Source organism: Myripristis murdjan, chromosome 9 (assembly GCF_902150065.1).
Source record: "Myripristis murdjan chromosome 9, fMyrMur1.1, whole genome shotgun sequence".
NCBI lineage: Eukaryota > Metazoa > Chordata > Actinopteri > Holocentriformes > Holocentridae > Myripristis > Myripristis murdjan.
Genome location: NC_043988.1, coordinates 25,045,344 through 25,618,949, shown reverse-complemented (window position 1 = coordinate 25,618,949; position 573,606 = coordinate 25,045,344). Strand labels below are relative to the sequence as shown.

General features: G+C 41.5%; 35 protein-coding genes and 1 pseudogene across 71 annotated transcripts; 13 read left to right on the top strand and 23 right to left on the bottom strand.

The window, feature by feature from the left end:
• Positions 1-1,676: 1,676 nt before the first annotated feature.
• On the bottom strand, positions 1,677-13,693 carry LOC115365846 (B-cell linker protein). Of its 2 annotated transcripts, none has more exons than XM_030061040.1 (19): positions 13,575-13,693; positions 9,927-9,952; positions 9,678-9,712; positions 9,499-9,536; positions 7,934-8,027; positions 7,702-7,787; positions 7,496-7,556; positions 7,169-7,300; positions 6,199-6,224; positions 6,074-6,110; positions 5,850-5,928; positions 5,602-5,632; positions 5,351-5,399; positions 5,127-5,232; positions 4,858-4,895; positions 4,339-4,382; positions 4,175-4,243; positions 3,380-3,538; positions 1,677-2,533 (listed from the first exon to the last, which is right to left on the bottom strand). In XM_030061040.1, exons 1-19 carry the CDS (start codon positions 13,581-13,583, stop codon positions 2,417-2,419), a joined length of 1,236 nt encoding a protein of 411 aa, XP_029916900.1. In that variant the 5' UTR covers positions 13,584-13,693; the 3' UTR covers positions 1,677-2,416. The 2 variants fall into 2 exon arrangements, with proteins under 2 accessions (XP_029916900.1, XP_029916901.1); XM_030061041.1 differs by having other exon boundaries at positions 5,351-5,378.
• Positions 13,694-15,969: 2,276 nt separating this feature from the next.
• Positions 15,970-29,956, bottom strand: plat (plasminogen activator, tissue). Of its 3 annotated transcripts, none has more exons than XM_030061037.1 (15): positions 29,882-29,956; positions 23,574-23,654; positions 22,981-23,104; positions 22,581-22,715; positions 21,442-21,552; positions 20,474-20,648; positions 19,980-20,071; positions 19,716-19,890; positions 19,499-19,584; positions 19,288-19,353; positions 18,958-19,162; positions 18,728-18,864; positions 18,391-18,531; positions 17,677-17,825; positions 15,970-17,519 (listed from the first exon to the last, which is right to left on the bottom strand). In XM_030061037.1, exons 2-15 carry the CDS (start codon positions 23,634-23,636, stop codon positions 17,349-17,351), a joined length of 1,830 nt encoding a protein of 609 aa, XP_029916897.1. In that variant the 5' UTR covers positions 23,637-23,654; positions 29,882-29,956; the 3' UTR covers positions 15,970-17,348. The 3 variants fall into 3 exon arrangements, with proteins under 3 accessions (XP_029916897.1, XP_029916899.1, XP_029916898.1); XM_030061039.1 differs by having other exon boundaries at positions 23,062-23,104; XM_030061038.1 differs by lacking the exon at positions 29,882-29,956 and adding an exon at positions 25,830-26,128.
• A 5,861-nt stretch (positions 29,957-35,817) lies between these two features.
• On the top strand, positions 35,818-59,280 carry ikbkb (inhibitor of nuclear factor kappa B kinase subunit beta). Of its 2 annotated transcripts, none has more exons than XM_030059387.1 (22): positions 35,818-35,978; positions 36,590-36,705; positions 38,825-38,919; positions 44,394-44,514; positions 45,289-45,358; positions 47,105-47,193; positions 47,875-47,964; positions 48,094-48,218; positions 49,095-49,202; positions 49,282-49,411; positions 49,990-50,184; positions 50,288-50,402; positions 50,835-50,958; positions 51,052-51,203; positions 52,231-52,292; positions 52,380-52,480; positions 52,587-52,636; positions 52,750-52,849; positions 54,070-54,217; positions 56,348-56,445; positions 56,674-56,767; positions 57,503-59,280. In XM_030059387.1, exons 2-22 carry the CDS (start codon positions 36,601-36,603, stop codon positions 57,560-57,562), a joined length of 2,232 nt encoding a protein of 743 aa, XP_029915247.1. In that variant the 5' UTR covers positions 35,818-35,978; positions 36,590-36,600; the 3' UTR covers positions 57,563-59,280. The 2 variants fall into 2 exon arrangements, with proteins under 2 accessions (XP_029915247.1, XP_029915248.1); XM_030059388.1 differs by having other exon boundaries at positions 36,585-36,705.
• vdac3 (voltage-dependent anion channel 3) lies at positions 59,225-69,082 on the bottom strand. 6 transcript variants are annotated; one of them, XM_030059389.1, is made up of 11 exons: positions 68,977-69,082; positions 64,943-65,064; positions 63,653-63,724; positions 63,407-63,456; positions 62,865-62,867; positions 62,088-62,240; positions 61,715-61,767; positions 61,322-61,549; positions 60,959-61,109; positions 60,527-60,584; positions 59,226-60,404 (listed from the first exon to the last, which is right to left on the bottom strand). In XM_030059389.1, the coding sequence occupies exons 2-11, from the start codon at positions 65,058-65,060 to the stop codon at positions 60,313-60,315; spliced, it is 978 nt and encodes a 325-aa protein (XP_029915249.1). In that variant the 5' UTR covers positions 65,061-65,064; positions 68,977-69,082; the 3' UTR covers positions 59,226-60,312. The 6 variants fall into 6 exon arrangements, with proteins under 6 accessions (XP_029915254.1, XP_029915255.1, XP_029915249.1 ...); XM_030059392.1 differs by having other exon boundaries at positions 64,943-65,067; positions 68,981-69,022; XM_030059390.1 differs by lacking the exon at positions 68,977-69,082 and adding an exon at positions 68,067-68,959.
• A 1,454-nt stretch (positions 69,083-70,536) lies between these two features.
• On the top strand, positions 70,537-73,360 carry enkd1 (enkurin domain containing 1). 2 transcript variants are annotated; one of them, XM_030059198.1, is made up of 8 exons: positions 70,537-70,641; positions 71,026-71,116; positions 71,385-71,612; positions 71,843-72,015; positions 72,099-72,254; positions 72,536-72,678; positions 72,822-72,958; positions 73,066-73,360. In XM_030059198.1, exons 2-8 carry the CDS (start codon positions 71,032-71,034, stop codon positions 73,224-73,226), a joined length of 1,083 nt encoding a protein of 360 aa, XP_029915058.1. In that variant the 5' UTR covers positions 70,537-70,641; positions 71,026-71,031; the 3' UTR covers positions 73,227-73,360. The 2 variants fall into 2 exon arrangements, with proteins under 2 accessions (XP_029915058.1, XP_029915057.1); XM_030059197.1 differs by having other exon boundaries at positions 70,558-70,659.
• A 554-nt stretch (positions 73,361-73,914) lies between these two features.
• On the top strand, positions 73,915-80,974 carry LOC115365811 (DNA polymerase beta-like; annotated as a pseudogene).
• A 1,060-nt stretch (positions 80,975-82,034) lies between these two features.
• Positions 82,035-84,127, top strand: dynll1 (dynein, light chain, LC8-type 1). The gene is made up of 3 exons (XM_030060061.1): positions 82,035-82,179; positions 83,017-83,155; positions 83,735-84,127. Exons 2-3 carry the CDS (start codon positions 83,024-83,026, stop codon positions 83,870-83,872), a joined length of 270 nt encoding a protein of 89 aa, XP_029915921.1. The 5' UTR covers positions 82,035-82,179; positions 83,017-83,023; the 3' UTR covers positions 83,873-84,127.
• Positions 84,128-85,290: 1,163 nt separating this feature from the next.
• Positions 85,291-88,439, bottom strand: rpl6 (ribosomal protein L6). The gene is made up of 6 exons (XM_030060060.1): positions 88,266-88,439; positions 88,058-88,156; positions 87,300-87,443; positions 86,214-86,262; positions 85,621-85,805; positions 85,291-85,480 (listed from the first exon to the last, which is right to left on the bottom strand). Exons 1-6 carry the CDS (start codon positions 88,413-88,415, stop codon positions 85,328-85,330), a joined length of 780 nt encoding a protein of 259 aa, XP_029915920.1. The 5' UTR covers positions 88,416-88,439; the 3' UTR covers positions 85,291-85,327.
• A 2,646-nt stretch (positions 88,440-91,085) lies between these two features.
• Positions 91,086-94,038, bottom strand: LOC115364968 (3-ketoacyl-CoA thiolase, mitochondrial-like). The gene is made up of 7 exons (XM_030059680.1): positions 94,033-94,038; positions 93,672-93,788; positions 93,298-93,445; positions 93,001-93,176; positions 91,793-91,922; positions 91,578-91,648; positions 91,086-91,103 (listed from the first exon to the last, which is right to left on the bottom strand). The coding sequence occupies exons 1-7, from the start codon at positions 94,036-94,038 to the stop codon at positions 91,086-91,088; spliced, it is 666 nt and encodes a 221-aa protein (XP_029915540.1).
• An 18-nt stretch (positions 94,039-94,056) lies between these two features.
• LOC115364967 (enkurin domain-containing protein 1-like) lies at positions 94,057-96,813 on the top strand. Its single transcript, XM_030059679.1, has 8 exons — positions 94,057-94,136; positions 94,544-94,596; positions 94,865-95,092; positions 95,323-95,483; positions 95,567-95,722; positions 96,002-96,144; positions 96,275-96,411; positions 96,519-96,813. Exons 1-8 carry the CDS (start codon positions 94,057-94,059, stop codon positions 96,677-96,679), a joined length of 1,119 nt encoding a protein of 372 aa, XP_029915539.1. The 3' UTR covers positions 96,680-96,813.
• A 566-nt stretch (positions 96,814-97,379) lies between these two features.
• LOC115365771 (polymerase (DNA directed), beta) lies at positions 97,380-104,648 on the top strand. The gene is made up of 14 exons (XM_030060924.1): positions 97,380-97,604; positions 97,934-97,991; positions 98,394-98,460; positions 101,104-101,178; positions 101,274-101,332; positions 101,443-101,492; positions 101,718-101,769; positions 101,899-101,953; positions 102,049-102,121; positions 102,235-102,305; positions 102,407-102,493; positions 102,647-102,714; positions 103,002-103,141; positions 103,284-104,648. The coding sequence occupies exons 1-14, from the start codon at positions 97,544-97,546 to the stop codon at positions 103,376-103,378; spliced, it is 1,011 nt and encodes a 336-aa protein (XP_029916784.1). The 5' UTR covers positions 97,380-97,543; the 3' UTR covers positions 103,379-104,648.
• Positions 104,649-111,352: 6,704 nt separating this feature from the next.
• Positions 111,353-112,452, top strand: LOC115364929 (dynein light chain 2, cytoplasmic-like). Its single transcript, XM_030059604.1, has 2 exons — positions 111,353-111,502; positions 112,136-112,452. The coding sequence occupies exons 1-2, from the start codon at positions 111,407-111,409 to the stop codon at positions 112,271-112,273; spliced, it is 234 nt and encodes a 77-aa protein (XP_029915464.1). The 5' UTR covers positions 111,353-111,406; the 3' UTR covers positions 112,274-112,452.
• Positions 112,407-116,966, bottom strand: LOC115364927 (60S ribosomal protein L6-like). Its single transcript, XM_030059601.1, has 5 exons — positions 116,691-116,966; positions 114,502-114,505; positions 114,305-114,328; positions 113,713-113,897; positions 112,407-113,572 (listed from the first exon to the last, which is right to left on the bottom strand). The coding sequence occupies exons 1-5, from the start codon at positions 116,766-116,768 to the stop codon at positions 113,453-113,455; spliced, it is 411 nt and encodes a 136-aa protein (XP_029915461.1). The 5' UTR covers positions 116,769-116,966; the 3' UTR covers positions 112,407-113,452.
• Positions 116,734-126,101, bottom strand: acaa2 (acetyl-CoA acyltransferase 2). The gene is made up of 11 exons (XM_030059598.1): positions 126,083-126,101; positions 125,772-125,869; positions 123,766-123,932; positions 123,209-123,337; positions 122,815-122,931; positions 122,441-122,588; positions 122,143-122,318; positions 118,195-118,324; positions 117,974-118,044; positions 117,243-117,397; positions 116,734-117,109 (listed from the first exon to the last, which is right to left on the bottom strand). The coding sequence occupies exons 2-11, from the start codon at positions 125,785-125,787 to the stop codon at positions 117,025-117,027; spliced, it is 1,194 nt and encodes a 397-aa protein (XP_029915458.1). The 5' UTR covers positions 125,788-125,869; positions 126,083-126,101; the 3' UTR covers positions 116,734-117,024.
• Positions 126,102-126,138: 37 nt separating this feature from the next.
• Positions 126,139-129,159, top strand: mrpl40 (mitochondrial ribosomal protein L40). 2 transcript variants are annotated; one of them, XM_030059599.1, is made up of 5 exons: positions 126,139-126,354; positions 127,158-127,229; positions 127,343-127,498; positions 128,465-128,546; positions 128,651-129,159. In XM_030059599.1, exons 1-5 carry the CDS (start codon positions 126,293-126,295, stop codon positions 128,876-128,878), a joined length of 600 nt encoding a protein of 199 aa, XP_029915459.1. In that variant the 5' UTR covers positions 126,139-126,292; the 3' UTR covers positions 128,879-129,159. The 2 variants fall into 2 exon arrangements, with proteins under 2 accessions (XP_029915459.1, XP_029915460.1); XM_030059600.1 differs by lacking the exon at positions 126,139-126,354 and adding an exon at positions 126,459-126,478.
• On the bottom strand, positions 129,138-131,914 carry c9h22orf39 (chromosome 9 C22orf39 homolog). The gene is made up of 3 exons (XM_030059603.1): positions 131,786-131,914; positions 130,712-130,879; positions 129,138-130,152 (listed from the first exon to the last, which is right to left on the bottom strand). Exons 1-3 carry the CDS (start codon positions 131,813-131,815, stop codon positions 130,021-130,023), a joined length of 330 nt encoding a protein of 109 aa, XP_029915463.1. The 5' UTR covers positions 131,816-131,914; the 3' UTR covers positions 129,138-130,020.
• A 535-nt stretch (positions 131,915-132,449) lies between these two features.
• Positions 132,450-137,091, bottom strand: ufd1l (ubiquitin recognition factor in ER associated degradation 1). The gene is made up of 12 exons (XM_030061091.1): positions 136,944-137,091; positions 136,579-136,711; positions 135,519-135,551; positions 135,303-135,424; positions 134,546-134,676; positions 134,381-134,453; positions 134,207-134,275; positions 134,022-134,090; positions 133,871-133,921; positions 133,662-133,750; positions 133,357-133,441; positions 132,450-133,188 (listed from the first exon to the last, which is right to left on the bottom strand). The coding sequence occupies exons 1-12, from the start codon at positions 136,944-136,946 to the stop codon at positions 133,114-133,116; spliced, it is 933 nt and encodes a 310-aa protein (XP_029916951.1). The 5' UTR covers positions 136,947-137,091; the 3' UTR covers positions 132,450-133,113.
• Positions 137,092-137,561: 470 nt separating this feature from the next.
• On the bottom strand, positions 137,562-148,035 carry dhx37 (DEAH (Asp-Glu-Ala-His) box polypeptide 37). Of its 2 annotated transcripts, none has more exons than XM_030060928.1 (27): positions 147,902-148,035; positions 147,529-147,644; positions 147,221-147,390; positions 146,438-146,550; positions 145,979-146,345; positions 145,652-145,800; positions 145,429-145,521; positions 145,213-145,309; positions 144,425-144,538; positions 144,088-144,304; positions 143,468-143,566; positions 143,303-143,373; positions 143,035-143,173; positions 142,876-142,952; positions 142,431-142,663; positions 142,207-142,318; positions 141,927-142,033; positions 141,547-141,735; positions 141,337-141,461; positions 140,452-140,568; positions 140,193-140,365; positions 139,989-140,103; positions 138,660-138,797; positions 138,462-138,556; positions 138,300-138,373; positions 138,092-138,192; positions 137,562-137,996 (listed from the first exon to the last, which is right to left on the bottom strand). In XM_030060928.1, exons 2-27 carry the CDS (start codon positions 147,629-147,631, stop codon positions 137,920-137,922), a joined length of 3,465 nt encoding a protein of 1,154 aa, XP_029916788.1. In that variant the 5' UTR covers positions 147,632-147,644; positions 147,902-148,035; the 3' UTR covers positions 137,562-137,919. The 2 variants fall into 2 exon arrangements, with proteins under 2 accessions (XP_029916788.1, XP_029916787.1); XM_030060927.1 differs by having other exon boundaries at positions 147,795-148,019.
• Positions 148,036-148,342: 307 nt separating this feature from the next.
• Positions 148,343-150,965, bottom strand: gp1bb (glycoprotein Ib platelet subunit beta). Of its 2 annotated transcripts, XM_030060401.1 has the most exons (3): positions 150,801-150,965; positions 150,145-150,186; positions 148,343-149,475 (listed from the first exon to the last, which is right to left on the bottom strand). In XM_030060401.1, exon 3 carries the CDS (start codon positions 149,466-149,468, stop codon positions 148,836-148,838), a length of 633 nt encoding a protein of 210 aa, XP_029916261.1. In that variant the 5' UTR covers positions 149,469-149,475; positions 150,145-150,186; positions 150,801-150,965; the 3' UTR covers positions 148,343-148,835. The 2 variants fall into 2 exon arrangements, with proteins under 2 accessions (XP_029916261.1, XP_029916260.1); XM_030060400.1 differs by lacking the exon at positions 150,145-150,186.
• A 583-nt stretch (positions 150,966-151,548) lies between these two features.
• On the bottom strand, positions 151,549-170,218 carry septin5a (septin 5a). 2 transcript variants are annotated; one of them, XM_030059296.1, is made up of 12 exons: positions 170,130-170,218; positions 169,945-169,958; positions 157,114-157,204; positions 156,907-156,993; positions 156,174-156,297; positions 155,904-156,038; positions 155,406-155,523; positions 154,979-155,080; positions 153,892-153,988; positions 153,631-153,766; positions 153,379-153,481; positions 151,549-152,902 (listed from the first exon to the last, which is right to left on the bottom strand). In XM_030059296.1, the coding sequence occupies exons 1-12, from the start codon at positions 170,173-170,175 to the stop codon at positions 152,840-152,842; spliced, it is 1,116 nt and encodes a 371-aa protein (XP_029915156.1). In that variant the 5' UTR covers positions 170,176-170,218; the 3' UTR covers positions 151,549-152,839. The 2 variants fall into 2 exon arrangements, with proteins under 2 accessions (XP_029915156.1, XP_029915154.1); XM_030059294.1 differs by lacking the exons at positions 169,945-169,958; positions 170,130-170,218 and adding an exon at positions 158,852-159,063.
• Positions 170,219-171,371: 1,153 nt separating this feature from the next.
• Positions 171,372-199,343, bottom strand: zgc:63587 (septin-2). Its single transcript, XM_030059297.1, has 12 exons — positions 199,255-199,343; positions 193,814-193,868; positions 192,874-192,973; positions 192,686-192,772; positions 192,036-192,159; positions 189,942-190,076; positions 189,241-189,358; positions 176,000-176,101; positions 175,450-175,595; positions 174,858-174,941; positions 174,703-174,760; positions 171,372-173,121 (listed from the first exon to the last, which is right to left on the bottom strand). Exons 2-12 carry the CDS (start codon positions 193,838-193,840, stop codon positions 173,056-173,058), a joined length of 1,047 nt encoding a protein of 348 aa, XP_029915157.1. The 5' UTR covers positions 193,841-193,868; positions 199,255-199,343; the 3' UTR covers positions 171,372-173,055.
• cdc45 (CDC45 cell division cycle 45 homolog (S. cerevisiae)) lies at positions 196,517-219,223 on the bottom strand. Of its 2 annotated transcripts, XR_003928708.1 has the most exons (19): positions 219,022-219,223; positions 218,818-218,877; positions 218,429-218,521; positions 218,179-218,316; positions 217,629-217,778; positions 217,479-217,537; positions 217,341-217,389; positions 216,875-216,936; positions 216,702-216,752; positions 216,391-216,510; positions 216,104-216,235; positions 215,790-215,888; positions 215,487-215,648; positions 214,702-214,840; positions 214,513-214,596; positions 214,294-214,412; positions 213,810-213,886; positions 213,048-213,329; positions 196,517-196,551 (listed from the first exon to the last, which is right to left on the bottom strand). XR_003928708.1 is itself a non-coding variant. In XM_030059293.1 (18 exons), the coding sequence occupies exons 1-18, from the start codon at positions 219,070-219,072 to the stop codon at positions 213,265-213,267; spliced, it is 1,710 nt and encodes a 569-aa protein (XP_029915153.1). In that variant the 5' UTR covers positions 219,073-219,223; the 3' UTR covers positions 212,896-213,264. The 2 variants fall into 2 exon arrangements, 1 of the variants encoding a protein (XP_029915153.1); XM_030059293.1 differs by lacking the exon at positions 196,517-196,551 and having other exon boundaries at positions 212,896-213,329.
• Positions 200,669-201,770, top strand: cldn5a (claudin 5a). Its single transcript, XM_030059298.1, has one exon. The coding sequence runs from the start codon at positions 200,898-200,900 to the stop codon at positions 201,543-201,545; it is 648 nt and encodes a 215-aa protein (XP_029915158.1). The 5' UTR covers positions 200,669-200,897; the 3' UTR covers positions 201,546-201,770.
• Positions 219,224-220,583: 1,360 nt separating the features above from the next.
• plpp5 (phospholipid phosphatase 5) lies at positions 220,584-227,587 on the bottom strand. 3 transcript variants are annotated; one of them, XM_030060903.1, is made up of 8 exons: positions 227,452-227,587; positions 226,078-226,220; positions 225,866-225,974; positions 225,581-225,671; positions 225,379-225,442; positions 225,130-225,254; positions 224,668-224,838; positions 220,584-223,337 (listed from the first exon to the last, which is right to left on the bottom strand). In XM_030060903.1, the coding sequence occupies exons 2-8, from the start codon at positions 226,146-226,148 to the stop codon at positions 223,168-223,170; spliced, it is 801 nt and encodes a 266-aa protein (XP_029916763.1). In that variant the 5' UTR covers positions 226,149-226,220; positions 227,452-227,587; the 3' UTR covers positions 220,584-223,167. The 3 variants fall into 3 exon arrangements, with proteins under 3 accessions (XP_029916763.1, XP_029916766.1, XP_029916765.1); XM_030060906.1 differs by lacking the exon at positions 227,452-227,587 and adding an exon at positions 227,068-227,087; XM_030060905.1 differs by lacking the exon at positions 227,452-227,587 and adding an exon at positions 226,766-226,943.
• Positions 227,588-229,169: 1,582 nt separating this feature from the next.
• nsd3 (nuclear receptor binding SET domain protein 3) lies at positions 229,170-250,727 on the bottom strand. 4 transcript variants are annotated; one of them, XM_030059981.1, is made up of 25 exons: positions 250,264-250,727; positions 248,030-248,880; positions 247,657-247,905; positions 247,357-247,519; positions 247,056-247,210; positions 246,187-246,816; positions 245,929-246,088; positions 245,725-245,825; positions 245,097-245,142; positions 244,871-245,001; positions 244,611-244,736; positions 244,376-244,502; positions 244,033-244,233; positions 241,685-241,864; positions 240,737-240,883; positions 238,303-238,459; positions 237,977-238,179; positions 237,744-237,856; positions 237,476-237,622; positions 237,245-237,367; positions 235,666-235,782; positions 235,440-235,581; positions 235,129-235,235; positions 234,792-234,996; positions 229,170-233,631 (listed from the first exon to the last, which is right to left on the bottom strand). In XM_030059981.1, the coding sequence occupies exons 2-25, from the start codon at positions 248,834-248,836 to the stop codon at positions 233,360-233,362; spliced, it is 4,809 nt and encodes a 1,602-aa protein (XP_029915841.1). In that variant the 5' UTR covers positions 248,837-248,880; positions 250,264-250,727; the 3' UTR covers positions 229,170-233,359. The 4 variants fall into 4 exon arrangements, with proteins under 4 accessions (XP_029915841.1, XP_029915842.1, XP_029915843.1 ...); XM_030059982.1 differs by having other exon boundaries at positions 245,929-246,085; XM_030059983.1 differs by having other exon boundaries at positions 247,657-247,902.
• A 1,316-nt stretch (positions 250,728-252,043) lies between these two features.
• letm2 (leucine zipper-EF-hand containing transmembrane protein 2) lies at positions 252,044-264,672 on the top strand. The gene is made up of 11 exons (XM_030060044.1): positions 252,044-252,296; positions 252,955-253,023; positions 254,502-255,039; positions 256,574-256,717; positions 258,151-258,294; positions 258,582-258,785; positions 259,058-259,177; positions 259,639-259,758; positions 260,183-260,281; positions 260,909-260,977; positions 262,047-264,672. Exons 2-11 carry the CDS (start codon positions 252,977-252,979, stop codon positions 262,101-262,103), a joined length of 1,542 nt encoding a protein of 513 aa, XP_029915904.1. The 5' UTR covers positions 252,044-252,296; positions 252,955-252,976; the 3' UTR covers positions 262,104-264,672.
• A 1,183-nt stretch (positions 264,673-265,855) lies between these two features.
• On the top strand, positions 265,856-271,821 carry LOC115365139 (uncharacterized). 2 transcript variants are annotated; one of them, XM_030059952.1, is made up of 5 exons: positions 265,859-266,181; positions 267,967-268,890; positions 268,963-269,272; positions 269,376-269,444; positions 271,413-271,820. In XM_030059952.1, the coding sequence occupies exons 2-5, from the start codon at positions 267,974-267,976 to the stop codon at positions 271,488-271,490; spliced, it is 1,374 nt and encodes a 457-aa protein (XP_029915812.1). In that variant the 5' UTR covers positions 265,859-266,181; positions 267,967-267,973; the 3' UTR covers positions 271,491-271,820. The 2 variants fall into 2 exon arrangements, with proteins under 2 accessions (XP_029915811.1, XP_029915812.1); XM_030059951.1 differs by having other exon boundaries at positions 265,856-266,181; positions 267,967-269,272; positions 271,413-271,821.
• A 2,824-nt stretch (positions 271,822-274,645) lies between these two features.
• Positions 274,646-279,834, top strand: LOC115365138 (collagen alpha-1(IV) chain-like). Of its 3 annotated transcripts, XM_030059950.1 has the most exons (3): positions 274,673-274,721; positions 276,018-277,182; positions 277,255-279,834. In XM_030059950.1, the coding sequence occupies exons 1-3, from the start codon at positions 274,703-274,705 to the stop codon at positions 277,601-277,603; spliced, it is 1,533 nt and encodes a 510-aa protein (XP_029915810.1). In that variant the 5' UTR covers positions 274,673-274,702; the 3' UTR covers positions 277,604-279,834. The 3 variants fall into 3 exon arrangements, with proteins under 3 accessions (XP_029915809.1, XP_029915810.1, XP_029915808.1); XM_030059949.1 differs by having other exon boundaries at positions 274,646-274,721; positions 276,013-279,834; XM_030059948.1 differs by having other exon boundaries at positions 274,675-274,721; positions 276,018-279,834.
• Positions 279,835-281,466: 1,632 nt separating this feature from the next.
• sprn2 (shadow of prion protein 2) lies at positions 281,467-284,238 on the bottom strand. Its single transcript, XM_030060899.1, has 2 exons — positions 284,078-284,238; positions 281,467-282,725 (listed from the first exon to the last, which is right to left on the bottom strand). The coding sequence occupies exon 2, from the start codon at positions 282,699-282,701 to the stop codon at positions 282,162-282,164; it is 540 nt and encodes a 179-aa protein (XP_029916759.1). The 5' UTR covers positions 282,702-282,725; positions 284,078-284,238; the 3' UTR covers positions 281,467-282,161.
• Positions 284,239-284,653: 415 nt separating this feature from the next.
• Positions 284,654-297,967, bottom strand: rassf2b (Ras association domain family member 2b). Of its 3 annotated transcripts, none has more exons than XM_030060897.1 (10): positions 297,652-297,967; positions 291,747-291,820; positions 290,911-290,986; positions 290,426-290,577; positions 289,501-289,616; positions 288,648-288,790; positions 288,132-288,285; positions 287,775-287,896; positions 287,423-287,520; positions 284,654-286,926 (listed from the first exon to the last, which is right to left on the bottom strand). In XM_030060897.1, the coding sequence occupies exons 2-10, from the start codon at positions 291,797-291,799 to the stop codon at positions 286,857-286,859; spliced, it is 984 nt and encodes a 327-aa protein (XP_029916757.1). In that variant the 5' UTR covers positions 291,800-291,820; positions 297,652-297,967; the 3' UTR covers positions 284,654-286,856. The 3 variants fall into 3 exon arrangements, with proteins under 3 accessions (XP_029916757.1, XP_029916756.1, XP_029916758.1); XM_030060896.1 differs by having other exon boundaries at positions 297,496-297,966; XM_030060898.1 differs by lacking the exon at positions 297,652-297,967 and adding an exon at positions 293,818-293,975.
• An 899-nt stretch (positions 297,968-298,866) lies between these two features.
• slc23a2 (solute carrier family 23 member 2) lies at positions 298,867-338,614 on the bottom strand. Of its 3 annotated transcripts, XM_030060893.1 has the most exons (16): positions 338,345-338,614; positions 324,309-324,357; positions 322,442-322,692; positions 320,572-320,670; positions 317,934-318,050; positions 316,142-316,299; positions 310,674-310,762; positions 309,999-310,066; positions 307,601-307,782; positions 306,668-306,788; positions 306,068-306,224; positions 305,241-305,388; positions 304,995-305,100; positions 304,620-304,887; positions 304,428-304,523; positions 298,867-304,090 (listed from the first exon to the last, which is right to left on the bottom strand). In XM_030060893.1, the coding sequence occupies exons 2-16, from the start codon at positions 324,355-324,357 to the stop codon at positions 303,816-303,818; spliced, it is 2,184 nt and encodes a 727-aa protein (XP_029916753.1). In that variant the 5' UTR covers positions 338,345-338,614; the 3' UTR covers positions 298,867-303,815. The 3 variants fall into 3 exon arrangements, with proteins under 3 accessions (XP_029916753.1, XP_029916754.1, XP_029916755.1); XM_030060894.1 differs by lacking the exon at positions 324,309-324,357; XM_030060895.1 differs by lacking the exons at positions 324,309-324,357; positions 338,345-338,614 and adding an exon at positions 327,184-327,190 and having other exon boundaries at positions 322,442-322,558.
• A 3,300-nt stretch (positions 338,615-341,914) lies between these two features.
• Positions 341,915-379,133, bottom strand: kcnip3b (Kv channel interacting protein 3b, calsenilin). 2 transcript variants are annotated; one of them, XM_030060810.1, is made up of 9 exons: positions 379,041-379,133; positions 368,655-368,829; positions 349,873-349,875; positions 349,183-349,307; positions 348,990-349,059; positions 348,628-348,806; positions 345,998-346,102; positions 345,770-345,832; positions 341,915-343,300 (listed from the first exon to the last, which is right to left on the bottom strand). In XM_030060810.1, exons 1-9 carry the CDS (start codon positions 379,044-379,046, stop codon positions 343,253-343,255), a joined length of 774 nt encoding a protein of 257 aa, XP_029916670.1. In that variant the 5' UTR covers positions 379,047-379,133; the 3' UTR covers positions 341,915-343,252. The 2 variants fall into 2 exon arrangements, with proteins under 2 accessions (XP_029916670.1, XP_029916671.1); XM_030060811.1 differs by lacking the exons at positions 349,873-349,875; positions 368,655-368,829; positions 379,041-379,133 and adding an exon at positions 356,109-356,238.
• A 10,880-nt stretch (positions 379,134-390,013) lies between these two features.
• Positions 390,014-392,999, bottom strand: pcna (proliferating cell nuclear antigen). The gene is made up of 6 exons (XM_030060910.1): positions 392,562-392,999; positions 391,464-391,561; positions 391,283-391,350; positions 390,994-391,188; positions 390,731-390,854; positions 390,014-390,601 (listed from the first exon to the last, which is right to left on the bottom strand). The coding sequence occupies exons 1-6, from the start codon at positions 392,780-392,782 to the stop codon at positions 390,525-390,527; spliced, it is 783 nt and encodes a 260-aa protein (XP_029916770.1). The 5' UTR covers positions 392,783-392,999; the 3' UTR covers positions 390,014-390,524.
• A 768-nt stretch (positions 393,000-393,767) lies between these two features.
• On the bottom strand, positions 393,768-403,958 carry LOC115365838 (putative aminopeptidase W07G4.4). The gene is made up of 16 exons (XM_030061027.1): positions 403,841-403,958; positions 403,007-403,048; positions 402,807-402,897; positions 401,298-401,446; positions 401,035-401,143; positions 400,811-400,938; positions 400,626-400,725; positions 398,699-398,774; positions 398,451-398,536; positions 397,287-397,391; positions 396,192-396,267; positions 395,964-396,082; positions 395,781-395,864; positions 395,603-395,660; positions 394,594-394,775; positions 393,768-394,477 (listed from the first exon to the last, which is right to left on the bottom strand). Exons 1-16 carry the CDS (start codon positions 403,849-403,851, stop codon positions 394,349-394,351), a joined length of 1,545 nt encoding a protein of 514 aa, XP_029916887.1. The 5' UTR covers positions 403,852-403,958; the 3' UTR covers positions 393,768-394,348.
• Positions 403,959-404,911: 953 nt separating this feature from the next.
• fahd2a (fumarylacetoacetate hydrolase domain containing 2A) lies at positions 404,912-409,557 on the top strand. 4 transcript variants are annotated; one of them, XM_030059227.1, is made up of 8 exons: positions 404,912-404,961; positions 405,815-406,108; positions 406,380-406,596; positions 407,441-407,500; positions 407,612-407,774; positions 408,009-408,117; positions 408,961-409,048; positions 409,367-409,557. In XM_030059227.1, exons 2-8 carry the CDS (start codon positions 405,846-405,848, stop codon positions 409,427-409,429), a joined length of 963 nt encoding a protein of 320 aa, XP_029915087.1. In that variant the 5' UTR covers positions 404,912-404,961; positions 405,815-405,845; the 3' UTR covers positions 409,430-409,557. The 4 variants fall into 4 exon arrangements, with proteins under 4 accessions (XP_029915087.1, XP_029915088.1, XP_029915085.1 ...); XM_030059228.1 differs by having other exon boundaries at positions 404,914-404,961; positions 405,846-406,108; XM_030059225.1 differs by having other exon boundaries at positions 404,920-404,961; positions 405,820-406,108.
• A 1,201-nt stretch (positions 409,558-410,758) lies between these two features.
• Positions 410,759-567,732, bottom strand: gpat2 (glycerol-3-phosphate acyltransferase 2, mitochondrial). 6 transcript variants are annotated; one of them, XR_003928706.1, is made up of 25 exons: positions 567,180-567,304; positions 537,601-537,672; positions 441,997-442,097; positions 436,291-436,401; positions 435,736-435,809; positions 435,534-435,644; positions 434,986-435,108; positions 433,344-433,443; positions 431,113-431,246; positions 430,269-430,368; positions 428,265-428,444; positions 426,934-427,032; positions 426,273-426,355; positions 425,214-425,341; positions 425,038-425,108; positions 424,576-424,736; positions 424,341-424,444; positions 422,709-422,893; positions 421,971-422,048; positions 415,823-415,942; positions 414,676-414,796; positions 413,362-413,430; positions 413,085-413,162; positions 412,933-412,988; positions 411,266-411,321 (listed from the first exon to the last, which is right to left on the bottom strand). XR_003928706.1 is itself a non-coding variant. In XM_030059204.1 (24 exons), exons 3-24 carry the CDS (start codon positions 442,060-442,062, stop codon positions 411,211-411,213), a joined length of 2,385 nt encoding a protein of 794 aa, XP_029915064.1. In that variant the 5' UTR covers positions 442,063-442,097; positions 537,601-537,672; positions 567,705-567,732; the 3' UTR covers positions 410,759-411,210. The 6 variants fall into 6 exon arrangements, 5 of the variants coding, with proteins under 5 accessions (XP_029915064.1, XP_029915061.1, XP_029915062.1 ...); XM_030059204.1 differs by lacking the exons at positions 413,085-413,162; positions 567,180-567,304 and adding an exon at positions 567,705-567,732 and having other exon boundaries at positions 410,759-411,321; XM_030059201.1 differs by lacking the exon at positions 413,085-413,162 and having other exon boundaries at positions 410,759-411,321; positions 567,180-567,303.
• Between the last annotated feature and the right edge of the window lie 5,874 nt (positions 567,733-573,606).

Sequence of the window (573,606 nt, the reverse complement as noted above, 5' to 3'; positions counted from 1 at the left end):
TATAAACTGTGTGAGTTTGGACTTTGCCTGATAGTTAATTCCTTTTGACATCAGCAAACACTGCATACCAACGCTGTGATTCAATACCGCACACACAGGATGTACACAGCACACACAGCATTTTAAGTTCCAAGGAATCAGATTGACACAATGCAATTTTTAGCAACCATAAATTAGTCATTGCATTTTTAACCTCCACTGAGTGCAGATTTGTGAACACCCTGGAAAATGAGTTACTCCACTTCATCATGTAAATAACAGTTCTAGCACATGAATAGTGAAAACAGTTAAATTCATGTAGTACAAACACCTGGAATTGGAGACAATTGAATTTGGGGTTTAATGTTCAACACTAACAAATTAGAGAGCATTGTAAGAAATAGTGCTGTGATATTACAGCTAGGCGAAATGAAATTCCAGTTTTCATTGAAGTCTCCACTTAAAATGTAATTTAATCTCACTGAATTAAAAAAACAAAAAAAGGTTATGTATTGGTTATGTGATTTGTGAAGGAAACCGCTTGTGCTAATCTTACTGGGGTACAGCCTTAAAATGTAGGGTTACCATGTCAACCATCTATAACGCCGTGTGGGGCTCCAAGGTGCCTGCCTCTCATTTGCCAATTTGCTGCTTCCAGGAAGTAATTTAGCTCTCATTTACAGCATATGCAAATATCCACATTATCAGTCAGTCCTGAAATCTACCATGTTGTACGACCAAACAGCAACAGTGAATCCTAAAAACGTGCCATGCCAGTGCCTGGTGTGTTTCGCTGATACTCTTTGATGCTTGTGTTATTTCATGACTTTTAGGCAGCCACAAAATAACACGTCTGATTTTCAAAACTGGAATGATTCCATGCTAAACAACAGATTTTCAAGTGTTCGTAAGGATTTTATTTGTTTGTTTGTTTAATTGTTTAATTTGATTTATCTATTTGTGATTTTTTTTCAATGACAGATATTTGAATTTCACCAGTGACTGGAATCATTTTGCTGCTCATAAAGCTGATGTGGCTCTGTGGCCGATGTCCAAAACTATCTTAAGTTTTAAATTAATTCTAACGCATATGAACACTGGCTCAGTGCTAATTTTAATAGAGTAAAAATTAGCACTCTGCCAGTGTACAACACTGAAAATTTGGCTGTGTAATATGGTGGCAAAGGGCCCAGGATCTGTGGGTTTGACATTGAGAGTGAGGTCATCCTGGGAGGAAGCTGGTGTAACCAAACGTCTCTGGTCAGCGGCCACTGGGTGGCAAATCACATCCAGCTCGTGTGTCTGCCTCGGCTAAAACCCACAAACCCTCTGCTCACCACAGACCAGATCCATCTGGGTTTTGACAACAGGTACTTTGTTAGGAGTGAGTTTACTCCCAGGGGCTTTATCAAGAAACAGCATTCATGTTATACTCACTCCTCTTAATGAGGTCTGCACGCCACAGAAACCCCAGTGAAAGAGCAGGGCTCAGTAAAAGTGTCACGGCACCACTGTAACTGCTGGTTACTGGCCAATAACAGCAAATCCACTGCAGGTCTTGGGCTTAGCTAAGCGAAGATAAAAAAAAAAAAAAAGAAAGAAAAATTATCACCACCACCACCACATGACTACAAAGGTTTAATTATTATCATCTTTGAAATGAATTCACCTGAAGAGATGAAGCAGGTATATTTTAATTTAGCACTGTCTCTACATTACACAACAGCAAACACATCACAAACCAGAATGAATGACACCTGTAACATATATACAAAGCATCAATTAGCCACTAACAGGAAACCGGAAATCTTAGAAGTCATTTATACACTGGCTGTCGACACATAACTAAAAATGATAACTTCTTCTTCATGGTTGAGCGCACATGACCTCAATCTGAAATGAGAAATCGGCTCAAAGTGAAATGGATGAGGCTATACATAGGAGAGGCCATGCAATAACGTGATCTTATTTCACTAGACCCATAGTTATGATCAGAGGTGCTGCACTTGCCATTAACGGGAGTGTCGAAATCTGAAAGTAAGAGTGTAAATTTCCAATCAAGAGGGTGAAACGTTCAAACCTGATGGCTATTATAACAACAGAGTGATATGTTTTCTTAATTTAGTCAAAGACGGTTGGACTGAGTGACATGATTGGGCGATTGCAACAATAAAATGATGAAGAGTAGGGCATTTTGGAGCAACACTGCTGTGACTCTGCTGATTTTCAGTGGATTGGAAGGCATTAACGTCACATTTATAGTAATTACAACATTAAAACCTGTTATACCCCGTGTTCGTGTTAGTTCATGGGGTTGCAGCTACAGGAATGATAGTATGGTGGGCGCTGTACAGTCTGTCTGAGTGGGAAACTGTGCGATCATCCTCATCTGACCGTGCGAACATCAAACATGAGAGGGCTTGTGGGTAGTGTAGTCTTAAGGGCGAGCGGGATGGGTGAGGTACGTAGTGTGCTTGGCCTGACTCTTGCTATCAATCAGAAGCAGCTGGTTATTCGTGTGGTGGGAGATGATCTCCTGCAGGCTGCCGAAAATCTGAGAGAGAGAGGAGGAGAGAGATAGAGGGAGAGGGAAAAAAAAAAAAGTAACGATGAGTTCTCTCTTTTATCTCAGAGGTGCATTGTGAAGGAATGCTTACGGAGCTGCATTCCTTCCACAAATCATAACTCTGCCCTTTGTGCACCCAAACGACTCCTCTTTATACTCTCTCTTTCTCCTTTTTCACTTTGTTTTTATGGACCTTCTTCTTTTTGTATTTTTTCTTTTATGAACTTTCTTCTTATTATTACTCAACTTCTTTGTCTTCATCTACTTGTTTGTTTAGACCTTCTTCATCTTCCTCCTCTCTCTGTTTCTAAGGACCATCTTTTTCATTTTGTTTTTCATTCCTCCTCCTCTTCTCCTCCTACCTCTTCTTCTTCTGCTGCTTCCATCTTTCCTTCCTTCCTTCCTTTCTTCACATTTCTCTTCACCATCATCTTTGTTTCTGTGGGCTGTCACGCTTTTCTTTTTCTTCATGTTCCTAAAGACCATCTTTTTCGTTTTATTCATCGTCTTCTTTGTTATTATGACCCATTTCTTCTATTCTTCTTCTTCTATTCTTCTTCTTCTTTTCTTCTTCTTTTCTTCTTCTGGCCTTCTTCTGCTTTTTCTCCTTCTTCTTCTGTTTCTTTGGACCTTCCTCCCCTGCTTCTTCTTAGTTGCTATGGACAGTCTTATTCTATGGCCTTTCTGTTTCTTCTTCTGGACCCTCTTCTTCTTCTTCTTCTTCTTCTTCTTCTTCTTCTTCTTCCTCTTCCTCTTCACCTTCTTCTTTTTGTTCTCTCTCTCTCTCCCTCTCTTACCGTTTTTCTCCCCTCTAAGTCTTGCCACTGTGCTCACCTCTTCGTTCTGCTTCCCCTCCTTTCCCAGGGCGTAGCCTTGCGTCTCCTCAGGAAGAGCGAATGGGATGTTGTAGACCTTCTGCCGGTAGAGCACGGCCAGCGTGTACGGCTGGCGGGCGTTCTGGGCCGAGCTGTTTCGGATGAGGAAGGCACCGTCCTACAGCAGAGAGAGCGAGGAAGAGGAAGAGGAAGGAGAAGGCAGAGGTTGAGGCAGAGTGGAGAAAGCAAAAGGAGAGGAAATGGAAACAGAGAGGAAGGAAGAGGAAAATTGAAAGTGGGTGGGTAAGAAATATGGGGGAGGAAGAGGAGGAAAGGTGAAGAAGATGAGGGCAAGTGATGATAGAAGAAGAAAAGCAAAGGAAATGAAAACATAAAGAATTAGGAGTTTATAAAATACTATGAGCAGTAAATAGTGGAAAGGAAATTTCATTCTCATGGCAGACCAGAGGGCGTCTCACTCAGCTTGGGTTTGTTGTGTATGTGTGTGTGTGTGTGTGTGTGTCACAAAGATCCTTAGGCTGTCAACCCCCCCTTGCCCTCACCCCTTTAACCACCAACCACACACAGACACACACACATAAACACACAATAATTAACACATTGTCTGTCTGCACAGTGCCCTTGCCATAAGCCTATGTCTTTTCTTGGTTGGAAATAAAAACAAATTGTGGCTGAAATTACTCTCACATCATTAGCTGTTCATTTTACCATGAAACGAGACAGGGCCTCTCTGTAAATGAGGACAAAAGGACAGCGAATCCCTCATATAATCACATCAAGCTGTTTGCCTTACCTTGTTGACCCTCAGCAGGAGGTCCTCAGCAGTCTTTCTCTGGCAGTCTTTAGCAAACCACTCCTTGTCCTGTAATATATCACAACATAAATATATCAATAACAGCTTAAACACGGTACCCTGTAGCTCATGATGTGTTTTCTCAGGACTGTAGGGAGCCATACCTCGTCTCCTGATTGTTTGGCAGCTTTCATACCACTAGAAGATGCTTAAAAGAGATAGAAAATAGGTTATGTGTGAAAAATGGGTTTGTGAATTCAAATTTAATCACAACCACATTGTTAAATAGGTCAGATTCATGTCATTTAACCTCCTGAACTCTGGTTTTCCCTTAAATTTACATCAAGTTAGAAAAAAAAAACTTTTCTGAATTGTAAAACAATGCCAAATGCATATTCTGTATCTGCTGGGTGCAACTTTTCATTAAAGCTACGTCACACTTACACTGGGTGAAATATTCAAACTCAAGATACCATTGTTTTATGGCTGCAGTGTTATGTCAAATAAAAAATATCTCGATGTCTTGGGCATGCTTTTGCACATATTTCCCTGTAATTCAGCAGGACATGTCTGGTATATTTGGAAACCTTGGAATCACCCCTAGATTTCAAAATAAAGCTCTGTAAGTTTGAACAAAGCTCGGCCATGCATGCAGAGAAAAAAAAAGTGACATGTGACCTTACCTGCAGGCTTACTATCCACAACTGGAGGAGGCGGGGGGCTGAAATAAAGCCAGCAAGGCTAACATTATTTATTGAATTTAATCCTGAGATGTGCACTGATGGGGTCCAGTGCATAAAGCAGCTGGAAGCAAATGCTCATCTTTACAGCTTCGCAACTTGCAGCTAATGTGATATATGTGCAGTACATTGCAAACATCAGCACTCTGCTATCTCACTTTATTACATGCATTATAAATATCACTTGCCTGTCTTCATTCCTCGCCTCTTACCTGGGTTTAGCTTCCTTCAGGTTTGGTAGCAGAGGAGGTTTAACACCGGGAGTTGGTGGAGGGAATTTGGCAGGAAACGTGGAGCGTCTTGCTTCTGACGGCGGGGCTACAGTTGCAGGATATGTCAGTTTTCCCAGTTATGATTATAAACTGCTGTTTATGCAAGCTCAATCATATGTACTGGTGCTGGATCAGGTTTTAATGTACAAAGTAGATGTTTTTACCTGTTTTTACCTCAGGGAAGTGTGAACTCTGGAAGGGAGAGAATAATGACTGAACAGTGAAAAGGATCAAAATGTTTTACTGATACTGAAGGTGCTGAGGAGCGAAACTCAGCTTCTTACATAGGAAATGGAAACACACAGTGATGAGAATTTCAATTTCGAATTCTCCAGCTCTCTTTGGACAAGATTACAGAGGATCATATTGATCAAACTAAGCACTGAAATCAGAGACAGTGAATACAGATACTCACTGACTTTGCCCTGGGAACTGGAGGCTTTATCCTGCAGATGGAGAGCAGGTCAGTTTTCATATTCAGTGTCAACAGCACTACTGTGAAACCACGATATATTCACTTGATTTGCATTTTTCTGTAGAATACTAAGTAGCATCACAGTCTGATATGACATAATACTATGCAGACAGGTCATAGCCCAGATTAGGACCAGGTCCTGGTTAGGAAGCTGTTGAACTACTCTGAGCCAGGTGAGGTGCACCTACATGGGGATGGGCGCGGGTGCTGCCACTGTCTTGGGAGGAGGCGGCATCCTCATCTGCCCCCGAGGAGCAGGAGGACAGGCTGAAGGACAGGAAGAGGGGAAATGATCATTTTGAAGTAATGTAGGTGTTGTAACTAAAGAAGTCAGCTGTAATACTAAATTTATAATCTCATAGTATAAAGTGGCAGGGCTGGAGTAATGCAGTGGGAACAGCATGCAGCCTACCAACTGTTGGTTCCAGATACAGGTCATCGTTATCTCCCTGAAATACATAGACACAAATATCAACTAAAACACATCCTGAAACACAGTGGAGTATAATAACGCTACCAAATTTCACACACACTCACATCTTCATTTGGATCCAGATACACATCTGAAATGCAGAAAGAAAGAAAAAACAAAGTTGCTCTTGTGTGTCAGTTGTGGTGTCATACAGTCCCCTAGTGGTGAGCTAATTCACAGACATTTCCCCAGCATGAGAAAAACTTCACAGTGCACGTACGACAGCCCAGCCTGCCAGACACTTTTAGTTAACACATCTGTGAGTACGTTAGTCTGCTTAGTGTTTTTCAAAGTGAGGTCCCGGGACTCAAAAGGGTCCTGAGAGCCTTCCAAGGGGTCCTCAGCAAAATGTGGAATAGTTTAACTCCTCTGTAATTTAACTCACCAGAAATTGTTACAACAAAATACATGAATTATGAATGATTACATATTGTAACATTATATTTCAGTTTCATAACTTAGAAATTATTTGTCTGAACAATGCAATTCCTATTTATCTAAACAATTTAATACTTTACACAAAACAAAATATCTTTTCATATGAGGGACCCCTATGGCAAAATCACATCAGATGGGGGTCTATGGCTTCATTAAAGTCCACTTGGGGTTTGAAAACTCCTGTGTTACTTACTTACTTAGTTAATGGGGTAAGGGAAACTAGTAATCCTTGAATTCCTTGTTTTAATTTTGGCAGCATCTTTCGTGCCAAGTCGGTTATTTTTGTGCTGCACTTCCTGGAGATAAATTTGCAGTCAGTTTGTTGATGAAATTTGAATTTCTGCATTTGTTTATTCTAACCAAGCTCCCATTCCCTCAGCTTGTAACAAAAACTCCTCTCTTGCCCATGAAAGAGCTGCCTGACAGAAAGTGTTTTGGAAGGCAAATAATAGCTTTTGTGAACGGGGTATAGGTTTGAAATACAATAATGCTGTCAAACAGGTATCGAGAGCAGCACTCAAATTAACAGGTCACATATTTCCTACTTTACAATATTGCTTTGATTATCCTTTTGTTTGTATCAGTAGTAGTGATTACCTTCCTCAAAGTTGGAGGCAGGGGCCGGGATGGGAGCCGGGACTGGAGCAGGGGCAGGGCGGGCAGGAGCAGGGGCCATTTTCTTCAGGGCCGGCCTTTTCCCAGGCTTCTCCTTTCTGTCTATCTCGGGGGCTGGGGAGAAAAGAAATGGACAAAGTGGGAGCGGGATGAAGGAGATGGATAAAGGGACAAAGAGAGACTGGATGTACAGTGAAAAGTAGAGGAAAAACTAATGGACAAAATGAAAAGGTTAACCGCAACATAACACATGTGCTGTTTTCATGAGAAGCACTGAGATGGGCTGATGAAAACGGATGAGTGACTCACGTTTGTTGCTGTTACTGGGATCAAAGTAGAAATCCTCAGCATCATGTTGAGGTGGAGGTTTCTGAATGAGACACAGGGTTTTAAATTTCCTGACGGCAACATGCGCTGACAAAGTCTCAACCTCTTTAAAAAATGGTTGAACAGTCTCTAGTTTGCTGCAACACACACACACACAGATGACACACATAGCAGATCATTTTAATTACCATAGGTTTGCCCATTGGTGTCATTTTGGCTGGCCTGGGGGGAGGAGCAGCCCTCCTCTGTGGGACCGCAGGATTGGACGACCTCTCTGCAAAGACAAGTGCCATCAGTGAGGTCATATCAAAGAGGAAGGTGATGTTATGATGATTGTATTCATAAAAACTACTTAATCATTTTACATTATTCCATATTTTGTTGTCTTTTGTTTTGTTGTCTGTAATAAGTGAGTTTTACCCAGATACACATTCTCTTCCACTTGTCTTGGCGGGACTTTTACGGCGGGACGTTCACAGGGAGGAGCTTCGTACATGTCCCCATCCTCTTCATCCTTACACAAACAAACATGCACATAACACAACTTCAGCTTCAGGTTTAGTGACGAGAAACTTACCACTCTGCCGCAGCTTCTTGTAAGTCCAACAGGAAACTCGTTTTTGGCCTTTCAGAAAAAAAAAAATTATAAATGTCCTTTTTGAAAATGGGAAACTTGTCGTCCAGCTGTGTGTGCCTTTTTGATATCTGAATTTACTCAGAATAAGTTTTAAACCACGAGTTTTCATTTCTATATTTGGAACTCTTTTTTACAACGACTGCAGTACATTCCAAGAATTGGCAAACTTCTGCAGATTAGACAAGATTAGATGGGATTAGATGAGACTAGATGGGTACTTTAATAGAAAACCACAGACAGAAGTTTGGAAAGCTGTGCGAGCCAGCAGAATAGTGCAAATGCTTACAAGGCAATGTATATATTTTTTTTTATTAATACTAAATAAAACCTGTTAGAAAGCATACTTTGCAACCTTTTTTTCACTGGATAATTTTTCAAGACTTATTTGCCTACACGGTTGAGGTTGTGAGATTATAAATGATGGGAACCAACATTTTAACAAAGCCTGGGGTGAAAAATACTAAATATATCCTTTAAAGTTGCACATGTTATCCTGTTTTGTCTTGTGTTAATTTGTTTTTAATTGCTGCTGAGAGAGTGCCAAACTGAATTTCGTTGTATAACCAAAATGACAATAAACTTCCTTATGTCCTTATGTCCTTATGTGTTGCATTCAACAATACATCGTTGCCACACTCATTTTGAGACATTACTGTGCAGAGACAAGACCACTGCCTCTACACTGCATTTTGCATCGGCTGCACAACTAGATTTTGCATGAATTCTGCGGGATTGTAGAAAGATCTGTTTTTCCAGAACTTTAGGAAAAAGAGAAATGAGTGAAAGACTAATGGAAAAATCATCCCAACATGTTTATCCACTTCAGTAAAGAGAGAAATCAAAGACACAGAGAGGGAGGGGTGGGGTAGCAATATTACCTTGTTTCTTTTGTTAAAGGTAGTTATATTGAGGTGAATTCATATTGCTGTTGGACCAGAAATCCAACAGGAGGAGAAGGAAAAAGTCAGGAGACCACGAAATGAAATCAGATGCAAACAAGGACAAGATACAGCAGGTAGCTCTACCAGCATTCGTATTTTTCCATTATGTAGCCAGTAGAAACTGTGTATAGGTATTGTGTTTTTTTTTTTCTTGTACAGTGTGATACATCCCTAACAACTAACAATGCCTCTAGTGTGAGGCTGAGGCCAGCAATCCTCCCAGCCACGGTCTCATTTGTTTACAGGAATTTAGACCAATGTATCACAATTAATTTGACAATGATATATCAGTTTTTAAAGGCGCCACATGTCACACCTTTTAATATCAAGTGGATATCTGAACAAATCCAGGAAAACAAAACTTCAGTGACCTGGTCAAATCGTTTTTCTTTTTTTTTTTTACTTACAAACTCATCTTCTGGCCAGCCGAGCCCTGCGCTGTTATCTGAAACAGTGAGACAGACAGAGGAAGAGAGAGAGATGGGTGTCAAAAATGTAACAGAGAAAAAGTAGAAGCATAGAATCTGGAAAAATAATGAGTAAACAAGACATTTAAATGTTTTTGATGCGGCCAATTAAATCTCACCTATCCTTTTGGGCGGAGCTGGAGGCCCACTGTGTCTGACAGGAGAAAGAGAGAACACAGTATTGCTGCATTATATGTACTGTATTACCATTGCTTTTCTACACATTTTAATGAGTGTAAAATTCTATTAAAACATGCATAGCAAACAGCCTCTGTCGTCCTTTCTCCCCATTAAATCATAGTATAATATGTAGTATAATACATGAATGGAGAGAGTTAATTGGCTATGTTAACTGGTGCTGTACTTACAGGTTCTTCAGTTTTCCAAAGAAGCTCTGAAAGCACAGAAACATCTAATTAGCATCCAAGGACTGACAGAGAAAGAGAAATATGAGTGGAGGCAGGAAGATTGGTAATTTATTTTTCAAGCTACCATATGCTCCATATGACATGTCACGGTTAAGCGCTCTGTTAGATGGTGACAGTGTGTGTCCAGTTCAGGGGCGGGAAACCTTTTTGGTTCGAGGGCCGGATAAAGAGTTGAAGACCAAATGAGGGGCCACGTTTTAAATTTAGAGGATAACTATACCTGTGCATTTTGTTTCAAAACAGTTATACCACAATACTTTTCCTTGTAGATTGTTGTCCTTGTTGATTAATCATTGCTATCTCATGTACTCAGAACTCATCACCAGTGTGTGATGCTACAACTCAGTGGGAACAGTGGAGTTGTCCTCCCTCTCACTTTGTTCAAGTCTAGTGGTATTTTTGAAGTGGAAACCCTTCAAACCCAGTATGGCACACAAATGTTCATCAGCTCAGTTTTAACAAAACAAACAAAACGCTGTGAAAACTGTGCAGGCTGCCCACAGTTTCCCAGTGTGCTTCACTGCGCTCTTTGTGATTTTGTGAGCCAGCATGGACCTGTGTGCCAGCCACACAGCGTGTGCATGAGTATCCTACCATCTCAAGCTCAACTTATATCTGACATAGCCAGCACATTTGTGAAATAAACAAAATAATTTATTTTCCTGTACAAACATAAAATGCAGCAAGGGGCTTGGATTCAGCTATAAATCATGATTTATGTCTGTGGGCCAGATCAAATTGTCTAGCGGGCTGGATCTGACCCGCGGGCCTTATTTTGCCCATTTGTGCCCTAGTTTATGATTTACATGTAGTTAAAGGTTTCCAATCAGCCTCATACATCACAGCTATAACCAGAGCTGAGTCAATGGATGCTTTGTAGTGAAAGTCACACTGTTGGACAAAAGAGACAAAAGAGCTTTATTAAAGAAGACAAGGTGTCGCGCCGCTATTAGATATAGTTAAAACACGCACACGCACACGCACACACACACACACACACACACTCCACTAACACCATGTGCAGTGGGCACAGTCATTAATCTTGTTTCTTGTGAGTTTATCTGAATTTGGAGTTTTGCTTACTGAACATTGTGATGGTTGTTTGGGAATCAGTGTTGCACAAATTAATGAACATTATCGGTGAAATCACAACAGCGTTCAACCATAGGGACAGGCTGTACTGTGCATTATTTCATCGCCATGATTAAATGAAGATAAACACACATGTCAGGTGAAATCAGGAAGTGGAGCTATCAGTGTTTTCACACAGGGCCTGTTCACAGCAGCGCCGGCTGTGGAGGAAGTGCTGATGTAAATGATCGCAGACGGACGGACCGGGAGAGAGGGAGGGATTAACAGGCTGGTAAGATTTGTCGTTCCTTCTCTCTCTCTCCCTCTCTCTCTCTCGCTCTCTCTCTCTCTCTCTCTGTGGCTCTCTTTCACAGACACACACACAGCATGTCACACACCAGGTTATTTACTGTGTGTGGTAAACACTCCACAGGTGAGAGGTGAGGGGAAAAAAAGGAGAGAGTTACTGTACATATTTGTTCTTCTGACATCTGACTGACATCAGCTATCCCAGAAAACATTTCTGAGTCTGTTGAAGTTTGAACAACAGCACAATGCTTTCTACAAACCACAGTGTTGTGTTGCAGCTGCTCTCTGATGGTGAGTTTCAGAGGAACAACAATACCTTGTGTCACACCTCGGAGGAGAAGAATAGTGTTGTGGTTTGGGAGGCCACCAGGAGGAAAAGGAAAAAGCCATGAAACAAATGATGCAAACAAGGACAAGACACATGACTGCCATCATTCAAATTTTCATTATTCAGCAGATAGCAGTTTGTGTACCTGTGTGAACAGTTCATGGCACAGAGTAGAAAATGTTACGTAATTACAATCATGTAGCAGATCGTGCTGAAAATCAGAAACACCGGGTCACGGTTGCTGTACGTCTCTATCTTCTAGTAGAGATGGTCAGCCGTAGTGTGTGCTCTGAAATCCCCAAAAGTGAAATTCAACTTGAAGAGAATAAGCCTCTCATATTTCAGGTGTATACAGACCATGCACAATGTTTTAAAACTCATAAACGGTGCACTAAAGCAGAACCATAGTGCAACCATAATTTTTGAGGGGCACACCTATTCACTTTTAACATTTTCACAGAGCGAGTGAGAATAACTTTGAGGAGGGAACTTAGAAAAAAATGAGGAAAGAGGGGATACATTGCCTGAATCGTCACGACAAACTACTAACAACAAACATATAAACATATTGTCCACATCTAATAAATGTTAAATAGCAACGATTCAGGGCCACAGATTAAATGGGCATGACGTCTGTCCACTGGGACGCCAGGGACAAATAGTTGTGATTTTCCCTCTGAGGTGCCCACACACTCTCACTTATTAACTCAAGTTTCAGTGCAGCGACAGCACAGATTGGCTCTCACCCTCATTGTGTGTGTGTGTGTGTGTGTTGATTTTTTTTTTTTTTTTTTTTTTTTTTAAGTTTGCTTCCAACCAATGACAACGCAGGGAATTAAACTTGGAAACTAAGAAGCTCAGATATTCCAACAACAGCAAACAAATGCAAACATACACCTCAAGTTTCCACTGGTCAGTTTCACCACCAGTTTTTCATTATAAAATTTGACTAAGAAACTTCCCTAAGAGTCTCCTTGGAGGAGAAAAAAGTTAACATTAAAAAAACAAGTTTATCACTTTAAGAAATAATAGTAGTAAATCTACATGATCTACATCCACGTGTAATAAAGGCAGAAATGAAACCATTTTAAATACCAAAACCCATAACTACAAGTGTCGCAGACAACAACACATAAAATATACATGCCAATGATGCAATTTGACCCAAATGAAGCAAATGCTATTTTTATTGTTGCCTTCTAGATTTTTTTTCTTCAACTTTGGAATTAAACGTTTGTAGTCCTAAACTGAAAGAACAGATATAGTTTGGTCAAGATCTCAACCAAAACACCCAAAAAATGTGCAAAGTGCAAGGGAGCACCAGCTTTTGTGTGTGTACTTCAAAAAGGAGCATCTGCAAAAACTGTTACTCAGTTGTAACAGTTGAATTAATCAATTACATAATAAAAAAATATAGTGCTATGAATACATCAAACTGAAAAATATTTTTTTGAATCATTTATTCATTGAAGCAAATTGATTTTATGGAGGACTGCTTCTCAAAGTTTGTACCAAATGTTTTCTTAAAAAAAAGAAAATGACCATCTTTCTTATTCTTTCTGTGAGCTTGAGGTCTGTTTTAAAACAAGTGAGTGTGCAGACACCTGTGACTGGGTTTATATTCAGTCCACCTGAAAACACTGGCTGTCGGCTTATTTTCAAGTTTTTAGTGTCCACACACTCTTTCCAACCACTTTAACAATGACTATGCCCTCTTTCACACACTGTCAAACTGTCCAAAAAGAGAGATGTCTAAAATAAAAAAAGGAAAACTGGACTCACTTCCTACAATAATAAAAGCCGGGCTCACTTCCCTCTCACACCATGCAATGTTGACAGAAAATAAACCACCAAATAACAAAATTAAAAGTGTACATTACCATTGTCATGATTGAGGACGAGTCTCACAGCTTCAAGTCATGAGGAAATGTCTTTGTTTCGGTCTTGGATGCAAATAGATGTGAGATTCAAACGGAGCGATACAGACGGTGGAGGTGAATAGCAGCTCTTACTGTCCTCATTTGCATTTCCTACCTGTGTGTCAGACAGACAGTCGCACCTGCCGCTGGAGAGCCTGCCCTTCGACAAGCCCACACACAACTGGAAACCTGCAGTGTGTTCATGTTACACCGCCTCACAGTTTCCCCACAGTGACCTGCCACTGGGCCTTCATCCAGCTGCGTCTACAGTCATTTACTGGTAAAAAGCTTCTCCCTTGTTGTTTCATCTGCCACGCCAAGAGGAAATTAATTATTAACTTTTGTTACACTCACCTGTAATAACAAACCATCAATCAGCCATTTAGTAGGAAGTACACACATTATTTGGTTACATTTTAGATATAAAACCCAAAAATCAAACACAAAAATTGCCCTGGCAACATATATACACCAAGGTGAAACTATCATTACCACCAAGTTATCCTCTTTACCCTTTTACACAGTACTACTACCTACAACTGATAACTCTCCATTGTTTATATAGTGCACCCAAAATGTTGTAGGCTGCTTTTTTTTCACATATTTTGTCAACAAGTCAGCATATGATTATCTAATATCACCAGGAAGAAAAGCCAATATTCCTAAATGGTCCTGTTGTTGAATAACTGGGGAAAGACCAGTGCGGTCAGCTGGATGCAATAGCCAACCACACAGGCTATATAACATTTTAGTCACAAAGTCCACGGAGCCCCAGAGTCATGGACAGCAGCCAGTGAACATGTAAAACACTTGAATATTACGCTATGTTTATTCTTTATCCACATTTCCTTGTTTGTACCTGTGTGTTTTGCAGAGGGATGTGGTGACACGGGTCACAACTCAAGGTGGGTGGAGGTGTTCCACTGTTTGTTCTAGGCTGTAGTAGATTTACTGAAAATGTAGCTGAAACAACAAAACTATTAAACACAGAAAATGGAAAATCATGGGAGGACTAACAGTGTGGTAGTGTCATAGAGTGTGTGTTCAAAGATATGGAGAGGGACAGAGAGTGTGTGTTATACTGCTGAGGGAAAGCTTCAAGGGGTTAGGTTGATCAAACAAAAAAAAAAAGTCTTTAATATAGCCACAAGCAGCAGTTTGAGGGATCCATCAGCACAATGGAGAAGAATCAGAAATCTTATCTGATTTGTTTGGATGAAAGGACAAGCAGACATTAAACAGGCTGTCAAAACTTTTAAAACTGTTGTTAGACCACTGTCTCCTGTAAGAGAGTTAGATAACTAACACTGCAGTCTAATAATGAATAACCATATTAGCTCATTCACTTCCATTGTATCGATACCTTGACCATCATACACAGAACAATAATGCTCTGTCAATAATGGTCCTGTCATGTCATTTTGTGGACTCAAACTGCAGGAAAGACAGAGTGAAGCAGCATCTGTCTCTGAACCCCAAAACTCTCCCGGTCCTGTTTTCAAAACGCTCAAGATATGACGTCATCGTCTGATCAGTGGCCTCCCCCCTAAACCTTGTCATCAGACTGTCTTCAATGAGAAGCTACCAAAAACAACACCGTGTTTTTTTAGATGCTGGATATCACATGTGTCATCTGACTTAAAGAAGTTAAAAAAAAAAAACAGCAGCAGGATAGTTGAATGTTTTTGAACCAGTGGGCTGATGATTCAAATCTCACTTTGACCCATTTTCAAACTGCATTAGAGCTGAGATCCAATCTTGATCAGCACCTCCTCTGGTCATCTAAGTTATAAAATGGTTAACAATTTCAACAACTTTTTAAAATGTTTTAGTACATAATGTCTGCTTGTCCTCTCATCCAAAGAAATTAGATCAGATTTCTGATTCCTTTCCTTTAACTCGTTGTCAGGTGAACTGCACTGAGATGCCTCAAATTCCTGCTTGCAGGTACATTTTTATTTTATAAACTGCAGATAATTGAGCTTCTGTATGGTACAATTGTTCTTCCAACTCAGTGATTCTTCACTCATGACTCAGAGGTGCGTCCTTGCTGAAACTTAAATTTAGTCTGCAGGCTGATGACAGTGAGACTTTCCACATAAGTTAATTGCCTTTAGTCATTCTGTAACTTTAAATTGTTAGGAAAAGATTAATGGCCTCATAATAATAAAAAGACGATTTTGAGAAATAGGTTTCAGCATTTGTGTGTATTAGCTAATAACAAGGCCCACTCCCTGTATAGTTAATTTAGGAGTGATTTATTGATCGAGCTAACCTGTCACGATGGGTTGGACACAATATGACACATAAAGAGATTTATTCAAAACATTATTTATTGAAAATGGAGTATGTTTGCCAGATGATTATAAAGGCAGTGACAATAAATTATTATCTACAATCATAATATCCAACACACAAGTCTCTGGAAAACAATATAAAATACTCACAAATATTAACTTAACACAAAACAACTAAACCTCAGCTTTTCCTTTGAGAATCTATTGCATAGAAACCCTAAGAGAGATGAAAAGAACAAACCTCGAGTTTGATAAGGAGTCTAGCTTTGCAGTCGACAAGCAGTTCAGGAAAGCACAGACAAAAACACGTCCAAGTCATTTCCAATATAAAACCAACATTCAGAAAGTATACATGCTCGACCCAAATGCCCGGTGTTGGAAAGAGAAGTGCTCTGGGACTTTCATACAAAAATATGAGAACAGGTAAATCTGATCTCCTTTATCCTATAATCCTATAATCAGATACAGTTGTGTTGAATGGGAGTGGTTACACGTGTGTGTGTGTGTGTGTGTGTGTGTGTGTGTGTGTTGGGGGGATGAATCTGAACCAGCAGATAGTTTTGTGGTGTGAATGAAGATCTGGTACTATGGTTAAAAAAAAACAAAAAAACACCTCCCGAAGGCCCAAAATAACAAAATAAAGGATTTTTTTTTGCATTCAAACTAATTAATTCAGTATAACCTTATATATAGAAGACAAGTCTGCAGAACAGTCCTTGCACTACCTTCAAAAAAATGCCCTTTGGGGTGGTCAAGACATTCCTATGTGACCTGTTGTGAAACCTAAATGTCTATAATCTGTATGGAGTGGAGTGAGTGAGTGTCCCTTTGGGTTGAAAGTGCTACTGACCTATCGTCTCTATCCCTAAAAGACTTCATTTCATAAACCAGAATGAAGCAAACTGGGATGAGGCGGAAAGCGTAAATCTACTGTCTACGTCTGTCACAGGTGGCATTTCCCAACTTTGCAATCATTTTGTTTGCCCGGTTTTTGGTGACGATCCTCCTCCCGAGCTGGGTGAAAACACAGTGACTCGTTTATAAAAGAACAAAATATATTATAAAGACCCAGATGCCACATTAGTAGAAAGAGCTTAGACACAAGTTCTGGGTTTCTGTCCATATACAGCATCTTTACGGTATCAACACAGGAAAACGGACTCTAGTCGGAGTTGCTGCAGTTTGAGCACAAAAATACACAGCTGAGGTCCTTCTTGTGCGTCTCTGTAGGAGTGGGTCTTGCTGGCCTTGTTTTCAGAGCTCCATCAGTTTGGTCACTGGATTTAGATCAACGGGTACGCAGACTCAAAACAGAACCCAGAGTTTTGTTTCTGTTTACTCGTCAATGAAATTGTCTGTGTTTGATGTATTACACACTCTAGCTATGGGTATGTTCGTCAGACAGTGTCGTTTTTGCTCTCTGCAAGAGAAGTAGATCTTAAAAGTCCGGGTTGGCCTTCATTTTGCCTTCGATCCAGTCAATGTAGTGGGTGACGCGGGTGTAAACCCCAGGCTTGTCTTTCTGCCCGCAGCCGTCGCCCCAGCTGATGACGCCCATCAGAGTCATCCTGTTGTTGTTTTGACAGACCAGAGGACCGCCAGAGTCTCCCTGCATGTGAGGTGAAAGATGTGAAATGAGGAGAGAAAAGGAGAGACAGTGAGTCATGTGCTACCAAACAAACGGAAACTCCTCGATGTCCTCAGCAACACAGGGCCTTGCCACTAATAATTCATTGTGTTACAGCTCAGAGATCAGGCCCTCTCACCTTGCAGGCGTCATCCAGGCCCCGGGTGTCCCCTGCACACAGCATGTTGGTGGTAATCGTGCGTCCAGACAGGATATCTGGGACGCAGCGCTCCTGAGGCCACAGGCGGACATAACCTCTCTTAACTCGTTCTGAAAACTCTGCAGAAACTGTGGAGAGAGTGAGAGATTAAGTCAAAGTTCACTACGTCCACGACAGGTGATAAATGGATTGAGGCTGTGAAAGAGGGGCTGATTGGGAATGCTTGTGAAAAGGCTTTTTCGATAAATACTGCCCTCTGCTGGTCAGACAAATAAGTGCAATGAAACTGTTTGGGAAAGTTTGAAAAGCCTCAAAAAGTCTCATTGCAGTCTTAAAGAAAGGATGACTGAAATTTCTAAACTGGATTGCACTATAATATTTCAATTATCTGCATGAAGACACAGGCACTACACCCACACACTGATGAAAACTTTATGCTGACATCCATTAGCTGTATCCTATTTCAGTTTTTTCAGTGTGTGAAGCCTTTATTTTTTCAAGATTTTCATTCCACGCACACGGTGGTATGCATCTAATTCATTCATGAGAGCAGTGTTTTTTGCTTTTTGGCTTTTAAAACCAAGCTTACTATCTGCATCATGCCAAACTAAATAGTACTACTACATGTATAATGGGAATTCCACATAATCATCCATGCAAAATGAGAGAAAATGAGAGCCGAGTGTTGTTTACATTCTTTGTCTTTTCCATAGCCAGAGATCTCGCACTCGGTCCAGTCAGGCAGCTTGAGCCCTCGTTCAGGCAGACATGCGGGGAAAACCTCCGGAGAGTTCACTGCACAGATGCCAATGTCGGTCTTCAGCTTCAGCAGGGCTGCGAGTGGAAAGTAACCACAGGAAAGTCAGAATGACAGTAACAGAGAGATTATTTATTTAAGTTTTAACAAGATTTTACTGCACGGAGGTTCCCTGTCGCCACTGTTGTCTTCTGCAGGATTAGTAAATTATATGCATGACTGTTTCCTTAGATCAAATAACAACAATTATTGTTTCTTCACTTGTTCACTCACCTATGTCATTGTCGTATGTCTCGTTGTCGAATTTCTCATGGATCCAGTACTTCTCGACATTAAAAATCTGCTCACTGGTAGAGTTCTGTTTCCGAAATGTTCTTCCCAAGACTACCTGCAGCTTCCTCGCTTCATCCCTGAGACAGAAACAGGGTAAGATTGTAGGTATAGAATATATGGGAAACATGTTCATCTTTACTTGTGTGCATGTAAGTTGGTTGTGCTCCTACCTGTCCTCAAAACAGTGTGCAGCTGAGAGGACCCAACAGGAGTCGATGAGGATTCCTCCACATCGGTGAAAGTGGCGTCGGTAACGGGCCTGGTAAACATTGACGGCTGCCTGCCAGGGCTGCTCCGAGATGTCGCTCTCTCGGCCCCCAAACATACGGAAAGAAGGGCGATTCAGGGAGTTGTCTGTTCTTTGGCCACAGGTTCCTACAGAGGAGGACAAGGTACAAATAAAAAAAACAGAATTTACTGAACTGTACACACAATAAACAAAAAGGTGGAAGAAAAATATAGAGAGAAATTGTCCTGATTAAAATTTGAATATTCCTTACCTCTGTTATTGTTGTTTGTGGTGGGGCCACGAGGGCCAAGAGTGGTGATGATCGTTGGATGTCTCGCTGAAAACAACAAAAGCAACAATTATGGTTACGATGACTGCACATCACAGTCTGGAAGATTTTACTCACTTAATTTCAGACAGTCAGTCAGTCAGTCTTGGCAACAAAATGCAGAAAAAGTTAACCAAGAAATCAGGACACTCACCACATTTGGGTATATCACACAGCTCCCAGGTCAGCTGCATGTTCCTGTAGATGTGACACCATGGACCCACATCACCATCTGGGTTCCTTATGGATGAAGGGAAAAGGAAGCACATTGTAAGCTTGTGATGGATGAGCTTGCATGTGTGAGTAAGTGCATAAGTGAGCACTTGCGTGTGTGGGTCAATAATACATGTTGAATGCGCTGGTGCATGTACCTGCAGAAGCTATGGCCGCCCAGCCCCAGGTTCAGTGCATCAGCTCTCCATGCGTTGTAGAGTTTACGCTTGACAAGGGGGGAGTCCCACGGGAGGCAGCTAGCGCCGCTCTGAGTGACAGCTACTGTGCCTCTGTAAGACTGGCCAGAGCCCAGCTTGCACTCTTGGTACTTATCTGGACACACACACACAGAAACAGAGGTCTAAGCACTTATCCTATTCTGGTTTAAGAGTTATTAAATGAGATGTTTTCTAAAGCTTCACCTTCTGTACACTTGGGCAAGGAGCAGAACTCCCAGTTGACCTGGGTGCCTTTATAGACGTAACACCAGGGAGTGTCGTCTTTGTCGGGATTCCTGTGAGGGAGAGAAAAGGAGAAACAGGTAAATACAATCACCTTGTGTTCCATCCACTAAGAAGTTTCATCAAAGCTGGGCAGGTAGTGCTGCAGTTATGGCCTTTTAAAGCTGGTGATGTTGACCTTTAATTAATACGGTCACAAAACACCAGAGGAACATACATGTTAAAATCATCTTACAGTTAAATATGTTGACCTTTAATTATAGTGCCATTCTCCATATATTTGTCAAATACAGGAACACAGTTTGAAGATGCATCATCTGTCGAAGGTTTGTTTTGTTTGTCAATATGAGACCAGTAGTGTCTGCAATATCATCTAAGATGGCACAGTTTAATTGTGTGGGGATGAGAGTGTTTTGGCTAGTTTGTGTAATAAACTAAATAGATTGTGAGTGTACCGGCAGAAGTTGTGATTGCCCAGTCCAAGGCTGCTGGCATCCGGTCTTTTGGCTGTAAACCTCCTTCCTCTCAGAGTCGTGGAGTTCCAGTTGATGCATTCAGCTCCTGAATGGCTGATACTCCATGTGCCGCGGTAGCCTGCCCCCTGTCCCACGACACACTTCTCCCTGGTGTCTGTGAGGACAGAGATGAGTTGTTGTTTAGCAACATGATACACTTTCAGTCATTTATGTATGACACTGATATCACTCACAGTTGTTGTCCAAACAGCTGTGTCTGGAGTCTAGTCTAGTATAATGTTTCATATTTATTATGGAGAAAAAAAATGTTATTTAACCATGGAGAACATGTATGTTATGAAACTAATGTTACATGAATGTACAGCTAGGGTTTAAATCAAATTAATGTATTACGAATAACACTTAAAACTCGTCAGGGTGTGTTTTGTCCTGATGGCAGTTACGTACATGGTATTTTTTTCTATTTGTGGTTTCAACCACTGAACTATGATGATCATAAATGAAATCACATTTATTGAGTCTGGCTTGTCTCCGCTCATTACTCGTGAGCTGAAATCACTTGGCTGTGAGCATTGGGTCAGCATAATTATTGTGTTGAGTGGGTGGGGTGTTCAAAAAGCCTCAAGAGATCGTCCGCAGAAACAAAAACATTCAAAACCCTGGATTTATTTCCATGTTTTATGATCCTTTCTTTCTTTCCCCTCCTCAAAACCGCAGGTTCATGACACCTATGAATCACACAGTGAGTCTATTGCCCTATCTAGAGTCACTAACAACAAATTTTAATCAGTGTCGCGGTGTCGTGTCACTATTCACACCGCTGTGCAGATGGCTGGATGTCTTTTACTTTAGAGTCAATCGTGTACAAATTAAACACAGGACAGAACAAATCCCAGCAGTCTGTAAAATGACTAAATGACACTTTTAAGAGTTTGCCGAGTACTTACTGATCTCACACTGACTCCCGGTGAAGCCTGGCGGACACTGGCAGATGAAGTCTGAGGTGTAGACAGCCTCCTTACAGGTCCCTCCATTGTAGCATCGAGACTGGTAGCAATCTGGAGGCAGCAGACAGCAAGTTAAATATTCTGTGAATTTGTTCACTAGTTCAGCACAAATGATAATCCTAGTAATCAGAATCAAAATGAGATTCATTAGCCAAGACAAGTTTGCAACATAAAAAGAGTTTGACTTAGAGCACATTTCACATGAAAACAACACAAAATCATACATAAACAGCAGTATAGCTTAAAATGCAGAGTAGAAATTGATTATAAAATCAGCTCATGCCACTCTGCTTTGTTTCTCAGCAATTGCAACATCATCAGCAATCCTTTTTTTTTTTTTTTTTTTAATTTCTAACAAATTTTTTACAGGCTAACGGTCAAACTATTAGCACCCTCTCACTTCTAGAGGTATGAGCTCACAGGCCACGCAGACTGACATGTGGTTGTAATTTGTCTAAGGGAGGGGCATTTATGCCTCACAGAGTTCGTCAGTGGGGGTGAAAGTGCGTACAAGAGCTGGTCTGGCACGAGTATTTAAAACAATCTCAGACTAAACTACTCCCACGCCAAAACACAGAGATCCAGCGGCTCTCTCTAATTTGACGTGCTAAAAGAATGGGGATTGGGACGCATGAATAAAACAAGGGCAACACTGCATTACATCTCCATCATAACAAGACATCCAGTCTCATAATCAGTGTGCAAAAATATTGTTTTTCACAAAAGTGGAAAAAACAAATCTGCCAGTGGGATGAGATAACCCCATTTGTTTCCAAAGCAGCTTCACGTGATTCAGGAATAAGCTGGAACACAGTAGAATAACACAAATCAGTGCATTAGAAAGAAGAAAATTGTGGAAACAAGGGATTATCGCATCCCACTGGCAGATTTTTGCACTTGATCTAAGAGAAACAAAATTTTAAGAATGAATATGAGAGCAGGTAGTAATTTAATCGGGGTAGGCAGGCAGATGAACAGAGGAGAAGGACATGTAAGACAGAAAACTGAAAGCAGACAGCGGACAGACGAGGCAGGTTAGCCGTCGTGTAAATGTGTGTGTGCGTCTCTGCCTCACTCACTGATGACAGGCACATCATGACAGCGCACACGTCCTCTTAACGCACAACGGCAGTACTCCACACGCTGTCCCTTCCATCGCAGCCATGTGTCCCCATAACTATGCACTGCGGATGTCTCGCTATCCACACAACGCACTGATAGAGAACACACACACACACACACACACAGGATAGAGAGAAAAGTAAAGAAACAGGGAGATGCACACAAATATAATCAGTATTACATGTAAAAGAGGTAACAAGCATGGACGTAATGAATACCAAAAAAAATAAATTAATTAAAAGAAAACAGGTAAACAGACACATGAGGGGCAACAGACAAGAGACAGAATCAAAGTATGATGATCATGATCATGATGGTGACATTAGTGAGGACAAACAAAAGAGTGACGGGGCTCACAGGAGGTGTCAACAGAGGGTGAAGGCTTGTCGACATGAATAATCAGTAAGGTCCGTCTAGCTGGCTGCCGCTGAGGCTCACCTCTGTAAAAACGAGTCCCTCTCTTAGAGCGAAGGAGTTCAACCTGGAGGAGAGAGAAAAAAAAAACATTTAGTTTGCAGGATGTCTCGCAGCCAATGAACACCAGTGGACAGCGACGAATGAATGCTGAGAATGAGTGATATTGTTATTGTCGTTAGGGTTTGGAAAGTACAGGCCAAGAGCCAAGAGGTGTATGCTCGAGCTAATAATGTGGCAGTCTTAGGGCGTTTTCACACTTTCAGGCGCTAAAGTGAACTCAGACCGATTAGTCGGCATTTTTTGTGCATTTGTAAACTCAGAAATGGCAAATTGTTTGGTCAGAGGAGGAGACGTCTGCACTTATTGAAATATCTATAAAATATAAACAGTAAATGGATTGAGACTTCATTAGAGCTCAAGTGCACCTCCTTCTATAGGTCCTCATTCAGGTCCACTTAAAGAGGACTGAGTTTGGTTCATGTAAAAGGAACTAAATGTGAAAACGCCCTTGGTGGAGTGGAGGTAGTACTTACATTGTCCGCTAGGCTGCAGCAGAGAGCAGACAGGAGTATTAACAGTCCAAACGTTCCCGTCATGGCTGGACTTTAAATTTGCTGGAAATGGAACAAAAAATATGGGGGTCAAATGAGTCAAATGGCCTGAGGCAAAGAACATGTGCATGAATGATTCCTTGCACAAAACCAAATCAAAGAAGAGATTTACAGAAACAGTTCGTCCAAAATACCAAAAAAGAAAAAAAAAAAAAAAGTTTTCTGACTTCCCATTTGTGCAATCTGTCCATCCAGATGCTTGTGTGATTTGGTGAGGTTTCCAGTCTGCTGCAGTCTTTCCTACTTTCCTTCACCCCAATAAAGTGAATCATGGGTGGATAATCATTTGTGGAGCTCAAACTGCCCAAAGTCTACATGTGAAAAACTCAACAGGATCAAAGAGCCCTTAGGATCAAAGAGTTACAGCGGGAACTATTTTCTGCCAAAGAACACAGGCCAATTGTATCTCAGCGTCTCCAAACTGCCTGTGTTCTTCAGCAGGGAATCGGCCGTCACAGCTGTGGATCACGTTGGGTATCCCCGTCATTGTTATTGGAGAGAGCTATTGTTGAGTTTTTCACATGTAACTTTTTGATGGTTTGAGCTCCATAAATAAATACCCATCTAGCCCCATTGTTCTGGGATGAGGTGGTTGCAAAGAAGACCGCAGAAAACTGGAGACCTCACCAAATCATACACAAAGTATCTGGATGGATAAACTGTACTAGAAATAATATATTTTCTGTGCTCTTGGTGAACTGCTCCTTTAATGTATGTACTGTCATCAGTGGAGATCTCCTATTGTAAACCTGTCATCAATAACAAGCTGACAAGGAAAAGAATGGCGGGGTGAAAAAAGGTCAATGCTGGACACATCATATGCTTGTCCTGACTTTCTGATGTTTCTGTGTTTAGCTTCCTTCCCGTATGTAACACTTCCTTTGGGCAGGAGAGACAACTGGAGAGGAAAGGGTGGGTAAGGTGGGGTGAATACGGGAAATGGGAGTCATTTTTACTTCCTTGAAGTTGTGTTGGTTTCCTGTATGCCATGTACAATCAGACAGGAAGTTATAATAGGCATGTTATGACCTGACTTGATAGGATCATTCAGAAGAGTGAGTGAGTTCAACAAGTTCACATTTATGTTTGAGGGATCTCCTCACTCTTCTTCTCCTCAGAACCGCTTCCTGGACTCATTTTCACTTTCCACCTACAAAAGTCAAAACTTCACCTCTTTATATATAAAATACTATATGCCCAAAGCATTTATCATAATTTCTGCAGCTCTCCTCCAGGGGAACAAACAGGAAGCAAGTCATCTTGACTTTGCTATTTCAAAAATGAAGCACTGACCACCACATCAAACAGAGGCCACAGCCTGGACAACCCCCATGCAACGACCGCAGCACGCAGAAACTTTCTGCACCATCTTGACAGCATGCCCTCTTTGACAGAGCCAAGCAGCAGATGCAGCTGGATAAAATGACTCAGTTTTTTTTTTTTTTTTTTTTTTTTAAGGAAAGTGATGGAAAACAGGGCAAAACCTCAGACAACAAAGGGCAATCAGACTCATCTGTCCTTTCTTTAAACACTAGGAAAGACTTTGTCTTTATCCAACATACTCCTCTTCTGTGTTTAAAATAGTATGTAGGGTAAAGCTGAAGAAAGTACAGCTGAAGATAGTGCCTGTTGCTCCTCAGCCCAGTGTGAGTAAACATGAGTCACAGAGGAAGGATGGGGGGGGATGGAGGAGGGAAAATTGGTAGACAGAAGAAGGAACACTTAAAGGGAAAATGGGAGACAAAAAGAAAGTTGAACACAAAGAGAACTATAAAATATGAGTGACCTCAGAGTAATATTAAGACGTGACTTAAAAGTCTAATAAGGGCCTTTTTTATAGTGACATGTTCCACACCAGGGCACATCTGCAAACACACTTGCACTGGCACTTCATTCACAGCGTAGGTGTAGTTTCACACACGGTTCAACTGGCTCTTCACTGACTCATCTTCTGTGGTTGACTGATCTGACAACAGTGTAGTGTTTTGATACCATGTTGGCAGCCTCACACACCCACACACACACACACCATTTAGGAACACAGAGCTAATCATCTCTCCTATAGACAAAGATTCTCTGTTTACTCTATCTATTGTTACAAGGACAAAGACTCCGTGGCAGGATTTCAGTTTGGAAACGCACAGATCCACGCCTACACACACACACACATACACTCACCATTAAGAGGACAGGTCCCTTGAAAGCCAGCCTTGTGTAAACCAGATGAAAACCCCTGTTACTCGTCGCTTTTCACCCCCTAAATGAACCTCATTGGCAGGACGTCAATAGCAGGCGCTGCTCTGTCTCGTTTCCTTTTTTGTTTCCTTTGTGCAGCTGTGTTGCTCTGTTCAGTCGCCCCTCTCTCCACCCATGTCAGCTAAAAACATGTGTTTCCTGCTAACGTACTGCCTGTACTGCATACAGTCCGCTTTGCAACCATGCACATATCAACACACAAACACACCATCACACGTTAACATATGCGCATCCCACCCACTTTAAAGTCTGTGGTATCTGTCATGAAGAGGCCCTGCTTGGGCGCCACCAACACCGCAGGATCATCAACTGCTCTTTTGACAATCCCACAATCCTGTTAGCCGGAGTTTTAGCTGCCTTTGCGGTCTTGCTTATAACACTTCATGCATACACACACACACACACAAACACATAAAGTAAATGCACAGAGAAAAATCCTGGAAAAAAGACTAATTTCCCGGGTGCGAAGCAATATTCTTGGATAGTCAACTGCTCTTTAATTTTATGTGGCAATCAGCTGAACTAATTTCCTTGAGGGGATTAACATATTTTGTCTGTCTTTCCCAGTGGGTTAATAATTGTTTTTGACTAGAAGATGAAGAACGTGTATGACCAAGTATATTGCCTAAGGAGCTGAAGTGATTGTGGCTCTCCTAGTAGGTCAAATATGAATGGAACAAATGAAAACAGCATTGAAGTGGGACTTAAGCCAGTGCCAGACAGTGAGTCAGCAGTAGTACTTCATGACGGCAATGTTAAGATGCACCACATTAGTGGAGCACACACATACAAACAGATAAGACAGGCGGATACACACAAACACGCACACATGCACAACCACTCAGTTAGATTAATGTCCAAAGCTAATATTAAGGGGTAAGTTATTCACTTCCTATCAGCGTGTTGTCATGCAGTTACAGTATATTTGAAGGAACTGGGATTTGCAACTCTGACCACAATTTTCAACACTAGCGGTGAGTTCACTGGCCCATTAGCGAGGCTGTGTGATGATGATGGTGTGCTGAGTTTGTAAAGGTTGGTGGTGAGACATTCCTGTCTTCCAGTAACGTGGTCAAAGTGCCGGGTCAGGTGTCAGTGTTTATGGGACACTAAATAAAGAAAAGCCCATAATGTGAAGAATGGCTGGCATACTTGACTTCCACGTGGCATCAAATGGCTGCGCTGGCACTGACTATGGCTTTGCATATGCCTGTGAAGTCTGAATTATGGTGCACAATAAGCTGTAAAGTTTCTCTGTGTTTACTTTCCTGGCTCTCGCCACTCTGACTGTCACGGGAATTGATAAAGTCCTTGAAGTGGGTGGACTACCCGCGTTTTTTTAGAAAAAGACACTACCCAGGAGAGGAACTGGCAGAGGAAACACCTTTACAATGTTTAGTGGACCATTCTTAACGTCTAATTTACTTTGGCGGCAGAGTTATTCTCTTAACAGTATTTCTAAGAAAGCCCAACACTGGTGGGTTTGACATGTAAACATTGTTCTCATTCTCCTCTCACGCCAGGATTTCTGGTAGAACAATTAAACATCATAACATGCACCCATTTTGAACTTATCTGACCCACCGGGACCCCTAAAGTTCAACTACAATAGTTATTTACCCTTGAAGCTGAAGCGTAGCTATTGTACGCTTTGTGTGCATGTGATATATTTGCCTCAGGTTGTTATGAGATGTCATGTAAGTATGGTAAGCCCCTTGGTGGGAAATACTCATTCCTTACTGAGGGTTTTCAAGTCAAGGTTCATTAAACCTGGTGTGATCTGGCTCTATAATATCCTGCAGAACAGAGAGCTGCATTGTAGCCTTTCAGCTTCATGCTACAGACAAAAAAGCTCAGCTCTCTTTGACAGGGAGGTTAATTGTAGCTGCAGAAAGAACCACAGACTGAGAGGGGTGAAAAAAATGCAGGGCAAGGAGCAGGTGATGACATTGGAAATGAGTGGTATTAGCAGAGCAGATGATGGAAAATTGGGTAAATACATGGAAAGAGATGAAAGCAATGTCAGGGCAAAGTGAATAGAGGGCAAGAAAGAAAGAGAGAAAGGGGAGAAGGGAGGAGGGTGAAGAACCCAAATCCCAGAGGTCAGCAGAAAGGCAGTGAGTAGTGCTGTCTTTCATGCAAAAACAGTTGAGTCATCCCATCTTCCAGGGCTGCACAGACACAGATGGCGATGCAGATGCAGACGGAGTCATAAATGGGACCTTCAAGCGGTGCCGGTGGCCATTAGATGAACATACAGCTGCCTTGTTCAAGTCAGATAGGCGAGAGCCAGAGGATGATCAAGATGATTTATTTAGATGGAAATGTGAACCGCCAAAAAAATGAGCTGTTTATTCTCTAGAAATCTGACATCACCCTCTCTGACCATTGTTAACAGGCTGACCCAGCACTATCCACTCTCTGACCCACAATGACTTGGAGCTTAAAGGCCTGATCTGCTGTTCTCATGACTCACAGGAATCAGTCTTTAAGCGCTTGGTGCGAGGCTCGCAAACCCTACAGAACACACTGTGAAGAATGCAGCTTGTTAATACAAATCGCTTAGTTTCAGCATGCAAAGACGCAACAGTGCAACGTATGAGTGTGATGGAGAACTTCAGCCCTGACAGATGCTAGGGAGGGGAATTCCCAAGGCGTGACCTCAGACATAAATCCACCCTCTCCCACCGATAAGAGCCTGCAGGTTAATGATCCCATGCAGGGTTAGTCATACACCAGCTCATATGTTCACACAACACACATACTGGGAATCGGAGTATCACGGGAGGGTTATATACACACTGAACTAGGAGGAGTACAATATCAACATGTTCTCCCAATTATCTCATTGGAGAAACATCCAAAAGAATGCACAGTTGTATTTTGTTGCATAGAGATTTGCAACAATCTCACTCTATCATATCTACGGACTGAGAGGAGGGTGAGGATGACGGCAGCGTGCGAGATATGGTGGGAACTCTGGGGCATACTGAACAGAACAGGTGGCAATAGATGGGGAGATGCAAAGAAAGGAACGTCAGAGTCAGAGGACAGGTGAGAGAGAGAGAGAGAGTAAGAGAATACCAAATGAATGAGAAAGCACTGCGTAATCCAGAATGACACACACTTTGACCTACTGATGCAGGTGATGTTAAACCAGTAGAGCTGGTCAGTATGGACAGAGTTATAACATGATAATCATAAGAAATTACTGCTGTATCGTTATAGATATCACCCAACATGTAAAATCACATGTCAAACACTTAACAATTTTAAATTGTGTCTTGTTGCTTTTAATGTCTCTGTAAAGCACTTTGAATTACCTTGTGTTGAATTGTGCTATACAAATAAACTTGCCTTGCCTTGCCTAAATTAATGTTCATAGGACTGAGCTGCATGGTGATATAAAGTATCATAAAACTGTAATAACTTGTTCCAGATTACATTATGTTAAGAGATTTTAAGAGGTATTTACTGTTTCATCATTAAATGAGACAATTCAACTGTCTATAATAATAATAATTCCATCCCAATATACCATCACCACATATGATTCTTATTGGACGACAATGAAATGATAATGTTAAAATGTTGCCCAGCCATAGATTTCAAGTTGCATTCATTCAGTCCAATGCACTTGTTTGCTTCGTTAAATCAACTCCCAGAATAGTTTTCTTTTGGTGGCATAACAGAAATGTAATTAAAAGCCAATATTAGCCAAGCAATCTCTGGTATTTTGCCACTCTGGCATCACCTAAGCCTATTACGAATTCCACATCCCCAAAGTCATAATCCCGATGTAGACTAGGCTACTTATCTGATGGCACGATTCAGACTGAAACAACACGGCCAGAAGCTGTCACATGAAAAAGAAAGAAAACAGACGGCAGCTGAACATCCCAGATCTACATGTCCAGGATAAACTGCACGGATCCTGGATGGATAAAAAAGAAAGAAGTCAAACAAGTTCTTACCGAATGCTTTCGGTTTGGATGCGGTCGCGGCTCAGTATCCCTGGAGTGGCACAGTCGGTGTTGTTGGGATTTATCAGCTTGGAGTGTGCCAGTCTTCCCTCTCTCCCCGGTTTTTATCGGAGCGCTCCTGCCCCTGTGTGGAGGGAGGAGGGCTGCTGGGAGCGGGGCAGGCTGCCCGGATGATGATGCAGCCCGGCTGGGCGGTGCCGCGCTGGGACTGTCCCATTCCAGGTACCGGGGGTCTCAACTTTCCACGGAATATCGATCGCTTAAAAATATCTGGCATTAGAAATTATTTTAAGGTCAACAATGAGGCAATTCGTGACTTATTTCCGTGTGAAGCAGGTTATCTGTGTAGGAGTGACAGGAAATCAAGGCTCTTGTCTGTCTATCTATCTATCTATATCTATCTATCTATCTATGTGCTCTCAAGTTTCTCATCCTCTCTGTATCACACGATTAAATAAAAAAGCACCCATATATTATATCATTCCACACCAATTTAATGTTAGTTTAACACTTTTGGATGGTTTTGAAAAGCCGCCTCAGGGCGCACCAGCCCTATAAGAAGACAAACAACTTTCCAGTCAGCACTTGTTAAGCTCAACTGATTGCCACTGACAAATAAATAAATAAATGAATCAACACTTGGCCTATTACTGTAACACTGAAAAACAAATACATGGTGTGTAGAATGGATTCAGTCTGCTCTAGAAATCAGTCATGGTCTTCTCCTATATGCTCCTGTATTCACTGTGCTTTGTAGCCCATTTACAGCACATGTATGATTGTCTTTTATGAGCCACAAACAGGTATCCTTTCAAGGGAGTGGTAAATCCAGCTTGCAGGTTTATAGTTTTCAGTTTTTGCTTGCATTAGTGGACAATAAAGTGTTTGAATGTTGGATCTGAATGACAAAACATGGATGTAGTCAGTTCAAATGTCATGTAGACCCCGCAAAAATTCCGCACTCTTATAAAGGATGTATCATTTTATCTGTCATTACAGTCTATGTTAATAACAACAGGCCTACATGGAGCACATTATTAACTATCTGTTCTCAGAAGTGTTGTGTTTCCAGTGTCGCTCATTTGGTGCTGTTGACTGTAAAGTTGTTTGTCAGAGCTGATATGGCTCTCAGGAGGCTGTTCAAAAACATCAGAAGTGTTAAATTCTTTCTGACGGGTGTGGGCCTGGATAAACAGTGAGGACAGTGTGGAGCAGATTGACGTTGCATTTGGGAAGAATCAGAAATTCCATGGTACCCTGACATTTTTCATTTCGTCACCATGCCATTCTTAAAATGGGCAACACTGGTGAAAACTGGAAACTTGATCCGATGCAGGGAACTCCACTGACAGTTTGAAGAACAAATACAAAGCATAGGCACTGACGTAATTTGGGGGGACATGTCCCCTCCACTTTTTCAAAAGGCAGTTTTGGTCCTCAAGCAGTTCAAGCCCCCTCCCCTGTATTCAAGCCAGTTGTGTCCCCCCCCACCTCTGAAATCAAAATTTCATCCATGAGCATAGGTAGCTATCTGATGTTTCTTTGACATGATCTTAGAGCGTGGAGGGCCCACTCCAGTCAGTTTGGATAAAAAGCTTATGAATCTTTAAAAACAAAAAAAACATGTTCATATTTAAGGACGAGTTGTTTGTCCACTCTGATATGGCTCTGCTGCGGATGTTTAAAACTACCACAAGTGTCAGATGATCTCTGAAGGGTGTGGGCCTGTGCAAATACTGGCGCAGGGTTGATTTTAACAGTGTGGTGCCCTCCTGAAGCTGGGGACGGGCCAGGGGACAGAGAGCAGCTCTGCGGTGAACCAGCTGGCACCAGGAGTCGTTTTGTGGCGACTATACAAGACCCTCGATTCCTCCCAGCCCTTCCTCAGGAAATCAGTCACTTAGCCCATCAGAATGGCTTGGTCTTTTAATAGACTGATGGTTATTTTAATTGTACTGGATAAGTGGTGTTCATTGTTTTTAAAGTTTGTTGCAGCTCCACACTGAATAGTTAAGAACGTGACATTTAGGGATGTGATGGGCGAGGGCAGTTATGGCGTCTGTCCTCCCCGAGCCCATGTGTGTCACATTAGTGTGCAGCCTGAGTTCTTGATGAAGGAAATTACACACACACACACACACACACACACACACACACACACACACACACACACACACACAGCAATCTGAAAATGTAATAGATTACTTACCCCACAGGATTTCTATAGCAATCTGAAAATGTAATAGATTACTTACCCCACAGGATTTCTATAGCATAACTGTCTGCTTTCGGTTGTTTACGAACTTTTTTGCCACCAAAATAAATATATTTAATTTTTTTTTAATGACAAGTGAAAATATATCTATTTATCCATACATATAATTAGCTGTACTTTTCCCCCCTCTATTTTTGTTTTTTCATTTTTTAAAATTCTGCTTAATTTGTTTTATACATATATTATCGTTGGCTTACTGAAATTATATGTCATTTTAATTTGTCTTTTTTTTATTAGCTTTCTTTTCTTTTACTTTTTCCCCCTTTTTGTGTAAAACACATTGAGCTGCATTTTACATATGAAAGGTGCTCTATAAATAAAGGTTATGATTACTATTAAGTATGTCTGATTGCTGTTTTTCACATTAACTGCAATGGATTACAATGAAGTTTTTCTTATGACTAGTTTGTTTATTTGACAGTTTCACAATAAGTCACAGTTCAGCTGAAACTCTAAAAAAGAAAATGCCAAAGAAATTATTGTCAGGATAACACAATAAAGCCCTATAGGGTTATTTGCATTGTGGTCCACATTTTGACAAAGTTATAGGCCATGATATTCTTTAATCATGTATTCAGTTATTCTGCAGCCTGACACAAACACACACACACACACACACACACACACACACACACACACACACACACATACATATACTGTGGCTTTATGTTAAAATGTGGTGCTACACTAAAATATTCCACTAAATAGGTCTAAATTCTCTTTCCTACTTAGAGATGTGCATCAATTATAGACAAAAACTTAATAATTAATGTCATGTTGTCAGTCTCTTCAGTGCTGCCACTCATATGTTTCCTGCCTTCGCAAATTCACAAATTTTAGATAAACTGGACTGTTTTTTTTAATGTTTACTGTTCAGTGTGTGTGGGTGGATGTTATCAAGGTTCCTGTGAGTAAATTTACAAAAACATAAACACAATACCAGGTGCAATTAAAGGCTAGATGTGTGTATTGATGGCTGTGGACAGACTTCGTTCTGAGTTTCATCTTTCCTGATCCCAGGGAAGCTCTCTCTGTTGTACTAAACTCCACAAGAAACAGCACCTTATTTGGTAAATATAAACAGGAAGTTTTTTTTTTCTCCCACAAACTTATCTAAACTGATGTGAGTGGATAGTCCACTTGCTACGATCACGTCAAGAAAACGTCACATCCATGTGAGCTTTGAGTGCATCCCTCACATCATCTGTTTGTAAACAAAGATGATATTCATTGCATCAAAATGAGTTTGCATCATTTACCTGCTAAATGCAAGAACAACAGGTGATGAAATGAACAACGTCAGTTTACTGGGGAAATTCTGAAGTGCAGCCTTTCACAATGTGATGACGCTGGTCACAAAATGAACACTACCGAGCTGAATGTTTTATTTGAAATGAATATAACTGAATTGTTAAAGCTGCTTGAAGGCGAACCAGATCCAACAGGGCCAATGAACATTTCCAAGCTCAACACCGTGACAGAAATATCCCTGTGTGATCACGGCTGTGAATAAAGAACCCCAGAGAGAAAATGTTAAAAACAGAAAGACAGAAAAACAAGCCTTTTAAGAGCAAGCAGAGGAGGAAGATGTAATTGAGGAGGGAGAGGGGAACATGAAGTACTTCTTGGAAAGAGGATGTTTTCAGATCACAAAACACGATAGGGAGTAACTCTGTTGTCCTGGATGGTTTTCGAAAGTGAGCCAACCGCTGGTGAGGAGAGAAGACGTCATAGAAATGAGCCTGCAAATGTATCAGGTTGATTCCCAAAAGACATTATGAGGCATCACTCCCATAATTCTTAATCGGATCACGTTCAGGGCATCAGTGCGTTTTGCCCTACATTTGATCATCAGGCTTCCAGACAGAGCTCCCATTTTGAACAGAAACTGGTGTAACTAAGGGTGAAGTTACTGGGGACCCTCAGGACACCCTCAGGGACCCCGGGTGGTCCCTCAGCCTCTATTTGGGAACCACTGAGCCGTAACATTCAAATATAATTAACTGTACTGTCAGAAAACCAACCAAACCAACGAACAACTTAATCAGTGATGGAGGCAAACCTAAGTAAATACAAATAAACTTATGGAAAAATACCTTTGTACTAGAGTTGATAAACATCAATAAAAAAGAGTAATGTTTGTTGTTTTTGTTTCTACAGTAGCACTGGACTTGCTGATCTCTTCTTACACTTTGTGCTACACAAATAAATATATACTTTCATAACTTTTTCTGTTTTTTTCTGTGTCTCTTAAGTTCATTTTATGTCTTTTGAAATGTCCCTTTAAAGTTTTCACATGTGAAACAAGTGCTGTCATGCCAATGCCAGGTGAAAAACAGAGGCAGGTGTGCTCTGAATTCACACTTTTCATGAGCATGACATCAGTCCAGGAAGTTGTTTTTGGTGAGATCACACACAGTCACTGGATGAAAGCACCGCAGATTGGGTTTGGTTTTGGGACGTGCTGGAATATTCTGCCAGTGATAAATAAATGACTTAATCTGCTGTTAATCTGCAAAATTGTCCCATCTTGTATGTTTTATTTGTGTGAAATGTTTATTCTAACTCTTGTTGTCAGTGCTTGTCTGCCACTTTCAATTGTGTCTTTGTAAACGACCCAAATTTCAATAAAAGTGTTTTTGTACTGAATTGAATAGAACTGAATTGGACTGAACGGAGCTAAACTGAGCTGAATAGAATAGAATAGAATAGAATAGAATAGAATATTTTCCATTCACTCAAAATTTCGGAGCTGAGGGTGTAACTTGGTCTAAGTACGGTGGTGATTTTGGTCCATTATAGGGAGGGAAAAAAATATGAATTTGGGGGTAATATTCCAAGAAAAATCTCAGAAATTCCAAGAATACGGTTATAAATTTCAGAAACAAAAAATGATTATTCTCTGAGATTAAAGTAGTAACTTTATAAGAAAAGCTCACAAAAAACTCTAAAATTCTGATATTATAAAGTCACAACTTTACAAGAAAAAAAAAAACTCAGGAAATAGTTTTTCTTATACTATTGGACTTAGTAACAGGGAAATCCTGGTGATTTTAGCTCTGAATCACAATATCATCATCAGCATCTGGATTTTGAAGAGACATTGCCGTGACATGGACCGTTTCAGTGGAAAACAATATTGTGATTCTGGGCTAAAATCGCCAGGATTTCCTTGTTTCTAAATCCCATTGCAAAGCAGAATTTGATCAAGCCTGACACACAGCAGTGTGTAGCTGATCCAGCCCAAAGTAAAGTCAATTCATGTGGCTCCTTGACCAAAAAGCAAAAGAAACACTATTTTTCAGTGTTTTTTCTCATATATTTGTGACTTTATGATCTCATAATGTTCTAGTTTTGTCTCATGAATTTATGAGCTTTTTCCTAATAAATTGTAGACATTTTTCAGAATATTAACCCTCCCGTCTCCGAGCTCCATAACTTTTTTCTCCCTTACAATGCCACTAATACGCCGTCGTAGTCTAACAGTGTAAGGATATGGTAATTAACTCTCTATGAAGCCTACTGTGAGTGCGTGCGTGCGGGCGTGTGTGTGTGCATGTGTGTGTGTGTGAGCAGAGGACTCTGCCCTCTTGTAGGGGGCGGGTTCCTCGCGACCGTGTGCAGGTTTACAGGAAATATGAGTATCAGGAAGTAAGAGACCGTATGAGATTTGCTGTATCGCCAAAAGTACTATTTAGCTTTAAATACTTTATCACCGGGTGCAAATACCCAACACAAAGTGTATTTTACGGCGTGTTGACCGCGTGAACTCATTTCATGTCACTTTCTGGGCGCTGCCTGCGAATATCCAAGGTAGGATTTAGTTTAGATGAACTTCACAGCGCAAGTTGGAGTAGAACAAGTTGCGTTGTGCTCCATTGTAACAGAAAACGTCGCCAGTAAAGGACATTGTTGCCGAATTTTGTAGCCAGTAAACTGGGTGGAGGGAGGTGGGAGAAAGAGGTTTTCACCGTAGCCATAAAGTTAATGCCACAAAAAGGGAAGGAAGCAGCGTGGCTGATGTACAAAGAAGTCGACTGTCACTTCAGCTCTAAACAGGCCAGGCCATAAAGAGCTAACTAACCACTTACCTTACACTAGCAAAACCAGCTGAAACTGTATGGCTGCTAACCTCTGCATGGATTCTGGGCTGTTGTGTGTCCGTGTTAAACGAATTAGGAGTGCACATAACAACAACACAGGGGGTTTAACATCAGTTCACACCATCAGAGGTCAGGTAGTGTTGAGCAGTCACCATCAGTGCCACCTCAACCCAATGTGTGGACAAATAACTATATAACTAACTACTATAAATGAAAAATAAAATTAATTGTTATTAGGCATAACCGTGGGAAATATGTTGCATGTGTGTGTGTGTGTGTGTGTGTGTATGTGTATGTGTGTTTTGGGGGGTGCAGGAGCAGCTGAGCAGACCATGAACCGTGTCCCGCTGCAGCTGCCGCAGAGCTGCGGGCCCTGGGAGCTGAAGGAGCGGCTCGGGACCGGTGGCTTTGGAAATGTCACACGATGGCAGAATAAGGTACATAACATAGACATTTAGAAGATGCAAAAAAAAAAAAAAAGAAAGAAAGAAAGAAAGAAAAAAGATGGCAACCTAGGAACCCGTGGTAGAGAGCTAAAAAGCCTGTATTAGTACCTTTCTACCACAAGAGTGCCTTGATCAGAATCTGTTTTTGTGCATCTAATTTCACCATCTTCATACTAAAGAGCACCTTGTCGGATTTCATTTATCTTCCCAAGATGATGCACTCCTCTCTCTGTTTCTCTACATGAACATTTATAATATTGCTTCTGTGCACTTGAGAATTAGCACAACCTTCCTTCCTTCAGTTTGCTGAGGGAAGAGCTGTTTACTGAATTGGTGCACTATTCTGATGAGTTACTGTATTTACTGGTACTTTGGTGTTTGTCGTCACGGATATGGCGTGACCTGCATCTACATGATGACCAAGTGTGATGTGATGATGGTTTTTTGGTCAGACATGACTACTTTGTACCTGCATCAAGAACTGACCCTTATAAAAAAAAAACCCACATGTGAATTAAAAGCACATGCTGTGTGGAGCCATGTTGATTGTATAAAGGGAACTGTTCTGTTTCCTGTGTGAAAATGAAACTTCAAATAAAGTTTTCACATCTGAAACCAGTGTTGTCAAGTGTAATGGCTGGTGAAAATGTGTTTGAAAATCAACATGTGCAAAAGGCAGATGTGCTTTGAATTCACACTTTTCTCATGTAGGTTATTTATACGGAGGTATGACATCAATCCAGGAAGTTGTTTTTAATGATATCACACCTAGTCACAGGATGAGAGCGCTGCAGATTGCATCCTCGCAGCACAGCATGGGAACATGAGCAGATCCACGTCCCGTAGCAGGCCTTCCTCTCTTTCTCTACCCCTGTGCCTCTGTTGTGTTACTCACCCAGACTTTCAAAGCAAACATAACAAATCCTGGCTCACGCCTCACATGAAAGCAGTCAAAAAACGATATTCTGAAATGAACATGAAGGGGAAATCCTTTAACTGAAGAGTCTGTCAGGAATCAAGTCCTTATGTAAACTAAGATTTATTATTAACAGAATTAATACAAACAGATGGCAACAGTTTCCTTCTCCGTAGCTGACCCCCACTTTGTTTACTTTCTGATTTGTTGAACGGAAAATACAATATACTGGACGGATGCAACAAATTAATATCCTTTAACAAATAAACATGTAAGACATTTGTATAATTTGAGCTAAACGGTGCCTGTATTTTGAGTTATGATGAGCCATAAAAGTTCATAATGAAAAATTTCAATCAAATCTCAGAGAAACTTGGAAAAAAAAAAATTTAGGAGGCCAAATAATGAATATTCCAGTTTAACCTGATATAGGTGTACTCATATCTTTGCCTGTTATTAACTATAAAGAAGGAGGCACTGTTTAAGAGCAATTGATTATAAAGATTGTATTGATTATGTATCACAGTTTCACCACAGTGATCACAGTGATTGCTAATCAAGTGAGCTGTGGGAGGAAGTGACCGGGGTGGAAATGACAGAGGGGACCTGCCCAGCTGGCCCCTGTTGCCTCTGCCACCAGCTCCGTGATGATTAAGCTTCCTGTTTAGGAAATTCCCATTCTCCCTGGCTCATTGGCAGTACCATCAGCTATTGTTAGCTCCGGCAGTATCCATGATCGACATGAGAACAGTTTGGGGAATTAGGCTGGGAGGCTTTTCCTTGATGATGCCATGAATGAGATTATTGGACTCTTTATTGGACATCAACCAGTTGAGCAGAAATAAATCACCCTCTTTAAAAGTCCTCTTTACAAGTAAAGTCCTCTTTACAAGTAAAGTCCTCTTTACAAGTAAGCAATGTTTGTGCTATTTAGCCATTATAAAATACGAATTGTTGTAAACATTACTGTAATTAAGCAGAAATACCTCGGTCCAAAGATACTGTAAAAAAAAAAAAAAAAACAGTCATTGTAAAGTATTGTTTCCCCTAATTCAGTAGAAATGCTTTAATTTATGGGCACTAATGAATGAACAACCTGTAAATAAATAACTCAGCTCGCATTTTTCTCTCTCTCTCTGTGTGTGTGTGTGTGTGTGTGTGTGTGTGTGTGTGTGTGTGCGTGAATGCTCGCAGGACACTGAGGAGCAGATTGCCATAAAGCAGTGTCGTCAGGAGCTGAGTGAGAGAAACAAAGAGAGATGGTGTCTGGAGATCCAGATCATGAGGAGGTCCGTTTAACCCTTTGATTTACAGCACAGGCTATCCAAACCCCTTAGAATAGCATTACATCGGTCCAAAATGACACACATATACAAGTGTTTTGTTTTTGTTTTTTTAGTTCATATATGCACCAGAGATAAACATGAAATCACAGTATTTAAACCCGAAGGAATTGTAGTGTAGTAGAACAGCTCAGTAGGGCTTCGTGATATAGCGATATTATATCATATTTGTGATTTATCAGTATCGTGATATAAGACTTGATATCATCTGGGATTTTGGACACTGTAATACACTATATTACCAAAAGTATTCGCTCACCTGCCTTTACTCATACTATGAACTGAAGTGCCATCCCATTCCTAACCCATAGGGCTCTAGTTTCCCGGCGCAGCGCGGGGTGGCGCAGTGAGGCGAACCCCACGCAGAGCTAGTTTCGACCGGTGAAACGGCAGAGGCGAACGGTTTCCAAGTTTCGCAGGCGGAGGTTCGCCGAGATGGGAGTGGTGGCGCAGCGGGGGGAGGTGCCGACAGATTCGGCTTGGCGCAGTGACAGTTTCGTGCCAAAAGGCTTCGCCGAGGTGCGCCAAAAGCTCGCCATCTGAAACCACGTCTACTTTCAGCGCAAGGCGGAGCGGAGCCGGCGCAGTGGAAGTTTGGCTGGCTGGCGCACATCACCAAAACCTCACAATCAGCACAAACGGTGCCAATCTCCTTTGATCTGACATCAGCTGTGACGGGACAGTTGATATGGAGATATATGTATGTGCTGATTGTGATCGTAGCATTGAATAGTGTTTTTTTCGGTATTTATTGCATCGTTCATGTGCCTGACATTCCGGGAGCCTGCCTGTGAGGTTTTGGTGACATGTCCGCACTGCTCGCCGGTCTCCGCTCCGCGCCTGTCTCCTGAGCTCCGCTCCGCCTGCGGCAATAGACCTCCATGTCAGCTGTGTAAACTTTCATTACGCCTTCACACAGCGCATTTTAAAGGCAAGGACAGGGGCTCATTTGATTGGTTAAATGTGAATCGGCTGTGTCAAACCCACTCCACGCCTTCTCTCCTCCTCTCCTCTGGTAGGAGGGACGGTGGAGTACTTGCGCCACCGAGAACGGCGTGCCAAACTTGGAAAATCCGCCTGGCCACACCCAGTTGGCGAAGCGCATCTGCGCTACGCCCCCGCCTCGCCTGGTCTGCGAAACTAGAGCCCATAGAGTTCAATATGATGTCGGTCCACCTTTTGCAGCTATTACAGCTTCAACTCTTCTGGGAAGACTGTCCACAAGGTTGAGGAGAGTGTTTATAGGAATTTTTGACCATTCTTCCAAAAGCGCATTGGTGAGGTCACACACTGATGTTGGTCGAGAAGGCCTGGCTCTCAGTCTCCGCTCTAATTCATCCCAAAGGTGTTCTATCGGGTTCAGGTCAGGACTCTGTGCAGGCCAGTCAAGTTCATCCACACCAGACTCTGTCATCCATGTCTTTATGGACCTTGCTTTGTGCACTGGTGCACAGTCATGTTGGAAGAGGAAGGGGCCCGCTCCAAACTGTTCCCACAAGGTTGGGAGCATGGAATTGTCCAAAATGTTTTGGTATCCTGAAGCATTCAAAGTTCCTTTCACTGGAACTAAGGGGCCAAGCCCAGCTCCTGAAAAACAACCCCACACCATAATTCCTCCTCCACCAAATTTCACAGTCGGCACAATGCAGTCTGAAATGTACCGTTCTCCTGGCAACCTCCAAACCCAGACTCGTCCATCAGATTGCCAGATGGAAAAGCGTGATTCATCACTCCAGAGAACGCGTCTCCACTGCTCTAGAGGCCAGTGGCGGCATGCTTTACACCATTGCATCCGACGCTTTGCATTGCACTTGGTGATGTGTGGCTTGGCTGCAGCTGCTCGGCCATGGAAACCCATTCCATGAAGCTCTCTGCGTACTGTACTTGGGCTAATCTGAAGGTCACATGAAGTTTGTAGCTCTGTAGCAATTGACTGTGCAGAAAGTCGGCGACCTCTTTGCACTATGCGCTTCAGCATCCGCTGACCCCTCTCCGTCACTTTACGTGGCCTACCACTTCGTGGCTGAGTTGCTGTTGTTCCCAAACGCTTCCATTTTGTTATAATAGAGCTGACAGTTGACTGTGGAATATTTAGGAGCGAGGAAATTTCACGACTGGATTTGTTGCACAGGTGGCATCCTATGACAGTTCCACGCTGGAATTCACTGAGCTCCTGAGAGCGGCCCATTCTTTCACAAATGTCTTGTTTCACAGTCTGCATGCCTGAGTGCTTGATTTTATACACCTGTGGCCAGGCCAAGTGATTAGGACACCTGATTCTGATCATTTGAATGGGTGAGCGAATACTTTTGGTAATATAGTGTATGTTGGTATGGCAGAAGTGTCATCTTTTCCTGGTTTTAAAGGTGGATATCATTTTCTGTTTGAGTTGTTCTGTTATTTGCCTCTACCTGCTTGGTCATCTTATCCACGTTACTAATGATTGTTTATAGGAAATCTTTTGTCAGTAAATATCTTATAAATCCAGTGGTCATTCCTAAAATAGCGGCACAATATCAATATCAAAGTATCTGGTCAAAGATATTGCGGAACTGGATTTTGTCTATATTGCCCATATTGGCCATATTGCCTCATAGTGAATGATAAAATTGTTTGATTTTGGATATCCATTAATAAAACACCCAGCTGCGTCTTTTTTGACCAACATCGTGGATTTTAGGGTTAAGTCGACAGATTTGCTCAGACCTCTGTACTTTCACCTTACGTTGTCATTTTTTACTTCAGGAAGCATCACAGTAAGTCTAAGATTTGCAGCACAAAACATAGACTCGCACACACAGTTTTCAGGCGCCTCAACTCAGTCAACAGAGATTTGATCTTAATTATGCATGAGATAATCCATTTGCAAGATTTGCAAGAGTTACACCAGTCTAAGATTACCATCTAGACAGGCCCAAATAATCCAGACCAAATTTCCCAACTACTGGTTTGTTTGTTTTGTTTTGTTTTTTTGTCTGGCCACGGCATTTTGCCTACGCTTGGCCCTCTGTTTACAAAGGATTCAGTCTTTCCGCAGCGTTTTAGCCACTGACTGTATTTATTTAACTCAGGGAGTCGTGGAGAAGCCTTTTGCCATTCGAGGTCTTTCATGCCTCGGCTAAAACCTCTCTCTGGCATGCGAGACTAACACTTGTCCTACATGTTTTGACTCACCATGGTACATTCCAAGACAAGCGGCGAGCTTATGACTTTGACCTTTTATTTTTATGTACGCATCTGTTTTGGAAATTGTCTCAAAATACAAAGGGGCTAAATTTGTATCCTGAAACAGTAAAAAATCAACCACAACATTAAAAAATCATGACAGTATGGCAATTTGGGCTATTTTAGTCCATTGGCGGTTATTTCTGACACGATCATACGCCGCCTCCTCATTTTGTTCTACTTTGGTGTGCGTGGTGAAGTGCCAAGCAAATCTTTGCAACGAGAGTCTTTGAGTTTGGGTGTCAGGTCCCTGAGGTGGGATGGCGGCTCGCTACAGTTTCGCCTGTGACCTGTATGTTTGTTTTGTCATTAGTTGGAGTGTGTTTGGGTTTAAAAGCATATATTTATTCAGGTCTCGGTTTAACAAGTGTGTTGTTTTCAGGCAGACATGGTCACAACCACAGCCCTCTTGTGCACCCACGCTCAACTAGTGGAAAAACCACAGGGCAGGGGACTCATACATGGCAGCGTACCATTATGGTATTATAGCCACTTAACACACATGTACACACACATACACTGCACACACACGCCACTTTCAGAATGTTTTTGAGGTCCATACATATTTATAGAGTGGGCACGACATTGCCTCTTCATCAGTAACATATGTGATCAAAAATAAGTGTCAAAAATAAGTGGAAAACTGTTTGCTCAGCCTGTAGTCTCATGCAGATTTCCTGTTGAATCTCACTTAGACTTACTCCACTCCTATCATAAGAGATTTTCAAATGACCCCAAGAGAGCTACAAAAGAAGTGAGAGAGTTGTTTTCCATATTGAATAATATAATTCTTATCTGCCCTGCATCAGAAGCAGTCCTGTAGTGAGAAAAATATGGCCTACGTTATTATTTTCTGATCATATTTGGATTAGCTGGCCTTCGCTGCAACCATCCACACCTCAGAGTGTACATGAATCTGGCCAAAAACTATAAATCTGCAAGGGGAAAGGAACATGTAGTGATAATGTGGTAACAACTGCTTATTATTGTAGTGATGTCTATCATCTGAACGTGCCGCCTGCTATTGTAGCTGTTGCTGCACACTGATTACATGTTGTATGGTGTTATGGTTCCAGTGTGTTGAAGAGAAAACCCTCAAACTCTCAAACAGAAGTTTAATACGTGCACCGGCGTGTGGAAACAGCAGGTTGTATAAAGTGTAAGACTATACAGAGAGTGTCACTTTGAAAACTGTTGCTAAGGAAAGGGACAGTCTGGTTTGATTGAAGGTCAGGAGAGGCATTCCTTTGATAGTTAAGATACATCGGTTTTCTTCCACACCAATGTAAAACATCTGCTTGTTTTGCTGGTTTTAATTTGTGTTAGTTATCTTTATATTTTTCCTGTGTTTTTTTTATTGGGCTGTTTTTAGAGAGCCTCATTCTATAGCAACAGAAAGAGGCAAAGAGACAGAGAGAGAAAGGGCAGAGCAGGTCAAAGAGGGCATGCAGTTTAGACGATGCCTGAGTGTTTAACCATCTGGGTGTCGTGGTTCATATATTGCATGGATGGCTCAATTGTAAATTAGGAGATGAAACTCACTTGACGTTTACTTTTCCCCACCTAATCACAAAAAAAAAATCTGGGAGGGGATCCCTTCAAACAAAACCTTCTCAAATGGCAGTCCATCTTCTGTTGCGCATCTATTTTGGGGAGTTTTTGACATAATATAGTTTGTGCTAAAAGAAATAAATAGATCTAATCACTCTGAGTCCAACCTGAATTGCTAGGATATGCTCCGAATCGAATCAGCTGGACTGTGGATTTTTTGTCAGTATTTTTTTTTTCCCACTGTAAAAGTGATAACTTTACATGTGTTTATTCAATGTATATAAAATTTTGGCTATAAACTATGAGTCGAACTGTCAACTTGAATTGCGGTTGTGCAAAACTTGAAGTAATTTGAATCTTTAAAAAAAAGTTCTTAAATCAATTGCCAGCAAGTGAATCATGAATTGAATTAAATCTCTGTTAAGGCATTTTATGTCTTTTGTCTTTTACATTATAATTTCACAAGAATGTTTTTACTAGGAGTGATGAAGTTGTGTGGGTTTTTTTATGTATTTTTATTTTGTCACTTATGTAAAGCGCTTTGTGTGACCGTGGTGTTTGAAATATGCTACATGACATAAACTTTGCCTCGCCCTGCCTTAATTCAAAGATTGTTGACTCCTTCGTTCTGTTTCCTCTCTCAGGTTGGATCATGTTAACGTGGTCGCAGCTCGGGAGGTTCCTGAGGGAATGCGGAGGCTGGTGGCCACCAACGACCTGCCGCTTCTGGCCATGGAGTACTGCCAGGGAGGCGATCTGAGAAAGGTCTGTTTGTACCCGAGTATCTGTTAGGGTAGGAAATTAACAGTAGCTTCAAGGGAAAATGCCCTTGAAAAGCTCATAAAATGCCTCTGAGCGTCCCTTTGTTTTTTCCTTTGTAAAAGCAGAAGTGCCATAAAAGTAATTAAAACAAGAATTTGCTGGCACCACACAGACAGCAGAAGGAAAAAAAAAAAAAAAACTAACCCCACACAAAGCGCCACATCGACAAAAAGCAAAAATAATTCAGCAGTTGAGGAGTGGAAGATGAACTGCTTAGGGACAGAGAGAGGGGAAACAGCATCATCCCGGCCTGCCATGAGTTTCCAGCAGTTGGAAAGACGTGGGATGTGCAACATTTTGATTTAAAGTAAAAAAAAAAATAAATAAAAAAAAGCCCGCTAAAATGACTAAAATACCCCCAAAATTCAGATGAAGGTCAAAAAGGTCCTCTGAAAAGAAGTTAATTTCTTACCCTGGTGTAAGAGTATTTTTTCTGTGTCTAGCGGGTTTGCTCTCTGCCAGAATGTAAATCTCCTTCCTGTTTCATGGCGTCTGACTGACATTAACACAAAATCCGTGTAATGGATGGAAAATGCTTCTTTTATAGAGGGTCGTGTCTTTAAAAAAGAGTGGAACGTTCCAAAACGTTTACAAGGAGGACGGATTCATGTGGAATAAACCCTGAGCCAGGACTCTCGACTGTGTATCAGATCCCTTTCTGCCCCACGATTCACAGTGTGCACGTATCAAATGTCTGTGCTTGTGGCCTCTCCGCAGTATCTCAACCTCCTGGATAACTGCTGTGGAATGAGGGAAGGGTCTGTTCTGATCCTGCTACGTGACATTTGTGAGTACGCGGCACAAAATCCCAAGTTCTAATGTGTGTGCTTAATAGAGCAAGAGAGAGAGAGAGAGAGAGAGAGAGTGTGTGTGTGTGAGAGAGAGAGGGAGAAAGAGAGGGAGAGAGAGAGTATTGAACAAATTGTACTTTGTTGCTTCGGCAAAATTGTTGATGAAACTTTCATGCCAATAAAGCGATTGAATTGAATTGAGAGAGAGAGACAGAACAAGAGAGAGAGAGAGATTCAATAATTGGGTGATTGAGTGAGCTGGCAGCGTGATTAGCTTCCTCTAGTGTTGAGGATTTGGTCACTCATGGTGACCGGTATCATGATGTCATCAGTGAACCAAAACCGCAGCCCTTAGTCACGATTGCGCCATGTGACAGTCATGCAGAAGCGTACGTCATCTATCAAAGACGGCCTCACTCTCTTTTGAAAGCACGCTGCAAGCACACACACACACTCACACACACTCACATAAATGCATACTATATATCACTCACTGTATAAACAGATTGAAGAGAAGACACATATGGTACGGATCACACACATTCATAGCGTCTTGCCTGGCTCGCTTAAAATCATACGCGTGCATACACACACACACACACACACACACACACTCACACACAGAAACTCCTTTTCCTGTTATCCATTGGCGGACATTTCCTGAGAGTGAGTGAGACCATTAAACTGCACCACCAGCGAGGAAAAAGACATTCAATCACACACACCCCACCCCACCCCACCCGCACAGCTCACACACCCATCCTCACATACGCCCAGCCCACTCACCCACCCTCACACACACACACACACACACACACATACATTAGGGGCAAAAAGGCTGTGAGTTACGCATCACTGAGCGCTCTATGCCAACGCACTAACCAGTCAGCCTGTGACGCACAACTGAAGTGACAATATTGTTAAAATTGTAAATGAGACAAGGCCTCTTGGGTTGTAACCTCAGTCACTTAACATTAATGTCTGCATTTACATGCGTGTGGAATAACCCGGCAACTTGGCCTTTTTCTAGTTAAGATCTTATTCAGTTTAACTTTCCCATGCACATTGAGTGAATACTATACTGGGCCTGTACTTAGTAGTATTGCAATTCTACCACAGTCACATTATTAAGTCACTGTCGTTTTGACTCAGAAAAATACCCTGCTAAGGAAAATAGTTCAGTTTTACATGATTGTGACTCTGTATCAGCTGCTATAGTGCAGTCAGTCACTTTGTATCACCAGGTGTCAAAGTTAAACACGGTGGCGTGATTCATGTATAGAAATGTGGTCAAAATGCTAAGATGCAGATGCAGAATGCCTCAAAATAAGCAAATAAGAAGTATGAAAAGGTGCACCTGCGAGCAACCCTCATCATATTTGACTGAGTCTGCTTCTAATATAAGAGGAGGAAATTATAGTTTAACAGTAGTAGCAATAGTAAATACTGCTCACTGCAACTTTTTTTGTGTGTGTCTTTTTTTACATTAAAAGGACATCGTAAACCAAAACTGAAATGAGTAAGATGTTTACATGCCACAGTAACTTGTAAAATATCTGACTAAGTTCAGGCATTTTAATTGGGTTCCTCATCGTTTCAGTATGACATTAACTCGTCGTAATGTTTGCATTTCGCAAACCGAGAGTTTCTTCAGTTCTCTCTGCATGCAGTATATATGTTGCCAGCGATTTGGTGCAAAACAAAACAACAACTCGGTTCCTGTGCATCTCTCTTGCCCTCAGCCTCGGCGCTGACCTACCTCCACAAGAAGAGGATCATCCACAGAGACTTGAAACCTGAGAACATTGTGCTGCAGCAGGGAGAGAAGAGAGTGAGTTGAATACCGTCCAACCTCCCTGTTCTCAAAAAATACAGCCCAGACCACACCAAGAAAGGTCACATACAAGCTAACTGTTATTAGTTGGTCCACGTGGAATAGGAATGTTTTTCCTTACTATGTCAGGTTGTGCTGCATGTTAGTTTATAATTGAATTTAAAGTGGAAAGTTAAAACTCAATTTATGTCCCAAGCCCTGCAATTACACAAGGCTTTTGGGATTGTATTCCCCTTAGCTTCCTTTGTTGGCCTCCCTCTGTTTCGTTTACTATGTAATAATATGAAATCCTGTCCCACCACCCAAAAGGAAGTGTGTTATATAACAGAGGCCAGACTTTTTCAAGACGTTCACTCTTGTTTAGGCACACGCCGCTGTATTAATGAAGTTAAACTAAACAAGCTGTTTCTCTGTCAAGTAAACATTTTCTCATAAATCTCTTGTTTTGATAGTTTGTTTTTTTTTTTCATATCAGATGACAGTGTATCCACCACACTGACTCAGTTGTTAATTTACTTTGTTGCAACAGAAGTTACACAAAGTGAAACCATCAAGCATCAAAGCTTATGTCTGTCCCGTAATATGTTCCTGAGCCACTCAGGGTTAGGTAATCCCATAGTAGTGACAAGATATACACAAATTTATAATTTTTTTCTGACTCTCTCCACCAAATCTCAGTTGATCCATAAGATTATAGATCTCGGCTATGCGAAGGAACTGGACCAGAGCAGCCTTTGTACCTCATTTGTGGGAACTCTGCAGTACCTCGTAAGTGATGAAATATAGGCAAACACCTTTTGCATAAGTGTGTGTGTGCACATAAGCACCAAGTTATGTCCCACTAACAACTCAACCTGTTTATTTTTTCTCTTCTTGCAATATCCTCTGATCTTCCAGGCCCCAGAACTCATTGAGAGACAGAGATACACAGTCACCGTGGACTACTGGAGTTTTGGGACTTTGGTGTTTGAGTGTATCACAGGATTTCGCCCCTTCTTACCAACCTGGCAACCTGTTCCCTGGTACCACAGTCAAATTAATCCGCCAGCAGACTGAACCACAAAATTTGCATACTGATCTCAATTTAATATGGACTTAATTAAGTTCATTTTTGACCTCAGTCAGAGTTAATTCTAAGTAATTACCTTCTTAAGCAAATGGTTTATTTGTTGAAATGTAACAAAAGCCATTCTGGGGAAGTGAAGTATTGATTCTCTACATAGATCCCCAAATAAAGGGAGCATATGTCAAAATTTGTGCTTTTCATCCTTTTCAAATCTCATCCCCCTGATTCCATTTCAAAGGAGCTTTATATCTCTACTGCTGCAGTCTTGTTTTTGAAGACTAAGCTGCATAATGGCCTTTTTTTCTCAGCAGTTGCATGTGTGGTAATGATAAGCTTCATTCCAGAACAATATTATTATTACGTGCTTGGATTTCAACACACAAAGAAAATAAAAATGGGATTTGCGCAAAGGAAATAATTGCAGGAAATGAGAGTAGTGCCAACGTCAATGCCCCTGATTCTTTGCTAAAATGAATGGTGACAGATTAATACACGACCAATATATCAGTCGACCCATATTATTAGCCGATGTTGGCCTATCAGATATATTGGTATCATATTGGTATTGGCGTATATGTTGACCGACATACGCCAATATGAAATGCTATATCTGTGTAAAAGCGGTGCACAATCTACATAGAAAAGGTCTATTTTCTTGCCAGCTCAAAAATTCAATACATTGGCTGCCATAATGGTAGTTGGTGAATTTTTCCCCCATAAAATCGGTGTTGATAATTGTCTCAAATTTCTGATATTGGTCAGGCCTAATGACAGATATACACGTCCAAAGAAACCACTTTGTTTCACATAATCCATCTATTTCTTTTTTTAGGCACAACAAGCTGAAGCTGAAAGGGAATGATGACATCGTGGTCTACGAGGACCTCACAGGAGAAGTCCGTTTTTCCAAGCATCTTCCCCAGCCCAACAGTCTCAACAGGTAACACACACACAAACACACAAATGCTCACTCATTATTATAAGGATCTCTTGGCAAAATTGCATGTTGTGTTTTACAGTTTGCTGTTAGAGAGGCTGGAGAGGTGGCTGCAGCTGATGCTGAAGTGGTCTCCCCAGGAGAGAGGCAAAGACCCCGACTCCACACCCAGCGACTGCTTCTCCCAGCTGGAGACCATCCTGCAGCTCAAGGTCCCCTCATGCACTCACTTTGCCTCACATCTCAGACACAACTGGTCTAATTTTGAGGAAACTCTGTGCAGTGATTCATCTTTGCGGTGTATTCCAGTATTTAAAACTTTACACTGCTTGGCTTAATGGCGTCGTAACAAAGCTATAAACTAAAGTCGTATTTACAGTCAGAGCTGAGATTCTGCCTTGAAAGAAATTTAGTGATAGAAAGAACAAAGTAAGGCATAACACTCGCTTTATAGCAATCGGCTCTGATTGCTATCATGAATGAAGGACATCATGCCCAAAACGTCATGCATCTTTCTTCCATCTTTCTCCCATTGTAATAAAATGTGAAATTCTTAACCTCAAATATGGTATCTGGGATATCACTGGTGCAATTTTGATGAAATTTGGAGAGATGATGCATTTTGGCATTCTGCTCCAGTGTTCCCAAAATTACTCTAATTGGTACGAAGGTATGACGTGCTGCTTCACGTTGTTCCAGGCAGTACCTGCATCATTCGTGTGGGGGGGGCAACGTGCTTACTTGTTCTTTCTCCACCATGCTCAGTCTTTCTCAATCTCTTCTCCCACAGCTGGTTCATGTCCTGAACATGGTGTCCGCCAAGATCCTGACATACACCGTCTCGGCCAATGAGACGGTGGCTGACCTGCAGCTGAGAATAGAAAAAGACACCAACATCCCTCCAGCCAACCAGGAGCTGCTGCTGGAGGCCGGATTAGCCTTGGAGCCACAGGGAGAGGCCACGCAGTGCGCCATAGACTACACAGTAATATCTGACATAAACACACACAAATGCACACACGCTATTCTCACTTTGAATGCATAATGTGATGGTGAACTGTGTTATAGTGTTATATCTGTGTCTGCAGGAGATAGACGGACGACGGACAGACTTCCCTCTGGTCTTCTTGTTTGATCGCTCATCCTGTAATTATGAACCCCAGTTTGCCCCTCGCCTCCTCCCTGAAAACATACGCTTTGTCCGTGAGTACGCAGCTTTTCTCTCGTGAGAGCAGGAAAATACTTTTATAAAATCTGAATATCCGTACAGTGCACTCTCAGCATCTTCATGTTTTTGTGCTTCTGCATCTGTCAGTTCATTTGAGTTCAATCTGCTTTACTGATTTTAGCATGATGAACTAAATTACAACCGACTAAAATAATGAAAATGCATAACTACACATAACAATTAACACCCACTCCACTTGTCTGGCTGTGTGTTTCGGTTTGTCTCTGTGTGCGCTAATAAAACGTTTTTGGTACGGCGTATTATTTTGCCAAATGACTTTCGGTATTTATTTTTGTATGGGGAAGGAGTGTTTCTTTCCAAAGCGAAGTAAAAAACCATTCAAATAATGAATCCAGCCGTTTCCATCTCTAATTGTGTCTCTGTTGTTTTGTCTGTCTGTTTCATAGAAACGGACCCTTCGCACGTTCTGCCCTACAGCCCTCTGAGGAGGACTTGTGGCCAGGCATGGCACACCATCCGCTCCCTGAAGGAAGACTGGCAGAGACTGCAGCAGGGCCAGAAAGCTGCCATGTAGGACACAAACTCACACACGCCAAAGTAAACACACACACACACTACATCCCTATATTTGATTAAGGCATATTTCTTTCCTCTTAATTTCAGCATGAGCCTACTGAGACACAACTCATCACTGTCCAAACAGAAGAATGAGATGGTATCGATGCACCAGAGACTCACTGCCAAGCTGGACTTCTTCACCACCAGCCTGCACATAGACATGGACAAATACCAGGAGCAGAGAGCCACAGGGATCGGTACTGTCACACAAAATCACAATGACAGATAGCAGACTACTAAAGAGATTTAACACCGTAACTGCTAATGTTGCATTATCTCTTGCGAGCAAGCTTAAACCGTCAAGCAGGTCATTCACACCCAGCATCAGCGAAAGGAGGTGCAAGAATAATGTTCACAGTGGAGGAAACGATATTCTTCAGAAGCAGTGCCTATTTAACTCTATCTTTTAAGCAGCTGTGATGAATAAACATAAACTTATATTAAGACTTAAAGGAAAATTCCACCCTAAAACACATTAACACTCTTTAAAAACACGGGATTGGTGTTTTATTGTTTTAGGCTGCAATTGTGTTTTTCCATTGGTAAACGGCATGCACATAGAGAGAAGCTGTGGCTACCATGGAGCTTAATGGGAGAAAGAAGTGAGCTCTCCCGCTTCTATGCTGCATATCCCCTCTTGTATGTTTTTAACATTTCTGCAAATTGGCGAGTCCACAAAGAAGCTCTTGCAGATTTATTTTAGTGTTTGACACTGAGACATTGAACCCTGACTGCTAAAGCTTTGTGTTTTAGATCACTGATTTTTTTTTTCCCCTATTAAACACCATTGTAGCTGAGCTGAGACGATATCTCTGGGTTTTGGCTTTTTGCTAGTTACCCGCGGAATAAAAAAAATACAGCATCAAATCACAAAACAGCAATGGAAACACAATGTAAAATGCTCATCCGAGGTCTTAAAAAGTGTGTTAAGATTAATTTTGGGGGAGGGCGTTTTATTAGACAGGCAGAGGATGACATGCAGCAAAGGGCAATGACCGGATTTGAAGTCAGTCCGCTGCGGCTAAGTTAGCCTATATGGTATGCACTCTACACGGTGAGCCACTGGGGCGCCATGAATAGTGTATTTAATAGTGTTTGCTTTAGGCTTGAATGGGAAAGTGGTAGTGGATCATTGTTTACAATCTAAGATCCCTTATCTGGACTTGAATACTTTGTACAATTCGTTTTGCCACTGACTAATGGCAGTCTGGTTACTTTTTCCAGCGTCAGAGAAACTTCTTGGTGTGTGGAGGGAAATGGAGCAGACTGCTGTCAGCTGTGGTCAGGTAGAGTATTTATATGTGTGTGTGTCTGTGTGTCTGTGCACGTGTGTGTGTCTGTGACTAAAGCCCACGTGTGTGTGTGTGTTTCAGGCCAAGGTGAGCGAGCTGGAGGACGAGATGATGCAGCTGCAGACAGACATAGTGGACCTGCAGAGGCAGCCGTGGCGGAGTGGAGAAGCCCTGGACACACTGTAAGAGAGAATATGATTAGTGTGACTCCAGCTTAATAATAAAAACAATAAAACAGCTGCTTTTTGAAGTTTAACTCCCACCCCTCTCGCCCTCTCTGTCCTTTAGGGAGGGAAAAGCCATGGAGCTGTTCCGCAAACTTCGAGAGAAACCTAGAGGTCAGAATTTGACTTGCGTCTTTTCACTTTTTAGAGTATTTCCAAATTAAGCTAAACTTACCTCTTGTATCCCTCTCTCTTGTGTCCTGTGTCCTCCTCCTCTCCCCGGACAGACCAGAGGTGTCCAGGTGACAGTCAGGAGGTGGTGCGTCTCGTGGTTCAGGCTGTGCAGTTCTATGAGAGGAAACTCAGAGATTTCTACACACACCTCAGGTAAACAAAACACTACACTTTCATAAAACCCCAGAAACAGTTACAGCAACATGCAGGGCAGGGCACATGTTGCAGTCCTACAAAGACAGATAACATAGATATCAATGTATATGGAGTGGGCTTAGGGTTTGAATCCCTCCAAAATGAGGTTTGGAAAAATGAAATGAGTGAGGCTCTCCACTCCCTCAGTAAGTCTTGCAGAGATGCCTCTGAGCAAGACACTTCGAAAGGACTGTGGTTGCACTGGGCAGCTCCCAGGTGTGAATGTGTGTAACTTAGGTTTGTAATAGTTTTGTATTGAAACCGAAAAAGCTGTATTCTGTAGTCCTTGGTTCACTGAGTGGTGCATCGAGTTCATTTTTGTTTTCAAGCCAAACTTTGATACAACCTGAACTTTGGCCTAAAAACTGAGGTACAAACTAACCAATGAAAGAGATGAACCGTTACACCTCAAGTGTAACTGTGTGAAAGTGAAGCAGAGCTGGAAACACCATACTGGAGGTTTGGTTGGGTTATTTTAACTCCTTCTCATAATATTAGTAGCGTTGACTATCAGCCTGTTGAGTAGTTTTCATGTTTTTCCAGTGCTTTGAGATAATCAAACACATCACGTGATATCATTTGGACTTCAACCGTCAACCTTCAACAGTTTCTTAATTTAGCGTAGTGTAGTGTAGTTTATTATTTCACATTTTTAAAAAAAATGACAAACACCTAATAAAAAAGAATAAATAATACATGCAGAACATAAATAGTGAAAAGAGAAAACAATAACTTAAAAAAGAAATAGAACAGAATTCAATACAATACAATACAATACAGTGGGCAGGTGGAGCTTGTCTGGTGCCCCCTCTGAAATGAACCACACTACATAAAAGATAATACAAATAAGCACATGAAAAAAACAGTAAACTAAGCTGTTGCAAGTGTTCAGGAAAGGTGACGATGTTACAAGTGCAGTGAATCTATTAAGACAGTGACTGTGGTTATGATGTTGCATCGCTTGATGCTGCAAGTGGTCCAAATAGAAAAGTAAAGTTAGTTTCTTAAATGAGTTTAGACTGGTGGGGTTTCTAATGTGACTTGGTAAGCGGCTGTTTCTTCATTTATCCAGGTTGAAGACAAGATTTTGTGGAAGACAGGTTCATTTCTGCTGATACACTGTGAGTGAAGCCTGTGTGCGTTTTGTGTGTGTGTGTGTGTGTGTGTGTGTGTTGCAGTAAGACGGTGGTGTGCCGACAGCGTGTGATGGAGCTGCTGCCCAAGGTGGAGGGAGTGGTCCAGAGGATGGCGGAGAGCGAGCAAGTCCTCATGAGTCTGCAAGAGAAACGACAGAGGGAGCTGTGGAACCTGCTGAGAGTCGCCTGTGTGAGGAAACATGACCTGTCTCTCTCTCTGTCTCTCTCTCTCTCTCTCTCTCTCTCGCTCTCTCTCGCTCTCTCATTGTGTCCCCAAAATACACGCATAGATTAGAGGTGCTAATTAATTGTGCATAATAGTATATCATTATTTCAGTTTCCACAGCTAATAATAACAATAGACTTGTGCAAGTACAGCTTGGCAGTGAGTCTCTGGTGCATCGATACCATCTCATTCTTCTGTTTGGACAGTGATGAGTTGTGTCTCAGTAGGCTCATGCTGAAATTAAGAGGAAAGAAATATACCTTAATCAAATATAAGGGACGTAGCATGTGTGTTTACTTGGGCATGTGTGTGTTTGTTCCTACATGGCAGCTTTCTGGCCCTGCTGCAGTCTCTGCCAGTCTTCCTTCAGGGAGCGGATGGTGTGCCATGCCTGGCCACAAGTCCTCCTCAGAGGACTGTAGGGCAGAACGTGTGAAGGGTCCATTTCTATGAAACAGACAGACAAAACAACAGAGACACAATTAGAGATGGAAACGGCTGGATTCATTATTTGATGCAGTACAGTAAAATAATTTGGGACCTCAAATTATCAAGATTTAAGATCTGTGATTAATAATCAGTGATCACACTGTGTCAAAATAAGAACTTGATCGATACTGGAGTTTTGTCGCTGATACAGGTATCAGTATGTGGGAGTAAAAAAAACTTCCAATCACAGTGTATTGGCTGATATATTTTATACATAAAAACATTTTTTTACAAGCCTCATGTAAACAAATACTTGTAATAAAGACTTGTGCCAGAGGCTTGATATTTTACCCACAAAAGTATTACTAACTTAATCTATACAGTCCACAATATGCTATACAAGGTACAAGGAGTCTGCTGGTCAAACTTTCTATTGATAACTGTGATTTATAATTATTCCAGATGCTTTTACTGCAATAAGTGCTGTGTAGTCCCTGCATATTGACCGACAGACGCTGATACTTCTATATCTGTAATGAGCCTGATCAACATAGCTATTTTCACCTTACTGATGCTTTTTCACACACATCATTTTAGTTATTTCATAAAGATGAGCACAGGATAATGTGGTTCCTCCTTCCTCCTCTAGAGTAAAGTACAGCTTGGCAGTGAGTCTCTGGTGCATCGATACCATCTCATTCTTCTGTTTGGACAGTGATGAGTTGTGTCTCAGTAGGCTCATGCTGAAATTAAGAGGAAAGAAATATACCTTAATCAAATATAAGGGACGTAGCATGTGTGTTTACTTGGGCGTGTGTGTGTTTGTTCCTACATGGCAGCTTTCTGGCCCTGCTGCAGTCTCTGCCAGTCTTCCTTCAGGGAGCGGATGGTGTGCCATGCCTGGCCACAAGTCCTCCTCAGAGGACTGTAGGGCAGAACGTGTGAAGGGTCCATTTCTATGAAACAGACAGACAAAACAACAGAGACACAATTAGAGATGGAAACGGCTGGATTCATGATTTGAATGTTTTTTACTTCGCTTTGGAAAGAAACACTTGACATGTGCTTCATCAAAATGGTCAAGATGTTGATATCAGATGCAAAAAGTACAGTAAAATAATTTGGGACCTCAAATTATCAAGATTTAAGATCTGTGATTAATAATCAGTGATCACACTGTGTCAAAATAAGAACTTGATCGATACTGGAGTTTTGTCGCTGATACAGGTATCAGTATGTGGGAGTAAAAAAAACTTCCAATCACAGTGTATTGGCTGATATATTTTATACATAAAAACATTTTTTTACAAGCATCATGTAAACAAATACTTGTAATAAAGACTTGTGCCAGAGGCTTGATATTTTACACACAAAAGTATTACTAACTTAATCTATACAGTTCACAATATGCTATACAAGGTACAAGGAGTCTGCTGGTCAAATTTTCTATTGATAACTGTGATTTATAATTATTCCAGATGCTTTTACTGCAATAAGTGCTGTGTAGTCCCTGCATATTGACCGACAGACGCTGATACTCCTATATCTGTAATGAGCCTGATCAACATAGCTATTTTCACCGTACTGATGCTTTTTCACACACATCATTTTAGTTATTTCATAAAGATGAGCACAGGATAATGTGGTTCCTCCTCCCTCCTCTAGAGTAAAGTTCGCAGCCCGGTGAGTGGCAGTCCTGATGGGATACGAACCCCCTCCTCAGTTCCCCCTCTGCTGACCCCCAGACACAGCTTACAGCAGTTGTGAGTACACACACACACACACACACACACACACACACACACACACACACACACACACACATACACACATAAAGACATACATAACTTGTAATATTGCTTTCTCTCACTTCCCCATGAGACATCACCAAATAACCTTTTGGACCGGCACAGAGATTTTTCTCATATTTACATTCATATCTTTCTGGCCGTGAATAATATGTAGATGAATCATTTTGGGTGTGTTTGCAGTGATGAGTCCCTGGTGGAGGAGAGCAGGACATTTGAGAGTCGACTCCAGAGTCTGCTGCATGAAACCATCCAGGAGTCAGAGAGCAGTGTGGAGGTGAGGGTGGTGCACACACTCCCCTGCATCCCACAATAAACTTCCCTCTTTTCTGACCCTTGAGTTCCTCTTGCACTAAAAGCAAGAAGCTCCCACGTTTAATTAATAACTGTGTTAGGCCAACATTGACTTATTTTCACTACCCTTCCTTTGATCAGCCGGCAGTAAGAGAGCTCCAGTTATTTCCATCTTAAAGTCTGTGTCAGTTTAAAAATCAATTTTGAGACTCACTGTCACGAATATTTAAATCTTTCCATGGTATGCTACATTAATATTGGCATGTTACCATACCACTAAGATCCACAAGCTCTCGTCTCTTAGAAACGCCCAAAACAAGGACAAAAACACGATGAAGCAACTTCTAGCCCCTATGGATCTGACGTTTGAAAGTCCATTTGACCTTAGGGCGTTTAGTGTTGTTAAAGTCTCCAAATGTTGACTAAAAATGTGCTTTTCTTAGCCTAGCATTTACATATTGACAGTTTTTATCCATGCTTTTCATTTTTGTTACATTCCCATTTTGTATAAAACATATTTTTTACTTTTATTTTATCATTTTTTTATTGTTTTTATTGTATTATTTTAAAATCTGTTTTATGTTTATGTCTTTTTAACTTGCTCTTAGAGTGCACACACATACAGATTTGATTTGATTTTCTCTGTAGCATGTGTAAGAGGACTGCTTTTTTGGTCTTAACACATTACATCATTGCTTGTACTCTCCGTCCGTCCCAGATGCTGAGAGAGTGGAGGTGGCTCAGCGGAGGGCAGAACTTCTCCAGTGATCTCTCCTGAGCGCCTCGGGCTCCAGGTGAACGTGGTGCTTTGCTGCCTCTGTGTGGAGAGGCTGACAAACTGCATCAGGATGACCTGTGGACCATTTTGAAGGGATGCTCCCACTTCACCAGCTGCTGACTGTTACTGGAAGATATTTGCTTAATAAGATTAGTGACTGGCTGGTTGGCAAGCCTGCTCACTACTCCTGCATGACCTTTTGTCAGTTTTACCACCAAGTGCGCACTGATAAACATCTGTATATATAATGAAATGCCTTCTACCTTTGACCAGCAGTGATATTAAAGGAATAGCTTAGAGCAGGATCTTATTATTTTATCCGCATACTACTTTATAAATTTTAAGTAACTTTCAAGTCATTTTAGTGGTCAAGTTGCACTCTGTCCTGCCTAGAACAAATATTGTACCAGCTGATGTGTGTATGAAAACAAAATCCATCTTGTGTAAATATAATCTCAGCCTAGGTGTGTGGAGAAACGCTTGCAGTGTTCAAACGGATTGAAACCAGATTTGCTTTAAAGCCGTGGGCAAAGTGATGTTTTATGTTCATCTAAAAACAAGATTTGCTCATCAATGAAATGTGACTCTGTGTTAAGTCTTATCCAGAAATATCTCGTAATTGTCTCTCAGTGTTTGTAGCCGCAGTGTATCTTTATTTGCATTTTAGTTTGTAATTTTTGCTACATTTCTCTACATGGTGGACTTCTGTCAAGATACAGACTCTATTTTTCTAAGATCAGGGTTGTGATTAAAATTTGGCTATCATGTACTGCCATGCAAATAGCTTGAGTTTGTGCTATGTAAAAATTCATTGTGCCTAAGTGTGTATTAAGATTTCTCACTGGAATTCATTTTTAATTCAGTATTTTGTGCCCATTGGTGTTGTGCCCATTGGAAAATGTATATAACGAGTCATGTTTGTTGTGGTCTTGCAACTATTTTAGTTTGTGCCTTTTGCATCGGTGGCATTGTGGGGATATTAGTCCCGTGAGCCTGCCTGCCAGTCAGGAGAAACAAAGACGTCAGTGAAAGCTGATCTCACTTTGTTGAAGATGATGAAGCTGCGGGCAGAAACCAGTGACTTCAGGTCTAAAACTTGATTTTGAAAGATAGGGGGCATAGGGGCTTAAATCCATGCAGGGTCAACTCTGTACCTTGTAGCTGAGTGTTGAAAATTGCTCACGAATTTCCACTCTACCTACATTAGCTGACATTTTCTCTTCATTTGAATTCAAAGGTGAACCCCCATCTTCTTGCGACTGGAAGAATAAAGTCATGCACAACAGCCATGATGTGCAAACTGTGCTGCATGCCCCTCTTAATCCAAACTGGTGAAACTTTATAGATGTACATTGTGAAAAGTGTTGGATGGTGTTACATGATGCCAAATGTCTGTGATGTCCTGTTGTCTTTATTCGTGCATGTATTAGAACATTGATAGCTGTGAGATTATCATTTTGTGACGATTGTAAAACAAAGCTGAATGTTGTATTTTGAATGCAATGATGTATTGTACTGGGAGAAGTGTTTATTATGTTCTCATTTCCCTGGAAATAGATGCGCAAACTGTCTTCCTTTCCTTCACCCATTTCTTGTGAACCATAATTACAAAGCAGTGGAGAAATTATTGTACATAACTCAAATAGACACTGATGGACAGCACAGTGTTTGACATTCTTTATTCCATGAATTCAATAAAATCAGTTGGAGGTCCTAAAGGCTTGCTATATTCCCTATTCAAAGCACAGCACAGACAGAGTGAAATGGTAGTGGTAACAGTTTAACAGGTACAGGACACAAAAAGAGACAAGACAAAGAGATGACAGAGACGTCCAAATAGTCATCGGCCGTTGAAAAACAGGACCAGAAAAATAGAGATTTTTAGGTAACTGAGTTTACACAGTTCGTCTTTACTGTGCTACTGAGGTTGAACGGTGGAATCAATCAGTATCGGTTGACTCAATCTGAAGAAAGATGAGTTGCTCTTTGTCTTTTCTGCTTAGTCCTCTTACATGAGCTTTATTGCATCCGTGTACGGTCGCTGTACTTGTCAATGTGACAACGAAAAGTCAAAAACTGAACACTTCCCTCTGGCTTTGAGAGCATGCACCAAAAAACACCACAACATAACAAAACAAGCATCCTCTATTAATCTCGTTACTGTCAAAAAATCAAAAGAAGTAGATCGGATACATGATCTGAGGAAAAGAGAGCTGACCACACAGTCGAACTAGGAAGGTGCTTCAAATCTCATCCCATAAAGAACACAGACGATATGTCTGAGAGACCAGGACATACGCTCTACTGACGACACAGTGCACTTTGTCTGGTCAGACTGGTCAAAAGTAGCACGTTATTTGGAGAGGAGGATCTTATGCAGGAATTTCTTACTGTTCTTTGGGTGTATCGTGATAAATAGATCAAAGTTGGTATTGCTCTGGAGACTGAATAACGTGGAAGCTAAAAATAACCAAAATAAATGATCCTTGATTCCTTTTTAAATACAGTACTGAAGGTCTGGGTGGGTGTAAGGCCAAAGAATGCAAGTGTCTGTGTGTGTGTCTGTGTGCGTGTGTGCATGCATGTATGAGTGCGTGTGTCTGTTTGTGTGTGTGTGTGCAGGATTCAGAGAGGGGAGATGTGTTAAAGTGTTGCTGAGTGGACTTTTTGGAGGTGGTGTCACATTTGGGCACTTTTCTTTTTCTTCTCCTTTGTTGCTTTCCTCTCCCGTCAGACGTCCACCTGAATCCTTACGCCTCCAGCTCGAAGCCCATGCCCACCTTGTGCCCGCCAGCGTTGAAGTTCTTCCCATCGATCAGAGCTGAGAGGGTGAGCTTCACTCCTGCAGGGACAAGTGTTACGAATATGAACCAGGTGCCAAGATTAGCTATACCGATGGTCTCCTAGCTGCTGTTACCGGAAAGAGTTACAACAAGTGGGCAAGGAATTAATAAAAGGTCTTACCTGGCCTCAAGCTTTGTGTGTAGCCAACTCCAACGAGGCAGGCGTTGTTGACTTTGGTCTGTGAGGCAAAAAAACAAACAAGGACATTTTACGATAATCATCTATGCAGCATTAATGAAAATAGATATACAGTACAGCCACTGATATACAATGTTTGCACATGACTGATATCCTACTGATGAATTAGTTCATTAAGGTTGTCAAATACTGCAGATAACAGCTTGTAATTCAAGAGTTAATTGGGGATGAATTGGCAAATTGGCAAACTAATGGCTTTGGCCAACTTTAATAAGCAATACTGATGTCAGACCAATATTATAATTACTGTCAATATATGGTTCAATGTGAAAATGGCACTTGTGTGACCTTTTTTAAGGTGTGTGGCATGCCTCTTTCTAATGATGTTCATTGCTTCTCTGAGGCTGTACTTACAGACAGGGAGGTATCCTTATCTATCTGGTATTTGGCTCCAATTCCAAAGCGTGTGTTGTTGCTGCCAGCTGTCCAAGCCAGGCTGACGGCTGTCTCTAAGTTGCTGTTCACCTTCTGGTAAATGGAGCCACCGAACTCTGTGCCATCGTTCCTGAAACACAGCATCAAAACACCAATACAGGAATGTGAGAGCTGAGAAGAAGAAGCAGACAAAGAACTAAAATGAACTTGGTGGCAGTTGTGTTTGAGCTAAACTTTGTGATTCCTCCTGAGGATACACTTCCTCTCTCATGGCTGCTCCGGTCCCACATGTGTGATTTCCCTCTCCCCTGACTATCTCTCCACTGGGATGCAGGAACTCACACATTGGTGTGAAGCTGGAAGTCTGCGGCCTTGTATCCCAGGGCGAAGTTGTTCTGGGTCAGTTTAGATTTGGCAGTGTCAAAAGCCATCTGGTAGCCGGCCAGCCAGCCCTCGTAGCCCAGCACAGCGGCCGTGTGGATCGTGGGACCAGCCATGTCGAAGTCCAGGTCACAGCCCAGGTTGATGTACTCACGCTTGTAGCCCGTCTTCAGCTTGGCACTCTTCTTGCTGTAGAAGGAATGACAAGAGAGGGAAGGAGGGAAGTATAAATCATTTAGATAGCAGGAGTCACCGCTTAGCATTCCATTATTGCGATATTACCTTCCGTATTGATTGATTAATGTATTCACTTCATTGCCAGAGCCCATTCAGTATGAACAAGCTGTATCTTACCCGGTGTTGGGCACAAATGACGTATCCATAGCCAGCTTCAAGCCCTTAGCCAGCTGCAAACAGACAGACAACCCCCACAGAGGAAGCAGACAATGAGCTACACGTTGAATGGAAAGTGGACACTGATGTTATGTATTTAATGTCACAGATATACATTTTCATAAACGGATAGGTAGATTGCTATGGGTTGATATGCTAGATAGCGTTCTTAAAAATAAATTCTGCTGTTTGGTGGCACAAAACGTCAAATAACTAATACAGTGCCTACCATGTGGATAAGTGTGCAGGTTTACTTTCCTCCACTACCCTTTTTTTCAAGTGCACACACAATGTGATTTTTAAAAATACCAGTATCCTGTTGTTTTTAGTTCACCTGGTCCTCCATGGTGATTTCTGTGGTCAGGGTATTGTCTGTGTTCCATTTCTGGTTGAAGCTCAGGCCGAGCTCCTTCACTTTGTACTTGGTCTCCAGGTGGCCCGCTGACTTCCCTGAGTCTGTGTTGTTGGAGCCAGAGGTCGCAAACTCCTGAGGGACGGAGCGAGAGAAAGAGAGAGAGAGGGAGATAGAGAGAAAGAGAGAGAGAGAGAGAGTAAACAAAGGGGGAGGGGAAAGCAGAAAGGCATGAGTGACAATAACCCTGTCTTATTTAGACAGCACAGCTATGGACATTAGAGGGAAAGAAAACTATCTAGCGGGAGAAAAAGAAGGAAGAGAGAAAGATCACATAGAAGGGAGTGAAGCTTTTGCTTTCCCACATTTCCTCTGCCACACAGTCCCTCTCAGGTTTGTATGACTGGTTAATGTAAACGAGAGGAAAAAAATACAACTTTAGGAACAATAAAGTGACAGGATTCAGGTAGACATGAGTTGGGAGGGAAATTGTGGAAAGTATAGAAGGGACTGGTTGTATCTGGGTGTGTTTGTGCATTTTAGTTTGAGGATCAGTGCTATTACTGCTGTAGTAGTAGAGGAAATGGTGTCTACTGGAGGAGCTACTGCTGCAAAGAAAGGTTAGGAAGACAGCCTTAATCACATATATACACATACACACATACACACACACACATAGACACAACTGGTATCACTGGCTTACCCTGCAGTGCACCTGTATTTAATTAGAGCTACACATACACATACACACACCCTTACCATCTGATAGGAATATCCAAAGAGGAAGCAGAAAAAAGACAGAGAGAAGAGAGAAAGTTAGCGTGAACCACACAGCATTTACATTCGCCGGTAAAACTGAAAAGCAGTTGTACAGAAAATAAAAGCTGTATGCTGTGTGTTGGGATGTTGATGTAATACACTTCTGAATGGGTTTTGTGGCATGTGGGAGATTCTGTGTTCAAGTACTCATTATGGCTTTACCATGGCAACAGCTTTGCAGCAACAGAGACACAGTGCAACTGTGCAGCTCACTAAATACTAAGTGAAGTGCTTTCCTCCTCCATGACACCTCTTACTGCCTGAGCAAAGGGAGGGTGGAACTGGTTGGACAGACACTGGCACTCTGCTGAGTCTGTGTGTTAGACTGTGTATATGTCAGACAGAAAAAAACACACTGGCATGGACGGCTGCCAGGCAGTGAGTCAGCCGTTTGATCTACACTGCAGAGCTCTGAGAGAGATGTCTGGACATGAGACTTGGAAACATGAGACTCACAAAGACGACGCAGTGGCTTTACTTACAACTCCACTCTGGGACTTGGTCTTCAGGTCCAGTTTGACCACTCCGAAGCCTGGGGAGAAAAGGAAGCGAAGGAGAAAAGAAGTCAGAATGGAAAAATAACTTCAGTCCTGCAGAGTGTGACTCCAAAAAAAGCTACGGCAAAAATAAACAGCCTGTGTTTTCTTCTCTTAACATCAGTCCTGCTTTAAAAACAAGAGGCATGCACTCTGCATATGTGTTGGCTTTAAGAGAATTTACTGATTTACCATAGCCCTTGCTGAAGATGTCTTTGGCAGATTTCCCCAGGTCTGAGTATGCAGGAGGGACAGCCATTGTGCCTGTGGAAACAGACATGTTGGTAAAGCTTTCATACTTTCTTCAGAATGACAACACACACATACACACACACACGCACATCTCATTACAACAGCATGGCGAGTGCACAGTGAACTCAAGCAGCTTTTAGCAAAATGCTACAGCAGATACTCCAAACAAATACCAGATGGCTGTTTCTTGACAAAACATGGAAAGCTGCACTCAAGATGAATCTAGGGATTGCAATGGAAGCGGCACACCTGAGGACATTCTTTTCAAACTACACAGACTCATTGCAACAACATGTGAAGTAAATGCGAACACACAAAGCAACATTACACCAAATATTTACTAGCCGACAGAAGGCCTTAGCCTTAAACTGAACCAGTAGAGACAGACACAGAATCACTTCAGCTGGAGGATGGTGGCCATCTGGAGATGGGGCTTTCCCTCATCTGGGTGCTGGTGATACATGGCTTCTCTCCTCCCCCACTGTATTGATTCCCTGGCAGCAGTCCATTAGCAAGCAGCAGAACTTGTTAAACTAATGGGACTGATTCTCTAGAAGAGAGCAACTAGAGATGCTCCAGGCCACAGCAAGTTAAATATAAATGAAATGTGAATGACCACACTGCAATTCAATAAATGTATGCTGCATGCCTGGATCTATTTGCACATTAACAGCATCCCTGTTGCACTGCATTGTGCAGAGAAAGACATATATGGCATCTAAAGAAATATGCAAGCCATGGCAGTAGCTCTGCCATGCTACTACATGCTACAATGCTAACATAAGCATAAGTAGGTTTGGTTAGTCAGCAACTACCACTCCTGCAGTGCACACCACTGCATTGGGCTGTATAGTGTCATCAAGATCCCCTGGGTCCCTGCATGGAGCTCTGTTAGTGTGTGTGTGTGTGTGTGTGTGTGTGTGTGTCCACGTTATGTGAGCAGGTCTTTGTGCACACGTGTTGGTGAAGGTGACTTTGCAGAAGCGCTCTGAATATCCTGCATTCACTGATAACTACAAGATATGACTCAGCTCCCCTTCCTTCTTTTGCCCCTTTGTCTCCCCTCCTTGATGACAGTCATATATAATCATCTCTCACTTTTCTCATCTGTCATATCCTTTCTGCTAAAGATGGAAACAAGTTTCTGTCGAGGACAATGGAAGCAAAGCTCCATCCAGGGACCCTGACGATGCGTCATCTGTCTCACCCGCCCATCCCTGCCCCACTCACCATGTCCCTTGGGTGCGTGGTGCTCACATGCCACACAGTGGTCTTTGTTCTCTGCCTTACGGCCTTTTCCTGTCTTGTCCTCCTGCTGCAGCATGCTCTGCACTCCTTTCTCTGCCATGACTCTTCAGAGGAGGGATGTGCAAGGAGGGACAATAGAAACTTTGGCAAGCAGTCTTGCACTGTTTTCACTAAAACAGTGTACAATATGTGGGCTTGACTGCCTCTGCATAAGTACTCTGTGCTTTGTGTGAATATGTGTAGTGTGCAGTGCTGCGACTGCAAGTGTCCAGCCAGATCTGGTCTGCTAGCTATACAGTAACCAGGCCAACTATTGCATCACCATGTGTGTACGGTGGTCAGCAGTTAGTGAACGTATGTACTTTGTGCACAATATTTGACGATGATAAGGTCTGTTTATGGCCTCGGTGTGGTACTGGGTGATAGTGGTTTAACCAGACAAAGAACACTGATGAGCTGCATTGGTTAAAAAAACTGTCTGGGCCAGTAAATGATGATCCGGTGAAACATAAAAGCATTCTGCCTCTGTGTCCTTCCTACAAGTGCACAGAAACACAGCACCAAATGGACTGGTGACAAAATTGTTAGATCCTATTTCAAACACGCACACACACACACACACACACACACACACACACACACACACACACACAGACATACACACACACATACACACACACACACACACAGACACACACACAGGGGGTGGGTTCAATTAACTGAAAAATTATTTTAAATCGATCGTCTTCATAACAATATAATGATGGATTTATTTAATCCCTGAATCGATCTTTTAATGCTTTGTTCTGATTCTGTAGCGTTGCACTAATTTGTGACTGATGTGGTGTGTTGAGTGTAACTGCTTTGGGGTCAACTCTTAATGTAAACATTAATATTAATAATGCACCAGGTTAGAGGGTTCCTTGTACAATTTACAGAATTAATTCTCTTACAATCAAAAAAATCGGTATTGAATCAAACTGATTTGGGACTATGTGAATCAGAACCAGATCTGACACACACACACACACACACACACACACACAGAGCTCATAGTCTGAGCTTGGCAGAGCCATCATACGGCCAAGCATCTGTCCACAGGTCTTAAATTAAAACACTTTGAAAAACCCTATAATGCCACATGATGTGATGATGAAATTCAAACTGCTGATGTTTTTTCACCACTCACCATCAAGGTTGACTGATATGGATGAAATCAATATCACAATAAGCAAACTATTTTTGTTTTTCAATATAAATATGTATGACAATATGACTCATGTATGCAAAATCACACTGGATCAAGTGATAATGATATTGAATGATACTTAAGGAATTTGATTTGTACCGAATTTTGCCATTTTTTTTTTTTTAATTTGTAAATAAAATTACAACTTTAAAAATTGCTTATCATCCATTAAAACCAAACTGTGTGTCATAATAAAATCACCAAAATCACCATTTGATCACAATATGATTTTGCTGAAAGACAACAAATAATAACATTGGACTATCACCCTGGCCTACATGTAGTCGCCCTCAAAACGTGCCTTCCTGAAATGTCTTCTTCACGTTCAGAGATGGTGAGGCGGTCACACACAAAAACCTCACCGGGCTCTGTGACCAGCCGTCCTGTCGGCTGTGCTGTTTGTGCTGTGGCTCAGTTCTGAGACACTAAGCAACTGTCTGCTAGCTGATCTGAGTGGGCATACTGCTGACCTTGTGCAATTCCTGGACTGGCTTTGTCAGTTCTCTCCTCCCCTCTAAAAACAAATCCCCACTCACCATCCCTCCTTCCTCACCTCCTTCCCCAGTCCATTTCTGACCCTTCCATCCTTCCCTTCCTCCCTCAGTCTCCAAAATCCTGTGCTATATTTAACCCCGGTGAACCCGACACTACGAAACATGTGACCGGCGTTTCAAAATGGGTGCTTGTCCCTGTTCAGCTTACTAAAACCCTTATAAAAACATCTTTATCCTCCTGTATTGTACCTCCAGGCTGTATTTATATGCAAACATGCAAACACAGACGCGCACACACACACACACACACACACTTTCAAATGTCTGACCCAATCACACACACTCTCTTCTGCCCCTAACCCCCAACACACACCAGATGACAACATTCAGCAAGCTTCAGGGTCAAAATGACACCCATAAATCACCCAAATACGTGACAGGAAAACAGCCACCGCATAAACAAGACAGTGGTTGTAGCTGTGTGGTAGCATCTAGCAACACAACCTCAAGAACCAAACAAAGAGAAATCATTTTCCCAGACTGTGTCCTTAAAACAGCAAAATCTCTGCTTTGGTAGTGATTGATATGCATGTGAAACGATTAAGAGCTAACTAGTGTGCTGTGTCGCCTTTGTAAAAATAAGCAGATCAGTACCAAGGTACATGAAAAACCTCAGTTATATTTTGTAAAATAGTTTTCAGTCTCTATTGTTTATGTTTATCAATGGCTACCCTTCAAAAATGTTAACCAACTATATAAATGCAGCAAATTTCCCAGTATATTTAAGTTAATTTTCCATGAGAATCATTTTGAGTTGAGCAGCCTCATACATAGCACATATACAAATGTACATAGTACAAGTGTTTATTTTCACATTCTCAGGCTTAAATTAACACTGACTACATATACCACATAGAGCATTCATAACAAACCTATCATTAAGGTGTAGATAATGGACAACCTAAAGCTATAAAGCAAGCTATAAAATTATCTGAACAGAAAGTTAATCTGCAAAGGCCAACCTGCCTGGTAAAGTGAAACCAAGGCCAGTCAGTGTGTGTGGCATATAGCAGCAGGAATGTGTGAAAGTGAGATAAGGTCAAGAGCAGTCATGTAACACCGAGAGAATATACATCCTGAATGCACAGTGCATGGGTTGGTAACGCATACAATCCATATTATGATCTGCTCAGAGTCCGATTCAAAGGCAAATGTAATTTCTAGTTGATTTATTCTAAGGCTACAGTGACAAAAGTTACAAGGAAGCAGGCGAGTGTTTACACTGGGTCAGGTAATGCCTGCTAGTGTCTGCTTTAATCAAATCAGCCTCATGTTAGAGAGTAAACCTTCACCCACCACCAACCTAAAGATCCAGCCTGGCTTGATTTCAGAACTTCGGATAGCGACTTTCCTGCGTTGCAAATCCCTTTAGGTGTCAACGCTATAGTATAGGGCCTCGCTCAGTGCAAATAACACATAGTTTGCACTGTCATCTCTTCTCCCGAGCCGACCTTGCCATTTACGAATTAATGCGCACGGTGCCGGTAACTAACGCGTTGAATCTGAATCTAACTTTGAGCAGATTATCTCATTACGGCCTATTGCAGCAGTGTGCGTAAAGGTGACAGTGCCAAGAGATGACGGGCGTTATTGTTGAGCTGCACATGCACCTTGTGCTTCTCCATACATAGCGAGATAACACTTTTTTTCTTCTTTTAAACAAGATTTATGGCAGCAGGTCGCCCTTTGGAACAAACACACCACTCTATTAATTTGCCAGATGCGTCCATATCGGTTTCCATTGTTCGTGCGTCAGTAAGGCCTCTTTGGTTGCAATATGCGACCAACACTGAAATTGCCAATATAACCTAACTTTTTATACTATGAGCATTTTGATGCAAACTGAGACTTGCAGCCTTCAGCAAATGTAATTTTATTATTCTACGTGATTTAAAGAAGATATCGAGCCGTATACCCCGAGTGTCAAAAACTAATCACCAAAATGTGACCAAAAGACGCTGTTTTGTTTGGATTCATTTCTAAATAAGTTGAGAATTTCAGTGAACTAACGGGGCATACAGGCCTGAACTGGCATTATAGCCCTGGCAGACTCGCCTAACGCAGACTTTCACTCCCCAAGCCTTTCTGCGTTCACTCCCCTCTGGTTCACAGTCACACAGCCCGTGCCAGCTGCGGTGTCACTGCTTGACCCGCAAAATAAAAAATAAGTTTTACAGAAAAAATACTGCGCATAAAAGTCACGTATTGCCTACCTTTTGTTTGCGGGGCGATGCGCTGAGTTTCACAACGCTGACTCGCTCTGCGGGGCACCGTGAAGGAGAAAGGGGGCGCGCAGCGGGCACGCGCAGCAGCCGTTCACGGAGGGCGGGGCCGTTGTGTAATTGACATTGAGCACCACGTTATCCAAATATGTTGTGTGCTGGAGACTAAAGGCTGGATCAAGTCGGCGGTGTAGCCTCAGGGAAGTTATTATGTCAACACCCTAATGTGAAAAACTAAATATTATATCCACATAAAACTTATTATTGCACCTTTTGTAGGCAACTAGAAGTTTTAAGTGCCATTAAGTGGTGTTGTGTTGCTGTTGAAAACTAACAGGGAGGAATGACTTCTAGAGTTAGTTTGACTGATTTGCTTGTGGCCCTTAATATTTTTCAATAAATGTGTCCTGGGAAACCAATGTGAGCTATAGTTTCTGCATGTGGGGCTTGTAGACTAGTCAGCTGAATCTAAACATTTTAAGAAGTGGGGAAATATCTTTGAACGGAAATTCCGTGTATTAGACTACCAATGCAAACAAAGCTATGCAAATTGCCAAAATGTAATTTGTTCGTGACTGAGCTGCTGCATTTGACGTGTAGCCTAAACATCAGCAAGGAACGATTCATTTAAGTGCAGCATGTTTTGGGGGGACTTTTGTGTACTGAGGCATGTTTTTGCAGCACACTGCTGTGGAAATGTGTTTGTTTTGGTGTAATAAGACCAGTCCACCGCTCGAGGGCAACGCATGGCCTGCAGCTGGCCGTATTCCAGATTACTAACCCCGGACAGCCAGCCAGGGGATTAGCATAGAACTAGTCCTGCTAGACTGGCCTAAGAAAACAAGAAGGTCTGTCAGGGTTGTTTAAATCGATGGATATGTTCATTACCACCGTCTTACCAGCCACTGATGTGCTTGCATGCCCCTGCTCCTACAAATAAATAATAAATTGTAAACCCTGTAATCTATCACTGTAGTTGTGTAGCTGTTATTGTTTATTTGCAATTCATTTTCTATTTCGCTCATATACTGACATCTCAGATTAGTTTTGAGTATGGATAGCCAACATGTTTTTTGTGATTATGTCATCCAAGGCCAAATTGTTTATGAGTGCTGTATGGACACAGCGGTCGTGGGGCTAGAAAGAGTGATTTTACATCTAGGCCTATATGGACGTGTTTTGTAGTTCATTGGTGCATTTTGATTAAATAAAGCTCATTTGACGTAAAAGCTAAGTGTGTACATTAGTAATCTAATACAGTTAATTCCACCAAAAGTCTTGGTTCTTCATCTGCTTCAGTGAAAAGTTGTTTATGTCTATGGCATGTCTATGATATGTGGCAAATGGCAGATCTACACCATAAATTCCGCGGTGTGCATTTCAGCTCACAAATGAGAAAGCCTATGAACATAGTTTGGGTGGCAACTTTATTTACTAGAAAAATGCAGACTCTGGAGAAACAGAGGTTTTTTACATGCACCATCAGCCAAATGACAGTAGACTGAACTGGACAAGAGTGCCTGTCTATCGGTTCTAGTTCTGTGTGTGTGGCCGCACCGTTGCCATGGTGAAGAATATGACAACTGCTGTTGATAGCGCGGCGTCATCCATCTGCGTGGGCAAAATCCCCAATTGATAAACAAGACAAATACGAAGGTAAATGAATGCCAAATGGTATATTACACATACAAACTTATTACAGTATTTTATCCTCATAAAGTGTAAATGGTGTGTCGGGCGATACAGTCAGTGCGCGGTTGTTTTTCTTACCAATTAAAGCTGAAGAGGATCGATCAGAACAGCTAACTATAATAAGAGGTTTGTTAGCAAAGCCGGTTAGCTAACGTTAGCGAACTAGCGACTAAAGTAGGCAAATTAGGAATTCTTGATGCCATTCATATACTTAGGAAGTTACTAGTTATTTATTATACTGACAGAAATGTAGAGTAAACGCTATTCAACTCAGTCAACGTGGATAAAGGTATTTCTATACACTGCCAGCTGGGAATGTGACCATCAAATTATTATTAATTCACGCAGCTTCTGATGTGCGAAAGGCCTTCGAAGATAGCTGGGCCAATCCCCCCGGATCCCTCTGTCTTCCCGGAGTACTACCACCGACCTGTCTCCGGTGAGATGCAGCCAGCAGAGCCCTGGGTTATTACAGTGGCCTAAGCACCACAGACATCCATGATCTCCATATGTTGTCTGAGTCAGCTGTGCATCACACGTAGAAATAACCCAGCAGACAGACACTCTTTATTAAAAATATAGCACTTTCATGGTAAATGGGACATATTCACAAATGTCATCATGACACAATGTGCGTGAAATGTCTTTGTTTTATGGATTATGTGTTGTCTTAAAGTAACGCTCTCCATTCTCCTTTCTTCTCCCAGCCCGTGGCCGTTTAGAGGGAAACTCTGATGGAACGTTGGGCCTGCTGTCAGGGCCGCTCGCCCCAGACCCCGTGTTGTATCCTGGGTGCTACAGTGCTCGTACCCGTCCCCCTCCTCCCCGCATCGGTCCCGATGCAACTCACATCCTGGAACGGGGACAGAGAGGGGTAATGGGGGAACTCCTCAAACTAGATGGGATCTCCATCACTGCTAATCCCCCTAAACAAAGTAGGTGCAACTGTCAGCTCCTTTTATTATCTCTGTAAAGCAGTGCTCTTAAAAGATGGACAATTCTGTTTTGTCTTGTCGAATGGTATCAGTGTGTCTCTAACCAGCTTTAATCTCCGTGTTGAACATCTCCATCTATGACAAAGACCTCACAGAAAGTTATCCACTTGACATGATCTTGTTGCAGCAGTACTGATTTTCAGATAACTTTTGTGACCTTTGCCCCTCAGAGAAGCTGGTGCACGACCACGGTAAAGAGAATGTGCGTCGGCTCAGGGAGATCCAGAGGCGTTGCAAAGAGCAGGAGGCTGAGAGAGCCATGTCCCGCTCTGTTCCAGTTAAAGCTCTCTGGACCTCCTCTAAATACCATGATGTCCCATCCAGGGTTATGGCACAGCTACAGGTAAGTGTGTGTCACCAACAGATAAAAATAATGGAGTCGTTTCCTCAGGTTTACTTCTAATCCAGTCTCTCTCCTTCATGCAGGAGGCTAGCCCAGCTGTTAAACCACAGTGTCAAAACTTTCTGAGGGCCCACTCTTGCCATGGCTCTGGTGGCCCCCGCAGACCTCATGACAATCCTTCTCCCTCTGCTTTGCGGCGGCCGGCCTCCTGCTCTTCTATACGGGACCAAAATCTGCAAGTGAGAACAGCCAGTAAATTTGAGCACCATATGTTTTCTGACAAGGAAATCATGAGGCATATTTTTAACTGCATTAAAGCTGAAACAGTTAGTCAATCAATATAAAATTACTCAAACCTCATTTTGATAATAGATGGGTTGTGGTAAATTGTGATGGTCATTTGTCTTTATTTGACATTTTGTAGCCTAAGTTCATAATAATAAAAAAAAAAATCAATACTGAAAATGTCAGTTGCCACCCTAGTTGCATGAGCTCCTATGAGTGCTGTATGTGGATATAGTTGCAGATTCAAGGCAAGACCGTGGACTTTATAAAGCATAATGCCCGGGCCGCATCAAAGACCACACTGCGTCGCTCCCAGTCACTTACAAACCTCAAAGACAAGCCTGTGCCCAGTGCAGTCAAGGGACAGGTGCCACAGTAGTGAGTAAATGTATAATCATTTACAAAATAAGGTAAATTAGGCAGTATATTTCTAGTTGAAATATATGATCAGGAGACTGAGTGCCTTCTAACATTTTTACTGTTGTCTAATGCTGTCCATTCTCTGTCACTTACACGTATAGTCTTCAGGAGAGGAAAGAACAGTGGCGTAAGGAGGAAGAGGAGAGGAAAAGGAATATACCTGATCCGAGCATCCCACCGGGCCACACCCTGATGTCAGAGAAGGACAGACAGGACACGCTGCAGTCTCTCAAAGAGGGTATGCATCTGATCCTAATAACCTCTGCCCTCAAATGAATTATGATACAGTGAATGATGACTTAATCGTTGTTTTTTCTGATCCTGATTTGTCTGGTTTTTCCTCAGCCCATAAGGTCCTGGTGGCTGAGCTCCTGTCTCTCCCGGTCAGATCGGACACTCTGAGCGTTCGTTCACGTCGCGCTCATCTCGACTGCAGGCTGTCTGAAATGGAGGAGGCCATCAAGATCTTCTCCAGGGACAAAGTATATATCAAAACAAATTCTTAGCACAGACAGCCCTGGTTCTGTGTGGAACCACCAGCTGAATCAACATAGCTTTTGGTTTTATATAACATCACCTTGAAACTTGTAACATAGCTTACAGAATAATAATATCAGAATGTAGTGTCATTTTTTAAACTGAAAAAGATTACAAATGGATTGATTATTACATGATGCCAAGTGCAGTACACTTTTCTGCTAGATATGCAACCTTTCCCTCAAGGAAAAATGTTAGATGTAGCAAAACAAACTCATGAGGTCCCTGCAGTCAGCACTGATGAAGTATCACTGGCTGAGATGTGATATGTTCTCCTTTGTCGATTGTTTGTTGAGTGTTAATTATGTGTATTTTATGATGAAATCAAACAATGTGTATTTTTTTTTTTTGTATTCTTTAAAAGTAAAATGTCATTAAAATGCAGTATGGTGTTTAAGAAAGATCAGAGTTCAAATTTATTTTTTGCTTGTAACATTTAATTTATACTTACACACTCTGTGAAAACATTTTATTCAGATTAAACTAGAATGAAAATTCAAATTGCTTTTAGAATTAAATAATAATAATAATAAGAGGAAGAATTTTAATATTATTTTATGTAATGGTAAGGTTTTTCTTTTTCTTTTCTTTCTTTCTTTTTTTTTTTTTTTTTTTTTTTATGTCGACGTCAGCTATAACGATGTGTGACGTCTTACGCACGCCCTGCCCCCAGACGTCATTCGGTCATTGTTTAGCTTGGACTAGCAAATGTGCTAGCTAGCTGCTAAGTCTACTAAGCAATGTTTTAACTCTTCCTTCCTGCCCAAAAAACAAGTACGTTTCCGTCACAGATTGAAGAACGGACTGAACAAAGATGAGCAAAAGGAAAGCGCCTCAGGAGTCCCTGAACGAGGGAATAACAGACTTCCTAGTCGGTACGTGGTGAAGACAGGCGGTGGAGCTTAGCTAATTATCACCAAGCCTTTCAGTCTAATAATATCTGGCTAGCTTGCTATTTTGCCGGCTACCGTAACTTAACGTGTATTTTATTTGTTAAATAATTCAACACATGCCGAAAGATGTTGGTATTTTTATCAGCTTCATTGGGCTGGAGAGATTTAAAGGTCCTGTGACGCTGAAGGTGGCCTGCCTGTCATTTAAAGTCCTGCTCCTGCATCGTGACACCAAGCTGACCTCAGAGTCAGATTAACACCAGTGTAACAACAAATAATAACTCGTACATTATTTCACTTTCACCCCCAGAGTTGGCCAATTACGAGAAAAACGTCAACAGGGCGATACACAAATACAATGCGTACAGGTAAGCTCATTGGTCTGGTTAATAGAGAGTTGGCTTGTGTGTGTGTGTGTGTGTGTGTGTGTGTGTGTGTGTGTGTGTGTGTGTGTGTGTGTGTGTGTGTTATGGAGGGCTTTGGGTTCTTGTGTCTGATCAGAAAACATCTAAAAAGAAACAGAGGGGTGTTTGGAAACATAAGTTAGTCCCAGCCAAGACAGTTGCGCTCTAAAACGCATCCAGAGGCTGTATGCATGGAAAATAACAGGAAATACAGTTTATATTTTTAATTTTAGCTGGGGTGATCCTGACAGTACATTGTCTTACCTAGTAACCAAAAAAGAACTGCAGCAATTTACTGCCTCATTGCCTCATAACTTGCTCTTGTGTCCTGTCTTAAGGAAAGCAGCATCTACCATTGCCAAGTACCCAGAGAAGATCAAAAGTGGTGCTGAGGCTAAGAAACTGGTATGTGTACTGAATATAGTCGTACTGCTTTCTATTGCAGGCTTTAGTTTGACCATTCAGTGTGTGGAAATGGCAAAGAGCAAATAATAAACAATACATATTACTTGATAAATCACTGATTCTTGAGAATTTGGATAAATCATGTCCCACTAAGAAAAATGCTATTTCTGCTGGAAATTTACAACATTTTAATGAATAAAAAGAATCAAGGGCATAATCAGGGGGTCCTTTGCACATTTGTAAGGTTCTTTTATAGGTTTATTTTTAATTTGTATTAATTTAATGATTATATGTTGGCCCATGGCCTACAAAACTAGTTGTCCTCGGATAGGAGATAATCATTTCAACTTGATTAAAACAACAAAAAGTAATAATTTCATTGAATAATATCTTTACCACATGAAAGAGTACATCATAATATGTATTAAAACTACAAACAATGGGTTTTGAACAATATTTACTCTTATTTTGTGGTTGCTCAAAATGTGTCCCAGATATTCGTCACCACCGTCAGATATATATTTAAAAAATAATTAAAAAAAAAAAAACTACAAGGTCATTTACATTCCTGAGGACCCCTTTTCAAACCTTCAGCTCTACTGCATGCTTCAAGACCGCTCAGGCTCCTGGAAGTTTTCTATTTTCTCTTGAATCTCTTCACATTTTTGGACACTGCTACTGTCACAACCATAAATTGTCAACACCGTCGCTTTTGTATAAAAAATATTAGATTCGATTATGGAATAAATGTATACTTTTTAAGAAGAGGTCTGATGCAGGTAGCAACAGGGGGGAAACAAGATGGCTAATGTGAACAACTCATGCTTATCATGTGAAAGAGCAGGTTTTTGTCACCACCGTCAGACGTCACCACCGTCAGGTTTTCTGTCTGACAGTGATGACTGAAGTCTGAAAAATGCTTATAACAGTGCTCAGGATTGTTATTTTTTGTACCAAATAGTTAAATAACGTTGTTAAGCAAGAAGCCATTGACTTGAGTGGTATAAATTTTGGAAATGTATGTTTTAATGAGGCGACTGTCACCACCGTCAGATTAGTGTCACCACCATCAGAGGCAGTTATATTGGTTTTAAATGAATATGTTTACAATATGTTTCTTTGGTGCTGTTGAGTTATTAAAGTAATAGTCTCTTTAATAAAAAAATATGTTTTTCAAATAAAAAAAAACATTACAGTGACGGTGTTGACAAAAACAAAGTAGCCTAATAACTGGAAAAACCTATTTTATGAAAAAAATGCAAAATGAGGAGGTTGCACCGGTACATTGCTGAACAGCCAAGACCTTGGCCTATAATGATATACCTTCAGATTTTGTAATTTAACGCACTTTTTTTTTAAAAAAAAAATAAAACCTGTTTTATCCAAATTCCCAAGAATCAGTGAAATGTTCATTCTGCTTTCAATCATACACATCCATTGCCACCACAGGGAGAGAGGGTAACTGCAGCAGTGCGTAGGAACAGTGTTCCTCCAGAAATCTCCATTGAATTAGATGAGAATATTGCTCAGGCATTTGTGGTGTGGTGTGCAAGGACTTGAGCCGACATTAGCTTGTGTAAACTTGGATAACATTAATTAGTGATGTTAATTTCAAAGGCCTCTTACAGTTTTTCTCTAGAAAGTTTTGTATTCATGTGGTTGCTTGGTTGTGCCGTGTTCATAATGATTTTCCCAGCCGTTTTCTTTCCACTGGTACCATGAAGTTTCCTCATGGGAGACAGCTGACAGCCGATCACTTTTTTTTTTTTTTTTTCAGCAGCTCAGTCAGTGTGTTACTTATCCTGGCAGCAGCAGGAAGTGATGTAGGATGTGGGATGGTTTTGGTTATAAACTGACAAAATGAGATATTCTCATCTCAATTTAGGGATTAGGACCATAGCAACATGCAAGACTCAATTCACTTTACAAAAAAGCCTTTACTTTCTTAAATAGGTGGAAGCAAAGGTTAAATTTTACTTTTTTTTTTTTTTTTTTAAGCAAATTCCCTTTCACAGTACCATCTGCATTTCACAAAAGTTGTATTGTTTCATTTAACTAACTGAACCTGATCTTTATGCTGTTATGTATATCTGGAAGTAGGGAAGTGCAAGTAATTTTTAGCAATATAATAACAATACTGATGATAATAATAATAGTTAATATAATAGGAATGCTTGTGTCCACATTTGCTGGGTACTGTTTCCAGCTAGAAGCATATTAATCCACATGTGATTTTTCAAATTAAAGTCATTAATGAGTTTTGTTGTCATTTCTTCATATTTATATACGAGGAAATGACAACAAAGGAGATTCACTGTCTCTCAAACACAGTATATTAAAGGGATAGCCCTCAATGACAGCCCCTTTTATCTAGACAGATGACTTGACATTTTCTATTTTCAGCTGTTGAAATTTTGTCTTTTATTGTGCCTTCTTTGTGTTGGAGCTGATGAGATTCCACTTCAATGTGATGATGCCCAGAAGCTGGAAGTGACTCCTCCTGATTTGTCCTCTCAAACACCAGCATGTTCATGTCGCTGTCATGCGGTGTCCTCTGCTCTAGCCTGAAGATGTTTGTCATAGATTTTTGCCAGTCAACAGCAGTCAGCTACTCTGCATGTCTTACATAATCAGTGCACATAATAATGTTTAGTACCCTCACACTGATTTTCACATTTCAATAGGATGGTGTGGGAGCTAAAATTGCAGAGAAGATTGATGAGTTCCTACAAACTGGCAAGCTTCGGAAACTGGAAAAGGTGAGTGTCAGACCGTCAGAATTTTGCTTTTATTATAGTTTGACTTTCACATATTAAACAGACTGGTGCGATGCATTTGTGTTTTTTCTCTCTAGATTCGAAATGATGACACCAGCTCCTCCATCAATTTCCTCACCAGAGTCACGGGAATTGGGTATGTCCAAATTTACATTGGATTATCCCAGTTGGATGCATCATTACTAAGAAACATGCACCTGTTGATCCTTTCTGTAACAAACTGCTTCTCTTGGGCCTTTCGTTTAGTCCTGCCGCTGCCAGGAAGTTCTATGAGGATGGAGTCAAGACACTAGAAGGTTTGTTTTGCATTGAGCTGCATCAAAACAATTTGGTAGAAAGCTGCTAGACCTATCACAAAGTTGTTTCACATACATAGTGTGAACCCATTCCTGATCTATATAGCTTGAGCCATACATATCAGACACACAATCTTATGTTTTGAAATGTGCACAGTGCATATATAGGTCTGTTAGCATGACAGTACTGAAGATTGTCTTTGACTGTTTTTGTTGTATTTTTAGATTTGAAGAAAATCGAGCACAAGCTAAACCATCATCAACAGATTGGACTCAGGTACATTGGGTGGATTGCTCTTAAAACAACAACAAGCTCTGTCTGAATATCATCGTGTCTCTTTTTATTTATTTAGCATGTCTTGCCAGGCACAGTGTAACAAATCTTCCTTTTTACTTCCTTCAGGTACTTTGAGGAATTTGAGAAAAGGATCCCACGTGCTGAAATGGAGAGGATGGAGGTGAGTGTACTGAAGCACTGGCAAAACTGACATGCGCATATCTCTTTTTACTTCCATGTCCACAATTCCCAGGTGCTGGGTCCAGTGGTGACATTGATATCTTGCTGACCCACCCAAACTACACCTCTCAGACCGAGAAGCAGGTTAGAGTCTTCTCTTGCATCTTTAACCCTGTGGGAAAATGTAGTTGGTTGCACCACAGTTTTACCGCTTAAAACTTTATTGATCTGTCCCTCTTTTCTAGCCCAAGCTCCTGCATGCTGTGGTAGAGCATTTGGAGTCCATCGGGTTTGTGACTGACACTCTGTCCAAAGGAGACACAAAGTTCATGGTGAGGCCGCTGCCTGATGTGCTCACATGTGCTAAAGCAGATGTATTTGATGCATCGTTTGGTAATGCCCTTAGCACAGTAACAAAGTCAGCCCTGCCTCAACTGATGACGCACACGACTGTTGGTACCAAGTGATGGTTTTTGTTTTTTTAGGGGGTCTGCCAGCTGCAGCAGAGCGATGAAGATGAGGAAGAGTTCCTTCACCGGCGTATTGATATTAGGTGCCATATTTTGTATTGCTTTTAATGTTTACATTTAACTGATGCTATTGCACAAAGTAACTTACAGTGATGTTGATGGTGGGAGTTCACTATGTTGCTCAAAGGCACTTTGACAGGATAAATGCCTGTTTTAAGTAAATTAAGTAAATTTTGCTGAAGGGAGCAAACCTTACAGTACCACGATTTTTACCTTACTCTACAGACATACCGCCTGCTCTAACGTTGTCATTTTATTATGTTTCTACTCTCTTGTCCACATTTCTCTCTGTCCCGTCTCCATCGCCCAAAGGTTAATTCCCAAGGACCAGTACTACTGTGGTGTTCTGTATTTCACTGGGAGCGATATCTTCAATAAAAACATGAGAGCTCATGCTCTGGAGAAGGGCTTCACTCTGAATGAGTACACCATACGACCACTGGGTGTCACTGGTGAGTCACAGCTCCGCCTGTCAGATTTATTAGCACTTTGCATGACCCCTTCCCAGTGTAACTTCCATCACTGATCCATAATCAGTTAATCATGCCTTGTAGTTGTAATATCTGTTCTTCTTATTTTGTGAATCTGTTGCAGGAGTAGCAGGAGAGCCTCTGATGGTGGACAGCGAGAGAGACATCTTTGAATACATCCAGTATAAATACAGAGAGCCAAAGGACCGCAGCGAGTGAAGATGAAAATGATCAGCCACATGTATTTTAAGCAAGAGTCGACCTGCAGACAAAATCTGAAACATGTGTATGAATGTCTTTGTGTTAGTACTGTGACTCTCCACATGGCATAACTTTGATATAACAGTTGCTGCCATTTTCAAAACAAAATACCTGTGAAAGCTCATTTTAATTTATCATTTTTAGATTTGTTTTTTCTTCAAGTCAGTTTTAATTATTTAAAACATCATCATCAATGGGATTTCAATCATAGCACACACACAATCATGCATCAAAACCGCCAAAGTGTAGTTGCCCCAGGGTCTATATTTATTTTGGAAAAGCTTATAAGCTTTTTTCCTTCAGTGCTACAGGATTTTGCACCAGTATGCAAAATAATAACCATGTTTAACAGTGTGTTAAATTTGTACTACTTTTTAATTGACATGTCAAAATTAGACTGTGAAATACCTCTACTAGAAGTTAGTAGTATTGATTTAGGCAGGCTTCTTGTGCTGTTGTTTTTGTTTATGTGCCTTGACAACTGTCAGTGCCCTTGAATACACACTTTGGCACCGTAGTGCAAGATATTGAGATGCAGTTTTGTTACAAACACAGACAACACGGCAGCATCGTTTACATGTTTGCCTTCATTTCGCAGTTGATCTTTGTCTCCTTCATCACACAGAATTGACTGTGTATTTAAAGCTTAGGCATTTCAGAAACAGTCTGGAGGAACTGAAAAATTGGCTTGGTGTGTGTACTGTTTGTTATGTTAATATGGGCTAAAAATGACAAAAGGAGGGTGATACTAACAGCAGCTCCAAGACTGACAGAACTGAAGCTTGTTTTGTGGCACAGTTTCTTATGTACAAGAACTGTGCACAGTTGGGGGAGGGGGGGCAGACTATCCTTAATTTTTAGGAATTTTTAGATTTACTGACATCAAAGCCTCCGTCATTTATGTGTGAATGCAAGTGTGAGGTTTTTACATGGGAGTGTTAAATTATCCTTCATTTATATTACAGATATGTTCCCCAAAATAGCAGTCCTGTTTGTTACTATATTAGACTTGAAGGGATTTTTTTTATTATTATTATTGTAGTTGTATTTGGTGTGTGGCCTGATAAAAATGAAAATGAAAGTGTGTATTATTGTCCAAGTCCGCTGATTGTGGATCAGAGACGTTTGTGATGTGTGCAGGAATTACAGTCAGGGTTTGAAGTTGCTTCTGGTCTGTCGTCAGCTGTTGAGATTTTAAAATAAAGGTGAGATGTCTGTCCCGAGTATGAGTGAAATGAATTAATAAAAAATTGTAGGGTATGTGGGGGGAAATGTTTGTGAAAAAAAAAATCCACATCTTTAGCTATGCAAATATTTTGTTTGGTTAAAAATGTTTCAAGATGCAATCTGTGTGTGTGTGTGTGTGTGTGTGTGTCTGTTTTGTGGCCATTGTAATGTTACAAAAAAGACGCCTCCAGTTAAAAGACGTGTCTCTCCTGTCTGTCTGTCTGCCTGAAGCCAGCCACAGGAGGGACTAGATTAACATTTTGTCTATAAGCCTAGCCTACTAACAACAGATTACAGATTAGCCGTTTTGATACCTCATAATCGGTTTCAAAACTCAAGTAAACATTTTATTGGCTGAACGAAATATTAAATGTAAAAGGCTTAGGTACCATTACTGTATATATACTGTGGTGTTATGTTGGTTTGAATGATGAAAAACATTTTATTTTCATTAATTTGCTTATTTCAATTTTCGTTGCCATTAGTGATAGCGTTACACATTTTATGCTAGACACGTGTGTCTGGAATAACTAGCCAGCCATTAACTCTTTAGGCTAATAGCTATCTAATAACGTTATAATACTAAAGTAATATCTTTCCTTATATTGCAATGATAAATCCACTGGAAATATTTAATTCAGATACCAAAAGGAGAAATATATATATATATATAAAAATGGTTTGTTGACTTGATGTTTGCCTTTGCTGCATTGAAATGTTCCACTTTTCACATTACAAAGTGTACTGATATGTTACCTGCTTGATATGAAACCTTCTTGGGCAGTGAAATTATTAACGCTGCTTATTTACAAGATTTGAAATTATCATAGTTATTATTTTTATTATTATTTAAACAACGCGACAAGCATCTTTGTTTTGTTTCTCTAGCTAGCTACGCACACTTCAAATCACGAGCTCGCACTCGCTCGTTATTTACCAAGGTTGCCACGGTAACCACCCCATAACCGCAAGGCATGATGGTTTGAAATAAAATGCAGGGAGATATCCCAGGAAAATAGACTACAAGGAGCCAATGGCTGCGTCCTATGCGGCAGTAGCAGCCAATGGGAGGATGTCAAGCCCGCATTCTACGGCAGTTACACACCCACATTACTTTTGTGTCAACCACTTCGCGGGAGTTGACGCTGTAGGAGCAGTCGTCTCTTTAAAAAGTAGACAAACAATCTACGGACGAATATTAGGTAAATCATGGACTTAACAAATTACCTAACTGACGATGAATTGATTTGATATTAATGGTGATCGGAGCGATGGGATTTGTGTTGGTGTGGAGAACAGTGATTGTCTTGTTTTGGCTGGATGGATGAGCTGCAAGCTAACGCTCAGCCTTAACTAACGTTAGTTTGTCGGCTCATTCAAAGCTGGATCTGCATGATGGCATGGTGTTGAATGCTAGTGCTTGCTTTTCTCATAAAAAAAAAAAAAAAATCCTTCCTTACGTTAGCCTTCCCTATATCACCAGGGAAACTTTAAATTGATTGATTGATGCTGCCATTTCTAGCCTTAATCTTGCGTTTTGCATGTTGCCTATTTACAGAAATGCCAGATGCCCGAGTTAGCCCTCATTTTTGCTAGTTGCGCACCGGGCTGATGATGTTCAATTGAATGAATAAGATGTTGACGGGCTCACATTTCATAGCACACTTGGTGAAGCCTCAAGTAAATTTCAAACGATAATATTGGATGTCTTGCGTATCCATAGAAACTACGCAGAGCGCGCTTCCAGCCAAGCCTGGTGCTGATGGAAGTTGTTATGCAACACAAGTAGAAATGGCTAGTTCAATTGGATGTCATGTGTCAGTTATTATGTAACAATAACTTCTACCACTTCATTTTTCCCCTTACTGGTTGGAAACATACATCCTCAGAACATGCATTTTTAAAATTGTCAATACAAACATAGTCGATTGATCAGAACCACTGGGTTGCCCGGGGTCTTATGATGAGTCGATTGCATTGGGTGTACTCGAATGCGCCTTTGAAGAAGATTAATGCCCTGCTGTGTTTTGGTTTCCCAGGGCAACCATGTCTGACAGAAAGGCAGTGATCAAAAATGCAGATATGTCGGAGGAGATGCAGCAGGACGCCGTGGAGTGTGCCACGCAGGCCCTGGAGAAGTACAACATCGAGAAAGACATCGCTGCATTTATCAAAAAGGTAATTACTGCTGTGTGTGTGTGTGTGTGTGTGTGTGTGTGTGTGTGTGTGTGTGGTGACGCAACCAGAACCCACCATTCACTTGCACTCTCTGACTCGGTTGCGGTAGAGTACTAACTTGATATCACCGCTCAGTATTGCCATGCCATTGACTGCCGTAGCTGTGCTTGCCTGCTGTGTGGTTATCCAGTGAAACCAGTGAGATCATGGTTATGTAAAATGTGCCATAAATGCGTTGCATTCCTGTAATATTCAACTATCCTTTGCGTCATGCGTCCTTACACACCCAGCTTTTTATTTGCTGTCCACGTTTCGATCAGTAAACCTGTCATTGCTCTCTGAGCAATTTATCCTGTATTATTCATAATCTGTCTTTGTGGCCCCGGTAGGGTGGCCTCAGATAAAGCGTCCATACTCTCCAGTGGACTCCACTGTCCAGACCAACGCCTTGTCATGTAGCGTAGTAATGAAAAGCTAATTTGGAAAAACTTGCACATAGGTTTTTCTGAGCGTGCCATTCAAAATGAGTGTCGAGCAGTGATTCATTAACGGCATCATGTGTTTCTCTGTCCCACCCAGGAGTTTGACAAGAAATACAATCCTACCTGGCACTGCATTGTTGGGAGGAACTTTGGCAGCTATGTGACTCACGAGACCAAGCATTTCATCTACTTCTACTTGGGCCAGGTCGCCATCCTGCTGTTTAAGTCCGGCTGAGGGAAAATGCTCTCCCCAACTCCAACTGACCATAAAGTACTGACTGATTAAACAGAAAGGCTCTATCATTCCTGGTCCAGGGCACCGCCTTTTTTCTGTGCTGCTTTCTACTTTGTTCTTCTGTTTTTGAGAGAAAAAAAAAAAAAACAACAACGTGGCCATGTAAGAGAAATGAAACACTTGTATTTATTTTTGTCTTGTGACATTAGACATGTCATTTTTTTAATTAAAGCGTAATTGTTTGGCTGTGTGGTATGGGTGAAACTCTTGAGTAGTCATTTCTTTGCACTGCATCACTGAACATATAGTTTTGAATCAGGATATTAATAACCCACCAGTGCTCCTTCACTGTCTGTTAAAGTATGAAATGTGATTTAGATCATTCTCCCAGATCTGGGTGAGTATGGAAAAGGGGAGAGAATGCGGAAACTATTTTTCAGGCTACTGCTTGAATTTACAGTTAAGTTTTCTAAAGCATAATTCAGGAATTGCAACAGATTGATCATACAAGCGGCATATTTTGATTTTGGTAATATTTTGGAGGAGCTGAATGTTTTTCATCAAGTGGGTGGGGCAGAGCAATTAACACACCTGTCCACATTACAGTGCACAAATCAACAGTGGCACCATGTGAACACACCATGACCGGTTCAGAGCGGAGGTCAACTTCAGCACAGAATGAACTGAACAGACAGTAGGATGGATACACCATGTAACATGTATTAGGTGTCCTAACATACATGACAATGTTGAAAGTAGTCTGAGATGTTAGTCTGGAATTTTTAAATGGAAAATGTCAAAACTGATTCATGTATATTATTGGTATTCTTGGGAATTCAGTTTGTATACAAAGGCTCTTTCTCACTGCATGAATTTCAGATCAAGTCATGCATGAGGTCGACCTGTGAGATTAGTTACTTTTCCACTTATTTCTTATGGAGATCAACAGGACCTCACTCAGCCTTCAGGCATTTAGAAAATCCTTTCCATTGAGAGAAGGTTTAATAATTTAGTCAGGTTGAAGTGCAGGAAACTGGTCTTTAAAATGCACATCAAGGAACAAAATGTAATTGAGGCGAACAGGTAGAAATGTGAGTCACTCGCTGAACACAATAGCCTGGTGTCGCATTTTACGTGTTTGAGCACTGTTCACCTTGAATGATCTATAAGCGGCCCATTTCAAATGTTCGGTTTGATAGCGCCGTCTTTGCACAAGCCACTGTGAAAGACATTTTTGGGTGCATTCAACTGCAGCTTCAGTTAAAAAGGTCCATTTTTTTTTTATTAAACCCAGGACATGGGCTGCCACAACAACATGCCCAAAATATGATGCCCAATTTGTTTAAATGTTACCACGGTGGCCAGGAAATTGCTGAATCAACGTGAGATGTAAAATTCCACTGCAAACAGACAACTGCTGGCGTAGGACTGTGGTACTCTTTTATTACAACACATTTAGAAAACCAGCTTGTGTGGGTAGACACCGTTAGACAGGCAGAAAGAGGAGCGCAGGTAGCCCTTCAGCTGAGGGACCTTCTTAATGAGGGGCAGGAGCTGAGAGTCCACAGCTTTCTGGTCCTCCTTCCTCTGCTCTGTCAGCTGGTACTTCTGTAGATGGACATGAAGAGGAACAGAGGGGGAAAAACAACAATCGTAAGCACTCAACAACCTGCAAGTCAGCGCTTCAACACATAACGCGATCGCTGCACCAAGTATATACTCTTGAGTCTGTAACGTCGGTAATTCACCTCTTTCTCTGTATCAAAGATCTCTCCCTCCTGGTGACGGGGCCTCCTCAGCCTCTTCTTCTTGAAGTAGGCATCAGACAGAGTCTTGGGGATCTTCATACCAGAGATGTCAACTTTGGTGTTTGTGGCGATGACAAACTTCTGGTGTGCCCTACGCAGGGGGACTCTGTTCAGGGCAAGAGGGCCTATGGGAGTCCAAAGAAAAAACATTCATATTAGGACAGCATAAAAATCACCAAGTCCCACTGACATTTGGTGCAACTGGATGCAGTTCAAGTACACAATTGTTTTCATTCTATTTCTTTTTTTTTTTAGTAATAATTCTATAAAAATTGTAAAAAAAAAAAAAAAAAAAAAAAAAAAAAAAATTGCTTGTCTACTGTCTTTGATCAGACTATCAATTTTATATTTAAAAGGGAAAAAACTTGGTAAATGTCTAACATGTCTGATTATCAAAATTATCAAAACCGTACAAACAATATTCTGTCAATCAACTCATCAACTGCCTTAGTAGTACGATAAGAAAGGCGGCACATGTCAAACCAGCCACTTCAAAAAGCTACACCACCAAAACATCCATGAGTTTTCCTCACCAGTGACAAGCAGGAGACCACTGGAGAGCTGCTTGAGGAAGACCACACGCTGGAAAAGAGGAGACAAAAGCTCATTTATTTATTTATTTACACTCAAGGCAGAAGTGTGCACAAAACCTGATCTTTAGATTTTCATTCAGTTCACAAGATGAGCACACGAGGAATTCTTGAAAGGTTCACTTCTAAAACATGGCAAAACCAAAGTGCAACAGCAGCCACTACTCTGCTACGTAAGGAAATATTAACTGCCAAGCTGAACGTACAACAACCCCTTCAAATATACAGCTCAGGAGACTAACAGAGCAGTAAACAAAAGAAAAAACCCTCCAGTAATACAGGTATTTTATGCTCACTGAATTAAAGATTCAGATTGTGTCATTTTAAGATGAAAATGTAATAGCTGGAATACATCTACGCCAACAAAAGCTGTTTTCAGAGGGGAAAAAGAAAAAAATCTACTTGACACATACTCCCAATTTTATCAAGAGGGTTCTTTGCCCGTCAGCTTTATAGCTGACACATTATTTAGGTCAACCATTGCTCACAGTGTGTGGGCTGCTGCATACTTCTATAACTTGTCCACGTACTGTTTGAGAGTGGGAGGAAGGGACAATGTCTCTGGAAGCAACGGTGTGTGTGTGTGTGTGTGAGAGAGAGAGAATGTGTGAATGCTAATTAGCAGTGTCCAGCACACCTATCAAACCCACCAAATGTAGTGAAGCAGAAACTATTTATCTGCAGCACACTGTAACAGGAGACAGTCATTTGAATGGAGGGTCTATGCTCTGATGCCAGCACCAACAACAGAAACGTCCACACCTTGACCTCTGTATCACTGATGGATATACATGCGGGAAGATGCAAATGCGTCTGGAAACACAACCTGAGTAACTCCACCCGTCTGTACACAGGCCATTACACCATCACCTGTGTTAAAGAGTCTCTGGGTTTTCCATGAACACAACAGGATGTTCAAAGATTTGTCCTATCATTCATTTCAGACATAACTACGTGGTACCCTGAGCTGAGTATGTAAATATAACCCTCGTGGTTTACACAGACTTATGTGCACAAAGAAGCACTCACCTTTCCGCGGTGGCGACCGGTGAGCAGGATGAGGACAGTTCCTGGGGTGATGGAGCTGCGCAGCTTCCTCTTGTGCTGGCTGAAGGGCTTCTTCCCGTGGCTCTTCAGTTTACGGGGAACATCCTCTGTGGGGTAGTAGCGGGGCTGTGGAGGGTGGGGAGCACATGCACAAAATTTGGTCATCCTCAAATTTTGACAACAGAAAACCAGGAGACAGTAAGCACTCAGCATATTGAGGCATACGACCATCAGGGTCATGTTTGGTGAAACTCCAAGACTCAAAATCAGAATTATTTGGCTTAGGACATGACCGATCAAAATTAGACCCATCAGCTGATATGACCCCCTTCAGTCCAAGATGCTCTGTAAAATAGACTACAACTTGGCGAAGGGAAACCTCATGGTGATTCACACTATTAAAAGTTGTGCTATTTTAGTTACTAAAATAGCCTGCGTACAGCCTTAATACTCCGTGCTGAGTACAAGCTGGAGAGCAACCTGATGCAAGTTGTTTGATATGTAACAACTTAAAATCCAAATAACAAGTTCACCCCAAACCCCCGACTGATGTAAACATATTTTGATGAAAGGGTGTGTGTGGAGGGGGCTTATTTCCCTTGGCTCTGGTGTGTTGAGTACGTCTCTGCTATCACCACTGGACCATAACAGTCCTGACTCACACACTACACTGTATGTCATGTAAACTGCTGACTTAACACAGGTAATGGGCACAATACGTTATGTTACGTCGTGCTCACCATCTTGCGCAGCTTGACAACACGAGTGCCTCCATTCTTGTCTCCTCCAACGGTCTTGACGATGGTGGCCTGGGGCTTCACCTTCATCTTCTTCTCGGTCTGGAGAACACACAAAAATGTTACTTTAAACAGATGCAATCTAGAGGTACAGCCATAGATGTTTGCACCCAACAAACCGACAGTGTTGATGCGATGGTCCACCCCTCACCTTGGTCTCCGTGGTCTTGGTCTTCCTCTTGTACATGGCCCTACGGGCGTACATGGCGGAGCGGGAGTACCGGCCAATGCCCCGGGCCAGAAGCGGGTTCCGGCTCCCGTGCTTCTTCTTGGCAACTTTCTTCTTGTCGCCCTCTGCCATCTGAGGCAAAACAAGATTACAAGAGATGATTACTATACCAATACTACAATCACAGAAAGCATTTTAAATGACAAGTGGATGATCCCCCTATTTACATATATTTCAATCATTTAATGTACTGTAAAGAATACAGCTTCTTTAAAGCAAGAAGAAAATGGTCAAAATAAACTAAATGTGGCTGCTTGCCTATGTTACAGAAAGGAGGCATGACAAGCGGCTAGCAGGCAGCGATGTTTTCTCCTGGTAGTTAGCTAGTTCATTAGCTAGCTAGCCGCTAAACTCCACGTCATATTTAGGCAAGTTACACGGCATTAAGTTGAAAACAAAAAGTTATGACAACGGCTGTGGTACGGTTTAATGCTGCATTAGATTTTATGATGGGGAACACGTTTCCGATAGCCGCGTTTGTGACTGACACATAGCACGGCAAGCTAGCCGGCGGCCTAGGACCTAGCCGCTGTACAAAACTGTTTATTACACGCACGTAACGAACCAAAGACTCCAAATAATCACATCCACTGCTTCAACTAAACATATGCATCTGTCTCCGGGTGTTCAGAAACGACGATGTTTATTCAATAACTGAGATGAAAGCAGATTTTGTTCATACAGTAATGTGGGGACAAGGCTGTCTTACCTTTGCTATGAAAAAAAGACCGACATCCGGGGATGTGACGCATATAAGGACGCTCCATAGTGACGTTGACGTACGCAGCGTCGTTTTTCGAGGCGTCATGGTCCTTGTAGTCCAAAGATGAAGGCAGCACGTTCCTACGACAATAAAAACAATACTACTGATAATAAAATAAATAGATTGAATGAAAATGTTCAAAATCTTTTACGCACAACACAAAGATAAATGCACTACTACTTAACTATAGATAGATAGATAGATTTTTATTGTCATTGCACAATCATATACATATAATAATGCAACGAAATTAGGGCTCAGTCCTTTCGGTGCAGGGGAGAACTATGCAACATTCACTAAAACAAATAGTAATGCCAACAAATTAATAATATAAAAAAAGAATATATATGGAAAAAGAAAAATATAGAAACACAATATGGTAAATTTGTATGTATTCTTGAGTCTATGTTGCTTAATATGCCATGAATACATCTTTGATGTGTAATCCATAAATGTTTGTAAGTTTGTTAGTTTTTGTTTTTTCATTAATTTACATTCACATAAAAATGACAAACAAAAAAATGATGGTTTGGGTTATTCATTCATTCATTCACTCATCTTCTAAACCGCTTTTCCTCACTAGGGTCGCGGGGGGGTGCTGGAGCCTATCCCAGCGCTCATAGGGCGAAGGCAGTGAAACACCCTGGACAGGTCGCCAGTCCATCGCAGTGGTTTGGGTTAGAATTTTTCAAATAAAAAGTATGTCAAAAAATTGGAATATTAATATGCACGTTCATTCTTTCAATTAAAAACAGCTAAATTATTCCAAAACATTTTCTACATGACTGCTACAAAATATTTACAAATCTTTTATGAAATTTCTTTTTACTATGTAACAACAAATTCATGTAAATTAATCCTGGCTTTATTTTAATTTGTTTTCAAAAGTAGAGTTTAGTTTACACCTACTCCTACTTATTATTTTTTTTAATCAGGGCATTGTTAAACTTTTTTGTGTAGAGCAATATTATTCATTAAGTGTTCTAAAGCCAGCTATCATAAAAATAATAATCACATATTTTTTGTTCTGTGCATAAATGTGGTTGTAGATGCACAGCCACACATCACAGTTTAAAGCATGAATGTGATAAAACTTAGTGAAAAGATAAACAAAAAAGTTGAATATGCAGGCTAGTGGTGTATTGTACAGTGGTGGCTGATTGTTGGATGATATAATTTCTTGCCAAAAAAAAAAAAAAAAAGATATATATATATATATATATATATATATATATATATATATATATATATATATATATATATATATATATATATATATATATATATATATACACACACACACACACACACACACATATAAATACATGAGAAAATAGGAAACACACACAAAAAAGGCACATTTTCCTTTTTTCAAACAGTATTTTATTGAGAAATACAAAATCATCAGTTGCATGACAGTTCAGACTTGCATTTGCTGCAGGTAGAGAACCTTCCTCCACATGGAAACAGCCCAGTGACCCCGGTCCAACCTCGGACCAAACTCCTACTCTACTCTGAGTTAATGATATGCTACAAGAGTCAATGTGGCCTAGACGCCTGTCCTGTACTCTAGACACACACACACACAGCCTCATGGGCCTAAGCACCACCACACAACTCCAGTTATCCTGTAAAATTCACACGGCTTGAAGCAAGGCAACATTATACAGCAATATTTATTGTATATTTTCATGAAAAAAAGACTGAAAAAGTAACAAGTGGCAACATGAGGCAGGCAAAATGAGCTCCTAATGCAAATCGTCCTCTGTGCCAGGGCAAACACAATCAGCAGAGTCCCACTTCCATAGAGACCACCTTCTATTTTATGAGTGTGTGTTAATGGTTGCCAAAATCACTGTTATGTGCATCAGTGGTATATATTTTTGTAAAACAGACCTCGGCATTTCATAAGACCTAGCACAATCAGTCAGTGTGCATCAGTGCAGTGTGACAGAGGGCTGCAAAGCAGGAGGCCGGCCTCAAGGGGGCACCAAACACTGAGTGGGGGAGACTGAGGGTAACAAGATATTCATGAGGGCTTGAGAATAAATAATTTTCTATTAGTTGTAATGAGGAGATTGTGCTGTAGAATAGGCCAAACACTTGCCATTTAGTTAAATAGATAATTAAGTGATAGCTCTGGAGAATTTTAGCTACTGTTTTTTTTCCTGGTTTTCAGGAGTGAATAGATGCTTTTGGAGTCGGCCCATTTTATGTATTTGTGTGCAGTTTGAATCATGAACAGTGATGTTAGGCAAGCTGTCGGATGTCTGTGGGATCCAGTAGCAGCTCAATCCCTGAAAGTCTGTGGGGTCATGTACCCCACAGACATTCAGGGATCGAGCAAAAATGAGAAGGGGCTTTGTCTAAGCTTTGTCCGACAGGAAACCCACAGTCCCAACCATGAAAACCTCTGTAGCATGAAGTGACTGAGATTCATTTCTTTACTGTTTTGCACTGCATTAACATACCTCAACAAGATCCATGTCTTTGAGAGACAGTCCTGCCTTCTTAAGAGCCTCTGTGATCGCTGGAACCGGGCCTAGAATGATTCAAAAACACAAGATAGTCTTTAGAAACAAGAAATTTTGCCAAATACTATGATTTCTTTTTCCTCTATTTTTTGTGAAAGAAATAAAGATATTTGCTCAAGTGGTACAGCATGTCCATCACCTGTGTCACTCACCAATTCCCATGATGCTCGGGTCACAACCTGACACATGATATGCCACTATCCTGGCAAGCGGTTTCAGCTTGTGCTCTTTCAGCGCATCCTCACTGGCAATCACCACAGCAGCAGCACCATCCGATACACCCTGCCGATGAGGAGGATCATGCTGTGTTTGGTGACGGCGTTTTTCATTGTGGATGTGTGCTGCAGAAAACTCTGTCCATACTGAATGTATGAGTGTGTCATTTGTTTTATGTATGTTTTTGCATTGCATTATATGTCGATTTGTTTGTTCTCTTCATTTATGTTTTTGTTTGCATGTATCGCACACAATGCATGTATATTATATTTATGTTTGCCAGCGTAGTGCCTGTTCTAATCATGCCTTTTCAGAGCAGGCCGGATGCTTGGCCGCCAGTGTTGCTGCTTGCAGCTTTCTGGAGAATGGCTCATCTGAAAAAACTTCATACTCACACACACTGCTCTTCTTTAGTCGTCAGAAAAAACACCCGTCAAGTGTAAAGTCGATCAGATGAATGGTTGCTGAGATAACCGAAGAACTGACACACTTACAGACAATCAGAGATTCCCTCCTTTTTAGTTAGATTAGATGTGTAATTCTGTTCGGATCTCCACTGCTTCTTTTTATTATGTCCTTTACTATTTCCATTTTGTTCAGTGTATTTTAGCTCAACTGAAAATGTAGGAATTTAATTCAAAAACAAAATAAGTTTTTGTTTGAATGAATGAATGCATGTATGAGAATGTTAATTAATTTTATATTTATCTAAAATGCTTGTTTACTGTCTCTCATTTTAACTACTGCCAGATAAAATGAAACTGCAGAAAGTCATAATGTCTAATGGAGTGTTAAAAAACAAGAACTAATAAATAATTCAAACCTTAAGAAGCGTGACTAACCCCAGTTATCACAAACCTGTGAATGGGCATCTTTTCGTTCCCAAACTGGCTGAGCAGCTTCTGAGTATTGGGTACTGATGCCCCATTTTATTCCAATAGTAATGACATTAAGTGTCAGGGAGCTACATATGATGTTGTTAACAGGTGATAACGTCTTATGTAGGCTACACTTTGCAATAACTGAGACAGTTCTGTTTTTAGATTTATCCCAGACTATAATATTGAGTTCCAGTGGAATTAGAGAAGCTGACAAACTGTTGATCTCAAAACTTCACACAAACAAAATGGTGGTCTGGGCTCACCGATGCATTGGCAGCAGTGACGGTTCCTCCCTTCTTGAAGACAGGAGGTAGTTTGGCCATCTGCTCCAGCGTGGTCTGGGGGCGAGGGTGTTCATCCTGAGCCATGGCCACCGTGCCTTTCTTGGCCTTCACATCAATGGGAGCAATTTCTGCTGTGAAGTGACCACCCTCATGAGCTGGAGGTTAAAGAAAAAAAAAAAGTTAAGATCCCAATAATAAAGACACTGTCTTCCACTGGGTAGTGAACGTGCACATGCAGGGTAACAGGACCATGGATCTATAAGAAACTGCTCTCACCTGCCTTCCACCTCTGCTGCGTCTGGTGTGCGTACTTGTCACATTCTTCTCGTGTGATCTGGTATTTGTCGGCCAGGTTTTCTGCTGTGATGCCCATAGGGATCTTGACGTGCTGGTCAGTCAGCCCCGCCCACAAAGTGTCCTCCATCTGTCAAGGAGATGACGAGAGCTTTATGAAGGACTTCATCTCTTTTCCCTACCCGGCCAACATGTGGTGTGGCTGTAATTTTTTGTTTCTTGTTCAAGGTCTTTGAAGATAAAATGTTCGTGCCCAGAGCATGGACCCATGCATGTGATAGGTATTTAAAAAATTAATAACAATAACAAATAAATAATGCTATTACGGTAAGTAGAGAACATCAAGAAAAAACAACCTTGAGGTCAACTCCAAACTTAGTACCGAATCGTATGTTGCGCACAGCATATGGAGCCTGGCTCATGCTCTCTGACCCCCCACACAAGACCACCTCTGACTCCTTTAGGCAGATCTCCTACAATCACACACAGAAAATACACCCATCCTCGGTTTTGTTAATGAGTAACAGCACGACACATAACATAATACGTAAGATCCACAAATTAAAATGATGACATTATGTCAATCTCGATAACACATTTGCTACAGATATAGTAATATAAATTAGCTTTATCTACATTATATCTGCACCACTCTTATTATTTGCTGTGTAGCTGTTATTGTTTATTTGCAATTCATTTTCTATTTCGCTCCTATACTGACATCTCAGATTAGTTTTGAGTATGGATAGCCAAAATGTTTGTGATTATGTCATCCAAGGCCAAACTGTTTATGAGTGCTGTATGGACACAGCGGTCGTGGGGCTAGAAAGAGTGATTTTACATCTATATAGACGTGTTTTGCAGTTCATTGGTGCACTTTGATGAAATAAGGCTCATTTGACGTAAAAGCTAAGTGTGTATATTAGTAATCTAATAGTTAATTCCACCAAAAGTCTTGGTTCTTCATCTGCTTCAGTGAAAAGTTGTTTATGTCTATAGCATGTCTATGATAGCCTATGTGGCAAATGGCAGATCTCCACCATAAATTCCGCGGTGTGCATTTCAGCCAGGGCCAAAACCACCATTTCAACATTGTGGGGGACAGATATTGAATTTGCTATTGAATTGCGAATATATTCCAGCAATATTGGGACGGACATTTTTGGAGTGCCTGAACTTTGGAGTGCCTGAACTCCAATGTATATGGACGTTGGGTCCCTGATTTCAGCTCACAAACGGATCCCTCTGTCTTCCCGGAGTACTACCACCGACCTGTCTCCGGTGAGATGCAGCCAGCAGAGCCCTGGGTTATTACAGTGGCCTAAGCACCACAGACATCCATGATCTCCATATGTTGTCTGAGTCAGCTGTGCATCACACGTAGAAATAACCCAGCAGACAGACACTCTTTATTAAAAATATAGCACTTTCATGGTAAATGGGACATATTCACAAATGTCATCATGACACAATGTGCGTGAAATGTCTTTGTTTTATGGATTATGTGTTGTCTTAAAGTAACGCTTTCCATTCTCCTTTCTTCTCCCAGCCCGTGGCCGTTTAGAGGGAAACTCTGATGGAACGTTGGGCCTGCTGTCAGGGCCGCTCGCCCCAGACCCCGTGTTGTATCCTGGGTGCTACAGTGCTCGTACCCGTCCCCCTCCTCCCCGCATCGGTCCCGATGCAACTCACATCCTGGAACGGGGACAGAGAGGGGTAATGGGGGAACTCCTCAAACTAGATGGGATCTCCATCACTGCTAATCCCCCTAAACAAAGTAGGTGCAACTGTCAGCTCCTTTTATTATCTCTGTAAAGCAGTGCTCTTAAAAGATGGACAATTCTGTTTTGTCTTGTCGAATGGTATCAGTGTGTCTCTAACCAGCTTTAATCTCCGTGTTGAACATCTCCATCTATGACAAAGACCTCACAGAAAGTTATCCACTTGACATGATCTTGTTGCAGCAGTACTGATTTTCAGATAACTTTTGTGACCTTTGCCCCTCAGAGAAGCTGGTGAATGAGAATGTGCGTCGGCTCAGGGAGATCCAGAGGCGTTGCAAAGAGCAGGAGGCTGAGAGAGCCATGTCCCGCTCTGTTCCAGTTAAAGCTCTCTGGACCTCCTCTAAATACCATGATGTCCCATCCAGGGTTATGGCACAGCTACAGGTAAGTGTGTGTCACCAACAGATAAAAATAATGGAGTCGTTTCCTCAGGTTTACTTCTAATCCAGTCTCTCTCCTTCATGCAGGAGGCTAGCCCAGCTGTTAAACCACAGTGTCAAAACTTTCTGAGGGCCCACTCTTGCCATGGCTCTGGTGGCCCCCGCAGACCTCATGACAATCCTTCTCCCTCTGCTTTGCGGCGGCCGGCCTCCTGCTCTTCTATACGGGACCAAAATCTGCAAGTGAGAACAGCCAGTAAATTTGAGCACCATATGTTTTCTGACAAGGAAATCATGAGGCATATTTTTAACTGCATTAAAGCTGAAACAGTTAGTCAATCAATATAAAATTACTCAAACCTCATTTTGATAATAGATGGGTTGTGGTAAATTGTGATGGTCATTTGTCTTTATTTGACATTTTGTAGCCTAAGTTCATAATAATAAAAAAAAATCAATACTGAAAATGTTAGTTGCCACCCTAGTTGCATGACCTCCTATGAGTGCTGTATGTGGATATAGTTGCAGATTCAAGGCAAGACCGTGGACTTTATAAAGCATAATGCCCGGGCCGCATCAAAGACGACACTGCGTCGCTCCCAGTCACTTACAAACCTCAAAGACAAGCCTGTGCCCAGTGCAGTCAAGGGACAGGTGCCACAGTAGTGAGTAAATGTATAATCATTTACAAAATAAGGTAAATTAGGCAGTATATTTCTAGTTGAAATATATGATCAGGAGACTGAGTTTTACTGTTGTCCAATGCTATCCATTCTCTGTCACTCAAACGTATAGTCTTCAGGAGAGGAAAGAACAGTGGCGTAAGGAGGAAGAGGAGAGGAAGAGGAATATACCTGATCCGAGCATCCCACCGGGCCACACCCTGATGTCAGAGAAGGACAGACAGGACACGCTGCAGTCCCTCAAAGAGGGTATGCATCTGATCCAATAACCTCTGCCCTCAAATGAATTATGATACAGTGAATGATGACTTAATCGTTGTTTTTTCTGATCCTGATTTGTCTGTTTTTTTCCTCAGCTCATAAGGTCCTGGTGGCTGAGCTCCTGTCTCTCCCGGTCAGATCGGACACTCTGAGCGTTCGTTCACGTCGCGCTCATCTCGACTGCAGGCTGTCTGAAATGGAGGAGGCCATCAAGATCTTCTCCAGGGACAAAGTATATATCAAAACAAATTCTTAGCACAGACAGCCCTGGTTCTGTGTGGAACCACCAGCTGAATCAACATAGCTTTTGGTTTCATATAACGTCACCTTGAAACTTGTAACATAGCTTACAGAATAATAATATCAGAATGTAGTGTCATTTTTTAAACTGAAAAAGATTACAAATGGATTGATTATTACATGATGCCAAGTGCAGTACACTTTTCTGCTAGATATGCAACCTTTCCCTCAAGGAAAAATGTTAGATGTTGCAAAACAAACTCATGAGGTCCCTGCAGTCAGCACTGATGAAGTATCACTGGCTGAGATGTGATATGTTCTCCTTTGTCGATTGTTTGTTGATTGTTAATTATGTTTATTTTATGATTAAATCAAAACAATATGTATTTTTTTGTATTCTTTAAAAGTAAAATGTCATTAAAATGCAGTATGGTGTTTAAGAAAGATCAGAGTTCCAATTTATTTTTTGCTTGTAACATTTAATTTATACTCACACACTCTCTGTGAAAACATTTTATTCAGATTAAACTAGAATGAAAATTCAAATTGCTTTTAGAATTAAATAATAATAATAAGAGGAAGAATTTTAATGTTATTTTATGTAATGGTAAGGTTTTTCTTTTTCTTTTCTTTTCTTTTTCTTTTCTTTCTTTCTTTTTTTTTTTTTTTTTTTTTTTTTTTTTTAATGTCGACGTCAGCTATAACGATGTGTGACGTCTTACGCACGCCCTGCCCCCAGACGTCATTCGGTCATTGTTTAGCTTGGACTAGCAAATGTGCTAGCTAGCTGCTAAGTCTACTAAGCAATGTTTTAACTCTTCCTTCCTGCCCAAAAAACAAGTACGTTTCCGTCACAGATTGAAGAACGGACTGAACAAAGATGAGCAAAAGGAAAGCGCCTCAGGAGTCCCTGAACGAGGGAATAACAGACTTCCTAGTCGGTACGTGGTGAAGACAGGCGGTGGAGCTTAGCTAATTATCACCAAGCCTTTCAGTCTAATAATATATGGCTAGCTTGCTATTTTGCCGGCTACCGTAACTTAACGTGTATTTTATTTGTTAAATAATTCAACACATGCCGAAAGATGTTGGTATTTTTTATCAGCTTCATTGGGCTGGAGAGATTTAAAGGTCCTGTGACGCTGACGGTGGCCTGCCTGTCATTTAAAGTCCTGCTCCTGCATCGTGACACCAAGCTGACCTCAGAGTCAGATTAACACCAGTGTAACAACAAATAATAACTCGTACATTATTTCACTTTCACTTCCAGAGTTGGCCAATTACGAGAAAAACGTCAACAGGGCGATACACAAATACAATGCGTACAGGTAAGCTCATTGGTCTGGTTAATAGAGAGTTGGCTTGTGTGTGTGTGTGTGTGTGTGTGTGTGTGTGTGTGTGTGTGTGTGTGTGTGTGTGTGTGTGTGTGTGTGTGTGTGTGTGTGTGTGTGTGTGTTATGGAGGGCTTTGGGTTCTTGTGTCTGATCAGAAAACATTTAAAAAGAAACAGAGGGGTGTTTGGAAACATAAGTTAGTCCCAGCCAAGACAGTTGCGCTCTAAAACGCATCCAGAGGCTGTATGCATGGAAAATAACAGGAAATACAGTTTATATTTTTAATTTTAGCTGGGGTGATCCTGACAGTACATTGTCTTACCTAGTAACCAAAAAAGAACTGCAGCAATTTACTGCCTCATTGCCTCATAACTTGCTCTTGTGTCCTGTCTTAAGGAAAGCAGCATCTACCATTGCCAAGTACCCAGAGAAGATCAAAAGTGGTGCTGAGGCTAAGAAACTGGTATGTGTACTGAATATAGTCGTACTGCTTTCTATTGCAGGCTTTAGTTTGACCATTCAGTGTGTGGAAATGGCAAAGAGCAAATAATAAACAATACATATTACTTGATAAATCACTGATTCTTGAGAATTTGGATAAATCATGTCCCACTAAGAAAAATGCTATTTTTGCTGGAAATTTACAACATTTTAATGAATAAAAAGAATCAAGGGCATAATCAGGGGGTCCTTTGCACATTTGTAAGGTTCTTTTATAGGTTTATTTTTAATTTGTATTAATTTAATGATTATATGTTGGCCCATGGCCTACAAAACTAGTTGTCCTCGGATAGGAGATAATCATTTCAACTTGATTAAAACAACAAAAAGTAATAATTTCATTGAATAATATCTTTACCACATGAAAGAGTACATCATCATATGTATTAAAAACTACAAACAATGGGTTTTGAACAATATTTACTATTATTTTGTGGTTGCTCAAAATGTGTCCCAGATAATCGTCACCACCGTCAGATATATATTTTAAAAATAATAATAAAAAAACTACAAGGTCAATTACATTCCTGAGGAGCCCTTTTCAAACCTTCAGCTCTACTGCATGCTTCAAGACCGCTCAGGCTCCTGGAAGTTTTCTATTTTCTCTTAAATCTCTTCATATTTTTGGACACTGCTACTGTCACAACCATAAATTGTCAACATCGTCACTTCTGTATAAAATATATTAAATTAGATTATGGAATAAATGTATACTTTTTAAGAAGAGGTCTGATGCAGGTAGCAACAGGGGGGAAACAAGATGGCTAATGTGAACAACTCATGCTTAGAGAAGGTTTTTGTCACCACCGTCAGACGTCACCACCGTCAGGTTTTCTGTCTGACAGTGATGACTGAAGTCTGAAAAATGCTTATAACAGTGCTCAGGATTGTTATTTTTTATACCAAATAGTTAAATAAAGTTGTTAAGCAAGAAGCCATTGACTTGAGTGGTATAAATTTTGGAAATGTATGTTTTAATGAGGCGACTGTCACCACCGTCAGATTAGTGTCACCACCATCAGAGGCAGTTATATTGGTTTTAAATGAATATGCTTACAATATGTTTCTTTGGTGCTGTTGAGTTATTAAAGTAATAGTCTCTTTAATACAAAAATATGTTTTTCAAATAAAAAAAAAAACATTACAGTGACGGTGTTGACAAAAACAAAGTAGTCTAATAACTGGAAAAACCTATTTTATGAAAAATATGCAAAATGAGGAGGTTGCACCGGTACATTGCTGAACAGCCAAGACCTTGGCCTATAATGATATACCTTCAGATTTTGTAATTTAACGCACTTTTTTTTTTTTTTTAATTAAAATCTGTTTTATCCAAATTCCGAAGAATCAGTGAAATGTTCATTCTGCTTTCAATCATACACATCCATTGCCACCACAGGGAGAGAGGGTAACTGCAGCAGTGCGTAGGAACGGTGTTCCTCCAGAAATCTCCATTGAATTAGATGAGAATATTGCTCAGGCATTTGTGGTATGGTGTGCAAGGACTTGAGCCGACATTAGCTTGTGTAAACTTGGATAACAGTAATTAGTGATGTTAATTTCAAAGGCCTCTTACAGTTTTTCTCTAGAAAGTTTTGTATTCATGTGGTTGCTTGGTTGTGCCGTGTTGATAATGATTTTCCCAGCCGTTTTCTTTCCACTGGTACCATGAAGTTTCCTCATGGGAGACAGCTGACAGCCGATCACTTTTTTTTTTTTTTTTTTTTCAGCAGCTCAGTCAGTGTGTTACTTATCCTGGCAGCAGCAGGAAGTGATGTAGGATGTGGGATGGTTTTGGTTATAAACTGACAAAATGAGATATTCTCATCTCAATTTAGGGATTAGGACCATAGCAACATGCAAGACTCAACTCACTTTACAAAAAAGCCTTTACTTTGTTAAATAGGTGGAAGCAAATTTTTAAGCAAATTCCCTTTCACAGCACCATCTGCATTTCACAAAAATTGTATTGTTTCATTTAACTAACTGAACCTGATGCTGTTATGTATATCTGGAAGTAGGGAAGTGCAAGTAATTTTTAGCAATATAATAACAATACTGATGATAATAATAATAGTTAATATAATAGGAATGCTTGTGTCCACATTTGCTGGGTACTGTTTCCAGCTAGAAGCATATTAATCCACATGTGATTTTTCAAATTAAAGTCATTAATGAGTTTTGTTGTCATTTCTTCATATTTATATACGAGGAAATGACAACAAAGGAGATTCACTGTCTCTCAAACACAGTATATTAAAGGGATAGCCCTCAATGACAGCCCCTTTTATCTAGACAGATGACTTGACATTTTCTATTTTCAGCTGTTGAAATTTTGTCTTTTATTGTGCCTTCTTTGTGTTGGAGCTGATGAGATTCCACTTCAATGTGATGATGCCCAGAAGCTGGAAGTGACTCCTCCTGATTTGTCCTCTCAAACACCAGCATGTTCATGTCGCTGTCATGCGGTGTCCTCTGCTCTAGCCTGAAGATGTTTGTCATAGATTTTTGCCAGTCAACAGCAGTCAGCTACTCTGCATGTCTTACATAATCAGCGCACATAATAATGTTTAGTACCCTCACGCTGATTTTCACATTTCAATAGGATGGTGTGGGAGCTAAAATTGCAGAGAAGATTGATGAGTTCCTACAAACTGGCAAGCTTCGGAAACTGGAAAAGGTGAGTGTCAGACCGTCAGAATTTTGCTTTTATTATAGTTTGACTTTCACATATTAAACAGACTGGTGCGATGCATTTGTGTTTTTTCTCTCTAGATTCGAAATGATGACACCAGCTCCTCCATCAATTTCCTCACCAGAGTCACGGGAATTGGGTATGTTCAAATTTACATTGGATTATCCCAGTTGGATGCATCATTACTAAGAAACATGCACCTGTTGATCCTTTCTGTAACAAACTGCTTCTCTTGGGCCTTTCGTTTAGTCCTGCCGCTGCCAGGAAGTTCTATGAGGATGGAGTCAAGACACTAGAAGGTTTGTTTTGCATTGAGCTGCATCAAAACAATTTGGTAGAAAGCTGCTAGACCTATCACAAAGTTGTTTCACATACATAGTGTGAACCCATTCCTGATCTATATAGCTTGAGCCATACATATCAGACACACAATCTTATGTTTTGAAATGTGCACAGTGCATATATAGGTCTGTTAGCATGACAGTACTGAAGATTGTCTTTGACTGTTTTTGTTGTATTTTTAGATTTGAAGAAAATCGAGCACAAGCTAAATCATCATCAACAGATTGGACTCAGGTACATTGGGTGGATTGCTCTTAAAACAACAACAAGCTCTGTCTGAATATCATCGTGTCTCTTTTTATTTATTTAGCATGTCTTGCCAGGCACAGTGTTTTAACAAATCTTCTTTTTTACTTCCTTCAGGTACTTTGAGGAATTTGAGAAAAGGATTCCACGTGCTGAAATGGAGAGGATGGAGGTGAGTGTACATCTAGACTTTTCTGTTTGTACACGTTGGCAGTTGTCAGTACTTGTCTTGTCGTGGAGTGTGTATTTATGTGTGTATTTTTTTAGGCTCTGATTCTCAAGGAGTTGAAGAAGGTTGACACAGAATATATTGGAACAATCTGTGGAAGCTACAGGAGAGGTGAAAAAAAATCCCTTTCTGCCCATTTTAATTAATTTCACTAATTAAAACTGAAGCACTGGCAAAACTGACATGCGCATATCTCTTTTTACTTCCATATCCACAATTCCCAGGTGCTGGGTCCAGTGGTGACATTGATATCTTGCTGACCCACCCAAACTACACCTCTCAGACCGAGAAGCAGGTTAGAGTCTTCTCTTGCATCTTTAACCCTGTGGGAAAATGTAGTTGGTTGCACCACAGTTTTACCGCTTAAAACTTTATTGATCTGTCCCTCTTTTCTAGCCCAAGCTCCTGCATGCTGTGGTAGAGCATTTGGAGTCCATCGGGTTTGTGACTGACACTCTGTCCAAAGGAGACACAAAGTTCATGGTGAGGCCGCTGCCTGATGTGCTCACATGTGCTAAAGCAGATGTATTTGATGCATCGTTTGGTAATGCCCTTAGCACAGTAACAAAGTCAGCCCTGCCTCAACTGATGACGCACACGACTGTTGGTACCAAGTGATGGCTTTTGTTTTTTTAGGGGGTCTGCCAGCTGCAGCAGAGCGATGAAGATGAGGAAGAGTTCCTTCACCGGCGTATTGATATTAGGTGCCATATTTTGTATTGCTTTTAATGTTTACATTTAACTGATGCTATTGCACAAAGTAACTTACAGTGATGTAGATGGTGGGAGTTCACTATGTTGCTCAAAGGCACTTTGACAGGATAAATGCCTGTTTTAAGTAAATTAAGTAAATTTTGCTGAAGGGAGCAAACCTTCCAGTACCACGATTTTTACCTTACTCTACAGACATACCGCCTGCTCTAACGTTGTCATTTTATTATGTTTCTACTCTCTTGTCCACATTTCTCTGTCCCGTCTCCATCACCCAAAGGTTAATTCCCAAGGACCAGTACTACTGTGGTGTTCTGTATTTCACTGGGAGCGATATCTTCAATAAAAACATGAGAGCTCATGCTCTGGAGAAGGGCTTCACTCTGAATGAGTACACCATACGACCACTGGGTGTCACTGGTGAGTCACAGCTCCGCCTGTCAGATTTATTAGCACTTTGCATGACCCCTTCCCAGTGTAACTTCCATCACTGATCCATAATCAGTTAATCATGCCTTGTAGTTGTAATATCTGTTCTTCTTATTTTGTGAATCTGTTGCAGGAGTAGCAGGAGAGCCTCTGATGGTGGACAGCGAGAGAGACATCTTTGAATACATCCAGTATAAATACAGAGAGCCAAAGGACCGCAGCGAGTGAAGATGAAAATGATCAGCCACATGTATTTTAAGCAAGAGTCGACCTGCAGACAAAATCTGAAGCATGTGTATGAATGTCTTTGTGTTAGTACTGTGACTCTCCACATGGCATAACTTTGATATAACAGTTGCTGCCATTTTCAAAACAAAATACCTGTGAAAGCTCATTTTAATTTATCATTTTTAGATTTGTTTTTTCTTCAGGTCAGTTTTAACTATTTAAAACATCATCATCAATGGGATTTCAATCATAGCACACACACAATCATGCATCAAAACCGCCAAAGTGTAGTTGCCCCAGGGTCTATATTTATTTTGGAAAAGCTTATAAGCTTTTTTTCTTCAGTGCTACAGGATTTTGCACCAGTATGCAAAATAATAACCATGTTTAACAGTGTGTTAAATTTGTACTACTTTTTAATTGACATGTCAAAATTAGACTGTGAAATACCTCTACTAGAAGTTAGTAGTATTGATTTAGGCAGGCTTCTTGTGCTGTTGTTTTTGTTTATGTGCCTTGACAACTGTCAGTGCCCTTGAATACACACTTTGGCACCGCAGTGCAAGATATTGAGATGCAGTTTTGTTACAAACACAGACAGCACAGCAGCATCGTTTACATGTTTGCCTTCATTTCGCAGTTGATCTTTGTCTCCTTCATCACACAGAATTGACTGTGTATTTAAAGCTTAAGCATTTCAGAAACAGTCTGGAGGAACTGAAAAATTGGCTTGGTGTGTGTACTGTTTGTTATGTTAATATGGGCTAAAAATGACAAAAGGAGGGTGATACTAACAGCAGCTCCAAGACTGACAGAACTGAAGCTTGTTTTGTGGCACAGTTTCTTATGTACAAGAACTGTGTACAGTTGGGGGAGGGGGGGGGGGGCAGACTATCCTTAATTTTTAGGAATTTTTAGATTTATTGACATCAAAGCCTCCGTCATTTATGTGTGAATGCAAGTGTGAGGTTTTTACATGGGAGTGTTAAATTATCCTTCATTTATATTACAGATATGTTCCCCAAAATAGCAGTCCTGTTTGTTACTATATTAGACTTGAAGGGATTTTTTTTATTATTATTATTGTAGTTGTATTTGGTGTGTGGCCTGATAAAAATGAAAATGAAAGTGTGTATTATTGTCCAAGTCCGCTGATTATGGATCAGAGACGTTTGTGATGTGTGCAGGAATTACAGTCAGGGTTTGAAGTGGCTTCTGGTCTGTCGTCAGCTGTTGAGATTTTAAAATAAAGGTGAGATGTCTGTCCAGAGTATGAGTGAAATGAATTAATAAAAAATTGTAGGGTATGTGGGGGGAAATGTTTGTGAAAAAAAAAAAATCCACATCTTTAGCTATGCAAATATTTTGTTTGGTTAAAAATGTTTCAAGATGCAATCTGTGCGTGTGTGCGTGTGCGCGTGTGCGTGTGTCTGTTTTGTGGCCATTGTAATGTTACAAAAAGACGCCTCCAGTTAAAGACGTGTCTCTCCTGTCTGTCTGCCTGAAGCCAGCCACAGGAGGGACTAGATTAACATTTTGTCTATAAGCCTAGCCTACTAACAACAGATTACAGATTAGCCGTTTTGATACCTCATAATCGGTTTCAAAACTCAAGTAAACATTTTATTGGCTGAACGAAATATTAAATGTAAAAGGCTTAGGTACCATTACTGTATATATACTGTGGTGTTATGTTGGTTTGAATGATGAAAAACATTTTATTTTCATTAATTTGCTTATTTCAATTTTCGTTGCCATTAGTGATAGCGTTACACATTTTATGCTAGATACATACATAGTGGCTGGAATAACTAGCCAGCCATTAACTATTTAGGCTAATAGCTATCTAATAACGTTATAATACTAAAGTAATATCTTTCCTTATATTGCAATGATAAATCCACTGGCAATATTTAATTCAGACACCAAAAGGAGAAAAATATATATATAAAAAAATGGTTTGTTGACTTGATGTTTCCACTTTTCACATTACAAAGTGTACTGATGTGTTACCTGCTTGATATGAAACCTTCTTGGGCAGTGAAATTATTAACGCTGCTTATTTACAAGATTTGCAATTATCATAATTATTATTATTATTTAAACAACGCGGCAAACATCTTTGTTTTGTTTCTCTAGCTAGCTACGCACACTTCAAATCACGAGCTCGCACTCGCTCGTTATTTACCAAGGTTGCCACGGTAACCACCCCATAACCGCAAGGCATGATGGTTTGAAATAAAATGCAAGAAGATATCCCAGGAAAATAGACGAGAAGAAGCCAATGGCTGCGTCCTATGCGGCAGTAGCAGCCAATGGGAGGATGTCAAGCCCGCATTCTTCGGCAGTTACACACCCACATTACTTTTGTGTCAACCACACGGGAGTTGACGCTGTAGGAGCAGTCGTCTCTGTAAAAAGTAGACAAACAATCTACGGACGAATATTAGGTAAATCATGGACTTAACAAATTACCTAACTGACGATGAATTGATTTGATATTAATGGTGATCGGAGCGATGGGATTTGTGTTGGTGTGGAGAACAGTGATTGTCTTGTTTTGACTGGATGGATGAGCTGCAAGCTAACGCTCAGCCTTAAAGAGCATATTGCAGGTTAAATTTTTTACAAAATTTATACTTAACATTGTGTGAAAATGACCATGTGAAAGGTTAATGCAGGATTTCATATGTTTTACAAGATATTAGGGCACGTATTTAGAGGAAAAAGTGGCCGTTTTGAGCAAAGCGCCTAAAAACGCTCTTTTTTTCAACATGGCGTCATATGACGTAACAAGATGGAGTCGGTCTCCTCAGCTCTGCTCCAGCTCAGTGCGCAGCAGTAGGTGGTAGTGAGTCTGAGCGGTCTTGGTCTAATGAGTTGGTCTGTTTTCAGTAGTTTTACATAGCATTTATTTATCATCATCATGGTAAATTATTGTGTTTGTGCTAGCTGCACAAACTCCAACCTGTCAAGACGTCGGCTCCACCGTTTTCGAGGAGAGAAACTCAGTGCGACCATAAATGACAGCAAAACACAGTAGACGCTCACACTGAGCTTAAATGAAACAAGTTCACATAAATTAGGTAAATAACATAAATAAACAGGCCCCATTGCGTTTTGCTGTCATTTATGATTGAGCTGAGTTTCTCTCCTCTCCTCTGTTTGACCGCGGGCAGAGCTGAGCACTCCGTTTGTCTCCACGGAGCGAAGCAGAGCAGAGACAATGAACCGGGTTGGGTTGACAACAACTACACTCGTTACTTTACTGTAAAGGGCTGCTCACACAGGGCAGTCACATTACCTAAAGCGATCGCCCCGGGAATGCACGTCATCACGTTGAAATACGACAACAGGCATGGTCCAATGTCAGCATAAATCAATATAGGTCAAATACATTCATCATGTCTTCTTTTTAGCTAAAAGACGTTTTTGTTTCTCTTAATCAGACATGGGATGTTTATTTACCTTGACAGTGTCGGAGGTAACTTCCTCCCTCTTCAGAAAGTGTCCGACTGACAGCCGGAGCGGCACCTGTCAGATCCGGCAGACCGGGTGCCGCGGACCGGGGGAGCGCGGTGCCGGAGCGGCATGTCAGCTGGTTGCTACTTTAAACCGGGTGGTGGCGCACACCGGCCGGCCCACCTGATGCCAGCCAGCACCGCGCCCACCAGGTCAGGTCTGCCGGATCTGACAGGTGCGCGGCGCACACAGACTACCATACTTGCATCATAAATCAACTTTTGTTTATACGCGGCTGCAGCAGCACGACAGCGACAGACGACAAGGCGGGGGCTTTAAAATCAGTTTATCGTTTATCAGGAAGCTGTTTATCTCTCTCTCTCTCCTGCGGTACCGGTAAAGCGCTATACGACGCAGTGTGGAGTTAAGGCTGAATTATGCTTCAGCGTTGGAAGAGCGTACGGGGGTTGTGCGAAGCACGCATTTCCTACGCAGCGCGTGTGTGTCCAACATACCTCTGCAAACACACTGAGCAATTCTCCTCCCACCAACGTAGACCCTGTGACGTATGGTCGCTGCTCTTCTGTGGCGAGTGGACGAGTCGTATAGGTGCGGGCACTCTCCAAAGTTTTCAAACACAACCGATGAGTCGAGACACAACAGTTTAAAAAAAAAAAAAAAATACGGCGCTGACGGCACAACAACAGGAATGTGATGCCGGTTGCAACGAAATGCCGGAAATAGTGTACTTCGGCGGACCAATCACAGCTCTTGTGGGGCTGCGGAGGGTCCGCGTAGTTACAATTTTTGGGAGGCGCGCGGCAAGGCTCTGCGGCGGTCGCACAACCCGTAAGCTCCGCACAACCTCCGTACGCTCTTCCTACGCGGAAGCATAATTCAGCCTTTATATGATGCAGTGTGAAATACGACTGATAGAAGCTCATTAGTTTCCGTTATGGGTAAGTATCAATACTCCTGCTGGTATTAGACGATCATTATTAGTTATAGCCTGATACGTGATAGCAAACTTTACAGTGTTGTGATGGGAACACTGTGTTAGATAACGCTTGCTGACGTTCATAGATAAATGCGTATATATCTACAAGCTAACCCTGGTCACCTGCCCAGTCCTCCACTGGTTCTCCTCGCACCACAGCTGAATCTCTCTGCCCGTTATTTCTTCTGACTCTGGTCTGTTCCTGGTCTCTTTGACGCCTAACAGGCTCGTAATTATAAGGCTGTGCTCCGTCATATTGATATGAACACACATTCACAGCCTCTTCAGTGTCACAACTAGCATTAAGATCCATTATATTCCTATTGTTCAAACTGACCGCACCCCCTCTTCCTACGTCACTTCCGGTTTAGCTTTTTCAGATGCGGAAGTAAAATTCTGCCACAAAAACAACTCCAGAGGTCACTGTAGAATATATATATGCATATTTCAATGAAAATTCAGTTCCCACATCATTTTCCTACACATTGATTCACTGGGGTCTCCAACCTGCAATATGCTCTTTAACTAACGTTAGTTTGTCGGCTCATTCAAAGCTGGATCTGCATGATGGCATGGTGTTGAATGCTAGTGCTTGCTTTTCTCATAAAAAAAAAAAAAAAAATCCTTCCTTACGTTAGCCTTTCCTATATCACCAGGGAAACTTTAAATTGATTGATTGATGCTGCCATTTCTAGCCTTAATCTTGCGTTTTGCATGTTGCCTATTTACAGAAATGCCAGATGCCCGAGTTAGCCCTCATTTTTGCTAGTTGCCGGGCTGATGATGTTCAATTGAATGAATAAGATGTTGACGGGCTCACATTTCATAGCACACTTGGTGAAGCCTCAAGTAAATTTCAAACGATAATATTGGATGTCTTGCGTATCCATAGAAACTACGCAGAGCGCGCTTCCAGCCAAGCCTGGTGCTGATGGAAGTTGTTATGCAACACAAGTAGAAATGGCTAGGATGTCATGTGTCAGTTATTATGTAACAATAACTTCTACCACTTCATTTTTCCCCTTACAGGTTGGAAACATACATCCTCAGAACATGCATTTTTAAAATTGTCAATACAAAGATAGTCGATTGATCAGAACCACTGGGTTGCCCGGGGTCTTATGATGAGTCGATTGCATTGGGTGTACTCGAATGCGCCTTTGAAGAAGATTAATGCCCTGCTGTGTTTTGGTTTCCCAGGGCAACCATGTCTGACAGAAAGGCAGTGATCAAAAATGCAGATACACTATATTACCAAAAGTATTAGTAATCAGGTGTCCTAATCACTTGGCCTGGCCACAGGTGTATAAAATCAAGCACAGACTGTGAAACAAGACATTTGTGAAAGAATGGGCCGCTCTCAGGAGCTCAGTGAATTCCAGCGTGGAACTGTCATAGGATGCCACCTGTGCAACAAATCCAGTCGTGAAATTTCCTCGCTCCTAAATATTCCACAGACAACTGTCAGCTATATTATAACAAAATGGAAGCGTTTGGGAACAACAGCAACTCAGCCACGAAGTGGTAGGCCACGTAAAGTGACGGAGGGGGGTCAGCGGATGCTGGAGCGCATAGTGCAAAGAGATCGCCAATTTTCTGCACAGTCAATTGCTACAGAGCTACAAACTTCATGTGACCTTCAGATTAGCCTAAGTACGGTACGCAGAGAGCTTCATGGAATGGGTTTCCATGGCCGAGCAGCTGCAGCCAAGCCACACAACACCAAGTGCAATGCAAAGCGTCGGATGCAATCAGGGACGGTTTCTGCTATGGGCGATGTGGGCAACCGCCCAGGGCGCAATCTACTTGGGGGCGCACAAGCGCCGTCCAAAAAAAAAAAAGTGCGTCCGCAAAAAAAAAAAAAATCGTTTCTACACTAATATCGCTCATTTCCATGTCAAGTTGGTGCAGTGGGCGCTAAGGCGCCCCTACTATCACGTCAACTTGCTGCTGAGAGTCATGTATACAGGTCGTGTGTCTCAGAAGAAAAGGCAAGGGGGAGGGGGGCGCGGGGGATCAACTTGTGACTGCAGAGGCTATGGGCAGTTTGTGAGTCTCAGGAAAAGCAAAGGGGAGGGGGGCGGGGGATAGACTAACCTCTGATATGAAAGATCCCAGGCCAAACAACACAAACTGCTGCTTCCAAATAAATTGTATTTCATTCATAAAATTAATATAGACCCCTTATAGCTACATGTAATTTATTGGGTTATGTGAAAATGCCAAACAACAACAACAAAAAGTCATGGACAAAAGGCCAAAGAAAACATCAGGTGCCCAGTTCAGAAAGAGAAGGAGAGAAGAAGAGGAGAAACGTTCAAAAGATAAAGGTATGCAAGTCTCTATGCGTGACGTTAATTGTGCATGTAATGAAACAGTAGCCTATACCCTATTTATTAGCCTCTTGCTAATATGTTGCCACTTAGCCACAGAAGTTTTTTTTTTTTTTTTTTTTTTTTTTTTTTTTTTTTGGTTTTTAGTTTTGCTGAACTAGCAACTATTAGAATTTTAGTTATCATGTCATGGAATTAATTTCACCCATAGGCTAGTTTGTGTTTGCAACACAACAAGTGCAAGTTCACATTGGCCTGTTAGTCTGTGGATTTGGTAAACAATACGTCCTGACTGTGGAATTTTTAATTTTTTTTTGCTATACGTGGGTCTATGGTAACCTAAATAACTTCCTATACACTGACATGACATTTTGTAAGCTATATGTGATATAGCTTTATGAGTAATTTCTAGTGTGTTATTCTTAGTTAATAGGATGTTAACAAATGATAGGCCTGATGTGGTGGGGGTGGGGGACGGTTCGCCCAGGGCGCAAAACTAGCCAGGACCGCCTCTGGATGCAATGGTGTAAAGCATGCCGCTACTGGCCTCTAGAGCAGTGGAGACGCGTTCTCTGGAGTGGTGAATCACACTTTTCCATCTGGCAATCTGATGGACGAGTCTGGGTTTGGAGGTTGCCAGGAGAACGGTACATTTCAGACTGCATTGTGCCAACTGTGAAATTTGGTGGAGGAGGAATTATGGTGTGGGGTTGTTTTTCAGGAGCTGGGCTTGGCCCCTTAGTTCCAGTGAAAGGAACTTTGAATGCTTCAGGATACCAAAACATTTTGGACAATTCCATGCTCCCAACCTTGTGGGAACAGTTTGGAGCGGGCCCCTTCCTATTCCAACATGACTGTGCACCAGTGCACAAAGCAAGGTCCATAAAGACATGGATGACAGAGTCTGGTGTGGATGAACTTGACTGGCCTGCACAGAGTCCTGACCTGAACCCGATAGAACACCTTTGGGATGAATTAGAGCGGAGACTGAGAGCCAGGCCTTCTCGACCAACATCAGTGTGTGACCTCACCAATGTGCTTTTGGAAGAATGGTCAAAAATTCCTATAAACACTCTCCTCAACCTTGTGGACAGTCTTCCCAGAAGAGTTGAAGCTGTAATAGCTACAAAAGGTGGACCGACATCATATTGAACTCTATGGGTTAGGAATGGGATGGCACTTCAGTTCATAGTATGAGTAAAGGCAGGTGAGCGAATACTTTTGGTAATATAGTGTATGTCGGAGGAGATGCAGCAGGACGCCGTGGAGTGTGCCACGCAGGCCCTGGAGAAGTACAACATCGAGAAAGACATCGCTGCATTTATCAAAAAGGTAATTACTGGTGTGTGTGTGTGTGTGTGTGTGTGTGTGTGTGTGTGTGTGTGTGTGTGTGTGTGTGTGTGTGTGTGTGTGTGTGTGTGTGTGTGTATGTGTATGTGGTGACGCAACCAGAACCCACCATTCACTTGCACTCTCTGACTCGGTTGCGGTAGAGTACTAAGTTGATATCACCGCTCAGTATTGCCATGCCATTGACTGCTGTAGCTGTGCTTGCCTGCTGTGTGGTTATCCAGTGAAACCAGTGAGATCATGGTTATGTAAAATGTGCCCTAAATGCGTTGCATTCCTGTAATAATCAACTATCCTTTGCGTCATGCGTCCTTACACACCCAGCTTTTTTATTTACTGTCCACGTTTCGATCAGTAAACCTGTCATTGCCCTCTGAGCAATTTATCCTGTATTATTCATAATCTGTCTTTGTGGCCCCGGTAAGGGTGGCCTCAGATAAAGCGTCCATACTCTCCAGTGGACTCCACTGTCCAGACCAACGCCTTGTCATGTAGCGTAGTAATGAAAAGCTAATTTGGAAAAACTTGCACATAGGTTTTTCTGAGCGTGCCATTCAAAATGAGTGTCGAGCAGTGATTCATTAACGGCATCATGTGTTTCTCTGTCCCACCCAGGAGTTTGACAAGAAATACAATCCTACCTGGCACTGCATTGTTGGGAGGAACTTTGGCAGCTATGTGACTCACGAGACCAAGCATTTCATCTACTTCTACTTGGGCCAGGTCGCCATCCTGCTGTTTAAGTCCGGCTGAGGGAAAATGCTCTCCCCAACTCCAACTGACCATAAAGTACTGACTGATTAAACAGAAAGGCTCTATCATTCCTGGTCCAGGGCACCGCCTTTTTTCTGTGCTGCTTTCTACTTTGTTCTTCTGTTTTTGAGAGAAAAAAAAAAAAAACAACAACGTGGCCATGTAAGAGAAATGAAACACTTGTATTTATTTTTGTCTTGTGACATTAGACATGTCATTTTTTTAATTAAAGCGTAATTGTTTGGCTGTGTGGTATGGGTGAAACTCTTGAGTAGTCATTTCTTTGCACTGCATCACTGAACATATAGTTTTGAATCAGGATATTAATAACCCACCAGTGCTCCTTCACTGTCTGTTAAAGTATGAAATGTGATTTAGATCATTCTCCCAGATCTGGGTGAGTATGGAAAAGGGGAGAGAATGCGGAAACTATTTTTCAGGCTACTGCTTGAATTTACAGTTAAGTTTTCTAAAGCATAATTCAGGAATTGCAACAGATTGATCATACAAGCGGCATATTTTGATTTTGGTAATATTTTGGAGGAGCTGAATGTTTTTCATCAAGTGGGTGGGGCAGAGCAATTAACACACCTGTCCACATTACAGTGCACAAATCAACAGTGGCACCATGTGAACACACCATGACCGGTTCAGAGCGGAGGTCAACTTCAGCACAGAATGAACTGAACAGACAGTAGGATGGATACACCATGTAACATGTATTAGGTGTCCTAACATACATGACAATGTTGAAAGTAGTCTGAGATGTTAGTCTGGAATTTTTAAATGGAAAATGTCAAAACTGATTCATGTATATTATTGGTATTCTTGGGAATTCAGTTTGTATACAAAGGCTCTTTCTCACTGCATGAATTTCAGATCAAGTCATGCATGAGGTCGACCTGTGAGATTAGTTACTTTTCCACTTATTTTTTATGGAGATCAACAGGACCTCACTCAGCCTTCAGGCATTTAGAAAATCCTTTCCATTGAGAGAAGGTTTAATAATTTAGTCAGGTTGAAGTGCAGGAAACTGGTCTTTAAAATGCACATCAAGGAACAAAATGGAATTGAAGCGAACAGGTAGAAATGTGAGTCACTCGCTGAACACAATAGCCTGGTGTCGCATTTTACGTGTTTGAGCACTGTTCACCTTGAATGATCTATAAAAGGCCCATTTCAAATGTTCGGTTTGATAGCGCCGTCTTTGCACAAGCCACTGTGAAAGACATTTTTGGGTACATTCACACAGTCCACAGCTTTCTGGTCCTCCTTCCTCTGCTCTGTCAGCTGGTACTTCTGTAGATGGACATGAAGAGGAACAGAGGGGGAAAAACAACAATCGTAAGCACTCAACAACCTGCAAGTCAGCGCTTCAACACATAACGCGATCGCTGCACCAAGTATGTACTCTTGAGTCTGTAACGTCGGTAATTCACCTCTTTCTCTGTATCAAAGATCTCTCCCTCCTGGTGGTGGGGCCTCCTCAGCCTCTTCTTCTTGAAGTAGGCATCAGACAGAGTCTTGGGGATCTTCATACCAGAGATGTCAACTTTGGTGTTTGTGGCGATGACAAACTTCTGGTGTGCCCTACGCAGGGGGACTCTGTTCAGGGCAAGAGGGCCTATGGGAGTCCAAAGAAAAAACATTCATATTAGGACAGCATAAAAATCACCAAGTCCCACTGACATTTGGTGCAACTGGATGCAGTTCAAGTACACAATTGTTTTCATTCTATTTCTTTTTTTTTTTTTTTTTTTTAGTAATAATTCTCTAAAAATTGTAAAAAAAAAAAAAAAAAAAAAAAATGCTTGTCTACTGTCTTTGATCAGACTATCAATTTTATATTTAAAGGGAAAAAACTTGGTAAATGTCTAACATGTCTGATTATCAAAATTATCAAAAACGTACAAACAATATTCTGTCAATCAACCCATCAACTGCCTTAGTAGTACGTTAAGAAAGGCGGCACATGTCAAACCAGCCACTTCAAAAAGCTACACCACCAAAACATCCATGAGTTTTCCTCACCAGTGACAAGCAGGAGACCACACGCTGGAAAAGACGAGACAAAAGCTCATTTATTTATTTATTTACACTCGAGGCAGAAGTGTGCACAAAACCTGATCTTTAGATTTTCATTCAGTTCACAAGATGAGCACACGAGGAATTCTTGAAAGGTTCACTTCTAAAACATGGCAAAACCAAAGTGCAACAGCAGCCACTACTCTGCTATGTAAGGAAATATTAACTGCCAAGCTAAACGTATAACAGCCCCTTCAAATATACAGCTCAGGAGACTAACAGAGCAGTGAACAAAAGAAAAAACTCTCCAGTAATACAGGTATTTTATGCTCACTGAATTAAAGATTCAGATTGTGTCATTTTAAGATGAAAATGTAATAGCTGGAATACATCTACGCCAACAAAAGCTGTTTTCAGAGGGGAAAAAGAAAAAAATCTACTTGACACATACTCCCAATTTTATCAAGAGGGTTCTTTGCCCGTCAGCTTTATAGCTGACACATTATTTAGGTCAACCATTGCTCATAGTGTGTGGGCTGCTAACCCTAACCCTAACCCTTTTTGTGTACAGCAATATTATTCATTAAGTATTCTAAAGCCAGCTATCATGAAAATAAAAATCACATATTTTTTGTTCTGTGCATAAATGTGGTTGTAGATGCACAGCCACACATCACAGTTTAAAGCATGAATGTGATAAAACTTAGTGAAAAGATAAACAAAAAAGCTGAATATGCAGGCTAGTGGTGTATTGTACAGTGGTGGCTGATTGTTGGATGATACACTATATTACCAAAAGTATTCGCTCACCCATTCAAATGATCAGAATCAGGTGTCCTAATCACTTGGCCTGGCCACAGGTGTATAAAATCAAGCACTCAGGCATGCAAACTGTGAAACAAGACATTTATGAAAGAATGGGCCGCTCTCAGGAGCTCAGTGAATTCCAGCGTGGAACTGTCATAGGATGCCACCTGTGCAACAAATCCAGTCGTGAAATTTCCTCGCTCCTAAATATTCCACAGTCAACTGTCAGCTCTATTATAACAAAATGGAAGCGTTTGGGAACAACAGCAACTCAGCCACGAAGTGGTAGGCCACGTAAAGTGACGGAGAGGGGTCAGCGGATGCTGGAGCGCATAGTGCAAAGAGGTCGCCGACTTTCTGCACAGTCAATTGCTACAGAGCTACAAACTTCATGTGACCTTCAGATTAGCCCAAGTACAGTACGCAGAGAGCTTCATGGAATGGGTTTCCATGGCCGAGCAGCTGCAGCCAAGCCACACATCACCAAGTGCAATGCAAAGCGTCGGATGCAATGGTGTAAAGCACGCCGCCACTGGCCTCTAGAGCAGTGGAGACGCGTTCTCTGGAGTGATGAACCACGCTTTTCCATCTGGCAATCTGATGGACGAGTCTGGGTTTGGAGGTTGCCAGGAGAATGGTACATTTCAGACTGCATTGTGCCAACTGTGAAATTTGGTGGAGGAGGAATTATGGTGTGGGGTTGTTTTTCAGGAGCTGGGCTTGGCCCCTTAGTTCCAGTGAAAGGAACTTTGAATGCTTCAGGATACCAAAACATTTTGGACAATTCCATGCTCCCAACCTTGTGGGAACAGTTTGGAGCGGGCCCCTTCCTCTTCCAACATGACTGTGCACCAGTGCACAAAGCAAGGTCCATAAAGACATGGATGACAGAGTCTGGTGTGGATGAACTTGACTGGCCTGCACAGAGTCCTGACCTGAACCCGATAGAACACCTTTGGGATGAATTAGAGCGGAGACTGAGAGCCAGGCCTTCTCGACCAACATCAGTGTGTGACCTCACCAATGCGCTTTTGGAAGAATGGTCAAAAATTCCTATAAACACTCTCCTCAACCTTGTGGACAGTCTTCCCAGAAGAGTTGAAGCTGTAATAGCTGCAAAAGGTGGACCGACATCATATTGAACTCTATGGGTTAGGAATGGGATGGCACTTCAGTTCATAGTATGAGTAAAGGCAGGTGAGCGAATACTTTTGGTAATATAGTGTATAATTTCTTGCCAATAAATAAATAAATAAATAAATAAATATACACATACATATACATACACACACATACAGATAAATACATGAGAAAATAGGAAACACACACATTTTCCTTTTTTCAAACAGTATTTTATTGAGAAATACAAAATCATCAGTTGCATGACAGTTCAGACTTGCATTTGCTGCAGGTACAGAACCTTCCTCCACATGGAAACAGCCCAGTGACCCCGGTCCAACCTCGGACCAAACTCCTACTCTACTCTGAGTTAATGATATGCTACAAGAGTCAATGTGGCCTAGACGCCTGTCCTGTACTCTAGACACACACACACACAGCCTCATGGGCCGGAGCACCACCACACAACTCCAGTTATCCCGTAAAATTCACACGGCTTGAAGCAAGGCAACATTATACAGCAATATTTATTGTATATTTTCATGAAAAAAAGACTGAAAAAGTAACAAGTGGCAACATGAGGAGGCAAAATGAGCTCCTAATGCAAATCGTCCTCTGTGCCAGGGCAAACACAATCAGCAGAGTCCCACTTCCATAGAGACCACCAGCTATTTTATGAGTGTGTGTTAATGGTTGCCAAAATCACTGTTATGTGCATCAGTGGTATATATTTTTGTATTTGCTGTGAGTGGACGGTGATGGTGTGATAGAGCATGGCTGTGAAAACATCAGCTCTTTCCTCACTGTGTGTTTTCAAGGATGATTGCGATTCCCTGGCCACCGCCGATGCAGGCAGAGCCGACAGCGTACTTGCCTCCTTGTCGCCTGCCAGAAGAGAAGCTCATTATTATCAGAGGAGAAGCCATTTAAAGGGACAGACACCATCAGTTGAATTATGAGATACATTAATGATATCTAATGGCACATTAATATTAATAATTGGTAATGACGCAGCTACCTGAGCTCATGAACCAGATGGGCAGTGATGCGCGTTCCTGAAGCTCCGAGGGGATGTCCGATGGCTATGGCTCCGCCGTTGATGTTGGTTTTCTCTGGATTGAGCCCAAGAGATTTGGAAACTGCCAGGAACTGAGGGGCAAACGCCTCGTTCACCTGTTGTGACACAAAAACAGACCTCAGCATTTCATAAGACCTAGCACAATCAGTCAGTGTGCATCAGTGCAGTGTGACAGAGGGCTGCAAAGCAGGAGGCCGGCCTCAAGGGGGCACCAAACACTGAGTGGGGGAGACTGAGGGTAACAAGATATTCATGAGGGCTTGAGAATAAACAATTTTCTATTAGTTGTAATGAGGAGATTGTGCTGTAGAATAGGCCAAACACTTGCCATTTAATTAAATAGATAATTAAGTGATAGCTCTGGAGAATTTTACTGTTTTTTCCTGGTTTTCAGGAGTGAATAGATGCTTTTGGAGTCGGCCCATTTTATGTATTTGTGTGTAGTTTGAATCATGAACAGTGATGTTAGGCAAGCTGTCGGATGTCTGTGGGATCCAGTAGCAGTCTGTGGGGTACATGACCCCACAGACTTTCAGGGATTGAGCAAAAATGAGAAGGGGCTTTTTCTAAGCTTTGTCCGACAGGAAACCCACAGTCCCAACCATGAAAACCCCTGTAGCATGAAGTGACTGAGATTCATTTCTTTACTGTTTTGCACTGCATTAACATACCTCAACAAGATCCATGTCTTTGAGAGACAGTCCTGCCTTTTTAAGAGCCTCTGTGATCGCTGGAACCGGGCCTAGAATGATTCAAAAACACAAGATAGTCTTACTGTAAGAAACAAGAAATTGTGCCAAATACTATGATTTCTTTTTCCTCTATTTTTTTGTGAAAGAAATAAAGATATTTGCTCAAGTGGTACAGCATGTCCATCACCTGTGTCACTCACCAATTCCCATGATGCTCGGGTCACAACCTGACACATGATATGCCACTATCCGGGCAAGCGGTTTCAGCTTGTGCTCTTTCAGCGCATCTTCACTGGCAATCACCACAGCAGCAGCACCATCCGATACACCCTGCCGATGAGGAGGATCATTGTGTGTTTGGTGACGGTGTTTTTCATTGTGGATATGTGCTGCAGAAAACTCTGTCCATACTGAATGTATGAGTGTGTCATTTGCTTTATGTATGTTTTTGCATTGCATTATATGTCGATTTGTGTTTGTTCTCTTCATTTATGTTTTTGTTTGCATGTATCGTACACAATGCATGTATATTATATTTATGTTTGCCAGCATAGTGCCTGTTCTAATCATGCCTTTTGTCAGCAACTATCAGCTCCATAGATTGTAGTAATGAACTCATTTTACTAGGCGATTTTAACAAAAATTGGTTAGACAGGTCTTCTAGTAGGGACAAAGCTTCTTTTTCAAGCATGAATTTAACTCAATTAATTACTGAGCCCACAAGAATCACCCCTACTTCTCAGACCCTACTTGACTGGATTTTGGTTTCACATCTTAATAGAATTGCAGATGCTGGTGTCCTCCCAGAATGTTTTAGTGACCATTCAATTATCTATTGTATATGGAAAATTAAATTATCAAGAGCCCCACCCAAATTGATTAGAATTAGGCAATTAAAGAAATTTGATACCACTATTTTTATTTCAGATCTAATTAATTTAAATTGGGAACGATTTAGCTTAATTCCAGATGTCCAAAATGCATGGGATTTTTTTCACTCTGAGTTTTTGAGGGTTATAGATAAACATGCCCCTTGGAGAGATGTCAAAGTCAAAGGTACTCATCTGCCTTGGATAAATCAGGAAATTATATCTCTCTTTAAAGAAAGAGATAAAGCCTGGGCTAAATTTCGACAGACAAGGAGTCCTGCTGATTGGGAAGTGTACAGAAAACTTAGGAATAGCTGCAAAACCCGAGCTAGGAATGCTCAGTCTGATTATTATAAGGAATCTTTACATAATAATTTCAATAAACCTAAAAAGTTCTGGAAGAAAATTAATGACATTATAAATATATCAGATAATCCATCAATTAATCAGCTTAGAGTTGCTGATATAATACTGAATGAACCACTACCAATTGCTTCTGCACTCAATCAGCATTTCTCCACTGTCTGTTCAAATTTGATCCCTAATCCTCCCCAGTTAAGTTCAATTCCTGTTCAGTTAACTCATAGCTCCTTTAATTTTCAGACTATTACTCCCGCTGATGTTGCTGATGCGATTGCTGAGTTGAAAGAGAGCTCTGGTCCTGGGCTTGATGGAATTGAGACAAAATTTATTAAATTATCATCCCATATTATTTGTTTCCCATTATCAGACTTATTCAATCTTTCACTATCTACACATGAAATGCCAACTATTTGGAAATGTGCGCGAATTACTCCACTGCACAAGGGTGGTGATTCACTTGATCCTAACAATTACAGGCCTATTTCAATCTTGTGTTCTATTGCAAAAGTTTTTGAAAAAATTATTTTTAATCAGTTAAATTATTATCTGAACAGCAATAATATTCTCTCTCAATTTCAATTTGGCTTCAGATCCAATTACTCGACAACTACTGCTCTCTTAAAATTCACAAACGATATATACTCAGCTTTTGATCAGGGTTTTCTAACTGGATCCATTTTTGTTGACTTAACAAAAGCTTTTGATCTTGTCGATCATTATTTATTACTAGACAAGCTTTATGCAATTGGTCTATCCAGACATGCCCTTTTGTGGTTTAACTGTTATTTACATAGTAGAAAGCAGTGTGTTTCTCTAAAAGGTTGCAAGTCTGACTTACAAATCCAGCCCAGAGGTGTCCCTCAAGGATCAACTTTGGGTCCACTTCTTTTTTCTATTTTTATCAATGACCTTCCCCTTATTTTCTCTGATTGTTCTGTTCAGTTATATGCTGATGATACTATTATTTATACTTCTAAGCCCTCCTCTTCACAGATCCAAGAATCACTACAACATGACTTCAATATTTTTCAGTCTTGGCTCTCAGAAAACAAACTACTACTCAACCAAACTAAAACGTGTGCCATGCTCTTTGGTTTGAGACAAAAACATAACCCTGATTTAAATTCTTTGGTGTTAAACTATAATGATGGTAGAGTTCTCCAGATAGTGGTCTGGATTGACTCAAGACTAACATTTAACTCACATATTGATTATGTTTTAAAGAAAGTTAATTTTGGTGTAGGGGTTTTGTTTCGTTCTCGGCATTGCTTTACCCTTAATGTTAGGAAAAAACTTATATTACAATTGATCCTGCCTATTATTGATTATGCGGATATCATCTATATGACTGCATCAAAAAACGATCTCCAACCTCTTAAAGTTGCTTACAATAAACTATGTAGATTTATATTAGGATGTTCTTTTTTCACACACCATTGTTTATTATATAATACACTTGGGTGGCTTTCTTTAGAGAATAGAAGACAATTTCACTGGTTTCAGTTTCTCTTTAAATGCATTCATTTTAATTTTCCTTACTGTTTGAAACAATTTTTTGTTCCATATGTCTGTAGTTACTCATTAAGAAGCTCAGATCAATCTCTTTATGCCGTCCCATTTGTTGAGAAAGAAATTGGCAAGAAAGCCTTCAAGTATCTGGCCCCCACTACTTGGAATACTCTACCTCTCAATATTCGTGTGGTGTTTCCACTCCATATATTCAAAAATGTGTTATTTACTTATTTACAACCTGTTTGCCAATGCCTCTGATTATAATTTAATTGTTACTCCCCAATCCTCATTCTATGCTTGTTATTGCGCTTTTTATTCAATCATATCATTTAATTGGTTTGATAATCTAATCTGGTCTAATTTCTTTATTTTTATTTTTCCCTGATTTTATTTTCCTTGTTGAGGTTTTAGTTAAGTGTTGTCTTTGTCTGGTTTGTTACTTATTATTTTATTTTGTCTTTCTGTTCTTTGGATTGTGCTGCTTGTTATTGTTTCTTGTTTTTGTGTGGGACCCCCTTGGAAACGAGATGCTGCATCTCAAGGGGTTATCCCACGGTAAATAAAGAATTTATCAATCAGAGCAGGCCGGATGCTTGGCCTCCAGTGTTGCTGCTTGCAGCTTTCTGGAGAATGGCTCATCTGAAAAAACTTCGTACTCACACACACTGCTCTTCTTGAGTCGTCAGAAAAAACACCTGTCAAGTGTGAAGTCTATCAGATGAATGATTGTTGAGATAACCAAAGAACTGACACACTTACAGACAATCAGAGATTCCCTCCTTTTTAGTTAGTTTAGATGTGTAATTCTGTTCGGATCTCCACTGCTTCTTTTTATTATGTCCTTTACTATTTCCATTTTGTTCAGTGTATTTTAGCTCAACTGAAAATGTAGGAATTTAATTCAAAAACAAAATAAGTTTTTGTTTGAATGAATGAATGCATGTATGAGAATGTTAATAAATTTTATATTTATCTAAAATGCTTGTTTACTGTCTCCCATTTTAACTACTGCCAGGTAAAATGAAACTGCAGAAAGTCATAATGTCTAATGGAGTGTTAAAAAACAAGAACTAATAAATAATTCAAACCTTAAGAAGCGTGACTAACCCCAGCTATCACAAACCTGTGAATGGGCATCTTTTCGTTCCCAAACTGGCTGAGCAGCTTCTGAGTATTGGGTACTGATGCCCCATTTTATTCCAGTAGTAATGACATTAAGTGTCAGGGAGCTACATATGATGTTGTTAACAGGTGATAACGTCTTATGTACACTTTGCAATAACTGAGACAGTTCTGTTTTTAGATTTATCCCAGACTATAATATTGAGTTCCAGTGGAATTAGAGAAGCTGACAAACTGTTGATTTCAAAACTTCACACAAACAAAATGGTGGTCTGGGCTCACCGATGCATTGGCAGCAGTGACGGTTCCTCCCTTCTTGAAGACAGGAGGTAGTTTGGCCATCTGCTCCAGCGTGGTCTGGGGGCGAGGGTGTTCATCCTGAGCCATGGCCACCGTGCCTTTCTTGGCCTTCACATCAATGGGAGCAATTTCTGCTGTGAAGTGACCACCCTCATGAGCTGGAGGTTAAAGAAAAAAAAAAGTTAACCCAATAATAAAGACACTGTCTTCCACTGGGTAGTGAACGTGCACATGCAGGGTAACAGGACCATGGATCTATAAGAAATGTAGCTGCTCTCACCTGCCTTCCACCTCTGCTGCGTCTGGTGTGCGTACTTGTCACATTCTTCTCGTGTGATCTGGTATTTGTCGGCCAGGTTTTCTGCTGTGATGCCCATAGGGATCTTGACGTGCTGGTCAGTCAGCCCCGCCCACAAAGTGTCCTCCATCTGTCAAGGAGATGACGAGAGCTTTATGAAGGACTTCATCTCTTTTCCCTACCCGGCCAACATGTGGTGTGGCTGTAATTTTTTGTTTCTTGTTCAAGGTCTTTGAAGATAAAATGTTCGTGCCCAGAGCATGGACCCATGCATGTGATAGGTATTTAAAAAATTAATAACAATAACAAATAAATAATGCTATTACGGTAAGTAGAGAACATCAAGAAAAACCAACCTTGAGGTCAACTCCAAACTTAGTACCGAATCGTATGTTGCGCACAGCATATGGAGCCTGGCTCATGCTCTCTGACCCCCCACACAAGACCACCTCTGACTCCTTTAGGCAGATCTCCTACAATCACACACAGAAAATACACCCATCCTCGGTTTTGTTAATGAGTAACAGCACGACACATAACATAATACGTAAGATCCACAAATTAAAATGATGACATTATGTCAATCTCGGTAACATATTTGCTACTGATATATTGATATATATGCTATTGATATAGTAATATAAATTAGCTTTATCTACATTATATCTGCACCACTCTTATTTGTTGGGAAAGCAGACATCTAAATTGCTTAATACACAGTGTGTAACCTCTGTTGTTAAAAGTGTTTACCTGTGCACCATTGATGATGGACTGAAAGCCAGATCCACACAGCCGGTTCACAGTAAGAGCAGGCGCTGGAATGGGCACGCCACACCTCAGACCCACGTGTCGGGCAATGTAGGGCGCATCAGATGAGCTCTGAAGTTTGGTGGAGGAATGACAAGATGAAGAACAAATCAAGTTCAAGTTTAATGAAAGCTCTCAAAGGGCTTCACATGCCCACAAGTTTACAACAAACAAGACAACCTGCCCTGACTCAATCCTCATAGCGGATGACTCAGTTGTAACAGGGAAAATATGGAAGAGGTCTTGAGAAGGACCACAGAGAGAGGAGAGCCGGTTCCTGCCCAGACAGGGGTGCAGTAGGTGCCAGCCCAGTGAGCAAATTACAAACAAAACAGTCATTTGGCAAAGGGAAACACACTAGGAGACAAATATAAAAACAAAAGTCACCACACACAAATATCTTTTTTCCACATGGACTTTTTCTTGCTGTGATCCTTGTGGTCTGAATCTGTCCTTGTTATTATTGTTGACAACATGCTGAACTGAGCTGGCTGCAGTACCTGCATGACGTTCCCCATGATGACGCTGTTAACGAGCTCTGGTGCCACGCCCCCCGCTGCCAGGGCGGCCTTGGCAGCATGCTCGGCCAGATCTGTCGCACTGTGGTCCCTCAGCACCCCGCCGTACGTACCAAACGGAGTGCGCTTGGCTGACACGATGAATACACCTGCAGGGAGACAGAGCAGTCCAGTGAAATTTAACTTAACAAATTGTGATTTATTCCCTCACCCTGTCTCACAAAGTGGGCCCGTACAGGAGAGCAGGTCAGAGCAGAAGGATGTGACGACAAAGTGGATTACTGTGCAACATGTCCAGTTTATGAATGACAGGACGGCCTACTGATTAGAGCACAGGAAGCAGGACGCGCTGGTCAATGAGTCCTCTAAACTGATCAAAATGGCTGCCTCCTGAATTTACCTCACCGTTTGTTGTGCTTCCCTGAACGGATGCCAGCGTTTACTGTGTCACCTGAATCCATGCCAGAGTTGTAGTGCCACCTGAATTGACCCTGACACTTGCTCTGCTACCTGAATTGATGTCACTCGCTCCCTGGCTTACCTCACAGTGTGACCAGCATTCATTGTGCCTCTTGTGCAACTTGGCAAAGCAGATGTTGACACTGGAAACGCTCCCAATGGGTCAGAGGACAGATTATAGAAAAGGTAGAAAACTGTATGATGCACACAACAAGAGATTTGTTTATTTTGAGGTCCTTGTGTTTGCTAACACTTTTAGCAAAACAGTGCTAGCGAATACAGGCACGTCACAGCAATAAATAAACACAAACATAAACGTGGTTTATCAGCAAATTAGTTGGAACAAAGTTCAACTTTTGATAGCAAATAAATTACTTGTTGTGCATTATAGTTTAACAGCTTTTCTATTCTAGGACAGTCTGCACTGTGAAATGTAGTTTTAAAAGAAAGAGGTTGTCACATTTGAGAATTTCTTCTATTAGGCTAAATCATGTCTACATAACAAATTTATTTCTACATTTATTTATTTATTTGTGTTGAATGTAAAACAAAAATGTATTCCAGATTGGCTGACAAAAATCCCAGTTTATCCTCCCTGTGGCCAGTCCAGTAAAACATTAAGACACTGAGGTGAAGGGATGGAGTGACGTGAGAGAATGATTTTGTAGAGAAGCTAGTGGAAAAGTGTGAAATAAACATAACTCTTGCGTTGATCATCAGCTGAAGTGGGCTGCAGTCCTGTGCTGCTGATAACATTACCGCTCACCTTTCCCCTATTTTGCTGTATTGTATAAGACCACATATCCATCCTGTCATCCCAACACTCAGACACAGGTGGAAAAAGTGATTAAACATCACACTAACAATAAATATTGTTACCATGAAGACATTTTACTATAATCAAAGAAAAAATGACCGGTGTAAAATTCTGCTTGAGGCAGTAAGTAAACTTCAGGTTCACATTATAAATAAGATAAAAGATGCAGGTAGATTCAGATATAAGGTTACTGAACTAGTTTTTAGACAGGAAAACAATGATATGTTAGGATCCTGAACATGCTATTCTTAAAGGAAGGGAGGAAAAGAATCAAAACCTGATTGTCATGACTGCAAAAAAATCAGAAATGACAAAATAAAATGCCCAAATTGTACAGCTTTCTGTGTTTTAGTCACCGTGACTGGCTCCACAGCTGGGGCTGTAGAGTTCATGTTGGTCCCAGGTTCACAGGTCAAATGTGCACGGTTCAATTAATGTAATTTAAAATGTAGTGAAGTAAAAGTGACTTTAAAAGGCAAACAGCTACTTCCACGTCAGTACTCTGATTTAAATACAGTGTTAGCTGCACAGTGAGGATATTCTAGATATCCGTGAATGTAAATTAGACTCATGCACAAACTAAATTTAGCTTAAGGTATGAATTAGCAGGCTGTTTTTAAAAAGCACAGCAAGGCAGCAGCTCCAGAACAGCACCTGCATGTGTAGTCTGATTTCCTGGCTTCTTGTTATAGAAAAACCTGATGATTTTTACCTCTGAGAAGGGCCATGGTGACGATTCAACCAGCGACGAGTGTCAAGAACAAAGTGTGGCGACTTAAGTTGTCTCTCCAGTCAGTCGGGGTTATATATCTATGAGGAAAAAAAAAAAACTAGATGGCCGACCTTTCCCCTAAATAATGTGACGCTATTTTCAGTTCGCATAATAACATTCAACAGGAATGTCACTCTTTAACTAACTCGGTGCCTTTTAAAGAGACAATTAAAATTACCAACATTAATAAAGCGCACACACTGTTATCATCTATTTAGTTATGTAGTAGCATTTATCAAAATCTTAATTACCCGAGTAAAACAAAATAGTAGAAAGTGCTCCGCGTAATCTGCTAACTACAACATTTAGCGTCATCTCCCTGCGCCGGCTCAGTTAGTGCCGTCGGTCGCAGCATCCGCAGCTGTCAAGGGGAAAGCAGTGATATAATTTGTGTTTACATGTGATTTTTTTGTTTTCCTCTCCGGATTATGTGTTTATTGTGAGCCAACAAAGTAGAAACCATGTCAGTGGGTTTGTCGCGCTGTCTCTGCAGGGTTTTATCCCGACAGATCCCTCCGCCGCGGTGAGTGTTGTCAAGACTGTTAGCTTCAAGCGGCTAGCTAGCATGTTGTCTCCTCACACACTCTTCTCTCTCTAACACACACACGCACGCACGCACGCACGCACGCACGCACGCACACACACAGGTCAGTGAGATTTATTTTCCCAATGTGTACTGATTGGTAATGTTTGACAGCGTTCTAATGAGAGATTATTTGGGCTGGTTTTGATATTACAATTTATTTTGTTTTTAATTGTCCTCTAGTATATGGATGTAAGGTTTCACGAGACACTCTGATTATCCTAAAAGTCACAATGGGTCATTTTATACAGTGTTGTCAAGTTTTTTTAAAAAATGGCTTCTATAGGGGCTAACATCATCACACGTGGCTCACTGAATCCACCATAGTCTCAGCTCTGCCGTCAAACCCAATGCATGCAACTCCAAGACTGTACAAATACACCATTTTACAACAGGCGAAAATATCACATTTGTACTCTATGCAAAAACCTGCATGGTTTGTGCCCCAAACTGCATGGGATTAGTGTAAGGCGGGTCTGTGCCCATAAGATCCATTCAGATATACTGAGGTCAAAGGTCAGGGGACCCTATTGAAAATGGGCATGCCAGTTTTATCCCACGGCAACACTGAATGTAACTTTGTCGCAGTGTTTAGTCACCTTTCTGACAAACAAACATGACATCCTTGATCAGTCGGTTCCTCAGGTCATCTAGTTTTATATGATACCAATATGATACTTGAAGTCCAGTCAGTAATAAAAGAATTGCGCTATTTAAGTGAATCTATTCCCCCCCACCTGTAGAGATAATGGTCATGCCGTAAGAAGTCCTTGGTTTGCCTCGGTGATGACGCTGAAGACATCTGCTCCACTCAGGTATGACGCTCTACTGCACGCTGCAATGTTGTCCTGACAAGTAATGCCGCGTGGAAACGTATACATAAGCATAAATCATGGTGTGATTTGTGCCCTGCTTTGTATCATGTCAGAGCGGAGCCCAAGAAGAAGAAGAAGGTAGACCCCAAAAGGGAGCAGATCATGAAAGAGAGACTGAGGAAGAAGCTGAAGAAGCTGGAGAGAGTCCCACCGGAGCTGATCCCCATAGAGGACTTCATCGTCCCGGCCAAATGCCTGGATGAAACAAGGTGCACCTCATATCACTTCCATCCACGATGCACATATGTTCAGTATATTTTATTCATTTATTTACCATCTGAACGCTTAATTCACCTATAGTCTAGCCACTTTTACACGTTTAGAGCACCTTGCAGATATAAAGTGCTGGATGTCACAATCTTTTAAACTTTATGAGAACAAATTTAGACCGTTTTCCCCTCCTCCAAGATCTGCTGAATTTCCACCACAAACTGGATACTCTGTTACAGCACAATGACGGTTAACAAGACACTTGGGTGTGATTTTTCATGCAAATTAGTTCTAGCAAACAGGCTGTTCCTGCAATCATGCTTCTTTCAAATGAGAAATTTGTCAAATTAAGTTATCTGACAAATTCACCCGTGCTTTCCTATCCTGTTACTTCTACAACTCAGTTCTCTAGTTCTGCCTCAGCCTGACGTCCCTGTGTTGTATCCAATTTGTAGAAAAAAGCAGCATCCAAAAGGCAAGATCATATCACACAAGTTTACCATCTTTAAATTGGTTACTTGTTAAGTTTTTAAATCAAATTGAACTTTAATTTTACTGTTGACTTTTAAGGAGGCAGTGGATTTAGGATAGATCTGGCATCAAGCTATATCGGCGTTATAGTAACCTCATCTGACCCACGGTACCTCAGCTTCCTTGGGCAGGCCACTGTTTGTTTTGCCAAAAAGTTGATTGAAAAAGCCAGTGGCAATCAGGACTTTGGCATCAGAGTGTCTTTGTTTGGCAACAAAACTGGCTAAATAATTTACTAAAAACATGCACAGATTTGTTTTTATGCAAGGATGTGTTGTCTTTGACCTTCTTTGACCTCTTACTTAGAATTCATCACTTTGCTGTAATTTTTTTACCCTTATAAAATTTGTAACTGTTTTTTTAAGTACTCTATTCTACATTATTGTTTGTAATGTATACATAATTAAAGATTATCATTATTGTTTGTTATTAAGGGAGCGCTCTGTACCATCACTGACCTTTGAGGAGAGTGAGCGTCGAGCTCTGCTGCTCAAGGAGTGGTCTCATTACAAACAGGTAATATTACTCCCATCTCCATTATTTCAAGCTGTTGTGCAAATGACACCATCATTTCCAGCTTCTGGCCTACATCTGACTTACTTTTGATCGGCTTCATGCAGAAACAGCACATGGACGAAATGGAAGCTATTGAGCTTGCTCTGGAAGCCCAGAGGGAAGCACTGCAGGAACTGAGGATGGAGTCCGAGGAGCTTTACCAGGCAGCGCTGAAGCCCGACCCCCTTCTCTTTCCCTTCAGTCACGATGGACCGAGCTACACACCACCCAAGGACCAGTACAGCGCACCCGATGGCAAATACAGTGACATCACCAGAGTCTACACTCAGTGATGGAAGGAAAACAAACAAGTGGTGCAGCTAGCGGGTGTATCGCCATTTACTGCATCTGTTTATACACGAATCAACCGGCCACAACGATGAGCGATCAGACACCGAGGCTCTGAACAGCCTAAGTGCAAAGAGGGGAACAGATTTTTTTTCCTGAACTGTCAACAGGAGTATGAGACTTACAGCTACTCATCTAGTTATTATAGGTGTTTCTTCCTTGTTCATACTTCTGTATAAAACACAACATGTGAGTAAACCAATATAAATAAAGACTTTTTTAATGATGCTTTGTTCAGGATTACTGTACACATTTTGATACCAAGCATAGCAGTGAAAGGCACATCCTTCATTACTGAACCTTGAAAACATTTGTACATCCCATTTGACAAGACTGCAGTCTCCTTCTTATACTGAGTGAAATGGGGCAGTCGGTAGTAAGTGCATCCCCAAATCAAACTCATTTATTGTGTGGCAGAATGCAGTCTGCTTCATACTCCCAACGTGTGGACAGCAAACTATTTACAGACTGTTAAAACGGATGGAAACATATAATAATACATATAATAATAGAATTCCTGTTGATTCATTCTGATCACCAGATGCTGCCATCACTGCTGGAATACCCATGTGAAAGTCTGATAGTGAATAGATGTATTTCAGGTGGGGGTGCAGGCTTTTATGAACCAAATCCAAATTAAAGGCTTGAGGTGCTTTCAGGCAAAGAGAGCTTGTAAAATATTTTTAAAATTGGAAATATGTGAAAATGCACAAGACTGATGATCTGTCCGCTCTGCCACATGATTAAGCTATCTATGGTAGCCAATCTGTTTCCTACATCCAGTAAGAATGGAGTTCCTCAAGCTTTGGCTGATGTCTAAAGGCTGCACCTTGCATGGACACATTAAAAAAAACAACAACAATGAAACAAACAACAAAAAAAACATGCTATGATTTTCCATCTGCTAACAGACAGTATGTACATCAGCACCTCATTGAATGCTGCTGAAGACCGCATTGATTCTCTCCAGCACAAGTCACTCAGGAAATTAGTATGTCAAGGTGGTGAAATGTATCTTGAATGTTACTTTGAATTTGGTTCGGCTGCCATGGCGCCGTGCCAAGAGAGCACTTTGCCGACGCAATGTTCAGGAGTCCTGAGGCTTTTCCTGATTCAGGGGCATATGCCAGTCTCTGGGAGGGTTTTGTCTCAGTTCCCAAACTGGGGTGAACTTTCTCTGCTCTGCCACTCTTTTCTGTTCGCTCCCCTGTAACAGCTCCTGCAAAATTCAAACACAAGAAGACAAAAAAACTTATACAGTAACTTCTGAGTTGGAAGCATGAGAATGCAAAAAAAACAAAAAACACCCCAGAACCTATCAAATGGTGGTTATAATATATCTAACTTACATATAACTTCTCTCTCAAATCAATAGATCAAACTGATGAAGTAAAAATCTGAATCTAAAAAGTATTCTGAAGCCTACATTTTTATTAATAATTTGGTCTATGGTTTGTAATTGTTTAAACTAAATGAACATGTATAATGAGCAAACTCTCAAGGATACAAAGACATACTGTAGAATGAGTGTCATTTGAAATCAGTGAGAGGACTTTCAAGTAAAGCTAGCTGGAATGAAATGTAAGACCAATTTTAAATGTGAAATAATGGTGAAAATAATCAAAATTAGACTTATAGATCGGCATGACAGACCAATTTTAAGGTTTTTGAGGACTTGAATTTGAGTAGTATGGTTCTTCGTGATGTGTAGAAACCCTGGACTCAATCATAAAATACAGGACTGGGGCTTAAGACAATGAGACCTCATGCAGTTACACCTTGGCCTCTGTACTTTGGTGTTTCTCCCATTCTCTGCAAGTGTAGTAATCCTCTTTCCACTGCTGGCAGGACGGGGATGTGCCGTAAGTGTAATACTGCTGAAAACGGTTCCACAGACTTTTGCAGTGTTTGAACTCAGTCAAGTAGTCATCACAGGCACGAGGTGGCTATATGGACAGACAGAGACACACATTTATCAGCACAAAACCAACTAATTAAACCAAAAAAAAAAAAAAAAAAAAAAAAAAGTACAATCTTGACCCTCTTCAGTGACACCAGTGTTGTATTTCCCCTGCTTTGTAGCATTGGGGCCACTGGGTCATTTTTTGGTGATTGCTCCATGTCCATTCCTGTTAGTTCTACTTTTGATTCTAGTGGAGGTTGTGGCACTATAAACTTTTACACATTTGGACACTTGACAACTGTTTAAAGGATTTCGTCAAAGCACTGGGCATATGTTTGTTCGTGATGGCTGAAGCAAACAAGACAAGAGGAAGATTTTTTTTTTTTTTTTTGTTTCTTTGTTTTTCTATTTGACCTTACTGTGTTAGTCTAGAGAAAACACTGGTTGTGCTTTTGGGGAAAGGTCACTTACCCAGTCACATCTAACGAGTTCAAAGAGTCATAAAGAAGATAAAGGAGTATGGATAATCTACCTTTAGAGCACATTTAGGATCAAACTACCTTGTGATCTCAGTTAACCAAAATAAGGAGGTGCACCTATTTGCAAGTGATCTCAGTTGAGGGTGACACATGCACTCCTTTTTGATTTCTACTGTCAAAATGCCTTGGTTAAATTATATTTCCAACCTATCTCATCTTCTCCCACATCTTGACTCAGATATACATTTGGCTAACTCACTGCCTGCTATGACCTGAACTGTTTTTAAGGTTAACGTTACGTTAGCGAACTAGCTAGCGATAGCAGCACTCGCTAACCACCCAGCGGCCGCTATAGTTAACTAGCTCTTTCTGCTTCGGCAACATTGGCCTTATGAAAGCCTAACAGAGGTAGTACATCTGAATACAGTCTGAAATATTCACGCAATTCAATAGTTAGTTTCCTACATTACCTTCCAGGCTGCCGCTTCTAGCCGGTCCATTGCGTTTAGCCTTTAGCTAACAGTGTCTGCGATGACGAAAGGTCAAGCTACAACTGACCAATCACGTACTGGCATTCGGCGTGGCCCCGCCCACTCGTACTTGACCAGACATGTGAAGCATTATCAGATACCGTATTTCACCAATTAATCGCCCGGCCGCAAATAGCCGCCGGGTTCTTATAAACGCCTGGGGTCTGCACGCATTTTGCGTATTAAACGCCCACCCGAATAACCGCCGGGGCGATTAATGCATCATAATGAGGTAACCTAAAATAAGGCTACTCACCTTATTTTTGCAGAAGTAAACAGTTAGCCGCACAATAACAGTGCGGCACTTCTGTTTTCTGTCAAAATAAGAGCGCTAGCTAACGTTAGAACAAAAGAGTGTACCGTAATATTAAATCGACCGACTGAAAATATGTTGGACAGTAGCTGTCATCACGATAATGACCTGGTGCAAAAATAAATAAAGGCCTGCAGCGAATAGCCGCCTGGTTCTTTTAAACGCCCGGGGTCCAAGTCGATTTTGCATATTAAACGCCCGGGCGATTAATTGGTGAAATACGGTAGTTTACAGCTGATTATTATTAAAATACCACAATTTTTACCACAATTAATGAATGTAAAGGTCCCTTTATTTTCAAAACACCGTATTTTATTTATTTATATCTATAAATAAACCAAGCAAAGAGAAATTTGCAACCTAAGATCTGAAAAAAAAAAAAAAAAAAAACAATAACAAAAAACACTCAAACGGAAGAGAATTTCCATTATCATAAAACAGGAGTATCAAGCTTTTACTGCTCCCACTTTGTCATTAAGGAAAAGGAAAGGAGTTAGGGAAGATTTTGGGATTCAAGGTTGCAAACAATGCAAGGGAGTATTTTACAAATGAATTATATAAAGGTGTATCTCAACCCCTCTGGAAAAATCCATTATATCTGGTTCACCTTAATGTGGGAGAGGTTATTCAAATCTGTTATCAAAACCACGCTTTGTGAATAAACCATTTTTTTTCCTGGTGATTAAGTGTTGAGTCTGGGTCAAGCCAGTAACCCTGGATTACCACTGGCAGCACTCATTTCACGGCGCTCACATTCACAGCATGTTCAGCAAAATACATTATTGCCAGAGTTTTGATTCAAAATAATCCCAACTAGCACAACTGCAACTTTCAAGAAACAGAAATATAGAATTCCTGTACTTTTGAAGGCCTGTTTCTTTTTTTTACTTTGTTGTGGTGAATGTACAATGGATGTGGTGAGCGTGTGCACACAGTCTCTTCGCTTGAAAAATTTTCAAGGCTTTCTCCCCTTCTTGCGTAGGGACTGTCCTTCACCGGAGAAGGCGATGAATCTGTTCATGGCGTCATCCTGAGACAACAACAACACACAAAAGCAGATTTTTACAACAATTCAACAGTGTATTGGAGTTTGTGATGGACAGCAGAATCTGAGGAACTGCACTGAAATTATCTGTATTTCGGTAGCAGAGTTTACCCAGGCTATTAAATGTCTGACAAAAGCATCCGGGTCACTTACATCATCTATGATTTTCTTGGGCTGAGGCTTGGAGTTCCTGATGAAAGTGATCCTGCCAACTTTGTAGTCATAGTTTGGGATGCCTCTGTATGAAAAATGATGAGAAAGAGAGTGGAAATCAGATTTAATAAATGCAAATATTTCTATACTGATCCTCGGTTTAGAGACTGTATGTGATGATTCAACAACTGTGATAAAAATGGTACAAAGATATAGCCGTTATTACTGATGGAATTATGGAGTTAATTACAACTGTAAGGTCACTTTATATCTGCATATAAACAAAATACGAATTATCCTCTAACCTTTTGATGTCACTTGGGTCAATAGGGGCTGGGCTGGGCTCAATACCTTTCTTCTTACCATCCAAGCGGTTACCAGAGCCGGTGAAAGCCTGAGTATTACATGAAAAAAAAAAAAAATAAATATGTTGAGTTACGCCAACACCAACTGTGTGGGTTTAATATTTGTGAAAATATTAATGTGCCAATGACTCATATAAATATGTACTAACTCTGAATCCCATGTCCATGTCAGCATAACTACTGGGATCTCCTTCTTCCTCCTGTGAGGAAAAGAAAAAAGAGTTTTAACAAAATATCCACAGCACAAGAGCACCAGGTAGAAAGGTACCTATAGCATTATTCATTTCCTTTGGCCCTTACTGTTGGTTCCTCATGATGTTGAGGCCGTCTCTCAGGCTCTTTGTAACCCAGTGGAGCGTCAAAATCCACCTGTGAACCGAGCAAGTCACAGCTTTGACACATGACTACGTTGGAGAATATAAACACAGTAATTCCCTGTTGTCTGTGGTCATATTTTGCCAGCAGCAGCAGATGGAGAGTCTTACGTTCATATCACACTCAATGATGGACACTGCTTTGTCTGGCTTGGTCTCCATTACTCGCAGTTCATAGATCTGAAATAAACAATAAGGCTTCAGTAGTAGTCAGGCTCACATACACATACTCACAGATTAGACTGACACTGCTTAATCTGAATAAACTGATTTTTGAACTATTACCTTTTCATTGTAGTTGATTGCGATGACATCTCCGGTCGTCAGGCAGGCAAAGTTTCTCAAGGCATTTTCCAACCTGTGGAACAGACGGGCACGTTAAATGCTTCCTCTTGAAGCCTTGCAAATGTGCTAAGAGTGAATTTAATGATATGACATTATATTTCATACACTGCTTTGGGGTTTGTAATGTCCAGGAAGTCTGGGCTTTGCGGCTGGAACTTGGAATAGGTGGCCACCATGAGGTTCACACTTTCTACTTGGACTAAACCGCCCTCCTCCAGCAGGAGGTTCTGCATCATCTGCAAGGAAAAAAATACGCATCGTTACTATTTGCGCCATAGCATGCAACACTTGTTAGAGAGTGGTTTTGCAAGACTGTAACAACACTGAATTTAAAGTTGTGGAAGTCAGTTAATTTGTCTACATCTATAGTTATATACTGCTGGTTTATGTGCCACAATTCATTTTTGGTTCTTCAACTAAATGCTGAATACTATCCCTCACATATTATTTATTCACTGGTGCATGCTGGACTTACTGCAGCATTGACAGCAGGTATAGTGATTAGGGTTGTAACTGCTCCATAAACCCATGGTTCAGTTTGTGCTGCATCATGGTTTCAGTTCAGTTTGTTTTGTACATCAGGGAGAAAAAAAAAAAAACTACCATTTCCAATGTTCTATGTATTTTGTCTTACTTACAAGGATACATTTTGGTTAAGGATATCATTATAACATCAAGAAATACTCTTTCTGACTTAGACTATTTAAAACAAACATAAAAAACCTTCAGAATATCTTTTCATTCATCAGCTAGGCGTGTAGTTGGCTGGCTCTAATACAGCGGAGGTTTGAAACACTGCACTCTGTAGGGTGTATTGTCATTTGTGCATTGAGCGGGTTGTTTTTTTTTTAACAGTTCTTACCCAGTGTGGTAGGTAGCAGATCCCCTCATCCGCCACGAACTCCAGGACACCACAGTGGGTCATTCTGTCTGAGTTCTTGTTGGTTAACTTGAACAACATTGGATAGGTGATGTTGAGCCGACCTGCGGGGGGAGAGAAGCACAACAAGTGAGCATCACGCAGGATCTGTACAACTGTCATTTTATTATTTATTATTTAAAATAAAGCTGGACTTACTGAGTTGGTCGAGAGCAGAGGGTGGCATTATTACTAAAAGGAGACATCAATAATCAGTTCAGACTTTAATGTGATTTTTTTTTTTTTTAATTACACATATACACACACATGCAGACAATATACAAGGAGCAGACTAGGAGTAGTGATAATGGCCCTATTCCATTAGCAAGGTGCTAAGCATCTGATCACCCACTCAACCATAAGTCTGGTGCCCAGCCTCCCCTAATGGGATCAGGCTGGGGATAGAGAGTGCAAGATATAATTTTAAGCCATTTGGAAGCATATTTCCTAGAAAGAACAGAGGACAAAAGCAAAAAAAAAAAAAAAAAAAAAAACACAATTGTGTCTTGATGGTCATCTAGCAACACCTGTGTTCACAGTAGGGAAAAGAAAAAGGAAAGAAAAACAAGAAAGAAAAAACTGAACTCTCAACTGGCTTATATGATAAATATGCATCTTAATTTCTGTGATAAAACACTGACATAATTAAACATAAAAAGCCTGTGTGCTCACTGCCCAGATCTTGATCCAGATATTCTTTAAGCCAGCTGTCTCTACTAAAATAATTTGATTTCCTCACCTTCCAGCTCCTAAGTATTATTCGTTTAACTGAGAGAAAAGCTAATCCAATCAAGTATTCTTGAGAGACTAGTCCGTCTACCTTATTTCCCAACAGACCCACAAATGGACATAATAAAAAAATAATAATCAGTATTTTACATTAAAAAAAAATCTCTCACATTTAACCAAAATCCTCTAACCTCTGGGCAATGCCACAGTTGCATAAAAGTTCCAGTCATCCCACATCCATGCCAACACATGTCTGAAACATTACAATTCAATTTTTTTTTTTTTTTTTTTTTTTTTTTTTTTTTTTTCAATTTGTGTGTGGTAATATATGACAGACTTCAATAATATGATTAGAAAGCACGCTCTGTCAAGTCATGTGGAAAAGCTACAGGCCATCTCAAGTCTAAATGGTTGCACCCTCTGTCATGTTGACAATATAACTGAAGACATATAAAGTGTAATACACCAGTAAGTATGTGAAAATGCTTACTTTTGCCTCCTTTCTCCACGTCCGACCTGTCGTTTGGACCCGCCAGCATGGACACCGAGTAGCAGCGGTACTGAGTGGAGAAGCGGTTTTGAAAAGCCCGTGGCATCGGGTGGTCGAAGACATCGAAGGAAAACTGTGGAAAACACAACCAGACTCAAGTAAACCACCGGATGTTTCTGAGTACATGGCTCGTCAAACTATCTACACAGGATTATTGTCACTTGAATCATGACAGGGCATCTTTCTGCCGCTAGCCGCCGTGTTGTTAGCCGTTAGCTCGCCGCTAAACTGCGGTTTGTTTTGGTTTGGGAGCAATTTGTCGTCAACAGAGGACAAGATGGGTCTAATGAGTGGAGGATATTCACCATGCTGCCGGTGTCCTTGGCGTTTTCGACTTCAAACGATGACAAACAAAGCTGTTGTTGTCTCTTTGTACTCTACAAAAAAAATGTACTGGGGAAACTCCAATGTTATCTTCCGCTTCTTCCGGAAGCACAAGCGCTGACAGCAGGAAGTGACGACACACACGAGATGACCCAATCCAAGGAGACCAGACATTTAATTAAGAAATTAATTTAAAAATGATGCCCATCCATTTTTTTCATCTTGCATATAGGTAAAGCTTAACGTTAAATGTACCAATGTATTTACTTATGAACATCATTACTTTTTTTTTTTTTTTTTTTTACTTATTACAAATTAAAACTGGACAATTTCTGGGAATGTTTTTTTTTTTTTTTACCCAGACATTTAATTAATAAATTAATTTAAAAATGATGCCCGTACATTTTTTATCATCTTGCATATAGGTAAAGCTTAACATTAAATGTACCAGTGTATTTACTTATGAACACCATCACTTTTTTTTTTTTTTTTTACTTATTATTACAAATTAAAACTGGACAATTTGCGGGAATGTTTTTTTTTTTTTTTTTAACTCATATATTGATTATCTATATTATCCAACCAGTGCCAAAAGCATGAAAAAGTAAACACACAGCTCATTGAGAGCCATTTGTTTAATGAGTCTTATGAAGACCAAATCTGACACATATTCATGACAACAGTAACAAGGTAAAAAGTCATTACAGAGCTCTAGTGGAAACTTTTATGCCAGACAAAACTGTACAATTCATAGATATAAAATACAAAATAGGAAAAGGTCATGTTTTGTGGTGACAGTTGCACTTTTAGAGAATATTAAAAAGTAGTCAGAATGATATTGAATCCTTTTGATACTGGAGTTCAGGTGATCTGTAGGTCAAAGTACTGTAGCTCTGGTCCAAGTTTCTGCAATGCTTCATTATTTCTTCTGTGATGCAAGGTTGTGGTCACAATCCCTCATATAGGAGGCCAGCTTTTGGCCACTTCTTGGTGCACTGCCTCAGGTAGCCACTGGCAGTATGCAGACAGCAGAACTGCAAGATGAGAAAACCACATCAGAAAACAATGTGGTCAGACAAAAAGAGCCGAATCAAACAGGCAAATCATGTCAACCCATTTAAATCCTCACATTTGTTTTCTTTGTTCTTCCAGACAGTGAGAAGGGCGTCTCTGCAGTCGACTTTCTCTGACACCAGCGCTCCCAGCAGAGTCTCAGTCCTGGGCTGCAGCCTGAGACAGCAAAGCAACAACAGTAAGAGAACCGTCCTTTCTCTAAACAAGTCGAGCACTGAGGGCCTGAAGTAGAATAATGCCTTGAGGTTAGACTATAGGCTTACTTTGCCCAGGTCTTCAGCATGATGGAGGGGTTTGACAGAAGGTGTTTGGTGTGTTTCATCAGTTTAGGGCATACCTGTAAAACAGACAACGAGCAATGCAATGTGACCGACCAGAGATGACAACCGAAAAGATACTGAGGCTTTCAGGTTTTGCTGCAATACCTTCCCCTCGAGCAGGAACTTGGCAAAAAGTTTGTAGCGTTCGAGGCCGTGTGGATAGTCCATGTCCACTGCAGGCATCTGCCAGCCCACACGGACTACGGGACAGACACAAACAGTAGTAATTACACACTACACACACTTTACTTTACAACAGGAAAGACAGCCATGTGCTGAGCTGTGGACAAAAGTGCTACTCACAGAAGGTGCTTGAACATTGACATTTGACTGTGCCCGTTGACGAGCAGAACCAGGGTGACGGGGTCTCCAGGGGAGAGCCAAAATGGCAGTACTGGGGCAGAAGCTGGGGGACCCACTCTGCATCAACTGCTGACACACCTGAGACCAGCAGACAGAAACAGGAACATTTATTACCACATAGCAACAGTCATCCTGCAAAAATGACTTTGGCAGCAACACTATGCAATTGTCATTCCAATCTTTACTGTCCAGCAAGGGAAATTTCGCTTATCAACATGGCTTACAGTAAAGACACACAATAAAAAAAAAAAAAAAAAGCAATAAAATAAAATGGCATTTGATTAAAGGACAATAAAAACACACTGGCACAACAGATTTCATACAAACATAGGAATGAGTAGCCTGATATAGTGCAATAAAAAAGCAACATACTGTACACAATAAAATGTTAGTACACAGTGATATGCTGCATGACTTGATGTGCAAAGTAAGCAATCTAAATGCCATGAGTATTAACAAGTCCCCCATTCTTTGATTATTCAGTTTAGGCTATAAATCAGAGACCAGATGGCATCAATCTCAGGGTCTCCATTAATCAATGCCTCTAATAAATGCCAGTTATGCCTCGTTCATTCTTCCCACAGACACGACTGGGGCCCCACAGCCAACGTGGGGCTCCCGGCTGCACGGCCTGGCACAATAACCAGTCACAAGTAGGGTGAGCGTGGTCGTGCATCAGCTGTAAATTGTAACAACACAGATGGCGGCACCGACGACGCACTTGTGCCTCCTGCCGTGATTAGCTGAGCGGAGAGGCGGGAGGGATGTGGGCGGGGGGGATGTGGGAAACAAGTGGAGGACTACCGCCAGTGAGTTGTTTACTTTGGAAAGAAGAGACAAGAAGTAGCAAAACTGAGTTTTGAGGAGAGGTTTTCAGAAGAAGTGATAAAGTGTTGTATGATTGATCTATACGGGATCATAAAGATAAGCGTGAGCCTTCCACTTCATTGAGCAACAGCAGCTCTTATCACTCTGTCCATGTTTTCTGGCAGAGACGTGAGCATGAACCAGATAGTCCTGCTCTGCCTCTTTGCGTTCCTGTTGGGGGGGTTATTACAAATCCCACTGCAGTTCTGGGCATGATGTGCCCACAAGTGCTGCGAGTGGTCAGAAAATGAACTAGGAATGAAGGCCTGGCACTCGCCTTTGCCCAAGACTCCCAGAGGCAGCTCGAAGCAGTTGTAACCCTAAGTATCTGCAGGAAGCATGACTCAATTGTGTGTGTGGCTCAAACCTGTAACCAAGATGTCTGTGTTCACCATCATTTACCTCTCATGTACATCTTGGTGGTCTCCATGACTTCCTGGTACACAACAAACTGAGGCAGGGTTTTGAACAGCGCAGAGGTGGGATGAATAAATACTGGCTCATCTAAAAGAGGAGTCTGTAAAACAGGAGCAAAAATGTTGCAAAGGCGAAGGAGGATTACAACTCATTCCCCTAATTACACTAACAGTCCTCAGTGCAACTTGCCTTGTATCCATTTTTCCATTTTGGGTCTAATATTTCTTCTTCCTGCACTCGCCGTGCAAGATGGTCTCCCAGTCCTGCAAGCACAATCTGCCGCAAGCAGACCACCTGGCTTTCTGTTGGCGGAGTCATCTTGGGATCCACAAATACTCCCACCTCCGGACACACAGCATTCACTGAGAATATTATAGGGGAATATGATTATTATTTTTAATCATATTTCTGTGGTGTATAGTGTGTTAGGTAATCTGTAAATTTGTACCTGCATTGGTAAGCTGTCCGCGAAGCCGTCTGATCTCCACCATGGCTTTATACCTAAGGCCATTCTCCTCACAAAACTTAGGGGTACAACCAGCAAACTCACAAGCCCCCACAGCACCTGCCAACACAAATGATGTCCCCGTTAACATACAGCTTATATTAATCCACATTCACTGAAGTTTCACTGCAAATTCACTGAAATTCACTGTAAAAGAGGCCTGCGTTACTGCTATACTAAAAACTAAACAGACATGGATTTCTGCAGTTTAATTTCCCAATAAGAATACCTGAGGCACAATTCCTGTCACACATGCTGTGCTCAGAAGCAGTGTAGCAGGAACAGCAGACTGTGATATTCCTGCTATAGATGCCACTGCCAGCTGGAGTCGGCCAGAGCCCAGACCAAGAGCTGGCAAAACTTTGGTCAGCACAGATAAGGCATGACTCCTCTTGGACCGAACTTCAACTTCATCTTTCATTTCATCAAGTGGTGGTATGACTTTAAATATCATCACTTTGAAAGGGGATGCTTTTTTCCTTGTTATTAGACTCTTTATTTTCTCTGTCTGCCATTTCCTTTGAACAAATAACAGCAGCCATTGCTTCTGCAGGGTGAGAACTCTGTGTGATCCATTTCAATGAACTCATCCTCCATTTTTGCATCCTACCATTGTCACTCGTCAAAATACATAATATCTGGGTCAAAGGCGCGACATATCACCTTCTAAGTGTCTACTGCATTTCCATTTACGAAGTGTTACGCACACAACTGCATTAGCACCACCACAAACACCCAGTTACTACAGACCTAATTATCATAAACAAATCATGCATTCTATAATTTACATTTAAATGTTTCAATCAGAACATGAATAAATAATATTACCCAGCATGACCATGAGGTCGCCCAGCAGGAGTGAGGCTCCTTGCCCAGCCCAGAGCCTCCTCATCTGGGTCAGCCGAGCCCGACGTTGAGCCAGCTTGGAGCTCTCGTCCTCACTACCTGCCGGCCTGAGGAGGCAACACCATGTCTTATTAGTATAACGATAGAAGTACATTTACATAAAAGCAAAAAGGCAAACATTTGTGTCCTCACCTGTCAAGTTCCTCAAAGATTTCCCGCACTGTCATGGCTGCCACCACGGCGATGACGTAGGGCAGGCAATCCTGCTGCTTCCCTAGCGCCAGCATTTTGGCATAACGTGGTGCCACAGGGAATGAAGCCATTGCCCTGCCCAGTGGGGTGATGGGAGAGCTCAGCTTTGCACGCTCCAAGTCTTTTACCCTTGTTCAAAAAAAAAAAAAAAAATAAAATAAAAAAGATAGCCTTAAGCTTGGTCAGATGATTTAACAAGTGGCATTCTCACTTTATCAGATGACAGTTGGCAAGCTTAAGTATTATGAAGTGAATGAAACAGAATAGTGGATGGGATGGGAGGATTAACAAAAAACTCAAGGCACAACAGGCACGACTACCTTCCAGTGTGAGGCGGCTCCTTCAGGGCTCCCAGGGAGATGAGCAGCTGTTCTGCAGCAACAAGAGCCTCAGCACAGGGAGATGTGGGAAAAGGGAAATTCACCACCTGAAGACACAATTAGGAAGATATGAAGATATTACGAAGTTAGCTTGCATCACAGCTGAGCCCTTTGCTCAGTGCAGCCAGACTTATACCACTAACCAACCTGTATCATCCACCTACTGCACATATCAAGCTTGATAAATTAAATAAATCTGTGTGTTTCTGTGTTGACTGACCTTGTCTATGTTGAGGTCCTTCATCTGCAGCACCAGGTCTTCCACAGGCCTGCGGGTGATCTCTGCCTCTGAGAACTGACTGAAGTCCCCGAACACGGCAGATGAGTATAACCTGGAGAAACACCATAACAGCTGGTGACACCTTCAGCTACGTCAGGGAAATTCCCAATTTCCCAACAAGAAGGAGAAATTTGTGAGAATACTCTACCGAGGTGCAGACTGACCTATAGCAGTGTCCCGGCTCTGTTCGTCCGGCTCTACCGGCCCTCTGATTGGCCGAGGCCTGAGAGGTCCATGACACCTTGAAGGAGGACACCCCGGTCACGCGGTCGTAGTAACGTTTCTTGACCCGACCGCAGTCGACGACGTACTTGATCCCGGGGATGGTCAGAGACGTCTCTGCCACGTTGGTTGCCACCACACAGAGACGAGTGCCAGGTGGAGGGGGCCTGAACACCTACGGCAAAGACAACACACACACATAGAATATTTAGGTGTTTTTTGTTTTTTTTTTGTACATAATATAACATACCTAGAAGCGATCTTTAGCACAACCTAGTAACTATGAGTTAACACTGTAATGTAGTTAACATTATGTCCCTTCAGGGATCACATCAGGTCATTTCACCTCATTTTCAACGGTTTTTGTCCTGATAATGGTCGAGTTACCTTGGCCTGCTGCTCTGGGGCCAGGAGCGAGTAAAGCGGGAGGACATACAGAGGAATGGATGGGTCTGCTTTCTCCTCTGTAAAAACAGAACAACATTGATAAAGACATACAAGTGAAACAGTTTCCACTGGACTTAGAGCACTAGTGGTATATCTTGCCTGTGTCCCCAGGATCATCTCCCAGGTCCAGGTCAGAGCCCTCATCCTCCTCCTCCTCTCCTATCCCAGCCTGTCTGTCCTCGTCGCCCTCATCCACCGGTAAGGCGGAGTAGTTATCCAGGTCGATGCGAGGCAGAGACTGAAAACAGAGCAGAGATCAGCCACATAAATCCCTCCTCATATGTGTTAGACATGTGAATATCTGGTGCTTTCTGTCTTGAAAAAGTGACTGAGGCCTTTGGGGGCCTTGTACTAAGAGTAAACTCACCACAGTCTTCTTCTGTTTGGATTTTTTAAACTTCCTCGTTGCTTCTGAGGTGTCCACCTCCTCATCCTCACCTGGAAAAAGAAAAAAAATACAGTTATATGAGATTATGTGAGTTACTGAGTGACCAAGCGTGTCTGTGTGTGAGTGTGTGTGTGTTACACTCACCAGCGGTTGTGTTCCCCTTCCTGAAGGGGAAAGCTTTCCTTAGTCTCCTACATACGCTGTGAACCTCCGCCTGGCCAGTGAGAAACACCAGGATACCACCTAATGGACAGGAAAACCTGGTTACTACAAAGATAACAAGCATTACAACCACAACATTTCTTTATTGTTCCTCAGGAAACAAGCCTTCACTCCAGTCAGCTACCAAATTCTCCAACCTCTGCCTTCTTTGAACTTTACTTTGATTAGATGAAAATATTTTATCACTACCCCTGTACCCAAAAAACAAAATATTTTCAGAGACTTATACTGATTATTATTGTTTTATAGGTATTGTCGCAGCAGGAACCGAGATAATCTATTTCCTCTGAAAAATGTAAAACTTCTAGTTATGGTAATCTTTGTAGTTTTCCAGCATTCCAGATGTGCACAGGCCTTAACATCTTTGATTTAATAAAAATTAGCTATAATAAACTTTATTATTATTTATATTGCACGATGCAACACAAAAAGAAAATGCAAAAAAAAGAAAGCAATATCTGATTTGATTTAGATGTACAAAGTCAAATGTACACGTGTGTGTGTGTGTGTGTGTGTGTGTGTGTGTGTGTGTGTGTGTGCACCTGGGGGCAGCATGCGGTGGATCTTGCAGGTCTTGTGGAAGGCCTCTCCAGTGTAATCCTCCAGCGGGGTGCGTTTGTTGAAGTGGATGGTGACAGGGAACTGGCGGGCGTCCACCTTGATGGCGGGCGGGGGGGACGGAAACAGCTTCCTGTTTTCTGTGAAGTCCTCCACCCGCAGAGTCGCTGACATGACCAGCAGCTTCATGGGCAGACCTTTCTGCAGGGGAACACACAGGACACACAGACGCTTAAAACCACAGAACAAGACTGAGGACGCCGAATGTGGAAAGACAAGCTTCATGATCTGAGCCTGATGAATGACAAACGCGCTGCTCACCTTGTTTCTGAGCGGGACGATGCGAGACAGCAGGCCAATCAGGATGTCTGTGTACACGCTCCTTTCATGAGCCTCATCTATGATGATCACGCTGTATTTCTGGAGCAGGAAATCCTGCGGGACAAGACGAGAATAAACGCTTTAAATTGACTTCCAAAAATGTGCCTGACATGAAAGGTGGCTTGTATTTTTATGTCATATGTCACTGGTTCAGCTGTGGTTGTCGGTTCCTTCCTTCAGTCATGATATTCAAAATTCCTACACCCAAATGACAGTGAATATACTACTACTAATGTGACTAATTATAATAAAATTCATAGATCAAACCACCTGACTAAAATGGTTCATTCAAGCTTTTTGTGTCAATAATGATGCTAGAAAACAATGAAGGACTTTTAGTTACTGATAAGAATTGATCTATGCACAAAACTATGCACAAAAGTGTTTCAATGTAAAATGGAGTAATGGCAATTTATTAGCTCAAATGGTAGTTTAAAAATCATGCTTCTTGAATTAATGTGTAAAAAAATGAGAACTAACAGAACACCATTTTATGGAAACCCTAATTTTTGGATGCAAAACGTTAAGTCAATGCTGAACCTGAAAATAAGAACGCAAAGGTCCATTTTCCCTCTTTCTAATTTTATAGTGGGGAGGCAGCTTTTTCCCTTACCTCTACTGGCACCTGTGTGTGTGTGTGTGTGTGTGTGTGTGTGTGTCTATATGTGTCAGAGCAGGTGTATGTCTGTGTGTGTGTTAGTTTTGGCGAGGAACAGTAAAAGAGATACCGTCTGAATCTCCTTCAGCAGAACTCCATCTGTCATGAATTTGATCTTGGTGTCACTGGTCACGTTCCCTTCATAACGAATCTGGTATGACACCACCCTTTAAAAAAAAAAAAAAAAAACACAGACACACTTCAATAATCTCCATATAATTAAAAAAAATGATGATGAGATGGATACTTCAGTTTGGAAATGCTGAGAGGGAGAGAATTTGAATACTGTGTAGGCAGGTTCATCTCCTTGGCCACTCTGTGAGACATGCTGACGGCTGCCACTCTCCTCGGCTCAGTGACGCCGATTATTCCACTGCCGCTGGAGAGAGAGAGAGAGGGAGAGAGAGAGGAATGAAAAAGACAATAATCGGATATCAGATGATCTCATGCAAGCCCCTCTGAGTGAGAAACTGGCCGAGAGGAGGGATGAAGTCAGGACAAAAGCTCACCTGGCGTAACCGGCTTCATACAAGAACTGAGGCACCTGCGTGGTCTTCCCACTGCCTGTCTCTCCGCAGAGGACGACACAGGGATTCTCCCTCACCGCCTCCATGATCACCTGCTCCTCCGCGAGCACCGGCAGCTTCAACCGAGCTTCCTAAAGCACATTCAAACGCAGACTGAGAGACATGCAGACCAAACGGACCGCTCACAGAAAACGACTCCTCCTCTCTGGAAGATGAAGTGTCACTTATGCATTTATTTGCTCAGACATTCACTTTAATGTAGATAAAAACACACACACACACACACACACACAGAAAGAAAACACATACCTGTATTTCAGGCAGTCTGTCGACCGGGATGAAGACAGCAGGCTGTGAGGGCTTTTTGACGGGGACCTTCTTCTGATCTGAAATCTTCTCACTCGGTTCAACTTTCACCGTCGTCTGCTCTCCTTTTTCTTCCTGTTTGCCCTTTGACTCCAGACAGGAAGAGCTGCTTTCCTTAGAACTCTCATCCCCTTGATCATCCTCCTCATCATCATCATCATCCTCAGAGGTGTCCAGATCACTACTTTCCTCTTCCTTTTGTTCCTCTGCTTCCTCTTCCTCCTCTTCTTGCCATTTCCTCTTCCTGTTGGCTCCACTCAGGCTGCTGATCTTTGGGCCTGAGCCTCCATCCTCGAGCTCATCTGAAGTCCTGGCGAGAACACAAACAGTGTCATAATCTAAATTCTGCATTAACCTTGGACCACATATATAAATATAATGTGTGTCCATGTGTGCACATACTGTTTACTGTGGTAAAGCTTGTCTCCTGTGCCCAGTTTGGAGGTGGTGTACAGCAACTTCAGCTCAGACTCTGGAAGCTGCACCTCAGCCAGCTTGGACAATATGTCCGCTCTCTGAGGACAAAGGGACAAAGGAGTTACTAAACATTTCATATTTTAGGCTACGGCCGGGCAATATATTGATATTATATTGGTATCGTGATATTTTAACGGCTGCATTACAGTGACGAGATGACATTCTTTCAACTTATTCTGTTCTAGCTGTTCTGTTATTTGCCTCATATCCAGAGCACTAATGAGCATCGGAGGTCTGCGGTGTGCAGATATCTTACAAACGCCTACAGCATCATCCCATATCAATAACAAGGGATATGATCAAAGATATTGATCCAGATATCCGCCTAGTCATAACTCATAATAAGTGAGCAGGGCATGAGCATCTGGTTCATTGACACTTCAACAACAGAACAGGATTTTTATATGTACTTATTGCCTTTTGAAATATCTCAATATGTTTTTTTAGTGTTGTATTTATTTATTGTTTCTCTGATGGTTGTGTGGTACCGCTGGCTGTACAACATAGGATAATAAAGCTATCCATGATCCTTACATTACAGAACAAGTCAGGCCACACTGCTGCCAAAACCAAGTGCATTTCTGATGGTTCTCACAAACAGAGACTATTTCTGTTTGTAACCATCACTTATCAAGCGAGGGCTGCCTGGACACGAGCTCTTTTTTTCTCTCCAAGAATCACAACTTTTCAACTCAGCCAGCCTCCTACCTGAGCCTTCTTCTGCTTGAGCTCGAGGACCTTCTGCAGCTGCTTCCTCTGCTTCCTGGTGAGAGGAGCTTTCCTCGCCGCAGGTTTCTCCGTGGCTTTCTTCTTCTTGTCTCTGTTGGCCGGGAGGACCAGGGCGTTGCTCTCATCCACGCCCTTCAGTCGGCCTCCATCTGTTCCAGCAAAACAAGCAGCATCACAGGCAAAAACATGACAACATGACATCACAACACTCACACACACTGAATCATCCCACAATTTCTGTCCTGATCTTTCTTATTTCTTTTTTTTTTTTCTTTTTTTTTTTTTACCTTGCAGTTCCACCACAACATCTGCCTCCTTATTCTCTGCTGGTTGTTGATCTTCACTTTGCTGCCTCCCCTTCCAGTTGTGTTTCTTCCTTAATCTCCCCATAGCTGAGTGAAGGCTGCAGATTAAGCAGTGGGAAACTCAAGGTTCAATCCGAGGCTACACCGCTAATTAAGTCGATAATCGTGAGTCACATATAAATCGCCTTTTTTTAATCATAACGTGGTGACTTGTTGCGTTAGTCCTCAAAAAGATTAATGTTACTTACAGCTTCTTTTAGTAGCTAACGGAGAGTTCACTCTCCAGTAAATCGCATTGGCGTGTGTGGCTTAAATAGTCGACTACTTTTTTCCTAAATATTCATAACATACTGACCGTTTATTTTATCAGGTCACACACTGCATTCACAGTTTACAGACTTTACGTTTACACGTCCAGCCCTGCGCACACCTCACGTGTAAACAGATCTTAGTCCATTCCGTAAACCAGTCCGTCGCGATTTGTTTCCCCCCGAAGAAAGGTTCCGCTACGAAGCTCTCAGTGAGTAAGACACCCTAAAATCCTCCAAAAAAAAAAAATAAATAAATAAATAAATAAAAATAAAAATCATGCGTAGCAGCTGCCATTTGAGATTCTACAAGTGCATATATCATTTATGATATTTATGATCTATTTTTGCATGAATGAATCATCCAGCCAATCATGATATTCACTCACATTAGGAAAGAGGACAGGAACTTGTCACGCAGCCACCAATCATTCCCACTCAAAGAATTTGACTCATAAAAATGCATGAACTTTTTAATTGAACCTCTTTATTGATAAAAACCAAATAGTATCCAGAAACAAATACGTTATAATGAGCTACAAAATGTAAACACAATGTACCTATTAAAATTATCATGGGGTTTTGTTACAGGTCCAAATACAGTTTTGCGCAGTGTGGATTTAAAATAATATATTTGTGAAGGGGTCTAATATTCACAAGGCACAGTTCAGTCATCAGTTCGAAATATTTCATGGGAACGCATTAGCTCAAAGAGCTTGCACACTTGATTATTTTCTATCAATGAATTTAAAAATAGTCATGTTAAAAAAATAATTTGTGCATATAATTGGAAAAACAACAAAAATTCTCCTCACATCAGCTGCCTGACTGCATTCAGAAGCAGACTACTTTCACTTATTGCTGTTTCTTATTCAACAACCCCCTTTGGAAAAGGCAACATGGAGTTCATAAGTCAACAAAAGCACTAAAATAAACGCTTGTATCTGAGAGAAACACAGCAGAGAGCATCTTTCCTCCGTCTCAGATGCTGCTGTCCTTCACAGGCTCATACTCGTTTTCCATCAGGCTCTGCCCGACAGAGAAGCTCTCCTCTTTGGCTCTCCTCGCCTCCCTGGACAGCCTCTCAAACTTCTTCAGGAAAAAGATGACGGCCACCAGCAGCAGCGCTTGCACCAGCACAAACACAAACAGACACACCTGCGAGGCCACAGCCAGGTCACAGTACCAGTAGTGGCAGGACTCCAGCACCTCCTCCTCAGTTAGATCCACCACCAGCCTCCCCCTCAGCCTGGGAGGGGAGCTGCAGTTGGCGTGCTGGTGTGACGAGCCGCCGGCAGGCTGGCGCCGCAGCCAGGCTCTCAGGTAGAGGATGCCGCAGTCACACGCCCATGGGTTGCCGTACACAGAGACAGAGCGCAGGGAGGTCAGGGAGTCCAGCAGGTTGTTGGGGAGGGAGGTCAGCAGGTTGTTATGGAGACGGAGCTCAGTGGTGCCATCGGGGAACCGGGTGGGGAGTGAGGAGCTGGTGAGAGACCTCCCGCTGCAGTCCACCTGACTGCCACGGCAGGAGCAAAGATTTGGACACGGTGCTAAATTTTGACCTCTGACACCCAACAAGAGGAGTAGACTCAGGAGCAGAAGCCTCTTCATCATAATCAGTCTGAGAGCAGAGGAGAAGAGAAGAGAGGAGTTAGAGGAGAGAATCAAAGAGAGGAGAAGAGAAAAGAAGAGAAGAGAAGATGAGAGAAGATGAGAGAAGAGAGGAGAAAAGAGGAGAGGAGAAGAGAAGAGAGGAGAGATATTTTTTATTCAAGTCACATTAAATGAATTACATGTTGTTTTGACGTCTTATCAGTGAGGAAAGTGAGAGGAAGCCATGAAAAGCCACTGCATATCTGGCTTGCTGACTGAAATATTTGTGGAAGACAGATAGGCTACCCATATCAGGGTGTCGGGAAAAACTGGAATCATGGGAAGCCTTTTCTAAGTAAAGGATGTACCGCGGATGTGTCAGAACGAGATAGAGACACAAAGAGAGAGACTTTACTTGGGAATCCTTCAGAGCTCACTCCACTATGACTGGAGAGCGATAATGAAGTTTAACTCTGAAGTTTAAAAATAAGTAAAACCTTCTCTTACAAAATGATCACTGACATGAAAGTAAAGCACATCAAGGCTTAATATTAAAGCAATAAGTTATATTATATTATTATACATTATATTAAAACCTGTGCTTATGTGTAGAAAATATTATATAAAGTTACAAATGATTATGTTTTATTCCCAGCGAAGCACATGACCTGGCAGACTGCTGTTTGCCTTTACACACCTGATACACTGCAGCTGACCGTGCAAAGGGAATCCCCTGTTTCTGCACTCAAAACAATACAGTTTGTGGTAAGAAATATTACACAAGCATGCGTGAGTCCGTCTTACCTAAAATGTAAATGTAAAGGAAAAAAATCAGAAAAAATTGCATTCTTAAGTCAAGAGTCATTTACTGGAGGTACTGTAAATAGCTCAGTGTGGCTCTTGAAAAGATATGATAGGGGTAAACTGAGCAGATTTTGTGCTTTTTATTATTATTATTATTGTTGTTGTTGTTGTTTACAACTAAGCACTATTAGTTTTACTGTTTCTATTACCAGGACTACTGAACATCATACACACAAACTGTCCTTAGGTGAAGAGCAAGTAGGACATTGTATATCTCATGTTATAAATTGACTTATACAGATAATACCAACATCTTCCTATTTTCTTGTATCAGCTGGAAGAAACAGATATCTACTGAACAGTCCTATCCATAATTGTATTTCAATGAATAACAGGTGATGAAAAATAATTTAAGATTATCATTGCAGGTTAGCATTGTGATATATTGTCTGTACCGAACCCGTGCATATTCACTTTCAGTCAGGAAAATTGCATATGATCTGACACAACTCTCTGCCTTAAATTGGAGTGAAATTTGCAGTTCCTCACCTTGGGATGAATGCCACCTGCAGGTCTGAGAGCTCACGTCTGCCTCCACACAGGTGCAGATCATTGAGTTTTAAATGTTTATTAGGGAAAAGTCTCCTCCTGATCAGAGGAAAGGAATTCCCTTCAGTGCTGTGTGTCCTCAGCAGAGGCACAAGTGACTGTGTGTCTCGCTGTGGCTCTAACAGATGCAGAGTGAGAGAGTCACAGCTGGCACTCACTGATAAAGGCCGCTGTGAAAGACAGATACACACAGGCGAATGTGCACGCATGTAAACACACGAGCACACACGCAAGCGGACACGCACAGACGTCTAACCAGTCACAGGAGGGATCTGAGCCACTGTTAAATGTTGAACACAATGGCAAGATATACTGTATATGCATCAGGACATGAAGCACATAGAGACATAGATCAGTTTTCAAAGGCTTTACCAACCATTATCAGGTTCAAAATGTTTAACAGTAACACTAAAAAAATATCTGAGTCCTGTCACTATTTAATATTTTTCTATCATCCATAAGCCCCCTGGCTCTTCTGCTTGGCTGTAGTTGGCTCTGTATGGCAGTGAGAGGGAAGAATGGCTGCAAGAGATATAATTATGAATCAGCAGATTATGTTCCTGCAGCAGCTTCAGCTGTGCTCTGCCAGCAGGAAGCGACAGAGCGTGCTGTGCTGTGTTTACTGGGCTTGGAGGGCACAGAAGTGCAGCTCCATCACCCTTAGAGGAATAACGCACGGACAGCGAGGTTGGAACGATGTGAATCAAGTCTGTTTATTTTGTCACACTTGATAGATCCGGGGCACGAGTCGAGCCCTCAGACTGACGACACAGTTCAGGCAGACAGAGATCACAGCCTCGGGGCGAAAGATGTATTGTACCTCAACCTCAGGAGAGCCTACACACACTCATCCACACACACCTCCACACTCATGCATGCTCACTCACACACAGCTGTACAATTCACCTACTTACAGAATGCAGTCACGCAACTCACTTCCATACAGAGAAATACCATTTAAACAGAAGCACAGACTCACTGCAGGAGTTGCTCCTCATTAGCAGTCTATTTCAAACCCTCCCTCAGTGGCATAGGTCATAATGCATCTCATTACAAACACAGGGCATCGGCTATGAAGCAGTGAAAACAGGCCCACGGCTTAATGCGGATATGAATAAGCGCAGCATGCTTGCACATGCACCATTTACTGCAGCCTCTCATTATGTCAAAGGCTCTCATTTCACAGTTAGCCACTGGCGATAAGTGCATTTTCAATTATTTCATCAAAATGTTCAAATGCTCCAGAAAGATAAAGTTTTGAATGAAGGTTACAAAATAGACTCCATTCTGTAACCATTCATGATGATCACAGTCCAAATAAACAAGAAAATATGTGATTTTCTCTCTTCTCTGCTATTCAATAAAAGTAAAGTCATTGTAGTACTTTTGCAAAGACAAATGGAGTTTTACGGACGGATATCTGGCGATATCAAAAGAGGATGTTTCATGAAAGACATACGCTCACACACACACGCACTCAACCTCAAGGACACACACGTACACACACACACACACACACACACACACACACGCCACACAGATACATTAATAAAAAACAATATCTATGTTAAAGTCTAAACATCACCAACAACCTAAATTGCTTTACAAAACATTTTATAGCACGTATATTCATACCCTGACAGAATATCCAAAAAGTTTAGCATTGCATTTATAAATTAGATACACTGAGTAGTCATTTAAATTATGCATTTATATTATATATGTTAAGACTGTTAACCACAGCAAAGGGGCTCAAAATGGGCAAAAGGTACACTTCAGAAAAATACCCTCTAACATCACAATCCTCCAGGCAGACAGACTATACAAAGCACCGAACAGAAGATAAATTTACAGCCAGAGTTGCCACTAACACTTGATATCCACGTCGTGTTGCGTTTATCGTCTGAGAGTCTGATTGTAGTTTTAGGGTTCAGACAGCAGGTGGTGCTGTAGATCACGGGGCCTTGCTCTGGAGGTCATCACTGGTCTTTCTCATGCATCTGCTGCTGCATCTTGTTCAGCATCTCCTGCATCCTCTTCAGCTGCGACACAGAAAGGTGGGGAGGGGGGGGGGGGGGGGGGGTGAAACTCTCTCACACACACATCCACCTCAGATAAGTCAGTCTGGCTCCACATCGTGAGTCATATTCTGGTATGCACAGGGTTACACCGGCGTTTTCGCAACAGATGACTGATGAAACAAGACCATGTGAAGCTAAGACTGAGCTTGAAACTTATATAAATACGATTTTTTTTTTTTTTTTTTTTTTGAGACCGTGTTTGACAGGCGTTTTATGCCACATGTTAACAAATTCTTTAAATGTATCTCTACTTTAAATGTATCTCTACTATGTATCTCTATCAAGAGCTTATATGTTTTTAATGCTGTCACCACAAAGTCAAAGGAAAATTTCTGCGCGCTGTCCTGTTCATCCTATCATATCCTGTTCTGTCCTGTTACACCTTGTCCTGTCCTGTTCTGCTGCACTCCCCGTGTCTGGTGATGCTCGCTTCATACCTCCTCATCTTTCATTTTGATGAGTTTCTCCGTCTCCACGTCAGGAGTGGGCAGCGGCAGGATGGGGATGGGACTTTCCATTCTGTTGTCCTGAGCCAGTTTACTGGGAAAGACATTAGGGAAACAAGAGAATCGCTCAAATCTGTAGACATCAGCAGCAAAGCAAGATGTTTACAAAACAGTCGCCCTCTTAGCCTTTTTTATTTGCTGCCTCACCCTTTTCTCTCCATTTACACACACACACACACACACCTGGTCATCTCCTGTATGCACTGGGCCCTGTAGTTCTCATAGTGGACGTCGCAGGTCACGTCTTTCAGGTCGTGCATGTGTGAGCGAATCAGCATGTTCCTCAGCTTCACAAAGTCACAGTGCGACTGGTTTTCCACTGAGCGCGTGAACAACAAAGACCAATCACTGTTTCATGAGTATCAACTATCTGTTACATGTTGTGACATGCGAGCTGTATAGTTTAATAAGGATTAGTCAGAGCTGCTTAATGTAACCGCCTACCTTCGACAATACCCCAGGGGTAGAGCCTCCCTCTCACTCTCTGCCCTCGAGCCTCCACCACCGTGTTACTCCCGATCACAGCGAACGGAGTGCACTCCTAAACACCGAAACACAGGGAGGGAGAGACATCTTTAACCTTTATTTATCGAGGGGAAGATGACAACACTTGTTTTTCAGCGACGCCCTGACTGACAGCCACGGTAAAACAAATAAAACGGTTATGTAAGGTCATCTGGGGTTCACAGTTACACCGTGCCACCGTTAAGTGCCTTGCTCAAGTGCACTCTGGAAGAGGAAAGAGGGATTTCTTATCCACTTTCCCTGCCCAGATTTCCCCAGCTGGTCTCAGGAATCAAACGGTAAACCCCAATCTCACACACCGGTGACACTTTACAATAAGAGTACAACAATTAACATTAGTTAATGCCGAAATAAACGGGTTAGGGTTAGGGTTAAGTAACAGTTAACTAACCGTTAACTAATGTGTCTAAGAATCATGTACTAATGCTGTTCATGCTAAGGTATTAATTTATATGTTATTTAAGGGTTATTGTAGATATTATTAACATTAGTGAATGCCATAATAATCATTAACAAACACTGAAATTAACCATTACGGCATTAACTAACGTTAACTAACGTTAATTGTTGTACTCTTATTGTAAAGTGTTACCCACACACCCACTGCTCCAAAATCAGCGTGATGGCTGCCCCCACAATAAAATGAGAAATTACTTTTTTCACCTTGTTAGGCAACTCTTCACACCATGTACAGAAAATTTTTAACCCATAATACCATCACACATTTTTTAACAATACTCACCTTTAAACACATGACAACAGTCCCTCCCTGCATTATGTCCCACCCCAAAATCATCAAGTGAAATGCTGTTTTCTTGTGACTTTAAAGATGAATCAAAGATTGTAGATTGTCGTGAGATGTGAAATGACCGGTTCCTTATAAGTTAGCTTTCTAGTTCGGATGCACACCACAGTTTACAGTACAAGTTACATCCACTTAGAGTGTAATGACAAATAATCTCCGTAACACACGTACACACTCATATTGTTTGCCTCTCGGACTCACCTTCAGCTCTTTGTCAAGCTGTTTAAACTCCTCATCCTCATCAGAGTCACACTCAGGGAACTGGTACACCTTGATGCCAAACCTCTCTATCTCCTCTCGTATCTGCACACATGAAGGATCTGCTCATTACATATGGGTATGCTACTAAATGTGGTTATATTACGATAAGGATCCACTTAAACACAAGCTTAAAAATTACGTGCATAACTGTGTCATCTGTATTTTGTCTGTATTATTTTATTGGCATTTTATTTTTTGAGTGTTTGTGTGTGAAGAGCCTTGCATTGCATTCATTCATCCATTCATTACACAAAATGTGTTCAGTAAACACTGATTGACTGATTGATTTAAATCATGCAGTGCTTACATTTCAACAGCTTGCATAGTCATAATATTGATTTCCCTCCAGCTGCAGAATGTAACTCACCCTGTCTTTGAGCTTCTTGATCTCGTTGGGCGTCAGGCAGTCGGCTTTCGCAATAAGTGGAACCACGTTCACCTTTTCATGCAGAGCCTTCATGAACTCGACATCGACCGGACGCAGCCTGCGGAGGGACACCAGCTCAGACCGGGCAACAGAGGAAACTGAGCTGTCCTTCAAATATGTTTTTTTTTTTTTTTTTTATGTGCCGCAGTTGAGGACTACATATTTTAAATCCACCAGATGGATTCAGCTGCTGTAAAGGTGTTATGTGTCTGTGAGCTGTGAAAAGTGTGTGTGTGTGTGTGTGTGTAACAATAACTGTGGTTAGTATTGGTGGTGTTTGAATAGTTTCCATCAGGATCCACTACACCTGTCATCACTGTCAGGATGTGTTATCCCACCTAGTCATCAACTCCAACGGTGCATTCCTTTATTCCTTCTGTGTGTGTGTGTGTGTGTGTGTGTGTGTGTGTGTGTGTGTACGTGTGTACGTGTTATTACCCATGTCCAAATGGAGGTATGAAATAGAGGCAGCAGTGAACTCTGTTGTCTTGGATGTTCTTTCTGTTCAGTCCACTCTCGTCTCTGAAGTACTGTTCAAACTGCTGATCTATGTAGTCTGTGATGGGCTTCCAGCTAGAACACACACACACACACACACACACACACACACACATTCAGCAACAGTAAATCAGGTCAGCAGGCTGGACCCGCTGCACATCAGGGCTAATCAGAGCCAGGTAGAGACTTGGCCAGCATCATCGAACTCACCACTCGTTGTTGTTGACAGCGTCTCCGAACCCCGGCGTGTCTACGATGGTCAGCTTGAGCTTGACGCCTTTCTCCTCGATGTCTACCGTGTGCTTGATGATCTCCACGGTCTGGTTAATGCGCTCTGTTCGGCAGAAAGACGAAGAGGGTGAGGGAAAATGAGCGATTGAGTAGAAGAGAGAGGGGGAGAAAAAGGATTTGTTGCAGGGTTTTTGGACAAAGCAAAAGTTAAAAGTGTACAAAACGTTAGATAGACGGTCTAAGTAAAGGATAAAGCACTCAAAGCTGGTCATTATCTCCGAAATAGGCACCAACAGGGCGAATCCAAATCTAAGAGGGGGGCTTATGTCGCAATAATGACCGACTCTAATGGCATCATCCCACTTAAAACTCAATTACTTTGACAAGGACATTAAACCCATCCGACATGAAACACTACAAGCTAACATAATTTACAAAAAAACAGCCTGGCCGAGCTATCGGCAGGAGCCAAACAGTCCACATTTTTCTTTGGCAGAAGTGTTGCCAGTTAATCCAGTTACAAATCAACATGTTCCACCAGACTTCGTGTCCGCACAGACATGATTATATGTGAGAAACTGGTCTGTTATTTAAAAATAACAGACTTCAACAGAATACGTGCACTGGCCAATCAGAAGTGGGTATTCGAGAAAGCTGTGCAATAAATAGCCACAGAGCAGTGTTTTAAATATGATGCAGCGAGCACGCTCACCCTCAGCGTTGAGTAACTTCCTGTCTTTATAGAGGTCTGTGAGAAACAAGCTGTTGACCAGAGTGGATTTACCCATCCCCGACTCCCCTGCAACACAGAGACACACAGAGAGTTATAAACGTCCTAACAACCTGAATACAGTAACGCAGCAACAGTGCAAACAACAATCCAAATTAAATTTCCTGCATCTTCCATCGACAAACTGACCTGCTACCATGAGAGTGAAGTCGAAGCCCTTCTTCACAGACTTCCTGTGCACCTGGTTGGGCAGCGTGGCAAAACCCACATACTGTTTCTCCTAGGACACAGAAATATGGACGGAGGGAAGAAGACGGCGTTAAATAGCGCTGAATTTGGTTGATCTGATTTTATTCAAATGAGTAAAGGGCAAATAAATAGGAGGGAAAAACAACAACAGCAAATGAAAAAGACAAATCTGTAGGTAATGTAGCTAAAATGCCAGAAATGCTTGAAAATAAATATTAATGATAATAATAATAATAAAAAATCACAAACTAGTTACAATGGCAAAGCATTTTTAATCAATAAAATAATAAAGGAAGCAATTCATCAAATTATACAATAGACTTCTGCTTGATAAAATCTTTAGACAATAATGCCTTTCTATGCCTCGTTTTTTACAGGCATAGAAAGGCACTGAAAGAGCAAACATTATTAATTATCCTTCCACAAAGCACCTCTGTATCTGAGGTGTCTGTGGATGTTTTGTTGAAGGATTTACAGACGGTGAAGAGAACAGCGAAAGGGCAAAGAGGCACTGAGTACCTGTGAGGGCACCGATACCATCAGGCACCGAGCCGCCCATCAATCACAAAAAAACTCAGAGAATTTCTAATGTGAAGAAGACATGGACCTGGCAGCTCTCGAGGTAATAAAATAACCACAGACAGACAGACAGACAGACAGACAGACAGACAGGTTCTGAAATATTGAAAATCTACAACCCGACGGAAAATAACCCAACGGAATAACTAGAGTCACAGATTTTCCAGTAAATCTGTCTTTTGACTTCTCTCTCTCTCTCTCTCTCACACACACACACACACACACACACACACACACACACACACACTCAGAACCACAGGCTACCAGTCTCTGGCTGTACCAGACTGTAGTTCTCAGTCTGGTCTGTTTGCTCTGCATCTGGCAGAATGTCATCCTTGCCATTTTGCCCATTCGGAGCCCATTGACACACACACAGATATAAACACACACACTCAAGGCAAGTCGGCTGCGGCCTGCCAGAATGCGGGCACCGTTCAGACAGACAGACACACACACACACACACACACACACACACACACACACACAAACACAGACAGAAGCGATATTGAATAGACCTGAAAAGCCCTTTTCACTCTCCAAACACACAAGCCAAACACACAGCCAGCGTCCTTATAAGCTGTCATAACTTGTCATAGGCATTTCCGACAGCCCCTCGGGTGAGGACTGCGTTTAAAAACACAGCAGACCCCCCTCCTCCCCTCCCTGCACACACACACACACACACAGACACTCACACACACACAGACCACAGACAGTGTATGCAGTGCAAGCGATGTTCGCCACAGCAACGAAGCCCATCAGTAAGAATGAGGAAAGCTCCAGATAAACCACTGCGTAATCATGCAAACACTTGATGGGAACAGGGTGTGAGGGAGTCATAAAACTGTCAATAAAACTATGAATAAATCACCGTGAAGGCACAGACACTGAACACGGCAGCTCAACCTGAACACCTCAATGCCAAGGCGTGCAAAAACACCAGTGATGCTGACAGGAGGCATGAGGGCCTCTCGTGTGCATGCATCAACCACTGACAGGCTTCATCTCTTTCTATGTTCTTTCTCTCTTATTCTCTTCTCTCTTGCCCAGTTCCTCCACTCTCCCTGTTGATTCTTCCCCAGTAACCAAGTCCTGTACCTTCTGTCTGGCCGTTCTCACTCGCGGACACAGCAGCCGTTCCACCAGTTTCTCTTGAAGCATGATGGCATCCATACTAAACCACACCAGCACCGAACGGACGAAAATAGCCCTCTTCTCAGAAAGTGAGGCGGCCCGGCGAGGGGGAAAAAAGGAACACAGCAACCTTGAGTTGGTGCTGCACAAAAAGTCTCAGGGACTCAAGACTCTGTGCCTCTTCCCAGATTGACTCCAACACACCTCTTCCCTGTCTGCTCTCTTTATATGTGCCTTTGTTCCTCCTACTTTCCTCCTCTTGCTTCCCCCCTTTTTTTCTCTTTCCCTCCCTCCTTATTTCCTCTTGCCCTACAGCAGTCCAACACTCCCTGTTCAGACAGGTAGAGAGGAATTCTCACAGAGAGGGAGGGCGATGGAGAGAGAGAGAGAGAGAGAGAGAGAGAGAGAGAGAGAGAGAGAGAGAGAGAGAGAGAGAGAGAGTGAGAGCCAACAAATTGAGGGAGGAAACAAGGGATGCATGAAGGGAGAAAGTGAAATTTTAAAAGAAACTCATTCATCCTTCGTTTTCCCTCCCCCAGCGCTGCTAGTTTTGAAAAATGCAAAAATCCAAGCACTGCCCTGAGATGACCATCAGCTCAGAGAGACAGACACAAGAAGAAGAGAAAGGGAAGACAGAAAAAAAAGATTGCAGACAAATCCACTGACAGATAGAGACAAGCCGGCAGACTTTTTGGACCCTTGTTGACTTCGCCGTCAAAGATGTGAAACAAAAGGAGCCTGTTTGAACACGACCGTGACAAAAGCTGCAGCGAAGCTCCGAACAAACAACCGATACAGACGCAAACAGCCCCATACGCTGCGAGTTTGGGCATGTGGAGTATGAGAGATTATCATGCAAATGAACCTGTCAGTCCATACATTTAGTGCCGATACCCTGATTGCAGTGTGTGTGTGTGTGTGTGTGTGTGTCTGAGTGCTCAGAGAGACTGCTCAGTGTTTGTCTAGACAGCCAAAAGAAAATCTGTCAAGTCGACTGGTCCAGTAGTTAGTATAATAATGGTGTGTGTGTGTGTGTGTGTGTGTGTGTGTGTGTGTGTGTGTGTGTGTGTGTGTGTGTGTGTGTGTGTGCGTGTGTGTGTGTGCATGTGTAGAGGTGAACGAGGCACTTTTCATGGCAGAGGTGGGAGTCAATTGCTTCCAGATGTGATGGTGGTGCATGGCTGTGTGTACGTGCGTGCATGCGTGTGTGTTTGTGTGTGTGTGTGTGTGTGTGTGCGTGTGAGTGAGTACGCATGGGTGTGTCCCACTTGTAACTGGTGTGGTGAGATGGAGCGAATGCTCTTTGAAATAGAAGAAGGGAAACTTTTCCATTTTTTCACAGTGTAGGCACACCCCGTCACGATGCCACGTACAGATATTACGATTCCACTCCAAACCACCAGGGGGAGACAGAACAGTGGGCCACTGTTGATTACTTCCCGATACAAACCTCCAAGCACCCCTCCTTTAAATTATTATAACATCCTTCTGGGCTTGGTCAGCTTCTCCCAAACTGTGCTGCAGGACCACCAAAGGCTGCAGGGGGTCCCAAGCCAAAGGAGGAACTTTTTTAATATAATAATGTATTTAATATATAATTCATTTCATTCCATCAATCAAAATGTATGTTTATAGCACCTTTCATATATAAAAGTCCAGTGCAAGATGCGTAACATTGAGAACATAGTGGCAAATAATAAAAATGATTTTAAAAAATCATATCTATTCTAAAAAGCATATCAAAATCGTTGAAATATAGTAAAAAACAAAGGTAGTGTGGGGCAGGTAGAACAAAATATCATGCAAATAGTAAAAAGTATAGAGGTAGTACATTAAATGTATAATTCACAACAAGGGAGTGACTGGAGCAAAATGTACAGTGATCATGACTTGATCTCAGTTTTGCTCACAGTTTGATCATCTGCATGTTTGTCATCTCGCCACCTGACACCGAAAATCCTCTCAGAGAAACATTTTGTCCACAAGAATAACCATCTCTCTATTTTTGTGGGTCCCTGACGTGAGAAAAGTTTGAGAGACCCCGGGGCAAGGACGCTGAGCCACATGTCAGCGAAGAAGAGCGAAGCAAAGACGAGAGGAGAGGGAAAAAAGTGGCGGAGCTGGACGGAGAGCGGCGTGCGTAGATCTAGATTAAGGTTTACGTCATGGTGTGAGAGATGACTGAGCACATGGGTGTGTGAGCTGGGCGGGGGAGGAGGGAGGGGGGGTTGGGGGGCGTTTATCTGAATAGAAGAAAAGAGCAGATGTCTTGAAATGGCAGTACAATGGCTCCCGGCTAAACCCCTGTGTCTCTCTCAGTGACCAGCTGTCCCTCTCATACAGACCGGAGTGCAAAGGATCTCTCTTACACACTGACACAGACTCATTCACTCACATGTTACCTGAAACACACACACACACACACACATAAAATACAGAAACACACAGAGAAAACCATCTCCATCTGTGAGCGGCTGCTTGCATCCACCAGCAGCAGGAAATGTGTCTCTGTGCTCCTGTCGCTCTCATGTTGTGTCTCGTCTCCTGCTGTGCAAATTAAGAGTTTAGCTTCTCCACTGGGGGGGAAAAAAAACACTGATGTGATATACTTTGCCATTACAGGGGTGTTATGTAATCCTGTACGGTGGGAGGATCGTGTAAAAGCCACACCAGCCTGCTGCTGCTGCTGCTGTGGTGCAACTCGGCCGTCGAAGTGGTGACCCGGCTTCACCTCTCTGGTCGGTCAAACACAGGAAGTGAATGAATGTGGGGCAGTGCTGGACAGTAATTCAGCACAATTAACTGTCTTTTAGCAGAATTATATCGTGATGACATGGTGATTTCGGAGACAGCATGTCTTTTTTTTAAAGTTTTTACGTAAAAAACATCACGGACGAAATGAGGCATGACACATTTTAGAAAGTTAAGGCAAAAAAAGGGTTTTGAGATGGAAATGAGAGAGGTGTTTGACTCTCACAAGGCCCTCACAAGGATTATTTTGTCTACGACCTCCAATTCAAAAATGGTGAAGCTGCAGACTTTTCAGCGACAACTGCTTTGGATGAACTTTTTCTGATTGCAGCAGCAGAGGCACTCGCGCAACTGCTGTGAAAATTGAGATTTGTTTATCTGCAGCATGTGCGGTTTCAGAGACGCAATGCGTGAAGTTGAAGTGGTAAGCGGGTGGAGCGGAGGGCAGAAGAGGAGCTCACTGAGGCCGATCAGGAGCCGACACAGGCTGGCTGTAAATTTCATGGTGGAAATGAGACGCACAGTGATGACTCTCACATTGCAACTGGCCCAAACTGCATGTAATATTGCTTAATGTGGCTTTAAGGGATATTATTTGACAATTTAGGGAATTTATCTGCCATCACAGGTAAAGTTACCATTTGGTTCAATGGGATGAACAGTAATTTGATTATTTAAAGAGTAACTAAACCCCAAACTCAATGCCTGGTGTTTGGTGTCAGGTGATGTCACAACAACATCGAAGATCAGACACCTCACTTTCCACCACTTTTTACAAAAATGTGTAATAAGAACATAATATAGCAGCAATCCAGGTCAATGATGAGCACCTGGTAGAATCATATCAGTTGAGTTTAAATCAATCCTTATCTTTTTGTGTTTTATAAGATGCATCTTTAACTTGCATATGAGTCATATCGCGGTATATATCAACATTAAAAATCCTTATGATATCACGATGATTTCAACACATGTCCCAGCCGTCAGATAGGGTGCAAGCAGGTGCAGAGGGCCATAAAGGACTAATCAGCTGAAGATGGGAGCCAAGGCAACAGCTTGTGCAACGTTCACTCCTTTGACTTTCAGAAATCTTTCAAAGCAACAACTTCTGGCTGCTCGCTGTATATTATAACTAATACATAATATATTATAACTAATATGTGCCTTAGAGAATGGATTAGTGTCAGCTTGATGAACTTTATGAAACCCAAGCTATGTTTTTGTAAATGCAATATACTGGAATCACGTCTAACGTATGTTGACATATACCTGACCATCTGACCATTTATGAATTAGATTAATTAGCCTTTAACTAGCTTCTATTTTATTCCACGCTGTTGTCTTTTATTGTTTTATTTGCATCTTTTGTTTTATTTCAAATTTTATTTCATTTTTAGCCTTTTCTTTTTAATTCCACCCTGTGCTGTGTTTTATTCTCTTTAATGTTTTATTTAATCTGTTTTCAAATGTTCTTCTTTTTATTGTGAAGCACTTTGAGCTGCAATTCTTGTATGAAAGGTGCTATACAAATAAAGTTTTATTATTATTATTATTATTTTAATAGCTACATTTCGGAGGTACAGTTAAGGTGAACTAGGTCCTGTACTATATATATGTTTTTGTCTTTATTTTGTAGATTGGTGTGAGTTGTTTTTGGTTGGTGTTTTTTGTTTTGTTGTGTGGTGTGTTTTTTGTAATATACTGTAATGTAAAGATAACTGTGTTGGGTGTGGACTCCAGGAAGAAGAGCAATGGCCTTAGCCAAAGCTAATGGAGATCCAAATAAAGATAAAGATAAAGATTAATTAAAAAAAACACACAGAATCTGCTTCTGGACATAAAATGGCCTCTCACTCTGTGCGTCCATGTTGCCTGAAAAGTGTCTTTTGTTCATGTAGCGCCTTCCTCTGGGTCTCCACCATTCTTAAAAGTCTTAATACTGTATCTGCCTTTCATTTGGGGATACAAAGCGGCACAACTCCTCGTCTGACTGCTGAGTTGAATAGCTCCACATCTCCTCCTCAGCCGCGCTGTGTTTGTTAGTTTGTTTAGTCCGCCTGCGTGTTGGACCGGCCTGCAAAAGGCAGCGGTCCAGAGATCAGCCACTCAATCAGCAGGCACCACTTGAGCTCTTCCTCTCCGTCGTACAACACTGCAGCCTCAGAGGAAACGACTCTCAAAAGGGCGCCGCAGTCAACTCCACGCTGATTACTAGGGCACCCACACACACACTCACTCACGCTACGCACACACACAAACACAGGATGCGATCCAAAGGAGACCGCGCCAACAGCGTACACACCACTCCACACAGGCTCATGTCTACTGTGACGGACGCACCGCAAAACACAGACACAGATTGTAAAGCAGCCAGGCGACTGGTGATGTAGCGCTGAGGAGCGGTGACCTTTACTGATGACATCTCCGAGTCTCCCTACCGTCCAGCTGACGCTTTCACACCATTAACCCTGAATGCTTCCCTTAATGGTTGACTGAATATCTGATGGTGGGCCAACAGATGAGGCAGGGGAGAGCAACGGGACAGCAGGGACAGATAAGCAGAGGAGATTTAGGAGAGTGAGAAACATAAAAGGCGCTTTTCCACTGCATGACAAGAAACAAGGAGCAGCCCAAATAGGAGCAGGAGGGAATTTGTGCTCGATCCAGTTCTCGTCATCATTTGCGCTTCAGTGGACACAATGACAGAAAAAGGCAACTGAGACTTAACAAAGCAAATAACGTGTCATCCCCTAAAGTTGACGCTGAATTTCACTCTCTGACTAAACAGCATCTGGAGCTTGGATCCGGTCATGTTTTTCTCCAACTGGCTTCTCCAGATGCTGGACAGTGAACAGATTATGGAGGCTCACCGATGCAGCTTTATGGATCAGGTGTGTAAGACAAAAGAGTCAAAGGCTTTGAGAGTCCTCTTATTCATTTTCCAAACCGCTTATCCTAGTTAGGCTCACAGGGGGTGCTGGAGTTTCTCCCAGTGCTCATTAGGTGGAAGGCAGGGGAACATCCTGAACAGGTCGTCAGTCTATCATAGGGCAGACGGCACATTCATACACACATTCACACAGAGGGCTGATTTTGTATCTACAGTTTACTTGACTTGCATGTCTTTGGATTGCAGGAGGAAACCCACGCATGTTTTGCATGTTCTCTAGCTGGTTAGGGTTAATGGTCCTCTTATGTTGCAAGTAAGAGGACAATGTGCGGGTGTGTTTTCCTCTCTGGACGGCTCACAGCAAAATGCCTCCATGTCAAACATTCTGGGCACCCGCTGGCTCTCCCCATCAGTCGCTTCAGTGATACACGTGTGTGCAACCAATCAGCAATAACCGGTGCAGCAGTCCCACCCCCATAAAGGGTGCAGCTGGATCCTGGGAGTCCCACGTGTCAAAAGGAGACCCAAAAAATCACCAGGAACTGGAACAGGGCCACTGCTGAATGAAAAAGCCAAAGTTCCTGGATGTTAGCACCACAGAAGCGCCAAAAGGTACCCGTGTGGTGCAAAAGGGCCTTAAGATGGACCCCGAACCCCCAGCCCCCACCCGTCCCACTTGTGTTTGCACTCCTTGCAAACGCAGGGGCCCCTGTGCGCCTGGCTCTTTAACATGCTAATCTAACAGCATGTAATTGCTCTGGGCAACAATAGATTACTCCAGCAAGGAACACTTGGCTAACTTAGCCTAGTTTTAGCATCTGCCCATTCAGCGACAATGGGCTCTTGTGGGAGCATGGCTAGTCTAGCATGGTATTATTAGCATCTAGCATCTGCGCATGTAGCAGAGGGACACGGCCACCTGAATATTATCAGAGAAACACAGGAGATGGAGAGAAGTGTTTCAGAAGAGAGACAGAGGAAGTCTTAGAGTGTCTGCACAGTGAGAGGGAACAGAAGCTCTTATTTAATGATGCTTATTATTTTGAAATTACAGGCTGTGTGTAATAGATCTGCCGTTTTCTGAGCTGGAGCAAGCAAATGACACTGAAGCTTCTGTGTAGAGAATAATACTCTTTGTATGTGACTGGTATAGCCTGGAAACGAGTTTATTACACAATAAAATGGTGCAAGAAATAATCTAAATACTCGTTGATTTCATTGGATTATTGCTCAAACTCCTTATCCCTCTTTCTACAGAAACTGTATCACCAAATGTCAAACTCAAGCACGTAACTTGAAAAATAAAGAATTCTGCTATCTGGGTCAGCCTTGGGTAGTTTTCCAAAAGCTTTTTGAATCACACAGTGGAAACACAGTTGGATATTGCAGTGTAGTGCATGAAACTAAGACCATAGAGAAGACTCAGAAAAATGACTCACTTTTGGCATAACACACACACACACACACACACACACACACACACACACACACACACACACACACACACACACACGCTCTACTTGATCACTGGCATTACAAACATGTTTGCAGGATGACAAAATGAGACTATTTGCCGGTGAACAGACTGCAGGGCAGAAACCTGAAACACCTGAACTCCGATAACAACAGCAACTGTCATAGAGAAAAATCTTGCAGAGACAAGAACACACACACACACACACACACACACACACACACAGAATACAGATGACAGATTTTGCTGAACAGAGACAGGGTGGAGTCATGCAGTGAAAAATAACCATAGCATGCATGTCATTTCTATGTTGCACAGGGTTTAGTTAATTGTGATCATTCTGTCAATTGTTGATTTGCGAATAATAAACCAGAGGAAAAAAAAAAAAGGTTTATAAGCGTTTCAACATGTTTCTTTCTTACTGCGATCGAAGAAGACGCTCAAGAATAAAAGTAACAGCTTTAAGTGAATTGCTGCAGCTGTGCTCTTCTTATCTTTTGACCATATTTCACCAAATTTCTCTTTTCTACTGAGAGCAGGAGCCCCAGGGGGTTCCCCAGTTTCAACACCCCCCCAAGCCCCTGACCCACATCCACCCACGACCCCCAGATACGCCTATTCCAGCTCCGCAGCTGGTCTGCACCGAGAGTGGGTGAAGGTCAAGAGTCCCATCTGTGGCAGCAAGAGTTGGTGTGTGTGTGTGTGTGTGTGTGTTTAAGGCAGAGAGAGAGAGAGAGTGAGTGGGTGGGTGAGAGTGAGTGGGTGAGTGGGGAGTGAGTGAGTGAATGTGTCTCAGAGGCTGAGGGAGGCTAAAGTAAAGAAGAGAGAGTGAATAGTGAGTGGAGATGGGGGTTGGGGGTGTCAGTGTCTATAATCTGACCACTGACCTGTTCTTTGGCACCACTTTATAAAACTCTCAGTCTGCAGTGACAAAGCATGATGATGTTTAGACACACTCAAGCACCAAAGTGAATCCCTGTCTTAAAACCCCTCCTTCAAATCAGCTTCGATGGATGTTAAAGGCAAATTCCACCCTCGGATGCAATTTTAGATATTATCAATCTGTGATGTTCAATGCATTCCTGGAGTAGTTTTGCAATCATGACAAAGCATTGCCAAATCATTTTTCTTTTTTTTTTTTGTGGTCCCACTTTCCTTTCAATCTGCCTCAGCTACATCTACTTCAGTTATTGATTTCCTGAATGAGTTTTCACAGCGTGCAGAAAACAGGCTTGTGAGTTTTGCAGCGCTCAGCTGTGGGTTGTATGTTGTAAGGTGGAGAGGGCGCGAGCAGTAATAGCAGCAGTATCTCCCGTGGCTGCAATGCTGCATCATTCTGGCCTGCTGAGCCAACTGTTGGTGGAGAAATTGGCATCTCTCCCTCTGTATGATAGTTTAATGCCAGAGCAAAATAATGAGCCTGGAAAGAAGCTCTTGCTCTTTGATTCTGAGCAGAGGAAGAGAAACCTGAAGTTTACTAGTGATGCTGCAAGTAGGCTACTTGAACGTTTTTTTTTTTCTGCTATCAAAGTAGCAGCAAAGGAAATAACACATTGTCTATATCTGGTAAGCCGTTTAACAAGGTGACACATAACAGCGAGCTGTAAACCAAACCGCTGCTGTAAATCCTGCAGGCGATCAGATGTGCACTCTGCTGTGCCATCATCACTACTGTACTGAACCTCTGCCCACACACAGTAATCACCGCATGGCACTGTAGGTAGGTCAGATTATGTCGTCAACTCCTTCACATCAGAGAAGCGATAAAAATGGATATTGAGGGGGGAGAAAAAAAAACGGTTGCCTGGCAACGCAGCATCACAGCGAGTGAAGTGACAGGAATATTTCAGTGACACGAGGGAGAAAGGGAAATGAGGAAGGGAGACGTGGACGGAAGAATAGAAGAGAGAGAAGGAAGTTGGGAGGTGTTACAAAAGGATTGATTTAGTGCTGAATATCGATTGCGATTCTCCCGATCTGCAACACATTCAGCCTCAGCATTCAGCCAAGTCACTCTGAGCATCATTAACAGGACTCTCTCTCTCTCTCCCTCTCTCTCACTCTCTCGCTCTCTCTTTCTCTCGCTCTCTCTCATGCTTTCCATCTCCATCCCGCCTACTCCACAGCCTGGCTGCTCCGCAACACAAGACATGTTTCCCAAAGCAGCCAACAGGTGCAACAGAGTATGTGGGAGTAAAGAAGGGCTGACAGCGAGTAGCAACACTCACAAGGTGTTCGTAAAACAACAGCCACTGTTGCAGTTAGACTAATACAATGCAGCGATCCAAATATTGTGTCTGTAATTGACTCGACCTGTGAGTGGTATTTTTTTAACGAGGTAATTGATTCAGTTAGATGTGGCTACATCTGCAAATAGACTGCACCATGGCAACTGTATTAATCCCATTTCTTTTCTTTTTTTTTTTTTCAGAAATCTTCTCATAAGCTCATGCTGTGTGGAGGTGAGACCATGTGATCCCAGTGATTCCAACCACTGGATTTGGTCTGACTCCAGCTGCCAGGTCTGGCACAGAGCTAATCTGTCTGCAACCTGACTAGCTTATATGTTTCACAGTCATACGGGCTGCAAAGAGGGATAAATGCGTTCCTAAGGAGGCCAAATAGTTGGATAATAAGAGGACGGGTAACACTTTGACTGAAAAGAGAACTGTACAAGACAGATTATAAAGAGCAATGTAAGGCATCTACCTCTAAATTCTTTTTTATGCAACACATTTATATCCTTACTCTTACACAATACTTTATATACTACTTCAAAACAAGATATATTCCCTACACCTTCACATTTTTATGAGCATCTTATGTTTTGTGCTATGTGGCCTGCAATAGCAACACATTGAGTCTTACTGCTCATATATAACAACTTACAGCTTTTGATTCTTATTCATGGAAGATAACCCTGTGTAAAAAACAAAATGCAATAGGCTGCAGAACAGTACAACAAATATGGTTGAACAACAGATGCACATGCAAGCATACAGTATGCATGCATACATTTACTCCATATATGGATTTCTGTGTTTGTGGTCTTGCTTAAATCTTAAATAAATCCTGTGCTTTTATTGCTCGAAAGTGAATTCCTCTCATTATTTTTCCAGTTGAAATTTGAGATTTTAAGAATTTGGTTCCTTGAATGCCCCATTTAAATCATGCCATCGGACAGTGGATATTACTGTCTTTATTAAAAACTGGGCTCACTGAATTAGCCAGCCTTAAAGCCTGAATTAGCCAGTCATCCATTGCACATGCAAATGCCTCTCTCTCTGTCATCAGACACTACAGCAGGAGGGAGATGGGGAGGAAGGCTTGGTCATCAGAGAGGGAGGCAGGACCCCCCCTGCAGGCTCATGTGGCCGCTGCTTCCACAAATGTGGAGGACTTGAGGTTCACTGGAGGTGAGCAGGCAGCCTGCCGGACCGGAGCACAGTGGCTGCTGCTGATGTGACGCTCACAACAAGGTCAGCCCGTCCAGCAAAACCAGCGTTTCACTCTCTGCTCTGACCGTCGCTGTTTCTAATGGAAGCAGGTCAGTGTTGTGCCGGATGAGAGGATGGAGGGCACGATGTTGAAGCCTGCCTGCCTGCGTCTAAAAATGAAAGCTAATCCCCTTGTCTGTCATTCTGATGATCACCGACTAGCTGGTGATGGCACGGCTGCCCTCGGAGCATCATCCTAATGTGGTGGTAATAAGGATAATAAACCCGAGGCACGGCAAGAGCGCACAAAAAAAAAAAAAAAAAGCACAAAAATAGGCCTGTGAGAATTAAAAACATGAAATGAGAATCTGTGGCATGTTGCTGCTGGTCGAGGCCGTGCTGAATGTGACCAAGGTTTCGGCCAGAGCTGCATGATGAGAATGACTTTTTTCCCCCCAGCAGCACCTACATCAGTGAAACAAGACATTTGATTTGTTTCTCTTACCTCTGTGCTGTCCTCTGATGGCCATTACAGGACGGATGGAGGAGGAGGAGGCGCAGGTGCAGGGATGCGGAGCGACGCCCAGGGATTTGGAGAGACAGAGGGACATGAAGCAGTCACTGCAATGCTTCCCAACGAGGCTGTAGCGATGATAATATAAGGAAAAAAATCCCAGTGATGTCGCTCACCTGTTTTAATCGGGATCCGACTTTTGTACCTGATGCTGCTCGTCATGTTGGCCGCTCTCCTCCCTCGGTTCACCGGACGGACGGCTCGGAGAAAGCAGCCCCGGACAGGCAGGAGGAGGGCGGGGTGAGCTGACAGAGCGCAGCCCCTCCTCCTCACCACACGGTGGGGAGGCCCAGCCAGTCCCCGTCCAGCTGTCTGAGGCCAGTAATGCATGACGTCACACAACAGGCTCAAAATCAATGCAAATCCTCATTAAAAATGCATTGTCTTTATCTTTAATTTCAACTTAATGACATAAATTATGCATTTGACCTTAGAGATCTGATGTTACATCTCAAACACTTCTCTTTCTCTCTACATAAACATCTACACTGAAAATGTTTTCTTATTTAATTGCATTATTTAATGATAACAGTGATTCGTGAGTGGACCTGAATATAATTTTGAAACTACAAAATGTACATTTTCAAACTGGCTTCTATATGTGCATGCAGTCTTCTTTTTAGGTTTAGGGCCACCTAAGTTGCAATTTTATTTATTTATTTCTATTGTATAATAATCATGAATAAAGTCCTGAAAAACAGTGTCCCAGTAATGAGATGTAAATACAGTATGCTTTCATAAGAATTCCCAGTAGCCAGCTTAGAAAAAAAATGTCTATGATAACACTTATGCAGAATACACAGTGTCATTAGTGAAAATGTTTCCCACGGGAATCAGTGTGTTTAAAAATAACAAAAGTCAATGACAAAACTTAATACTTATTATTCTTAAGCCCAAAATACATGAGGCATCACACAAACTCTCACAATCTATGAATATATCCAAATATCCATGTGACACACTGCAGACACGAACATGAACGACAATTATTTATGCCCTGTTCATGGAAACTTGGACAACTAAACATAAATACTTTTTTTATGTACTAATGATAATCATTTTAAATATATATGGGTAAAAGGTTAGTCAATTCAAAGGAATACATGGAATAACAAATGATTAAACATTTTTCTTGAGAAAATATCCCAAAACAACTTGTTTATAAATTCTAGAGTTTATATTTCAGCAAGAGCTCACAGACTACCTCAGGACAAAAAGGTAGACATCAGGTATCTCAAACTGAAACAGCCCTCTCTTTGTTTTCTTTGCTGTTTTTAGCTGCCACAGATTCTTCGAAAGCCATAAATGCGGCGGTACAAAGTGACAGCATACCGTCTGAATAAACAAGAGCCAGCCTGTGTCGCTAAAGAAACTTTATTTCAGAAAGAAATACAAAAAAACCAAACCAAAACAAAACATGGAGACACATAAAAACAAATCTCTACTGCCTGACTTTGACGTATGGTTAATACTGTCTGTCTGAAAGAATTCAACAGACAAAGCTGCGTACAAGAGCAAAGGACATACAGAGGAACAAAATAATGCCAATGTCACGTCCACGATGGCACGGAGACGTCAGGATGTTTAGTCAAGTCAGCTGGTTGGAGCGGTTCACTGGTACAACACACCCAACATATGCATATTGCATATTTTGATAGTCACAATAATAAAAGGAATAGTCTTTTTTAAAAGTGGCAGGTGAAAACTAACAGAAAAACATCTATGATTTAAGAAAATCAGTCACAGAGTTCAGTGCCCAACTGGCAAAATCCCCCAAAACTGATCATGTAGTGTAGAAAACAGGACATGTTGTGATTTGACATGATTTGTTTGATATTCAGTCTGTAGAAGTGGAAAGGCACTGGCAGCAAGATAATGTAGCATAAATACAACAACCACATGGCACTTACAGTATTTCAACGCAAGACAGCGGCAGTTTTCGATTGTTAACAGCTGCTATTTTACTCTCAGAATAAACGTAACTCGCTCACAATATGAACACCCTTTTTTTTTTTTTTTTTGCATCTCTAAACTTTTTATAGGGTTTTGACCCACTGATAACATCTTCCCAACCAAAGCAACTTGGAGTTTCAGGGTTGAAGACAAACAAGGACAAATATTTTGTTTATCAGCAACGAGCATTCCTCGTTCCTCTTGAGAAGGACAAAGATTCCCTTGTTAATGACAGAGCCAAAGACAGCAGCCCTCACATACCTCTCATTGGTGATTTTTTTTTTTTTTACTGTATACTCATAGCATTATAAGACATCGAACAAAGAGTACTGAGCTCACATAACCCTTGTCTGGTCAAACTGATAGGAAGGCAACAAAGGTCGGAAGAGGAAAAGGCATTTGGTGATGGAATTATTTCATAAGCCAAAAGACAAAATAACAGAAGCAACCAGTTACACATTATAGCATTCATTAAAAAACATGATTTACTGTCATTACCTGTTAGATTTAGTGCTGTAAATAAATTGAAAACTGTGTCACCTGAAGGACACGTCACAAACTAAAAGCCAGGACTCAAACAAAACAATACCAACAAACATTTTTTGTAAACATGTTAGTGGTGACAGCAAAATCTCGGACCATTAGTACCTTAGTTATCACTGGCAGCTTTGTGGAGCATAATTTCCCCCTTTAAGACCGAAGAGCACTGAGTGGCAATCATGCAGTACCCAAACATTTTCATGATCACCCTAATTCTAATCCTGTCCAATCCCACACAGCAAACTAGGACACAAAGTAGGACAAACAGTGAGAGTTGACACTTTGACTTTCGGCAAAGTCTGATACCGAGGACAAAACATCGACACGGTGCTCCTGATGGGCTGATGGATGGATGTTTGGAAGGTGAGGGATGCGGTGATGTGCAGAGGTATGTAGGTGATGGTGCAGGCCAGACTGTTCCTGGGTACCTGGAGACATGGATGGGACTGAAGGGGAGGGGAGGTGGCAGGGAGGGAGGGAGGGAGGGAGGGAGGGATCCAGAGAAGGATGAGGGAGGCGGGGCAGTCAGAAGAGCTCCACGCTGCCTCGTCACTCGTCTGCTTTCATTTTCATCTGTGCCTGCATCTGCGCAATCATCTCTTGCATGCGTCTCAGCTGCAGAGAGGAAGAAAGAGGGAAGAAAAGGGATTATAATCAGTGTTGATGAGTATTAGCTTTAATCTCATAATCTGTGACATTTTTACAGGGCTAAATGTCTGCTCTCACATCAACTGATATAGTGCAATAGTGATTCAACCCAAACTTGGTTCAAGAAAGGTTTACATTTTGCTGGTGGGCTGCTCTTTCCAGGAGAAAAAAAAATCTAGCACACAGGAAGTGATGCACTTTAAATTTCAGGCAGCAATAACTTTGATTTGTTTGGAGCAAATAGAAGGTAAACATGGAAATGAACATTAGCAGCAATAACTGGGACTTTATAGAAAAAAGCCACTTACTGTACATACACTCAAACTTCTACTACAGAATATACAAGGGGGAAAAATATTGTTTGTCACAATGCTGTCCACACTAGTTGACTGACTAGTGATGCCTAGGAGTTGCATCACTTAGCAACAAAGACACAAAAAACAAATAAAATACACAAACACAAATCTCAAGTATAATCAGTACATGATTATGGCTTAAATTAGAAACTTATTGACAATCACGCCCACCGAAGTTGGCTTGACTTGACCTTCTGCTGCGGCTTTTCAAAATGAAATGCCATTCAACATGCTTCATTGCATATTAATAACCCTACATCTAAATACTCATAGAACTGTACAAATAACAATAGATCAAATCATATATACATGTAAAAAAATGAATCAGGCATGATGACAAAAATAAAAATGAAAACAATATCTCCACCTTGTGGCTGAAAGTGGAACTTCAAGTAGTTCATGTTCAGAGAAGTTCTTCATGCCAAAGCAATGTGTTTGGAAAAGGTGAGACAGATCAATCTAATCTGGGTAAATGATGGAGTGTCAGGTGTAACTGTCTGCTCTGAAAAATCAAGTCGTTTGTTAACATTGATCATGTTACCAAAAGCGATAAATTAAGAGAGATTAAGCTCCTCTGATATTCCAGAGCTGCGTTGTAGGCAAACGGAGGTTGAAGAAAATTCAAAGAGAATATCAACAGTAGGTGATCAAATCTACATCTAAAGCAGGGTAATTTATACGTTCCTTCTTTCCCAAAACCTTACATCACATAAGGAAACATAAAGCCCACCCACCCCTGCAGCATTGTGTAGAGCTCTTTATATTACTGAGGACATTCCCACCATGAAACTAGGCCAAGAAATCCAGGCAGGAAGTGACATCATATCCTGGATTAGCACAGTGTTTACAAACAGTTTTGATTACACCCCACCCATTACACAAATGCACGCAAATGGGCCAATCAAGAGTAATCAAAAAACAGTTTATTACTTAATGACAGTTTCAGACTCCATGACTCGGGGGGTAAACAATGTAAATAAACAAGATGGGAATGGAAATAAATTATAGCTTCATCTCCTTGATACTTAGTTGATTTTATTCCTGGTTTGACCTTGACAGCTCCCGGCGAGTAAAATGAGATTCAAACTAGTGTAGTGATGGCACATGAGGCTTAGGGGCTAATAGTGTGTGTATGTGTGTGTGTGTGTGAAAAAGAGAGGGGTGGGGGGAAGGAGTGTGTATGTCTCCTCACCTCAGCCTCCTTCTGTAGCAGGATCTGGTCCTTGTCCACCACATCCTCCTCCACAGCTCTGTACGGACATTAAACACACGTCAGTTTAAGATTATTGACTTTGGCTGCGATGGAGCGGCCCATCAACTTTTCAGACGTCGGAGAAAAACTCTGACCTGCCGGCTCTCTTCAGCCTCTCTGAGCGGAAGTTCTCGTAATGCAGGTCCTGAGTTACTTCCTGAAGGTCTTGCATGTGGGTCCTGCAAAAAATAGCACACACACACACACACAGACTCCTATGTTCAGACACAGGGGGGCAGTAGAGCTTTTTCAAAGACTTTTCCAAGGATAGTGTAGTTCCAAAACTTTGCCATGTGAAGGATCCTCAAAACGATGCACAACAGACCGTGGACCCCCAATTCAAGAGGATTTTGTTCTCTTTGAAGATTTTTGTCTTTAGGTGGCAATACAACAATAGCAGGCGTAGCTGAACTCTGATCACCTTAAGAGCATTACAAATTATAATCAAAAGAGTCAGAGTCATCCTTACACATTCCCCTTTTGCTCTAACTTCTGAGGAAAGTGAAAGTGAAATTAATATATTCCTCAATTTGCTGAGAATCCCCTTAAGGACCCCAGTTTGGGAACCACCGCCCTAGTGGACATTTACAACCATTTTAAATAATTAGGCCGTCATTCTGGATTCTAGAGACAATCCTTTCCTAAAATCCTGTTGCTTTAAGTGGGTCAGCTGCCAGGGAGACTCACACAAGCATGGTGCGCAGTTTGAGGAAGTCATTGTGTTCAGGGTTCTCCACCTCCACCACTCCCCAGGGGTAAAGACGACCACGGATCTTCTTCCCCTTCACCTCGATCAGCTGGTTGGATCCAATCACAGCAAAGGGGATACTTGCCTGGGACAAGGGAGATAGAGGGTAGAGGATCCCCGAGGGGAAACAAAGACAAAGGGATACGGAAGTAGATAAAAGAAAGGTATTAGGGGGAAGGAGGAAGGAGGGATGGTAAGTATGATTGGGTACTGAATTTGGTACTTTTAAGGGTACTGACCGAATTACGTTGGTACAACCGAGTACCTACTCACGTTAGATCAATCAGGGACCAAATTTGATGGTTCTTTATGAGCCTTTCGAAAAATCTCTCCTTGTTTATCGTTTCTTGCAAATACACATCTGGGTGAGGTTATGGTTAGTGGGTTACGGTAAGCCAAACCCGAACAGTACCCGACCTTAATGGTAAGAGAGCTGTATCTATCTCTATGCCAGTAGATGAAGCAGCAAACTGTGTGTCCGTCTCTCACCTTGAGGACTCTGGTCTGCTCCTTGAACTCCTCGTCCTCATCAGAGTCAGCGTCAGGCAGCTGGTAAATTTTGATCCCGTGCTCGGCGATCTCATCCAGGATCTAAGAGACGGGAACATGCAAACAAACAAAGGGTAAGTGGGCAGGGTTGTGACCACAGCATGAGGTCCTGGCATCTCTATCGGCGCAAAACTTGACTCTTGAAGTTTCTCACCACAGATACCAGGCATGTAACAATATATCATGACAGAATATATCATAATCTCGAAAAAGTCACATGTATCATGATATCCCTAATCTCAGACTGAATCGCATACAGAATGTCAGCTGAGTACAAGTTTACATAAGGCATAATTTCATAATTTCATGCCAGATTAGCAAGAAATTCTTGAATCAAACCATGAGAGACTTGAGGCTTTATCATAATTTCTAATACTATGACAACATTGTATTGTGTACGGGGGGAAAAAAAAACAACCACACACTAGGGTATCGTTACACTCCCATCAGACATTATATTGCATTATATTTTATTGTAAGGATTGGCTCGGCTTCCTACAGGGTGCAGTAGTGATCTGTGCTCAAAGTGTCCTTGGTCCATCTAAAAGATCATAGTCTTCTCACTGCCTGCGAGGATTCCTCTAATTCAGAATACATCAACAGGCATGTGTAAGCTTTGATCACATTTTGTAACGTGATGTCAAAGCAATATACATCCAGTTGGCCCTGAAAATGCATTTGTGCCGCTTTCACAGCTTCCAGTTAAATGAAAGAGAGCACATATTCCCACTGGCACTTCAGCCAATGTTTTTCCATCACAATTTGTCTTTTTTTTTTTTTTTTTTTTTAAATCAAACAAAAAGTTTAGCCACCTCAAGCAGGTGTATACATTTTTATCCACATTCCTTTAATTTTACTTGAAATTCACCATTTCCATCGAGCATTTTTCATTCAAATCTATCAAAATATACATATAAAAGGCTTCTACATCTAATGGATAAATAAGTTAAATTACACATTTTGTGACCTTTGAGCTGAATGGAAAAAAAACATTGCAGCTCTGACCTAAAAATGAAAAGCAATAGAGTTGGGGAAGGGAGTGGGCGAGCACCTGTTATTGCAGCAACACTTTTAATTAAAGTACCCCACCGAGGAAAAGAGGGCTGAGACGGAGAGGGTAGACAGGTGAAAAATAATAATGGTTGTGTGTGTGTGTGTGTGTGTGTGTGTGTCCTGAAAGAGTCAGAAGTTCTCACCCGCCCACCGGTGAAGAAACAATTTAAAACAAAGGGGCTTTCTTCACTGGTATCCAGGGGACAGATGTGAGTATTTATTATTCTAAACATCAAAGCTGCATTTTCCTTTTGTTTTCCCCAGAGCAAAATTTTTAAATTCACAATGTAGTCTTATGTAATGGAGCCAAAAAATGTCAAGTGTTGTTTTCCTGACTTTTGGGCCACTTTCATGTTTCATATAAAAAGGACAGTGGTGAGTCAACCAGGAGCCTGGGAAGTGAGAGCAGGTTTTCCTATAGAGCGCTCCACTGTTTGAGTTCTTGTTATGGCTGTCGCTTGTTTTCTCAGTGAGCTCCGAGCACGGTGTGTGTGAGATAGTGTGCGTCGGGAGAGTCGGGTATTGTTGCGAGGCAGATCTAAAAACAAACAGACTTTGCAGGACTCAGAGGAGAGCGTGACATAGGACCAGAGCCTCTCTCTCCACCCACACCACACACACACCACACACACACACACACACACACACACACACACACAATTTAGAGATCCCTCTTACATGGTAACTGGATAAACATCGCTTTGGTGGGGTAGAGCGTAGAGAATTTAGGGAAACATTGCACACAGTGGGAAAGTAAACATATCTGACACAATGGCAGGAAAAAATGAAACAAACAACAAATGAAGTTACAGGAATGGAGGAAAAAAAATGAGAAAAAATTCTGAACAAAGTGTGTTTAAAACGAAAAACAACATCTACCAAAAAGCAACCGTTCCAGTGAATAATGATGACAAAGCATTTTGCGTAAAGGGGGGAAAAATGGAATCGAAAACATCTGGTCGTTGCACAAATATCAGCCATCAGTTGATGGCCATCATCTGTTTCCAGACCTGGCTAAGCCAAAAGCTGCAAATGGATATTTACCTGAATTATTCTGCTGCGTAACATGTGTTTAGCTCCGTCTGACACCTATAATCAAGATCTCCTTGGGATGATCAGATGTCAAAATCACTGCCTTCTCCAAATCCCTGTTGTCTCCTGCTGATTTAGTGTAAACAATGTAGGCCTTAATCCTTAATGTTACACCAGCCTCTCTTTCTCTTCCTTGTATTTGTGTATTTTCATTGGCAGAGATATGCTGGCAGTAGGAGCCATTTTGATTTTATGACCATCCTGTTGGGCTATAATACACCGCACCCCCCTCGTTCTCTTTCTGGGCTGTTATGGTTGGCCGTCCAGGTCCACTCAGGGCTGTCAGGGCCAGAGACAAACAATGCCACACAAGACTATGCCTCGCTATTAATTAGAAAAGGAAGCCTGAGATTTATCGCTTTTGGTTTCTGGCTAACATGATCAAATATGACGCACTGTTTGTGGAAATATCCCCTCATGTTGGCCAGTAATGATAAGTATGAGGGCGGAGGCTGATACTGTCCGTTTAGAAAAAATAGTTAAAAATAAGACAAAGTGGAGCTGAATCATGCCAGGCACATATTTTCACTCTGCATACATGCTCTTGAGGTTCAACACCATCCTACATCTAGTGGCATTAAATATAAGCCGAGTAGCCAAGTCTAACCCAAATATAGCAAACCTGCAAGTCTATACATAGATATGATTGCACAGAGAAAAGTGGGAGACATGGCTAAGTAGTTTTTGGAAATTACACAGTAGGTGCAACCAAAACCTCCAATCACAATGAAAGAGGGTGCAAGCCTGTCATTACAGGGATCAGCCGTTTCATCACGTCAACCTGCCGAGGGAATATTTTCATGTCATTTGCTCGTGCTCACAAGCAAACCCACAAAAATATTAGCACAAACGAAACGCCTGCTATGCAATGAGAAATGCATCCTGGACAAACACCGGCTGAAGAAAACAAATGACTGACAAGGCACGAGCGAGTAAACAAAAGACGGGATTGCAGCGGAAAACACTGTTTAGTATGAGACATGCATCAGGTAACCACATGCAGTAACACACACACACACACACATACACGTTTTGTAATGCTCGATGACACAGCTGAGCCTCCTCGGCCTCCTCTGGCCTGGCATGGTGTGTTTTCATTAAACTGAAACTCTACCAGGGAACAATACTTGGAAGTGGAAATATGTACCAGAGCATTCTCTTGAAATCAACAACACAGAGAGAGAGAAAAAAATCAACAAAACAAAACAATCAAACGGCATCTCAGCACTAATCAACCCTAATCGAGAAGGTGCGGGAAAACCATAGAGAGAGCAGGCCGGCATAACCTTTACGTAATCTTTATGTAACCGTACAGCTGCGCAAAAAATTCAACAGAGTGGCCATGGGAACAAATGGGCCGTAAGTGCCATTGGAGTTATTATATATTTGATCACCTTTCATTTTCACTTGATTTCATACTCAGTGCACCTTGAGAGATGAGGGGCCCCTTTTTTCCAAGAGCACTGAGTTTATTAAAGGATAATACCAGTCATGGTGAGTGTTAAGCCCATTTTCCAAAGGGCCTGTCTTTCCGTTATGAGATTCCTGTTTTTTTTTTTTTTTTTTTTTTAAAACCTGTAGATTGAGGGATTTTGTAGATGCACATTTTACCATTATGTACTAAATTTTGAAACAGGTCTGGTTATTTTCTTTAGGTTCAACTGTTCGGGACATCAGCATGCAAAAGAATAAAACTTGCTTTCTCACCATTTTATACTGACATTTCGTAAGAACTACTTGAGGCAGAAATGCTCTTCTGCTGAGTGCTATTGGCCAAACTCCTGTAAGCATCACACAAAGTATATTTTAATTTTCCAAATCTGACATTATTCTGATGATACAGGTATACTTTTTGCCTTGTCTGTCCTACACAAGCTTTCTGCTGCCCAGTTTGTCTGATGAGAATCCACTGAATGTTCTCCTTAAGGCAAAAACATTCAAATAAATATGGTTAGGAACTGCTCTTGCTTCTCTAAACATTTCCTTCCTCAATTCTTTATTAGATGAGGCTTGGAAAAGATGTTGTAGTTGCACACACTCAAAAGGAAGCTCAAGTGTATTACGGAAAACCAAAAAGAGCCAGCTACTGAGAGCTACTGGGACGCTGCAGGATGCAAAGGTTTTAATGAAGTATCGCACATGTAACTGGACAATTTAACAACCTATGTGCATCTTCAAAAGCAATAAAAAGCATAAAACAAATGTGACACACTTCTACCATTATGGTTTCCTCAGGCTTGTTTTCATTATAACTTTTCTGTTCTCGTAGCATTCAGGTAGATGATTCACTCCTTTTTTTTGTTTTTTTTGTTTGTTTGTTTTTTGTGCATCTCCATTAATTACAAGACTAGACTTTGCCAACGCGAAGTTCTCTAAGTTTTATTTGGAGCTGTGTGCACATGTCGTCTAGAGGAAGGGAAATAAGTGAAATGATACCCGTTTCTCTGACAGCTGCATGCAAAAATTCTTTGAAGGGAAAAAGAGCACAGTAGAATATGGGCTTAACATTCATTTTGTGTGGACTTATCCTTTAAAATAATCAATTAAAACATTCACACTTAAAGGGTCTTTAGTAAAACTGAAGCATTAAGCTTCAATGTGTCCTGCCGCCTCTCCCTGATCGCACAAACTCGAGGAGCACGGTCATTGTGGAGGGCGTGTCTGATGAATTCCAACTGTCCGGTCTATAAATGACAAAACAAGATAGTAACATCCGTAGAGTTTCATAAGAACACAAAACAAATGCTTATCTCTCCTCACATAAAAAGAGAGCCAGCTCAGTTTTTAATATGAAACATGGTGATGAGTAACAGCATCTCCACCGAGAGCCAAACAGCAGACAGCAGCCAGGGCTCAGGAGAGGAGACTATCGTGTGCACACGTAATATCCTCACAGTCCAAAACAGAGACGAAGGTTGCTTCCACAATTTTAAGTAAACAAGCCATCATCTACGCAAAAACCTAAGATTCACTCTCAGTGTTTAGTCTTAAACTGAATATAAATTGGTCATCAACGCATTTACCTAAAGAAAGTCATGATCAGCAGCATTAAAAGTCACTGTAGTTAGTATTTCTGAACACCATACAGTTCATTACAAAGTTTACAAAACCAAGAACAGAGGTCTGGCAGCATGAAAAGAAAATGCTGACTCCTTGTAAGACTTGTACTTCAGGATATTTTCTCTTTAAAAAAAAGTGAGAGAGAGAGAGAGAGAGAGAGAGAGAAAAGAAGGGAGAGCAACTCGGTTTCCAAAGTTAATTTGCTAACCTTAAAACTCATGAGAACAAATGCTTCTCTCTTGCCAGGAAACGCCTTCAGACTAAACTCACTCTCTCCTGCCTGCAGGGAGTCTGAGGGGGCGAGGGAGCCCCAACAATACCTGATGTGAGGGGGGCAAGGGGATTTAGACCCCCATACCAACCTCCTACACACACACACACACACACACACACACACACACACAGCTAACTCCTTCCTCGCTTTATGAACTGGTGTTGTATGGCATCAGGATGAGACTGGAAAAAAGTGAATGAGGACCAAAGGTGGAAGTAACTACCTCCATTTGTTCCTGTTACTCTAATTAAGTAGCTTCTTTGTGTCCTTGTACTGTTTTATTATTATACTTTCATAAAGCAAGTAATTTTACTTTTACTTAATTAGATTTTTGCTAAGGCACTGTATACAGCAACATTTAAAATCACGAGTTACAAAGTATACATTTTATAGGGACACAAACTTCCTCTTCTCCTCTGCTAAAAATAAAATACAAAAATAAATAAATAAATAAAATAAAATAAAATAAAGAAGATAGGTACCAATTCATGTTTTGTGTGTGATCTACCTATTTATACCTTGCCAGCTGTGTGAAGGATCTGCAGCAACTCAAAGTAGCAGCACAAGGAAAACAATACCTTTCTGTTCAGAGGATTAAAGATGGCATGGGCACACACACACACACACACACACACACACACACACACACACACACACACACACATTCCAGATATATTCAGTCAAAGTAAGGGCTCAGACTGAGTAATGGATGGACGGTCCAGACTGGAACAGACCGGCGCAGAACAGCTGGATTTGCTCTGACAGGAGGAACTGATGAAAAGCACAGAGGCAACTGCTGTAACCATGGCAACACACAGGCATCATATGAATAAGACTGACCCCCCCTCACACACACACACACACACTCACTCTCAATTGTCTGGATAAAGTATTAGTACAGTTAAGACCACCCACCTCTCTCTCTCTGATCAAAGAGCATGGAGAGCAACAATCAGGCTATTCACCTAATCTTGTATTTAAGCGAGATTTAGACGGGACAGTGTGAGTTTAGGATTTCAACCACTGATGAGTTTTTGTGGCTTGGTCCGGTAATCAAAAGGCACTTTGCAAAAAAACATGATACAAATAAGGACTCCACAGCGTAAAAGTGGCCTGAGGCGAACTGAATGGCTAGCATGGCACGGTCCGGAAACCAGCTGGCTCAAGTATTTCAATAGCAGCAAGGAAACCTGCTGTTTTCGCTCTGAAGTCTGCTTGTACTTCATTCATCTGAGAGCAGATGATTGTGTGTGTTAGAGCGGCTCGTTCTGTGGGGGGAAAAAGCATATTTATTGTTTTAAAATCTGCAGAAACGTGGTGCATGCCCTGGCACAATGACTGGTGGAGGGCAGGAAAATAAATACATCCGCGTGTTTCAAACACAGGCAGGAAGGGGACTGGGCACAAGTTGAGCAGGGACACTCACACACACACACACACACACACACATACTCGAGACACAGGAGCAGTGAGGTAAGGATGAAGTAATGACCACTAAACCTTTACTCTTGGGTCACTGAACATGAAGCAACACTTAACATGTCCGCCCACAAAAAGACGGAGAAGCAAAAAAAAAAACCGATAACGACGAGGAACTGGAAGTGAACATCCAACTCGATACGTGCTTACACATCATTAATCGCTCCTTGTGCTTTCCAAATCATTTCCCTTTCTAACTCAACAAAGCCTTGAGTTTTGCCCTCACCCTCTGTGATTGCTATACAAGAAATCCTGGTGACAATACTGGCCGGTGTGAACAGGCCAGCGCCAATAATGTGTCCCAGTGGAGCCGTAGACCTGGTTCACACAGCAGGAGCCCGGCGGAGAGCGCCAGCGGGAGACGACAGTGAGCCAGACAATGAAGGGAAAAGTGTGACAGCGCCGCGGCCCGGGTGAAATATGGCAGCCGAGCGGGGACAAACAGCCTCGTTCTGGGGGGGGGAGATATGATGGCAAGGGGAGAGAGAGAGAGACAGGGGGGACATGGAGGGAGTGGAGGGAGGAGAGAGGAGAGGAGATACAGGCAGGAGAGAGGGGAAATGAGGAGAGAGACGAGAGATGCAGGGAAGGGGAGGAAAAGGGGACAGGGAGGAGGGGAGGGAAAAGGGCTGAACTATTGTCTGTTGCTCTCGGCCCAGTGCGAGAACAGAGGAGGAGCTGGGTTCTCTGGCCCTCGCTGACCCCTGGCTTAAGAGAAAGGCCTTCAGCAGGAGGTTCACACATTTAAAAAAAAAAAAAAAAAAAAAAAAAAAAATCACACAGACCAGGGGTAACGCCAGAAGCAGAACTCCAACTGGCTTCTACTAAGATTTCCAGAAAACTTTGTCATAGCCTTTTCTGTTAGAAAGACAAGTCAGCTGCCTCTCCCTCTCAACAGGAGCTGTCACTGCACTTACTGAGACCTTTAGAGATTTAATATCGAGTCGCTCGCTGATGTAGGACGAGTCGGTGTTTCTGATCTTGGGGTTTCAGACCTCAAAAGATGATTTCAGATGGTTTTAGGTTTCTTGAATATATCATTATTCTAAAATAGCTGTATTAGGTTATACTACTTTTAATTACCCCAACTGGTCACACTTAATTTGGACAAGATAAGATAAGATAAGATAAGATATTCCTTTATTAGTCCCACGGTGGGGAAATTTCACGCATTACAGCAGCAAAGTGGATAGCAAGATATGAAGCATAATTTACATTATAAACAGTATAAACAGATAATAAATAGCAAAAAGCAATATAAACATTATTTAAAAAAAAAAACTGTCCAATCTTAACATTCAAGTATCAACTCTATAACAGTTGAGTTTTACAGTTGAGTCAAAGTGGGTGCTTAGCGGCATATCAACCTGTTGAATGTAAATACTCACTAATTAGTGCCAGTTGACTATCAGGTGACTTTTAACTTGGGATCAACTTTGCGTCCAATTGTATTAATCTAATCCTCACACTATGTTAGTACAAAGCTGAATAATAGCATAGTGTTAGCCCCTAACTTTAATGTGTGTTACTTTTTAGTTCTCATGTTTGCTGTCTTGCTCCTTTAATATTTTTAATCTGTTCTTACTGTCTTATCTCCTTTACAGCGGTAGTTTTCTGCAGTCTTTGTTTTGTCTATAAACTGTATTAACAACATGCTTTTGTTTTCTTTTGCTTTCTTTTTTGGAGATATTTTTTGTCACTGGTTATGTTCTGCACAGAGCTGCACTCATATTAAACGCACTATATAAATACAAGTTTTTCTCTAATTAAGAAATGAGTGCAATCATCACAAAATGAATTTAGTGTTTTGTCCGAGCCTGAATCAAGAGGACACCTAAAAGCTGAAGCTAAAAGGGGTCCAGTCTAAACCAGCTGGGTACCGTCATGTATTTTTACACAAAAAATAACCAGTAAAGCGGTATGAAAGTAAAGCCCCACACAGGATATGACTGCAAGGTCCCAGACTGAGAGGATCAGCTGCTCAATATACCCTGTTCAGGCCAACTTTATGAGTTACAGACCACTGTGACCCCAGCAAAGGAAATTGGCATTAGAGAGAATTTAAAAAAAAAAAAAAAAAAAGGAGACCAAGAGTTGGAGGAAGAAAGTAGAGGGAGGTAAATGCTAGGAAGGGATGGGAGTGAGGAAACAAGTGAACTGCGGAGAGGGAAGCAGAACTAAGGGGATGAAAGCTGAAAGCGGATAGGTTTGTTCACTTAGTCCATAATCCCATATTACGCGGGGCAGCAGCTTGTGTCTTGTCGATGGAATAGTCTTGACACATTGCAGGAAACTTATATTGTTCTCTACAAGCTGTTTCCCCCTAATAATACACGAAAGGGCCGGACTGAGCCCTAAGAGGAGGAGCGGTCCCATTTACTGAGAGACAAACGGCCCAGCAACGGTGAGAAAGTGCCCGGCAAAAACTAAACAAACCAATAAATATTGGGGTAGAAACACTGAGGGTTATCAATCATTCTCCAGCAGCGGGCTTTCTGACAGCTTCTTGGCCACAGCCTCTCTGACCTCAAGGGAAAGACCGAACTGTACGGCAGGAATCAAGCACGTATACCTAAGCACCACTTCACCTAATCTGATCTAATGAACAAATAATATGAGAAGGACAGGATTGTTCTCCTGAGAGACACTTACAAAGCTGAATGAGCACTTGCGGCAATGTAAACACGGCCGTTTACGGTTTTTGCGAGATAAAAATCCGGCCTCCGTATAGAAACGAGGCTCCATATAGAAACGAAATGTCACCAGAAGAATCAAAACATTCCTCTGACATTAGAGACGCTGGAGGAGCACCACCGCAGCCATACTTTTATTTTCACAGATTGAGCTGAAGATAAAAGTTGTGTACGCTCACAGCGTGACCAAACAGGAGATAGTAGAGTAATATGCCCCCCCACGGGGACAGCGCGATGCCTAAATGTGGAGCCGATAACTGAATTAACCTTCTCTATTTCCTGACAATAATTGCTCGTCCAGGAACTCACAACCATTAGATGAAGTCCAGCCAAATTAAATCTTTTTTTAGTATGTGGTGTTCTAGTTCTCTGTAGATCTAGTTTATAAAAAACAGGGAAGTGGCGAGTAGAAATGTATGTGCTTTCTCCGCTGCTGGAAATGTCGTGTTTAGATTTCAGTGCTTGTGTGTGCTGGCCTGTGTGTTGTTGAACCCAAACGCTAATTGCTCGTTAGCAGACAGTGGGAAATGTCTGTTAAGGGAACACTTAGTGGAGCATGTGAACCAAGCCTGCTGGACAGATAGTGTTTTGGACGGTTGAGCAGGAAAAAGGAAAGATTAGAGTGATACTGTCACAACCTTTCTGCTCGCCCTTTTTCATACCAACGCTACCGGTTATGCTTCCAATTTTTTTTTAATACACTTTCCAAGGTGCATAAAGCAGAAAACAAGTCCAAAATGTGAGGGGATTATGATAAAAAGTTGATCAAAGTAGCTGACCACAGTGTGTTTTGGTAGCTGGATTAGAAAGTCAACAAGCTTGGGGGTTTTCTGTAGTTTGGGGCGGGGGTAAGTGGCAGCAGGAAATGTGGTTTTGTTCATCTTAAGGACCAGAGGAACAGCCCAAAGGTTCGTGGAAGGTCACAACACAAAACACTACAGAGTACAATTCAGCTCACGAGTCCATTAGAGACAGTACAATGGAGGAAATTCACCTTTGATGCCGGAGCGACATACATTACTGTATGTGAGAGCACAGCTATTTAAGCACAGCTGTGAGTGTTATCCTCCTTAGAAAATGCAGGAAGAGAAACTGTGTGTGTGCCCATCCTGTCACTCTGTCTTTCCTATAAGGTGCTGCGTCAGCGCTTTCACGCGAACCGACCGTGGGACGCTTGAACAAAACGAACCACAAGACAGACAGCGAACCAGCGACGCGACACCAAACCGCAGACAGGCCACCGTCTCCGAGCCCTGAGTGAGAGACAGGTGGGGCGTCTGAGGCCGAGCACACTGGGACAGGCGGGAGACGGGCTCAGATTTAATCAAAACACACAGACAGACAGGGCAGAGCGGCATGGGCAAAGCTGAAAAAGTTATATGCAATGAAAGCAAATATATTTCTCGTACTTCTGAAGTCAAGCACGAGACTCGACAGTGCTTATACTGCAAATTATACAATTAAATTCTATAATTTGCATTTCCAAAGTTTACTTTTCTGAAGCATTCTTGTTTTCTTCTTTGTTACCACAAACTGTATAAAAGTAGAAGAACACTGAAACTGCATGAGGATAAGTATGGCTTGAATTCTTCAATGAAACAGAGCAAAAAAAAAAAAAAAAAATACAACATACACATTAAAATACAGAAATAAAAACTGTGATGCCTGTCATTAGTTCATAAATCCTCATGACCTCAACAGAAAATCCATACAACGTGCTACGTGAGTCTTGCATTAATATAATTTCTGTAGGATGAGAAACCAGATTAAGAAGGTGGATTAGTCATATTTGGTTGTGCAGGATTTGACTTGAAAAATTGCAACATTTGTATTGCAAATCTCATTTCTAATTTATCTTAAAAATTTGCCTTACTTAAAATATGTTTATTAAATTCAGTCATTCTGAAATTCAGTCAGTTTTGTTTCTGAACCCAGAGGCCAAGCATCTATTGTATTAACTATGAAACTGTCTAAATTGTATTTCCAAAGTTTTCTTGCATTAAGTATTCTCTCTTCTTACTAAAACCATATTGAAAGAGGAACACTGATGCTGGCTTAAATTCAACAAGGACACAGAGCAACTTGTAAACTATAAAACACAAACAAACTAGGTCACTAGGTTATAAACACTGGTAATAAAACATACTATAAATATAAGCTTAATATAAAATACACAACAGCTGATTTGTATTTTGTAGATTAGCATGTAACCCAGCCTTACTTAAAATGTGTTTACTTATTTGAGTCAGGAGGCAGAAGGAAAGTAAGAGAGAAAAACATTTTCTAGAAACATTCTATGCCAATGATCTTCTATAAATGGCGAAAAAATTTGGGAAAGGGGATGAAAAGCAAACATTGAACAGAAACTCATATTACTGGGCAACCAGCAGTGAAGACTCACAAAAACAACAAGAGATAACTAAAGGGTAGATATCCACGACTGAAAACTACAATCGAAGGATCTCATCTCACTAGAGGATTGTATCAACACACGCACACACACACCGGCACGCACACACCCGCACCCACCCACTCACACACAGCTCCAGTGTCCATCTTATTTATTCCTGTTCTGACTGGTTCTGCATCTGCAGCATCTGCAGTCAATCACAAAGGCTTTTTTGTTGAAAAATCAGACTCAAACTTAACGTAGCACACACACACACACACACACACACACACACACACACACACACACACACAAAAAGCAGAAACTGTCAGATGTAAATCACAGTCAGTGGAACGACTGCTCATCAGAAGAGACGGTGGAGGAGAGTGGAGATGTATTACAGAAGCTGAAAAATCCAATTAATGCAGTCTACGCCTGTCCTGCATGGCAGAGGGTATATGACCATGTCGCTCTGAGGGTGTGTGTGTGTGTGTGTATGTGTGTGTGTGTGTTATATCGCACTCCTGAGCCTTCTTCTACCTCCGGACAGCAGGAAGCTGAGGAGCGTGCAGGCAGGCAGACTCTTGGGCTTGTTCCAATAGGAAGTATCTGGAACGGGGTGAGACTGGGTGAGATTTGCTCTCTCCATATTATGTACACCACTCTCTTCCTACCTCTGTCCCTCCCACTGCTTCCTTTCTAGCATCTTCCCTCCCTGCTCCTCTGAACATTCTGGCTGCATCATCAAAAAACCTCAAGAACTAAGCCACAGACCTCTGCAGGCACACATGGAGGCACACGTGTGCATTCCCACACAAACGTGCGGATGTCCGACCTGCAGAGCCGCCTTCGACACAGTGCCAGTGAGGGGGGGATTAGTGATTTTGCTATTATTAGTGTATTATTCTGCAATCCATTTTCTAATGGCTAAACCATATGACTGCAGAGAAACAAAACAAACACACAACAGACCTCTGCAGCCCTTCGTATCCAAGCAACAACTACGGCTTCATTAAATCTGTCATCAACTCTGCAGTTGGTAAAAGGAGAATCAAGGGTGAAGACAATACAAGCTAATCAAGAACAGAGTGTGTGCATGTATATGTGTGTGTCTATGTGTGTGTGCGTGCGTGTCACCCACCCTCCTCTTGAGGCGATCCCTCTCTCTCAGGGTCAGTGTGTCAGCTTTGGCAATCACAGGCACGATGTTGACTTTGCTGTGGATGGCCTTCATAAACTCCACATCCAGAGGCTTAAGACTGTTGAGAAGAGAAAATATGAAAGAGGCGGTGAGGAGAGACAGGAAGACAGAGGACGGGGGAGGCGCAGAGGGGAGACAGTCATGATAAAGTGCAAGGTGGAAAAAAAAACAAAAAAAACAAGAGTCATTACATTGGATAGTGCACAGAACAATGGGTGGACAGTACAGAAAGATGTAAAGGAAGTTATCCAGGACTGCCCACTGCTTTACAAGTGGCTAGGTGGTTACTGCAATTTTCTATAGACATGGGGCAGGGGAGGGGGGGTCACATTTTATCATGGGTGTAACTTCCACTAGACAAAAGAAAACTTTCAACAACTGCTATACTGTCCTCCTCATTCTGTGTTTGTATCATTTGTACAGTGCATCAAATATAAATCTGTCCGTTGTTTTTTTTTTTTTTTTAAAATCAGGTTGAGGAATAAATCACTTTGGTCTACGATATATTTCAGAATGGGACCCACACGATTCGTCGTTTGCTTGTGTCAAGGATCATACCGATATATCTGCAATGTGCCGGGGGAGCAACTTCGGCAGCATGTCATATTATAATGTAATGTACGAGTGTGTGTTTGTTTTACCCGTGTCCAAACGGAGATATAAAGTAGAAGCAGCAGTGCACCCTGTTGTCCACGATGTGTCTTCGGTTCAGCCCGCTCTCATCATGGAGGTATCGCTCAAACTGATTGTCAATGTATTGGATGATGGTCTTAAAGCTGAGAGCACGAACAAGAAAACAGAAACAGAGACAGATTTAAACTTATTTCTCCACCTGAAAAGAAAAAAATCAAAAAGTTCAAACACTATATTTCTATGGACACTGAAAATGACTATATCAATTTAATGCAGATCTAAGGACAGAAGTGATGCAGTCGTTACAGAAGACAGAGGCACAAATAACGGGCAACCAAATTATATTAAAGAGGAAACAATATGAATGCTTGTCAAATGGACCCAACATATATAAAAAAAAATGTTGGAGAAACTGTGGTGCACAAATTGTCAACCATAACCACATATTTTTTGACATGCCCTACATTAAAAATATTTTGGGAAGAGGTGTTTGAGGCCCTTAAAGAAGCAAAAAAAACCTTTTTTTTTTTTTTTTTTTTTTACAAAAGATCCACAGGGTATTGCTGGCATCCTGGCATTGCTGTATTAATGCAGCGATGTGACAGAAATCCTTCTACAAATTCTGAATCACATGTATCTCTGTCTTTTCAACTTATCTCTTTATGCATATTCACACACTCATGCCACTACACACAGTCAAAAACAACCCACCTTCCTTTGTTTCACTCTAATCACTGTAATTAATACTTAAAGCTCAAGTGAAGTTTTTTATTTATTTATTTTGTTAAATGATCTATGAACTGTATAGATACAGCTTGAAAACAAATTGAACAAACAGTAGCCAAAATTGTGAACATGGCTGTGTAATTTGCTGAAAACTAAAATGAACTCTAAACTGACGAAGGTCTGATGATTCGAAATCACAAGGCGATTATTCAGAAGCAAAGACAGGAAAAGATGCAGAGGGATTGCAGGCATCGAAAGGTCAAGACCTCAACAGAAATATAAAAAGACAGAGGTGGTGACTAACTAAGTACATTTACTCAAGTACTGCACTTAAATGCTGCTGCACTTTACTTGTATTTCCATTTTAAGAGACAATACACTTTCACTTTACTACATGTCAGAGGGAAATATTGTGCTTATTACTGCATTACATTTATCTGACAGCTATAGCTGCTAGTTACTTTGCAGAAAAATAAATAAAATAAAATATGCCACAGTGTTAGAGTTGACACAAGCCAACAGTATATGGGGCAGTCAGACCTACAATAATAAAATACTTTGTACAGGTTAATGCTTTGACAATTTAACACTGTTAAGGAAAGCATTCTTTACAATGACTACTTCACCTTGTCATACTTAAACTGTACATAAAATGTACATACAAGTACAATTTATGGCAAATACATTTATGCTTTAAGTAACATTTTGAATGCAGGACCTTTACTGGAGTATTTTTCCATTATGCTATTTCTACTTTAATGTAATAATCTGAATAACTGAATGAATCTGAATGCCAGTAAAGAGGATTTTCTGCCGCGGTGGTTGTTTGATTTTATGTTGGACGTTATAAAGGCGGGAGGTCAGAAACTAACTATAGGGAGAAAGACAAGAGGAGCAGCTGGTATGATTTTTTTTTATTTTAACTGTTTCTTCCTTTTGTGAGCCTTGGTGTGTGTGTGTGTGTGTGTGTGTGTGTGGGTCCAGAGGCACAAACACAGCAATGTCAGGGCAATCAGCAGGAAATGGATGTTGGACAGGGAGAGGGAGGGAATGGAGGGGGAGGCTGCACTGACACTACTGGCTTAAGGATGCAAACACACATAAATGAACACCCACACACACACACGCACACAAACACACACACACACACACACACACATATGCACAGACGAAAAGGAAATCTAGACACTGGGAATGTTGCGGGAGGCGAGGTAGGAAATGGGGAGTTTTTGGATGAAACCTGAGAAAGGGAGTTGTTGAGGACAGGAGGGAAGGATGAGTGAATTCTCTTGACAGGAAACAAGTGATTATCACTACACACACACCCCCCATTCCATACACACACAGACACACCCTCCCACGACACACAAACACACCAGTCCTGGCTGTTGATGGCATCTCCGTATCCAGGGGTGTCAACCACAGTCAGGCGAAGCTTCACTCCTCTCTCCTCGATCTCCACGGTCGATGCCTCGATCTGCACAGTCCTCTCAATCTTCTCTGTGGCGTGGGAGCACCAGAAAGACAAGTGGGAAACAGGGCAGGCGCTTCAGGACTCAGGCAGACTCATAACCTCAACATCTCATTACGACATGAGGATTACGGTCTTCATATAATGCCTGAGCCGTGCGGTTAGTCACACTGACCGAGGTTGCAAAAGAACCCGGTGAACGGCTACACCCACAGGCTTCAGGAGGATGAGTGTGCATTAGAAAAATAGTTGGTTTCTATTCAAAAGGGTTCAAGTTGTGATCTTACACATAAAAAAAATGATCCGGGAGGGTCTGAAGAGCTCTTTTCAAACAACCGAGTCATAACGTAAGTCAGGTCATAAGGAGGGGAGGGTCTTTTTTGAGACTAATACAAAAGACATTCCCAACATTCTTGTCGAAGTAATGCTCTGCTGGAGACACTGGAACAGACATTTCAACGTTATTGCAAAGTGCTTATACATGTGTGCGTGTGTGTGTGTGTGCATATGTGTCTGTGAGTGTGTTTTGGGGTTGGAGAGGGCGACAGTGTGTACCTGCGGCACCAGGGATGTAGCGTTCGGGATAGAGGTCGGTGAGAAACAGGCTGTTTATCAGTGTAGATTTGCCCAACCCAGACTCCCCTGAGAAACGAAACAAAAAATAATAAGAAATCATATATTTGCACTCCAAGTTTTGCAAATTCATACAAATATATGTGAATAATTAAAATATAATCACCCACCCACAACCATGAGGGTAAACTCAAAGCCCTTCTTCACTGACTTTCGGTGGACTTGGTTTGGGAGGTTAGCAAAGCCTACGTAACCTGCTGCCTCTGGGAACTGCAAGGAGATAAAAAAGACATAAAAAAAAAAAAAAAAAAAAAAAAAAAAAAAAAAGCTCAGCGGGGATACAATGATGCCAACACAATACCAAGCACAAAACCTGAATTATCTACCAACACTGAGTACTGAGCAATCTGAACAGTGCAGAGACCATCTTGTTTATGGCCACTTAGCAAAATAATTCATTCAAAATTCTTCTTTTTCCCATTATTCCCTTTTTTGAGAAATAAGGCTTTTAAGCGCCAAAATCTGAGAAAATCAAGACATCTCTGACACGATGAAATGAACAGATCCAACAAAAGAAGAGGCATTGCAGAAACTGATGAATATGGACTAAAAATAGTAGGAAACTAGGTATGAAAATGTGTAATATTTAAAACATTACTAGACAAATATGAGATGATAACAAATTCCTGATAAAGTACAGTATCTTGGTGGGCGCTCATTGGTTAAGTTTTACGCCACCTTCCAAACTTGTGCTCAGTACATCTCTGAACCAACGCCTTCTCATCTTTTTATGAGGTAGGTGTGTGCGTGTGTGTGTGTGTCTGTAAAAGTGAAAGTGTGTGTCTCAGAGTGAGACTGATGGTGATGCGTAAGATTAAAAAAATTCCAAGGGGCAATAAAGCCAAGGCATGAAACACCAGCATGTATACAGGATATCCTCTCTGGTTGCCTGCACGAGGGTGTGTGCTATGAGCAACGGTGAGCGCATGAGATTACAAGTGCCATGAGCGCTAATCACCACCGCCTTATGAGAAAATCTTGTGTATAATCTTCTCTGTCGATGCTTAACAGTCGGCTGTTTGAGGTAAGATGCAGTGAAAGTTCCCTCACCTTCCCTTTCTCTCCACACTGAGACATGGCCACTGATTATGGACGCTGGATGATTCTGCCAGGAGAGAAAATAAGACAAATGGAAACACTTGGATTAATTACCACAACACACAGCACATGTCCTTTTAATACTAATAAAGCACTTGTTCCTGGTTTTGTGCCTTTTTTTCCCCACCATAAGTAACAGCTTCAAATTGTTCAAGTGCTGCAGGATGATTCTTAGTGACCATAAAATGCTTCTTAACTGTGATAAAATGTAGACATGGATGTGCTTTCCCCCCCCCATTCAGGAGAATTCAGTTGTGCCAAATTAATTATGAAAATCCTTATCAGAAAAATTTGGGATGTTTTGTTTTGCACCCATCCACAGATGCACTCCTCAAGCAAGATAAGCTTTTTTTCCTCCTCTGTGTAGTTTGGACTTCTTTTAGTTTGTTTTTCAAATATCACTGCTGCTGTGGCTTGATAACATTCACATGATAAACTTGGTTTGCGAGATAGCGATGTTATTTTTAGCAACAAAAAAAATACGCTTGTGTTAATTTATTCAGATAAATCTTAAAATACTCATTCCATGTATAAACAGGACAACAGTATGGGGTTAGTAATGTTTTCTTACTCAAGAAATCAGTCTGTGTTGTTACAACTCTCTGCCAATTTTCCAAACATAGGGGGAAAAAAATCTGTGATTTTTTTGTTTGTTAAGATTATATTTTTGCGCATTGCTGCTTTTATTTGATAGTAACGGTAAACAGAGACAGGAAAGCCAGGGGAGAGACAGGAGATGACATGCAGCAAAGGGCTCGGGCTGGAATTGAACCCCGGCAGCTGCGTTAAGGACATAACTTTGATACACGGTACACACAATTGCAGATGAGCCACCGGGGCGCCGCAGAGTGAAAGATTTCAACAGCAAAATGTGGGATGTTTTGTAAAAACAACCATTTAGGACAGCTTCTTTTGTCCTGTATCCCATGTGGCCTACATTTCTTTTGATTTGCAGCCAGCCCTGCTTATCTAAAGCTCCTAGCCAATTTCCTTAACTTTGGCAAAGTAAAAAACTTAAAGTCAAATCCTCATTAGAAAAACTTGGAGATGTATTACGTAACCAGCTACTGATTCTACTGTGAGTCTAAGTGCCAGTTTGTCTGGATTACAGATAGAGCATCCAGCAGACAGACTGATATCAGCATCGAGAGACATGATATTTAGATCACAAGTGATCATCATCATCATCATCTTCAGGTAGATCCATTTCTCAAAAGGAATGACATCATCACAAATCTCAATTCCACCTGATGGTGATTGTGTCAGATTATTTATGCTGACAAACTGTGAGTCGGGCAGCGGTGACACAGCCTTGCTGTTCACACACACTCAACCTCCCTTCAAATCCACAGTAAGGCCCTGCATTTAGGCTGCCCTGTTCCATTAACCAACACAATCACAGTGGAAGGAGCAGAGATTAGCAGGTCTGTGGCAACAAGTTGGTTCCCAGACTTCCATTATACCGCTGTCGTCTTTTCTCTCCCGAGCTCCTGTCCCACTCTGTGGCCTTAAGCAGATGACAGAGCAACAAGCCCGTTTGATAAATGAGCCACCTAATGACTGAGTAGGTAGAAAAGGCTCCGTTTTATCACCAATACACCGGCGACTGACAGGTGGAGTGTGATAAGCATTAGAAGGAGGCTGGCTGGCGCGCGCTGCCAAAGGGAGATGCACTCTTGTTTACGTAATGTTGACTGAATAAAAAAAACAAAAAACAAAACAAGATGCCTGAAAAGACCTTTCGCCGTCGGTATGTGATGTGACAGACACACATTTGGAGACGCTCGGGGTCTCATTTAACAGTGTTAGCAGTGTGTTAGGTGGTAGCAGGGGCCTCTGCATCTACATGAGAGTGGGCAGAGATCTCTCATTCTGACAGGGTGGTTTCACCGAGCCTGCAGGCAGAACAATGGCTGTTTATCCCACTGGTTCCTGAAGCCTTTCCTATACAGGGCAGCTCAGCTAGGGGAGGAGGGGGAACACGTGCCTCACCGCTGACCACATTCAGGGCTGACCACATGCGGGACAGCGAGGGGAGACACCAATAACTCAGGGTGGAGGGGTGCCAAGTTAGGGGCAAAGGTCAAAAGGTTATCTGAGTCAAACCAGTGGAGAGGCAGTGACGCCTCGTCAGCAAAAACAAAAAAGATTGAGATTAAGACTTATGTAAGACTGGGCAGCTTGCATACCTGCCACAGAAAATTTGAAAATGAATGCGTAATAATATCATGCTGATTCACGACTGTAACAAGTTCATTGCGATGACAACCAGGGCTGGACATTTAATCAAAATATTATCAAAATTCCAATATGGCCAAGCATAACGTCCACACTGCAATTTTTGATAAAGGTAAAGTGTGGGACAAAGCACTATTTTAAATAATTAGGTACAGGCTCTAGCCAGTATCCTCCTTTTTTTTTTTTTTTTTTTTTTTTTTTTGGGAAAAACACATTGCTTCATTTCAATCAACTGTGGAAATTATGATATGAAACTTATCATTTCCATTAAAACTGTAAATCTTACTGCAAATGCATTATCTGTCAAAACAGTTACTTTATGATTTTTTTTTTTAAACTATATCATTCAACACGAATGCCCACACAAGCAAATGCAGAAGTATTTGCATGTAAATATGCATAGACACACATACACAATGCACAGACACACACACACACACACACACACACAACTGTTATTCCTGGACAGGCTCTGTGGGAACAAGCATTAGTTGGGCAGCAGATTAATTAAACCGTTCCATTATCGCTGTTGTAATAACACAAAGACAACTCAACAGGACAGACAGGCAGGAGGCACGCTTCAATAATACTCACTTAATAATGGCAATTTAATCGGCCAGGCTGGCGAGCTCCTTACACACACACACACACACGCACACACACACACACACACACACACACACACACAGAGCTATCAACTGGCCAGACATGGGGGTGGGGGCGGGGGGGATTAAACAGTTTGGGCCAAAAGGGAAAAATGTCACCTTAGTAAAGCCAGAGTGCTGGCATGTAATGTGTATACAGTTGATTTATTAGCTGGAGTGAACCCACGAAGGGGCAACAAGGCTAGCAGAACTATTCACCTTCCTGACAGGCGATGTCAAGGGTCTGCACACCCACTCTCTGTAGATTAAGGGCTTTCTGTTCTTATTGGAAACATTTAAACAATAATTTCACACCATGGTGATTTAGTGAACTCAGTGGCATAGCTACAGTAATGGTGATTTACTGGCAGCTGATCAGAGCAACAGGGACCCCAAGGCTCAGTTAACCAAACATAATAAAGAGATGTTTGGCACAAGCACACACACACACACACACACACACATACACATGCGACTGGATTGTGGGGGGTGCCCTTGGGGAATGACTGTGATAAAGTAGCCCTGTGGGGCCAAAGGTAGTGGTGGTGGGCAACAGTAATAAAGATATAATACAAGTCTGCAGGCCTTGGGTTTTAGAAACAGTTTATAATATGAGCCCAGAGAGAGAGAAAAAAAGTCACAATAGACGGAATGAGAAGGGCCTTTAACCATGAGGAAACCAGCAGGCCTGTTCCTAACACACACACCGAGTTTAAAGCACAGGATGGACCTTTCATGATGATGGGGACAGGATGGGAAATGACCCTAAACACACGGGAGTCAAATAGCAAGAAAATGTTATCCTAACAGTGTTATTCATATAGCTACTGTATGAGCAGAGTCAAGCCTAGCTAAGGGAAGAAAAGCTTTATTTCAGTGCTATTTTTGCACCTTTTATCAACATCTTTACAGCAGCTTGACCTAGAAAGTGCTATGGGAATTTTTGGGGATGTTATCATATTGACAGATTCTGTTGTTATTAACTATGAAAATTAAAACTGTGGCATTATTTTACACAGTTGTGACACTCTATACAGTTGTCTAGTCTACAGTGTAATACCATTGTAAGGGTTGTCTTTTCCTCTTTTTATGAAACTGTGTCTTACAGGTGCCTACGCTGTTTCTGGGCTGTGCTTGTTTTTGAGTTATGCATTTCTCCATCCAGTTTCTCACCAAAGGTCAAGTGTGGCGAGGTATCCTGCTGTGTTACATTATTATTCAAATGCCAGGCACAATAGCGTGGTGCCACTTGGATCTGTCACTGTGAATGAAGTTTTGCTTTTCTGTTCACACCACGCTACAAAACGAGAGGAAACATCCCTCCTCGGTTTGTAGTGTCAAGCTGATGTCTTTCCCTCTCGCTCCTGTGCTGCAGGAAGGGGAAAGGTCAGAGAGGGGTGAAAGAGCTGGATCAGAGAGACCCAACATGTCTGTCAGTGCGAGGAGATGATTTTCCTCTGATAGCTGCTGATCTGTAGTCAGTTGTGTGAAGCCAAGTATGGTCATACAGTCAGTGGCAGCTGCCAGCCTGAGATTACAGTTTAAGAAATCTGCCATCGTGCCCATAATGTTCACCACTCAGCATGAGAGGAAGTTAAAACTGCGTGTTTTCACTGGGCCAAAAAACGCAAGCCAAGATGGATGATAATTCTTCAATAGTGGCTCTCTGCCACATCTTAACTAAGACAGACACACAATGAGAATATATTATTGTTTCCCTCTGTTATTGTGAAGTTGTCTAAACATGAAATTTATTTCATGCCGATGTACTTCACAGTCAAAGGTCAAGGAATAAATCGGATGTTAGAAAGCGATTTCACAGTCCAGGAATGTTACACAAAAGGAACTTGGAGGAACTCTGTTAAAGTCACAGCTTTGAATGGTTAGTCTGATACGGCTATTCTATAGTACAGATTCAGGACCTTTTAGTGGAGATGTGATACTTGCAACTGAGGTCAAGGTCTCAGTAATTCACTTAAAAATGTATTTGAATATCTTGCAACAAGGGTGTTAGGACTGTCATTACGCTGAAAAACTTGCTCTATGAAGGAGGAAAGTCTTTTTTTTTCTTGTCTGAGAGTTGGTTGTAATAATTTAAAGGGATATAAAAATATGCCTCATTTTCACAAACGCCAGGGGAGTGTGAGTGAGACTGAAGGCAGGCCTTTTGGTTTTAACAGTTGGATGTCCACCACACCCAGTCTGTCAGACAGTGACAGATTTGATCACACAACAACTATGACAATGATATGATAACTCTGCTGTGTATGATTAAATTAATAAATTAAACAACCTACATTTAGCCGGTTATATAGTCATTTGACAAACAGAGTATGAGAGTAGCACTGCGTTGAAACTTTGTTACAAGTCAAACTTTAGCATGCAACAGTTGTTACCGCGCCCGGTGTCAAATTGCCACAAAGTTATGAGTCCTCCCTAATGTGTTGTCTCCCTCTTTTTCCTACCGTACCACCCCTCTGTAAATCAACAAGCCACCTATCTTTGCCTTACCTGTGCGTAACTTTGCGATAATGTTAATAAACAGAAGCTTTTCGCCTCTCGCTGCTGTCCCAGCCCAGGAAGGGAAACCCGGAAACTGTTCCCGTGATTCCGCCCTCGTCCCCTGAAGCTTTTTGTTGTCAGTCGGAGGGAAGCTACGCCACTGACGCCATTACGGCTCAAACGTCCGGATGACCAAACCGCAGGGAATACCGGGTTGTCAGATCCAATATGGCTGCCAAAGCACCACAGTTTCTTCTATAAACCAGCCCTTGTCTGGTGTTCGGTTAAACGAGTGGGTTTGTTTCAGGACATTTACTGTGTGACTTTTAAAATCTTGGAAATGTTAATGGAGGTTCATTTGCAAAAGGGAAAAACCAACTAGCCTTTATCATTTCCATAGCCAGGGTGCTCTAAGGTAGTGCAAAAATAGATTTCACACATAAGCCAGAAAACTTCAGATTATGTTTAAAGATATGTTTTAAATATATTGGCTAGTAAAGAGAAAAATGTATTTGTAGGCCTGCGCGTAAATGATACCAATTCTAAATTTATACTGTAATCTGTAGACTACAGACATTTTTTCCTATATGGGCTGTATATATGATATATATAAGGAGTTTCATTCCAAATATTTTTTTATTGGGGGGGTGTTGCTACGTGGATTTCAACAGGCATTTTTTCTGTAAAAAATAAAGAAAGACAAAAGAAAGAGATTCTGCTCTTTCAAAGTGTCATAAGCAAATGCTTTAACATGAATCCTAACCCATAATGATATGTTTAATGATATCGGTGAGTCGGCGTTATTTTATTTAAGTAGCGGGTATCTCGTTTTGGAATTAAACTCTTCATATCTCCACCTAAATCTGTTCTATAACGGTGAGAAAATTCAAAAATGTCTTCATTCAACATATGTGTCTCTTAAAAAAAAAAAAAAAAAAACATATTTATGAACATGTTCTAAAGAAGTAGACCTGTAGTAGTCTACATGTGGGTTTGCTATAGTCAGTGCCGTAGCCAAGCGCATCAGATTTACAGAATTTATAGTGTATTTAATCTTACTTGGGATTAACGCAACAAAAATGAACTGGAGCTTAAATGGGAAGCAATTCGTCTCTGACACCCGTCAAAGCTCTGAACCTGGAGTCTGCTTGGAAAAACCAATAACAAGTGTCCCGTGTTCAATTGCGCGCTTCACCAAACCTCTGTATTTTCGCTGCCCCCGCTCCCCTCACCCCTCGTCCCTATTCATCGTAAATAACTGTTCACACACACAATGCGCTCTGGACCGCTTTATTCAGTGGCACAACTTCGCCGCGTTTTCATTGGTGCCTTGAGGATGCGGTGGCACCTGATTGGAGGAAAGTTTTCCTCTAATTCCCACTCCCCCACCCCACAGATATTCGTGGTCCAGTGATACGGTGATTCCAGTTGTTTTTACATCCCGTCACTAACAAAGAGACCCAGAGCTGCTGTCTCTTATACTTCGATTAATGTTGCAAGTGATGCGCAAGTGACGATTTGACGCCGCTTCACATCGAGACGCGAAAGAGGCGCGGAACTAAAGAGCAGAAACTTACTTTGCTCTGAAACAGAGGCACTTAGGGAGAGTTTGAAAAGCTTCGGACGAACCTCATTGAAAACAAAGAGGGAAAATGGTGTCGGCTGGACTGGAGATCCTGGGGCTGGCGTTGTGCGTAATTGGCTCGCTCCTGGTGATGGTTGCGTGCGGGCTGCCCATGTGGAAGGTGACGGCTTTCATCGAAGCCAACATCGTGGTGGCTCAGACAATCTGGGACGGTCTGTGGATGTCGTGCGTGGTGCAGAGCACGGGCCAGATGCAGTGCAAGGTGCACGACTCTGTGCTTGCCCTGAGCCACGACCTGCAAGCGGCCAGAGCGCTCACCATCATCTCCTCGGTGATGGGCGTGCTGGGGCTGATGGTTGTGATTGCAGGGGCGCAGTGCACTAACTGCATCCGCACTGAATACATCAAAGCCCGTGTGGTAAACGCTGGAGGAGTCATCTACATCACCAGCGGCTTGTTCGTGCTGGTCCCTCTCTGCTGGATGGCCAACAACATCATCTCGGACTTCTACAACCCGCAGGTGCCCGCATCCAAGAAGAGGGAGATCGGAGCGGCGCTTTACATCGGCTGGGCGGCCACGGCGCTGCTCCTGATCGGGGGAGCGCTGCTCTGTTGCTCCTGTCCCTCCACCGGGAACTCAGGATACTCTGTAAAATACGCACCTACCAAGAGAGCCACGCAGAACGGGGACTATGACAAGAGGAATTATGTGTAGCTACACGGTCCACTTCTCCAGAATAGCAGGCGGTGCGTAAAAGTGACCTGCAGCCTTTGAAAAACTTTTTTCTGACGAACGTATCTTTGCACCTGCAGTTGTAGAAATCTGAACTTTGAAATCAATGGAAGCACCTCTGCTATTTTTACACTGGCCCCTCACACACTCGGACCACGAATTCACACATTCTTTTTTGTATCTACAGACAATAAAACTGTTGGAGATTTTTTTTTTTTTAAAGAAAGACTGCAACTACAAAAGGTAGCTCAAGACAAAAAGGAGTATCTTTGTTAGGTACCTGCTTTTGTAAGTCTTATTTTTTCTATAAGAGCTCGAAATTATTAGTGTTTTGAATTGTTTACCGTTGTAATTACAAAGTTTTTCTTTTCTAGAGGAAGTCTTGCCATCGAATATACCCACTATTGCTATACGCTGATGTGCAATTTCAGCACATCCGTAGCTTGTATTGTAACTGAAAATGATTGCACTCCCAAATATTCAGAGACCCTTTTCGGTCAGTGGATTTACGTCGACACGTTGAGGACTCCTATAACAGCAATAAAAAGAACAACAAATGCATGTTTAAGCCAAAATAAAACTCGGGCAGTCTTTTGCTGTGGTGAAAGTTTGAGGTCGAAATTTTAGGTTGAAGCGTTTGATACCTGCATCGTGGGATCTACAAGTCACAACATGATAGGTTACAGCCTATCATTTGGCTGTATAGAGCACCTGCAAAGTTTTTTTTTTCCATCATCACAACTGTGCTGGATGGACTTGTCTTTCTTTTCATGAATTCTAGGAACAAACATGGTTTTCTGTTGGTTTGTGGATGTTTGATGTAATGATTCATTATACATGTATTTGAAGATGCAATATTGTTTCATTTATTAAGATTAAACTGAATATATTGTCTCAAACTTCGTTAAACTGTGTTCTTGCAGCAAAACAAAACAGTGACATAACGCATAAGAGGACAGGATGAGCTGTGATGGTGTGCAGCGGCATGACAGAGGCAGGAGCGCTTTACACGGCTGTGCGTAATACATGCCGTTCCCACCATGAATCCATAAAACCCCCACGGCGGGAGAAAGTATTTTGGTTAGCCATAGAAATCCAGATGACAATGCCCATTCAGCTAGAGTGAGGCGCTCCTGTTCAGCTTACAATACCCCCCTCCCTCCCCACTTCAGACCAGCTCCCCCTCATTCGCAGGCACTGAAAGGCGTTCAAAGTGGAGCTATGGAGAATTTGCTGGAATCGTCTTCTTCCCGCAAGTCACTCTATTCAGTGGCCGTCACAGCCCCATCTCCCTCCGCTGATAGACTGTAGGACAATAGATTACATCCTATCACTCTGAACCGATACACAGCCACTTCACTGCGTCCCATCTATTTCCATGCAGAAAATGATGTGCGTGGTGAATCAGGCTTATTTTTATTTTGACTGACAAGAAAAGGAAAATGCCTCAAAGAAAGAAAGAAAGAGAGAAAGAAAGAAAGAAAGAAAGAAATCCACAATAACACATGCTATTTCAGTCAATGAGTAATGCCCCTCTCTTTTTAAAGCTGTGGCTGGATTACCAAAGCTTATCCATACTTTTGTTGGCCAGTTAAGAATCTTAGCGAGTCATATGAACTCTTAAAAGTTGAAAATATGGCCATGCAGAGAGTCTGCATACAGTCAGGCTGATGTGTGTGTGTGAGCACTGTGCTCCTGCAATATTGTTTAAGGGGTAACTTCCATAAGATTTTAGGGAGACCAAGACCAAGAACTTGCAAATAAATGAAACTGTGCATGGGTATAAGCATGTGGATATTTTCTAATGACTCTAGCACTTTACCCACGTTTTCAGCCACACTGAGCTGTCTTTGTTCCACAAAGAAACAGAAGAGTAAACTGTTAAGTCAAGTGTAAACTTTCAATCCACCTTTATTGGCCATGCATCAGAGAATACAGCAACCACATCCCCTTTTTACTGGCTGGTGCACACTTGACTATCAGCACAATGAAGTACAGTAAGCCATGAAGGTATTAAAACTTCAGGGTCCCTGTCCTCTTTTCAACACAAAGAGAAACCCTGGAAGGACTGGTCTGTCCGGCCTCACTGAGATGTTTTTGTGTGATTGTTAGTTCCAGTCCTCTAGTCACTGCACAGAGGGTGACGAAGCGCATGGTGTTGGGGGTGTGTGCAAGGGGTTAAATGTGTGTGTGTGTGTGTGTGTAGAGAGAGAGAGAGAGTTGGGGGGTGCACCTTTAAAAAGACCCTCATTCCAATGAGAAGAGAGGCAAACAGAGCCAGCAACGTCACTCAATGGGCGCTCTCCATGGTAACCAGCCAGAACCTGCAGTTGCCTGGCTACGGGACCCTATAATGTGGTGGTATGGATGAGCCTAATAAAAGGCCTAGCCTGCAGACATTCCAGCAAGCATGGACACACACGCATACACATATACACATATGCACACACCAGCAGTCTGGAAGATGAAGAGGGGATTTACTTAAAGCCTGTGATTTAGCAGTGGTCACTGGAGAAAGAGCTGCGACAGCAGAAGCACACTTGTTGCATTATGTTTGTTTTAATGGCAGCTGGTAAGTGTTGCCATAAATGTCTACTGGAAACAAGAACTAGCCATGGGGTAGACAGAAATGAGAAACTTAAGTGAGGCTGTGTCTCACATTATTCATATCACAAACACATCTCATAGATCTATTACTGTATATACTTTACCACATTACACAGAGAGCTGTGTTGACCTCTCAACCTGGCCCTGCTCAGTGCAGGGAGAGAGCGCCACATGGGTAAGGTCATGTCAGAATTTGGCCAGGTTGGCTGATGATGTCAGATCTGTGCTGACGTGCAGCCCAGTGTCATGAGGGTTGGGGGGTGGGCTGGGTTGTTGTTTCTCATGGCCTGAACTTTGAACCCTGAATCTGGCCTCAGGTCAGCCGAGTCGGAAGTCACTTCCCTTGACTGACCAGGCATGATCTCATCGAAGCAGAATCTCCCACATTTGATGGAGGTCACAACCCTTGACCCGAGCTCCTAAAATCAGCTGAAGCATTTGAACAAACAGCCACTGCTTTGTCATGTTATGACATTTCTGAGTGAAGAGACAGTGTGGATTGGCAATTCAATTTTTTTATTCAGCAGCACAAGAAAAATTCACTGAAGTAATTGCAGATATTACGGTGCAGATGATTAGTAAAATAGAGGAGGTTTTTCTTAACAAGTGCGTGTTTTTACAGATCCTGATTCAGACTTACAGTACAATGACGCAGAGCAAGCAGGTGCATACAGCCTATACTCCTCTCAGCTGGACAGCGGTTACTCATAGACAGTAAAGCCGAGAGTCAGCAGGTGGTTAAATGTGCGGACAAATGTGGCTTTGTATATGGAGCTAATGACTCCATGAGCCATTCGTCTGAGAAACAATGCGAGAGCTAACATGTTTAGAGACGGAGATCAGAAAACTCGCGTCCTTTTCTCTAACGCGTCTGCACAGTTACCAGCTCGGTGACTCACGGGTTTTGTCACAGCCTCGTAACACGACCAGGCTTCCTGTGCAGTGGACAGCGGAACAGGAAACAGGAAGGAACATGTGGGGTGTGTGTGTGTGAGAGAGAAAGGAGGGGTCGAGGGGGGGCTTTAGCATTAATGTCACTTGAAATGAGCTTGGTGGTAGTGTTGAACTGCTTCCAAAGCATACATGCACACAGATACAGGGGAAAGTATACCTGGAAGTAAACACACATACACACTCACACACACACATACATGGACACACTCCATAAAGCTTGTGCATGTTAATGTAAATCTAACCAAACACTTTGCTTCTGTAAAGTGAAATGAGCCTGGGTTCATAGTATTTGCTCACTTTCATATTTGGATCACACTTTTTTCATTTCAATGATTAATTATAAACTTTTTTTTTTTTTAAAAAGCACTCAGTAGACCTTCGCCGTCACCATGCTAGTTCCACATGTTGGATATTCACCAAACGTTAATCGTACCTGCTGCCACACACCCCTTTGGCCAATTAGAGTGAAGCTAATCTGTGCTTCCTTGCCACATGAGCAACCGTTCCAAAGAGTTTCATGATGTTGTGTGAATCTACTCAAAAGTTACACGCATCTTTATGTGAAGCCAGGCCCATGTCCAATTTCTCTGGTGGAGGTAATACATTTCCTGACTCCTGTTTTGTTATATACCATTTAAAGCACTGAATACAAACATCAATACTGTAACAAGAGTTCACTCTCTCTCTCTCTCACACACACACACACACACACACACACACACACACACACACACACTCTCTCACACACACACAGACACAAACTGTAGTCACCGCTTTCCAGGTTGGGACACAAATGTATTTGCTGCCAACTCGCTGCCAAGTATTCAGCCACACCTCTCTAAAACTGCACAGGTTGTTTTAAGTGCTGCTGCCGTTGCTGTGACAGATAATTTCAGACAAGCCAACAAAAGCTTTACCATTATCCCTCCCTGCACCTTTACAGCAACAGATGAAGTGTTTTACTAACAGTTTGATGATGAATACCGTGCTAAAGGAGGGTTTTATCTCAAAATTAAGAGGAAAGGAGATGTTGAAACCAGGAGCTTTCACTCCTCTCATACCTATCTGAATGAGATCATGTTGCAATATGTCATCCAAACAAGGTCATTTCAAACACTCGATGCACTGATACAAGCACATATGCAAGCATGCATGGACACACACACACAGAGGCATATACACTCATTGGCCACTTTATTTGATACACCTGTACAGTCGAATACAATCCAATACAACTATTCTGCCGTACTATTATGATGTCTATAATGCTCAAGTTTTCGTTGTCACAGTAACAGAGGTGTTCATTCAATTATCTGTTTGGCATTGAGGTGTTTCTAATATTCAGTCCCCCAATGTATATAAATAGGGAGGACAAAAAAAAAAAAAAAAATAGAAACACCTCTAAATATAATGTAGTCCAGTACAAGCCCTCTGCAAACTACAACTTCAATAATAAACACAGAGTTAAATTTAGACATTCTAAACATTATAAGCTTTCTTAAAAGGAAGCATTTAGCATATACATATATCTATATAGATAGATAGATAGATAGATATGGATATAGACAACCCCCCCCCCCCCCCCCCCCACCCCTTATTATATAGGGCTTTTTTTATGCACTTTGTTTTATGTGTTACTTTTAGACTTACATGCTTTTTCTTGTGTCTTTTAATGTTCATGACTCCTTGAGCGACTGCACAAGAGTTCCTATGTGTGTGGACTACTGATGTATGCACAAATGGCAAATAAAATTCTTGATTCTTCTTCTTGATTCTTATATATATATACAGAGGTAAGGAAGTCAGACCAGACAAAGACTTGAATGACAGCTCTCTACTGAGATGAAGAAGAGGCCCAGCAGTATGAGGAATGTTTGGGGGTGCGGGGGTCAGTTGACATTTCTGATTTACCACGGTAAGCACAACGCATGTGGTATCAGACTCTTCAACTAACATGACAAAAAAAAAAAAAAAAACCTCTAACATTGAGGGTTGTGGTGGCATGCCACACCAGCAGTTATTCATCATGTTTACGGCAGCAGCACAAAGACTGTGAGACAGGTGGTGCTGTTGTCAGCATTAGACTCTGGTAGTGATGTTGACTCCCAAATTAGCATAGGATGTGGCAATCAGTGGCTGAGTAAATAAACAGTCTGAAACACACACACACATATGCAGGCACACACGCAGCCACACCGACACACACACACACACACAGACAGGATCAGGATCCTAAGGTGTGATAAGTGCATTGTTTTGACACTAATTGTATCTTGCAGGAAACTCTGTTGCTATTCTTGGGATTGCTGGCTATTTGCTCTAATGACCTATATTTAGTCCAGCACATGCAAAAAGTTAACACAACACTCGACCTTTGAAAAAGTCAAATGTAAAGCAGATAAAGCCAATGTGTGGAGGGTTTTCTTCTGTTTCTCCCTCTCTGTCTCTTTGTGCATGATGGGACTTCAGTTTATGTCCAAGAATGAAAAGTTGTAGTGCATGTCACCCACTGAAGGGAGTCCTGCATGACTGAGCCACCTACCACAGAGAGTGGGAGAAAAGACACCCTACCGCAGAGTGAAGGTCTGGTGTAGAGTGTTAAAGCCTGGTTTTCTTCAGTTTTATTCACAAGCATCCCATGTCCGCCCAGAAATAATGAGAACGGCACTGTTGAACACAAGGTCAATCTGTAAAGCACTTTCCTTTAAAGTAAGTTGAGACAAAGCATGTGACTTGGAAAATGGGACAAAATGCCAGTTTCAAGTTTTCCCATTTTGTTATGTATGTTCATATTTTAATGTAGATTTAATAGGGTGTTTGATTCTAGAGGTTTTAAAGATTACTGGCATAGTTTGGATGTTTCTGCCAGTGCTGAGGAGTGTGTGACAGCAGCATGATTCATTTCTCATTTCAGAGTCACGCCTGGCGCCGCAATTAAACCAATTCAGCTGCAGAATTCAAAGTGAGATCAAACAGCGTCAAATTCATGCAAAAAACATTTGCCAGCAATACTAATCTCTTTTGAAACAATAACATAGGAGGAGACTGCTTCAGGGAATGACACCCCACTTGTGAGAGGGTAGAGAGGTCAAAGGTCGCAGGGGTTACGGGATCATTAAGGGCATCTGTGGGCTCCTGAGGCTGACGAGGGCAGCGAGCAGCAGTGGGGCAGAAAATATCAACTTCGAGAGAAAAGACTTTGTTTTGATGCTGGAGGATTTTCCATGACAGGTTGCTTATGTGGTTCTTCATATGTGCCGCTCATATGGGCTGCATGTGTGTGTGTGCCTATCCACCCGTATACATGCATACATGTGTGTGTGTGTGTGTGTGTGTGTGTGCATCCTCTCACAGCAGGAATTGCGAGACAGGCAGCAGACGGAGGGAGTCAGCTGTGGCTCTTTGTCTCTGGCTGTCCAGTATAGCTAATCCTATCTGGAATCTGAGATTGTTAAGGACAGGGAGGCAAGAGGGATGAAAACAAGCGAAATGGCTTTAGAAGGAGGGCGAGAAAGAAGGATATTGAGCAACAAGTGTGACCACGTCTTAATTCCCCACAACTGGGCCACACGAGACATTACTACAAAACTCCACCAAGTGGCATAAGGCAATTTCCATTGTCAGCGCCACTTGAGTGGCCAGCTAATTTGATAATCTGTAATATTCCAAGTATATAGTTTTATAATCTACTTGCTGGCAAAACTTTGCTTCAAACTGTAAGCACACTTTAGAAAACGGCTTCTCTCTAAAAAACCTTGCAGCAGATATTCTATGACCAATAAAGCATACACATACACATACACAAAAAAACAGATTATGGTGCATTTGTGTTACAAATAAGAAACAGACTCACATGTTTGTGCGCCTGATTCAGCGTCTGATCAGGAAGCAGCGTGAGGAGGAGATGGCGAGGAGATATCGTACCCAAATGGGTCTTATTGTAACACATTTGCCTGAGTTCAGGAAGACAATGTTGGTTATCAGTCAAATATGTGACATCCTCTTGTAAAATTATATTGCAGTTGGGCGGGGAGTGCCGTGGTGGTGGTGGTGCAGGTGATGAGCTGACCGTGGGAAAGAGGAGTTGGCTTACGTTTTGCATGACGTGAAATGTTTTGAGAGTGAGGAATTGTCTGAAGTTTGGACTCGGAGCCAAACTTTGATTACGACCTCTGTGGAATTTCTGAATAGAAACCATATAAAGTACAGCGCTAAAATCTGGCATGGTGTTTACCCCCCTAACCCTTCCCTCCCGCACGCATGCACACACACACACACACACAGACACACACACACACACACACACACACATCCCCCAAAGCCCCACAAAGCAGCTTACCCCTGAGGAGTGAAGGCAACATGACTGGTTGAGTGTTGGCCTTCAAAATGCTGCTCCACACATTGCCTGTATGATCCTGGCTTTGTGGGCATGCTCGCCTATGCATGTGTGCATTTGTTTGTCTGTGTGTGTGTGTGTGTGTGAGAGAGAGACAGAGAGACAGAGTGTGTTGGGCCCTTGTACGTGCCACATTCCTCTGGTGCAGAGCAGCAGAAAGGGCAGTGGCCCCACTTCAGCAGAGGTGCGAGAGGGGGGTGGAGAGCAGAGTGATTGATGGGCGCGGGCAGAGGACCGTGATGTGCCGGACAGGTGGATGTAAAACTGAGCGGGACAGCACAGAGGCTCAGTGGTGATGGAGAGGCGTCTGATTGGACAACAGGAGAGATTATTAACCCAGAGGAGAGACTGAGTGGAATTAAGTGAGATGAGTGGATAACAGTTTAGACACCTATAAATTCACCACTGGAATGAAAAGAGACTTATAGTAATATTCAGAGGTAGAGGTAACGAATTACATTTACTCATGCAACTGTAATTGAGTCGCTTTTTGGTGTATTTTTTAAGTCAGTAATTTTACTTTTACTTCACAACATTTTAAATCATATTGATTCCAGAGAACAAATGATCAATGACAGATTGTGGAACCTTTCACAGCGAACAGCCAGAGGAAGAGGAACCTGGCTCGACTTTGTTGGTTCTACTTTTTGTCGTTTCCACATTTCAAATTAAAGGTGCACGAGGAAAAACTGCAGATGATTGATGGAAGCAAGGACCATTGAGACTCATCTGGCAAAAATGTGGATTAAGTGACGATGAGCATCATGTAGACTCAACCATCAAGTTATGCGCTTAATCCACATTAGTCAGTTCAGTATAGAGAGTCCTCACCTTAATCAGCAATTTTGTGCAATGCACCTTTAAAGAATTTAGTTTTAAAGTGTGTTCGTTCCTCCTCCTGTAGCTGTATGGAAAAGATCACAGCTAACACAGTTACTGTTTTGACAAAGTAACTCAGTTTTACTCCCAGTACATTTTAAATGAGCTACTTCTCACTTTTATTGCAGTAGATTTTTACAGCAGAACTTTTACTTTACTTCTAATACTCTTTGCCCCAGTGGTTATATTGGAAGATTTAAAACTTTGGTTGTTGTTTAGTGTAGATCTTGCCGTCAATCTTGAATGCATCGCCAAGCATTACATCATGTGTGTGTGGGTGTGTGTGTGTGTGTTTGAGAGAGAGAAGAAATATCTTTGACTTTTGATGTTCTCCAGTAAATCATCTCACAAGGCAAAGGGGAAAAAAATAACTGCAAACAGAGCTGAACGGTTCCCACATGAGCACACACACACACACTAGAAACAACAAAAACAAGAAACAGAAAATGAAAGAAAAACATATAGAACTCAAGAAAGAGAAGGAGAGAGAGAAATTATTTTATAAAGTGTAATCTGATTGTCAAAAAGTTGGGATAATGATGAAAAAAAAAAGAGTTGCTCCACCATAGGAGTGATATAACATGACTTCCCTCTCAAGGGAAAATATTCTTCTTATGGATAAGATCACTCTGCTCCAATTGTTTAAACTGTATGGTCATGGATGTAAACTGTCCTAAATGGTTTACCGGAAGGAAGTAAGGAGACATACACATTCACACACAGGGAAATCAAATGATGTTTGACGCAGAGAGTCTCTTCGGTGACGATAACACCGATCCCATCAGGCTCCCCGCTTCAGCGCGATGCTGACTCTGGCACGTTTCTTTCTCAGGGCCGCAGATCTGTCCAGCCTTTCCTGAGAAAAAACCCAAACACCCTTTGCTCCGAAGGTTGTGATCTCATCCTGATCCAAGACTGATAAGGACCTCAATTACCCCTCAGAGAGCCGGCTGGATCCCGCCCTTCAAGCCGTGCTCCAGTCTGCACCGACAGCAAATCACCTTCAGGAAGCCTGGCCTACATTTCCCCATGTGGGCCAAGGTCACAGGTTTCACCTCTACCCTACACCAGCAGGCCGAGCACAGGCGAAGATGGTATATTCATCAAGCTTCAGTATTTTTTGAGCTCACACACACATGGTGGGAGTTACCTAAAGACAAATAAAAAAAAAAAAAAAAAAAAAAAAAGATTGGACTGAGATGAGGACTTTCTCTCAACCTTTCTGTGCAGCTCAGCAACGACTGCCAACAGGCAATCACCTTCTGCCAGCTCTTTGTATTGCAACATTCAAACTTGCCTTGACAATGATGGAGTAGTCCCTTGCAGCCTATAAAACAGATCAAAGTGACCCTGTGGTATCTTGAACTAGCGATAAACAAGTAATCAAAATGACTCAGTGCAATATCCAAATACCAGGGGCTGTATTTGCTTTAAGATACTCTTTTTTGCAATTTCTGCTTTTATTTTGATAGTTACAGTAGAGAGAGACAGGAAAAGCAGGGGATGACATGCAGCAAAGGACCTGGGCTTGGACTGGAACCCAGGATGCTGCAGTCTCAGCCTCAACAGGTGGTGCACCACCATGCTCTACCACATGTCCTACTGGGGTGCCCAGGAGCTTTTTTTTTGTTGTTGTTGTTTTTTTGGATAAACGTAAAATGTGTAGCAAAATAACATTGTAAATACAGTATCAAGGTGCAACAGAGATGCCCCGGCCTACAAGTCACAATCTCCAGACGTAAGAAAACGAGTTTGGCACAGACGGCGGCAAAAATCACAACATCATCATCATCATCACTTCAAGTTCTTTCCAGTGTAGATGAAAAGTACGATGCAAAAACTAGCAATGGCAATATACTCAGTCTTACACGCAGAGTTGGGAGTAATCAGATTACTGTAGTTAGATTACTTTTCCCAGTAACAAGGTAATGAATTACATTTTAATTGGCAGATATTGATTCTCAGTGGGGAAAATAAGGCATCACATGAGTGGAGGTTATCAGCCAGGTCTACCTCCTGTCTGCTGGTCTAGGATTAGATTTTCATGTCTTATGTATTAGTTTAATAAGCTAAACTGAACCTAAATCAGTACTCATATGTGATGTCTTGATCTTTTGATAAGGGCTGTAAAGTCATGCTATTTACAAATTATTGTAATAGTAATTTGTTACTTATTCTTAGAGAGAGTACATAATTATTGTGATCACAATTTGTAGAAAGTAATCGGTAACTTCATTCGTTTTTTTTTTTTTTTTTTTTTTTGAGGTAGTTACCCAACATTGGCATTTGTCCTTTGGGGGTATCAAGTACCACAAGTTCTATATAAAAGACCTTTAGCCTCACATGTACACAAAACCGAAGACTTAGTTGTCCTAATTTGAGTTCAAATCTCGATCATTTCAGCAAAACTTAAAAATAACAAAAAAACAAACAAACAAAAAAACAAAAACAAAAAAAAAACACTGTTAAAAAGCACAGGCAGTGAAAGCACTTAAATCACTGGTCATTTACTAAAATTTATTAGAGATATTTAAAACACTATAAGTCACAAAGACACACTGACAATAAAACATCAATAAAAAGAGGCACAATTTACAAGCAACATTCAAACCTTTCACACTCATTTACACCAAGACTGTACAATATACACACACACACACACACACAAATCTTATAAAAGCAGGGTATGAAAACAGAGTAATTCCACTGAACATTATAAGTTACCAGGCTGTATCAGTGGCGCCTTAACCATTCATTAAGATCAGCCACAGCTGACATGAAGACGTGCCAGCCGCACCTAAAGCTGAGAGACTCACACCTTTACATTCATACATATTCCCAGGATCCCTTGAGTGTGCAAGGATTTCATGACAGGAGGGTGATGAGCGCATCCAGAAACTTGGTTCTGTCTTCCGTCTTCAGTTCAATTACTGGGGAGGGAAAAGGACAGGTGAGGTGAAGTGCATGGAGAAACTTTTTTCCACATCGGCCACATAATTATGTTTCCTATTTGAATATTTATTGCAATTAAGTTTTGACATACAGAACAGGGACACAGGCAGGTTGGGAAAATGTTTAGATCAGGGATGCGTTGTAACACTCTTGCTGCTCAATCACAAGACAATGTTTTTTCTTTCAGTGTGGCCTTAGAGAATAAAGACAAGATCAAGCCTGCTATCTAGTGGCCAATGTTGAGAAGGTCAACTTGCTACATCCACAGTTCTAGACCAGCGCATTTAAACCGCTTAGAGATGAATACGTTTAGGTTTCTGAGGTTTGCAGAACAGCCATATTTTGCCTGTTTTATTACCTTTTCAGCTCTGTCTAAAACTGTGGTGATTCTCTATGCCTGCAGCTCCCCGTATGCTTATTTCAATGGATTTTGTCACATGACTAAGCCCATCACTTACTTGAGGTATCAAAGTGATCATGGAGCGTCCTGGAGCTGGTGCTCTCTGCAGCTTTCTCAAATGCCCGACCAAAGAAACTAGCACAAAGAAATGGACAAAAATTGACTGAATTGGCCAATAATTTTTACATCCACATACTGTAAAAGTGTTTTAGTGAAGGGGCATTTTCTGAAGAAAGCTTTGAAATCCAGGAAGGCACGAGCACGTGCTCAGAGGCAGGGCTACATAATCAAAAGAAAATCAAAATCACAATATTTACTTTTGCAATATCTGAAATGCAAAATTGGACTTTTTTCTTTTTAAAGAAATAAAGTGGTGTTTCAGACAGCTTCACAAAGAGATAAGACTGATGAAAAGGCCTCACCAACAACTCAAATTGCAGGTTAGGATTAGAGACAAAAACATGTTTATATGCAAATCAAGAAAGAAAACTATGAGATGTATTTTTGTCAGTATCGTATAGTGCTACAAAAAGGAGTCTTACTTCTTCTTATCCGATGTCTCCGACTCCGGTGGGATGCCCGCGACGATCACAGTTCCCTTCTCCACATCCATGGGAGCGGCCATGATGAGGGGCAGCAGTTTGCAGCGTTTATTCCTCGTCTAACGAACAAAGACAAAACATCAAAAGAACATAAACACACACTTTCAAAGCACATCAGAGCAACTTCCATTTTGATAGTGACGTGCATGAAACACTCACAGAATGGACAAAGGCCTTCAGCAGGTACTTGCAGAGCAGAGTCAAGGCCATGGGCTTGGAAAACAGCTTCACATCAGGGGTTCCCTACACATGACAGAGGCGAGGGAAACAGATTGAGTTGTGGGGGTTGTCATGTGATGCTAACCTGCAGCCTGTACATGTATTGGTCATGCAGAAATAGAGTTGTACCTCCATGAGGTAGCAGTAGAGGAAGGGTCCCTGTGACAGAATGAGGTTGGTGCAGATGCAGCTGGCCACAGTCTGCTGAATGGCGATCAGCTTCTTCTTAGCCAGGTCGATGCCCAAATGAAGACGCTCCAGATTACTCCTACACAGACAAGAGGACCAACCAGAGACAGAGAGATTTTTCTGGTGAACTTTTTGTAATTTGCTGGGTCAAATGTAAAATTGCTCCACTTTCCCATGTCTTGTCATTATTCAAGTGTTGATTTTCCATGACCTATGTAAACATGAGTTTCTGTTTCCTTGAGCAAAATGTTAAACACACCTCAGAATCAGGGGACTTATTAAAGTGAATTATTTCATTTCACTCAGAGGGGAAAGTGAACACAGTGCAAAATAATATTACAATCAGTGAATAACCATTTACTGATTTTTTTTTTTAATGCCAAGGCTGACAAAATTCCACGGTATTCCATGGCGTGTCCACAGAATGGTTTAAATTCTCTCTGAAATAGGCTTTCCAGAAATTCAATGATCAGTGGGAACCCTGGAGAAGCGTGAGAAACATTTCATGTCTTTCAACAGCTCGATACATTACTTCTCAGGCTGAAATACATCAATCATGTCAACGGGTTTGAACAAATTTGACAGTAGTATAATTTAAGCCATGGAGCTGGTTCACTTTCCTCCGGACTGACTGGACGCTGCAACCAGTGGATTTGGGGGGACTTCCTCTAATGCACACATGAGACAAGCTGTAAAATGCCCCCGCTTTTCTTCCTGTTTCACACCTGGAAAGGCAGTCCAGGGCCTTGATGAAGGTGTCACTGGCACTCTCATCTTTCTCTGTGCTCTCCAGCAAAGCAGCAGCAGCGTGCACCACGTCACTGGCCAGGAAACGGTTCTTAAAGCCAAAGTGAACACCAAATGTTTGGATACGGATATCCTTCATACTGGTGGAGAGAAGGAGACAAACAGACGCCAAGGGTATCATTTCAGATTCTCTGAAGTTACATGCCAGAATATGTAAATGATAGAAGAACCTAAGTGATAGCAATTGTCATCATTTATGTCATTTCTGTCTAGGTTCACACCCATATTTATTGGAAGACTCTTCTATGACGTCCCTCAAGTTCTCCTTGATTGAGATGTCCATGCAGTTGAATTTCTGACGGACTTGCTTCAGGGGGAGCCTGCAAAAAGGGCAAAAAGAGGAGAAACAACAAACTCTGCATCAACCACTATAAATAATACCTGCCATTCAAATTGCTATCAAATGAGGCGAAGAAGCAGTTCTAATTCACCTTCCAGGCAAGAGACAAAACTCAACGCCCAAACAGCTGAAGTTCATTACAACGAGTGTAACGTTTTACTCTTAACCTGACAAGCATTTCCTCTAAGGCCTTACCCCATATCAGCAAGGAACTCCTGAAGTTTCTTTTGCCCATTCAAAGACCAAAGCTTAAAGTTGCAGGATGTGTAGCAGGAATTACAGATGCTCTCATACAGGGACCAGTGCTGGTAGAGGGTCAGACGCAGGCTGAGGCAGGGAGGGTTAAGGAAAACACAATGAGAAAGGAGAGAGTGGGAGGGGGTGAAAGAGAGACACCACATAGTGCTTGTATCATTCTTTTCTGCAGTTATAGCACTTAAAAAGGTAAGGAAAATGAGTCTCAGCGTTGAGGAAAAGGATACTCATATTCAAAGGAGATCCTCATACAGTCGATGGAGAGAGAGTTCTCCTCATCCTCATTCCTGTGGTTGTGCCGGGAAACATGTCGCTGCATGGTGGCGATGTCTGTCACATACTTCATGCTAAAAAGGACAAGACATACACAAGTACATCATATTTAGTGTGGATATGTGTCTTCATGCAAATATATATCACAAACATCTTGTAACCAGAAGAGGGGAAAAAAGCACTGTATGTGATACTGCACTCTTTCAGAGAGAATGTGTGTATTTCTGTAGGAAATTAACAGATGGATTTATGAGGGGATTCTTACTGTGTAATTTTATCATGAACCCACTGGTCTGTCAGCCCAATAATCGCCCACCTGAAAAAAGCAATAGCAAAGCTTATTCTAAACATCTGCGGCATTTGTAGTGTCATTTTTTAATCAGTCTTAAAAAAACATCTGCATGATTTTTAGGTCATTAAAAACATGAAATAGCTTACCAGAGCATATCCTTGGTGTCTTTACTCAACACCCACGCCAGCTCAAACAGCATCATTGCAGCCTGACAGAGGCAACACATTTATATTTTATTCAGAAACAGTGTACCACTGGTCTTCCTAGATCCAGAGGCCTGCCATCCAAAAGGTTAATACACAGGATAAACAAAGGTCTGCTAAATGCTGTATGTTCTCTTTTGAAACGGCAGACCTCAGTGTTTTGAGATCTGGTTATAGAAAAGTGCAGCTGCTGGGCAATATGAGTACCAGCCAGGTCATATCAATTTATTATTAAGGTTATTCTTCATAACAACAAGTAAGATGATACCTGAAATGATAGTAGGCCTGCAATTCCATAAAATGAACAGTCAAAATGTGTATCTGGATGCAAAATTGTTATTTATTTCCATTATACTACTTGATTTTTTAAGACCTCCAGACCTGTGCAGGAACAAAAACATGTACTCACTGAAGTCCCATGGTATTCATATTGTTCATAGTCAAACAAGATCTCACGCCTGCAAAACAAGAGCAAATTAGTGTCAGTTTATTCATTGTGCTAACAAACTGACACTATGCCAACGTTTCCTGAAAAAATTAACTTCACCTTCGTGCCTCCCACTCCCTCCTCGCCCGCTGTCTGTCAATTCTCCTTTCAACGGCTCCCTATAATGACAAGATCACAAGCAGTGATACAAACATTGCACTTTAGTACAATTAAGTTACAATTAGTAGTGAATACCAATTACGCTCATACTTCATCGAATCTACGTCGTTTCCCAGAAGGCTCTGAACCCAAGTCACTCTCATTCCCAGAATCATCTCCATCCTCCTCATCTTCGTCACGGAAAATATCATCATAGGAGGGCACACCCAGGTCATCATCCTGTTTGATTAGCAACTTTATCTGCGGAGAAAAAGGACGAGACCAATCAAACTGTTGCTTAGAGTAAGAGTTCAGAGATCTTATCCAAGACTAATACCAAAAGCTCAGAGTAACATGTCAGAAATAAAAGCAGTGTCTTGACTTTCTGCATTTTTTCTGCACACAGACATCTATGTTTCTCAAATGGTGGGGAAAATAAGGATTTTATGTCAATTATTTTGTTCACCGAACCCAAAAATAATGGTTCAAACCTCAAGTGTTCAGTGAACGTTATAGATCAGACTCAGTACTCATATCACTTGATAAGTCAAGTATACCAATACTTGGTAATGGCACTGGAAAAGTGGTACCAGTGCATCTCTAATTATAGTTGCACCCTTTAGTATTCACAACCTGAGTTGAATTTATTACTGTCCTTCACCTGGGTGTCATTGTAGACATTGATCACGTCTACAGGCCGGTGTGTGTCACAGATGAAGAACACAGAGTCCTCATCTGGCTGCAACATCTCGAGGAGGTCGACATTGGCCCCACAGTTGACGAGAACAAAATAATGGAACTAGGAGCAAGACAACAAGTTATACATTAATTTCACATTGGGAGTACTGGAAAACTGAACATCTCTGCCCTGTTATTTAAACTCAGCTGTTATCAGGTAAACCTTTCATTACCTGCTCCTTGTGCTCAAGAAATGCAGTGCCCAGGTCCTGCCAGCCGGTGACTGGCACCAGGGTGTACTGGACCTGATCACAGTGGAACAGCGCCTGGTGGAAAATAAGATGTGGGTAACACTGCATCAGTCTATCGGGAACTATGGACCTCAGTCACTGTTATTAGAAAACAGAGTGCATAACATGAAGAAATGATGCATACTATTAATAACCGTAGCTGAAAACGTATCAACACCTGGTGGTGGATGATTTACTAGTCTCACATCTCATCTAATTCATGCCCACAGCAGCATGGGGTGTAAAGTTAGTCAACACTGCAGCTTGAAGGCACTAAAGCGACCAGAGGGGACTGGGGCTAACGCTGGCTAGCAGCTAACTGGTTTCTTTACCTGCAGTATCTTACAAGCGCAGAGAGCGTCGATGTCCGATGAAATCAGGAGGGCCACTCTCTGAAGGAAACACAGACAAACAAACAGATAAACAGCTTAAAAAAACAAAACAAAAACAACACAGGAGATAACAAAGGCACGGTCACAGTCTGCCATAGTTACGGTAAGCTAGCGTCAACTTCAGAGCTAGCCCAAACAACCTACCTGGTTGACAACAACGTCATAAAACTCCTTTCGTATGTCCGTGACAAACATTTTCCAAGTGTGTCGATTATGTAAAAAATAGTTTAAAAGCCGTCTGACGACGAGTTAAAACTTAAAATGTGTAGTGCCCTCCAGGAGCGGGTTATTTGCTGTCAGAGGCTTTTCGCTGCGGCAGTGTTTCTTGTTGGAAATGTGGCGCCAAATCCATACGTCACATCCAGCCAATCACGTGAGAGGACGCTGCTCCGCGGATACGTCATACTCTGAAAGCCACGCCCACCGCGATTAACAACAGCCCAGCCGCATGAGATAGAGCATGTTACTGAAATATTGTAAAATGCAGACAGATTGGTGTTGTTGTTGTTTTTTTTTTTGTTTGTTTTTTTCCCCAGTTTGCTGCACATTATAATACAAGTTACACGTCAAATTAGCATTTTGGTGCACAACAGAGAGGGAGAGCAAAACTGAAAACCTTTATTGGTTTCTATTAATATCCATTTTCACTGCCAGCAAAGGTGGATAAATTATGCCACGTAGCTTCAAGTGGCCGATATCTACCAGTTTAGCACAGGTGTTTATGCACGACTGCACCCCCATGTCTCTCTGTATTTCCTGTTTTTTGTTTTGTTGTGTTGTGTTGTGTTGTGTTGTGTTGTGTTTTATAAGATTAGACATGATAAATGCAGTGACAGTGAGGGTCCTCATCTTCCTCCTCAGGTCACAACTCCACCAAAACCATCTGCTGGTCCTCCACTGGCTGATGATCTCCTTGGAAGAGCCTGATCCTTGTGGGCACCGTTCACTCATGCATTTGTACTTAAACAGGAGTTTTTGCCTGCATATATTTTCCAACTCTTGTGGCTGATCACTGATTTCAGAACCAATATATAAACACGAATCCCGCCCCCCTAATTGCAGACAACATCAAGTCTCTCCTCTGGTGAAATTAACATATTATTATGCCTTCTCTTAACGTGATGGCCCACAGGCAGACAGAGACATAAAACACAATGCTTTTGTTGACATTCACTGGGAAAAATATGAAAACTACTTAAACTTGAGTTAAGTAAATGGCATACTTATTTTAATGTAACATTTTCTTTAAAAAAAAACAAAAACAAAAAAAACCCCCCTAATATTTATCCTACTTAAACAGGATTTGATGATGCCCTCCCTGAGAGACAATCCATAGAAAAGCCACAGTCAGGACACATTTAACCTGTTTCACACATCACATCATATGGGCCGAGTTTTTCATTTTAGCTTGATGTCAATATTTCATTTTAAAGCTGGTATCGGCTGATATCAATGGTATGCTGATATTATCGTGCATTTCTGTGTGGCTTCCCATTGCTTTTTTCTGCTTCAATTTCCCCAAAAGGATTAAAGTTTAATCTTATCTAAACCAGCACCTGTTGTCCAGATTGTATCTACTTAATGGAGCATGACATGAAAATATTTAGGAATCCCCTGCTTTAATTAGACCATTTCCATGCATGTTGCTGCATTCAATTACCATGCTCGATAACAGGATTGCTGACTTAATAATATAGGCCTGCAAGGACAGTGTGGATTTGAGTTTATTTAGAAAGTTCATTTAGAGTCACCAAAAGATCAAGTAAAAGCATCACAACATATACAATCAAGATACCATGTCAGCAGGAGCAGCCGCTATCATCCTACAAGCCAAGGCAAATGATCAGCATGACAAGAACAAAGCAACAGACGAGTTTTCGTATAATCCCTTGCCACTCGGTCCGAAGGAGATCGGAGGACGCACGGACATTAATAACAACCTGAATCAACACTGCCTTCAGATCTGGAAAAAAAAAAAAAATCACAAAAAACAATGGAAGAAATATGAGGGCTCTGTGACCTGATAGATGCCAAAGTCAAGGACAAAGTAACGAGGGAAACATGTCGCCCTTAAGCAGTGGAACATGCAATACGGTTTCATCCACAGTATGTACTCAAACATCATAAGGTGCAGTAAGCATTGTATATATGACAGATCTACCAGAAAACCATTTGCCCAGAAATATGATTTGTTTTTATCATGAAATAACATTATCACATTTCGGGTAAACACAAGCGTGTTTAAAATTCAAGTAACTTTCACCTTGTCCCAAAATTAAATATAACAGTTACAGACTTGCACATTATCTTATAAATAAGATTTACAAAGTAAGTTGAGATAAAATACTGTTGGTCTTGATGACCTGTATAAAGTCAAATGCTTGTTTCCAATTAGCTACCCTTATCAATGTTGGTTCCACCTCCTTCCACCCAGACAAACAAATTAGATCTGTACCCATCAAACACCATCACCATTTAAATCTATAGAAAAAAATCCATGTTTTTTTTCTGAGGTAAAAAAGGCAACATGTCACATTTGCATGATGTACTTCTATACCTACTGAATCCCACATTACTGTACAAACAACCATGAGTTTAGTGTCAGACCCAAAGGTGTTTCTACAGCAGAATGTAAATGCTAGAGGGCACGTACTGTCACACATGCAGTATATACCCCACTGATTAACAGAGAGCCATAAATAAAAGAGGTAAACAAAGGCACAAATTAGTCTGTTGTTTTTTTTTTTCTACCAAGCCGTTTGGTCCAGAATCACTGAGATGTGATTGCTTTTGCTTGATTCACAGCAATGAGCAAAGTGCTTTGACCCATCAAAACTTTGGCTGGTTTCCACACAGAAACAAAAAAAAAAAAAACATGACCAGGTTTGATTGTTATGAAAACAATCTCATCTATGTCAACGATAGATATAAAAATCTTTTTTTTTTTTTTGCTCCACTTTTTTAAAACCAGCCTTTCAGCTTTATCCTAAAGACAAGAAAACACAGAGAGAATAAAGACCACAAAAAAGTGAGAACCAAAATGCAACAACCACCGGCTGAAGGGTTCACTGTGGTTGTGACACTCAAAAGCACAAACGCCGCAAATAAACACCAGTTGTGGGTGACAAAACAAGCAAACAAACACAAAAAAACACAGTATGTGCCAAGAAGACCGTCTATTAACAGGATAGAAAACCTGACCTGCAGAAGAACCGGCAGGCTAGCACCACATACCTGAAGAGGCTGGGCCTTCGCTGTGAGTCCTGCCTCAAGCAGGCTCATCAGAAAAGATCTGGTTCCACTGGATCTCCTTCATCAACCAACCACAAACACTGCCGTCCTTCCACATCGCCCCAAAGCACTCACTGTTGACAGTTCACACTTCAAACAAGCGACTGTTTGGGTTGGGAGAGGAGGCCAGTTTGCTTTACCAGAACCAGACTTATGCCTGAGACGACTGATGTAGAAATACACATATCTCGTTAGTCTGTTACAGCCACACTCCTCTGTGATAGCCCCTCTGCTGTCTAGCTGGAGCAGAGAAGTGATAATCACTCGTCTATCACAAAGAATTGATAACAAGTACAGCAGGCATCGCAAAAAACTGTGATAATAAGAGTTGAATTTATGTGCTACATCTGGATGTTTATAGTGACGACCGAGTATGAAGTCTTTCCATACGACGTCTGTGCGCGGAAACAGGGTGACATTCAGAATATGCTTTAGGAAGACAGAGAGATTTAAAGCACTCGAGACGGATGAGGCAGTAGAGGGAAAAACTGCAGAGGCCGAGAGATACACAATGTCAATCCGGTCATTGTCATTAACCACTCGATGTTTTAACTACAGCGGAAAGGTCAAGCGAACAAGAGGCGCTGCTTTCAGATACGCACAGCCGGCATCGACAACCTCACAGTTTGTTTTATAGTGATACTCTCCAGTTTTTTTTTTTCTGTTTCACTCAAATCACATCTATTTTCCTTCAAGTGTCAACCCTGGTTTTTAACATGGCCTTGAATCTTGGAAAAAAAAAAACAACAAAAAAAAAAAAAAACATTGAGGTGGTGACTTTCAATAAGGAGATGACGTACAACAGCTGAGGCAGAGACCTACGGGCAGTGAACTATTACTGTGGTGCTTAGTTGATCTGGTCAGCTGTTGTGAGGATATGAAGTCCTGTGTTGTATGAGCACTGTACATAGAGGTGAGAAATCCAGAACTACCCTGGATTACAAGGTAACCCATAATAATTCACACCAGCAAGGGGAGTGTTATTCGGCTGCAGCCGGTCTACAGGGGCAGTATGTAGTTGGAGTTGACCAGCTTGCGTTCCTGTGCAGCAGGAACAGTCTCTCTGTGGCACAGCGGCCGGTGGCAGTCGGGGTCCAGCAGCGGGGGGTAGTGTTGTCTGTAGCACAGCCAGGCGAAGGCAAGACCCAGCAGAGAGCCCACTAATACGTCTACAAAAAGGGGAGAGCGAGAAAACAGGCACACACATTAGGAGTTACATTCCAAGTTAAAGGTCCCATATTTTAACACTTACAGGAAGGCACCGTTCATGCATGTCTGTTAAACACCCTTTCTGGAAAATGTGGAAACAGATTATGGGTAGAGGTGGGGGATGAGGAGGCATGGTTATACAAATTTTAGCTCAACAAATTTTGATTATCTAGTTGTAATACAGGTGCTGTATCAAATCCTGACCATTCTAATGGGGTAAACAGTCTGGATTTCTACTTCAACTGGGCTGGCAGAGAACAGGCAGCCATACAAACTAGAAACACCTAATATAGTAAATTGTACCAAAATACATTCTGGTACATTCCTGTAAAGTGACCCTTTGATTTTGTAAGACACCCTGAAGTTCATGGACTTCTAAACAGAATTAATCAAACTGCCTGAGTGTCCCTGTCTAGAAGGCCTGGAAGAAACGTCTGAAATTTTAAACCATGATATTGCAGAAATTCAATGACCATCATCTACTACTATAACATGATTGCTGGCTTAAGGTTGGGGGATCATAGTTGGTAACTTGTTCGATAACAATGCAGAGCAAGTTATCAACTATGATCACTGGAGCACCTGGCAAGGCAAGTTAAAACAAACAAACAAACAAACAAACAGATTAACAGTGTTAACTGATCTGAGCAATTATGATGGAATGCAATATGATGTGACTTTTACTTGTCTTGTCTTTACTTGGCAGGTTTTTACTGAGACTTTTAACATGAGTTATATCTTGTTATATATTTTATGTTTTGTTGTGTGGACCTCAGGAAGAGGAGCTACCATCTTAAAGGCAGCGAATTGGGATCCAAAGAAAGAAAGAAAGAAAGAAAGCAAAGCAAAGCAAACAGTGGGTGTAAACATAATGAAACTAGTCCAAAACTTTAGGTTTCTCTTTGAAGACACAGAACTGTAGAGAGAGAGAATGTCCACACCCCCAAATTACATACAATTACATTTTGATTACTTTTTAAATGCAGCAACAAGATGAGCATGTTTCTGCAGTCCTTGGCCTTGTTCAGCACATCAACTACACCTCAGAGTATCAACTATGCTTAAGAGCTGAGTGCAGACATTGACTCTGCACATTAAAACTATCAGTCATCTTAAACTTTGCATTGCAAATTTGTTCAAAAACAGTGGTTGACGTTGGGCTGATATTGGAAATTTTAAAAACGGATGCTTTTATGAGGTGCACTGAACTGTTCAGAGCTCACTTTCTATTTCTGATTCAACCATGCAGGCCATGCTTTTAGCACTTCCAAGTGCTGCTTTGGCTCTCACCTTGCCAGTGGTGTTTGTAGTCGCAGGTTCTGGACAGGGCGATCATGGACGCGATGAGCAGGGGGGTGAGGAAGGCACACAGCCTCCATGCTCTGCCTTGGCCCCCTGCGTTGAAACAGCGTAGCTTCCCTCCTATGTACAGAGCCGTGAAACCCAATCCTGCAAACGCAACTGGGACAAAGAGAGAGGAGTGTTAGAGGAAGGTCTACATGGAGAGATAGCAGCAATGCAGACAGAACGAAAAAAGAAAAAAAGAGAGAGGAGTGAGATGTTTTGTCGCTCACACAAAAGAGCAGATGCCTGGAGCTAAAAATACACTAACATACAACCATTTTCATATGTACTCCACACACCCCGCCTCCTTCTAATGCTTGCTTCCTTTTCTCTGTGACTGCTTATGAGAATGCATCAGCTTACAGAGGAATAATCTAAAAAAAAAAAAAAAAAAAGAAAATCTCTTACAGGAAGAGTGTCCACTGGGGAAGCTCTTCCTGCCCTCCATGACTACATCTGGGTCGCCGCTGCAGTGCATCTCCAGGTTCATCTGACCGTCTGGGAAACAGCGGTAGAAGAAGTCGGGTCGCGGCCTGAGGCAAGCACGTAGAAAACAAAAAACAGGCTCACCACCATCATCCATCCACCATAACACACAGAGTATTTTTGTGTGCTGAGCTGGAGCGTGCAGCTTATAGTTGACACTGATGTGTTTACCTGCCAACAACGAGCTTGATGGCGTTGGTGAAAACTCCATTCAGCACCAGAGTGAGAGTCACAGCTGTGTAACAGAGAGGCATAGAAGTGAAGCAATTCCCCATTCTGCTAATGTCTCCTTTCATATGACTCAAACAAAAATTTAAAAATTCATTCAACTCGAGGACAATCAAAAGTCTTTAACAAATGCTCTGTTCCTTACCCAGCGAGGCTTCTTTCAGATCTCCCCTCTCTGCTTTCTTCAGGACGGTGAAAAGCAGGATTACGATCAACGGGGTGAAACACGCTACACTCTGATGACGGGGGAAAAAGAGAGCATAACAAATCTAACAGGGCATTCAGGGCAAATGAATAATAGATGTCTTTCATTGATTACCTCACCCCCTCTCTGTGCTTTCATTGAGATACTCCTCAGCAAACATTGTAGGGAATAGGGGCATTGTAAGGAAAGGGATGTCGTTCAACTTTAACTTTTGAAAATACTTACAAACATAAGCAAGGTGGGCACGTGGTCCTTTTGCACACGATGGAATTTATACAGCCACATCTCCTCCTCTTGGATTTCTCGGTAGAAAGGAGGAAGCTGTTCCGTCACACTGAGGGTAACAACACACAAACAGAGCTTGTCAGCGTCGGCCGTTTTGAATAACCAAATCCTTGCAGAGAGACATGCACGGCTAAGAGGTCGACAACACTCACAGGAACACAATGAGAAGCACCATGCGAATGGAGACTTCTGAAAGTAAACCACGCAGGAGCCTCCTCTTCATTTTGGCTTCTTGGGGGGTGGACTTCAGTCAACAGCCAGCATGGTCAACACACAAGCAAGCCCGAACCCTTTACTGGGACAGAGAGAAAATGAAGGGAAAATGAGTCGGCACACAGCCTTGAACTTTTCACCAAAACAGACTAAATTGAGATCGAAATTTTCATTTGTCACACAATCCATTAAGTTTAAAGCAGGAGGACAATACATATAATTAATAAAGCAGGACAGCCAGCTGGTTGGGGTAGTTTGGTACCATCCTAACTATGGTTCTCTTGTTTCTTTTGCTCATAATATCTCTGAGGTATTGCATGAGCGTGTGTGTATGTATGAGTACTGACTGTCTCTTGGTGACTCTGTGATGCTGTCATGAAATGCATTTGTATTATGCTGCAAACCAATTTCCCCAAGGAGACAAGTACAAGAATCAGTCTATCCATCTATAACTCTACCTTTTGGCAGGCCTGGCAGTTTGCACCAGGAAGGAAATGGGGGAAAGTGAATAAGTATTTGATGTGTGGTAGCTTTTCAGTGACTAGCCACCTGTCTGAGGTGTAATGTCTACACCTGCCTGGCCAAAGCTGCTTCACCGGCCGGCTAGGCCAACACCACACACCTCACCTGTCCTGTCCTCAGCCGGAGCTCCAAGCCACGTTAGGTGACACACAAAATTCAGAAATGGGTTAATTGGTTTACTACCAGTGCTTTCTGTCAATTCAATCAATTAAATTCCCTGCTAGTGCCTACAACAAGTCGGCATGCTAAGGTTAGCGCTCAGTGTAGATGAGACAAAACACGAAGGAGCCAGCTCATCCGACGCTGCTCATGTTAGCATTAGCATTAGCTAGCAACATCTGTCAAGCTGGACATCTGGCCCATTTCCGCATTGTCAAACTCATCCTCTGCCCTGACCCAAAACTTACATTATTCATCTCTCTGCACACCAACACACACTGCCAGCCAGCGCCGAACAATTCATCGAGATATTATCTAAATCGCAATGAGGCTAAATCAGTATCCCAGTGTCAGGAACGGCGTTTTTTTCCGCCAAAGATCAAAATGCTGTTTTAAATTGAAGACCCTGGTGCTACAGAGATGCTCCGGCCTATAAAATGGATTCTGCATATGTTAGTTTGTTTGGTACAGAGCCCAGCAGAAAACACCATCATTTTAACAGGTTTTCGGGTGAAAATTACAAACACGATGCAAAAATGAGCATTCTTGCTACGACCGCGAATCACACCGCAAAAGCAAAATCTGTTGAATTAATCGCAGTCTGATATATATATATGTATTATTATTTTTACCTTATCGTTCATCCTTCTGTCAGCGTGGATCAGGCCTCAGCATCATCTGTTTATACCGTGTGAGGAAGTATCACGTTTGGAGAGTTCAAAGAAACAGAGCTCTGTGTGTGTGTGTGTGTGTGTGTGTGTGTGTGTGTGTGTGTGTGTGTGTGTGTGTGTGTGTGTGTGTGTGTGTGTGTGTGTGTGTGTGTGTGTGTGTGAGAGTGAAGTTACCAACAATAACAGACACACTTCCGGTGTATTGTTTTCCAATGCAGTACTTTTATTTTGTTGAATATATAGGGATTGATGATTTATAAAGAAAACAACAACAATACTTTGACATAAAGAGCGTAATAGATAGATAGATAGATAGATAGATAGATAGATAGATAGATAGATACTGGACAGAGGACAGAAACAAAAATTTAAAGATGTGAATATCAGCAGTCAGACAGAGCACATTAAATCCAAGCCTTTAACTTTTTTCATAAATGTATACATATATGTTGGACTGTAAATTCTGCTAGAATCACTAATTGTCATTCACCAAATTAATTTCAAAGCTACACAGTAAATTTACACCACAGCAGTGCATTTGGAGGCAGCCTGTACCGCTTTAAAAATGAAAATCCCACGCTTTTAACTTTACTTTTAACAGACTAAACTGCTTTGTCATTTTTGATCAAATGGAGCATTTAATTTTATTGCCTACAGTGTCACATGTATAGTTTTATTAGTTTCAGTTTGAAGTTGTAACCTACCAGTACGTATTAATGAGGAACTATATTATATTGAATTAGAAATCAAACCTCTGTGTGAATTTCTTATTTTACCACTTTAATTGTTGATTCAGTGAGTAATGGGCTTTATTTAAAATTAAAATATAAACATTTTGAGTTTACTTAAAGTCCACCCTCCAGCTTTTAATATGGAACCTCAAATATACGTTGCCTTGGAAACCGGAAATAATACTGCACATTTTTTTGTTTAGTTTGACGGACTGGATGCAAGAAGCCACGTCACTTCTTTTATACGGTCACGAAGAGTAGAGCGCCATCTAGTGGCTGAAATCAGAGCATGGGCGTGTTGCTTTTTTTTTTTTTTTTTTTTTTTTTTGAGGGGTTTCTAAAATTAGAACCTAAATTTGAGTTTGTGTCAGTATTGAGACATGTTTAGGAAGTTTTGGATCTAACCGTATAAAATGTTCGAGTTAGATTTTTTTTTCTTTATATTTGACTGTCATGGATAAGGAGAACATGTCCTGTCACTGTTTATATGTCTACTATTAATAAGCAGTGGTCTAAAACCAGCCAAGAGTTACCTTTGAAGCAGGTTTTACTAGATAAATCAATAAACTTGTAGATGTGGCTTTTATTTATTTATTTTTTCTCGGTAGTTCTCTACTTAATTTGACACACTACTTAATTTGCTCTTGACTCAAACATTTAAGTGAAAATAATTAATTTGATTATTTACCTATTTCACTTCAATTAATTTTGGAGGCAGCAGTTGAAGATTAGTTTAGCTGATTCTTAACCATTTATTTTATTTGGGTTTATTTGAATGTGTTTATCATTCTCAGCTTTACTCATCTTTGTCTTTGGTAAACATAACAGAGACATTTGAAGCTATCATACTAATTTTGAAGTTAGACCAGTAATAAAAATACTCGACTATGACTCAACTGTTTTTGTTTTTTGTTTTTGTTTTTTTTTCTAATCAAGTGAGAGAAACAGTTTCACTGAGACAGAGTACAGCTTTATTAAAGTCAAACTTCAGGCATGTCTGAACTCTTCAAACTCAACTTTAGAATGAAAAAGGACAGAATCAATAGTCTCAAATAAAAAGACAGTCATGTACAAAAAGAGTGTTGTCCCAACAGTCACACACATTTAGAAGCAGAATTGTACAGGCAATAGCACGCCACAGTAACATGATCCTATGCAAGTTCAATGCAAACTATTTACAAGTCTTCAACAATATGCAATATGCAATAACACAGGTTGAACAGTAATCAACATGGTATTTTGTGTTCATCCACGTTTTAATTGAAGCAACACCAAGAGAGATAGATATGACCCCAGTTAGAATTACTGTAAGCAATTTTTACTACATGTAAAAAGAGATGAGTGCTTATGAAACTTGAATTTCTTTATTCCAACACTATTCCTCCTCTTGACAGCATGTCAATCAAAAACCTCAATGACGGTCAGCAACATTGCACAAAAACCAGAAGACATCACAGTGAACTGAAACATACCCTTCAGACATGGGAGGGAGGGAGGAGGGGAGAGGGTCACTAAATTTATAAGTTGAAAATATGTTTTAGAAAAATTCTGGACACTTAGAAAAAAAAAATCCTTCTCCTCGGGCTTTATAAGGGTCACTTAAAATGAGAACCAACATGCTGTCTTCTCAGAAATGTGGTCACTACACAAGAATGAGCCAACAAAAACAGAATATACATCAGATACTATATTAAGTAAATGAAATGATGCCACACACTGGGACACATAAATTAGGCATACATAATACTGCTGCTGTATCAGCTGAGAAAGGCAGAGGACAAACGTGTTAATATTAATGTCAGACTGGCACAAAATGATTTGTGTTCATGCGGTCTGGAGGTGCAAAAATAAAGGCTGTTCGGTTACATGGAATTTCTGTGCAATTGGACAAAAAAAAAAAAAAAAGACAATACACAAATAAAACCAAACTATTGGCGTTAAAATAAAAAATATAGACTCTCCAACTGATTAAAAAAAAAGGGATTCAATCTGTGTCTCCTCTCCGCTGTGAAGAGTCTCACGTCGGGCAGATGGATTTTGAGTTTATGTGCCTCAGATGAACAGCTGTCACCTCGCGTGGGTTAGGAAAAGGCCTGCAAGCCGGACTACACCTTGTTTTCTGAAGTTTGATACACACACCATAAGCCGTACACACAGACTCAAATCTGTAAGAGGACAGTCTTAAAATCGATGTATGAATGCCATATAAAAATACATTAATAAATAAAAAAATAAAGAAAGTCAAATAATGAATAAAAAGGAAATTCAAGTTTAGACGGTTTTAACACGCAGACCGTTTTGAGTATGTCAAAGTGCCTTAATGACGCACCCACCTGATGAGCTGTGTGAACTACAGCAAGTACTGGAATGGCCTAATTCCTACAACTATCTACTGAATGTCTATCTAACAAAATGCTGCTCGCCTCGTCTCTGAATGCTGCAATTTGGCAAATTTGGGAGCAGAGTGTACTCATATAAGGAGAATAAATCACAATAGCCCATTCGGATGTAACTATTTTGTCACTTTTCTGCAAATTCAACTACTGTATGTGTTAGGGAGGGATTTGACTTCATTGGCACCATTTCATCCCGTTGTTTGATGAGTGACTTTTTGACACTGATCATCCCGGGAGTCTCTTCCAATGTCTTCCAGGACAGAAAACACAAACACAGTCATGTAACCGAGAGAAGAATTACAAGTGTAGGTTCGGCATGACTGCAAATAAGCTTCGTGCCATCGTGATAAAGTTTGAGTCCAGGCTAAAACAGCGTCAAACTGCTCCAACTGGGGGGGAAAAAACTGTATATTCCAATACTGAACTGCTTTACACTGTTTTAACACAAATACAGTGAGTCACGATACAGGTCGATGAGCAGCGGCTGTTACCAAATGTGGAATCATTACACCAATATAAAAACAGAAAATGTACGCAATGACTACATATAGATAAACAAATTATGTAAAAACTCCCCATGTTTTTTTTTTTCTAGTCTGTTTCACTTGAACCGTGGTGAAGAGGGAGACAACTTACTTACTTACTGCACTGGTGTCTGTAACAGAAACTGACTGGTATAAAATATGGTGTAATAATAAATACAAAAAATTGGATTTGACAGATGAGCGATTAAAAACACTGTACACAAGTTTGCAACATTATTTTGTACATTATACTGGACTGCTGTAGAGCCGCTTCGCCTCCTGCTTGATATAAAACCCAGCCTTGTAGATGCTCTCGAGGTTGTTCACTGCAGTGAGGATGAAGAGCGGCCGAGGCAGACGGCGGACCGACTCCATCTGACCCCGGCTGACGCTGAGGGTGTTTCTTTAGCTAAAACGGGAGGAGAGGCTAAGAGGCCAAGTTGGCAGTCATTCCTATTTGTGCCATAAACAGCATTTAGGACACTTTCCCCCCCAGAAACCGTGCCCGGCGCTCCCACTGTTTCGACTTCTGACCGAGAGAAAAAGGTTACAACACAGTTTAAATTTTTCAACATTACTACAGAAGAAGAAGAGGTATCCATTTTTAAAACATGTACACTTGTCATATGTTTCTTTTTATATACATTTCTGTATATGTATGACCTACCTAAATCGTGTAGCGATAAGCCGTGTGAAAGTGCTTCAGAAAAAGTTTGGCAAAACCAATGGAAAAACAAAAGCAATAGCGGTCACAGTACACAATGTTACAGAAATGGACTGCGTTTGGGCTGCCGGTGCTGCAGCCACAGTCAAAGCGACGTGATCCCTTAAGGCCAATTAACAATACTTCAAGACAGCACCAGTGATCACAAGCTGGGCCCCTCCATCCAGAATACTAGTCTAGTACACTGTAACAGTAACTGATAGGAGAACATGTGGAACTGAACTTATAAGACCATTCAAAAACAACAACAACAAAAAAAAAACAAAGTATTTGTCCTCTTGTTAAAAAAAAAAGGAAATGCATTCAGCGTTTCCTTCTTACAGGAACAACCAGAGAGGCAAGACTGTGATTGCTGCTGGCGCTTTACCGCTCTGTCCCTCCTGCTCTTTAGTACTTTACAATATTATGAGCCAATTATGTACACAATGGCGAGTGAGACTGGCAATATGAAAATCACAAGTACTTTTGTAATGTCATACCATTACACTATATACCATTATAATTTCACCTTAATAGGACTATTTTCACAAGGAGGTCTGCGTAATGCATTACACCTAAACAAACAAACATAATACACCACTCACTGAGATGAAGTGAGAGAATCTGTCTGTAAACATTAACAAACATAGATACTGTATATAATTATATTCATCATCTATACTCATAAGTATATTAAAACCATGTCTAAGGAAGGTTGGAATGTAGTGTGGTCCTGAAAAATTGCACAAATCGGTCGCCCCGCCCCTCCCCTTTCTCAAAGAAGAGATAAATAGAATGATAGATCACATCTGGAGTGATGATCGCTGTGGAAGAGAGTGTTACGGATTGGCTCTGCGTGGTCACCGCGCCATAAAGCCATCTGCGTGGGAGATGCAAACAGGCCCCCGAGCGACCACAACTCACAGCAGGTAAACAAGGAGAAGAGCAGCGTGGTGGAGAGGTTCAGCTTTACATTTCTCTCTCTCTCTCTCTCTCTTTCTCTCTCTCTCTTTCCCCACCTCCCTCATTGAGTTCTTCAAAGTGCCGGTAACTGACAATGTAACAACACGTACAATTCCACAGCTGTAAAAATAAAAATTAAAATCAAAAATTAAAAATAAAAATAAGAAAATAAAAACAAACAAAAATAATAACACAATGAGGTGGTGGTCTGGGCCTTCCGCTGGGCTTAGACTGACGGTAGAGAGTGTTAGTGGTGTGGTTTTTTTTCTTTTTTTTCATGGCTAGAGAGGAGAGAACGACGCACCGTGATGCCCGGTCACCTCCCCTGCCGACACTCCAGACCAATGTCAAATCAATCCGCTCACGCCACGGCGGCAACGAGGTGTTCATCTGTGTGTCTCAGCCCTCAACAGCGGCTGGTCAAAAAGCACTGTATTCCCTTTCAGAGTGCACTGCTTCGGGTCAGAGATGGACTGGGTGGGGAGCCCGGCGAGGCTCCGGCCGACAGGGAGCGCACTGTACAGGGAATGAGGTATTGAGGGAGCTGCAGCGTCACTCTGCGGCCAGCTGGCCTGGCTCCACCTTGGGCTCCTCTTTGACCCTGACCGGGCTCAGACTGGGACTGCGTGGCTGGGTCAAGTTGGGGTTGGAGCCCAGGGGACTGAGGGGGTTGTGACTGGAGCAGCAGGGACGGCCCTCCAGGGATGAAGGGGTGAGGGCTCCCGCCTCGTGGTCCCGGCAGAAGGAGCGAGGACAGAAGTCGCAGAGGGAGGAGGCTGGGGCGCCGCACACGCTGCAGTCGTGCCATGGACACTCCCAACGACCTGCCAATGGGGAAAGAGATTATTATAAAGATGCAGTGCAGAGCAGAAGGTAAAGCATATGTTATATTAATTCTAAGGGAACTTTTTTTTTTTTTTTTTTACCAGGTAGTACCTGCTACAAAAAAACAGGTGACATTGTTTACATTAGCAGAGGTCCAGGACCGCATGTTTCACCTCTAGATTAACTCGTGTATCGGGGTGTGAACTTTTGGATTAAAATTGATTCAGTTCAATTCATGTTTCACTAGCTGACAATTCAATTTAAGAACAGTTTCACGGTTTGCAAACTACAATTCAACTAAATACTTTTAGCCAAAAGCAGAAATTCATTAATTAACAGGTGCAGTGAAATAAGACCTTTATCTTCTGAAATGTAAAAAGTTACAAATCAAACACCAGAATTACTAAAACATTATTTTGTAGTATTCTGTTGGATCACCAACTTAACTGTGTTTTTTTAAGAATCATGAATTTATTCAAAGAATATCAATTCAAGTCAATGTCAGAGTGATTCATTCTACATTCATTCTACATTAATTTCTTTCAGCAGATCGTCAATTTTTGCTACTGTAATGCTTGAAATTTCCCCACTGTGGGACTAATAAAGGAATATCTTATCTTATCTTTGAATTGGGATACTTTATTATCAGTGCTTTGATGTAAATAGTGAATTGTGACATCCCTACTGATGTCACAATCTTTCAGTCTGATTGAAACGCAGCGTATTCTCCGATGTTGCGCCCCAACAGTATGAACATCAGCCAGAGTCCAATCGAAAAGATGGTGATTAATTGGTAATTGATATAGCTCCCAGGCGGCACGGTGGTGTAGTGGTTAGCACTGTCACCTCGCAGCAAGAAGGTCCAGGGTTCAATTCCTTGGCCAGGGTCCTTTCTGTGTGGAGTCTGTATATTCTCCCGGCGTCTGCGTGGGTTTCCGCCGGGAGCAAAGACATGCAGGTCAGGTAAACTGGACATACTACATTTCCCCTGGGTGTGAATGTGCGAGTGAATGTGCTTGTTTGTCTGCCTGGCCTGTGATGGACTGGTGACCTGTCCAGGGTCCGCCCAATGAGCGCTGGGACGGGCTCCAGCTCCCCCCGTGACCCTTTCAAGGACAGTATTACTGCTTACAAGTTTCACAGATTATTTTGCCTTTACCGTATGGGGGCTTGGTGAGGTTGAGACACAGCAGGTGATATGCTTTCGGACAGTCCTTCCTGTCACACATCACCAGCTCCCCTCCCTCTCCGCAGCAGAAACAGAAGTACTCGTGTGTGTGTTTGCCCTCTGGCCGCAGCTTCCGCTTTTTGGGCTTCAGCTTAGCATTCCTGGCCTTCTCCTCTTTCTCCATCACCACTGCACTCTGGAGGGGCACAGTTGGGATGAACAAACAAAAAAAAAAAAGCATTACAAATAAGAAATAAAGACATGTTTGGCTTGTGCTGACCACAGGATCACTGTCTGATTATAGTAATGATGATGAGGTGTTTCCCACCGTTGGCTGCACCCCTAGAAATCCAGAGCAGTTGTCCGCTCCACAGTGGCAAGATGTTCTCCTGTTGCCCACACAGTGCAAGTTGTAGTTGAACGTCAGCTCTGTGCCTGAGGGAAACGCCAGGGACAGCATTCACATCAAAAGGATCATCTCACTTGGTGTGGGCGTTACGCATGTGCAATATGGCGATGGAGCATGAGCATGTAATACACTGTATAATGTGTACATGTGTATATGCAAGATGGAGACGTACGCAAACGCCTGCTTTGCATGTGTATGCTTTATGTTTGTGTGTTTACGTGTGGACTCACCAGCCTCGATATCACACAGGGCGAAGAGTCCTATGCGAACGTCCCCGTTTACTGTCCATTTCTGGGTCTCACAGTTGGGGCTGCAGCTATGGTTCATGAATCGAGAGGAGTTTCCCTTGGGCCCTGCGTCGATCACTCGATCCTGGGGGGGGGACAGCAGATCTTTTAGACGGCAGGTCTTTACAATATGCTTGGCAGGTGGTTGAACATCGGCCAGTTTCTATACCTTAGTGAGAGTGAGCATGTAGAAGTTAGTCACGTGATTCTCATGGGCGCGCTTGATCCGCTGCTGGCACTCCTCCGAGTCGATCACCTCTCCCACGTACTCCGTCACAAAGTCTCCCTGCAGAGCGCATTGCATTACATTTTTTTACACTGCATTTTAAACATTTTGCACGATGCCTTACCTGTTTGTTCGTTGTAAATCACTCTGGATAAGTATCTTGCTCAAGGACACTTGAGCTCTTGAACACAAGGATGTTACAGTACTGGACCTGTGACCTTCATATGTTCATGAACAGTTCAAAAAAATGCTCAACCCACACTAAAATATCTTGAATACTGCGTGCTCAAAATATGAAACAGAAACAAAGAGTTCAGGACAGGACTCCAATAGTAATATCTTTATTGCAGCACAAAATGGAAGTAAAGATATTATTATTGGAGTGCTGTCCTGACCTCTATTGCATCTTCATATGTTCACCTTCTCATTATGCTCATTTTTAGTTTTTTTTTTTTTTGCTTTTGAAGCCTCAAAATATATTTTGAGGTTGCAATCCCTGTGCTTTGTCCTGGGACAGTCTCTAATCACCAGGCAACCCTGATGTCCCCCAATTTTTCTAGCCAAACAGATGGTAACTATTGTAAAATATTTGACAAAATTTCACTGGTGGCTGGTGGTAAGTTCACCCCATGCATACTGCCGTCTAACTAAACACATGGGTGAGAATTGTGCCACTAAACTGTAACTGATGGCTCTGAACATCACCATTCTTTTAGTTTACACCAGGTTTATTACATGTGCAGCCCTTTGACACATTACTTTGTCATTCATCGGTCTTGCATGTCAATGAGAATGGTGATCAGCCCTGAAATTAACATTGGCCTGATAACAGCTATTTTGAATTTTTACTCTTTTATTGCATTTCCGTTTTTAATTTTTACTTTTATTATTCTCCTCTGGGTCTCCTGTTGCACCGCAGTGGAAAGGTTTCTACATTTTAACTTCTGTGAAATAAGTACCGTTTGTTTTGAACGACAGCGTATATAGAGACACACAACTATGATACACACCAAACATTTACACTGTCTGACAAATGGATCATAGCAGTACTGTGGGGCAAATGATGGGCTTGGACTTGTAGGAGTTTTTGAGACATTCTTAGTTGATTTTGAAAATGAAATTGATCAAGCCTTTGAACGTTTTTTTTTTTTTTTTTTAACATATGTCACGTTTTGCATATACTAAAGGAGAGAAAAAAAATTCTGACAGCCACTTGTTGCCACATGCTTTGTGGTCAAGAGATTTTGCATTTGTCGTGTTGGGATAAAAAGGACAATTACGCTCAAATTCAAATTGTTTGAGACCAAAGTGTAATCAAAGGAGTCATTCTTAGAGTGCCACTAATCTGTAGTTTGGCTCCTCCATAGTCTACAATGTATCCACATGGATCAAGTGTCAAAGTGTTCACAATTGTCCTTTAACAGACTAACTAACTAAATATACATCAATGACAGCAAAATTCGGAGCCTTTTTTGGGCTGCCTTGTCTGGACATGGGTAAACAAACTGAGCTCAGTGCTCACCTTCCTGAGAGCCTGGTTGGTCCTGAGGCCCCAGCCACGGCCGTCTGTCTTTATAACCTCCGTCTCTGCATAGAGCCGCTTGGAGAAACACTGGTTCTCACAGCTGTCTCCTGCAGGGCACACCTGCCAATGACACCAGCAGGTAAGAAGGGCTATTTTTCATCACCCGTTTCACAGATTTTACTATTCAATCAACTGTTTTAACACAAAGGGACAAACATGTATTCAGACCTGTGGATGACACTCGTACTGGAGCATGCGGTTGAGACACTGGGAGTCGAGGTTGCAAGGATGCTTATCAGTTGGTTTGCAGTTGCATCGGGGGATTTCTGACAGGTCAGCCACATGCACCTGCACTTTCCCCACTGGTTTGTTGGACTGGTACAGGAATCAAAACACCAACATAAGAGGTAACAACATTGGAGACTTTTCACTTTACGATCTTACTGCATGTCAGCTGGTTGGTTTGTTATTGAGTGTGATAATGAAGTGTTTTTACCTTGATGAATTTGTAGGGTGGAGGTTTACGTGAGTTGCGTTCCTGCTCCAGAGCCTCCCTGCTCTCCCTTTGAGCCTTGAGCTCCTGAAATCGCCGGGCTGCTTCCTCCAGGGCTGAAACACACCAAAAGTCTCTTACAAATACAAAATCCCAACTGTTTGCTAGGACTAATGGAAAGATGAAATATAAGGACACTTTGGAAATAAACTCATCGCTATTTCCATATGAGATACCTTTCTTAAAGGTTTTGTTGATGTTGATCTGACCCGTGACAAAGTTCTTGTCGTTTTCTACGTAGGGGAACACGCGGCCCTGGTTGATCCAGTAGTAGTCATGGGAACCAAAGAAGAAGACAGGGAAGTCTCCGATATCGTGGCGAAGGCTCTGGATGTTTGACGGCACCAGGCGAGGGTTGCAGATCTCCGCTGGCCACCACCTGGGAGATGAAAGGGAGAGAGGAAGAGCGTGGGAAACACCAAGTGCAAGGATTACAGCCTAACATCACAGTTGCACAGCCTGCAGGAATTTATGAAAATGCACCATCTTCTTTCCCGCTTACCTGTAGTTGCCTAGTTTGACCCAGACAATTTGTTTGTAGTGAGGTTTCTTCCCTGCCCTGCAATCACTACAGGACCACGCCCCCTCTGGCATCTCCATCTCCAGACACTCTGGGTGGAATGAAGCTGGGCACGAGTCGCAGCACAGCAACTTGCCTCCTACATGTGCATGGATATATGCAAGTGTGTGTGTGTGTGTGTGTGTGTGTGTGTGTGTATTGTGGAAAATAGGTATGCAAAGAGAGGAGCAATATATGATTAGATGATGCACCTTACAATCTGGCCATACTCTGAATCTCATGTGCAGACAAGCCCGAGATATGTCTAAATACACTGTTGGAGCTGCAAAGCAAAATCTATCGGCAACAATGAAAGCATCAATCAGAGTTTCCCAACCTTTGAGTTGGAACATCAAGTGTGGTATGAAATAGGGCACTTGTAAGAAAATCTCTTCATCTAAAATTGCACAAAAAACACCCAAGTATTTTTCTGAAATGAGGCGCTATTGCTAAGAGCTTTTGGCATGCAGGGAGGTTCCTGTGACAGCCATGCAGCATGACTCGGTCTGAAAATGATTGGAAACCCCTGCATGGGGTTGTCATGTCAGTTATAACTTGTACTGCAGCAGTTACGGCGTGTCTGACAATCAGATTCAGAGTACTGTACCAAGACCTGTCTACAGTCAATACATGCAGTAGCACAGAAATGAACCAGCCAGCAAGGTAACCATGAATCACCGGGTTATATTCAAAATAACAACATATTAGCAAAAAGCTGGCATGCAGCCCTGCCAGTAAAGCAAATTGTTCCCATCACACGTACCACATCCCGCACAGACCAGCTTGCATGGAATCGTTTTTTAACAAAATATCGTTACTGGCCAAATTGTTTTTTTTTTTTTTTTGCTTTTAAGAAATAACAGGCAGTACAACTACAACATCAGAGTGATAAACTTCAAAGGTATCATTTGTGGATTCTATGATGTTTGAAATTCTTTGCCGTTTTGAAGTATCTGGTCTTGATTGGGAGTATGTTTCATGATTCATTCCATCCAAGTCAGGTCACAGCTCAAGAAATGGGGGTGAGACAAAACTTCCTGATAATTTCAGTCAAAAATAAAACTTAGTTGCAGTCAGCATAAAAGAGGTGAGGTTGGACAAGGCCTTAAAAAACAGAACAAGCCCAGAGTGCTGAAGCAGAGAAGCAGTGTGCCTCCAGCAGCGATAAGCCCCACATACCACGGAGAGAAGCTAAACTAACCCAGAGAATCCACTTTCAATAAATACACAATTAGGGCACTGTAGTATAACTACTGCAGCCTGAATCTCCAATTAAAATTTTCCAATAGAGAAAAAAGCAAGTTTGTTCACTGTAAAATTAACCAAGATTGCTTTCAGTTTATCAATGAGTGAAAGCATTCACAGATATTCACAAAAACTGATTAATTCACAACCATGTGAGAGCAGTTTCATGCATAGCAAAAAGGGATGCACCGATTTATCAGTGGATATTGGTACTGGCCAATATTGGCCATATTGATTGCCATTCAGTGACTGACATTCACAGATGAATGGCCGATGTTTATCCATCTATTTTTGTCCAGACTAATGGTGATAAGATCTGTTGATGGAAAAAAAAAATTCTTTGGACTGGACAAACAACTTCTATGGGATGCCTCAAAAGGGTTTTCATTATTATTGTTATTATTATTATTATGCTTATTATTGTTTTTGTTATTATTATGCCCGTCAATTAGAAAATGACAAACTGCGGCTACAACCAGTGTGTTCCACTACCAGGAACCGACTACTACTGAGTGTCTCTTCTCTTGCTATTACTTTTTAATAATCACTGGCTGATCCCTTAGTTGACTGAGGTGTGAGACCCGTGAAAAATGAAAAATGCCCCCCGTCAAGTGAGAAAAACATGATGCTCTATTTAGAGAGAGTAAACAGCGGCACTGTTGCAGATGACGGAGACACACAACCCACCACATACAGCATAAATCTGCTGTCGGCTCCTTGCTATCATTAAAAGGTTGCATCGAGTTACATAATTATGCGTTCAAGCTCTATTCAGTAAAAATGAGTATCGGGCTAGGACAAATTATGTTTTATATATATATATGTGTGTGTGTGTGTGTGTGTGTGTGTGTGCTATCGGCCCAGAATTTCACAATCGGTGCATCCCAAATAGCATGAACTAATCTCAATCTATTATCTGCAGAAGTTAGGTGTTAGGGAACTTGGCTGAGGTTATTTTGCGCCACTCTGCATTAAAATTAACTGCAGCATTTAACCAGTTAATTAACTTAGCACCTCAAGGCTTTGAAATGAAAGATGCAATAAAAAGGGAAATTAAATAAAAATGGGAGCAGGCACAGACACAAACACATACCAGTGGGACAAGGGAGAAAGAGAAAAACTGTTCAGTTACCTTTCCCAACATTCTTTTTGGTAGCTGACGAAGGAGAGGGAATCATAGGTAATTTCAACTCAGCACGATTTGACTCAGTCAGAAGGTAGTGGGACTTATAGGCATATGAACTTAATATGGTGTCAGTAAGGTCCTGCACTAACAGCCCTACACAAGACACACAGGAAGAGACGGAAGTGAGCCGCAATCAAACTAGAGTGCCAAAATTCCACAAGAGAGAGAACACATACACTCACACACACACACAGACACACATATTGTTAGCACACAAGAGAGAAACACAAGTAAAACAAAAAACGCTTGTCCCAACACACACAGTGGCCTATACAGTGCACTCGACTTACTGTTAAATGGGCAAAAAGGTCCGAAAAGCGCTCATTTTTATCGACTGAGATTGTATTCTCAATATTCATCATCAAGGACAGATGGGATCTTTGTAAGTGGAGTGCAGTGTAACAGCACTGATCATTCATAACATTAGTATTATGATGGAAAACAAACATTACATTTCACAGCACTGCTATTGATGAACAACAATGCCAAACATGAAACATGTAACATTATAGATAAAATACCTATACAAGGTACGAGATGTTTCAATTTTCACTTGTGAAATTGTTACTGCAGTTTTGATTTTATCAACAAATAGCTATTTTCTGCAAAGGTTGTTTTCAAGAAGAGAAGGTTACAACGCCCAAGTAAAGGACACTGAAATCATGGGTGGGATGGCGAAGTCCTGTTGAAGATCCAATGTGGTTTCCAAGTAAGAAAAAATGACTGGGGAGTTAGATCACAAGTCTGAAATCAGTCAGAAGCCAGTGAAAATATCCCACTTCTCTGCTCCGCTTGCTCAGAGTCACACACACACTGTTGAATCACCCCTGTGGGAGAGTAATGGCGTTAGTGCGTGACTCCCTGGGGAGGCAAATGCACGGTGCGAGCGCTTACCTCTGGCACAGAGGAAGCACCATCCCACGTTGATGGGGGAGGAGAGCAGGCCGTTCCTCTTGGCACTGCCGTGGTTGCTGCAGATCATGATGTGATGGGTGAGGACCACGCTGCCCGCTGCCACACAGCTGTCTCCCGTGTGATAGGCCACTGGACAGCGGATACAGCGCATCAGACGCCCTGGAGAGGAAGCAAAGGAGAGGGAGAGAAGGAATGAGGATGGATGGACAAATATTTGGCAACAGTTTTATCAAAGAAGCTACACTCAGCTTAAGGGAAACCTCCCTGTTAACAAAAACAGCTCACCCCTCCAGACCGCACGTTCCATGGTCGTGACTCATACAGTAAATAACAGGGTTGAGGAGTTCAGTTACTGTTCAATTAAACATTAGAATAGGCAAGATGCATCTTCTTTTTGGCTTTGAATGTGGTACGATTGGTCAATACAGGATGTTTCCACTAGTTTCGGAAAATGCCTCCTGGGGTTTACATTTTACAGTTCCTGGAGTTTACTGAGAATGATGCGATCCACCCAAAACATCCAGTCAGTTGCAGTGCTGTGAGCAAAAACAACTGAGGAGAAAGGTTGAAGAATATTGGCAAGACTTGCTCAACCAAAATGTGCAGAAGACATAGCTCGTTGCACCTTGAAGCAGGTGGGCTACATCTGAAGAAGACCACCCTGACTTCCACTCGTGTCAGCCAAGCAGAGGATGATGAAGCTAAAGCGAACATGCATAAAAGGACTAAAGAGTGGATGCTTCTTGAAGGGTCACAATTTGGAAATATGGATCCATGAATCCATCCTGTTTGTGACCACAGTACAGGCTTGTGCAACTGTGGCACATGTTCTCAAGGCCTCCTTTCTATGAATGGACCAAACAATGTACATTATTAGGGCTGGATCCAATTAATCCATTTTCTGATTTCAATTGATCTTCATAAAAATTCAGTATGGATTGATTTAATCCCTGAATCGATCATTTAATGTGTTTTTTCCCCTATGGACGCGTGAAACAGTGAGAAAGATGTTTCAGTGAGCAGACAACACACAGATGAGACATTTATAACAGTGTGTGTGTGTGTGTGTGTGAGAGAGAGAGGGGCACAGATAGTGAGTGAGCAAGTATACGTGTGTGTCACTGGAAACCCTGCTAGCCATTGTATCTACAGGTGAGTAGAGCCGGCCACAGCAGACTAAAACTCAGCAGGAACAACACTTGCACCACTGGCAAGCCTTAAGTTGCTGTTAACTATGGGTAAATGTCCCAAACTCCAATGCTTAATTTGTTAATGCTTAACAAATTAACAAATTTAATTAATTTGTTAAACATTAAATAAAGAAATAACAATAACTAATTAAAATCGGTATTCTAAATGAAACCATAACACAATCCCTGACCCAATCTATACAGAATGGAAAATCCAACTGCATCGTGACCTTGTGAATCGGAGTAGAACTGAATTGAGAGGCGAGACATTGTGAAAAGGAATCTAATCAGTGACGATACTGAAGCCTATCCCTAAACATTGTTGATGGCCAGGTCCATCGCTTCCCATTCTCAAATGGATCTCTCGAGCAAGATAATGCGTCATCATTTCTATTTGCTTCCGGAGACATGACAGGGACTTCAGTTTACTCCAGTGGCCTGTGCAGCCCTCAGATCTCCCTCTGCGTTCTGAATGACGTCGGACAGGATGTTTGCAGCATGGGTGCACTGCCAAAAAATCTGCAGGAAATGCCTACTGCTATCAAGTCGACACGGACCAAGAGCGCTGTTGAGATGCACCTGATAGAGCGGCAGCTACTTTTCCTCTTTCTCCTTGTAAATGTAACTGCTCTGGAAAAAAAAAAAAAAACTACTCCCATAACTAATTTCTTTTCCAAGCACTTCTCTCCGACAGAATGACAGTGGCCTCTGCACTCCTTAATCCTTAAGCCTGAATTATAATCAGGGCGTCTACAGGTATCAGAGAGTTACATTAAATATTTTAAAGAACTTTTAAGAAAAATTTAAGACAGATTTTAGCAGGTCAGTATGGAGGCAGTGTTAGGGTCAAGAAGCTGAGAGTATGAGAAATATGTTGACTCTGATGCAGAACAATGTGCCTCTTTTTGACAAGAAATGGAAAAAAAAAAAGACAAATGAAATTAGATACAATGTTCATGTTTGAAATTAAAACTATTCAATGCCTTTTAATGTCTGTTATCTAAGAACCTGTTCTAGGAATGACCTGATAAATGTAATTGACAATGTGCTTTTTAGTTGCTAGTGTTACATCTTCATTCCCACACAGCCTTCCTCACAAATTCAAATAGGAGCTCAGCGATAATGAGCCCTGCCTACCTTTACTGGCCCGCTGCAGGTCTCTCTCCAGGCAGCAGGTTGAGCAGGTGTGCTGCGGGCAGCAGAAGCCTCCACCCGGACTGCTGGTGGTGCCTGGGAGTTTACGGACACAATCCTCGTGGTAGTAGCAGCCGCATCCGGCCACAGAGCAGCGCGTCACCTCCCGTCCCACTGTTTTACAGCTAAAACAAGAGTGATTGCCTGGGAAGATGAGGAGAGAGAACGAGATAAAAAAGCGTTAACAGATTGGAAAGAAACATGAAACAGAGCCGACACAGGGGAGATCAGGGTGTAGAAGTGTTGACTTGTGAACCACAGGGTGTTGTACTCAGGGGGGCCTCACCGTTTCTACATTCCAGGCAGGTGAACTTGCCGTCAGGTAAGGATGTCAGACCGAGACAGTCCAAGTGAAACTGTCTGTTGCAGTCACCTTCACACACCACCAAGCCCTCTCCATACACTTCACAGATCTACGTGCACACACACACACAGACAGTTAAAATCTAATACAGCCCAAAACACGTAAGCTTTTAGACAAAGAAGAGGATAATAAAGATGGATTATGTCCCGCTGCTGACCTGGCATACAGTGTCTCTCTTGCCAGTGTTGCTGCCCTGACGAGAGAGGCTGGAGTCCACAGATTGAGTGTCTGATGCGTCCGCGTCTGCTGCGGCTGGGCTATCTAGACTCTTCCCAAACAAACCCTGCGAGACGCAAAGAGACAGCACATGTTGCCGTTTTGTCTGCACAAATAAACGAATCTCTGCTTTGTGTGCAGTGTGCGTGTGGTGTATGTGAGCGTGTGTTTATGTATGTACACATCGTGTCCCAAGCCAACCTGGGGGTCGTTGAGGCCTCTGGAGTCCGAGTCTGACGTGTCTCTATACTGAGATGAAGCCATCTCCACATCTGTAGAGGCTCGGCTTCGCTTCTTCAGGGGCTTGCAGGCATCTGAGATCTCACTGGCTCCTGGTCACCACGCAAAGGGAGATAAAAAGAATACACTTTTGATCTTTCCAAATACACAGAAGTGCTACTTTAGAGGTGAAAGAAGCAGCGTCTACCTTTCTGTGAGCCTGTCCGCAGTGTGGTCTCAGGAGCTGTCTCAGCCTGTGATGAGATTAAACATGAAGGTCACGTTACTGTAGTAAATTTCATTAAGCAAGTATCAGCTTAGTTTGAGGACAATAGTTTACCCAAAGTCAAAAAATATATTTTCCCCACTTATCCCTAGTGCAGTCTATCCATCCAGAGATTTGTCAAGGTCTCCAGTCTACCGTGATCTTCCTTGTCTCCTAGCAAACTCTATCTATCTGCCCCTGATGATTATGAATTAGGGACGGATAAATGCAGTTTGCTGTTGCTCTTCGGCAAGAAATAGTCCCCAGCTAAATTTTTCACATCTAAGGCTCGTGGATAATGCTGGCTATCCTCATTATTGTTTTAGCAAAGAGTTTCTGCTGTTGAGGTTTTCACAGACTCATTTTTTTGTCGATTTTAGCTCCAAAAACTAACACCCATTCAGCCCCAATGCACCAGTGTGCTGAGCGACAGGGCAACATGACAGCAGATGGGAGATCTTGCCAAGACATACAGAAACTATCTGGAGGGATAGACTGCACTAGGGGTAAGTGGGATTTCTTTCTGTACTTTGGGTTAACTGCTTCTTTAAAAAAGGTGTCGGATACGTACCTGTTCCTTTTTGGTTTTCTTTTTGGGGACGGGATCATTTCCACGCTCAGACTCGGACCTGCTCCTGACTGACCGCCGCTGCTGCTTCCTCTCCTGAGAGCCTGGAAATGAAGTACGAGTGAAACAAGATGTTGTGTGCCTTGCTGCATCCCGCTTGTCAAACATTCAACGAGAAAATGTACTGCATGTCCGTGCGTGCTATACCTTGCGGACTGCTGTGGTGAGAGCCGGGTGAGGAGGTCTGCTGTACCTCCTCACTTCTGCGACTGGCAGGGGAGCCTCGTCTTTCCTCCCCATCTTCCTCTGCATCATCCCCTTCTTCCTCCTCCTCTGGACTGGGTTCAGGTTTTGCTCCGCAGTCCTGCTAAACGAAAAAAATAAAATCAACGCTCAAATATCAGCTTCCAACAGCGATGATACTGGCACATCTGACATGTTTCTGTCTGCCTGGCTGACACCAACCTCAGGTGAGCAGTATCCCAGGTCGGTCTGCCTTGTCTCTCCCTTCGCTCTCTCCTCCCTGTCTTCTTCTTTTTCTTTTTTGGGAGAGGAAACTACTTTTTTCTGCAAGAGAGGCCAGTCACACTTGGTGATCTCCACATTCAGCTTCTTCATGGTGATGGACAGGGGCAGCAGCTTCCTTGCCGCCGCTGTTTTCCATGCCCTCACCGGTGGCGGGGACTCCGGACGTGCTCGTGCCTCAGAAGCGGAGTTCTGTTTAGGGGAGCTGGACTGATTGGCATCCCCCCTCTGGTTCTTCTCTCCATTTGAAGCCTGGGAGTTGGCGGAGTCACTTGTATTTGTGATACTGCACTGTCTCCGAGGCAGCTGTCGGCGTGGTTGCTGCTCTCTGTCTGGTGAAGTAACTTTGCCGTCTTCCTTCTTACTGGCCGAACTGCTGGAGCGCTGCGTGCGTTTTTCAGCTCTGATGTTGGTCTTCTTGGTGGGCGGGGGCTCGTTGGGATCCGGGTCCACGTAGATGAAGGTGTAGTTGTCGATGCGTTCTTGTCGTGTCATTAGGAAGGCATCTTCAGCATGGCCTACACCAACCTCCCACTGAGTACGCTCCCTCTGAGGAATTGGCTTCATAAGCTGGAGATGCACCAAACATTCACAAGTCAGCTCAAAAAAGCTTTAATTGAGCTCATAGGCTAAACATTTTAGAAACATGATGTTCCTGTATATGCCAAACACGCTTAACCTGTTATACGTTTCATTTAAAAAATTAACATTTTTTTTTTACCATTTGAAGTACAACTCATTGTATATTATGTTTATTTTGGAATGCTTATCTGCCAAATTTTGTTAGCTAGATCTGGACGTGCTCGTACTTTGTGTCTCTCTGCAGGGTTTGTGGTCTTGCGCAGTGTCTCAGACTGCAGTTCCTCAAACTGGTGCTCCCCTTGGTATATGACTATCCTCTTCTCATGGATCCACGCTCGCTCAGCCACACTGCCAAAGAACTGGACGTGATATTCCCTATGACCTGCGCATCAAAAGAGAAAGTCAGACTAACAAGCTGTACATAATGAATACGGTGTATGGTGTTACAGGCGCAAGTCCATGAATACAAGGCAGTAAGCGGTCGATGACAGCTGATGATGTGGGTGTGTGGTGCATTTGGAGCCTTACCTCTGGTGTTGATGCGTGTGTGGACCTTCATCTGCGGGTCAGAGGAGACCATGCAGGGCCACCAGGGGTAGGTGCCCACCTTGGACCACACCAGATCTCCTATCACAAACTCCTTACAGAAGCCTGTCTCTTGGATCACTGATGGGTGATGGACCTTTGGAACCTAATAGTGAACATGACCACATCACCAATATTCTTTAGTAACCCAACAAATACATTACCATGACGCATATTTACATTCATCAGTGACTGGTTCAGAAGTCAAACTCTTCTATGCAGAATGAACAAATCCGCTCTTGCCTTTGGTGTCTTTGGCTCAGCTTTGATGACGGTCTTCTGAGGCTTCTCTGGCTGAGCGGCGGGTTGCTCTCTAGGTTGAGGCTGGACATGAGTGTCCTCTGTCTGGCCTGTCGTACCTGCCTGTGGTTGGCTCTGGTCCAACCCCCGTTCCTTGACCTGCACCTGCAGTCTTGCACTCTTTTTCCTCTTCTCCTTCTTCCTCTCGTGTCTGCGCTGCATCTGTGCGGCCTCGTTCTTCTGAGACTCCTGCTGAAGATTTGAGAGGAGGAAAGGAAAACACTGGCGGTGAGACATCAGTTAACTATATTACTGTTTGCTGAAATCACTTTTTCTATGAGTGTTTGTCTAGCCAGCTTGAGCAAGCCTGCCCTACCTGCAGCTCCTGCAGCAAATCTCCACATAAAGCAGACTCAAACAGCTCTTTGCCATTCTGATACGTCTTTATGATCTTCAGCTTGATCTCTGGAGAGCTGGTTTTCTTCAGCACCCCGCTGGGGGCGGTAGACGGGGTGTGGGGGGGCTGAGAAGAGGGGGTACTGTCCAGCAGGGAGGGGGGAGGGCTTGAGGAGGGCAGGAGTAACGGGGGAGGAGGGGGAAGTGTGTGGGTCATAATATGAGGCGTCTGGGGCAGGTGATGCTGTGAGGGCAGCGGTGGAGGGCTTTGGGGGTGTGGGTGAGCGTGAGGGTGGGGCTGTATGTGTGGCGGGTTTGGGTGGTAGTGGTGTGCATGGTGGTGGTGGGGGTGGTGGTGGAGATGCGGGTGATGTGAGGGCAGTGGTGGAGACACAGGAGACAGTGGTCTCTCCTGGAGGCCTGGGCCTCTCAGTACCGTCCCCTCCCCTGGCATGAGGCCGTGCTCTCCGTAGCTCCGTATGGCCCCGTACCCGTTGGCCGAGCCATTTGGGAACTGTGAGTACATGGAGAACTTGGCCTGTGGTTCGTACATGCCCAGACCTGGCGGGTAGCCGTTGGAGACCTGGGGCATGTCCTCCGAGGCTGAAGGGGGATACGAAAACTCTGCTTCCAGGGCAGCATCGTAGGAGGGACCTCCATCCTCACCCGGATCACTACCGGTGTCGTAGGTGCCCTCCTGTCGGATGTTGGCTGAGTCAATGAGCTGAGGGGGTTGCTGAATTGTATTTCCCATGATCCCTTGCATGAAAGAGAAGGAGAAATCCATTGTTGTGCTCCTGCATCCTTAACTGTCTTTTTCTCTGACTGGACCTGTTGACAGAAAGTGACAGAGTTAACCAACAGGAAAGCAGACCTGGCTTAAAAAAAACAATACTGCATCAACAACTAGAACAAATCAAGACTGACACACTGCCCCAAGAGTTTGTGTAATATCATCTTATTCATCTGCTATGTAGCTCTGACAAAAACTAAGAACCACAATCCAATCACTAAATATATGTCCCACTTATTCTCCACCACAGCAGATGAGCAAACAGAACAGCCATAAAACAGTTACTAGTGGCTCACAGAATGGTCTGAATGGGAAACACCTGCTGACAAGACGTGGGCAAAGAAATTCCCACTGTTTTGCAAAACAAATCCTCAGCGCACATCAATATCAATTAGATTATGGGCTACATATTCTCAAAGCACAAAACAAATATTGCCAACAGCTCCTAGTTGTGGCTGAGAAAGAGGGGGACTTCACTTTGCTTGCTATCAGTCCTCAGTATAATGCATCTATTCCACAGTCTAGTGCTTGTTATATTTCCTTTACTGTTTTTATTACAAATCTTCAAAAACACATGGTATACGCAGGCCTAATAACAACAAAACAAAGAGCAGTTTTCAGCACCTGATTTGCCCTCTAAACGTTTTCTTGGCTATTTGAATCCCTGTGCAGATTAATCACATCAAAACGTCAAAATACAATCACGCCTGTATGGCCACAGTGTAAATACTAATCCACTGATTGCGATTTAATTTGAAACACACATCCAGGCTGCCCACCACACGATGAATAACGGGGATGTAAACATCCATATGGTGTCGCCGAACGTGCGCTACCTGCATGCATTTGGGATATTTCCCCTTATTTTCTGCTCATCTCCAATGTTGCACACACTGATACCTTGATACAATTGTGTCGTTACATTTGAAAATGACTGCGCAGACAAAATGTTTCACTGAATGATCTTACACTGCGATGTTACTGGTAGCTAGCCTGAAGCTACCTGGCATAAATGGGATTGTCTTGTAAAAATGTGCAGCGTTTTTCTCTGTTTGAAAACGCGTACGAGACGGCGAGGTGATATTCGTCTGTTCGTACGCGTGATACACTGTTTCAAATGTTGTTTTTCATGTGTGTGCATGAGACATGAAACACAAGATGAAAGGGAAGCTAACGTTAGCTATGCTACATTGTTGCCAACATGGCTGCCTTTTGCCCCTTTAAATCAAATTGTCTGGCGTGATTATACCTCCATCACTGGTTTGAGGGGAAAATGCTTAAAAATAAACTACGACTAAGCGTCCATTCACCGGGATACAAGCATAAACACAATGGCAAAACACGCGTATCATTAGAGAGAAAGACATGCAGAGCAGTTTCGATGCTCAGGCGAGAGATGCAGTGAAATAAAATGTCAATACCTTCAGCGTGTCCCATTCTAAACACATACACCAGGTAGCAGCGTTTCCTCGTATAATCTGTATAAAAATGAAAAAATAAAATAAAAAAAATCGTGGAAAACTGATAAAAGCGCAGGCCTCCCCGTTTAACGCGATTCTGGACAGAAGGGGGTTTACGGTATCTGATCGCTACCCAATCCCATTGCTTGGCTCTTTCTGAATCTTGGGACTATGGCATTTCGTGAAACCTTGCTAGAGAGATATGTTCAACTCTCGCCCCCTACGTAGCCTTTTTTTTAATATCTCTAGCTCCCTCTTCCTCTGGCTAACAAAAGCACCCTGCTTTGGGCCTTGTCGGTCTCCGCTCAGCGCCAAATCACAAGCTCCCGATTGGAGGGGTCATTAGGCGCACACCGGGATGTGTAGTTTAGTTCAGATATCATATCAAGTCTAATAAAAATACACCGGAAAAAAGCCCCCGTGGGGTGATCAATCTCAGCGGCCCAAAATAAAAGTCACGGGAGATGTTGGAGCTATACTGAAATGAAAGAGGAAATGTATGTGTCACATTTCCTTTAAAACGGGCGATGTGCAAAATTCACCAGAAGGGAAATAATTGACAAGAACGTCATTATTATGTATCGGGGAACTCAGAGGGGAATGTTTCTAATGTAATGGGTGAAGTGCATGAAATAACAGTTTTGAAACATTTTAACCTAACCACAAAGCTACGCAGATGCGGTATGTTTGCAGTCCAGTCTCTGATTGGCTTTTATAGTGGACGTAACCCTCCCATGGATGTATTACCCTCCTCGCCTGATCTGTATCGGAGAGGGGGAAAAGTAAAAGACCTCTCACTCTGGCCGATTGTCTGGAACCACAAACCACGCTGACCAGAGTGTAATGTATAGAGCGCTCACAGGTACGCGCTGTGTAGTGAGTGCCCAGTAATGGCTAATTTTGAGACGCTTTGCTCGTAAAGGCATGAATCAAGTTTGTCTTGGGTATCTGAGCTGATGCTTCTCAAGGTAAAGTGCTACAGTGTCATTAAAAATCTACATTATGGTATGCTCAATTTGGAAACAAATCTACATTTTCAGACTAATATCTTTTTGATATAATTTTACTGCATGGATGCACACCTAAAAGTTTTATATTATTCACTTATTTCTATTTCTATAGTGTGGTTGTTACATTTTTGGCCATTAGCAGCTCATGACCATGACCATACATTCCCTCCATTGCTATACAACTGGTATGCGGTTTTTGCATAGCCTCAACTGTGGCTGCACCTCTACAAAAACATAACTGCATGTATGGTCATGCAAAACCACAGTATCTGTGATGGGGCCACTTGGCTCTTTTTTTTCTCTCAATTTCTTCAAATTCACAGTATGAACAACATGGAGCTGGCAGAGGAGAGAAAACCTGAAGTGGTTCGCAAACATCTGCATATTTAACAAGAAACAAAGCAAACGTTTGTGTGCCATCACTGTTTCCAACACTCTATTAAGAGAGTTGTAAACATGAGAGCTGAGAATGTAAATGTTAGTGTTTCTGCTCTTAATGCACAGAACCACCAACACAGCAAAAACACACAACACTGGTGTGTCAGCATTGCCACTCAGAACCAAAACCCTTAAGAGCCTGGCTAAGCAGCTTATTTTGAGGCAAAATTAAAGCAAGAGAGCGCATGCGTGATGGTCAACGCCCACTTTTGCAGAGCGGAAGGTGGGCAATTTTTTTGACTACAGAGTGACTCCTCTTTACGCTTACACAGCATCTTTGTCTGGCCGCACTCACATCCACGCATGTACACTGTGACCTTTGAGTGCAGGCAGCAGTGAAAGCTGCACGCAGTGGACGGACGGACGGAGGAGCACGACGATATTCGAAGCTATTTAAACTTATAAACCCATCTTAAATGGGTTTATTATCACACCAGTCGTTATTTTCGTCTGCCGATTGTTGTGAATGGATTATCTTAATCACGTCTCACCAAGAAGCCTTACAACGCCCTGTCAGCAGCCATAGCTTGGACATTGACGCTGGAGGTAAGCTCGTCATCAACAGACTGCCATTTTCAGAGGTTAGCTAACAGCGGGCTAGCTAACGTAACCGGTTTTGCTAAGCTAGCGGAGGTTGCTAGCTAACCTGTTAGCATGCTAACGGAAACTTCCAGTCGACAGCTCGCTTTAATGTTACCTGCTCCTGTCGACTTGTTACCCGAGGAAGTGTTTTTTCGACGGTTTACTTAAAGATATATGCTACATCGCTAGCTACATTTTTAAGGTTTATTTTCTACAGGCTACGATTTCAATTCTTGAGGCGATGTTACAAAAGCTCTCCCTGTTTGCTAACGTTAAAGAATGGCTGTTTATGCCAACTGTTAAAGGCCCAGGAGTAACGTTAACATTATCGTTATGTCACTTACGGGTGCTGTCTTTACTTTTGTCATTCAAAGTCAGTCTCACAGCAATAATTATGCCTATCGCCCATTGGTTTGTTTGGGAACATGTGAACTGGCAGGTCACCCGTGGGGGAAAAATGAGCTGTGTGCCTCTTCGGCCTGTCTTTGCAGTCAGCCTTTACCAGCCGGCTGAAATGTAACCAGACACTACAGCTCTCTCTCTCTCTCTCTCTCTCTCTCTCTCTCTCTCTCTCTCTCTCCCTGTGTGTGTGTGTGTGTGTGTGTGTGTGTGTGTTAAACAGGATACTTTAATCTGCCCCTGCAATGGCAGTGTTTAGTCCCCAGGTGCTCTTTGCAGTCACAAGATCAAGGTAAGTCTTAGCTACACTTGCCCAGCATCTTGATAGTTAACATTAGTCAGGTGAACACGATCCATTGGCAGCATCCCACCGGGGTTCGCGAGATAATGAACTGAACTGAAACTCTGCACAAAACCCACTGATAACAGCCATAAATTGTTTTAGTGAGTCCTTGGCTTGTATCGAAGATGGGGGAAAAAGCACAAGCTGTCTTTGTTTACATTGCACGTGAAGTGGAGCTTACATATCATGACTCCAGTTACATACACACACTCAGTGATGTAAGATCATGTAGTGTGCTCCAGGTAGCATTTAGTGTTAGGTTATTGCATTAGTTAAATCTGACAGGGTGAGTATTCTGAAATGTGTACGTAGGAACTGGAAATGGGTGTAAATCAATAAAAGAAATGAACCCTTCCCCCAAGCAACCAAAGGGAGAGATTTACACAATATGTAAATGAAAGTGTGAAGAGGCCAGTCACCTGAACAGCAGTTAATGTAATAGGGATAATATGTGGTTCACTGTTGAAATGTTGTTGTAGGTTTCTGTGTTGTCGTTTTTTTTTTTTTTTTTTTAATTGTTGGGCCAGTTTGTTTTGCCTCCCTCATTTTTGTGTTTGATTCAGCTGATTAATATTGCAGTAGATTGAAGAGTGACTACACAAAGTTTTTCAAATATTTTCTGTTGTACACCATCTCATCCCTAAGTTAGAAAGACTGCCAAATGTCACTAAATTCATAATGAGAAATGTGTGATAAACAAAAGTTGGGTCACTGTCAGTGGCCAGGCTTTTGCAGGGAATGTAAACAGTCTTGCACCCACTTTTAATGTTTTTTTTTTTTTTTTTTTTGCTAACACAGAGGTCTGATAACAGCAAATATGAGAGCTTTTGGCGGTCTTTGGATAGTGCAGAACTACAAAATACTAGCAAACTGTGTTGACACTTGAATGCTAAAACTACAAACTAACTTTAGCTAGGACGAAGGAAAATATACATAGCACACCTTGAAAGGACATATTGTATTTGTCTAAAAAGGACACATTCTTTGAAACAAGTCATTTCCTTTGAAGTCTGGTTTCCCGGTGGGAGTGGGGGCCGTAAATGCACTTGGAAGTCAAAAGCACCAGAGCAGGGTTTTGGCAATGTCAGTAAAACAAAACAAAGAAGAAGAGCCTAAATTTGTACTGGCCACATTAATTAATGTATGTTTATCATAGAAATATGTAGCCCTACCAATTTTCATTTCTATTATGTGTACAGAGTGTTACAGAGGTATAAATCTACTTACAGTTACCATGTGAATAGATTTTGAATTAGCAGCCAGTGTGGTTGGTGGCGGTTAATAATTTGTCCATCAATGGCAATTTTTTGACTAGTTGTTGGTTGTCAGTCGCACACTTTGTGCCAGAGTTATTTATTTTGAAGGAAAATATTGACTTGCACAGTGTTTTGTGATAACTAATCATTTTCTCTTTTTGCTGTCAACAGGGGATCGTATTTGTTGACCAAGAGGCACTGCTGCACCTCTCTGTCTTCCAAAGCCTATCTCCATATAGACCCTCCCCGCTATTTATCTTCATTGTACCCACTCAGGCACTCCCGCTCTTGCTACCTGCAATGTTACCGAGGCCATGGCTCATGCCGCACTCACAGCTCTACCTTACTAGCCAGGTCACTACACAGCTCAAGTGTTTGGCTGCAGGACACAAAACAGGAGAATGCTAAGCCCTCCCCCGTCCCTGCCCAGGATAGCCCTCCTGGGACAAAGAAAGACCCTGCTGCCCCTCCACCTCAACCCCAACCCCCATCAGCACCCACTCCAGCGTCCACCATTGCCACAGCAGCTGCCGTCCCTCCGGCCCAGGAAAGAGCAGTCGTTAAAAAGTCTCTGTATCAGAGGATTGTGGACGAGTTGAAGCACTACTACAATGGCTTCCGATTGCTGGGCATTGATACCAAGATCGCTGGCAGGATGGTGTGGAGGCTGTTGCATGGACAGTTGCTCACACGCAGAGAGAGGAGACGGGTAAGATGAGTGGTGTTTGTAGTTTATGCATTGGATGAGTTTTATCACAGTTTGACCCTTTATAAGTCATGTGTACTGCAGTGTAATTTTTAGTTATACTACAGCTACATATTCATGGAATGAAAAAATGGCTGAGCTCTGTTTGGCTTCTGTGTCCTTTTTTGCCTCTACTCTCTTTTTTTATTGCCCTCTGGTCACAGTAGGATGTCTGTCTGGTTTCTCTGCAGTTGTCTGGATACTTCTCATTGTCATTGCAAAAGACTTTAAAGTTGTCATGCCGGCTGCTCTGCTCTGTCACTCTTGTTCCCTAGATTATTATCAGTAAATCATTCAGATGCACAGTGCTTTATGGCTGAAGGCAGATTTTGACATTGTTACACCACTGTTTTTGTGGAGAGTATGCACTAGAGTGCAGTGTTTTGTTTTAGAGTCTAGGGGGATACGACCAAGATAAGTTAGCAGCGCTGATGTGGCCTAGTTGTTTGGGTGACCAAACTGTAATTGACATGTCACAGGTATGATCACCAGTTTGTCCAGTAAAAATGAGCTGAAAGCATTTTTGTAAAATGAAAGTAGACTTTGAGTAGAACTTTAGAGATATGAGGCCTCCCTACATCATTGTTGGTCATTGAGCTATACACCTGTATTAAACTCCCATTTTAGTACAGTACATACTTGGTATCACTCAGTCAGTGTGTTGAGGCATATACCACGGGCTGTTGGCATTAAGTGGAGCCCTTGTTATTGACTTGGGTAGGGTGTTATGCCCTCTGTCAGGGAAGCTGCCTTGTCTCTTAACTGTTCACTGGTAAATGAAATGAAACTAAATAAACATGTAAAAAGTTACACATACAATGCATTCATACAGTTTGATGAGATCCAGTCACTAATTTAATTTACATATCAGAAAACAGTTAGGAAACAGCCTTCAAGTGATGTGATTAACTTAGGTGATCTGTGTTGTGTTCAGAAAACATGAATCAGGCAGAAGAAAAATATACAAAAAAGCAAATGGTCACCCAGATTGGCTTGGCTGAAATATTTTAAGTTTTTTGTAGAGACAGAAGTATTTTTTCTCTTTTCACCAGTAAATAAATAAATAAATATACATATATTAAGTAGGCCATTCTCAGTTAGACTTTCTGTCTAGTTATGGAGACTATGCGCAGATAGGTCACAGTATCTCTTGAAGGAAGCTCCATTCCTTCAGAAGGATAGCATGTCTTTCTAACCTAGTGGTGTGCACATATTGAGCAAGCAAAGCATGCATGTATATATCTCTGAGCTATTTTTGAAGGGAACTGGCAGAGCTTCAGTGCACATGTAGTGGCTCTCAAATGCAAACACTTCCAGAGACCTGACAGGGGTGCTGGGGTTTTTCAGATATTGGTGCTAATGTCTTGTCAGATGAGAGATTCTGTAACTTTATAAGGGATTTAAAACTGGCCCATGATACCAGTATTATGTATTACATTATATTCATGTTAGACATGTTAGCATTTTATTTTTTAACCCCTTATATGTCTCTTTTCAGCTGATGAGGACCTGTGCTGACCTGTTCCGTCTAGTGCCCTTCATGGTGTTCATCATTGTACCTTTTATGGAGTTCCTTCTGCCCGTCTTCCTGAAGCTCTTCCCAGAGATGCTACCCTCCACCTTTGAGACAGAGTCCAAAAAGGCATGTATAAATACATACAAACACACACTTGCCAGAAACTGGAATGACCTTACAAGTGAGTTCATCCTCCTGCTTATGCAACTTAGATAGGGCTGATGCTGCTTCAGTAAGCACTTCAGGCTGTGACTGATTTAAGCAGCTGATTTGGAGTGATACACACTATTTACAGTGACATCTTTAATCAGAATATACACATGATTTCAAAACCTCCCTCCCAGTTTTGTGAAAGCAGGACCCTGACTTGTAAATCCTCTCATATTGTTCTAATCTGTCTATTGTTATTATTGTTATAATATACCATTACTTCATATTCCATTTTGTGACTTTTCAAGCCTCCTGTTGAGGAGAAGCAGCATGTTTCTGTATCGGGTACAATAGCCCTGTCAACTCCAATGTTCCCTGGTTTCTGTGGAGCATGGTTGAGTGATTCACAGATATGCTCTCGTGCTCCTGGACATTAGAGAGCTGCCCGGCCTCTCATAACATAAGAGTGAAAAGGAACTGGTGTTTTGTTGGCAGTATAATACAGCTATGCAGTATCAAAGTGGGGTTGGAGTTGCAACAGACCTCAAGACTGTCGTTACATTATTTTAGCAACAGCTCAAGGACTCCTCAAAGGAACTACATTTTCATTATTCTCTGATAAATCTTCATGGGGTCTTTATTATAGTATGTGAACCTCAATCATGTTTTGTGATGTCAAAAGGCATGTTATTGGTTAGTTATTCCTAACCATCTACCCTGATAAGTGATACCTTTTTTTACAGTTCAGAGGTAACCTTTTGGGTGTTAGGGTTTGGGTTTGGGTCATGAAAAAAAAATTGCGAGAGAAGTCAAAAAACACATTATGTGCAGGAGTTTTTAAAGGACTAGAACACCATGTAGCTGCTACTGTAAGGTGAGGAAGGACAGATTTTATTAGAAAAGATAATAATAGAAGCATAATATTACACACTTAAGGGGAGTAGCAGCAGACACCAAGGTAGATTTTTTTTAATGTTGTGTCCTTTCTTTTTTTAAAAATACATACTGGAAAATTGTATTTGACATTAATAATCTATAAAGTTTTTGTCATATCAGGCTCTCATAGGAAATCCTCTGCCATTGTCCCACAGGTATATGTGATGTGTTAAGTCAAAAGTCATGGAATAATATGACAAGTCTTGGTTAAATGTAAGTTCACAGATTTTGTGAATTTCAGAACCAATTAAAGTATTTTCAAATGTTCGGTTACTAGGATGAAAAGCCTTCATTCATTTTAAATTACAGAGATACTTGAACTAATCTTTTCAGCACAGATGTGTGTGCGTGTGTGAAACAGAGAAATGGAGAGGGCAGGCGGTGATGAAGGGCTGTCCTTGTCATGTAGTCATATTCATCTGAACCTGTCTTTCATGTACTACTTCTGTAATTAATCAGCCTCTGTCCTGTAGGAGGAGAAGCAAAAGAAGGGTCTTGCTGCTAAGCTGGAATTGGCCAAGTTTCTTCAGGAGACAATCGCTGAGATGGCCCGCAGAAATAAGGCTAAGGTCCAAGCAGAGGATGAGACACAGCGCTTCTCTACATATGTTCAGAAGGTAAACCATGGCACTGTAGATGTGTATTGCTTTGTTACAGTGTGTAGTAGCAGTAGTCCAGTATCTGGACTGCTGCTACTGAGTGATCAGATGTGATCTGATGTTCTTCATGTTAAAAGACACCTTTCTGCAAGAGACATAACAGTCAACAAGTTTCCTCAACTAAAGCTGAAGAAAAGTGACTTAAAATTAGCCCTTTCACACATTGAACCCAAAGCAGACTAAATAATAAAATTACTGAAATTTTTGATGAAACAAGGTAAGAATTTCTCTCCAACTTTTTTTAGGTGCGGCATACAGGAGAGCAGCCCACCACAAAGGACATTGTGCGGTTCTCCAAGCTGTTTGAGGATGAGCTGACTCTGGAGCACCTGGAGCGCCCCCAGCTGGTGGCCCTGTGTAAGCTACTGGAGCTCCAGCCCATCGGCACCAACAACTTGCTCCGATTCCAGCTGATGATGCAGCTCAGGACCATCAAGGCAGACGATGAGGTGAGAGAGAGTGGTGTTTTAGTAGGCTGTGGGGTGTCATTATGGAAAGGGCAGAAGGAGAGAAAGAGAGCAAAGAGGAAGGGTTTTCTGAATTGTGCAATGGGTTCAGAGCCACTGTTAAGACATTTAGGTTCAGTTTCCCTCATGACATCTACGCAGCACAGATGCTCTTCATTGACATTTCAGTTAGAATAAGGTTTGTGCCCATCTCTTTGACAGCACCTTTTATCGTTTGCTTGTGCACCAATTTTACTCCTCTGTCTCCATTTCAGATGATAGCAACAGAGGGTGTTGCGGCTATGAGTGTGTCAGAGCTGCAGGCAGCATGTCGTAGTCGAGGAATGAGATCTCTGGGTCTCACCACCGACCAGCTACGCCAGCAGATGCAACAGGTGAGACATTGATTATCAGTCTGCAGCTCGTACTGCTGGGCATTCTTGATTTTAATAGTGCATGATGAAGAAGATAAATCACCAGAACGTTAAATGATTTAGTTGTTCAACATGCATTCCTTGAGAGATTGTCTTACAAGTTGAAAGGGAATACTAATTATTTAATTTTTTAAAAATTGTGAACCACAGATGCATGTAGATTCTCTTCATTATACTTTTTACTATCAAATTTATGGTGCTGTCTGTGCAAAAGTCAAAGAAATGTTGTGCCTTTTACTTTAAAATGTGTCACTATCATTGAAAATTTGTTCTGTAAACCATTATAAAATGAAAATGGACTGAACTGAAAGTGGATTTCTAATTTTTTCCTCAAAACAGTGTGTTTAAAAAAAAAAAAAAAACAGTAATGTTTTGATCACTTAATGAAACCCACTAATCATGGTCTTTATCTCTATATCTAGTGGCTTGACCTGCACCTAAAGGAGAATGTTCCTCCATCCCTGCTGCTGCTCTCTAGGGCCATGTACTTGACTGACCTCAAACCCAAACCCCCTGTCATCCCGCCAGTACCCAAACTGGAGGTTAGACAAACACACACACACACACACACGCACGCAGAGAAAGGGTGAGTCAGCCTGTACAATGTGGTTAAATTTTACAAGCTGTACTGCTCTACATTCCATGAATGTACAATTGAGAAAGTATATGTAGAGTGCATGAGAGTCAAGTATGAAATACAGCTTGTTGAATAGTTTGTATGCAGGTCGCAGATGTCGAGTGTTCTGTCTCTTCTCTGAGAGCTCTCTATGGAAACCACCAGATGTTACATAACTAGTTTTCTTATTCTTGGCTGTGTGAAGTATTTTTTCATACCTTGAAACTATGTGACATTACATAATAAAAGCTATAGAAACATTTATCAGGTAATTTCAGATAGCAGATCATATTGTATTAGACTCTTTTGTGGTGTGGGATCTCCTTTTCAAATGTTTTTCATTTTTGCAGAAATCCACTCCTCCTCCAGTGGAGAATACGGAAGAGTCTAAAACTACAGTTTCTACTGACATGCTAGCAGACCCTGCCCGGGTCATCAAAGACAGACCGGTCAGTACTCTCCTAACATGCAGCCACAGAATAAACAGCAGAATGAGATAAGCTGAACTGTATTGATGCTTGAGGTGAAATTCGGTCATTGTAACATGTAAGAGGTTGTATTTAACAATACAATAGAGAAACTTTATCTAAACACTCTAAACTACCTCATCATGCTAAATGAAACTTTAATTTTCTTGAATGAGTATTTCTTACTTTGACAGTACAGTTGGGCAGTAGTGAATATCTTAACTTCAGCCAGTCTGCTTCATATATATCTCATATATTGCCCCATGCTCTGGGGGCATGCAGTCATTTGTGGAAAGGTAGTGGAGCTTTGGACTTGTCACAGCCTGTACTAGACCAGAGTACACGTGTCTCGAAATCTGCCTCTGCGAAATTGTTGGCATGGTGCATGATGAATTCATTTGTAGCTTTTAAATGCACAAGGAAGAAGCATCTCTACAGTTTCGATTTAGCAGATTATTTTAATTAAATTTTTTAATTTTGCTGAACCAATTTGAGTTGGCAGTGCCCCCAAAATAGGACACAACCTTCAAACCAACACATTGTGGGCAGGGAAAATACATAAAAGTTTGTCCAACATCCAAAAATCTCTTTTCTCTCTGTTTTTCTAAGGTGGAGGAATTGAGAGACAAGGCTCCTGTGGTTACAGACAAATCATTGTCTCCTGCTGAAGTCCTTCAGGTGAGCTCCCATAGTTCCTTGTGGTATGCACAAGAGCCAGTATGGGTTTTGATGCTAGACAGGGTTTCACAGTGCAGCTCTTTCCTTGTGGTTTTGATCTTTTTCACATAACATGCTGATCTCTCACACCAGGACGCAGCTACTATCTCAGGAAACCTACCAATCAGTTGACAGGCAGGACACAAATATTTTGGACAGAAAGAAGTTGAGGAGGTTGGTTTGGTCTAGATATGGAGTAGCATCAGTTAGCAGAATGCTAGACGAGCCCACACAAATGCAGATAGCCCCTTTCAAAGTGAGATCTTTCAAGGCATACCGTTTTTTCTTTTAATGCAAGCCCAAGTTGAGTCTTGTTTTTGTATGAACCTTGTAGCTACACCTACCCAAGTTCAGGACAGCCAGGAACTGGGAAAGTTAGTACTTCCAAATTCCACTTTAATGGCCTTCCACCACTTCAATCCTTTGTTGAAACTAGGGAGTTATCTCTGAGCTTCCAGTTCCCTGACACATATCTCCATGACCCCTGTGACGGCAAAATCAATATATCAGCATTCGTAATGAACTTTTGAACCAAATGTGTGTTCTGTGCTTTTAAACAGACTTTCAAGTTTTGCTTTGTGTATGGCTTAATTCAACATACATTAAGATTACATATAGAGTAGATGATTTAAGAAATGATGAAAAAAATGCTGGCTTTCTTCATGTTTTTCTGTATTTTAATAGGCTGCCTATTGGGTGAAGTGTTGATAGTGTGGTCATTTAAAATGTAAAGTCCTGTATAGTTTGACTTTGAAAAATCTTAACACAATCTGTGTAAGGTCTAAAAACATCTGCTGAATATTAGGGAGCAAGCCCACATGGGTGTACAGTACACACCCACATGTGCGTCGCAGTACATAAAAGGATTTGTGTTTGGGAATTATGCAAACACAGGATACTTTGGTTTTCCCAGCACTTCACACAGAACTTTCTGAAGAATCACTTTCTCCCAAATATAAGAAGTCTTCTTGTTTTCTTCTGTTAGACATGGATAGTGTGGTTCAACTTTGCTCTGTGATCTCCTCTCCAGGCTAAAGCAGCGACAGATGTGTCCCAGAAGAGCAAGATGAGTGCCAACGGCGTGTGAAGAGGTGCAGGAGGCTCCTGGCTGGACTGAAAGGGACTTAGCCATGACGCAGGAAAGTAGGCTAGTTTAGACGTAGTGGTCAAATGTCAGGCCATCAGTGATCTACAGCATAGTTGACATCAAGCATTTGGAAACTGTCCCTCCGCCCTGCCCTTTGAATTCCTTCACTTCTTGTTCAGCAGTGCCACTGGCATATTCATGACAACAGAGTGCACATTGTCCTGCTCCCCTCCTGTCCTTCTCTCTGTTAACGTCTCCATTGACTCTAACTCCAGTGTCGCTGGAAAAAGTACCAGCCTGAAATTTCAAGGCACTGGCAGACCACTGATGGTGATACACTTTGTTCTATGTCCTGGAAAGAGACAACCCTGCCTTCCATGATGAAGCCTGGCTCAATATCTCAGTGGTCCAGATCACCTCCTCCTCCTCCTGTATATTTGTAAATATCCTGTATATTTTTCTCACTGTCTGACATTGCAGCAGCTTTGTACAGTTTGTTTATGCAACGGCCTAATTTCTCTTATGCAATACTTTGAAGTTTTCCCTCTTAGCATTTTTATTTGGTTTTATTTGTGTAACATTTAACTCCAGTTCCGACTCTGACATAAGAGTCCTCTGAGATAAACAATAGAAAGTTACAACAGCTGTTAAACGTTTTGGTTCAACAGCTGTATCATCTTTTGATTTTCGTTAAGTTTGACCTTTCTGAACCCTGGAGAGAACAGACGGCACATTCTGAACCTTTGGCATTCACAGCAGCCATAGGTTCAGGGAAATTCACTGAAGTTGGAATGAGGTTGTGTTGTGTCGATGTGTGCAGTTGTAAATAGCAAATGAATGAGTATATTGTTTTGATTGAAAGAGAGCGCTCTCCTTAAGCCCATAAGAGATTGTAGTGATGTGCAGTCTGCCTCCAAAAAATCCTATTTTATTCTGCTGGATTATATATACTTTATTTTAACACTATATTGCTACTTTTAATTCAAATTTGAAAGAAGATATACTTGACAGCATTGACTGCTACTGGACATAATCCATGCAAAATGTTAAAACTATTTGTGAATATGTTGCTAAAATATTGGAGTAGCATATATAAATGTTGCAGCCATAAGTGAGATGGTTACCCAAGGACATTTTATTTTTTGTAATGTGGTTAAAAGAGGTAAAATATATACTGTTATGACTGTGATTATAGCCACTCCATTAAGCTTTCAAAATTATATGACCTTGAAGGTTGCTATTTGAAGGTTTACCACATAAAAGTGTACTGTATACACATCTGTATACATATGAGTGTGTTTGTTTGACAATGCCTTAGCCTTTGGGACAAATGTTTAGCAACAAGTTTGGAGATTTTATTAACCCCTTACATACAGCTGACGTTGGCATAAGCATTATAACTTGGCTTCTCATATCTGAGTGAAATGGAATTGTCTCCGTGCACCGTTCTGCCTCAGAGCTCATTACCCATAGGAAATGGATGCAGTAAATGATGCTTTTTTTTTTTTAGAAGAAGAATGATTATTAATGTGATTTGTTATTGGTTTTACACATGTTCCTAAGGGTAAGGGGCATCGAGGCTGATATTTGCATTTTTCTTGAGATTATACTATACAGATTTCTATCCTACCATGTCATTTTGTACTTGGCTTGATGGTTCACTTCACTGAGTTACCTTTGTCTCTGTGGAATGTCTCTATTTTTCCTCCCTGCTCAAACCCTGTATCCATTCATGTAATTGTCAGGTCTGTGTTGATGATGGGGCTGAAGAAAGTAAAAGATCAGAGAATCATAACTTGTACATTTATCAGTTCTGATGTTCTCTCATGCCATATTCAACCTCGCGTGATCTAAGTGACATTTGTGGCACTTTTATTTGGAATCAGTAAGTTGGTGTTTTGAGCTGGAGGTCAGTGTTTAGTTCGTAACAGCCTTTGTTTTCTCTCAGAATTGTTGAGGAAGCATATTTGTGTTGCTCTTCATACTTTTGTGACAAATTGATCTGGTCACCCCATACTGTTAATCTGTGGCACTGTTGCGTAATTGAATGACTGTACAGCAATGAAGTAATGAGGATGGCTTGACTCATATCTCACTGATATGAAGTTTGTAATTTGTCATCAGACCTACTGGACAAGACTGTGAGTTGGAGACTGTTTGTAATTCAGGGTTCACCAAAAGACTCCAGTGTTAGTTTGTCAGCACATGCTCAGTATCATCCTCATTATCCTTCCACATCTTTGCTCCCCGCCATTTCCTTACATTTGACATCATACAGTTTACTTGCAGTTCCATGCCGTTGTACTAATCACTGCCTGCATGGAAGTTGCTCCTGCCTACTTTTGTCACAGATGCTCTGATGTGTAAGCTCCACTGTGATCTGTGGCTCTAAACGCACTGAAGGTCAAGTGAGTCCCTTGTCTGCAGGCCTGCTCTTTCTACAAATCCAACATGGATGTCCGATTACTCATTTCACTGCATTAAATTTGTGCATAATTTGACCATGTCAGATGAGTGTTTGGGTGGTAAAAGACCAGAGTTCACATGATTAAATTCATGAAACCCTTTACACTTGTGTCCTGTCTGATTTTTTTTTTTCTTTCTTATCAGTACTTTAGAAGTAGGGATGACAATCAGTTTTAGCACTTAGGAATAATCATGGCTGTATTCAAAGTCATTCATTACCGATTATCAGTAAATGAAATTACAGTGGTCATAGCCAATATAAACCAGTTACCATTATAAGAGTTGAGGTGGAAATCTGTGTAACTTCTGGATTGGTTGATAGTCTGAGGTTGTTCTGCACTTTCCACAGATCACTTGGCTCTCAGTACAGTCAGTACTGGGAGGTCTTTTTTCCATGGATGTAGTGATTAACACTGTGTTCCTGCAGATGGCGCTGTGGTCTTTAACTGCTGCTGCCCACGCTTGCTACTCAGTTGTGTTTACTCAAAACAACTATGTTCATGCCACCAGGGGAAAAAAACAGCACATTTTTGGAGAGACCTATTAACACCAGATGTTTCAAACAGAAACTGTTTTAAAAGCTTTCAGGAATCGAGTACGGGTGAATAGAAAGCAATAAAATAAACATGTATACGAAAATGCCATGGATTATTAGTTCTCAGGATTAATTCAGCGTATTTACTTCTCATTGCTGGTTGCATTTTTCTAAAGATAATCGTAACAATTTTGTTTTGCCATCCATTAATGTTTCTCTGTATGGCGTCATATGGGCAGATTGCTGCCATATAGACTATTTGATGTCGCCAAGTGAACGCACAGTGCTTTGATGGTGCTATAAGGCGTCTTGACCAGCAGAGGGCGTCATCTGTATTCAGTTTACACTAAGCTTGCTTGAAGCCCTTCAGCTTCCACATAAATATCAAAACTTGTGAATGACCAATAACTTTTGAGTTTGTTTTGCTTTCTTCTCTGTCACTGTCATTAGATATCCAATAAATAGTAAAGTGAAAGTGGAACTGTGTGTGTGTGTGTGTGTGTGTGTGTGTGTGTGTGTGTGTGTTGTGATCTGCACTCCACTGGGTACACTGAGTTTATCCTGAAAACCACCACTTACCCACAGCATTCTAAAGGCTGTGTGTGTGTGTGTGTGTGTGTGTGTGTGTGTGTGTGTGTGTGTGTGTGTGTGTGTGGTATAACAAATGACTCATTCCGTTTTATGGGTTTTTTGTTTTTTGTTTTGTTTTTAAAATACGGACTGTGAGGCAAGAACACACTTAGTTTGAAATGTTATTTACTGGAAGAAGTTGAACACCACATTCTCACAAATTTACTGGAATGTAAATTTAATGAGGCAAACCTGTGTCAGTCCAGGCAGGGGTTGGTCCATCAAAATGCTGCAAACTTGTCTGACTAGGGTTTAGTTTGGGGAGTCAGCCAAGCCCGAGTCTTGCCAACACAGTCTTTGTTCGACAGCCCACATCACATACATACCAATCCTGAGTGAAAACTCCACGCACATCTATTGTCACTGGATCTTTATTTCTCCAAATGCTACAGTATAGCGGTCCGATCTGAAGAAAGGGCGTTGGCCAGCTGAAGGACCCTGACTAAGGTAAGGAGATGTTTCCTTTTGAATGTTGACTTTTTATTACGTTAGGCTGCTTTGCACGCATCTCTCTCGTCACTCTCTGGATCAGGTGTTTTTAGTTTTTCAGACTGTCCTGCTCTCAGAGAACAAATAGGTCAGCAGACGATTCTTGTGAAATTAGACGACAAAAACATGCAGATATAACATAAACATAAACATAAGGCCTGCCTGGTTTTTTCTGCTCCGATGGAGGCTAAAGGACGCCGAGAGAGAGAGAGAGACTGATAACCGGATGGACGCAGTTCAAAATTCATCCTCCTGCTGCGTCCTGAGCAGAGCAGAGTTTTTAGGCTGTCTGTCAATGTGCGGACACATGGGGAGTTTAGTTTACTGGCTTCTGTAAGTGTTGAGATGCTGTGACAATAGCAATACAGCAGCACTATCAGCTCCTTTGTACGGAAGCCCTAAAGGGCCATACATAAATATATTTTATTTCCTCCGTTTTCTCGTGATAACGAGATAAATCCTCCGTTTTCTCGTGATAACGAGATAATTTTCCTCCGTTTTCCCGTGATAACGAGATAAATTTCCTCCGTTTTCTCGTGATAACGAGATAATTTTCCTCCGTTTTCTCGTGATAACGAGATAATTACATCGAGATCTCGAGAAAACAAAGCGATTGTCTTATTAAATTATTGCAGGAAACATCAGTCAGTGTAGCAATGTCAGAGGAGCAGGAGAGTATTGATCACTGCATCACTTATCTGTTCAATCAAGGCCTGACACAGGCTGAAATAGCTTTATGCTTTATGTCAGGGGTCACCAATCACGTGCCATGCAGGGCCGAGAGGCTGCAGGTTTTCATTCCAACCAAGACCTCCACCAGGTGATTTCACTGATTAGCTCCAGGTGATCAGTGAAATCACCTGGTGGAGGTCTTGGTTGGAATGAAAACCTGCAGCTTCTCGGCCCTCCATGGCACATGATTGGTGACCCCTGCTTTATGTGTCCAAGGAGACGTCAGTCAGCATGACATGTCACGTATGATGGAAATCTCAGGCCTATCACGTTTCATTCATTCATTCAAAACGGAGGGAAAATATCTCGTTATCACAAGAAAACGGAGGAAAATTATCTCGTTATCACGAGAAAACGGAGGGAAATTATCTCGTTATCACGGGAAAACGAAGGAAAATTATCTCGTTATCACGAGAAAACGGAGGAAATTTATCTCGTTATCACGAGAAAACGGAGGAAATAAAATATATTTATGTATGGCCCTTTAGGGCTTCCGTACCTTTGCCTTTTATGCCCATCTCTTATGTCTTGTCCTTAAAAGTCGTAATAAACTACTTTTTCGTGACAGTGTCTTTACAGACCAGCAGTTAGGGCATGGATGTGCTGCTATGAGGATTACTGTCTAGATCTGTGAAGACGTTAAAGCTGTCACGAAAAAATAAAAATGAAATAAAAATCACTTATTGATTTGCGGAAGTATTGTGTAATGTCCTTTCAATTTTCCATTCATACTATTGGTGAAAATGCCTTTTATACCTCAGAAGTTGTGCCATGACATATAGGTAACTATAACAAACGAGGAATTAAGTGCACCACTTAACTGTTTGAAATCATGTATAGAAACTATTAACTGAGGGAAAAAACACTGGGATTTATGAATTTGAGGATTTCAAGACAAATGCATTTGTAACAGGCACACAAAATCAGAAAGTACAATAAGTATTTGTATCTAATCTCTTACTTCTCTCCATATCTCATTTTTCTTTTTTTTCCTCCATTTCTTCTGTGCAGTGCAGATATGAAGCTGACTTCGTTAGCTGTGCTGTGTCTGTCCCTCCTTTTGGTTCACACCCATCTCTCCCTGGCCAAGAGAGGAGGTGGCTTTGGGAAAAAAGGATCTAGCTCTAGGAGAACCTCCAGCCGTGGTAGTAGCTCCATATACAACCGGGGCAATCAGGGCACCGGCTCTCAGGGTGGATACCCCCAATCAGGAGGTTACCCCAGTCAAGGGCGTTACCCTCAGCAACCAGGCAGATCAGGATATCCCAGTCAGGGTTATCCTTACCAAGGGGGGTACCCCATTCAAGGGGGTTACCCTAACCAAGGAGGTTATCCTAACCAATGGGGTTACTACCCTCAGCATCCAGGAACGTACCAAGGACAAGGATACCCGTATGGAGGTGGTGGAGCTGCAGGATCCCCTGCGGGCTATGGTTATGGTGGTTACCCAGGTCGATACATCAATCACAATCCCCGCAACCAAATATTGAGCCCTCGCTTAGGGGGTACATATGGATATGGGGGCTATGGGGGTGACGGTGGCTCTCCGTTTGTCCACTCAGTCCAAAGAATGGGTCTGGGTCCCTCTATGAAATCCAAAGCATTTGGGTGGAGAGCGGCAATGGCAACAGGACCAGAAGCTGTTGCAGGAATGGCTCTGGGCTACGGGCTAGGGAGGTTCCCTCGTCCCCATTTCCATTTCCACAGCCCTCAGGAGGAGTACTACTACAACTACTACATGTACAAGAAATATGGCACCAAATCCACCGATACAAATGACTACAGCAGAGACTATAAGTTCAGCCCACCTGCCATGACTTATGATAATTACATGGACTCCTGCATGAAGAGATCAGACCTGCTGCCTGGGGAGAATCAACAGGGAAAGACTCAACCCATCACCACCTCTACTACCACCACTACTACTACCACGACTACCACCACTACCACTGTTGTTACCTCAGACCCAGACAACAACACATCAGAGATTAACAGCACTGCAGCAGATGAGTCCCCAACCCCTGGGCCCTCTCCCTCCAGCCGTCCAAATCAGCCTGAAGCCAAGCCTCTGCCTCCAGCTTCACAACACGCCAGCAGTGATGACAACGATGATGATACGGTCAGTATTGTGGAGATCGGCTACCCAGCGCTGATTGAGCAGCTGAAGGCCAGGAGGTGTGTGGGACTGTACATGGAGTACGCTGCAAGATACTTGGAGAAACAGATTCGTCCTCCATTGGAGAATACAGAAAAGCCTAAAACTACAGTTTCTACTGACATGCTAGCAGACCCTACCCAGGTCATCAAGGACAGACAGGTCAGTACACTGCTAACATGCATGAAAGCATGCATAAACATGCATAAAATGCATAAAAGATAGTCCAGCATCCTAAATTCTCTTTTCTGTCTGTTTGTCCAAGGTGGAGGAATTGAGAGACAAGGCTCCTGTGGTTACAGACAAACCACTGTCTCCTACTGAAGTCCCTCAGGTGAGCTCCCATAGTTCCCTGTGGTATCCGCAGGAACCAGTGTGGATTTTAATGCTAGACAGGGTTTCACAGTCCAGCTCTTTCCTTGTGGTTTTGATCTTTTTCACATAACATGCTGATCTCTCACACCAGGATGCAGCTACTATCTCAGGAAACCTGCCAATCAGTTGACAGGCTGGACACAAATATTTTGGAGACACCTACACAATAGTTATACTATTCAGGATAGCCAGGAACTGAGAAAGTTACTTCCAAAATCCACTTTAATGGTCTTCCACTACTTCAATCCTTTGTTGAAACTACGGAGTCATCTCTGAGCTTCCAGTTCCCCGATACACACACCACAAAGACAAAAGTATTCGGTCACCCACACATTACACCTACAGGAGCTTTTATGACAACTTTAACAGCTTCCACTCTTATGGAAAGGTTTTCTACAAGGTTTTGGAGTATGTCTGTGGGGATTTTTACTTATTCATCAAGAAGAGCATCTGTGAGGTCAGACACTGATGTTGGACCAGAGGGCCTGGCTCACAGTCTCTGTTCTTGTTCATCCCAGAGGTGTTTGATGGGGTTGAGGTCAGGGCTCTGACCAGTCAAGTTGAGCTTGCTTTGTGCACTGGGACACAGTCATGCTGGAACAGAAAAGGGCCTTTCCTGAACTGTTCCTATAAAGTTGGAAGCAGAGAATTGTCCAAAACGTCTTGGTAAGGTGAAGCATTAAGACTTTCCTTCACTGGAAAAGCCCATAGCATTATCTCCCCTCCACTAAACTTTATAGTCGGCACAATGCAGTCTGGCAGGGAACGTTCTCCTGGCATTCACCAAACCCAGACTTGTCCATCAGACTGTCAGATAGAGAAGCGTGATTAGTCACTCCACCAAACACGTTTCCACCACTCCAGAGTCCAGTGGCAGCGTGCTTTACATGTAAGGCTTGCATGCAGCTGCTTGGCCATCCAAACCCATGCCGTGAGGCTCCTGGCGCACAGTTTTTGTGCTGATGTTAATGCCACAGAAGGTTTGGAGCTCTGCAGTTATTGAGTCAGCAGAGCGTTGGCCACTTTTACGCACTAGGTGCCTCAGGGCTCGGCGCCCCCGCTCTGTAACTTTACGTGGTCTGCCACTTGGTGGCTGAGTCGCTGTGGTTCCTAAATGCTTCCACTTTGCAATAATACCACTTAAAGTTTTTTGTGGAATATCTAGGAGGGAAGAAATTTCACGAACTGACTTGTTGCAAAGGTGGCATCCTATTATATTACTATTACAGCACCACACTTGAATTCATTGAGCTCTTTAGAACAACCCATTCTTTCACAAATGGTTGTAAAGGCAGACTGCATGCTTAGGTGCTTGATTTTATACACCTGTGGCAATAGGACTGAATGAAACACTTGAAGTCAATAATTAAGAGGTGTCACCCAATACTTCTGTCCATACAGTATATCTCTGTGACCTCTGTAAATGTAAATCAACATCAACAGCATTCATAGGGAACATTTGAACCAAATGTGTGTTCTGTGCTTTTTAACAGACTTTCAAGTTTTGCTTTGTGTATGGCTTAATTCAACATACATTAAGATCACATATAGAGTAGATGATTTAAGAAATGATTTCAAAAAATGCTGGCTTTCTTCATGTTTTTCTATATTTTAATAGGCTGCCTATTGGGTGAAGTGTTGATAGTGTGGTCATTTAAAATTTAAAGTCCTGTAATAGCATGACTTTAAAAAATCTTACACAATCTGTGTAAGGTCTAAAAGCATCTGCTGAATATTAGGGAGCAAGCCCACATGGGTGTACAGTACACACCCACATGTGCGTCGCAGTACATAAAAGGATTTGTGTTTGGGAATTATGCAAACACAGGATGTTGTGGTTTTCCCAGCACTTCACACAGAACTTTCTGAAGAATCACTTTCTCCCAAATATAAGAAGTCTTCTTGTTTTCTTCTTTCTTCTCATTAGACATGGATTGCGTGGCTAAACTCCAAGTTCAGTGACAATGTGTCCCAGAAGAGCAAGATGAGTGCCAACGGCGTGTGAAGAGGTGCAGGAGGCTCCTGGCTGGACTGAAAGGGACTTAGCCATGACGCAGGAAAGTAGGCTAGTTTAGACGTAGTGGTCAAATGTCAGGCCATCAGTGATCTACATCATCGTTGACATCAAGCATTTGGAAACTGTCCCTCCGCCCTGCCCTTTGAATTCCTTCACTTCTTCAAACTCGAGGCACTGGCAGTCCTTCAGGTCGTTCAGCAGTGCCACTGGCATATTCATCTATGAACCTGTACACACTCAACAGCACTCTTTTGCATATTTAAGTGCTCGCATGGTAATAAATAAAATACAATAACCAATGAAATAATTGGTGATTGTGTTTTCTTCAATTCTACAGTTATATAATTTTTTAGGACTTAAATTGCAATAATATGTGCATCATTTATAATATATTCGATAATTCTTATCATTTTCATTATTTTACAAAGCATTTTGGTCTTTTAAACTAAACACAACACTATCACTGACATCTGTTTCATATATATGTGTATATATACACACACACACACCTATATAAACACACTATATGTATAGATACATACATACATGCATATATACATATATATAATTTGACCTCAATCCTTTTTTTTTTTACTTCATCAGTTATGTACACTTCTGCACATACAGCGCTCACTGAACAAGTAATAGCATCCCGTGCATTTTATTTTTTCTGTTGTTTTATATCCACTGTTGACATTAAGTATGACAGTTCTGGGTTTTGCACCCCTATCAAACCTTTCCTTGTTGTGTATGTGTGTACACACACATATGTATACATGCACACACACTTCACACAGACACCTCCATCTGCATGTACAATGTTTTGCTGGGCCTCTGTCTCTTGTTTATTACATTCCCACCAGTTTGAACTCTATATGTTTATGTGTCCCTGTGTCTTTCCTCACTTATTTTGTAATCACTTTCTTGCATCAGGGTCTGTGTGTGATTTCATTTCTGTGTGCACACATGGTCCTGCAGTCTCGTGCCCTTTTATAGGGATTGGTGGGGTGTTTGCCTGCTGTATGCTAATTAGGATAAACTGGCACATGCTTTGATCTTACGTGGACACTGGGATAACAACACAGGTGCTAACAATTCTGCGATTTAAGAACACGTCATGAATCCGATGTAGACTTTTCTTAGGACCTTTTGTATGAAGAAATTTAAGAAAAGACTTAGGAAGATATTGCTGAAGGAGACTCATTGCCTTACCCTATCCTACTGTATCAGTTTGTACTTGGTTTGATTGCTCATTTCAGTGAGTGTCAGTGGCACTCAATTGCATCTTATTACCTTCTTTCTTTGTGGAATATCTCTCTTTTTCCTCCCCACTCCTCTAAACCCTGTATCCATTTATGTAATTGAATAGTTTCATATATCACCCACACTGACACATGTGGAAAGCTATCACCTTTTCTGTGTCCAGTTTAAACCAGTATAAAACAGTATAAACCAGTTACCATTATAAGGGTTGAGGTGGAAATCTGTGTAACTTCTGGACTGGTTGATAGCCTGAGTCTGTTCTGCACTTTCCACTGATCGCTTGGCACTCAGTACAGCCATTACTTTTCATGGATTTAGTGATTAACACTGTGTTCCTGCAGGTGGCGCTGCGGTCTTGAACTGCTCCTGCCCACGCTTGCTTCTCAGTTGTGTTTACTCAAAACAGCCATGTTGCTGCCACAAGGGGAAAAAAGGAGAGACCTATTAACACCAGATGTTTCCAACAGAAACTGTTGCAATTGTAAAAGCTGTCATGAGTGGAGTACGGGTGAATAGAAAGCAATAAAATAAACACGTATATGAAATGGATTATTAGTTCTCAGGATTAATTCAGCTTGTTTACTTCTCATTGCTGGTTGTATTTTCTAAAGATAATCATAAAAATTTTGTTTTGCCATCCATTAATGTTTCTCTGTATGGCGTCATATGGGCAGATTGTTGCCATATAGACTATTTCATGTCACCAAGTGAATGCACAGTGTTTTGATGCTATAAGGCATCTTGACCAGCAGAGGGCGTCATCTGTATTCAGTTTACACTAAGCTTGCTTGAAGCCCAGGGCTTTTTGCTCAGCTTCCACATAATTATCAAACAACTTGTGAATGACCAATAACTTTTGCGTTTGTTTTGCTTTTTTCTCTGTCACTGTCATTAGATATCCAACAATCAGCAGTAAAGTGAAAGTTGGACAGACAATTGCAAATCAACGTCTTTGGTTTGTGACACCCTCATTTCCTCTGGTCATGTAGGCTATACAAAGAGTAATCAATACCATGCCCTGTGCAGATGCCATCTCCTTAATTGTATGCCTATTTATATCTGTTAGACAGCGGTCTGGAGGGGATCATGCAGTTTGTCTTGTGTGTGTCTGTCCATGCATGTTTCCATCCACAGCTAATCTTGCATACTACTCGGCCTATCATCCTGATATTTTTGTGCACAGTTATGATTGTATGATCAAGGAGCTTGCTTGATCAAAACCTCTGAAAATGTTGTTTTACACTGCAACTGGGTGCTAACTCCTCAGCTGTTTTTTTGCCTGAGTCCAAGCACTGGAGAAGGGGAGATACACAGACAGTGCCTCCATAAAGCCAAAAAAAAAAAAAAAAAAAAAAAAAAAAAAGTAGAAAAACCTGTTGTCACCTCCCAGGAGAAGGGAAAATTCATAGACATATACTGATGTATATCTATATTGATATATATGTATATATTATTAAAATTTGTATGTAACTCGTGTCAGTCCAGGCAGGAGTTTGCCCATCGCAGTGCTGCAAACTTGTCTGACAAGGGTTTAGTTTGGGGAGTCAGCCAAGCCCGAGTCTTAGCAATATATGCACCTCTCACCTCTCAATAAAATGCAGTCCAGTACAAAAGCACCACTAACTCTGAGCTCAATGCCAAACATAGAATTAAATGAACACCTCTATTACTGTGACAAAAAGCATTATAGGCATCATAAAAGGAAACTTTATGGCAGAACAGGTGCATTGGATTGTATTAGACTGTACAGGCGTCCCTAATAAAGCGGCCATTGAGTATAATATATAAAGATGACCTCATCAGAAGGTGTGTCATCGCCAGTGACTGTGTTAGAGACGGTAATGGAAACTCCGCCCACATCTGTTGTCATTGGACCTTTATTTCTCTACATACTACAGTGTAGCGGACTGATCTGAGGAAAGGGTGGTGGCCAACTCATGATACTGACTGACCAAGGTAAGAACATGTTATCTTTTTGAGTGCTGACTTTTTATTACGTGAGGCTGCTACACTCGCATCTGTCTCTTGTCCTGACTGTCTGGAACAGGTGTTTTCTGAAATAGACTGTGACCGGTTGGGACAAATGCGAAATTGCGTCACGAAACGCATTTTTTAAAAAGAAAAACCCCCGTTTAAAATGCACTGCTGTGGCATTGCGTCAATTGTGTCTCCGAAGCAATAATATGACGATGTCCCAGTAAGCATTGTGGAGACTGAAGACCCTACGTTTACTCCTGAAATTAGATGGCAAAAATACGAATATGAAATAAACGTAAGGTCTGCGTTTTTTTTTTTTTTTTTCTGGAAGCTAACGGTCGCCAAGAGACAGACTGATAAGTGGATGGACTGCGGCACAGAAGTAACGTTTGGCAGATTTGATAAGAAAAATAGTCGTGTAATGTAAGGCCTGCTTTCAGTCAGCCATAAAGTGTGCTGAGTCTCTGGTGTATAGCGCCATTTTGAAAGTGGCATACTAAATTCAGCCTCCTGCTGCGTCCTGGACAAGGCACTGTTTTTAGGCTGGCTGTTCATTTGGTCACACATGACTAATGTTGGTAAACTGGCTTCTACAAGTCTTGAGACGCATAGACATACACCATGACATGCAGTAGTAACACCAGCTCCTTTGCTCATAGACACGCCTTTTATGCCCAGCCCTAATGTCTTAATGCTCCTAATTATGCGAATGTGTTGTTATTGCTGCCAGCAGTTAGGGCATGGATTGAGAATTGTTGTCATGGAGAAATAAAAGTAAAAATAAAAAATCAATTATTGATGTGTACAAGTATTGTGTAATGCCCTTACAATTTTCCTTGCAGACCATTGGTGAAACTCCCTTTTACACTTGTACACTTATTTTACACTTACTATAGCACACAAGCAGTTGTGCTATAATCATGACAAATTAAGGATTAACTCCAACGATATCCAACATCACTTAACTGCTTAAAATATTACATGGAAACTAATAACCTAAATAAATTAATAGATAAAAACTAAAAAAGACAGTTATTCTTCTGATATGGACCTGTGTGTATGCAAAAAATGTAATTAAATTAAAAAATAAATAAATGAATACATAAATACTACATAAATAAATAAATAACACTGGGCTTTATAGATTTGAAGATTTTAAGACAGATGTGTTTGTAATAGGCCTCCAAAGTGGGAGATATACAATAAGTATCAGTGTCTGACCTCTTCTCCCTTTTATCCCCATATCTTATTTTTCTTTTCCTCTGTGCAGTGCAGATATGAAGCTGACCTCGTTAGCCGTGCTGTGTCTGTCCCTCCTTTTGATTCACACCCATCTCTCCCTGGCCAAGAGAGGAGGTGGCTTCGGGAAAAGCAGCTTTGGCTTAGGGAAAACCTCCAACCGTGGTGGTAGCTCCACATCCAATCGGGGAACCAACACTAACACGGGACGCAGAACCAATCAGGGCACCGGCTCTCAGGGCACCGGCTCTCAGGGTGGATACCCCCAACAGGGAGGTTACCCCAATCAAGGGAGCTACCCTCAGCAGCCAGGCAGACCAGGGTACCCTAACCAAGGGGGTTACCCTAATCAAGGGGGTTACCCCAATCAAGGAGGTTATCCTAACCAAGGGGGTTACCCCAATCAAGGGGGTTATCCTAACCAAGGGGGCTACCCTCAGCAACCAGGCAGACCAGGATATCCCAATCAGGGTTATCCTAACCAAGGGGGTTACCCCAATCAAGGAGGTTATCCTAACCAAGGGGGCTACCCTCAGCAACCAGGCAGACCAGGATATCCCAATCAGGGTTATCCTAACCAAGGAGGTTATCCTAACCAAGGGGGTTACTACCCTCAGCATCCAGGAAAGTATCCAGGACAAGGATACCCGTATGGAGGTGGTGGAGCTGCAGGATACCCTGGGGGCTATGGTTATGGTGGTTATGGTGGTTACCCAGGTGGATACATGAATCACAACCCCGGCAACCAAATATTGAGCCCTCGCCTAGGAGGTGCATATGGATATGGGGGTTATGGGGGTGCTGGTGGCTCTCCGTTTGCCCACTCAGTCCAAAGAATGGGCCTGAATCCCTCTGTGAATTCCAAAGGGTTTGGGCGGAGTGCGATAATGGCAGCAGGGGCAGGAGCAGTGGCTGGAATGGCTCTGGGCTACGGGCTAGGGAGGTTCCCTCGTCCCCATTTCCATTTCCACAACCCTGAGGAGGAATATTACTACAACCACTACATGTATAAGAAGTATGGCACCAAATCCACCGATACAAATGACTACAGTAGAGACTATAAGTTCAGCCCACCTCCTATAACTTATGATAATTACATGGACTCCTGCATGAAGAGATCAGACCTGCTGCCTGGGGAGAATCAACAGGGAAAGACTCAACCCATCACCACCTCTACTACCACCACTACTACTACCACGACTACCACCACTACCACTGTTGTTACCTCAGCCCCAGACAACAACACATCAGAGATTAACAGCACTGCAGCAGATGAGTCCCCAACCCCTGGGCCCTCTCCCTCCAGCCGTCCAAATCAGCCTGAAGCCAAGCCTCTGCCTCCAGCTTCACAACACGCCAACAGTGATGACAACGATGATGATACGGTCAGTATTGTAGAGATCGGCTACCCTGCGCTGATTGAGCAGCTGAAGGCCAGGAGGTGTGTGGGACTGTACATGGAGTACTCTGCAAGATACTTGGAAAAACAGACGCAGGATAAGAGGTCAGCGGGACCCAGCGGAGGAGTGCAGGGACTGGGGATGGGCCTCCGGGAGCTTTTAACAGTGTTCACTGGTACGGTACTGATGTTGCTGAGCAGCAATGTATTGATGCTGCATTGAGGCATTTGATAGAAATGTTGAGGGGATAGATAGACAGAATGTATGTGGAAGCAGACATGAACAGATGGAGAATAATGGTAAATCAAGTGATGGGAGGGGCAGCAGCGTCACTCCGGTGATTATTCAATGTGTGGTAAATACTGAGAGAGCAACAGATGGTGTGTGTTTGCCCCCTGTCTCTTCAGGACTCTCCCTATCGTGCAGATTTCTGCTTTTTTTGTGTGTGTGTGTGTGTGTGTGTGTTTTTTTTTTTTTTACGTTTTCTTTGTATGTAGGCATTGCATCCTTATGCATGTGCATGACTGGAAACACATACCTGGAATATTGCAGTTTTGTATTATAAGCTCAAAGTAAGAAAAATAAAGAAAAGTAAAGATTGAATCAGAAAGCCACCCCATTAAAACAGTTGCACTGCCTGTTTCCTCCTCTGGGGGAGAAGGGTTCCTTTGACTGCACTGATAGGAAATTAGTACATTTAAAGTCTATTGAGACCACATTAAAGTGGTTCTGTGGTCAGGAGGCAACATGATCCTCCTGGGTCTGCTGTAATTGTCTGACTCTGTTTTGAACAACAACAGCTGTTGGAAACACTCACCATATCTACATTGTCCGAAATAATTGCACATAATGCAGCCATGGAAATTACTGTAAGTAGCACTATTGCTAATGAATACCTCAACAGTTTTGATGTTGATGGAAGCCTTTTTTCCATTATGAGTTATTCATTATATGTAATATAGTTGATTTATTGTTATCATTATTATTATTATTATTTGTGTGTTTTTTTTCTCTTCTAATTGAGTTTGTGTGACCAGGCACTTTGTCTTTCTGTGTCAGAGGAGAAAGCAGCTGAGAGGACAAGCTTGCACCTGTGGAGTTGGGTGTGGCTCAGCTGCAGTGATGAGTTGTGTAAATATAACTGCTCTGTGATTATGGAAGTTATATAGCAGTATAATATTGTTAGCTGGAGAGGCTTTGCTGGTGGAGGACAGCCAAGGCGCTGAAACACAGGGAATAGTTATCTCATATTATCGATTAAAATGGATCAAATTAATCTCTTAAATTAATTCGTACTATTGCTTACACTTGTAGTATGCTAGTATTCTAATATTGCAAACACTGCTGCTTTCAGACTGAAGGAATACACACTATAACCGTAATTGTCTAGTTATAATGCAACATCTCTGCCATATCTTAAAGCGGACAGCTGGAATATTATAATCATGTAATCAGTGTATGGTCCAAGGAAAAGGTCCTATTTAAGCTTGATAAATTAGTCTGATGGTATGTATTTTATTTGGATAAGCTGATGAAATTTTGTGGTTGTGGAGTACTAAAGATTAATCACCACAGCTATGCACATCATTTTACTAAACTCTTTATTTTGGAATCCAGTGCAAAAAAAAAATGCACTTCTATTTGTGTAGACTCCTCTGGATGTATTATTTATGAATATTCATGCTGCAGTTTTCTGTCTGTCGGATATTTCGGAAAATCTTCCATCTTTCCTCTCCTTGCTTTGCACAGTATGTTCCATGATCTTGTGTGTTTTTGTCTATATTCCTCTTCCTCCTCCCTCTGCTGAGTGTTTTCTCTCTCTCTCTCTCTCTCTCTCTCTCTCTCTCTCTCTCTCTCTCTCTCTCTCTCTCTCTCTCTCTCTTTCCCCTCTCTGGGGTTAGGGTTATAGATTGTACTGTAAGTGCTCTTATGTAAGGCTGACAGTGTACTCCTGTTGAACCGATCTGGATGCATATTGATCATCCCCAAAGCTACTGAATGTTATCTTGTATAATAGGCCGAGTCTGTGGTTGATGGGATTTATCAACATCTGAACACTTTTCAGATTTTTTCTAATTGTGGAAATAGTCCTCTTTTTACAAACTCACTTAATGTGTTGTGTGTTTCTACATCGTCTCTCAATTTGAATGTATCTCAGAATGCATATATATCCCTCGTAAAGATGTGAATGCCTTCTTTGCCATGATGCTTTCACGAAATTTTCCTCCATAAGAGTCCTGTTATTGTTTGTTTGTTTGTTTTGTCTTCAGTAATGTTTGAGGTTTTCAAAATTAGTCATCTAACTTCTAGTCCTGTTTTGTCTTCACACAGACATTCATTATTCAGGGTGAATTTTTGTTGGCCTCTGCAAGTGATCACAAAATGCTCTACTGAATACTGGTGCACTTTTCCCTTACCTATGCTTGTCTTGTCTAATAAACATCTCAATCTTACGAATGTGCTTTTCTGGATTTTATAAAACTTATGAAATTTAATGTGAAATGGGTGTAAAAGACATGTTGTCTGAAAATTAGTATTAAATACATCTTTATCATTGGGAAAACATGCTGAGCTCAAGCTGGTGATCAAAAGAGTACACTGCTGAACCACAGATGAAATTAAAACAGAAGGGAAACTCCACAATGCTTAAGTGAATAAAAAATTGCATATGTGCAAAACATGTTTGGCTGTTTATGACTGGAATAAAATTAATCCCCCTTTAATCCCCTTTATTCTAAACCCTTAACATATGACCACCACTTCTGTCAGCCTAATAGTATTTCCAAATAAAAAATTGCAATTTCACTAACAATTATAAATGAACATAAGCTCTGAGATTATTAGAGGCTAATTCAGTTGCAGGGTAATTCAAAACCTAATCCTAAATGTGCTGCTATTTATTTTTTTTATTTCTAATTTTAAAGACTGGCCTTCAGTATTATGATTATTGCGGAAGTCTGCATTGTACTACACTTTGATTCCCCCTTTGAAAAGACTTGTCTGTTGTGGCATCATCTCTTATTTATGAAGAACAGCGTGTGACTATCAGGGCCACTGCCATGGCAACGCCGCCTGCTGGTTCATGCTGACCCTGTCATGAAGTGCACTTGTGTAAATCTATATTCCAAAAAAACTCAGATTTGGAGATGAGCAGTAATACTACAGCTAAACAGTGACATGATAGCTGCTTTCTTAACATGAAAAAAAGCATGACTTATTAATGTGATATGTGGAAATTAAAAGAAGGCATCTCATTTGTATCAAGGCTGCACAAGGACTTATTTCAAAATGAATAGGTGCTTTACTTTCTCTGAGTAGCACTAGATAATGAGTTTACAACATTCCCTCACACAATCTCTCTCTTAAAGAACCTTTACCAAAACTCTTGCAGATCCAAGGAGAAAACATAGTTTAAACCTAAGACCTGTTCTGGTGTCAGGCGTTATTATTAAAGATCACCAGACAAGCTGAGTCATCCAGCCTCCCTCCTGATCCCCTCAGGTCTCCAGCAGACTAAATCCTTGGGCTGCAACCAACAGAAAATAACAAGTACAAGGATTTTACACCACACAGACGGGAACAGGGACAATTAGCCAACCGGCCTCAATCTGCCCTCCATACCAGAAATTCAATTAGCCCTATGACAAAAAGTACTCCAAATACACTTTAGAAATGCATTTGCAGAGATGTGCTTACTCATAGACATGATTTTGCTCCTGCTGTATGAGGGTTTCATAATGTTTCTGCTTGTCTTTTAGCTAACACCAGCTTTCTGATGGATCAGGCAACCCACAGAGCCATTTACCCAGTTAAATGTCTTAATCCACCTCATAGGTTAAGCTGGGCTAAAGGTAGGAGTATTGAAATTAGACCACAAATCATATGTATTCTAATTTCTCTGTCTGACAAGGCCGCAGTGTTTCAGGCGACTTAAAACTATATAATCTGCAGCTGTTTGTGTAAAATAATAGACATATTTTGGCAACATGCCCACTGAATGCAGTCATGTGCTGCGGTTGTCAGTAGACAAGATTTGAATGGTTTCTTCCTGCAATGATTAAGAGAATAAAATTCAAGACAGCATTGGGTTTCTTCTAATTGTTTTTTTTTTTTTTATATTCATGTAACAATACAGGTTAGCACATTTGCCTCTTGGTCTCCAAACATGACATGACATATGTACTGCATTTGGTTACATAAGCATCATATAAAGCATATCCCTAATAGGTACATAATGTGAACTGCAGAGTTCAGAAATGATCAGGTTTCACGGCTGAGATGAAATAGACAGAGAGAATTCCATGTTTATGTAAAGTGTGTAGCTGCTCTTAAACTCAAATCGGCATCATTATAATCTTCCTCATCATCAAAAATTAAAAAAAAAACTGGCAACATGGTTAGTTACATGAATTTTTGTCCAAAAAAAAAAAAGGAACGTGTGATAGGAACTAGGGACATAGACAGAGTATAAACAGTTATTCCTCACAAACCAACTCATCATGGCTCAGACCAGGATCTACAGGAAGTGTCTTTTCTCTGCTACATCTGGACATTTCAGGATAGAGGGATGGTGTTGCATGCATAGAGGTAAAGTGGGTCAAATTCCTCTTTTTCTCCTAGTGGATCTCATTCCGTGGCTCTTGCAGTGTTGCTGAGCAGACAGTTTCATCATTGCATGTCACCATCCAATTTACCACAAAATAGTTCTGCTCGCTCTCAGCTCATGAAGTTATTATTAGTCAGAATTAGGTTGTTTCTGGGATCCCATCTCCCCCCAGCTCTACATGACTGCCACCCAGTGGCCCATCAGCAGAGACATCAGGGAGCCAATGACGACGATGATGCTGTTGTAGATGGGCCCACTGGACGCTCCGGTGTAGTACTCCATGTCTCCAGAGCCCTCCTGCTCATAGGCAGGCCGGGGGCGGTAGGCGCCGCCATATCCGCCGCCAAAGTGAGGGTAGCCGTACCCACCTCCATAGCCTCCATAACCTCCATAGCCTCCAAAGCCTCCATATCCTCCGCCCAAACCATAGCCATACCCTGGACGGCTCAGGGCAGACCCCAGCATCGCGCCCCCTACGGCTCCTGCTGCAGCTGCTCCGGCCACTTTCCCTGCGCTGGAGCCGCCGGTCTGGACAGGTGCAGGTCTGTATGCTCCTCCGCCCCAGCCCCGGTTGTAGCCTCCTCCACCGCGGCCGAACGAGCTGCCTCCCCGCATGAAGCCTCCTCCACGCCGGGCCTCGGAGCCGGGCAGCAGGGTGGCGAGGAGCAACAGGCTCAGGGCCACCGTGAGGGAGAGCCTCTGCTGGGCAGCCATTACTTTTATAATTATTACTGTCCCCTGCAATAAGACAAGAGGGTACATGGTGAGGATGAGGAGCTGGACCATATGGTTAAAAGACTGTACTGACTTTGTAATTAGAGTTGTCTGCCCTCTGTCTGATTATCTGACTCAGAGGAGATAGGGGAGATTTATTTTAGATTGCGCGGCGGGTTCATGTCTCTAGTCTGTGATGACTTTCAGCCTTGATCTAATTTGTCTGATTCATATGAATTCATACACTCAATTTATCAGCTGATATGTATCTGCTCTGGTCAGTTCTTGGAGGCACATAATCCCCCCTCCTCCCACCACCACCCACCCACTACATAAGCACACAGAGATGTTCTCATCGCAGCTCCAGTGTCTTTGACTGATTATGTGGTATTTTTACGTCGCTGATACATTAAGAGCAGAACATGTTTACTAATCCAGCTTTGTGTGAAACATCTTGCACAACAACCACCAGCTGCCACAACAGCACTTGACCCTGCAGCTGACATGAGGTAACTTTCAGGTAACTTTCATAATCTCTAAGGCCAATAAGGGTGGATTTTGCCTTGGTAATCCGGCTCCAGATCTGTGAAGAGGACATTGTACATTAATTATGGAAGCGCCACTGCTGGTTATCTAAGATCTAATCCTTTGTGTTCACTTGGATTAAAATAACTATTTGAAAGGCATAATAAATAATAAGGTGTTCAATTCCCATGGCGAAGCACCTTGCAGGGCAAAGCAAAATCAACAATCAACAACAAAAAAAGAGTTTTTAGAAGGGAGATGTCTGTTTTTAGTTAATTAATCATCTTTTTTTCTGATAATCAGTCTACATAATGTCAGGATTGACGACATGAACCATAACATCATTTGCTGCCGTCACCAAACACCCTAATCTGTGCCCTCTTAAAAGGCTTAAACTATAATTACACTGGGTCACTCAGTCTGAGAATAATCCCACGACACCTCTGACAGATTACAGCCTCAGTAGTTCCCACCCATTCACAAAAAAGAGGAATTCCATTATCAATAACAGTCTGGAATATTGTCAACTTGCCAGTCAAGACAGAATTATTAATCTGCTTTTTTTGTGTTTTTACTCTGTTAATCGCCTCCAATTTGCCCTGTAACAGATATAAAACTATAAAAAAATGAATTAAATAAAGAGGAATTTGCTTTATTTTATTTTATTTATATAGCACCTTTCCAAACCAAGGTTACAAGGTGCTTATAATTACAAAATCACCTAGTCAATTAAGAACTAACTTTTCATCATGTTACTCTACAGAAATAACAACAAACATTGAGAAGCACTGAGAAGTAATCTATCTTAATCTAGTTTTTTTTTTCCTCCTCTGAAGAATAAATCAGCTCACCTGTTAATTGTTGTGGTTCTGAAGGTCAGAAAAGTGGACGGTTTCAGATGATGTTAAGTTTACTCCAGGTGTTTCACCAGAGTTGAGGTTCAAGCGGCGAGTGTGTGCGAGCAGCGCTGACTCCTGAGAGTGTGTGGGAAAGTATGTTTCAGGGACAGCCTTTTAACCTTCAGACAGTCAGGCTCAGGTGGGGGATCACCCCGGCTCAGACGTCCTCATTGGCTGAGCCATGTCAACATGACGGCCATCCCTGCCTAAGCCCCTCTCCTGCCAGCATCAGACTTAAATAGATGCGTATGTTTTTGTCTGGTTTATTAAACTGCTCACCTACTTAACAAATAAACAATAAATAAATAATAATTAAAGGTTAACCCACAGCTTTGATTGACTTCTCTGACATAATAGTATATTGTGACATCTGTCTGTTTATACCAATTGTGGTATTATATCATTTCAAATTATACAAGATTTAGAAACACAGATAGAAACATTCCTACATAACATTTTCAGGCTTTTTTACCCAATGACCAGGGCACACATGAGCATTTTTTCCCCTCAAGATAACTTTTTATTAAATTACAATCATTGTAAAAAAACAAACTACACTTTCCAAATAGTGGCGTGTGCTTTTAACATCTGAGAGACTAAGCTTCATTCAAACTGTTATTATTTTGTGAAGGAAACATTACAAAATGCTCAAAAGCAGGCAAGTGTTATTAGGGCTGAGGAAAAATAAAGCATGCTCACTCACAGAATTACACGCACACGCACACACACGCACACACACACACACACACACACACAAAGCAGACATATGCAAAGAACTGTACATGTAGAGGCAAACTGCTGCTTCTGAAAAAAAAAAAAAAAAAAAAAAAAACTCGCTCGCTCACACACTGACAACACTCTCACCGGTGTAATTCACAGTCAACTGGGGGACTTCCATCTTGTGTGCACTTTTTCCTTCATTCTCTGTTGGATTTTAAGGAAAAATCCATCCCTGGACACTCTTACACTGTTATATTTCATTAATCGGTGATGTTTAATGCTTCCCAGGAATTATTTTGTGTTGTAATTTGCTTTGGTGTATCCAATTTTCCTCAGCATCGTAAAGTTTGACTTCAGTCAGTGATTTTCTACATTTCACAGAAGAAACGAGAATCATCTTGTTGCGTACTTTTTCTTATTTTCCATGTAGGCAGAGAGCTATAGTAATAATAACAGAAACAGAGTAGTAAATAAGTTTTTCCATTGGAGAAAAACTGAATTGCTCCCTTACAAAATAAAACGTTTCAGTTTCCAGTTTGTCAGTGGAAAAAACGGTTTCTTTGTCCTGTTCGTTAGACTTCTTCCAGTATGACCGTTATCGTTGATCCTGAGGAACTGACACAAAGCCTGATACCACTGGCATTTTACATGGGTGACATTTTTGTTATCAAACTACAATGGAGCTGCATTGGAAATATCTCTTCAAGATGTGGCCAGTTAAAAGGAAATATCTCAAAACGACAAAAGGGACTTAGAAATGCAACATACACCACCAGTAACAGATTTTTAACAGTGTTTAAGTGTTGATAGAGTTGAGTTTTTCTTTAACTGCGATCATACGTTTGTCTTTGACATTCAGTCTGAATGTCGGCAGAAAAGCTGCAAGCACAGAGGCAGCTGTCACTATGAGTCTCTCTCTCTCTCTCTCTTTAACACACACACACATAAATCCTACACAACCTTTTATAATCCCTGCAGTGAACGTCTAATATGCAACAAAATGAAGAGGGCCACTGAATTCCTTCAACTGCATGAGTCAACAAATTTTCAGACAGCGAGACACACAAAGATGGTGGCCTCCGGGTTTGAAATCACATGCTTTACTGACAGAAAATGGTGAATAATTAAGTTGCACCCACTGCAAAGTGCCCGACGGCCCAGTATTTTCTTGCCGCTGTAGAAACGCTGGGTACCCAGTGCATTATGGGACCGGGAGGCTGCCACCTTTACGCCGCTGGTCCATTTTCAGATTAATATCGATCCAAACTGTGTCACTCTGTCATGGCTCTAGCTGCAACTTCCCTGATACAACCCATAGTATTTTTTTTTTTTATACAGCAACAGCTTCAAAATAATTTATTGTAATTCTTGCCTTGGTGCTTGGACAAACCATTATAACAGGCACTTTACATAGACCACATTGTGCTTTAAAAGGATAGAGTTATCAGCTTTCAATCAGGGAGGTACACATAACATAAAATTTTCTGCTTAATTTTTAGAGGTAACGCAACATGATGATGATTAGGAACAGAGCAATGAGGTGTGAGGTTTAAGGAATGTGTGTGAGTGTGTTTGTGTACTGTATGGCATGAAAAAAAAATGAGAGTAACAAACAAACAAAAAAAAAACAGGTTAAGTAGATTGGATCTGTGTCAAGGCTGCAAACCACCCCATGTGGCAAGTGCCAGAAAAATGGATATAATTTTGGATCTGAGATTATTGCTGTGATGGTCGAGCTTTATATACACATATTAATATTACAGCATCGCCTGTAGGCTGGACAGGGCACAAGGAGGGAATATGAGTCAGATGGTAAAAATCACCAAAGACCCAGATGGAGACAGGAAGTCAAGGGAATGCATACATTGCTTTCTGGTCAGGCGATTCTTGGTCAGTCTCATTTGACGTTTGGTCACAGTTGGATGGAAAAACTTGGCTGTCTGGGAGCGGAGACTGTCAGAGTTGGTGTACATATCAGGGCTGGTAAAGGGAATCATCTCCAGGAGCCACATCACATACAGCTCGTCCCTTCAGGAAGACAGCCAAGCTGCTTCTCAATTATTAACCGCAGGTAATTATACCTATAGGAGAAAGAGGGAGAGAGAAAGTTCAAACCACTGTGAGCAGAAATTAATCTAATGATAATAACAAGACAAATACAAAACAAGTGATTTAACACTGATAAATGTTACATGACTGGGGCATATGTATAAAGGATGAGTTGATGTAGTAAATGACTGTGTGGACCGAAAGAAACAGAGAGAGAAAAAAGAAAGAAAACAAAAAGTAAAACAACTTGGTAGTTTTTCTTTCGCTTTATTGTTCTGCAGTGCCATTCTTCACATCTCTACATTATTATATTATATATTTTATAGTTGGAGAGGAAGAAAAGAGGAAAAAAGAAAGAAAGGGGGAAAAAAGTCAGCATCATCAATCAGTGGGACAGGGCGTGCAAAATTGTGAGGAGTTTTTCTTTTTCTTTTCCTCTTACCCCTCAATCCCTTGTTCCCCTTCCCCTTCCCACCCATCCCCACCCACATGAAGTGATGAAGGAGCTGCCTTTAGCATCTGTGGTACCTTCTCCTGAGCTTCTGCACCTCCCGGTCCTCCTCCTCCTTCAGTTTTGTGATGAAACTCTGCAGGACAGGCATCTCAAACTTGATGTACTGCGCCACCTGGTGGAAGGGAAGAGAAATGTCATGACCAAGCACAAAAAAGACAGGATGATGTGAGGTAAATGAGGGGGTACACTGGTGGCCTTACAACCACAAGGGAAATTTTTCTTGGTATGGATGTTGTCATGAGAAAGGGAGAGGAAATGTTCATTCACAACCAGTATCTGTATATATGTACTGCTGCATCTCAGGGTCAGTCCATTTCTCCCTCTTAAAAAAAAGTCATCATTTAGCATGAATCCTTATGATCTTACATCATACGTCACTTCTTCTCCCAGGTCCTGTTCCATGAGGAAAACCTTGCAGACTTGCTCACATGGACCCTGCATCACCCTCAGCACCAGAGGATAGTCGCTCCGCTTCAGCTTCATACGCTCTGAAACATTAAACACACACACACACACACACACACACACACACACACAATAGTTAAAAGTGCATACATGCAAAATAATACACACAGCAGCTGCTTTGCCTTTGACAATGCCTGAATCCTCCAACAGCCCCACCTCGTAATTCATCACTGCAGTTAAAAATATTCTCGTCACGGGCCCACCTGGAGAAATAAAAACTAAATAAAACACTGTACACAGCGACAGACACACACTCACCTCCACTTGCATGCACAAGGTAGAGGGCAAAGTCATCAGGGCTGTTCTCGATTTTGAACTTGTTGAGGAGAACTCGCAGCACCTGAGGTGTTGTCATGCAGCTGTTGATGCGGACGTTAGTCACCGAGCCGTACGCAGGCGTGAACACTGCAGTCTGAGAGAACACAGGAACACGCTTGTTTTTAATGTTGAAATACAACCAGAGACGGTCTAACCCCTAACCATCTCTGATACAACACGTTGCCTCTGTGCATGCATGTGTGTTTGTGCATATGTGTTTGTGTTGTATGCATGTGTAGTGTATGTGTTTGAATAAGCAATGTATTTGTGTGTGTTCAGGATATCTGAAAGTTTCAGAGAGCCAAATTTAAGAGAGTTTAGGCCCAGTACCTTCTATCTTATTTCCTATTTCATGCTACTTGTGATTGCATTTAAGACCAATTTTAAAATCAAAATGATAATGCCGTAAAACTTTTTTTTTTTAAAGGACCGGTGGACACCCTGGGCTGTGGTCACCTTATGGTTGTAGAAGTGTCCATTGATGGAAAAGCGATGTCGTCGTATCCTCCTCTGGTCGCTAGGTGACCGTCGCTGGCCCCGCCTCAAAACCCCAGCATCGCTCTTCGTCCTGAGAAGCTGAGCGGAGCTCCCATCATCCTCTGTCAAATGAACACCCAGGAGGACAAAAAAGTTGTATTGCTGCTGCTTCTCGTGAATAAATAATAAAAAAAAAAACAACAATAAAGGCTCCAAAATGCTTTGTATCCATTACGGGAAAAGTGATTTTCTAATCATGCAATGTCTTCGAAGTAGACTGTGAAATCCCTCCTGTTTTTGACTGATTGATTGATTAGTTGAGTGATTGACATCTGTTATTTAGTTTATTTTTCAACATAGACTTCCATTTCTTCAATTTGTTTTAACTTTTGTGCTGACAACCATTTTGTGAACGTAGGTGTCACACTTCAAATGGCAGTTATGTAATTCTGGGATAAAACTCTTTACTGCACCAAAAGAAAAAGTCACTTGTACCGACTAGGGAGGAAAACAAACCTTTGAACAGTGTTTCAGATGAGCGGACCACACAGGATGAGGCAGATAAAGAGAGGAAAGCTCATTAAGATATGTTTACCCCATACAAATAGCTTTTTTGGCTGAGAGTCAATCACAGATTGAGTCTAGAGTCTCTCTTTTAGAGATAGGCTGATTTGATTTTACTGGCCAACATGTTTTCTTGGAAACTGATAAGAATGCACAAACCAGACATGACTTCAGTGAGTGAAATAGTTTCATTCTGCAGTTGCTTCTGTTAAGCAAACACGCGGCGTGACAGCGTCTGATGCTGCTGGAGCTAAGGGCACCCACCCACCTTGTGTCGCGTCCAACATCCCGGTCATGTCTTCAGGTTGGTTTTCAGGTGCTGTCACTTCCACGGTGGGTGGGCTCTTCTGGGTCGGCTGCTGACCGTCTGTGCTGGTTGGGGAGCTTGTAAGACAAAACACAGGAGACCACAGGAATAAGAAAGGGAGAGAAAGTGGTAAGGGAGGGTGGGAGAAAAGCAGTCTGAAAGAGCTGTAATGGACACTGTCAAATATTTTTTTTAAAGTGTTTAATGGGTACTGCTGCCAGGGCTAATATCATCTCTGATAAGTGAAAAATACTTTGTCTGTATTATTACCCCCATCACCTTTGAGGGACACAAATAATTAAACACCTCAAATCACATGCCAGGAGCTTTGAATGTAGGCCATTTTGGCCCAGACAGGTCAAAAACAGAGACAGAGAGATATCAGCCCAGAACGAGTCAAATGCCAACTGCATGCCCATGAGGCCTATTAGTCTGGGCACAAGAACAGCTTCATTTGACAAATGGGATGTTAGAGCTGAAAATGGGACTCAGTGCCCATTGACACAGAAAGATTAGTGATACCTCGAGGCAAAATCCCAAACTAAGCCAAAAACTCAGGTTTTAAAATGTTCACTTTCATCAGGGGACTTCTGGCCTTTCATCAAAAGATTTAAAATTAGCATCAAAATATTTAGAAGCTGCAGATCTAAAGGGTGAATTTCTTCTTTTTTTTTTTTTTAGTATGGAATCAAGTATGCACTGTAAGCATATATAAATAACAAGTGAACATGCTAATTTATGAACGCCTGCTGAGCATTCTTCACCTCAGCCTTGGATGATAATTTCTCCTCAGACAAATTAATGTTTGTCTGCCCCCGCTGACCTCATGAGTGACTCACTGCCATTTCCGGTCAGTGAAGTGTAACTGGATCTGTCTGCTCCTTACCCCTGACTGTCCAGAGCACAGCCAGAATGCCAGGATGTGGACGAGGGAGGCGGTCGGATTCGCTCGTGGTCATCCTGCATCTGAAGCCTGATTGGTCGACGCAGGCCCCAGGAGATATTCAGCAAGCCCTCAACGATCAGCTCGCCCTCTTCCTGTTAGGGGAAAGGAGCTCCGATCAATAATAGGGTTATTACCCCCTTTGGGCAAGGGGAAATTATGGGAAGAGACAGTGTTGGGTGAGGTGTATTAAACTGCAAATGACTGAGGGCAAAAGTAAAAAGGACAACAGGGAGACGTGAGGGGAGTCAATGAACGACTGACAAACCCTGATAGAGCGAGGAGACGTTCAGACGCTTCCGATGGACAGGAAAGTAAAGCTTTTAACAACAGATAATGGCATTGGACTAGCTTTCAAACACACACACACACACACACACACACACACACACACACACACACACACACACACACACACAAATACTCACTTCTCTGTGCCTGAGCTGCAGATTCTGTCCTTCATAGTAGAGGTTGTATGTCTTCAGATGTGAGAGGATGGTTGCCCTGGAGACAGAGATGTTGAATTACAGAGCTGAGCAGATCGGAGGGAGGAAGAATACTGCCTCCTGTCGATTTTCACTCTGCTCTTTAAAAAGAACTCGTATATCAAAGGTTTGTGAAGGGTGGACATCAGCACTTTAAAGTCAAGCTGTCTGATTTGCATGGCATTTAAAATACTAAACCTCCTGCACTTTAAGTCAGTGTGTGTGTGTGTGTGTGTGTGTGTGTGTGTGTGTGCATGAAGTTTGATTCAGCTGTGGACTTTCTGAAGAAAAACCGCTGAACCAAAAAAAAAATTATACATACCACAAAAAAATCAGTCATAACTAGTCATTTAGACTCATATTCAGTCTTTAAATGAAAAAAAAAAAAAAAAAAAAAAAAAAAAAAAAAAAACATCTGCCTGTGGGATGAGATAATCCCACTTATTTCCAATGCAGTTTCACTTGTTTCAGGATTAATGTATAAATATGTTGAAACAAGGCAGGATAAAGAAAATGACACTTGATTAAAAAAAAAAACAGTTTTTCAATTTATTTTAAGCAAAATGGAAGATGAGACAGAATGACTTATGATAAGATTTTTTTTGCAGAGCACATCAAAAGAGGGATGCAGAAAACTTTAAAAAGGTGAAAAAAACAACAGCAATTGGATAGAGAAGTCACACACCACAGCTAACTCCTTGTGGCAATTAGAGCCGCCATCCGGGCACTGATAGGTGTGTGTGCATGAGAAACAGACTCTGTGACGTGTAATCTCTTACTTGCTGATGAACTTGTTTTCTCCGATCTGAACCCCGTCGTGTGTGTCATCCATTCTCAGTCAGCATGAGAGGAGCTGCCAGACAAAGGAGCAACAGAGAGAGTCATCAGTTTTACGTCGTCTTAATTGAGTCCCATGACTCCTCATGACCAGCAAGAATACGGCCTGGGGCGTCACCACGGAGACGGAGACGAGACGGGGGAAGCCCGGAGAGGAGGAGGAGAAAGGGAAGAGGAGGAGGAGGAAAGTGGACAGTGGCTTCAGACAGTAAACAGTAACCACACATCTGCTTTTCTGTCGTTTGTGGAGACAGATCGACCAGTGGCTCACAAGAATATCAACTGGTTGCCGGTACGACTGCAACTAAGCAACGCCGTGGCTTAGGAGGCACAGCGGTCAATCTGGTAATCAGAAGGTTCCTGGTTCAATCCCCAGTTCCTCTACAGAGTGTGTCAAAGTGTCCTTGAGCAAGACACTGAACCCCTAAGTGCTCCTGATGGGCAGCTTGGCACCCTGCATGGTAGCCCCTGCCATCATTGTGTGTGTGTGTGTGTGTGTGTGTGTGTGTGTGTGTGAACTGGTGCTTTAAGTGGTTGGTAGACTAGAAAAGCACTATAGAAGTGCAGTCCATTTTACCATTTTATTTTCATTGTTGACTAATCTGTCAATTATTTTTTGATTAATCCATTAATCATTTTGTCTATAAAATGTTACAGGACCATATCAGTGATTTTGAATGTTTGGCCTATTTACCATCATTTACCCACATTTTACATTGTGACACGCCATTCTGCAAATCACGAGGAGGCACTAAAGACTTCACAATGTATGATTTGCCTGAAACAACCACCTTGTTATATTCTGCTTGTGTGGTTAACAAAGTCACCGCTGCTGATAAACCACAGAACTGATCATTCACGATGTAAAGCAAATGTTTCCCTGGGGATTATTTTCCAGTGGAGAACGGACACAACAGTGGTGCTGTTTTCAGGAACATCTCTGTAAGTTCATTTTCATATAGTGGAATGAATACACACCAATGGGTGGAAGAATGGTGGGAAAAGGTATAAAAAGATGGTGCTTGCTTAGGGAAAAGATGACCAGAAACAGCAATTATATACATATTGTAGTTATCAGGCTAAAGGTGCAAGACCGGTGGTGAGGTAATAATAAATTGATTGAAAGTTAACCATGGCATTTATGGAGCACTAACTGTAAACTGTTTAGTATATTTACTTGATGAACTATTAAATTGTTTCATCTGGTATCAAAATTATAAATCGCTTCATTTTTTGTTGATCAACTGAGCGGTTAATTGACTAATCGTCTCAGGACTAATTGCTGTATTCTGCTCCTCCAAACCATCATGAACATGTGGTGTGACTGAGCGAGACAGCTGCTCTCCACACTCTCTTCCGCTTCTCGCCTGTGTTTCCTCTTTCCTGGCACACTTTAATTCTCTTGTGGTATCTCTCTCTCTCTCTCTCTCTCTCTGTCTCTGTCTCTCTCTGTTTTCTTTGTGTCTTTCCCTGCCTCTCTTATACACAAACACTACACAGACATGCAGATGTTTTCAATGGCATCCAGGCCCCCAAAGGGTTTTCCTTCCTTCCTGGCTAAAGGAATTGGTTTGTATGTGTGTGTGTGTGTGTGTGTGTGTGTGTGTGTGTGTGTGTGTGTCTTTGTGAATCCACAGAGGGGCCTGCACAGACGCCTCCGGAAGAAGAGGAACAGGTGCAGGGCACATGGCCCACCTGCCGGGCCAAATCATTTCAGCTGCTTAAACATTTATCTGTGAGTCTGACATGGCAGCGCATATTGCATGCAAATACGCACACGATCACTCTCTCTCACACACAAACACACAGAGGACATTTCTGAAACTGTGCTCTTTAGTTGAACGCCCTCTTAAAACCTCTTCCAAATCAACACTGAGCATTACTCCTCTTATTATTCACTTATAAAACAACTCAGCAAGACAGCAACTAAAGCAAAGAAAATACTGGGAGCCAGTGAAATACACTAAGCAAGGCATTAGTGTGTGTGTGTTACAAGACTATAAGAAGGCCTACCGTGATGAAGACTGCTAGAGAAGGAGAGATGAGGAAGGAGGTTTTGTTAGTATCCTCAGGTATCAGCGGCTCTGTCGTCCCGGGAAGCCCGAGCGTCTTTCTAAAACTGAAAACACGGCCTGTCCGTATGAGTGGCAGAGGTATGAGACACGGACGAGCACGGGCGTTTAAAGGAAGTCCTCCCCTTCCGTTAATCGCTTCCCCCTTTACTGAGTCAGTCGCACAGGAAACTGACGCCAGCCTTTACACACCCTGACACTTCCTCAATTCAAACAGCACTGATGATTTATCGAGCGCACCCAAACAAAAGTTTACACACATGGGCGCAGGGCAGAACAAAACAGAGAGACCCGTAACATGAAGGGCCTTGCTCTCTCTCTCTCTCTCTCTGCCACACTCTCTATTGCAGTATAAACATCTTAGATCAAACACATATGCAATCAATAATGCATGTTTGATTCCAGCGTACTGTAAACAAAGATATTCAAAACCGCTGATAAGCCGAGCGGCAAGGCAGCCTTAAACATACGGCGCTGATCATAATCTGAGGCTGTCAATCTCTGACCCCGACGTGTTCTGTCACTGTGAGGGAATGAAATATTAAACACCCATAAGCCCAGCCCGCTGTCGAGCTCTATCAATATTTCAGTACCAATATTTGGCCCTGTCAAACGCTCAAACACTCACTATTGACCTAAACAATGGACAGCATTAGCCATTAATACCATGCTCTTGGTCAAGGGCAGTGGAGCAGACTCATTAATGGGTCGTGCTCTTGGTCCTGAACCGACATGTGGCCTGCTGTCACGCCGGGACAATGTCGCAATTGTCTGGTGAGTCACAAGAACGGCTCAAGTTCTAGCCGACTAAACTGTCATCTGATAACATCTGATAACAAAATTTGTCCTGCTCGCAATTCCCCCGGGGGCTCCTGATACTGGACACTTAACTTTTAATGTTCCTGCGACAAGGGAAGTCGACACTTTGGTACCGAGTCACTACCAACATTTTGAAAAAGATAACAATCCAAGTGTTTTTAGTATCAGTGGCGCTGACACAGCTTGATCCCTCACTCTGTAACTTAACGCTGTCATCCCAATGATGTAACCTGTACGGTTAAACTTTCATTTCATTTAAACTTTAACGACTGAAACCCTTACAGCTGCGGTCATGTTGACAGGAGTGTGAATCAAAATGTGAGCACATAATCATGTTACTGTATTTGTGGTTACAGCAGGACATTTCACACAGTTCCTCTTATTCAAAATTAATATTTCATTGGGCTTCTTTGTTTTCTACTTGAAGGTTACAGGTAGGGCAAAATCAGATGTCATGATATTTTTGACCAAATTCCTCAATATTGCGAGGATGACTATTGGTGACTATAATAGGATTTTTTGATAAATAATCATCAGTTATGTGTATATAATAACAAATTGGGTAAAGGCCAATAACAAGGCAGAAAGAGCAGTCAAGTAAGTTCAGAGAATATATCACTTCACTGTAAAGCAGCTTTTAAAACCAGGACAACATTCATGCTTTATCACAATATTATGATATCCAAAATCCCAGATGATATCTAGTCTCATATCACAGCATCAATATAATATCAATACACTGCCCAGCCTTTGCTACATGTCAATATTGCATTTCTAGCTCGGTGTTCTTATTCTACTGTTTAAATACTTGAGACACAGTTTGTTTGCTTGGTAACGTTTACACAGTTTTTAAAGAGAGGAGTGTGTGTTGAATGGGATTTCTGTTTTTGCTGTGGTATGAAATCAGATATCAAGAATTGTGGTATTTCACCGGCACTGGTATCAGCTTCCAATATTTCCTGCTGCTAAATGTCACAATGAACACGTCCCATGTTCAGTGTTTGCACCTTGCCCTATCAACTACTACTGGGTGAAAAATGTGAATCGTCAAATGTTTTCAGGAAGTGAGAAGCAGAGCCTTCTTTTAGTTGGATGAGGATGCACATTTGATGTTTTCTGGTGGGCCCTGAAAGTGTTTCATAAGCCCAAGAGGTCAGCCTTCTCAACCCATGTAATCCCTCTGTTGAAGTGTAAACAAGACAATCAGCAATCAGTTGGACTTAGAAGGTTTTCATGTGGCCAACTTATCTTTCATTGTGTGCAATGCCTGTGTTTAGTATTTAAAGCAAATTTACCCGCTCGTGACCAAACACAGATGTAATAAATTTTGTAGTCTGTGTGAATCTGATCGGGTAGACGTCCATGCTTGAGATAGCTCCCTGGGGTTTTGTAAAAGTTGACCACAGCATGCAAACGCAGCCGGTCTGCCCTGTGGCTGACCCAGACCAGGACTTGTCTCAAAGCCGGACGCTGCTCTGTGTTCTGGACAGTGGTGCAAATATAGCTCTTGTTATTCCCCTGAATTCCCCACTGGCTCATTACAACAGCCACATCAGCCAATCCACAGACTCCATCTTTCCCCTTTTCTCTACATTCCCATGTCTCATTCCCTCGCCCCCTCCTCTGCTTGTTTGCTTCATGCTGCACTCACAATTTCTTCCATCCTGTCCAATTTTTTGATTATGAAATTGCTTCTCTCTTGCCGTCTGCTTTTCCTATTGAGCTGCCTGCGCTGTTGTCTCTCCCTCATGAAAGACTGGAAGCCGTCCACCAGCCTATTAAAACTCAAGACACACAACTTCCTGACTCCCACAGCCGCTCTCCCGTCTGTCTTTCTCATTGACACACTTGTTTTCTGCCCTCTTGCCCCTGAACCTGTCAGCTTCTTTTGCCGAGATGATGAATTAGTCCAAAACCTTCACTGCTTTCACCTCCGCCGCCCCTTCAGCCTGCACATTACTAATGCTCTGCTACACTATTGTCACCATTGTCATGGCAACACCAAAAACATCTGAGGTCCAGAAACTAGCTCAGGAGCACTGTGCCAAAAATAGTGTGTGTTTTCTCTTGCTTGCTTCCCATTAGACATATTAGGTTTGTCATAAACCCATGCCTGCCTTGACCTTCAGTCAAATCTGCCCTCCCGGCTCTTGGGGTTATTCTGAAACTATATCTCCTCTCCTAGCTGGAGGCATATCTTATTAATGATTAAAAGTCCAGGCCAAAACATTATTAATTCTCTCACGACTTCAGGAGAGGAAAGCAGGCAGCATGCCCCTCTGTTTGGCACTGGGTCGGTCCCAAAGGACTCTTTTTATCCAGTCAGCCTTGTGTGTGCGTGTGTGTGTGTGTGTGTGTGTGTGTGTGTGTCTTGAGAAGAATCCTAAGTATCTATTTCTTGTTATGTAACCCGTTTTACACTGTTTTTATTAATACATAGCTGTGCACACTCCTTCACAGAGACCGAACTGATGGGATGCAAGATTTCCACATTAACAAGACACGATTTAGACTGGAACATCAAACAAAATGCCACCGAGCGTCCTATTTATAATTATTATTATCACATGAGAATAAAATGCACCAAATATGGGAAATGTCTGGTCTCCATTAGGCTCGCCTTTGCTTGAACGCACAGAATGCGTGTTATTATGTTGCCTTGTGTGTTGTCAAAGCTCCATCTTCACACCAGTTTTATTTTGGCTATCGTGCAAACAATCGCGCCATCAAACAAAACTACACCCAGAATCAAAGCCTGCAGCACTGAGGCGAGATCCATGTTCACATGAGCTTTACTCACGGCGCCGCTGATGATTCCTCCCGAGTTTGAGGATCTTCTCTCTCACACCAGGAAACCCGAGGCTCTCCGCTTCTCCTCCTCCTCCTTCCTCTTCACACACACATACACACGCACACACACACCACACACGTTTCGCCTAAACACACTGCCCGTTACCGTTGCTCCTCGGTCACCCCGCTCCCTCTCCTCCTCCCGTCGGAAACAATCACCGGTGCGCGTCTCAGGCGCTGGCGTGCCGTGCGCTCATCAGGAGGCGGAGGAGCGGAGAGCCCCATCTGTTGTAGCGGAGCTCGCAGCGTCCAACTCGGGGAGCCAATCAGCGGGCGACCCTGACGCCCCTTTGTTCGCGCTGCTTGGCCGCGTGCTGCAGATGAATGACCGGGGAAACCCGAAAACAATGGGAGCCCCAAACGGACAGACACAATGCAACAGCGGCCTGTGTTGCTCAGCCCAGCAGCCGGATAACCACAGAGACACTCAGCGAGCCCATCACCTTCCTTTAAATGATTTTTTTGAAACGTCACGACTCAAACTACTCCCTGCCATTTGTAGATTTAAAGCCACAATAATACTTTAAGAGCAGACTCCGTGTGGCAAAAATTGCATAACAGCCTCAGCAAGTTGTAGTAAGATACTAGAGAGAAAAATACCACGCAAATAAAATGTGTTAATGGGTGTTACATAAACACACTCAACCGGCAATTTCAGCCCCGGAAGATGAAAAGCAGAGTGTGCAGATGAATTAGACTGCAGGTGGCACCATGCGCCTATGTGGTAGACTTGTAAACATGTTAACATTGAGTTTGTTTTCCTAACAGTCTTCAGCTCTTTTAAAATCTCCAATCATTTCCATTATTCTGTTTATTGTAAACCCATGATAGCTCCTTTTCATCAAATGGGTACTTAGTATTCCTTTTGCTTATAAATAGGGCCATATCTATGTTTTTATTATCATGATTATTTTTTTTTTCCATTTCTAAGATTAAGATTTAATATCACTGATTTTTTTCTATTCCTTAATCAGTCTGTCAGCGAGCCTAATCGGCTCAGTCACATCTGCTCTCCCTGCGGTGTCAACTGATGGTGAATGGCGGAGTGTGTTACCAGACACAACAATATGCCTAATCTCTTTCCCAGGGACGGGCTGCATGCCAGGGAACAGGGGGAGGACGGGGATGGGGATGGAGAGTTGAAGAGGCAGGGAAAGAGGGGGACAGATCGGCCTCAAGTGAGATATGCAGCCTTATTTTTGCAATATTCTGAAATGTTGTGTTTAGCTTTTGCCTTCCCGAATTTGACCATAACCTGAGAAAAGAGTCAGCTATAATCACAATTAAGTTCTACATCCAAGAAAGACAGAAGACTCTATTTGTTCTGTAACATCTTATTAAATAGTTTTAGGAACAAAGAATATAACATTTTGTTGCTACAATTAGTATACACAATTTATCTTCCAGAATGTTTAGCACACCGTAATCCATTCAATATACATTTCTTTTCTTTTTTCTCTTTTTACATCTACTTAATCTTTACCAGCTTTTTTCGTATTGATATTGCGTTAACAATGAACAAAAAGCAATGTTAGAATAAAAAAATACAATATGAAAACGTTCTAACAAACAGAATGATTCCACCAAGCCACGAATTTAAAATAGAATCAAAACTTATTTACTTTTTTTAAATAAAAGTACAACAAAATGGTGAGCTTTCCAGCATGATTTAAGATTAAAGTGTATGATTTATTTCTTACAAATACTTGTTTTGTAAAAACATAAAAATGATGTATAAAAAACAAGAAAAACATTGAAAAAGATAAAACACTTGAGATAGACAAAAGTATATTCTTCAGGTAGCACCCCCTTCAAAATAACTGAAAGGGATTGGATTCTTTGTGTCATACACCTTATGGCCACTTTCTTAAGAGCCTTCTTTCAGGAATAGTTTCACTAACACAGAGTGTGGTTCAAGCTCAAGGACGAGGTTTCGGTTTTAACCTTGTTTGACACTCGTCTGCACAAACTTCAGGAACCTGCCTCCCCCGAGAGAGGAACCACATGAACTGGAAGGTTAAGGTCCAAGTCGAGAGAAACGTGTCTTCAGGCACAGACATGGATCCCAGATGCTCATCCTGACCATTTGGGAGGGAATAAATGTAACAGACCATGAGGCAAGTTTCTGTGGGCCGCCTTGTGGCAACCAACAGGCTCTTAACAAGGTGGCCAGCCGGTGTCTTCTCCTCCATCCGAAAAAACCTTAACACTAACAGCAAGATTTTCAGAGCAGATTAAACAGATACACTAAACAGGAGAGGACACTGATACCATATTTCACTGCAGGAGTGGAGGATAAAGAGAGAGGGTGGACGGTGGAGAGGAAGGATGTGACAGGACAAGTAACTGCTAGTTGCATTAACATGAGATGATGCCACAAAAAACTGGGTCAAAGATTGTGCATGTGATTTTTTTTTTTTTAAATGTGTGCATGTACAAAAAAGAAAAAGAAAAAAAAAAAATCACCACGAGGTGTCAAAATGGTCAAACAGCCACCCTCCAAAATGCCCCACCTCTGGAGGGAGGCAGCAGAGGGAGGTGAAGGCTCTCTGTCCTGGGGCAAGGTTTCACAGCACGGGTAGCAAAGCCACAAAGAAGCACGTGAACATTAGGTACGGTGTGGAAATAACACTGTCCCAGCTGTGCCGGTGGTCGCTTTGTCACCCCGTTACACTGCCTCTACACCTGACCCGCTACCAACCCTCACTTGAGTTTTCAGATTTGCGGTTTCAGCGCACATTCTCTCGAGTTATCTTCAAGTTTCAGTGGTCACTAGCTAGCTGTGCCATTACATTCTAAGGCCCAAATGTATCCAATCACAAAGTGGGTCAACCACTTGTCTTCAGGTCAATATTTAATTTGATAAAAAACAATTATACTGAATTATAGATCATGATAGTCTCTCTAGTGTGACTACCGAGCAACAAATCGCAGCATTTTAAGGTGTCAGGTTGGCATCATTCCCTGACTCGTGATAATCTTGGCACACATTTGTCACACATGTGCAAACAGTACTTGTAATAAAAAGGCCCTGACTCTTAAATTTCACTAAAAACTATTCAGTTCAATGTTTAAAAGTGTTTTTTTGTTGTTTTCAAAATAACTTGATAGACATGGAATGGCCTATGAGCAGCTCACATCTTTAGAAACTATCTTTAGAAAAATGCTGATGTCCCCAGGAGAGTTTCTAAAAGCACTGATGGCAGCCGAGGCTGAGAGCAGGTGTACTGGTCAGTCACTGTGGCCAAATCCATCTATCGCTCTAATGCAACAAAGCATCGCACCATTCTTTACAGGGTACGAACAAGTAAACTCTAATAAATATCCTTTCAACTTTTTGCAAGAGTCATAAATCTGCTTCAAGCAACGGTGATTAAACATCAAGTTTCTTCTTATAAATACATAAATAGGATTAACAAATGTGATAATATGCCAGTAAATTTGGGATGACATTTCAAAACAAATTTTGCAGTGACTTTTGCCAATGCCTGAGAAATATTTTGGTACAGCATTAACAGCAGGAAAAAGAACAGAATTAGATAATAAATTAATTTTAAGAGCTTTTAGCATTTTGGTTTAGCAAAAATCTCACGTTTCCTGGACATTTTATAATTCTCTTTTAGCTGCTGGTTTTGTTGAGCTAATTTCTCCACTTGCTGAGAGGATTATATTGCAATCCTCTAAACCAGCAGGGGCAACACTGCGGACAAGCTGAAAACTCTCTCAGGTCAGAGTCTCATTAAGGTCATGCCCATGTCAGTCAGGTTCCTGGTGCTCTGAAACCTCCTGTTAAACAACTCAGTCTGTCTGCAACAACTGAGGGATTTCTCACATGCCAAATATGCTGCCACAGAATAAATTACAACAGGCATGAACAGTAACAAATGTAAACAGTAAACTACAAACAAGCAAGTTTCATATTTTAAGGGCAGAGGTCCAAGATGTGAGATGAGAGTGGGATGTTTTTGGGTGAATGAGGATGGGAGGAGGAATGGTACGGAAACATTGTTGAGTAAGTGAACAACATCAGTAGGAGCAATGACATCAGCAACAATCCTCATTATAATAATCCACAAGAGTGATGATCTGGAGGCCGACACAAAACATGGTACAATCGGTGAGCCATCGAGAGAACGGAAAAAAAAAATGCAGTTCCAACTTTCTCACCCCGCTCCTCACCTTTACATAAACCCTACATATCCAAACCAACACAGTATCTCTGGAAGTCTTACACTGCATCCAAGTAAGCAGTCTGGCAGAGTGCAAGGCGACAGGGAACGTATTTGGAAACACTAGGCAGGTTTGGATATTGGCAGGGAGTTACCGTTTATAGTGTAGTGTCTGTAAATTGTGCATGTTCACATACTATTGGTGAAAAACAGCAGAAGTGACCCCCTTTATAACTGTTAATGCAGAACAACGTAGAGGATCAAAGAGGTCTGTGATGGTCACGAGGAATATTCCTCTCGCTGCATTTTATCGATCTTAAGTGTCACATTTGGGTGCAAAAGGTTCCAACATCTGTCAAACGGGGTCACTTGTCTGTGGACTGTGTACCATCTCCTTTTGAATCCATGCACTTGTCTTCATGACAGTACAAGTCAGGCATAACTTAAAGCCATTATCATTATGCATGTGCCTACGTATATTAGAAAAAGAACCAAGCCTGCACAAAGTAACACAAAACATAACAAAATTAAGGTTATTAGTGAAATAGAAAAGATATCTTAACTATATAAAATCTTGCAGTGATTGCACAATTATGGTAGCCGACTAAGTGCATTTTCTTCTTCCACGTTGAAGCAAAATAGATTTGAATTCCCATTTAACAGCCAAATGAGGTGGGTGTGTGCTCAGAAACAAGAGGGTTTTTGGTGGTGTTAGTAATACTAACACCACAAAAACAATACATCATTCACTGAGTAAATGATGTATAGGATAACACTGACTCATTAAGGTAGTAGGTAAGCTGGTATGTTAGTGAATGTGTACCCATGTATTCCCATGGGCCATCTTAGTTATCAATGTTAGCACCCTTCTACATAAAAAAAACTGGGGACTGGGGATGTGTGGAAGTAGTTTTTGAACAAGCCCTGTTCCTGTCTACTTGTTTTCTCTCTCAAGTGGACGAGAGCTGATCTGACATGCTGCATTTCAACTGGTGTCTGAGGATGTTCCTACAGAAATGGAGGAGTGAGCTGTGGAGCAACATTCTCCGCTTGAACTCAGGCAGCAAATAATGCAAAACAAACATCACAATCACTGTGCATGGCTAAGGACAGCTAACTTGCATCTATCTGCATGATCTTTACAGTTTACGTGCATTGTAAAGCTTGAGCTAGTTTTGGTGAGGGTATTGGTGTGAGTGCGTGTGCATGTGTGCCTGCACACCTGTAGTTGCATATCAAGTTGGCAGACAAGTGACACATACAGTCTGATTTTGCATAATCCTCAGTCAAATCTACTTTTAACAAAATGTGCTTTGCAAAATTCCTCGAGTACATGTTTGCAAAAACAGGGATTGCACATTGGCAATGTTCAGTTACAAATGGGTCCATTAATCAAAAATTTTGCTTTAAAAGTTTCTGGGCGGGCTGTTTAGCATCCATCTGTCTTTGTTTGCCTGTATTAACGTTGGAAAAGTGCGATTAAACTGGATGTGCTGCCGGTGAATGACAGCTGGGTATATTCCCGAAATGACATAATCCTCCATGACACCTGACAACTGTCTCTACACAGCAAATTTGAACAGATTTGACAAAAAACTACAGGTGATGGTAGTTATGGTAGTGCTAGAGCAAAGTTCATGGAGCAACCAAAATCCAAAGGGTTTCCCCTCTGCACAGCAAAATGAAAAATAATGAAAAAAGGTATTTGAGTTATCGTGTTCATGATTTATGGCGGTGGATGTGACTGTGTTTGAGGCAAATCCGTAATATCCATGATCTGTCATTTCGGGGATATAATTAATGCACAAATCCATTATTAAGTGCTGCATGCACACACGCATACACACCACCTGACCTGTCTGTTAATGATGACATCTTTCATAGCATGCTGTGACTTGCTCTATCATGCTCAAAATAGCATGAACTGACTTGGGAAAAGACAGAGGCAGGCTAAAGGAAAATATCCTGACAAGCACATGACAGGGGCTGGAACATCACATTGCTTCCAAACAACCTTAAACCCTGCACTCTTTCTCTCCTCCACTCTCCCATCCATTTGTGTTTGTGTAATTTCCCTCGCTCCCCAGATTCAGCCTAAGTGCTATACCCCACTCTCCCCTGGTCCTGTGCCGCCCTCCCCTCCCATTCCTCCTCTGCCTGGCTCTGCGTGTGCCATCCTGCTCCTGCAGGCGCCGCGTAGCATCCCCCACTGATAGCCTGTAAAGGTGGGGCTAATGGGGATGTACTTGAAGATGGGGTGTCTGCGGATAAAGTCCATTCCAAATGGCAGGTCGTAAGATCTCATCCCCTCTAGCTCTGCTGCGCTGGGTCCAGACCCGCGCTTCAGCTTCCTGATGCCTCGCTCTTCTGGGGAACCTGAGGAGGCAGGGAGGGGGAGGAGAGATTGATGGTAAGTCACACTCTCAGACAGACTGGCCACAGTTTTCATTTCCAAAACCACAAGCAGGAAAGTTTAAACCATGCCTGTTTCCCTGGAACATGATATTATGTCTTTGTGGCAGGTGCGGCTCATTGCTCACAGCCTCCTGGTTGGGCATTAGGCCAGAATCTAGAAACTGGCATGCACAGATGTCAAACAGTACAGGAATGGCACAGCTCCAAAAAAGACGGGCAAGGCCATGTTCTTCATGGGATTTTTGGAAATCATAACACCATGGGTTAACAGTATTAGCTTATCAACAGTGAGACTTACCAGGAATAGTGTTATCCAGTATGAAAGCAACAGAGCCACCTACAAACATGGCGGTGGTCAGGAGCACGTTCAGCACCTGGTCTATCTCAACGATGCCTGGGAGAGATTGGGAGGAGAGCGGTTTAGCAATTGACTGGAATACGTTGTTGTTTTTAGTTTGTACAAATCGACGCCTCTCTCCTCTCCACTCACCGGTGACCAGCGGGTTCTGTTTGAGGTAGCTTGGAAGCACCAGGCCGAAGAAAATGGAAAACCCCAGAACGAAGAGGTTCCTGGAAGAGTTGAGGTCGACAAACTGCAGGTTGGACAGTCCCACCGCTGTGATCATACCGAACAACGTACAGAACAGAGCTCCCAGGACAGGGTCGGGCAGGGAGGCAAACAGTGCACTGAATTTACCCACAAGCCCCAGCAGCAGCATCATAAATGCCCCATACTGGATCACACGCCTGCTGCCCACCTGGAGGATCAATCACACCAGTTAGGAAACCAATCGTATTTGGAAAATGAGACAAAATGAAAGCTGTGAGATTGACTGGATACATTATTTTTGAAACTGTGTGTTACCTTAGTGATTCCCAGCACGCCTATATTGGGACTAGAGGAGGTGGAGCCATTTCCTGTCCCGAAAAGACCATCCAGCACACAGGACATACCCTCAACAAATATACCCCTACAACAACAGGGGGAGAAATGAAAATAATACATTATTTTCAGATAAGAAAATACTGTACAATTTTAGGAAAGAAAAAGCAGTTTCTGGTGTACAGAGTGAATATGGGAGAGTAAAAGATAGATGAGGTGTAGATTTACCGATTGATTGCATGGATGGGAGGTGGAGGGGCACAAGAGAGGCGGGCACAGGCGTAGTAGTCACCAATAGACTCGATGATGCTGGACACCACCGCACTCATCATGCCGATCACCCCTGCAGCTGTGACTGTCGGCACGCCCCACTGAACTGCATGGGACACACACACACACACACACACACTCTGCTGGTCAGCACTGAGTAAAAGCCTCATCTGAACACAAAATATCTTGATAAATCCTTTGTCTTATCGACACCGGCCTTAGCTCACCTGTCCTGGCAGGTTAGGTGCCCCTAACCTATAAGGAGTTTGTCTTGACTTAAATTTGGGTGCTTAGTATGAAGAATCCAAAATCTCTCAAATATTCATAGCAACAAATGTCAAAATATGCAACATAAGGCGGTCTAAAAGCAAGGAGTATAACAACATTATTGTTTCTGAAATATCCAAATTCCCTAAAAATACTTGGCATTGATCCAAGTTTTTTTTTTCTTTTCCCCCCATATGCCATATTTTCTTTCCTGGGAAAGCTTTCAAGAAATATTCAGGCTTAACGGTTACCAGTATTAAGTTACGGAGCACAACAGAAGCAAAGCGTTGTATACCATTTTGTACTGACTTTCTCTCCCTCTAACGCTGAAATTAAATGCTAATTTAAAGTGTGTGGCAGTATTTCTGAGTCCTCATGGCCTTTAGTTAGCTGGTGAATCAACACAAATGTGAATGGCTTATGCCAGAGGTGCTGAACTAAGCTAATGGAGAGAAAGACATAACACACACCACCCTCCTTTTTTGACACCTGCTCCCACCCGCAAGCAACAGACTCACAGGGATAAGGGATCTTGAACCACGGTGCAGCTGCTAGGATCCCTTGGCGCGCGTCTGTCCGGGCGTAGAAACCGTACTTGTCCTTCTCTGGCGGGAAAACGTCAGTCACGGTGAAAATGAAACACAGAAACCACGACACCAGGATGGCCATGATGATCTGGGTGAAAGACAAAAAAAAAAAAAAAAAACTTTGTTGGTAGATACACTCACTGACCGTCTCCTCCCCTCCTCTGATTTACACCGTTAATACATCTTAGCACACACCGTGAGAGAAAAGAAGTGAACATGAGAGGTGGTTTAATGTGGTTGATCTTGTACGTGGACACCCGTTTCTAAGGCGATGGCACGCTAACTGCTACAAACTCTAATCTTACAGTAAAGAGTGAGTCAATAAATAGCAGAGCATGAATGGGATGCCCTTTGGGAAGACAGGTTTAAGTCTGAAATGTGAGTGAATTAATGCGACGCTGCCTTTTTCCACCAGCTGTTATTTACTATGTCTCCAGCAGAGGGCGGGAAAAGAGCACACAGTGGCATGGCAAGGGAAAACCTCCCAACACCACCAGACTGATGATCAGTGTCATTAGAGTGTGTGCTTACTGGAAACATTTTGAAGAGTTGTAGCCTATAAGAAGTCCATCCTTTCTTGGCCTTGTAGATGGGCAGAGGGAGCTGGACGTTTCTGGCATACTGGGAGAAGAGCAGCACCAAGAAGATAGTTCTGCAGAGAGAAAACTCGTATTCAGTTTGTTGTGTCAAAACGGATATTGATCATCCTCTCTCATTCTCACTTCTCTCAATATATTCTCCTGGGAGCTACGGGGAACTTTGGGGACAACTTATGCAGTATAAACATGTTTATATATTTATAGGCGGGCCCTAATTCCCCTACATTACTGGGGGATTTCCTCTTCTTCCCCTATAGCTCTAGCTAAGACTCCAGAGGCGTCTACGTCAATCAATTAGTGTAATCGCCGAGGAAAGTGCAAATCAAAAGCAATTACCAGCAAAAATCCCCCATCCCTGTGGAGCATGGGGAGACGAGAGCCCCTCTGGCTACAGTGCAAAACAGCCATGACGCAGCAGGATGTGCTGTCACACCACCTGAATATCAGAGCTTATCGGTGTAGGCAGGAAGGCCACCTCTGAAAGCACGTTTGGATTGTGCTCTGGTTTATGTGGCGTGTTTGTGTGAGTCACATTTTACAATATCTTCTTTGTCTACTCGTCAAAGTGATCGTGAAAAAACAACTCCTATTTTATGTCCTCATGTCTGGTTTCTTCTCTTTCCTCAATCTCGGGTCTCAACATTTTGTATTTAAAAAAAAAAAAAATCTACTGCAGGAAATTGACTCCTTGTAAAGGTGATGATCTAAATGTTTAACTCATGCTGCCTGCACTCACAGTAAGTGGTTTGGGACAAGAGCATTAGCTACGGGCATAAAATGTAAATCCTCAGCTTTCTACAGCAGGTTAAGGATGTTCTTGTCTACGCCTGCAGGTGTGTTTCTCTGTACGTGAGTCGGTGCTTACAGCATAGCAATTCCCCAGTGCTTTCCAGCCCTTTCCCCTGCGGCCTGGAAGCCAGAGAGACCGATGAGGGCCACAGTGGGGGTGATGGTCAGAGGTCCGATGTACTTCAGCAGGACCCCCGGCAGACCCAGTGCTCCGATACACACCTCAATCAAAGATGACACAATGATAGCCCCTTGGATCTGGGGGGACACAAAACAGAGACAGACAGACTGATATTAGATGAGTGTATCCAGACCGAAACCTTTTCCCATGACGCACGTCCACAGCTTAAAAAGCCCATAATTGACAGGAACATAAAGATGTTGGTGCCTAAAAAAATTTCAGGAATTATTTAGAAGCATCCATCACTGAACCAGTGACTACATAGGGCCAGTTATAGTATTAAAAATGTCTTTTTATTTTTGGAGATCATGTTAAAATTAGATTTTAGTGGTTAAATTTAAACAATTTCACCGTTTTCACCCAGTAAATACATTTTAACTAAACTACATTGAAGACCTTGACCCCCATCCTTAGCTGTGGTATGTTTAAATCAAAATACTAAAAACTAAGTATTATGGAACCTTTTTCCAAAGTCATAGATGGAGGCTTAGAGAGTTCCCAGTGTTAATTTTTCATGTGATACTTGTGACTGTGTCTTGTTCCTCGTTCTGTCTTCAATGGTTTCTGTGTTCTCTGCTCTCTGTCAAATTTTATGACCACAGCCGTCTCGCTGCCCCTGGCTTATTGCTTTCCTGTTCAGCAATTTAATTCAGTCTGATTGAGTTAGTCTGTGCTAGAGTCAAAAAAACAAAACAAAAAAAAAACAGTTACTCAACTGGCTTACATAAGCCTCGGAAAAGGTTAATGTGAATTAACATCCCTGGTCACACTCTGCAAACAAACGCAAACCCTGCAGCCATATACAAAGGCAGTCACATGTTCACTGCAAACACTGAGCGACATTTGCTCATTAAGCTCACTTTCATGTCAAATTCAATTTCTTTTATCTGCTGGTGGAGGTAATACCTGTTAGACATCCAAGCATCATGGACTCCAAAGTGAACAATCTGCTATAAAAATGCTATTTCAGTCGTACTGAATGAAATGACATACGGGTCAAAGACTTCAAATGTGTTTTGTCACTGCGGGTTTCATGATACAAAATAAAATGAACAAAGGCCCCACTGAGCGTGTTTTCTAGCTGCTCATTGTTAACTTTCACTGGTCATGCAGGTCTAGCCGGGAAATGCTCTGTTTTTCTGTTCACAGCGTCTTTCAGCATGGCTGCCCTGTGTGGTACAGCAGTTTTACAGTTGGGACTGGCCAATATATTGCGATATCTTGTCTGGGATTTTGGATATTATAATATTGTCTTTGTCTTTTTCAAAAAAGAGTTAATGTGCCAGATAGGAGATGGAAACACTTGAGATTCCTCTGTCAGACAATTTTGACAGCAGAGAAGACTACGCTGCTCGGTGAAATGCTGAATTTCTGTGAGCAGGTGTCGCGTCGTGGTTCACCTCCCTTCCATCACTAACGCTAATTTAATTTATTTCCCACAGAACAATCAAAATGCAACAACAATTGCTCTGGTAATGTGGGCCCCCTAATTGAAATACAACGGCGAGGTAGGGAGGGATTTTGGGCTGTAAATAAACCTCAACTTGAACTTATGTAACTCCACTTACTGAACTTACTTTTCACGATTTTCAAGTTCACGTTCAAGCTTATTCAAAGCCCAGTGACACTGTTTACAGTCTCAAAGGGGTTTACATGTGCACAAGTTTACATCAAACAGAACGACACCCCCGACTTACTCCTCAAAGCGGGTAAAAAAAACTAAGACAGGGAAAAACATGGAAGAAAACTGAAATTGAATAATTTTATGAATGCACACAAAATACGCAAAACATTTAGGATAGAAACCCAGCAAGTAAAAGGAAACAATTTTCTGAATTTATAAGGCTGTTCTAACTGTTCTGTTGTTTGGCTCTCCCTGCTTGGTCATCACATCCACATAACTAATGATTGTTGATTAAAAGTCACTTTTGTGTAAACATCTTACGAATGCACCAATAGTCACGTCAACTCTTGTCACAATGTCGATATCGAGGTATTTAATCAAAAATATTGTCCATAATCGCCCAGCTGTAGTTACAGGCTAAAGCCAGGGTGAACGGTCTGCTGAAGCTGGCCTCCCAGGTCATCGGTAAACCTGTCATTCAAGGTTTCCAAGAGAGCTTCACACGACCACGGTCCGAACCGAACAAGCTAAAAAAACTCACTCCTACCACAGTGCGGCCTTCAAAACAGACATAAGGGAAGATAAATGGACTGTGGCTGATTCTCATAGACTGTGAGGTTTTTGTCAGGGTTATAGATCAAGCATCTGTGACTCTTTCATGTGCCTCACCTCTCGTATCCTCGGGTGCCAGATGTGCTCTGTGTGGAGGAGTTCTGTGCCATTCATGACAGGAACCTCTGGACACGGGCGAAGACAAACGCAAAAGGCCAGACAGAGAAGAGAGAAGCTGATGAGCTCAAAACTTGAATCTCAGCTTCATTCAGCAGATAATTACATTTGGAGCAAACAAGAGATAAATCAGATAATCCCTAATGAGGCTACATAATTTTGCGCCATCTTTACAGGCTTTGATACTGACAACATTTGAGCTTGGGATCAAAGTGACCCCAAGTAATAATAAGCTTCATTTGTATAGTATGTTTCATACAAAATATTGTAGCTCAAAGTGCTTTGCAGACATAAAATTTATATAAAAATGTACAACAATTAAAAAAGCTGAGAAGGTTATAAAACTAAGAGAGTAACAGATAGAAAACAACGAAAAAAACAGGTTAATTGAGTGAAACCACTAACATACATCTGAATAAAACAAAGCTAAAAATATATTAACCTATATTTTATTTTGGGTTATGAATTCCAAGTTAAAGTGCTGACGTTAAAGTGTGCCACAGAGGCGTCGGCCAGCTCACAATGCCCCACATTTTGAGCATACAGTTGCATCAGATAAGAGAGTGTGTGTGTATTGATCTGAGTAAGTGTGAGAGAAAGTAAGAGAGAGATTACCTGTGTCATTACACTTCCATTTGTCTAGCGAGAGAATGGCCCTGGCTGGGGCGAGGAAGGCGAACGCACTGGCCTGGAACAAAGGCAACCTGGACACACGCAAACACTCACCATGAGAAATCATATTACCAGCCTGAATAATCACATATATGCACGTCAACTGGCCTGTAAAACAAAGTTCATTTTAGCAGCATGGGGGATTTTTCCTGTGAAACCACTAGGTGCCAGCACTGCAACGACAGAGGCATTAATGTGGAGCCTGAAGCCGTCGCTGTTCATGTGCAGCACAGTCCAAAGATCAAAGGAATTTCTCAGTTTAACCTGTTTAACCTGATGTGTTACACCGAGTCCCCCCGGCATTTCTTTTCTATGGAGGAGCAGAAACAGTTACTGTGAGGAAAGAGAATGCAGAAACCTGATTGGCAAGAATCAATACAATGAATATCATGTTAAAGGAATTACGATTCAATACTTTAAATCTTTTTTTTTTTTCTTTTTTTTTTTTTAAATGATGTGTGTTTATTTCTTCCTGTCTCAGTTTGTTATGTTGGAGTAGAGGAGTCAAAAGGCTGGAGACAGATTACAACACTGCTATCCAGCAGCTGGGAGTTCAAACACAAAACAAAATAAACCCCTGTCTCCCTCAAATGTTTGCATGTAAACTGTTAATTAAAAATCGACTCAGCGTTTTTGAGAATCATTACAGCATCACAAAACATAACGTTGCAACATTCAAGTGTATCGATAGTTTTATACCCCTTACACCCCTACTGTTCACTCACATACACACACACACACACATCACATCCTTTGTATGGTTCATATTTTGATTGATCAAGCAGTTACAATATGAGTAGGCACATTACAAGAACTAACAGGGATTCAAAGGGGATTTACTCAAAAGCAAAGGCTTAAATCAGTGGAAATGTTAAGGACAGCTGAAAAGGAATTTATCAGCACTGATAAGGGGAAGTAGAAAACCTTTGTTATAAAACAGGAAGCGAAAAGTGATACTAAAATTCCCCCCAAAATACACCTGTACGTTTCTAATGTGTGTAAAAGCTGCTCTCTGATGTACAGAGCACTGTTTCATATGCTGAGACACATGGATGGTCTAACAAAGACAGCTGGCCTGCATCATCAGAAAACAAAACAAGTAATACTCAGTGGTGCTGCTTTGAGGTAAAAGAAAGAGGCTGTGATTAGTGGTCGAGTCGTAATTTGTGGTTGGATTATCATCACACCTGAATTCAATCATTGTCCATGCATATCAGCAGTTCTATTGGCTTTGCATCTATCACCTTTTTTTATACTGATGAAGATCTTGTGTGGATTGAAACATTGATCCTTGATGTAACTTTTCTGAGACAGTTTTTGACATTGTGCACGCTTGTGTCTGTCCTGCACCTTTTAACCAAATTGCACTGTCATACTACAATTGCACTATCTGGGAATAAGCAAAAAGGAACAAGAAACTCTCTGACTGCCTTAGCAAATACTGATGAGGTGGACAGAATAAAATCTTTCACCCTCAGCTGCTCCAGTGGCCACCAGACACTGTGGTTGTACTGAGACGGCCCCAAATGTGACTATGAGTAACTGCAGTGACATGAGGGAGAGCACTGCTGGAAAAGATAAATGTTTGGTGAACTCTGCTTGCATAAATAAAAGCCCAAAACAAGAGATTAGGAGACAGGAAACACAGTGAGTTGCAAGGGGAGACAAACAGAGAAGGAGAAGGATGAGCCATGTTCAGAGAAAAGCACCACATTACCTTCCAAACCTGATCTAATACACAGAGTCACATGTTGCCTGCAGGTGGTGCCAGCTGTGCACACACTGGCAAATGCAAATACACACACACACATTCACAGGCACAGGCACGCTCGGGTCAGCACATGCACATACACGTCACCTTTCCTGGAACCGCGTGTGTGTGCTTTCTGATCCGACCCCACTTGACATCGTGACTCATCAAACCATAAAGCCGGCGTTTTCCCCCCTTGCTTCGTCTCTCTCTTGCTGTGCTCTTACAGCAGCCCTCTCCTGTGACACTGCCAAGCATCACAAGATTTTCCGTCTCTCCCCTCTTCCTGATTCCCTTTCTCTCACGCTATTCTTTGTTGTTTTCCTCCTTTTCATCTTTATTTCCTCTCCACTCCCCCATACCAAGCTCGTATATTCTCCCTCTTGAAACCATCTTTCTTTGACATGTCAATCTCTCGTCTTTGCACTTGTTGCCGAAGCGACAGGGAAAAAAAAAAAAAAAAAAAAAAAAGATGCATACGATCCTCCCTTCACATTTCCCGTTCCACTCTCTCGACCTCTCTCCCTCATTGTCAGCCATCCGTTTCCTTCACCCGGAGTTCACCCATTGATGGATATAAAGATGGATAGTTAAGTGCTTTATTTATCTCAGAGGAAATGGTGTGTGTATGAGTGATCTCTCCTTCCCCTTCCATCCATCAAACCCTCATTTCCACCCGGCAACCTTGATATGTCACCTCAGCCCGGCGTTGCCGTGGTGAGAGTGTCGCATGTTGGTGTGACGGTCATTGAGAGGAACCTGCATGTCTTGTCTACCAATATTGAACTGGCCCTGCTGCTGAGTGTATTCTTGTGAGGGACAAAGATCATCAAAGAACTTATCTGCATTCGTCGTGTGTTTATGTTTACTGGAGGCTAAAGAAACCATTGAATTTATCACTATCTGTTAATGATGTTAAGTCACAAAACCATGACCAGGCTGCACTAATGATTGAATACCTCAACATGGGAAAAATTAAATTTGCCCATTAAATTTGCCTGTTTTTCCTCAGAGGTCATGTCCTTATGGTAATGAAAAAAACGTTTTAAATGTGTGTATTTGTATGGCGTAAACATTAAGGCAGCTTGGAGTCAATGGCATCATTTGATGAAAAAAAAGTAATGAGCATGTGTATGTGTCTGTCTGTGGGAAAAAAAAAAAAGAGTCTCAGGGCTGAAATAGAAAGCAGATAGGACGGTGTTTGCACAAAGCTGTCATTGAGGCATCAGTCAAGGCCATCAGGCTGGTGTGAAAAAAAAAAGACAAGAAAACGTGACTGTCAATGTCTGTCTGTGTGGTTGAGGAGATTTCTGGCAAGAGCAGCTCCTGCTCTACCTAGAGCTCAGCAATGAAATACTGAAACCGCACTGGGAAGATCAGGCGTCATAGAAAGATGGCAACAAAGAGATTACCACCCCAAATTGCTCATTCTCCTGTGAATCATCGTTCACACCTCATCTGACGTGACCCGGCTTTCAACAAACAAACAGATTGGTGAACAGGGATAATATCCATGGCTACAGGTAATGTCTCTAGTCTGTGGTGTTTTACAGAGGAATGGTGGGATGGGTTTAAACCTCTCGGCTGAACCAGGTGAATCACTACTTGCGCAACACACACCGGATACAGTGTAAGGGAGAGTACGGCCCAGGGAGAAAGTGCAGAAGTGAGAGTGAGAGCGAACTTGCTTCCCGGGTGTGAATTGGAGAGGTGAGGGCATTCCAGGATACTGCATCAACAAGTGTAGGAGACACTGTGCTCCTCAAGGCAGGATGAGGAAAGGAGGAGGAGGAAACTGGTGTAAGCCGTCACTGGGGTGAAATGAGGTGAAATACATCCCAGGCACAGATTTGATTTCAATGGAACAGCCAAATAAGGTGCAACAGACTTAGGAATACAGTGAACTGAGGAGGACAGAGTACACTTTTTCTTACAAATATATAACGTATGAGAACATAATGATTCTCCAAAAGCAGTGGCTTCTCTCTCAGTTCTTCTCTCTGGCAGCACTTTCACCCAAAGTGGTTTCAGCCTGCGTAACCCAGAGGTTACACAGGGTGTGAAACTAGCACCCAACCCAGTAAATGTGGGCAGATTATGACAGAGTCACGCAAATTAAATCAATTCACCAGATACATTTTTGAGTGGAAAACAAGCAGATGAGGAAGTCACCAAAACATACATGGAAAAACAGATGATTACAGCAGTCACAGAGTACAGTGCAAGACTTAAACTCTCATAAATCCTTGCGTTTGGTAGGTGACTCTGATCAGACATGTCGGCGGTCTAGTTTCATTGCCATTCAAAACACCTGGTAGGGCGATATCAAAACCTAATGATAGCTTACGCGTTTTGTGAAAATCATAGGCACAATTATCTAACGTCTGTAAGCTATCCAAAATGACGTGGCAACACATAGCGGGGGTTAAGGAAAAAAAAAAAAAAAAAAAACACCTGTCGAAAGAGGAAGACATCTGGCTAACTGATGGATGACTGACTGACTTTGGTAGCCCTGACTTTGTTAAAGAAAAAAGTAATTACTGTCATTTTTTTCATTAAAGTGCACTGTTAATTCTGTTCTGTGTCAAAAAATGAATGAATGCTTTACAAAACATGCTCCTGTGGTTCTGCAATTTTCATTTTTATATTGTGTAAGGTTAAAAAAAAAAAAAAAAAAAAAATAGCGTCTAGTGACTGCTTCAACAAAAAGCTGAACTCAAACCCTGGTGAGATAATGGTCATTTCTGTTCTCACCTCTTGGACCACGTGAGGTTCACCAGTGAGGGTCTGGGACTGAAGCCCACATGGCTCTATTGTGCGTCTCCACTGAAGTGCATCACTTTCAGCTTCTGTTCTGTTGTCTACACTAACAAAAATAGGCTACTTCTCGGTAATGAACTTCCCATTTCTCTACGGAAAAGAACTGTGCAAGACGGCTGCAGTCACATGAATGAAACAAGGAATTTAAAGTTCTCTCGTCATCATATTCCAGTTGAAAACTTGCAAATAAAATGTTCCTTTAGACAAATGCAATGCTGGAAATCAGCAAGATTCTCTTGTAAAATCCTAAAGTTAACATATTTTACTTGGATATTATCCTGAATTATAATATTTCATCTCAGTTTAATTTTCTATGCATTAACAGCCATTCTATAGTGCTTGTTTAAGTCCTGGGAACCCACCATCACAATGCCAACACACAAAGATTCACACACACACACACACACACACACACACACTCCAGAGTGACATAAAGAGGGTGAATGGATAAGGAGGGACTTCACTTTGACAATGACCATCGTCTTTAAGTGGTACTTAGAGATGAGAGGGAGAAAGGGAAGGAAGGAAGAGGGGGAGTAGAAAAGGGAGGAGGTGTGGCAGTGCGAGACAGAGAACAAAATGTACAGCCTTTGAAGAAGGTTATAGACTGTACATGCTGGGAAAAAAAAAAAAAATCAATAACATCTAGTTTAATGCAACCTCCAAAACAAGCTTAACATTTCCCGTGGATGCAGACGTGCTGGTAATGGATGCCTCTCACCAGCCTCGAGGTAATGCTTCCATCACCACTTCAACACGCTGGTACATACACTACATATGGTGTGTGTGCAAGAAAGCATTTGCGTCTGGTGTGTGTGTGTGTGTGAGTGTGTGTGTGTACCTGCAACCCAGAGTGGTCTGGAGCAGGGTGGTGATCCCGACACAAAAGAAGATGGTCCCTATGAGCTGGCTGGTGGCCCACTGATCGAAGCCGACGCACATCGCCTCGGCAAGGAGGAACGGCACTGCAATGGTTCCACTGAAGCATGTCAAGTAGTGCTGGAGACACACAGGGAGGCAGCTGGTTAGGGGTGTGTGTTTACTGTGAGACTCCGTTTGGTGGGATTTTGGGATCCACACTTAAATATCCACTATACATTGCCTCTGGCTTACTTTAAAGTAAAACAAGACATTTTAATACAAATAAATGCCGTCTTTGGTTTAAATTGTCTGCGACACGGTGTGTTTTACGTGTGCAGTTGTAGCAACACGTTTGGAATAAACAGGAGAATTTAGTAGTCGGTATGAACAATGTAGCCTCCGTGGCTGAACAGACGTAGAAAACAGCACCACTTAAGAAAAAAAATGTGACAGTACCTGCTACGCTGTCTAACTGGAAAATGACTTATAGAAAATAAGGTGCAGAAACACCACAATCATGACTGTATAGCATCAATCATGCTGATTACTACTTCAACTTTATTTAGAGGCCCAAATCACTGTTTACAGTCTCAGAGAGCTTTACAGGCCCTCATGTTTACAACGAACAAAACACGACACACCTTGATTTGCATCCTCACACTGGGCAAGAAAAGACTTGACCGCTGTGCTTCTCTAGTGTTTTTCATTATTTGTTTAGACATTGTGGCTGAAGTGCACCCAGGTTACACAGAGCTCTAATGCAAGGCAGACCACTTAATAACATTAATAATATTTTCTTAGTCATTTCTTGGGGAGTGATTTGCCTTTGTTTGATAGAAAGTAGAGCAACAAAGGAATGACTGGGAGAGGCAGTGGGGGAAAGACATGAAGGCCAAAGGTCCCGTGCTGGATTTGAGACAAGGACCTTGTGGTTACATTCTGAGTCATTTGTCCGACTCGGCCTTCAGGACGCACACGGAACTGCCATATTTGGCTCTGAGTTTCTGAGATTGATGTGAGATAGCTCCATTTTTTGTGCAACCACTCATCACTTGATGCATCTTGGCAACTTACGAAATTCACTGAAATTTACAAAAAAAAAAAAAAAAAAAAATCTCTTTAGCAGAAGCATGATGAGATGATAAAAATTGCACACAAATGAAAAGTGATTTCTCTATAGAAGAGCATTTGTGTTGCGCATTAATTCATCAGATTTAGCACTGTGTCATTTATTTATTTGCTTTGCCAGGCCGACAAACTGAGCCATCGGTCTGGTATTTACAGATGGAACATTTCATCGCATATAATACATGACGTGAACGATGACCATACCCATTTCTTTTATAATCTGTCTGTTTCATAATATAATTTGGTTCCACATTAGATGACCTCATATCTGACAATAAGCTGCATGTATGTGCTAGTTTAATACCATCTGGATGTGTTGTGCATTTACGGATACATTAAACTGAATATTCATCAGAAGAATAAATAAACCATTAAAAGTTAACCATTGAATAACCATTAAATGCAGTGGTTCATGTGTTACCAGGTAAGAACTGGCTTGTATAAAGAGCAGATGTTTCTAGCCTGCTGTCATATCACGTCATGTGTGAATTTTCGTGTCATGTAAACTGAACTGTTATATAAAGACAAACAAATTTGAGATGTATTCGCAAACATGAGTTGTAGACACATCCGGTACAAAAGGCAGTCAGGAGACACGGCACGCAGCTTTGTGAAAGAACAGGTTGGCTGGCTGCTGCGTTTACCTGCAGGCCCAAGAACACGCACAGGTACCAGGGCGGGGTGTCTTCAATGGTGTAGATCATATCCAACCTCCGGGCATCCACACTGTCTGTGCTGTCCAACGTCTCAGACATGGAGCTCTACACACGTGCCCAAACACACACACACACACACGTGCACAAAGAAGCAGGATAAGCCATATGCAAATATTTGACATAATGAGTGTCGTGGCAATTGTTTTCCAGCCCAACGTCAGGATTTCTAACATGCGTGTTTAGCACTCGTTAGCTAATTTCAGCACTGTCTGTGTGTCAAGTGTAACAGCTCCTGAATCCCAGTACCGGGCGTCGGGTTCTGTCACTTGGTCCACTTTCTATTCATATACACTGTTTAGATTATATATATACTGTTTATATTTATATAGGCTGGTTATGTATTTCTTTATATTTATTATATATATACTTTTTATACTTTATATTTATATAGGCTGTTTATATTTATTCATATATACTGTTTATAGTGATACATAGTATTTATATTTATACTTATATATAGTGTTTATATTCATATATACTGTTTATACTTATATATCTTATTTTTTATATTTACATTTCTTTTTCTTTTTTTTTTTTTTTTTACCTTGCTTTATTTATTTATTTAGGCTTATACCGGGACCTGAGTCCTAATTTCGTACCACTAACATGTAAATGTGAGCTGGTATGACAATAAAGCTCCTTGAATCCTTGAATCCTTGAATCCTTCTGTCTGGTACCAACCAATACAAAACTGACAAGCTTTCAATTCTCCTTCACATAAAAATAACATTTTTCAGGTCCTCTCTAACTGTTGGGCTGCGTTTCAGTAAAATCATAAAGTCTGACATAACATACCGTACTTGAACATAACTATAATGTACGCCACTTAGTCAACAATGCTGTAAGACGTGTATTTTCCCTGTGGGATGATCAGGTAGCACTCAGCATTCATGGCTCATGGAGATGCCCGTCAGTGTTTACTTGTGGTGTGGCTCACTCATTTAATGTTCCACAGACAACAACAGTAAGAGATGAGAGTGTGAAAGACATGCCTCAACACACAGGGAGGGACAGAATGATGGAAGAGATCAAAAAAAAAAAGATGAAGAGAGACAGAGGGAACGTGTATGCAAGCGGGCTGCAATCACGAGACATCCATGGGTGTGGCCAGGAAGAGAACAGAGAACAGACTGTGATCAAGACAGACACATCTGAGCACAACCTCCCCCTTCCTCTCTCACAGCCATGACTTCCCTCTCTCTCACTCAGACACAAAAAGCGCAGAGTCACGGTGACAACGCGAAAGGAAGAGATCAAAGAGAGGAAGGACGAAAAGTGAGCATGGCACCGGTTTCGAGTTGATGATGCTGCTATTGTACTGGAAAAATGACACAGTGGTTTCCATGCTGCTAAAAATGGATATAAGCCTGTGATTTAATTGTTCCTTCACTTTTTTTTTATACACATGACCAAGGGAAAACAAGCCAACTCAGCTTACCCATTTTACACACACGAGCAAAATTCACAGCATGTATCTTCATCAAACTGACACATATTATATAAGGATACGGTATATTAAGAGAAAATCGCATGAATTAATGCTTTCCTGAAAACACTGATTTGGGTAATATTTTTGGATGTTTTTGTGATATAGCGATCACCAGCTGGAGGCTAGGGGGTGACCTCCCGTCAACAGTCCTGATTGTATCTGTCTACCACAAACAGTTTCATAAGTGTGTAAGCAACATGCTTGTATAACTTAGAGGTCAAGGCTAATTAATTTACTGTGCCCCTATTCACTCCCATTCACGTTAAAAAATGTGAAAAACTGCTCTAAGAAACTTCACATTTGCTCCACATAGATAATTTTTCCTAGCGAACTTCTTATGCTGGAGCATACATTGACTGTAATTACTGTGTGACTCTATTATACATGCACATATACCAAATTTTTGTTCATATTTAAAGCCTCTTTGCATCTAAACTAGGAACAGAGAAAGCACTCGCTCTTTAGCCCAGCAGCTAAACTAAGCTGTTAGCCCAAGCTGGGCCACTCAGGAGTTAACAAGTGGGCGAATATCCCTCTTCAAATGCAGAACACATTGGGTTGTAATGTGCAAATTATTAGTAATTATAAATATAGTAAAACAACAGTTTTAGCAAAGTCCTGCACCAGTCAAGTATTCACAAGATGGAATTAAACATGCCTTTAAAAAACCTCACATTTCAGTTTTTCATTTCTTTTTTTTTTAACATGAATTGGACTGAAATGAGGTAAGTAAGCATGGACTTCTAAGACTCAAAAGCATATTCTGTAACACACTTATGCAACCAATACTGTATTTGTGACAGAGACATGATCACTGCTGCTGATGAAAAGTCAAAATAGGACCAGCGTTATCCTTTAATGTTATTACTGCATTGGCCCATAAAGTAAGGCAGTACTTAGAGGGAAAATGTAGGCCAGAGGGCAACAAAATGGGTTTAACAGCAGTTAAATCCATAGATTAAGCCGCTGTAACTGGTATGTGTAAGCTTTTTAAGCCATCAGACTACTGTATGTGTCATGCTTTGTTAGCACTCCGGCCCGACAGTAAAACAGAGTGAGAACTGCACTGTGCTTTACCTTCTCTGCTCCTTGATTATCTTTAGCGTAGATGGCCATCAGCTCCGTGTCCTCGGTGTCCTGGTCTCCACTGGCCTGGCCCACTCCATTTACCACCACCTACGTACACACATGCACACAACTAATTAGAGATTATTGTGATTATTATGTCAACGTATTGGATTCAACAGGGCAGTTGGCTTAATTACAGTATGCTGAAAGATGATGCCAACACTAATGAGTGCCAAATCCAACACAGTACTTGCATTCTGAGATGGCAGATTGAGGATGGCAATTACAGTTTTGAGACATTGTTGGTTGGCTGACAAAAGCTGATGAAAAGACAAGTGAGGGAGGGAGTAAAGGGAGTAAAAGTCTGAGTGTATGTGTGTGTGACTTATAAAGTAATCAGGTAAAGAAAAGCAGCATGAGGGGAACTTTATTATCAAGGGCTGATGCGAGACAAAGAATCAAAACTGATTAAATAAACAAGACAGAGACAAATTATGCAACGTGAGTGTAAACAAATGAAGTCAAGAGTCCGGTGAATTATGATGAACCAGATTGGACAGCACGCACGTATCCTATGCAAAGTTGTCGGCACACACACTCTCTTTCCCTTGTGTGTGTGTGTGTGTGTGTGTGTGTGTGTGTGTGTGTGTGTGTGTGTGTGTGTGTGTGTGTGTGTGAGCACTTTGTTCTCTATGCTCTGAATGTGTCTGCGTCCTGTTTATCAAATCCTACATGAAGGTCAGTATGAAGAGGGGTAGTCTGGAAGACACAAATATTAAATGCCAAATTATATCTGAGGATGACAGAGAGCTTTTTTTCCCGCCGTGCCTGCAGGACAAGATGCAAAGACAGATTAAAGCCTGCAAAAGCACTCATCCTCATATTGCATTTTATCAAATGCCACCAGTTTGTTTTTCTTATGCATGTGCGCACACACACACTCACACACGTGTGTACACACTCGCATGTTTGCTTTGGCACCGTTCTATCACATGACTTATCTTTCCCTCCGAGGGAAAGCCGAAGGGGGAAGCGGGACCTTTCAGTGAACTGTCATGTGTCATCTTGCGCTCCAGATTAAACACAAATTATTCAACACTGTAGTTTCCATGTACTTTATTTGCAACGAGGTCTTTTAACGTTGGAGACAAAGAGGGACAAGAAGCTCTTCATTTAATAATGGGACAAAATAAAGGTGAAGGAAAATTAAAACTCCTATTAGATTTCCTTCTCCTGGTGTTTCGCTGGAGGTCCAGAAAATGGCACCACAGGAGCCTTCTGGTTGTTCCGCCAAACAGGACTGAGCTTAACTACGGGTCACGGGACAAAATGAAACCAGCAGGCTTTATGGTTTGTGTCAAAAGCCAGCAAGCCTTTTGACAGAGCGACGTTATCTGGATCTTACGTAAAACCAGTGAATTGATGGAATTACTGTAAATAAAACACGACGGCGCGTGCGTGTCCGTGTGTGATTTATGAATGGGCGTCAGCAAACTGCTATTGTTGCTACCGTGTCATTTGACCTACATCAGGCGTTGGGCTGGTGCCAAGAGGATGTGGCCAAACAAAAGGAAATGGACACGGTGGCAGTAACATGGAGCAACTGTCCATGGACCAGACAGCGTGAATACATGACCCTTCTGGTTCTATAGACACAGACTGAAATGTCAGGTCTGTGTGTAAAAGTCATCGAAAGAGGACAAAGAGGAGATAATGACAGAGAGGGATAGTAATGACAAGGTTATGTGCACAGTGTGCTAACCCTATCTTTATCATCCCTGCATTGCGTGTGCTAGCTTTAAGCCTGTTTAGACTGCGGGAGCTTATGTCCCTGGCGCAAAATCTGATAGGATGAAACAGCAAACAAACACACACGTACTGGAATGGGGTAGAAATCTGCGCCGTGTTTGCTCTCCTCTTCATATTTGCCTCCTTCTCCGGCACTGTCCATTGACTTTGATGTGGTATTCTTCCCCACACCCATCCTTCTTTCTCCCTTACACTCCTCCTCCTCCTCCTCCTGCTCTTCGTCCCTGTTGGATTTCCCTGTCCCTCCTCTGTCTTGCTCCGGTATGAACACTGAAGATGGATCCTTCAGTCCGATTACATTGTCCAGGGCTGTCTCATCCACTAAGAGAGAGAGAGAGAGAGAGAAATAACACAGAGACAGATAAACAGAGGTTAACACCATGAACTTTTACCAAAAGGTGTCTAATATCCTAACTTCACTGTGGGGGGCGCTGGATCATGTTAGACCCAGGCTCAGAAGCTGCAGGCATTTCCTATCGCCTTTACACTTGACTTCTCTCAGGTCTGGAGAATCTGTATAGGTCCAATGTGTGCCAGACCACTGGGGAGGGTACATCGCCACCCAAGGGGCTACTGGTAGACTTGCACTGTGGTGGTTAAACTGGGAAGAGACCAAAACAGACTACGAGAACAATGTTCACATTTGAGTTCATGATCCGAGATGCCGATGGGCCACTGGTAGAGAAAAGGAAAGGGAAGAGGAGAGGGAAGGCATAGGAAGACAGGCAAGGTTATGCAAGGAGTCGGAGGGGAGAAGAAGGAAACGCGAGTAAGAGTCTGAGAGGGAGGAGGAAAAGAGCAACTGGGGGTGGAGTGACGGAGAGATGAAGGAGGAGGAGAGAGCAGACAGACAGAGGAGGGTCAGTTTGTTTGTCCCGGCCGGGAAGGGTTATTTCTGGTGTCATGTCAGCTCTTGTTTTGGTTAGGCAAGGCCTTGGAGCGTGTCTTTCTGTACCACATCTGCCTTTTGGCTGACACCAGCCAACTTTCCATGGTTCATGTCAGCAGGGTGGAGGTTTTCTCATCCCATTTTTTTTATTGCCTGTTACTCACAGTTTATGTTCTTTATTGAAATGCCATGCCCTGCTCCATGAGGAAAATACTGTGTGTCAACTAGGAGTAAAACTTAAAGTGATAGCTCAGATTCTTACCCATAAAGTGGTATTTGCTGGTCCATGTAAGTGTAAGACATCCAGAGTTTGGTGGATGTATTTCACTGGCATGGATCGGCAAATGTCACAACATGGGTAAGAATTCAAACCATCACTTTAAATGAGACCTCATCTTGCCTTATCTAAGTTGTCTAAAAGACTAGACAAAGCAGTAGTGAATCAAACTGTAAAAAGGGAAAAGGTTGCTGTGCCAAGGTCCTGGTGCTCTGAATACCACTGAGAGAGAAAGAAGTCTCAACTTCTGTCTCAAAGCGACAGAAAAAAAAAAAGTCTACTTCTTCTTTAAGTAAAGAGAAAATGCAATATGCCTTGCAAAAACGAGCCGGACGAATGGATCAGGCAAACATGACATTTCATGTTGACATCTAACATTTGGTGTTTAAAAAGTGAAACACCAATTGGCCTAAAGAGGGTGCTATATTTAAAAGGTCAAAATATTAACTCAAGCTTAATATCTCAAACACAACTAATGTGACTGTGATAAAACCTGGAGGATGAGGCATCTCTGCATTGTGCATTTTATATTGTTTTCTTTCTTTCTTTCTTCTCTACCATAATTCCCCCACTTTAGTCCTCTTCTCAGTCTCTTTCAAATGTACAAGCCACCCTCCCTGCCTACCAAGGGAGCTAAACCTGTGCCATTCTTCCCCATCACTTTCCTCCACCTGCAAGTTTCCTACTAAACACCGGAGCCCACCCTAAACCCCTTTCCCACCCAGCCGGTCTCCCTGCTTGCAGTGTTAGATGTTGGGATAGGTGCAATACCTAGTTGACACATCCCATCGCTCCTGTCGAGCTGGGCGGCTGGGAGCATCTGTGTGGGAGGAGCGAAAGAGAGGGAACGGAAGAGGTGGAAGGAGAGAGAGGGAGAAAAGGGGGGGCAGAGAGCAGAGAGGCAGAGGGGCGGGTCAAGGGTAAGGAGGAGGGAGGTGAGACAAGAGTTAATTTGACATTTAATCAGCATTTAATCTCGAGCAAAAGTTATCAATATGATCGACATCTTGACCGTGTGTGAGAGGCTGAGGAATCACTCATGTTTTTCTCATAGTTATGAGGATCTTCTGTTCCCTCCAAGCCTAACTATAATGTTTACCACAGGCCTGAGTGTAACTTTAAAGCTGCTTGAGGAAAGACTCATAAACCAAAACCACAAAGTGGGGCTGCAACAGGAAAGACAGAAGTCAGAAAACACACACACACACACACACACACACACACACGTTTGCAAAATCTTCCTCTACCAAATTTTGTTGTGACTTTATTTACCACAATGTTCATACAAGTCAATCTACCCTGCCATCCTATCATTCATTAGTTATTCTATGTGCCACAGCTGCCAATTTTCCTTTAACACATTCTTTGATCCACTACATGAATAAAATGGAGTTTGGGTCCTGAATTGCAAGTAGTTCATTTAAATGGCCACTTTATATTAAGACAATATTTTCACATGCTAGTTCAAGCACAACAAGAGTATACTACAAATGTGTGACTGTTTATCTCTGAATGATATATTTTTAATGTGCCCTGTATACAGTCGCTTCAGTACCTTGGTAATTACACGTTTCGATTGTGTTTGGTTCACGAGTGACAACAAAAGTGACATTTTTAATTCCCTCATTGCCTTAAATACAGTCACAAATGTTTGCATCCCTCCAAAGATGGTGCCCATTTGTAGCCCTGTGTCATTAAAACTACGCACTGTGAACTATATCCTATGATCTTTATGCATTTGAGCACCAAAGGACTGCGTGAAGGCAACATGTGGACAAACTGAGAAACCTGTAAAACAGCCAAACCCTGTCTGATTTCAGATGGAATGACTCACATCCCTTCAACAATGTCACAAGGGTTGGTCACAAAATTCGTGGCAAACATGCAGCTTTTTCACTCTTTTGTGCTTCACCAGTGAAAACTTTGCCCTGCTTCAGTTTACACAGCAGCACGTGAAAACAGAGCACATTTGACCTCAGTGCTTCCCAGCATGTCGTTCTGTGAGTGGCACGAGTCAGACAGTGAGGGGTGGGTGGGGTGTGGGGAGTGACAGACAGTATCCCAGCAGCCCCTGGGTGACTGGGTCCTGGTGAGGCGAGTGTTAAAACTAGAAGACCCCATGGCCTTGAGAGCCACTCATGGCCAGAGAAATGCTCTCGTCCTTCTGTTGTCTGTCTCATGGTGCAGTGACCAATGAAAAGACAGAGATATAGCACATGGAGAAAGAGAGAAAAACAGAGGCAAAGAGAAAGTAGATGTGTGATTATGTAACAGGGGATTGCTTGCTGCAGTTTCATTAAGTGACTTTTTGGATTATGAGAAAGCAATCACGGTCACACCACGTGGGCAAACGTACTAAAGATAAAAGCAGGGGGAGACAAGGTGCGTGACAGAAAGAGAAGGAAAGTAGGAATGTGGAAGAAGAGGCGACCAGCAGGAACACCACGTGCAGAGATAATTTTAACAAATCCCAGAATACCCCGGCTGGTGGACAGTGTTACTGCCTGCATCAATAACCATGGTAACCTGATCCACTGATCCTGTGTGTGCAGGCTTGCTGCGTGGGATTCCACTGGAGGAGGCTTTCACACCAGATGTTTGTGCTTGCACTTTCGTCACTGGCGCCAAATTTGAGTGTGAATGCGTGTGTCAGTGTGCGTGTGTGTGTGTGTGTTTGTGTGTATGTACCAACTCCATCCCCCTCCAGATGTTAGTCTGTATCTTAGTCGAGAAAGACCGGGCTGGGTTACATTTTGGGTTAGATCAGGACACTGTGGTTTTAGTTTTAGTTCCCCATTGCTTCAAAGGTGTTTTTTTCCCATGGTAACAGTTCATATTTTGTGGTTATATGTATGTTTAAATATGACAATCGCCTGCTTGACAACAGCGCAACCGGACTTCAAAAAAGCCAAACCCTCTAATAAATCACAATCACAGAAAAGGGAACTCATTCAGTCTAAAGCGGTCACTCCCTATTACATTTATTCTCATTATCACAGAAATGTTTGATGTTGAGTTCAGTAGGGTTGTACTTAGTCTACAGCACATGTACCGACTTGCATTTGGACACAGAACAAAGGGAAATGGGAGTCGGAGACAGTAAATATGAGGTTTAAGTCGTCCTGCAGGTTGTCATGGCAATCAAAAGAGGGCAGACTTTGACTAAAGGTACTGTGGGAAGTCAGCCGTGATCTTGTAATCCTGCAATCTGAGCTCATGACAATGATTTGCTCTCCAACCTATATTCTTATCGCTTATGGGAGACAGGGAGGATTAGTGATTGTAAAATTTCAAGTTCAAGTAAGTATCTGCAATGCTAAAATGTCCGTGACATGACAGTGAATCCCTATAAGCTCCAGGGCTGTGGCTCTGTAGAAAACCCTGCGCTCTGACCTCCCCCGAGGAGGGCGAGCTATAAATCCCCTGAATATTTTTTGTCACTGTGTAAATTTGGTTCTGAAAGCCAGTTTTGGTCATAGGCCCATATACAGGATCAGTTGGAGAAGATGTTGAACGACAGGAACATTTCTTATTTGGCTATTATGATTGTATAGATGAGAATTATACTGGGATTATTACTTTTATGGGCGCTGTAAGGGTGGAAAGTGAATGCAAAATAAGCACTGATCAGCCTACACACATGAACTTTGCACTCTTCACTATGAGTTGCTTGTAATTTTCATCTTCAATTTGCAAATTTGAGGTTTTTCTCTAGCCACACTCTTTCTATGTTGCTCTGGATAAGATTTGTAGTTAAATACCAATATAGATTTTTATTTATTTATTTATTTTTTCTAATAGCAACGAACAAAAGCAGACAAACTTTAGCATCCCACTACCTGTTGTTTTTGGCATAAAGGTTGCATAACACATCAGCTGAGCTACTGCTTGAACTCATGTACATGTGTTTATGTATGTGCTGTGCATGTGTTACACTTGACGACAGGCTCCACGTGAGCAGCTTGTATTTCACCCAGAGGGGAGGGACAGACTAAACGCAAGCAAGGTCATGTTTACATTGACTGACTTCCTGTCAGTGGAGCTGAGGTGAGTGGAGATAAGAGACGGTCACAATAAATAGCACCAGCACAGTCACAGGGACAACACAACATCTTATTTCTGATAGAGAACCTGAGACCAAGGTATGTGTGCAGATAAATATTTTAATACAGGGATGGACAATGTGTGCCTGCTTTGACAATTAGTGATGTTTTATTCATACAGAAATGCGCAAGTTACAAACTTAACAGAATTTTGTCAATTGCAGGGCAATGTCATTGTAATATCAAACTATAATAACAGTCAACCTGTAAAATATTCCTTAAGTTGTTTCAGATTCTACTTTGTTAGAGATTTTGATTTATATTTGCCTCTAATTCATTTACATTACTTGCATTACTTCTCCATTGAGGTTACGTACAGGGCTGATCTTTTCCCTTTTTTTTTTTTTTTAATTGTTTTTTTTTTTGTAAATAAAATCAGCAGCAGAACTCCTCACCTCAAATCACCCCACACAAACATGTATGTGCACACATACACACCAGTTGTGGTGGGACCCAAACTGTTGTGGCAGCCTTCAGCGAGGTTCTGGCCAAGCATCCTTTAAATACGCCTAAAGGAAGAATCTGTGCACAGCTGCTGGAATTTAGCTGTTGATTTGTGCATCCACAAGCATTTCAGTTGCCAGCCAGACTGTTTATGGCTGCATAACAGCACACATACACACACACAAACACACACACACGAAATTGCTCTTTTATTGTATCCTGATTCAGACATCTGAACCATTCATGGGTTTAAAGTGAGCAGTACTACATGGGGCTGGATCTGAAAGGTTATTACAATGTTATGCAGGTCTTTCTGGAACAGAGACAACAATCTGTCATTTTTTTTTTTTTACAGTCATCTACTGGTGACCCTGAGTTAACTTGCCACTACAAAACTATGCATTTCCAAAACGATATTGGATGCTAAAACAGGTATATTCCTATTAAGTGCATAAAAAATAAGATGGAAAGATGTCAAAGTCTTGAATTCAAGACACAATCCCCTCCCAACATTGCTATTTTCAGCAGAAAACAGAATAGAGGTATTGACCAGCATCAAGTACTTCAAGAATGTCTCTTCTGATGATAAGATAACCTCTACCAAGAGTAGCATTCAGGTGTATTAAACTACTGATCCAATTGCTTGTTCAGTTTTGTTAGGTCCTCATAAAGAAAAAAAATTAAATTTAAAATGTTTTAATGTCTATTTGCCATTCAGCATTTTTTTTTTTTTTTTTTTTTTTTTTTAAATTCTACATACCAATAGATGATTTGGTTGCAAGAAATGAAATATGATCACCTTTGTCTCCTTGGAGCCTATAAATCTTAACCCATTCCAACTTCTTCATCTCCCCAGGCCTGTTGGACTTAAAGGCCTGGGAACTAAATTCAAATCCAATATTTTATCATGTAAAGAACTGACTTTCAGCGCGACAATATGGGGAATGATGTTTCCAAAAACCGTTGAAGACTCTAGTCTGTGTGTAAATTGATGTCCTCATCCTCAACACTACAAACAACAAGCTCAGTCTTCTGTTCTGCTATTCAACTTGCCCAGCAAGTCCACTTCTGCTCACAACTCTAACCTGGTTCAACAAAAGTTTATTCATGATACTGGCTCAGGAAGTATTTCAAAATTTTTAAGGAGTGGGCAATTACATACACATTCTCTTGATTGCCATACTATTTATTGTGTCCATCTGCTTGAAATAGAATGACTGTAACGGATGAGGTCTTTGACTTTATGTTAATGGATCACCTCTAATTTGCACAACAGGCCAGTGCAGGTGTGGATGATGCCATCATATACCTGCAAAACAAGGCTCATTCCCACCTGGAGAGGCTGGCAGGCATGGTGAGAGTCACACTTGTTGAATTTTCCAGTGAATTCAAAACCACCTACATCATCATGCCTCAGGAGAGGCTCAGAGCAATGCCAGCAGACAGCACCATGATGTCATGGATTATGGACTCTTCAGTGGACAAGCTGCTGTCTGACCAGCTGCAGAGATGTATGTGGTGCCCCGGGACACTGCACTGTTCACCCGCTACATCATTTCAGATTCAACTCTGGTGAAGAGCAAGACGTTGACTGCACTGAAACCTGACAGCTAACATTTCTGTTTTACATAGCTGAAATGTATTATTCTATTTTTTTGTATTTAACACTATTATAGCTGTACTGAGAATATCTCCCAGCTGATTAACATTAGCCACAGAATAACAAAAATTGAAAAAACAAAACAACCCCAGAAAGGCAACCTAAATGCCCATGTATGCACTGTAATGTTAAATGCATTTTAGCTGGACTTGAACTTCAATCCATGCTCCCATATTACCAACCAATACAATACAATCTACATAACAAATAAACTGACACTGGCATGAATTGTTGTTTAGTCTTTTATTATTTTTACTGCTTATTTTAATTGTTATATGCTATTTGTGGGCATATAGTATGTATTTTTCCATGCTGAGTCGTAATACCTTTTGCTGCTGCAGTGACCTAACTTCTCCACAGGGATCAGGTTTCATCTTATATCATCTGGTTTGAGTCCAGTTGCCAGTGGGCACTTTTCATCACAGGATGTTAATACAAATTTTAGTACAGCGACAGACAGGAAGGAGGAAGGATTATGTTAAGGAAATGGACTGCCCTAAGCAGAACTGACGACACAAATGGTCAATCATTGAGGGATCTACCTGGAACACTGAATTAGTCATTTTGTTATTTGGACTATTTGAAATTCACATGAGATTGGCACTGGTTTGCTCTGAGGAGGAGATGGGAGGCAGTTCAGTCATGCAGGTTTATGAGCACTCTGGACCCTATTAGCAGTATTTATATGCATAAATCAAGCATTTCAACTAATCTTCTATTGCTACTGTAAAGATCTAAGCTGAGGATTCAAATATGAGTCCCAGCCAGGTGATCCCTATCTTTAAAAGATAAAAATACCGCCCCAGATCATAATATGTGAATATGTTCTTGGGACCCTAACCTGAGAAACATTTTGTTGAACAGAATGAAAAATAATCTTGAAGAAAATTAATTCTTGTTATCTACAATGCAGCCATGCGAGGGCTACTTCCTGCCTGTGTAACGGCTGACAAACAAAGGTACGTACATGGCATAATTGTGCTGACTGACTGACACTTTGAACTGAGTGTGTAGGGCTGACCAAGCTGCAAACAGCTTGTGGTAAAACAGTGTGTGCGTGTGTTGGTGTGTGTGTGAGGTTCAATGTGAAAACCAATTACGTTATTTATTTGGCATATATTGACTGCTGGGCATTCTGGCCAATGACATTTTCATCTTCCAGACAACTGCATCTTGTACCAGCTACCATAAACACAAGTATGCAAGAAGAAGCACTTGGTGGATGAAACCACTGATGACAGGAATTGCTTTGTTTTACACACATAAACAGACTTTCTTGAGAGCAAAATTTAATAAACTGAGGGAAAAAAAACAGTTGGATACTGCCAAGAAATCCAATTCCAGCTGTAAGAGAGAGAAAATAAATTCTAGGAGAACCAAGCTCATGGCAAGAATTTAAACATGAAAGATGTCTTTCATGATAGCTCGGACAAATTTATCAACCTCCAGAAGAAAAAAAAAGTGTTGCACTGTGCAGCTGCCCTTTTTAATAATGTGGCTGGTTCAAAGCCAAACCGTCCTGCTTTCTTTAGCGCTCTACAGTTAATCAGCAGGTGGACCAAGCCAAGCTGTGCAAAAAGATACCAAGCAGCAGGAAAGACAGTCACACAGCTACTTCAGACCAGGGCAACAGAAAAGCCCAGCCTTCTACTGTACTTCCATAATTTTCTCACTGTAACACCTACACCCACACAGCATGCCATCAGCAGCACATGAATGGGCGTTGAAGGTTAGAAACATAAAACCCTGCTTTGCTCTTGTTCTTAGGAAGTGTGGGCCTCCGCAGTCCTGTAACTGTGTCTCTTACTGGGTGCCCAGGCAGCTCCACCACCCACTGCTTTAGGCATTTTCCATCAAGCCCAGCAGGCATGGTAAAGGCCAGCGTATCTATTGTTGCTATCAGTTGATGAAATCCTTTAAAGGCCACCCCAAGCAAAACCCCTGCCTTCCTCGCAGCTGGAGAGCTCGTTTTCTCTGGTTGTACCGTGACTGTGAGGGCACAGGTGAACTCCATTTAGCACCTTCACTGTTTTATAATGATAAGCCTAAATGTCTAACTTGAACTCGAGGACATTAGCTGTTTTTACAAGAAACTTAGTTACATAAAAATTGGGTCATCACAGTACAAATGTTATGATAATACTCTATTACAGCACTACGTGTACTCCGTGTAAAACTGTCTGGAGAGTGTTTGTGCAATACAGCGTTTTTACAAAATCTGTACTTTAATAATTCTGGTTCATGAAACTCCTTCATTAAGTAGCTGTGTAAAGGTAAGCTACGTGGAAAGTTAAATGTTTGATGTCGTGTTTACATATGAGATGAGTCAGCCAAAACAAATTAAAAGGCAGACACAGATAAAGAGAAATTAATGTGAAGTGTAATTGATAGGACCGCTGCATTTATGGGTGAGGCAATCTCCACACACAGGGGGCTGATATCAGGTCCAAGAGAGGAAGCATATCAATAAATGTGGCGTTGGGCAAATTTGTCAACATACAACAAATGCCATGTTAAAACAATTAGTTTGTACAGTGGGAGCTGACCTGTGACTACTGAATGGACGCAACGCTCAGCCTGACTGTGCCTTCAAAATGTGAGTAAAATACTCCACAAGTAATTTGCTATGGAGATCATGGAAACTTGGCCAATGAGCGGATGATCAACAAACCCTTCAGCTGAGAGAAGTTGGCCATGGTGGAACTTTTCTCGGTCACTGGCCATCAACAGGCAAATATGTGCCCTGTCTTGTTTCCCATCAATGTGATTTCGTTTCAGTGAACAATAGTTGTGCCAAGCTAGAGCGAAACGGGTGACAAGTTGATTGCGGCCTTTCAAAATGTCCCACCTCTCTTTGACATGAATGAACATTTCAAAAACAATGCTTGAGGAACAGCTGCGTCCATAGGTGACGTGGATGGTGAACTTTATTGAGGTTTTTTTCCTGCTTATTTTTGATTAACACTGAATACAATACCAGTATAGCATTATGAAAGGAAATCCCAAAGTTACATCAGGGCATCAAGCAGTAAAGTCTATTAAACAGCACGTCTGTTCACACTACTCACGTCTGTGAAATACCCAGCACTGATGCCTGCTTCGACCTGGTGTCGACGCACACACCTGTTCTATTTTTTGACTCAGTGCACAGAGTTTGTGGCAATTCTCACAACAGGCCTGACAGAAAAATACAGTGTAAGCACTAAAAAAACAGACTGAATGTAAGAGTGGAGAAGAATCAAGCCCTGTACGACAGTTCATGTTGGGAAGAAAAACTGAAGGATGAGGGGGAGGAAAATTTCAGCTGTGATGAATCAACCAGGTGTGTTTTGTTGTGCTACTGATTTCTTTGGTATGTTATTTTAAGTCTGTTTCCTTCTCTGTTTCCTCTGTGCTTCCTTCGCAGAAGTAATATAGTTAATCTGCGAATCAATTCAGGTTTTGTGTTTGTTGCAGTTTAGAGATGGATGGTTAGTTAACAGCTATTGATTATGTCATGGTTACTGTTTTTTATGGCTCTTACACGTTATGCAATGACAGATCATGTATGAGCAGCAGGGGAACTGGAAAATATTGATGCGATGCATCCTGTTTGAACATGGTGTAAGGCACATAACTGCAACGTCCTGGGTTCAAATCCTGCACACAACCTTTATCACAGATCTCGCCCTCTTCCTCACGCTCTTTCCTGTCTTGATACACTTTCAACTATCCAGAAAAGCATCAAAAATGATATCCTCTCACCACTATCAACCTATGTATCTGCAGAGTTATCAATTGTTCATTTATTCATTTCACCATCAAGTTCTATTATATGAGCTCTACACTGATGGAGGTTGAATGGAGTGGCACATCAAGTCTGTTCCAACAGAGGCATGGCTGCAAGATACTGGAAAAAACTGGCATTCCCGTTTCTTTTTTTTCCCTGATATATATTGAGATATTAAAAAAATCCAGGAAATTTCATCAGATGCATGCAATGTGTTATTCATGTACAGATTATTAAAAATTTACAATCATAATTTTCATCATTTGGGTACCTTAATAAGTCTATCCTCTTCTAACAAAACAACCCCCAACCCCCTCCGATTTCTACCACACTTGGTTCAACCCTCTGCCAGCCCGCCAGAAATGGGACTGAAATCCTCCACTGTTGGTTTCATGTATGCCTCTCCCACATGGCCAAGTGGAGAGAGAACAGGTGGAGGTATTTGGGCAAGGCAACATGTTTTCTTAATACACTTTACAAATGGATTTATGTGTCTCAGTTGTGTTATTTATATGTAATCTACCACTTCCAACGATGTACAAAGGTATGCTTATTCTGTGTTGTGGAAGATAAACACACATTGTCTATGCCAAATACAGGCAGGCGTCCCAGCACAGCTGGGGCTGGTTCAACAAACACAAACAACACATTTATCTACTGTACTTGCCTGCAAAGGGCATCTGGATATTGCATGTTTTGTGTGTGTTAAGAATTTCTTACATAAAAGCACGGACCAGCCTTGTGACAGTAACTTAACTTTAAAACATCACTGGGATGAGGTGCTGCTGATAATGGAAATACACACTCTGAGAAGCTGCTTGGTGTAACATAATGCCTGCTTTAGCATCACGGCAACATTATCTGTGACAGCAGCTGCATAATCTGCATGCTGACAGGCAGGTGACACACCAGGAAGGAACCAGCAAGCACAATCACTACTGATCAGTTATTGAACAGCCAAAACAGGCAGTGCTTGTTTTCAAATTGTGGTGACTAGTGGGGCCTGTTTTGGCTGTTTGATAAACTGATCAAGATGATCCCTTCCCCAGAGCACACAGTGAGCTGATCACTGTGCATGCAGGACCTGCTGTCAATGGCAACAAACAAGTTGTAGCATTACATGTTTGAGTTCATTTGTCTAATTTGATATTGTGTTTCCTGCCATGTGTCTACTGCACGTGTACATAGCGATGTCAATGCTGAAACAAAAAAATCGTTCAGCCCTAAATAAAAGCACAGAACCAACAAGCACTTGTGCTTGGACTGGCAAATCAAACTGTCTTGATATCCATTCTTGCTCAATACAAAAAATTCCTAGCTGCTGTAAAAATGTTGAAGTGGTACAATTTGTGTTAGTGGTTTGAGGTTCATAAGCATAGTTTGTTTGCCTGAGCAATATAAACTACATGACATTTTGTTTTATTAAGCATGAACTACCACAGTGTTCTTAATTTTTTATCCACAATATCCAATGAAAGTAAAACCAGAGGATTCCTAGTTTGAATCCAAAACCACTTGGGAAATATAGGAAATAACAATATGGACAAAAAGGAGGAATGCTCTCTTCTCTCTTAGCAGCTGCTGTCAGATGCCCTTGAGCAAGTAAACCCACAGTTTCACTGCTGCAGCTGCTCAGTGGCCAACAGCAAAGTGCTGTGGTTTCACTGGTCAGCACCCAGGTGAGAGAGTGCGTGACTAAATGGATTTGGAAATTCTGCATCGCTGAAAAAGACAGACCTTACCTCCACAATCAACTTTCTACGGAAAAATAGTGGTTACACAAAAGCACAATCCAATTCTAAGTTTGCATTCATACACATATAACTCGCCTTCAGCCTCTTTGTTTCACAAGCAGATGATGAAATAAAAACCTCTCTACCAACAACCCAGGTCTAATAAACAGCATTTCAAGTTATTGATCATTTAAAATATTGAAACAAACAACTAATTAGACATGTTACATTGATACAAAATAGTATTTTGTCCCTCTCTCCATTGGAAATAATGCAATTTCTGAACTAAAACATAAACAACCCTGAAACTGTAACCCATATCCAAATCTATATATCTGAAGACGTGAGGGTAATGCTACAAAAAAAAATCTGTGGGCTATGGTGTTCCTGTTTTCAGCTACTGTGCAGGTAAAAATTAAATCTAAGAACATCTGTGGATGCACCTCAGGGTTAAATTTGTACAAGGGCTGTTCGGATTCACTCACTCTAATATACATATATTTGAAAAACATTTGCATTCACGAGTGCACACAAAAAGGACATACTGATGCTTTGAAGCTTTTTTTTTTGTATTATTGGGCTACATAACACTCACAACACAATAAGCTAAAGACAGAATAAGGATTCAAGACAAGACAACTCCTGATTCCTGTGTGTGTTTGGGCGTGTTTACATTAAACTCGTTTATCCAGCGTGGAAACACACAGTTGAAACAGTTAAATGAAACACATGCCGCGCAAATACTGTAAATTGCTGTGTAAACAGGGTCCACTACACACCCTACATGCATCGCCCCAATATACAGGAGCGTATACAAGCTGACCAAATACATTTATGTAGAACACAAATGTGAGCATCGTGACAAAGGTCTGATTACTTTCCATGGCAAATTAATCAATAAGTGGCACCATGTGTCTCTTACCACCACATGCACATATAAGAACCAATTAAAACAAAAAGAAAAATCTATTGAATGGTTATTGATTCTGACTCTTTGCCGTGACAGATGCCACAAAGCTCAGCCCTCAACAGTTTCATCTCGTTTGAGAACAGTACAATTGTGGTTAGTTAATAATGAAAGACAGCTGTTACAGCAGCCACACACACACACACACACCTTCCGCCAGGGAACGCCTGACAGACAATGGCCTGTCAAAGTATTGCCCCTCCTTTGTGATTTTGTAACAGGAATGAAAAGCAATATGGCCTCAAAAAGGTGCCAAATTTCCTCTAGAAACTCAAGCCAGGCTATCAGAACCATTTCAGAAACATCACCACACCGACAGCAAAAGGATTAAATAATGCACTGATACAGTGTGGGAGACAGCAAGCGAGAAATCATTTAAGTTTAATAGCCTAGGTCAGTGATGCGGGCTACACTGTCCTTGTTATGCAAAAATCATATGGAGCACTGTGCTGACTCTGGTCATATAATCCCTATCTCAGTGTATTCTTTTCCCCATTGCATGCAAACATTTACAAAGGCAGGATGTGATGTAACAAGCAGTATCTCTTTGGTTTTTGATTAAATCAAAATAAAAACATTTTATGAAGAGCTTGCAAAAATTATAAATGGCTTAGAGTATACTGAGCATAACGTGCCAAGACCTCACCATTCATCCCCTAACCCTGCCAACCACACATACACCTTCACACAGTACAGTGGAGAGGCACAGTGTGACCCAGCACTACAGTGTAATCTTAGTCACATGCTGCCTACAGCAAACAGGGCCAGGAATCTATTTCGGCGACCCAGTTCAATTCACTGTGCCTCTGCCCTGGCCCACTCTGGCCTGAGAGCCATGTGTGAGGTGACACTCCTCTTTATATCCCATTTATTTCATTAGGTCACAGAATGACTCAACAGGATTTCTCGAGTCAAAGATGTACAGCATCCCAAGACAGCCAGGGAAAATTTGTGGGTGAATCCTTGCCAGAGAGATAAACTTTTCCCACATTTGGTTAAGGCTCAGGTGGCTAGCACATACAGTAACTGGCTTTAAAGTAATAGACTCAACACTGCCTGTTGCTGCATAGCCTCCAGTATCTTATCAAGAGAGACAAAATGGAGCCGGGACATTGAAAATAACCAAAAGTAGAAACTGGTGGACAAGAATCTGCACTAAAATAATACAGAGGACTTTTTGAATATCCTGACACATTTGAGGTGAATACTGACCGAGAGGCTGTGTCAGACCATCTTTCACCTGACCTCACATGTTAATATTAAGTGACTCTTGGAAGTCGATGTGAGACTAAAGCTGGCAACACACGTGTATGGGAGAATACCTCGACATACTTAAACCAAACCAAACTCCAAGGCTCCCACACAGACAGCATTTTTTTTAAAATCACAACTACATGGTTGCTCACATGGGACAAATGCACATCTTAAAAAAAAAAAAAAAAAAAAAAAAAAAATCAATTATTGGCAATGTGCACGTGTCATGCACCGGCACACAGTGCGCACATGCACGTTTCTCCAGCCTCGTTTCCATGACAACCACATCACCAGGGGCCAATAAATCCGTATGACCGAGTAAGCTCTAGTTATGTCCGAGAAAGTAGTGCTGTTACGTGTTCTCCTGGTGCTGCTGTCTATTATCAGCCCTGCCTTTCACACTATAATGGATGTGACGGTGAGTAAAGAGGAGATGGTCAGTGTCGCACGCCTCGCTTGAGTTTCCCAATATAGAGATGCTCGTATATTCAAGGTCCTCGTGTCTAGCCTCTGAGGCAGCCGGCCTTCACATTACAGAGAGATGGATAACAGCTCTGGGCTGCAGATTAATTTCCTCACTGCTGTGTCACCGATGAAGATAGAAAGAGAGAGGGAGAGGGAGAAAAAAAGAGGGGATCAGTGATAATCTTGACACGCTGGGGCCTTGTGGTTCACAGTCAGCGCATCACCGAGCGGGGTCATGCCGGCCCACCAATTCCTGTACATCTCACCTCGTTTCCAAACCGCTGCTTGACCCCTGCGACGACGTGTCAAGGTAAAGACGGCTTCACCCGGTCCCTGTAAACCCCGCTGCCTAACACCGGCTCAAAGGCAGTTATGTATTACCGGGCAGGCCATATTTCCATTTCACACTCACCTGCCTGGAGATATGGGTCGACAGAGCCCGCTTCCTTCTCAGCTAGCGTTTTGTCGTTTTGTCCCCGTGGTTACGTTGTTGGCGGTGCTGCCGGGGAGATAGGCTACCGTTCAGCCCGGGAGAAGTCCGCACACAGCAGGCCGTGGTGAGGAGAGGACACCGTCTTTGTGCGCGGTCCCTCCAAGCGTGGCTCTTTTACGCAAAGGGTGTTTAGACAGACGCTAGGCGCACTGCCCATGGAGGGATTTTGCCTTTCATACAGCCACGGGGTTGACTTGTTCATCATCACGCATGCTCACACTGATCCTTGACGTAAAGTTTCTACCTCTCGCTCCGCCTTGGAACCGCGTCTCAGCCAATCGGCGGCGGCGCAGCGGTGACGCACCTGTCTGGACGAGATGCCCGTGTGATCTCACCGACGCGCTCTGTAATAGATTTTGTAATAACCTGCTTTCATAATGTGGAGCGCTACGATTCTCCGCGCTCCTGTCTCTGTCTCCTCTGCTGCACTGGCACCATCATGGTTTCCTAATCAGAGAAGAAATGGGCTCTTTGTGTCCACCATCCCCGAAGCCAACCGTGCCAATATGGATTCACCCACACTGCCATCTCACGGTTATTTGTTTGTACTGCCATTATTTAATTGACCTACATCCACAATCTCACAAAGTCACTTGCATCAGCTAGTTACTCTGGTGTAACCCGCAGAGCTGAGCATGGCAACCAAACACGCAAATTATAAAACGCACAGACTTCTTTCAACTCAGTTAAGATGTCTGACATTTCTCTAAATCATAGGCTTATGATAATAATTTAATAAGAATGCTATCCCAAGAAAAAGAAGCAGAAGAAGAAGGAGAAGAAAAAGAAGAGGAAGAGGAAGAATAGCCTATTTCTTAAAATGCATCTACGTATTTTTACTAACTTTAATAAACTGTACATTTACTTGTAAGTGTACTAGTTTGTTACTAGTGGATATTGAAACGATACCTCTCAGAGTTAAAATTAACTTAAAGTGCACTAACAGTTTACTACATGGGACTGAAATATACATGATATTATATCTGCCTATTATGTTTGCATATCTGAGGATGACTCACACAAATTAGTGTACTACTACTCCCTCTATTTGTATTAGGGTCATGGAGATAAAGTTTCTTTATCTCAGCATGTCAGCAGGTGGGGAGAACATGCAAAGCTGAGGCTCAGGTTCTGGGACTTCATCTTGTAAAGAGACACTGTTTTGACAAAGGAAAAATTAAATCTGTTCCTACTAATTTTTAATTTAAATTAAGTACACTAGACTTCACTGGAGTAAGCTTCTTTTTTCAGAGGGATGTGGTGTGTCAGAGTGGGTTAGTTGTGATCTATGATATCATATAACTAAGCCTAAATTTTCCTGTAATACTCCCACAGGAACCTTTACGGTTGCTGTATAGTTCCCCTTTTAAAGTTTAGTATCAGTTCTTAATAAATTATCAAAATGCATTTGTTGCAAACTGATTATGCTCATTTAACAGCATCAACCACTGACCAACATGGTCAATGTAGAAAATAAGGAAAGAGAAAATATATACCTACTTTTGCTGTTAGAGGTGTTAAGGTATCTTGTTATAAGGATTTCGCTCCACGCCTGTAAATAACAGTCCAAAAATATTCAGTACAAAGTAAAATAGGAGTACATTTAGTCCACATTTATAGGAAGTGCACCTGTCCGTGGTTTGGAAAAAGTGAGTGTTTTTGGGCAGGGATGCCTCATACAACTTGAAACTTTAATGATGCTGCTGAGCCAGTTTTTTATCCACCTACATTTCTGTGCAACCCATTTTGGCAAGTGGCATTATCTCAACAGATGCACCACCTCAGTCCACTGTAAGCTGTGAGTTAGCAGGGATGACTGCTGGAAATGTACACTGTGGTGAAATGTATGAGTGTGGTATTCATTTAAATGAACAGATCTGCTTATAGAAGACCATTTACAATGTGTGGTTCCACTGAACAAGACAGACTTATCTGTGAAGCTGGCCTCAAGAGTTTCCCTTATGGAGGATATCTTAGACGGCACATGAATACTAACTCAGTTTATGTGTTTTACTATCTGGGTCAGTAGAAACATGTGTCACATGGTGCTGACAGTATATACTGCAGATCCATTGTTTGAGCCACCAAAGCCTAGATTTACCCACACTGCTGTGTCCAAAGAGTTATGCAGTTTTATCATGCACAAAATCATCTTGTGCCAAGGCCAAGTGGATCTCAAAGTAGGGTCCGGAGATCCACAGGAGTCCTTGAAGAGGTTGTGGTGGGTCCTCCATCAAAATGAGAGTTTTATTTATCGTTCCTTTAATTTTAGGATTAGACAGCATGGATGATGTAGAAATCAATGTTGTGATTAGAGGCTCCACTCCTCTCTGTTGTTATCTTCCTCATTACAGTGTAAACAGTTGTCTTGTTCTGTGCTAAGTCATACATGCAAAAAAAAAAATGTATTGGAGGAATCTTTGCATGTGAAGGTTTTAGAGATGAAAATGTTTATGAAACCCAACTCAAGTTACTCAACACTGATTAAGGGGGAGGAACACATGCATGTAAGCGGGTTGGCTGAGATGAAAGCGCCCATAGATAGGCGCCTGTAGGTTTTAAGGTGCTCACACATGCATACACACTCACACACACTCACACAATGGTTTTGTTTGAAGCCCACAGGCACAAATCCCCTGACAATGTAAGCACTGGCTGAGGCTCTTTGGTCAGGTTACACGGTCAAATAAACTTAAAAGCCAAGACCCTACACCCTCTCTGCTCGTTACTCCAAAGTTTTTCATGCACATGGACCCTGAACTAACCACCAGGAAAAGAAAGATAAATGGATCCCTGTGATGGCAGAGATTACGACATGCTGATGATGTCGCTGTATCTTTCAGTAAACCTGTTTTGACTGCTTCAAGTCCAGAACAGAGGAATGAGACAGTGTAAGGGCACATCTCACAAAGGGAAGTCGCATGTGTAGACAGTGTCTCTAATTATGCCACTTTTGCTGCACATGGCACCGTGGCACTAAGGTTCAGCATGCTCTTTGATACTGAAGCCAAAGAAGATAACAAAGTTTAATTAACATATGGAGTAGCAGCTGGGTTATATTATTTGGTTAAATATTTCTGATCCTGCACCATAAATCTAGTGCAGCACAGATAAGACCATTACATCTTGGTATATGTAATTATTATCTATATATGCTGCACTACACACTGGTTTATTGCAAGCTATTTCCACATTTCATATCTGCTGACAAAACTACTTTAGGTCATTTCTTTTTGGTGTCAGTGCATTTTTTCATGCCGATAAATTTCAATATTGTCACTTCACTTCATCCAGTGCTCTAAAAACTCTTTAAAAATGTGTCTGGCTTTTTGTTGTTAGAGTTTTGTGTGTGTGTGTGTGTGTGTGTGTGTGCATTTGACTTGCAGCAAGTGGAAGAAACAAATGTGTTCTGGGTCAGTAGTCCCTCTTTAACTCAGTCTCAATAACTCTGAATGTAGGTGGGAAGCAGAGGAAAAGGACACATCATCGTTAAAGGAGGAGTCGCAACCGTAGACAGTATCTTTAATGATTTGACATCACAAAGGTCCTACTGTACAGTACATTATACTGTGGCACTGAGTCAGCATGCTCTTAGATACTGAAGAACCAAGATAATGACTTAATTCAGCCTATGAACACACTTTTAACAGTCCTTTCGTTTCCTCACGGTTCTGTACAGACTCAATGCGTCGAACTGATCAAGCAAACAATCAAACAATCCCAATCTTCTGCTGAAGTCTTCAGAAATAAATAAAAAAAACAGCAATAATTGTATAATCCATTTGTATTCTGTGAAATACTGCCACTAAAGATGATGTTTAATTGATTAACATATAGATGTCTTCAACAAATATTCACTTGGATAGTTCTGGTCCTACACCATAACCTAGTGCAGCACGGATAAGACCATTACAACTGAAGGTATTTAACTATTATCTATACATATATACATAGTCACTGGTTTCCATCAGTGGTGTATCAGGTGCAGGTATCTACAGTGCCTTCATTTCAGGCGCATATAATACATGATAGTAAAATTTTAGTGCAAGCTAATTCCACATCACATATCTCATGACAAACATGCTTCAGTTCATTTTTCTTTTTTTTTTTGTCGTGTCGCTGTGTTTTGTCGTGCTGAAATTTTGCTGTTGTCAGTTCACTTCATCCAAATGCTCTGCAAACTCGTCATCCACTGGGCTGTGGGTTGTCAAAGGGGGTTAGGTATGTTTGTGGGAGTGTGAAAAAGAGAGAAAGGGCAGGAGAAAGCGACAGAGAAAAACAGAGCGTGTGTGTGTGTGTGAGCGTCAACAAGGTGTGTTATGTGTTAAAGCTAGTATCCCCAGGTCAGCGGATAATTACAGTACATGCCCCTCGTTGGTTGTTGATTCTTGTGGACTGATGATGGAAACTAAAGAGGTTACAGGGAGTACAATTGCTCCTCTGTTGCTTCATTCTAAGGAGCAAAAAAACAAACAAACAAAAAAAAAAAAAAAACACTGAATAGTTGCCAAGTTTGTCCATGAAGCTCTTCTCTCTCTTGTAGTGCCTCTGTTGCCTGGAAGCATCAGCAGGATAAAGCTAAACGAGGCCAGTGGGGGGAAAAACCCCTTTAGTGTTCAACATTTGTTCCGGTATCTTTACATCATCTACATAGCCTACATGGGTGTGTTGTGTAAAGTGACGTTTTGGAGCCGAGGGAGAGCGGATGAACACGTCTGTGTGTTTGTGTGTGTGTGTGTGTGTGTGTGTGGTGTGGCGGGGGAGAAGAGGGTGTGATGAGTGCAGATATGGGTTGACAGATAACAGCTGATTATGTCCTGCATGGTGTTAGATCACATTCTCAAACAGCTGCATGGAGTTCATGATGTTCTCATCCTGAAAAGAGAGAAACACAACCGTTTGTCATCCCAGTAAATGAAGTTTTAAATTAATTTTTTTTTTTGGGAGGTCCTAAATTTTGATAGGTTAATGAGCAAGGCATGAAATTTAGATTTTTCATCAAATGGCCACAGTGGCAAATACTGTCAAAATTGTCCTTTTTTTAAAAAAAAACTGTCAAACCAGCTTTGGGGGTAGAAGACAATGTATTTCCTACCGAACACAAGATTATCGGTCAAAGTGAGCAGTTTAGTTAACAGCCTTGCTATAGGCAAAATATGCCAGCATATAGACAGTGGCTTGTGTTAATTTGAAACTGTGCTTGCAAGTTTTAGTCCTACAGTGTCCATACTTGGACACGTAATAGAATGATGAAATATTTTGTAATGTGTCAACGTTAGGAATGAAAAAAAAGCAACATTGTTATATTTTTGTATTAAAGCTTAATCACTTCTACCCCAAGAACATCTGAATTCTTGTCATTCCTTCAGTTGTTCATGATTTTTGTACCTTGAAGCAGCTGCGAGGTTGCAACAGATTTCCACCACGTTTGCTTTAGGGGCAAGGGGAAATTTCTCTTCTGTCTGTTGCAGTTACTGCCCCTCTGGTTTCTAGCAGCAACATTTTGATTGGCTGGCTTGGCTGTCAATCACAGGTACTTTGAAATTTTGTCTAAGGCTGATTACATCACCACATATGCCTGATTTTGTTTTCCATAGCATATTTATTACTTGGTTGAGGTGGTGATTTTGAATGTTTGGCCTGTTTACTACAATTTACCGACATTTTAGGTAGGTAAATCATGCGGGGATACTAAAAGTTTGCTTCTGTGGCTAACAAAGTGTTGCCATTCATGCTTTACACAACTGATAGAGAGACTGTTTTACTTCACATTTCAAATTGTCCAAACAGTGCTGTGGGCTTTTAGGAAAACTAATGTGGATGATTTTATTGGGGAGGAATGAATGGAATCCAATTGCTGGAGCAAAGGCAGGAGAAATGATGTTGCATTATATACGACGGCTTGGTTTGGGAAAAGATTACCAGCATCTGAACAATGGATCTTTTGTAGATATTGCACTAAACATGCAGAATGACTGGTATCGTCCTTCAAATGTGCTGTGTGTGTGGTTTAAACTCCAAATTGTAGAGACATAGAAGAAAACTGTGTTAACAAGAAAGTCTGTGTCACAGCTTATCTCATGTTTGTGATTGATTTTTATTTTTCACCACTTTTATGTCCTCTGAAAAATGCTTATTTTACAAATCCTGGTAAAGGTTTGGAGCAGGCTGGTCTTGAGGTTTTAAACCTAAAGGAATAGCTCACCCACATGAAAATTTAGTGATTATCTTCTCACTTCCATTTCGGTCAAATCACCACTGAAGTTTATAAGAGCAACAAACACACAAGTTGGCCATCTTTTTTATAGCTCCAAGAACGGCATAAAACAGTCATCAAATTTCCTGAAACAGCTTGTGCATCATGATCCAAGTGTTTTATAGCCCAACCATTGCACTGTGGCTCCAGAAGTGCAATATTTACCTCATTATGTTCTTTATTTTCCTCAACAATGACGCTCAGGCCACACAACCTAGCAACTGAGCAGACTTCTGCCAGAGTGCACGAATGTCAACAGACATCTTATGCTCTTTTGGGAGAATGCTGAGAGGAAACCATGCAATCTAACTCACTGTGTGTTTGACGGTCATATGACCCTCAGTTTAATTTCAATTAACTCGGGGGTGAGTACACAGTAACTGAATTTTTATTTTGGTTTGAACTATTTATTCAATGATGCCAGAGGTCAAACGGTCAGTCCAAACATCCTCAAGCAAAGTGCTTTCACTCAAATTCTCAGAGACGACTACAGAAGGAGCCTTATTCATCTGAACCTTAGACATCCAAATTTGCATCAGGCGTATTAAAAAATATCCAACTGAGCACAATAGTTTGAATTTCATTTCATGATACAAATCATCAGCCATCTAATTAGACTGGGTTTTTTGGAATGTCTACATAATGCATATTTTGAAAATGTTCTGCCTCAGCATGTCAGTGTGTGTGACCACAAATTTGATCTGTTTACTAGCATGAACCACCTCCAAGCTCGAGTTGTTTGGGTTAAGTGAGGTTCAGCTGTAACCCAGGGGCTTTGTGGTAGCAGTGAGAAAGGGAGGTTAGGTTTTTATCACAGGCTGTAAAATGAAGACTAATCCATCTTTGTTCGGCAGCATAGACAGGATAAAAGACAGGGACTGACCAGAATCAGGCAAATATCCTCTGCTCGAGGTGTAGTCCATCCCCCTGCCTGGTGGATGGACTACACCTGCTGCAGGTCAGCCGCTTCCATTACAATTCATCACATCACATTTTCTGTTTGCGTCAGTGTGTAACTGTGTTTTGGGTTATGTGAGTGCACTTCTTGTCTGTTTGTGAACATGACTGGAAAGGAGAGCGTGAATCACCTTCTGACAGGTCTCAATGAACTCCTCAATGGTCACTACACCGTCTCTGTTTCTGTCCATTTTCTGAGAGGAAGAAGAAGAAAAAAAAAAAAAAAAACGCACAAAACACAGAATGGACACAAGTGAGATTATTTTCCAGGGTCATTTGTTACACACCTTAATGCTGGGATTAAACAGTGACAATGTCATCCAGTGTGTGTGTGTGTGTGTGTGTGTGTGTGTGTGAACCTGGAAGAACTTGTCCACATGCTCAGAGGGCGCCTCATCTCGGACGCAGGGGTAGGTGTACCTCCCCATCATGTCATAGATCGACTTCATAATCGCAAGCATTTCCTGAGAGAAGAGACACAAGGCTGAACTGACGTCTCTGTTCTTGACCTCTCACTTTATTTGTAAACCACTTAAACACAAGCACAAATGAGTAAACCGAAGAGCAAACACGTGGTCCATGACTAATCTCCAAAATTTGTCAAAACCTGATCTGCAGGGCTGTAAATGAACTTGACTAGCAGTGTCTGAAATATTGTGCAAGAACATTTTCATTTTTCCTGATAATATGTATAAGAGTATAACTTTTAAATTTGGGGAGAGATGCGTCATTCCTCCTCTAATCGCCCAAGTTTTGTAAAAAAAAATGAAGTGGTGGATGTTTGACACATGGAGTTCGGTGATGTGGTGCACCTTTTGGGCTAATAAGTGTATACTTGACAAAGGAAGGATGCATTACTTGTATGAATCAAATTGTTGGTGGTGAATTTCATAATGGAGGACAATTAATTACAGTCCGTAACCAAAACTACCAAGGTCCTTTATACCAAAGATCTTTATAACTGGGAAATACACCAAGCAGCCATAATATTATGACCACCTGCCAAATATTGTCTAGGTCCCCCTTCTGCAGCCAAAACAGCCCTGACCCATCGGGGCATGGACTCCACTAGACCTCTGAGGGTGTGCTGTGGTATCTGGTGCCAAGATGTTAGCAGCAGATCCTTCAAGTCCTGTAAATTGTGAGGTGAGGCCTCCATGGATTGGACTTGTTTGTCAAGCGACGGCCACCTAAGACCCTGCTGGTGGGTGCTGATCACTGCAGACCGGGACCACCTGACAAGAGCTGCAGTTTTGGAGATGCTCTCACCCAGTTGTCAAGCCATCACAATTGGCTCTTATCAAAGTCGCTCACATCTTTATGCTTACCTGTTTTTCCTAATTCAACACATCAACTCTGAGGACAAAATGTCCACTTGCTGCCTAATATATCCCACACACTGACAGGTGCCACTGTAACGAGATAATCAGCATTATTCACTCCACCTGTCAGTGGTCATAATGTTATGGCTGATTGGTTTAAAAAAAATTACAGCAAAGAAAAGAAATCCATGTGAACTCTCACTCTCTGTTTAATATTAAAATGTGACTGTGGATCGAGTCTCTGTTTGGAGGCAGAGGGAAGTGAGGGGTGGTTTGATTACACAATGAACAGCATCTGATTCCCTTTAACTTTACTTGATGTATGCCCTGTCCTGTTTAAATGTGATGAAGCAAAGAGATAGACTAGAAGCCACTGTAGCTGGTTAGACCAGCTAAACAACTGGTTCTCTGTTGTCACCCAACGTGAAACAATTGACATTTTGTCCCCTGTGAGAGATGCAGAGATCTCCTTGTGCAATCAGCCACATGACGCATCATCCCTGCAAATTTCATCAGAATTGGACCGGTGGTGAGCAGATATGGTCTATCAAAGCTTGAAAAAATGACTTTTAATTATAGCACCTCTATTCAGGCCCATCAATGTAATGCGGTACAGTCCTCCAAGATTAATCAAAATCACACCATTGGTGTCTACCCTGAGAAAAGGACGTTAGGTTTTTATCACAGGCAGTAAAAATGGAGATTAATCCATGTGTGTTCGGCAACACAGGGATAAAGGACAAGGACTGCCTATCCAAATAACAGACAAATATCCTCCGGTTGAGGTGTACCACATCCATGCCTCGTCACACTGAAATTAGGAAAGACTGATGCTCTGCCTTAAAGACCACGCTACATTCACGTTTGCATTTGTGACAGTTACCTCCTCTTAGCTGTACAGCAGAACAGTAGAATAACAGTAGAGTAAGGTTAAATTCTTGACTATCGACATTATAAGCAAGTGATAGTTAGGAGTACAAAGACCAAAGCCTTATTGCCATGACAACATTAGTGTGAAAGGAAAGAAAAGGAAGTTTTATCTTATTTATGGTCCTGATAGCCTTTGTATGACAAGTAATGGAAACTAAAACGTTACTTAATTTCACAAAGGAAGCATGCTTGACTGAGCAGAGGAGGGTGGGGTAGGGATGTGAGGTGTGCGTCTATTATTAAGAGGTGACCTCTGCTGTGCGTGCGAAGGTGAAATCTAGATAAATACCAGATCAACTGGTTCCATTTAATTGCATCACATCACATCTTCTGTTTGTGTCGGGTGTGCAACTGTATTACGGGTTATGCTAATGCACTTCCTGTCTGTTTGTGAAAATGATTGGGTTTGAGTGGGTGACGATGAATTAAAATTCCACCATTAGTGGCTGAAAAATTGCGTTTGAATTATTATTTTTCTAACTTTTAATCATAACAGCCCCATTAAACCAATCAATGCATTTTTAGTGTGGTACCTGAGACAGTCCTTGAAATATGGTATTTGAAGGATGTGTGGGCCTACACTCCTAACAAAAGTCATTGTGCCGGGGAATGAATGAATATAAATGAATGAAAATGAGTTAAAATACTGCTTTGGCTGAACTATCATTATTGTCTGTGACTGTGTGTTTATCAAACGCTGTAGAAGAGTCACACTTACACAGCCTGTATTCACATACCTCTTTGGTAATGTAGCCATCCTTATTGATGTCATAGAGGTTGAAGGCCCAGTTGAGCTTCTCGGTGACCGAGCCTCTCAGCAGCACAGACAGGCCAATGACAAAGTCCTCAAAGCGGATTGAGCCATTTCTGTCTATGTCAAATGCATTGAATAGGAAATGAGCATAGGTGGTCGCGTCTGTATCACAAAGGGACAAAACCAAGAAAACAGCAGTCAGTGTCACACAGTCGTACAGTACATATTTGCACAGAGTATGTTTTGCAAAAGCACCCGATAAGAGCAAGAGCAAGAGAGAGAGAGAGAGAGACAGAGTGATAATGAGAGAGGATGGGAGAGGAGAGATTGTTTTTATCATCTAACCTCCTTGGGGAAAGAACTGAGAATAGATGGACTTGAATGTCTCCTCATCAACCAACCCACTGGGACACTCCTGCCAGAGAGAGAAAGGGTGTGTGTATTGCAATATTTCAAGGCTATATGCAGCATGTTAATGGCCGTACAGCAATTAGGACGGTCTCAGTTCCCCATATGATCGAGCAGCAGCCACACGTACGTTCTTAAAACCCCTATAGAGAGACTGCAGCTCCTTCTTGGTGAACTTGGTCTGAGCCTGCAGCTGGTCCAGCCCCTCCGGCTGGTGACGCACCGTCGACAGCTCCAAATCACTGTCACTGCTGTCTGTGGGAGAGAGAGAAGGATGGACAGAGAGAGAGAGAGCGAGAAAGAGAGAGAAAGAGAGAGAGAGAGAAAGATGTAGAGAAGAAGAGATCAAGAGAAAAAGAGGGAGGATGGGGTAGACATTGAGTGTGTGGATGCAGGCCAACATTCAGGGAGGGAAGGGACCACACTCGTAAGAGGGAGGCATTGGTAACAGGAATTGGTGGGGGAAGGTACGAGAACAAGAGAGAGTTAGCAAAAAACTACAAAAGAGCAAAATGCAGACGAAAGGGGGACTGAAAAAGAGGAGGAGGTACTTTCTTTATGGCAGAATCGTCACCAAACAAGAACCGTTTCCATTTATCTCAAAAAGTCACCGTGGACAAATAGAAATTTTGACTTTGACAATTCAATTACTGGATTCTGAATGTAATTTGTGTCACGGCAATGTTGGTTACCAGTTCACACACACTAAGAGAAAGCACTGCATGGCTTGGGGGGAGAAAAAAAAAAAAAACATCATTCAAAAAAGAGGGAGTTTCTAGGATTCATAAGAAAGTTGGGTTTCTACTGTTTCCATACTCACCATCTTTAAACAGAGAAAACAGAGGAGGAGGGGTATTGATAAACACACCAAGATGGAGAGAGAGTGAAAGAGAGTAAATGGAGAAAAGTGGGAGAGAGTGATAGCAAGAGGGGGGAAAAACAAAAACAAAGAAAATAGTCAAGTCAGCTTGGATACTTAGAGGGATACTGTATATGATGGCCACAGAGCGGTCCAGAGAAAAACAGTCATGATATATTCTCACAAAACATCCAGCAGAGCTATGAAATATAACACACACACATAGTTTTCTAACATAAACCAAAACCATAGTGAGGGGAACAGAGAGTGGACAGCAGTCCTCTCTGAAGACACACTGCCCTGTTCCTCTCATGTTCATCAGAAAACAATAAGACATATAATACACTCCTGCAAATATCAGCGCCGGTGAAGGGAAGCCAGCAGGAGTCGACCTCTGGCACATAACAACCTTCACCAGAGCCGTGCACAGATACATTTTCCCATAGACTCAACATGATTTATATGGAAAATCAAGCATAGGGCGCTCTTCGTCCAAATTAAATCTCAGACTATTTAATTTTGAGATCAAATGTGATCGCTGATGACTGATCATGTTGTCCATCTTTCATCACGGTGGTTTGTGTTCTTCTTTTTTACGTGTTACTTTGACTTATCCTCTCCAGTTCAGATGAAGGTGACATGGTGTTCACATCCATCACCGCTGCCACAATGTTTCACATTTCCACAAAACCAGCATTACATAGCTACATTTATATAAAAAAAAAAAGGAAAGTTTTTACACAGCTTTTGTTTTGGTGCCAAATCCAAGTCAGACTTGCAATTTTTAGGATGACAACTTTATTACCTCATTCTTACAAATGACCCATTGATTATCATCTATGAGTTTTTTTTTTTTTTTTTTACTTCTTGTTTCCTTGCCTGTTTTTTTTTTATTATTATTATTTCTCCTTCCATTATGAACTGCATGACACTGACTGATGAAAAAACTATCCTGATACCAAAATCAATATTTCCTCCAATTGTTGCTAAGGCCATTATCCAAAATATGAATGCTACACAACTTTCCGGTAATTAGCCTTTTTTCCAAACCTTTTTTCATCTTTGCAAATGATCATGGAACGTAATCTCAGACAAACTGATAGAATATTTGACATATTATAAATGAGGCCCTGAGTACTTTTTCTCTCATCTTTCTTAGTACTTTTCCTGCCATCCATCACTCTCTACTGCTTCCTTTGTCTGGATTTGGGTGAAATAGTAATCACAAGTGAGTTTAAGTAAAAAAAATCTCCACTCTATCATCTGTGCCCCATCTCGCTCCCCGTTCCTCCACCCCTCCATCGCTCCCCCCTCCCGCCTCCATCTCTCCCTCTGCTCCTCTGCCCCATCTCTCTCTCCCCTCTCCCAGGTTGGCTCACCGGTCTCAGTGATGTCGATGAGGCCCAGCAGATGCATCAGTTTGAGGAACATGAACACCAGGCAGACGATGCCAACCGTCTGGAGCCCCTCCGTCTCCCACCTCACACTCATCCTCCCTTCTTCTGTTATCTTTTTTCTCTCACAGTCCTTTTCCCACCTTCTCTCCAAGCCACCGCTTTTTAAATCGCCATGACCTCTGTACTATTTATGCACTTTTCCTTGTCATTTTCAGTCTCCGGCTCTCTCTCTCTGTCCTTCTCCTCTGTGCTTTCCTGTCACCGAAACACTGTCAGTCACTCATTGCTCGCTCTCTGTCACAATTTCTCTCTGTTTCTCTTACTCTAATTAGCTCTCTCCCTCTGCCCTGCTTTAATTGACGGTCTTTTTTATGAGGTCTTTCTTGTCAGCCCTCATTCAGGACATGCTCCACCATGAAAAGCGAAGTTTTGATGGTCCAGTTCCTTTATTACTGGATCAGATTACAGCTCTAGAAATCCCTCCAAAATGAAAAAAAAAAAGGAAATCCACACAAACACAGAAAAAACCCAACTTTAATCCATCAAAAATCCAATCTCATTAAGTGCCAGCTCACATACTGTCACATCACGCATGTAGGTTTTTTTTGGCAGAAGCAAAGAGTTCATTCTGTTGCATTTTTCCCTGCTATAAAATATTCTTCCTCCAGCTGGTAGCACATCCAACATGAAAAAAAAAAAAAATCCACACAATATCCAACATATATCCTTCACGATGTTCTCCAAAAATGATGATGATGTTCATCACTTTCCTCCTCTATCTCTTCCCTCCCCCCACCCCTCGTTATTGTCTGCTGATTAACCTATGAACTCCTGAGAAGCCAGAGAAATCCTGCATCACCCCCTCTCACATCCACACACTCAAATAAAAATAAAAAAAAAAACCTCAATGCCTCAGGGTAGAAAGTACCTCTAGGTGATTAAGTGTGATTGTGAATTTAATTTTGTTTTTGTTGAAGGCGACACACAGGGAATAATTTGCCTTTAAGGAATCAGAGAGGGTGGTGGCATAAGGTCAACAGGTGTCCTGAATCCCATTTTCCCAGTCAGCACTGTGATCCACTTTCTAATTGTTCTCTTGTCCCTCTTGGGTTCTGTAACACAGATTCAGAGCTGCTCTCGCTCTGCGGAGTCCCGGGAACTTTCACCCAGCTCTACTGTAATATAGGGAAACAGTGAGCGAGGGATCCCACGGGCCTTGTCACACTTGTTCAAAACGCATTTCATTGTCTCAGTTAACATTTCAGAGTGATCTCTGCTGCCCTCTCGTGGAGAGAAAGGGAACAACAGGAGGAAAGTGCCCATGCGGTAAAAGGAAGTTTTCACCCCAAATAACCTGAAATGGAGATTTACACTGGGGAGAGGCCACTTGATCCCAGGTGTGAAAAAAGAAAAAAAAAGAAAAAAGACAAGAAAAGAACAAAAACAACAAGGCAAAAGCAAATTAAATCTCTGCGAGGGGGGGATGGATTTAAACATAGCGGATTGTCTCACAGAACAAAAAAATCCCTTAAAATCATACCCAATGAGACATTTTTTTCAACTTTTGTGACTTTTTTTGCAGATTCAGAAATAGATGGATGGATGAACAGAGATTCCTATTTTTGTTTGTTTGTTTGTTTTGTTTTTTAATGCATGGCCAAATTTAATTTTCACCTTCAGTTCTGCCTAATAAGCAACCTATCAGTTAAATAATGTAAAAACTATCAACTTAATAAAGAAACTAGCAAAAAAGTAACAAATGAACAAACTGTATTACTCAAATTGCCTCTATCTTTGTCTTCACTGGTGCGACACCACCCGACTGAAATGTCATGCACTGAAAATCAAATGTGGAGTAAATACCAGATACTGGTATCATGAGGACTCAAAATAGGCCTCATACAGCTCTAATGACAAGGCTAACTCCAGCATGAAGAAATATTGATGTCATCCCAAAATAGGATGGACTGAGTTGGATTTAACCCGATATCGACATCAGAGTAGAGCGGACCAGACTGAAACAACAATCAAAGGCCAGTTTTGCTTCAGATCAGAGCCGCTCGCCGGGCTTCGAGCGCACTGACGTATGTGCATTCACTTGTAAGCAACATCAATGCACCTTCTGCTGAGTGCTGAGGATATAAATAATGCAACAAACAAACGACCTAACCTTGTTTGTCTGTTAATTAATGAGGATGCCTGATATACTGCCGACAGGAATGTATATTTATCTGGATCCAGGGGTTGTGTGGGGGGGAGGGGTGTTGATCTAACAATCACAATTACAGATATAGCCACAAGCAGCAATGAGCAGGGTCCAAGGACAGAAGGCAGTCTTTGATTCAATATGACCTTCAGAGGAAGTTGAAAACATACCACATGTGTAAAGTACCTCACTGTTGGCGAGTAGGACCTGGCCACCTGGGGATTTGAACCCTGGACCTTTGTACCCCCAGAGGAGCTGAATGAGCCACTGGGGAGACGTGGCTTTACACACACATTCTTACAACCTGAGGCAATGACATCACATGTGCCCAGCTGGGGGATTTTTATTGGTTTTACATTAAAACGTTTACATCTACACAATGTCTGTGAGGTTTTTTTTTCCGTAGCATTTGAATGAGCAGTTTTGGAGATACAGATGCACATTTTTAAATATCGAGTGAAGGACTTCTGAACAGGTTGTGTAGTGAGCCAAACTTTTCTTGAATTTTAGTGGATATGCTGAAAGATTTTCAGCTCTCTCGAACCTACGGTGTAATTTTACTGATTTTTTAAATTTATTTTGGGATATGGAATCTTTTTTTTTTGTTAAAGATTATTTTTTTTGGCATTTCTGCTTTATTTGACAGTCATATTGGAGAGAGATGGGAGAGGCGGGGGAGAAAGAGGGGATGACATGCAGCAAAGGGCCTGATGTCGGATTTGAACCCAGGACACAGCAATTGGGATTCAGCCTTAATATGTGGCACACGCTCTTATCCGGTGAAATAAGCCATGTCCACTTTTATCAGTAACAACCTAATTTTATGCATCAGCTGAGATCTTGTATATCGAACTATCGAACAATATCGTACTATTCCAATAAGCATTTGTACTGCCCCATACTGATGAAACGCGATGCCATCCAATTTTATGTGCACTAATCACAAAAATTGCCAAAAATTAATGTGGCGAACAGTCTCCAGTATAATTACAACGTATCACAGACAAACAGACACGGTGCTTTGGCAAAGAGCAGTAACCCTAAGTCAAAGCTTACTGATTGGGACAAATATTCACCCCAAAACTACAGCCTCAAGAACCGCTGCAGACTTGAACCGACACCTCTGTGACAAAACAACGTGACAAATGTTCACGATGGGGCTGCCATTTAAAAACTGCTTGTATCCAAGGCAAAGGCACAAATATGCATAACCTCGTATAAGAAGAACAAAATATGTTTCCCAGGTTTATATTTAGAGAAAGGATGAGGATGCTTTAACCCCTCAGCATCTGTGACCAGCTGTTACACGTATTGAAAACAGAGCAGAGATGCAAAAGTAGATGAGAGAATGACACTGTGGTTGGTAAATTAGTCCCACTGGGAGATGATGAAGCAAGAATAAGGGAGAAAGAGGGGATAATAAGAGATGCAGGGTGGAGGGATTTGGGGGGCTACTGGGAGATGGCCAGTGTCCTTCAGGGTCCTGGAGGAGTACTCCAGGCTCCATATTTAGGCGGTCTCAGAGAAAGCCTGTTCAATACTTCATGTATAATTGATGCGAAGTAATGCTAAACCGGGGTGTAGGCCCTGCCTCTATGAATTACCACAGCGGAGGGGGATGGGGGGGCACTTTTGGAGGAACTGAAGGTTGGAGGGATTGAGAGGAGTGATAAATTATGAAAGAACATTACTGATGTTTTTGTTGAATTTATTACTTATGATGCCAAGCAATACGAGAAGCACTAATGCGCCGACTGGAGCCTTTCTGCTGTAATTGTCTTGGCACACTGACTGCAGGGCACTCTGACTGGCTGGCCTTTGGCCTAAAACTCTAATCAAAGGGTAGAGCGTCATTCAAAGAGCACTATCCAACATCTCTTTTACAGTCCCAAAGTAAACACTCGACTGTATCAACTAAAGGCCCATCAAGGCTTTACTGTATATCCCTGAGTCGGCTAAACTAACATCCTGTAAACTATCCACCTTTCTGACGCCATAAAAGCACCTGCTGTGGTGCTGATACCATATGATGAAGTAGAGTAGCATTTACTAATAGATTCCTAAATGATCATTAAAAAACTTGCACTACAGAATCGTCTGAAGTCATTATGCAAAGCTGTGAGCTCCAAATCTCAGAGAAACAGAGATTTTCTTTCCACGAGGCATTAACCATTTGAAAATGACAGCTACTTTCAAAAATGCTGCTGGTACAAAATAAATACTCCTAGTCCTCCTCCTACTACTGCTACTAATAATAATTAGAATAATATTAACAACAATAATATATTGGGGTACTTAAATTGTAGATGGTAACTTATGATCTCAGTAGGAAAAATGATCATAATTTTACACTGACTAGATCTGTATTTAAAATTTAAGTACAGGAACAGAAGTTTTTTTCCTTTTTTTTTGAAAATAATGAACACACTGCGGAAGTCAACTTCAGCGATTTTTGTAGTGACTATAACAGCGTTAAGCATATGACAAATTTCGCGATATAAACTATTAAGATTCAGCCAAGTGACATAGATTGTGCACAGCATCAAATAGCAGATACCTGTTAGCCAGGAGAGGGGGTTCAGGTGGGCCCTTACCTTCAAATGAGGACATGGGCTCCAGGATGCCAAACTGCTTGAGCACCGCCATGAAAAGGATGATGACCACGCCAATGGCAAACAGCTCCATGCCCTGGATCCCCATGGCTGAGAAAAGGGGAGCCCACTCAGGGCCAAGGCCGTACACAGAGGCCTGGCCCTGGGGAGAGCCAAAAGGAAGCGTGGGCTGGCCCGCGTTTGGCAGGGCTCGGCTGATCAACAAGTGTCTTTTGAACAGACGTGAGCCGAGTTGACAGGCCGCTAATCAGTCCGGGTGGAGGGAGACTGCATGGGTTTGTTTGCAGGCCCGGGCCACTGAGAGAGCATGAGAACAAGGCTAGCCAGCTGGATGATAGTCACTTTAATGTCAACAGTGATGATGAAATGGAAAATATGTGGAAGACGACATATATGGAAAACCTCCCTGTCTAGAACCATGAGGGAAAATGGGGGTTGTGTCCAGGGCCATTTATTACAGTGCATTAAAGGAGACGTTTGGAGTCGCTTTCAAGACTTTCCTGCTGCACTCATTCTCAGGGCTTTTGACTGATTATAAGATGCAGATTACTCTTCACCTTCTGAATCCAAAAAGCTGTCATCAGTCTTCAAGTTATCATTTGCACTCGAGCAAATTATACTCTATTACATTTTGATCCTAGATGAAAGTGTCCCTGAGAAAAAGCAAGAATTCTCGTGAAGCCTCGGTATCCATGTAATTTTTCATGATAAGTGTGATGGCTCCAGCTTTTCCCGTTAGTGGGGAGAAAATGCTGACAGAATACAATCGACTTATTGAAATACAGAACATTAGGGGAAGGGAAATTAAATACCAAAGTCCTCTCATCTCCCATGTGATGAAACAGCAAAACAGTGTTATCAATTATGAACAAATTACTCCATTATACGTGACAACCACATGAGCAATTTGTGAAACCTCAGCTCTGGAGCAAAAACATCAGGACTCTGTCTGCAGTGTGCAACAGCAGCCAAATACAGTCTGACTTTCTAGTCTCAGTGGCATCCACTCAGTATCTACAGCTGCGAAATAATCTATAAAACAGACCTGCCTGCGAAAGAAACCTGTCAATCAATATAAAATAAGCAGAACTTGATATGCTGTACAAAATCCTGTGCCATGAATGAAGCGTATAGCCTGGAGTCTAATTAATCAGCACACTACAATCAATAGATCAGTCATTTACTTGTGGAAGTTTTGACTCCCTAACTGCTTCAGAGCCATTTCTAAATCAACTATTTTTATGTGTTGCTCCTCCTGACGTATTTTTCAGCCGCTAGTTAGTCCGTTTTTGGTCCACCAAACAGCTTGCGGCATGGATTTAATTTGACTTTTAGGCTTGGTGTGGCTTCTGATCCATCTGATCCACTCCGATGCAGCATTTGCACAATCCAGGTCCAGATATGGAAGAGTATGGCCCTGCAGAGAAGGCAGGCAGGGCAGCGTCCTTGGAGGGAAATCCTGAGAAACTGAGAGGAGCTCTGGGGAACGAAGCCTCTCCCAGTGACTACCTCCTCTGCACATACTTTTCCATTACTCCCCTCTCTGCACTCGTGCTCTCCGTGAATTTATCTGTTGCTGCCTCTCCTTTGAACTTTTCTCCCCCCTTCTCTCGCTTCGTCATCACTCACTCCAACTGAGAACGAAGTGACAATCCCGTGGTCAATCCGGGTACTTGTGCCCTGTCAGTCCAGCTCCTATCCCTCTGGTTCGCCCATCCTAGCCTTCTTCTGGTCTCTGCCTGGTCCACTGCACCCCTCCTCTTCTCCCTCCGTCCATCTGATTCGCTTTTGTGCCCAGAGCCTACCGCCTCCTCCCTCCATCTCCACTGTCATTCCATCACTTTGGCCAACCGCAGACTTTCTCTCCCTCTGCTCCGCTCTCTTTCGCTTTTCCTTCTTCTCTGTATTGTCTCTCATATCTCCACCGCATCCCTCTCTTCTTCTCCTCTTCTTTCCCTTCTTCTCTCCAGCCATTAGAGCTTGCGGATGAAGGGTGAAGTCACATTACCCGACTTTCGGCAGAGAGTGGGGGAAGATAAGGGGATCAAAACACATGCACACGCACACATGCACACCCACACTCACACAGAGATCAAATAGCAGGGACACCCCACCTCCCTAGTCCTGCTTCACCTCCCACTCCATCCTTCTCCTCTCACACTCCCTCTCATATTCATCTATTTTTCTTTTTCTTGGTGAACTGAAGAGAGTTCAAAGTGAAGCAGCGCCCTCGATATTATTCATAACCTTTTTATTTAATCATAATCTCTCAAAATGTTAATGATTCCTGCACTGTGATGTATGAATGTGTGTGAGCATGAGTGAGTACATACACTTTATGCGTGTAAGTGTATGAGTTTGAGTGTGTATATGTGTGTGTGTAGATTTACCAAGTGAAGAAAAGATAAGTGATGACTCTGCACTTGCTAATGCATCGAGATAAAATAGACCGGAGTGGAGACAGGTGTGTATATGCTGTATGCGCATATGTGTGTGTTTGTGTGTGTATGCGTGCGTGCGTGCATGTGTTTGTGTGTGTGCATTGACTTGGTTGGAGATAGGAGACAGAGATGGGAGGCCAGAGCGAGAAAGATCAATAGCTCTGTGGCGTGGTGGTGATTTCCTCCCTTCTCCACTGCCTATTATTATGTTACTAGAAAAAAAATCCAGATCAACTGTCAATCAAAAAAAAAAAAAAAAAAAAAAAATCACAAATCTATTTTGGTTTTATACAGAATTTAAATCTATATTTGGTTACTATTCCTAAGCAAGTGCGGGTCTGCAGTGTCTATTCCTACAGTAATGCAGAGGGTTTACCTTGAAGGTCAAATTAACATTTCAGTGACCTATTTGTGGAGGAGAATGGATCAGATGGCAAGCATTCACACTCAAAGTACACGGGTGTGTGCATGCATGTGTGCTTGTTTGTGCATGTGTGTGTGTGTTTGTGTATTTTGAGTAGTTCGTGTATGTGGGTTTAGCATGTATTTCATGTGTGGATGTGTGTGCTTACTGTATGTGTATGCGCATTGGAGGTGGAGGTGTACTGTATTTGTGTGTATGTGTGTGTGTGTGTGTGTGTGTGTGTGTGTGTGTGTGTGTGTGTGTGTGTGTGTGTGTGTGTGTGTGCTGATTCCTCTGGGCAGGCCATTAAGAGACTAACAGGTTTTTAAAAGGGGAGCATGGGGCTGCCTGCTGACACAACAGTCTGGTAAATAGGGAGACAGGACTGAGCCCGTTTCCTCTCTGTCAGACGCATCAGTGAAAGAGCAACGATCTCCTCACTTCAGTCTTCACTGCACTCAGAGAGGCATGCGCTGTCAAATGTGACTCTTGAATTTAAAGGTATCTGCAAAAAAATCCGGGAAATTATTCCCTGCTTACCAAACTCCAGCTATAATATTAAGAAAGTAATAATCTGAGACATTTTCACAAAAACAAATGTGTCTGTTACTGTTTTGTTTTTGGAAAAATCCTTTGGCACACAGGAGGTGACGTGCTTTACATTGTCAACAGTAGTAACAGTGGTTTGTCTGGAGTAAATATAAGAAGATATGTTACCACGAGTTGTGATAGCTTAAAGGGACAGTTCACCCAAAATGAAAAAAAAAAAAAAAAAAAAAAAGCTCATCCCTTTTATCTCTAGAACAGGCTAACCTTCCATTCCTAATTGCATTACTTGTATATTGGCCCACTGCAATTCACCAAATGTGCAGTTTAGCTGACAATAAAGGAGTCTATAAAGGAGTCTATCTACCGATCTATTTCTGTGTGATTTCGCAAGGTTTCCTGCCTGTGATCCTAAATCTTAAAGATCCTAAATACAAGGGGGCTGGATCGGTATTGCTCTGCGGAGATCCAAACATCAAAAATGTACAAGTGAAAAACTTTACAGTGACGGCTGTAGAAAAAAAAAAAAAATCATCACATCAATGATAGCATACTATAGCACCAAAGAAGACAATAAAAAGAAGACAACTTTCAAAAAGAAGACAATAAAAAGAAGACAACTTTCGGATGCCGTTTTGATTAGAAAAAATGTGTGTGACTGAATGAGAGTGAATGAGAGTGAGCGATCAAAGCAAAGGTAAAACCAGAAGAGTGCCTACCTGAGCGGTGGTACCTGGCCGCACTGTGGCCGCAGTGCGAGAGGCAGCTGGGACGAGAGAGGCGTCTCCTGGCCTCCACAGAGAGCGCAGCCATCACCGCTCCCATAATGCACCACAGTTACCACTACACGGCCAGCAACTGCTCTTAACGCTGGAGATACTAGACTATCACCAGAGACTCCAACAAGACAGGATCCAAACTTTACCAGATCATACTTTAAAGGTCACTCACAGAGATCTACAGTGACAGCGCGCTGAAGAAGGACGAGCTGCTCAATCTGTTAAGTGGCACTTGAGATCAGAGCTCAGCCTGAAACAAGCACCAAGGTCTGTCTCGCACATGCCCACACAGGTAACTGACTGGCACTGTGGAAAAGGCGACAGGTGAGGGAGCTTTGTGCCCTGTGCCTGTGTGCATGTGTGTGTATATGTGTGTGTGTGTGCGCACCCGTGAGGCCACATTTGAAAATCTGTTTGAGTTGGTGACACTGAGTCAGGGAGACACAAAGACAGAGAGAGAACAGGGGGATCAAACAGCACTGCAACGAGCAGCTGACCTTTCACATCACACACACTGCCGACATCACACACCTCCACACTTTTCTTTTTCTGTCTGTGTCCCACTGTCTTCCTTTCTTGCAATCCTGCTCCCTGCTGCCTCCAATAATATTTCCTCACTCTCGCTAACAGGCTGATTCTCACACAAATTCCTACACTTGTGTTAAGGGAAACAAGAGTAACAGTCTGTCACCTCATTATGGAGAACCAGACGGCAGTGAAAGCATCAAAATCAGCCAGCGTCAGAAATTAATAAGGTCTCAGGGCCGCAGTGCCCTTGAAATTATAAAAAAAAAATGTCTGTGAAACTAAAAATACGAGGTCAAAAAGCCTCAGATAATTATCAGTACTCTTTTTTTCTGCATTTCACCCTACTCATGTTTTCACTGCAGTATCAAATATTCACTCATGCATGCAGCTGCTGTTCTCCACTGGCCGCTGTAGGTCTCCCATGGGCGTCTGTGACCGGAGGCGCTTTATTGTGTTCTGGGCGAGAAAGCCGGAGCCTTTACTGATAAGAAAACAACATAGTACACAGCCTGAAGCAACACGGAAATGTTGGCCCCACGCTGCAAACAGCAGAGGAAAAGAGACAATCTGTGTGAACAAGGAATGGAGCGCTTTGTAAAGCGACCGAGTGTTTATCTGCCAGCGTGCAATGCAAATGTGTTGTTTTGTAATTCAATAACCCCCCTCCACCAAAGATCAAAAATGCACGTAAAAATCGGATCAAGCGAAAGTTAATTTCTTGCTGGCAGCATTGATGAAATACCAGTGGCAATGTCAAAGAAACATGCGAGATATATCCCATAGCTTAGGGATATAAAGCATAATGAAGACAGGTGGGAGACACCGAGCTGGAACGATTATGATCCTCACACACATTTCTGTCCTGTCAGCAGTGGTTCCTACATTGTGACATTAACCACCACAGGACAGAGAGCGGTTTGATGGGCAAACACAATAAACCACATGTCACGCTCTTATGCCATGTACACCTACATATCAGAAAAAGCAGAGGAACAGGATCTCATTTTGTTGCTACAACTAAAAAGTGCTCATGTGTTTAAAGGCAGACTATGCAGTTACAAATGGGAGGGCACACCGCTTTGTTTACTGTTGTCAAGGATGAGGCTCAGGAGGGATAAAGCCCCTCAGGTTGATGCCGAGACGAATAACCCGTAGAATTAATGTAACACTTTAAAATGTCTGTCTTCCATCTAATGTTTTCATGTCAAATCTACAAAAAACATAAACAAGAGAGCAAAATGCCTTTATATTTTGGGTTACGATGATGCGAAAGAGTTGACCTGAACTCCTGAGGCATTTCCCAGTTATATTCTGTTGAGAACTGAGTGGCATTCGTCAGTCTTTGCCACATCATAACCTTCCCTTTGAAACCGAATAGTCTTCCCTTCACTTACTCGAACGCCAATATCAAAAATCTTGCAGCAGTGGTCACTATTTATTTATAAGCAGGGTTAAGTGATCATTTTGGTTTTTTGTTACCGCAGACTGCCCGCATTAGTCAAATCCCAGCTGTTTGCACTTGTGCTGGCACACTTCAGCAACTTGTCACACCCAGTGGGAGACAGAGGATCCCACGAAAGACGACCGCACATCCTGCTTCTGATTGCCACCAGGAGGAAGTTGACGTGAGCAGCTTTGCCCGCCAGCAGCTCATACTTATGGTAAATTCAATTTGATGATGTGATGCTGATGGGAGAGCATTTTTAATCCCTGCATGGAACTGAACACTTTCATGGGATTAGGGACTTGTCTAATGGAGAAATGGGGTTGCACCTCCTCGACAGGTTCGGGAAAATGTAAAATCTGCACCAAGGTGTTGATGGAGTTTGGTGTTTTTATTCGCCGCCGGTCAAACGCCACATTAAGATCTCGGTGTTTATGTTGTTGTGCTCATTACTTGCACATTGCAAACACACTCTAGTGCCCTCTAGAGTGACACATTACACCTTCTCCCCCAGCAGCCGTGTGGTATCTCCTCGATCCAGCAGAGGACACTCGGCTCCATCTAATGCACAACAGGGAAGTATAATGGCTCACATTCATTCACTGACACGCAGAGGATAGAAGTAAAAATGAAACACGAGAGAATGGATCAAATGTTTCTGACTATCCTGAGATCGCATATCGGCTTACTCAGCTGCAAACCAATAGGTGGACCTTGTGCAGTTTGTCACATCATCAGTTTTGGTGTTTTACAAGGATATGATTGATTAGGAACAGCCAATACATAGATAAAGCAAGCCACAAAGAAATCTAATATGAAATGTGCGCCGTGGCTGCAGCATAGAGGTCATTGTCTCTCAGTTAGGAAGCTTGTTATTTTCCAACATTATTAAGGGTGAAAATGCACGGTATCTTTTTTTCCCACGAACCTAAAACAGATGCCAACTTTGCACATAATAGAGGAAACTTTTACAGTGAGCCTCCGGGACTGTGAATACAGTGACGCTTTGGCCAGAGGGAGAGCTGATTATACCACCCATGTCAGTGATGCCTTTTTAACACTTGCATCTTTCTTTAACAGCCTCCCCCAGGGACTGCTGATGAAAACTTTTCCCCGAGTTGTGCTACATTATAGTGGAGCGTTGACGTGCGCCGTGCTCTCCAACCTCCACTTTCCCCAAAAAGTAACATAAGCAGAAAAAGAAAGAGGCACATTCAAGTTCTTTGCATAGTGTCTCCAAAAAAAAAAAAAAGTTTTATAAAAGAAGAACTGCAGAATTATTCTGCAGAGCATCAGACGAAAGATGGTAGCTCTTCTCTTTCATGTCTCTCCCACTCCTCCCTCCATCTATGCCTCCCTGCCTTCCCCCCTTCCACTGCTTAATCTATTCCAATTAAGACCGAACCCTGTCTCACTTGTACATGAAGATAATCCTCTATTCATAAAGCCACCTCAGCCAGGCAGGTTCAAAGCCGGGCTTAGCTGCGCAATTAAAGCAGGAACTTCTTAATCAAAGCTTGTGTTTTTCCCTCTCCCTCCGCCCTGGTTGTTGCTTTATTCCTCTCCAATTTCTTTATCCAGTTTGTCTCTTTCTCACACACACAGGACTCACCATCATAAACCATTAGATCAACAGTGACATCTCTGATCTATTTTCATGGTTTCTTGCTCATTTAAATCGCCACACTCTCCGATTCCTCTGAAAGCAAATATTTCCTCTTTCTGTCTCTTGCTTTCTCTCCCTCCCTTTTCATTGCCTTTGCAGGGTTTTTTTTTTTCTCTCTCTCTGAAGGCAGAATTAGGTTTGGGTAATGGATCAGTGGAGACCTGAACCCCCACCTGAACACCTCTCCATTATGGGGATTCAGACTGGGAGCTGTCAGAAGAAAGCCCAGCTTAGCGAAGCAGGAAGCAAATAAATAAATAAATAAATAAATAAATAATTTTTTAAAAAAGGGCCATTCTTCCTCTGGAGAAAACATTCATCATCAAATCAGCTTCTCCCTCTGTAAAGAGGACATGTAAACACTGCACTCCAACTTGTCCTCACCTGTCTGGTAAACAAGACGTGGGAGAATCTGGGGCAGGGAAAAGAGCAAGAGATGCCAGAGAGAAAGGGACTGATGATCGGTGGTGTGAAAAGAGGAAAGAGGAGAGAAGAATAAGCGGAGAAAAGAAGGGGGAAAGAGGAAAATGGTAGAGATAAAAAAAGGAAAGGTAAGAGAGGGGCATTGAATGCTGATTCAGCCGGTGGTGGCTTGATGAAGGGATGTTTTCATTAGATGGAAGGACAGAGGAGGAGGACAGGGGATAGACTTACATCTAATCAATGTTGGATGGACGGATGGACAGACTGCCACAAGAAGGACAGACTGGCAAAGAGACGAACAAAAAGGTAACGAAACAAAACAGAAAGTCGAAGACAAGGTGCCACCGCTTGACGCGAACTAGGATGCAACCCAGTAAAAGTTGAAATCAATGACGCTCAGAAAAGACTCCCTCAAGTGCAGAAATAAAAGAGAGGAGGAGAAGATCAATGACGGCTATTAACTTTTTGTTGCAAGAGGCAGAAAGAACGCACAGTGGCAGAGGAAAAAGTAAGTGGAGTTGGAAAGTACCTTGAACTAGAGTCCCAGTGATGAAGCCAAAGAAGCACTGCAGCAGGTTTGCGATCTCCTTCTCACACTCCGCAACGCACGCATTCATCCTCTCTACCATGACGGGGCACAGCGCGGCGTGAAACGAGCCAAAACCCAGCAAAAAATAACAAATCTGGCTCCTCAAAGAGTGAAAAAGGGGTGTGACGGGTTAACAAATGACATCCAACAGCAGAGGAAGGATTGTGGTCAGTCGCAAAGTTGTAGAAAAATTAAAAAAAAAAAAAAAAAAAAGAAATAAACTCTGTGTCAACTTTTAAGTGTAGTCCCTTTTTGCCGTCCACGGGATGTTCTTCGCCCAGTGTTTCCTGTCCCGTCTCAGTTTAGACACTAATGCCTCTTTCTAAACTGATGTCCCAGTTTGTGTACAGGTGATGTTCAACCCCTCAGCCTCCTCCCCCGCCTCCTCTCTCCCTAATTTATATCTCTCTCTCTCCCTCTCTTTACCCTTGTCGTCCCAAAGGATGTGAATTTGAATCGCACAGAGTCGGGTCCCCTCTGAAGCTCCGGCTGCTGTCGTTTCACATAACAGACCCGGACAAACCACAAACATGCGACGCCTCTACCTGTGAACTCTGCTCTGGTTTCAGCCCTGGATGAGGCCACACGCCTGCCGGTCACCGGGACACACAAACCCTCACGGCGCCCGACTCCCAAGAAGTCATGTGGCACGCTCCCTCTCACGTTCTCCCTCAGAGGAAAGTCACACAAAGGGAAGCGAGTCGAAGTTATATTTCACATTTCAGCCACAGAGAGTGGCCCTCCCACTCTTTTGCTACTACTCCACTTCCTTCCCTCCCTTCTTTGTCTCCCTTCCATCTCTGATCCTTCTCAAATTACACTTTTCATATTACAGTCATTCATATCGCTCCTTTTCATCTCTCCATTTCCCCTATATGGCCTCATTCAAACAGCTCCCCTCCCCCCCTGTTCTTTTCCACTATGGTTCACGGTTACTTTTAATTTAGAGATTAAACTTTTTGCGTTGGCTGTCATTTCCCACTATGAACTTAAAAACTTCAAATTGCCTATCTATACTTCGGATTCTACAGTGTAAGAGCGGAGATAAATGCCTGAGAGCTTTAACGTTTCAAATAATTATGTAAATCATTCTCTTTTAACATAATCCAAGGCAAGGGCTGAATTCTCTCTTTCACGTTGTAAATGGGACACTGCGGGTCAGAATACAAATAATGTTCATGTGTAGCCATGAAACCTTCATTCTCAGTTCCTGACTGTGTCTACAGCAGTGTGCCCACCCATGTTATCCTCAGCTGCGTCCACTTGTCCATCAAAATGGGCAGCGACCCTGTGCATCTCTCGGCCCTCCTGTCCAAGTTCAAACCTCCAGTCTCACCGTCTAACAAAACCACAACGGCGATTGCGCCCCGACACCACCGCCCACCTCTCTCTGATACACATCTCCATCTCTGCTCGGCTATTTTTAGCTGCTGGCCATTAGCTAGGTGAGAGTTTGCCCACCAGCAACGCTCGCTCCCTCAGTCTGTCTCTCTTCCAGCTGGGCTTGCTGCAATAAAACAAACCACATAACATTGTCACGTCTCCTGCGCTCCCTGTGTCTGATATGCTGTTTTTCATTTGAGCTCATGTTTCACTTCCCATGATTTCACAGCCAAAGAGAAAGAAGGGAAGGGCATAGATCTGATTCTGCTGTTACAGACTGATCATTGTCAGTGTTTGTTGTGCAAAGTCTTTATGGAAATATACATCTATCTTTACAGTCTGCGTCTGTGGTTTTCACAATGGGGTTCAGGGACCCACTGGGGTCCTTGAGATGCTTCCAGGGGGTCTTTAGCAAAATGAGGAAGAGCCTAATTTCACTGAATTGAATTAATAATAAGAAATTGTTATGATACTAAAAATACGAGTGATTATTTTAACATTTTGCCTTCATCTCACCACTTTGGATCTACATGTTAATGTTCAATATGACATCTGAATAAATGAAGAATACACTAAGCAAATGACCGAGGGTGAGGGCCCTTTACACCAAACTGACAGAAATCATGGATTAAAACAGATTATGTGCTTATTCCATGTTTTTGTCTGTTGAATCTGAGGGTTCTTCACTTAAATGTATCCTCTGTGGTTTACATAATGAACCTCCAATGCTTGACACGAACAAAAATATATTTTCTTATCAGGGTCGCTGAGGTAAAATCACCTCAAGTGTGGAGTTCAGAGCTTAATAAAAGCCAACTGGGGGTTAAGAACAAGAAAAACCCTTGGTCTAATTAGCAATTATGGCATGCATAAAAAAAGACCATGCCATCCCCACTGCTTTTGCTCATGGAGGGTGTAAAAATTGGATTTGAATGTGGGTATTTGCAGAAGTGTGCATTTTCTTGGTTTTGTATACACCAGAATAAACAAAACAAATGAGAATGAATGAATTGTGACACTACAGATTTGCCCAAATGTAATTCAGGTGTCTGGTGTGGGAAACCTGCAGGAAATACTCTCAGGAGGAAGGGATGAATCAAAATGTAAGAGAAAAATGCAAAATCCTCTCCTACACAGTAAGCGAGCCAGCAAGTGCTCTGCCCAGAGGAGGCTGAGCTCGCTTCCAGCCTCCAAATTAAAAAAACAACTTGAACCCCAGGAGTGTGCGGCTCACTGACGTCACGTTAAATGACTTCCAGGTAACGAAGTCCTTCAAAGTTTCAAAAATTGAAACAGCCAGCTCTGGTTGCTTCATCTCGGGGCTGCCAAAGTGCGAAGTTGGCTGGCGCAGCTTTAGGGGTTGATATTACAGCGCTCACTGAAGTGCTCCTCCTTCAGGGAGGAAGAGGAGGAGAGGAGAGGGGATACCCATCTAATCCAGTATGTAGATGCGAGTGTGTGTGTGAGAAGTGTGGTTGTGTGATTAACTACACATGCCTTATAGGATCGAGTCTAGCTCTCGCGTTTCACCTGACCTGCAGGAGTACCGTTACACATTACCGACATGAGGCCGAGCAGCTCTCCATCTGCAACGTCCTCCTCATGAGAGCATAACTACATTTAAGTCAACACAGACTCTGAGAGATTAGCAGGCACAGAATGCTTACATTTGCAAATTATATGTTCGATAAATACCAAAACATTACATTCATTACATCTGGCAAGAGAGGATTGTGCACAACCACAGCTGCACCACCGGGGGGAGCAGTAAGACAACCAGCGGACCACCACTGGAGCCCAGTCAGGGAGGTAGAGAGGGAACAAATAATCAGAGCGGACCAATGAGTCCAGACTGTGTGTGTGTGTGTGTGTGTGTGTGTGTGTGTGTGTGTGTGTGTGAGAGAGAGGGAGATATAGCACTAGAAAACAGGCAGAAAAGGGGAAGAGGAAGGAGGTGCATATCAGAATATTTCAGCTCTATTTGTCTGCAGTCCAGTGGTAGGAGGTGAGATGTAAGTAATAAATGAGTGAGCAGGACTAAATGGTCTCTGGGTGCGTGACCCGGAGGTGAACCGCCCGGCAGAATGAGTCAGCTGGGCCTGCTGGGACCGCCGGAGGCCAGGAGAGGTCCTACAAGTCAATTCACCAATCAATTCAAACGCTGTTAGTCGCACTTGTAGTGCAGTTCCCTCAGAGTGAGCCTCACCTTCTTGCTCTCACCCCACTAAAACACGCACGTACGCACGCACACACACACACACACACACACACACACACACACACACACACACAGATGGGTATGCACACACCAGATTGTAACCCTTACCTTTGTCCTGTGGCTGCGTGCTGGCGATGATCCATTTGACCAGGCAGCATTTCATCAGGGCTTTCCGAGAGAACCGGGGCTTCTGCCATTTCCCAGACTCCTTCACTCTGCCCGGGCCAGGCTCAACGCCATTGGCATCACCCAGCAGGCTACCATCTACCACCTTGCCATCCTCCTGGACGGTGAGGGTGAGAGAGAGAGAGGGAGAGAGGGAGAGAGAGAGAGAGAGTAGTTAAGAGAGAAAGGCCTAGTTAGGAATGAAACAACCAGGCCTGAAATCTTTTTTTTTTTTTTTTTAAATCTGCATTTGCCAGCAAAATATCCTTGGCTTAGAATCTATAAAAATATCATAAATGTTTTAAAATGGGTTCAAAAAGAGTTCAGAAGGAATTTGGTGGTGTTTTGAATGTTTTAAGCAGTTTGGGTTTTTGGGCAGCTTGTGTCCAAATCTACTGTCCGATGCAGCTCGACTCTCTGAGCTGAGAGCAGCGACCGTTTTGATTGCTACTGCGTTTTTAACAGGGATGGATCCCAATTGTTTGGCTGGTGAAAACCCCTGGCTTTGATGCATGAATGTGAGAAAGTCGCATCTCCAACAGAATAGGTCCACTTTTAATTATTTAAGAATAAAAACAGAGACAGACGGCGATGGGACAGATGACGAAGCATTTACTCTCACCTTGAGGTCTGTTACCAAAATAAGACCCGAGTCCATTTCCAGTTCATTTACAAATCTGTGATGGACAGTAAAGTGCTTAGAACTGAAACAGGCAACCCAACCCAACTCGGTCTAATGAATGAGACTACTGAGCTGAGGATTATCATATCCAGAGTTAATTACCTTCGTGTTGAGATTCAGTGGAATTAAAAGCCTTTTGGTGATCATTTTTTTATATATTCAACTCCTATTCAATTTCATGATTCTAAGCATGTTCGATTCCTCTTTCATCTTTCAGTGGAGATGAAGTTGATAACACATTCGCGCTTTTATATATGCTTCATTTACTGCCTTGGCAGCGTTTGAGTTCCTTTAAAACCCAACACTGATTTGATCTGACTTGATGTGATCTGATTTGCCAGGAATGTCTTCTTAAATTCTCAAGACCCTCTACTGAGCGGCTCCTGCTGTGCGTGTACAGATGCAAAACACACACACACACACACACACAAACACACACACGTGTATACACTAGAGCAAGTGTGGGGAGGAAGATGAAAGAGGCGAACACAGAACAAACACAAGCTCTGTTTACTCTGTGGGGTGGGGGGTGGGGGGGGGGGAGAAAAGCAAAGGATGAGGGAGAGAGAGAAAGAGAAGGAGAGATGGAGCGAGAGAGAGAGAGAGGTAGCGGCGGCGGATTTTAAATGGCCAAGTGATCCCGAGGGAGTCTGACCATGCAAATCCCTCACTTTAGCGAGGAAGTGAGAGAGAATGAGAAAGGGATAGAGAGAGAAATAAAGAGCGAAAGAGAGAGAGAGGGGGAGTGGCGAGGAGAACAAGCTCTGCTCGTGTTCTTGGAAGAACTGAAGTCAATTAGCATAATGAATCCTGGCCTATCTGAGAAGAAGAGCAAAGGACGGCCAGAGGACAGGGGGCTGGAGGAGGGAGAGATGTAGATATGCAGGCACTTTACGAGGGAATACATTTGCGAGGCTATTTCTGTGCATCTTCTGCGTGAGGAGGAGGAAGAAAAGAGCAAAAAGATGACAGAAAAACAGAAGGAGGCAAGGAGAGAAAGAAGGAAGTAAGGGAAGACTATTAGGGGAGAGACAGGTTGGAAGATTTACTTGGGCACGTAACTCGGTAAACACAAACGACGAAGGATGCTGGGAAACGCAGAGGCGCTAACTCAAAATGGAAACACAACGAAATGGAAAGAGAAAGCTGAAATAATATTTAGCTGAACTTCTATTTATTCATAGATCAACAAAGTGGATAATAATAGACAAAAGCAAGAGGACAAGCTCAAAAGTGGCTCCCTCTTTAGGAGGAAAAATATATTTTTAATGCATCTCTTTACTGTGGAAATCACATGATGGAAAATGAAGGACAGGAGGTAAACAAAAGCAGAACGGCAGTGTGTAAACACAAGGAAATCCAGTACTACATTACTTGTTTATTCACGGACCGCTGGACACCGAGGCATACTCACAATAATACACACAGAGACACACACACACACACACACACAAAGACACACACATGTGCAGTTTCAACTAGCTTTCTCCTCCTGTTCTCTGTTAACGCTTCAGCTGGCTTTGACCTGGGGCAGCACTTCTGTGCTGTAACATCTGCCTGTAACATCCTCTCAACCACGGAGAGCACACACACACACACACACACACACACACACACACAAAAACAAACCACAATACTACCACATGCCCATAACACTCAAAGCAAACAGTCGCAGCGCTGTGCACGTTGCTTTGGAGGCCATCAATAATTAAATATTCATCATCATGTCGCTGGTGTCTTTAAGTTGAAGCATGAAATCTGGCCTCGTTTAAGGGATCTACTCACTGTACTCTACTGTAACACAGAGAGAGAGAGAGAGGTGGAATAATGACAGATGAGTGGAGAGAGGGAATGGAAGAGGCTCAGGCATCATAGATCCTCTCCTGGTGACAGAGTGCGATGGACAAGAGAGGGACATCGATGGAGTTGGAGGAGCGATGGAAGTGAGTGATGAAGAGAGGAGAGGGGGAGAGACTCTTGCAATGTCACAGACGGGAGATTCCATTAATAAATCATGTGATTCACATCCTGTCAGGCCGCAGCACCGATACACCCCCCCCTCCCTCTTTCTTTCTTTCTTTTCTCTCTTTCTCCCTCTTTCTCTCTAACTCTGTACAGCTAATGTCCCAGAGCCGGTGCAGCCATTGTTGGCTTTAATGCGACTCTTAAACGGCTTAGCAAGGGTTCATCTTTTCTGCCTGACTCGCCTCCTCAAGGTCAGAATATACTTAAATATGCCACTTCAGGGAAACCCTGGCAGAGTGCACAGAAAACATAGAGAAAAATAGATTTTTTTAAAAAAAAGTGCACGCCAAAATACAAGGCATCACTATGAACAAGTTACACCGACCTTCCTCTCTCATACTCACAGTGACACACACATTTTATTATCTTGTATAATATTAACCCTACAACTGAGGTCTAATCCTAAACTGGCCCTCTTAAAGGATAATTCCAGTGTTTTTGCTCATTTCCTGTATTACTTCACTGACCATGGTTTTCCATACAAAGCTGTTTTTTTTTTAATCATCTAAAGAAGTTTTTTTTTTTCCTTTTGTTTAAAGTGCATTCAATTGTCAAACATAACATAAATGTAATTAAAAGTGCAGATGTAAACATGGCAGCACTTACATTAAAGGTTTTATACTTCTGCATTGATGTCTGATGCATGTCTTTGAATTCCCAAATTCATCCTGCCATGATCAACCAATCAGAGTCCACCACCTCGTGCAGACATGACACTAAACTGAGATTCTTGAGCTATTTTCATTTATAAAACACACTCAAGTTGGTCTTCAAAAATACTTTCAAACAAACGCTCCAACTTGAATTTAGGTTTTATTTTGTGGCAAAAGTGTGCTGCTTGGTGTGAACTTTGGCTTGACCGGGCTGTGATTGACAGGAGGCGGGTCCAAACACAGTCAGATATTGGTTGCAAGATTTATTTTGATAAGGAAAATGCAGCATTCAGATATATCATAACCTGGAAGTGGTATCTTACTTTTCTTTACAAGCAGAAAGTGAAACGGTGATGTCTTCTCCATCGTGTGCATCAATATGAAACAGTGAACTGAACCTCTTTCAAAACGATTGAGTTTATAGTCTGACATCAGCGCTCTGGTACAACTTTGCAAAACACGATCGTTGGCCTCTCATGCACGGTGATGGATTACCTCTACCGACCAAACGAGATGTCTTGGGAATTGCTTTCTGTGCCGTTTGGAACTGAGCGAGAGAACATGAGCCCGAGAGGTTTGCCAAATTGATTTAAAAATATCTTTAATCACAGCACATACATGTAAATTCAGTCAGAATTAACGTTAATAGGATGGAGCGGTAAAGAAAAAAATCTGAAAAATGCTTAAAATCATCCTGGAAATGACCGTTAAAACATATTTGTGTTTCTATTCTTGTGAAGAGTGAAATATAACAAGTTTTTATTACAGCACCTTGACGTCAACATAAATGCATCTTATTCTTATTGTGCATTATCACATACAGCCTATTTTTTTGTTTTTTTGGGCAAATGTCAGGATAACATCAGGAATCCCCCTTTCCCACTGTGTAATCTCCTTCCAACTGTTTCTTTCCATTCCTCTCATAAACCAAAACCTGAGCTTTCCATTCTCTCCTGCACTCCTGGTCCTTCACTCCATCACCTATCATACGTTCCCTATCAATATTTATGTTTTATTCAACACTGCCTCATAAGTACATTGAGCCACAGAGCAAAGACCTAACCTAATTTCACTTGGAACGAATATAAGAACACACATAAACACAACCACACAAACACACGCTAACACACACACACAATGGAAGACCTGAAAAACACTTCATTAGCAATTCATATTAATATTTATTGTTCCTCTCCAACCAAGATGTCAGCACAAATCTGTGTCCTCCTTCTCCTCATCTATTCATTCCTTCCAATTTATTTAACAGTCAATCACTCCTTCTCCCTCTCTTTCTCGCCTCTTCTCCTCCCACACTGTCGCTATCCTCTACACACACACATGCGCACGAGCACACACACACACACACACACACGCACGCACGCACGCACAACATCACCCTCTCCGTCCCTGATGTCACCTGTCACCAGGCCACTCTACAGGTAAAGTATAAATACCACTGGGACCCGAGCATGGTAGGCTGATTCAGATTGCGTTAGTGTGAGAAAGAGAGAGCTTTTGTGAGTGTGTGTGTGGACGTGTGTGTGTGTGTGTGCAGGCATAAAGAGAAAAAAAATGGGATAAAAGGGAGAGAAAAGACAGGCAGAAGGAAGAAGGGGGGGCTGCTGAGTAGAAATGACAGCACAAAGGGGGAAGATACAGTAAATACTTGATAAATCCTACGCACAGAGATTCTCCCACCCGGGATTTCCTACAGAGGAGCCCCACTGTGTGTGAGATGGTTTCAAATCTCTGCCATACAAATACAAAAGCCGAAGAAGAATGAAACGCAGATTCACTGGGAGTTAGCTCATTTGTCGGCATTCTCTACTGGGAAATACAGCAGGATGGGATTTGCTCCAAACTGAGTTATCTGCAGACGGGGGAGAAAAGTGACACCTTTTCTAAAGCCTAAAATGATTCCCAGCGTAAAAACCAAATGAAATTATCCTGTTCTTTCAGGGACAGTGGGTAACTCGGTTGACAAAATAATCACGCTTTCACAGAGCAGATGCTACAGTCTGGTTTAGACAGACTGCACTGCAAAAAAAAAAAAGAAAAAAAAAAAGAAATACTGCCTCGCTGTTGTATGCCTCCGACAACCAGTCAAGCTGCAGTTTACAGAGGAGGACAGAGGACTGATAGGGAGCTGATAGTAATCAATAATCACCTGAAGCATTACAGAACATTATGATGTCACAGTGAAGTTGACCTTTGACCTTTTCGATATACAATGTCACGACTTCATAATTTTATCCTAAGTGAAACTTTGTCAAAATTAGCGTAAGACATTGAGGTATGGCCAAAGAATGCGTTTTGAGAGATCAATGTAACCTTGACCTTTGACCTCTGATCACCAAAATCTACTCAGGTAATCCCTTTAATCCAAGTGGATGTTTGTGCCGAATTTGAAGAAAATCCCTCGAGGCGCTCCTGAGATATTGCCTTCGCGACAATGGGAAAGACGGACGGACTCCATTTAGTTTCATCTTTACTTCATTTTCATTTCAGTCTTTAAATGTGGTTTTCCAAACAAATGACATAATCTGCCAGTGGGATGAGATAATCCCACTTGTTTCCAATGCTAATGGAAAATTTTCTTGAATCAAGCGTCATTTTCTTTATCGTGGGCTGATCTGCCTCATTCTGTCTCGTTTCAACATCTTTATACTTTTAAAAAATCCTGTAATGAGTGAAGCTGCACTGGATACAAGTGGAATCATCTCAACCCACTGGCAGATTTTCGTCACCTATTTTAAGAAAAAAAAAAGATTGTTATGGTTAAATATGCGACCTAATGACTTATTGAGATGGAGATTTTTGTTTTTTTGCAGCGTTTATGATGAACTTCAGGTGATCATCACCCTCAAAATAAAGCAGAGTTTTGGCAATGGATCATGTTTGCGAATGTTTTCAATTTGTTGTGTAAAAAAAAAAGAAACGGCCAGCAGATTGCACATCTACAGGCTGATGTAGCGTTCTCTCGCTGAGAAAGGGCTGCACATTGTGTGGCTGTACATGTGAAGGCGGCTGCATCCTGCTCTGGACGGATCTTAAGAAAATCTGCAGGCTGATGGTCGAGAGCTGATACTATTTGTGTCCTTACGGCTTGAGCCGCTCTGTATGGCTGTCAGTGCGAATCAGTGTGTCTGTGGGAGGATGGCACATCCATATGGACTACATGCTGTGTGTGTGTGTGTGTGTGTGTGTGTGTGTGTGTGTGTGTGTTAGCGTGTGTGGTGCATTATATTGATGTGTGAGCCTTCATGTGGAGAAAGAATTAATACTCTGGGGAGGCCCTGAGCAATAGAGGAGCCATGTTTCAATTATCAGTCCCTGCCCTCTCTCTCTCTCTCTCACACACACACACACACACACACACACACGCAAACACACACACACACACACGCAAGCAGAAGTCAACAGAACGGCTCATTCTGCCAGCTATTCTTTTCATTACAAAAGGGAATATATGGATCGATGACAGGGATAGAGATGAAGCCCATCATAATATTGATCGCTCAGTGATCAGAACGTTACCTCAACGACTGATCAGTTCACCTCACTGCATCTTTCCCCTGGGGGTCAATAATATTGTGCCTCAGAGAATGACTCATACTGAGCTGTGTGTGTGTGTGTGTGTGTGTGTGGGGGGGTATGTGTGCGCTTGATCATACACACTGTAATCACAAGCTGCTGAAGAAGAAACACTCAATTTGGACCAATTCACCCTATCACAGCCAATTTAAAATGATTTAAAATGGCCACTTTAGAAGCCCACGTCCTGTTAAAATGAAATTCACTGGAGATTTGTGTGGAAGAAGCCCGAGTTGGGAAACCACCTCTGTTGTTGTGAAGTGCTGCTGCTCTACAGTGCTGTGGTGCAGAGGAAACAGGCTCTAAGCTTGATTTCAACTGGTTTGAACCTCAGTGGAGCACTGTGTGTGTGTGTGTGTGTGTGTGTGTGTGTGTGTGTGTGCTGTCAGCAGTGTTAGTGGTAGAAGTTGGATCATAAGTCTGTGTGTGTTGCCCATCACCGCTCCCACTTTGCAGGATACTGTTTCTGGACCTTTTCAATCATTCATGAGCTGAAATCTACCAATCACTCCACCCACTGAACAGGTGGGTCCACCGGATACTATATTGGGTGTTGGTCAAAACACTGCTTGTATGTGTGTGTGTGTGTGTGTGTGTGTGTGTGTTACTGTCAGCCTGCCTGGTGTAACGGTCACTGATCTGCAGGCGACCACATTGACTGACATGTGGAAAACTGCGGGATTGAACTGACCCTCTTAAAGGCAAAGTCCACCCAAACACTGTCAGACTGTTGAAATAACAGTTATTACCTGCAGCTGCACATTTTACTGTTTGATGGTGTCTTTTTTTTTTTTAATTTTGCTTTTATGTCACGCTTTATCTCTGCGGATAACTGGCCAAACATTGACACAATGTAGCAGCATGTGGAGATATTTGCAGCACAGCTACAGGGGAGTTTGACGGCGGTAAAGATTTCATCTAAAACGTCAACAGTAAATGTCAGGTTTTAGTGTCACTCCCTCCCAGTCAAAGAGCAAGAGCTTCTTTCTGGGCTTGCCATTTTCCACAGACGCTCAACAATCACGTGAGGACAAATCCACTGCAGAAAAGGCAGAGATACCATTTTCTCCGCTGACAGCAGCCTCAACAGACCACAATGCAATGCAGCAACACAAGATGTTGCATTTTGAATAAGGTGTGCAACCCTTTTTCTTTTCTTTCTTTTTTTTTTTTTTTTTGGCCCAACTGGAGAAACCTCACATTGCTTCCTCTATTGATTTTGTTTTCTCCACCTAAATGAATAATCCATGTTTGAATCCAGCAACTTCACTAGAGTTTTCTGAGGACGTCCTGGGAAATGTAGGAAGTCATTAATCTAAACAGGAGTGGATGAGGCAGGTTGAGTGAAAGTGAATTACCACACTTCATCACAAAAAGAAAACACTGGAATGCATTAAACTTTACCAGTTTATGATAAATTAATGTATATGAGTGTTGAAGGGAGGGTTTTTTTCTGTTATCACTAAAACTGGCCCAGAATAACTTAAATGCCCAATAAGTTCCTCACTGCGTATAAGATTCAGTGAATGATGAAAACAAAATTGAACATGTTTTCGTTCTCCGGTAAACGTAAAGCAAAGTGACTCCCATTGCAATATCAGAGACCTGGAAGCAGAACAGAGCGGTTTATTAAACCTCCTACATGGTAATACCCTGCATATAAGTAAAGAAGAAAAAAAAACTCAGACAAGTGAGGGAGACGTGCTGCAGCCAGCTGATGAAAAGAGTCAAATTGGAAATGGCTGGCACTGCTACTAATTCCCAAACACTGTTCTCCGATTATTTCTGAAAGCAGCAGATGTGGAGGCTTACACCCGACCACTGAAAGTCCTTGTGATCTTTCACAAAAAGACGCTGAAATTGAATGTTGGTCACACGGGTGGGAGAGACGGATATTTTGAGGCCTGAAACAAATAAAAAATTCACCCAATCTGAGTGCATTACGCACCGAGGATGACTCAAACAAAGGTTCATGACATGAAAAACAGTCACATGCACTCACCCGTGCAGAAAATGTGCTGCAGAAACACACCAAATCACGCCTAAGGCCACTCCAGCTCTCCATCTGATTACGTTAAAGTGATTGACTGACCGATTGATTCACTGATCAGCTGATTAAATGATGCACCTAATCGATGGCGGGGAACAGTTACAGCTAGAAATCTCTTCATCCTCCTGGTTTAAACTCTTGACAAATATTGAACCAAATCCTCCAGTGTGAGCTGTGTATTTTTATGCAAATTGGTGTGTTTTGTGTCCCAAGGCGGGAGTGTGCACAGACAGACAGATTCCTCTTGTCTGACTTGATGATAAATCTCACTTCTTCTTCTGACAGTGCTCTTTATGGTTGCCGGTATGCATGAACAACCTAAACTACAGGATTACATAAAGCACATAAGCAGTGTTTTCTTTGCCAGGGAACAGTGTGCAACCAAGCTGAGAGGAACAGGCTAAATCCTTCCTAGAAGTAATTCATTTGCATTGCTTATAATTCAGAGTTTTAAGGTAACAACGCAAAGACTGAGAGGCCCCGGGAGGCTTTTCCCTGCTTTGCACACCACCATGAGAAACATTTGGTTGGGGGGAAACCCAGCCAGAAAACACATCATTTTGGGAACATTAATGAGCATTGCCTTGTTAGTGTCTAGGAAGCCACTTTAGGGAGGCTGGGCTTTCACTTATATTACCTCCAATTTAGGGCTAGAGGCTCAGAGGAGGCAGTTGAGGACCGATGTGCTCTGTTGGCTCCTAAATTGATTCATCAGCCTGTCCTGAGAAACAAGCAGGGGCTGGATTGCACGCAGAATTTTCCACCTCTGCTTGGATTGGTGGAGCTGGGGATTTGTGGCAGACTACGGATTTTATGACAGACTATTTACAGATTTTTAGTCACGCATGAATCATAGAGCCATATTAGCAGCCCTCCCTCCCTCTCACACACACATCAAAAAATGAAAGGAAAGGGGGAAAAAACACAGTGAGGGAAGGAAAGTCACGGTGGAAGACGTGATGCCAAGTGACACTTGCTGCGAGCCGTCTGCAGGATTTTTGCGCGCTAAAATAGCGAGCGCGTCTCCGCCACGGGCAGCTTCCAGCAGGCAGCAATTACATAACTTCACTCCCAAAACTGACTCTGCTCGGCTTTGAATGAAAAGTGCGAGGAAATGTGTCGCCGAGGGACACGCCGGACCACAACAAGGATCCGTTCACCCAACAAGTGGACCGGCGAGCCGATCATGTGTTGCCGTGCCATTTCACTATCAGCGCGGTTTGGGCTAAAAAAAAAAAAACAAATTATGAGGATTTCAGTCAACAGCTGATCCCATGTAGATGGAGGGGATGGATGGAGGGATGGAGGGATTTATTAGTTCCTACCTGCATGTTGTCTTGTGCTGTGGGCAACACTGATGGCTGGTCTCTGCTGTGTGTCCTCTCTCCGTGGACCCTCACCTCAGACTGCCGCTCCGCCGGCTGCGAAAGAATGTGGAGAGAGAGAGAGAGAGAGAGAGAGGGAGAGAGAGAGAGAGAGAGAGAGAGAGAGAGAGAGAGAGAGAGAGAGAGAGAGAGAGAGAGAGGATGGGTCAGCCAGAGTAGGACCAAGTGTACTTTAATCTTTTATAGCCTAATAATCCAATGTCAAAGTCAACAGACAGGCTGACAGCGGACACAATAATGTATCTATTAATGGGGATGAAATGTGTGACGTATTACTTATTTGTACTTAAACTGGCAACCCGTGAGAGCAGCTTTTCATGAAGGAAAGGAAACCCTCAGTTTTTCGACCTTTTCCTCTCTTTTCCTGTCATCATCATTGCGACCAATTTAGGAACGTCAAGAACAGAGCAGGAAAGGTGTGTGCGTGTGTGTGTGCGTGTGTGTGTGTTTGTGTGCATGTGCGTGCGTGCGGTGAGTGAGAGTGATTGGTACAACAGAAATGCAATTAAAATCCTGCCGGTGATTCCTTGTGCGCTCGGTGAGAAACTGAATCAATTTAGGCGACCTTGGCTCTCTGCGATGCAGCCCGGGGCAGAGAGAGAGAGAGAGAGAGAGAGAGAGAGAGAGAGAGAGAGAGAGAGAGAGAGAGATGCAGAGGGGGGTGAATAGCAATCAAGCCAGGTCAAGCATCCTCACACATCACGTTGATTGCATAATGAATAGCGAAGCAGTGTAAATACCCTGCAGGAGGAGGAGGAGGCAGGAGGAAGGAGGAAAGGCCAGCTGTCCGCTCCAACAGCCTCCCGTGAGCCGCCCAGCAGCTGAAGACACGCTCGTGCATTTCTGCGGGGCGTCTGTCTCCCGCACGAGCAACAGAGGTCATTTCATACAGATGTTCATGTATGAGGAGCTTCATTCCAACAAGCCGTAACCACCATTTGGAAAAAAAAAAAAATAATAAAAAAATAATTGCACCTGTTGTTTGGGAATATGATGGTGAGTGAAATGTTAAATTAAAAGGTGGTTGGACTATCGCCTCTGGCTGTTGATCAGCACCAGGCTGTGCACCATAAATATGCACCAATATGGACAAAATCAATATTTCCAAAAAATCAATCATTTATCATTTCCCCACAAAAGGCCACTTCCTTATCTGTTCAGTATATCATGATATAGTTTACTATTCTTTTCATGAAGGTTTATGACAACTTGACCACTTACGGTCATGTTAAAAGGCCAGGATTTGATTCAAACCTAAATAACTTTTTTTTTTAATTCAAGTGGAGGACCAGAAGTCTCCAGAAATACCAAATACGTTCTGCTGAATATGAACATTTATACAAAAGGAGGCAAAACAAATCCAATTTTTTTTTTCCATTTTATGTGATGCAGCGATGAAAATAGCTTGTTGAGTATGAATATTTCACTCAGTGTTGGAATAAGTGTTATCAATATGTATGTGACAGAGCCTAGACTATGTGAAAGGGTGTTTTTTTTTTTTTTTTTACTTGAATCAACTTCTAGGGAACATTTCAGGGGAAAAGCAGAGTGCAAGGGGTTAAGAGGGTTGGTGAGATGGCTGCACTGAGTTCAGGGAGAGTCATTTACAACTTTTGACACCCCACGTGTCTTAAACATTATGACAGATTAGTTCCAGGGTGCATTTTCCCCACCAAATGTACATGTAGTATTTTGCGATATGAAACCTTTCATATGTGCACTATAAAATAAACATTATCTGTCAAATACAGATGGAGAAGCCCAGCTGTGAGCTCAACCTGCTCGTTGGGACTGTCCTGCTGTTGCCAGAAATGCTTTGGGAAGCTTAAATAATGCGGAGAACATGGACGTGGCGGACATGTGTACACTCAGCAGCGATATGGCCCAGTGCCTGCGATATCTGTGTTCAGTCCAGAGCAGAGACAAGAAGCTTTCCACGTGTCGGTCCAGCAAACAGCTCCTCTGTCTCTCTCTGAGGAATTTCTAACAAAGCGGGCTTTGAAAATGTCAGCTCCTTATCAGCATCCTCATCCTCATCTTTTACATTATCTATATCTTCCTCTCTTCTCCATCCCGTTATCTTTGCCTCTACACCCCCTCCACATACACACACACACACTCACAAAATCAAGCATGTAAATATCCTTACAGTTGACCCAACACAGATCCTCTAATTGCATGTGCTCATTAGGTGAGCTGCATTCAGAGGCCCGTGAAAAAGAGCTGCAAATGAGTTTGTGAGTGAGGTTCTGAGTGCCGGCACAGGGATTTAGAAGGAACTCACACACACACACGCACACACACACACACACACACACACACACACACACACACACACACACACACACACACACACACACACACACACACACACACACACACACACACACACAGCATTCAATTTGTCCACTTTATCGTGAGGCAGGATAACAGTTATCAGTGAATGGCTCACTAGGGCAAACAATCAGCGTAGGGGTCACTTCCATCTCAAGCCCTGCGGCTCACACGAAATAAACATGATGGGAACAGATCTCAGTCTTGTTGGCACACAGACGGCAGCGGTTTTCCGATCCCAGAGGAATTTGTTCTCTTCAATCATCAATCGGTTCCCCAAGGACTTTGAGAGTTTCTGCTGAGGAGGCGAGATCAGATCAGACAAACAGGAAACATGACAGGAGAGGAGGGACTGGTGTTGAGTCAAAGTCATTCATCAGGACAAAAAACACACATGATGCTGCACAAATGATAGCTTCATACTCACCTTAATCCTGTGTTTGCATGTGTTGTGTGTGTGTGTAAACATACATAGGGTTTGCATGTGTTGGAGAGTGAGAGAGGAAGAGGTACAGCTGTTGTATAACTGTGTAAATAAACTGATGTAACTGTTGCCTCATTTCTGCCATGCACTTTGTATTCTGCCACATTCATTTTTTTCTGCTTCAATAATTATTAAATATTTGGTGCCAGTTCTGGAAGCAGTGAGGGAACCCTTAGCTATTTTTTTCACATAGAAATGAAATCTTAGACAAAATATTTGTTCTAAACACTAAACACATTAGGGCGAATTTACTGTCTACTGTAAAATGTACCATTGCTTTCCAAAAAGACGGTTGAAAGTTTAATATATATATACATATGCATAAGGCTTGGAAGCCATACAAGAAATAAAAAATACACATAAAATGTGACTGAAACTGTCGCAGCAGTATTATTGCATAGAATGCAGATGCTTTCATGCAAATAAGTTGCTTTTCTACTGATTGTTTAAGGTAAGTGCACAGGGCTGGGCAATATGGACAAAATCAAACTTTGTCATTAATATTTGGATATGATGAGCAAGCAGGTAGGGGCAAATAACAGCTACAATGGTCTATTTTGCTCACTAATAATGTGGTTACCCAGTTTGCCCCTAGAGATATATATATGTGTGTATATATATATATATATATATATATATATATATATATATATAAAGTAGTTGTAATTCTAATTATGATTCTGAAGTTTGTAAAATTACGTCCCTTTGAAACCAGGAAAAGACAACACTTCTGCCATACCACAATATTACAATACCCCAAAATCTAGACAATATATGGTGTCATATCATGATATTGATATAATATTGATGTATTGTAAAGCCCTGGTGCAACATGGACTGCTATATAAATCCATTTGTTTCAATTGGTATTGATTCAATCTTAATTTTTTTCAATGCATCTCTATGGCCTTTCACCTGGGAAATGATTCATATAACCAGTTCTCACTGCGAAATGCATTTCAGGGTCAATGATCAACATGATATCCAGTGAGCAAGCCACTGTAATTCTCCACGCTCATCTTTATCAACGTGTTCAAACTGAAAATCAACAAAGCAAATTACTACTGTTGAGTGAGACTTCAGGCAGCGTGAAGCGCTGTTGCGGCAGAGTGATGCTCTTCTGCTTTCTCACAAGCTCCAGGCCTCACCACCGAGCTAATCGGTAAGCCAGATTTCACACCCCACCTTAATGGAGCGCTGGAAAACAAAATCAGTTAAAAAACGTCAACAAAAAGCCATTGACATCCTGTTAGAGAGGATGTTTTCCAAGCGCTCAACCTGGGGTTCCCTCTCACACTGTGGGTGCTCCATAATGGGTGACCATTTTTGTTGAGTGGAGGAGGTAAAATGAGCTGCTGGAAGTGGTGTTTTGATGTTATTTGTCACATCAGCCAGACAACACCCTCCCCCCCAACAGATTAGCCGTGGATTCAAACACTTCCCCCTTTTGCTGCTGTATACTAATGAGTATGAATCCACACCGTGGCTGTCGGCTTGCACCACTGTGGGAGAGAGAACGGGAGGGGCGATCATCAAAGAGCTGTGAAATCATGTCTTCTGCAGGCTGAGAGACAGAGAATGGAGATTCCTCAAGAGAAGACCCTGCAGCCAGGATGATACAGCTGCTAATTTGCTCTCACCTTGTTTTTCCCCCCTTTGGAGCCACAGACAAAATAAGCCCCCCCACATGCACATACCCACACATTCAGGTGCGCATGCATGCACACACAGTCACAGACACACACAGTAGCGGTAGCTTGAGAGTAATTCCCCACTCTGAAGGATTTCATGTTTCTATGGAGAAGAATGTCTATTTTTAGAGGTGATATAAATAGACTTTTCCGTGGCTCCAACATTTGCATTCATGTCTGAATGTAGCCGGCAGCCGTATATTATTTTCTTATCCCTATTTGTCTTTATACAGACGTTATTTTTGGCTGACTTGAAATCACCGAGCACTGATTGTTCTATTTCTCTGCAGCGCGCGTACGTACGTGAATGGTGAATCACAATCATGCACTCTTTTATTTGCCAAGTGCCGAAAATGGACTGGAATTTGTCTTGGTGACAGCCGTGCCCAGATGTCCAGAGAAGTTTCACAGTAAACACTGACAACCAGGGTGAGGACAACACAACCCTGTAAACAGTGAAAAGGAAAAGCGTAGAGTGTGTGTGTGTGTGTGTGTGTTTGTGTATGTGTGCGTGTAGGCCTTTTTTGTGTATGAACTGCAGCACGTGGACACTGATGTCTGCTGTGTGATACAATGGAAACCATGAGGTGAGCTGATGTTTACGTGTGTGTGTGCACGTGTAAGAGTGTGTGCGAGTGTGTGTGCACCCGTATAGGAGGGGATGTCACATTCATCAATAGACTTTCCACAGCTCTCCTCTGACCAATAAAAGCAGCAAGGGCTTCAAGATAACAGCCTTTTTTTCGGCCCAGAGGAACGCTGTATGATACGGTTAGACAAGGCGCCCAGCTGAGCTCGACACACACAATACAGGCGATTGATCAAAGCTGTTTTCAATATGTGTGTCAGATAGCTCGGTATCCTGTTGGTGTAAATTCAGGTTACAAAAAGGCAGCCGGAGGCCCGCCGTCTGACAGCGGCCGACCTTCAGCAGAGGATGCGGTTAATCCTTGTGCTTCATTGGCTTGTTGCTGCAGGAAGTGGACACAATGGAACAGAGGGACATCAGCGACTTGTTGTGGAGGCGGGTGGAGGGGTGGGGGTGGGGGGGTGAGAAAAGGAGCAACTTTGTAGCCGTGGAAACAGTTGCTAAGTAGCGAAGCGAGGGATCCCTGGACAGAATGAGGGACAAAGATCGAACTGTGATGGAGAACAAAGTGCAGGAAGTCAAACTGGAGAGGAGAGAAGAAGAAGAAGAAGAGCCGGGCTTATAGGAGCAGCACAGCTGAGCACTGGGGACATGCTGAAACATGATGAAAAGTGTGTATGAGTGTATGTGTATAACATCAGTGAGCTTCGTTTTTTCTTTGTTTTATAATCACTTCAGGTGGTAGTGGGGTTCATGGACCCTCAGGGGTCTTGAGGGTCTTCTAGTGGGTCCTCAGCAAAATGACAAATAGTGAAGTTTCATTGTAATTTAACTCAAGAAAAATGTGATAACAATAAAAGGTACGGTCTAAGTGTTTATTTTACCATTAAAATATCACCACTCACTCTGTGTATTTGAATGTGTTCAAATATGTTACAAAAACAATTTAACACTGAACACAAACTAAAATGTCTTTTCATATCAGGGTCTCAGCGGGGCAAAATCCCTTCAACTGGGAATCAGTGGTTTAAAATCTCTTTAATCCTGCCAGTCGCCTCAGTGGGTTCATCATTACAAATGCTCAAACCCACAGAACCTCATTTAAATAGTAGTGGACATCTAAAAGTTTCCAAAGATGTCAAATATTATATATTCTGCTGAATTGCAAGCAAATATGTATAATGCACAAGTCATTTAAATATTTTCTATTTGATGTAATGTTGCAGCCATAAAACAATGATATTTTATGAATGATATCTCATCCAATATAAATGTGATATAACTTCAGTGAAGTGTTACAGAGCATGTATGTGATATTGTAATACAATATGGAAAAAAAAAGTTTTTCTAACTTTTAAGCCACTAAAGAGGAAATTTATGGGAAAATCAAGAGTTCCAAGGGTTAATGAAACTCAACTTGGGGATCTGGACCTTAAAAAGTTTTAAATTCCCTGGCCTTTACCACTTAAGTCACTTCATGCTTATATTTATACTCACATCTGACTGCCAGGCCACTACACACACTTCACTGCCGCTTCCCTCCATCCGTCATCACTCCCCTCTGCCTTATTCCCCGTCCGCAACATTTCCCGCTCGCTGCTGTGAAATCTGAGTGACAGAAAACAGGGACAGAGAGGACATCCCATTAATATGCTAATCCACGCGGGTTTGACTTCAGCATGCGTAGCATAGCCCGAACACATACGTGTCAGCTGTGAGGTGTGCTGTGTAACATCACAGCAACATCACAGAAGGTGAGATGAATGGAGGATGAGGATGCTGGGAGAGAGCTCTGAGTCCGGTGTCGTGCACCCTAACCAAGGTGTGGAGTGTTTGGAGAGGGAATCCCAATGTTTGTTTTTTTCTTCCTTTATTTAGCCAGAAGTTTCCCGTTGAGATGCACGATCTCTTCATCCATGGAGTCCTGGTCAAAACAGAAGCACAATTAACATAAATAAAGCTTTACAATTAGTTTCACAGAAAAAAAACAGTGTCAGTTTTGCTGCATCATTATCTGCATCAGACTGTATTAAAAATCCTTGCAAAAGATGTTAACACACTCAAAATATTTACAGACTTTCTTTCCCAAACAAGCTCCCCACCTTCCCAAGCAAACTCTAGTGCTTGAATTAAAGTCAAACACATTATGGCTTGGTATTAATTTTGCAGATGCCTGAAGACATTTGCTTTCAAAAAAGCAAATTTTATGAGGACAGGATCACTTTTTTTGAAATGTTCAAATTGTGCCTGAGTCATTTCAGGTACTGGCATTGTTTCAAAATGGAGGTGTACTATTTTGGAGTTAAAACCCTCCATTTGACAGTGTTTTGCATTTCACACAGAGAAGCAGGTGAAGCAGCACGTGCACTGTGTGTGACTGGTACTGTGTGTCCCTGCCATGTGCTTAGTGCCGGCATCAATAATCTATGGATCTTGCTCTTGTGGTGGGAGCGCACTAAGGGCTTATGTAAGGGAGTGTCAGGTCTGAGTGTTGGGATCGACCCTGGAGGACACACACACACACACACACACACACACACACACACACACACACACACACACACACTCTCAAACAGACACAGACACACACATGAAGAGTCTGAATATGGTGGTGATCTAAGAGTCTTTTCTGTGTGCACGTGCAGCGTCCTTTGGGCAAACAAGCACACTTTTACATGTGAATAACATTAGACGTTCATGAGGTTTTTTTTTTTTTTACTCAGGCTGATGGTGGTACTTTCACGGTTTGAAATGTGTCTGAGAGATGTCCCTGTGTCTCTGGGCTCCTCAGCCTCGCTGACCCAAGGGATGAGCAAGAACAACCTGCTCTTCCTCTCGCTGTATAAATGCACCGCGCTCGCTCGACTCCCCCTGCCTCAAGGAGAAAGATAGAGATAGACAGCCAGAGAGAATGTTTCATCCCCATTCCCCTTATCTCTCTGGCCAAAATCCCCTGCCTCCAGAAAGTAATTTAAAGGCCAGAGAGAGTGAGAGAGAGTGAGAGGGAGAGAGAGAGAGAGAGGGAGAGAGAGAGAGAGAGAGAGAGAGAGAGAGAGAGAGAGAGAGAGAGAGAGAAGGGGGTTGCAGGGATGCAGCCTCATGACAGTATAATAGGATGGAGATCAGGTTCACCAGGATGCAGCAGGCTACACCCAGGTCTGTCTACCACTGCAGCACATACATAACAATTACATTGTAACGTCAAAAACACACATTAGACTCCTAATCCCTGATCTTAAATCACAGCTTGACCATTTCAGAAGCCTGAGTGTTTTCTCAGTTTAGGAAATAAATGCTTGCATCTATTAAACATCTGGACAAATGATTATTTTCATGCAAGCAGTGATGCATGAGGAAGATGGCCTGCTGGCAGAGGGATTGTGGGTTATGATGCTGACCCAGGACCCAGTGTGTACCAAGCTATGGGAGAGAAACCAGCATGTCTAGGGTTTACAAAATTCTTGCTATAACAAATAAACACCTGCACTGTTGAGAAGCTGGTAATTTTTTGCATTTTGGAAAAAGGTGTGAATGTAATCCATTTTGTTAAAATATATGTTTCTATACCAGGTCAGGTTAGAAATATGGAAGAAATAATAATTCAATCCAACACAAGGTTGCATTAGACTTCAGGGCTAGTGTGGAGGTTTTCAATGAGATACCAAATAGTCAATTAATATGTTCAATACATCAATGAATGGATGAATCCATGAATTTTATGCCTCTGAATGGTCCATCCCATACAGAATTACCAGCCACCTTTACAAAGGACAGTGTAAGTGCTGTAAGACTCTACAGTTCACAGAACAGAAGCTTGTGCTAATAGCACCGATAACAGAAAAAAGATGTTTTTTGCGACTGACCTGGATGTGTCTAACGCTGCTCTAAGCATTAATAAAATATATTGTGAACAAGATGTTATTTTGGCATTGTGAAGGATGTCTGATACGCTGTTTTGTAGGCTAAAACTGTGGCCAATTCCAAAGTGGAAAAATCAGGTTGAACCTTCTCTGCTTTTTTTCTGGGAACTAATTATTCTTAACCTGAATGGCAGTAGTTAATTAAATATTGAGGCGCCTTAAATGGCTAAGCCATCGCTTTGCTTTATCTGTCACTTGCACAGATGACTGTCTTCACCCTCCCCCTCCCCCGTCCTCCATCCCAGTGGCCCTCTCAGGTTAACACAAGGCTACAGTATACTGCTTCATGGAGAAAAAAGCCATAATGGACCAAACTGCTTTTCACTCTTCATTATACAGCAGGAAACAGGTGGCAGATAGTCAGGATTAAAACCATTTTAAAGTACATACATTCAGGTATTAGCAGTTATGAAATGTATTTATAAGAGACATTTGATAGAAATAAATCCTCTGATAAAGCAAAACAAAAAAAAAAATAATTTCCAGCTGAACGGGTACAAGCTCATTGGAGTTCAGCCTTTTCAGCAGATGAGTTTTGATATCCCAGGAGTCTGAGATTACACTGGCAGGCAATCTAATGCGAGGTTATAATCTGCTCTGCCTATGCCGTCCTGCTTTGGGCTGTTTTGGAGTCTTCATTTGACCAGGCGGGTGAATGCAGGTCAAATTCACATATCCAGGGACATGGCCCAGGAAATGGCGAAATGGCTTTTGATGGGGATGAGGGATTAAAATGAAGGACAAATAGAAGTGTGGTTATAGCCGTAACATCAGTACCTACACAAAGCACAGAGGAGGGCATCAGATGCAGCAATAATTAATACAACACAGAAAGAAGCAGCATGGTAGAACAGATTCAAGCTGGGGGAGGGGATGCTTTGCTGCAGCAGGTACAGTTTCTTTGCCACTACAGACATGTTTGTCCTCTGGTCGGCGTACAGTAGGGGAGTCCTGACCGAGTGCCAGATGTGGCTGCCAATCAGATTAAGGCTCTGCAAATCCCAGACTGACTGGCCACGGGCTACTTACTGAACTACAGCAGAACGCACGTCAACTGGGCACACACAAGCCGCTGCTTCTTAATTATAATTACTGGCCGTGTGTCAGCTGAGTGATGCAAGTGGACCAAGTCTTTGAATGTGTTTTACTGAGTTTGCCCACTGACCTGCATAAAGCACAGGCCTAAAGCTCTGAGGCTGCACGTCTCTGAACTCATGACTCCTGTGATGTAACCGTTCAGAGCTGCGGCAGGTGGACTCACAGGATTACTCACCAAAAAATCTTTGGTTTAGTAACTCCTTAGCCAAAATGAAAAACATTCTGAAAACACTGAATTCCAGATGATGTGTAAGAATAGCTATAGAAGTCAAATGGAAATGTATAATTTATAAGATTAACTTGAGTAACTCACTGCTTTACATTCTGAGCAACAAGAAAAACACACCCATTTCTCATTTTCTCAGTTAAACAGAAATTTAAATAGTGAATGACTTGAATAATGGCCTGACCAGAGGGTGCAGGTTCACATGCTACAATGAAAGCATTAACTGAAATAAAGCCAAAGAGCACCACCTAGTGGCTGTAGCGGATAACTCCTCTGCTTGCAACTCAAGTCCTTTTAGCTTAAAGGGACTCGAGTTGCAAGCAGAGGAGTTTTAGTCTGAAGTTCGAAGAATAAAAGGCCTTTATATTTCAGCTTTAACAGACACTGTAAGTCATTATGTCTCAGGCCATTTCATTGCCTGCTTAAAATTGATGCATCTTATTCTTATAGTAAGACTTTCTACATATGGGCCTCAGTTATTTGACTAAAATGGAAGCTGCTGATGCTTCACACTGTTGACAACTGCATATAGCAACTTTCAGTTCCACAGATGAGATACAAATGACAGAAAAACAGTTTTGGAAACAACTTTAATTGTTCATTATTTGGATTTTGAATACAAAAAAATATTGGGGTTGGCTGACAGCATGACACCATAGAAAGTATTTACAGACGCATATCTACAAGTAGGAAAGGATTACTTGAAATTTGAAAACCCAAAAAGGTAGAATTGGAGAAACACAAAAAGGCGTGGTGAACAAGTGCTGACTTTGCCTCTAGTGCTATCTGAACCGAGCACTGTAACAACCAGGCTTCATGAGCACACTTCACTCCTGAGTCGAGTCACAGAAGCTCGATTACAAATCAGAAAATTTGAAGACTGCCATAATTCATAATAGCGACACTGGTCTGGATATAAAAGCTGACAATGCACCTCACTCTTGTCAAATATCTGCTCACAGACAAAGATTAAATATCACAAAAGACCATGTTGATATCACTTCTGCCCTTTCGTCACTCATGACAAGTCCTCATCGCCTGCTTTCCTCCATTCTCCCTCTTTGGGTAACTGTAAACGAGATTTAGGAAGCCTCCTCGTCAATCTTGGGTGCCAAGTAGTATTTGACATGTCCCATATCAGCAATCTTGTACTCCACCACTAGAAAAACAAACAGTATAAAGTTAGGGGCATGACAGAATCTTTGTTTATCAAGTACTATCAATAGTAATAGTCTTTTCTGTAAAACCGCCTAGAAAAATGAAGTAAACATGGAGAGGGTCAATTTACCAAGGGGAATATCTGCAGACATGCTGAGGATGACAGTCTTGGACAGTGGTGTAGCCTTAGTGAAGAAGTTCAGGTAGTTGAGGGCAAAGATCAGCTGGACGGGCTCGTTCATCTCAATAGTTACCTGAAGAGAAAATGGTAGCAGAGGAGAAGGTTAAACATGACTTGTTACCACAAAAGCAACCTACATAAAACACCATCCTTGCTTTTCAGAATGAGTTAAACACTCACAGTTCTATGTTTGATTTAAAATTCATACTCACTGCCTCATCCTCTTTGTCGACATTGCTGGTCTGTGACAGCTTGATGTTTCCGGTGCCCAGCTCTCCGGTGGCAGAGAACTTGACGCCGTCCTTGGCGCAGGAGATCATGACGGCGTCGCCGATCTGGGACAGGTCACGGCAGATACGGGCAAACTCCCCAGAGGGCATCTTCACCACACAGCTGTATTCCTGCTCCTGGATGGACAGACAGATGGCTCGGATCAGAAACACGAGTGTATGAAGGGTATACTGGGTCAAAAAACAGAGGCAGAGGTCAAAGAGTACTTACTGGAATACCCAGCTGCTCAACATCCAAGTCCATTAATTTCATCTCATAATCTGAGACTTTCTCTTGGTCTGAAAGAGTAAAGGGAGGTCAACATACAAAACAAACATGGATCTTGTCAATATGATGTGCTGATATATAAATTATCGTCTAAAAAACAGCAGCAAACTGGTTCTGAACTCACTGAGTGTCTCAAACACAAGGGCGAGTGTGTCTGCATTGTCTTCTGCTCTGAGGGTGATGATGTCTTCGTTGCCTGCACACTTGAGGATTTTTGACATACTGTACAGGAGAGACAGGAAAAACGAATCAAAACTGCACTACAAGACAGATGAAAAAAAAAAAAAAAAAAAAAAAAAGCTCTATTGAGATTTAGAGTGCTGTTAACAAATGAGTGTATAACAAGAAAATATTAAGCCTGGGGAGCTGTCCAGGAAGAGATGTAATATTCATGTGCATATTTAGTCTATGACTGAACTCAGCCCCTGCTCCACCTTACATTAACAATAAGTCTAAAACAGATCAGCTGAGCATAATGAATGAGCCCAGCAATGCCGAGACATCAACTTTCATTTAAGGAAACAAATGACCAAAATGATAGTTAGCTCTGGCTACAGACTGTATAAAAATGACATATACAAGTATACACAGTCTATGGTTCTGGCATACAAAGACAGCAGGCAAACGGAAGTGGAAGTTCCCGGGTTAAAGAACAGTTCCCGCCAAGCTCGGCGCAGTGAGTTTGGCGCTCAAATGACGTAGCAGCGTGATGTAAAGCGCCACTGACTGCAACAAAGACCCGTTAAACACAGGTGCCATCACGTTTAACAAAATAATATGTGTTAACGACCGGTTCACAAACAAAACACCAGGTTGAAAACACCGGCAACCGAGTAAACAGTAAACCTGACGCCACCTTTGGCCACTGGAGAGTATAGGCGAGAGGCAAGCCCGGGCAAAGCACCAGCAAGATGGCCACTTCTGTGCAGGCTTTCATAAACAGACACAATAATGAGGATAACACGCCTTGTATGTGTGCAGTTTTATGGTGAGACAGAATTAAATCAAACACCAGGCGAGTTTACTTCGGCTTGAATAAGTCGCTTGCTAAGTGGTGCAAACTTTGCCGTGATGAGAAATGACACCTGACAGCCGGCTAACAGGCTAGCTGACTTATTCGTGCGATTTCAAGAGCTCACACTGCATTAACCTGCCACTTTCTGATGGTTTTTTAGTAAAATCCACACTAGTGTCGTGTGTGCTGAAGGTGTTGACCCCCCACCTGCTGAGGTTGACCCCCATGGCCAGGTTTCTGTCGCAGCGGTACGAGTCGAAGCCGTCGCTCCGCAGGGTGAGCTGCACCAGGGAGACGTGAGACGAGTCCATGCTCTGCAGGGAGATGCCGGACGAGCTGACATCCCAGCACGCCTCCGTGATCAGGTCCTTCAGCGCCTCCAGCACCTTCTTCAGGATGGAGCCCTGGACCAAGCGAGCCTCAAACATGGTGGCGAGTGGTGCGTCGGTTCAAAAGAGGAGAAACCAAAAAAAAAATGACAAATAAGCTTGCTCTCGAGTCTGGTGTCTTCTAAAAAAGGCAGAGGCGCCTGCAGTAGAAAGATCAGCTAGAGGAAAAGTTGCTGTAAAAGTGCAGGCTTTGTATTGGAAGCTAAGCAAAGTGCGACACTACTGCCACTCACTGCAGAAGGAAGAGGATATGCTCAGTAAGCGCGCGCTAACGTCAGATTTTAATAACTCAGCGTCCTTACGTCATATCCGCTTCCTCGTAAGCGCCGCCCACGTGGTGAAAGTGACCTCATATTTTCGCCATTGTGGTTGTGGCGGTGTTAATAAACTGTTATTGCACAATTTTATAAGGCTTTTTGACAATATTTGTGATGAAGGTGAATAAATCAGACCCTGTAGATTTTTTATTATGTCTTAAATCATATTTTGTAACCTCAAGTCCTTACAGAGTCTTTAAAATGACAACAAATTAGGCACTGAATTGTAGAAAAAACAATATTCTATCTAATTCCATATAGGTTTAGATCTACTTTTGCTTACATTTTATCATTTAACGAGTATCACTGGTCATTCTGCCGTTAAAAACCGTACGTACACCTATTAAATCTAACTTTAAAGCTTGCAGATTGACACCATTGAGTTGTTTCGGGGTCAAAAATGCACCTTTGTGTTTTCAGAAATGAACACTTTGATTTCGCTCTGTTTAAATGTCATTAAATCAAGTCTTACAGTCAATATGTTATAATATATCTTGAAAAAAGGCTGTTTGGGTATCAAATTCACAATTGACAATAGTTAGTGTTGCTTTTTTATGGTTGGTTCAGAAGAACCAAAAAAATGTACCATTTTATATGCAAAATCTTTTGAACTGCTGGTTCAAGTTAGCCTACATAAACACAATGGAGCAAATGTTTGCAGGACAGAAACATTTAAGTATGACAACTTCAAAAATGAAAAACACAGCTTTGTAATCATATCTTTTATTTGTTTTTCTTTGACAGGCAAAAGGACCCAACCACCTATTCTCTTCCCTTTAATAATATATAGCCTATGTAAAGGTCTGCAAAAAGATGTTACACTAGGAAAAAGACAAAAAGTGACGTTTTAATTTTGTTATACTGTTGAGTGAGGAGTGCTTGATCTGACTGGCAGGCAGCATTTGTCACACAACCATGTCCTCAGTTTTACACGCACACACACATAAAAAAAGGATGGTATCTCTTATTCTGCTATTTCAACCCTGAGTATATTATTACAGGCCACTTCAGTTTAATATCAGGGACATGTGACGCTTGGCGTGTAAAGGACGGACACTGCAGGATCTGAGAAAAGAAAAAAATCCATAGAATTAACAATCTTAAAGAACAGATCTGAGGTATTCAGGAATGCTGGGACACAATACGTCACACGTTTTGCTCTGTGTGTGTCGAGCACGATGTTACTCATGTTTGGACGGCTGTGCAATCTCTGTTGGGGCTGAGTGCAGAGGATAAACCATTCTACATAGGCTTTGTGTATGTGGAGATTAAGTGTCTGGTCAGAGAGTTAAGACAGGATGTAGTTGGTTGCCATGGCGAGGATAGGGGCTCCTGTTGGCACGCCGGGGAAAGGGCCGCTGGAGCCGGCGATGTCGACGTGGGAGTAGGGCAGAGGCACGTCAGAATCCACGCCGTACTGGATCAGAAACACGGAGAGGAAAACAAAGAGCAGGATGCAGTTTTAGAGATTATGCTCTGCACTTTTGCCTGCGCACCAATAAATAATATGTTGCTTTGAGAGTGTCTGCGTACCTTGTCGAGCCCCGAGGCCATGATGAGGAAAGCCGCTGGGGTCTGATGTCCTCGAGGGGTAGCCGAGGACGGCAGGTTGTTGCACTGGAGGATGTCCTCATACTCAGACTTCCCCTTGTGGAATTCATAGTCCTCACGCCGGATGCTGGACACCTCAAACACATCTCCAAGCACCTCGCCAGCTATACAGGACACAGAGAGAGAGATCGGATGTTATTAAACGAATCAAAATTCTTCTGTTGTCTTCTGATGTCGCAGGGTACCAAAACTAAACTCGTACAAATCTGTGCACTCTGTTTACAAATCTCATACACACAGATTGCCAGTCCATGAGCTCAAATGACCTTTTCCTGCAAAGAGAATGGACCTTATTGGTGTGGCGCAATTCAAATCAAAACCTGTATTTAAGGCTTACCTCTATAACAGATTCTGTATATATTTATATAGTCTGAATAGTTGCTGGTTGTTGTCTGAGTGGGTTTATGAAGGTAAACAGTCCGTCTTGGGAGCAACGGAGGCAGAGCACATTGGTCGAAATGTCGTTTGCACCCAAAAACACCTACAGAAAGTGTTAATGTTTGTGTGCTGTGTGGAGAAATGCTCGACTTGTGTAATAAAAGAGCTGAAGACAGTTTCCGGCTTGTTTCCCGCTATATTGGAAAACCTGAGAAACTCTCCAGGCTAAATCATCATCAGATAGCAGCTAATGGGTTCTGAGACTGATTTAAGGCTAACATTATAACATATGTAATTCGTATAGCTCTGTGCATTGAGCTTTTCAGTCTCTAATTGAAACCTGAGCGTAAAGATTCATACCTCGAGGGCACAGTTTACAGATCTGACGGTGATGTACGGTCTATAAATCTTTCTGTACACATTTGTAAATTGAGTGCATATTTGCATTTGGATTTATTTTTCAGAGGAGTTACACAGAATAGTTATTTATAAAAAGGAAAACAGGTGATTGTGCTCATGTTGCTTTGCTGCCTTGACTGGTGTGTTTTCTCACCTTTCTGCCACTGAGAGGCATTGTGAGCGCGATGGGCCGGACCGTTATCCATGATGATCTACCGAAAGAATCAAAACCGAAACTGAGTACAAACAAGATCTGCAGTACTGAAACTGTAATGCTCAAACATATCATGTGTGAGTAAGCTGCAGAGGCGTTTTGCTGCAGCAGGACTCACAGAGTAGTTGGGTCCCATGGCCCTGATGGCGTGTCCGGTCAGAGTAGCAATCGTGAACAGTTGTGGAGAAACCTCACGTACTGCCTGCAGAGACAGACGAGATGATGATGATGAAAAGAAGAAGAAGAAAATGGGAGTTATGTATAAACGAGTGCAGAGGGAAACATAAGGGGATTTTCTGACCTGCTCCTTCATTTCACAGAGCAGGTCGACCATAACCATGCGTCCCTCGGCGTCGGTGTTCCCAACTCTCACTCTGCGACCCGCACGGGAAACCACCAGCTCATCAGCCACGTAGCAATCTGAAAACACACACACACGTCAATAAAGTGACATGAGGAGCAATGGTACACACTCCCACTGAGAGGAGGACAAACAGAAATAGACAACATGAATGTGGATTATACTGACCTGCACCCACGCTGTTCCTCACCATCGCCATGGAGCCAACAACCTTGAGATGCTTTGGCTTCAGCTTGGCGACGATCTAGACAGCAGAGGAGGGAGATTACGTCAGTCACGCCAGCGTCGTAGACAAGTCACTGCACCTTGACTCCGAATCCAAGTCTCATCGGAAAAATATCTTACTATCAGGACGGGAAACGTATAACCTAAAGGCAGATTATGCAGTTTCATATTGGAGGGGATTTCATCTTGTTATGATGTAGTGAAGAACGATGAACGCCACTCAATTCTCAAAGAATATAATTTAGAAGTGCCTCAGGAGTTCAGGACAACTCTTTAACCCCATCATAACCCAAAATATAAAAGCATTTCATTCCATTGTTTATGTTTTTGCATATATTTGGCATCAAAAAATTTGATTAAAGGCAGACATTTAATTACATTTACAGATACATTAATTCTATGGGTTATTAAAGCGAGGGGTTTTTATCCTTCCTCAGCCTCATTATTGGCAAAGCGATGTGCCTCCCCATTTGAATCTGCATCTCGTCGGCCTTTAAGCTAAATTCTGTAACTTTCTGCATGCTCTTAATTTGAGAAGCCAATTTATACTTTTTAAATTTCTCAACTGCAGAGTATGGAGAGTCTCTCTCCAGCCACAGCAAATGTGCCTGGTTTACTATACTCCATCACACACATGGATATCAGGACATTATAGTAATTTAAAAAAAAACATTATGTATTTCAGTTTTAATATTTGTCACATTCTGTATGGAGACAACACCTGCAGTCCAGGAGGAACTGAAAAAACCCAGGTTGACTCATGTTCTGAATTTGCCCTTGATGACACTTTCCGCTTGAGACCAATGAGTTCTTGTGTAGAGATAAAAATATTTTTTAAAAAAATGCAGATTTTATATAGTTTTCGGTCATGGCTCATCAGCAACCATGTGTGAGTCACCTTAGCACTGAATCAAACCCATGTCACAAATCCTGAATATTTCATCCGAGTCTACAGACGGATAAGAAATATTCACTGGGTGGATTAAGAAATCTGAGAAATCTGAGATTGTTACATCAGGTCCGGAGGGAGTTGTTTACCTGGAAGAAACCAGCGACAGCAGCGGCTCCGCACTTGTCCCTGTGCATCCCAGCCATGACACCACCGGCCTTGATGTCTGCTCCGCCGGTGTCGTAGGTGATGCCCTGGAAACATAACACAAGAGCCAACCATTAAGTAGCTGTAGTCACAGACAGATATGTTGTAATTTGAGGCATGAACCTTAAAAGAGATTTGAGGCATGGACCTTAAAAGAACAGTTCAGCCTGAAATTAAAGTTTAGTCAATTTCTACCCACTCCAATGTCAGCTGAAACTACAAAGTTTTTGACAGCTCCAAAAAAGCATTAAAAAAGTAGCTTATGCTGCATAATACAAGTGTTTTGTATTTAAACGACTTCACTGGCAGCTCAAATGTCCAATAATTACCTGATTATTTCCTATATTTTTCTTTTTGACAATATACCGGTGGTGTGTGTACCCAGCAGTCACAAGCTGAGTCTTCTGCCAGAGACCAGAGCATTTTCAGTCTGGCTACAAAACATGCATTACGCTGCACGATCTGTTAAGAATAGGGATGGGCATTGATAAAATTTGATTGATGCCAATGCCATTATCGATTCTGCTTATCCCTCTAATTCTATATCAATTCCCTTCGTGATTACTGATCAATTTTATGGTGGCACTGCCAGCATCTCTCCCCTTCTCCTGTGCTCAGACTTAGCAAAAACCTCAATGCCGGCATCGATAAAAGAAACAGAAAAGCTCAGAGGCATATGATTATAAATGGATCGGATCATTTGGAACCGGTTCTCAACTGGAATCGGTTCTAGATTCCCATCCCTAGTCAGGAGAAATCTGATGGACATTTTGTGCTTTTGCTGGAGCTGTAAAAAGACGGCCCTGTTATTTCAATAGTTTGGGAGTATTTTGAGCAGGAACTACAGGCTGAAGTTTTGACCCCTTTTACCCTGAATTAAAATCCCTCAACCATCTGGGACTTGAGCACCATGTCAACAGTTTCACCTTGAGGTGAAATATGCAGGCTGTAAAACCTGTTTGCCTGGTGTAAAAATAATATTCCTTTAATAATCCTTTGAGCTTCAGTGAAGCTTCAACTGATATGAGGATGGATAGATCATGACTAAAAAAGGGTGAACTATTCCTTAAGCCTTTTTGCGGTGTTACAGCATTGGTTTGTCTCACCTTTCCCACCAGCATCAGAGTCTTTTGGATCGGTCCCTCTCCACAGTACTGGAGCTTGATAACTCTGGCCTGGTGACGGGGCACAGCTAAACAAGACAGAAACCAGGAGTAAGCAGAAGTGCACAAACTTGTTTCACAAAACAACATTTTTATGAATTCTTGAAAAAACATGATGATGCAAGAAAACTAGGGAGTCTTGCTGATACTTCAGGAAAACATAAGAGAGGAGTTGAAAGTGTTTATCTTACTGTTGGCACAGCGGTTGACGGCGGCCAGACAGGGATACTCCTTCTCCAGAACATTAATGTCGCTCACCACTTCCACCTGGAGAGGAGTGAAAACAGAGGCACTGTAACACACACACACATTCAACACACACACCAGCTTCAAATGCCATCAAAGGCTACATTCACAGAGAAGCTGAAAGTGAAACAATTCTGATCTGATATTTTTGTTTTGACTGTGCACATTAATCTTTGTATCTTGTAGGCATGTGGCCAGTATCTGACATCAGTGTGAACAGATTTTACAGGACAGAACACATTTACAGCAAACACGGCGATGAACAACCCATGCTGTGGTGTTGGTGGGCCAGTAGGGGGCAGTCTTCCCTCTGATCCTAATAAATCCCAATGCCCCAGTGCCGTGACGGGGACACTGTGCTGTTGGAGATGCTGTCTTTCAGATGAGATGTTAAACTGAGGTCCTGACTCACTGTGGTCATTAAAGATCCCACGCCATTAGTCACAAAGAGCCGGGCACTCCCTGGTGCCCCGGCTAAAGTCCCAACCTGGCTTTCTCAAATTATCATCCCCAAGTGCAACTGGCTCAATGACTCAATGACTTCAGTTTCATTTTTACTCTTTAACAATGTTTAGTTTTAGTTTAGTTTTTATTAGTTTCAGTATTAGCATAACATAAGACAAGTTTTTCAGGATTTTTTCAATAGGTGTTACAGTACAAACACAGCTCTTTGTGAAGGCAGCTGACTCAGTCATGTTGACGCCCCAGTCTCAATAAACATCAGCACAGATACCTCCTCATGTTGTTGTGTTAACAAAAACTGACAAAGACTAAAACTAAACACATTTTCTGTATAGTTTTATTTTATTTTAGTTAGTTTGGTAAAAACACAATATCATTTCAATTAGCTTTCTTTTTTTTTTTCTAAAGTCCTGTTTTTATTTTTAGCTCAATGAACTAAAATATTTTTTTCACATCTTGTTTTAGTTTTTAAGTTTAGTTTTAGTTAAATATGAAAACCTTTTTACTTGCATATCATGACCTGGATGACTGAGAATCTCCACAGACATGAAAACCTCATCTGTGATGTGGGTGTTCTCAGTAGGACAAAACAAAACAAAACAAAACAAACAAAAAACATGAAATCTGATCTGAGTGTTCACATAGTTGAGAGATTAGCAGGAATCAGATGTGTATCTGATTTAGCACAACAAATGAGCACTGAAAATGTCGTGTTCAGTTTGTTTTCTTGCTGTTCCCAGTGCTGTTAAAAAAAAAAAAAAATCAGATGTAGGCCACTTTCTACTTGCTGCAGAAAGCCAAAGAGGCTCATAGGGGCCATTCAAAGCAAAGTCTGTTAACAAGCACCCCTTATTGTTTTCTCTGCCCACTTTCCTGACTCTAATGAGAACATACGGTAGGGATGGGGAAAAAAAAAATCATTCTTTTCAATATATTTTTACTTTACTCAAGGTACAAAAAAAAATTCTGCTTAGAATTCAACAGAGGGCAGAGCGAGCTATTTGAACAAACATTTACTTCAGGGGCTCTGGTGTAACATCATGGAAATCAACCATGTCATCCCAGGCTTTGGTTTTAATAATTTAGAGGGTCAAGTGTGAGCACTGCTTTATGCAAACTAAACCATGGAGAAGTCGAATAATTTAATAATACAACCAACATGTGAGTCCATAATGCCCATATCAGGTTATAGTTACTGGTCAGTTTCTATCTTTAGGCCTGCAAACAATGCTAAAAGCGCAAATGAAATAAAACCGATGTGCTTGTGATAATTATCTTCACCATAGTTCAGTTTTCGCTGAACATCCCTGATAAACTGGGAATGAACAGACTCTACATTTTCCTCTAAAACCAAAAACAGACAGATGTGATTTTGCAGGCGTAGAATGGGTGCATTTTTGTTTAAACTACCTGCACGGGGCTGTCCTTGAAGAGGTCCTGGACGTAATCGGCCACGCGGGGAGCAGCCATGCGCTCTGGGTCTGAACCACCAATATCACGGCAGGCCAGTCTGAGGGACACAGATGACAATGGGTTTGAGTAAGCCAACAAGACAATGTGAGAAATTCCTGCAGGGAAAGGACTGTTCTGCTCACCTCCCACTCTCCAGAGCGAGGGCCAGATTCACCAGTGTTTGTCCCTGGGAGTCCTGCGGCACCCACAGCCCCAGAACGCACACCTTGTACGGGCTGTTCTTCATGTTCGCCTCCCTCACCTCCAGGGGCTTTTGTGGGTGTAGAGATTGTAACAGAAATTAAATTTTTTTTCACTCTGTGCAAAGAATGATGAGGAGGAATCACAAAGGCGGCCCTTTTCTCACCATGTAGAGAGCGTGCAGGGCCCCGAGGGCGGCCACCAGGGTGCTCTTCTCATAGTTGGGGTGAGTCGGGCAGACCAGCAAGGGGCGCTGCATACCGGCTTTCATGGCCCTGAAAGGAGACAGAAATGAGCAAAACAGCACGGAAATGTAGGGCAGCCCTGCAAAATGAGAAATATGGAGGGGGGAAAAAAGCTATTAAATGGATGTTCAGTGTAAACATTTGAGATTTTAACCGTGTTTCCCCCCACAGCACCATGACTGACCGTTTGATGCCACTGACTGCTGCGTCACTGAAGCGGCGGACGTCATCGTAGTCGCGGTTTACAGGGCCGGTGGAGGCAAACACTAGTCGGTTGCCAGGGAGACCAGGGACCTTCAGGACCACCACTTCTTCCCCGAGACCGCTGTCCACCTAAAGAGAGAGAGAGCGAGTGCTGTTAATGTTTGTGGGTGGGTGTGAAAAAGAGGGAAATCATTTTTTATTTTTCTCCTATCACCATTATTGCCCATGACAAGTTAAACCCACCAGTGTATTTGCTAGTCAGGAGCCACTACCGCCAGCTTTACTGCAGGTTTGCAGGTTTCCTCACAGAGTTCACGGGCGCCTTTAGTTTTGAAAAGCCTAGATAGTAAAAACGGCTTGCAGAAACATACTGCTACCTTATTTTATTCTGTTCCGATGTCTTCATTCTCATTTGTTGTTGTGTAACTTGCTTTCATTTTAATGTACAAACCGGTCTGACATTGTGCAGCACTTCGGGTGATGCTTCATTGTATTTAATTGTGCTGTATGAATAAACTGACTTGACTAGTCCAATGCAGCACATCCTGCTGAACAGCACACGTAATGCAGATTTTCCTGGTATGCCTACATCTTGCAGCTAATTATTGCATTTAAAATATGGCAGTATCCCTGAAAAATGCACTGCACGGGGTGTGGTGCAGCCGGGGGGAACAGCTATCACATCAGTTTGATCATGTGAAGTTGACAGTGACATTCACCTACTTTCGATTAACCCTGTTTTTTTCTTTAACCATGTTAAAAAAAAAACACAAAGAGCCACCACATATGCACTTTGGCATGGAGGTAGTATTATTGTCCTCTGCCTCAAACAACAAACTCAAATCAGTTAACATCTTTAAAATGTGTTTTAGTGCCTCTGATCTCAACTCATTAACAAGGCATGGGGCATGATCATTACAGAACTGTTTTCATATTACACTCCCCTGCATTTCTTGGCACTTGCCAGTACATCACTGGCATTTACTTGGCACTGCATTCATACAAGGAAGGGTGGTTCTCAGTTTTGTTTTGTTTTGTTTTGTTTTCATTACACCTGTGTGTTTCAGTATTGGTCCGTGTCTTTAGTTGCTGCATTAAAACTGCCCATGGAAAAAGTGTGACTCAAACTGAAATATGCACACAGAAAAGGTCTCTTCACATTAATTTTGGGCAGAATGAAAACATTTTTTGTGCTCTCGCAAATATTAGAAAATGTTAGAAATAAAACAATACAGATCTTACTTAAAACAGTGGGTTACATTTGTTAGGTCTGAGTAAGTGTTTTTAATGGACTTCTGGAAACAACGGGAGCCTACAATAAGGTGACGGCAGCAGAACAGAGTGTTTTAGATTCTGACTGGCACTTCATACACTGAAGGATTTAGACATTTCAGAGATATTAATGGCATTAGGGGAAAAAATTACACCTTTCAGTGTTGCTCAAGGCTAGATGATAGAGGCTGGGAGAGATACAAGGAGGGAAACGTACAGAGCTGTAGTCCTGCAGCGGTGCTTTCAGGGACTCCAGCTGGGAGGGCAGCGTGTCATGGCTCTGGGTCACCAACACAATGCCATCAAAACTGCAGAGAAGAAACACCATGCACCGTGTTACAATCTGATGAAAATGGCGACGAACAGCTGACTAACTCGTGGCTGGAGAGAAAGCGCAGAACTTCTCTGGATACTCACTTCTGGTCTTTGTAGTTTGAGGTCCATTCGATGGGCTGGACGCTGGACAGAAAGAGAAAAAGAAAAAAACAACAAGTCTCATTTCCTCTTTGATCAGCAGTCTTATGGAGCAAGCAGATGACCTGGACAGACAGAATGAGGCATCAACTTCTTAGTCCCTTTCTTATTCTTGCTTAGTCAGAGTTAATGATAACAGAGAGCGGGTCAAAGTCTGGGAACCTGCAACACTTTTGAAACCTGTATTCAAGTCAGTCTTCCACAAACAAACAAAACTGTCTGTTTAATTTACTGTTCCAGCCTGATCACACTTTGTACCCAATGTGTTCTTTATGGAAAGCAAATGACAGTTTATGATTGATGACTATATTACATAACTAAACAAGTTCAATTGTCTCCAACCACATTTTTTGCAGCAAAAGTTCATTAACCTAGATTTCTGCAATGTCATCATGTGACAAATTTGCCACAGAGTGAAATGAAAACCGAAATAAAACACTGCAATGATTCCTCCGTCAGTCCTCAGAGGAACTGAATCCTGACGGAGCTGACGGAGCGGATTTTAGCACGTCTGGCTTTAATTGCACAACTGAGAGCACAGACTATCACAAATTAACGTTAATCCAAGTCTAGCTGAAAAACAAAGTCAGTACACCGCTTTCTCAACACGTTACAGCGACCACAAGCCTGCAAATAACCAGTGATCATAACAAAAAACACTTCATTTTCCTCTTTAGTCTCGCCGTTCATGCACAAAACGCAAAAGACGACAGGCAGCGGCGGAATGTGATGAGTAAATCTATCAGAGACGAGAAGCGGACAGAAAGAGAGGCTTGCCTGGTGCACATCGTGGCCCTTCTCCTCCTCCGGCGGCTCCTCGACAGAAAAGGTTAGCAGGCAACCGGCTGACGGCTCCTGCTCCTCCGCCGGGTCACGTGACTTTCAAGTGGCACTCCTGCTGCCTTCACGTGCTCCTCGTAAGCCAAAAATGAACGCCTTTCAGTCGGGAAAAAACAACAAAGTGAAATCTAGAGGGAAATTACACGTTTTAGACTGTTTTTATAATTGCTTTATGGATTTGTTGGTTTTAGAAAATGCTTTACGCTTCAGAGACAGAATGAGGACGAGTGAGCGTGCATCAGGCACGCAAAGTCGACTCTATTTACAGTGTTGTTTACCAACAATCAGTCACAAAATAAAGCAACAAGACAACAAGTCGTGTCTTCATTTGTCTCTGACTTCCCGATCAAACCATAGATTGTCTGTGGGAGAAAAGCGCGGGGTTTTCCTAAATCCTTCTAAATAATTTATGAAATGTAGACATTTGTTTTTACGAAAAAAAATCCCACACGTTTATATTACATACAGCAAATAAACACATAATAAGTAAATAGATAAATGAATAAATACAGTTTCTAAATCAAATTAACACAAATATGGCATCAACTTTGGACGCTCACTAAAGAAAATGTATGTAAACTTTATGTTAAACCATCTACTGATTTAGGTACTAATAGTATCATAAACTATCACGTATACTGACATTTAACAATGGCTGCTGGAGCTGCTGCAGTACCACTCCCCGCCCTCTAGGTGTCACATGTCAACATAGCAGAGAAAAAATTAGGCTTTCCCTATGACCGCTTTGTTGGTTAATCGTATTTACAATATTTTCCGCAGTACCTGAAGGCACCATCGCTGATGTAGGGTCATACAGCAGGGATTTGTAGTTTTTATTACTGATTCTAAAACGCAAAATGTCATTAACGCAAATAATTGAGCAAATTAAATATTGTTGCTCTAAAAATGTGGCAGAAAATAGTATCTGCACCACTTTGTCGTTAAAACCGGGGTTTCACTTGTCATCCATTAATAAAGCCGGCTTCATGCACTACAAACACAAACCCGGAAGTGCACGTCTCTGTCTGCAGTTGTGTTGTCTGTGCAGAGCAGGAGAGGTGAGTGATCAAGTCCAAAGGGCACTAAAATGCAGAGTTTCCTCATGATTGCAATGGCGTGTTAGTGTCATGTTCTTCTTGAGATAAGACACTCTTTGCAGGTTAAGATAAAGACGAGCTGCAGACAAGCAGAGCAGGTATGAGGGTTTGAAGCTGTGTGTTCATTGAAATACTTGGCAGTCTGTGGATTTGTGGACTCAGATGCATTATTAAGTAGAGTAATTGCAGACACTGATAACAAGGTCGCACACATATCTGTATAATTTGTACTTTGTCCTTCTCATCAGACTAACAGACTAATAATGTTGGCAGGTAACACTGTTGGCATGAGTCATGGGATTTATGGAATATTGGCAACTTTTGAGGAGTGTATTCAAGGAAGGGAAAGTCAGGAGATTAGATTTATTCTCTGGGCAGAGTCAGGAAATATCAAAGTATCCTTCAGTTTTACAAAGACACCATTTTACACGAATACACCAGAATGCTTTTTGTAACTTGTTTTGCACCTTCATTGCATGATTAGTTTCTGTTTTTATCTGCCCAGCAAAACTCAGTGTGGTTTCCTGTTTATGTCTTGAGAAATTTCTGAGTTGTTAAACCAGAAAGGAACGCAACCTGTAGGTCACTGGTCTAATGTGGGTATGGAAAGACTTTATAAAGAGTCATAGATTTTTTTTATCAGGGCTGTGGTGCAAACCTTTGACACTGGGCATGAACATGAATTTTGCATCCGGTGACCATCAACAAGAAACAACCTCAGACAAATTGATCTAACTCTCAGAATTTCTTTGTCTCTGTTTGTAATTCTTTCTCTGCTCGCCTGTCACTCGTCTGCATTCCTTCCTCTCCTCCTCACAGTGCTTTCACTCCTCTGTGCTCAACAGATGAGACTTCTTCTTCGCTCCTTGTGTGTCTTGAAGAGATTCTCTCATAGGCTGCCGGTGGACGCGGGGAGGCGTGGCTTGTGCGGTGCAGCGATGCGACTGGTGCAGTTTCATCGTCATGGTGACCCTGGGTCAGTGAGAGTCGGAGTGGAGCAAGGTGAGGGGCTGGGTGTGGTGGACCTGAAGGCCTTTGACCCCTCCATGCCCTCTACGATGAGAGAGCTGCTGGAGCTGGGAGACAAGGGAATGGAGTGTGCACAGAGGTATCCAACACACACACACACACACACACACACACACACACACACACACACACACACACACACACACACACACACACACACACACACACACACACACACACACACACACACACACACACACACACACAGAAGCTGGAGCGTGGTTTCTTCTGGTTATATCACTCCTCCACTTTCATGCTGTCCTTGGTCACTGTCTCAGATTCTCCCGTCCCACTCCTAGACCTCATGACTTGACATTATCCCACATCCTCCTCTTCCCTCATCTTCCCAGAGCCTTGTCATCTGGTCAGTGCGTGGTGCAGCGCTCAGACATCAAGCTGCTGTCTCCTGTCCTGGCCCCAGAGAAGGTGGTGTGTGTGGGTATGAACTACCGTGACCATTGTCTGGAGCAGAACGCCCCCATCCCCAAGGAGCCCATCATCTTCAGCAAGTTCCCCAGCGCCATCACAGGACCCTACGATGACATCATTCTGCCTGCAGAGAGCCAGGTGAGGGCCTGTACGTGGCAACAAATACTGTAACTACTCATTTAGTCCAGTATTGAGTTATTAAAAATCATGTTTTACTTTAAACAAGTGGAAAAATCTGGCCATTGGTGGTGATAAGTGCAGTTTATTCTGTTACATACTCCCACTTGATTCAAGGAAATTCCTGAAACCAGCTGATTTTTCACTTGTTTTAGGTCAAATAACATTTTAAGACTCAATACTAAATGACTTGTTAAGATATCTCTTTTATGCAGTGTATTAAAGCAGGAATTTTCCAACAATTTCATGTTCCAGACTGCCATGTTGATTCTGATTAAACTGCAGACCCCCACTTGAAGTGATGTTGGCCTAGAGACCCTGATATTGAGAGATATTTATTAGATAAATCCTTTTAGAACCATATCATTTTCAAGGGGGTACTTAACAGAAAATTAACAGACACAAATATATAAATAGAGATTTTTGGTTTGTGTTAAGTTTTAAATTGTTGAGATATCATACTTGAACACCGATGATTAGATTCCAAATGGTGATATAATGTTAATGACATGATGTTAAAAACAATCACAAACTTTTTAAAAAATATTGTAGTAGTGAAGTCAAATTCTGGTGAAATGAAATTATTCCTCATTTTGCTGAGGGCTCCCTGGAGGCCCCTCAAGGGTCCCTGCACTTCCCTTTGAAAACCACTATATTAGAGAAACCAGAGGCGCGAAATAAGGCACTTTGGACCTGTCAGTGTCCCTATTTTCAGATACGTTTCACAGAGGTAGGTGTCACCAAACAGACTCAGTGAGTGTGTTTTGATCTCGGCTTTATCTCACTCTCTCCTCTCCGACTGCAGGAGGTGGACTGGGAGGTGGAGTTGGCCTTTGTGATTGGACGAAGAGGAAAACACATCAAGGTGAGCATCAAAAACCCTGTGATTTAAAAGGTGACAGACATCACACTTTGTAAGCCAATAGAGCACCCATGCCATGCCTCTCTGCCATTTTCCACGGCTCTTGCTGCTCAGGAGGAAGAGGCTCTCTCATACGTGGCAGGATTCACGGTGGCGAATGATGTCAGTGCGCGTGACTGGCAGATGAAGCGCAATGGGAAGCAGTGGTTGCTAGGAAAAACATTTGACACCTTCTGTCCTCTCGGCCCTGCCTTAGTAACCACTGATGCTGTGAAAGGTGAGAGGGAGAGGAAATGGAAAAACTACAGCATTAAGAGAAAAATTGAGCTTGTGGCTTTAACATTAAAAAAAGTCAACATGTTTCAACCAGTGCTAGGTGTTCCACAGGACAGATAGATAGATAGATAGATTTACTTCATTGATCCCAAACTGGGAAATTCTTAGTCATTTCTGTTTTCCTTTGCAAACAGGAATATTAACTGGGGTGTTTCTTGACTTATTCAACTTCCAGATCCTCACAACCTGGGTATTCGCTGCCTAGTTAATGGAGAGACAGTGCAGAACAGCAACACTGATCAGATGATCTTCAAAACAGAGAAACTGATTGCCTGGGTCTCAAAGTAAGTCCAGTTAGGGCACTGGTGCTGCTCCTGAAGATGGCCTCCCTGTACATATGTGGTGCACAGGCGTTGCATGTTACAGTCACATATATATTTCAAATAATGTGTTTCACAATGTGTGTCTAGGACTAATTCAACCTGGCTTCTGACCCTCTGGTCCAGATTCACTAAAACTGTGCAGTGAGGGCAGTTTGCACTCTTATTTGCACCCCTGTCATTTGAGCTAAGACAGCACAGCAGCACAGTTTTCATCTTACCAAGAAATTATGCAAATCAAGTTGTGGCACAAACAAACCCTCAAAAGCAGCACTGCACAAGCAAATAGCCCCTTTTTATCCCCAATTACAAGCGCAAATTATGTGCTTCAGCTGTAAGACTAATCCACCAAGACTGGCACCCTGACGGCCTAAAGCGCCCTTTCTAATTGGAGCGTTCTCTGATCTGATTTGAGATTGCAGGGACTGAAAGCGCTCTCTCTTGCTTGCCTGACTTGCCGGCAACAATGCCTGAGTCTTGCAGCGATGATAACAGCCATTCTGAATGGGTGGAAATGGATTTCCTTTGCAAAAAAAATCTTTACGATGCATTTCAAAAGATCTTATATGCATTACAATCATTTGGGGAAGCTGGTGTTGCTAAGTGTCGGATGCAATCTCAGTTTGCATATGATGTATTTATGCATGGCCATGACAGGTGCACAGAGGCTTTATTTTTTGATCAGCACTATTAAGTTCGCTTTCCACTTATTGCATATGAATGGCAAGGCACTCTTGAGTTCTGATCTTCCCTGCACAAACTTTCAGTGAGTTTGGGCCTACAGCTTTTTTTTTTCTCCTCTGCTAGGTTTGTGACCTTAACTCCCGGAGATGTCTTCCTGACAGGCACTCCTCCAGGTGTCGGCGTGTTCAAAAAGCCACCCGTCTTCCTCAAGGTGATTTCATACTTCACTGACAAAAGCGATCAGTGCGTAATGATTCAGTCATGTAGAGCCACTTCTTGCAAGTGCAGTGTCCTTAGCCGCAGCTCAAACCGAGGTTAAACTTTGCCTTCCTCTGGAGGGACATAATCGCTGCGAAGAGTGTTATACATATTCCAGCGCACATAAAAGAGCAGCTATGTCGCATATGCAATTACAGGGATTTCAGTCCTTTAAAGATCTGTGAAGTACTTTGCGAGATGGAAAAGCAAGTGGTTCTATTTAAAGTATGTCAAAAATTTTTTTTCAATGTTTGTGTTTTTTTTTCCCCAGAAAGGAGATGTGGTGGAGTGCCAGATAGACCAGCTGGGCTCTATATTGAACAAAGTGGTCTAACCCTGAGACAACTGGAAGGACACTACTCCTTCACAATCCATGAAGGAATAATCTGTTCATCAAGCATAGGCTTATTCCAAATCCATTATTTTACATTATTAAACACTTTCTGGAATTATTTTAATAAATATTGAAATGTTCTTTTTTTCTCTGCCTGACTGTATGGAAATCAAATGGAGCTATTTATAAATCTGAATTTTTTATGTGTTTACAATGATTTTAAGGGCAGGAAATGCGTGGTATTCTTTACTATGTGATATAATTACATGAGTCATGGTGTTTGCAGTTTCAACCCCCATTATTTGGTCATGAGCTCTATAGTCTCCATCTCTTAAAATACCCACTTTCAAGCATCCACCCACTCGTGATACTGTTACAGTAGAAAGCATATGAACCCGCTGACTTCCCTTAAAAAAAAAAAAAAAAAAAAAAAAAAAATATATATATATATATATATATATATATATATATATATATATATATATATATAGAAAATACCCCATCAGCATGTCAAATGTAAATATGGGATGATAAATTATAGATTTTTTGTCAACTCAGTTACACTGTTAACACACTCCCTCAGCATATTTTCAATAACAGAAGAGTCAAGCAAGATTTTCTTAAACATGTTAAATTAGATTTTACATTGCCAGGGATTATTTTTTCTTAAATATTTTTACTTAGGCTCAAATTGTTATAAAGCTCAATTCATTGTTTTTTCCCATTGTAATCACTGCGTCAGTGATACGACAGTCAGTTTATGCATATTACACATATCCAAAGTATCTGTCAAACTGAGTTGGGTCTTATATGTAATTATTAAATATTTTGACTCACTACTTACTGAAATCAGTGAAAGAGTTGGGAAGACATGTTAAAGAGAGAGGAGAGAGAGGGGAAATTATATGCAGTCCAACACTGGGTGGTGCCAGTGCTTCAAGATAAAGCCGATCAGCTACAGTTTTGGTTGGTTCTTGAGATAGGAAGGAAAAACAGCATAAGTCCTGGCTTACAAACACACTGCTATAAAATAAAATAAAAAAAATATGCTTGGCAGAAAAAGGTCTCTGCCCTTTTTGAAACAAGGCATTGATTTCTCTCTGCATCTCGGTGTCAAAAGGTCTTACTTGAGCGTACAGGGTCTCCTGAGGTCTGAATCAGCACAGGCAGGGCTCGGCTCAGGCAGGGAGCAACTCAGAATGACAAGTGACTTGGAAAAATACATCTGTCAGAGCAGGCATCATATACTGGTCTGAAGTCTCAGTTTTTTTTTTCTTTTCCATGACACCTACTCAGTACACTAGTGTTCAGAAGAAAGTGATGAAATAATCCAACAGAAACTGTTTATTATCAACATGAACTCATGAACATGAGTTATCAAAGTTATTAAACTGGAGTCCAAATGTTAAGTACTGAAAAATGCTCACATAGTGTACAAATGAAACTCTTCCAGTCATCATCACAACATAATCAGTCAAAACATAAGCTGTACTAAGCAGCATCTTAGAGTAAGTAGTCATAACTGATTACAGCATCTTCATAATCCTCATCTCCTGTGGCTTTATGATGACGCTTTTGCTAAAGAAACTTAAAATCAATGTCCAATCACTGAAAACTCAAACTGCAATTAACCCTATGCTGCTGGCATCCAAGCTCAATATGTAATTTTCAAGGCTAACCACAAGGCTCTCTAACACTTCAACAGAAGGTTGCTGATATTTTGTCAGCAAAGGACGCAAGGTCAAGGCCCTGAGCAACACTGCTCATTTCAACACATGCCTTTAACTGTAAATGTACTGTGAGATGAAGCGGTAGAGTTTCTGCCTATTTTCTGCCAGCTGGAAGAGAGGGCTGAGGAAGATATTCCTGCTTTGCTGCTCCTCCAAAAGGACCTGAGTGCACATAAACAATACAGTCAGGACATACGCATCCCATAACACCTGTGCTCAATAACCTCTACATAAAAAGGGTAATATCTAGAGAACGGAGCAGGTCTTATCTTAGTGAAGTGCTCTGTGCAGCAAAAATGCAACACTTGAATAAGGAAAGATGAAAGCATGACATTTCAAAATAAAAGAAAAACACAAGATATTACAAAAACACCAGTGAACCACCTTATTCAGTCAGTAATCATCAAGCAGAGTATGAGAGCCAAACTTCAGACTGGATTTTATCATTTTTTTCTGTTTGCCTAGCGCATTAAAAATAGAAAAAGACTTCCCAAATTCCTTTGTAATCTGGGGAACCTCTAAAACACACAAGTATTGAGATCTGGTCAGGTATTTTAATCAGTTGTCATTTCTTACAGACTGCAAGATGTTGGTAGCTTCTGTGTAATAACCTTGATCAAAAAGTTAATAATTACCTCATGAGATCTTTGTAGATATATAGGGCAATGAAATTCTATTTTTAAGACAGCGATTCCCAGCCCACAGAGTGACAGGAGACTGGTGGTGGATGCAGAGACTGTCTCATTTGCCAAGTAGCAGGACAGTTTTACAAGTTTTACAGGATGATACTGGTGGGTTTTTTTTAGTTTATGCCAATCATCTAGGTTGCTCCTCTGCATTTTTCCTGCTGGTGTCTGTACACAGCATGGGTGGAGGTATCAGATCCTGTTTTCCTCCAGAAAAGCCATTTGCTGCCATTCATTTTTTGTACAGAATGAAAAACAACTTCTGCAGACTTAAAACCACTCTGAGTTAGATAATCAATCACAACAAACATGAAACTTTTAGCTCTTTTTTTGTCTGTTTCTGCTCCATTATTTTGTTGCACCTGAGTTGAGTTTGACATCCACTTGACACCCACCGGAGGAAACTCAAGTTTCAGCCAGGATACAACCTCTCAATAACATGTCTTGTAAACTTTTTTAATCACATCCATGTGGTTTTATTTATGTGCCATTGTTATCTGGGGCAGCAGTTTGTTGTACGCTAAGTCTGACACTATGAACCCATTTACAGTAGTGAATGGGTTTACAATGTAAAACTGTAAACCCATGGCCCATAACCCATCACTCTAAATGACACTGGTATTCTGCTTTAAAGACCAGAGCTGCAGTGTCCATTTAAATTACACAGTCAAGAGCACAAGAACAGAGTGTAGCTGGGACCAGCCTTCTCCAAATTTAAATCACTTGTGTCCTTGGCCCACTAAATTCTCTTTATAGCCTGACATTTCTGTCTCGAACAGCAAGGGCTGCATTTCTCACTCAATGCATGAAAATTAGGTTGAACTCTAGTTCTTGGTGAGCTTGGGTTGCAGACTATTGTTGACAAATGCTGACAGCAATTTATAATTTCAGAAAATTATTAGCAATTTTAAGCTCTAGTTGGATTTAGGCCCACCCAGGTAAAGGTTTAAAGTGAAATTTTTGAAGTCAGTCTGGGCCAAAACTTTCAGCCCTGAGTCAGACTGGAATTCTCTATAGACAGACAGATTTAGGCACACACACACACACACACACACACACACACACACACACACACCCTGTCACTCACCCCCAAGTCTATTAGTGTTCTGACTGCAATGCGTGCAGCCTCCTTCGAACAGCTCTCTGTGAGATATGACACAAAGACACACATGAATCAAAAGAACAGACAGATATCCAATATAGAAAAAACAGGTCAAGATAACAGAACAAAGCCATTACCAGTGGGATTGATGGAATTTTATCCTGTGTATTATTGAAGGGTGTCATTTTGCTAGTTTCTGGCTGTCTTATGTGTTACTGAGGAGAGAAAAAAAAAGCATGAAATTTGGGTTTGGATGTTCCTTAGTGTTGCTTTTCCGGTCTCCATTGACTCCAGCAGAAGAAAGAGAGAATCAGTGGGACGAGACATAATGATGTGTTTTTCAAGTTGGTGCACTGAGAGATTTTTGTGTGTGCATGTTTGAGTGCTGGGTTGGGATGTGGGGGTTGTGCTCACCATAGTGCCGTTTGTTCTTATTTGCTGTGTCACAGAGATGGGAGTGTATCTGAGCTACACACTGCGCCTCTGCAGGGGGAGAAAACAGAAATGGAGCCAATTATTCCATTCAAAGGGTGGTGGGGATGCAAACTCGGTCTACTAGGACATTATATTGAGTCTTCTTGGTTTAATGACATGCTAACAAATATTCATGAAAGGTGGGCCAGCCAGCGGCTCAGAGTAAATGGGAAATGGCTTGAAACACAACAACAATCAGACATGGGATTTTACTGAACATCCATTGGGACTTGATAACAGCATGAACTGCACAAGCTAGTAATCTGTCATCAGCGGAGTGTACTATACACTCACTCTCATTCTATACCATTAACTCTCATTCATTCATTGCCCTCATTTCTATTCAGTGTCACAGGGGGCTGAAACCTGTCTGCCCTCCACAGTGGGTGGAATACAAACTAGTTGTCACTCCATCACAGAGGAGGAACAATGAAAAACACCAGGGTCTCACTGTTACAGGTTTTTTAGCACTGATAATGATTCCAATGTTTTTTTTTTCCTTTCTTTTCTTTCTTAATGAAGCTGCCGATGGCTGATATATGGTGCCAACACTTAGTGCATTTAGATGTGCACATTGCTATGCAAAAAATTAACAAGAGAGCTATTACTAGAGTAAATATCTTTTTAATTGTTTGAATAAAAAAAGAAGAAAGATAATATCGTACATCTGAAATTAAAAGATGAGGAGTACTGTCAAACATTATCAACCATTTTATTAGCCAACAGCTAGAGAGTTTTTTAAGCACTTTTAATGTCTATTTATTGCTGGTGGTATGTTCTTGTTGTGTTTTTGGGCATGTATGTACATTTTTGTTGTATGTATATGGACTGATGATTCCCACAAATGAAGTTCCTAGTGGATAAATAAAGTTAAATGACTTGAACTGAATTGAATTGAAGAGAATAACCATATTCATTCTCTCATATTGAAGAGGGAGGAGGAAGATACTAGCCCGCTATATCAATAAAGCTACAAAATCAGTCATCATCAACACCTATGGGAAATTTAGAGTCCCCAGTCCACCTGACTTGCATATCTTTGGACCATGGGACATAAACGTGAGGAAAACATGCAAATGTCACCCACCCACCTGCCCAAGCAATCATAGCTTGAACTACATTTATGCCAAGACAGAAGAATTCTCCCTTTTGTCCCTTTAACAGATGATGAACATAAAACGATGAACATTATAGTATGGATCATGGATAAGCATCACGCCTTAGACACACACAAACACACACAGAAATACACACCTGGAAGTGGTGTGTTTAAGAGTTCGAGTCCTTCGGTGGTCCAGCACAGTGTCCTCAGATGTCCAGCTAGCAAGCTGCAGAAGAAGAAGAGCATCTCCGGACACTGAGTTGGCTGGCTCAGCTGGAAAATGAAACAGAATGATTGAGAGTTAATATAACAAAGAAAATAAGGAAGTGGGGTTGCAGGATTGACAGAGCAGTTCAAAAGGATTATTTTTGTATATAATAACAACTTGAGAGCACAGTGGAAAATGGAGAGAAAGATGGGAGATGAGACAAGAAGGCGGCATATGCCAAAAGCTGCAAGACAGATGTGGAACCATTATACTGCCAGGACATGGTCACCTCAGTGAACCACCGTTTATGTGATGGCTGGGTATTGATGGGAATGTATCCTCAGTTGGTTACACAGGCAGTATAAAAGAGACAACACAAACACCTCTGTGTGGATGCATGTGTGTGTATGTTTTTTTCTTTAGTTGTTATTATCATTATCACTTTGTAATATGGAAAGATGGGGGAGCAGTGTGTGCACCTTGAATTGCAGCTGGTTCTGTAAAATGGTCTCATATTCCTTTGGTCATTATATAACCGTGCAAAGCTATCACTGAACCTCACGACTCCCACAAGATTGCTGCCTATACCGTTGCAGCACAGTTTACAGCAGATTCTGGGGGCTGAAGGTATCCTTTGACTGACTCAAAATCTAACAGATGTAAATAAGAGATGCAGAAAAAAGGTTAAATAAATTCATCTGACCATATTATATTTTTTATTGCTCAGGGGTACAGGCTTGTACCTCTTGCATCAGCTTATGCATCTTCGTGCAGTGCCCTCAACACAAAGGGTTTCTGAATAGCAGCTATTTCATAAATGCCAAACCTCTGAGGCTCCCACTGTAGTTTTGTTTGGATAGATTCAGTTTTGTTGGAATTTTTGAAGCTATAGCTCGAAGACTTTTAACAAATAGGGCTGCAATCTGTATTTGATTTACTAGAAATTTGAAAATACAATTGCATCAAGGAAAGTGAAGAAAATAGTGTCAGCTAGCTTGGGACACCATGGGGTTTTACTTCCCCTCAAAAACTTTCAGGCACCCATAACGCCCTAGTCTACAGCAAGTTGGGGAGCCAAGGGGGCTCTTTACCTTGTAGGAACGCAAGTCCGGCTCCTCACAGTCAGAGTCGCTGTGATACTGGTCATCACTGGTGGTCCAAGACAGATGGTCCTTCTTCCAGGAATCACAGATAGGAAACTCTCTGGGAATCTGAGTGGAAAGGACACAAGGACAAAGGAAATAAGAGGGAAGAGAGGACAAAGTGACCAAGCAAGCACACAGTATGTCAGATAGTAACCATTTTTGTAAGGCCATTATTACTATTTTAACATGTTGTCTTTCAAAATGACTGACAGCACCACATTAAAACAGTTACAGGTACTTTTTCAAGAATTGTGTGTAACTTAAGGAGAAGCTTGACAAAATGCTAACACTTTAACAAACTGGATGCTGGGTTGAGTACATTCATGCTTCTCTGAGAATGAACCCTATTGATTTTGTTGACCTCATGTCCTTCCCTCTACTACCACCTTCAGGCCAAAATGTCAACTTTGCATGCAAGATATCCAAAAAGGTAATGAAAGCCTCAATGCAAATAGATATTAAACCTGTGACCACACTCCACACCAGCTGGTGGCAATAATGATTTCATTGTTTGCCAACTGCCATTAAACATCAACAAGAAGAAGGGTAACCGTGAGAGCTCCTATAAAGAGCTGAGGGCTGTATTACAAAGCAAGTTCAACAGAGCCAGGCTTTCTTTGTGTGAGCTGGCTCAACAAAACCTAAAGCCCCGAGTAGAGATAAAAGGTATCATGACGGTGGTTAACAACTGGCTTTGTGAAGCCTGGCTTTCTTCTTTCTTCTGCACGTTCACATTAAAAAGGGGTGTTTCATGTGTCATGTGACTCTTCTTCTGCACAAGATGGACCAATTGTGTACTGCCTGCTTCACTCAGGAGGAAAAACTGTCATTATGGAGCACTATGAGGAGTACAAAAAAATGATTACTGTGGCCGCAAACAAGGCCAGAGAAGAATGTTGGCTGAAAATTGAGGATTGTGTAAATTTGTAAATTATCTTCCAGTTAGTTTCTATTAATTAAACATTAAACTCAAGAATTTCATTTATTTCATTATGTTTGCAGAGTATGTTACCATGGTGATAAAGCCGGGTGAAAAGAGAGCCACCTTTGTGACACGGAAAACTCTGGCTTTAGACTCAACATACCTCCCTAACCCGTTAATCTTGCTTCGTAGTACAGCCCTGTGGTGGCGTCGGTTTACAAACACAGAGTGCTCGACAATGATAGCAAAAGAGAGAAATGTCTCTCCAGTACAGGGACTACAAAACAATCTTAAGTGGAACACTATAAAACTTGACATCAAATAAACATTGGTGAGGCATTCAAAAAGTTGAGGGACCTGAAAACCACCAATCATTTCAAGAGTGACAAGGAGCTGCCATTCTGTTATACTAGTAGAATAAAATCAAAGCTTGCAGAGTATTCCTGCTTAGAGGGTCACACAGGAGTGAAATTGTCTTCCCACCTTTGCCAAACCTGATTTATTTGTTCAAGTCCTACAAATGCTGCCATACAGCCAATCCGATAACAATCCCAATAACTGCATGTGTATTATTACAGAACCTCTATCTAAACAAGTACCTAGGAAAAAGGAAAAACAAATACAAGGGAAAATGAGGACAGATAGAGAGACAGATAGAGAGAAAGAGGTGAAGCCAGATTACAACATTCGCAATACTTATTGTATTACTATGCCAATGTTAAGTCTGCCAATGTAATTTGTAACTTTCACCGGGCAGTTTTATAGAATTCCCTTGCCTTTTCTTTTCCTGTCAGACCCGGAGTTTATGAAGCACAGTTTACTAGAACTGATCAGAGGGCAGAGACTGCAGTAACACAGACTGCACCTCGATGATTACACTCATTACATTTTGTGTTGGTGTTGTTGCCATTCTCCACACAACCTCTACACTACAGGAGCAAGAGCAGTCCTGGATTTTGGCTTTAATGGATTGCCCTGATTTTGATGAGGGCCCTCATACTCCACAAAGGAAGATTCCTCTTGGCTGTGGAATGACCTTTCCTCTGGACTAAATGTCAAATTTGATATCTCTCAGTCTATTTGGCAGATTGCCATGACATTTGGTGTCCACATTCATCCTCCTCAGAGGAGGAACCCTCTCAATTTTTTGGTGAGCTCATTACCTTTCCTGTAGCACCACCTTCAGACAAAAATGTCAAATTGCCACAGGAGATACAATATATGGACAAAGTATTGGTCCACCTCCACGTTCCACCTCCAGGAGCTTTTACGACATCCCATTCAAAATCCATAGGCATTAACATGAAGTTGATTTTGGAGTGTGTCTGTGGGAATTTTTGCCCATTCATCCAGAAGAGCATTTGGGAGGTCAGACACTGATGTTGGACCAGAGGGCCTGGCATACAATCTCTGTTCTAGTCCATCCCAAAGGTACTGGATGGGGTTGAGGTCAGGACTCTGTGCGGGCCAGTCAAGTTCTTCCACACCAAACTCATCCAACCATGCCTTTATGGAGCTTGCTTTGTGCACTGGGGCACAGTCATGCTGGAGCAGAAAAGGGTCATCCCCAAACTGTTCTTACAAAGTTGGAAGCAGAGAATTTTCCAAAATGTCTTGGTAATCTTAAGCATTAAGATTTCCCTTCACTGGAACAAAGGGAAGAAAAACAAGCCCATTAGCCCTCCTCCTACAAATTTCACCATGGCACAATGCAGTCAGGCAGGTAATGTTCTCCTGGCATTTGCCAAACCCAGACTTGTGATTCGTCAGTCCACAAAACACGTTTCCACTGCTCTAGAATCCATTGGCGGTGTGCTGTACACCACTCCGCTTGGTGATGTAAGGCTTGCATGCAGCTGCTTGGCCATGGAAACCCATACCATGAAACTCCCTGCGTTAATGCCACAGGAGGTTTGGAGGTGGTTAGGCAGTGAGTCAGCAGAGCATTGCACCTCAGCACTCAGTGACCCGCTCTGTAACTTTACATGGTCTGCTACTTGGTGGCTGAGTCTCTGTGGTTCCTAAATGCTTCCACTTTGCAATAATACCACTTACAGTTGGAAATACCTAGGAGGGAAGAAATTTCACAAACTGACTTGTTGCAAAGGTGGCATCCTATTACATTACTATTACAGTACCACACTTGAATTCAGTGAGCTCTTGAGAACTACCCATTCTTCCACAAATGTTTGCAGAGACAGACTGCATGGCTAGGTGCTTGATTTTACACACCTGTGGCAATAGGACTGAATGAAACACCTAAATTCAATGGTTAAACGGCATGTCTCAATACGTTTATCAGTATAGTGTATCAATAAATCTTATTAGCAGATGGCCATGACATTTAGTGAATACATTTATTCTCCCCAAAGTAAGGATTCCTCTTGATTTTGATGACCACATTACCTTTCCTCTCGCACCAACCTCAGGCCAAAATGTACAAACCCCATTTGGTTTCCAGTTACATTGGAATGTGGTGTGGCGCAGCTCACAAGTACTGTACAATACAATACAACTTACATACACAACACAGCTGCAATGCCAATACAACTTTCATATGCATGACACAAACTACAGTCATAACAAATAAACAATGACAGAGTGAAATACTCCCTAAGCCCTTCATAATCAAACCTGTGTCCATTCAGCCACAAAAACATATAAAACATAAGAACATAAGAAATACATTCAAGGGAACAGAACTAGTTGGAAAGCATGTCTGAACCACTATAATGGGAGATAGATCGATGTATACAGGGTTATATCAAGTGTTCAGGGTGCATGCTGCTGTGAGGTAGCTACTGTTTATGATCCTGCTGGTTTTGACGCCAGTGACTTGCCATCTTCCTCCTGATGGTAGCAGGTTAAAAAAGCATTTAGCTGGGTGAGAAGGGTCAGAGGACACTCTGAAGGTCTTGTGTTGAATGTGGGCATGAAAAATAGAGGAAATGGAGGGGAGGTCATAACCAACCAACCTGACTGCTGTATGCACAATCCTCTCTAGCTGTGCTCTGTCTTGGGCTGTGGTGTTCTCAGACAATTACAGAGAACGTCAGCACACTCTCAATCACCGCCCTGTAAAAGAGCCGTATAGCCTCCTGGAAAAGCCTGACCTTCTTCAGTTGATGCATAAAATACAGTCTCTGATGGCATTTCTTGATTATGATGTCTGTATTGATTTCCCATTTCAGGGAATCTGAAATTGTTGTACCCAGGAATTTAAAACTCTCCACTCTTTCAACTAATTGCCCAATTCTCTCCAGAGGCTGAAACTCTGGTTTGTTTGTGACAACCATCTTTTACATCTTACTGACTGATTTACTGATTTAACTGCTGCTCTCAGAGCAACATCTAACAAGGTCCCCCCACCTCCCCTCTATATGCAGATTTGTTGTTGCTGAGATCATGCCTTTGATTGTGGTGTCATCAGCAAATTTTATAATTTAAAAGAGTCTGAGTTTGATATATACAGTCATTTGTGTAGATCAGAGGTTCTCAAACTTGTTACTCCAATGTGTGCATCTGATTTTTTTCAAGGTCTGAGGTCTGAAACGATTGGTGATAACAAAATAACATATTAACGTAAGCAAAATACATTCAAGTTCAAGACAGTCAAGACAGTCACAATACATTCAATTCTAGTGGGAGAAACTGCATTGTGCATTGTGCTTTACTGTCATTTATTGTTATGCTAGTTTCTCTCCTCTCTGCTCTCTGTGTTTCAACATGGGTGGGGCTCAGCCCTCCACATACACACAGACACACACAGACGCACTACACTTGTCAAGTTAATGAAAGTGAAAACCTTCGCACCACCACCAAAGCAAATTCTCTGGTGCAACATTATTGACTTGCCATTTGGTACAGATGTGGACCAAAGTCCGGACTTTGAGAAACCCTGGTGAAGACTGAATAGAGCAGTGGAGGTAAGATACAGCCTTGAGGTCACCAGTGTCCAGAATACTAGGTTTGGAAACCATGTGCTTGAATTTCATGACCTGTGTTCTGTTACTTGTAAAGTCCAATATCCTGTGGCACAGGCCTGGCTTGACCCAAAGCATGAATAATTTTTGAAATAGGAGGAATTGTATTGAAGGCTAAACCGTGGTCAACAAACAAGACTGTTGTAGCAGACATGAGTTTGTGTGGTAGAGAATTCCAAAGAGTGGGACTGTAATGACTGAAAGCACTATGAGCTGATGTTGAATGTATTCTTGGAAAAGTGAGTAGACCTTTACTTGATGATCTCAGGGATCTGTCTGGTGTGTACTCAGTGCATGCCAGAAATGTAAGATGGAGCTGCACCATGCAAAGCTTTAAAAACAATAAGTAAAATTTTTTAATCAATTCTCTGCTTCACCGGGAGCCAGCGAAGAGAAGCTAAAATTGTAGTGATGTGTTCACGCGTTTTGGTTCTCATTAAAACTGAATAATCTGAATCTGAATAAGCTGGAGTTTATCAAGTGCTTGTTTTGTTACTCCAGGAAAAAGTGCATTACAATAGTCCAACCTACTTGAAATGAAAGCATGAACCAACTTCTCAGAATCTGATAGTCATCCAGTGTCTAACCTCATTAATACACTGTATGAGATAATTTACTGGGCTTAGGTGGTCAGCAGAAACAGTAGAGAGATATTTGCTGACCAGCCTCTCAAACACTTTCATTATAACAGAAGCTAAAGCCACTGACCTGTAATTGTTCAAACAGCCGATATTGGATTTCCTGGGAAGTGGTACTATGACAACAGATTTAAAGCAAGATGGTACAGGTTGAGAGAGACCAGATAAAAATGTTGGTAAAAACAGGGGGTAACTGGTAAGCACAATACTTCAGAGTAGCTGTTGACACTTGGTCTGGCCCTGCGGCTTTCATGCAATTTTGTTCATATAGCAGGGACCTAATCTTGTGCTCCACAACAATAAAGAGTGGCTCAGTAGTGTTATCAACTTTGTGGACAGTCTGTGGGCTAGGAGATCTTGAGACAAACCTGCAGTGCCTAAAGTCTGTGATCTCATCTCCCACTACTTGCATTTCCTGACATGCACCAAGCCAACAGGGCACCAGCAGCGGATGGCTTGTGCAGGATGAACTTGAGGCAACAAAAATTTCCAAAGCACACATATATTGCTTTGGAACAAAACGTTGTATTTTTTATGTAAATTTATCTTACTTCTTCCATGATCAAGATGCCGCAGCGTACCAGACTGTCCACTGCATCCAGAGCGAAACTCTGAGAGGACTGACAGGGCTGGAGAGAGAGGGAGAGAGAGAGAGAGAGAGAGGGAGAGAGGGAGAGAGAGAGAGAGAGAGAGAGAGAGAGAGAGAGAGAGGTTGGAAATCCAGACAGCTTTAACTCATCACATGTTCAAGAACTGCTGAGGGGGACAACTGACATGCATCATAAGGGCTCTAGTAGACATATGAGATCAGAGGGAGAGAACGAGAGATGGCCAGCAGGTGGATGAGTTTAAAGAAAGATATTATTTAGTAAGGAATGGGGAGAGAAACACAGCCATGAGGAGAAAAACAAAAAAGAGTGACCAATGGAGTGCGAGGTGAGCAAAGAGAGAAAGGAATAGTATTTCTAGCTTGGATTAAGAGCCCTTGAAGTCAGTTAGATGGAACACATACATACACAACCCCACACACACACATACACACACACACACACACACACACACACACACATGTGCGCGCACGCGCGCACGTGCACACACACACACACACACACACACACACACACACACACACACAATTCAAAACCTCTCTCTGCCTGAGATAGAGGCAGTGGGGCAGGATGAATGGCTGTTCGGCTCCATTAAACATCCATTGAATGAGACGCGCTCTCTTGGTGCACACGTGCGCGGGTGTGTGTGTGCACGTGTATGTGCAGTGAATTCTAACTTACTGGCATAAAGCCTGGAGGCAAGAGATGGCAGAGCTGCAGGACTCTCTCATTCAGCTCAGACTGGCAGAGCACCACAGCAAACTCCATGTCACCTTTGACTTGCTCGTCTTCCACCTCGTCACTCCTGATGCTACCGCTTACGCCACTGCTGGCCACCTCATGCAGCATGGCTGACACTGCACACGCTGAGGAAACACATACAATATACATTAAAGGAATACATCTACTATGTGGAGGATTGGCCCATGGTCAGATCATTAAATAATAACATAGACACCACCACCAAAGATCAGTTGGACTGGATCTAGGACTTCTGCCATTACAGGATTATTTTCTTTTTTGTTGTTTTTTTGCCATCACTATTATATTTACCCTATCCATTCATGTGCTTGTGGGAAAGTTTGACATCTGAAGCTTCCAGCTGCGCTGGTAAACATCACTGCATGTATTTCATGTGCCATTTTGGCAGAAAATCAAACCCAGAAGACAAGTGATTTACAAACATGAAACATCAGAGGGTGTGCCTTTGCAAGTTTTTCAGTGTTGCTGCAGGCTTGGGTTCTACCAACTGTCTCCTGGTTTCAAGCTCAATTGCAATTACAATGTAAGGTTATAACTGCTGCAAATGATCATTTCATTACTTCTGATACTGCTAGTTGACTATCATCATGCATCACAGTATACGGTAGTATTAACATGGTGCACTGGACCAAACAACCTACCATGGATGCCTGAATGATTCTGGTGTTTATGCTTTCATCACTTAACGTGTAAGCTGACCTGAGGTTCTCATCACTAGACATGTGAGCTGACCTATGTGACAACTTGGTTGATGTCTTTAATGAGTTCTCTTGATAATACACTTGCTTATAAATGCTAAAATAATGGGGGTCATGAAGTTGATCCTTATAATAATATTAATAATGTGATATTTTATTCATTCCCATCAGGAAATTTTCTTTTGTCTGCCTTCCCAGAGAGGTAGGTGCAGGGTCAGCCAGAGATCAATGCTCTTGGAGCTGGTAGGGATTCAGTGTCCCCAGTGCTCATCAGCAGGCCAAAGGCTAGCCCCCATGTGTCATTTGTAAAAGACACAGTGGGAAATGGACAGGTCATAGCCTACAGAAACTAAGACAGGGAGGCTAAAGTGGAACTGTACTCCTACTAACGACCATTTTTCACAGCCACTGCTTCCTGTTCTCATTATGTTTAGCAGAAAAGTGGATGTAGTCAACAGCACTCAAAGCCTGGCATGTTTGTGACACTCTGTATTGAGTGCTAAAACTTGTTAAATCATCTTTCAAACAGGTTTTTCATAGTCATATGCCAACAGCAGTAGCCACAGCCAGTGCCTCCCACAAACATTCATCTGGCACTGCTAGCTAAAAATATGCCCAACGATCATACTTAGGCTTTGACTGTTTTATGAAAGGGTAGAAAGGACAAGCTAACAACAACAATAATTATAATCTTTAATATATGCACATGCAATTAGAGAATAAGATATATAACCATCAATTAATCAATAAATGAATCACAAAATGCAAGTCGATAAAATGTGGTGGAGCATTCTGGATGAGCTGCAGACAAGAAATAGACTCATGACTGAAACAGGGATGCACAGGTACTGACCACCAACAGCTTCTGTTATAAAGGTGTGTATGACAATCTGAGCGTGCAGGGAGAGGCTGAGTGTGGCAGCAAGGGAAGGATGTGGAGCAATAAAGGGGTCTTTCCTAGAAAGAGAAAGGCAGGGAGACATAGACAGCAAAGCAGATAGATTTTACTGAGAGGGGAGCTGAATGATAAGCAAAACCGTTTTGCTGCATATTTCACACCAGTTTTCTCTCACAACAAGAAAATCAACCTTGAAGAAATGGCAGCGATGCTGAGGTGAGGGGTGAGCAGCATAAGAGAATGATAGACCACCTCCACCAAACTTCCTCCAAAGCCCACATCTTTGTTCCTGAACAAGACTTCCTCTGTCAGCCAGGCCACATCACGACACAGGGCAGACACACATACACCCTGAAGGGCAGACGTGGAAGAGAGGGATTTTCATTTCAAAATCAGATATATTTATTAATCACACAGTGGCACTTGATAGACACCAGTGAGTATGACTCAGAAAATCACTGTCTCATTTTAACAAACAGAAACTACTCATCTTATGAGCCTACTGGAGTGGTGATGGGCCCTTAGTGGGGCAAAGGATGATTCAACACTGTGACTTATGAAACAGTCATTTTATGATTATAAAAAACGTGACAAGCAGACACGAACACATACACATAAAAAACACATACACAGAGAGAGACGGTGTGTGTACCTTGCGGTGTTTGTGCAGCAGAAGACTGGACACCAGACTAGTGGACATCACAGCCTTGCAGGCGGCTGCAGCTAAAAACACACAGTAAACTGCACAGTTTGTAGAAGAATACACCAATAGCTTATGAAGAATTATTTAGAATTCAGCACAGGTACTGTACATAATCCTGGATTTACAGTAGATGAGGTGAAGTATGAGGGCAATGCTGAGGTCTCTCTCTGTCTGATCTGGGTGGATGAGTTCAGGCACGTAATGAGAAGGCAGGAGCCATGTCATCATCCTCTGCCCAAATACAGTGTCAGCTCTTGAAAGACAGAGGAAGACAAGGGCATGGTATAGTTTATGTGCTGCTTATCTCATCCTGAGCTTGAGCGATAATCGGCATGAGTATTATTTATGCAGCTTAACTATGCATCTTTGCGTGTGCCACTGAGACTGAGCGAGAGAGGGAGAGAAGAGCGAGAGAGAGAGCAGTATTAAGTGCTGGCTCTGTAATACCTAAGTGCTATAGAGAGTGACACTATTGCTTTCAACCAAGAATATATAAAATGTTGGAGTATATACCTTTGTAAAAGTACTAATATTTGAACATGTAGGTTTTCCATTTTCAGTAGAGCAGCATCTGCATTCACTGCCTTCATTTATCATACATGGGAACAAAACAAAAGACGCTTCAAAAAGGTTTTACTTCAGCAGCCAGAGACAAAGAGAATCAGTGAGTATGGCAGTAACAGGATGTGAAGTACCAGAGCATTTTAATGTAGACATGCACAAAGCACTACAATTGCTCACATGCTGATAACAACCCAATCTGCTATCTCTCTCTCTTCTTCTTTCCAACTATCACTTGCCATCTCGTTCACTCATGCTCATTTTTTCCCGTCTTCCCACTCTCTCAGAAGAATTAAACATACGAGGGGAGCAGACGCCAAGCAGAGATTGAGCAAGGATGATATTTTCTTTCCTTTATCTTTTTCACTGGCAGACTGTGTAATGTTGATGCTAATTGGACCGCGTCTAAGAGGATGAAAACTCTCACATAACTTGCATCATATCTGTGCCAAATTTAAGGTTTAGAGCAAAGTTTATCTTGAAAGTTTAAGGGAAAGTAACTTTCCAATTTCACAGATGTTAGATAAGGCACAATCCCACCCAAAATCTCATTGTGGAAACTTCACACAGACACATATAAGCACACGTGCATGTATGTGAGCATATACGCATAGTTGGATAACCTGTTGTTGAGGATTTTAGGCAGCAACAAGTCCTGTAGAGGGCGCCATCCATCCACTCGGCATCTCCCTGTCTCACACATCTCCTGCGCACACACACATACAAACAAACGGATAATGTGTACACACTTGAATATGCGTGTACGTCCTTACACACGTACACACACACATACACACACATGGAGCTGCAAAGTATTAACTCTAAATAATTCAATATTGGAGCTCCAGTAGACTGAGTTAGGAAAATTGGACCAAGTTGTGAGCTGAATCATTTCACTGGCTCACTTTAATTGAAATCCTAGACTAATCTGCATTTACCCTTTTTGCCTCTTCTGAGTGGTTACCACTGTTGCAGCCCATTCCCCAATTACCCCATTATCATCGCCGAATATTAACCTTAAGGCGAACCTGCCTCTGACTCCTTTTACTGCTGAATGAGGATCAAGAAAACTGAAGGATAAAGTAAAACAGTTGAGAAACAAAGTAGGAGTTGAATCCCATTAGGGTAAAGCTCAAACAACTTTAAACCTCATTTGTACAAGCTGATTTAGTTAGCCCTGTTTAAAAGGTCACTGTAATATAAGACAAGGCTTAATCTTTGCCTGTGCAGCAGTTTGTAAATGATAAGCAGATCTTTGACAGTTTGCTTGATTCAGTTTTGTACCTTGAGAGAGAAGGGCTGTGCGAGGTGGATCCTTACTGCTCCTTGCGGTCTCCTCCAGAGAAGAGAGCACAGGCACCACAGAAAAGAGCTTAAGCCAACCTGCGGAGATATGTTACACACACACACATTTAGTTGAGTGCTACATAATGACTTAGCCTTAGCGATAACATCATAATGAGGCTTTGCCTTTAGGAGGTACATTACAACAGCAGTATCACTAATGAGCAGGATCCATAATGAGCAATAAGATTAACAGCCAGTCAAAGTGAGTGTTATGTGTGCATGTGACCGTATGTATAATACTTCACTGTGTGTTGTGTCTCAACTACTGAGAGCAAAATGATGAGGCGAAGACCTTATTATGGCAATTAACCCAAAGAAACACCCATTCACCAGTACCCACTCGAAGCATTGACAACACAGACAAAGACTAATGGAGACTTAAAGCGATCTGTATTGTCTTACAAAATAAAATGCACGCCTGACCTCATCAACCATCTTTGGCTAGCACAATGTAGATGTCAGAGAACAAAGCACAGTTCTCAAAGCTGTGTTCTGGATCATCACTGGTAATTCTCAGATATTATGTTTTTCCTCTAAACCAAATCTGTTCACTTGCCTGTAAGGATACAATGGTTACAAATGGCTGCTATTAAGAGGCATGCATGTGCAGAGCTTTTTTTTTTTTTTTTTTTTTTAACTTTATTTTTGTGCATTATTTTTTTTAGTCAAAACCGAATATACAGACCAAAGGATAACAGACATGCTCATTATAGGTAAGGGGAAAAATTTGACATCATGTATAACAAGAAAATAATCTAAAGTCCATTCTGTTGGCTTTAATACAGAAGGAAATAAAACAAACAAATAAATAAATAAATAAGTAAATAAATAAATGCGGTAAATAGCAAAGTAATCACTTCAGATTCAAATAATATTTCCAATTTTCCAATATTTTTCAAATTTCTTTTTTGCATGTCTCAATGAAAGTCAGTCATTCTGTAGTAAAGATTTCCTAAGCTATTTCTATCCACTCAATGATTGCTGACTCCTTATACAGCCATTTCCTGGTTATTGCTTTTTTACTACCTGCTAGTAGTACTTGTAATAAATCTGTCCTGTTCTTTCATCTTAATTAGTACATTTCAAATTATGTGACATTGAAATTAAAATCAAGCTCTGAGCTAATTACTGATCTGATCTCCTTTAACACTTCTAGCCAGTAAGAAGAGATATTACAACACTTCCAAAAATATGAAAATGACCAGCAGACATATTACCACACATTGTGCAACATGTGCAGAAGTATGTTTATGTTTGCATGCAGGCACCTGAGTATTAGTCTTGGGGATGCAGTCGTAAGTGACGCCCACAGGAACCAGACTGACATCGGGCACAGATCCCTCTTTGATGAATTGTCTGATGCAAGCGAGCCACTGGCCACCTTGGCCAGACTCCCATGACACTCCAACACTTATGGCCTGGCCCTCATGAAGCAGCTCAAGTATCAGCTGGAAACAGAGCAAAAAACAGTTAAAGGCATGAAAAGTTCTGTGAGTGGGAGAGAAATTAACATAAAAGGCCTTCCACCAGTTTCATAACAAGCATGAAACCGAGCAGACCCACGGCACATACTAGGGGCAGGGAATCACTGGGTAACTGGTGATATGATACCATCATGGCATTATACCCATGTTAACGATGGTATCATGATACAGATGATTCTGCGATATGCGATATGTTGTAAGATAATCATATATGATTATCTTAAGCCTGACCATGACAGTTTCAGTTAAAATACCAAAAGGCAGGGAACAAATATGCCTCACAGGTACACAAATGTGCATCTGTGCAAATTAATCTGAAAACTCAAACATTGATACTAGGCATGTGTTTTGATAATGTTTCACAAGAGGAAGTAACGTGTACAGCACATTTGTTCTACTAAACGTCCAAAACTGAGTTTCTTCAGCTTGCCAACACACTGAAAATTCCCCACCGCTGCAGGCGTCCAGCTTAGGGGAGTCCCCGGCAGTTGACCAAGCACGGTGACGTTTCAATCCAGAGCAGGTGGGGCATATTATTCGTCCTACTAAACATCCATGAGCGAGCGAGTGAGTGAGTGACCCCAATTTTCCATGCATAGCCCATGGCGGCACTGCTGTGCAAGCCGTGGGAAAAACAGATAACAGCAAAAGAGCCTTCAGAGTGAAGATGAAGAGACAGGATGATGGAGTGTGTGGGCGAGGCAACCAGGCAAAATGGAAGGAAGACAAGTCAAAATGCAAAGGATAGAGGATATAGAGTAGATGTGAGCGATTGTGGGAGAGGCACATCACAAGATTCAGATATACCTGCCTCAAGTACTATTTTCCCCCTACAGACAGGGAAAATTCAATTATTATTGAACAGCAGCTAAGCAGGCCTACACTCAATAAACAATAAAGGTCTATTAACATTGAAATACAGCCAATAAACAAGCTGCTTTCTCACACAGAGCCAATATGCTTACTCACATAAATGGTCAGTGAAAAATAAATAAAAAAAAAACCTTCTCACTGGCTCACTCAAACAGCCTGTTTATGTTTCACTGTGGCGGTATTCCCTCGGATTAATGACAGGCTGAGCCATTTCACTGAGCTGTATGGCACAATATTGATCTTAATAAAGTCAGTGACTCCTGCAAATTAAACACATTTTATTTAGGGATCTGATATAATGCAAAGACAGGCAGATACACACTGAGGAAGATGTTAATGATAAACAGGCATTAGTGGGGGAAAATAGTAAAGAAAGGCAGGGCATGAAGCAAAACACAATGAGAGGGCACTTCAGGAAATTAAGATTGCAAAAAAAGACTAAGAAGAGAGATATTAATACACTGCATAGAAATCTCCCAAAGATGGAAAAACCAACAAATTACCTTCCAATAAAAATAGGCACAACCTGCCTGGGTCTGCCAAGCACACACAATCAAGCTAGCCCCATTCTTCTATCATCTCTTTCCCTCCCTCTCCCTCTTTCTCGTTCCCTCTCCCTCTTTCTCCCTCCCTCCTCTGTCCAACCAACTCCAAAGCTGCTATCTCCAGCAAAACTCAAGCCTCTTGGTATTTTGTGAGACTGAATAGAGAAAGTGCAATGAGGTTGGGAAAAAGAGGGACAGGGTGTGAGAAAGATTCATTCTGATGAAGAAGCTGACAGTGAAAATGTTAAATTTAGCAGAGCTTTGAAAATGGTGTGTATGTGTGAAATATGCGTAAATGAGTATTATGTGTGTGTTTCACCGCTGAATGTAAAGAAATTAACCAGCCAACCTAAGTGAGTGTCATGCTTACAGAGGTCATCACTGGTGAGTACAGGCTGTCCATCTCGGTGTCCTGCTCAGTCAGTGCGTTACGTGGCAGAAGGACCACACCTAGTTTCTGCAGGACAGACCTACAGGCAGAAAAGAAAGGTTAAAAAAAGAAAAAAAAAAGAAAAGAAAAAGGCTGACCAGCTGGTCATTAACACCATCTTACTGGCCTCTACAGGATGATGTATCAGGCTGTGCCTGTCAAACATAATTTCTCAGGTGATACGAGGCATCACTAGTCTCACTTTGATGAAACATGGAGGGATGATACATGTTTAAACTGTATTCTATCGCTTTAAAAAATGAAAGATTAGCTTAAAGGTTGTGCTACAATTACACTTAATACTTCAAACTTTAAAACCCCCAACCCCAACAGAAGTCCAACTGACTTCAAACTTGTTACGCACATTCAGTTCTCCTTAAAAATTAAACTGATTGGCCTAATGAGGGCACTATAATTAAAGGTCAAAATTTTAAACTCAAACACAATGTCTCTGACACCACCGGTGTGATTTTGATGAGGGATGACACATTTTGGCACTGTGTTCTGGTGTTTGACGTAATTACACTGATTGGCTAATGGAGATGTTATAATTAAAAGGTCAAAATGTAAAATTTTCAAAGGCCAGAACTGTAACAGCACCAGTTTGGTTTTAATGAAACTTAGAGAGAGATTAGGTGTCTTGTTTCTGATTGGCCCAAGGAGTGCCTGCATCATTTGTAGGTGTTGATGTGTATACTCTGTACTTGTCCATCTGTAGGACTGAATAGATGGTTTTGTGTCTGCGATTGAGTGTGTGTGTGTGTGTGTGTGTGTGTCTGTGTACCGTATCCAGGAGCTATTAATCTGAAGGGGACAAAGAGTGTATGGAACTCTCAGGTTGTGGCAGAAGAGAACTAGAGGGATGAGAGCAGAGTCCATGATGCTCTGACGCATGTACACATACACCAGCTGAGACCCCTAAACAACAGATAAACAGACACAGCTTTAGATAACTACGGTTATTCACATTGTTGCTCATTGTAGCTAACAATGGCAGACTGCTCACAGTAGGTACAAGCAGTGAGTCGATTCACATGCACACACACACACACACACACACACTCACACACTCACACACACACACACATATGTGCACACAAAGATTTAGGAGCGTGTCTGTCTGGCCTTATATTTAATCAGTATCAATCATCAAGCCCCACAGGCCTAGCTGAGATAATACCAGCAGAATGGAGTGTTCAGAAAATACATTTATATTTTGAACCAGCACAGATTTTTTTTTTACTCATGAAGAAATAGCATAGAAAAGACAAGGAACAATGTGTGAATGAAACTGACCACATGTTACCTAAAGCCAGAGCACAGCAGCTTCATAGAGTTTTTTCCAAGGTCAACAAGAATTCTGTTCATGTTCATGAACTCCCCTGTTCATGTTCTTCTCAGAGCACCTGATTCTTTTCATTAGTAATATGGGCATGGAGAGCTGATTTCCCCACCAAACTCAATTACATTTCCACTGAAGTAAAGGCTGAGATAAAATATGATTGCACTTTTGCAGATATGATAATGTCACTAGTAAAAAGGCGATAATGCCTGCAATTTAAATGTTACTAAAGCAATAACAATGTCACATTTTATATACATATAAAAAAGGACCCTGCAGGATCTTTCAAAAGTAATCAAAATAACCCAAGGTCGCATTTTTCAAAATAACTTTCTTTCTTTCTTTCTTTCTTTCTTTCTTTCTTTATTTGCCATTTTTATCTTCTCTTATCCACTGGCTAAAATTGCTTCCAAAACCTAATTTTTCCAAAGCTCATTTTTCACGAAACTGAAAAATGTTACATTAATTCATTACTTAAAATGACTTGCCAGATAAAATGACGTTGACCAGCCAAGTTGTAACTTATTAGTTGCTAGTTTTTAATCACTGTAGTTTTAAACTTGTGAGCCCATACTGTAGCGATAGGTTATCACTATAACATGAACAAAATGTTTCCATGTTTCTGAAATAAGTGAGACAAAATGGAGGATACACAAGCATAAAAATGACACCAGAGACTTATGTGTCAAATTATACAATAACCATAAGGTTAAAAAACATTACCTTTCACCTTTTAGAGTAATTTGCCATGATGGAGAAAAAACTGTGTTCCTTTTTTTTGCATGGTTTTCCTAGATCAAGGTTCAAGACGTGTGTTTAGCCAGCCTAGAATTACATTGAACAGGGAGAGCACGACTGATATGCTGCTAGAAATGTCTGAGTTTCTAATGACTTACAGATGAGTGAAAACTATATGCACCTCCAGAGTCTCATTTTCAGGTGCTTTTCTCCTCCGTTTTGTATTTTAGTGTATTTTAGTGAGACTCCAGCTGAAGATGCTGTTCACTGGAGTCATTCATGCCTATCAGGAAGCTCTGTAACAGCAGCATGACTAAAACCATTATTTACTTGTGCTCATTTAGCCAACCATGTAATTAGAGTTGTGTAGTGTGCAGCTGAAACCTCACAGGAATAATTAAATGTAGCAAGGCAAGAAAGAGAACAGTAAGATGTCAAGAGTTCTTAATGTTTATTCTTTCCTGACTTTTAAAAGTGTTAAACATTAAGACATTTGACTGTAACACAGCAAACCTTTTGGTTAACTGAAAATTACAAAATGAGGTGCATCGGTTATGTACAAAAAAAGGCTGCAGCTCATTACCATTTCATTACCTATGTCTAAAAACACCCCGACTTCACATCCTCAATAATACGATTATGAAGCCAAACATTAAGCAGTGTATCACTCTCCAAATAAACACTCTCTGTACTCAAAGAGCATTTATTTGCATTTATAAATGCAGAAAATACAGACAGACAACCTTGGGGCATATTGAGTATAGAGAGTCATCTATGAATGCAACATTAGGAAGGCATATTCTTCTGTGTGTGTGTGTGTGTGTGTGTGTGTGTGTGTGTGTGTGTGTGTGTGTGTGTGTGTGTGAGCATGTGTGTCAGCAAGACATATTATTCTGGGTGTGTGTGCATGTGTGTCAGCACTCATTTGCATGTACCTGTTGTGAGGCTGTGTGCAAAGCCTCCACGTGGTTGAGGTTAACTTGAATACTCCAGAGCATGGAACCAAAAATCTTCAACAGCACCCAGCCCACAAACCTACGCAGGAAAACAGAGCAGGTAGAGTATTAGCAGTGAGTAAAGCAATGAGTAAGAGAACCAGAGGAGAGAGAGGAGCATAAATGGGTGACTGAAGATAAGGAGGAGGTGTGGAAAGCGTAGAGAAGCACAAGGAAACACTGGACAGATAGGAGTGATGCCAGAAGAGAAAACAAACACCTTCGGTTTGACAGAGGGAGAAAGGGAGAGTTAGGAGAGGAAGAGAAGATGCAGTCAAGTGTGCCAACATGTAAATGAGATAGATGGGAGAGAGACAGAATAGGGATGGGGACAAGAAACTGATGACATAAGAGAGAAACAAAATTGAGGGCGATAAAGAGAGGAGAGAGGAGGCATGGTGTGGGGGTGACATCTGCAGATAGAGGCAGTGAAGGGGTGAGAGAGAGAGAGAGAGAGAGAGAGAGAGAGAGAGAGCGAAAGAGGGGAGAGAGCAGCAGAGAAAATACAGGGCAGATTTCGAGGACACATTCCTAAAACTATGAGAGACAGATAAGAGAGTGTCTTCAAAAGTTTCCAGTTATGCAAGAGATTGTTAAAGACAGGCTGACACGTAACACCCACTACCAATTTTAAGCTACAACTTTTCACTGTTTTGCAACTTTTCAATGCCCTCCTCCACCTCAATTAGGAGAGTCTGCACCTTAACACCTGTCACATACAGAATCTTGCAGTGTTAGCTAGCTGCACAAAAAAATATACCAACTGGCGGCCCCTGGTGGCTCACCATTTGGAGTACACACCACGTAAAACTGAGGCTAAGCTGTAGCGGCCTGGGTTTGAATCCGACCCAGATCCTTTGCTGCATGTCATCCCCTCTCTTTCCCTATCTTTCCTTTCTCTCTCCACTGTGACGGTCTAATAAAGCAGAAATGCCCCCAAAAAATGCCCTGGTTCCTATTAAATTTCAATTTTGAAATTACATTTTTTTTTTCTAAATACAGACCTCAATTTCTTGATTTAATATAAAGATTTTCATGTTGACAATCAGTTATGTGGATGGTTGTCTTTCCCTCCTAACTCTGGCATATTGTTCTACGAACAAAGATTATATTTCACAGCAACAAATATCAGAAGATGTTGGATAATGGAGAAAATTTGTAGTCCTGTGTAAATAAAACATGAAAAGAAAATGTAATGAATGCATATTGGGACAAAACTCTTTTTCGTTTTACTATTTCTCCATACCTCCATAAAGATGTTTTGGATAATTTCACCTGAAGATTCACAGGACCTACTTAGACTTTCCACACTTACATATGAACTCTGATATAAGCCAGATCTGGCTTGACTTTCAACTCTTTTATTTTTTGTGCATGGTAGCCAATTTCTGATGGGATTTCCTGTCAGCATGTAAACACTGGGTCACGCAGTTGTAATGTATAATGCATCCTATTTTTTCTATTTTATGTAAAATTGTTGCATATTACAGCTTCTTTTTTTCACAAAGAAGAATTCAGCCTCTGTTCATATCTCATTCACACCTTCATCCTCCCACCCACTCATACACCCACTCGTACACACCGTAAGAGGCCAGGAGAGATGCAGGTTTTAATGAGGGGGAGGTATGGTGAGAGGCGGATGAGTTGCCCTTGGCTGCCTCCCCCATCTGGTGCTTTATGTTCTGCTGTGAGAGCCTCCTGCACCCTGTAACACGTGGTCAAAGGACAGCAGGGTTACCATAGCACAAAGCTGCTTTTGTGCTGCACATAGACAAACACCAGCGTTCCAGTAACACAACAACATCCTTGGGTAAAGAGGTTACATAAAGGTTAAACTCAATTATCTGAGGGAGAGAAAACAACAGATACAAACTGAGGACTCAGTGACAGAGACAGGGAAAGTCTGGCGACAGTCCCAAGTTATCCCATTTCCCTTCATTCGGTTTGTACAGGCCCTACGCTAGCCTTCATTTTCTATATCTGTCTCTATATCTCTTATCTTCCCTGCTCCTTTTTCTTTCCCTCTCTCCAGACCTGAGGAGACCTGTTTCATTTTCTATATCTCTGACTATCAAATGTTTACTCTCCTCTGGCATCTATACCCCTCTCCTCCTCTTTCCTCTCAGGTACCTGTTGCTCTGACACACTTTGTCCAGTCTGCTACTCGCAGGACTTGGGTAAACCTTACGTCCACTCACAAACAGCACACAGCACACCCTCCGCACTAGCCAGCCACGGTACCTACAATATAAAACACACAATACAGGCAGTTAGGAAATGTGGCGGCTGCAAGAATTTGTGTGTGCTTGTCTAACTGGACATTAATTAATACCTGGTGTCTGTCTCACTGACACTCAGAAGGTTCCTGAAGCCAAGAAAGGGTGTGTTTTTTCCATGCTTTTTGCCCTGAGCCATAGGAAAAAAACAAAACACAGAGAAACAGACATCTCCAGCTGACCCGGGTCATTACATCAACGAGATTAAGCACTGTCAGACATAATCCCATTCATCACATAAAAGACATCAATACAACCTACAAGGGCCCTGAAGGATGCTGTCTGAATGGGGACATCTATTTAGGCTTCTCTGAATTTGCTAAATGAGCTTAGTGTGTCAGGTCAGTCCTCTCTGAGGGTATTATGTTTAAATTTGCAGTCAATTGTTTCATTGATATTAGATAAATCATACTGACTCATACCAAGACTTCCAGTTAACTCAAGAAGAGGGAAACCCATAGCACTGCATTAGTGTATAGAAACAAACAAATCTGTAGATTTCATTGCATGACTTTTTTTTAATCATCTGTTTCCGTTCTCTTTCTTCTTCTTTTCCCTCCTCTACAGCTATCTCTCGGTGACATTCCTCCTCCTATGTGTTGCAAACTCACCAGACTGTCTGGAGTGCACTGGTGGCAGCACTGTCCCACATTTGGTCTGAATTTGCCTAGGTAGGGAGGCAAAGTCTGCAGCTTTTCCTTGATCATCACGCTCCATGACAACTAATAAAGAGGGGACCACAGTACAAAATACATTGTCACATCCATATTGTATAATTAAAGTAATACAGGCCTGTGTGAGCCCTTGTGTTGGGTGAACTCAACACCATCAGACACAAAAAGTTTACTCTATAATACCTAACCAGGCAACTTCACATGTGCACTTGGTGACTGCAGGTCAGAACTGTATGCAGTTGTGAAGTTGTGTCTTGAATATCATCATCAGTGACACCAATATGATTATTATACAGTGCCTGTCTCTAACTGAGATGAAGTGTCATATTTGACATTCTGATTGATTATGCCGCTTAGATGAGAACTGGGCTCATGGATCTCCTAACATCAATGACACATACTTCATGACTGAAGATGATGGATTACATAAAATGGAGCAATGCACCCCAACGGAATATCTTACAAAGTCAATTTAAACACACATTATTACCATAATGGCAAAGTTTGCATTGAAATATTGATCATTTAATAGCTAGTTACTTGTGTGAGCATATAAACAGTGTTTTTCATTGTCATAACCAAAGGGACTTCTGCTTGATATCTTAAGAGTACACATCACTCCTTAAATTCACCTAATCATCAAATTCACCTGTACCTAGACAGCCATAGTGATCAAAGTAGTGTCTCTCTCCTTGTGTAGATCAATCTTCAGAGAATATGCAAGGGAGGAGGTGACAAATCTGAATCTATTATGTACTTCTACCACTACTGAAACTCTGTCATTACAGTAAAACATATTATCTATTCTTTGTATCACCCCCTCTTTTCTAATCAGGTCTACTGTAGGTAATCTTTTGTTTTGGTGAGCAGTGTTAGTGAGGTTCATACTGACATATACATCTGTGTGCATATTTTGTTATGATAACAAACAAATCTGTCCACAGAAGAATATACCTGATTATACAGCCAAGTGCTGAATTATCTAACAGCAAAAATTATGAGCAAACAATTAGAAATGTTTTGAATTACCAATGTTTAGAATTAACTGGTAGTAAGGATGATATTAAAATATTGTTTGTTCTTAAGGATACAGTTTTAAGTGGGAATATCAAAAATTATCTAAGGACAGAGAGATTTATGGCAAAGGGCAGCAAATTTAGGGAAACTACTTATATCCCACAAGAAATAGTGATCACTAAGGACAGAAGAACAGACTTGAGCAGTGGACTGGATATTCTGTGGAGCTCATAGCACCATGGGGGGAAATGGTAGATAAGGTATATGAAAAGAAAACGCTTAGTTATAGTGAATTGGAATCAGAGGTGGAGCAGTCGGGCTGCAAATCTAAACTGTGTCCTGTGGAGAGTAGGATGCCAAGCATTTGTAGCAAAACTTTGTAGCTTTACGCTCTAAGGTGAATTAGGTATTTGTAGGTACAGCATAACGAAGGTGGCACAGACTTAGTCTGAGGCGCTAGAAGAGTCAGTGAGCTGAGCAGAAAGGATATTGGCTGAGTAGAAAGCTGCTCAGGTGGGAAGGATGTTGGGACTGTTTGACTGGATCAGACTTATCACTGTTTGTCAGTAGTTTGTTTGTTGGTATATTGTTTTGTTAGTATGTCAATATATCATGATCGAAATCAATCATTAGTTTGTAGTAGGGATGTCCTGATCACGGGGGGAGTGTGTTTTTAATGTTAATGACTAGAATACACACAAATGAAATAGAAATTACCTTAAATTAATTGAGGTAACAAATAAACAACACTTTATTTATTTATTTAATGATTACGTTGTTATAGTAATAAAAGGTGAAAATGATATGTTATTAATGACTGAACAAAAATGACAAGAGGATGCATCAGTAATTATTTCACCTGAGGGTTGACAGAGTACTTTTTACAGTAACGATATGTTAAATTATTATTTGTTTTAACAATGTAAATTACTTATCAAACAGACCTAACAAATTCAGCTACCAATGAATGAGCAGTAGTATGCATGTGATAACACAGATTGAAAAATAAGCCAAAGTAATACCGCTTCTCTGAATAGACAAGCTAAGCCAGTTTGCTGCTGTTAGCCAGTGAAAATAGGCCAGAGTGGCAACTCTTTGCTTTGTTACACAATCCATGTCAGTGCGCTGCTGTAGCCTGGAAAGTTTCTTTGCCTTTTGGACTCGGTTTCCGTTTTATTTGGTTAATTGTGCGATTTCGTCCGTGATTCCGTGTTTGCGGAAATTATAGGGCCCTACCACTGTTATAAAAAATAGCGGTGCAACTTGGTGGGCGTTATCCTGGTAATTTCTCTGCGTGAGAAACACAAGGTGTGGCGTGTGAGTGTGTGAACGGGTTGAAATGCGTGTGTCTCACGCCCAATGCGTGAGACTTGAGAGCCCTGTAATAAAACATTATGAAACAAACTAACTATTGTTCTCGTCGTTCTCTTTGAAATATTTACACACAGCAGACATAGTAGCAGCATATCACGAGCCTCAGCTTCAAAACAAACTGCTGCGTGCTGCTATGCTCTGTGCATGCGCTGTTCAGTGGTGTCTGTCACAGACACAGACCCGGCCTGTAAACATTGGTAGTTAATAAATACTATTTTATTCTCATTTATTTTTAATCACTAGTAGCCCATATATTGTAAATGTGTTCAAAAATAATAACAATAAATATACATACACCGAGTTCCAATCGAGTCTGCAGTCACGTGATCGGCCCCGATTTCCGATCACGTGATGGTGGCATAGCAGCGCAACCTTATTCTCAATGCTTCAGTGTATCCTAATTGCTTAAGCTGAGAAAAAAAAACGACATCAGCTAGGGTCCTAAACATGGAAATGTATCTTATGACTAAGGCAGCGGTTACTGATCAAATGACAGAACAGTTTTGGAAGCATAAGTGAGCAGCCATACACTGCACACTTTCACACATTTTCAGCTCCTAATTTAAACTGCCTTACACAATTGGGCTTATAGTTTGCCTATATAGTTTGGTTTCTGATCTGCTGAATGGGCCGTTTCAAGCCAGAGGGGTTAGACACCCTGATAACCCATTGTCCAAATCAATAGTGAGTTTAGAAGTTACTGAGTAAAGCTGGGTATTAGGGATAAGCTTAAATGTAGGTACGAGGCTATGTAGGTACTTACATCTACTGGAGGTCGGGTGGTGAGAGCAGATATGAAAGGGAGTTGTACTGGGACTCAAGAACTTATTGCTTATGTATTAATAATATTAATACTAATAACAATAAAAAATACATACACAAGTTTTCATGCACATCTCTGGAAACTAAAGAGCACATTATAAAGGCAGTGGGGTGGAGAAACAGGACCATAACATAACCTAAATATGGTCACAGGAGATTAAAACAAATACACATAAATACACTGCGGAATACATAGTAGTAAAAGGAGGGAGAGAAAGGGAGGGGGAGATACTAAAGGGTTGAAAGGTGTGAGATGGTGTTGTAGGGGAGAGAAAGGGCTATGAGTAGGCTAGGGAGAACAGATGGGTCTTAAGATGTTTTTTGAAGTGATCTATTGAGTTCAGGAGTCTTATGTGGGGAGGGGAGAGCATCCCAGAGTCGAGGTGCTGTGCTGTGGAAAACCCAAGATCCAATGATGGACAGACGAAAAGAGGGTGTGATGAGAGCACCAGCAGAGAAGGAGTGGGGGGATCGGGAGGGGGTTCAATTGCAGAGGAGATATGAAAGAGGGGGCCAGTCCATGAAATGCCTTGAGGGTGAGGAGGAGTATCTGATAATCAATGAGTGCTTTGACAGGGAGCCAGTAAAGATTTTTGAGGACGAGGGTGATGTGATGTGGGAAAGGGTAGTGATGTGGGCAGCAAAGTTCTGAACAAGCTGCAAGTTTTTGAGTAGCTTGAAAGGGTTACCGGATAGGGTGGGGAATAAAGCCATGTTCACGTTTTACTGCAAGAAGAAGCTTTCACAGAGCTCGGCAACTGAGTTCTAGAAAGCCGTTTTTTTGTTGTACACAGTCCCATGTGTATTATGGAGTACATTACACTGTGCTCTAAGTTAGAATAAATGTAACTTTGAACATTTTAATGTGCAGCTAATAACTTAGACCAGCCTTTCTCAACCTTTTTTCAGTCACAGGTCCCTTTAAAAGTATGCAAAATCTCGAGTCAATCCAGTCTAAAATGTATTAAAAAATGTGCACTGCAGGGGTTATTGAGAGAGAAAGAGGCAGACAGTGGTGATGGGGTTGTAAATGTGACTTACCATCAATGGAAAACCTGAGCCTAGGAAAATGCACACAACCGTCCTGCTCTGGCAGGGATGGATGAGAGGCAGACATGGTCCACAGCACTCAGTCCCTCCCTGTTCTTGTTCTTGATGTAAATTAAGCTTGAAAAGCTCAGTTCATACAAATACACTGTACAGAATAGTATCAGAATTGCAAGTGCATAAAAGTCTTTTGAGCTTTCAAGTGCACATGAATTCCAAGAGTTGCAGACGCAGTCAAACTGTGCAATAAACTCTGATGGAAAACAGTGACTAAATCTCTCCTTGAGAATTTTCAGATGTTGAGAGATAACGGCAGAAAGTGTGCTACTGTTTGAATGTTTAACTACTATCTTGGACACGAGGTAGCTAGCCTTCAGTGCCTTTTTTGCACACTTCATCATCATTTGCTCTGATCCCAGCATTGACATTGTGATGTGTGATGGGGAAAGAGTCACGTGAGGTAAACTTTGGTGACATGTGAGGTGGATAATGATCTACGCTGTCTTGCTAAATTGCTTAACTATATTTTTGGGGAATCCATTTTATTATGTCAGCAATGTGAGAATATTTTTTTGATGGCACCCCTGATGAAACCAGACGACATCCCATGGTGCTATAGCACACTGGTTGAGAAAAGCTGGCTTCGTCAGCTGTAGTGCATCTAACGTCTTTATAGTCTTGCCAAAAACAAGGGAAAAGCTCAAAGTGTGTTTCAAAATAATAACAATCAAATAATACTTATGTAGGCAAAATGTCTCATGTCACTCTTCTTGTTCACTTACCAGGCCTTGAAATGTACCGAGAGACTATTTCCTCAGAGACCATAGGCGGAGGGAAATTCTTCACATTTTCAATTAACAACACTTGAATGCTGAATAGGCTACAACATTGCGCTTTTCAACACGAAAAGTGCAACAAGAGCATTTTTCTTTTGCTTAATTGTGAACAACACATAATTCAGTGCATCTGTGATACGAGGCTCCCATTTGAAAACCTCAACTATTTTTTTAAAAAATGTAGGCGGCTGGTGATCCTGTAGTTTTCTGAGGTTATGGTCTCATGTCCTCCATGGTCAGCAGTTGTGGGTTAGTACACCATTCTTCTGACATTTGAATTGATCTTCTGTATGGATGTTTGCGCTGGATTATGGCACAAGGGACTAATACATCACATTGTGTGAACTGGTAAATGCCAGACAATGAACAACATGGGACTATACAAGTTCCCTTGTGATTTGGAGTAAAAATGTGGATGGAATGTGCACCATGTGAAGGGACTGAGGTTAGTGCACTATAAAGGAGGGCCACACTTCTTAATATAAAAATAGAGAGTCAGACAGTGGAGAGGGCAGTAGGAGGATGTAATGTAGATCGTTGTTCTTACTGCAGGTCTGTTTTGTTGAATTGATGGAACCACCGTCTCTTTGTTTAGGCCATCAACCTTCTCCATGGTGGGCAGATCCACTGATTTCTCCAATGAAAAGCCTAAGGAGAGAAGCATAGTGTACAGCGTCATATTAAAAACAGCACATTCCCACAAGATGTTAGGTAATACAGATTGTCTGCATCTGTATACGTCTGTGTGTGTGTGTGTGTGTGTGTGTGTGTATGTGTGTGTGCATACACAGTGTGTATGTACAGAGTGGGTGGGTAGTCATTTTATAGGGAGCTTTAGGATACAAGAGCAGTTTTGAGAATTTTCAGAGGGTAATGTTTGGAGAATAAGCTTTATCTCTCCAATTACAGAAAATAAACAAACACCACCTCTATGTTACAAAAAAATAATTTTGTCCTCCAGTTCTTGGCAAGGGAATCTTGGCAGCACTCACCAATCTATCACCTTGTGCCCAAAGCAACAATTACACCCAGCAAACCAGCTCTTCTTTCCCTCAACACTCACTCTTCTCTTAACTTCTTACCCTTCCCTTCATACTTTTCTAGTTAAGGAACGACAGCTTTAGTTGTTGCTGCCAATTGCCCACTGTATTGGTCACTATTAGGAAGAATTAGAAGAAAATGCCTTGAAGATGTTGAGGAGGTTGAGAGAAAATTGAGGGCAACACATCCAATAACTAAAGGCGGAGCAGAGCCAACACTGGCTTATAAATCATTAAAGGGTACATAGCCGTCACCTACAAAACACCTTATGTAACTGATGCAGTTTTCATGCCCACAGTAATGAGCATGTGTCAAAGCAATAGAGTTCATAATGTAATATTATCTAATTTATTTAGATAATCCAACTGGCTGTGTTGGTGGCATCAGAGCTGAAATGCGTCATCATATCAGATTAAGGGAGATTTAATATTATAAGATGGCTCACCCATTGGCTCACCATCTTCAACATTCAGAGTTTAAGAGAGAGCGAAGCCAATATCAAAATCACCAACCTGAGGGAACTTCACTCTGTATACAACTTTCCTGTGGCACTATTTCTCTACTAATAAATCTTTATATGGTTTCAGACAACAGCTTCAAGTCTTCAATATGTTCAGTGGAGACTTGTCATTGGCATCTCTATCTGTCTCTCACTCTGCTGATCACTGCATTTAACCAGCTGAATTATTTCTTATGTGACAAAACTGTGAACAGAACGAGCACTGATGAGAAAAAGCTGACTGTGCTTGTGCTGTTAGATCTCAGTGCTGCATTCAATACTTTCACCAGCACAATTATATCTGGTGAAAGATCACTTGATTTTCTACTAATTCTGGCCAGATCCATATTGCCCATGCAGATACTACATGGGGGCTACTCCCCTTCCTCCACGTGATGAGCTCATCAGCAGCCCAGCTGATCGCTTGCATCTAGACCAGTGGTTCCCCACCCAGTCCTCAAGGACCCCCTATGCTGCCGGTTTTTGTTTCAGCTCTACTCTTTCACACCTGATCCGTTTAAGGGCTTCATGCTGATTGACTGAAACAGATCTACCTGAACAAGGCATGCATGAAGGCAGAAACCTGCAGGACAGGGGGGCCTTGAGGACTGGTTTGGGAACCCCTGATCTAGACAATTATTAGTTAAGTTGCTCAATAGCAAGCCAGCCAAAAGTAAAGTAAACAATAATAATAATAAAATTAAATAATAAAAAAAAAGAAGTGGAAAACAGGTGTTTTCAAGACAGTTGTGAGGTGGAGTACCTGTTTGTTGCAATAGGGATCAACCTGTCTGTCTCATATGTGGAACTGATGTGGCCATAATGACAGAATATAACCTTAGGAGACATTACGAGACAGTTATTATCTATTCTTATGTTTTGGGTTCCTTTGCATTTGCTTTTTTTTTTTTTTACAATCAGAAGACAATCTGCCTAAGATTTGGTCTTTCACTTTTTAAAGACTTTGTTATAGTTTGGCATATGGTTTAACATGAAAATATTAGCTTTATTTCTAGTTGGATTTGTGCCAGTGCTGTGCATTTATGAATAAAAACATGTATGACTGCAGATTTTAGTGAAATATCAGTTATCTGGTTATTTTTAATTCCATGTGATGAAACAATTAGTCATTTGAAAGTACTCAAGGTAGGTAGTGATTGAGTTTGACATACCTACTGTAGATCATAAAATCAGACTTTAACACTGGGTCAGTCTCTTTGGCATAGTTCTTAAATGGTTCAGGTCCTACTTAGCAGGTCGAAAATTCTTTGTGGCCATAGATAACCACTTCTCCGATAAAACAGACTTGGCATGTGGTGTCCTGGAGGGCTCTATCTTAGGCTTCTTTTCGGTCTGTTTATGTTACCACTCAATATTATTATTAGAAAATCACAATATCAATTTCTGTAATTACACAGAAAATACCCAGCAATATGTATCTGTAAGCTCAAATGATTACAGTTATATCAATGACTTGATTGCTTCTGATTCTGATTTGTTTCTGACATAAAGCATGTGGATGTCTCAGAACTTCTTACAGCTCAAGACAAAACTGAGATCCTAGTTATTGGAGCAAAAGCTGAGAGTGAAAACTGTCTGACCATAACACCAGGGAACAGGTCAGAAACCTTGGCGTTATCATTGACTCTGACCTACATTTTGAATGTCACATCAGAAATGTGACTATAGTGTCCCTCTATCATTTCAGGAATATTACCAGAGTCACACTGTTTCTCTCCCAGGCAGACACCGAAAAGTTAATACATGCTTTTATCTCCAGCAGGCTGGACTATTGTAACGGCCTTCTGTCTGGTGTGTCTAAGAAAGCTATTGGTCAGTTACAGCTCATACAGATTTCAGCGGCAGGTATTCTGGTCAAACACACAGAGAGCCCACATTACTAATCTAAAATTCTTTACATTGGTTATCTCTCTGTCACAGAATTAATATTAAAATTCTTTTGTTGGTTTTTAAATCATTACATGGCTTTACTCCATCTTATGTCTCTGACATGCTTACATATGTGCCTGCTAGGTCTTTTAGATCCTTTGGCTCAGACCTCTTGATTGTTCCTGAGGTCAGAACTGAAAGGCGCAGAGAGGGAGCCTTTGTTAATTATGCCCTAAAACTCTGGAGCAGTCAACCTGAGGGTTTTAGGGGCTCTAAATTTGTTGACACCTTCAAACTAAATCTTAAGACACATTTTACCACTGCTTTCTCCTGAACAATCTAATGGCTGTTTTGTCTTTGTCTTATTCTGTTGTTCTAATTCAATCTATTTTACTTTCCTTATTTTTATTGTTTTATTATAAATGCTGGTTATCTGCTATTATAGTAAGCACTTTGTGTAATAATAACAACAACAATAATAATCATCATCATCATCATCATCATCATCATAGTCCCTACTATTATTGCTCTGCCCCATTAATTTAGCTAATTAGAAAACTAACCGTTCCTTAAGGAAAGATGCTACATTTCAACTGCATCAAGTATCCATATTCAATATTCTCTCCTGTGGGAAAGCAGTCATTGATAAGATGTTCTTGTGGCTCATGGCGCTTAGCAGGTGCAGGTGATGGAGGAGACGAAGCAAGGGAAGCAAGATGCAGGGAAAAAAGATGTTTGTTTGTGAATTAAAGAGCCATAGAATAGGTATCTACCACAACAGAGACTCTGAAAAGGTTACATCTGCCTCTCCAGGACCACATAAGACAGTTAGCAACAGTTAGACATACCACATCCATGGGCCAGACCTGTGTGACATTATACTACACAATATTTTCATAGCTTTGTCAACATGCAACATATGGATTCACATACTGACCATCCACCCACACAGACACAGAATCACAGGCATGAAGGGTATTCAAATGCCGTGCTCAAAGCCAGTCTCACAGTGTGTACATCTCTTCTTTCTTGGATCCTCCGGTCCTCTCTCTACCAGTTAATTTATTAATTAAAGTCTTTAATTAATATGCCACAGTTCACTATTGTGGTAGCTCAGGCCTAAGTGGGCCCATGATGAGAAAGGATTAAAAATCAGGAGCCATTAGGAGCTGCCAGTTCTGATTAGATTGAAGAGAATTTCAGAGCAACAGCTCAAGCGACACCATTTGGTGTGACTAAGCCGACCCCCCCCAACGGCTCACTGATTAGTGGGGAGCTTTCAATATACTTGGAATCTATTTGAGAGAATGCGTGTGTGCATGCATGCATGTCTTACTGTGCCTCTGGAGGCATATACAAGCACTCTAATTAGCTAGTTCTCCATCTAGATAGACCTTTGAATAGTGTCTAACATGGATACATCTTCACTATTAAAAGTCCTCACAGGTCAACTCTACTGGCTGTTGACCTTTTGTGACAAGCGTAGCTTTTTATTAAACTGTATGATGTAGTGCAAAAATACCTTGAGCCATCCTGCAATTATGATGAGTTTTTGACACAAGCAGAGAATATCTTGTCTCACTGAACAGGGAAAGTTTAATCTGAGCATCAAGGAGGGGATAAATGAGAAAATCCAGTGGTATGCTCATGCTGACAGCATTTGCAGCTTGTCTTTTGACATGCTAATGAGCTTTCTTAAACAGACCAATGGGGAGCAAGGTTTCTGTTGAGCAGGCAGATAGCAAACACCAGGGACAACGATGTGATGGGCATTTATTTACAGTTAGCAAGTAAGCCAAGACTATTCAGGAGGAATGTTAATAAGGTGAAAGAGACACAGACACACGGTACACCTGGATCTACCAATTGTGAGTTTTTCATAGAAAGGTGCATACACCCACATCAATGCACACACACACACACACACACACACACACACACACACACACTAATGCAAACAAGCGCACACCCAAAAGCAAGTAGCATCACTGACACTAAATCAAGCCTTGTGTCAGGCTCAAGGCTTGAGTCATGGAGAAAATGAGTAACATTGATTTTTTCAGCAGAAAGGATTTCTTTACCTTTTCTCTCTGCTCTCTTGCTTTCTTTAGCTTCACAACTCGTTCACCTATCCATTACATCCCTGGTAAGGCAGCTGTACAAAATTCTTATAGAAATGGTCTGACAATAAAACAGGAAAAGTATTTTTGGAATATTTCTTGAATAACTAAGACCAACAGACCATTTTCACAGCTGCCATTTTGACTTAAAATATCACAAACACAGGTGGTACTAATGACATTAATGAAGGTCCAATTCCATTTAGGGCTAACAGAGCAATACTGCTTTTGGCTATTTGCATAAATATGATCACTTTTCTTATTGATACATAAGCTATAATGTTTTCTCTGTTTTACAGAACCCATTTCATTTATACCCCAACATATTATATCCTTAATCAAAATGTACTATTTAAGCTACTTACAGGGTTAGCATGCTCACTTGGGTATCATATTAAAAGACTTTCCAGTGACTTTCAAGGCAATGATTGGTGAAATTTAAGTACTCACAACCACAACTAGTTTATTTTGGAGTAAGTTTTTTTTTTTGACTTTAGTCCAGATATTATCAAATCAAAAAATCCTGATTCTTTTAAATCTGCTGATGCATCAACACAAATATCCATGTAAAGATTTCCTCACACCCTGGACACACTTAGCATTTTTCCACTATAGTACCATGCCGCGCCGTGCCGTGAAATTCACGGTTCCACATTCATTTCCACTACACCAGCCCGCTTGGTTCCGGGAACCAACCGTGAAAGATTTCAGCCCGGTTTGACATCTGGTGCTGGCCCGATTAGAATGGGGCCGCGGAGGCGGGCCTAAATATGATCTCCTTCGTGATTGGTCCATTAGAATGTCAGTTAACCAGGCTGCTACAAACTGACAAGTGACAAGTGTCAACCATTAAGCCGTCAGCCAGTAGGCTATTATTTACAAACATTAGTTTCTGGAGAGATTATGGAAGAAACTGATTTGCTTGCTGAGGTTTTTGTTGGGTTATTCTGTTGTGTAGCCTAGTTTGCATTTTTCTTACAAATGGAAATGGAAATGTGACCACTAAGCGCAGATGGCAGAGCATCTGTGAAGATGATGATGATGATGGCATCAGGCGGGTCGGCCGCGGCACTGCCTGACGCCGACTGGTGCCGCGACCGGTGGCTTTTTTATTCAAACAAGATTTTGTCCATTAAAAAAAAAATAGCAAAAAGCTAATGTAACAACTATGGAGTTGTTACTATAACAACTCCATGGCAACGAGCGCGCCTCTCTAATTCTATGACACCGACTCACTGATACCATAAGCAATGGAAACACTCAAGGCCAAACAGCACGGCACGGCTCTTTATAGTGGAAATGAGCTAACTGATTGCATCACTGTGTTTTGCTGAACCAGAGGCTCCATTCATTCACAATGAAATAATGCAGTTCCTTAGCTTTATTGGGTCTAGCGTGTCATTTTTATTAAATGGTCACGAGCACAAAATTTACTTGATTTTTATTGTCCTCCACAATCGAAGATCAGAGCAGGGAATATGGATGGGGCTCTGTCTGTCTGTCCATTTGTCCGTCTATCCATTCGCCATGCATTTCACCATGAATTTTGACACTGGGGTCTGACTAAAGCTGGGTTTTGGCATGGATGTCACAATGTCACAATGTAACAGTATACATGGGTCACAATTTGTATCATGATTCATTGCAACACTGAACGGAACTGACTGAAAATGTTCACGTAGAACTTAAAATATTACCTACTGTGTAACACCTGGCTAGCCAAAGATATGATAATTAGTTGACAAGTGGACTGGAGCAAGTTAATTCAAAATTCCCAATAAATTTAATTAAACAGAATTAGCTCAGAACACTAACATGTAAATGTCAAGACATCATATGAAAATTAAGTGCATAAAAGATAAGTGTCAATACAAGGGCCTACAGAACTAATACAGTGGCCCCATAATGAGCTCACTAATATTGAGCTGAAGTGATTTTTGACTGAACAGCTCTAGGTCCTGTATTTTGAATACAAAACTCAAAGTCAAAAAAGTCAACAGATCCCTTGTCCTTCAAGCTCAATATTTCAGACAATACTGGACAAAATGTTATGAACCTTTGGGGAATGACTGGTTCCAGTCCCTAAAAAAATTAAACTGATAAGCTAACCACAGCAAAACAGACCAAAAACTCCCTGAACATCACCCAGCAATGTTTCCGAAACTATATGTTAAATATGCAAAACAAAACAAAACAAAACAAACAAAAACACCCAGAGTGATTTGCTCCAATGATGGGATACATTATGGTCACTGTGAATGATTTGTTTTAAGTAATTATATATTTGAATGTGTATTAAATTTCAAAAATCTAGTTGCTCTCTAAAATACAGTGACAGCCTTCCTCAACTGCTTGAATTTTGGAGGGAATTCAAGATACAGCCCATTATTATCACATCTTTCAAAAATGAGAATGCTGACAAGCAGCACTTCCTGCTACTGACTTTGGCTGAGTTAGACACAAGCCAGCTATGTAGTTGGTGTGTCTGATGCTTCAGGATGTGATGAGAAATCCAGACGGTAGAGAATTATTGATTAATTTTGAGTGCTATATTTTAATTTCAAAATATCAAGTACTTTAGAGGATCTCCATTCATTTTTCAAAAGATTCCAAGGCTTTATATCATTTTCCTCAAACCAACAAACTTTCAAGGATTTTTAAGCAAAGCCCTGTGCATAAGACCTGTAATTCTTATTAAACAAAAAGAAGAGCCCTTGTGGAATCTCTGTAAAACCTATCTGTATGTAATCCTCTTCCTCACTGACTCTTGAGTCTGTATTTTACTAAACTTTCCTCCTCTTCCGGTGCTTATTTTTGGCTATCTCTCAGCTGTGTCCACTATTTCCACAATAATACACCATCCATCATTTGGTGAAGCATGTATAAATGCACCATCTCAAACAATAACAATATAGTTAAAGGACAAAATGATTGCACTCAAAAATAAGTTGAGGGTGAGACAGAGAACTCAGTAGTTCCTCTGGACATGAGGTTCATACAATAATTAGCAGTGTTACATAATGTCCCATTAAATGGTTCCCAGTGTGTTCTTTGCGCAGCGGCACTCAAAACCAGCTTTGAGACACACTGTTGAGTCACATCCGAGTATATGTTCAATCTGCTTTCTTATTCTAATCCGCACATAACACACCAGCAGAGAAAAGAATTTAACATGATAATATTAGGGGCAAGTGTACAGTATGCAGCCTGGATAAGAAAACATCAGAAAGCTCTCAAAAGGGAAAAGAACTCCATTCCAAGTCTGCAAAGGATGCAGATTACAAGTTAGTGAGGTCATGACCATAGGCAAAGCAATTTCCTGGCGCAGCGTGATTGTCCATGGCGATCAGATTATCCAAATTCACCAGATAAAAACCTTGAGTATAGCTAGGGAAAATTCCTGTCAGGATTTCAGTCCATAACTATTCACCGTGCACTTGTTTAAAAGCACCTTCTTAATGATTTGGGTTTGGCCTCAGAGAGAGTTTTATTGATGGAAAGTCGCAGATGTGGCCTGACATAGATGGCCCTGATCTGCCTCAGCCCTCTGGACGACCCTACTCATCTGGTCACAAAGACAAGGCCTCTCATTCTGAATGTGTGTGTGTGTGTGTGTGTGGTGGTGGTGGTGGTAGTGGTGGTGGGATTGGTGGTGGGGGATTCTTTAAAAACTACATAACTTCTAATAAATAAATCAACAAATACACAAGCCTGTAGATAAGTTCCAACACACCGATGAGCACACTGTACAAACACATACACACACACACACACACACACACACACACACACACACACACACACACACACACACACACACACACACACACACACACATACATACATACACAAGATAGAGTATGCAAAGCATGACAGAGAGAAAGGGAGAGGGACGCACAGGAGCAGCTTGGAAAGAGAAAGAACAGATTGTTTTTGACTGATAGGATCTGGGGATAATTACACTAATCACTGAGTCATCTCTATCAGATTCTGTCATATGAAAAGTCCTCTACCTCTCATCTGTAGCCTCACACAAAATGGGTGTAATAATTACAAATCAAATTCTTACTCTACTCTGTCTCCCCTTTCTCTTTCTTCATATTCCTCCCTCTCTCCTCCTCCAGAGTTCTAGCTTTCAGCTGTTCTTCATCTTTCCCTGACAGCCATGATGTTTTATTAACTACGTGTAGGATCCAAGACAACTGAGCCGACCTGCCCAGTTGCAATAGATTGCACTAAGTTATACCAAGTCGTGAAGCAAGATCTGTATAGCTGTGCACGTCTGATTTTCACCCTTCAAGGCTCACCTCTACACAAAAGCAGATATGAACATGCATACAAATATGTGCATCCTTGTGAACAAAAACATACAAAGCTATACTGGGAGAGGCCTCTGAAAATATAATCCACAGACACAATGATGCAACACGATGTCTTATGCAACTGGCCTATTTGTTTGTTAATTGATTCATGAACTGGTCCAAAAATACTCAGGAAGGTTTGCAGCCCTTATGCAATACTTGAGAAAAGATTGTGCAAACATATGTTAATGTGCCTGTGTGCGTGTGTGTGTGTCGGTGCAAATTCAAACATCAGGGTTCTCCAAAGGCAGCATTGATACTGAACAAAGTAAGCTTGTTTAATCAGCCAGGAACCATTAACTACCACTAACATCCTCTTAGCGTCATATTAAAATTATATTGCAGTAAAACAAACACTCAATTCATCTCTGACCCAGAGCTATCCCCTCCTACGGCGACAATGACAGGCTGTGAACCACGTGTAAAGAGAAGACGAAGAAAAAATTGATCCAATTTAAAGCATGACAGGATGGAAAGCCTGGCATTCATCTATAGGCCTATGTGCCATAGAGAAGCTAAGGTGGTCTGAGCAGCTGAGAATAACACAGTTACAGAAGCACCTGATTGAATTACATCAAGGAAGGCACTCTGTGAATGATATGAGTGTGCCTCTTGTTTAAGTCATAGTACACACTAAAGAAGACAAGAGTTTGGGGGGACACACGACTGAAAAAGAATAGAGAACCTTAAATCACACTGTGCACTCCTCATCAAAGAGAGATTTTTTACAGAGTAGCTTTGGAAGACTAGTGCCTTGCTTTGCAGGAGGACAGGGTAGCAAAGGTAGGATTACAACAGTGACAAGTGGCACAATCCTTTGAGCTCTTTCCCAACTTTATAGGGAGTAGGGATGTCACAAAAATTGATAATTAGGTACCAAGTCAATACTAAAAACTTTGAAATGACACTACTACCAGTGTTTTTACTATCGGTAGGATCAACAGAACTTGATTCTTCACTCTGTGACTCAGTGCTCTCATTCAAATGGCGACACATGGAAACAATTATTTAAAAACAACCTTCTGTCCACACGAAAATTGTGTTTTGGGGTCCCCAAAAACGCAAAGCTCCCCAGAGTGGATTGTTTTGATAATGCCATTTTCCTGTTGTCATGTGGACAGCCGTACACAAAACTATTTGAAAATGCTGACGTCTCCTGCACTAGGTTCTTTGCTTCACTGTTTTGGAATGTCAACAAACCACTCCAGTCCTTATGAGTAACTGCTACTATCACTAACACATCTGTTTTTACATTGTCAGGTGAACAAATATTTTTTAAAACGCTCCCATGTGGAAGGAGTTTTCTTTTTAAGTAGATGAATAGTGTTTTTTTTTTGTTTTTTTTTAAATCCATCTCTGTGTGGCCTTAGCCTGTATGTTTAAATACTGAAGCACTTAAAGACGCGGTCATGCTTACAGGACTGTAAATCACAATGAGAGCACATACTGTATGAGAGCATACCATTGTATTTACCGTTACAGGACATTTCATTCATTTGCTCTAATTTGCAGTCCTTATTTTGTTGGCATGCTTTGTTTTCTACTTGAAGGTTACAGGCCGATGTTGCACTTGTATCTCAGCGCTCTTATTTAAATGCAGCCTATATGTTTAAATATCTGAAACATAAAGTTTATGTTTACTTGTTAATTTCTATATAAAAGGGAGTGTGTGCTGAATAGGATCTGTATTGAGGATCATGCAATTTCACCAGTTCCTGTATCAACCATCAAAGTTTTGGTATTGTGACACCTTTAACTGGAGGTTGTGAATACTTTTTAACAGATGAGCTGAGTAAAGCAGCAGCCTTCAACTCAACACTGAAATGGGGCAGAATATTTAACTTTTGTCGGGCTGTAAGCGCCACCGATTGGTCAATAGTCAATGAAAGATAAATAAACATAAAGCATACTCTTGTGAGCTACAATATTTAACACCATCTTGGTTAGGTTAACACGGGTTGCACACGGCTCACAGCATAATGAAGAGAGGAGGTCTATAAGTTAATCACAGACTACCCGCTTCTAACACACGACCTATACTTCACAGGGATGATAGAGTACATTCCATAGTCAGCACATCACTAAATTTAACCACATCTATATGTGCTTGAGGACACTAATCACACTCTCTCTGACATTTACACCCGCACACACACACACTCACACACACACACACACACACACACACACACACACACACACACACACACACACACACACACACACACACACACACACACACACACACACACACACACACACAATTAGGATCTGAGTTGAGCTGGAGAGCAGGGCTACATGTGTGCACGCATCTATGCGTGTGTGTATGTATATGTGTGTGTGTGTGTGTGTGTGTGTGTGTGTGTGTGTGTGTGTGTCTGAGCTATAGTGCTGATGACGTCTGACCTGCAAATGAATAATGGACGGCTCAGGGAGGTGTCTAACTATATGCATGAACTGAATTAATGGTTGCAGGCATGTTAGCGATTGTGGTAGCTTCTTTAAATCAAACCAGAGATTACTATCTTCTCTGAATTACACACTGTAGAAAATCTTATCAAATCAAGAACAGAAAGGAAAAACTGCACAAGGCTCAGGCTTACATCGCTCACAAGCTGAATTTATGTTGGCAGGATAGAAACTGTTTTTAAAAGAGCAACTGTCTGTGCTCAAGGCAAAGCAGTTAAAGTAGTGAATTAAATGACAGTGTGTTCTTTCTCTGCATCCATCGCCCTACTTCAGACGAGAAGAGTGCTGAAGGCAACCCAATCAAAGTTTAACGAGCAGCACCACAGAGGCTATAGGACACAGAATGAGCGCCCTCAAAGACAAATGGGCAGGAAGGTGGTGTAGTAGGTAGAGAGACAGGGTTAAGCCCTTGTGTTGGAAGGCATCTGTCCTGCTGAAACATCCTTGAACAAAGCACTGACGCCAGGGGCACTGCTCTTCAACCTGGCACTGTGACCTCTTGCTTTGTGTGTGTGTGTGTGTGTGTGTGTGTGTGTGTGTGTCAAACACATGCAGACAAACAACTGATGACTTCATATACATTAGACAGTTCCAATAAATACGTCATCAGCAAGGTGCATCATCACTCAAGTATATCCTGCAAAGATATGGCAAGCAATACACAACTGCATAAAATATTACTGATGTTCCACTATATTGCTTGGTTTTTACAAGCTCATCCTCTTCCTCTTACTTTAACCAGGGCTCATATCACCTGCCCAACTTAATAGCTTCATCTTTATTTGCCACGGTGACCTTCTTTGCTTGTGTAACCTTGTTTGTCTTCACTGTAATGCACTTCGTAAACTTGGTTATTATTATTATAGTAGTTATAAAGTAGAAGAGCCTTGTCAGAGTAAAGGCATGTAAGGCACATAAGACATGACGCCACTGATACATATCAAGGCTCCTTTGTAACTGCATTTGTTTGTGTCATTACAGCCTCTTTCTTTTGGGCAAGCATGCACGTGTGTGTGTGTGTGTCTGTGAGTGTGTGTGTGTCTCTGTGTGTGTGTGTGTGTGTGTGTGTGTGTGTGTGTGTGTGTGTGTGTGTGTGTGCGTGGACCCATGCAATAAAAGACTAATGTGAACTGGTATGGCATTTTGCCATGTGGTCTAGAAGTCTTCCCAGAAAAAAAGAAAGAGGCCAATTTATTGAGGTCTCATGATCACAACTATAAAAGCAGATGAACCTAATACAATCAAGGCTCAGGGCTCTGTGGTCGTATGTTAGTGTCACAGAGGGAGACATGTGAGGGTCATTAGGTGGGCCCAATGAGGAGCCTGTGGGGCTGACAAGGGTGTGTACTTTATGTGAATATCTCTCATTCCTCCTTTCTCTTTCTCCCTCTGTGTGGGTGTACGCTCACAGGAATCTATTAGTGACGCTGTTCACATTTTTGCCTTGCTCGATCATTTCTCAGCTAAGTGAAATCCCCAGAATTTTCCTCTAAGCCTAATCCACAATACAAGGTCCAATTTGTTTAAGAGTCTTAAAAAAAAAAAAAATGCACGTGCGCGTGCACACACACACACACACAAACATTTTATGATGAGACAAGGGAACAGACAAAGGTAAAGTGATAAGAAGTGAGATGAGAGGAAGAGAATATTTTTTTTCCAATTCAAATGATTTTCAAAAAACCTTCCAGGATGGAAGCTTGCTGTGGTGTTTGAAAAAGATTACAGTCCTGGAAATTGTAACTGGGTACTTTTGGAAAAGAAAAATACATAGATATACTAACAGTGGCATTTTTTACTTCTATGTTACTTCCGGCCATAGATCTTAACAAGACACAGAATCACACTAAACACGAATAACATCCAATATCGAGTATCCATCTCACAATCACTTATCAATTTGTAATTATACAAAAGTTTTTTTTCTCCTCAGAAACAAATAGTCTCATTTTAACTGGTTCTATGACTGGACATTTTGTTGGCCACAGAGATGAAATCAGTGAGAAAACAATGGATCTGTCTCCCTCGCTCCACCTGTCAGTCCATCCGTCCAGCCATCACACAATATTTCAGACACTATGCATCAGATGTAGTATTTAATATAATATGCTCTTAACATACAAAGGTCACTCATACTGCACTTTACACAAGTTTCATCTGTGGACTATACTGGCTGTAGGAAGGTCATCGCAGTGTGAGTGGCACTGTGTTCAAAGGATGAGTTTCAATCATTTTTTGGATTCAGCTGTGAGACATATCCCATTGGCTCTGTGCATGTACTGGACAGCAGCACTCGAAGCGACCCCAAATTAAGAAATGTGAACTACTCTAATTAACCACTGAACTGGAATGCAGTTTGTAATGTCAAAATAACAAACTGCAGACAATGGACCATCAACTTGATTTGATTTTTGTAATTTCAATGTCATGGTCTGGAAAGTCTTTCACTCATGTTACCTGTCTCATTGCTAGGTGGGTTTATACAACTCCAGACATTAACAAGTAAAAATTTTCAAGCAATTCTGCAGGTCTGGTGTCGCTCAGTTTGACTGATTTCTCAGTTGAAAAACCAACTGAACCAATCAAAAATGTTGTAGAGCTTGACATCGTAATTTTTACTTTGCTCCACTCCACTCTTATAACCCTGACAAAAACAGGATGTTTGCATGGCTACGCATCAGTGTTCACTTAAAACAACATTAGATCCAAGAGAACATGTTGGTCTCTAAAGATTGGTTAGGGAAAATCGAACCCTCCTCCCTCATGGAAATCGATCAGAGTGGAGGCAATGTCAGACTGAAGATGGGAACGGAGTGTAACAAGCTGACAATTCAATCTTAATATCAGGCATAACCAAAGTCTGAGCAATAATGTAATGTTAGGCTTCTCTCGCTCTCATAACAGGAACAGGAACCAAGTATGGAGAGACGTCTGAATAATGTGGAACAACAAGGCTGCTCATTTACAATGAAAATTAGAGTCAACTGGAAAGCAGTAGGCCTCAACTACCTTATCTGGAAATATATTCTCTAGCTGAAATTAGGTTGACAAGGGTGTGTACTTTATGTGAATATCCCTCATTCCTCCCCTCTCTTTTTCCCTCTGTGTGGGTGTACGCTCACAGGAATCTATTAGCGACACTGTTCACATTGTTGCTTTGCTCGATCATTTCTCAGCTAAGTGAAATCCCCAGAATTTTCCTCTAAGCCTAATCCACAATACAAGGTCCAATTTGTTGAGAGAGAAAAAAAAACAAAACATTTTCAAGCAGTCTCTTCTGAAAGTGACAGGTTCTCCATCCACCTCAGCAATTTGCAGAATAAACTGGGATGGTTTGGATAGGAAGTGATTAGTTAACACACTATACTATGCCACATACTATGCCACCTAGTTTCTCAAATCCAAACAGCGTCTCCATCGTGCTGTATATTTAGCTGCTGAGTGGCAAAGAGGAAGGAGGGGGAAATTGTGTGTTGATGGTCTGACAGTACTGGTCTGAACATTGCAAAATGGCAGCTGCACATGGACGTAATGGGGGGCAATTTTACAAACTATTGCATTAAAAACATTTTGAATAATCTTCCTGTGCAACAGCAAATCTTGACATAAAGCTGATGGGAAACACTGATGTCATATAGTTTCATAATCACACCAAGCAAACATAGGCTATTTTTGATCACTGGACAAGTGGGCCATTTTAAATCAATATTTGCTGGCCTGGAACTCTGAGAAAACATTGTCAGGCCACCAGGCAAATGGCAACGCTAAGTCTGATCATTCTGCCTCACTGCATCATACAGATCATTATTTGCTTACTCTCTAACTTCTTTTCTTACTGGAAACTTGGAATTGTAAAACATAAAAACTATTGAAGAATTCATTTTGCACGTTCAATACTACTGCTGAGTCAACGGAGCACTGTAATTGCAGTTGGCCTACTGTCCTTAAATGGCCTGAATGAGAAATTATATGCATGGGTAAACACGGTGGTATGTAAAAGCACTATACAATGCATTTTACTTTTCCTTATTCACCCACAAATAGCAATCCAGCACTTCTATAGCACTCACAACAAGATGCAGAGTGAGTACTGGAGGTGTCCTGCATAAAGAAAGTCAAGTGGTAAAAGCTGGACAAAGAGTGTGGCTCAAATTCATGCTCTGTCTTTGAAAATCTCAGTAGAAAGGTAAATAAGAAATCTCTCAAAGAAGCAGTAAGTGGCCCCTTAAATCCTACAGTTAAAGTGCACTTAAACACAGTTTTTAATCCCCGACTGCTGTGCAGCACATCGGTGGCCAATTGCCCAAGACTGCAGCTGTACTGACTCCTGGGTGTGCGTTCATGTAAGCCGCCTTTCCATACAACTAATGACTAATCAACTGCAATAACAGCAATGAACTCTAAGTAAAACGCAAACAAAGTCAAATAAAAGGTTAATAAAAAAAAAGAGATGAAGGGAAACGGCACATGGCAGGGCTTGAAACACGCACAAGCACTTTTTACGCAAGGGTAGCTTTGACAAAGCTCCCCTATTTCCTTGGACTTCTGGTTTTGCTGGATGGAGAGAATTTCTGTCCACCTACCCTGTGGAATATGTTTCGTCAGAGTAAACATGAAAGCAATAAACAAGTGGTTGGCAAAATATGGAGCTCCTGGAGGCACTGAAGAGAGAAATCAGAGACCTTTCCAGTTCAAATTCCAATGTAAAAATCTGGAGACCAGGTAAGAGAACGGTAAGTGGGTCTTATTAGGTTCCTCCGCTTTTCCACAATAACCAGGGACCTTTTTCCAGCTTCTTCTGTCCAGAGGTAGCATTTCTAAAAAACATTTTCGACATTCGGAGAAATGTCGACTACAGTGTCTAATTAGTGAAATCCATGAAATAATACTGAAAACACCCTTTTCACTTAATTGCAGCACTATCTTGGGTTATGCAATATTGCAATATTACATGGTAACAGATAAAAAAGTATCCACAATCCGCTTTTACAGAGAAATTGGGAGAGTCCTGCTACAGTCGTGCTACACTGTAAATGCTATCCTTTGATATGACAACGGTCTGGTTCACACACTACATCCAAAGTTGTTCTCTCAGCCAAACCTCAAATCATACTCTATTCACAAGTTTAATCCACTCACACACAAATAAAACAATAGTGGCAAACAGCAGGTGGTACTTCGGCTTTGTTTTCCTTCCCCTTCTAACCTAGCAACATATACTGCATATACCAAGTAAAACTAAAGGTTAAGAGTGACATGTTGAGTATTGCTTGGTACACTGTGTCTATACATAAATCCAAGTGAAAATGAGAAGCCTTTCACCTGCCTGGTTCACCCACTGCAGTAGCACCTGTCACATCAATATCTCCCTCCTTATCTGGCTCCGTTCCATTAATGACAAGCTTCTCCAATTATGGATGCCAGATGCTTGTCAAGATGAGTGGGCTCTGGGGTCCCTGTGCCCCCACCAGTGGCCCTGACACTCTGACAATACACAGTAATGCACTTCTTGGCATCCAGATTTATATCAGATCTATCAGATTTTTTCAGAGAGGGTCTCACCTTTGGCCCTGTCACAGCAACTGCTGCTGTGACATGTCACTCAATGAATTTTTTCCCCTTGTTATGCCTGTACTAAAGACACCAAACCAAATCTAATTTCTTGCTTCCACCTCTCCCACAAGAAATTCTTTGCTTTACAACCCATTTTCTCACACAAACAACAGCAACCTCACCAGCTTTTATATGTATATCAGTACTCATAAAGGGCATCCTACTGACCACTTGTTGTTAATTTTGGGGGTTAACAGGAAGGAAAATGAAGCTCTGTGCGCAGAAACAAAAACATATTAAGGTGGAATTTATAAAGTACAAAAATGCCCCTGTGAGGCTACTGATGGTTTTATAAATCAGAATGTCCACATTTGATGCATATGTAACATTTTAGTATGTAATCTTTCTTTGGTTTTATAAATGAAACCCCTGGTCCCGTGCTCCTCAAAAAACACACACCTCACACCTGCAGGGCTAGGGATCATGCTGTGGAGGGTCACGAGCAGTCCACAACTCAGCCAGGCAGCAGCACATACATACAGTCCACTGACACATTGCTACACACAAGTGAACCGAGGGTAAAAGACACAGGATCTAGCAGGTACCACAGGTGCCAAGACACCTTTTAATTGAAAAAGTGACACCTTCTTTTATCTGTTTCTAACTTGAACACTTAAAGTATTCTTGTTCCTCCGATGCTCTCTCTCTTCTCCTCTCTCAACCAGCTGTGGAGATTAACAGCAGAGAGCTCAAGGGGAGTAACAGTAACATCCCAAATGGCAGTCTGGTGTAAGCTCTCTTCTAATTACACTAGAAAACATTGCCCTGACTACTTCTGCTTTCTTCCATTCCTCCCTCCATCCCTCTTCCTTCTCCTAAACACAGCTTCTTTTGCTCCCCTGTCTCTGCACCACTGTTTACCTCTCTCTTGAATTTTTAACAACCACAGTGATACAGCCTAAGAACAATTTTAATTTCTCGCCTTCCACTTTCGTGGTGCTAACCACATAGGTATCTCCTCACAACAAGGTCACTACTCCATCCCCATCCTCTCCTCTTCCATCATCTCCTGTCCTTGCCTCTTCTGTGATCCTCTCTTCATCCCTCTTTAGGATCTTTTCCTGTCATCTGCTCTGCTCTATCATCTACTGTCTTCTCCCATTACCAGCTGTCTCCTCTTCTCCATCATCTCCTGTCCTCTCCTTTTTCATTTTTTTCCCCTGTACTCTCTCAGTATCATAAACACTAAGCAGGCTTTCTCTTGTGGTCAGGTAGCCCCTGCTACAGATAAAATCCCCTGTTTGTTAAATAAAATTAAAACTAGGGCTGTCAAACTTAACACTTTAATGCATGCATGCATTAGTTTATCTTAACATGTTAATAAAAAATTAACACAATGTTGAAATTACCTACTTTTGACCCTTATCCCTATGCTACATCACACAGGACGCAAGCATATGCTGCTGGTGTAGCAGTTAGAAATAGTTTCGTCAGTGTTGCTTGAGGACATTAATTATGAACAGACGAGATTCTTGTTTTTCCACTTGTCATTTGTCTTTGAATAATTGGGAATATGGTGAGCAGCCTAGACAAATACATATCTGTCCTGGTGTGCAGAGAAGTTTATACACATACAGAAACCCCATTACACCCAGATGCTACACTAGCACCAAGCTGCTGATTACCAATATTAGACTAAACGAATGACAGGACAACATGTGGCCCACTGGATGGCAATTTTTTTTCAAGAAGCTGCCCAGAAATTAAGTTATATAGACATACTGCAACACTGAAATGTCATTCTGTCAGAACAAAACAAGTGTAAAATTTCATCAAACCACACTTGTGGAGTGTGTAAGGGACAAATCTGTGAACAAAATTGAGCAATGCAGCTGCTAAATAGCTTTCTGTCGACCCATCAGTGTTGTTTAAGACAACCGGCTGAAAAACATCATACAGATCACGTTGGGGAGTCCATCATATAAACCCTGTTGGAGAGTAATGATTGTTTCCAAAATACACTCTACAACAGTAAAAGGCTAAGCAAGCAAGTAATTTTATACATGTTAATTATGTGATTAATCATGATTAATCCATGACTATCTTGTGATAACTGTGATTAAAAAAATTAATAACTTCACATCCCTAATTAAAACATTATCAATTAGTTGCCTGGCCACTCTGCTGCCTTAAAAAAACGTGGATCAACAGAGCAAGATGTTTCCAGGTATAAGCTTTCAGATACTGGGACTGGAAGGCTCCTTTGCTCCCAGCTGCAGCAGACAACTTCTAAGGGGAGAGACTGAGGCTCAACCAATTTATCTGAGAGACAACTTTGGACATGTCTAATCTAAATTACGTAATGCACTGTAATAACTCCAGACTCCAAACCACTTGCCCCCAACACTAAATTCTTATTGATTACTGCTGTCCATCTGTGTGTGTGTGCGTGTACAACAGTGAGTCCATTACCAGTAGGATGGCCAGCTACCCTCTGAACCACTCACACAGACTAAACAGGAAGCACTGCACCGAGTCTGAGTCTCTTTCTACTAGCCTGAACCCCTTCGTCTTTCTTTCACTTGCTCATTAAGTCACACACGAACACACACACACACACACACACACACACACACACACAACATGCACATTCAGTAAAGTACAGATTAGGTTTTTAGGCATACTGTTTAGTGACTGAGGGTGAAGAAAGGCAGGCAGATATGTGACAAGAAACAGAAAACTGTGACGTGTGGTTGCTTGTGTTTAAACAGCATCAGTCTCCTTAGTTGTAGGACCAAGTTGGCCTGGCTCTACTCCATTTGACTTGGCATGTTTGACACACTTGAAGGTGTGTCTTCAGCTAATGGCGAAGCCGACGGGTTGCCTGTGGGTGTGTTGACTACTTTTTTCTCCCTTCTGTACCAGTGCCCTACATGATTTTTCAAAAAAATCAATAGGGCCAATTGGAAATGGCTGCCTCACATGAAAAATATTAGTGCAACTAATAGCTTTGCTGAAAAAACAACAACTTTTTTTTTTTTTACAGGGTTTGTTTATCAACTACAGTACATCTTAGGCACTGTGACCAATGAATGATGATGAAGCCCACTGATATTGTAGTAGCCCACTTGAGGGTGGGTCTGGCGTGGTTCAACTCAGCATGGCCAATCCTGATAATGAAGGCTATACCAAAGTGAGAATCTGTCCATGGAGAAGCTTAATGTGAGAGGGTTAGACTCAAGCAGACCCACTTGGGCACGTCAGAGGTAGTAAACATTGCACAAAAACTAAGGAATTTGTGTTTGGTAGATTATTTCTTTGTTGTAACAATGCTTCTTGGCAATGAATCTTATACCGTTGGAAAGCCTGTTTATTTCCCTTTTAAATGGTGCCACATTTGTAAGGAACATGCATTTGTGTGATGAGCAGCAGAGCTGAGTATGTGGGTTGCGCCCATAAAAAACTTGCCAAATCTTCTCTGCCAATGCCTAACAGCTTATTTTGCTGTTGCTATTGACTCTTGTTTTGAGCTTCTGGTGCCCCCAGGTATCAGAAGTTGGTACCTGGTCTCCTCCAAGATGACAACGCTCGCCCCCACAGAACGGGGTTTATCTGAGACTACCTCCAGAATTTGGGAGTGGAGAGGATGGAACGGCCTGCCAGCAGTCCTGACCTCAACCCAATTGAACACTTGTGGGATCAGCTTGGGTGTGCTGTTCGTGTACAACCACCACAACACAAACACGTTGGCTGACTTGCGACAAATGCTGGTTGAAGAATGGGATGCCGTCCCACAGCAGTGTGTGACCAGGCTGGTGACCAACATGAGGAGGAGGTGCCAGGCTGTTGTGGCTGTGTATGGTTCTTCCACACGCTACTGAGGCTCCTGTTTGTTAAATGAATAAATTGTTAAATTGCCAATATGTCTTGTTTCTTCAAACTTCAATCATCCAATCCACCAAACAAGAGTCAATGGCAGAATAAGCTGTTTGGCACTGGCAGAGAAGATTTGGCAAATTTTTCATGGGTGCAACCCACATACTCGGCTCTGCTGCTCATCCCACAAATGCATGTTCCTTACAAATGTGGTACCATTTAAAAGGGAAATAAACAGGCTTTCCAACGGTATAAGATTTATTGCCAAGAAGCATTGTTACAACAAAGGAATAATCTACCAAACACAAATTTCCTTACTTTTTGTGTGATGTTTATCAAACATACATATTGCCTCAGCTTGGATCAGCTTGACTCCTCCGGCGCAGGTTTCTGCCAGCTGCGAAGAACAGCCTTCCATGACACTACCAACCAGAAGATAACACAACTCAAAATCAGATTTTATTCCTTTTTATACATGTTGACATTCGTGTATTAAGTGCTCTCAATTGTATATACTCTTATTTTGAAATTGTTTTTAAACCAGAAATGCTTGTTACTGATTTGTCCATTTAATTGGCATTTCAATAAATGACACCTGTGCTGCTGTGCCACTGCTGCAGGTCGTGATAATTGAGTTGCATGAGAACTAGTGTGAACGTCTCCTTATTTCTCCCAGCTTTTTATTCCTCCGTCGCTCTTTATTTTATGTGAAATGACAACTACTGCTACACACGCAGAACGCTGCGCATTGAACTCTGCCAACAATACATAACCTAGAAAACAGCATTACTACAGTTCAGATTTAAAGGATCCTATAATAGTATGGTCTTTGGAGCTAGGAGAAGATGACTTGTCGCACCAGACAGGCCGCCGAGCTGGACCACATGCTTTAAGTGCTGATAGGCTCTTCTTTCTTGTAAAGAGGTGACCGCACAAAAGAAATGCTGCTCAGTGGGCTGGTATTAAATGTTCAGACCTTAAGGATCTTTTGAGGAATGGGTTCTGAGGAACGCTAGACAAGACTTTTTATTGAAGCTTTTAAACTGGAACTAAGGTAACGCTGTTTTTAACAAGTGTTTCATTTTAGTGTTTTTATATTAGGGAATAAAAACTGATTTTAACCCTCCCATATTCCTTCATTATTGGTGTTCTTAGACTCTGCTAGACTCTATTTTCTGCATTTTGTAACATTTGGTCAGGACAGACTGTCTATGAGTGTGTGGTATGCCAAGCCTGTGAACTTGTCAAGTATGTGCGTTTCAACAAATTGAAGCCTGAGAATCTGTGTAGATCATCTTCACATGCGGGGTGTCCACCTGGGAGTCGATGTCAGATCTTTTCTAGCATGTGCCAAGGCTTGACAGATGGTAGGAAGTGTGGCCTCTGCCCCATACTCAATCTCATGGAATTTCATGGTGATGTATGTACACACAAACTCACACTCTCAGAATGCAAATCATAAAGGTGGAACTGCGGTGATTCACACTGCAGTGATGATCATGCTAACCTTAGCTTGTCTAGTCTTTTTTTTTTGTTTTTAAGCATGCAGCAGTTCTGTGGCTTTTTTCATCTTTCTTGCCCTAGGGAATCATTCTAGCCAACCTTAACTATGTCCCCAGATGCCATCTAGGAGCAAAGCCAAAGGCAGAGTTATCATGCTTGCCTATCCTAGTTACTGCACAGCTAGAAATAGAGTGACTTGGGGCTGTGGTCAAGAGCAGCAAACATCACAGAATCAAACGCATCTCGTCCTCTGCCCAGATTTGCTTCCATGGTGCATATAAGGTGTGGCAGGAAACATAGTGTACATAGGTGCAGACATGCAGAGATGCTTTGTGTGGAGCTGGGAATGCTTTGGTCTCCAGCACATCAAAGATAAGTAAAAGCACCGTTGCTTTGTTCCCTCTCACTCTCTTTCAATCATTCTCACTCTTTCCACTGGCACTCCTGTTCATCCCTTGCATCCACTCACCCCTTTACTCTAGTAAAAAAACACCTCTTTTTTCCCCTCGTCTCCTCACATTTGTTGTTCCCCTTAAATTTAAATCATTTTTATGCCCACAGAGGACAGAAAATCCAGGGCAGTCTATTTTCTGTTTTTCCTTCTCATCTCGGTTCCTCTGCCTTGACTAGAAACTCATCTCTCACCACCACACTGTTTGTTTGCTCAATTCTTTTGCTCATTCTTTCTTTCATACTATCTTGTTTTTCTTTCCTTTTTTATCTCTCTGTGTGTTTCTCTGTCTGTCTCATGCAGGTTATTTCTCCTCCAGGAGCCAATCTAGCTGTGATTGATCCGCTCATCTCTTCTGCATTAGAGTGCCAGAGGAACAGGCCATAGTATTAACAACACCAATAAAACTGATGATGGTAATAAAGAAGCACACTAGCATTATCAGAGCTGCTGATATAAGTAATGGAGAGAGAGATATCTCTGATAGATCTCTCTCTCACCCTCTCCCTCTCTCTCCCTCCCTCACACACACACACACACACACACACACACACACACACACATACAAATGGAGCTGCAAAATCTATTTAACAAGGCAATTTATGTGATAATAGCACCATAACTTTGTAATTCATGAAGTTTCCTTTCGGGGGTTACCAATCAAATTAGCCAGTATTGTTCTGGCGGTCCAGACTCAGCAAGGATCCCAGGACCCCCCTGCTGCTTGTAAAGAGCTGACAGGCAGAAAAAACAGTTGGACACAAGGAGTGATATTGAAATGTGGTTCAGTTTTCTTATCTCAGCACATTTCTCTCATCAGGTCTTAATCAATAGAACTGACTTTGTCGTTGTTAGAGTTAGCAAGTCATCAATCTATCGGACTGATGCATCTCAATCCCTTGGCTATTGTTGATAGCAACTAAGAACTAAAGTCAAATAACCCCACACTGTCCATTTTGACTATTTTAACAGAGAAACCAAAGCACAATTTCTGTGGGAATGTTCTACTTCATTTAGAAGTACTCAGTCTGTAATGTCTTAAATGGCTTATGTAAAATAACCTAAATGTATAATCTTATCTACATTATGAAAGGGTATAAAAACATAATTTCAGTAAACATTAACAAAATATGACTGTTTCAAGTTATACAGCTCAGCATTTTCTAGTGTCCTGAATTAGATTGTTAGCCTCTGATAAAAAAAAAAATAATAAAAAATTGCCCTTGTTGTTATTATGTTAAGGGTTAAGCAGTGCCAGTGAATCAGTAAAAGATGAAACATCTTGAATTTGTTTATATTCATAATTTCACGTCTAAATACAGACATTTTTTTGTTAGACTCCAATGACTATGTTGAATAACTTTATGATATTCAAATGTGTTATGTTAATAAAGCTACAATGTTTACATTGGGGTTTCAGCTCAGTGGCTTAATGAGTAAGCCTAGATTGTGGGAGTGTCAAATGTGGCAACCACTTTATCCACCAACACATTATTTACTAAACTTTCTGACTCAATACTGGACTGAAACACAACTTACTGGTTTAGATAGCAATATTCTCTCCTCTCTGCTGAGGAAAATGCTACAACACATGTGGGAGAGAGGGGTGCGTGTCTCCATCACATTCTTCCGTGTTCAACTCTGCTTGGAAAGTGAATGAGGGTGAACACGGAGACACAGTGCCAACTGCTGTGAATATCACACAGCCAGTAGAGGTGGTGTGTTCACGGACTTCGCCGCTGGCTTGGCCCTTTCCAGACTGGCCCCTCTGGAATAAACTCCTTTTTATGGAAGGTTTGGCAGAAGAGAGGGCCGAACACGATTATCATGGCTAGAGGTTATAGGGACAGGTTTGGGAGGGGAGAAAGAGATAGGGAGGAGTTTTATTTTGTGTTGTGTGGTCCAATAAAAATGTTCTAAATTAGATATACTAAATAAATAACAATGTTGAAAATTAGAAGTTTGGAGTTATTTTTTTACAGCTAAAATTGCATTTTGTGTTATTACAGAGAGTAAGGTACCAAAGAAAAGGTACTGTTGCATTCCCATACCGAATTCCAGGTACCGGTGCTGGTATCAGTTTCCATTCACTTCAAATGTGAATGACACCCAACCTTGCAAGTACATTGCTTGACTAGCTGGCAAGCTAACTCACCACTGAAGTGGGAAGAATGCAACACTCAAGTCAATCCTTTCTTTAACTTCAGTTTCACTCACCAGAAGGCTCTGCAATATTAATGCTTTGTTCCTTCTAATTTGTGAATTTCCTCCAATCAACATTATAACCATTTTTTCAGTTTTTTTGCTAACAAGGCCATTTATGCCTCCTCCCTCTGCCAACATAGTTGTTGAACGAACAAAGAGATAAAACAACCTGAAAAGGGTGCAAGGATTATTTGACATTTCAAATGACAAATGCTGAATGCCTGATTAATATTTCCTATTGTCGATTTGTCATGAAAGCAAAATATGTGAATGTAGTAGTAATGTAAGAACATTCTCACTATGTAACAGTCATTTGGTTTACTACAACAGTGCAGCAATTTTCTCAATTTGTGTCATACCAGTCAGAGCAATGTAACAGTAAAGATGTCACATATAAATGATGCAGTCCCCCCTTGGGCTCATCAGCAACAAGTAAACAACTCCAGTACCCTGCCTTAAGGCAGTCAGAGCAATGTAAAAAATGCCAGAATGGAACAATGAGACAGATTCATAAAAATCTTTTAAGCAACTTCTGATACACAGTGTGTGAGATATAGAAAATTCCCAAGGTCAATCACTGTAATGATGAGCATAATATAATGTATTTAAAAGGCAAAATGGTCTTATTCAAGTCTCATTCTCACTGCTTCGCTCAACTGCTTTAAAATATTGAAATAAAACATCCTAGTATATGAGGCACTAAAAGTGTACAGCAGCAGATTGGAACCCATACCATGAATTAACTTTAGATGAAATATTTTTATTATGACAAAGATAAACACTGCAGAACTATCAACTAATTCTAAGAGTGTTGCCTTCAAGGTTCTTTTTCTTCTTGATTTGACAACTTTGGTATTGCTTTAGTGATGTGCATCTTCCACTGATCACTTAACAGCAGTTAAGTGAACAGTTGTTATCAGCACTTTGTTGTACTGAACTGAAAGCAGCTCTGAACAATCAAGAATGCCCTGTTTTTACTGAGATGACTGAAAAAGCTGTAGATTATTACTTTAATGTTAAATACAGTTATACAGTTATATAACAATCATAGTTAAACTTTCTATCACCTAGCACTATGACAGATACACAACACACTGTTGACATTTCCTCTTGAGTGAATAAGTCAATGAATCACTTCTATGATGGTTAGAATGACCTATCAAAACTCACTGTGATATAACTCTAAATTCAGAAAAATGTGGAGTAAGTGTTTGGTTTCAGAATATAACAACACAAGAGTGCAAGGGATCCTATAACCATACACTCCTGAAAATCACTGGAGGCCACATAAGATAAAACTCTACACATTGTTTTTCTGCATGTACGTGTGTGTATGTATGTATGTGTGTGTGTGTGTGTGTGTGTGTGTGTGTGTGTGTGTGTGTGTGTGTGTGTGTGTGTGCGCGCACACACTTCCCATTCTCACTCTCACTTTTCAGAATGATATCATAAAACTCCTCCTCCTGCCCTGCAGGTAGACATCACTAGCTTCACATGGCATTCAGATTGATTTGACCAATAATTCCAGCAACAATGCATTTAGGTGAGACTAGAGTCTAGGCTTCCCATCTGTCGCCCACTCTCTATCACTCAGCTTCTCTCCCCCTATTTCTCTTTACCCTTGTTTGTTTTTCTGAGTCAGGAAAGCAGTCTAAATGGAAGAAAAATGTTAATCAATCACACAGATTAAAAATGTATGGGCTAAATTGTGACTGATGCTTATTAATCTGAGGAGAAGAGAACTAGGTGTAAGTTTCCACTTCCTGTGGTAGAGTGGACTGTCTGTGGTAAAGACCCAGCCACTGCCTGCCTATGTAAACATTTGCAGTATTAATGTGCGGGTTAATTCATTTAAACTGAATGTCATTACAAACTGTGATTGAGACAGTTGACTGGTTTAAATTCATCATGAATTACACAAAACATCAGAATAATTCCACTACCTTTACCATTCTAGACCAGAGGAACAAGAGGACCACTCTTCCTCATTTCAGAAGCAGTGACGACACTGAGGCAGGAGAGGCAACATCAAAAGGGTACTTTTGGTACACAGAGAAGGTCCTCTGTTGCATGACAAGGAGATATCAAACATGAATCTGCTGCTTCCAGCATCACAGATCCAATTTTCCCCAAAGGCCACAGGTGTATGATCTTAATATGAACAGAAATCCATTCAAGAACATGCCTGCATGTGGCAAGACATAATAAATAAATTCATGCTGGCTGTGGAGAACATCCACTCTGTGTCCTGAGAGGTCTAAGGACACACAATTAATTTTAGCTAAAGAAAAAATCCACCCTAAATAAACAAAAAGGGATTGGTTTCTGGTAGTTTTGTTATTTGATGTTGCATTTTTGTTATTTTGTTTGTGTTTGTTGTTAAGACCCTTGGCAACAAACACAAAGTCTCTCCCCTGCTGTTTAAATGAAGCGCCCTCCCCATATCATTCCTGAAAATTCACAATGGTAGATTCTGCAGTATGAAGTGAATGCAACACCCAGGAAAGTGGTGGACTCAGCCGAAAAGGCCATGTCAAAAGAGGACAAGATAAGCTAACATAACAAAATAAACGACAGTCGGTTTAGCTTAGCTATTAGCCCACAGACACATAACTTAGCAAATTCTGTCCTTAGCTTGTCTCTGCACTGCCGAAGTGTATACTTTTGGTGGGGAGAGAGAGGCGAGGAGAGGAGCAGCAAAGAGTTTACATACTGAGTTGTTGCTGCTCTCAATATCATCTAATGATGAGATAAAATCACATAGTGCACATTTCAGTTCCACTGTAGCTGCTCTCTATGTACACTGTGCTTTGTGACTTTACTAAAGGAAATGGAATGAATGAAAAATAACACTCCTATAACAGCAAAAAGGCAACAGAAATGCAGTGTAAATCACCAGCCTCTCTCGTGTTAAGGTGTTTTAGGCTGGATTTTTCCTTTAAAGGCAAACTATTCAGTTTCAAAGGGGAGGGCACCCGACCTTGTTATGATGTGGTAAAGAGTGATGAATGCCACTCAGTTTTCAAGAATATAACTTGGAAATGCCTCAGGACTTCAGGGCAACTCTTTGGCCCCACCATAACCCAAAATGTGAGAGCATTTTGCTCCATTGTTTATGTTTTTTCTATGGGCTTCTATAGGATTCTATGGGTTATTTGTGTTGGGATGAAGCTGAAGGCTTTTATCCTTCCTCAGCCTCATTCTTAACATTAGTAAAGAAAGTGGTGTAACTTCCCATTTTAAACTGCACAGTCTGCCTTTAAGAGCTCAGTGGCATGTATACACTTATCTGTGAGTATTAACTTTTGAGACCCTCAGCTCTACCTTATGAAAAAAGGTAAAAGGTCTAGCTTTATGGTGAGGGGAAAAAAAAAAACAACTTTTTGCATTTGCCAAGGTTTTATCTATAACTCACACCAGGATACACAACTGTTTCTTTGTTCAGCTGGTTTAGTGAACTACCTCCACTGGATACTATATGGCTCTGACATCTGCTTACACACTTACACACTTTCTCCACGGTGATATACAGGTTTAAAAATAATAAGACTTGAATTGTCTCCCTTTGGCAGAACCCAATCTCTTTCCTGCAAACCATCTGTGTTTTATCACCTCACTCACTTCATTGTTTATCCCCATGTCCCTGAATCTAGGAACACCTTACCCTTCAAATAGAGAAGAAGAATCAAACGCATTGGGTGAACAGTGATTCCAGAAAATAAATTCAGTTTATTACACCACAGTGGACACACAGTGATCAAGTATAATGTGCCCCCATACACTGGCTTTGCATTTTTAATGAAAGGCTCGAACAAACATATTTACCTATAGATATTTGAGGGGGAGGGGAGGTTGGTAATTTTGAATTTTGCCCATTTCAGTAGGTGATGCTGTTTAGGAATTACCTTTACATCTATCTATTTATCTATAGATAGATAGATAAATAGGTAGATAGATAGATAGACAGATAGATAGATAGATAGATAGATAGATATTTCGATAGATATACAGTGCATTCAGAAAGTATTCAGACGCCTTTCACTTTTCATTTGTTATGTTGTAGCCTGATACTACAATTGTTTAAGTTCATTTTTTATCTCATTAATCTACACTCAGCACCCCATAATGTCAAAGTGAAAACAGAATTTTAGAAATGTTTGCAAATTTATTAAAAAGGAAAAACTGAAATATCACATTAACATAAGTATTCAGACCCACTTGAAATTTAGCTCAGTGCCTCCCATTTCTCTTGATGGTTGAAGAGATGTTTCTACACCTTGATTAGAGTCCACGTGTGGTAAATTAAAATGATTGGACATGATTTGGAAAGGATTCCCGCCCGGGGTCCTTTGTGTGTGGAGTTTGCATGTTCTCCCCGTGTCTGCGTGGGTTTCCGCTGGGCACTCCAGTTTCTTCCCACAGTCCAAAGGCATGCAGGTTAGGTGAATTGGAGATACTAATTTGCCCCTAGGTGTGAATGTGTGTGTGACTGTCATTGTTTGTCTGTCTGCCCTGCGATGGACTGGCGACCTGTCCAGGGTGCTTCCCTGCCTTCCGCCCAATGAGCGCTGGGATAGGCTCCAGCAACCCCCTGCGACCCTGGTGAGGATACGCGGTTTGGACAATGGATGGATGGATGGATGATTTGGAAAGGCACACACCTCTCTATAGAAGGCCTCACAGCTGACAATGCATATCAGAGCAAAAACCAAGCCATGAGGTCAAAGGAACTGCCTGCAGAGCTCAGAGACAGGATTGTTGCAAGGCACAGATCTGGGGAGGACTACAAAAAAGATTCTGCTGCACTGAAGGTTCCCAAGAGCACAGTTGTAAATGATGCCATAAACATGTTTCGAATTTATTCTTGTTTATTAGTAACCCTTAACCTGGATGTTGTTGTCTGCTAGGCAGAGACAGTGCAGAGCACGCAAAATAAGGAGTAGAGAGACACGAGCGAGAGAGAGCAGAGCAGAGCAGGAGAGAGAAATTTACAGTTATTCTACAACTGGTCAAGGGTGCACACATTAAATAACTTTCTTTTGTTCTGTACTAACCTTTTGTTTGATGAAATTAATACCGATTGGTTTGAGGTGTGAAACACTAATTTGCATAATAATAGTTTGTTTGCATAACATTACTGTGTATGAGCTAGCTAGCTTGCACTAGGCTATTGACACATTAGCACATGCTCCACTTTGAATGTTAGTTGTGCACTACTTGAGAAGTTTCAGTTTGTTCATAATCCACAACAAGAGCTTGAATTTCACAGTTGGTGTATTAAGCTAACAGTGTTTATGTTTACAATTCGAACTCTTACTTTGAAATTCTTTAGATAGGACGTTTGCATGGAGTGGTGTATTTGAATAGAGTAACAGTCAGGTTACAGGACTTGCATTTAATTCTATTTAAGTTGTTTAGCTAGGGAAAGTAATGTAAATGAGATGTAATCAGAATATTGTAAGGTAGCCTAATTGAGTTACATGTATTTGAATGATAGGAAAATCTGCTTTCTGTCATGACAAATATTCATTGATATTTTTCATCTCCTCATTTTTAGTTTTCACGGTGTTCAATGAAGATGATTCATCAACGTGTCCAGAAGAATAAATGCACTTTATTAACATCAGTATGATTCGTGGACTCAATGATTGACCAGGAAGTAGTTAAAACAGTGGCCTCCATAATTCTCAAATGGAAGAAGTTTGGCACAAGAGCTGTTTGCCTGGCCAAACTGAGCAATTGTGGGAGAAGGGCCTTAGTAAGAAAAGATTACCAAGAACCCAGTGGTCACTCTGACTGAGCTCCAGAGATCCTGTGTGGAGATGGGACAAAGTTCCAGAAGGACAACCATCACCAGCACCGCTCATCACCTGCCCAATACCATCCCAACAGTGAAGCATGGTGGTGGCAGCATCATGCTGTTACATCTTCCATTTGTGTACTTCTGCTACTCAACATCACATTCTCTGGCTGCATCAAAAAGTTACATTCAAAATTCATATTGGTGCATCTGTTGCTATGACAATTTTTTTTTTCTTTAACAAAACAAAGCAAATTTTCCAATGCTTAGTAGGATGAGGCTAAGTGAGACTCTATTCTTGTCTGTTTGTTTGTCTGTCTGTCTGTGGATTATGGTGATGTTACCTATAGACACACCTCTGCCACCATTCTTAATACTCTAAACTCAGTTTATCACTCTGCCCTAATATTTATTACAGGTAAAGATTATTCTGCTCATCACTGCAACCTGTATTAAAAGGTTGGGTGGAAATTTCTAAGAGTAAGACGTGACACGCATTGGCTTCTATTTATTTATAATGCCTTTAATGGCAACTTGCCATGATATCACTTCCTAATTTAATTGCTCCCACAGTCATTATTTGATTCACCCATGTGATTGGCTAATGCTTGAAGGCCTGCATGTAAATGGGCCAAGATGGCGCCGGACGAGTGGTAGCCTGTTACAGCAGCTCCAACTGTCTTTCTGTGTTTTCCTGAATTTCCGCTATGCGGAACAAATAAAGTGTTATCTTAAACACAAAATTTGGGAAAACTGCTTTTAGCTTTTGTGTTGCACACACTTGGAACATCAGGTCCGTTTAAAACCACGATTACACACTATTCTGCTCTTGAATGTAACAGTTTTTAACTGTGTTCTGTTGTTGTTTGTTTGTCTGTTTCTTCGTCAATTATTTTTTTGGGTATTCTTGACATCACTACAAATTAGGCCATGACGGCAATGATACTCAAGATTTGAATATGGGTTTAATAAAAAAACAAAAAAACAAAACTGCAGCACTGTTGCTGCTACTACTACTACTACTATTACTAATGATGATAATAATAATGCTGTCTTTCAACAGATGAAAAACATGTGAAATGTAATTTGATACTCGTCAGAAGTGAGAAGCTATCTCTGTGAGGAGACAAGGATGTATTTCCATCACATTCAACAATCAGTCTACCGCCAGGCTGTTCTTAACGATAGAGCCCTTGCTGGGAGCGAGGGACGAGCAGACGACAGCAGATATAGGCTGCGAGAAGAGTGTGAAAAGACAGTGTGGTAGGTTGTCACTCAAGGAGCATCAATCCACCCTCGTCTGAGCTAGATTTCTTTTAAGAGTCAGTGGCTTTAACTGTTGAGGGATCTATACCAGCATAATACTCTACAATCACTCACACTTGTGCATTAGGTGGTATCCAGGTTCATTTAATGTTTAATGTGCTACAAAATTATTCAAATTGCCCTTGCGCTGTAATGTAGACACCATACCTCTACAAGCACCCTCCAGGGATCCTGGAGCAACTGGGCTTTCATGTCAAAGACAGCCAGAGGATACAGAGGAGGGAAACAACTGCTGTTGGAAGATAAAGAGGGATAAAAGAGATAAATGGAGGCCGAATTCTATCTGAAGTCCTTAGACAGGCTCAAAATGATCCTGACAGACACGACATTGAAGGCACGTCCGAGGAAAGTCAAAATGGTTTATGACGGTTTTTGACACCATTACATCAACCAACTTGTTTCTGACAAGGTCTGTGAAGTCGGTTTCTCAATGAGTGCTGCACTCCACAGATGGTTACTTTATTTATGAGGTATTAGGTTCAGAATACGGGCTTCATTTTCATAACAAAAACATCTGTCCTCTGCAGTGGGTGGTGACAAGTACTACAACAGACAGGGTAGGAGATGGTGCTGTCTGTGTGAATTGTCAACAAACAAAAAAGTCTGCTTTGAGTCCTTGCCATTTTTATACAAAAACACACAAACACAAACGGTTATGGCAATATTCCACCAGATACCCCGACTGCATAAAATGCAGGAATTAGGCTACTGAATCAGTGATGAAGTCCAATCCATCACTGCATGTTTACAGGAGTGAATGTGCAACACAATTATTTTGTTGGCTACAATTTCTTGTAATTCTGCAAGTGGTCTTGGCATATACGGTGGAAAATAAATACCCATAGAAATAGGATTGTTATGGCAGATGTCATTATGAACAAGGAAAAGCTTCATTGTTGGAGTTGAAAAATATCACAGCAGCCTAGAAAGTATTCTTTATCTGCATCTGTGCGTAGGGTCTTGCAAGCATGTTTGTCTTAACTGTATGAATGAACAAGGCAGTTCTAGCTTTCATATATGATATGAATGCTCCGTGGCAAGTCACTAGGTGCAGCACCAGTTACTAGTACCTCCCTGTGAACTGCACAATTCAGCCATGTTAAGTACCATTCAAGGAACAGTGAACTGTGTAGGGCAGAACTGAACGATGGATCCACACTTTGCAATAAGTTGACAAGCAAGATTGCCCATCAGTCATTGTGCCTCACTCCAGTGTTTCCCCTATCATTCTATTGGCGGGGCGCAGCGCCTCACCAACAGAGCCTCCCGCCTCGCCTGAAAGTCACACTAAATTAATTTGATTTAATTAATTTTCAAATTAAAAAATAAATAAAATCACAACAGAAATAATTTAACATCACGTTTCTATAGAATATGTCTAGACCACGTTTTTATCAAATAAACTAAATACGTTCAGGCTGGTTATTAACCTAATTTATATAATTTCAGTGCAGGGTCTATCTGGTCAGAATGCGCTCTGCTGTCTTGTGAGAAGGCAGGGCAGGACTCCGCTCTAATGACACAATAGTCACACACCTGCGCAACCATCCACACGCAGACAGAGAGAGGAGGAGAACAGAGGAGAATCACACTTGTATCCCCGTAAGTGAAATAATTCATGTCACGTCAGCTCCAGCCACCTGAAAAATAAGCGAAAATATCGTTTTGTTTTTTTTTGTTTGTTTGTTTGTTTGTTTTTTCAAGATTATTTTTTTGGCATTTCTGCTTTATTTGACAGTCACAGTAGAGACAGACAGGAAAGGCAGGGGAGAGAGAGGGAATGATGTGCAGCAAAGGACCTGAGGTCAGACCCGAACCCCAGTTGCTGCGATTGGGACTAAGCCCCGGCACATGGTGCGCTCGCTTTACTGATAAGCCACCAAGGCACCCCCAATATCGGCATTTTTTAAAATGCACGGTACGACAGCCTGAGTCGACAATCAGTGGCGAGGATGAGTGCGTCTGCGAAGTACACATCTCCTCCTCACCAAAGCCAGAATCCTAGGGGAAACACTGTACTCAGTGGTTATCAAAGTTTTTCGTCTAGATATCATGTATCGAACAAAGATACGGGACATCAACAACCTGAAGCAAAAGATAACTGATGCCATTGCCACCATTGATGAGGCTATGCTACGGCGAACATGGCAAGAAATCAAGTACCGTCTTGATGTGCGTCGTGCAACTAATGGTGCCCATATAGAGGTGTATTAAATGAGGCAAAAAACTTCAATATCTACTCCTCATTTTGTAATAATTTCCACAGATTTGTCTATTCATTTGCTTTTGTAATAATTTGTTTATTAACAAATTTAAAATAAAAAAACGTTTGAACCTTTGAAGTCTTACTCATGTCACTCGTGTCAGGTTTTACTGTCTTCGGTAAGGAACCCAAGATTGAGGATCTATTTACTTCTTGCTTTCATTAAAAACTAACTAACTAACTAAATAAATAAAGCTACGTGGTTTGACAAGGTAGATGCATCTTGACCAAATGTTACTGTATATTTTAGTTTTTCCTCAAGTGGTGCAGAAAACCTTTACCAAACATACCAGCATGAGCTAATTTAGTTTGGAGAGAGATTCACAATGTTGAAACAGGTGGATTTTTGGTTTGTTTCCAGGTCTTGTTATTACATGACCCACTGTCACAGTCATACTCTTGAGACACATACACCCATATCCAACTGTGTAGCTTACATGCATCTCTGTCTGCTAACAGCTCCTCACGGATTCAGAGAAGACCAGTGGAGGAGCTGCAAGTGATACATCCATAGGACTACACTTATATTTATTCAGTACTGTCTGTGCTTGAGGCTTTGATGGAGATTGACAGGTTACATAAAAGGATGATAAACACAAATACCACCGGGAACCAAGTTAGCATGGCCCCTGGGCGGCATTGACTCTTTTTTTTATAGATCATACACAAGGTCTGGAGGTCTCTCTCTAGCTGTGTTTTATTCTCTCTGCAAGATACTGGTAGGGTTCTAGTTGTTCTCACGCATCTTTGATGAACCTTGAAAACTGCGCTAACTGCAGGGCCATTAAATGATTATTGAGATTTAAAGTTGAGTTTTAAGTTGTTTAATTGCCCTAGTCAAAATGTAGTTGAGAGGTGATGGTAGTATACTGTAGATGGGCTGAACTAGATAGCAAATTAATTTAAAAGGGAGCCACTGTTTACAACACACCTAAATGTTGTGCTGCTGCTCACTGGGCAGCACTGAGACTGCTTAAGTATTAACAGCCTCACTTAATTCTGGCACCCAGGAGTGCAGAGCAGTAATGTATATGAGTAGTCGATTGTCTGCAAGATGGCACACAAAGGAAATTCAAATAGTACTGTCTAAAGCCAACATAAGTTGCAAAACAAAAAGGAGAAAAGACTTTAGGTTGGGTGAGTTTCAAAGTACAGAGGAGGGGATGACGTGTGCAGCTGACTAGTCATCAGGAAATCAAGCAAGGTATAAAACAGTTACAAGCTATTTTAAACTAAATTCTCAAATTTCAGACATTATTTCCACCGTGTTTTAATCTTTTCTCTCACACTGTTCTTCTTTTCATCGGCAACTTAGGGGCATGAGTACCCTAATTGGAGAAGCTAGTTTTTCAATATTTTGAAACAGCTATAATTCATATTTCCCTTCTCATTAAATATGAATAAAAATCTTGAAAGGGCAAAACATTCAGGCCAAATGAAGGGTTTAACTAATTTGAGAGATAAAAACAAATTAGCCTATGGGTTATCTAATGTCTTCCTTCAGCTAGGACATAGTTAGGTTATGTTGTGCTGGTGTAAGTGAGCCTTTGTTTTCAATACAGACTATCTGCATTCATAAACAGGTTTCAAAAGTCCTTCAGAAGTTAAATGTGAATTGTGGTAGAGGTGATACAATGAGGCAAATTTATAAACAACATTCTGGATTATGCCTGATTTAGATTTAAGGCAAACTTCAAGTTTCCCTCAGTATATGAACTGAACCTGGACTATTTCATGCATGTGTTTGAGGCTATCCCATCACTTACAGTATGTTATTTAAACTGAACATCTGAAAATAGTGAAGGGTGTCTCGTACCTATCCAAAACAACAGACAGGTGGAAAAAGACAGGGAGGGGTGGGAGGTGGGGGCTGTGGCTCACTGAGAGATAAAGAAAATTCATTAAATAGAGAAAATCCCCTACACCATGAAAATCCATTGGATTAGTGTAGATCAGCACAGGGAATTTTTTTTTTTTTTTTTTTTTAAATACAGTAAGACATTTTCACTGTCTTACAGTAAAAAAACATCTGTGAAGGTTTAATAGCACTATGTTAGTGCTGATCATACCACAGATTCAACTGTTTCCCACATTCATTACTTTTGCTGATGCTGAAATTACTGCCCACCCCCACCCCAGCGTTGCAGTATTTTCTGTTATCTAGACTCAACACTTTGCCAGATATTGAAATTATTCCCAGTGCTGTTGTATTTTCATCTGCTCATGGATTATATTCTCATTTGTTTAACAAGCAAGTAACTAGTAAGGCTGAGCAATTTTATTGATTCTGCGATATATATCGATATTTTGTTTCCCCAGAAAGTATCGATTTTTCAGCCGCGAGTATCGATACATTAAGCCCCATTCAAATCCCCAGTTTTCCATCTGGCACTCTGCTCGCCGCCCATTTCCCCCGTTCGCGTTGCAGGAAGAGCGATTAGGTCAGCCAGCCACTAGTGTCGCTGTAGAGCATTTCTAGCAAGTTACCCATCTAGATACTCTCTACACAGACGCCGACGTCTTTCTCTTCCTGTTTATGCAGTCAGAGCTAAGAGATTCAGGAGAATGGCGGGGAATATAAATCCAGCACCTTCATATTTAAAGGCAAATGTGTGAGAGCACTTCGGGTTTAAAAAGAAGAAGGAGAGCGACGATTTAGATAAAAGTCTGGCGGTTTGCAAGCTGTGTCACACAAATGTGAAACAGGGCTCTCAAGTCTCATGCATTGGGCGTGAGACACACGCATTTCAACCCGTTCACACGCTCACACGCCATGCGGAATATCGCGGAATTTGACATAATTTGAATGAAATGCGGTTTTTGTGTGGAATATGAACGTATTTCTGGCAAAGGCAAAGAAGATTTCCAGACTACAGCAGTGCACTGACAGTGCACTGACACTGGATTGTGTAACAAAGCGAAGATTTGCCACTCCGGTCTATTTTCACTGGCTAACAACAACAAACTGGCTTAGCTTGTCTATTCAGAGAAGTGGTATCAATTTGGCTTATTTTTCAATCTATGTTATCACATGCATACTACTGCTCATTCATTGGTAGCTGAATTGTTAGGTTTGTTTGATAAGTAATTTACATTTTTAAAATAATAATAATAATTTAACATATTGTTAAATTAATGGAGTCAAAAGTTACAGCATATTATTACAGCATTTTCATCTTGTCATCTTTATGTATTGTGAAAATGTGATGTTAATATTTTGTCAATTAGAGGCCTCTGCAACCTATAGCACGACACAGAACCTATAGACCAACACTAGCAGAGACAGAGGTTCTGTGTCCTACAGAGAAGCTCCCGGTAAACGTGAGTAGCAGAACATAGGGCCCTATCTTGCGCCAGAGTCCCTAAACCCGTTATTTGGGGATTTAGCATTGCGCAAGAGGCGTTCCCCGCAAAAGTTGCTATCTTGCGCACCTCCCGTTATCCGTAAAACACTTGTGCTACCCGCTATATTATGCATAGGCGTGTTTTGGGCGTTACGCCAGTTAAACCAATCAGTGTGCCAGGTGCCATCGCCTTTAAGGGCAGGCTGCGCTATCCTAAATCCTAAAACCGAAACCCGTGATGGAGAGAGGGAGGTAGTTTTACTCAGGGGTTCAACTGAGGCTAAAGCAAGGTGGCTTTTTATATACACTATATTACCAAAAGTATTCGCTCACCCATTCAAATGATCAGAATCAGGTGTCCTAATCACTTGGCCTGGCCACAGGTGTATAAAATCAAGCACTCAGGCATGCAGACTGGGAAACAAGACATTTGTGAAAGAATGGGCCGCTCTCAGGAGCTCAGTGAATTCCAGCGTGGAACTGTCATAGGATGCCACCTGTGCAACAAATCCAGTCGTGAAATTTCCTCGCTCCTAAATATTCCACAGTCAACTGTCAGCTCTATTATAACAAAATGGAAGCATTTGGGAACAACTGCAACTCAGCCACGAAGTGGTAGGCCACGTAAAGTGACGGAGAGGGGTCAGCGGATGCTGAAGCGCATAGTGCAAAGAGGTCGCCGACTTTCTGCACAGTCAATTGCTACAGAGCTACAAACTTCATGTGACCTTCAGATTAGCCCAAGTACAGTACGCATGGAATGGGTTTCCATGGCCGAGCAGCTGCAGCCAAGCCACACATCACCAAGTGCAATGCAAAGCGTCGGATGCAATGATGTAAAGCACGCCGCCACTGGCCTCTAGAGCAGTGGAGACGCGTTCTCTGGAGTGATGAATCACGCTTTTCCATCTGGCAATCTGATGGACGAGTCTGGGTTTGGAGGTTGCCAGGAGAACGGTACATTTCAGACTGCATTGTGCCGACTGTGAAATTTGGTGGAGGAGGAATTATGGTGTGGGGTTGTTTTTCAGGAGCTGGGCTTGGCCCCTTAGTTCCAGTGAAAGGAACTTTGAATGCTTCAGGATACCAAAACATTTTGGACAATTCCATGCTCCCAACCTTGTGGGAACAGTTTGGAGCGGGCCCCTTCCTCTTCCAACATGACTGTGCACCAGTGCACAAAGCAAGGTCCATAAAGACATGGATGACAGAGTCTGGTGTGGATGAACTTGACTGGCCTGCACAGAGTCCTGACCTGAACCCGATAGAACACCTTTGGGATGAATTAGAGCGGAGACTGAGAGCCAGGCCTTCTCGACCAACATCAGTGTGTGACCTCACCAATGCGCTTTTGGAAGAATGGTCAAAAATTCCTATAAACACTCTCCTCAACCTTGTGGACAGTCTTCCCAGAAGAGTTGAAGCTGTAATAGCTGCAAAAGGTGGACCGACATCATATTGAACTCTATGGGTTAGGAATGGGATGGCACTTCAGTTCATAGTATGAGTAAAGGCAGGTGAGCGAATACTTTTGGTAATATAGTGTATATATTATATATTATATTATAGACGAGTTAATTCGGGAGGTGGAGTCGCATGTGCACGTCCACATGTGTCCAAGTGGACGTGTCACAAGGTTGTACTGATTGAGTAAAATCCCCGGGCCACACCACACACACACAAAAGGCAGAGGTGGAACTATGTGTAAACTAATTTATTGACAAGGTAGATTGGGCAAATAAAATATTATGAATCAAAATATAGCACAGTTATATATAGCGCAATTCACGCAGCGGGTAGTGGCAACGGGTAGCGGGTGGCACAAGATAGGGCCCACAAACTCATACAGACTTCAAGAACATATACAGATAAATGTAAACAGCCATATGACTAACTTTTTTAAACCATTCCTTCAGACTGAATGTGTAAATTATCACGCATGCAGGAGCTTGGCTGTTCACACCAGAAGTGTATTTGTCAGTATCGGTTACATGCAAATTCTCTGTCTCTGTCTCTGTGTCTCTCTCTCTGTCTCTCTCTCTCTCTCTGTTAGAGAGAGAGAGCCTTACTGGTAGTAAGGCACGACATATAAGCAATAAAATATAATATAAAGCTGAGACCACATCCCTTGACTACATTTCAACGGAACTCAAGGGGATTTTAGGTTGCAGGAAGGAGTGTCCATCAGCACAGTACAGAATATGTGGTGCATTCATGAATGACACTAATGTTATCTATAAATGCACCATACATCTCATGCTGTGCTTAGGTATTCTGACAGACAGCCCATAGCCTCGACCATAAAATCCTTTGAGTACCATTAACACCTTGTAAAGGGAGCTGGTCTCATCTTTGTTAGCAAGAAAGGCAAAAAAAAAAAAAAAAATCTGACATCTGAGTGGTAGAAGAAATGTTGAGTTAGTTTTTGTTAGTGCGGTTGTTAGCCTTCAAACTTGACTTATGTGTTTTATTAAGTGTACTATTAACTGTACTTTAACAATTTCTAAAAAAAAAAAAAAAAAAAAAAAAAAAAAAAATTCTTATGTTTATGTCATCTAAAATTTCTGACCTTTTCTATACTGACTATACTGACTCTGACCTTCCTCTACTGAAGGTGAGGTGTCTGTACACTTCCTGAAATCTGAGATTTAGTACCACAGGCCAGCTAGATTTTTTGTCACAAATCCCACAGCCAATCCCGTTAACTGACGCGGTGATGATTTTCATATCATTAGCACCTAAATGCCTGGACTGGGACTTAAACTTCACAGCAAAAATGTCTGTGTGTGCACGTGCAAAGGTGTGAATCCTTTTAATAGACCCATTTTATTTGAAGAGCTTACTCCTACATTCTAGCCCTCAGCATCATCTCCATGACATTGCAAAGGAAGCTCCACCCTGGCCAACCTGACCAAATTTGCCTCTTGATGGCCACAGTGGCATAGCAGTAGAGACACAGGAAAAGATTACAGAGATAAGAGACATGGCTTCTCCTTGGCAACTTCATAAATGTCTGTTTTCTGGCTGACAGAATTGCCAGGGCACCAAAAAGGTCACACAGACATGCAGACACATGTACAGTATGACAAAATGACAGAAAAGCACAAGCACACGCATACAAACGCGCACACACACACACACACACACACACACACACACACACACACACACACACACACACACACACACACACACACGATGGTTTAAATCACCCCAAGTGTTTTCTGAGGTGTTGAAACTTCTTTAAAATGAAGGAGCACAAAGGCAGAGTTCTAAAAGAGCAGCCATGTTAACTTATCAGGAAATATTGCGTCAGCCTACATACTCAGTACTTCCAACTATTTTGCCTGCTAATTATTATAAGTAATACATTTTATAATTTTTCCTACACAGGTCATGATTATGTCACCTGTCTTGTAAACATAAAGTCAAGAACTTACATTACATTCCTCAGTCTGTTCCTCATGCTTACAATCTTCTGCAACTATTTTGTCTTTCAATAATTAATGCCTCTCACCATTAATATTTAGCAGACAGTAAGCGTGGCCTGCCCTGGATTGAGGCTCCTTGACAGAGATGCTCCAACTCCTGGCATCGTGTTCTACAGAGGTACAGAGAACAGGAGGTGCATGAACAAGCACCATAAATTCTGCATGAATCCATGGTCTATCGTACCTCACTCTCACTTTTAACAAAGGCCTAAAACACCAAAGCCAGCTTGGGAAAGTTTTATTATGCTGGCAACTTATAAAATTTCTATGAAGCCAACTCTGACTTTGGCATCAAGTGGCATTGAACACTTATGCACTGAGCAACAACAAATCAACATGCCGTGTATTGCCTTGGCAGCAATTAACCCAGGAGCTGTGAAGCTAGAGGAATGCTGGAGGACCCTCCCTGTGGGACACACACAACATGCTGTCATGCACACATGTTCAAGTACACTTGTAAACACACTCTAAAACACATGCGGCGTGTAGGGGTATGGTGTAATTATGGTGCAACCATAGAATTAAGAGTAGCCATCTTGCTCTACTTGAAGGCATATTAAATGTACCTAAATAAATAAATATTTTCGCCTGGGTTGCCAGCTGTTGCAAAGCACTCATAAACCTTCACTGTACAGTGAACAAAGAAAGTAAGGAATGTGATGCTACAAAACACAAGGGAATCCAGTACTATTAAATAGAGACAGTGGTGTACTTTCCAACCAGGAATGGCTGATTTGTATACCAGCTGCACAACACTGATTGGTGGATATTGCATATTAATGCCCACTCTGGTAGTTGTCATTCTGTATAGTCTGACAGCAGGATATCCAGAGCACAGGAGCACTGATAGCACTTGGAAACTTGGCTCTGACGGCGCTCTAGCATGCTTGGACTATCTGCACATCCTCTCTGTCTGCTGGCAACAGGCTTCCCTGAGGGCTTTATCAGCCAGGAACACTCACTGGGAATCAGTCCCAATAACCAATCTATCAAAACCATTATCGAATGCAGACCTGCAAGTCAATACACACACCAAAATTAACAAACACCTACACAACAATGTATACTCCCCATGTACACACACACACACACACACACACACACACACACACACACACACACATACACATATGGAAGCACAGACTAAAACAATTACAAGAAGTTTCCAAGAAGAAACAGTTCTCACAGATGCATTCAAGCAGCACACACACAAACCCTGATTATGTACACACCTGGATACAAATGTTCTTTATTATATTAATACACACCAGAAGTCTTTGTATAACAGAAAAGGCTAATTGATCTCGTGATTCAAAAAGCACGCTAACAGTCGCAAATCACAAAGTGTTATTAGTCACAGAATTAAAATACAGAGTGGGAGGATTCAGTCACTTAACCCAAGCAATGCGCATCCTTGCAACCTCCTCTCATTTTAGACCCCCCGCACCACTAAATGCAATTTCGTTTGTTCCCTCACATGTTGACCCCAGTTCACTGTTATCCTAGTCCATTTAATGCATTAAAGCATCAGCTTTCAGAGATGCAGAACCTAATATAATTGTAGGGGTGGGGAGGACCTCAAACAAAACCCCATTTAACTCAGTCTGAACAAGCATCTGGGTCTCAGAATTTACGTTCCATTTGTTCAGAAACCTTCTCTGACCCTCCCTAATCTGACAAAAAAGGCAAAATGAAGGCAAATTAATAAATTGCTGTTTACCATTTCTTCTGTGCAAAGCATTTTGTTACACAATGATGCATCATGAAGTGCTTTGCCCTGCAAAATGAAATGTATCTGGTAGTGGGTTCAGAATGATTTCATTTTGTTTTGATTGATTGTGTTAAGAGCCCTCTTCAACTCTGAACAGTATGTTCTTGTTCTTGTGAGCCGTGAGAGAAAAATGATATAGTTCTTTAATAGTCTGAGCAGTCCAGGGCATGAGCCCAGAACGCAGAGAGATAATTAGGATGTCAGCCATTAGATCTTCATGTTGCTTTGTGTCATGAGCTTCTAACTCTTATTTTACTGCTTTTGAGAGAACTAATTAGTGAGGCCATGGAAATTATTGTCAAACACACTGTTTTGTTCATTTCATCCCTGGAGAGTACTGATGTGTGTGTGTGTGTGTGTGTGTGTGTGTGTGTGTGTGTGTGTGTGCATGTGTGACTGTGAGAATCTCCTCAACTAAGATTTTTCCTTGTCAGTGAAGGTTTGATGACCAAAACCCAAGTAAGTGTTTTTAAACTAAGCATTATCATTAAATTCAAGAGCTCAATTTTCAGTGCTGCACCTAAGTCAGTGTTTCAGTCAACTCAGCAGAACGGGGCAGACACAAGAACTCCACATCTCTAATGAAACTAATTGTGGTCAAATCTCTCAGCCCAAAAGATGCTCACATAAAACAACACTGTCTGAGTCACAGCCCACATTCTATAATAATCCTAATATCTATGTATGACAATTCAAAGATTCACCTAGACGCATTGAGATTAATGTTTAAAATGCGGCTACATTGATTCAGACAGCCTGCACTGGTACAAAGCTGGAAGTGAATCACAGAAAACCTCAGAATCACTTAAGGCCTTGTGCACCAAGTCCATATTTTTCATCCAAAATTGCTTCACGTTTAAAAATAAATATGACCTTGCATTGTGTCAGTCTCATTTACGCACTAACGCAAACATATTTATCCATCATTTAAGTTTTCGCAACAGGTTCGATTTTCTGTGTTTTTTCACAAGAGGCGTAATAAGTTGATAGAACAATTTAATGGACTCTCAAGACGGTGTAAACACATAGGCACATTTGGCAGTTCAGCCATTATGCACGACTGGACCTATTGGGATCTCCGGCACAGCAGTGAAACACTGATAGTATCAGCTCTGCAGAAAGGTGTGAGAAACAGATTATCACAGGAGAACTACTGACCATGATATTGTCTGTATGTTGCAGTGTCTCGAGGTTGTGCCCTAAGTACCGGTGGGTCCAACTGAAAGGGTGCTCATCACAGAAACTGAAATTACCTAGTGTGCACTTTTTCGATGGCACAATTTGGATCATTTTCAGCTCCTTGCTGCTCTTGATACCCTCTCAGGATTGGATGGAACCAATGGTTTCTTTTTGTTTCATATTGCGTATTTTGGCAAAGAATAGAATAATAAAACGCATTGGACTTAGTGTGCAAGGTTTACCTTCGTAACAGTTTTTAATCAGGTGACGGATTAAAAAACACACATATAAAAAATATGGACTTGTGTGATGTGAAAAGGCCAAGTGTATCAGTGCATCCTGACATGACATACATATGTTTGCATCACCTAACTGCTGTTGTGGTTACTTTCTCATTGTATGTGTTTTCCTACAGATTCTTCTCCCTCTGCATCTGGTTGTGTCAACTGTGAGGTCACATGACCCCAGTTCCCCTCGCTCAAAGAAAACAAGTGTTACCCCAAAACATATCAATCTTAAAATGTATCTAGAATGTATGTTAAAATGTATCTTGATGAGAATATACATATATATTCGCTTCTAGTGCTTGGTTAGTACCACTGTAAATAGCTAGCACCACATCCTAACACGTGCTTTGCAAACACTATAGTTGGCTGTTTGACTGCTTTTGCTCCCCAGTCCAATACAATTTGACAGTGCAGACATGACTAGCCACCAACTGCTTTCCTACAATGTGCCATATGGCCACGAGTGATGGATAATGGTTATGTACAAGATCTATTTTCATAGATGAGAGAGGAATTGAATAAATTCAGTGATGATGAGCATGACTGGTATTGACTCGTGATTGATCCACTGAATGGTTGATTTTCAGTGACAGCCCTAGGGATTCTGTAACATTTGTGATATATGATATGACTTTTTTCCTCACCATATATTAAAAACTCAGTCCAGCTACTGTCCATGGCAGTGCAATGCCTTATTAGTGTTTACATATATAGTTTTGCTTCAGAAGAGCAGCCAACAATATGTATGCCCTTACCTTGTTTGCAACATTGATCGGAGTACAGCATCCTAATTAACCTCGACAGCTCACTATAGATGACAAATGAGTCAGAAAAGTGTAGGTCGGTAATTCAGTGGAGCCTGCGAGACACTGTTGTCGCTGTTTCAGCTTACACCTTTCATTAAGCTATAGTATTTTGTTGTTTGGCTGCAGCACCTAAGTAAATTCTATGATAATTACACAAGAAGTTTTCACTTTGCATCGATGATACTGGATTGTTGATCATTTCATCAATATATGGCTCCAGATCAATGGATTGTTATACTCCTATTATCAGTGTTATTGTGGATTTATATATATATATATATATATATATATATATATACACACACACACACATACATATATGTATACACACACACACACACACACACACACACACACACACACACACACACACACACACATTTAGTGGTAACGTGGACATGATGACTAGGCAGTCAGCCTTAGCTGCTAGTCCTTGCCAATTCCAACATGATTCAGTCTTTTCCACATATTCATCAGGTCAGTGGCAGAACTTTTGTTGTATCATCTTCTCACTTTTTTCACCGAGCCTCTGTTTTGTTTGCCTGCTGTGAATTCCTTAATGGATAGCCAAAGAGTCCCATACCATCAACCGTCAACAATCCATGTTTGCATCCCCAGACACAAGTCATTATGGTAATTTTTCTGATATAGACATAAGATTTATGTCTAATTAATATAAGACAGCAAAGTAATATTATTTTTTTAAATTTTAACTATAAATGCTCATATCAGTTTCACAACTAGGCTGATGTAATACAGTTTGATGTATGTATATTGTTATCTTTTAGTGAGAGTAAATCATAATGCAAACTGTAAGCTATGCCATCTTTGCAATTGTTGAGCTACTAAAGTTAACTAGCAAACCAAGTACCCTAATGTTGTCTGCCATAATACAAAAAGAGGAAACTGACCAACTATGGACCAAGAGACCACATTCAAATACACACCAACATCAAGTCTTAATCTTGGACAGTTAAATTAATATTTGTCAACAAGAAACTGGAAACCACAGAACCCACACAATCGTCTCCCTTTCCTTCTCAAATCTGACTGCATCTTAACCCAGCACTTCTGAACTACACGTGATTTTTCTAGAGGAACAATAACACTGATAATAGGAGTATAACAATCCATTGATCTGGAGCCATATATTGATTAAATGATCAACAATCCAGTATCATTGATGCAAAGTGAAAACACTGATCCATCATTTTTCAGAGAACGATGTGCTTTTATTTTGAAATTTCCATGCCATGTCTGTGTGATCATCTCTGTCCAAGTGTTTGTCCTTTCTTCAAACTGTGCGAGCACCAGGCGAGTCATGCAACAGCCAAGAAAAAAAAAAAAAAGCGGAAATTTACTCCCTTCTCAGGACTGTATCAGCAGTTTGGAAATAGTTCAGATTTCAGAAGGTGAGGAAGGAGATGAACAATACATGTGCATTGTTTATGTCTGTAACAGGAATGTCATCCAGGGTTCTTTAAGTTAACTGCACATTGCGCTTAAACATGAGAAATGCAGCACTTTATAGTGAACAAAAGAAGCTCTATTTTCATTATTTCTATTAAACAGATAATTTGTTTTTCCAAGATCTATTTTTTCATATATATTTTTTTCTCATTAAAATGAACAGATTATTTTTAATTTAATATACCTGGAAGAGCTCAAATTAAATGAATAAATGAATGAGAATTAATTGAAATGTAACTGACTGTATGAAATGGGCACGTTATCTAATATCAATTGTAGGCCCTGAACTGAAAAAAAATCTATATCTTCTAATTGTTTTAAGAAAAAAATATATAATATCATATTGTAATGAAAATGGTGATTTGCATCCCTAATTGGCAACAGTTCTATTGTTAAGACTCTGAAACAAATCTGACCCTTGCATTCCTTACTATTTTAGTTTTTTTTTTTTTTGTTTTTTTTTTTTAATACGGGTAATGCAGGAAGAGAAGATTATTCTACTGTGGCATTCATGGTATGGAAAGAGAGCCTCTTTATTTTGTGTAAAATATGTATTTATAGAAGTATGGTTTGCACAGATCAAGTAAGCTCTCTATCTGTTTATTTAGTGGACTATTTGCTGTACTGAGCCTCCTACTTCCACCTTTTTTGAACTCTCTCACACTCATGGTATGTAAATATGGATAATGATGCCAGCTAAATGCCCAAAATTCAGAATTGTAAACATCATCAGAAAAACCTGGAGGTTCCTTGCTAATGGTGCTCATTTGAAAATGAATGGGCAGCTGAATTGTTGATCCTTCAATGTTGGCTCTACCTATCATTGTGAAACAGAATCCACAAAGCGTTTTTGTTCACCCACCAAAAGGGAACGTGAGCTGGGTTTTATTCCATCATTAGACAGGTTAGTTGTACCCCAACTGATGATGTGTTGTTGCAATATTAATTCTGGACTGACAGAATCATTAAACAAGAGCTTCATATTATTGACGTTTAATAATAATAATAATGAACCAGGAAATTGACCATGATCTATGTAAAGTCACTATTTCCAGAAATGTTACAGTTACATGGATGCTATGGCTGCTGGACGGGGGTGATGTTTTCACCCCATTCTGTTTGTTTTTAGGAGGATATCTCAAAATCTCTAAAAAAGAAAGAACTAATTAATTTATGGTGAGTATCCAACAAATGGATCTGGCATATCTTGGCAATTGCATGGTGATGGCAGAGCTGTGCACTCCACTGAGTGTTTTCTAGTTGTCAATGAATGTGTGTCTTCTTATGTTTTAGCTTTTGGAGAGACTTGTTTTTTGGTCAGAATTCTGTACTAAATTGTCCAAGAAACTATCCAGGATAAAAGAAAGAGCACATGCAATTTCTTCTTAAGGTCTTTTTTTTTTTCTCTAATAAATATGAACATTTTAATATTATTTGGCTTCCAATTATTTAGAAGTGCTTCCAAAGCATTTAGAGGATCCATCATGTTAGTGATGACCTTACCAGCTACTTAGGCCACCAATCTCATCACACTCCCTGAAAAATATATTTATAAATGTTGATTATAGTCTAGACTTATTCCAGTGGACATACAATCAGACCCTTATGTGCTGCTGAGAGGGCCCTCACCATATCATATGAGGCATCTAACAACAGAGTGAAGCAAATATGTTGACCTTTGGTTGAAACAGGTCAGTTTTGAGAGCTCAGCATACCACAAGATTTGTGTTTGCCTTGCCCTCATTATTGCACAGCCAAACCAAAAGCTGAACTGGGAGGACTACTCTTACCATCCCTCCATCACACTCAGTCAGTTCCGTTTCACTCATCTGTTCCTGATGAAAAGATGGAAGCTTTCATGATTTCAATGCAACTCTGATGCAGTCATTAATACAACACAAGCATGAAAAATTGGAGCAGGTATATGGAACACAATGAGTGTTCATTATAACCATCTTTACACAAATGAGAAGTTGTGAATAATGCGTAAAATGGTGCAATGCTGTAGGCATATTTTCCTCACCTTTTAAACAGTCCCATTTTCTCCCTTTCATACATCATCATAATCGGTAAATGGAAGTCTCACTCAGTGGCCAAAACATCCAGGCATTCTAACGTTCAGAATGATTTTCAGTATGAGTCCAGAATGCAAAAAAGCCCTCTAGAGAGTAATGACCCCTTTGATTATGATGGCTATGTAATACCTTCTGTGAGCTCCCAATAACCTGCTATCACTCACCGAAAGTCTGGAGGGACACTTCAAATGGAAAGGATTTACGCCTGACAAAATAAGTTCAAAATGCTGGACCAACATTATCCAACATGTAGCTCACCAAAATCATCACCTTTGTACACACAAACCCAGAGGAGGCAGGTACGAGATGCTGAAATGGCTAAACATAGATAAAGGTCACACATTTTGGAGGGGCAAATGGAGAACTGCACAGGGTTGGGCACCCGCGAAGCAAAAAATGTGCATTAATGTACATTCCCCCAGACAAGCCTGGTGGAGATCTACACTCTACTGAGTGCACTCTTCTAGTTAAAATTGTGATTACACAATTTTAATACCATCTAGCTGGGTTAAAAAAAAAAAAAAAAACGAGAGGGGAAGTCACTGGGCTGACTAACAGCGATCAAGGCCACATATCAATCAACATGAATGAAGTGGAGAAAACCAGACTGTTGACAACCCATCCTCAAAAGCCAAATCAGAGTTATGGGATAAATTACAAAAAAAAAATTTTGACACGTTTTTAGACACATTTTGACGTGATTGTGTTGTCACCAACAAATTTCCAGCGTCAGGCCCAAATATGAATTTGGCCCAAATATGAACAGTGAACAAATGTCTTTCCCCTTAATATGTGACAAAATCAAACATCAGTGATATGATTTTCCTGCCTAGTTTGACAACCCTATGATGTGTTCCTTAACGCTGACTACAGGAAGACAGATGGCTCTCTGGCTCACCTTTGTAAACACGGTAAAGAGAAAGACAAAATGTAAATAATTTAATTAATAATATTGAATAGAAAAAAGAAAAAGAAAAAAGAAAAAAAATGTGCAATTCAATACTTAAAATCAATATAACAATACCCTTATTTGGTCCAGAACGCACATAAAATCTGGACTGCAGTACTGCTAACCATGTTTGTGTAACATTCTGTCCTGTGGACGTACACACCAACTGTACTGCATCAAACCTAAGGTGGCCAGAGAGCAAACTGGAAAACTCAAGGCAGCAGACTAAGAACTCCTGCCACACCTAGCACAACATCCTTACTCGGGCAAGTTATAATTTGGGATTTTCTTTCTTGAGCTGAGGTCAAGTGGACTATGTGTCTACCATATAGCCCAAAAGCTATGCAAATGTTCTACATGTTATTGCTTTGCCAATCACAGGTAAAACCTAAAATAATAAACACTGATATCTGCTGGCTGTAAGAGTCATAATATAGAGGAGTCAAAAAAGTATCAAAACGTGGAGGTGACTAATATTGGTGGACTAATATTTCTGGTGTTCAGTGCTACTGATGTGATTCAGTCAGTAACTAAAAAGAACTCAATTACCATACCCCACCCAAGCACAAGGGATACCAAATTACTTTGTATGTGTTACTTTGTACTGCTTTAGGAGTATTACAGTGATTTTTGTGATAACTAGTGACATTAGTTTTTCAGTTTTTCAAACAATGTTTACCACAGGCTGGCAATTTAAATGTTTGACTGGTACCTATCATGGCACCAGTAGAAGACCTAAGACCTATGTTTACCCTCACAAACCCAACCCAAAAATGAAACCACAAGTCAAAAAATACAAGTCTCTCACATCTTTAATGTGATCCAGAAGAGCACCGTGACTGTCTTCTACTGTATTTCAATTATACTATTACTGCCACTACACTTTTTTGGGTAGTTTATGCATGAGGAGAAGCCTGGCTAGCACCAAGTAGAGAAGAGAGGATAAAATGTGGGAAAAGGTTAAGAAGAGAAAGAGTGCCGTTAGTGCCAGAGAGTCCAGATGGGAAACAAGGCAATTAGCACCAAAGGGGGAGGCCAGGCACGAGTTCCCAGCTCAAACAGAAGCTCTTTCTTTGTGTGTGTGTGTGTGTGTGTGTGTGTGTTTGTGTATGTGTGGAGCTCTCCCACCCTGCCCAGGAGTCACAGAGCAGAGCAACGGACAGGATCCAACAGAGAACAAGGGAAAGTCACAGACATCAAACAAACTGTCAAGCTTTTGACAGAAGTCAGAGGGGAGCACTTTCACCCTACAATTAATTAGGACAGGAGGGAAATGCTAATAGTCTGGTGTCATGGCATCTATTTAACGCATCCCTTTCTACAATTTCAAATAGCAAAGGCAGTAGTAATGTATATATGCTGAAACAAGTGTGCTCTGTACTCTAGACACTATAATAATTAGAAGGTACAACATTTCTTTGTCATTCAGTGGCTACTGCCACTGCATACATCTACATACAGACTCATGGTAAGGTAAGGTAACTTTATTTATACCCGGAGGTAGATTTGGGTCAAGAGGTCAGGAGTTTTAAAATAAATAGCATTTAATCTATCATAGTCTAAGGTAATACTTGTACATCACACAAATTAGGCTTTCATGTAGTTTGAAATGTTGAAAGGAGCTACAAGTAGTAACAAGTCAAGCAACACTAATGGGAAATGAGGCTGCAAAGTCATCATGCTCTGCAATTACCAGCAACAAGTAGAATGAAAATAAAAAAAGAAAGCAGTCATAGTGTTTGGTTTACAGAATGGTTCAAGGAAGCTACACGTAGCACATGTTACCTGAATAACAACTGTAAAAGCTCAGAGCATGAAAAGAGCATGAAATGCATATGTTTTCTAACACTAGACTCAACAAACTGCTGTTATTGTCATCTGTACATTTGTTAATAGATTATTAGAAACTGCCCCAAATTGTCCCTGTTCTATTTGTACAATTATGAGAGACATAACAATTTGTGCTGTGAAGATGTTTACTCCGTTACAGAGGTCTATGCTGGTTAATTCACATGGCTTTGTTGAACTCCTCTTGGGGACAGGAACATCAAGGCCCATCCTAATTACTCAATCAGACAAGTGGCTTAATTATGAATTCAGATTTGAGGTAGTTGTTTAATTGTGAGAGCACAGGTTAACAGCAGTGTCTTTCAGCTTTCAAAAGAGAAGAGGGAGGACAAAAGGAAGCAACAACATTAAACTAACATGGCACAAAAATAAAGAAATGTTTTTTGACAGCCTTCACTGAAGGTCTCTTAATCTCCTCACCCCTTCATGCCATGCTTCTTTCTCCATGACTCATTCTCTCTCCCATTAACACACAAAAGTAAGTGGGGAGAACAATAGTGAATTTGCTGACACCCCTGCCTTCGTCCTTGGTGATGATGACAGTGCTCCCACTGCCACTGTTACTGCCGCTGCTGAGTGCATGAAACATGAAAATAAAAACGATTTCAGCCGATGTGTGACAAAGCAGCATTGAGGGAAGTAGTGGGACAGGAAGGGAGGAAAGGAGAGATGGAGGAACAAAAACACCTCTGGATGAGTCATGACAAATAAACTTAGCTAAGCATTTTAAAATAACCTGATAAAGAAAGAAAACTGAAGAAAGAGAACGTGGAGAAAACTGTAATGCCAGTGTAGTAATGAGTAGATAGGAGGCCCTTGTGGCATCTGACAATTAGGCTACGTCTTTAGTGATGTGCGGACTGCAGATATTTCCACAGGCACTGCAGATAATCCGCTGATCAGGCGGGCCGGGTCATAAAAATGTACATTCTGATTAACAGGGTTACAGATAGGTGAAATAATACATCATTAATGAGTAAAATATGAATTACATTCCTTACATTGTGGAAATAAATTCTTTTTGAGTTTATTAGATGCATGCAGCGATCCCCCCCTCAGAAATGAGGAGGGATCGCTGAGCTCCATCGGCTGAGCTCCATCGGCTGAGCTCCATCAGCTGTTAAAAAAAAAATACTTCAGAACCCAAAAGTTTAATTCTGCTTCCCCAGGAGAGTTTCCTCTGTCCCATCAAGATTATGACTACAGTTTTTAGTTTTGCTGCTTAAATGTCCCATGATATTTGCTGCAGTGACATTACTGCGTGCATGGAAACATTTATTACTGAAAGCAGCCACTCTAATCTTGTAAGTAAATCATTAAAATAATACAACAATACAGCACACAATGAATAAATCACCTGGAAAGCTTGCATGGCTTGACATTATTTAAAAGGCAACATAGCCTCCAGGGACAGGTAGAGCTGGAGTGAAATATCTATGTGGGTATGGGTCTCTAACTCAGAGAAAATAATTCATTCAGGTGTGTGGCGGGACATCAGAGCCGATCTGTGCATTTCTAGTCTAAAAAGAAGAGTAATCTCCTTGTCTCCTATCCAGTGATTCCTGACATTGACCTGGTTAATAACATGCAAAGCACAGATAAGAGAGTCTACATGGCAGTCAGTGTATTCAGGATAATTATGATCATACAAGACTTGTAAAACAAATCCTTGTGCTATAATTCAACAATTCTCTACAGATACTGCTAAGGCCCAGGACACACCAAGATGTCTTCAAAGAGATGGCACAAACCGAGAGAGACAGTCAGATCGTTTGCCTTCCCTCACACCTCCTGCTAAAAATTGTTAATGAACGCACCACACAGACTACAGCTGACGATCAATATGGAGCACATTCTGCACCTGCACAAGAAGAAACAATACCCTGGAAGCCTCAGGATCGTAGAAAGATAAAGTAATAAACTACCATTCGCCCTTCATTTGCACACCACTCAAAATGTGTTACAATAGTTTTGTTATAAAAAACTGTCTTGACTGTGTTCAAACACTTTTGGGAATATATCTCATAAGACGTTCCAACCGGTAGTGGTGTTGTCAGCCAACAGCGTCAAACAGGCTGCTTTTGCAACAAAGTAAATTCAGACAGGACATCAAGCATGCAGACAAAGTCAATAGTTTCTTAAGTGTCTGAACACAAACCCAAGGCTAAACATCCGATCCAGCCCAGCTTCGGGTTCAGGCCGCCACCTCAAGCTCTAAAATGGAGACTTGAGGTGGAAAGATAAATTCTTACAAAGTTGACTGATTAAGAATACAGGAAAATAAAACCTTGGGTCTGCTTGACTAATTTCAGAGGCATTACTCTGGGGGAGAGATGGGTGGGCACACAAATCACTGTTTGTCCTTCCATAGAGCTTTATGGACTTCCAGCTGAGTATGGATCAAAACAAAAGGCATTCAGTAGGGCTAAGGCCTATTTGGTTTGTACAGCAGCACAATCCAGAGCTAGGTTGGGGGTCAGTGATTAAGGGGCTAGATCAGGATATGCCAATGTAGTGACGCTGTGACTTCTTTCCCCCATGCTGAGAATAAAAGACCATCACAGGATGACAGGCAATGGAGGACAAGGGGAAGAGAAGAGAGAGGTGGATGGAGAGCAGAACAGGAAAAGAGAGAATGATTCCTGCTGAGTGACTGAGAGACAAACTAGAGGGATGAAGGTCTCTATTTGCCCAGTGTGGGAATAAAGAAGAGGTTATGAGGCCAGCAAGCTTTCCTGTTGTTTCTATAAAAAAAAAAAAATAAAAAAAAAATCAAACAAGCAAGAAAAAAAAAAAAAAAAGACACGAACAAATCAATACAAACGGCCCATTTCTCCCCTTCGGTTCTCTGGCCTACGCAAGCAAGGCCTTTCAACTCTGTAGGGCACTCACTTAAACAGACACACAAAGAGGGATCATGTAGCTAACACACAATTTCTCAAAACAAACAAACAAACAAACAAAAAAAAAAAAAAAAAAAATATATATATATATATATATATATATATATATATATATATATAAAGGAACAAAAGTTGGTAAACATTTTAAGTATCTCTCTATAACATCATATCTATCTATATTACACAAGAAAAGGCTTGGGAAAGCCTTTGCCTCAAAGAAAAATTTTACTGAGTGGGGAGAGCAAAAGATCCTGATAACATTTTCATCACTCTGAGAAGATTTTTAAACGGGTCTAAGTACTTAGAGTAAATATACACCCACAAACCTCATCTGTCAGATAGTGATAGATTGCAAACAGATGGATGGATAAACTAATCTGACACTGCAAAAAAAGTATAGAAAGAAAAGGTTTCTTAACTTGAAGGAAATTAAGTAAGATAAACGGCACAGCCGTGTAGAAGAAGTGGCAACATTAAACAAGCAGAAGAAGAGATAGAAAAAACACATGGGAAGGATGGGAGGAGTGGGGGATGAAGATAAATGCGATAGAGTATGGAGAGGAAACAGGAGCGAGGGAGGGAGCCATTTCCAATTCAAACAGACTGATCCATTACAAGATCTGAGGCAATCTCTGCGCTTAGTCAAAACCACGAGAGAGAGGGATGAAGAAATCTGAAAGAGAGGTGGGAGACAGGGAGCTAAAAAGGAAGAAACAGACAGAAGGGAACCATGGTCAAAACCGACATCCTTCACAGCTGAGGGAGATTGAGACAAAGTGGTCTGGTGAGAGGATGAAAAGAGGATGATGACAGAAAGAGGAGCTGAGGAACCAGGGGAAGAAGGAAATATGATGTCAGAGATGAGAGAAGAAAATGACAGGCAGGAAGAGAGAGGAGCAAGGCGTAACAAGAATTCATGTAGGCAGCAAATCGACAGCAGATTGTCAAGTTGGCTGTCATTTTTGTAAACAGCGACTCTATATGTTCTCATCTCATCACACCACTACAGCTGAGAGACAAGTGACTGATGGAGAGAGGGATGGAGGAGGCAACTCTATGTGCATATAGTGTGTGTCTGAAAAAGCAAGTCGGAGCAAGAGGGAGGGAGGCAGTGAGAAGATTTGATAAAGTACAGTGGGGGTGGGCGATATGACCAAAATACATTGTGAAGAAAAGTCCGGGAAAGCAAACACCTCCAAAAACAACCATAACTGCAGGACTGAAGTGACGGCATTAGAGAGTCTATACATTATGTATATGTTTGCAATAATATAATTATTTGTTTCACAAAAGACAGCAAATCCTTAGACAATAAAAACAAGAAATACATAAATGTACTGACAATGAGTAAAAAGCACAGAAACATGGCAACAAACAGTACATACAAAGCTCTAGCCTATATTTTAGGATAACCCGCCAGATAAAGACCTTAAAGAGCTTATAAAGACAAGAGAGCATATGCACATTGTGCAGGCTCTATTCATATTTCTAAAAATATTCTATCACAGTCTTTTCAGGCAGTGTGGCAAACCACAATATGGATCAGGAATTATTTCATGTTGGTTTTCTCTGTGAACACTACAACCAAATTGGTCTGGATATAATACTCCATTTGTCATCTGTAAAGAATATATAACCCTACAAGAAAACAAACACTGCTTAGAGCATTTGAGCATTTAAAACACAAAAGAATATCTGAAGGAACATGAAAACTAGCCAAAGTGACAAAGTCATTTTACATGCAAGTCTCTGAAATGCTAGTAATGGCCTGACAAAAGTTTGAAAGCAGCCAGCACGTTTAAGTGATCATGTCAACAAAAAAACTATGATGAATGCAGTGCCAAATATACTTGCGACAGATTGTAGCACGATACAATCTCTCTTTAATGGCAGAATGCGGTCAAATTTTCATCAATAACAATGTAAGGTTGCCATACTGTCCGTACCTAGAACACAGGCTGCAAAGGATATTCAGACAAAAGGAGGATAACAGGTAGGATTAGAAAGGCTCTCAAAGGCCAGTAGGTCATGTATAAATTTACGAATAAGTACCATCTGCATAGCTTTTCAGACCATCGACAGGATGTGATACCTTGTCCACACTAAGCTTGGTAAATTTGAAGAGAATTTCCCCCTCCTGTTTTGGCCCTCTGTCCACACCAATCTGGCATACTCAACACCAGAAAATGAAGTCAGTGAATAAATTTTAACACACTAGCATTATAGTGATCACACTTGGTTGTAATCAACATCTAAAATTACCTATATTCATTAGTTACTTTTACAAGCAGCTCAAGGTCATTATCTGCCCAGACAAGGTATTCACATTGGCTTTTGTCCATTTTTTCTTTTTTTTTTTTTAATTTTTGATATCTGGTGCCTTTTCATGAATTCAGCTAAGTTTACGCCACTATCGAGGAACCCGGTTTACGCAGGCTATCTTTACTAACACTTCAGTAAACTGCAGAGACAATATACAGGTGACGGGTCAGGCATCACTGTTCTTGTGTCGCGTTGGGTGCAAGCGCAGACAGAAAGCAAAATACACCATTTTCACATTTATCCAGCTTGGTGTGGACATCACCCAAAAGAAGCAAGGTGTAAATATGCAGTTCCCCTGATTGTGTTCACACCTAAAGCCCTTTAGCATCCTGAGAAAAACTGACTTGTTGAAATCGTGACTGAACTGCAATGAACAATCCAGGTCTACACATATAATTGAAGCTGGGTCACTCACAGTGACTTCTTCTGGAAGAGAGAGCTTGACTTGCACTGTACGCAGTGCAGAGCAGACGCGGGGCAGGATCAAGCATAGGATTGAAGACCAGTGATGGAAATCACCCAGGTCAAAGTTACTGAACTGTGCACCAACACTTCTCTGTACACATCTGTTACTGATCTAATATCTATAAATAATCCTCTTTCCCAAGCCTAAAAACTAAAGTATATAGTCAGATCAATGCTATATTTGTCCAGGAATGTATTCAGCCTGAGGCCTCAAAGCGGCAGCCTGCTGATTCACCCTTTTCCTCCTTCCTGCCAAGCACTGCACCAGAGTGGGAGAAATCTGTGGGAGTGACCTTTGGTGAAGCAAAGCACTTTACTCCCTGTCTGAGTGTTTAAAGGTTTTACGTTAAGGTCAAGTGTATGAAACTCATATCAGATTAGCTGGGTCCCACTGGCACAGAAAGGAAGATCTATGTGCTGTGGTGTTGTTCCCTGCGACCTGTGCAAGAATCATGAGGAACCTCTTGACATTCTTTGCAGCTTAAAGATGGACTCGAAAAAACGTAGGATGAACAATAAAAATGGAATACACTGCAAAAAGGGAACAGAGGAGAAAAGGCAAGCAGAAGGCAGCCCTGAAATCTCCTCTGTTAAAAGAGATAGTCTTCTAAACGACTGTGACATTTCAAAAGGCCAGACTTCCTGAGAGGCATTGACTCTTCCTCCATTAGAGTAGGGCACTCCATGATTACACATATCAATAACATCTGAGCACAGTCTCTGTGCTGTATGAGACAATATGTGCACTATATGGTTATATGAGTCTGCGGTATATGTTTATGTGTGCCACATGTTTGTAAGAGAGAGAGGAGGGGGGGAGAGAGAGAGAGGGAGAGAGAGAGAGAGAGAGAGAGAGAGAGCAAAAGAGAGAGAGGATCGAAGGATGTCACTGTTGTGGCTCCAGCATCTCTGCAGCGCTCTTAAAGGATGTGCTGGCCAGTCAATTGACATAACTAGATTAACCAGGGCAAACAGGATGTGTGTCTTTACTGGCATTTAGTGTTTCTGGGAAATTTAGGGATAGCTCATGAACGTGTGTTAACATTCAAACCCACAATGTGTCCATATGACATGAAGCTCACAGGCACACTAGGACTAGGTGATGTGGACAAAATTAAATATCACAATATTTTTGACTGAATACCTCAATATATATCAACGTGACATATTGTAGTGATGACTATTGGTGATTTCACAAAATATTAAATACAACACAATGAGATTTTTGATAAACAGCCATTAGTAATGTGGATGTAATGACCAAGCAGGTAGAGGCAAATATTAGAACAGCTAGAAAAATTTAGTGAGTTCAAAAAAATTGATATTTTAATATTCAAAATTTCAGACTATTAAAAAACCAAGACTGATTTCATATCACAGTATCGATATAAAATCACCCAGCCCTAGGGCACAAGGCAAAAAAATGAGTATTGTTAGGATGAATTATACACACACATATGTTTTTTCTAATCTTCCTATCTCCTGTTTCCTGCTCCCTATCCTATTTTGTTGGCTGGTGGTACGGGGTGGGGCCCTCTAATTGAAGCAGGTTCGCCTGACAAAGTTTTGGTGCACATGAGGAATCTGCCAGTGGAGAAAACTGTTCATGATGTGGACCCATGTTTAATGACCAGTAGCTAGTACTGCGCGGTATACACGGTATGACGGTAGAAACGATATAAATTGAGCCACGGTAGAGATTTGTGCTCTACCGTGGTATCGTCAACTTATCGATCACGGAATTGCGGACGGAATCGCGGAATTAGCCAAATAAAACGGAATCTATTTTTAACTCGGAATTTCACATAATAACAACCGCACCGGCACCGCACGAGCCAAAAGGCAGAGAAACTTTCCATGCTACAGCAGCGCACTGACATAGATTGTGAAACAAAGCGAAGAGGTGCCACTCTGCTGTAGTTTCACTGGCTAACAGCAGCACACTGGCTTAGCTTGTCTATTTAGAGAAGAGGTATCACTTCGGCTTATTTTTCATATTCAATCTGTGTTATCACAGGCATACTCCTGCTCATTGGTAGTTGAATTGTTAGGTCTGTTTGATAAGTAATTTGCATTTTTAAAACAAATAATAATTTAACATATTGTTAAATTATTGGAGTCAAGCTTACTGGTAAACATCTACTCCTGCAAGATAATTTATTATGTTCTACAACTCATAATACTACATACCGAGTGTTTGAGCAACGTATCTCCTCTGTGCTACAAAAGATCCGTCGTAACCCCCCAAAGTCCTCTAGTCCAAAATTTTGCACTTTGGAGGAGAGGAACCAAAGTTCAGTGTTTATGTTTGCAGCTAATTTTAAATATTAAACCAAATGTTCTGTGACACTTTTTGCACAAGAGAACTGTTTACAATATTCACTTTATTTTTGTGAGAATTTTTGTACTTCTAAATCTGTACCTCTCTTGTTCTTTGGACAATAAATGCTCAAAAAATTACATCTTTTTTTTTTGTTGCTGTTGTTATTGTTTTTAAAACAATTTAGCCTTGCAAAGGGTCTAAAAAACCCATTTAGAAACACTTCCATGATAAGTTTTACACTGCAACATTTATACCGCGATATATACCGTTACCGTGAGGGATGCAATTTATACCGTGATATGAATTTTTGGTCATATCGCCCAGCACTACCAGTAGCCCTGTTTCTGCATCTGCCAACTAGATTGGAGGCATGTCTACCTGTACTGCGCTAACCGCAATTATTTTGTTTGTTTTATGGACTGACCAACTCATACACATAAAAAACTGGACTACTTCCGCTCATACTCCACTTGGCTGGCTGATGTCAGTGACCACATCAGTGACCTTCACCTATGCTCTGTTCAGCAGCCCAAGGTAACCACAGTCAACTCAGCTAACAAACTGCCCAACCTGTTTCTTCCTACTTTTGGTAGGGTATTTATACATACACACACTTGTGTCAGGGAGTGAGCAGCCCTAGACAACGTGTATTAGTTCAGCTGGCTCAAATCAGTAACATTGTTCTATAAAGGGACCTAGATAGCTGAGTTCATGGACCACTTCCTGAACCTTGCTCCTACCTCCACTTCATAAAAGGTTCAAAATTATTATATTGTATGAGTTAATATGAGACAATGTGATTACACAAAAGCTCAATGGCATCGCCTAACAGGCAAGCCCTCCCTGACAGTATTCATGTTAATTTAATCCTTTCCACTCTAATCTGACTGATAGATAATATGAATGCAAATAGCGTCAGCTTGAGACTAGTCAGGCCTTCATGGGGAGTGACAGTGTGAACAAGCAGTACAAATAAACATGACCCATGATCACTTTAATCAAATGGTGTGGCACTGCAATCATCACAATCCTACTTTCTCATTACAGACTCAATTATTATTGTTGGCTACATCACAATGGCTGTTTAGATAAGGTTGGGTATTGTTGGGATTTTACTGATACTGATACTTCTTATATCTATTCTTAGATAAAATAATAGATATGAGATTAGATATTCTTATATCAATACTGATTGGTACTTTTGACAATATTTTACTTCACTGATGTACTGGAAAGTGACTCTGTGGTATTGATCCTGTGTAATTTTTGATCACCCACAACTAGGTATTGCTATCCCAAGCATGTATCAAGGTGTTTGATCTCTACAGAATTGGGTTTTACACACAGTCAGTTGTCTCTGGTTTGTTATCAGGTCAATATAAGGCAACAGTGTTTAACTCCAAACCACCAATTTGAAAATGACACTCACTCAAATGATTAGTAACAGCACTCTATAATTTACTATGGATTATTGTTGTCATTAGCTAGATCAAGATAATTTTGATATTATGAACCACGAAGCTCTGCTAACATTTTCTCCCAAGTCAGGTAGGCATAAAACTAATAGCATTTTAGAATAAAAATTGTTGGGAAGGGATTGGCAGTTTCAATTAAAGAAAATTAAAAAATGCTGCTGAGCACAAAGTTACCTTGCTATTTCACGGTTTTACATAAATTCACAATTTGCTCATTGTGATAAAGTTCATTACCTTGACTGGATAAGGATGAACTGGTAGATTTAAATAAATCGCATCCAGTGGCAGTAACTTTACTTAAGCAGTCAATCACAGTACACTGCCTCAAATTAAAGCTATGCCAAAGTTGCAGGTGTTTCATAAGACTGCTGTTGTTACACAAGTTATATCTCTTGCCCTGAATTATTCCATATCTCCATCTGTTTTCATAAACACTGTCCACATTTTCAGATGCTTTAACTCTCCATCGGGATTGAAATCCTGCTAGAAAAAGTGATAACGCTGGACTGTAAAGGCAATACCTAAGAAGTGTGAGAATGACGTAAAATATCCACCTTAAACGCACCATTAAAAAAAAGATGTATTTTACTGGAATTTGGTAGTGCATACTTATAATTCAATGAATAAGTGGACAAACACAGATGAATATTGAGATATTTACAACATAGTTACGATGGAATTTGATAGTACAAAATTTTACATTTATCTTAGCTACCATCAAGTTTTGGGGCCAATCCCAATTCACCCCTTAACCCTATCACTTGCCCCTACCCCTCCGTTTTGCGTGTTCACGCATAGGGGTAGGGATGTCCCAATTCTTGTTGAGGCGGAGGGGGAAGGTGGAGTGTTAGGGCTATATGGCCCTCCAAACGGAGTTTTTTCAGAGGCACACTCCAAAGCGAGTGCTACGAGAAATCTCCCAGAATGCCTTGCGAATCACTGGCAAGATGGCGGGGAACACTTCAGAGGCAACTAAAAACATCCATAAATGTAAGTATTTTTTTTGTAAATATAAAGATTTAAAAACTATGATAACCATCGGAAATGTCGTTTCAATGTATTACATAATTTTTTTTTATAACGAGCATAACAAAAAAATCGCTAGTTTTGTGTGTGTGTGTGTGTGTGTATATATCGTCAGTATGCTAGCTAAATAGCTAACGTTATACCGTATTGAGCTGCATAAAAGATGACCCTGATTTTAAGACGACCCCTCTTTTTCAAGACCCTTTTTTGGAAAAATACTTTTTATGTGGACAAAATCTTGTTTGAATAAAAAAAGCCACCGGTCGGCATCAGGCGGGCCAGCCGCAGCACCGGCCAGTACCGCGCCCACCCGGTCAGGTCTGCCGGATCTGACAGGTGAGCGGCGCACACAGACTGCCATATATACCTTTCATTATAAATCAACTTTTGTTCATACACGGTTGCAGCAGCACAACGGACAATGACACAGACAAAATGGTTGTCTGCGCAATGCGGCCATTCGCTGGCAACCTACCTACTGGTTTACATATGCAAGTACAATACATGTGTATTTGCTTAGACCCCCAATATTAGACGAGGGTGTTTTTTCAAGGCATCTTCAATGGAACAAAATATCGTCTTATATTCGGATGGATACGGTATGTTGTTTTCAGGCTGATTTGTGCATGACAGTGCAGTTTTTCCCTCCTCCCGCCTGAAAATCCAGCAGCGAAGTTGCTGCACGTTACCGCTCCTCTAATATCAGTAAACACTGGCAGGGTAGGAGCACGGGTTGCTAGTACAGAGCTCCGCTATTCTGTTATTAAGTCGCCTGGCAGTATTTTTAATTGATGACTTGTATGATCAATTTGTATCGTGAAACTTGTGAATGAAGCGTACATCTATCTCAGATAAATGGAAAATGTCATTGTGATAATACCATTATTGTCATAGTAGGAAGGCAAAGAAGGAAAACACCACCTGAAAAATTTTCCTGTCTATTTTCAATATGATTGACCTGTTCTGTCATGCCCAACGAAATCAACATATCTGATATTTTGATAATCTGGGTTTGTCACCCTTACAGTTTATAGTAAGTGCAAGCATTGGTTGAAATCTGAACTATGTTACAATAATATCCCTATGTTCCATCATCTCAGGGACTCCTCAGCAAACCAGACAGCTAATTCGATATAGAGCACATAATGAGCAGTGTTTTCAGAGATTGAAAAGTGCTGCTAAACCACTGTGGGAGTGAGTCATTTGTTTTAAAGTTGCTTTACCACATACAGATGTCTGTGTTTTGTTCTTGTTTTTACTAGTCATACTTATTTTTGTTATGACACAGGATATTGATCAAAGAACTTGGTCTGGAGGGAAAAATCACCCCACAGCAGGTCTCCAAAAAGTGGGAAAATTTAAAGAAAAAATAAAAGGCAATCAGAGAAATTTCTTTCTTACTTAGAGTTGCACGACAGTTCATGTGACCATGTATTCTTTAACCTATTTTCCATCACAATTACTCAAGGTCTACTGTAAAAAATAAAAAGCCTTAAAGCATCATTTGTAATTCGTGTCATTATTTGTAATATTGAGTTACTATAATGTATGTATGTGTGTGTTATTTGCAGGAGCTTAAAACCCCAAAACTGGATCCGACACTGATGGCGGTGAAGTCATAGCCGCCACCTGGCAGTTCTTTGAGGACATGCATGAGGTGTTGGGTGCCAGGCCTTCAATGGACCCTGCTGTTGTGGTCACATCTTTTGGTCCTGATGCTGATCCCACAACAATTCTTCTGATAAGATTTTAAGATTAGCTACAATTACATTTACATATATTGTGAACATAGTTATTATATATTATATGCAATAAATAGCCATATCACCCACTTCCAGCATATAATTTCTTTTAACTTCTGTTCTCTTCTTTTAGGAAATCCTCGAGCCCACAATTTGTGCCACAGAGCCCAGCCCATCCACCTCAGGCACATCTTCTGGGGCACCGTGTACCTCAGCCTCTCTCATGGCTACCCCAAGCCCCCCAAGCCCTCCAACCCCCTCTCCTAAAAAGAAGAAGAGGAGGACAAATCCTATAGTGGATTTTCTCATGGTAGAAAGTGAAAAGGAGAAGAAACGCCATGAAGAGAGTGAGGCAAAAACAGAGAGACTCCTGAACCTGTGTGAGCGCCTTATTGACCCTTTGCACATGACGTCACGTTCCACTCGCGCAAAATATGAACGCCATGACGGACGGCAGAAAAACAGTGGACGTCAATTTAAGACAAGGAGGCGCATTGTAGTTCGTGACATTCCGTGGTTGAAGATAGTTTTTAATTTACTTTTATGGTGGTAAGATGGAGATTTCCTGCTGTGCTATGCAGTGTGCCAACAGGCAAGGCTGTAAGCCTAATCTAGCCTTTTACAGGATACCTTTTGATGCGGACAGAAGACAGCGACGGGTAGCTGCTATCAATCGTAAGGACTGGCAGCCGTCCAAATACTCCCAGATCTGCAGCGAGCATTTTTTACAAGGTCAGTTTCATATTAAAACGTTATCAAACTTATATAACCTTCAACCACGGAATGTCACGAACTACAACGCGCCTCCTTGTCTTAAATTGACGTCCACTGTTCTTCTGCCGTCCATCATGGCGCCGCCTCCCATGTCACGTTATAATTGTGACGTGTCTGCAAAGGGTCAATAGAAAAAATGCCAAACAATTAAGTTCACGGTGGCTTGGCTGTTATATGCAATATTTTCATCACACAGGTTCCTGTTTGTGTGATGGTTGATTTGTTTATATTCTAATTGCACTATTAATATATATTTTTATACTGTTCATAATATTTACTTTTATACTGTACATAATTAGGTTTATACTGTTAATAATATTTACTTTTATACTGTACATAATTAGTTTTATACTATTCATATTTACTTTTATACTGTACATAATCAGTTTTATACTGTTCATAGTATTTACTTAGTATTTACTTCTTTACTGTTCATAATATACTGTACTATACTATATATTTCTGCTAATGTTGATGTCAATGCATAATAAAATGCAATTTTTGTTTCTAACATAATGTGAGCATGAATAACACTTTTTCTTATGTAATCATAACACTTTTCCACCTGGCTAGTAGTTACATTCCTGAGACAGACAATCGTACAGTAAAATTCCTGAGACAGATAGTTAAATATGAAAAGATTTATGTGTTATTTGAGTAAAAAAAAACGTATGATTATAATTGTAACACGGTTTTAAACATTCAAGTTTCAAAGTTTCCAACAAAGCTAAAGTACAAACTATATACACTGATTCGGCGAGATAACCAGAAGTAGAGCGGCCGCCATTACTGCGGTGTGCGGTGTGCGGTGTGTCCTTTCAGTATTATTCTGTGGTCGTCCAAAAAGCAGTGTAGTATTTGGCCGACCCATCCAGAGCTCAGGTAATTCTGACCCTCAATCAATGACCTGTAGTTCTTGTTTTGCTGGTCATCGCTGGCCAGCCGATGAATAAAATACTCCTGAATATCTAAAAATGGAACAGAAACGTGTTTTTTTTTCTTAATCATGTCATAGCCTGGCCATATTGATTAAACACCACTGTTATGTACAGAAATTGCTTCTCGCCGAGATCCACCCGTTTATGCAAATGAATGTGAATTTCACACATGCAACTGTGTGTGGCTGAAAAGACAGGGGATATAAATCTTGGCAGATCTTAGTTGTGCCGTATATCGCATCCATCTCCGACGTTTGCTGGTGAGTCTAAAAATATCTTTAAGCAAGTTTTAACTTAGTTCAAGCGGCGCCGTCCGCACATTTTATTCTATCAACTTTGACTTGGTTGAGCTCATGTTACATCCATTCAGTTCTCAGTTATTGTGTGTAGATCTTGGCAGGCATGCATTTCTCGGCATAACACTGTTAGCCCACGAAACTAATGTTTAATCCCTACATTATTTTTTAATCACGAAGGCTTGTACACAATGATTAAATGCCTGTTAGCTTGCGAAGATCAGTATAAACGTAGCCTAGCCAGTGTTTACAGTCACACATTTCCTTCTACTTCAGTATTTCACACTGAAATACTTCATAGTTTTCATCTTATTAATTGCCAAATTAATATCGGTATTAATTTAAGATACCTTCATCAGTAACCGGAGGCCACTGTCTGACATCGTCAAACCAGGTGACTTTACTCATGCTGTCAGTGATGCTCTCAGTCATTATTTATTGGCATATCGGTCTTTATTGATAGCATGACAGTTTTATGACATCGCACCCCGCAGCAATGGCGCCGCCACAAGATGGCGGCGTACACAAACCGCTCACCCGAATCGGTGTATACATTCATCTATTCCTGGATCAAAGACAGCATGGCAATATAACAAGGTATTATATATAACAAGATATAACAAGGTAAATGGTTTTAAATAGTTTCAACAACAACAAGTTTCCAACAAAGCTAAAGTACAAACTATATACATTTATGGGGCTTGCACATGGCCCAAGACCAAGGCAGCCAGTCCGTCCCTTGTAGCATTCCCAGAGCTCTCATTATCTGCTAGGGGCTCACAGGGAGGCTGGGGGTTAAGGATGTTCTGGTCAACATCCGCATCTGGCTCCAGCATGTCCCCATTATCCAGACACACATTGTGTAAGAAGGCACATGACGCAACAACCAGAGGTGCAAATGTAGGTTTGACCTCTAAAGCTCGGAACAGGGTGGATCTCCATCTGGTCTTCATCATTCCAAAAGCTCTTTCAATAATGCTGCGCCCCCTGGAATGATAATAATTGAAGCGCCTCTGCATGTGTCCATTAACCGGCTCCTTGTAAGGTGTGATGAGGCAGATCGGTGTGTCCAAACAAGGATAGCCACCATCACCCAGAAGGATGTAACCTGCAGGAGGGTACCGTCTTGCCCTGTAGAAACTACTGTTCTTCATGATGCGGGTGTCATGAACTGACCCCGGGTAGCCAACAAAGATGTCAAGGAATCTTCCATCTGAATCGCAAATCGCCTGCATATTTATTGAAAAAAAAAAAACCTTTGTGATTCAGATAGTCAATTCGGTGCTGTAGAGGGGGTTTGATCCTGATATGGCAGCCATCTATTGCACCCACAACATTGCTGAAGGCAGGGCTTCCTGATAGCTGGACAAATCCTTGTCCAACTGCTTGAAGCTCTCCTGCCTGTGGGAAACAGATGGCATGCCTCAGGTTGAGCCAGATGTGATGTGCAACCTTGTGGACAATGCGGTGGACAGTGGATTTCGGCACATGAAAGACGCTAGACACAACCCGATAGGACAGCCCATGAGCCAGCCAGTAAACATAGATCAGGACTTCCAGCTGATAACCCCAGCCATGGTCCTGATCCCTCTGGAGAATCCTCTGCAGTCCATGCATGGCTTTTCTGCTGAGGCGGAAATCCTGCTTCAGCTCCACCTCCACATTAAACCACAAACGCAGGATGGGCACGTTGTGATTCATCTTACAGTAGGACATAGGATGACCAGTCTGGAAAAAGCAATAAGTTCACATAATTTATTTAGTGTGAATTGGAAGGACTTGTATTTTGTTAAAATGCGGAAAACATCCCCCGAAATAAATTCACATGGCATAAACACGTTAGTAGCTACATACAATGTATGTGTACGGTATTCTGTCCTATGAGACCTGCTCACATCACACAATTAACACAAAAATCAATGAAGTCAACGATTGTTTGTTTGACATTACACCACTATACCAGCTGGCTAGCATGTTGTCTGGCTAACATTGGGCTAACTACAACAAAACTTGTTTACGGTCTATCATAGATACCTCAAGCTGATTCACCAGCGCTCCCAAGCATCGAAGACGTATTCTTCTCCTTACATTCTTCCGATTCGCTATGGACAACCGCAAAAAGATGCCAATAGCCCACGCAAGAGAGATTACCACAGCTGAAGACGTCATTTTGAGATTGAGATTTACCGGCAAAAAAAAATCGTTGCGTCTGTTTACAACGTCACTGACGACTAATGATAATGTTTCCGGCTATGAAGGGTTGTCCCATTTCATAAGGGAGTATTTCAACCCCTACCCCTTGTAACTTTGTTGCAAGGGGCAAGGGGCACTCGAAAAAGAGGGTTAGGGGTAGGGGTGAAAATAGGAAATGGGATTGGCCCTTGGTGTCAGCCCAGAATCAAAGTACAAAGACTGCTCTCTGGACTCACTATTTTTTATGGATTTAAGCAACTGTATATAGAAAGAGAGAATCCATTGTATAAAGGCAGGGGGCAATTTCTCTGCAAACAGCAACCTCAATGGACCAGATTGCAGCAACAAATTCAGTAAGGGGTGATTCTCACTTTTTTCCACTGTAAGTACTCTAGCTCTCCTCCTATTACTACATTATTGCTATCATTCTGTCCACCTATAAGCCACAGCTAAATGCATCCACGTTCACACCCTTCTGAGGGTTGTCGAAAGTTCTTCTGGGAAGCTTAGGATATCACCAACAGAAGTAGAGATGGATAAGGCAAGTTGAGGGAAGTGGAGAGACCAGTACATTCAATTACAAAGCTATCATGAAAAATGAAATCATTTTTCAGTGTTTTGTTAACACTAAAACCATCTTTAAACAAGAATAGCAAAACAGTAGACTGTTTTCTGCTTCTTACAATATAACTTGAAGGCAGCAGAGATAACTGGTAAGATACAGCCAGCAAAACACACAAGTGCATTCACTATACAACACTGGCATCAAATGGACTAGTTTAAGTGCTGGGAGGGTTACTTTTAAATCGTATTCCACTACAGATTACTGAATAGATGCTCTAAAATGTAATTTGTAGCATATTCCGATTTCTCCTGTTAAGTACTGTTTTCTAAATGCTCTGGACTACTTTTGGAATACTTAAGAAATTGCCCATTTGTCTGTGTCAGTCCGAATGTAGTCAACACTTGCTTCTGGTAATGACATACACAAAAGACAAATGTGGTATGTTTTGTCCTGCAGCTGATGCTAGTTAAAGAAAAAGGGTGGCAAGAGGATCATAGCGACACCTTTCTGCCTGTAGTATTCCTATAATATTCCTGTAATATTTCTATGAAGACATTCCCTTAAGACATTCACTCTGTAGCGTCTGTGCTGCTAAAAATACACCAAAGACCAAGCCACCGCCACAACAAAATATTTCGGGGAGACAAGACCAGATATGGTTTTTACTATGATTTCTGCACCCATTGGACCATCTCCCCTGTTAAAGAATAAATCACCTACTGTGTCCTGGATGTGTGTCTCCTCTGGCAGTGTCGTTTGGTGTATAGCAGCCTGCCAGGTGTACTGCATGAGCACAAACTCTTGTGCCTTAGAGGAAAATATGTACCTGAATTTTAGTACAAATAAAACAAAACAAATAAAGTACACTCTTCAAGTAATCAATTATGTAAAGACAGTTAGGCCTACTGTATTTAGAATACCACCAATTTAAACTGTAACTACAATGGGATACAGTTACTCATATTTTGTATTTTAACTATTTAACGTCATTACTTGTATTCTGTTACTCCCTAACCCTGACTATTTTAACTAAAATGTGATAATGTGATGTTCAACTGCACTTCAATCTTGATAAAATTTTACATCAAAATTATTTCAGTGCATTGTCTGTTTCATATGAACAATCTCAGATTTTCTGTGCTTGGTATTTTAGGAAAAATGAACTGAAATTAAAACACATGCACGTGCACACCCACAAAATTAGACAACTTAGTGTGCAGCCCCATATGTCTTAACTACTTGCATGACAAAAAGCCAATAGAAGTGTGTGTAGTGTTCATGTCATCATGTCCTCTGTGCTAATAACCTCCTTCCTATCAACCATTCAAGTACCCTTGGTTACACTGGTGACAATGGAGAGACTGGAGACATACTGGGGCCTGGAGCGAGGGAACACAGCAAGCTGACTGACAAAGACAGGGAGTGAAAATAATGGAGAATGTGAGATTGACTTTGTGAGGGATGCATAAAGCCTGGGCATTGGGGACAGGAGGATCAGAGAGGAAATTGTACTTTTTGAAATGTGTTCTCAAAAAGTGGCGTCGATATAATACAGAGAGGAGTGTAACTCCATAAAATATCCCTGAAGACATTCAATAATGTGGCCCGTGTTGACTAAATGAATTTCGATCCTGTATCTGTCCAGCAAGCGCCCCCCCCCCACCCCCAGAATTTATAACTTACAACTCAAAACTTTATCTTCATTGTAACTTTATTTATATTAACTTCATGTGACTTCAACCTTATATATTTAAGATACATTTAAACTGTGAAACTTTGTGTTTCTGTGAACAGTTTTGCTGCCTCTGAGTATGAACACTGTAGGCAAAACATCAGTGACGCGGTCATATGGTACTAAGTGTTTCGGTTACACTCCATTTCATTAAAACAGAGCAGGAGTGCCAGCCTGCAACAGCTCAGTCACATGGCTAGATTGTGATATTGGCGGCCTAATGGGAAACATGCTGCTGCCACCCAGTCTTTAATTACAGGACAAGACCTCTGACAAGCCCTTGTGTGACTTGGTTAATTCTCTGCAGCAGGCTTTCACATGCATACACAATGAAGGCTACACTTTGGTAAAATACCGAACTGACAGCCAAAATCAATATAATTAGCCTACATGATAGAGGCTGTGTGGCGAGATAATCTGTATTAATGATAGAAAATTCTATCAGCCCCCCCCCCTCTGCAGTCCTCTATCATTCTCTCTCATTCTCTCCATCCTTTCAAGTCTAATTTACGATTCAAAGGAAGCCCATTTGTAGGCAGACACATTGAGACCGGCAATGTCACAGAAGATACTGTTGTTGCAAAGATGCCATGCACGGCCTCAGGAATGGGAGTACGTCGCAGGAGCTGCAGACAAAACACAGACATGAGTGGTTGCACAGTAAATTTATGCTGTCTGTTTGGTAAGCTGCACGTTTGCTAGCAAATATCCTCACTGACGCATGACAGCCCTACATGCCATGCTATCCACAAATGCTGCCGACACAGGCACTTAAGTCAAGCTCCTGTCTCCCCTCTGGACCAGGGGATTTTTTAAATACAATATCAAAATATGTAAGCAAAGAAAAACAGCTGTAAGAGAATATTACTTGTTATTTGCTATTATATTAAGCAGCATTGCGTGTTTATTTAAAAGATAACAGTGAAGTGAAACCTATCTATCCTTACACACTATGTCATTGTGCTGCTGACAAATGAGACAAAATTGAAATTTAACTAATTTTCATAATTTCCTAGCAAATTTTGAAAGACTGTCAACACCCCTTGGGGCAAAAATCACTCCAGAAGGTGTTGTTCATTGAATACAACTGTTGAGATACATTATTAGACATTACACACACACTCTTTTAGTCATGGTGCCTTCAGTGCACACACACCTTACAACATCAATTAAAAGCCAAATCCCAAGTAAACGCCAAGTCTCTTTTGTTGACTAAATATTATGACAAATAAACGCTGGTCCCTAACAGGAGCTGGGTTACAACAAATATTCATATCAAATCTGAAAACTGTTGTGGTGCGTCAAGCTATTTAACCCACCACTTGTTGACAAACTACATAGCAGGTGAAATGTTCTCCTGCCGGTGAAAAGCGCCTTTCACTGGGCAGCAGCTGTGGGTTTTCCCATCGCATCCTGCTGACTGCCCGGGGACAGAATCTGCACATCGGCTACGGCACAGTATGATTTAGGATGTTTTCACACCTGTAGTCTGTAGTTTGAACCAGTGGCATAGCTGATACTTTTTTGCATTGTTAATTTAGTTTGGTTTTGTTTTTCACAGCATAAAAATAAAAAGGACCAACATGTAAAAACAAAAGCCATGTGGAAGCTGTCAACATTCTGTAAACACTTTGGTCCGGGTCACACAAATATCGCTAGGTCTCTGACTTTATTGTACAAACACATTTGGCTGATATAGTATCCAACATGGACATGGGTATTTCTTCATTACCACAGTAAATATCAAGAAGGCAATGTATTTCCTTGTTGCTCCAAGTCAACCTTTGATTCATTTTGTTCCACTGTTGCTAGTTGCTAGGTCAGTTCAATCTCACATCGCTAACAAATTACTCCAGAACTTGTTTGTAACGGTGCCGAAACCACCTCCTCAGCAGGGTCACAGTCAGGTTGTTTTGGTCCACACCCAAGTGCGATTGCTGTTTTCACACCAAGCCAAATGTACTGCAGCAAGGGGGTAAATGCACCACAGTTCGATTCAGTTGGACTAAACAAGGCAGGTGTGAAAACAGCCTTTAGAATTTATAAATATCCTTAATTTAATAATTTAATAATCCTTAATTTTGTAGTTTTCTAGTTTTTTGTTGAGCAAGAATTTTGTGTAAAAGGAAATAATGGCAGGTCCCAAACAGAGTCACAAATACAGACCCATTGCTTTTGATGATTAAAGCAAATAGAAACAGTACAGTGGTGTAGTCTAGTTTATTCTAATGGGCATACGCGCGCACGCACACACATGCATGCGCACACACACACATGCATGCGCACACACACATACACACATGCGCGCGCACACATGCATGCGCGCACACGCGCGCTTTCTGAAACGTTAACGTTAGCTCCAGCTGTAGTGTCCCCCGAAGCGGCACCATACAATTTCACTGCTTCCTTAGTAGTTTACATAGGGTTCACGTCACGCCTGACAGAAGCCCCTATGGTCAAAAAGAGCCCACTTCGTAACACAGAGGAGGCGACTTTATGAACGGGAAAGTAAACGTTATGTCAAAAAAAAAATACTGATACGTATCTGCGCATTTTGAAGTGGTTATACGGAAATTCGGGACCTTTTCTAGTGGGTATACGGCGTATACCTGCGTATCACGTAGACTACACCACTGAAACAGTATAGCTACTACAAGCACCAGTTTTTACAGATTTGAAGTCCAATCCCTTTATACCAGTTAACCAGAGTGTCTGTGATGAGACAGTATTTATGTTAATGTAACCCTTCATCATTATCAGCCTGGTGTTTAATTGTGTTTCTGTTAGCAGGTCAAACAAGACTAAATCACTGGAAACTACGTTGCTCAAAGTCAAATTAATGGAAATCAAGATTGCAATCAAAAAGCTTGTTCCTTCTCCATTCCTTTGTTTGATATGAATGTCAATGAGGCAGAAATGAACTAATTTTCCAGCTCTCATATCAGCAGGATAAGGGGGAACACCTGTCTCATTAGAAAACTCACACAGAGGAAACCCCCCGGGATGCATTTCAGAGACACATTTCAAGACTTTTTCTCTCCTAAGTTTTCCATTTCAGTACGACATTGCTTGATCAACTCAATTTTCTGTCAAGAAGCGGCAGAAAAACTTTTGAGGCTTGAATGAAACTGTACCTTGTATTGCAGTCGAAGATGAGGGTGAGTGTGACATTGGTATTCTGTGGAGACAGAGTGAGATGTTATCTGTTTGATCACAAGGCTAAAGCCTCTCAGAGGGTTGGAAATGTATCACAGGACCAATTCCATTACGTTTCTGACAGTCATTTGTGGAGATGATTTATCTGCTGTTATTGGCTGACACACCCTAAAACTGCTCCTCTGATTTTTAACACTCTTTACACTCCAAAAAAAAATTTATCCAATGGCTACAAACAGGTAAGGAGGGATGGATTGATTTGCAAAGGTAAAGACTAGAGAAACATGATAGAGCTGAGTTGGGAGGGGAAAAAAGGAGAAACCAATGGACTAATAAAGACCTTTGTGGAAGTGTCAGCAAAACAAAGGGGACCCCAACACCACATGAGACTATTTGCTTATTGCTGAGCAACCCACATGAGTAAGTCTCCCAGATGGCTGTAATAAAATGCCAATTGAAAAGATGGAAACTAGAGTAGACATTTTCCCACTGCCCTCCTCGTCTCTGCAGATTGACCAAAGAACACAAGTCTTGATTAACTAGATTTGGAAATCAGTTCCCTTAATATTCTTTAACAGAAACAAATGAAAACAGAACAGTACACAAATATCTACCCTCTCATACAGCATTACTCAGCTTTCACTCGTTGCAATCTCTCACCAACTTTATCCCTGACTTTATATCATGTTTAATATTCCCTGACGTATCTGCCTCTCACTGTAAATCCCTCAGTCCCCAACCGGCACTGTAGCATAATTATTTTTCCTCTCATGCAGCGCCCCTCCCACTCCTCTGCCTGTCTCATACTTGTCCCTCACCACAATATAATGCTACTTAACACCATTTTAACTTCAGTAATAAACAACAGACTAGCCATTCCCCTCTATCTATCAATCATTCCTCCATCCTCTCAGTCTCCGAGGCAGTGTACTTTCTCAGGCCTCTCCTCATTTGATTTACTTCCTCTCTAACCATCTGTCCGGGCATATTCTACCTCCATCGCTTTCTCTCTTCACTAAATCTACGCTGTGTCAGCTCCTCTCCTCTCCTACACTGTCTGCACTTTAATCTCTGAAACACTTCCATCTCACTATGCCACCCCAGCAACCTCCCAACTCCCCACCCCCATTTGTTTCTTTCCAGAATGAGCAGCGGGTAAATTCTCGAAATTATATGTGTGAATTAAAGTACTCCTTGAACTGAGAATTGCTCATGCATATTTTAACCGCACCTTAAACATCAATCTGAAGAAAAACTTTAACGAGAAAAAAGAAATTAAGCAACAAGGAGGATATCCTTTGCATATTATGAATAATAAGTTGGCACTAAAAAGACTATGTAGCAGTTACTAAATACAGAGACTCTTGCCAAGAGTGTAGCAAAAACAACACCATTAAATGTGGTGTAGGCTGCTACCTCGGGCTGCCCATACTGCTTCATGCCTCCTCCACTTGCTGATCAAATCATTATTGGAATGAAAAATGCCAAAAACAATCATCAATTTACTATTTGAGGAAAAGGGGTGCTAGCCTGCAGCCTCAGTCTCAAAAGAATCAAATTAGCTAAAACTTCTGGTATTACATTTCTGAGCCAATTTGATCATGGCGCTATAAGGGAAAAAAGACAGCAAGAAAGAAAAGACAACAGTGAGTAATTGGAAAAACTATATCTGACTGGGGATTTTTCTCGAGCCTGCATACGGGTTTTTCCCTCTGCAGTACACACTGGATATGAAGAACAACATTAAAATCCTTCTGTCAAGCAGCCTTGCTGTGTTCATCACTTTCACTGATAGTACTGCTCAGTTTCTACCTTTATAGTTTGTGGACCGCAACAACAGTGGCCCACTATTATTTACATGCTTCTGTGTGTGTGAAAAAGAGTGAGCCATAGGGATGGGTATCAAGAAGCAGCATTAAACTGGTACTGGTTCTTGATTGGTTAGTACCGATATACTGATAAGCTGCTAGACAAAGGGTGATGCTATCAGTATTTATGTAACGCTGAGTCATTCTACCATAGCTGGCATTTTAAAATTCCAAGCTGTACCCTATTGATAATGAAGTTGCGGGCGTCAGGCATTTGACATAGCACATCTACATTCTGTGCTCTCCACTCTGTAATGGAAGGCCAGTGCTCTCTAGCTGTGCACTTTTTGAAAACCAAATACGCTGGAGGCATGCCGACTACGTGGAGTTTGCACTCTTTTTAAATGCCAAAATCAGCCAGGTCATATGCCACTTTCCCTGCTTGGACAAGGCGGAGAAGAAAAGAAGAAAACACAAAGTACATGGCTAAAAGCAACAGGAGATTTTGAATTTGAAATATTACCTGAAACATAATCAGCCTTACAGACTGTTAAACTCTGAACAGTTAGTTGATAAAATGTCTCTTTGTTGAGAATATGGCTGGTTGAAATATTGTGAATGTGACTCTGCCTTTTCACATGGAACCTGCTCATTTGATTTTTAAACTGGCTGGTGGCTTGTACTTGATTTCCGTTGTTTACCACTCTTATGTCTGCCTATGTAAAAAACGGGCATACTGGGCAACAAATTGAATGCAGTTTCTCTCTCTCTCTCACACACACACACACACACAGAGACGCTGCACTCAGTCAGACAGAGACACAGAGGTCATGGTGGAGCAGGGCCGGACTGGGAGATTATTTCAGGCCAGGAGGTAGTCATCCACCCAGGCCATCCGGGGGGGTGGGGGTGTGTGTGTGTGTGTGTGTGTGTGTGTGTGGGGGGGGGGGTTATTGTGTTTTGCATTCACTATAAGAATAATGGAATGATTATATCCCATTTGTTGCACAAAAAAATTAATCTCAAAGGCAGTAAAAAAAAATATGGCTTGTAAATCAGTGATTTTAAAACCTCAATCCTTATTTAATTTCAAAACTTTTGAATTTCAAGTCCAGGTCCTACATTTCTACACTGTACGTGTAAAATCTAATCCTCAGTGTTAATTCAACTCTAACTGAGAGTGTACATGGCCTAAAGAACCTCCTACTGAGAAGAACCAGTGTGTTTTAGAAAACTCACTTGCTGAAGCATCACTTTTTTTTGACGGTGCGACAGCGAGGGGGGGGGCTGAATAACAAGGGCAACTTGAGGCACTTGGCAGCGTCTTCCTCGAGTGCCTTTCTTTTTTTCTCTCTCTCCCTTTCTGCCCCACCTTTCCTCTTTTTTTCCCCGGATTTGGATTGGGGTCCATGGAAAAATTTATTTATCAACTGCAATGTAATCACTAAACCTTTCCTTCCGCCTCCTCCACTCTCCTCCACAGTCCAACACACTCGCGCGAGTCGCCACACCCCCTCCTATGTTTACAGCGTGCTCGGACTGTTGGGGCGGGTGTTAATCAAAACAAACCAATCACGTCTTGAGCTTGTCACAGGCTGCTGGCCTCTGATTGGCCTGGCCTGGCCTGTCCCTCTGTAAGGGCCAGGCCAACCGGAGAGCGGACCGGCATGACAGCTGATTGGCCTGGCCGGCGACCTGTCCAAAAAAAAAAAAAAAAAAAAAAAAAAAAAAAAGACAGGCAGGCCAGCAGGCCAGTGACAGGCCGGCGCTTCGGGAATTCTCCCGGTTCTCCCGATGTACAGTCCGGGCCTGTGGTGGAGAGAAGTAAATATTCTAAAGTTTGGGCACATTTTACTTTGTAGCTACTCTACATAGGTGCAGACTGTGCAAGCTAATTTAGCGTGCGAAAAGTGTTAAAGCTCAAAGGCTTTAACACTTTTCATCCAGGGCTGAACAAAAATCATACTGCAGTCACTTGAACAGCTATTGAGATTCCAAGATGTGGGAATAATTTCCACATTATAGTTTTAATTTTTATTGGAAAAAACTCATGAAAAAAAAGATGATGTGATTTTTGCTGGGGTCTATATAAAACAAACATTTTTCATACATCTGGAGGATATGATTTGTAGCCCAGGGCATCTCTATAGCACCAGAGTACCTAATTTACAAAGGTATTTTGTGACACATTTTACCTTCATCAACAAATTGCAGCTGCTGCAATTTGGATACTGCACTTGGACATTTGGCAGATAATATTTCAATTAATTGTTCAGCTCTTCTCTCGTCTTGTCTTTCTTCAACATGTTTTTTCTTCTCCCTCTTTTAATTTGTAAAAGCTAAATTACAAAATTCAGAGGCAGAGAAAATAGCTGGGAACAAGGAAAATGGTCTTCCTGCTGGTTTCATACTTGGATTGGCGCCAGACACCAGATGCTGAATTATAAATTCGACAAAAGCTCATTTTACATGAATCAGATGAATCAGTGTTTAATGAGTCACTGTGATCTCAAAGTGAATACAGGCACAAATTAGGTATCCTTTTAATTCCTGTCAAAATACTTGCCTCCAGCATCTCCTGCTTGAAAATGGCAAAAGTACATCAATGCTTGCTCTGGACCCCCGGTCGTGTTAATGAATATTAACGTGTGAACTTTCACAATTTGACAGACTGATGCTTTAAATATTTATTTTTCCACCTATTCTATAAAAAAAATATATTTTTTTTATAACCCAAGAGGCTGCAATATTCCTATTTTTTTAAACAAAAACTTAAAAAAAATCTTTTAAAAATTATAAATGATAAAATATTTGCATGTTCCAAATATTATTTCACAGCCCTGACTTCAAAATCCCTTTACAGCTCCTGTGTTCTAGAGACAGCAGAGACAGCCAAGTCAGTTCTACACTCTTATAATTAACAGTGTAGAGTGATCAGCTAAAAAATGTATTTGATTTTAAATGTGTGTGTAACGGAGTGGTCTAAAATGACATGGTGTGACTGATAGCACAAGTAGAGCATGGTCTACACTGCTGCTGCAAATCACTTGTAGCTGAAGCATTCCTACTGAACATTTGGGAAAATATGAAATACATCGGCAAAGGGCATAAACTGTGGCCTAATACTGACACAAGAGTTACATTCCTCCCACATGATGACATCTGAGCAGCTATTTCATCCTGTAGGTAACGAAGATCAGGGACCCACACAGTAAATCATTCTTTGGGTCTGTTATTTCAATGCTGGGAAAACGAATATTTCCCCTACCAGCAGCAACACAACAAACACTGGAAGGACAAGAAACCAAATGTCAAGACTAATTGAGACAAAACACAGTCTTGCAGTTTGGACATGACACTTAGCACATCGGCCATTAGTGTGCTAACACAAGAATGCACTGATGCATACACACAGGCACACACACACACACACACACACACACACACACACACACACACACACACACACACAGACATACGCACAGTTGAGAGCCCTGTAGAGCACTTGATGAATGTCATGGGAATGTAACAGCAAATTCCCAAAAGGAACAGCATGTATGGACATCGGCAGCCAATAACTTCTTTAATAGCTATTGTAGAAATTGTAGATTAAAAACAAAATAGAAGTCAAACATATTTACAGTTCTAGAAGTATGAAATGATGATTAATTTTGTTGGGAGGCCTGCTACCATTCTCAACTAATAAATGAGCTCAAGGTAATCTATATGATTATTAAATTAACCATAGCTAAACCTAAGATTAAAATTGGGAAGGGATTATTAACCAGTACAATAAAATATAATGTGTAAAAATACTTAATTTTAACAATAGCTTTGTACCTCTGACAGTCTCTTAAAACTAGTATTTTAACAAACTGTTTTGTTTTTGTTTTTTCCCCTTTTGTCAAACCCAAAATGAAGTTTGGATTTGATTAAAGGAATCTCAGTTCTGAGTTATTTTTGTAACATAGCATCAGGAACATGAACAATCTACACTGGACACTTTCTGCTTTCCTGTGCGTGTCAAAATACTGGAAAACTAAGATGACACCAAATAAACAGTTACTTAAAATAAATAAAAAATAAAAAACATGCAAAAAATGAACAGAAAATGAACAATAATGAACTGGAATGAAATTAAAATAGGGATAAAACAAAAGACTGGCAATTGAAAAAAAAAAAAAAAAAAAGAATACCTAGTGACTATATGAACCCTGGTATACGCTATAATGATACATGCTCTATTTAATTAGGGCAACTCTGAGGCAAACGTTTAAGTTGCACAATGATTCTTGATTAAGACAATAAAACACAACATCAGTGGGAAAAAGAATGAACAAGGTTCATTCACTGTGTAAAAAACACAAGCCCCATATTTAATCAAAACAGGAAGGAGAAGACAGCATATTAAAACCTGTCTTCCTCAACGGGGCTAGAAGGAGTTGGGTTAATGCTGAGAGAAGTTTCAGGAACACTGCATAAATGAAAACCAACCTATGGGAATCCTTTTTTAATTACATAAAAATGACAAATTTATTTCCCCTAACACCAAATCAGATAAATAAACCATTCTAATAACAGGCCTGCTCTCTGAGATTGAGCCAAACAATTTAGAAATGATATGCATAAACATCCTACCAAGTGCACTCCAACTCCCCAGTGGCCGACACTGTGATGGGAAGTGGGGGAGGGTTAAATGACTTCCGCAGAAACAGAGAGAAAAAGCGCGAGAGCGACAGATTGAGTGAGAGAGAAGAAGAAAAGGAGATAAATTGATACATGCAAAAGAGAGGTGCTAGAAGAGGAAAATGAAATTGAAAATGCAAACAGCAAAGCAGAATGAGCGACATTACAAAAACATCACTAGAGTGTTAATTTGATAGAGGTATGGAGCCGCTCATGCACTACTTAAAAGGCAGACTCTTTTACAGGGCCACTGAAACGAATAAACACTCCATAAGCCTCTCCACATCATGCAGATGTGGCAGCACAGCAAGCACTACAATGTGAAGTGGCTAAAACAGTGCACAAACAAAACACCAACAAGAACTTAGGTACGTGAGGGTCATCAGAGTGAATGTGAATTTGTCAGCAAAGCCTGGAAGCACCTCTGATTTGGCTCCTCTGAAATACACACTTTGACACAACTCTTTGGGCGCTACAACCCTCCCACAGAAAGCAAATTTTCAATATGAATACAGCAGTGGTAAGCACCAGCAAACTGCAAAACTGCTATAATGTATCCTCCTCTACCATAAGATTAGGCAAATTTGTAAATAAATATAACAGTCATTTAGAAGAGTGCTTACGGAGTACCATGGCAGCTCAGTCCGCTAATGCATATACAATGTACTGGTAAGATAAGCTTGAAGTCAAGATAAGTTTGAGTTTCCTGTTATTCCTCTCTTTGAGCTTTTGTTTCTCCTCACAGTAACCCTGTGAGGGATATGCCCTCTGTCCCATTTTTTTAAAATAAAAAAAGAGCCCTTTTTATCACTTGGACTATTTTAGATCAATAGTTGTTTACAAGTGTTAAGATCAACAGATACTGACGGGTACATCTGTACCCACAAGACCCAAGATGCCCACCCTGCTGTCTCCTGGCAGGCAAAGTGTAACACGATGCGCAGAGGAGAGAGAATACAAGCTTTGTGCGAGTGTATATGCTTGAGATTAGAAAATGAGGGCAAAAGGGAAGAGAGGGATAGACAATTAGACAAGTGAGACAATCTGCCTCTGGCCTGGTCTTGTGGTTCTGCAGTCAGTGACAACCCAGGAGGAGGAGGGCGGAGAGAGGGTGGGAATGAGGCAGAGGAGATAGTGTGTCAGTTGACTGTGGTGGTGGACACAGAAAGCAGTACAATCAATGCTTTGAGTTAGCACCCTCACAGGACCTAACATAAGCGTAGTTACCTCCTCTGAAGAAAGATTGCACTGAAAGGCTGGCGCATTTCTAAATGGCCAAAAAGAGGACAGAGAGGAGAAGATGAACGAGTGACAGTCATTATGTGACAAACAGTATCACCCCAACTCTTTGTAACAAGATAAGAGGCCATTTGAGTCATTCATTTTTTCAAAATCTGTATGTGTCATCAGTGGAAATTTTTGTGAGGTGCTGGTAAAACTAATTGAAGCAGCTGGAGCACTGTTTTGTAATGTGCTTTATTATGTCAGCTTATGATACTCAAGCGTCCATCCAACACAATGGTGTTGAAATCCACTCTGTTTAACTAGCAAGGTACCATTATGAGTCTCATTTTTTTTTAATTAGTAGTAAAGCACCAGTGAGGCTTACATTCAACTTTTGCTGTTGCAGTAGCTAGCTAACACATTATACACATAATGCATACCACTTCCACCATAGAGCTGACAATAATAACTGCATTTTCAACATGCACTCAATGTCGGGGTCAAAAATGACTTCTTTGTCAGATAATATTCCCAACAGTATGTTCTCAAAGGAGAGAACTAAAGTAGGCCTAGGAAATCACTGCTGGAAAGATGGTCTTTGCATAAAACTGTGCTGTCTATGTAGTAAAATGACACAAATATTTTTGAAATTGGTGCTACATGACCACTAAGGGTGTAACGGTTTTGGACCAAACTGGAAAACCTCGGTTCAAAGGATTTCGGTTTAGAAACTCATTCCATCTTCCCGAACCTTGGTTCATGAAAAAAAAATGTAGATTTTGTGAGGTGTCACATCAATAATCAATTATATTTATAACATCGCCATTCAGCAGGTGAATTGTGTAGGACCAACTGGAGGGGAAATGTCATATTGAAACTGCCCACAAGGAAGAGCCCTTAAATCAGACCAACCAAAGTTCCTGGCCCTACTACATGCTAGGCTTTATTTAATTTTATTATGAGGCCTGTAGTGAAGGGTTCACTGGCGCCATGTCAACGTAGTATCCTCACTGTGGCGAAACCCAATACTGTAATGTCGCCTCACTTGGCTGTAAATGACCCAATTAACTGGCAACATGCTGCAGCCCTAACTAGGCCAGCCAAGACTGCTCGACACTATGGAATTAATACAGACAAAAATGCAACTGTATGCATTTGTGGAACAATCACGATTGCTCAACTACATGTCTGATATGTCTGTTTACAGTTACCATGGCAATGACACAGGTAGCTGCATGACAGAATGTCATAATCTTGATGTGTCAAACACATGCTTACAAGTGTTGGTGAGTAAGTAATATTGCTTTTCTGCTCTGTTTTCTAAAGTAATTCAGAAAAGAAGTTTGACTCAGTGTTAAAATTTCACAATGTCCTTAAATATGGAAAGCAAATGACAATACATATACCAGCATTACATATAGCTAGCTCTTCATTCAAAGAGACAGAGCTCAGTCTTGTTGGTTGTAATTCTACTGCCCAGGGGAAGATTACTGACAGTGGCTGATCAGGCTAATTATCAGCTAATTGTCCTCAGTTTCTAACGGCAGTTTGCTTTAAATGGTTGCCCTTTATGTGCATGTTTTTTAAACTACTTTCCTCATTAAACATGATGTGCTTGATGGTGTTGTTATTTATTTATTTGAACCAGTTCAGTGTATTCATAGGTGTTTTGCTCTCCTTAATGTAGAATGAAGTGACAGTGCAGACTCAGGACAGAAAGAGACCACAGAGGTACAGGTAATGGAAATATCAGTTGGCTCAAAAGTGTAGGGTAAATTCAAGGCAAATTCTGACACAGACAGTTGGATCATATGCACTCTCTCTTTCTCTCTCTCTCACTCTCCCTCTCACTCCGACACACACACACACTCTCCCCCTCACACTCCTTCCCGATTTTAATGTGCATAGCCTAAGTCCATTTATTTAACTCAGACTAAATAAAAAAATCTTTCAGAATTTAAAAAGAAAAATTAATTACTTTGCGTAATTATTATAGATATACATAAGGCCAAGAAAACCTAGAAATGATATCCCCAAATATCCTCTAAACCTTTCCTTTTTGTAGTTTCACATGTCCTTACATTTTCTATGTCATAAGGCCAAACAAAAAAATACCTTGGGTTCCGGTTCCTTGTCATTTAAGGGCATGAATAGGTAGGGAATTTATTTTATTTTATTTTTTGTTTTATTTAGCATTTTAAGGATGGGTAGGGGGGATTTATTTTATTTTATTTATTCATGGGAAGGATGGGTAGGTAGGGATTTTATTTTATTTTATTCTTTTTTTATTTTTGGAAGCGATGCATGGGTTGCTTTTTAAATATAATTAATTCAATATTTGCATAAGTTACCACCTTTTTAACGGACGGAGCAGCGTTATTACTAGCAGAGGGAGGTGTCTCTGGCTCGCATCACAGCGCTAGGTACCTGAAGTCGAATACACCCATCACGTCCACCACTATAGAGCCGAGCTCCACAGAATTTGCAAATCTACAATGGCACTGTTTCACCTCTTTCACTACATCTGCAAAGGTTTTCTCTTGTAGTCGGATTATTTTCACTGGTGGTTTGCGAGGACAAATCACACACACCGTGCGGAAGTCCATTCTTTCCAGCCAGTGCTGTCGGTGGCGCGTGATTCCATGAAGTTATTTTCCGAAGTTAAGCGAGAACATCACAAATAAGGCGAGTGCAACATAGATCAAAATAAAAGCCCTGCTTAACTTTTGACCAATGCCGACAAGGTCACACTCGGTGACATAGTGCCTTTATTTTATTTTTTTTATTTTATTTTTACACAGAGGCCAATAAAATAACCTGACTCAGGGGGTAAATGAGACACTTGGTCGGGAACCGGAACCCAGAAAAATTTTTTGTCTGGCCTGAATACGCCGAATTCAGATTTCAACAAAGTTGCAAAAATTTTGAAATTTACATCCAACTTTAAGCAAGAACTGAGAGTATTCATGCCATTTGGCATGGCAACGGCGGCGCACATGCATGCAGCAGCTGGTGGCTCCCTCAATTTCAGCAAAAAGAGGAGCGATTCTTCCGTTTTTATTGCTGAGAATCGTATCACTTGCAGGTGTATTACTTATGACAGTAATACACTCCTCAATATCAGAAAAGGAAGTGTAAAAATTGCACTGACTGCCGCGGACCTTGGGTATGAGGGACGAAAAATGACAAAACAATAAATAAATGAATAAATAAATAAATACGCATATAAATATATAAATGCATAAATAATTAAATTAATAAATATTTCTACATTTATTTATTTATTTATTTCTGTTTTTATTCATGCATTTATTTATTTATTTGTGTATTTATACATTTATGCATTTATTTATTTTTACATTTATTTATTTATTTATTTATTTCTACATTTATTTATTAATTTCTGTATTTATATATTTATTTTTACATTTATTTATTTATACTTTTATTTATTTCTACATTTATTCATTCCTTCTTTTATTTCTACATTTATTTATTTATTCCTACATTTATTTCTGTATTTCTACATTTCCACATTTATTTATTTCTGTATTTCTGTGTCGTATGTTAATAAGGTGGGCGGTTCTTACATTAGTCTTAAGCACGATTGGTCAACTGAGCGAATCAGACAGAAGCAAACGATTCATGGATGGATGAACCATGAAACTGGAAGTAGTCGTTGGGTGCATGATTTACCACATCATTCGCCAGTGACCTTAAATCACTGACGATGGCTCTCAAAACGCTTTCCATTGCGTTTTACACAGTAGCTAGTAGGGCATTAATGTAAACATCGACCCGTCGAAAGTCGAAGAAACACACACACACCCCCACACACACGGTCGGTGCTCCACTACAGCCTCCTCACCCCCCCGGTCGCCCGGTCGGCGCTCCACTACAACCCCTCCCTCCCTCCGGTTGGAGCCCCGCTAGCCCCCCCAAAAATCTCCCGGTGTTGACGGGTCGACACAACGTCGACGACATTGAAAAGTCGGCGTGAAAAAGTCTGGCGTTGTTAATGCCCTAGTAGCTAGCTAGTCCACTGCTACCCACTACTACTGCCAGTCCAGGCAGTAGCAGTGGATAGGATCACACCCACAAACCAATCGTGCTTAAGACTAATGTAAGAACCGCCCACCTTATTAACATACGACACAGAAATACAAAAATAAATAAATGTGGAAATGTAGAAATACAGAAATAAATGTAGGAATAAATAAATAAATGTAGAAATAAAAGAAAAAATAAATAAATGAATAAATGTAGAAATAAATAAAAGTATAAATAAATAAATGTAAAATATATAAATACACAAATGAATAAATAAATGTAGAAATAAATAAATACATGCATAAATGTATAAATACACAAGTAAATAAATAAATGCATGAATAAAAACAGAAATAAATAAATAAATAAATGTAGAAATATTTATTAATTTAATTATTTATGCATTTATATATTTATATGCGTATTTATTTATTTATTCATTTATTTATTGTTTTGTCATTTTTCGTCCCTCATACTTGGGACTATATCTGCTCTCGGCATCTCAAGATCCGACGACCAGGGTGTTCGGATGGGACGCCATTGCGGGCAGTGTAGTCGACGCAGGAGAGGGAAACGAGCCGGGGTGAGACTGAGGCTGAGTAGTCTTGGACCCAAGGCTGTGCCGCTACCCAGCCTACTCCTGTCTAATGTCCGGTCACAGGAGAATAAAATGGACGAGATACAGCTCAGGCTGACCCAGCAGGGAGAGATCAGACACTGCGGCGCTCTCATCCTAATAGAGACGTGGCTCCATGAAAACATACCGGATGAGGCTTTAACACTGGACGGGCGGAGCCTGTTCCGGGCCGACAGAACACAAGACTCCGGTAAGACGAGAGGGGGTGGGCTCTGTGTGTACATCAATGATGCTTGGTGCTCAGGTGCAGTCAGAGTGGATGGAAAATGTTCACCTGACATTGAGTTTTTACTGCTCAGATGTCGGCCATATTACCTGCCTAGAGAATTCACCAGTGTGTTTGTTGCTGCTGTTTACATTCCACCGGAGGCAAATTCAAAAAATGCACTCCAGGAATTGTATGAGGTCATCAGCAGTCAAATGGCAAAACAGCCAGATGCTGTTATTATTGTTGCTGGGGAATCAAACAGACCTCAGAACTGTTCTGCCAAGATTCCACCAGCACGTCCACATCTCCACCAGAGGAAACAACACACTGGACCATGTCTACACCAATGTTCCTGGCAGCTACAGAGCCCTCTCTCGTCCTCATTTTGGCCAGTCAGACCACATCTCCCTGCTTCTCCTGCCTACTTACATCCAGCTGACAAAAAGGGTCAAACCAACTGTAAAAACAGTTAAAGTGTGGACAGATGAAGCTGCAGCGGCTCTACAGGACTGTTTTGAATGCACGGACTGGCAGATGTTCAGGGATGCTGCTACCCAGGAGAACCATATTGACCTTGAAGAATATGCATCATCAGTGACATCATACATCAGCAAATATGCTGATGATGTGGTAAAAACAAGGACAGTTAAATCATTCCCTAATGAGAAAGCCTGGATGAATGGAGAGGTGAGAGCTCTATGTAGAGCCAAAAAAGCTGCCTTTAAGTCAGGTGACAAAGAAGCCTACAACACTGCCAGAGCAAAACTGAAAGCTGGCATCAAGGAGGCAAAGCGAAGGCATCAGCAGAGACTGGAGAGAGACCTCAACACCAACAACAGCAAAGACTTGTGGCAGGCGGTCAAAAATGTGACAGGCTACAAAAGCAGGAGCGCTCCCATCATGTGTGAGGCCACGTTACCAGACGAGCTAAACACATTTTATGCTCGCTTTGACCTCCTCAACAGAGAGTCAGCTGTAAAGTCTACTCTGCCTCCAGAGGACCGGCCACTGTCAGTATCCACAGTGGATGTGAGGAAAGTCCTGCTGAAAGTGAATATGAGTAAAGCTGCTGGGCCTGACAACATCCCTGGCCATGTACTAAAAATATGTGCCAACCAGCTAGCATATGTCATTACCGACATTTTCAACATATCACTGTCACAGGAGAGTGTTCCCACCTGCTTCAAGACAGCCACCATCATCCCTGTGCCTAAAAAGTCTGCAGTGTCTAATCTAAATGACTACCGCCTTGTGGCACTCACCCCCATCCTGATGAAGTGCTTTGAGAAACTGGTTCTCCAGCACATAAAGAACAACATCCCTGCCAGTCTGGACCCTCAGCAGTTTGCATTCAGAACCAACAGATCCACAGAGGATGCCATCTCCACTGCTCTCCACTCAGTCTTCACTCACCTGGAGAAAAGCAGCACCTACATCAGAATGCTGTTTGTTGATTTCAGCTCAGCTTTCAACACAATCTCCCCCATGAAGCTGGTAAACTGAACACTCTGGGCATCAGTACCACTCTTTGCAACTGGATACTGGACTTCCTCACAAACAGACCCCAGTCAGTTCGGATTGGCAGTCTCTCCTCCTCCACTCTAGTGCTCAACACCGGAGCGCCCCAGGGCTGTGTGCTCAGCCCCCTCCTGTTCACGCTGTACACCCACGACTGCAACCCCCGACATGGAGAGAACTCTATTGTGAAGTTCGCGGATGACACCACCATCATCAGCCGGATTTCCAACAATCATGAGTTTTCATATCGGGAGGAAATCAACCATCTTGCAGAATGGTGCACAGAAAACAACCTACTGCTCAACATCAGCAAAACCAAAGAGCTGATAGTTGATTTTCGAAAAAAGGAGGCAAAGACACACAACCCTGTCTACATCAATAGAGCTGAGGTGGAGCAAGTGAGCAGTTTTAAGTTCCTGGGAATCAACATAACAGAGAACCTGACATGGACTTCACATATCTCTGCCCTGGTTAAAAAAGCTCAGAAACGGCTGTATTTCTTAAAGACACTTAAGAAAGCAAATTCCCCACGCCAAGTTATTGTCAGCTTCTACAAAGGAGCGACTGAAAGCATCCTGACTGGAAACATCACAAACTGGCATGGGATGTGCACGGCCCAGGACAGGAAGACTCTGCAACGAGTGAGTACAACTGCCCAAAACATCATTGGCGCCCATCTACCAAGCATCAGTGATATTGGGGAGGTGAGGTGCCTGCGCAGAGCCAAAAGGATCCTAAAAGACAACACCCACCCCAGCCACAGCCTGTTCACCCTGCTGCCGTCAGGCAAAAGATACAGAAGTATTCGCTGCCGTTAGTGAGGGGCGATATGGACAAAAAATTTTATGACGATAATTTCTGGCATTTATTGCGATAACGATAAAAGTGACGATAAAAAATATAAAACAATTCAACTCCATCTTTTTGACTACAAATCTATCACCGCATTCAGTCTTGAGAACCCCACAAATACTGCTCAAAAATAATACTTACTGTAGTCAAATACGCTACTAAACTATACCAATTAAGTTTAAGTAGTACACCTGTACTGCATCCTTTGTAATCACCGCTTTTTTGCAAACTTTGCATATGACAGATGTTTGCTCCACATCAGACTTACTGTAGCCAAACCAGTTCCAGATAATCGAGCTGGAGCCTCGTTTAGCAACAAGCTCTTCGCTATCAGCCCCGCCTTCCGCCATGCTTGTTATTGTGCTACACGTGTGAGCTGCCGGCTGCCAGCGGCGAGTGCGTTGCGCACGTAATTACGTCATCAACAGGAGTTTATCGTTATTATCGCGAGATGACATATTCTTACCGTGGGGAATTTTTTTGACGATATATCGCAAACGATGACATATCGCCCATCCCTAGCTGCCGTACCACCAGACTACAGAGCAGCTTCTTCCCTCAGGCTGTGAGACTTCTAAATGCACCATCTGAACTCCTCCAGGCTTAATAATTCTATTTTCTACACAATCAATCAATTAATCAATCAAGAGGGAACCCCACTTTAATTTCATTATTCAACCTGTTGTATAATGACAAATAAACTTCCTTGTATCCTTGTATTCCCACATTCATCAACCCTGACATGGGCCAATCTGTGGACTCTTGTATTAGACTGCACTCCAAACACTGAGGCAAAGGAGCCATCAACTGTGCTTGGACTTGCAACAAAGGAGAGATAGGTAGAGAGAAATAGAGAAGTTGAGAGAGAAAGAGACAGAGAAAGAGAGAGAAAGAAAGAGAGAGAGAGAGAGAGATTAACTGACTGCAGAGTGTGTGTACCCAAGGCCAACGAGAAAGAAAGCTTGAGTTGGGAGTGCGTTTTGTGTTTCATTTGGTTTAAAATTTAGGAGAGACCAGATGTTGATTTCCAACAGCGAATCAGCCCAATATTCAGCCCCTACAGGTAGCCTTTGGATCAACTCAGAGGTCCTTGAAATACTCATGCTTTTAAGTCCAACCATGGCTTGAGTGGGACTCATAAGTTAACAAAGCCTTCTGCCACAGCTGCAGAATGGCTGAAAAGCTAAAGCTGTTTTCATTTTCAAAATGCAGAGAAGAAGCCATCACTTCCCAAGATTTTGATAACTGGAGTAAGGCAAGCATGAAATTCAAAACCCATGAGAAGTCATACACTCATGGGGAGGCAGAGTTGAAATTCAGCAATTACTTGCCCTCATCCTCAGTGCTGCATCAAATCCTAACTAAAGCATTCAAAGAATGTGAAAAAGCCATAACTGCACTGCTTAAGATCCTGGAATTGTTATTTTATCTTCCAAGACAGGGCATCAGGGGTAACACTGATAATCAGAGCAACTTAGGTCAGCTTCTGAGCACGACCGCCTCAGAGGAGCTTGCAGAGTGGCTTATCCACAAGGAAAAATGGCTTCTACATAATGTCCATAATTAAATGTTCCAGATGTGAGCTCATTCCTGCCTGTATGCAATTGCAGAAGAAATGAATAACAGATTCTTCTGTAATTGTTGATGAAACCTCCAACCTTACAAACAAGGTAAACTCGTTCCTCATCATGTGAGTGTTCCTTGTCATTTTGAAGTGTATGAGGATTTTCTTGGATTGTATAACACCTCCAGATACCCCTGGAGAACTGCACAGGCCAATGTTATGATGGAACCAGTGCTATATCCAGCTGTTTTTCTAGTGTTCAGGAAAGAATGAAAGAAGAGCAGCCAAATGCCTTCTTTGCACACTTCTTCTCAAGTCCTCAATCTAGTCCTGCAGGATGCAACACAAGATGTCCAGTTTATGCAGAACACTATCGACCTGGTCCAGGATTTGGTTTGATTTGAGCATGCTCACCGACCTAGCGTCAGTGGTGGACCCAACATTGTCCAGTGACATGGAGCTGAATTGTGTGGCAGTCAGAGCAATCAACCAGTTAGGTGAGGATAATTAAAACTGCCATCTTAATCTTTGAAATTTCTTACATTTTTATCATTATAATTGTCATACAATAAAATTCCGATATGGTATGATATGACTGTCTGTCTTTCTTATTGTGTCAGTATGGCAGCTATCATTTATGACAAAAAGATTCAAGAGTGAAAAACAAAGATTTTTGTGGATTGGAAAGTGACACATACACAAGGTAGAATCAGGTCACAAACACAACAAAAATGTATTTCTGATTTGAAATATGCCCAAGTGTTAGCCTATGTAGCTTTGCATTTTGCCTCAAACTATGAAATGCATTTTTATATGCATTAACCCTAACCCACTCTGAGACAACATTTCATCTGTCACTCACTGCTGAAAGTACAGACCACAATGAAAAAGTAATATTTTCAGGGTTTTTCCTGCATATAAAATTACGAGGCGGCCGCCTCAGCCTAATTTCGTGCCGCCCCCGGCTCTCAAAATTCTGACGTCGGGAAAGTTGTTATTTTCTGACAAGCGCCGTGGTAGATGGATGTCACGCGAGCACATTGCAGGGGGTACGTGAAAACATAGGCGGAAATCCCGGGGGTGTCGGGGGGGACAAGACCCCTCCATCCATAAATTTTGAATAATATAGTAATATTCAATGAAAGTGCAATGCAAGCGGTGCTAATTATAAATGTAAAATAGTGGGTTTTTAAGTGTTTAAAAGTTATGACCTCCCCCATGCCTCACAGTGGTTTGGTCCGCATCCTGCTGCCGGCAGCTCGGTAACTTTCAGTCTGTCAGCCTGAGAGGCAGCAGCCTGATGAGAACTAGCAAGAAAACCTCCTCAAGTGAAAGCCAGTGAGTCATTTATCACACCACTTGTTCACCAAGCACAAGGCTGTAATATGAAAAGCGATATTTTCCCCTGCTTGGTCCAAAACCTGCCTCTTTCAGCTCACTGTTTAAGCTAATAGCTAATGATTGTTTCCAAGCTGAAGTGAGTGCAGGACAGTGAGGGAGAGAGAGGACAGAGCACAGGAGGTGCAAATACTGAGCTTTTTATTCTTTCAAAAAGTCTGTCAGGATATTAATGTCAGAAATAGTTCATATTTTACTGATATTTTCAGTTTGTCTCTAGATAGATATCTATTTTTTGCATTTTAAACTGCATTATTTTGTGGCATAGTTTCATTTTTTAATTTGATCTCAAAGGGACAGTGTACAGCTCAAACATATACTGTATGTCACTATTTGATGCCATATCTTGCTTTGTTTTTTGTTGACACTACAATAAATTTTTTTGAAGAACAGTTTGATGTAGTTGGATTATTCAAGGTATTTCCTGTAGTTTTAGAGCTTATTTTGAGTTTCTAGTTCTTGTAAAGCTACTTTGATGGACTGTAGTGGAAATGGAACAGTGAGTAAAGAAATTAGGATTATTGCTTTTAATAGCATTATTTAAAACCTATGAACACTGGCCTAGCTTGTCTATTCAGAGAAGAGGTATCACTTCGGCTTATTTTTCAATCTATGTTATCACATGCATACTACTGCTCATTCATTGGTAGCTGAATTGTTAGGTCTATTTGATAAGTAATTTACATTTTTAAAATAATAATAATTTAACATACTGTTAACATAAACATACACTAACACTAAATACCGAGTGTTTGAGCAACATATCTCCTCTGTGCTACAAAAGGTCCGTGGTAAAAAGTCCCCCCCCCCCTCTCCCCCGCATGATCAGGATGGTACCACCTCTGCCTCAATTTGAGCCAGGAAAAACCCTGATTTTAATATATAGTGCAATATAAAATGAGCTTTATAGTGAAAGACCAGCTTTACTGGTCATGATTAAAGGCTCAATGTTGCAGGAAATGGCACTTTCAGGTGTTCATTAGATGATTTTTTTTCTGCCAGACCCCCCTTGCCTCCAATTTTGCATACCAACTTCTAACTATAACTAGGTGCCCATGGCTACAGCGGGCTATACTAAGTTGGGGAGGGGAAGCAAACGTGCACAGCAGCAGTGCACAGTGAGTGTGTACAAGTTGTGATTGGCACTGAAGTAGCAACGCCTCCTTGGCGTGGTTTGTTGTTTTATTGGCACCCAAGAGACTTCAACGAATAAGATTACAGCAGGACCAAAAAAGCAACCCAAAGGACCATTCTTTTCTCAGTGTGTTTACTTTGATTTGGACCAACTGTGTGACAGTGTGACAGACAGTGATTTATCAAAGTGAAGAACAAAGAACAAAGAAGAACCAACAACAGTTACCTACAGCACTTTTAAGGCCCATGTATTTGGAAAAAATATTAAATACAAGGAATACTGCTCTACCAATTCAACACCTGAGTGGTTGCCACATTTTTTCGACTGCTTCCACTTTTAGACAAACCACGTCAAGGGCCGCTTGTTGCCATGTTGACCGTGGGTCAAAGGAACAGGAGACCAGAGACAAGTGTGTATGAACAATAAGGCTATGAACACACTTTTTTTTTTTTTGTTAAGAAAAAAAAAAGCATGGTGGAGAGTGCTTGTGTCGATATCACAGTCAAGTGAGTTATCCACTGTATCCAGGCAACAGGCCATTGGGTACTTTGGGGTTTTGCCATTAAGGTTTACCACAGAACATGTTTACATTTTCTGGAAATATTGTTATGATGAAGATCAATGAATGCTCCTGGCAAGTATAAAGCAGAGATGTTCTGCCCTCTGTTTGCGTGCATGTATAATAGCTAAGTAGATTTCAGTGTCTGCAGTGCCTCCTCCTTGCAGGAGGAGGCACTGCAGAGGATTTCCCTCAGAGTTTACAAGGCAGGGTAGAGTGCACAACGTCACTGCTTCTGAAATTTGTCTTCAACATTTTTGCCCTGGACTCTATTTGTCTGTGAGTATTTTGTTTTAACAATTGTTTGATAGTTCATACCTAATATATTTTCTGTGAATTTGTTTTGCTGCAAGTTATGGTTAAAAGTGACTTAACTGATAGCTAGCATAGCTGTGAACTAGTAACAAGAACTGTCTTGCCTGTGACTCAGCATTGTTTACTCTTACATTGTTATGTCAGTGTAATGAATAAAGTGAAAATGAGTTCACAACAGTGGAGATTGAGCCCAACTCTTCATGATCACCTTCTGAAAAAAATATTTATTTTTCTAATTCCTTTTGCCTTCAGCTATAAATATTCATCACGGGACAGGAGCTAACATTGCTATTACATTTTTATATCAGCATAAACTTTAAATGGCCAAATTATAAAACAATCACTGAAATAGCAAACCCTTAAACAAAAAAAATAGGAAACTATGAAACTATAATAGAGTACTGTTGTTTTTGTTGCATGCTGTCTTGCTTCATGATTACAAAAACCTGTCTTAAAGTTTAAGTTAAATCAAGTAGGCCTTTTCAGTTTCTTTATTTTTGATAATGTATAACTACTGTGTGTCAATATCTGATACAGAAAAAGTACAAACTAGGCATAATTACCGCATCAGTAAAGTAGCTACTGAAATAGTTGCTTAATTTCAGCTTTGTCCTTTATTAATACTTTTGAAGCTAAAACTTAACATAAACATTCCACCAGGGTAGAAGCAAACTCATGTATGTTACTGACATTTTGCTGATGTGCTGTAACAAAATGAAATCTGTTCAGCAAATTTAAAAGGACAAAAAGTGATAGAGTTGGCAAAAGCAGTAACACATCACACTGTGGCAATGCCAAGATTAATACTTAACTGTTAAGTTCTGAGAGCCACTGCATCCCTGGCACTCGGTAATGAACACACATACATGGACTAACCACACAATTCCCCCAAGAGCACTCATGTAGAGAGAGACAGATGCAATCATTGCCCACCAGATACCATCCAGCACTGCTACAGTTCCCTTGACACAAGATACTCGCAAGGCACTCCACTTCAAAAGAATCACATGCAAATCAAATGGGCTATATCCCAGTTGGTTTGAGAAAAAAAATAATAAACTCTCAAAACTAGGGCTGGATTCATATCCTCTAAGCAACATATATCGTGTGCTTATACTTAGAGGGTACTGGACGCAGAGATTCATAGACAGAAAGAGAGAGAAACTGTTTAATGTACAAGTTATTCCTATCACCAAAGCCAGAGTTGCCATTTTTCTTTTCATATCTTTCTTGCGGAACCACAAAAAGACATTTGTTGTATATATTATATTTCATCTGAATCAAAATCTCTCTTAACCTTTCTCCCTATGGTTTTTCACACATATACAGACACCAACACATTTACCTCCATATTTAAAATTCAGAGGATGTTTTTCAAAGAATCCAGAAAAACACACCTTATTTGATAGTGATGACGATGTACTGTTGCTATGGTCAATTGTAACATAGCAACTAAGTGACTTATTTAGTAAATTTTCCATAGAACAGTTGCAGACCCCGACCAAAGCCTTGAGAACAACCCCAAGGGCAGTGGAGCCCTCAGTGCATGCATTGGCAGACATTAAATACACACACACACACACACACACACACACACACACACACACACAAACAAGTCATATGCACAAGCAAGCAGGCACAGAGAAACAAAGCTCATTCTACAATTTGTTGTGCAGTATTGGTGACATAAAAGGCTTTTATTTGTCTTACCGTGCTCCAAAGCAGCAGCAGAGTTTGCTCTGATGAGGACCACTGGAGGCTACACATCCAACGCTGTCATAACTACAAGAAAAAAGAGCAGAAATTTTAAAGAGCCTGAAGTTGAGAATCGACTCAGTGAACTGGACAAACAATAGCAAAGAATGAAATCCAGTCTAATATATCTGGTTGAAACCTAACCAACCACGGGAGAAAAAAGCACCTAACTTTTATTTTACTACAAGCACACACACCTACTGACAGAGATAGGCCAAAACAGTATGAGGAAAAAAGGTCATGATATGTATGGGCTTATTCAGTTTTGATATGTAGGCATGGAAATAGTACATTTTCTTCCACATCAGTCTAGGAATAAGTGTCACATGAACAGAGAGGAGATGAGAGGAAAGGTGGGAGGGAGGAGAGAGCCTTCAAGGAATACAAGTGTAGGATGTTGAGCATGATTGGGTATTCACAACCAAACAAGCCAAATCAGGGGTAAAGGGGGACATATCAATGCCAGGAGGAAAAAGGAACTGGTCGAAGTTTGCCTCAAGTGTTTTCTGTCAGCGATTCTGTTAGGAAAAAAGGTTAAGGTTAGAGTTTGGATTAGGGATGGGCTTTCTGTCAGAAAGCCTCGAGCGCTTTCTGACAGAAGCGCTTGAGGCAAACTTTTCCCTTGTGCAAGGAGAGACAAATGAGAAGGGAGAGAGGGATGAGGGAGATAGAAAGGGAAATACAGAACACCTCTGACTCACCGCTCATTTGATTGCAGTGAACAATCCCTTTTCTATCTACTATGACGCACACATACACGCTCTCTGACACACATACATGAGCACTGCATTCTACTGCCAGCACTCGCTTACAGCAGACCAACGCAGATGGACATTACTTTAACAAGCTAAATTTTATTCTCTATATAACATTTACCTCCAAATGGACCTGGAGCAAGACAAGTGTTTCGACACAACCGGGCACTTAAAATGCGGATTAGCTCATGTACCAACATGATGCACATGCAGGCTCTTTCCCTCTCCTCTCCATCAGAGGGTGAAATGACATGATACCTCTGATCCTGTTAGAGCTTAAAAACATTACATTAGGCCTCGACAGTGCTCTCAATTTCTCTCACTTTCATTGCTCCCTCCTTTCGTTTGCCTAACATCAACCCACACATGAGGAATAGGGGTTTTATAGAATGTTCTTTTCTGAAAAAGCATCCACATACTCCCTCTAAAAAGGTAGAAAATGAACAGTATTACAAGTGTTATGGGCACACAACCCTAAAGTGACACAATTCAAATCCATCAACAATTAGGGCCTATGCCCAAGATAAGAAATGAAAGAAGAAGCAGTTGTGTAAGATAAGCTGTGTGGTCTTTAAGAAAAACCTCGCAGGCTCTGTCATTACTAAATTGCATAAAGTGCAACTAAAATTTAGATCGTTGTTGAATGCTAAAGTTTAACTTAACTTAATAGTTGTATATAAAGTTTCTATTTTTTTGCCATCAAAGACAGCCACAAAACATACAGGAAAGCTATTACGCTGTAGCCAACTATGAATAACTATGGGGAATTTATGTTTAAAAATGGAAATCTAACAAACACAGAATGCTACAGAAATTTTGCTCAAAGCTAGTGGATTTTCCAGTACTGTGCAAACAGGAAGTTGTCCATCATGTATATGCAAAATGCCACTTACTCCAAAATTTAGTCAAGCAATTTCCACATCACATATAATCAAAGCTCCACCTGAACAACAAAGTGTATGTGAATGAGTCCAGCATTCCTGCAGAGAGATTCCAGTGTTCTCTTGCCATCAAACACTGCAAACAGCATCCAAAAGCAGCCTCATGCTATGTTCACACAACAGGGGACAAAGCTACAAAAAAATCAATCTAAATTGTCATTACATTGCCCATTCAGTGTCAACTGATATAAATATTGTCACAGGGCTTCCCATGCATGAAGCCTTGCACACGTAGCATGTGTGCAGTGCACAAACACTAACTACATAAGTTTCAAAAATAAAGTTTAGTAAACAAATGTGACTTGTGTGATGCAGAAACAATTGCTGCCACTTCCTGTCAACCTGTGTTTGATCACAGTCTATCAACAGTGTATAGTGATATAACATGGGAAACTGAAACTGGAAATGGGACCCTGAATGGCAGCAAGAATTAGTTTTTCCTCCATTCTAAGAGAAACTTTGAAGATCAGAAATTTGGAGAGAGGGCAGAAAGAGATAAGGTCAAAGGATGAACAACTGTGTTTATGGTTGATGGCTAATGCTTGCCTGCGTCACTGAAGCTCTGACAAAAAGTTGAAGCCAGCTCAACTGTTTTTATAGCCCCTCATACATGTCATGTAACACCAAATGTCATCAGGTGTCCGTTTGTAGCTTCATGGCACCAGCTTCCATTTAAAATGACTTGTCTCCCATTTAACACGTCACACATTGTGTGAACATAGCATTAGATAGCTGCACCTTGATACATATATTAACACTGTCCTGACCAGAGTACATGGCAAGAAATTCTGTTTGGTTGTGGATGAAACCACTGGCAGCAGTGTAATCAAAAATTAAAAAACTGAGAAAAGGATTCATTATCATATAACAGGACAAAAACAAAAAAAAAACAAGTCTGAATTCAGAAAAAAAAAGTTAAATCCAAAAACTGAAAGTAACTCTCAATTTGAAAACAAACAAAACAGACAAAAAGATTATATCGGGCCCTGTGTGTAACCATAATTCAGGTCCATTGTGTATTTATGCGTCATCTCAGACCATTTTCAACAATTATAATTGCAGCATTTTTATTTTGCCCTAGGGCTGCTGATATTGCTGATGAGCCAATGTCAAAGCAGTTACACAGATTAGAATTACACATCCAAATTACGCAATAAAACAGCAGAGGGATCGGAGGAGTTGGGTGTTTGCTGGCAGTAACGACCATAAAACACTTTGAAATGTCAAACGGAAGTTGAATCAGAGACACGTTTTTTTGACATGTGTGTAATCACTTACTTTGAGACCATAACAATGCTTATTTTCTCAAAACATATTGAATGTTGATGATGTAATAGGCTTGTGACAATAGGTGATCAGATCCCATATCAACCATTATCTCAGATCGTGATTGATGGGATGATCCTCGATTGGTTTTCCCCACACCAACATTAGGCAATAATAAATATACTATCAGAACTAATAGGTTTTAAAATATAATCCATAGAATATGCACTCTGCTGTGCATTTAGAGATGTTTCTGGTGGAACAGCATGTCCACCTGCTAAGCCTCATAATTCAGCACGAGTGACAAGTGAATTTCAAATTCTTTATTACAAACCAGTTTGCCATCTCTTTTACATGGCTCTGACCCTCTCACCAAAACTTTGCTCTGCGCTCCATAAGAGTTGTTAATGTTATATGATTTGGACTGGGATACTGAAGATAAAATAAAATAACATGAAAGACATGATGCTATGCGCTGACATGGTGCAGTGCATTTTTGGCTAACAGCACCTGTACTGCTGGGAGTGCCAGCTTGGGACACTTCTGCAGCCTTGGAGGGATGGTTAACTTGCACGTGTGCAAATAAACGAGTGGTCTGCATGTCCATCACTGCCACACATTTTACATAACAGATAGGCTGTATAATATTATTAGGCTCACCTTTGGCATCTGCATAAAAGCCATAATATTTCCAAATGTTAGATATTAAATTTTTCTTTGACACCAAGCCTAAGACGTGGCTTCCATCACCTGGGAATCAGATCACCTATCAGTGATCTCAAGTAGCCACAATACAAGCCACTGGACAATATAAAAATAGAAACGATCGCGCAACCCTACTTCATTTAACTGTATTCCGGATTTATGTAACAGTTATGTTAGCAGTAAGTGAGGGCAGACAGTGCCAGATTAATTTCCTCAGTCAGATTCCCAGCTCCATTCAAAAGTTACAACCACCATCTGTAATAAGAAGTATATTTGTGATATTAGTCAGTGTAATGCAGAGTGTTTCCTCAAATCAAATAGCCTTTATTGTCACTGTACAAGTTGCACAACGAAATTTGGGGTCCGCACCTCTGCTTTGTAGGAAGACATTACAAACAATAAATAAGATGTACTAAAGAAATATGTGCATAAAAAAATAAGATGAGAAAAACAGTAAGAACGGGCATAGGTCAAAGATATTGCACATGGGTCGAAGGTTATTGCACATAGAAGAAAAAAAGGCACATATAGCTACTGCTGGTTTAATAGCCTGCACAGTAAAAAATGGGGTGTCAATATTTCAGTGTAAACCTATTTTAACCGAGACAGAGTATTTACAACTATATGGAGAGTAAACCAACTCCAAGAGTATAGTTAAAAGTCAGTGTAAAACCCTGCAGACCTGCAGTGAAAAATTCAACTCTACAGAGTGCTTGCCAACCGCCAGTTAACCTATGAAGAACAACTACTCTGGAGAGTGTTGATTACACGCCTGTCTGCATGAGGGGTTGGATGCACTGCTGGCATAAGGAGAGAGTGGTGCCACTGTTGGGTAAGTAACATTAGCATTCCCATGTTGGCAACATCGTTTAATAATTGTTTTTCAACTAAACATGGTTTTATTGTTTCATAGATGTGGACTGAGGATATGTTGGCAATGTGTGCCCTTCTGTTTGATACTGTCGAGTAGCTAGAGGCTATGCTAACAGTTGCTAACAGTTCAGAAGTTGACATGTTCTCATTGAGTTAAGATGCACCTATATGTAACATGTTAACTACATATTTTTTCTGAATGCTGCTGAGATATGGAAACATGATGCTTGTCTTATGGCAATGTTTTAGCAACTAAATTATTGTTTATTAGTATGCTAATCGCTAATCACTAGCCAAGCTATCACTAATTTGCTTGAAGCACATGGATTATATGACGGCACAGCAGCAATTAATTAGCTTGTGCCAGAGATGGTTGATAAGATAATAAACTTATTCATCCCGATTAAAGTAATCTGCTAGCATTAGCAGCTAACCTGTTACTGTATTGTCTTCATACTGCAGCAGCTAAGTAATATTAACTTTGAAGTAAAAAATACACTTCTGAAGCACATTAATAGGTAACCAAGAAAAAAAATTGTTAGAAAAAGGTCTAACTATTTTTTTTCTTGTGTTTGGCAGGGAGCAGAGGTATGTTAGGCTGTCTGATATATATATATATATATATACACACACTACTCACAAAAAGTTAGGGATATTTGGCTTTCGGGTGAAATTTACGGAAAATGTCAAAAGTTCACGCTACAGTGATATTATATCATGAAAGTAGGGCATTTAAGTAGAAACATGCACTGGTGATTTCCTCATCTCAAACAATTTCTTGAAATAAAAGCCAACAACAGTGGTGGGTATACCACAACAAAAAATGTCAATGTCTCAATAACTTGTCATGTGCCCTTGAGCATCAATTACAGCTTGACAACGACGTCTCATGCTGTTCACAAGTCAACTTATTGTCTGCTGAGGCATGGCATCCCACTCTTCTTGAAGGGTGGCCCTCAGGACATTGAGGTTCTGGGGTACAGAGCTCCGAGCCTCTACACGGCGACACAGCTGATCCCCTAGGTTTTCTATGGGATTCAGGTCTGGAGAAAGTGCAGGCCACTCCATTTGAGGTACCCCAGTCTCCAGCAGCCGTTCCCTAATGATGCGACCTCGATGAGCTGGAGCATTGTCGTCCATGAAGATGAAATTAGGCCTGTGTTGTTCATGCAGGGGCACAATGACTGGATTAATGATGTTATTCAGGTAGTATGGGCTTGTCACTGTACCATTCACAAAGTGTAGGGCAGTTCTGTACTGACTAGACACACCTGCCCACACAGTAACACCACCACCACCAAAGGCTCATCTGGTGACAACAGTGGCTGATGCATAGGGCTCTCCTTGACGTCTCCAACATCGTTGGCGGCCATCATTTCTGCTCAACATGAATCGGCTTTCATCAGAGAACAGCACTGAGGCCCACTGGTCCCTCGTCCAGCGTAAATGCTCCCTGGCCCATGCAAGACGATGACACCTGTGCCTGGTGGTGTGGTCAGGTACCCTTGCAGGTCGTCTAGCACGCAGACCATGCTGATGTAAACGGTTTCGAATGGTCTGACGTGACACTTGGGTGCCTCTCACCTCCCTTAAACGTGCCTGGAGTTGAGTGGCATTCATCATCCGGTTCCGTAGGGCACTGTTCACAATGAAGCGGTCATCAGTGTGGGATGTGGCCAAAGGATGTCCACTTCTATGCCTTTCTGTGACTCTTCCAGTCTCTCTGTATCTCTGTTGCAACCTGCTGATGACACTCTGTGACACTCTAAGCTCAGTGGCCACTTCCGTCTGAGAACATCCTGTTTGAAGCCTCGCAATGGCGAGGTGCTGCTGATCAATTGTTAGGTGTCGTCTTGGTCTCATGATGTCAAAATGTGAACAGCATAATGAGGAGGACTGTTTAAATACCAATTCTAATTGAACCAGGACATTTATTGGTCGATTCATGGATCAAACACCTGATGTGAATTTTGCCGTTAAACTCCTTGTTAGAGAACAGCAACTTGTGCAAAAAGTACTGAAACACTGAACAGTTGGACATGTGCATTCAAAAGTTTACAGAAGGTCACATTAAGTTCACCTGTAAAGGTTATAATGCATTTTAGGTTCATCCTGAAATTTCACCCGAAAGCCGAATATCCCTAACTTTTTGTGAGTAGTGTGTGTGTATATATATATATATATATATATATACAGATAAAAGCCATTCTTAAAATGAATACACCTTTTTCACTGATACTGCTTGGAGTACACACACACACATATCACAAGATTGTACTGATTGAGTAAAATCCCCGGGCCACACCACACACACACACACAAGAGGCAGAGGTGGAACTATGTGTAAACTAATTTATTGACAAGGTAGATTGGGCAAATAAAATATTAGAAATAAAAATATAGCACAGCTGCTGGCTTATGATAAAACAACAAAACACACTGGCGTAAGTGCCCAAGTTAAAACAGTCTTTCCTCTAAACAGTCTATATGAGTAATATACTCAGTCCATTCCGACGGCGTCCCGGTATCAGTCCGACCGCGTGCGTGGCGTGGCTCCATCGGAGCGGTCCCTGACGGATAATTCATAGCAAACCAAATCTACACAGAAGCCAATAAACACAGCATACAATAACAAACCATAAAACTGTTAACTTATACACAAACAAATAAACCGTCACACAATGGAAAACCCATAGTACTGTTATGGACACATCCCACTGCCCTTGTCACCCCGTGACAGACGCGCACTGAAGCCGCCTGGGCGCACTCTTGTAAAAGCCCAAATGGGACTTTAGGGAAAGTGGATAGCGGGTGCTCAGGACCACCCGCTATCCACTTTCCCTAAAGTGTGTGCTAAAGATAGCAATTGTAGGGAAACCGCATAAAACACGCCCACGGACACACCTCCAGGCGCAAATAACGGAGTCGGCATAATGTATAGTGGGTAGCGTGAGTACAAGATACCATTTAGGGATAGCGGAAGCTGCTAAATGCGCAATTCACGGGTAGCGGGTAGTGGCAATGGGTAGCGGGTGGCACAAGCTAGGACCCTTCATCTTAAATGTGACCAAGTGGGATGCTCACGTTCTTTTGGTAGCTTTTCTGGCTTTAGGAAGCATCTAAACAAGTGTCATGTAAGCGGTTCATTTGAGTTTGTAGAAGATGATTTTTCACCTCGTCAAAGTGTTCAAAGTAATGCCACTGCCAACTCATTTGACCATCTGAACACCATTTGAAACATGATATCTAGCATCTAAAGACAGGGTTTTTCCTGCATATAAAATTACGAGGCGGCCGCCTCAGCCTAATTTCATGCCGCCCCCCGGCTCTCAAAACTCTGCCGTCGGGAAAACTGTTATTTTCTGACAAGCGTTGTGGTAGATGGATGTCATTTTAACTACAGTTGCAGCATTGCGCCGATGTGGTGGCGCTGTATAAACAAGAGTGCACCGGAAGTCGCTGCCAAAACTGCCAAAGAGGAAGAAAAGAGCCGCGAGTGAAGAGGAGTGCAGGCCAGCACTCACATTACAACCACAGCCCGTCTATGACGCTATATTAGACATTCTCTGTTACAACTCGCTCAAGCGCGATTTCCCCCGGTATGCACGTCATCACGTTGAAATACAACACAAGCATGGCCCGGCGTCATCATAAATCAATATAGTCCAAATACATTCATCATGTCAGTTTCAGAGGTAACTTCCTCTTTCTTCAGAAAGCATCCAACTGACAGCCAGAGCGGCACCTGTCAGACCCGGCAGACCATGCACACTGTGCGGTGCTGCGGCCGGTGCTGCGGCCGTGCCGGGCGGCACCAGGTCTGCCGGATCTAACAGGTGTGCCGCGCATACAGACTGCCGTACTTTCATTATACACCGATTTTTGTTTATACTGAGCGGTTATCGGATAACCGCTCGAATTTCATATCTCGCCACCGTGCGTGCCTCTCTGCTCTGCCGCTCTGACCAACTGAAGTAGCAGCACCTCAGCAGCAGACGGACGTCATTGACGTAATAACGGTAATGTTTTCAGCGAATCAACAATCAGAGAAAATATAACACATCAGACACTGTAGTGGTTTAGAGCCTATGTAAGACTTGAGCGAATTTTCACTTGTTCTATTGGCCGATTTTTTTTAACTTTATAACAAGCAAAAAAACAACTTGTAGTAAGTTAAAAAAAAAAAAAAAAAAAAAAAAAAAAAACTGCCAATGGAACAAGGAAAAATTCTCTTGAAACAAGTGAAAGTGGTCTAAAAACAAGTTACTTTTTAGGCGACTGTCTTATTTTAAGTGTAATGAGGGTTTTTTTGGACTGGAAATAAGAAATATTCTTGGTAAGATTTCAAATTTTTGCAGTGCATTTAATTTTGAACAGGGCACCTTCTTATTTGTATTTATTTTTTAATAAAATATGCTTTAACATGATAATTGTCATTTTCTTAATTATATATTAGACTCCTAAAACACAAAATACGTTGCTTGTAAAAAGTGTTTGCTTGAGCCAGTTGAAGACAAGGTACATGCACATGTGCGCATGATCAGGATGGTACCACCTCTGCCTCAATTTGAGCCAGGAAAAACCCTGTAAAGAGTCTGATTTAAATTTGGTAGCATTTCAATTAAGACTTTAAAAGATTTAGAAGTTAACTGATATTGTATATTCTGAAAAATATGGAGTGACGGTCTTTTGAATTGACCATAGGTTGCAGCAAGGCAAATGTAGCCTATCTAACAAAAAGTTCAACTCTCTCGGACTTACAGTGTAATTTTAATGTTTTTTTTGTTTTTTTTAAGACTGGACTGTAATTTGAATGAATGTTTATGTTTATAAACCACACCCCTTGTTGCATACCATGTGCAAATTTTATACAATGAATTGGATACGATCCTAGAAAATGTAAGGCCATCGCTCACTGACACCGTTGCTGAGACCCTCATCCATGCTTTCATTACCACCCCCCTGGACTATTGCAATGGAGTCCTGTTTGGGGCAACCAGTAAGACTCTGGACAGGCTCCAGTACGTCCAGAACTCAGCTGCCAGGGTTCTCACCCACACCAAACCCTGGCAGCACATCACCCCCACTCTCATCCACCTTCACTGGCTCCCGGTGAAATTCGGCATCACCTATAAAATCCTCCTCCTCACCTACAAGTCCCTCCACTCCCTGGCCCCCCGGTACCTATCTGACGTCCTTCACTGTCACACTTCATCCAGGAGTCTTCGGTCCACAGGCATGGGCCTGCTCGTGGTCCCTCGCACCTGCCGACGCACCTTTGGGGACAGAGCTTTCAGCATTGCTGCCCCCACCCTCTGGAACTCTCTCCCCTCTGAGATACGTCTCGCCCCTACCCTGGACTCATTCAAATCTGCTCTCAAAAAGCATCTATTCAGTCTGGCCTTTGGTCCTTGTTAGCTGGGCTAGTTTTCTCTTTAGTTTTCTCTTTTGCTTACCTGTGATGTCTGTTCGTTCTGTCTGTTTGTTTCTGTTTGATTGCTTGTACTTTGTAAAGCGTCCTTGGGTGTTTTGAAAGGCGCTATATAAATCGAAGTTATTATTATTATTATTAAGAAAAGTTTTATTCAAATCCATGCAGCATATTCTGACATAATAAACCTTTTACTGTTATAGCACCACCTACAGTTGGAATGTGAGACGCTTTGACACACATGCTCATGGCACATTTGAGAACACAGGGTTTTTCCTGCATATAAAATTACGAGGCGGCCGCCTCAGCCTAATTTCGTGCCGCCCCCGGCTCTCAAAACTCTGACGTCGGGAAAATTGTTATTTTCTGACAAGCGCCGTGGTAGATGGATGTCATTTTAACTGCAGTTGCAGCATTGCGCCGATGTGGTGGCGCTGTATCAACAAGAGTGCACTGGAAGTCGCTGCCAAAACTGCCAAAGAGGAAGAGCAGAGCCGAGAAATTCCCTTCCTAGAGGATTTTGTTTTGTGTTTCGGTTTCTTCGCTAGTGTGTGTGTTAATCGGCGGTGTTAATTACGCGAGCACATTGCAGGGGGTACGTGAAAACATAGGCGAAATCTCGGGGGTGTCGGGGGGGACAAGACCCCTCCATCCATAAATTTTGAATAATATAGTAATATTCAATGAAAGTACAATGCAAGCGGTGCTAATTATAAATGTAAAATAGTGGGTTTTTAAGTGTTAAAAAAGTTATGACCCCCCATGCCTCAAAGTGGTTTGGTCCGCATCCTGCTTCCGGCAGAGCGGCAGCTCGGTAACTTTCAGTCAGTCCGTCAGCCTGAGAGACAGCAGCCTGAAGAGAACTAGCAAGAAAACCTCCTCAAGTGAAAGCCAGTGAGTCATTTATCACACCACTTGTTCACCAAGCACAAGGCTGTAATATGAAAAGCGATATTTTTCCCTGCTTGGTCCAAAACCTGCCTCTTTCAGCTCTCTGTTTAAGCTAACAGCTAATGATTGTTTACAAGCTGAAGCGCGTGCAGGACAGTGAGGGAGAGAGAGGACAGACCACAGGAGGAGCAAATACTGAGCTTTTTATTCTTTCAAAAAGTCTGTCAGGATATTAATGTCAGAAATAGTTCATATTTTACTGATATTTTCAGTTTGTCTCTAGATAGATATCTATTTTTTTTTGCATTTTAAACTGCATTATTTTGCGGCATAGTTTCATTTCATTTTCTTATTTGATCTCAAAGGGACAGTGTACAGCTCAAACATATACTGTATGTCACTATTTGATGCCATATCTTGCTTTGTTTTTTGTTGACACTACAATAAATTTTTTTGAAGAATAGTTTGATGTAGTTGGATTATTCAAGGTATTTCCTGTAGTTTTAGAGCTTATTTTGAGTTTCTAGTTCTTGTAAAGCTACTTTGATGGACTGTAGTGGAAATAGAACAGTGAGTAAAGCAATTAGGATTACTGCTTTTAATAGCATTTAAAACCTATGAACACTGGCCTAGCTTGTCTATTCAGAGAAGAGGTATCACTTCGGCTTATTTTTCAATCTATGTTATCACATGCATACTACTGCTCATTCATTGGTAGCTGAATTGTTAGGTCTGTTTGATAAGTAATTTACATTTTTAAAATAATAATAATTTAACATACTGTTAACATAAACATACACTAACACTAAATACCGAGTGTTTGAGCAACATATCTCCTCTGTGCTACAAAAGGTCCGTGGTAAAAAGTGAAGTGAGTAGTGAATGGAATTTGGGACCTATGTTGTAAATTTGGTGGCTGTAGCTGTTACAGTTTCAGAGATCCAGATACTTTTAGCAGAGAGACAAAAAAGAAAGGGCTCCAGCATATCTGGTGCAACGACCTTTAATAAAACAAAACAGGATAGAAGGGTAACCATTTCGTCGTTGAGCCTTGGGTAGTGAAGTCTTTGACTGGCAGCTATACAGCACAGTGTCAAATAACAAATGACGACGTCACACAACAAATACTCCCACGGCAATCAAAAAATGAATGTTCATGTCAAGAACTGGAATTATCTTGTGGCAGTCAGCAGACCCACACCTTAACATGAAAATTTGATGAGGTTGTTTGTTAATTCATGTGGGAAGCATTTTTTATTTGACTTGTTGTTTTGTTATTTGATGGCTGTCTACTGATTATTTGACATGTATTCTGTATTTGATGGTTAGCCGTTCTTTATTTGACGTGTGTATTTCTTACGTGATGGTTGTCTTTTCATTGTTTAACATTATTGAACTTTTTTTAATCGTTTATTGTGGTCATTTGTCATCTGAGGATCTTAAGTTTTTATCATTAGAGGTAATCATTTATTGTTCTACTGTGGCATAGAAAATGTTCAGAGTGTGGGCATGTACAGTTACATAACAGTTTCTCCTTTATTTAATAGGGTTTTATTTCTGTTGTGACACTTGTTTCAGATGTCCCAATACAGTCCATTCCCCTTCAGTATATAGCCATGATTGGTGGCTTTACATGCCTTTCCCTGATTACAAAAAATTAAATTGCACATTGACTTAGAAACATTCCATGGTTGTGATGATTATTTGGAGTGATTCTCGACTGCTCACTCCAAGACATTTAGCACATCCACTACATTCCTGGGGAACATCTGATTCTCACTAGCAGTCACAGTGGTAGTGTTATTTCAATGACTTGACTTACACTTATTACTACTTGTACTTCTTTACTATGTCTTACACTTATTACTACTTGTACTTCTTTACTATGTACATAATCCCCTGTAAATATGCCATTCCATTCATTTCCTATTTATTATATTACACTTAACGTTTATACGTTTATACTATATATATATATATATATATATATATACTTATTTTATTTTAGTTTAGTTTACGTGCACAGTCTGGAGTAGTTGCCTGATCACACTATGGATGTTCCTTAAGGCTAGAAAGACATGCTTCAGACTATGCGTGTGTGCATGTGTGTATGTGTGCATGCGTGTGTATTATGAAGATTTATATGGGAAGGATGACAACGTGACACTAACCTATTGCCTTCACCTTTCACACAACCCTGTTTAGAACTACAGAGCAGAATTTCCCTCCTGGAAATTCTCTCTTATCTGGCTATACACAGAATGTCTACAAGGTAAAAATACTCCTTTACAGAATGTGACCTTTCTCAAGACATACACAGAATGTCTTTGCAACATTTACAAAATAACTTGCATCATGTGTCCACCTTAAGAAATTCTCCTAAAAACAGTGACAACAGCAGTACAACCCAACAGGGAGATAAATTATCTAGAATTTATACTAGCACATATTCTGCACACACAAACTGAGTGAATATCCTCAGATTTATGGAGACAGGAGAGGAATAAAATTATAGTACCCATGCATTACTGCCAATACACATGCCATGAGAGCCCTGCAGGACACAACTCATATGAAATGTACCTCCACTTCCTTCATCAATTCACCTTGCTGAATTAATGTGTAAACCTAATGTGTAACTATGTGAGTATGCTCTAATTATGAGGAAAAATAGAAGGAGATGATATGCTATTCCATTGATCATGGCTGTAATCAGGCATCAGGCATATGTCTGAGTCTTAATTGAATGTTACATTGACATGCATCGTAATTAACGATGGTTTGCATGAATTCCCGCAAGATTAGAGGGCCTGACAGCAGCAATTTTTCAGAAACGAGTAGGATGATTCCCCTCCCTACCTTGCCTTGTCATCTACAAGTGACAAAATAATAACAACATTAATAACAATAATGATAATAATAATAATAATAATAATAATAATAATAAACAAAATCCTGCATTGCGTGGGAGGATGCAATGTGCTTTCAAAATAAAGACAGTTTCTTTTTATTTGTTTGTTTGTTTATTTTGTAGTGTTTCCCAGGCCCTGCACTATTTTTATACTTAAGACTACTGGCAATTTGTATCATTGTGCACAATACTAAAAAGTGATCAGTAAAATCTTCTAAAACTGATTGTAAAATAATAACCACTGTAAAGGTGCTACAACTGAGCTAACATGGTATTTTTTTTTTTATTTATTTATTTATTTTTTTTACCATGAATAAAGACTCTAGATTCTATACAAGCTGAGGGCAATAGATTGCCTGTTTCACATTATCAAGGCTATGCCCTTACCGCAGTGGCTCAGATCAGAACTCAGCCTGGACCCTTTACTACATGTCATACCCTCTCTCTCCCCTGCTTTTCCTGTCTCTCTCTACTGCCAGTATCCAATACAGCAGAAATGCCAAAAAAAATTATCTTAAATTATTACAAATTTGTTCAGTGGTGGCCATGATTATTAGAACACTTGGCATATTTAAGAGGTTTCAGTTGTTTTTGTTGAATTGGCCTTTAAAATACCCATAAAAAGAATGAAATATCTTCAAAGTCATCATTATGCTCTAAAACCATAGAATAGAGCCATCTTAAGGAGAGTTAGGTCAAATTCCTCAGAAAAAACAAGCTAGGCCTATTTCACTGTCAATGTCACACAATCATGTTCCTTCACAGAAGAAGCCAAATTACTTGTGTAATCATTGTCAGGTGTGACTGGTTAAATTGATGGTGATGCAAGAGTCTTAGGACACACCCTGTGTTCCAAATCGCATACTTCTACTTTTTACTTTTAGTATGTACTGCAGCTGCCCTTACAAAGTATGTAGTGTAGTGTGCAGTATGCATGTGTATGCATACTATTGGGACACACTACATACGTCATCCCTTACTGAAAGAGAAAAATAGAGTGAAACGCCTGAAATTTGCAAAACAACACAAGAAATGGACAATGGAAGATTGGTATAAAGTGTTGTGGACTGATGAGTCCAAGTTTTAACAGTTTGGCAACAAGCGAAGAGTGTATGTGCAATGGAGGAAGCGGGAGAGATATAAAAATGAGATATAAAAATGTCTCTTGTCAACAGGTAAACACGGAGGGGGTAGTATTATGGTGTGGGATGCCATGTCAGCCTCAGGACCAGGTGACTTAGTGAAAATTGATAGCATCATGGATAAAGTATAATACAACATTTTGGTGAGCACGGAGTACCATCTGGGAGTCGTCTTATTGGGCCTGGATTTATTTTCCAAGAGGACAATGACCCTAAACATTCTTCTAACAACTGCCGGAACTACCTGTGACAGAGGGAATCTGCTGGAACATTGAAAATGATGGACTGGCCCCCTCAAAGTCCGGACCTCAACTCCATTGAGCAAATTTGGAAAATAAACTGGACAGATCTATTGTACATTCAAAATTCTTGTATGAAAGGTGCTATACAAATAAAGTTTTATTATTATTATTATTATTATTATTAAACAAAAGTCTTTGGCTTGAGTTGCAGAAGGCATGGGATAACATTAGTGTTTAGGTTCTCAGGAAATAGCTATATGGACACAATGCCAGAGAGATGTGCTGCTGTAATTGCTGCAAAAGGTGGATGTACCAAATATGGAAGTTAAAAGTGGATAAAAACAGTAGGACTCACTTCATCTGATATTTGTTGTGCTCAGAGCAACCATCTGTGTGTTTCATGATCATTATAAAATGGAATCATGTTTTGGAAGCAACAAAAAGGTCAATATTTTCAGATCTGTCAGGTGTTCTAATAATCATGGCCACCACTGTAATTCATTCAAAACATCAGACTATGGAATCTGAATAAGTGTGTCTATTGGTAACACCAGTCTGATATCTGATGAGTGAATTGTATCAGTATCAGCACCCAAAATCAATACTGGATCGCTCCCAATTAAAACCCTATCACATGTCTCTGGCCACTAGATTACAACTTGCTTTTTGATCAGGCTTTTGGAGATGAGAGCGCTGAAAAGATTTTTTTTAGATCATTAAGCTATAAAAAGGCCTTGGAGGCAGTTGAGTCAAGGCTGTCTGTATTGTTGGGTTTCAGTGGGAGAACAGCTGGGTGTCATCAGTGTAGCAGTAAGACGAAACATTGTGCTTATGAATCATGGAGCTGAGTCAGACGACTGGACCATAAAGTGAGACTTCAAGCACCCCATGACTTGTGTGATGAAGAGGATGAAGAGTTGCCTATGGTTAGCAGGCTACTTTAATAGAGGGGTAGGAGTTGAACCTGTCCAGTCCAGAGCTAGTGTTACCCACCCAGTGCTTAAAGTGTTAAGCACTTGATTAAAATTGCATGACCTCCACTATCAAAAGACATGTTGAGGTCTAAAGGGATTCAAATTGAGTAATCTGTATACTCTGTTTAAAAATGCATGAATACAAAGAAGTAAAGTAATAATCAGAAAAACAGCAATCAACAAAGATCAAGCGTGCAAAAAGCAATATCAGGAGGACTCAAAAGCTATAGTAAAAAGATACGTTTTTATCCTGGATTTAAAAGAGTCGATGGAGGGGGCAAATCTGACAAAGGGGGGGATGCTGTTCCAGAGTCTGGGGGCAGCGACCGCGAAGGCACGGTCACCCCTGAGTTTAAAATTAGTCCATGGAACAGTTAAAAGCCCTAGGTCAGCCAACCTGAGGGGTCTGGAGGGGGAGTAGGGGATTAAAAGTTCTGTCATGTAGGAGGGCGCCGCTCCATTCAGGGCTCTGTATACAAATAAAAGAAGTTTAAAATCCATGCGGTATTTCACTGGCAGCCAGTGGAGAGAGGCTAGGACAGGAGTGATGTGGTCCACTTTGGAGTACCTGTCAGGAGTCTGGCTGCAGCGTTTTGTACCAGTTGTAGACAGGAGAGAGATGATTGATTGATTCCAGTGTATAGAGAGTTGCAGTAGTCCAGGCGGGTGGAAATGAAGGCATGGATGACTTTTTCAAGGTCTGTAAAGGTGAGGAATGGTTTGATTTTTGAGATGGTGCGAAGCTGAAAAAAACTGGCTTTGACTACCGAGTTGACCTGTTTATCAAATTTGAGTGCTGAATCGAAAGTGACACCGAGGTTTTTGACATGAGGTTTGATGAGGGTGGACAGGTTGCCAAGACTGTTGGATATTGGGTTGATGTTGTCAGGGGGGCCAAATACAATGATTTCGGATTTAGCTTCAATTTAGCTTCAGTTTAACAAATACCAGTTTGTTAAAAACTTTGTCTTCCAAATCCTTTGATGAAAACTGCAGAGTGCAAACTCACTCAACCATGCCTCTATGGACCTGGGCAGTGAGGTTCCAGAAGTGAAATCCCAATCATAATCTGTAACTAGGATTACAATTATTAGCCATAATGTCATAACCACTGAAGGCAGACTGACCACAAGCTACGAGATTGTAAAACGATTTCTGCTCCTGTCGAAGCTATAAGTCTGTATAAAGTCAAGCTTGTTCTTAGAAAAACAAGTTTTATTCACGGTGTGACAAAAAAGTACTATACTACCCACAATCCTAACCACCACTCTGATTGGTGGAGCTCACTGTTACCTTGGATATGTCTCCGTTGGCTAGTGAGTTACGTCAGTAACACTAACATTAGTCAACACTGGTAACATTGGTTAAGATAACGTTAGCATCTTAGTCCAGTGGCAGCGTGCTTTACACCGCTCCACACTTGGCATTGTGCTTGGTGATGCAAGGCTTGCATGTGCTCTGTCACTTGGTGCGGTTCCTAAATGCTTCCACTTTGCAATAATACCACTTAAAGTTTATTGTGGAATATCTATGAGGGAGGATATATCACAAACTGACTTGTAGCAACTGTGGCATCCTATTACATTACTATTACAGTACCATGCTCGAATTCATTGAGCTCTTTAGAATGACCCATTACACAAATGTTTGTAAAGGAAGACTGCATGGCTAGGTGCTTGATTTTATACACCTGTGGCAATGCAACTGAATGAAACACCTGAATTCAACGATTAAGAGGTGTGTCCCAATATTTTTGTCCATATAGTGTATGTGCACACACAGAAAGATATTAAAAGATCAATTTTGCAATTTCACACCACTTCTACCGCATAAAAAAGAACTGTCGGTATGACACAAAGGAACTTCACAGTGGAAGTAATTTGCCCCTTTTACATCCTAGGGTTTAATTAAAAACTGTTAAATGTCAGTAAAATTAAAACTGGCTTAAAAAAGCACATACCTGAAAAGGAATAGCTGTCTAACGGGAGAATTGGTGTCACAATGACAGCCAGCCAGGAATGTGATACAGAGCTCAAAACAAACAGAACTGGGAATAAAAGCCTAAATTTGTACCTGTACTTTGTGAGTTTACGTTTTAATTGCTGCATGCAAGAGAGATCTGTGTTTGTAGATGGCTTAAATGGCTAAAACACTTCTCATTTTGAGCCAGGGTCTGTCAGTCTGACTGCATGAGCATTTCTCCAAAGGCCTACGCTAAGTCTTTAGTCTCAGATTTTCCATCTTTGTGTCTGCCCTCACCTTGCCAAAACATACCAAAGATGCCTACCACTGCACAGCTGACAGACTTCCATGTTTGTGAAGCGATTAGGAATGCTATCACATGCATTTGCATGATCTTGGGGTTCTGCACTGTATCTTCAGGGGTTATACCACCAGTCTGTTTGACTTTTCTCTACTGCCATGTCAGAAATCAGCAACACCCCCGAACAAAGAACTCTGGGCCAGAGCTAAATATTATCAGAGCTGAGACAGCAAAACAGAGTGTGGGTTGAGAACACTATGAATTACCTGCATTTTCAGAATGTCCTAATCCTTTTGAAAACATCAAGACATTCTACTAGGAACCCCAGACCTGTGTGCAGGTAGTTTTTGCAAGCGAGTCTTTTTCCTTTATTGGTGCTCAGTTTCAATTAAATCTTGAATGTTGGATGCCCCCTTAAGACCATGAAAGCCGTTTAAAGCCGGACATATACTTGGTTTTAGCTATGCGCGTGCATATGCAGGATGGCTGCCTGGTGGATCCTACATCCGTTTCAAATGTTGGTTGTGCTCTAGGCTCAAAACTTTAAGAGTTTTCCTGGAAGTGGAATTTCTGTCAGCCAAGCTGAAACTGTAATAATGAGGATGGAGAATAAAGTTGTAGACATTGTCATTTAAAATATATCAAACCTAAACACAAGCAAAGCAGAGCAATATTGTGCACTGGGGGTATTTATGAGAGGTAAAGATGTTTTTGCAGCACACTGACGAGATTAGGCCCTGCTGGAAAGGACCCACAGTCTGTTTGTTAGAAATAGCCTCGCTCTGTTTGAAGCAAATTTGTTTCCATGGCCATCCTGTTGTTAGTCTAGCCCTAGAATAACCACAGAAACTAATGTGGGACAGAGCTAGAATTTGCCAGAGTTTACTAAATCATTTGTCCAAATATTATTAATTGCTTTTCTGGAAATACAGGGCTCTTGCATTTTTAAATGTTAAACATCATGAAGTGTGAATACCGACTTACATTTCTGTAGGTGGCTAAAGTTGCTAAATTGGACTAATTGTGCTATAGTGCTGTAAACTATTGAACACAGCTACCGTGTCCAACAACACAACAGTACAACACTGAATGATACAGGAAGTACAAGTAGGGTTGGTAAAATTGTATGTCAGCATGATGTTGGAGATGTGGCAGAAAAGTACATGGACATGATTGGAGCAGGCAATCCACTGTAAAATCTCTTGAATGAGCTCTGTCAGACTAGGCCTCAGTGTATCCACTCTATGATTAAAATCAGTCTATGAGGTTCTTGCTGGCCCATTCAACCTCTTCAACAGCTAGGCGAAGTCACTGTCATAAGAACTCTGATGGATGGATTTAAAAAATTCAGTTGTAACTGGTCTTTTCACTGAACTGATTCCTTTATGATTGCTTCTTAAGGATGCAATTCTTTAACAAGTCCTTTACTTGTTCATCTTCACAGCACAGCAAAAACGTTACTTGTATCTGAGTTTATTAAAATTGTACTACAAATGCAAATTACATTAAATAAATAAGACATGGTGTGTTCAGCGAATTATAATGCCTTTTTCTCCAAAATTGTATAAATACAGGCCTAACAGAAGTGTAGACTGCACAATGGTACATCACATCACCCTTTCACAGCTCTTTTTTTTTTTTTTAGCTACAACCAGCAATTCTATAGTTCACTCTGTTGGGTGGTTGGTCCACAAAGAATTGTGGCAGTTTTTGCCTTGGGAGCTGAAATTTAGCATGGAGGTCAAGTGTGTGTGAGTGAGTGAGTGAGTGAGTGTGTGTGTGTGTGTGTGTATTAGTTAAGGTGTTTGTATTCATACCTCTTAGCTAAAAGGGGCGTGGTAATGGAAGTGGCCAATTGCAAAAAGGTGAATTACTTCAAAATGGATTCGCAGACTTGTGGAAAGGTTGGTTGTGAGCCAAAGGACAGCTGTTTAACTGTTCATGCCAAAAGGCACAAAGGGCTGTGGCATAAGGCTGCATGATACAGTGAAAAAAAAATCATAGTGCAATTATTTTGGCAGATAATTGTGATTTTAATAATATTTGCAATCGCAGCAGAAGTGATCATTTTTGCATAATTTTCATTTTAACTTAAAAAGAAACGAATGAGTATGAGTATAAAATGAGTATGATGTGATTTTCCTGGGGTCTGCACCAAACCATCATGTATTTTTTTTATATCCAGTATGATTTTTAGGCCAAGGTATCTCTAGCTCCGCAATACTTCATTTATTATGGTATACTGTCTCATGTAACCTTTATCAAAAAATTACAGCTGCTGTAATTTGGATATTGCACTTATCTATGTAACATGGCCAAACTTTGTAGAAAGACACACACACACTGATAGACAGACATACACAGACAAATACATACACATACATACATATAAACAGAAACACCATTTTTCCACATTCCCTTTCCTAACTCATGAAACTCACTCACTGAAACTCTTTACCTGTAAGACTGAAATTTGCCATGGAGGTCAAGTGTTTGTGAGGTTGTGTGTGTGTGAATGGTTTCAGCTATTACGAATTCACATTTTCCCTGCCACCACCACCCCATTAGCCTAGTCCAATGTAATTTTCCATGGCAGAGTATTCTAGTTTTAAAGCAAAGTTAGCTCCTCCATTTCTAATAGGTATATTAGAAATCGAGGGAGAGGCGAGCACCCCAGACAGATAGATCTACAGGGAATAAGCACAATACTGAATGATCCAGGAGGAGGTACAAGTAGGGTTGGTGGAATTGTATGCCATAAGATGTTGGAGATGTGGCAGAAAGGTACATGGACAAGATTGGAGCAGGCAATCCACTGTAAGATCTCTTAAATGAGCTCTGTCAGACTAGGCCTCAGTGTATCCACTATGATTAAATCACTCTATGAGGTTCTTCCTGGCCAATTCAACCTCTTCAATAGCAAGCCGAAGTCACTGTCGTATAAGAACTCGGAGGGATGGATTTAAAAAATTCAGCTGAAATTGTTCTTTTCACTGATCTGATTCCTTTAGGATTGCTTCTTACAGATGCACGTCCTTAACTAGTTCCTTACTTGTTCATCTTCACAGCACAGCAAAAATGTTACTTGTATCTGAATTTATTAACATTGTACTATCAATGCAAACTGCATTTAAAATTAGAAATGCATCCATAGCATACTGTTTAAGTATTCAGTGAATTATAATTCCTTTTACTCCAAAAGTGTAGTTTATACACACTGGTCTAACAGAAGCATAGACTGTGTGTATGAGCGAGGGTATCAGAGTGTTCAATTCATTCCTCTCTGCAGAACAGGAGCATGTTGCTTTTTAACTGAACATGACACAAAATAAACTCTGTCCAATAGTTTGCAGGTTTACTCTCACTTTCTGCATTGAGGTTCCACATTAAGTTGAGGTATGTAGGTATGGCATGTATACCATATAGACAATAGGCATGTACACCATAAGGACAAAAGCAATGGGACACACCTCTTAGTCACAGAATTCAGGTTTCATTCAGTCCCATTGTGCCAGGTGTGTAAAATCAAGCGTGTAGCCTTTAAAAACATTTGTGAAAGAATGGGTTGTTCAAAAGATCTCAATGAATTCAAGCGTGGTGCTGTAATAGTAATATAATAGGATGCTACCATTGCAACAAGTCAGTTCGTGAAATTTCTTCCCTCCTAGATATTCCATGATCAACTTTAAGTGGTGTTATTGCAAAGTGGAAGCATTTAGGAACCACAGCAACTCAGCCACCAAGTGGCAGACCACCTACAGTTACAGAGCAGGGTTGCTGAGCACTGAGGCGCATAATGCTTAAAAGCGGCCAACACTCTGCTGACTCAATACATAAGCACAAAAACTGTGTGCAGGGGAGCTTCACGGCATGGGTTTGCATGGCCAAGCAGCTGCTTGTAAGCCTTACATCACCAAGCACAATGCCAAGTGTCGGGTGGAGTGGTGTAAACATCAGTGTCTGACCTCACAAATGCTCTTCTGGATGAATGGGCAAAAAATCCTGCAGACACACTCCAAAATCTTGTAGAAAGCCTTCCCAGAAGAGTGGAAGCTGTTCTAGCTGCAAAGGGGCAACAAACTATATTAATGTCCATGGATTTAGAATGGGACATCATAAATGCTCCTGTACGTAGGGATGTATATCGTTAGGATTTTCACGGTATCGATACCAATACCAATACCACTTATCGGTGCCTGTACTTATCAATACCCTTATCGATACTCTTATATTTAATTTAGTATAAAAAAAATAAAGACATGAAAAGAATTTTTAAAAACTGTTTTTTTTTAATGATATTAAATATCAAAAACAAACTTCAAAAGCAACACAAAGAATAACAGCTTATTTAACTTAATTTCCCCCTCACCATCAAAATCTAAAATAGGGTCTCTGCAGTCTACTCTGCTGCCACAGATCATTACAAAACAAAAAAAAACATCTATTCAAATGAGGTAGATGAGATGGGAGAACACTGCCTTGCCTTCTGCCCACCAACTAAGCATTTTTCTTTAAGAAATCAACATATCTACTTTCTATCGCTCACGTTGTCTCTATTTCAAGACGCAAAACATCGCCCATCGGGGCATCCAAGCCACTCTAGTACCATATAAGTCTGAATAAAAGACAACATTTTTATCTGTAAATTACATCTGAAAAAGTTAGGATATCCTGTATTTGAGGTTTAGACAAGTCACATCATTATGCTTCCAAAACAGCAGGTGGCGACATGGTGCTAGTCAAGGTCAACAGCGAAGATGATGATGTTCTATGGAAGGAGAGTGAACCAAGTTGGCAAGCTCGGACAATTTTCCAAGTTGCCTGTAGCTAAAAAGTGTTAGGCTAAAGAAGTCAGCTTATTTCTATTTTTTTTTTCATTGTTTTATCACAATCTAGGGTAGGGATTTTTCTCAATTTTATTTTAAGTTCCCTACAATTTACATATTTGCTAATTAAAGTACTAATCAAATGCACTGCAATCTTTTTTCCCCTCTGTCTGCATTGTTCTCATAGTTAAACATCATGTGGGGTGTCCACATTTTGGAGGTTGATACAGTTTTAGTCTCACAGATGAAGATTTTTAAGCTCCAGTGCTTCAGTGACCTTCACCGGCTCTCCCTGGTTCCTCTTTTGATTGATTGTTTTTGATTGATCTATAAGCGTAAAATTCTTTGTTTATGCTTTATTTATTGATTTTGTCAAATAAAATCAGTCTTAAATCTTAAAATTATTAAAATTTTGTGCTTCTTTCGAAAGTTGGTGTTGAAAAAGGGGGGTCGTCTCATATTTGGGCCAATGCGGTGGGTAGTGCTAGCTTTGAAGCGAAACCCATCGCCATATATATCATGTTAATATAGGACCAGATAAAAGAAGCAGAAAACTTGACTTGGAGCTGCAGTTCAGTCCATAGCGATACTGAAATATTAATGGACATTGCTCACTTGCCTTTAGCAGCCCTGAGGCATAGCTACTAAGTAACGTCGGTTACCAGTGATTGGTAAGAGAAATCAACTCCCCACCCCCCAAGAAAACAGCTAACATGAGGACAATTTCAGACTGAATAGCCTAATGGAGTGGAAACACAGTGGCTATTCAGTCTAAATGTTAAGCTACTTGCACTGGAAAAATGAGAAGTTAATGTTGGCCTCAAGTACATAACTACATTGGACAGCGGAGTAGGGTGCAAGTTGTGGAGGTAGAAAAATGGAAGAAAAGGCTCATCAAAAGCAAAATAAAAATGGGAGGATAGTGGTCTATGGTTAATATATGGAAATGGACAGTGAAAAAAATGCCACTGGTCCACTGAGACATTTTATGAGCGAAGTTCTGAATAACATGACAAAAGGTCCAGAGTATAGCCATTTTTTAGCACTGTTCAACACTTTTTTTTCTAACCATATCACTGAATTTTTTTCTCTAACCAAGAAAACCCACCCAAGTCTCTGTAAATGCTTTGTGTTTAGGATTTTAAGGAACATAGGCTCTTTCTGATTTAATCAAAAGTCCATTTTAGAATTACAGAACAGTTACAGCTCCCATTCCTCTATAACCCATTGATTACATTCTCTGCCTCTGCCGAAAACTCATTGACCACAGACATTCACCTGACATGTATCAGCCAACATTTGCAAATCAGATGAAACACGGCTGCAGACCAGTGTATCATCCTGCACAACCCAAAGCAGAAAATCTTTTAATTAAATGTCTTTCACTTTGGGGTGGTTCACACTATACGACTGCCCACGTTGCTTCAGAATTAAAAGCTCTATTACAGATATTTGTCCAACTACGGGTCAGTGTCAGCTGGTTTGGTTGAGTGCAAAATAAGTTTTCCCAGAGGGCCATAAGGCTGTATCTTGGCTGCGAGAGACTTCTTTTTTTTAAAAAAAAAAAAAAAAAAAAACCTTCAGCACTGACTCACTGCAAAACAAACTTTGGCATAAATGAGCTGTGAATGTGGCTGATTAATTAATGAGTTACATCATTGCCTTTTCGGGATATTTTCTGCATTTATGCACTATGGCACACTATAGGGACAAAAAGATGAACTGTACAGGTGACGTGTGTGTGTGTGTGTGTGTGTGTGTGAGGCAGTCTGCAGCAAAATACTGATGCGACCAAAGTATCTGCTGAACCAACTACTTCTCAATTTTGATGGGACCAGTGCCACCAGTGAGGTGGGGGTTGGGGTTGGTAGGGTGGGTGGATACTGGAAAGCTCTGCATAAGCACTCACCTACTGTAGTCAATATCAAGTTGTCCACGAAATACCAAGTGTTTGGTCACATATTATTTGAAATGAAGTTGCAAGCACAGGCTTTTTTTTTTCTTTTTCTTTTTTTTTTTTTTTACAAAATAAACAATGGTATGGAAGGCAGGGACTTCAGGGCTCTCACAAAATTGATTACACACATCGTGATGGAGAGAAAGAGCTGAGATAATACAGCTGGGACAAACTTCCATAATTACAGGATTTTTCAGTTTTCTAGTGAGACAAAGACAAAAATGCTGACTATGCCTGACATAAGCCACTTCCTGCTCTGGTCAGTATTTCTGCCCAGTCCACCAATAAAAAGGTAGAGGAACAAAATATTCTTCTATCTTACACGACGTCTGGGTCCCTTTATGAGACACTCCATAAAAAAGGAATTGGAATTGTATAGAATTTGGGTATAGGCTGTGTATGTGTGTGAGTGTGTGCGTGCATGCGTGCACAATGTATTATTAGCACAAGCACTGACAGACTGTGTAACTTATAATTCATGATTTGATGCAAAGAAAGGCCTCACAAGAATCGGTGCAGGGATCTTTACAAGTGATTGCATCTAAACCAGGGGTGTCAAACTGGTGCTATGGAGGGCCGAGAGGCTGCAGGTTTTCATTCCAACCGAAAACTCCACCAGGTGATTTCACTGATTAGTCCCTTCTCTCTGCTTGGAGGTGGGGTGATCAGTGAAATCACCTGGTGGAGTTTTCGGTTGGAATGAAAACCTACAGCCTCTCAGCCCTCCATGGCACCAGTTTGACCCCCCTGATCTAAACTATGCTTATGTCTCCTTCATGTACTTATCTATCATGAGGGTATCAGGTAATCTATCATGTGTAGGCCTGGATCAAAGGCCCACTTTGATAAAATCTGAGGAAATGGTACAGTAGGGCCCACCATGTCCTGCAGCCTTGACATTAAAATATTCCTTTGCAAGCAAGATCTTACACTACCTACATAAAAACATCTGAATTGACTTGGAACAACTTTTACTATGAACTCAGCTAAGCTAAGGCTGCAAAAGCCAGTACAGTGACTTGCCTTACCTAAAAATAAAAAATCTACAAGCTGCTGAGGGGCTGCTTAATGGGAGCCCCTAAGCCCCTCGTGTCCTCTGTCTACCATGTCAGTAAAAAGTTTCCAGAACTTCAGTGCAGCCGTACTTAAATGCATTTATTTAAGTGTGACAATACAAAAGTGATGAATAGTTCATGCATACTTATATCAAACCAATGACTAACAGACAAATAAATTAATTGCATTGTGGCACTCTAAATGTCAAAAAACTGTGCTCTTTCCCCGGTAAACACCACACCTGCTGTGATTACGACTTCCCCTATTAACACATTCCCTTTACTCCTGATACCACCTACTGTGCAAAAAAAAGGAAATATAATGAACAGATTTCACCCCATATACATGTCATGAAAACAATACAAAAATGGCTTAAACAGCCAGCTTCTCAGACTACAATAACAAACTTGAATGAACAATTCTGACAAGAGGCCATAGATTACACTAATGATGCAGATTCATCTGCAGCTGTATGAGCAATACTTTATACAGTTATTAAAAAGGGAATGACGATGTGTTTATGGTGGAGTTCTTAGTTGTTCGGATGGTGTAGTCTATTCAGTATTGTGCACATTAAGTTTGTTCCCCGAAACATGATATCTAAGACCTGAACCTGTGATAGCATCAAAATTTAGAATTGGCTTCATATGCAGTGAATTAATAAAGATAGTTAAGGTGATTGTAAAAGCACCCAGGGAAATTCTCTGAGAATAAAAGTACATTTTACAATTCAGAGCAAATAACTGTGCAACTGGAAGAAAATAGGTCATGCGGGTACATAATCTATGATACTTAGAGGATCTACAAAATTGGTCTCCTTTCTATAATCTATGGAGCAGCCTCATATTTTGCATTTGAATGGCATTATCGACTTGACTCTGTTGCATGTTTACAAATACTGACTGGATTACAGGCTGCCACCGTAAGAATAACATACTCTTCAGCTCACTTGTATTCCCTTTTAACTAATCTATACATGTTCTTATTTATGCACTAAAGACATTTATTCAACAGAACAAAAATATGCCAGAGATCTGGTGGCAGATCACAAACATTTGGTCTCGAATAACCCTGAGTAAGCTGAATTTTTTTATTTTTTTCTGGCAAAAGATTTAATGTCACTAAACAAGCAGATAATAAAAAGGTAATCAGTCATGGCTTTATAAATGATCTGTCTCTGCCATATTTCTGTCTGCCTGGTGTTGAGCAGATAGTGAGTCTGAGTCGTAGACAAGATGAGAAGAGGAGCAGACATAAGGCCACAGAGAACTGATATGAGAAATGAGGCATATATGAAGGATGCAAATACTGATGCCTCTGTCAACCAGCTAGCAGTCAACCACTTCCCTTCAGGGCACACTAAACACCTACAATCAGACTGAGCTGTTAATGTGATGTTCATTTTTCTCGGAAAACCTGTTCAGAACAACTGCTAAAACTAGACTTAGGCAGTGTTGTAGTCAGCCTGTTTGTAGGTTAAGCTTCGATACAGTCAATACTCCAAACAATGGCTAATCTACACCACTACTCTACAGTTATATTCCACATTATGAGCATTAAGTATGGGACAAAATACTGCAATATCAATATATAGCTCTACTTCCTCTACATACATCAGCGATACACGCGTCAATTATCGATATTTCAGTTTTCAACTTAATTCCCACAGATGCACATTTTAGTTTATATGAGGCATATTTGTTCCCTGCCTTTAGATATTTTACCTGGAACTGTTCTGTCATGTTCATGTTGCATATTAAAACACTGAAAAACATGAATGATTCCTGCTTATTGGAAAATTATTTTGCTTTTTCCAGGGTATTTTTTCTTCTTCAATAACATCACGATATATAATAGCCATATTGTAGAATTGCCTGTATTGTGATACTATCATTATCACAGGTAAAACACTGTGATAGTATCATATTGCCAGTTACCCAGTGATTCCCACCCCTAATTAGCTAATATGGTAACTAAATGTGACACTAAACAACTGAGGTGGGTATTCATTGTCATTATGACAGCAAAAGCCATTCACTCCTTTAGTTTTAGCCTTCCATCACCATGTATTGCGTTAATAAAAAGACTCAATTTAATTTATGCTGGTGCGCACTGAATAACACAAGCTTTTTGATGTTGTTATGACACACTTCAGAGGCTGTGGTGCGGACCTGGATGGCCTACAGACGTCAAACTCAGTAAAAGACATCTTAATGCAAATGGTCTATCGCCTTCTTTTTATGTTTATTTGTATTGTTGTGATATTACCATTATATAGTCATTACATGCCATTCCTTCTCAGCCCAAATGGCCTTGATAGAGCCAGCAGTCCAAGTCTTCCCTTTACTCTGGCTGACTGTGTGATAATGTCTTGTTGGGCTTTACAGCACAGAGTAACTTTGTTAGTAAAAAGTTACCTATAAAATAAAGCTTTCTTCTTCTCCTTTGCATTATTACCTCCACTATTACTTCATTTTGCCAGTTGTGATAAACAAAAGGCCAGTTTGATCTAGTTCTCCCAAACAAGCTTCTCTACTGTATGTGGTGTGTTATCTGTAAAACCACCACAACACAAAGCATTTCGAGTTAACAGAGTGCTGCCTGCACAGAATTGAGCATCAGTGCTCAGCAGAGAGTAAAAAACAAAGAATTAGCCTACAGTTCAGACATTAACCAGCACTGTCAGCAAGAAATACAGAGAGGCACACTCAATCGTTTCTTCTTGCATAGTAACTGTAAATACTGCCAAGCAAGCAGACAAGTATTAAGTGAATGCGTCTTCAAAAAAGCACTACTTTAATTGTACGGGCACCAAGAGGTAGACCTGATATTTGCCGGGCCATAACGCTAGCTAACAAACAGCTACTGTTTCCAAATGAGCGATGAGCATTTATCAAAATGCCATAAAACCGCATAACCAGGTGTGTTAACAGGTGAGGAGGGGGGTATTTAAGCGAGAGGCTGACATGCCCGACTGTAACATTACACATGAGGATGCGGGCAGAGAAGAATCAGCAACTTTTCCACATGTCAAAACAAAGCTAATTCCAAAGGCTGGAAAACTGGCCCACCTTTCTAGCTAGGAGCATTTTTCATACACGAGCTGACGCAGCAGGGGAAAAAAAAAAAACGGACGTTGGAACTTAGCTAGCGGTTACAGTTAGCTTGTTTTTTTTTTTGTTTTAGTGCAAACGCTTGGTGTTAACTAAATTTTGACCGTCAAACACACACACAGCAGGTCGTAAAACGTCTAAAGGATGGCTTAAGCAACATTAATAATGATAAAGCCATGTTTACGTACCGATATATTTATATATATTAGAAGAGGCCCGGTGGTCGCCAGCTTTTCACCTGCACCGTGTGTTGGACGCTTGAGCTTCTTCTGACCAGCTGCGCAAAGTGGCCCAGCGTGTGTGGTTCAAAATAATACTTTTTGTTTGCTTTTGTTTTTTCTTTTCCATTCCCCCAACAAGTTAACGCTTGCTCACATTAGAAAAAGGTCACATTAACAAGATTATCGTTTTTTTAATTTATTTGACACGTCATTTAAACATTTCCGCGTGCTTTTGCTTTCGGTTCAAACGCACATGCATATTTTAATGCTACAAACAGCAGGTTAAATATTGTTACTAATAAATAAATCAATAAGCGTACCACATTCAGAGTCCTAATTTATGTGAGTAAATAATTTGTCTCAATATGTCTTGGCCTTGCAGACATCTAACAACGTGTCAAGGCCACTGAGAGTAAAGGCTTGTTTTTCCTTGCTGGAAACCTAATCAGTCTCCATCTGCTGCAGGTGTAAACAAGGGAGGCTGAGACTCACCTGCATGACTCTGATGTTGTAATTTAAACCCTTGGTCAAACTGCAAATGGGAATGCATTGCTTCAGTGAAGCAGGCCTAGCACACCTGATGGTTGAATCCCTGCCCACATTTACATGCGCATCAAAAAAAGCAATTACAATGTGATTGAGGCAATAATGTGAGTAAGGTAGAGCCCATACACCTTACTCTGATTACATGCTCTCAAGCTCTCAGCTGAAGTCAGAATAATCATAGTAACATATGTGTAGTCCTGTGATTCTCTGAATAAATGCACACCTCTTAGGACATGACCACATCTTGGCTGCATCTCTTGGACTGTGGTCAAGTCGTGTGTGCTCATTGTGATACATGGGGGTGGATGGGGAATATAGCCTGTACTAGGTTAGACCAAGATAGTGGGCGGGAGAAGACGATAATGTTATCTGGCGTACATACTGAGATGTGACCTTTAGAGCAACTGAACATGTATGTGCCTGCTGGAAAGCATCGAAAGCTGCCTGTTACAAAACTAGAGTTAGATTATGGAATCACATAAACAGTTTAATCAGACTCCATACACCACGTAAGTATTGTTGGTTGTGCAACTATTGTATACTGGAGATCTTCCACCCTAGTGCGTTCAGAAAACATTTAGAGACACAGGCTTGGCTAGTTGCTTATCTTTTACACAATTTTCTAGATTCCACAAACCAGTTGAGTACAGACAAAATTTTCTCATGGAAAATTTGGATTAGCTCTTGGCGCTTGGAGCACCATTGTGAGTGTTTTGAATCGTAATGGGTTTTATAAAGCCAACTTATCTGCATCATAGAAGTTACACTGGCTTGGATTAAATTGCTCACCTTGTCAGCAAAGCGTCTCTCACAGGTCTCAACCAGCTGACTGGAATGCAACGCTGTGGGAACGACCACAGGTTAGAGGTTTGTGAGACCTTGTATAGGCCTGCTGTGGAGCTGACACCCTCTTGGAGTTCCCTGCCTCCCTCTTCTGTCTGTGACCTGGTTGCTTCAAACAGGGCAGGTCATCGGGCCGAGGCAGATAAGCAGTGGCTTGTCTAAAGGAAAGGCTAAAAGGAGAACAGCGGCCTGACAGATAGGACACCAGCCGACAAATGGCTCATCCCAGAGTGAGAACTGCAGATTCTTTACAATCTGGTATTGTTGATATGCTGAAAGGGAAACCAAATGCTTCCTTGCAATGATGTATTTAGTCATAGCATTTTTTATTACAGGAGTGAAATTTTTCACAAGTTTGATCAGCCAAGTGTTGTGTCTTTCAGCTATATCCATATTGCTAACCTCCTTCCACACACACATGCGCGCACACACACAGTCTGACTCACCACACAGGCTTTAAATGTCCTTAATTGGTATCTATTGCATGTGGGCGTTCATCTGCACGCTATACATGCTGTCAATAAAGTATTTAGTGCACTTGCAGTCAGGCAGACTGTTGAGCTAATTAGGCATCTTCCCACACATGAACTGAACAGTAAGCGTGCACACACACGTACACTCACATGCACACACACACACACACACACACATACCAGGGGCAGACAGGTACTGTAAATCAGAAAACGTTTAGATGTTTAGCAGTTCTAAAACATATCAGGATATATCACGTCGATAATGTGCTCTTAACATTGGCACCGAAAAAATCGACTTTGTCACAAACATGATACCTGCATCATTACTAGACCAATACACAGCACATGTGCACAAAATTACCCTGCCGGCTGCTCACTGGTCTCACGAGCTCAGTCCTACAACACCCTGGCGTGATTATAGCTGGTGCTGCCATTATCATGTGGGGTTTGTCTCCAACCACGCCAGGCATTAGAGAATGACTGCAATTTCATGCTTTGTATTCATCCAGGCTCAGCTTATTTCAGCCTCAGTATGCATCAGTAGCCTCACTGGTCTGTCAAGCTTCTGCCGCTGAACTGGAGCTTACAGAGTTGCTGAACAAGAATATAGTGCTGTGGTGGCTCACACCACACACGCCTCCACCATCCACTTCTTAACATGCCTCTTTTCTTTGTGTACACCTGAGTGAAGGTGTGCGTGTGTGTGTGAGAGAGAGAGGGGGAGAGAGAGAGAGAGAGAGAGAGAGAGAGACTCGATTAAATAGATACATAAATTTATGTATTCACGGTACTGTAACTGAGTATGTGTACTACTACTTTTATAGTATTTTAAAAGTAATTTTACATGTACCTAAGTAGATTTTTGCAGAAGAATTATACTTTGCTATGTTTTAAATCACATCTATCATAGAGTGCAATTTTTTGTCAGCTCTCTCTAAATATCTGAAACTGGCCCATCGTGTATTGACAAAATGTGAAGCCAGTCACAGTGAACAGTTAGTCAGCAGAGATGAGAAGAGCAGTCTGGCTCTGCTTAGTTGGTGTGCATTTTTTGTAATTTCCAAATTTTCAATTAAAAGAACCTACTTTGTATTCTTACATTTTAACTAACTAACTTTGTTAGATGTGATCTAACAACTAGATAGAATGCTCTATCCATCACAGATAGACAGATAGAAAGATAGAGAGAGGAGAGAGAGAGGGAGGGTAGAGAGAGAGAGTTGTCATGAATATAAGATATGTGAGTGCATGCAAAAAAAATTGTCTCTGTTGACTATTTTCACAGTTGTGAGCTTAGTCATAATTGCATTTACTTGCTGAATTGATTTTAGAGCTTTTTCAGTCTTTTAGCATGTGCGTGGATAAGCTGGTTTGACATGGATGCTCATATCCATATGTGCACACACAGCCACGCTGCCATATTCATCAGCAGCACAGATGCAGTCTTGCCAACCAATTCTCTTGCTGTGTTAACCCTCCTCCCGTTTTATTGATTGTTCATTTCATCACTCAGTGCCCACTAAGCTTCGTAATCAATCTAGAGAATTTCACTGCTGTCAGACAATAACACCCATCCCATCAAATCGCTCTCTGCTCGCTCCCTCATCTCCACTGTTGTCACTGTTCATACAGTTGCCAAGCCTGTGTCAGTTTGCATCCACTAATGGCAGCAAAGGATCTGCCTTCAACAGTTATTGACTGCGACCCTCCCCCTTCATGTATGATCCTGAACTCAAGTGTGAAAAGTCTTTTAGAAGAAATACAGTCATACGGGTAAACACCCATGCACGCACACATGCAAGCATACACTTTTGTCTGTCTTTGAGAATGGGGACATAAGTGCTAAGTTGTGTATTTGGATCTGGTTCATCTGTTATGAAACTGCAATATCTGCCTGGGTGTTACTGTTGTCAAGGGCGGGAAATTGCTAACTGTAAATAGAGAAGTTTTGGCACTTCAATAAGTTGTTCCATTTCATTCAGCCCAGTAATTACACACTTATAATTAAATGCCTCTACTAAAAAAAAAAAAAAAAAAAAAAAAAAAAAGCTTGTAAGTGGGGAAAAAACCCTCACATAGCCAGTGCTGTGTGTGTGTGTCTGAGTGTGTACCTGAGTGTACATTTGTACTGCATGTGTATGTTTGGGATTGTCCCATCAGCATCCCAAAGCTAATTCTATCAGGATAATCGACTTACACTGATAGCTAGCAAGGATTCTTTGTCTCCTCTCTGCAGTGTGATAAAAAAAAATCACATTGACTCGTCACTGATGGCTTACACATTCAGGACAACTCAAATCACTGGCATGGCAATGTAAGTCTGCATATTCTTGGAATCACCACAGAGAAGAGTTCACTTCTCTGAAATCTGATTTAGAGAGTTTTATCTGCATGACACAGAAAGGCTTACAGGAAATGTTTATCTCAAACATCTCAAATGAATCATCTCAGACAGGCCTCAGTCTGCATATAGACAGCGAACAAGGGTTTTCTCTCTTCTCTGTAATATGATTCACACAGTTATACCAAAATATCACAGAATGATAGACATTTATTTGCAGCTACTCAAACCTGTCGTGGAATGTCTATATTAATCTGTGCAGATGGTAACTACTTTATCTTGCCTATACAGTAAGTGCTACCATATGTGACAGGTAGAGGTGCTGTATGGATGGTATGATCTTAACATTGATCTTATGATCTTAATGATCTAGTGCTTAATATCTCTAAAACCACTGAGTTGTTGATTTTAGGAGGAAAGTTGGTGCTCACGACCCCCCCTCACTATCATTGGACAAGAAGTGGAGAGAGTCTCCTCCTTCCACTTTCTCGGACCAACCATCCTCACTCATTCATTCATTTTTCAAGCTGTGTATCTTAATTAGGGTTGTGGAGCACTGGAGCCTGTCCCAGTGCTCACTGGGTGGAAGGTGAGGGAACACCCATGACAGGTTGCCATTGCAGTGCCAACCTATTCACACCTAAGAGTAATTTAATATCTCCGATGTACCTGTCTTTTGGCCATGAGAGGAGACCAGGGCTCCAAGTAGAGGGAGAACATGCAAACTCCGCACAGAGAGAATCCTGGCTGGCCAGCCAGCTGGGAGTTGAACCCAGAAACCTTCTGGCTGGGAGGCAATGGCACTAAACACTGCTCCACCATGCCACCAACCATCGATGACTCCCTATCATGGGAACCAAATTCCAGCATTATAATCAGCAAGACACACCAGAGACTTCACTTTCTTAGACAAATGAAAAAACTTAGGGCCCTATCTTGTGCCACCCGCTACCCGCTGCCACTACCCGCTACCCGCTACCCGCAAATTGCGGATTTAGGAGCTTCTGCTATCCCTAAACGGTATCTTGCGCCACCCGCTACCCGCTATCCGTTATGCCGACTCCGTCATTTGCGCCTGGAGGTGTGTCCGTGGGCGTGTTTCATGCGCTATCCCTAAAGTTGCTATCTTGCGCACACACTTTAGGGATAGCGGATAGCGGGTGGTCAGGACCACCCGCTATCCGCTATCCCTAAAGTTTGGGCTGTTACGAGAGTGCGCCCAGGCGGCTTGAGTGCACGCCCCGACGGAGCCTCACCACGCACACGGTCGGACTGATACCGGGACGCCGCCGGAATGGACTGAGTATATTACTCATATAGACTGTTTAGAGGAAAGACTGTTTTAATCGGACACTTACGCCAGCACGTTTTATTGTTTTATCATAAGCCAGCAGCTGTGCTATATTTTTATTTTTAATATTTTATTTGCCCAATCTACCTTGTCAATAAATTAGTTTACACATAGTTCCACCTCTGCCTCTTGTGTGTCTGTGGTGTGGCCCGGGGATTTTACTCAATCAGTACAACCTTGTGACAAGTCCACTTGGACACATGTGGCTCCACCTCCCGAATTAACTCGCCTATAATATAATATATAATATGTATATAGCCAACTTGCTTTAGCCTCAGTAGAAGCCCTGAGAAAATCTACCTCCCTCTCTCCATCGCGGGTTTAGGATTTAGGATTTAGGATAGCGCATCCTGCCCTTAAAGGCAATGGCACCTGGCACACTGATTGGTTTAACTGGCGTAACACCCAAAACACGCCTATGCATAATATAGCGGGTAGCGCAGGTGTTTTGCGGATAGCGGGAGGTGCACAAGATAGCAACTTTTACGGGGGAACGCCTCTTCCTAAATCCTAAATCCGCAAATAGCGGGTTTAGGGAGTCTGGCGCAAGATAGGGCCCTTAGTGTCAGCCAAAAAGCAATGATTCACATCTACACAGCTGTGATAGAGTGTGCTTAGCTTCACCATTTTAGTCTTATACAGTCACACAATGGCACATAACAAGGCTCAGCTTGGAAGAGTAGTGTGTACAGCATTTAAGATAAATGTCTGTAGCCTACCTTCATTTGCTTCACTGTATAGTACCAGGAAGAAAGGCAGTAGTATAATAGCAGATCTTTCCTACTTCCTTTATGCTTTAAGGGCAGCACCTATCCTGAAGCCATCCGGCACTTGAACTCC

Excerpts from the sequence above, each read along its gene's own strand:
- LOC115365838 (XM_030061027.1), bottom strand. Across the intron at positions 398,775-400,625 it reads TCAAGGACAGCCCCGTGCAG|GTGGAAGTGGTGAGCGACAT; the intron begins GTAGTTTAAACA and ends ACTCCTCTCCAG. Across the intron at positions 396,268-397,286 it reads CTGTCGCTGGTTTCTTCCAG|ATCGTCGCCAAGCTGAAGCC; the intron begins GTAAACAACTCC and ends TCTGCTGTCTAG.
- zgc:63587 (XM_030059297.1), bottom strand. The coding sequence starts at position 193,840 with ATGTCTCAGTGTGGAGAGAAAGGGAAG. Across the intron at positions 192,773-192,873 it reads GTTTACCCTCATGGTTGTGG|GGGAGTCTGGGTTGGGCAAA; the intron begins GTGGGTGATTAT and ends TTCGTTTCTCAG. Across the intron at positions 174,942-175,449 it reads AAACTGCGCACCATGCTTGT|GACCCACATGCAAGACCTTC; the intron begins GTGAGTCTCCCT and ends TATTTTTTGCAG.
- LOC115364929 (XM_030059604.1), top strand. The coding sequence starts at position 111,407 with ATGTCGGAGGAGATGCAGCAGGACGCCGTGGAGTGTGCCACGCAGGCC. Across the intron at positions 111,503-112,135 it reads TCGCTGCATTTATCAAAAAG|GAGTTTGACAAGAAATACAA; the intron begins GTAATTACTGGT and ends TGTCCCACCCAG.
- fahd2a (XM_030059227.1), top strand. The coding sequence starts at position 405,846 with ATGAGACTTCTTCTTCGCTCCTTGTGTGTCTTGAAGAGATTCTCTCAT. Across the intron at positions 406,597-407,440 it reads TTCTGCCTGCAGAGAGCCAG|GAGGTGGACTGGGAGGTGGA; the intron begins GTGAGGGCCTGT and ends CTCCGACTGCAG. Across the intron at positions 409,049-409,366 it reads AGCCACCCGTCTTCCTCAAG|AAAGGAGATGTGGTGGAGTG; the intron begins GTGATTTCATAC and ends TTTTTTCCCCAG.
- LOC115365846 (XM_030061040.1), bottom strand. Across the intron at positions 6,225-7,168 it reads TGCCTCCAACTTTGAGGAAG|ATGTGTATCTGGATCCAAAT; the intron begins GTAATCACTACT and ends TCTGCATTTCAG. Across the intron at positions 5,400-5,601 it reads CAGTTCCCAGGGCAAAGTCA|TCATTATTCTCTCCCTTCCA; the intron begins GTGAGTATCTGT and ends TTCACTGTTCAG.
- plpp5 (XM_030060903.1), bottom strand. The coding sequence starts at position 226,148 with ATGAAGAGGAGGCTCCTGCGTGGTTTACTTTCAGAAGTCTCCATTCGC. Across the intron at positions 225,672-225,865 it reads TGCCCACCTTGCTTATGTTT|AGTGTAGCGTGTTTCACCCC; the intron begins GTAAGTATTTTC and ends CCCCGTCATCAG. Across the intron at positions 225,443-225,580 it reads TCTGAAAGAAGCCTCGCTGG|CTGTGACTCTCACTCTGGTG; the intron begins GTAAGGAACAGA and ends TCTGTTACACAG.
- mrpl40 (XM_030059599.1), top strand. The coding sequence starts at position 126,293 with ATGTCAGTGGGTTTGTCGCGCTGTCTCTGCAGGGTTTTATCCCGACAG. Across the intron at positions 126,355-127,157 it reads CGACAGATCCCTCCGCCGCG|AGATAATGGTCATGCCGTAA; the intron begins GTGAGTGTTGTC and ends CCCCACCTGTAG. Across the intron at positions 127,230-127,342 it reads AAGACATCTGCTCCACTCAG|AGCGGAGCCCAAGAAGAAGA; the intron begins GTATGACGCTCT and ends GTATCATGTCAG.
- letm2 (XM_030060044.1), top strand. The coding sequence starts at position 252,977 with ATGGCAGTGTTTAGTCCCCAGGTGCTCTTTGCAGTCACAAGATCAAG. Across the intron at positions 253,024-254,501 it reads TTTGCAGTCACAAGATCAAG|GGGATCGTATTTGTTGACCA; the intron begins GTAAGTCTTAGC and ends TGCTGTCAACAG. Across the intron at positions 259,759-260,182 it reads CGCCAGTACCCAAACTGGAG|AAATCCACTCCTCCTCCAGT; the intron begins GTTAGACAAACA and ends TCATTTTTGCAG.
- LOC115364968 (XM_030059680.1), bottom strand. Across the intron at positions 93,446-93,671 it reads AGTTTGGAGTTGACCTCAAG|ATGGAGGACACTTTGTGGGC; the intron begins GTTGTTTTTTCT and ends TCTCCTTGACAG. Across the intron at positions 91,649-91,792 it reads CCCGAGCATCATGGGAATTG|GCCCGGTTCCAGCGATCACA; the intron begins GTGAGTGACACA and ends GAATCATTCTAG.
- septin5a (XM_030059294.1), bottom strand. The coding sequence starts at position 158,926 with ATGGATGCCATCATGCTTCAAGAGAAACTGGTGGAACGGCTGCTGTGT. Across the intron at positions 153,767-153,891 it reads CCCCTGGGGTATTGTCGAAG|TGGAAAACCAGTCGCACTGT; the intron begins GTAGGCGGTTAC and ends TCACGCGCTCAG. Across the intron at positions 152,903-153,378 it reads TCAAAATGAAAGATGAGGAG|CTGAAGAGGATGCAGGAGAT; the intron begins GTATGAAGCGAG and ends TCTGTGTCGCAG.
- LOC115364927 (XM_030059601.1), bottom strand. The coding sequence starts at position 116,768 with ATGAAAATATACAATAAATATTGCTGTATAATGTTGCCTTGCTTCAAG. Across the intron at positions 113,898-114,304 it reads TGGTCTCCTGCTTGTCACTG|GCCCTCTTGCCCTGAACAGA; the intron begins GTGAGGAAAACT and ends GGACTCCCATAG. Across the intron at positions 113,573-113,712 it reads TCTTTGATACAGAGAAAGAG|AAGTACCAGCTGACAGAGCA; the intron begins GTGAATTACCGA and ends GTCCATCTACAG.
- cdc45 (XM_030059293.1), bottom strand. The coding sequence starts at position 219,072 with ATGTTTGTCACGGACATACGAAAGGAGTTTTATGACGTTGTTGTCAAC. Across the intron at positions 217,538-217,628 it reads AACGACGTAGATTCGATGAA|GGAGCCGTTGAAAGGAGAAT; the intron begins GTATGAGCGTAA and ends TTGTCATTATAG. Across the intron at positions 216,236-216,390 it reads AGGATCTCCTTTGAATATGA|CCTGCGTCTGACCCTCTACC; the intron begins GTATCCTTTTCC and ends TCCCTGCCTCAG.
- slc23a2 (XM_030060893.1), bottom strand. The coding sequence starts at position 324,357 with ATGCTCCCAGCCGCCCAGCTCGACAGGAGCGATGGGATGTGTCAACTA. Across the intron at positions 306,225-306,667 it reads AACTCTTCAAAATGTTTCCA|ATCATCATGGCCATCCTGGT; the intron begins GTAAGCACACAC and ends TCTTTCACCCAG. Across the intron at positions 305,101-305,240 it reads CCCATCCATGCAATCAATCG|GGGTATATTTGTTGAGGGTA; the intron begins GTAAATCTACAC and ends CTGTTGTTGTAG.
- gpat2 (XM_030059204.1), bottom strand. The coding sequence starts at position 442,062 with ATGGAGAAGGTTGATGGCCTAAACAAAGAGACGGTGGTTCCATCAATT. Across the intron at positions 435,645-435,735 it reads GTCAGTGAGACAGACACCAG|GTACCGTGGCTGGCTAGTGC; the intron begins GTATTAATTAAT and ends TTTATATTGTAG. Across the intron at positions 414,797-415,822 it reads CGGACTTGCGTTCCTACAAG|CTGAGCCAGCCAACTCAGTG; the intron begins GTAAAGAGCCCC and ends TTCATTTTCCAG.
- enkd1 (XM_030059197.1), top strand. Across the intron at positions 71,117-71,384 it reads CTACCACCGACCTGTCTCCG|CCCGTGGCCGTTTAGAGGGA; the intron begins GTGAGATGCAGC and ends TTCTTCTCCCAG. Across the intron at positions 72,016-72,098 it reads GGGTTATGGCACAGCTACAG|GAGGCTAGCCCAGCTGTTAA; the intron begins GTAAGTGTGTGT and ends TCCTTCATGCAG.
- dynll1 (XM_030060061.1), top strand. The coding sequence starts at position 83,024 with ATGTCTGACAGAAAGGCAGTGATCAAAAATGCAGATATGTCGGAGGAG. Across the intron at positions 83,156-83,734 it reads TCGCTGCATTTATCAAAAAG|GAGTTTGACAAGAAATACAA; the intron begins GTAATTACTGCT and ends TGTCCCACCCAG.
- rpl6 (XM_030060060.1), bottom strand. The coding sequence starts at position 88,415 with ATGGCAGAGGGCGACAAGAAGAAAGTTGCCAAGAAGAAGCACGGGAGC. Across the intron at positions 86,263-87,299 it reads CCGGTCGCCACCGCGGAAAG|CGTGTGGTCTTCCTCAAGCA; the intron begins GTGAGTGCTTCT and ends CCTCTTTTCCAG. Across the intron at positions 85,481-85,620 it reads TCTTTGATACAGAGAAAGAG|AAGTACCAGCTGACAGAGCA; the intron begins GTGAATTACCGA and ends GTCCATCTACAG.
- c9h22orf39 (XM_030059603.1), bottom strand. The coding sequence starts at position 131,815 with ATGGACCGGCTAGAAGCGGCAGCCTGGAAG. Across the intron at positions 130,880-131,785 it reads TAGAAGCGGCAGCCTGGAAG|CCACCTCGTGCCTGTGATGA; the intron begins GTAATGTAGGAA and ends CTGTCCATATAG. Across the intron at positions 130,153-130,711 it reads ACCAAAGTACAGAGGCCAAG|GAGCTGTTACAGGGGAGCGA; the intron begins GTGTAACTGCAT and ends TGAATTTTGCAG.
- dhx37 (XM_030060928.1), bottom strand. The coding sequence starts at position 147,631 with ATGGGGAGATTAAGGAAGAAACACAACTGGAAGGGGAGGCAGCAAAGT. Across the intron at positions 143,174-143,302 it reads CCAAACAGAAGAAGACTGTG|TCTCTGCCTCGCATCGACCT; the intron begins GTGAGTTTACTC and ends CTCTGTTTTCAG. Across the intron at positions 138,374-138,461 it reads AGTTCCTGCTCGAGGGGAAG|GTATGCCCTAAACTGATGAA; the intron begins GTATTGCAGCAA and ends TCTGTTTTACAG.
- LOC115365771 (XM_030060924.1), top strand. The coding sequence starts at position 97,544 with ATGAGCAAAAGGAAAGCGCCTCAGGAGTCCCTGAACGAGGGAATAACA. Across the intron at positions 101,179-101,273 it reads AGCTTCGGAAACTGGAAAAG|ATTCGAAATGATGACACCAG; the intron begins GTGAGTGTCAGA and ends TTTTCTCTCTAG. Across the intron at positions 101,954-102,048 it reads CTGAAATGGAGAGGATGGAG|GCTCTGATTCTCAAGGAGTT; the intron begins GTGAGTGTACAT and ends GTATTTTTTTAG.
- vdac3 (XM_030059389.1), bottom strand. The coding sequence starts at position 65,060 with ATGGCAGAGAAAGGAGTGCAGAGCATGCTGCAGCAGGAGGACAAGACA. Across the intron at positions 63,725-64,942 it reads CCACGCACCCAAGGGACATG|GCACAATGGCTGTCCCTCCT; the intron begins GTGAGTGGGGCA and ends CTGTTTCCACAG. Across the intron at positions 61,768-62,087 it reads AAATCACCATGGAGGACCAG|CTGGCTAAGGGCTTGAAGCT; the intron begins GTGAACTAAAAA and ends GTCTGTTTGCAG.
- ufd1l (XM_030061091.1), bottom strand. Across the intron at positions 135,425-135,518 it reads CTCTGCTCTCGACCAACTCA|GTCGGCTCAACATCACCTAT; the intron begins GTAAGTCCAGCT and ends CTCCCCCCGCAG. Across the intron at positions 133,189-133,356 it reads CCAAGAAAATCATAGATGAT|GATGACGCCATGAACAGATT; the intron begins GTAAGTGACCCG and ends TTGTTGTCTCAG.
- gp1bb (XM_030060401.1), bottom strand. The coding sequence starts at position 149,468 with ATGATGAAGAGGCTTCTGCTCCTGAGTCTACTCCTCTTGTTGGGTGTC.
- pcna (XM_030060910.1), bottom strand. The coding sequence starts at position 392,782 with ATGTTTGAGGCTCGCTTGGTCCAGGGCTCCATCCTGAAGAAGGTGCTG. Across the intron at positions 391,562-392,561 it reads ATGGGGGTCAACCTCAGCAG|TATGTCAAAAATCCTCAAGT; the intron begins GTGGGGGGTCAA and ends TCTCCTGTACAG. Across the intron at positions 391,351-391,463 it reads CCTTGTGTTTGAGACACTCA|ACCAAGAGAAAGTCTCAGAT; the intron begins GTGAGTTCAGAA and ends TTACTCTTTCAG.
- acaa2 (XM_030059598.1), bottom strand. Across the intron at positions 122,319-122,440 it reads GCAGCAGAGGTGGAAGGCAG|CTCATGAGGGTGGTCACTTC; the intron begins GTGAGAGCAGCT and ends TTTAACCTCCAG. Across the intron at positions 118,045-118,194 it reads CCCGAGCATCATGGGAATTG|GCCCGGTTCCAGCGATCACA; the intron begins GTGAGTGACACA and ends GAATCATTCTAG.
- kcnip3b (XM_030060810.1), bottom strand. Across the intron at positions 346,103-348,627 it reads ATGGCTACATTACCAAAGAG|GAAATGCTTGCGATTATGAA; the intron begins GTATGTGAATAC and ends CTCTTCTCTCAG. Across the intron at positions 343,301-345,769 it reads TCATTGAGACCTGTCAGAAG|GATGAGAACATCATGAACTC; the intron begins GTGATTCACGCT and ends CTCTCTTTTCAG.
- sprn2 (XM_030060899.1), bottom strand. The coding sequence starts at position 282,701 with ATGGCTGCCCAGCAGAGGCTCTCCCTCACGGTGGCCCTGAGCCTGTTG.
- LOC115365139 (XM_030059951.1), top strand. The coding sequence starts at position 267,974 with ATGAAGCTGACTTCGTTAGCTGTGCTGTGTCTGTCCCTCCTTTTGGTT. Across the intron at positions 269,273-269,375 it reads AGGTCATCAAGGACAGACAG|GTGGAGGAATTGAGAGACAA; the intron begins GTCAGTACACTG and ends TGTTTGTCCAAG. Across the intron at positions 269,445-271,412 it reads CTCCTACTGAAGTCCCTCAG|ACATGGATTGCGTGGCTAAA; the intron begins GTGAGCTCCCAT and ends TCTTCTCATTAG.
- cldn5a (XM_030059298.1), top strand. The coding sequence starts at position 200,898 with ATGGTGTCGGCTGGACTGGAGATCCTGGGGCTGGCGTTGTGCGTAATT.
- plat (XM_030061037.1), bottom strand. The coding sequence starts at position 23,636 with ATGACGGGAACGTTTGGACTGTTAATACTCCTGTCTGCTCTCTGCTGC. Across the intron at positions 19,163-19,287 it reads CACAAACAACAATAACAGAG|GAACCTGTGGCCAAAGAACA; the intron begins GTAAGGAATATT and ends CCTCCTCTGTAG. Across the intron at positions 18,532-18,727 it reads GACATACGACAATGACATAG|CCCTGCTGAAGCTGAAGACC; the intron begins GTGAGTGAACAA and ends TTCCACTCGCAG.
- ikbkb (XM_030059387.1), top strand. The coding sequence starts at position 36,601 with ATGAACCGTGTCCCGCTGCAGCTGCCGCAGAGCTGCGGGCCCTGGGAG. Across the intron at positions 47,194-47,874 it reads TGCAGCAGGGAGAGAAGAGA|TTGATCCATAAGATTATAGA; the intron begins GTGAGTTGAATA and ends ACCAAATCTCAG. Across the intron at positions 52,850-54,069 it reads GATTTCTACACACACCTCAG|TAAGACGGTGGTGTGCCGAC; the intron begins GTAAACAAAACA and ends TGTGTGTTGCAG.
- LOC115364967 (XM_030059679.1), top strand. The coding sequence starts at position 94,057 with ATGGATAGCCAAAATGTTTGTGATTATGTCATCCAAGGCCAAACTGTT. Across the intron at positions 95,484-95,566 it reads GGGTTATGGCACAGCTACAG|GAGGCTAGCCCAGCTGTTAA; the intron begins GTAAGTGTGTGT and ends TCCTTCATGCAG. Across the intron at positions 95,723-96,001 it reads TACGGGACCAAAATCTGCAA|TTGCAGATTCAAGGCAAGAC; the intron begins GTGAGAACAGCC and ends ATGTGGATATAG.
- rassf2b (XM_030060897.1), bottom strand. The coding sequence starts at position 291,799 with ATGGATGACACACACGACGGGGTTCAGATCGGAGAAAACAAGTTCATC. Across the intron at positions 289,617-290,425 it reads TGTGCTCTGGACAGTCAGGG|CTCCCCAACCAGCACAGACG; the intron begins GTAAGGAGCAGA and ends TTGTCTTACAAG. Across the intron at positions 287,897-288,131 it reads CCTTGTGCATGCAAGTGGAG|AGCGTATGAAGCTGAAGCGG; the intron begins GTGAGTGTGTGT and ends TTAATGTTTCAG.
- nsd3 (XM_030059981.1), bottom strand. The coding sequence starts at position 248,836 with ATGGATTTCTCCTTCTCTTTCATGCAAGGGATCATGGGAAATACAATT. Across the intron at positions 237,623-237,743 it reads CACCCTACAAATTCATCAAG|TCCAACAAACCAGTGGGGAA; the intron begins GTAAAAACACTT and ends TTCCTGTACCAG. Across the intron at positions 237,368-237,475 it reads AGTACGAGTGTCATCCACAG|GTGTGCCCTGCAGGAGACAG; the intron begins GTCTGAATACAT and ends TGTCATTGGCAG.